Here is a 576,716-nt window from a genome sequence, read left to right on the forward strand (position 1 = left end):
GAAAAAGGTGGCCTACAGGACTTAATAGATTCTAACACTCCAGGAACAGGGAGACAACTCCCTGGCACCTGATCTAAAAATACAGTAAATGTGTGTGAAATTATAGGACATACTACGTCACTAGTTATTACAAATAGAAGTGGACTTTACAGTATATATGTAGTATCTGTTGACGTTCAATCCAATTAGCCACTTATCCACAGACTCCAGCTTAAATACAGTACAAGCAAATTAGCATTTCTTTATAATAAAACAACACCATCACTGGTCAGTGAAGGCAAAGCAAAGTCTCTTGGCTTCTTTCATTTTCTGTGAAAAATCTGGTGATTGAGAAATAAATATAAATAAGTTTAAAAAGACAGATATGTACAGTATGCACATGGACTGATATTTACAGTACAGACAATTATATACTGTACCATTGGAGAAACTTCCAAAGCCTATAATGTATATATAGTGCATATAAACATATTTGGCATATTCAATTTGATAAATGACAAAATCAGGAATTTATATTCAAATACAGGCATATAAAGAAAAATATTATCATGTCATTAAATACTTTGATATACTATAGCACTGCACAAAACCAAAGTATCAGCTTCAACGGCATGGCTGGGTAGCTTGTTTCATACACCCACAACCCTTTGTGGGTTTTAAACGCCCTTCCACATAGTGTCCACTTGTGTCCTCTTGTGTTTTTTTGGTTCGTGTATCACTGTTCACTTTGAAGAAATCTGCTGGGGTGATGTTGTCAATGCCTTTGAGGATTGTGAGTACTGATAGTTTTCGATGCACTTCCAGTCTGTTCAGGATTGGAAAAGTTCACTTCTTTCAGCCTGTCTTTGAAATTCCCTTAAGCCCCAGAATGTACAATGTCTGGTTGATCCTCCCTGGACAGATTCCATAGCATCAATATCTTTTACATAAAAGTTTTTTTTGTTGTCTTTACTGCATTGTCTGGCTGCAGTAGTAGGATTATACCTGTTATTGAATATTGGCTTGGTCTGAAATAACAGCCCTTCAAAAGTAAATACTCTAACTCGATTGCATACTTGTCTGTTTGGTTACACCACATTGAAACCTGAATACAGTTTGAGAAAAACAGGTTATAGTTTTAAATGTAGCATCAACTGTTTTGTGGTTAACGCCAAAGAGCACACACTGCATTTGTTTAGGAGATTTGGGAACAGAGTTAGGTAAGAAGGTACAGTATGTGAGATTGAGCATGCTGGGGAGAAATGACGATCTCGCTGCTTAGCAATGTGATAAAGCTCCAAAACTACCGTTTGATATTCATAAAAGGTAATTTTGCGCGTGGTTGACTGCAGTGCACTGTTTATGACCTGCAGGGGGGGGGGGCTGAGTGTAGTTTACTTTTTAACCAGGGGAACAAAGTGTATTTTGTAAAGTGCATTCATAACCTGTCCACAAAGGAGGTGATTATGATCACAGTGCATTGAAAAAAACATCCATTCACTCCACATGTAGTCCACCAAAAAGCAATGACCTCATGTTCAGGTCATCTGGAGAAAAAGCAGGGGTGAGTGTCATAATTACTCTGTGAAGTTACACCAGAGTACTGAAGTGGGTTTAAGAGGGAATCTGAAGATGGCGACTGACTTGTGAGATCATTACGCAGCCCTGGAGCAACAGCACAGGCACACGGTCTCCCGGTGGAGCCCGATCTTGTGAAATAAAAGAAACCCAGGAAGAACTCCAACAATGTGTACAGAATGCGTAAGGCTAGCCCTTCTCAGATTGCTGTTAATAGGCTGAATTAAAAAACCTGTAGGTGATGAAATCAAACTTTTTATGTTTTCCAGCCCTTACACATTTTGGCTAGGGGGCACCAAGGAGCCCCAGCAAGGAAATTAAAGAAGATTGTGGGTTCAGTCCCTTAAACAGATATTACTGCTCCAGTTCACCCAGCTGTAAAAATAGGTATCTGTATTTGCTGGGTGGTAACTTCCAATGGTCAAGTTTTTTGTACACATAGGGTCAGAATAATTTCTGGCACTATCAACGGAGTGGTGGTTCTGTGGCTAAGGATCTGCCCCTGTGGCTGGAAGGTTGCTGGTTCAAATCCTGCAGCTGGCAGAGGAATCCTACTCCATTGGGCCCCTGAGCAAAGCCCTTAACCCCAACTGCTCCAGGAGCACTGTACAATAGCTGACCCTGCGCTCTGACCCCAGGCTTCTCTCCCTGTCTGTGTCTCATGGAGAGCAAGCTGGGGTATGTGAAAAGACGAATTTCTAATGCAAGAAATTGTATAGGGCTAATAAAGTGATGTTATGTTATAACTACAGGCTCATGGAGAACATAACCAAATCACCCCTTTCCACCTTTTATCTGTTCACATTTCCTAGCTTTGCCACAGCTCCTGTCCTTTTTTAATGATTATTTATTATTAAATTTCACATTTTTCAGGTCTTGTGGTATACTAATATCTTCCCTTTATATTAGCCAATGCTTAACCTTTGTCGTAACCCCTTCTGTGGTGATTAAAAACCAACTTCACTTGAATCTGGGTTGTTTCCTCTACCGCTGTGGACAAATAAGACTTTGCGTAGCCTATCTGGCAATGAATGCTGCCAATACATTTTCGATAAGTACTGTTTTCAATTGATACTGCAGTGCATTTCTGTCATCTTAGACTTTGTATGACCCCAGAACAAATATACAAGAAAAATGTCCCTTGAAATGGAATACACGTTGTCTTCATGGGGGAGGCAATTAAAAATTAATCATTCACAGATTCAAAGAGCAAACTAAGCTACTGTAACATGTTGCTGGGAATTTCTGTTTTGTTAGCTTTTGCCAAGATACCTGACTTACACGATTTTATGTATGATATTCTGTATAATGAGAAATAGTTTGGAAATAAGAACTCCCTGCTTAAACACATAACATTTTTTATACATCTCCTGAAGGTCAGGGTTAATTACACATTTCGAAATCTCAGTATCAGAAGGGTTTTAGCGGTCTTTTTTGCTATCATTCCAAAATCAGAGTAATTATAGACGTAAACCGCCCGTCCTTAATCTTTTTCTGTTGCGTATCTTTGACAGTCTCTCAGTTTTGTACCGTGTTACGTCTGTTTCCGCTGAATCAGTTCTAAGTAAGACGCGACCATGAAACCACTGAGCTGAGCACGTATGATATAGTTTCATCTGGAGCAGTGACCGTGGCAAAAAAAAAACCCTTAAAGCTGAGTCATAAATTATATTAACTTCATTTTTTAGTTTTCCTGAGTAACACTGTGTTTTGTAGCCGAGATTAAGTGCACGTCTGTTCATACTGTATGATAGCAGCCACGCTCTTAACACTTGGCTGAAGCAGGGCTTTTGTGTTGGTCATTGGGTGTACTGTTATCGGGTGTGCATCGCTCTGAAACACCTTCGTAATCAGAAGGAAATTGCTGTGCGAAACGATAGTTTTCTTTCACTGCCTTCCTTGGTACTGTCGATCAGATTGAGAAAAAAAAACAGATCTATATCGGGAGCCCAGCTGTCAGTTAGGAAACAAAACAGGTGGCCACTGCAGACGCACACGCGTCAGGGCGAAAAGACCAACAGCTTGTTTCTTTTTTTCGCTAATCTTCTGCTGACGGTAGCCTGTTTAACCCGAAGTGCAGAACAGCAGTAAGCTCTCACTGGGACAGCCCGCACAGCATTTGTTTGTGAATAGTTTCTCGGTGCGCACTCTGCTGTCACCCTTCTGCTGTCTCCGGAGGAGTGGAAGTTCACATCTGCGGAGGTATGAGATGAGATGGTTTTACGCTGTGCGTCTGCTTGGATTTTGAAACACTGGGACCTCTGGAAACTGTCGCCAACGTTAATTGTTCCCGGGATGTTATAGATCTTTCCAGCGGGCATGTTACCTGAAATAAACAATAAGGTGAGCAATAACTGTCTTCACGTATCCTCGGTTGTCTGATCACTTCCCTAAAACTGATACTCATTGTGTTTTGGCCGCCGAGTAGTTTAGATGTACTGCAGTCTGGCGATTTATGAATGAAGCTTGGACTGTATAATTAACTTTTAGGTAAGATTTTTGAATACGGAAGGATTTTGTGTCAAAGAAACGAGAGATCTGAATATTTCCTAGTAGTATTCACAACGTTTTCGACGTTATTACAGTTGTAATAAAATTACTGTTATTATTGCAATAAAAATCATGTGGAATTCGCAGTAAAATTAAATATCATTTATTGTGATAAATTTACACATTTAAATATTTTAGCATGCTCATTTTATTAACTTGTTATACAGATTATCGAAAGTTGTTACTGTTAATGTAATTGTTATTCTTAAAAATATAAATACATTTTTTTACAAATGAACTGAAAGTTCAAAAACCGTCTTTAGTTTTTTGATGGCTTTTATCGATTATGATGATGACGATGATAACAATTAATTATTGTTTTTTTTATTTTTGCTTAAAACTCGTAATAGTTTTTAAGCAAAAATACATCTCAAGGAGAAACCTAATAAAGCTGTTTAGACCTCTTCTTACTGGACAACTAGGTAAACTTGTACAGTACGTGTCCCCTTTTGTTTGAAATATAAACGAAAGATCTAAAAAGCGCGCACATTATCCTGTTAATTATTTGTACATATAATTCCAAGAATTGGGAATTAAGGCTTTTGTCCAAAAGAGGAAGACCAATACATGCTAACAACTGTTGCCTAGAACTATCAAACTGCTGCTTCTACTAATAATAATTACAGTTATGATGGACTTTACAGGGACAAAGTGTTTTTTTCCGACACGAATCACATCTGACTGCAAAGTGTGGTTGCACAATAACGGTAGCCTACTGTACACAGCAGCAGTTAACTTGAACTCCAGGACACTTTGATTTCAGACCAGTAAACAACATGGGCTTCACTGCTATCGGTTACAGCATTTCATCGAAAGCTATGAGGGGTAAGCAGAAAAACGTTTAGCAGAGAGGGGCAGGGAATGAGATAGAGAGAGAACAATTCTTTTCCTGTTCTGGCATGTGCCATTCCTCTTCTTCTGGTACCATATACAAGAAGTCTGTGTATCCTCCTGTCATGTTCACATTTAAAAATACTTCTGAGAAAGTAACACAAGGGCTATTTTAATTGTAATAAGCATGCTTGCTTGTCGTCCAACTTTAATTTTAGCGACCATAAAATGTACATTTTCACCAACCCTTATATTTGTTTGTGAATCGCTTGTTGATAAGGTAATTGGTAGTACTTAAAGGAAAGAAAATCACATTGGTTAGAGACAGGAACATTTGTTTGGGTTGTTGTGGAAAATATACAGTGCCAAAAATTCTTAGGGAGAGCAGGAGAGTGTCCCTTATACAGTATATGCATCCTGAGAACCATCTTCTTTCTAAAAAATAAAAGAAAATAACAAAAACAAAGCCTCCACAAAAGTGAATTTGTTTAAATATCCATCCCTGCATGGGGTATCTGAGGTCATGTATACGGTAAGTAAGCATGTCTGTGCTTGACCGACCTGCAGACAGCCTGACCCACTTTATCCTCATTGATCTTCAAAGTTCATTGCTTTTCCACTCCCTGACAACTGCCACCCCCCCCCCTTCCCACCACAGTCCCCTGTTCAAGTGGGTTAAGATGATTGAAAGCAGTCATCCATGATAAAACAACAAGGAGGATTAAAGATCAGGTTCAAGATTAGGTTAAACCCCCTACTAACATTTTTCTGACTTATTCCGTGTCCTTACAGGTTCCAACACAAATGCAAAGTTTAGTGCATCATCTTTTAATGCATACTTAAGTTAATTTAAGTTAATTTTTTTTTTTCCTTAACAAGAGGTAGGAGCCATACCACAAAACGCTGATATTCAGGATTTTCTTCTTGGCGTTTAGTGTGTGCAAACCCAAATTCCTTTTTCGGAGCATAGCGCATATCGGTTAAAACTACCCAGAAATCACCTGGCTTTTAAATCAGCTTACCTGATTGATAAATTGATCCTTTTTTTTTCTCTTTTCGTAAACCTGAATGATGGAAACTGGTAAACCAGTCATTATATGGAGGTCTTTATTTCGAGTATATTATAATGGATAATTAAGAAGAATAGAAACCCTAAGATGATCCTGAGTCATGTTTATTTAAAAACATAAATTTGGTGGCTCTTCCATTGCCCAGTCTGGAAATGCTAACATGATTGGGAACTTCAATTTCTGTTTAATAATACAATTAACCCTAAGACGGATTTTCAGTTCCATGAAATCACATTCATGTTCACTCTTTGCCTTTGTGTTTGGTTGTGTCCCGGCCGTTGCGTTTATCCCCTGATAAATTCTGTCTTTGCTATCAACATGATCCTGTCACATGACCTACTTATTTTCCTGATCCAATGCCCTGTGGTCATGCAGGCTTATGTTACATAGAATCTTGCGTGTATAAATATTTTAATGAATAACTGGCTGGGCTCTGATCTTGTGCGTGTTGGGAGCCCGTGAAATCTACCTTCATAAACGCTTCTGCCCCGTGAGCAGATTCAGAGCCTGTCACTGAGTTCTCACTCAGCAAGTTCAGGATCCTGTGCTGTTTCTTAAGCCTCAGGCAAACACAGGCTGGGCAGTGCACAGGTCTCCTTGTCAGATTGGCCTGTAGAATGCCTTACTTTGCACTCTCCCACAGGGGAATCCATTTAACTGTTCAATCAAAGAACACGATTGTGTGTTTCCCTGTTTTCTGTGGACGTTCATGACTTAATCTAACTCACCAGTCAGGTCAAGCTCAGTGGCTTATCAACCCTGATAATTCACAGATTTCCTATGGCTGAGCCGATGCCCATCTGTGCCAGTAGGCACGTTTGGCAGCTTGCCCTCAATGCAGTGACTCACTTACAGTACTTCTTTTAACTTTAAGACCTACTGTATCGCTTCACCCCTCCAGACTGGCAGCTGTGGCCAATCAGACAGGTGGACCCTCACCTTTTGTTGTGGGTGGGTGATCCTTCTGAATTTTAACTTGGTTTGATTTCCTTCATACTGTATGTCAGACAATCAAAAAGTAATTTGACAAACAAGGCAGTGATGGGTGTTGTTGCAAAGTAAGGGCATCTTTTCTGTAGCTTCCTGACTCAGCAGAGTGAAATGGTCTAATACTGTACTGTAATTTTAAAATACAGATCAGAAAATGATGTGTTGCCTTTCTAATTTTTGTCTCATCCTGTGTCTTTAGCCATCTCGACCAGATGCCATTGCGCATAGGTTACAACAGGCTGACACCAACCGACTGGTTACCAACAAAGCCTACCAACAGGTATGTAGTAGTTCAGGTGGGTGGCTGTGTCAGCATGCGTAGGCTGCAAAGGAACAAGTAATAGGTTTATTCCATGCTGAAAAGAGAAGAAAGAAAACACAACGTTTTGGTCGTGGAGCCTTCTTCAGGTGTGTTCACTGAGAGAAACCTAAACTACTTATTTACCAATGAAGGAGAACTGTTTATCTAAAGGTATTCTAGGTCTCTGTAAACAGCAGCTCCTTAAGAGGTGCTGAAGTTGGGAAATGTTTCCAATTAAGTCACTAAAAAGCTGTTTTAGGTCACTAAGAGCAAGATTGGAATACAAACCTACAGATCTACCATCCCTCCAGAACCAGTCTTCTTCCAGCAACTCTAACTCATTTAAAGTAATCTTTGATGCTTAATTAATGTTTCAAGAATCACATCAGTTCATCAATGTAAACAAAGAAATGCAGATTGTTCATTACTGACTGAATTGAACAGAGCAAATGAAAAAAACAGAACAGAGGATATAGAAGGCTGATGGAGACCTGTTATTAACCAAATGAAAATCTGCTTTCGTTAAGTGTGTGCCGTTTTTTTTGTACTGTGTGTGATTTTGTTCTCATTTTGTTTCTTGTAGAAAGGACAAAAATGTGTGTCAGATTTAATTGGACTGTTATCTTTCCGTGGTACTGTAGAGGTTTACGAAAGCAACAGAATGTTTAAAAATGCATTGAACAAGCCTTCACTTGAAAAAAAACAAGTTAATTGTGATCTATTTTTTTTTACTATTTTAAATCAAGGGAGAATGGTGTACAGAATGAACAGTGCAATGTAATTTGTACCCTTAAGATATGATGAAGCAAAAATGATTCTTTCATATATTTTTTTAAGTAAAAAGACAAAAGACATCTTTTCTGGAACCTTTACTTTTTTCATTTGAGGTTTTTTAGTTACTTTTTTGATGAACTGCCTTCAGCTACAGCTCAGCTAGATACAGCAGAGGAGCAGTAGTCCAATGATGGATCACATACCTGTATTGCACTCTAGGCACAAGAGTCTGTTAAGCGGGTTGTTAAGCTCACAGGCCTGAAAGCATTGCTCAGGTTAAGCTCTCCCACGTCGTGCGGACTGACAGTCTGTCACAGACCAAGCTCTCCTCACATTGTTCCATTTTCAAGCGCGCTAATCCAGGTAATTCCATCCACCCCGGAGGGGTCTGGCTCTGGGCCTTTTATTGATAGCTGGTGCAAAGGATAAGTACGGTTTATCATATCTGTCCCTCTTTTGCTTCCCCCCCTCTAGAAGTTCAGTTCCAATGTGGGCACCCTGCCCCAGCTGGAGGTCCCCATCAAGCAAATGGTGGTGACAAACGCCAAGCCCCATCACCAGCACGAGAGCATTCTCCCACACATTGTCAACAAGGGCCTGCCGAATGGGTATCCAGCCCACCAGGTGAGGCCAAAAGGCCAAGTGCTGAGGATGTACAGCATGTGGAGTGCAACCTAATGAGTGTGTGAATGTGTGGACAGGTTTTATTTAGTATTTTCCACCTCTTGGGTTGGAGCCTCACTTAGGACCTGGGTGGTTTGCCAAACCACTGGTAAATTTCTATTAGAGACACTGCTCTTCTCCTTTGCTTTTAAAATGCTCTGATGTGCATTTGATTTGTGAAGCAATGCCTTTGGGTATTCATTGATGTATACAAAATAAAAACACCCAAATACATGACTCTAAACCAAAGACAAAATGTAAAAAAATTGGGGGCAGATTAATTTGTAACGAGAGCTCTGCACAAGTCCACAATCTGGTTCCTCCTAGATATACAGTATCTCTTCTCACAATGGAACGGGTAAAGGTTTATTCCGTACAGAAAAGAAAAGAGACACGATGTTTCGACTACGGAGCTTTCGTCAGGTGTGAATTGAATTTTTTTTTTGTCAGAACGAATAATCTGCTGTTTGAGGGAGAAAAAGCATCAGTTTCTTTGAAAATTGTTGAAGAAGTCTCTGAGCGTTACTCTGGGTGATGTCCGAGTCAAAGGAAAAGGTGTCAAATTGCAAACGAAAGCCTTTAGGAATGATATTATAACAACGACATCTGTAAAGGAGTAGGAGGTGGTTAGAAAGCCTGGTCTTGCAACAGATCTCTGTGAAGAGACAAAATGCCGGTTTAGTAAGAGAGGGGGGCAAGTAGCCCAGGGAGGAGGAGAAGGAATGACGAAGAGATCTAGAAAAAGATTTAGCGGAAGGCATAGTGGGTTGCAGCAGAAATAGGTGAAGAAGTTCAAGTAGGGAGCTGCGTCAGCATGCGTAGGCTGCAAAGGAACAGGTGAAGGCTTATTCCACGCTGAAAGGAAAAGAAAAGGGACACAATGTTCTGGTTTTTGGAGCCTTCTTCAGGTGTGGACATACAGTACTTGAACCTCTTCTCACAATATCTAGCATGACAGCCAAGAGCAATGAAGGGGAAATGTAACCCTTAGACTTTTCACTTTTTTTTGTCATTTTTACACTTTATGAGGTTCCTGCAATTTCCCTCACAGGATTAATAAAGTATCTATCTACAAAGCAGACAGGCCATCACACACGCTGCAAATTTAAGATTTTTTTCTTTTTTATTTTAAGAGCTTTTCTACAATGGCTTTCTACCATTTTTAGAAAAAGCTGGAACTTTTTCAAACCATTCTGAAAATGCACTGCATCAGCTGCCAGTGGTTTGTGTCGAACAATTTCCTGAAAGTGTAAACGTCAGAGGAGATTCAGAATGCTCCTGATATTTCAATTATTCTACTGTAACTGTTTCTTACACTCTGTTTGGAGGTCACTTGAAATTTAAGGTAATCGGGTATTGATTTATTGTATTGAAATCTATTATTTTCAGTATTATAAACCATTTTAAACTTTCAACAACAGTTTTACAAATTCATTTCTTAATTCAACAAGCATGTCATATGCACTCTCCTAATGTTCCATTGTAAGAAAATAAAAATGAAGGGATTTTAGCAATTTTGGCCCATTCTTCCTAACAGAACTGCTCCAGATTGATGTCATCTTAGGGTTTCCTTGCTTGACAGGTCACATCTGCTCCTGCCATAACATTTCCGTGGAGCTTAGATCCACAATTTGACTTTGCCTATTCAAAATGCAAATGTTTTGAGATCTGCTTGATGTTTAGGATTATTGTCTTGCTTCATATCCCACTTTTGGCTCAGATTGAGCTGATGAATGGAGGTCCTGACCTTTTCTAGAATTTTCTAGTACATGGTTCAATGATGGTAAACCATCCGGCTCCTGAGGCAGTCAAGAAGTCCCAGATCATGCTACTCCCACTACCGTGCTTGACAATCAGGAAAAAGTTCTCCTGTTCTTCAGCTGGAAGGCAGTGTTTGGTATTCGCCGCACAAAATGTTTGTCATTGTGGCTGAAAAGTCCAGCTTTTGAATCATCTCTCCAGAGAATGTCCAGGAGCTCTTTGTCAAACTTGAGAGGGGCAACAGTTTTTTTTCTTTTTAGAGAGCAATGGTTTCTTCCTGGCTATCCTCCCAGGAAAGATGTTCCCACTCAGTCTTTTCCTGATGGTTGAGGCACTAAAACGGACATTAAAAAAGCCACAGCAAGAGAGGGCTGCAGATCCTTAAGCAAAAACTGTTCTTTTTTTTCTGCTTCATACACTATTTCAGCTAAAAAAGACAATGAATAGTTAAATACAAATCTTTTTGGTTATTTAAAAAAAATACAATTTTCAATGAAACAGATATCAAGAAAACAGATCTCTTTCTGTTGTTGCGAGAGGCCAAGATTCAAGTTACCTTTTAGCAAAGTTACTCCATCACAGCAATACTTATTTGTCTTTAGAGTAGTGGACCGAAAGGAAGACACATCTGTACCACCAATTTCTTTTTTTTTTTCTCAGTGTTTTGTAAGAGACATTCATCTAAAGCTCATAGAATGTTTAGCGTACTTGGACTTGAATATGGCCTCTTTTGCTTGGGGAATGTTTCCATGGAGACTGTCAGTCCAGGGTTGAAAATAGTGTAATGACTGTCCTGTTGATTGGCAGGAGGAGAGACACAAGGGCTTGCAGTACCCGACAAGATTTAGCTCCGTGGAGAGTCTCTCAGACTCCACGAGCAAGAGCCATTCTAACAAGCAGGAGAAGGAGAGGACACTGGAAGGACAAAAGCTACCTCTTACACCAGCAGGTGAGGAGGGGGTATCTATTATAGTTCTGGTTAATGATTGATTATTAACAACCTTCAGAGTATGGAGTTAGCAGAACAGATTAATCATCTTCGAGAGCACTCCTGTTTAACTTCCATTTATGTTGTCTGGAAATCCAGACTGACAGGAGAGGGAGAAAGAAAAAGAAAAATTGCTAGGTAATATTTTTTGCTTTGCTTGAGAGTTTGAGTGTGCTCACAGAAGGGAAAGAAGCACTTGAGCAGAGAGAATTGTTGTTCTCAGATCCATGCAGTGTCCCCCAAATGAATTTTGTCCTGAAGAAAAGGCCTTTCGGTTCCTACTACCCTTTTGTGAGTGGTTCTGTGAAAATGGTCTGCAAAGAATTTTTAATTCACTGTGAGGCAAGTGAATTTTCAGCGAGAGCTTGGCTGACACAGACCAAACACGTGTCTTTCTGTGGATCAGGCCAGACACACCTACAGGCAATGGCCTACAGTACAATTTTGCTTGTGGCTTTTTTCACCATTATTTTGTTGAAAGGGGAAACAGGAAAATTTAAAAGCAAAATTGAAGCCAGTAAGGGCCCTGTAAAATAACCTTTTGATTTTTTTGTTCCTAAAAGAAAAAAAAGATGGTACCTGACAATGTTAATATATATATATTTATATTTAAAAGTCACAACATTATTATGTAGTATAGGAACTTTTAAAAATCACAACACAGTTTAACATTTGGAGAGAATAAACCTGAAGAATTGGAAAGACTGCAAACCAAAATAAGAAAGACAACATGGTGTTTTTGTTTTCTCTTTTCATATTGAGATATACAGTGACTCAGAAATCATAAAACTAATCTGTAGGCCCGATGTCTTGTTGAGTTACAAGGCTGTAGCCAGCTGGGAGACTTGAGGGCACCCTGTTCTTGTTTTAGAGGCGCTGAAGCACTTCCAGGACCGCCTGACAGAGTATGAACAGGAGGAGATAATGGACTATTCGGAGCTGTGGTACCTGGGACTGGACTCCAAAAAGATTGAAGGGAGCCATGGAACGCAGCAGAACTGTGGCTATGACGACGAGCACGGCAGCTACATCAAGGTAGGCCGGATGTCACACTGCGTTCTTTCAGGACCCTATGCAGACAACACAATCCGGGGAGGAGTGAGGAAAACACGGGGAAAAGGGCATGCTAGGGGCTGGAAGGAAAACAGGAGGCGTGTCCACGGTATGCTGGTGTTCGGGGGAGGTGTGGCCGAGGCAAACAGTCCAAGGGAGTCCGAGGCAAATCCATGAATGTAGCATTAGTCCAAGACCGGGTGATCCTTCCTGACGAAGACGAACAAAGTTAAAATCCGGAGTGGGATCCGGCGAAAGGTCGGGGGAATAAAAGGGGGGCAACAGGACCAGACGCTCCAGTCCCGGACCCAGATGGTCAGGACGCCGTTGTGAAGCCTGTGCCGTCGAGTCGCTCCTAGACTCGCAGGTAGGCGGGCTTCCGGGCGTCCATCTTCCAAAGCTGAGCCCCGATAGGCAGGAACGCCTGGCTTATATAGCACGGGGGGCTGGAACCGGAGGCAGGTGCGGGAGATGAGTATAAAACAAGGAAGGGCTGGAGCGTCCTTAAGAGGAGGGGTTTACGATCGTGACACCGAAGGCTGCATCCCTAAGAGGGAGATGGATGGGAAAAGGTTGCTTCAGGATGGAGGAAAGCTCTTGCTTTATTGTTACATAACCGTAAGTAACTCAGACCACTGTCTTGTACCGTTTGAGTGTCCTCACATCTGGTTTTGCAGTCTCACGTTTGAGTCTGTCACACCAAAGTTATTTTTTTCTGTTTTTGAGATTTTGAAATTGTTGAACCCTGGAATAAGGTTCCCTCACTTGTCAAGCCCAGTTCCCAGAGGAACAGGTTTGTTTTTCATTCCTTCTTAAGCTCTTTATTAACATAATTGGTCCTACTGGCTCACCTGGGCAAATTTTGTATTATTTCAGACTGTTGAAATGGATTATTTAAACATACAGGGACTATAAGAAAGATTAGTAGCATTATATTACTATCCACAATTATCACTAGCTGCTCATTAATTTGAGGATTTCATCCAGCTATTTCTTGAATCAGCTTTGACAACCATATGAGTAGCTTGTCCCAGACTACCTTTGTGAGGAACTGCCTGCTGTTCTCCAGAATTCACAAATCTTTGCAACTGTAGTATTGTTTGAGTTCTCAGTTCGCTCAACAATATATCTGCCACATGTGAAGTAGATTTTATTTTTTAAAAATCTGGATCTTGACTCTTCTGGTTTCAGGTTCTCCGTGACCACATTGCTTATCGCTTTGAGGTGCTTGAGGTCATCGGAAAAGGCTCGTTTGGGCAGGTCCTAAAGTGCCTGGATCACAAAACAAAGGAGCTGGTGGCTGTTAAAATAATTCGCAACAAAAAGAGGTAACACAACTTGTTAATAGTAATAACACTTTGCTGCAGTTATCTACGGTATAGGATTCAGGTTTTGCCCAGTAGCTTTCTGGGTATTGTAAATGTAAATTGTAAACATGAATACCATTTAGAGGATTCTTAAGCATCTCTCCTAATAAAAGCCTCTGTTGTTAATAGGGGCTGTATTTGTTTTCCAGCCAACACAAACATTTGTTTGCAGTGGAGGATCACAGACTGAGAACAAGCAGATTGACTTTTTGTTTGCCTTGTCTTTGAGGATGAATGTGCACTTCAGAGTGATACAGTGAATGCAATGATGAGTTGTGTAACATGGCACTATTTCAAACGGAGGGTATGCAAGAAAAACAAAGGAATTGGCTATTTCAATATTCTGACGTAAGAAGCATAAGGACTTAGTCAAAATGGGCGTACTTCTGAATCATACTTAAACTAAAGACTCAGTTAAATCGAGTTATTTATATGTTCCCTGACATCAGTTATATCATATCAACCACTTTTCCAAGATAAAAGCATGCATAAGTCTTCGCTTTTCTCACGGCTAAGAATACAGCCATTGTGATCATGCAAGATTCATCTGTATCAGGTTGCCTAATTCTTGCAGCTGATAAGGTTCTCTCTGTCATTTTCTCATCCTCTAACAGTGATGCTCTCCAGCTTTATGCCAATCAATAATGCAGAACACAAAACAAGTAGTTTCATCGACGTCAGAGTTACATCAGACAGGGAAGCTGTGTGTGGGTTTTTGTCATTCTGTTAATGATTCTGCTGGAGGCTTGAAAGCATATTTTCAATTGGATGAGTCTCATTGTTTTTTTTTTGCCAGTATTACATTGCTGTCTGGAACATGAGTGAAGTGTCATTGTGTTGTAGAAGAACAAAAATAGTACTTGCAAAAACATAGACTTGATATTAATTGTGTTCCCTCTTCCAGTTGATTCATATTCACAAACAACACTCCCACTATTTCACTGTTCAGAGAGCTCTCTCTAGTCAAGTGTGTTGTTGTTCAGAGGTGTGAAATGAATGTGTCATTTGTGCTTTTGTTCACATTATTGTCACGGAACCTATACGTGGAATAGGAGGATCCTTATGCGTGACCGGAATCCCACGGGGCACAGAGTAGCAAAGGGACAATCCAAAAGACAAAATCCAAAGGCTGGGTCGATAAGGGAGGCAGAGAGTTCGGTAACGAGAGATATTCAAAACAATACAAAGGCAAAATCCAGAAGGCGAGGTCAAGAGGCAGAAGCAGAAGATTCGTAACGGGAGATCAGTCAAAAGGTTTGGAAACGCGCACTGGAGAATACTAAGAAAGGCTTCTCAATAGTGAGCGTGGGAAGGTGTGCGAAGGGGGTTTAAATACTGAAGGAAAGGGGTGTGATTGGATGATTGGTTAGGGAGTGAGAATTTGAGGAATCTGATGCATGTGAGAATGTGCTGGGTTCAATCAGGGATGAGATTGGGAAGCAGAGGTTCCGGGAATGTAACGTCGTTTGCGAGGGAGAGTGTGGGGCGTGACAGTACCCCCCCCTCTAGGGTTGGCTCCTGACGACCCCAGAGAGCGAGTACGAACGAAGTCATCAATGAGGCTGTGATCCAAAATATCTTTCTCGCAGACCCAGGAACGTTCCTCAGGACCATAGCCCTCCCAGTCGACTAGAAATTGTCGGCGACCTCGGAGCCAGCGGGCATCCAAGATCTTATTGACCGTGTAGGAAGGTAGACCGTCAATGAGTCGTGGTGGGGGTGGAGGTGGCCGAGGCCGGGAGAGGGGGGATCTGTGGTAGGGTTTCAGGAGAGAGACATGGAAGGAGGGGTGCACCCTGAGAGTTGGAGGAAGAGCAAGACGAAAGGTTACAGGGGTGAGCTGGGAGAGGATGCGAAAAGGTCCAATAAAACGGGGCCCCAACTTATGTGAAGGCTGTCTAAGGGGTAAGTTTCTAGTAGACAGCCAGACAAACTGTCCTCGTCGTAGTCTGGGCACAGGTCGTCGATGACGGTCAGCGTTGGTCTTCTGCCGCAAGGAGGTCTTTAGGAGGGCGGATCTGGCTTGTCTCCAAATCCTCTTGAGGAAAGTGAGGCGCGTCTGGAGGCAGGGAATATCCGAATCAGGGATAGAGTCCGGGAGAAGAGAGGGTTGGTATCCTAGAGAGCAATAGAAGGGAGACATCCCAGTGGTGGCGGAAGAGAGAGAGTTATGGGCATACTCAGCCCAGGGGAGGAGAGAGACCCAGTCATCTTGAGAAGCAGAGACGTAAGATCGAAGGTAAGTAAGAAGGTCCTGGTTGGTTCTTTCCGTCAGTCCATTGGATTCAGGATGATAGCCAGACGTGAGAGATGTGGAAGTCCCAAGAGATTTGCAAAAAGTTCTCCAGAATCTTGAAATGAACTGAGGTCCTCGATCTGATACGATATCCTCCGGAATGCCGTGAAGTCTGAAGACATGAAGAATGAAGAGGTCAGCCATGTCTTGAGCAGATGGAAGGGCAGGAAGAGGAATGAAATGAGCCGACTTCGAGAACCTATCTACCACGACCATAATGGTAGTTTTGCCTTGACTCTCAGGAAGATCCGTAAGAAAGTCCACTGAGATGTGGGACCAAGGTCTTCTAGGGGTTGGGAGTGGTTGGAGTAAACCGGGCTTCTTAAGACGGGAGGATTTGGACATGGCACAGATGGGACAGGCCTGCACATACCCAGTAACATCAGTCCTCATAGAAGGCCACCAGAAATGTCTAGAGATGAATTCCAAGGTACGTTTGACAGCGGGGTGACCTGCAAATAGTGAGTCATGACCCCAGCGAAGAACAGTGGAGCGTATGGTATCAGGAACAAAGAGTCTGTCTGGAGGACATTGGGAGGGGACGGTTTGGTTGTGAAGTGCACGTTTGATTTGGTTCTCCAGGTCCCATCTAATAGCAGCCACAATTCTCTCAGGGGGTATAATAGGTTCAGGAGGGTCCAAAAAGCCAGGAGGATCATGGAAGCGAGATAGGGCGTCAGCCTTTATGTTCTTGGATCCCGGTGTATAAGTAATGAAAAAATGGAACCTAGAAAAGAAAAGTGACCAGCGGGCCTGGCGTGGATTCAAACGTTTGGCAGTTTGTAGGTAAGAGAGATTTTTATGATCCGTAAGAATAGTAAAAGGGTGTAGGGCCCCCTCCAACCAGTGTCTCCACTCCTCCAGGGCGAGCTTGATAGCCAGTAGTTCTCGGTCTCCAACATCATAATTAGTCTCGGCCCGGGACAACTTTTTGGAGAAAAAGGCGCAGGGGTGGAGGATACCCTTCTCTCCATGACGTTGAGATAATATGGCACCGACTCCGTTGGCTGAGGCATCCACCTCGAGAATGAATGGAAGGTTGGGGTCTGGGTGACGGAGGAGGGGTGCTGTGGTGAACAGTCTCTTGAGATGAAGGAAAGCTTGGTCTGCCTCAGGAGTCCATTTCCCTTGATCAGGACCTTTTCGGGTCAGGGCTGTAATGGGGGAGACGACAGAGCTGAAATTCCTAATAAAACGGCGGTAAAAATTGGAAAAACCCAGGAAGCGTTGAATTTGTTTTAAATTCTGGGGAGTTGGCCAGTTCTGTATGGATTCAGTCTTGGCAGGGTCAATTTCAATGCCCAGGGGTGAGAGGATGTAACCAAGGAAGTGGATTCTGGTAACATGGAAAGTACACTTTTCCAATTTGGCGTAGAGTTTGTTCTGAATCAAACGATGAAGGACCTCGCGCACATGAGAGACATGCTCCTGGGGACTTCGGGAAAAGATTAGAATATCATCCAGGTATACCAGGGCATATTTGTGCAAGATATCCCTAAAGATGTCATTCATGAACCCCTGAAAGACAGCAGGAGCATTAACCAGTCCAAACGGCATTACTTGGTATTCATAATGACCGTGGGTAGTAATGAATGCCGTCTTCCATTCGTCACCCTCCCGAATGCGGATCAAATTATAAGCACCGCGGAGATCCAGTTTAGAAAAAATAGTGGCGCCCCGGAGTGATTCCAAAGCCGATGAAATCAGAGGAAGGGGATAACTGTTCTTGATAGTTATGTTATTCAGACCGCGATAATCAATGCAGGGTCTGAGAGAGCCGTCTTTCTTTTTAACAAAGAAGAAACCGGCGCAGGCAGGTGAGGAAGAGGGGCGGATGAAACCAGATTCCAAGGACTCCTGGATATAATCTTCCATAGCCTGAGTCTCCTCGTTGGAGAGTGAATAGACATGGCCCTTAGGGGGTAGAACCCCTGGAATTAGGTCTATAGGACAGTCAGATGGGCGATGAGGAGGGAGGGATAGGGCCTTCTGTTTACTGAAGGCTAGGTGTAGATCCGAGTACTGGGAAGGGATATTGGGGAGGTTATCTTGAGATATGCAGGAGACGGAAACTTTCTGAGGAAGCTGACAACAATGCGAAAGGCAATGGGAACCCCAGGCTGTGAGTTCCCTTTGTGACCAGGAGATGTGTGGGTTGTGAATCTGTAACCAAGGGAAACCAAGAACCAATGGGTGAGAAGGGGATTGAATGAGAAAGAATCGAATGACTTCCTGGTGGGTGGCACCGATGCGAAGAGTGAGGGGAGGGGTCTGCCACTTCACCAGACCAGGGGAGAGGGGGGAGCCATCAAGAGTGAGGAGCCGAATGGGTTGGGTGACTGGCAACCGGGGAATATTCCAGGACGAAGCGAGTCCAGAGTCTAGGAAGTTCTCTTCGGAGCCCGAATCAACAAAAGCAGAGAGAGAGGTCCGTCCAGTAGTCCATGACAGGGTGGCTGGGAGAAAGAGTCCAGATCTGGGAGAGGAAGAAGTGACACTGGCCATAACAGCGGGTGGATAGGAGCGAGGATGGCGACCGGGGCAGGCGGCTCGGAGGTGATCAGGGGAGCCGCAGTAAAGGCATCGCCCCTCACGAAGTCGGCAATCTCTCTCCTCAGAGGTCAGTCTATGGAAGGAAGGCAGTTGGGAGGGTGTGGGAGGGGTTCGATTGTCCGACCTTCGCTGTTGAAGCCTGAGCTCTAGTTCAAAGACTCGAGAAATGAAGGAGTCCAGTGATGGGAAGTCCAGGGGCAGGTGCACAATGTGATCCTTGAGTTCATCAGATAATCCGAGGCGGAAGTAGTGAATCAGGGCATTGTGATCCCAAGCGAGTTGAGCAGCCAGAAAACGGAATTCGGAAGAGTAGTCCTGAAAAGAGCGAGATCCTTGAGTAAGGGAAGTGAGGCGTGCAACAATGAGGTGGTGAGAGTGCAACTGCCCAAAGGTAGACTGTAGAGCTGTCTGAAAAAGGTGGAAGTTGGCAGTCTCAGGAGCGTTTCGAGAGAGGAGATGTCCAGCCCATTCCAGAGCTCGTCCAGAGAGGCAAGATAACATAAAAGCAATTCTTTCTCCATCGGTGGGGAAGCAGTCTGGGCGGATGTGGAAAGCCATCTGACATTGAGTCAGAAAGCCCTGACAACTGGAGGAGTCGCCATCAAATTTTTCCGGGAGGGGAGGGGGTAGAAGATTAGTTCGTGTTTGAAGCGGGGGTGCGGGAGCAGGAGCTGCAGGTGGGGGAGACGGTGGAAGTGCAAAGTGGTCAGCTAGTTGCTGGACTGCCGTAGTTAGCAGGTCCAGGTTCCGGGAGTGTTCAAGGAGAATAGAAAGTTGACTCTGGTCCGCTGGATCCATTTTAATATGGCTCACTATTCTGTCAAGGAACCTATACGTGGAATAGGAGGATCCTTATGCGTGACCGGAATCCCACGGGGCACAGAGTAGCAAAGGGACAATCCAAAAGACAAAATCCAAAGGCTGGGTCGATAAGGGAGGCAGAGAGTTTGGTAACGAGAGATATTCAAAACAATACAAAGGCAAAATCCAGAAGGCGAGGTCAAGAGGCAGAAGCAGAAGCAGAAGCAGAAGCAGAAGCAGAAGCAGAAGCAGAAGATTCGTAACGGGAGATCAGTCAAAAGGTTTGGAAACGCACACTGGAGAATACTAAGAAAGGCTTCTCAATAGTGAGCGTGGGAAGGTGTGCGAAGGGGGTTTAAATACTGAAGGAAAGGGGTGTGATTGGATGATTGGTTAGGGAGTGAGAATTTGAGGAATCTGATGCATGTGAGAATGTGCTGGGTTCAATCAGGGATGAGATTGGGAAGCAGAGGTTCCGGGAATGTAACGTCGTTTGCGAGGGAGAGTGTGGGGCGTGACAATTATCACAATTCCTACCTCACACTTGCTCCCTGACCACGCAGTTAAGAGCTGAAGTGATTGTACTGACATGCCTTGAAGAGATACCCTTGACTGTGGTTCTCAAAAGCCAGTTGCATATGCACATAGCCTTCAACATTGTGGACTAGCACACAGTGTTTGTCAAAGGTGATACAGAGTACAGAGAAACTGTGTTGCTGGTGGTCTGCTCATAGTGAATGCGCATTTAGAGTCACATTGTTGTTTTTCCAACACAGATTTCATCATCAAGCCTTGGTGGAGTTGAAAATCCTAGATGCTCTGAGAAGGAAAGACAAAGAGAACAGCCACAATGTCATCCACATGAAGGAATACTTCTACTTCCGCAATCACCTCTGCATCTCCTTTGAGCTTTTAGGGTAAGCACTGTTCAAATTAAGGGGCCCACTGCACAGTGTTTCTATCCCTTGGAATGTGCATGTGTTTGCTGCATATGTATTGATGGATAAAAACAATAAGAGATGATCACGAAAAGCGTGTAGCATTTAATCTCTTCATTAATTAGTTGCTATAAGATTACAGCACTCCAGTTTTAAATACAAGGTTTCTATATATCACATTCATGCATGTTGATTTTTCTTCCTGCAACACGTAGGCAGTGCAGCAGTAGGTGCTGGTATCTAAGAGTGCATCATACTTTATGCAATTTAAATTTATTAACGTCAAGGCTTTTGTTATTTTATTTTTGCAAAGAAGACGCACTGGTCTTATCATGCTCTTTAAAGGTTGCTTTTTTTATTTATCATGCTAAATCAAGGATAAGACGTAGAGCTATACGTAATACATGCAGATTCTCACCTATGAATGTTTGATATCTGAAGTCACACAGGAATCAGTCCATTAGTCATCCTGGTTTTGCTGTGATGTTGACAGGGACAGTGTGAAAAGGCAGTAGTGGGTGACAGCAGGCAGTGTATGACTGACATAAAGAACTGATGTCAGTGAGAGTGTTTTTACTTGGGCCTGAAGGTTCAGGTTTTCCTTATCCTGAGATCTCATCAGCTTTAAAAACAAAGTAAACAGGCAACATCTAGCAGCAGGACCAACCTTTATGAGACGGCTAATATTGTGATGATGTATTGTGTTACAGAAACTGAATACTTTAGTTAATGCCTTAATTAGGTCCCTGTCTCTACCTGTTGCTACCATGAAGGTTCCAGTTACAGCACAGAAAGAAGTAAAGGATATGAATTCAACTTGTCTGTTGCTAATGCTGAACAAATGTGTGGGATGATTACGTTGTGGTGGTGGTGTAGAGGTCGTGTGTCTTTCTTGGCATCTGATCCAGGGGTGTAGCCCTGTCTTGTGCACTAACCCTTACCAGAAATATGTGGCTTTCTGAACTGATGTTAATGCATTTCTTGGATGTAATTATGTAAACTAATTGATTATATCAAAAGATATAATATTTTGGTTATAAGCCTTGGAATATTCTTTCATTTGAGAATTAAAAGCCCAGTGTGCATGTTTATAGTGCTGTAATAATGTACACATTTCTATATTTACTAAGATTATATCATCTATAACTTGCTGCTGTTTTCACGTAGGAGTGCTTGGTAAAAATAAAACTAATGAGATGTTAGAAAGTAGAATTTTTGTCCCTCTTTAAAAAGACATATTCCAAGCATGCACTGTTTGGGCTATGAACAATCAGACTCTAAGAAAAAATATCCTAGAGCATTTCTATTTTTAGTTTTCTAATTGTTCTTTAAAATAAAGTTATAACAGCACATGATCCGTGTGATCAAAAACAGATGTATAGACCTAATCTGTAGTGCCATAGAGAACATTATAATTAGAATAATTACAATTTGAATTCTAATTGAAATTCTCATGTGGGCTGAATTGAATGCAGTATGGTATGCATGGTAAGAAAAAGCCAAATTTGAATTATTACCATCTTAATACGTGACACCATTTTTTTTACAACGCACAGCTTAAGCAAATTCACCAAGCCAGCAGCCATGTCACCCTGCAACTTACAATTGGTAACCCACTGAAGCTCAACAGGTGTGAGCCTGGTCAGGACCTGGATGGGAGACCTCCTGGGAAAAACTAAGGTTGCTGCTGGAAGAGGTGTTAGTGAGGCCAGCAGGGGGCGCTCACCCTGTGGTCCATGTGGGTCCTAATGCCCCAGTATAGTGACGGGGACACTATACTGTAAACAAGTGCCGTCTCTCGGATGAGATGTAAAACTGAGGTCCTGACTCTCTGTGGTCTTTAAAAATCCCAGGGTGTTTCTCAAAAAGAGTAGGGGTGTCCTGGTCAAATTTCCCATGCCTCCTAATAATCCCCCTCTATGAATTGGCTACATTACTTTGTTCTCCTCCCCCCCGACGGCAGGTGGAGCGACGTGCTGGTTGGAGTATTCTTGGTCGCATTTAATGGCAACGTCAGCTCAAAGATTTGGTTCAAACCACCAAATGGAGACAGGCGTGCCGACAAGCGGACCACACTGATGCGGGATTAACGCTAGGATGAGAGAGAGCTTAAGCAAATTCACCAACCCTGTCAGCAAAAGTGGACAGTGATAGAATGGACTTTCAGAAGCGAGATGATTTAACAGTGGAACAGCTGGGATGCAGCCATCGAGAGTTTTAAAATTAATTCCAGTAACATCTAGGTGTGGATGGAACGAGAGGTTGAAAATATCCATCCTTTACTGAGCTGACATTTAGCCGTTATAAACGCTGTCAGATACAGTATGTGTATGAGACAGGCATTGGTTACATTCAAGTTCACAGCTTTAAATGAGAGCAAGCTTGGCTCTGAATGGTATTGAATTTTTGTTGCCCTCTGGTGGCTTGGTTCTGTGTTGCATTATGAGGCAAATATTGTAAATACAGTTGTTTCATGTCAAGTTATATATTTTATGATATTTCACAATATACATGCTTTAATTCATTAAGCAAAACTTACAAAATACTACATGTTTATGTTTGACGGGAATCAGCACCACATGTAACATTCATGTAACGCTTTTATAATTGGTTTTGAACTTCACCCTGAAACTCTTATGTCTCCACAGGTTGAATTTGTATGAGCTGATTAAGAAAAACAGCTTTCAAGGATTCAGCTTGGCTCTGATTCGACGCTTTGCCTATGCATTACTGAAATGCTTGCAAATGCTCCATCGAGAGAAGATCATCCACTGTGATCTGAAACCCGTAAGCAATACTTGACTGCTGTGCTCGTGTTGGTCCTGTGTACCTGTGTACAGTAATATTAATCTATTTGACAAATCTTGGTTTTCAGTATGTTAACAAACAGAAGCATGTTCTCAAACAAAAAATGCAATTGTTTGTTATGCTTTTATGCCACAGTTTCTTAAATTGTGATGTCATATAATAATAATAATAATAATTAATAATAATTGCTTATACTTACATGGCACTTTTCTGGACACTCCACTCAAAGCGCTTTACAGGTAATGGGGATCCCCTCCACCACCACCAATGTGCAGCATCCACCTGGATGATGCGACGGCAGCCATAGTGCGCCAAAATGCTCACCACACATCAGCTATCAGTGGGGAGGAGAGCAGAGTAATGAAGCCAATTCATAGAGGGGGATTATTAGGAGGCCATAATTGGTCAGGGCCAATAGGAAATCTTTATTAAAATTTAAATTTAAAATTTACCTATATATCTTTATAAATAAATGGGCAGCACAGCAGCGCAGAGGTTAGAATTGCCAGCTCACAGTTTTGGGGTCCTGAGTTCAGTTCCGGACCTGTGGAGGTTGTACGTTCTCCTTATGTTTCTGTGGGTTTCCTCTATGTTCTCTGGATTCCTCCCTTCAGTCCATACTGGCAGGTTAATTGGCTTCAGGGAAAACTGGCCCTGGTGTGAGTGTGTGTGTCTGTCCTCTGACAGACTGGCGTCCTGTCCAGGGTGTACCCTGCCTTGCACCCACTGCTTGCCTAATGAGCTTCAGCTCCCCTGAATTGGATGAAACTCAGGGTTGTGAAGAAGATGGCTTAGTACAGTATGTTTAGAAAATGGACGCAAGATGTATGGTGGATGAATACAAGTAAAGAATAAATTCTTCTCTTCCCTACTCCTCTTGCCAGGCAAAAAGTCATACTGTGTTGTCCTGCCCATACTTCTTTCAATGGTTATGAATGAAGTATGAATGGTTATGAATGATCTCTAACATGAATGGACATGGCAGTACCAGCATGGTCACAATCTCCGCAGGGAACAGTGCTGTCATGTTCAGTTTGGTCCTGCCGGCCTCCAGAGTTCTGCATGGCGAACTGTATGAGCCACCTTTGCACTGAATCCCAGGCCCTACAAGGTTGCCCAGCTGTTATAACTATAGTTATAGATTCAACTTTCTGTAATTCTGACTAGAAGATGAGACACTACTGTGCTTGTGTATGTATTGTGTATGTATGTACAAGACTGCATTGATCTTATCTAGTGGAGCAGTGCCAGATTTCCTATTAGGCACTGTAGGCACAGTGCGTAGGGCCTACAAAGTTTTCTAGGGCCTATGAAGGAGGGAAACACTACGAAACGAAAAAGGAGCTGAAACAACCTACTTGCGATCAACTCTAGGTGCTCCAAAACCATAATTATATGCCATCTAGCGGCTGTTCTAGACACTAGAAGTATCGAACTGATGGTCGCTTGACTCGCTCCATCAATCACGTGGTTTAGCGTTAGAAAAGTTTAAAGTGCCTCATGTCAATCAGCGTAATTCAGTTGGCGTTTATCCCTCTTTTTGCACATTTTGGAGTGAAAGTGCCTAGGGCCTACGAACACCAACATCCGTCCCTGTAGGGAAGACCTATCAAGACTCAAAGGCGTGCAGGAGAAAAAAGACACAGTAGTGCTGGTTATAAAATCTATGTGTTTTTTTTTCTTTTTAAAAGGAAAATATTCTGTTGTCCCAGAAAGGACAAGGGAATATAAAAGTGGTTGACTTTGGATCAAGCTGCTATGAACAGCAAAGAGGTGAGCAGTTGTTTGTTTTTACCTTTGTCAGCACAGCAGACAATAACTGCTTTTCATTCAATGGGATTAGAAAACACCTTACTCCCAGGGGTGCAACCATATCATCCCCCAAGGAAGCACAGCACCCAGCAGAGTGACGCACAGCAGACATTATGCCTTAGTAGCCCCACAGCACAATATCTACTGGTCCACCAACATCTCAGCAGCAACATGGGTGTCCTTAGAGGTTTCTCATCCCAATACTGACCAGGCCCAGTCTTGCTCAGCTAGTTCCGACGTTTTCAATCGGAATTCCAATGCGAAGAAGCTTGTATTTGCATTCAGAAAAATCACCAAAGGGTCAGGGTTGCGACCTTAACAATACGTCTAGGGTTTGACCAAAAGCCGCAATGTAAAAAGAACACCCGAGAGATCGGATTCCCCTGGGAAGACAAATTCATTTTATTGTCATCGCAATATGACAGGGAACCAAAAGTCACAATTCGGGAGGGATAAAAAAAACCAAGCAAAATTAACTTATAAAAGAAACAAACTAGATAGACTAGAACCGTGGTGGGGGGGGGGTGGGGGGGTAAGGTGGTCGCACCTAAACAATAAGGCCGTACCAAAAAAACGTCTTCCACATTCTACACTAACTAACCAAACCCAAACGAAAACAAAACACGTCTTTCCCCATCCCAAAAACCACACACCGCTCAACTCTCTCCGTTCCCCATACCCAATCTCTCATCCCCCTCCCCCCTCGTTTCCAGTCTCGTCTTCCCCTTTTAAATGCTCCCACCTCGTCTGCTTACTTACTTAATTATTGGCAACACCTGGGAAAAGAGGAGAACGCAATGAGAAAAAACACCAGTCCAACCAAGGACCGGAACAGTCAGGTCTCGCACTCCAGGAGGACCGAGGCATGCCTGTTGCTCTGACGCTCTTCTTCTCACTCTTTGTGGTGTTGCAGTGTACACGTACATACAGAGTAGGTTCTACCGGTCTCCAGAGGTAATCCTGGGACACCCCTACAGCATGGCCATTGACATGTGGAGTCTGGGCTGCATCCTCGCAGAGCTGTACACAGGGTACCCCCTGTTCCCTGGGGAGAATGAGGTGGAGCAGATTGCCTGCATCATGGAGGTATGATCTGTTACTTCGGGGACATCTGATCCAGCAGCGGTGCCTTGCCAGTGGGCCCCTGCGGTATAGTGTGGCACCTTCAGGAACGAACCCTGGAGCCGTATGTGAGCGAAAGGAAATATTCCATTCAGTTCAGCTTAGTTTTTTTTGTATAGGGCTTTTTACAATGGAGGTTGTCACAAAGCAGCTTAGAGATATCTGGGCCCGAACCCCCAGTCAGCAAGCCTAAGGCGACAGTGGCAAGAAACAACTCCCTCAGATTAAAGTAGGAAGAAACCTTGAGAGGAACCAAGGCTCGAAGGGGGGAGCCCGTCCTCCTCTGGCCGGCACCGGGTTCATTAAAACGTACAGCTATGAAAGGCGTTTATTTTGTATGACATGGTGGGGAAGGCAGACTAGTGTTTTTGGCTCAGTCAATGTCCGACAGTGTCCAGAATGTTCAGTTAGATTCCTTCGGTGGTGATTTTCACTGGGAAGTTGAGTTCGGGGCTGGGGGGCAGGGGAGAGTATGCCAGGGTCGGCCAGTTCTTGTAGAGTCCAGTCTGGCAGGTCCTCACGTGAGCAGGACTGCAATATCGGCTTTAGAGGTAGGCGAGGATGGGCTTTGTAGAGGATCGGCTGTTGATTTTACGACCGGTAGATGGAGCTGGATTCTGGACCTGGGCCTCCAGACAGTCCACCTCAGAAGGGATGGATAGAAAAGAGATCACAAAATAGAAAGTTAGATGCTGTTTCAATCAGAGCTTGAGCTTTTCTCAACATCATACTTGCATGAGTCCATGCCAGACGATCGGAGCAGAAAGAGCGATGGGGCATGAGCTCAGAGAGACACACTGTCAGCAGCTCCAGCCTGACTCAAACCCTCCTTCAATACAATTTCCCGTTTGTCTTTAAAAATAAATGTTCTAATCTGTATTGCATTGATTAACAAGGCAACCTTAATCTTCTATACTAACGTATTTTTTAACCCTTTTTGTAACAGACTTACCTGCTAAATGTGCTAAATACAAAAGGCTAAAATAACGGGCTAAAATTTTAAAAATTGTTCCCTGCCTACTTATCCTGGGGTATTTATATTTATGGTAGAAACACACGTTTCAACTGAAGATGAAATTTTGATACAATAGTTAGAAACACATAAAGCTGAAATGTTTTAACTGATGTATAGCTGTGCTGTACCTGTGCCTCGGTCCTTCCACTTAAATGTTATAACTTTCCCAGAATCAAATATGTGGTTCTCTTGGCACGAGTTTTTACTGATATCATACAGTTAATAACATTCTTAGTAATGGAAGTCATGGTATGTTTTCAGTAACCTTTGCCAAAAAGTTCCTTGTTTCCAACCTTTTTCATTTGAAAAGCCAGAGATTCTTAAAGCTCTTAAGAAATGTTGTTTTCAAGCTATATGTTAGGAGGACAAGCTGTCTTTCGGGCTGGCATATTTTAAATGAGAATATGTGATGTTTTTTAGGTACTTGGACTGCCTCCTAATGAGTTTCTTCAAACAGCATCAAGACGCCGATTATTTTTTGGTAAGACGTTGTGAAAAGAGATAAAAACTTGCTGAATGTTTTCTCTGATCTTAATTTTCTTCTGTTATATAATAAAGACAGGAGCATCATAATTTGACTTTTTGTTAACATTTTGTTAACTATGTTTAAATGACTACTGAAAGCACATTTTAAATCTCTTTTTATTAGTCAAAAGCAAACATTTCTTAATTGAATTGATGTGCAGATCCTTGGGATATTCCTCCTTACTTGGGAATTCTTGGGATATCCTTGGGAACATGCTTTTGAAACCTTTTAATTTTTTAATTAGCATGTTGTGTGCTCATGCTGTACACGTGGGTGCCACAGTACGCCTCTGTATTCAGAACAACTTTCAGTACACAACAAATCAACATTGTGTGAATAAAATGAAAACCAATCCAATAGATGATGTTGGGTTTTTTTTCCTCCGGCAGACTCAAAGGGGAACCCCAGAAACATTACAAATAGCAAAGGGCGAAAAAGACGACCTAACTCCAAAGATCTTGCCAGTGTGTTGAAAACCAACGACCCCCTTTTCCTGGACTTCTTGAGAGGATGCCTCATGTACGTAAAGCCATGTCAACTCAAGACTGGGCTGATTTGTTTTAGAAATTGCTTGCTACTGTAGCAATCAGATATTCAAGACTGACTTGAACAAAAAAATAGCATTGCAGAACACTGGAGTCCTCAGTCATATTTTGATTTGCATAATTGCCACATCTGCATCTTAACCAATTAATCAATAATGAATTATCCTCACAGTTTTCTGGACACTGCACTCAAAGCACTTTACAGGTAATGGGGACTTGACTCCACCACCACCAGTGTGCAGCCCCACCTGGATGATGCGACGGCAGCCATAGTGTGCCAGAACGCTCACCACACATCAGTTAACAGTGTGGAGGAGAACATTATTAATTAGGAGTTATTATTAGGAGGCCATGATTGGTAAAGGCAAAGGGGGGAATCTGTCCAGGACACTGGGTTAACACCCCTACTCTTTTCAAGAAATGCTCTGGGACTTTTAATGACCACAGAGAGTCAGGACCTTGGTTTTACATCTCATCTGAAAGACAGTACCTTTTTTAACATAGTATATATAAAAGTCCTCATCACTATACTGGGCCATTAGGATCCACACAGACCGCAGGATAAGCGCCCCCTACTGGTCTCACCAACATCTCTTCCACCAGCAACCTTCCAGCAGGAGGTCTCCCATCCAGGTACTGGCCAGGCTCACACCTGCTTGGCTGGTGCCTTCACACACAGAGAAAAATGGGACAGCTTCATTCCAGCTCTTTTTTCACTCAGCAGCTTGGTAAAGGGATTCAAAATAATTAGGGTTTTCTTCCAGCTCCTTTAATACCTGCAGGTACACTCAAGTGAAAAGCAGTGGATTTACATTCCAGGAGGCTTCCAGATAATGTTAAGCATTCTCAGAATGAATATTAAATTAGTAGCATCAGTTAGTTAAGAATTGCCAAAATAGATTCTAAGTAAATGCAATTCTCCTCCTAATTTAAGTAATTTATTCAATCAAAAAAGTCATTATTTATGACGCTAGCTTTCTAACTTACTTGCCAGCAGCCATATCACCCTGTTACTCACAACTGGCAGACCACTGAAGCTCAGCAGGTGTGAGCCTGGTCAGTACCTGGTCAGTACCTGGATGGGAGACCTCCTGGGAAAAACTAAGGTTGCTGCTGGAAGAGGTGTTAGTGAGGCCAGCAGAAGGTGCTCACCCTGTGGTCCATATGGGTCCTGATGCTCCAGTATAGTGACAGGGACACTATACTGTAAAAACAGGCGCCGTCCTTCGGATGAGACGTAAAACTGAGGTCCTGACTCTCTGTGGTCATTAAAAATCCCAGGGCATTTCTTGAAAAGAGTAGGGGTGTAACCCCGGTGTCCTGGCCAAATTTCCCATTGGCCCTTACCAATTATGGCCTCCTAATCATCCCCCTCTATCAATGTAGCCACATTACTTTGTTCTTCTCCCCCCTAACTCTGACGGCAGGTGGAGCTACGCGCCGGTTGGAGTATTCTCGGTCGCGGTTAATGGCAAAGTCAGCTCAAAGATTTGGTTCAAATAACCAAATGGAGACTGGTGTGCCGACAAGCAGACCCTGCTGATGCGGGATTAACGCTAGGAAAGAGAGAGCTTTCTAACTTGCTTGTGTAAGGATGAGGGGTGGAACAGAGTTGATTGAAATACGTGTCGACAGCCTCTCTAGGTGGGCTGGCCCTTGCCGTAAGACAGTAGCAGCTGGAATGGAGTGGGATGGAGTTCCCGTTCCAACGGACCTCTTGCCCTGTGTCACGCAGGTGGGACCCTCAAAAGCGCATGACGCCAGACGAGGCCATGCAGCACGACTGGATCCAGGAAGGGCGTTCACACAAGGGGCGCCCCAAAACGCGTCCAGTGAGAAGGGCCGCTGAGACCGCCCCCATCACGGACAACAATAAGGAGCACAGCTACCGCAAGATGTCAAGCAACAGGACAGGTACAGGCCCGTTCTCCCACATTTCCACGACACCTCCTGCTTCCCCTCACTGTGCATTAAACAGATGTCTTACTACTTTTGTCTTCTATTATAATGACATTTATTTAAGTGATTTTTAACACTGATCCTGTGTCGTAGATGAACATGTGTAAGAAAATGCCATCATGGGGTTTTGTGTTTGTGATCTTAATATCAAAACGTCACTAGAAAATTTTTAAATCTGATCGTATTCATCAGGGTGCTATATCACCCTGCAGCTCTCAACTGGCTACCCACTGAAGCTCAGCAGGGTGGAGCCTGGTCAGAACCTGGTTGGGAGACCTCCTGGGAAGCTATGGTTGCTGCTGGAAGTGGTGTTAGTGGAACCAGTGGTACACTATAATAATAAAAATAACATCACTTTATTAACCCTTTACAATTTCTTGCATTAGGAATTATCTTTTCACATACCCCAGCTTGTTCTCCATGAGACACACAAGATAGGGAGAGAGCCTGGGGTCAGCCATTGTACGGCACCCCTGGAGCAGTTGGGGTTAAGGGCCTTGCTCAGGAGCCCAACAGGGTAGGATTCCTCTGCCAGCTGCGGGATTTGAACCAGTAACCTTCTAGCCACAGGCACAGATCCTTAGCCACAGAGCCACCTCGCCGCCGTACTGTAGGGGGTGCTGTCTTTCTGATGAGACGTTAAACCGAGGTCCTGACTCTCAGTGGTCATTGAAGATCCCCAGGCATTTCTTGATAAGAGTAGGGAGTTATCCAGGTGTCCGGGCCAAATTTCCCCCCCTCGGCCTTTACCGTGGCCTAAAAATTGTCCCCATGTATGATTGGCTTGCACTTGCCCTGTGATGGACTGGCACCCCATCCAGGGTGTACCCTGCCTTGCGCTCGATGCTTACCGGTTAGGCTCCGGCTTCCCACGACACTGTATGGTATAAAGCGGTTCGGCAAATGACGTGACATATTCATCAGGTTTATCTAGATGCTTGCAACGCTCATCTTGAGTTTTTTCGGAGAGTACCATAGAAGGGATATTGTAATCTAAGCCGGTTTTACATTGGCCACGACCGTTGTGAGACGTGCAGCTTTCTGAGAAGAGGGAGAAGGTTGAGATGGCGAAACCACACTCCTTTTTTTTTTTGCTCCACATTTTAATATAGTATGACTACTGTACCTAAAACCAGCTCCGAGCAAGTAATTGACTTGCGTTACAGTTCCCTCCGCCTCAATGATGAGCGAACGTTGACATGCAACTTGTGCAAAAAGTACTAGTGGTGCTAGCAGTCTTAGCTAAGATTAGCCGTGTCTATAGTGGTCTGGAATGTAAAAAGTAGAAACAGAGCTCGGTTTCTACTTTTTCAGCAATAAAAAAAGTAATAAAGCCATAAAAGCAATAAAAAAAGCAATAATATTTTTCAGCAATATTAGTCTGCTGATCTGAAACATACACATATCTCCTGGCCAAATTTCCCATTGGCCCTTACCAATCATGGCCTCCTTATAATCCCTATCTATGAATTGGCTTCATCACTCTGCTCTCCTCCCCACTGATAGCTAATGTGGGGTGAGCGTTCTGGCGCACTATGGCTGCCGTCGCATCATCCAGGTGGGGGTACACATTGGTGGTGGTGGAGGGGAGTCCCCATTACCTGTAAAGCGCTTTGAGTGGAGTGTCCAGAAAAGCGCTCTATAAGTGTAAGCAATTATTATTATTATCTCATACACAGAGAATAGTGTCTGCTGTGGAGGGTCGGTGTTAAAATACCCACGACTACAGCGGGATAATCTGGATCTTTGTAGCTTCCCTTTCACCGCTCTCTTGCGTACTGCCTCGAGTGCAACACTTCTTGTTGTCTTGTGCTGTCGTTGCAGCCGAAAAAGGGGTTCCCGATGACGCCGACAAAGCCAGGAGGCAGAACTCCGGAAAAGCGGAAAAGGTGCCCGCGGCGGAGCGCCTCAGGCCCCTAGGGGCCTCCGCGGAGGAGGAGGTCACCGAGAGTGCGCCCCGAGACGCTGGGAGGATGAAGTCCGCGGCGGAGCGCCCCGTCCAGCTCATTATGAAACCCCAGCCTGCAGGCCAGAGCGGAGAGGAAGAGCCACAAGGGCCAGCACAGACTCTGCCCCCTACTGCATAACAGCCAGTACGAGGGCACCAAGAGCTCTTGGTTCTCTGGTCCTTACGCATCCGTTTGGCTCAGGGATGTGCAGTAGTTGGCAAACTGGTTCATTTTATTAGTTTTAGGATCGGAAATGTTCTGCCTGAAGAGACCAGGATTTGGTCTGGATTTTAGCCTGGATGCCAAAGCATCCCCAATGTGCAATACCTATTGTGTTTGTTTGACTTCAAGGGTGTTTTTCATTGCAAAATCACCCAAGAACTTCAAAGACAGTGGGGTTTTTCATGTTTAAGAGATTGCGAAATAGGACTCCTGAAGACTGAGCCAAACAAAATGTTCGATTTTAAGCCTTAGTTATCATCACTTGTATTTTAATGACCGCGCCATTGGATGAATTTGTTTCTTTTGTGACATCAGTCAGGAGTGTTTTTTTTTTTCTCAAAACAGTGATATTTTCCTGGTTAAGAATATTAAGTAGGGATTTCAGTGACAGTTTTCTTAAACAGGTCTTAACAAATTGTGTGTGACACAGTGTAGGTTATTTCTTTAATAAAGACTTTATTTTATAGCCTTTATATTTTAGCGTACAGCAGGGGCTCAGTTTTTTTACAACACAACACGCGTTCACACACAAATACAGAATGAAACAGCTACAGTGGTTATTATTACTTGGTATCCAAAAACTGGAGTGTGGTCAACCTCTTCATTCGAATGTTGTTTCTCTTTGTTTAAAAAAAGAAACACCAGAGTGAAAGTAAAAGAAAAGTCTCATCTTTTTCATCTTGATTTGGACGATTTTGAGCACAATCTCTGATTTATGGCTTTTCATTATGCTGTTAAAAGTAGTAAAATCATTTGGGTACATAGTTTCTCTTCACCAGAATAATTTGTTAACACTTACAAATGATTTGGTATGGACAAGTCTTCATCCTGATTCATCCTGTATCCTGTGCATTTTTGTTATTTATTACACAAGCATGGTATATGTGCTACTGTATTCTTGTGCATTGTTTATCTTTTGTTGATTATATTGTAATGTGAATGTGTTATTGTTTAATGCTTGGCATACAGCATAGTTTGTTAAAAAAAAATTGTAAACAGTTAATGATATAAATGTAATGATAATGATATAAATGTTTTTTGTACATACAACACCTGTGTTTTGTACACCATGCTTGACATCACGGTGTCATTTATGTATATGATGTTAATGAAAAATGTAGACAGCCGTGTTTGACTTTTAAAGGTGTGATATCAAAGATAAAAATGCTGTTTTTTATGCCAGTGACTTCTAGAGAAAAACAACATATTTTGTCATTTATGGTTGGTCTTAAAGATGAATGTTTTAATGAATAGATTGTGCCTTGCAGTATTAGAAACCATGCACTTTAATATGTAAAATGTCATGAACTTTAATATGTACTGTAGGACCACGCCTAGTGAGCACTCACACACAGCTCTCCAACTCAACTACTTTCAAATACCATACAGTACATATATCAGTGGAAGCTATCAAATATTGCACCACTTCAGGTTTACGTTAATTTAATCAGAAAAACACTGAAAAGCACTTTAATAGTTTGAAATTATTCATAAAAGTTGCCCTTACCTGGTGAAATCCAGACATTTATTTGCAGTGCACTGATCACAAGAACAAGAATTACTGTACATTATTAACAGAGAGAAGTACTGTAGGAAATCCACTGGCTGCAGAAAGAATGAAACAATAATGTTTTTTAAATGATTTCAAACCAGAAAATTATGAATTTGTTTTAAAAGATTAATTTTTCCTTAAATTTTGTCACTAATTGTTTCATAGGAATGTGGACATAGGAAGGTGAATAGTGTGGATCTCTAGTGATAGAAAGGGTCATAAGAAGGCAGGTTAAGGGAGAAAGCAGCATAGCAACATCAAATGACTAATGAGTGGAAGCTCTTAAGCTCTCAAGCTAAGCTAAATTTTAAATGGTAATATTTATCGCTGCCACTGGTTATGTATTCATACAACCTTTACTATGATGAGCAATGTATTACATTGTTTTCTGTAAATTTGAAAAATAATTCCTAAAATAATCAGAGGGGATGTATTATTGTTTAATGAGTTGAAACCTGAATCCTTATGAAGGAACAAAAACATGTTTTGCACAAACATATTAGATAAAATGTATACATTGAAAACTAAAAATCTTTTTTATATATAATAAAATAACTGTTCAACTGACAGCTTGGGTGTATTTTTTTCCCTAAATATGCCATGTCTACTCAATATGTTGTATTTATTAATAATGAAATATAAAAACAGTATTTAACAAATGTAATATTCCATTTGTGGCACACAGTAGCAATGCAATCAGCAGTAATACAAAGATCACTAAATGTATACAGTACTTACATAAAGGACCATATTATTATTAAGCAATTCCATCTGGTAAAATATTTTCCTGACATGATATACAGTACATGCATTTTCATCAGTACATTCTGTATTTATGTACAGCAAATAGTATACTGTATATACTATATCAGAGAAACAAGTAAAGGTTTATCCCATGCTGAAAAGAGAAGATAAAAAATACAACGTTTCAGCTGTGGAGTCTTCCTCAGGTGTCAACTACAGCATATCAGTACGTTTTCCAAGATTGCACGCAGCAAATCTTTGAAATAAGAGTAGCCGAAATATGTATCCGCCTGAATATTAACTATGTTGTGATAATATCTCTCTTATCAGGAATATAAAGATTATGTTTATAATGCACGAGGATAACAATATAGATATGAAAGAATATGACAATGAATTATGGCACCAGGTTTGGGAGGTTGATCTCTGCTTCGGTCGAATGATTGCAAATACTGTAGGAAGTTATTGGTATTGTTGTTCATTGTTGATGTCAAAATTGGGACTACATTAAAATAACGTAACTTAGCAATCATGAAGTTGCAGAATTGTCAAGCATCATCTCAATAAGATATTCGTATTGTAAGAGGGCTTTTTTATCGTTGGCAAAGTTTCAAGCGTAGCCTAATTTCTTCTGAAAATGGAAACTAAAAAGTGATGAAGCTATTTGTTGCCGGTTTCCAACGCTAGGCTCCGCAGCTGGTCCATAGTAAAAGGGCACATTCTTGCGGCTGGACTGGTTTGTCTCTCCGCGGCTGCCGTACTTGGCGAAGGTCTGTGGCTGAGACGGAGAAGAACTATGGCGGCCGTGGCCCTCCGCTGCCGTCCTGCAGGTGTCCTTTCCAGGTTTTCATGTAAGTCTTCTTCTATTCCCACCTCTGGAACGGTAATGGCCACAGATACCCAGAATAAGAGAAACAGATTTTGAAGGAACATCCTAATAATCCGGTAAAAATGCTTCGAAAACTGATGCACAGGCCGGTAGCTTAGCCTGCCAAATGACCCTCTTGTTTTCTGTGTGACCTACACAACTACCAAACAAATAGCACGCAGCGATCGCATTTAAAACTTCTAGAAACGATATTATTTGGACAGTATTTATTTGTATGCATTTATACACTGACATTTTGTCAGCTTTATTGCATTGAACGAAAGGTGACATGACTCGCAGTGCAGTACTGTACAAAAGGACATGCGAACGTCTGCAGTGGCTGATGCAGTCTATCCGTGGTCGAATATAAAGATGCAGTGTGTTTTATTTCTTCTTATACCGAGCCCGTTTTTCTCCAGGCGCTGGATGTCCAGCTGTGATATCAGCTGTCTCTATTGTGGTGCAGCAACGGAAAATCCACCATGCAGTCATCCCCCGTGGCAAAGGGGGGCGCTCTTCCTTCAGTGGAATAGCCGCAACAGTGTTTGGAGCCACGGGCTTTCTCGGCAGATATGTGGTCAATCGGCTCGGTAAGTTAATGTAGCAAATGTTTCTCCTGTGAGGAAGTTCCTCCGTTAGCCAGTTCTGGCGTTCAATAATTCAAGTGTCTCAGCACCTCAGAGCATTGCATCACATTAGACGATGCTCTGAGGTGCTGTTCTGTGAGATGTATCTGTGAGAGGCTATAGGTCCACCAAGCTGGCTTCTGTTTTGACACAGACAAACATGAACATTATTGTGCTAACATCTTAAACAATCGTACCTTGGTTCATGCAAATATTTTGAAATATAGACTGCTGCTAATGCTGTCAGGCCAGCTCCTTTATTTCAGGTCAGTTATTGTGAAATGAATTATGCTGTTTTCACTGCTAAGTTAGAGATGTCTCTCTCCTCCAGAGTGCCATGACTTCTTAGTGAGCACACCTGAGCTTTCTGTCTGTTTTTTTTTTCTCTAAAATGAATGCCATCTGTGACTCCTCCATGTTTGTGGGGTCTTAAAGTGAAAGGAACTTTTGGGAAGAGTTTTACATAAGAATGTACGGCTGTAAAAGAGAGTGGCCATTTTTCTTTGTCCTTAGTTTTGTATTTATGTGAATCTAAAACTGTCCATCCACTCCCTAAAAAAACCCACAATTTGGGCCTCACCCACCAAGCTGAAAAACCTGTTCCAGACACCCACAACTCTTTGCGTAAAAACGCGTTTGCCTTTCTCAATTTTAAATAAACGTTCCAATTGTGATCATCTAGCCTTGCTTCTGACCATGTGGCTGTGGCTGGAAGGTTGCCAGTTCAAATCCCGTGGCTGGCAGAGGAATCCTACTCCATTGGGCCCCTGAACAAGGCCCTTAACCCCAGCGGCTCCATGGGCGCCATATAAATGGCTGACCCTGCGCTCTGACTCCAAGCTTCTCTCTCCCCGTCTGTATTCCTGTGCGAAAAGATAAATTCCTAATGCAAGAAATTGTATATAGCTTATTATTATTGGTAATCTTCAGTATTCTTGGTGGGTGAGAGTCAGGCTTGTTTGTTTACTTGCACGAAGTGAGTATTTTTTGTGACGTTACCGAATTACCCATTTGTGATTGTATTGTGTGATTTGTATTATAAATCCCATTTGTGATTTTATCACTTATTAGTCGTATTATGAGGTGGGGTTTCGAGGAAAAAAACTACCTTGAAAAGTTGTGCTCGTCTCTTGATCTTGGAAAAAATGCATGTACTGTATGCAAACATACATGTTAAATAACATGTATAAAATAGCAAATATGAAGTAAAATGTTAAAATACTTACTCAGAAACTGAGAAGCACTGACATGATTGCTAAAATGGGGGGGGGGGGGAATAGAGGTAAATGTTTAAAGCCAGAAATAAAAAAGAAAGAATGAAATATCATTAATTCCCTTATCGTTATTGCTATCGTTAATGCACTATTAAGTGCAGTACTTCCTTTCCCAGAAAGTAGTTCGGTTTTTCCTGGTGCTTGATGTCCTGTGCTGTGATTTTCAGGGCGTGTCGGATCCCAGATTGTCATTCCTCATCGCTGTGACCAGTATGACATCATGTACCTGAGACCCATGGGAGATCTTGGACAAATCATTTTCCTGGTATTCTCTTCTAGACCAGTCATATTACTGTTCACAGTAATTGTTTGGAGAGATATGACTAATTTTTGGCATGTCAACATCTAGTCGTATTTGCACTTTTGGTGCAAAGGGGGGTTGTAGAAGACACAGTACAGGCTTGTGTAAAATATTCATTTTATGTTTATTATAAAATTATCCATAATTATTGTATTGTTCTTGGTGAATTCATATATTGGCCAAGTTCTCAAAAAAAGAATGGATGAATGAAAGTAAATTGCCAGCACATCTAAAGATGCATCTGGTCATAAATCATTTAAACATCAAAGACTCGCACTTTCCAACTGAAAAAGGCTGATTTCACAAGGCGGGGTAAAGATTTTATGTGCCGGCACAGCATCTTTTAAACATTTGCCTTTTAGTTTTTGTTTGATGTCTGCGATGAGTACAAGTTATCTGTTGCAATTGCAAAGCATCAAACAATTCAAAATAGTGGGATTAGTAAAGCAAATATTTGTGTTTTATATCATTAGTGTTCCTTTTGAAACTTGTTGGACTGTACTACCTACAGCCTTATTAGATAGTGTTAGTCATATCAAATCCTGGTTATAGACAGATTGTTGACCTGTCGTTTATCAAGGTATTGATTCATGTTTAAAGTAGCCTAATACTGGTCATTTTCATCTAGGCTTTGTAAGTACATTTGTAGTCATGGTTGCTATTTAATATTTTGAAGTAGATTGTCCTCAGTTGCTTTTGTTCCCTCTGCAATAGCTAGAAACCTAGATAATGAGGTCAGTATTATGGCTAAAGATGCATTAGTATGTGTGCTTAGTATGCTAGCCCAGAAATTGTGAAGAGTGCCATTTGTTAATAGACTACTTTTATAAGTGATCAAGGCAGGTTTCTTTATACGGACTGCATGCATTGATGCTGCAAAATTCCTCCACAGGAGTGGGACGCCAGAGACAAGGAGTCCATCAGACGTGCTCTAGCGCACTCCAATGTGGTCATCAATCTCGTTGGAAGGGAATGGGAGACGAGGTAATTCAGTTTTTTCCTCACAAAAAGACAGGTTAACCTCATCTCTCGCTCATTTTCCTAAGGACAGTGATGGGCTTTTCTCCTTGAAGTTGAGCAAAATTTCCTTAAAAAAAACATACATTTAAGATTGGTCAGTAGCAGTTTTTTTTACCATATAAGGCAGGAGGCGCTCACCCTGCGGTCCATGTGGGTCCTAATGCCCCAGTATAGTGACGGGGACACTATACTGTAAACAGGTGCCGTCCTTCAGATGAGACGTAAAACCGAGGTCCTGACTCTCTGTGGTCATAAAAAATCCCAGGGCGTTTCTCGAAAAGAGTAGGGGTGTAACCCCGGCGTCCTGGCCAAATTTCCCATTGGCCCTTACCAATCATGGCCTCCTAATAATCCCCCTCTATGAATTGGCTTCATTACTCTGCTCTCCTCCCCACTGATAGCTGATGTGTGGTGAGCGTTCTGGCGCACTATGGCTGCCGTCACATCATCCAGGTGGGGCTGCACATTGGTGGTGGTGGAGGGGAGTCCTCATTACCTGTAAAGCGCTTTGAGTGGAGTGTCCAGAAAAGGACAAAATCAGGACACAAAACCTTCTTTAGAAGGGCTTTTATTGAACTGACTCTTGTGTCCCTTTGATTTCCTGCACCATTCCAAAAGTTAATTGTAATTGTGTAATTCTCCTGTCTCCTCTCATTGTGTTTTTTTTTTCCAGTAATGAGCTTTTTGAAGCCACTTTTAAAGGCACTATATAAGATAGTATTATAAAATGTCAGTATTTTTTTAATACATTATTATATTTTTATTGCGTTATAAGGATATAATGTTCAATATTGTTCACGGAACAAAGCATAGCACACAGTCTTCCATAGAATGTGGATTGGGAAATACTTCCCTGGTTCTTGCCTGTCTGTTTAAGATTCTGCCCTCCCGGTTTTGAAAATTCATAATGGGCTTTGACGGCATGATTGTTTTCTTGTCTTGAAAAATATACCTTGTGCCTAGTCCTTGATTTATCTTAAATCTTCCTAATTCTCTCCCTTTATTTAATTCTCCATAAAGGCATTTTAGCTTTGAGGACGTCTACGTGAACATCCCGAAACAGATCGCCAAGGCTGCCCGAGAAGCTGGTATCGAAAAGTTTATCCACATGTCTCACCTCAACGCTGACATCCGCAGCCCCTCCAGATATCTGAGGACAAAGGTGTGTGATGTGTCTGAATGCTTCCGTTCACAGTGTGTACCCAAACGTTACAAAATCTGATAACTTACTCCTACTGGAAGATTGGTGGAGGACGGTGGAGCATGGTTATGTGACAAAATACTGTGATACTGTGAAATACCTTGAGATGCATCTGCGGTATACTATATGTTGTTTTATATATTGGTTAATACTGAAAAGCTCTCTTTTTTGTTTTTAATTTTGTTTTTGTTTTAAGGTTTGCAAAAGCAGTATGTTTCCCCTAGACAGACTGATCTTTGCTTACTCCTGTGTTGTCAAAATCTTTTAATGTCAAAAACCATCAGGGCACATCAAGGTGATGTGCTCTTTAGTGTTCAGTTAACTATATTTTATAATATTGGCTCAATAGGCTGTTGGAGAAGCAGTTGTGAGAGAAGAGTTCCCTGATGCAATAATTATGAAGCCATCTGAACTGTTTGGGAGAGAGGACCGATTTTTCAACCATTTTGCAAGTAAGTATTTTGTTTCTGCCAATAATTTTTGTTTCTGCCAAGTTTTTAATTGTTGTATCTTGTGAGTTAAAAAATGTAGCTTTTATCACCTGTTGTTCCTGTGATTTTACATGTTCTTGCATTAAATCATTTGGTTTGTATTGTGGGGTTGTCATTTAGAGCAATCAAATTAGATAAAACTGAAGTTCTTGGTATTTAGATAGCATAACAATAACTTAAGTATGTAATAAGTGTAGAAATAAAAATGAACTTTGTACACCCAATTGGAAAAAAATGTATTTGTTTTATACTTCTATCAATTATTTGTATGCCTTGAAACTTGAGATTTACTTCATTTTACGAAACTGATGGCAAACCCGGACAAGCCGACATTAGACAAGGTGGCAGATCTTTTATTACTTGTGAATCAAAGGATTTGGGTAAAAAATAAGACAATCTCTGATGACATTTCTTAAAACATAATGGAAGTGTACACCTGCTCTCCCAATTTCTTTTCTTTGGAAATATTTAGGACTAATTTTATGGCAGGGATTGACCAGGGGAAGGAGCTGTGTGTTAACCGTACGATCCCGTGAACCAAAATGCTCTTTCTGATCATGGAGATATCTCGACGTCATATCACCTGCGTGTGTAAATGGCGAATATTGAAAACCCTTATTGAACATGTTTCTTACACCTTCTGTATGATTTCTCTTAACAGACATGCGCTGGTTTGGCAAGGCAATACCACTCATTGCTAGGGGGAAGAAGACCGTGAAGCAGCCCGTTTACGTAGGTCTTTTTATCCAGTTGGTCTTTTTTGGTACCTGCCTATAAAATGGGAGGTTTTACAGCCATTGAAATGTTTCTCCTGTTCAGGTTGCGGATGTAGCCAAGGCCATTGTCAGTGCGATTAAGGACCCCGACTCCAATGGAAAAACCTACGCTCTTGTTGGGTAGGATCCAGCTCTAGTGTGCATCTTATACACTTGATTTAAAAAGAAAAACCTTTGAAAGAAAACAGGAGAAAAAGAAAGCTGTGTGGAAATGCAGATTTGTACAGATATCCAGCCTACAGGTTGGAAAGCTCGTCTGAAACCCAGCTCTTTTCCTTATTTTAAATTTCTGAAAGCTCCTGAAAAGAAGTCGTAATCTGCAAGTTATTAATATGCAACAAAAACGAATAAAAACTGATCTTTTTACCAGTTTGAAACAAATTTTCGGTTACGTTTTTTAATATGGAGTGGCAACTTTTTTGTAACTTCACAGGGACCCGTGGGAAGTGAAGCAACTTTCCTTTTGCTGGGAAGTTCATTTTTCCGGCTAGACCCTTGTATGCAAGATTGTAAATATTGATAGTTCAAAATGGCTTGCGATAGCGGCCAAATATTACTTTGACCCTGTCAAATTTCTTGAAAATTAGTAATACCGTGTTTATACAGAATGTTTATTCTTGATAATGCTGTAGGAAGCAAAGTATTGCGAAAGTCATACTGTAACAATATTAGTTTTCCAGCATGTGGCCTTGTTCGGGATATAAGAGTTAACACCTATTATTTTACAGCCCCAACAGATACCTTCTTCATGACCTGGTGGAATACGTGTATGCTGTGGCCCACAGGCCTTTTGTATGCTACCCAATGCCACGTCCTTTATATCAGTAAGTAAAACCCTTTTAACTTACTTATCACGAAATTCCCTTTCTTCACACTTTAGACCGGCCACTAGGGTGTGCACGTGACCTGCTTTCTCAAATTCCCCGGCAGTTCCAGTTGGAGGAATACGGTTTTAATTTTTTTTTCATTGAGCTTAAAATACCTCCTCAACTGAGTCGTAACCAACATTTTTAGTTTTGTTTTCACAGGATGACCTAAGAGTGAGAATAGCTCGAATAAGAAATTTGTCAGAAAGAGCGAATTAACAAATTGTCCTGCTTTGGCAGGGACAGTTGTGTGTACAGTAAGAGATAAGATAAGATCACTTTATTGGCCCTATAAAAATTTTTTTTGCGTTAGGAATTTGTCTTTGTCGCATACCCCAGCTTGCTCTCCATGAGACCCACAGGCACACAGGGGGGGAGAGAGAAGCTTGGGGGTCTGAGCGCAGGGTCAGCCATTTATACGGCACCACTGGAGCAGTTGGGGTTAAGGGCCTTGCTCAGGGGTCCAACGCAGTAGGATTCCTCTGCCGGCTGCAGGATTTGAACCGGCAACCTTCCAGCCACAAGCACAGATCCTTAGCCACAGAGCCACCGCTGACAGTTTGAGCAGAAATTTAGACGTTTGCAAGTTTAGCTGTAAACAGTTTATAAGACCAGGAAGTTTTAGTGATGAAGTGGGAATCTTGCATTTTCTAAAAAAAACACTGTGTTCATCTAGGACTCGTAAGAATCCTATTCTTATGCCTTTTTAACTCCGGTCTTGATTATTGTTATTATTAAATGTAGTACATAATCAGAATGAACTGGAGCATTTATATGGTGTCTGGCTTAATCTAAATTTTGAACCACAGGTTGAAATTATGCTGCCTACAATTTAACCAGATGTTTATTTAATATGTTTGTGTTCCGGAAAAAAAGTCATATTTCGCTGCATTGTGTAAGTTCTAATTTATGACAAAAGCAACAGTGTACAATAATGTGTTGTGCAGTATATGATGTAAGCCAGAATGCCATTTATACACATAACTTCAAGTTCCCCATATATTGGTTTGTCTTTTTATATGAGTTTATTTACATCTTGTCATTCCTTCTTGAGTAACAGCACTGTGTGCTAGTACACTCAAGCAATGTTTTTGGTCTGAAAAATATATTTTTTCCTCGCCACCAAGTCAGGTGAACTACAATCTTTGTTAATAGAATTGAGTAATATAGTCATATGTAATAAAGACTAAAGAGTATTTATAAGAACTGCACAATAGGCTGTATAATTCATATGAGACACTCCAAACAAACTGGCATCTCTTTAGAGATGAGAAAAGGCCAAAATAAAAAAAAGAGTGGCACCCTTGTTAATTTATTGATGGCGCTTAAAAAGAGCTAAAGTTTAACTGGCCGAAAAAACTGCTACCGAGCAAGTTGTGAAATGCATTGAGAAAAACCACCAGCATTCATTTGAAAGAGCTATGAGGAAATTTTACAAACAGGGGTGTTTGTTTTGCGGGAGCTGTTACAGACATGGTTTTTCTACTTTCTGTTATCAGCTGGAGAAGGTGTGGAAGCTTGCAATAATAAAACACTAAAAGTACTGTATAGGTTTCTTACCATTTTCATTTTTGTCATCGTTTCATCTTAAGGAAGAATGTGTATGGTTGAACAAGATCCTGATGACATTTAGTACCCTGTATTTTATTCTTATTTTCCCAAGTGAAGCTGAGAGTAAGATCTGGTTGCAGGGAGTGCTGTGTTTTTTTTAATTTACATTTAGAATGGCCAGTTTTTTCTTTTGTTATACCTACCCAATTTGGAATGGCCAATGGTGTTTTTTCATGTCTCGGCCACACATAGCAGCACAGCAGGAAGTAAATACTCTAACCGTACTCCAATTAAGGGTAAACACAATTTTGACTCTTACAACCCACTTGAGTGCAATATGCTTTGTGATGTGTTATACTGTACATGTGCAATAGAGGGATGTGCAATGTTTTTCTTATTTTTTGTAATAGAATCATGTGCGATGTTTTTCTTTTCTTTTTTTTTTGTTTGCATTCTATTTAAATGTACAGGAGTGCTTCGTGTCCATAAATTTCCCTCAGAGGACAATAAAATCTTATCTTCTAAATTACGCCCCATCACGGTCCTGGTCACAGTTGTCTAGTGACATGACCAGTCACTAGTCACTAGCACAGTGTACACTCAGGCAAAGGACTTTACCAGCTGCAGAGGACATTGATTGACATTGACCTTATAAGTCTGCAGCAGATCACAGTTCCTTTTTTATTTTTTTTTCCATTAGTCACTCTGTTTTGCCTGTTATGCTGACTACCACCATAACCTTTTCCAGCAATGCAGGCTACGCTTCACAGCCTAGGTGTGTCAGTGTCAAACATGGGTCATATTTCTAGCCAGTGGGGAATCACACAGTTGGTAGAGCACCATGCACTAACCTGGGATAGGACTGTGATGTGATTAGTAGGCCCCCGCACCTGTAGGATTTTCATTTAATTTCAAATACTACTAAATACATCTATCTTCTGTTGTTTCTGCGATTTCTTATTTGATAAGTTTGTTCTTTGTAATATTGGTTAATTTGACCTTAAAAATGTGATATATAGCTTGGTGTCTCATATTTCATACCTGTTCTGCGTTTTCAGTAAAAAAAAATAATTACCAGAAAAGCACATGTACTGAAATAATACTGATTTTGGTATGTGACGTTTTCTCTTTATTGTCAATTTAAATTTAATAAACAGGCAATGTTTTAAGGGGAAAAAGGAAGAGTAGTTACTAGTTACACACTCCATTTTTATTTCAAATGTTTTAGTTTTCTAAAATCGGGCCTAGTGTCAGTATGTGTGTGTGCCCTGCATTGGACTGGCGTCCCGTCCAGGGTGTACCCTGCCTTGCTCCTGTTGCTTGCTGGGATAGACTCCAGGTTCCCCCAAGACACTGTACTGGGATAAAGCTTCGAAGATGGGTGGATGATTGGGTTTTAGAGTAGATATATGGATTAAATTACAATTCTGTCCTGCATAGACATAGGGTTATTTTTAGAAGTTGGATTTCAGGCACACATACAAATAAGAGTGCTCGCAAATATGCCGGTGAATTTGTAATAAAAGTTCTTAATCGATCCAGCAAACCAGTATGTTTTTTTGAAAAAAATGTTTTTATTTCCCCTCAACACCATTTCACATGTAGACCTTTTTTTTCTTTTCAAGTTTGGTTGCAGGATTTTTTGAGCTCAGTCCCTTTGAGCCATGGACGACTCGGGACAAAGCAGACAGGGTACGTATCGCACAGTTTTGGTTGCATTCTTCAGTAATGGACACGGCACAACGGAAAGGCAATTTTTCACTCTAAAAAATATATACGGTATTCTCCTACCGTAAACCAAGCACACAAATATTGAAATAAAAGCTAAAATCTAAAGCCTGGATTTGCTTTGGGTCCATCATGGTGCACAAGGTCAGATCACAAACGCAAACGTGTTTGATAGTTATCATCATGTCTCAGTATCCAGATTTATTAGACAGTGTCCCGATGTGCACACTTGTGGTCTTGCACCCTTCGAATGTGCAAGTCTGCGAGGACTTGGGGTGTCGCATTTCTAAAATTGTGTTTCACAAGGGTGCTCACGAGCAACCCCAACGCGCCCTTCTCTGAAGTCCGCATCGGAGCAGACTTCGCTGAACAGGATCGCCCCCACTATCTTGCAGAATGGTGGATGTTTCATTTTCATTTTTCATTGTTATCAAAGCAAAGAGATTGCTGTGGAGAATAAAATATTCATGTGTTAGTGAGATTGTACTTTTTTACAGTTTTAAAACTCACAATATTATGATGTAAAAACAAAATTTCATTAGGCTCCTTTAGACTCATAATGCGGCCATGTCCCAGTAAGTCCCTACCCCTTCCTCCAAGTCTGCGCTTCTGTGAATGTAGCGCAAGTATGGACTTCAAGTATTCAAAGAGCCATTGTTATAAAAAGGGTAATGGGACACCCTCCATTAGTTAAATCAGTGTTGTGCATTTACCATGCTAACATAATAGCAGGCTTGTGGTTCTAAGGCAAGTCACAACAAATTTTCAACATTTTTTTTTCCAAATTTACTGTTTCTGTTTGCCCTGATTATAATTGATTTGAATAGTCATAGTTTCTGATTTTTAGACCTACTTTTATTTTCAGTGTGAATGTGTCATTCCAGCACACACTCCTTCTGAGAAAGCTCCGCTGAGGATAAATGTGAGCTCCAGAATGTTTGGCTTACTTAGCTAGGAATTGGGATGGTTTAATTGAAAGGTACCCCTAATGTCAACCTTTATTTCCTCTTAATGAGCTCCAAGATTAACAACACACTATAGAAACAGGGCTCACCAGTTTTGACCTCTGAGAGACGTTCTGTATGACCAGCTTTTGATTTTTGCCCCATCTGTGCCATTTTAACTGAAGTCCTCTGGTCCGTCTTGCAGTTTCACACGACGGACATGAAGTTCCCCGCCTTGCCAGGCTTAGAGGACCTGGGCATCGTGCCAACGCCCGTGGAACAGAAGGCTATAGAAGTCCTGCGCCGTCACCGTAGGTACCGCTGGCTGGAGGCGGAACTGGGAGAGACCAAACCAGCCAAGACTGTCAACTTCTGAAGTCGCACTGAAGCCATTGTCGTGGTTTGATATCCATTTTACCGCAGAGAATCAAAGTGTCCGTGTTGCATTTTCTGTATATAAAAATCTAAAATAATGAATAAAAGCTCTTTAAAACCTATACAAAACAGTAGCGATTTATTTGTCATTTACAATGTAGTTTTTAGATGGTTTATTGTTAGACAAGCAATTAAACCGATGCAGACCTGACTTCGGCTCCTGTGATAAGTTATAAGATGAGCTCAAGGGTCTCTATGAGTCGTGGGTTTTATGACAAATGGGGACGGAAATAATCTGTCCAATATATTGCTAAAGTTGTCTGGCCAAATTGCCAGAGAGCGTGTATCTGTGGTTACTAACTGGGTAAGTCTTGATATGAAAGTACTTGGATTATGCATTTCTCCCGAAGCTGATTGATTTATCGTTGGCTGGCTTGAGGATTTGTGAGTCTGTACAAGCTACTTTCCACTTTTGCTTTACAAATTCATATGTCTAAGAAGACATTAATGAAGATTTAATGTAAGAGAAGGAATAAGCACTGCTAATGCTGGTGATGAAGATGGGAAATATTAACAGCTTTGGGGGAGGGGGGTAGCATTTGTGTTCAGTTTAAAATCTCATTTCTAGCAACAGCAATTGAACTTTAAACGATGCATGCTACAGACCGTATTGCATATTATTAGAAGAAACTTACTGTATTGAGTTTCTATCAGTAGTAATGCTGTACAAAATCTTTAAATTCAGTTTTTACCTTATTTTTAATATACTGTACTAATTTCCAATGTCTCTATTGGGCTCCCGATATAAATGATGGGAAAATATTAAAATGCTGCTTGATTTTCTGCATCAAAACCAAGGCAGCAAAGCTTCCACACATTGGTCTGTTTAATTTATTACTTTGAATTGTTTCACATATATATCTACAGACACTAAAGCCCCTTCTTTCAATTTAGGATGGTGATGTGTGATTCACTGCTGGTTATTTCTAATAACAGTGATCTGATATCTAAATCGATTACCCTTGTGATCAGACACACACAGTGGCTTAGAAAGTATTCACCCCCTGGGATTTTTCATGTATTATTCTCTTAATATGGAATCACAATGTGTTTAATTTGTTTTTTTTTACAATTGATCAAAACAAAACACTGCATCATATCAAAGTGAAAACTAAATTCTCCCTCCTAAATTAATTAGAAATGCAATACAGAAAATAACTAATTGCATGCGTAGGTATTCACCCACCTCAAGTCAGTATTGGTCAGAAATTACCCCCATGAGTCTTTTGATAAGTCTTATGTGGACATTCTTTTCATTCTTCTTTGCAAAAATTGCTGAAGCTCCCTCAAGTTGGACTGGGACCATTGGTAAGCAGCAGTTTTCAACTCCTACATCAGATTCTTGTCTGGGCCACTCCAAGACATTGACCTTTTTGTTTTTAAGCTACTCCAGCCTGGCTTTGGCTGTATGTTTTGGGTCAAGATCTCCTTGGAATCTCCTCACAAGTCTCAGATCTCGGTACTTTACTGCATCTATTTTCCCTTCTGACTTCACAAGCCGTCCTGCCCCTGATGCTGCAAATCATCCTCAAAGCATGATGCTGCCCCCCCACCATGCTCCACGGTAGGGATGGCGATCTCAAATGATGTGCAGTGATACACTTGCTCCGATCGTAGCGCTTAGTGTTGAGGCAGAAAAGGTCCATTTTGATCTGTCAGACCATAAAATTGTCTTCCACTTGGTCTTGGAGTTTCCTACATGACTTCTGGCAAAAAGTATTTGATGTTTTTTTCAACCAATGCCTTTGTTTTGCCACTCTCCCGTGCAGCACTCCAGCAATCGTTGTTGTACAAACAGGCTAAGGATCTGCGCCTGTGGCTGGAAGGTTGCCGGTTCGTATCCCGTGGCCGGGAGAGGAATCCTACTCCGTTGGGCCCCTGAGCAAGGCCCTTAACCCCAACTGCTCCAGGGGCGCTGTATAAATGGCTGACCCTGCGCTCTTACCCCAAACTTCTCTCCTTGTCTGTGTGTCTCATGGAGAGCAAGTTGGGGTATGTGAAAAGACATACCTAATACAAGAAATTGTATATGGCCAATAAAGTGATCTTATCTCAAGCGAGGAAGACTGTAATTCCTTTAGGTCTCTCACTGGCCTTTCTGACTAGTGCTCTTCTCGCCCAGACACTAGGGTTTTGCAAATGCCCTTGTTTGTACACATTCACAGTTGTTCCATATTTTGTCCAGGCGTTTATGGTGGACTTTACTGTGCTTTTCAATGCCTTGGAAATTTTCTTATACCCTTTGCCCAGCTGATGATTTTCAAAAACCCTATGAACCATCTTAATATCTTAATTGCACACAGGTCGACTCCATTCAACTAATTACTTGTTTTCTCAAGTTAATTGGTTACTGAGGCGTGTCATGACAAAGGGGGCAATAGCATGTGCAATCGGTTATTTCCTGTTTTATATTTATAGGTAATTTAGGAGGATCGATAGAATTTTATTTTCACTTAAATACATTATGATTCCATATTGTAAGAAAGAAAATGTGAAAAAGTCCGAGGCTGAATACTTTTGATGGGCTCTGTAAATCTTTGAAGACTTTCCTGGAAGACACTATGAATGGCGTACTGTACGGTTTAGCATTGGACATTGTTATAAGTGTTGCTGACGTTATTCGCAGGTCTGCCCAGACCTGAGGGCATGCGGAAATGTTCCTCTAGTACTGTAGGTGTGAGAGTTGCCAGACACTTAAAAGACACACCTTTACAGCACTAAATGGGGACTGACCTTCTGAAACGGTTCTTGTAAATACCTACCAGGATGTTAGGCAATTGGTCATATACTGCATTGTTTATGCAAATATTCCTTTGCAGGATGTACTGTGGATATTTGACTTAGATTACAGAGATTACTGGGTTTCCACTGTGCAGTGTTCAGTTCATTTAAAAGCCTTGTTCCATTTCAATTTTCTCATTTTGTACTGGCTCTCTGCTGCATTCATTTTGTTGGCCCCCCTTTTGTGTGTATTGTTGGTTATATTCTTATGAATGGTCCTTGCCGAAGATCTTACTTACTGAGATCTCCACATTGCCGATATATTTTTTGAATAATGCTATTCCACAGAGGGTTTAGGGTTGCCATACAGCTCTGGGGTCAATGGCTTTATTCCAAATTGGGTTGTCTTTTGTGTGGAGATCACACGTGCTGTCCAGGTTATAGTCCCATTCCAATCTCTCAGCACAAGACGGGTGAACATGCTGCACAAGTGACGTTCAGGCACATCTTCTGTAGCTGTGGCTACTGACTGCTGTACTGTGTGCTGGCTTTTTGTACTCTTGACACACTCGGCGTGTCTTCTGACTTTCACCAGTGATGTTATAACCCATAGGACTTCAGAAAACAGGTTATTTGATGTGAGCAAAAAAGTACAAACCACTATGTACTTCAGTTAGAGCACAATGTAGTGTGTTTCCTGTAATTTCTTTCTTTCACATCTTTAGATGTGGATTAAGAATGAGATAACAGAAAACGAATGGATCTCACTTTACTAATACTATCTAAAAAACATCAAAAACTACAATGGAGCACCAGACTGAGCATTCAATTCAATTCAATTTATTTTTATATAGTGCTTTTCACAACAAGGTTGCCCGATACTGTATGACCAATCACTTGGAACCTTCTGGAGGAATTCCTACCAGTTACCTACCTAGTTACCTACAGCAAACAGCACTAGTAAACTATTGACCTACAGCAAACAACACTAGTAAACTCTTGGCAGGTTCACAATTCTGGTTTTGTGATCTTTCTGTCACTTCTGAGCTTTGGGGAAGTCCCCCTTGAACATATGTACTGTATTTACAATTCATTCAGAAAGAAGTCAACAGTTCCATGTGGGAAATAAAGTCCCAATTTCATAGAACAAAAGCTTTTTAAAGAAACACTTCATTTATATCGTGCTAACCTTAACTTCCATTACAAAACCATCTTGCATAACACGTTCTATTATTTAATCGATGACTGGATTAATTTAGCTTCTGCTGATGTTTTGTTTGTATGTACTATTAAAAAATAATTTTAAAAATTATTCTATCAGCTTCAGGGTGAGTGTGAGATCCTAACATACTGCGCAAAAGATCCTAAAGTACTACAATCCATACGCGCAATTTCAGTTTGATGTTCTTTATTAAAAAAAGTAAAATGCTGACTGTGTTAGATCTAACTCAAGAATACTTTGCAACAACGGGAGACTCAAATGTGAGATCTACCTGTGGATCTGAATATTGCTCTGTAGCAGGAATATTTTGGTGACCTTCGGATTGTGTGCTCAGGCACTGTATATCCTGTGTACTCTCACAAAACTATTGGCCATGTCTCTCTACATCAGAGAAAGCAATGCTGTGCCATCACCAGTACTTCACTTACGCTGTAAGCAGTACATCTGCTGTAGCTAAGGCTGCCAATGACACTGGTGCAATCCCACATTAATATTCAATTCAATTCAATTTATTTTTAGATAGCGCCTTTCACAACACGGTTGCCCCAAGGCAAGTGACCATACATGTTGTGAATACAGAGCACAAAAACCAGAAAACAGCGGAGGAGAGGAACCAAAAACTCCTTAGTAAGGAGAAAAAAAACCTCTAGGGGTCCAAAGTCAACTGGCTACCCAACCCCTTTGGGCATGCTAACATTATACAATTTTTAAAAAAAGGAAAAAATGAATAAAGGTATTAATCCATCCGTCATGTCTTCTGTATGTCAGTACTCCATGCAGATCTCTGTAGACCAGCAAAATCCTACTAATCAAGTGAGATGGGCCTACTGTACTGTGTAGTCAGATTTCACCGATGTGTTCTGCTCTGTCTGCTTCTATTCTTTCTGTTGATATGTAATGAGATCAATGAGAGAAGACAATCATGCTTGTTTTGCAAAATTATTCATGATCGTGGAGTTGCTGAACTATGGAGTGAGCAATTCTAAAAGATCTAGCGAGTGTAGTTGTTTTTCATTTTCAAATGATTTTCACTGCAAAATCTGGACAATGTGACCCTCTTTTTTGGGGGAATTTAGGATACCCAATTCTTTCCAGTTTCTCATGTAGCAAGGGTGAATAAATAAAGTGTGGGAAGATACCACAGACCCAACCACCTTTGAGCCACTCAACTTTTTAACACATCACAGGCAACACAGCTCTGTACTTGATCCACCAATGACTGGGGACATATCCCTTACTGACCACACTGAGCCTACAAGCAATTTTGTGCAGGCCATCCTGACAGACTAAGTAAGAAGAGCAGAGCTGTACCTTGTACTACAGATCAATCAAAGGGGAGGTCCAAATGTGATGGCTTGGGCAAGATCTTCCAGTCACAACAGGAGTCCACTTTTAGTGATTGATAGTAATCTCCCTGCAAATCTACATTAATCAAGTCCTGGGACCTCATTTGCTGCCCTTCCTGTGAGCGCAACAGTTTTCTTGGAAGAGGAGAATGTGACAGTTACATTATGGATGCCTTAACTGCCAAATTTGAGCCCTGTTCAACCTTTGTGGGACAAACCAAAGCCAGCAGCTATATCATCCTGCAGCTCGCAGCTGACACCCCAATGAAGCTCAGCAGGTGTGAGCCTAGCCAGTATCTGGGTGGGAGACCTCTTGGGAAAGACAAAGGAAACTGCTGGAAGAGGTGTTAGTTGGGTCAGTAGGGGGTGCTCACCCTGCAGTCTGTGTGGATCCTAATGCCCCAGTATAGTGACGGGGACACTATACTGTAAAAAGGCGCTGTCCTTTGGATTAGATATAAAACTGAGGTCCTGACTCACTGTTATCATTAAAAACCCCAGGGCGTTTCTCGGAAAGAGTAGGGGTGTTACCCTGGTGTACTGGCGAAATTTCCCTTTACCAATCATGGCCTCCTAATAATCCCCAACTATGAACTGGCTTCATTACTCTGTTCTCCTCCCCTCTGATAGCTGGTGTGTGGTGAGCGCACTGGTGTAGTATCCAGGTGGATGCTGCACATTGGTGGTGGTGGAGGGGAGTCTCCATTACCTGTAAAGCGCTTTGAGTGGAGTGTCCAGAAAAGCCCTATATAAGTGTAAGCAATTAAACTTGGAAGGATGTGTGTCATCTAGGGGTCAGAAACCGAGGCTTTATGAGAAGACATGGACATGAGACCACAAGGGTGTCTGTTGAAGACACTGAGTGTTCAGTTTTATGGTGACTAAATAGAATGGGACTCTGGTGGACTAATTATTTGTTAATTGCATGGAGTTAACAATAAAAATATGGTAGGGGTGACAGCAGCCAAGTTCACTTTCACCTCAGCTCCAATAATGTTTAATCATTCCTGACATACTGTAATTTCCGAAAGAAGTAAATAAATATAAGTACTATATCTAGCTTTTTAATCTTCAGCTGAAACCAAATTCAGCCGTTTTTTTTAATCCCACTTTTGTAGCCACCCTTTAGATCACCCCTCACTCTTCTTCAGACAAGCAGGTTAAGCCAAACCCTACAACGAATAAACATTTTGATACATTTAATTCTTGAGTTGTTGATATTCCTCGTGAAATGCCAAGTTGGTGTATTTCAAGTCTTTACAACACAGTAAAGGGCTGAACTGGCACTTGGGTTATGGTTAAGTGCTTGTCCAAGCAGCATTATTATGAAAGAGAGCAAATTTCCTGTGTTGTGTGAATACTGCACTATTGACTTTTTGTACATCTTGCTGGCCACCTGCACTTGTAAAGGAAATACAGCTTCGACTGTTTGCTCTTTAATCCTGGGTTTGACTTGGTCATGAACTTTTAGAGAGTGGGATACGCCTAGGCCTGCCTAAAACAAAGAAGGAGTGTTATTTAAGACGGAGGAGAGGTGGCACATTTTACACCAAGGATTTACACAATTAACACAGACAAACTGTGGGAGAAAACCCAAATACTTGGAAAAAACCCAACACGGAAACAGGGAGAGCCCACAAACACCGCAGCGCAGACACACCAGTCTGGAATTGTACTCAGGCTTTAAGACCTGTAAGGTAGTAGCACTAACTAATATAACATCCAGATTTGAGTTCAGATATTCTTGGTAATTTCATAAACCGGTGATTAAAGAAACTCAGCATGTTGAGCATCAAACAATTTTGGGAGTTTGCAACAACAATGTTATTCATGCCAATATATTTGTGACGAAGCGTCTTTCAGGACCCTATGCAGACGGACGAATCCGGAGGGGAGTGAAACAAACATGGGGAAAGACGACTGGGATCGGGGCTGGAAGAAGAACAGGGGGGCGTGTCCACAGTACGCTGGTGCTCTAGGGCGCGTGATCCAAGGCAAACAAGTCCAAAGGGAGTCTGTAGGGAAATCCAGTGTAGGCAAAAGTCCAGAGCCGGGTAATCCAATCCAAGACAGACATGATAGAAGTTAAAAGCCGGAGCGGGATCCGGCAAAGGGTTGGGGGAATAAAAAAGGGGGGTAACAGAGCCAGGCGCTCCCAGCCCCGGACCCAGATGGTCAGGACGCCGTTGCGAAGCCTATGCCACTGGGCCACTCCTGGACGTGCTGGTAGGCGGGCTTCTGGGCGTCCATCTTCCAAAGCTGAGCCTGGAATGGTGGGAGCGTCTGGCTTTTGTAGGGAAGGGCAGGAACAGGAGGCAGGTGCAAAAAATCAAGAGAAACAAGAAAGAGCCGGAGCGTTCTTAAGAGGAGGGGCTTACGATTGTGGCAATATTGGTTTCCTTCACAAAATACCTAGAGAATGACTTGGATTTACCAGTACCTAAACACTGTATAGGAAGAAGGGCATTGCCTTGTTTTTAACTTCTCGTATGTTGCTATATGTTATGATATGTTATGTTGATATGGCCACCAGCCATATCACTCTGCAACTTACAACTGGCAACCCACTCAGCTCAGCAGGTGTGAGCCTGGTCAGTACCTGGATGGGAGACCTCCTGGGAAAAACTAAGGTTGCTGCTGGAAGAGGTGTTAGTGGGGCCAGCAGGGGGCGCTCACCCTCCAGTCCGTGTGGGTCCTAATGCCCCAGTATAGTGAGGGCGACACTATACTGTAAACAGGCGCCATCCTTCGGATGAGACATAAAACCAGGGTCCTGACTCTCTGTGGTCATGAAAAATCCCAGGGCATTTCTTGAAAAGAGTAGGGGTGTAACCCCAGTGTCCTGGCCAAATTTCCCATTGGCCCTTATCAATCATGGCCTCCTAATAATCCCTATCCATGAATTGGCTTCATTACTCTGCTCTCCTCCCCGCTGATGTGGGGTGAGCATTCTGGCGCACTATGGCTGCTGTCGCATCATGCAGGTGGATGCTGCACATTGGTGGTGGTGGAGGGGAGTCCCCATTACCTGTAAAGCGCTTTGAGTGGAGTGTCCAGAAAAGCGCTATATAAGTGTAAGCAATTATTATTATTATTGTTATGTGTAAGGTAATTAAGAATTATTAGAAATAAGAATCAGGGGACAGGGATCTCAATTTGAAAGGCTTAATTAGAACTAGCAAACAGAGAAAAGAACATTAGTAGATCAGGTACTGAAGAAATGAGTTTCTCAGATGTCTTTAGTAATTGAGCAGCTCTATAGAGACAAATTACAATTTGTTCTCAATGAACCTATTAGTTAAATTTAGTGAAAACAATAATATTATTGTTGCATGTATCTAGCAGGTAAACTTAGTGTAATTGGCCTCATAAGAAATATTTAGTATTTTTCAGGTTTGTTCATTTAGGCGCAGAAGTATGAAAATATTTGATCAAATCCTCTAATGGGAGGAAACAGATTGAGGCAGTTTGACAAAATAAGCATCTACTGATTAAGAGGAATATGAAAACTTCCAAGTCCTGCATGACAATTACTGTTGGACACTGTATGATCCAAACACAGGGCATATGTGAGCTGACAAATTTGACTTAACATGTACCACCGTTAACTTCATCCTAGCTGTGCCATTCTGTCCTCAAACACAAACACTCCAATGTCAGATATGTTTTAAAAATAATTTAATGGCAATATGCGACATTTGAGACCTATTGGAAATAGTCATTAAAAATTACTTAAAACACAAGGTGATTAACACTAGCCCTTTATAATATCCATAGTGCTGAATATAATTCAATGAACAATGACAATGTTACTCTTGCTTAATGGACTGCAGCTGAGAAGCACAGGGATCCAAGAGGTGGTATCTTTTTGCTGAGTGGTTCTTCTGCTCTCCTGTAGATATAAATCTTGAACCCGGGACTTACCATAGTGCATCTCTCTGTTTCCCACCACCTCATCTACACTCCTGCAGCGACTTCCTGGCTCAGTCCTCACAATATTGAGAGAGAGGGTGTGGTTCAAATTACGCCAAATATACACTGCATGTCTCATCTCTTGTATTTATTAAGATCTCCTGTAATTGGGTTAAGCCTGTTGTTGATGTTAGAGATTATCTCGAGCCCACTTACTACTCTGCAAAATGCCCCTTGTATAATGTACTATACATTTGTTTTCATATACAGTATGAGCCGTTTGATTTAGTTTTGATTGTGTGTGTTAGCTTGCCATTCTGCGCTCATATTGTAATTCCTCTAAATTATGAGCCATCTCAGTGAGATACACCTCCTATTATTAGATGAGAGATGCTAGCCTGACTGTAGAAAATAAGCCCTGTGGGTTTGCGTGCTGTACTCTTTGTGTCATTTAATACCACAGGAGGACAAATCTACCTGTACATACAGTATATTGAAAAGTTTCATATTGAGAAAATTGGAGAAAAAGCCAGTTGTGAAGTTCCAAATATATTTATCTAAAAGGTGGAAGTCTGAGAAAACAAGAACACCGAGAAATAATCATAGAAAACTGAGCAGAATTAGCATTGAGGTGTGTAGAAAAAAACATTGGAAAATCTTACGCTGTCCTGTACTTCAGTCCAGAGTTATAATAATAATAATAATAATTGCTTACACTTATATAGCACAACCACCTGGATGATGCGACAGCAGCCATAGTGCGCCAGAACGCTCACCACACATCAGCTATCAGTGGGGAGGAGAGCAGAGTGATGTAGCCAATTCATAGATGGGGATTATTAGGAGGCCATGATTGGAAAGGGCCAATGGGAAATTTGGCCAAGACGCCAGGGTTACACCCCTACTCTTTACAAGAAACACCCTGGCATTTTGAATGACCAGAGAGAGTCAGGACCTCAGTTTTACGTCTCATTCAAAGGACGGCGCCCGTTTTTACAGTTTAGTGTCCCCATCACTATACTGGGGCATTAGGACCCACATGGACCACAGGGTGAGCGCCCCCTGCTGGCCTCACTAACACCTCTTCCAGCAGCAACCTTAGTTTTTCCCAGGAGGTCTCCCATCCAGGTACTGACCAGGCTCACACCTGCTGAGCTTCAGTGGGTTACCAGTTGTGAGTTGCAGAGTGATATGGCTGCTGGAGTTGATACAGAGGCCAGGATGAATTGAGCTTGTGCACTGAAACACAAAAAAACATGTAGACATTACACTCAAATACTGCAATGAACAAAAGATGCCCACAGCCAGCTACAGTGTACAAGCAAATGGACTGTACTTCACAAGTCCTCAAAACAACACACTGTAGCCCAACAGCAAAGAGTGAATGTTAATTGTTGGGGGAAAAAAAACAGAGCCTTAAAAATTTGATTTCTCTTCATATTCTCTACATCCCATTCCCTCCCATTAATGTATTTCATTGTACCGTACTGAAAATATACATTCTCCATATCCTTTTTTATTCAGAATGACTGATGATGGTGGGTTCCCTTTAGGATGCTGAAGTCTTGATCACTCCATCTTGCATCATGTCCTGCATATATTCCTGTTTCACCACAATGTAATTATTTTAGAAGTATCTTAATCTTATGTATTTTAGAGTCAACAATAGGTAAACGAACCATGTGACAAATTTGATGTTTTTCGGCATTATATTCAGATTTTACATCCTGGAAAGACAATATAAGAATCTAGAGCAGGTGTCACAAATTCCTTGAGCATCTAATATTTTTGTTTCATTAGAATATACTTTGTATCGCAAATTACTTATGTAATCACCTGCTGAATTAGGGGGCTTGAAACCTTAATATTTTTTTCTATATTAAAAAGATCCAAGGCTAGAAAGAATTTAAAAAAAATGTACAAGAATCTGAAATCTCCTTCTATAGATAAGTATCATGGTATTTCAAGTTTTTTTTTTCCTGTTAACTTGGTGCAAGCCTATACTATATGTGAAAAAAAAATGTAACTAAAAGAAAGAAAATGAACTGTAACATGATGTTGAAATACAGGTTAGAAACTCTACGAGAGAGATAAAAGCAATATATTGCAATAGGAGCTCAAACCAATATTAAGAGGTTCTTCAAATCCTGTACTACAGCAGACAATTAAAAGAAATGGAAGATGTGTCTAAGTTACAATGGATTCACGGTGTGTCAGCCTTAGATCAGAGCCCTTATCATTTCCAAGCTAGACTCAAGGACAGTTTGCTGAGAGTCACTACCCAAGCATGAGAGCAATTCAGAGACCTGCATAGCCAACATTAAAACTGTCTGCAACAGCTTCAAGAAACACTCTGTTAAACTTTCTACATCTGCCCTTAGGGGCACTCAATTTGCCCTTGACAAGAACTACCAGGAAAGAAAGACCATGGGCTTCGGCCCTGAACCTTATCCCTCACAGCTTCAGGAAGACTGATGGCAAAATTAAATTTCCCTGCTTCCTGACAGCAGCAATTTTGTTTCCCTGGACTCCAGCTACAGGCTGTGTATTCCACAAGGCTGAGATTGGGGGAATGATTCGGCTCACATGGGTGTCCCTCTGGGTAACCCTGTATTTCTAGGGAAGACATGTATGTATTATATGATTCAGAGTTTATTTAATAATAATAATAAAAAACTTTATTTTATATAGCGCCTTTAAAGGTGGCTTCTCAAAGCGCTTTACAGGATGACAATAACAATAAATAAGAAGACTACAACAATAAATAAGAAGATTTCACAAGATAGGACACAATTATAATTACAACAATACAACAATAACAATAGAGGAGACCGTGGAAGGTGGTATTAAGAAGAGCAGAGGGGTGAAGAATGGAACCAGTTAAGTAAAGGCTTTTCTGAAGAAGAAGGTTTTGAGTCTGGATTTGAAGGAGTTTAGAGAAGGTGACTCTCTAATATCCTTGGGCAAAGAGTTCCAGAGCTTGGGGGCATAGCAGGAGAAGGCCCTGTCGCCCATACAATGTAGACGGGCTTGGGGGACAGTAAGGAGGGCAGAATTTGAAGAGCGGAGGTTGCGAGGTGGGGAGTAGGGCGATAAAAGTTCAGACAGGTATTGAGGTGCCAAGCCATGTAAAGCCTTATAGGTGAGCATGAGGATTTTAAAGTCTACGCGAAATTTGACCTGAAGCCAGTGCAAGGACTCCAGGATAGGAGTAATGTGAACACTTGCACTAGACCTGGTCAGGATTCTGGCTGCTGAATTTTGGACATACTGCAGCTTGTTCAGAGTAGATTTAGATACCCCAGGGAGTAGAGCATTGCAGTAGTCAATTCGAGAGAATACAAATATGTTGATCAGCTTCTCAGCCACAGTTAATGATAGCAGAGGACGTAGTCTTGCGATATTTCTAAGGTGAAAAAAAGATGTTTTGACAGTATGCTGTACATGTGGGTCGAATGTTAAGCCAGAATCGAATATAACCCCAAGGTTTTTCAATTTTGATTGAAGCTCAAGTACAGACAGGGTTACAGGACTGGCTTTACGAAGTTGATGGGGGGTACCAATAAGCATGACTTCAGTCTTGTCACAGTTAAGATGAAGGAAGTTTTGAGTCATCCAAATTTTTATGTCAGAGATGCAATTAGATAGAATAGAGACAGCCACATCAGTGTCGGGTTTGGTATGGATGTATATTTGAGTATCGTCAGCGTAAAAATGAAAGCTGAGGCCATGTGATCTTAAAAGCTGACCAAGTGGGAACATGTAAATGCTGAAGAGCAAGGGGCCCAGTATTGAGCCCTGGGGGACACCAGACTTGACAAGACCAATTTCAGACCTGTACCCATTGAGAGAGACAAAGTGACAGCGATCAGTGAGGTAAGACTTAAACCATTTGAGGGCAGTGTCAAAGACTCCAAACACAGTCTCGAGACGAGAAAGTAAGATGTTATGGTCAACAGTGTCAAAGGCAGCACTGAGATCAAGAAGGATGAGTATGGAAAGAGAACCAGAATCAGAAGCTATTAGGAGATCGTTGGTGACTTTGACTAGGACGGTTTCTGTGCTGTGAAGTTGACGGAAGCCAGATTGGAGGGGTTCGAAAAGGTTGTTTGTTATGAGGTGGTTATGTAACTGAAGTGTGACAGCACGTTCTAGAGTTTTAGAGAGAAAGGGTAGGTTGGAGATGGGGCGAAAGTTGTTAAGATTGTCGAGAGCCATGTTAGGCTTCTTTGGCATGGGGGTAATAGCAGCAGTTTTGAGGACCGTTGGTACAATGCCGGTGCTCAAGGATTCATGTATTATATTGAGGACAATGGGACAGAGAGAAGAGAAACAGGACTGGAATAAAGTGGTGGGAATGGGATCTAAAATAGATGTGGTGGGTTTCATGCGCGTAACTAGTTTGTTTAGGGATGCTGAGTCAAGAAGAGAGAAGCTGGAGAGACGGGAACCAGAGAAGTTGGATGAGGAGGGAGGAGGTATGGAAATGATATGCGTAGTGGAGAGAATGTGATGTCGGATGTTGTCAATCTTAGAACTAAAGAAATCTAAGAATGTGTTGCAAAGTTGCGATGAGGCAGGTAATGTGGTGGGGCAGTTTGGCTTGAGCAGTCTGTTGATGGTGGAGAAAAGATGTCTGGGATTGTTTTGGTGATTTTCAATGATGTGAGAGAAGTAGGAGGATCTAGCAGACTCTATAGTAACCTTATAATCAGATAAGTAATCTCTCCAGGCCTGATAATGTACATTTAGGCCGGAAAGACGCCACCTACTGTACGCTCAAGTTTGCGAGAGGCTGCCTTCATGAAACGCAGATGGTCATTGTACCAGGGGGCAGGGCGAGAGAAGGAGATGGTTCGAGTTTTTAAAGGAGCAAAGGTGTCAAGAGTAGATAAAAGAGCATTGTCAAGTAACTGTATTTTGTCCTCTAGAGGGTCAGAGGAAGAGAAACAGGATAAGGAGGACAGAACAGAATTTGCAAACCTTGGGTGATCAATTGATCGCCAGTTGCAGAAATTTACAGAGCGTGAGGGGGAAGTGTTAGAAACAGGTAATTCCAGATTGAAGAGAATGGCTAAGTGGTCAGAGAGGCCTAGATCAAGGGGAGAGCAGTGGGAGACAAAGGAGTCATTTGCAATAATTAGATCTAAGGTGTGTCCTTTGTTATGTGTAGGGGTACAAACAAACTGAGTAAGGTCAAAGCATCCCAAAAGAGAAAGGAAGTCTTTAGCCAGACTGGAAGAGGTTGAATCAATGTGTATATTAAAGTCCCCTAGAATAAGGATCCTTTTAAATTTAAGGGATAAGAATGAGAGAAAATCACCAAACTCACCTAAGAAGACTCCACTGGGTTTGGGTGGTCTGTAAACTGTGGCAATAATAGTAGATTGGGGGATAGAAACATTTAAAACAAGACGCTCAAAAGAAGAGGGAGGAGGTATAGCTATAGGACTTAGACTGTAAAAAAGGTTGTAAATAACAATGATGCCCCCGCCTCTGCCTGAAAGACGTGGAAGGTCAAACAAACCATATCCAGGAGGAACTAGTTGGTTGAACAGGAGTCCATCGTTTTGTTTTTCTTGCTGTTGTTTGCTTTCACTTTTAACACTTAGTTCAGTTTTGAATAGTTTATTTTACAGCATGTTTATTTATTTTACAGGGACATTGGTAAAAATAAATAAGGATGTTTGCAATATAATCAAAAAAAATTGGATTTTAAGCATGTGAAAACAGTGGGTGAGTTCTGCAGAACAGCAGAATTTGCCTTGCTATCAAATCTTTGTTGAAACAACACAGACGTTGACATTTAACGTTTTGTGATCACTGGGAAAACTGAACGTACAACACATTCTATTGACAATAACTTGAATACTCTATTTTGCTTGTCAAGTTAAATGTCTTTGTTATTGTAAGCATTTATGTAACTGAAAAACATTTATATTTCTGGGTGTATTATCATCAGGCTGTATTCTACGCTGTCCGTATCAGTTATGGAAAAACAGGTTTACGTATTTGTTTTTTGCATAGACTGATGGTGGTAATTTGACCCTAGTGTAGTAAAAACAGAACAAAAGATAAAAATTCAAATGCATTACTGAAATAAATATTCACGGCGCACCTATAATTTCATATAAAACATTTCTTACACCGCTACTCATTTTGATCGTAATCTTTACACCGGTTTCTGAGTGTTCAGAATGTGACATATTCTTCCTTGTGGGCTCGGTTTCCTTGTTTTCTGGTATTCGACACAATTTCAAGCTTCCTTACAGGAATAGCTATCGTCAGTAGCTTATACTAAAAGAGATTTGATGTGATCTCAAGAACAATTAATGGGAAAACAAAACATGTACAGTAGCAGTGCACGTTTTTAAAATAAAGGTTGTACTAGGAGAATGTTTTTGCCTCTAGCAAAATTCATTTTGGTTCCTTCTAACGACGTTTTTTTCTGTTGGGACTGGACCTTTGCACACTCTTTCTGTCTTGTTAGACGATAATATTCCACAGTACTTGTGTCCTGTTCCACAGTCTATCGATCGCTCTCTTCCGTCAGTTTTTATTCTTAAATGCACTAGGGTTGAGCCAGATGCATAACACACTAATTAGGGCAAGAATGAAGCTCTCATGCAATCTTGTACCGATAGCAGATCAATTAATTGAATGTACTGTAATGCGATACATACCATTATCTCCCTGGTTTCTGACCTTCGACTGCATGTTCCAGATGAGAAGCATGTAGATTTATGCTTTTTCTGGTCCGAACATATAGAAAGTCTATCAGCGCTGGAGGCTGCAGTCGTGTATTCCGCAGACGATTTGGAAAAAATAAAATCGCTTACGGAAATGCAGACTAAAATTTTCAAGTCGGAAAACGTTTACCAAAAACCGCTACCAAAAGAACCCAACACAGAATTTAACGAAGATCTGCGAAAATCAAAGTATTTTAATAAAATGTAACTTTGTTGCCTGTTGATTTTTTAAACCAATAAAACTGCATATGAAACACTGATCTCCATTCGCTTTTGAAGTGCCTTTGCGAGTTCATCGACTACTTTGACATCCTCTGTGAATCCCTCACCCCATATTTGCAGAATAAACTCACAAGAGAAGCACATAACAACATCTGGGACATCGATCCAATTTAGGGCTACTACTATACCTACAGTACTGTAGCGTACAGTTGTGCTACGGGTAAGTCTGCGGATTTATACTGGTGGGTTGAAGTCCCCACCGTATGTGGGGGGAGTGCAGACTACCCATTGGTACAGTAGACTCCAGTCCCTGTATGCTGCAAATGGGGACCAACATTACTGGGACGTGATCCCCACTATGGACTGGCAGTTGCCTGCTCCAGGGATGAGTCCCTCTCTCTTCGTCATAACGCCTCAGAAACCACTGTAAAATCTGAGCCGGTATGACTCAAATACATATATACTGTACAAATCACCTGTTACTGCTTAATTACTGCATGAGGTTTGAAAGTATAAAGACCTACAGTATATGGATGTGAAAAACTAAAAAGTATCCGAGGTGATTCTTATTTTCTTTTTTTGCCTGATCATTTGCACTTAGCGATTTAGAGAAAAACAGCCACGTCCCTTGATTAAAAGTACAGTCCTAATTTGCACGGACTACAATTTGTGAAACGATTAATTGCCCGTTTATTATCTCTTTAAATATGGATGGTTGTAAACGAAGAGGAAGACTGAAATGAGATTGAAAAAAATCCGGGATGCTTTTTATTGGAAAAAAGGATGACTATTATACTGTACAATAATTAATAAGCAAGATTATTTTTTGTAGGTCTAACTCTCGATTAACACGATCGAGCTGTTGATTTCAGATTCAGAGCAACATTGAAATCACGATCTGCCTCAAAATGCTCGTAATTCACAATTTGTAAGACCCACTGAAAGTATCGACTACAATACCAGTTAGCTAACAGAGAAAGCGTTAGCATTTAGGTTACAATTTGAGTTATCCTCCTGATGCATTTGTAATATAATATTATAAACTTCGCTGCTTTAGCCGATTTTCCTATGATAAAACGTGTAGTGAAAAATATCAATGACATTGCTTGTGCTACGTCGTCTAAAAGTCTACAAACTAAACTCATTTTCATAAGGAAAAAGTTAAACACGTAATATGATATTACTAACACGTGTCCCTAAAAGCAATATAACAAAATATACAGTTAAAAAGTCACAGTCTGTTCAGTTTATTTTGCAGAAGTCGGGTATGATTACATTGTTCATTAATTTCACTGGCTAAGGTCAACGTTTATAATTTGGGGTAGAAAAAAATATTCCTGGTGTGGGGTTTTCTCTTCGGGGGTATATTTTGCAAGCAATTTGAAATTATCCCAAAACCAAGCAACGACCGATAATCGACCTTGACTCCACGTGAAAGTACAGTATGTAGATTTTGAAGTTTAAATTCATATGTGGTACAGAGAGCGTACGTGTACTGTATGTAGACCCGTTTAAATTATCCCCAGTCAGTGGGAGGGTGATGTGAAATGCCAAGTACAGAGGCGCAATGACTTTCAAACTTTCAGACACGTTTTCTTACCTGTAAGAAAGCACAATAATTGACACAAGGGGCGGGATTAGAAATACCTGTCCAACAACCCTCACTGACGGCGCTGTCTGTAGTCCAATAAAACCGACTTTAGTCCAAGAACGATCACATCAAACCACAAATAGTGGAGAAATATTGAAGAGCCATTTGCGTCGCAAAAATATAAAAGACATGAGGGCGTTGTGGCCGAAGAGGCTGTTTATTGTCATAACTAGTGTAGGAGCAGTGCTTTTTGTAATAAATACAAGAGAACGTGGAAACACTGCAGTGACAGAAGTGCAGCGAAATAACGGAGACTTTGACTCGGAGATCTTGAAAAAACTTCATGAATTGGACGCCAGCATCAAGGAGCTCAGTAAGTTTTCGCACAGACCTCTCCAAAAATAATTTCGCTTTTATGGACACTACAACTATACTGATAATACGTTTTCTTATTCAAATATGTTGAATACTTCAACATTTCAATCACAATTTGAAAACGACAATTTCTTGAAATAGGGGGTTCAAAGCCATTTCAAGCATGCTATATACTGCATTTGCGGTTCTATACTGTATGTGTGTATATTGTGTACTAACGTTCATGTACAACCACTTACATTATAAATTGAGGTTTAGATCTTCCTACCCCGTATGCGCTCATAAAATGCCTTCACCCGACATCAAAGAAATCTTAAATGTCTCTATTACTATCTCTCAGGAAAGTCTGTTCACATTGAATTGTTGGAGATGGTGTTCTGAGTGCTTCTACAGTATAAGCAAAAAACGCGATGGCTAGCGCTAAATTTTCAGTTATGGTGTCAAGGTCAAAATGGGTACCAATACTGTGTACCTTGGCAGATTTAATTAAAATTCATTTTTTAATCGATTTATTAGAAAAAAGGACATAGAATAATAATAATAATAATAATAATAATAATAATAATAATAATAATATGTGTAATAATGTGTTCTCACTAACACAGGGTGAAAGTAAGGACAACTCTCATCCAAATAAAAGGGAGGCACCTCTCAGAAAGCTATGAATGGTTCCAGAGTAGGGTTGTTTATTCTTAATACAAATCCAGGTTTCTGTTTGATTTTGCTCATTCTATTGTGTTTATGAATGCTCAGAATTCCAGTATGAAATAAATGAATGGCAATGCATTGATGATGAATATGAAAAAAAATGCATTGTAACAAAAGTTTACTGTATTTCATGTTGACATGTCTAGGTGTCCATTATTTCAAGCTAATAACCTTTAGAATTTGGTGTGAAATGTATGGATAATTTAGTTAATATTTACACTTGGCATTTTGGCATTAATCAAAGTGTGTCTTCCTCGCCAGTTCATAAAGGATTCATACTATAAAAATCATGGTGTATAACACTTCACTTGTTCTTGGAGAGCACATGTCCTTTGTCCCCAATACAAAATAACATTAAAAATGTTCACAACAGTACCTGATGTGAACTTCACCTACAGTAGGTTGCTTTTGGCATAGAATAAAGAGCTAATATGTTTTTGCGCAACAGCCTGTCTCCATTTTATGAATTCACAACAAAAAAAAACTGTTAAAATAATCATTGGTCATGGTAATACAATGTCAGCTATGCAGTGTCAAAGATGTCAAATGAAATAACTTAACATCTGAAATTAGGTCTGAAATTATTTATAAAGACAGATAACCCAATAAAGAGAAATGTTACGGTGTAACCCAAACCTATTTTTTGGTGGTGTTGTAAATCACTGGTACAGAGAGACAGGAAAGATAGGTAGACGTAAGACTATGTTTTCAGAACGGGTACTTTCTAGAGAAATATATTATTACCTATATGTTGTAATATAAAGATCTGTATTCATCAAAATGCAGGTGTTAATTGAATTTCACAACTGTAAAAAAGGAAGTAAGAATTTATGCAAAAAGGTGTAAAGTTTATGGGAGATTGTTAAGGATCAATAGGAATAACAGCGGAAATCAAAATTGTAGACATGGTTAAACACTGCCTTCTTACCCAATTTAATAATAATAATAACAACAACAATATCACTTTACTAACCCTTTACAATTTATTGCATTAGGAATTATCTTTTCACATACCCCAGCTTGCTTTCTATGAGACACAGACAGGGAGAGAGCCTGGGGTCAGAGCACAGGGTCTGTCATTGTACGGCATCCCTGGAGCAGTTGGGATTAAGGGCCTTGCTCAGGAGCCCCAGAGTAGGGTTCTTCTGCCAGCTGCAGGATTTGAACTGGTAACCTTCCAGCCATAGGTGCAGATCCTTAGCCGCAGAGCCACCACTCCGCCCCAATTTGTCAGAGCACCTGCAAGAGAAAATACTTGTATTGATCTAACCTTTTCAAACAACGAAAGCGCAGTGAGGGAAGTTGAGATGAGAGTGCCATTAGAGAACTAAGATCAAAATGGTGTCCTCTGAATGGCAGTCCACTTTAAAACTCTACAGGTTGCGTGCAAATCAAAATCCTACAATTCCAGGAAAGCTGGCTTTGAAGAAATGAGCCAGAGAAGCAAGATGTGTTAGTATAGTAATAAAGTCAGCCGTAATTGGATGCCAAGTGTATAGAAGCAGAGAAGACATTTGTTTGTAGCGTGATTAAATCAAAAGTAAATATTTAAATAATATTAAAATCAGTTAAGCAGTAAAAGGGAAGGTGCAGAGTCCAGAGTGAGGCCTCGTTTGCTGAATGATCTCTCAGCTGTCTTCTTCAACAGGCACAACCGCTATGAACACAAACAGAGAGCTCTCATTCAAGAGACCTTTGCCAGGTGCGTTCGGCAATACACAGCACCTGGAGATGGTGGGGATTGAACCCAGGACCTCATACATAAGGAGCATGCACTCTACTCCTGAGTTACATCCCCATCACATACTTTTAGGTTAATTGTCTTCTGGGAAAATTGATCCTGGTGTGAGTGTGCATGGGTCTGTGTTTGTGTCTGTCTGCCCTGCGATGGACTGGCGTTCTGTCCAGGGTGTACCCTGCCTTGCACCCGTTGCTTGCTGGGATAGGCTCTGGCTCCCCCGAGTCCCTCAATTACAAGAAGCAGTTACAAAAAATGGATGGATGGGTTAGTAAAACCATATAAAAACATTGTGTACAGTTTTGATCAATATTTTACAAAAAAACAGATTGTTGCTCTGCAATCAGCCCAATGAATAGCAACCAGATACAATTTAATTCAAGCTTTATCGTCAGCTAGGGGAAATGTGTTTTACGGCACAGTCAAACACAACACAATGACAAATAAACATCATCAAAAGGGAAGAGAGTACAGTAGTGTTACAGGAGAAAAGAATCAAGAGACAAGGTGGTTAATTTAAGAGTGTAATTGCAGTGGGAATGAAAGATTTCCTGAGTCTGTTGGTATTACTCCCAGATGGGAGAAGCGTCAATTCGCAATGGAGGGGTTGAGTTGAAACATTCTGGGGTTTAAATGAATGTTCAGTATGGACAAGCTCCAGGAACCCTTTTTTTGAAGAGAGAAGATGATAATGATACCTGGTACCAGATACTATCTCCGGATAGCCCTGTGCTTGAATTTCAATCAAAATTGAACAAATTGGGGGTGGTATTAGATCCAGGCCTGACATTAGTCTCTCATGTGCAGAATATTGTAAAAACATCATTCTTCCATCTTGGAAACATCGCCAGACTGCACTCTATGTTGTCTTTGACTGTCGCTGAAAAGCTGGTCAGCACTTTTGTTTTTTTTTCTAGTCAGGCTTGTCTCCATTCTGTGGGTGACAGGACAAAGGATGTAACACCGGCTTTCATGCAAGAGGAGAATAAGACAGCAATGCCACAGATGTTCAGCAGCCATATCGCCCATATTGCAACTCAAAACAGATAACCCACTGAAGGTCAGCAGGTGTGAGCCTGGTCAGTACCAGCATGGGAGACCTCCTGGGAAAAACTAAAGTTGCTGCTAGAAAAGGTGTTAGTGGGGTCAGCAGGGGGTGCTCACCCTGCAGCTTGTGTGGGTCCTAATGCCCCAGTATAGTGACGGGGACACTATACTGTAAAAAGATGCCGTCCTTCAGATGAGATGTAAAACCGAGGTCCTGACTCTCTGTGATCATTAAAAATCCTGGGGTGTTTCTCGAAAAGAGTAGGGGTGTTACCCTGGCCCCCTGGTCAAATTTCCCATTGGCCTTTACCAATCTTGGCCTCCTAATAATCCCCATCTATGAACTGGCTTCATTACTCTGCTCTCCTTCCCGCTGATAGCTGATGTGTGGTGAGCATTCTGGCGCAGTATGGCTGCCGTCGCATCATCCAGGTGGGGCTGCACATTGGTGTTGGAGTTGAGTCCCCATTACCTGTAAAGCGCTTTGAGTGAAGTGTTCAGAGTTATATTTAAGGAATTATATAAGTGTAAGGAATTATTATTAATTATTCTCTTGCTACATGCCGCAGCTCTGAGATTCTGCCCCCAAGGATCTCAGAGAGTCACCTTTCCTGAGTGCATTTAAATCTAGACTCCAAATCTTTGTGTTCATTAAGGCTTTTACTTAATTTGTTTCTGTGACTACTCCATTTTCTAACTTCTGCTGTACTTCTAACTAGTTGTATTTCTTATACAGTATGTTTTGCCATCTTTACTATTGTTTTTTTAAACTCACTGTAATGCGCTTTTAGTTGCTACTTTTAAAGCTGCTAAATAAAATAAAGTTTATTGTTATACAAGTATTAAAACAATGGACAAATTTACAATGAGTGATGAAAAATGATCCAGTGGACACAAGAGCTGGTGGTATACTTCGAAGAGGAGGAGGTGATCTGCCACCATGTGTCATTAAAGTTTTCTTGGCTCGACCATCTGCCACTCACTGAAGTGGGAAGTTAACAGCAGCCTCAGCATGAAGAAAGCCCAGAGGCTGAACTCCCTAGGTCAGCTGAGAAAGTTTGGTGTTAAAGGGGAACTGCATTCCCAATTTCTCAACTGGTTATTAGATGTCGGTAACAAAATAAATGAATTGACCTTATAGAAACATTTTACAAAGTTCGAATTAAGCACACAATTGTTAACTTTGTAAAAATATTGTTAAGTCACGAGCAAATAAGTACAGGTTGTGCAGCAGATGTTTCACCGCAGAAATGTTCCAATGTGATCTGCCTGCAGAGTTAACAAGTAAGTAGTATTTGTTGGCAAAACCATGTTGAAATCAAACAATATTTCTATTGGATTAAAGAGATGTACTCACAAGGCTGCCTTTTTACAATGTATGGTAATCACGTCCCCAGAAGTTTTGTTGTCTCATTCTGAACTGCAGAATATAGCGCATAAAGTACCTGGAAATTTTGTCTAGCTTGTGATGTAAATTTGAGGTTTTACAAGTTACGGCGTACATTTTACCTTTATTGTGGTTTGAAATGCAGATTCTTTCTAATCTCGAAATATAAAAATACCATTGCCATTCCCCTTTCACCAGAAAGGAATGACACTTCTGTAGAACTGTGATTGAGAAAGTGGTCACCTTCTCGATATCAATGTGGTACAGCAATACAACTGCTTAGGAGAGGAAACAGCTGGAAAGAGTCGTACAGTACGCACAACATCCCAGATCAACAGACGCGATCTTCCCTCTGTTGCTTCTATTTATAACAGCAGCATCAAACAGAGCTGAGATGGGGTCCACAGACCCCTTCCCTCCTGCCAGCTCCTTTTTTAAACTTCTCTCTTCGGGGAGAAGGTTTCAAAGCATCAAATGTAGCCCTGCTAGGTTCTGAAATAGCACGAATCCAGAGGCCGTTGGGCACCTCAATGCATAGATCTTGGATGCAGCAAGTATTGGATGGGAGAGATTCTAAATATACTTAAGTGGAATGACCTTTGATTGATTGAGTAAAATGTACTGTGGATGTGTAAGTGTAATGTGTGTTTTTTATCTAGGTTGCACTGGAACAAATTCCAATGAACTTTGTTGACATGGCAATAAAATATTAAATTAATAATAAATGTTAATTGATCATTAACAAGTGGAAACTTTGTTAAAGCATTTTTAAAAGTGAGAAAAGAGACACTTCTTTATCCTAAGGGAGCATGGAACAGGCTACCTAGTCATGCTGTTGAACTTGATACTGTCACGGACGTCCAAAGGGACTAACCGTGGGGAGCAGGAGAGCGGAAAAAGACCCATATGCGTAGCGGCGAGACGGGAAAAAGGCCCGGGCTCATAGTGCAAAGAGTTCAGGAATGCCGTATAGAAACCAATGCCCTCAGGGAGCGGACGTGGGGCGCCCTGGTGCTAGGCGGGTCTCAGGACATCCGAACGTCAATGCTGAGCGAGGACAGAGTGCAAGACCCGGAAATATATAGCCCAAGGGAAAGAGAGGGACAGGAAGGACAGCAGACCGGAAACTAGGGACAGGACAGAGAAGGAGCGCCCTCTGGCTGCAGAGGGCGTGACAGTACCCCCCCCTTCATGGGCGGCTCCCGACGCCCATACAAATAAATGAGCTGCCCAGCACTGGGGGGAGGAAAAACCTCATTTAACTGAAAGGAAACCTCCGGGAATCCACGGCTGAGAGCTACCCCTTCCTCCGGGGTATAAACCTTTATTGGGTGGAGGAAGGGGGGGTAGAGAAGAGCTCCGGAGACTAAAAACAAAGTACACAAGCACAAACACAACAGACAAAAACCTGGGAAAGACCAGGGAGACAAACCACACAAAACAGATAGGAACCAAAAAACAGGTAGGAACCAAAGTTCCGAGACACAGGGAGCAGGGGGGAACAAAAAGGAGGGGAAACCAGGAAGAAAAAAAATCAAAACAAAAGGCAAAAAACAAGAAAAAAACAGCAAAAAACCCCGGGGAAAAATACCGCAGACTGGGCAATGGGCACGTTCACATTCTAACGCTGATATCGAAGTGGACAACCTGAGGAAAGCCAGACCGAATTTATTTACCAGAGCATTATTTTATATGCCTAGCCCAAATCTGCCATTGGATATCAGATTTAGAATCTGCAATTGCTGGGCAGGTTGACATTTGTAGTAAATATGATCCCAAATGTCAGTAATAAAAAGGAGTTAATAATTAACCAGTGAAGACTATGTGGAAGCATAGCACAACATCATCCTACAAGTATGAAATTCAGTGTTTGTTCTCAGCAGTGTTTGTTCTACTTCAGGGCTGTTATACTGTAATATTTATTTACTTTAAGTGACATCTAACTGTTGAATGAATTATTTTCTTTGGTTTTGGCATCTACTGTGTAAGACATCTCTCCTTCCCCCTGGGGTATAATAACATAAAGCAAATCTCTTCTCTATACTCATTCCATGTTGTTTTTAAAAATCATGTCAACTCTGTCTAGCTCATTGACTTCACAACTTACCATCGGGACAATATGATTTGCTTTTGCTTAAATTGTTGTGTAGATCTAGGCTTACAGTGCTTAGAAGATCAACACGGTTTATAATCATAGTGAAGAAAGCAATCCAAGGGAATTAAATGGTGATATGCAGGAAAACAGGGAAGGCCAGAGATTAAACTTTACTACCGATGAATCCTCATATCAATTACTTACTTTTCAATGTCAGCACACATACTGTAACTCCCACAGATTACAATTAAAGTGACACACAGAGGGCTCTGCAACAAATAAGTGTCATCAGCCAGCAGCCATATCACCCTCCAGCTTACAACTGGCAACCCACTGAAGCTCAGGAGGTGTGAGCCTGGTCAGTACCTGGATAGGAGACCTCCTGGGAAAAACTAAGGTTGCTGCTGGAAGAGGTGTTAGTGGGGCCAGCAGGTGGGAGCTTACCCTGCGGTCTGTGTAAGTCCTAATGCCCCAGTATAGTGACGGGGACACTATACTGTAAACAGGCGCTGTCCTTCGGATGAGACATAAAACTGAGGTCCTGACTCTCTGTGGTCATTCAAAATCCCAGGGCATTTCTCGAAAAGACTAGGGGTGTAACCCTGGCGTCCTGGCCAAATTTCCCATTGGCCCTTACCAATCTTGGCCTCCTAATAATCCCCATCTATGAACTGGCTTTATTACTCTCTGCTCTCCTCCTCACTGATAGCTGATGTGTGGTGAGTGTTCTGGCACACTATGGCTGCCGTCGCATCATCCAGGTGGATGCTGCACATTGGTGGTGGTGGAGGGGAGTCCCCATTACCTGTTAAGCGCTTTGAGTGGAGTGTCCAGAAAAGCGCTACATAAGTGTAAGCAATTATTATTATTATCTCTGTCAGACGTCATAGTGCTGTGACCATAAAATGCCGTGTCTCTCTGTGCCTTTCCTCTCGGTAGACAAACGATTGCATGAAAAGGAAGAAAAGGTGGAGGAGAAGGCTGAGGAGAAAAAGGCAGAAGGAAAACAGGAGCAGAAGGGGTTAAAAAAACTGTTCCCTAAGTCGTACCTCTTTCAGAAGTGGGGCAATCATTTGTCAGAAGAGGAGCAAAAGGAAGCTCAGTCCTTGTACGAAAAATATGGATACAATGTGTTTCTGAGCGACAGGCTTCCACTGGACAGGAATCTCTCTGACACAAGGAACCCCAGGTACAGTATGCTGAGCTTTCATGCCTAATGGCTTGCTCTGCTGTTGACGAAGGTCAGTGACAGTTGTGATTGTTAGTAGGATTTTCACTGTTTTCTTCATTCATTACCAGTTTGTAATTTAATCCTGAAGTGAGGACACTGAGGTAGCAGGAACAATGAAAGATGAAAAGCAAAACTTGCTTGTAATATGATCATTTTTTGCATTGATAAATAGAGTCCACATGTGCTCTTATAACTTTTTATTATAACAAAAGATGCCTTTTAACTTCATACTTTCCATTGGTACAGTGTAGTTTACTGCAGGAATCAGACAAAAGTTTAGAATTTTAGGAACTCTAATCTTCAACATATATTCCCTGCAACATATACCCCCTCAAGATGTCAAGTGTAGCACAGACTTCACATGAAAACTCCCACTATGTGATAAGGTAGTGATTTCTCTGAATTTAACATTTTGTACGATTAGATCATTAACCATTTTTTTGCATTATTGTGTTGTTTGTGTTTTATGCTTTTGTGGAAAGTGTCTTACAGTGCTCACAATTCCCTGTTTTTTACAAACAGATGGGATTGTATGTTATGTTACTATTTGGTATTACATGTTTCTCCACAAAAAAAAATGGTTGATCAACAAAATAGTGAATAGTCTCCCTGCTTGCTAATTCTTCAGCCTTATGAATCAAAGAATAAATGTTTTAACCTGGGGGTATAAAATGAAAATGCCACCAAAGAGCCATTTTCAAAGCACTATGTGTTGAAATTGTCTGATTTCTTCTATGCAGGATGATTCCCGAAACATTCACATCATAAGTGTTTTGTGTTTTCTTGTTAGACGTGGGTTAGTATGAAAATGCTTTTAAGTTTCAAGTGGTTTTTTTAAAGTTTTAAAGTTTTTGAATGGAATTGTCCTTTCTCATCTCTCTGGATGTTCTTTTTTTAATTCTCTGAAGGGATTCTGCCATACTGTATGTGCCGACGTGTAGACATAGTTTGTGCTGTATCAAGTAAAACATGTTCATTGAGGCCTGACTAGAAAAAAAAACATACTGTAGGGCAGGGAACTTGTGTAATGGAAGCAGATGGCAAGTCTAGTAAACCTGGGAAGATCACACGTGCAGTCTGAACTCCAAGCAAACGTTCACAAGGAATAACGCCACCCAAGAATCAGATGTTTTAAAGCACACTAAGTTTTGGCTTAACATGATTGGTCAAGAGGAGACGGGAGTTAACCAAGGGGTAGCTGCAAAGGTGGAGATGGGGTGGAGGAGGGATAAATGTGAAAAAGTGCAAGAGGAGGTGTGTGCAAGAAATATATACATAGCGAACGTCAGTAATGATTGCAATATGCTGTACAACAGCTGGATGTGATTGGCTTGTCTGTCGTCATCCCTCGCAGTCTTCAGTTAAGAAATTCCATTTAGGGACAGTGCAGGCCAGATATCGGAGGGTATAACTCCACTTTCGGTGGTTACAGTAAGTGCGGAGAACCTATGGGCTTTGGAAGATTCCAGAAGATCTCGATTGAAAGCTTCTTCCAGTAGTGTCACGATTGTAGTCCTTCCCCCTTAAGGGCGCTCCGGCTCGTTCACTTTTTGGTTGATTTGGTTGATTTTGTATACCTGCTCCCCGTTCCTGCCTCCCTACAAAAGCCAGATGCTCACTCTGTTCCAGGCTCTGCGTTGGTTTCCGAGCCCTGGTTCCGGTCCCCCTTTTTCTTCCCCGACCCCTAGCCGGATTCCGCTCCGGCTTTTAACTTTGTTTTGTTCGTCTTTGCCTGCACTGGTCTTCCCTTTGGACTCCCTTTTGGACTGTTCGCCTGGACCACGTCCCCCGGAGCACTTTTTTCACGCCACCTACGGTTCCTCGTCTCCTCCCTGTGTGTGTTCACTCCCTTCCGGATTGTATCCTCTGCATAGGGTCCTGAAAGAATGCTTCGTAACAAGTAGGGGAAGAGCAGAAGGAGGTGGAAGGGGTGTATATGGCAGTGATGAAAGGTTGTGAATATGAAGTGACTCTTCAACAAACATGCCATTATTTCCATTATACTACTGCAAATACTCCTGCTTAGGACTACACACCTGTCACAACCCCAGAGAACAAACACATTCTTAGTAGACATGACGCAACTATCCAGTGACTTCAGCTGTTCTGCTAATTTTTAATATTGAATCATGTGAATGGTTCAACTGTATTATAATGGTATTATAAATCAGCAATAAAATGATATAATTAGGACTTTCTTTTAAAGCAAAATTTCTAGACTATTTTGATCACAAGATGATTTCTCATAGGATCTTGCTTCATTCCCTTGACACTTTTATTTAAATATTGCTTTTGAGTACATAAAAAATGACATTAAAAGTTTAAAGAAATGGTTGATTGAGATCCTCACATCAATTAACTGCTGGAAACCTAATGAGCTAAAAAGTTTGATCTATTTTGTAAACTGTTAAAAAAAAGATTAGAACTATAAGCACTATTCAATGTGTCAACGAAAGAGATGCCCTTGAATTTAATTTTGTGGATATGGTTTTAAGAAATAAAGCAATTGATGCCGTTAAGGAACCAACTTTGTGAATCATGTTTCTTTCAACAAAGATGTCAAAAGAAGAAATATCCCAAAGACCTTCCTTCACTCAGTGTGGTGCTGATTTACCTGGATGAAGCTCTGTCAGTGATAAAGAGAGCAATTCGCAGCATCATAGACAGAACACCTGCTCACCTCCTGAAGGAGATCGTGCTTGTGGACGACAACAGCTCAAATGGTTTGTCTCGGGTGTGGACGTGGGAGTGGTCTTTGATTTTGTGCTAAAACATTTGCTGATCGTGTCTTCTAATCACAAGGCCATTTTGTATTGTATAGTCTTACTGCCTGCCTGTATCTGATCAACAGAGGACCTGAAAGGGAAGCTTGATGATTACATCCACCTGATCCATGAGAAGCACCCAGGGTTGGTGAAGACAGTGAGACACAGTGAACAGATGGGCCTGACACAGTCACGGATTTCTGGGTGGAAAGCCTCTACAGCTGACGTTGTAGCCATTTTGGATGCCCACATAGAAGTTACTGTGGAATGGTGAGATGCAAATATTACATGGATTACTAGGTTAATTTTTTTAATCCATAATGGTACTGTAAAGACCAGTTTGTTGAAATGATCTTTGATTGGGTCTCGTAAGTTTGTCTTGAGATTTTGGACAATGTTTTGAATTTGCAGATTAGGTTTTACTTTCTCTTTATACCGTTACCACTGGCTTTTATCACTGTACCTTTACAATGTTCAAGTCAACAATGGAGAAGTGAACACAACATTGCCATGTTACTGAACAATTAAACCAAGAAATTATGTGGAAACTGAGCATGACTGTGGAACAGTTCAATAGGGAGCTTGGCATCTTGAACTGAAATGGTTAAGAATGGTCTAAGAAGGATTTCTGATCCAATTTAACAATACACTTACAAGAGGATATTAATCTAGTTGTTTTGTTTTTTTAAAACAGCGGGACAGACTTAGAGAAACAAGGAGATTAACAGTTGGAGACTCATAGCTACAGTGAAGTGTGGGACCGTTCAAAATACAGTTCCTTGCAAAAGTATCCAGACCCTTTAAACATTTTCAAATGTTGCTCGGTTACAGATGATACTTACACATCTTTTTCCAGTCAGTATTGTTATTGCAAACTCACATGCTCAAACAGAAAATGTGCAAAGGCCAAATTAGTTATTTGGCAGCAGATATCTTAAAGAAAGTCAAAAACTGAAATATGCTGCTTGTATAGGTATTCACACCCCTGTGCTCTGATCACTCGAGAGTTTACACAGGTGAAAGAAATTGCCTTAACAAGGATACAATTGCCTTACTATTGGCCTCAGCCTATGTACCATTTAAGTGAGAGTTACATTCACTGAATAAAAACCCCAGTCTGTTAAGGGATTATTGGTTATACAGTAAATCAAAAGTAAAGGTATAAAAATGTGAGTTTGCAATAAAAATACTGATTGGAAAAAGATGTGTAAGTAATGTATCATTTGAAAACCTTTAAATGGTCTGAATACTTTTGCAAGGCACTGGACATCTTCACATCCTACAGTGCACCATATCCAGTAAGTTAGCATCTTTAGGTACTAAGACTAGTACAAATCAGATGTTTGATGGGTGTAAGTCATACTTGTTATGAAAACTATAGCTGGACCTACAGTGCTGGAGAATTTTCTCTGTGTAACCATATTGTAGGAGATGATCAGCAGATATGGTTTATTTGAAAAATTACCCGTGTCAGAGGATAATGGGCAGTAGAGCACAGGATGTATTTAGGTTTTGAGCAGGCTTTTCATAAAGTTCTATATACTGTAGGGTGCATCTCATACTGAATGCTGTAGACATGTTAATGTAAAAATAATCAGGGAAGAAAAATCATCATCAAAGCATTATTAGCATGTGTTACAGGTGTTTGTTAAGATCTCACCTGTTAAGCTTTTCAGATAAGATAAGTAAGGGGAGTGGCGAACACTACGGCAGTAAAGGAAATACAAAAGGGTATTGTTCAGCGTAAGAGGAATGTAGGTTCAGATAAGACAGATCTATTTCAGAACAGTTGAGCTACTGCTATCAGGATCAGGTGATTATTTAAAAACCCGGAAGGATAAGGTAACATTCTTTCTACCTGTTTTCTCAATTCCCATACATCTTTGTACTCTATACTAAAGCTCAATGAAAACGCAACACAGAATTTAACCACTTTATGGACAACTGCGATAAATTTGGGATAGGGCCAGTAATCCTATGCGAACAGTAGTGATCCAAGCCCAGCTGCAGACATATTTGGGGCCTTGGTCAGTGTTAGGGCTCCATTTCTTTTCAATTTGTCAGTCAGCGTAATCACATTGGAATACCATAATGCTACACCACTTACACCAAAGCTGCTAAAGTTGCTTATGTATGTTCAATTTAAGGTCTGGAACGGTGGAATGGTGGCTAATACTAGTGCCTGCAATGGATCTGTGAATGCTGGTTCAGAGCCAAGCTTGGGCATTTGTGTGGAGTTCACAGGTTCTCCCCATTTTTTGCATACAGTAGTTTTTTTTACGCAGAGATCTGGTTTTCCTTTTAGCTCCTAAAGGCATGCTGGCTAGATTCGATCAGCTGTCCAACATTTACCTTTACTTTGTGGACCTGCAAAGGCCTGGCTTTCTTTCCAGGACAACATCTGTGAGCTCTTAGCCCCATCTTGCACCCTAGGCTTCTGGGATAGGCTGCCTTGTCTTTACCCTCAGCAGTATAAGTGGCTTTTTGAAGACAAATGCAAGGTTCAATATAATGTTTAGCAGGACTGGGAGCAAAATGTGGCTAAGATCAAGTGCGCAATTGGGATTGATTACATGTAAATACATTCCAGGCAATTATTAAATGGATTAAGAGAGGTCTCGTGATTTATATGACAAACCAAGACCTACTGCCAGTACATCCACAATCTTCACGCAGAGCTGTCATCGATGATTGTGTGGACTACTGGATACGTGAAAGACTGTGGGATGCTTTACCATTCCTCTTGTGCAGCACCTGCTCCTGAAGGTTCACTGGTCAAGGCTGAGTTCAGGTCTTGACATCTGTGATTTTAATGTTCACACATGGTATCGAATGTGGTAGGGGGGCCTTGCTCGTGTAGTATTTGGATGAGGTTACTGGAATGAAAGGAATCCTGGCTGTAGGGATTTCTCAATGGATCGCTGACCTACCTTAATGACTTGGAGAGGTGTTATTAAATGTAAACGTTTGATGGACTGTGTGTTTTATAACCCCAGTCCCCTTACTGGATGTGATCTGTCTTGTAGAGAGTTTATTTTTTTCTTTCTTCAATAAGTCCAATGTTGTTGAATGGGAGTGGCTCATTCTATGAGGAATGGCTCTCACAGACAAGTCACTTTTAAGCATGGTGACGAGCTGGAATAACCAAAGAATATGGCACTGCTCATACCTGGAAATTTAGTCTATTTTGTGATGTGACCTGGAGGCTTTGCATGTTACTGTGTACTTTCATTGAGGTTTGAAATGCACTCATCGATGTCAATTCTTTCTAACTCTGAAATATAAAAATAGCTTTGCAGTTCCCCTTTAAGGCTGTAACACAAGTTAAGAAGGGGAAAACAAAACAAGATTATTGCACATGAAGAAGTCTAGAAAAATTATACACAGTTAAGGAAGGGTAAAATATTACTCTCCACCTTAATGGATTTAACTGGAACAAATGTATTTAATGTAATACTTTGTATATTATCATGTAAATATCCTCTAAATAATCTGCAAGTCACAGATTATCCTTGGTGAATGGGTCAGTCAGAAGTGTGTCTCATTAGTGACAGCAGGCTTAAAGTGGTGAAAAATGTGGTGTGTTCATGTTTAAATGTTGTTACAGTATTATTGTTACTACTGGGCAAGATAGTTTCGAAAGCCCTCAATGTTCTTTACTTGTTTTGCATACTTATTTGTGTTGCTTTGGGCTATACTTCATTCTAATATTGTACATGTTTTTACATATTTCTTTGGCTGGACGTGAAATAATTTTAAGAGGGACAAAAGCTCACCTTAACATTCTCAGATAACCACCACTAAGGAGAGCTGACTTGGACTCCAATTACATGTAGTATTGCAAAATAGGTCAGGATTTCTTAGTGCTCTTTTCACAAGCGTGCATATAGTGACTGTGTAAATGTTTGTTTGTTTTTTTTGTAGGGCTGAGCCACTACTTGCAAGAATAAAAGAAGATCGCACTGTGATCGTGTCCCCTGTGTTTGACAGAGTGAATTTCGACAATTTGGAAGTCACTCCTTATATTCCTGCTGCTCATGCCTTTGACTGGGCTCTGTGGTGCATGTATGAGTCCTTCCAGCCTGACTGGTACAAACTAAAGGACGAATCCCTTCCAGGAAAGTAAGTCACTCGCCACCGGCCGCTTCAAGGACAAAACCAGGTTCTGTAGGTTACAGAGAACATGATCTGATGGCAGCAAGGTGACATAGTCCTTAGTGCTCCTGTCTTACATAGTGTTTGCACACTGGGTGTGATTTTGGTATGAGGTGGCTTCTGTGTGCAGCTTGCAGTTCACCCTGTTATCTGGATGGGTTTTCTCTGGAAGTTCTCCCAGAGACTGATTTCTGGGCTCTGCATTGTCTATGTGTGCTTCTGTGCATTCGCCCCGTGATAGGCTGGCATCCTATTCTGGGTGTATCATCTCACACCCAGTGGTTTCAAGACAGGCTCTGATTAGCTGTGATCCTTACCAAGAAGATCTTCTGAATTTCACATTTAGATATACTTCAGGATTGCACATCTCCAGCTCTGAAGCAGTGTGGTGTCTTTTGGTTATACATTCAACCTCTGCTCACGGCTTTGTTCCCTGAAGTCTTAAAATCATAAATTGATTTTTGCTCTATAAAACCTCTTGGACAGCATCCATAAAGAGCTAGGACTGTAAACCACTCCTATCTGTCTTTCAACTGTGAGACGCACTCACATCAGTCAATTCTCACATCTAAATCAACAACCCGATTATCACCGAACACTTGTTTTGTGTTTTTGGCAGAAGCCCCTCTATTATGGGAATTCTTGTTGTAGACAGAATATTCTTCGGAGAAATTGGCACTTTAGATGCTGGAATGAAAATCTACGGTGGAGAAAATGTGGAGCTGGGAGTCCGTGTAAGTCACCACAAGATCACAATAATGCCAACATCTTTACATATTACAATATGCTCTGTGCATAATGTGCTTTAAACATATTACTAAGCCTATGAATGTACTGTATGTATTCAATAATTTATGGCTTAAAATAATAAGCCATATAATAATATGAAAAATATTATTATTAAGACAAATAATATGAAAATACACAAAAATGACTAAATATTTAAAATGTATTTTAAACTTGACTGCTTTTGCATGAAGCATCTCATGCTACACAGACCCAGTTTACCGACATTTGTATCTTCCACAATCCTTCCTGATGTTCCAGCTCTTTTTAAGAAATATCAGGGCTGTGTTTCACAAAGAAAGAATGCTGAGGTCTGTAAGGTTCAATGAGTCAGCTACAGAATGTAGCAAATCCTTATGGTATTGAAGTGACAAATGTTTTTTAGCATTTGGCCCAGTTTGTTGTTCAGGTGTGAAAGCATGCTTCCCTGTAATCTTTTTGGGTTCTCCAACTGTTGGAAATCAAGTTTTGTCATAAAGAAGTAGTACTTCACATGGTGTAAAATAGGAAAATAGGACACTTCCAATAATTCTTTCCTGCTAACATTTAAAAATGTTGCAGTTGCCTTTGGAAATGGTTTCAACTGGAAGAACCCAATTAAGGGAACTATTTGCCTTGAGTTTCTTTTAAGGTTGGGTGACAGAATACTCTTCTACACAGTCAGAAGAGTAGGGCTTCAAACTAATGGATTTTATCCCTACGTGGGGAATGAATGTATCCTCTTTCAGTGTATAATGGTGCATTGACACATTGCCAATTTCAAATCTCACATCTATTGTGATGACTTAGTGTTTCTTGAATCTCCTTTCAGGGCAAGTGTACAATTGCAAAGTGTACAAAATACAGTGAATATTTACTGATCTCTTTATCGGCACACACACTAATCTCTAGGCTTCCTGCAATGTTTCTAATATGAGATCTTACGTCTGCATGTCTCAAAACTGATAACTGTAGATTTCACTGTTAATTGCCTCATAGATTGGAACATCATAAAGGCTGGCTCGTCATTTTATTTCTCTTCACCCACTCATACAAAGTGGCCTGGAGTCCACATTGTTCAATCATCCACATAAATATTTTCTCCCTTCATGTGAAATGTATTGACCGCCCTCAGCTGTCAGATGCACTGTGGTTTCTGACGAGATAGGCGGTATTCGTAAACTGATGATTTTGACATTTGGAAAGTGACATACGTAAAACAGTCTTCTTCAAATTGTGAATAAAACTCGAATACCAGAAAAGCTACGCAGTTAGTCCTTCTCCAGCAATGCTGCTATAAAAATTGAAAAGTTATCAAATCTGACATCTTTGTAGTCACTAACACGTGCCTGAAACTGGCTGTCTGACAAGACATTTTAGACAGCTCTGCATTGCAAGTCACTGAACTAAAACTTTCAATTTTATGGGAGCCAGGACTGAGTTCCCGCAGGTTGTCCTAATTCATTCTCAGTAGTGTCCAGGTGAGAAATGAAGTCTGGGTGCACTGCACTAGCATCTGGTCTTAATATTGAGTGGTGATCTCAGCTTGGTATAGCAGTAAGTGCCGATTCCTGACCACGACGGGTCTGTGTACCAGGTGCGTTTTCTGGTCACATTTCTGTAAAGATCAAAAATTAAAAAAAACTCATTGCCAGAGTAGGTGTGCCTGAAACACTGGACTGTGCTTTACATGACCTAGGTGTGGCTGTGTGGGGGCAGTATTGAGATTGTGCCGTGTTCCAAGATAGCTCACATTGAGAGAGCACACAAACCCTATCTGCCTGACCTCAGCGTCACCATGAAGAGGAATGCACTGCGAGTGGCCGAAGTGTGGATGGATGAGTACAAGACCAACATTAATGTTGCTTGGAATCTTCCAATTAAGGTAATAACAAAAGCTGACAAGCTTGTTTTCATTGAGTACATCTATCCATAAATTCATTTTCTAACCGCTTTAGCCAATACAGGGTTACAAGGAAGCCAGAGAGCAACAGGTGCAAGTTGGGATTCACCCTCAATGAGATATCAGTCTATTGCAGGGCAAACATAGACACAGACAAGCACACACTCACACCAGGGCCAATTTTCCTAGAAGCCAGTTAACGTGTTAGTATGTCTTTGAACAGTAGGAGGAAACCAGAGCACCTGGAGGAAATCCATATGAAGACAGGGAGAACATACAAACTCCACACAGATAGCACTTCAGGAATTGAACCCAGGGCCCCAGCACTGCGAGGCAGCAAAGCTAACCACTGCTCCACAGGCTGCCCAAGTAAAGTAAAAGCTTAAACAAAATGGTATCCCAAATCGTTCAAGAACTCAGGAACAGCGTATAAGGGAAAAGAAAAGGGAACGTTTTTTAAAAAACAACTGGATTCAGTTATAGAACAGGAGCACAACAAACTGGCAAGCAGAGATTCAAATGGAAAACAGAAAATCTAAGAGAGAGATGAAAAAGAACTTTGAAAAGGAGGACAAAAAAGTCGTTTTAGTTCTACTCAAAGGACAGTGAGGTGAAATACTGTATATCCAGAACGAAAATGGAAAACATCTAGACAATGAAAGGGAAAAGGCTGATGTACAGTAGTAAACAAGTATTTCACTCCAGTTTTCACTAAGGAAGAAGTCAACAGAATGTCTCAGGCAGCAAAAGGGCAAAGTTCTGTACTCGGTAGCATAGGAGAAGCAGAAGTGTAGGCTCTTAGTAAAAGCAATTAATAGAGATGCTGAAGAGGCTGCTTATGCAAAATACTTAGAACAATTATGTGGACATATAATTTATTGTACATCTTTTAGACAATATGGCGACTCAATAATAAAGATACAGTAATCTAAATGTTAGGATATATAATCAGATCTGTGAAATGTAAATTCAAGTGTAAAGATAAATCAGTTATCTAAAAAAATACATTAGGCCTCATTTGGAATACTGTTTACGATCATGTTCACCTAGAAAGTTCTAGAAAACATAACGCTGCTCTGTAATCCATCCAGAAAAGATCAACCAGCTGCATTCTGTGGCTTAAAGGAATGTTGTAGGCTGACAGGCTGAAGAAACAGAAACTTTATTGTCTCGAACAGAGAAAATTATGAAGGGACCTGATACAGGTTTTCAAAGTGTTCAGTATAAATAATAGAAGAGGAGCCAGAGGACACAACTAGAAATTATGTAGAAGTATGTTAAAAACAGAGAACAGGAGGCAGTTCTTTACCCAAAGGGTTGTAGGAGTATGAAACAAGCTACCCAGCCATGTTGTTGAAGGCAAAACCTTAAAATACTGTATAGACCTAATGGCCTGCTTTCATTTGCATGCATTGTTATGTTCCTATGAACTCTTATAGTGGAGTATACATTACCTTCTCAGATATAATTTAGAAGCTAATTATAACTGATATAAAAATAAAAATCTGGAATTTTTATTTTGTATGTAACAATAACTGGAGTAAAACATCGAATGCGATAATTGGACATACTGTAAGTAATTATCATTTGTCTGAAAAGTTGACATGGGAAAGCAAAACAAGACAAATGCTTTGACTGAAGTTCAGAGCACCATCAACCATAAATACAATAGATGATCTGTGCACAGAAATGTCCTCAATTGAAAACCTAAGAGAATACTAAATCAGAGAATCGTGGCTTATTTAGACCAGGAAATCACAGACAAGGCCTTAACCTGTTTAGTTAAGCGAGAAGATGAATAGTGGAGAAATGTTTTGATAGAAAGAGCAGTGAATAAGCTTTTTGGAATACGGTTATTCAGTTAAAAATTACATGTACTGCCTATAAAAACATGTGGATCAAAACTGTTTTGCTTCAAGAGGGTGAGTTTTGGTGAAGAACTCGTTTTTCAACACGATCACAATCTCAAACACACTCAGCTTGAATCTGCTACATCAGGAAGAAGAGCAACAGGTTTTAAAACTGATGGGCGAATCATTCACCCATGACTAACCTCATGTTTAATGAGATTAATGAGATGACAGATGATACATATTGAATGGACAAATACAGATGTAGACACACTGCTGGCACTGTAGAAAAATGCAGCTTACGTGCGGGAGGGGATATTTTCGTTAAAAAAAGATTACAGTAAAAGTAAACATAAAAGAGGACTGAATTAAAATACAAAGTAATTAAATAAATGATGATGCACCTGGAACTCACAGGTATGGGATCTCCCTGTCTCTGGTTCCCTCCAGTGGAGGCAGCATGCAGTTTTCCATTTTTAAATACACTTTGAGCACTGTGAAAAGAAAATCTGATCTGTTATACTGTGGCCATTAATACCGATGTCTCATAGCTTTCAGATCCTGGGTTGAGTGTATTCTGTGTAGAGTTTGCATGTTCTCTCTAGTTCTACAGGAGTTCTCTCCAGGTATTCTTGTGTCCAGCCTCTTAAGAAGGTGCTGGACAGATTAAATGGTGTGTCTAAACTGACACTGTGTGCTTGTTTCTGTGAGCTCATCCATGACACAGCCCTGCCCTGAACCCCTTGGCTTCTGGGATAGGCTGCTGAATACCATGGCATGTACCATAAGTTCATGGCTTTCCCACGACCGATGGTGGGTAGATGGATGAATGAAGTATGCGGTGTGTTAGCAAATTGCAGAGCATTATCTGTCACATCTCAGATGTGAGATTTTGAAATGGGCTAGCTTCTAAGCGTATACTAAACTAAACTAATATACTAAACTACGTACATAGTTTAGTATATACTAATATATAGTATATACGTAATATACTAAACTAAATTGAACCGTATTACATTGTCATTCAGTAACTGACAGGATTCATTCTTTCTTCCAGAACCATGGAATTGACATTGGGGATGTCTCTGAAAGAAAGAAACTCAGGGAAAAGCTGAACTGTAAGCCCTTCCAGTGGTATATAGACAACGTCTACCCTAAGCTGGACCCTTGGAAAGACATTGTTGCTTATGGGGCTGTAAGTAGTCCTCGTCTTTGCTTAGAAATCTTCTGAACCTAAAAAAAAACTATATTTTTCTAATATACTGTAAATATATAGCCCAAAAGGTAGCATCATTGTTAGCACTGCTGCCTCACAGTGCTGGGGCCCTGGGATCAGTTCATTGGGTGATATGTGTGTGGAGTTTGTATGTTCTCCCAACATTAGTATGGGTTTTCTCCAGGTGCTCCGTTTTCCTCCCACACTCCAAAGACATGTCAGTAGGTTAGTTAGCTTCTAGGAAAATTGGCCCTGGTGTGATTGTGTCTCTGTATGTGCCCTCCTATGGACTGGCGTCCCATCCAGGGCGTATCCTGCCTTGTCCCCAGTGTTTCCTGGGATAGACTCCAAACCATCAGTCTGAATTGGATAAACAGTTTTTAAAAGTGATGAGACGTGAAATTATTGTATTGATACATAAGGTATGTGTGATATGACACATACTCTACTATAGTTTTCAAGCTTGGTGACTTCAAATCATTAGATGAAGAGTTTGACCCTGCTTATATTTTAGGACATTTTTTTTTTTGCTTTGTAAATTTACAGATGAAGAACACTGTGAAAGAGAATGTTTGTATCGATCAGGGGCCTGTTCCTGGACATGTACCTATTGCATATGGATGTCACTACTATGGTCCACAGGTAACTATTTACAATGTGCACTCCCAGTATACTTGACTGTATTTCTCACTGAAAATGTGTTTAAGTGTTCGGGCTCGAGTGCTCTATTGTCCCAGTGGGAATCATTCTGGTGTTCAGATGTGAAGGAATAAGATATATTGTGTTTCTTTTGTCACCTTCCAGCGAGTATACATCCGTAAACATGGTGAAGTTTACATTGGAGGTATTAAGTCTCACAAATACAACAACAACAGATGTCTGGTTGACCCACGTACAGGCAGTACCCCAGGCCTGTATGACTGCAATGTGGCAAGACAAAAAGGCTATAGCATCTACTGGGACTTTAAGCAGGTAAGGTCTTCAGCTTTAAAGTATGCGGTGGTTTCGCGTTTTTTTTCTTTCAATGGCACCATAAGTGTACTGAGAGACCTTAAAAAAGCAACAAATTTTATTGATTCCTTAGGACTGGCCAATACTATCTGACCCCTGTGTGTTTTGCTTGATTTATGGATATGAAAACAGTTCTCTGAGGGAGCTGCTGAAAATGAGCTAGATTGCATTAATGACTTCAGGCCTTAAACCCATCTGCTTTTGAATCAGAAATGCCCTTCTTGAGCCTACGCACACTGATAATCTGACCCTTGTTACAAGCTCATTCAGACTGAAAGTCTCAGAGTCATAGATACTCATCATCTGAAAGCAAGCATCACAAGCAAAGAAATTGTCTTTTTTTTTGTAAGTATACCTCTGAGTGCCTGATCTGTATGGCTCTGGTAATGTTAGCAATTATGAATGCTGAAAATAAAGACCCTGTGCAGGACTCAGGTAGGCTTGCTTATTTCCCCGAGTAGTAATAGGAAATCCAAATAGAAAAGACTACCAAAAAAGAAACACAAGTCCTAATATCCGAAATCTAAAGGGTAGGCGATAGTCAAAACCGGGAGGAGACAATACAGCGACCAATCCGACACAAAAGCAGAAACGTGGTCAGAACCTAGCGAAAGTCAGGAATAGACCAAGCTATAGAAGGAGGGTACGCAACTAGGAAGCTCCAGGGAGAATCTGAAATAGTGAGTGATGGTATGGGGAAAAGAGGAGGGTTAAAGTAATGACAGGAGTGAAAGACAGGAGGAAGATTAGTCGCGGCGTGAGCGTCTGTTTAAGTGGGTGCGCGTGGGAATGTGACGGCGTTTGCGAGAGCGTATGGAATACGTGACAGGTAAGGGCGCAACCAGATCAAAAGATAACTGGATTGTCCTAGAAGGTTTTGACATGACCGAGAAACACTGGCAGTAGGGCCAGCAGCCATGTCACCCTGCAACTTACAACTGGCAACCCACTGAAGCTCAGCAGGTGTGAGCCTGGTCAGGACCTGGAGGGGAGACCTCCTGGGAAAAACTAAGGTTGCTGCTGGAAGAGGTGTTAGTGAGGCCAGCAGGGGGCGCTCACCCTGCGGTCCATGTGGGTCCTTATGCCCCAGTATAGTGATGGGGACACTATACTGTAAACAAGCGCTGTCTTTCGGATGAGATGTAAAACCGAGGTCCTGATTCTCTGTGGTCATTAAAAATCCCAGGGTGTTTCTCCAAAAGAGTAGGGGTGTAACCCCGGTGTCCTGGCCAAATTACCCATGCCTCCTAATAATCCCCCTCTATAAATTGGCTACATTACTTTGTTCTCCTCCCCCACTCCGATGGCAGGCGGTTGGAGTATTCTTGGTCGCTTTTAATGGCAACGTCAGCTCAAAGATTTGGTTCAAACCACCAAATGGAGACAGGCGTGCCGACAAGCGGACCACGCTGATGCGGGATTAACGCTAGGATGAAGAAGAAGAAACACTGGCAGTGATAAAGCCATTGTAATTTTAAGTTAAACAGTGGAATTACATTACATTAGTAATGCTGTTCAATGTTTCTTTAAACTATGCAAGCAATTTCTTAAAAATATAATATCCTACACCCTCCATAGCATGGACGTTTCCAGGAATATGCACGATTTGACTGAAGATTTCAGAAAGAAAATTTATAAAGAGTTTTGCTGAATTATTTTTCCCTTGTATATATTTTTCTGTACTTTTATTTTGCAGGGGAAGGCCTTGGCCAACAAAGAAACGCATAGATGTCTTGAAGTTGAAAAGGGAACACTTGTGATTCAGAACTGCACAGGTCAAGGCTGGAAAATTCAGCACATTATTACAGACCTCTAATGGACACACAGCAGCTGTTGATGGCTATCGATATTGGATGAACTGTGCACCACATGTCTAAAAGAGCGGTATCTAAGAATATTACTTCATGGAAATTTTGGGATAAAATGTTTTGTGTTATAAGAAAAAAAAGAAAAAAGCGATTTTTATCGATGGTGTTTGTCCATTCATTTGGCCACAAAATGGTTTTCATGTACTGTTTTATTTTCTAGTCAACTTTTAGCATCTCCTGTATATTGTGGGTTTCAGGTACATGATGTCCCACAATCTCCTTATTAAGTCTATTTACTGTATATACTGTATATCACGAAAAGATCACAGAGGTTACCTACCAGTGTGGCTGAGGAAAGGGAAAAACACAATTAGTGGCCACACAGTACACTACCACGATACAAGGTGTGACCCAAAAAGAAAAAAATTAGAGAGAAAAGAGAAAATGAGAAGATTGGGAAAGATAGATGAAGGGAGCAGAAAAAAAAGTGATTTCAATACAAAAGAATCTCTTTGTGAAGGAAAACTTTGGTCAGGGTTTTAAGTGGATTCATTGGTGCTAAAACCAAGAGCTTTAAACAATGATGACTCTTATGGCAAAGTTTAGGAATTGCTTCCAATTAGACAAAACCAGGTGTCTGGCCAGTAAAGGGAAACGCGTAAGTATTGAGACAGGTGATATTTTTGCTGTGCATTACTGAAATTTGTATATCAGATCAAAAGATAAATATGAGACAAAAGAATAGAATATCAGCTTTTATTTATGGATTATTTTGTAAAAACATGTTAAGCCATGTTAGAATGACAGTGTTTGTTTTGTTCGGAATTTCAGGTCAGCATAAGAATTGAGAAAAATCAATTTAAAGTACTGTACTGTTCATATTTGGTTGCATCCCCCTTACATAATAATTAATAATTAACTCATTACACTTTTATAGCGCTTTTCTGAACACTCCACCACTACCAATGTGCAGAACCCACCTGGATGATGTGATGGCAGCCATAGTGCGCCAGTTTGCTCACCACACACCAGCTATCAGAGGGGAGGAGAACAGAGTGATGAAGCCAATTAATAGATGGGGATTATTAGGAGGCCATGATTTCTAAAGGCCAATGGGAAATTTGACCAGGACACAAAGGTAACACCCCCACTCTTCTCAAGAAATGCCCTGGGATTTTTAATGACCACAGAGAGTTAGGACCTCGGTTTTACGTCTCATCCAAAAGGTGGTGTCTTTTTACAACATAGTGTCCCCATCACTATACTGGGGCATTAGGACCCCCAGAGACCGTAAGGTGAGTGCACCCTACTGGCTCCACTAAAACCTCTTCCAGCAGCAAAAACCTTAGTTTTTACCGGGAGGTCTCCAATCCAGACACTAACCAGGCTCACACCTTCTGAGCTTCAGTGGTAGTCAGTTGTGAGTTGCAGGGTGATATGGCTGCTGGCAACATGCAATAACTGCTTCACATCTGTCATCCATCAAACACCAGAGTCTTGACAATTGTCTTGCTGCAGTTTGAAGACATTTTTTGCACACAGGCAGATCTTTCTGATGTTTCTGTACACTTCTGAATGTATTCTGCTACTGCTGTCATCAGTTACAGTGCCTTGCAAAAGTATTCAGACCCTTTAAAAGTTTTCAAATATTGCTGGAATACAGATGATACTTAAGATCTCTGTCCAATCAGTACATTTGTTGCAAACTCACATGCTCAAACAGTTTTACAGATAAAATTAGACATTTGTCATCAGATATCGTAGTCAAATTGTATATTGATATTTGCTGACTTAATGTTTTTAGTGCCGATGGGAGGTTCGCCTCTTGCAGTGTAGCCCCTATAATTCTCCTGTCAAAGTCTTCTGCACACAGTGAATTGAAAGACGTTCATTCCTGGACTCTGGAGGGTGTCTGTAATCTCTCTGATTGTTATTTTAGGGTTTTTCTTCACAGCTCTAGCGAGTTTTCTGTCACCATCTGCTGTTAACGTCCTTGGATGACCTGCTCTTAGCTGAATACTCATCCCTTTTTGTCTTTTGCTTTTTCAAGACATTCCATATTGTGTTAATGGAACACCTGAACAATTATTAAATGCCTGTCAGTATTTGTCCCCATACTTATGCTCACCTAAAATGTGGGGTTTGAACACAACAAATTGCATTGTTCTAATTGAGCTAAAAATATATGCAAATAATACCCAGAAACAAAAGCTGAAATCTATACTTCCATTAGTACATAACACAAATTTCACTCTATTGTCCCAATCCTTAGACAGAGATTTGTCATTACAACTGAAATATCAGGAAATTATTAGTCAATATCAGATTCTCAAGCCCTACATCAAATAGGACTACATGTCATCTATGTAATTTCAGGAAAGGCTTAAAATATAAATATCTAGAAAGGATATATCCTGGGGCACTACCAGAAAAAAATGTACAAGTGAATATTTCACATCTGCCGCATTTTAGCCAAATTACTCTCCGATAAATTAAACGGATGTAAAATTTAAAATGATCAATTCATGCTGAGAGCAGATTGAAAAAGAAAATTTCAGGTTTAATCAATCAATTTTACATTTACATTTGCACAGAAATGTAATCATAGAGATGCGAGAATAATGTCATGCTCTGGCTGGGACAGCTCAAAGCCTGCAGTTGCCACGGACGACCGCAACATTCGCCCGAGTGTTCGTCCTCCAGCTGAGACTGTGAGACCGAGATCGGGACACTTGTCTATTCATCCTTTTTCTTTTCAATCAGACAGCTAAACTACTAATAAAACCTCTGCTTAACACCCACTTAAAGGCTCGATTCATGGCTTATTCAGGGCTCTCACATTGAGCTACTGACTGAAAGGTGATCAGCTCTGTGTCCATCCAAACAAAGAAGGGACCTCTGTCAGGCACCTCTAAAACCATCAGTCTTCTCTGCTTGGAACCCAGGCTAAATTCCATGAGGCACATGTAACCACCAAATTGATTGACGTAAGTGTATTGTGGTAAACACACAGTCCATCTTAAAAAATGATATTAATTTTGTAACATTATGCCTACTAAAATTACTTGAAATATTAAAGAACTGGGAGTCATGCATATATCCAAGAGTTTCAAAAGAAATGACAATTCACATATCAGAAACATTACATTTCACAAAGTCTATATTGAACCTTAACCACATATAATTATATGAAATATTTGTATCACCCAAAAGGAGAGTTAAAATATCTTTAAATTAGTAAATAAACCACTTTTTTGCCTTTGAGTGTTTTTGTCTTTAAACCTGTCGGCTTTTCTGTATGGGCTCTATTAGGCTGACCATAGAGTGCAATGTTTAACATCTGACTCTCTTCTTCTTCCACAATCTCCCTGCCCCACAGAGAATGCCACATTCTCAAGAGTTTCTTGGACAAAAAGGACACTACTTCTGCCTCTTCCGAAGGATCTTCATAGACAGGATTCCTCATTTCCTTAAAGGCCAAAATTATAACAGCCTGGAAAAGGTTGATTAAAATGCAAATCATGACTACCATAAAAGATGTCAGATAAAGGCCCCCAAGAAAAATTTGATTGGCAAACTCAGTGTTTTGGAAAGAGAGAACACAGTAGGACATAACTGTTTGTGCTGCGTTATTGAAGCTGCAGAAATTCCAGTCATACTGGCCAAACACTAAGTATCCAAAGGCCATATAAATGAGGAAGAACAGCATTGCTACAAGGGCCATAGAACAGACTCCAGACAGGGCTATCTGGATGGATCTCTGGGCAAGTCGAACACTATACAAACATGTAGCATAGCGGAGAGTTTTTAAGATGCTGAAAAATGCTAAAAGTCCTAAAGTGGTTTTTAGTGCCTTATCAAGAGAAGCCAGGACATGAAATGGTATAAATGACTGCTTATTGACTGTGTAAAAATGGAGCATGTCCGAAGATAGCCGTATCTTATACATGTAGAAGCTCACAGCTGTCAAGAGAACACAGTTCAAAATTAAGTTAATGTGATTTGTAAATTTTTTTATATATCTTCTCTTCTCCCATATAATTGTTAGGCATTCGTCAACTGTGTACACAATTAGAAAAACTGTTAACGTGGCAATTGAGACAGTCCTAGCACCAGTAAGATGTTCAAGAGACAACATTTCAAAGGAGGTGACTCTTACTGTCCCAGTGATGCCACCTGCTGGATTCCATTCAAATATAATTGAATTGGGGCAGAATAATCCAGCATCAGGGTTGAATATTGTAAGTTCCAAAATGACAGCCCAGGTCCAGTAATCAAACCAATTATTGGTCTTCAGATGCAGAAGCTTTTCCAGGGAATTATTAAGGCTTAAAGAAGGGAAGAAGTATACTGTGTAGCCTCCTTTTGCATAAACCTGCTGCTCTCCATGACTATAATAATTCCATGGGAAAGAGTCCTTTTCATAGACCCATCCAGAATGCCTGCTAATATTTTCAACTGCAGTCTCATTGTCCAGAATTTCCCATGAATGGCTGTAATTCTTTTTATCTTCCTGGTCCTTTCCATATTTAGGATGGTGACTGACTTTTGTGACTACTGCTTCATAGAGAAACGTGTAATTATTTGCACTAGAGAACTCTGTCTGATTTGCTCTAATTTGCCTCATTCTTGGCAGACCAACAATAAAGGAATTAATTTCTGCCCGGAACAGAGATTGGTGTGGACTGTGCAGCAATGGTAAATAAATGTTGTTCACCCATTTGTAGAATGAATGAATATTATCAACTTGGCTTATACCCTCTGAAAATGTCTTTTTAATTAAGGTGTTGTAAAAGAATGCTGCTGTGTTTTTGTTTGTGTATGTTACTTGAAAAACCAAAAAGAGAAATATGAAATGGCTACATATTCCTCTGCAAAAAGTGAATGCTTTAATTTTAACAACATCTCTTCTCCGCATGACTCGGATTTCCTCTTCTTTCAAGGGTTGATACTTTCTGCTGTTGCGAACTGTCGTCAGTTCATAGTGTATGTCTCTCATGTCCTCAGCTGTCTCTGGAACCTGGTCAATGTCAATTTCTCGTACTGTGCATGAACTGGGCCAAGGCAGGTCTTTACAACATCTTGGCCAAAAGGAAAACAAAGCAGATAATAAGGCTACCTTTAGAGGCTGCAAAATCAGTGTGCTCTGAGCCATTGAAACTACTGAGGCAACAAACCATTTCAGTGACATGTCTGGACCATATGATAGACCATAGACAACTATAAAGAAGCCTGATACACCTGTACAGATGATGGTGAGGCACCATGCAGCACATGAACACCAGAAGGACAGAGATCTATCTGAATTTTTAGCTACGGTTTTGAAACGTCTCTGTAGCTTCCTTACTTTTGAGTCCTTCTCCACAGCTTCTTTATTTGGAGGCCTGTTTATTTTTCTGTGAACTGTCTGCTCGCTTCTTTTTTCAGGGTGGAAGGAACGGTCATCCTCATCTTCTTCAAAAATGGAGTCTGTAATGTGTGATGGCAACACACAGTTTGAAGCTGTGGTCAGCTCAGTAGGAAAGAGTGATGTCTTAGTGTTCATGGAGGAAGAGTTTACACTCCTGGAGTCAGAGCTCTGCACAGTCTTGTCTAAATCAGCAATACCTTCTGATGTGTGCCATCTCTGAAGGCGCTGTCTCCAATTTCTTGGTTGAGAAACAGTATTGCTCACTATCCACTTATTGATTGACCGTGCTTCCCCACTCATCTCTGCTAGGTATTCTGCCACACAATGGAATGGAGAGTATATGGGAGCACTTTCATCTTTTTCTGCATACTTAAATAAACTGCTTAAAAGAAGATGTACTGGTACTGTCACTAAAGAGCTCTCAATACCAACCATGATAGACTGCAAGAGCTGTAATTCACTGTACTCTGTATATCTCTCTTTCTTGAACAGTACAATACTGGTAACCAGACTGCTCATCAACATTGCCAAGCAACATGAGAGTCGCTGAAGCCGGGTGAATTTGCTCCTAATGACTTGTGCAAAAATGGAAAACCACAGGCTATTGTCCTTCAAGTAGATCGAAAGCAGTATTTCAAAAACATCATGCCTTCGTACTGCAGCCTCCCGATCTGAGACTGTAAAGGTGTGGTCTAGGTTCCCATCTCTTTTGTTGATGGCAAACCATCTCCGACACAAGAAGTACCATGTCTGCTTATTGTAAAGGTTCTCAACTTGGACCCGACTGAGATACCATTCAGGGGAAAGCCCAGCATTATTGTGCCAAAACCTGACAGACTCTATGTCTCCTAAGTCAGTCTCTGTTGAAAGTAAGAAGGTGTCTACATTATCTCGTTGGAGAGCTGCAAAAAGTGAGCACTTTAGAAGGTGAGTACTGCTTTTACCACAGCTTCCTGTAAGTTCACAGAAAACATCAGCACTAGTTCCTGCTCCAAACCTACTTCCAGTGTAAACAGTTAATAGATAGCCATATTTATCAAAAGGGTCATTGTCTGGTAATACCATGACTTGATCTTTGTTACTTTCATCACTTTTAGCCTTTTTGGAAGCCCATACAGCTAAGCACCCATATGCAGCATATATAATACAGACTGTAATCAGCGTGATCCAATTTCTATGAATGGTTCCAAAGAGGCTTCCAATTTTTCTGAGATCCACAACATTGGGAATCACAATAATCTTCCCAAATACGGACCTTAGAAAGGTAATTTGCTCTGATTTGGATTTTGTGGTGGCTACAGTACTGCAAATGCAGTGAACTCTATCTTTGTTAGTAAGAGCTCCTACCTTGCAAGTTTGTTTTTTCCAACTGTTAGACCAGCCATCAAAGTCTAGACAAGATGCAGAAAAAACTGAAACATTTAACATCTCTGTCATCATTGATTGTTCAGCTGTTTTAATGAAAATGCTGACTTTGCACATAGTGTTCTCCAGGTTTGGAAGAGCTTGAGGTATCTGAACCACATACGGTTCTTGATGTTCAACAAAATGGATGCTGGTGTTGCTTCTCTGATCATGTTGCACTAGAGTTCTGGTATTGTTGTGCGGTAGTAAGTAGGTTGCAAAAGGTTTTGTTTGTAAATCATCACAGAGATGAATGTTAACTGAGAAAGAAACATTGAATTCTGGAAATAACTGTATAATTAAAACTGCATCAGGATCTGGCATTATATCAAAACTGATGGCCCCACTTAAACCTCTTGACTTGTCCTTTTCAAGAACAATTGGTAGCAATTGAGGGGAATATTTGTTTTGCATCACCATTTCAAAATTCTCTATAACTAGATCAGTTGTATTTCCATCTCCTCTTAAAACATGAACTTGAAAGGCTGAAACCACAGTGGAGACATTGTCTCCACTCAAAAGCCAGGGGTAAGGATCCTCTACAAAGGTATAAATGGAAACTGAGAGGGTAGCATCAGGTGAAAAGGCAGAATTTGCTGGCAGTCTGGGTTTGAAACAGCTTGAGCAGTGACTGTCACCTATAAAGGAATTCACTATGTTTGATTGCTCAGCTTTCGTATTACTGATGTTCAACATCTTGGACTGCAAAACAGTCACATTCTCTCCAGGAACTTTTCCTTCCAAAATCCCGTCACTCAGAGACTGCAGGACAGTGAAAATGTTTTTCGTAGAACTGATTTTATATGTAACATCTGCTGTACGTAATGCATTAGAGACTGTAAATCCATCAACTACATTACTCACAGCAGACAAGATGGCTCCTCCTACATTTTCCGTTATTTCTGTGCCAATATCTTGCGTTGCATACTTCGAAAGAGCAAAAGTGATTTCCAGAAGTTTTCCCACAGCTAGTTCTCCAATGTCTTTGTTTATGTCACTGCTTACTTCTGTTATTTTAACTATACTTGATGCCACCTGACTAACGTCCACAAAGGAATGGACAGGAATGCTGGAAGCCGTTTTCAGAAGAGATTCTCGCAGTTCTGTTTTCTTGGCCAAACCTATGGCATAATCAGGGGCATTTAAAATTGATGCAATGGAAAAGATCAATTGATTTGTTTTCATGTAGTCTTCTCCTGCAATAGAGGCAGCCAGGGGACCTTTTTCAATTTCACCAAGTTTTGCAGCCATAGAGAACCCCAAGCTATATTTAACTTTAACCTGTAGCACCTTCAGTGTGTACGCCCCAAGCTGATCAGACACATGGACATATAAGGTCACCATGTTGTCTTCTGAAGCAATCCCAGGAGGAAGTAGGAAAGGCTGTGATGTGGAGCTGTAACCAAGGTACACAATTGTACCACATGAATTATCTTGTAATGAGTTTACAATTACCCTTTTGGAGTCATCTACACAGGCTTTAACTTTATACATAAGAGGATGATTATCATCCACAAACCCTGAACACTGTACAACAAATTCTGTTAGTAATGCGATACCATTGCTGGGGTTCACTCGGCAGTTTCCCATCTTAGGAGGTTCATTAACACTGAAGAAATACCTCTGCATGCTTGAGAGTCCACTCCTTGTGCTTACTTTGACCTGCAACTCAAATGTGCTGCCTATGCTCTTCTGAAACACAAAAGCATTTATTGAAAGGTGTTTGTTAAATCTTCCTGTTGTAGTGTTGGCTGCCCAATCAATCGCAATTTCAGTTGCATTTTTACCAGCCAATAAAAACCATTCAATGTTGGGCTGGCTGTCGGCGCTACAGGAAATGCAAGCACAGGAAAGCACAAATCTATTAGACGGGTTCAGCAATTGATCACAGTTCTCGATGCAGTAGAGTTGAGTTTCAGGCTGTGGTCCAGGTAAAACATGTATTGCTTGGTTAAAATGGCTCTCCCTGCCATCTTTGTGAACTGATAAACGAAAATGATATACAGCACCTCCTTTCAACAATTCAGGCATGATTTCAACTGTAGCTTCTGATGATGGTGGCCATCTGATTTCAAACTGGTCTGGGTGACATGCGTTATTCTGAGAGAGGGTCATAGCTTCAAGATCCATGGGTTTCCTTGAACAGTACCATGAGAAATGGAGACCGTCAAATGGGTTCATTACATCAGGGTCGGCAGACAATGAACCATTCAATACCAAAGTTTTATTAAAACCCACAGTTCTGTATGAGCCTCCTTTAATGACAGCTTTCAGAGGGCTTTTCATTACATCCACAAAAAGTGAATCAGTATTGGTTACATTTCGATTTGAATTTTGTATAAAGACGCTGACCGTAAGATTTATCATGTACATGCCATACTCTAGAGAGCGTTTTGGGATGTACAAGAAGGATTTGCTAGCTGAGGAAATGAATGGTGCTGCCAGAGGATTTTCCCATTTTGTAACTGAACTGACACCAGCGACACTGTATATTTTCCAGGTGAATGTAGTCTGCAATACACAAGAACAGTATACTGCCACTGAAGAGTAAACAGTAAATTGGAGAGATTTTTTTACAGGTATAACAGGAGGGTCTGGTTTCCTCAAAAGTACCTTCAAGCACCCACTGATCTTCCTACTGAAGCACGCCAGGGACCTTGCAATTTTCACAGGACGGTTTCCAAATGTCACCGTTAAAATTAGGGACTTTTCTCCACTGTCAAAACAAGTCACATTGGCAACAAATCCCACGTAATTTACAGCCGCCCATGATGGCTCGGCACCTGAAAGAAAGGTGAGGGCATTTGGATGTTTGTCAGAGTAAGAATACGTGGAAGTGAGTGACGTTCTTGAGGCACAGAGCACCTGCAGCTTGAATGTCCATTCACACTGCAGAAGGGGATGCTGGTTGGGCACAAACCAAACTGCATGCTGGGTAAAGTCTAGATGTGGCGCAGGACTGTTATACAGGTACAGGTCAAGGCCACTCCCAAATTCACCCACAGATTTGTACAGGCTGTCCCGTTTGTTCACATACGTTTGCACACTGACAGTATAACGCTGGTCCCAGGAGAAGCGGAATTTGATCAAGTGCAGGAAGATTTGCTGTTGGATGAAGATGATGTGCAGTACATTATTAACCCTGCTATCCTGTTTGTAGTAGGAAAGGTCATCAGAATTGCTGAAATAATACAGGACGGTCCGGTTAGTTTGAAGATTAAAGGTCAGTTTGGTGTAGGTCGTGTTCAGAGTGAGTTCGGCAGTGCCACTTGAAAATCTGATGGCGCCACTGAAATTGCCGAAGAAAGCGGTCTTCTGCAGCACAATGTCGGTGAGCAGGAGGCTGTTTGATCTCCTACTATTAAAACAAGAGGTTTTTCTCAAAACATAGCTGCTATAGTCTACAAGCCAGGTTCTGTTGGTTTCACTGGCTTCCAATTGGTAACTGACAATGTTCTGAATGTCTGACGCTTTCCAGAAAACATGAAATCTGTCATTTAGACTTAACACTTCACTCTTTGCATTATAAATTGGGATTAGCCCTGATTTTACCTGAATGTCAAGGACAAAGATATTTCCTTCACTGATTAATTTAGCCCTATACGTGCCCGGCTTGGGGTAAGTCACTTCTACTATGTAGTTATAGTTATTGGAGCATCTGCCTTTCAAGTGAACAGGGACACTAGTGGTGTCAATTATAACATACCAGTCACTCTGTATCATTTTCTGTGAGGGAGTCCCTCCTGGGGCTTGAAACATGTAGGTCCATAATGAGCTTTTCATCTCAGCACACCAACCAATCTGCACTTTGTCAAAATCGTACAGTGGAGCTGGAGACAGTAGGAAAAAATCAACCTGTTGATCTATCACCCTTATGGTCAGATTTTGAAATCGGCAGTCTGCCGGAGGGCAGGAAGACACGGTGCAGGACGTCACGGTGATTACCTGGATGTCTGAAGCCAACGTGAGAGTCCCGGACCAGCGGTCAGTGCGATGAATTAATCCTGCAGTGTGGTCCCTCCAGTCACAGGTGGGCGGCTGCAGTGCGTCGGCTTTTATGTTCTTGCATGGGTTGAAGCGGATTTGCGTGCTCTGTCGGCGTCGGCAGGTGACGAAAACGTCCGTGTCGGCTCTGCTGTGCACCTCCCCGTCCTCGTCCGCACACCTAATCTCAAAGGGGGGCGAACTGAAGCCAGGCTGTGAGAGGACACGGGCGTAAAACAGCAACAGCATACAGCCCCGCGTCAAGGTAGAGGTCATTGTATGTCTGCCTTCATCACCGTTCGGTTTTGAAAGAGATTTGCTTAAAGGTAGGGGATGCGAGAAAGTCTTAGAGGCACCGTTAATTTTGAATTTGGGAAAAGGTGGCCACGAGCTCGTAGAGTAGGTCACACCTGAGCAGACAAGAGCGCAGCGCGACCTCTTGAGTCTGATGACGCACGTTAGGATGCTCCTTCAGTTCGCCGAGTGAGGGAAAGACCGCACAACACACGCAGTAAGTAACAACGTGTTAACATTTAATTAAATTAAATTCGGTCTAAAGTTCCCATTTTTGGGGTACATCTCCTCGTTTTTAGTTTCGTTGGTAAGCGCAAAGTTGGAAAGGGAAAAGTACAGTGGGTAAAATATATTAGGCTTGCGAAAGAGGGAGAGAATACATTTAATTCAGCTCAGTTTTTACCCGGTCTTCATTTATAATTGCATATGAAAAAAAAAAAGAGAAAAGCTTTGCAAGTGTATTCCTGTTTTAGTCCATTCGTCAATCACTTCTTCAGCTTTTGCTGGCCAGTCCTCAGGTTGGGGTTTCATGCTCGGTGTTTTTCAAAAACTGCAGAACCTCGCTTTCCCCCCCCCCACCCTTATAACATAAAAAAACAAGAAACTTCCATGTGAACCTTTACTTTTCTGAATACCGTCCACCAGGCCCTTCAAAAAAGGTTTGTACAATTTAATCTTATTTTTTTTCCTGTTTCACTTGTATTTTACTAATATACCCCCACCATTATTTAAATCCTACATAGCTCAATTCAAAACTGTATAGTGCTATTTATTCTTATTGCCGTTATTAACCTTATTAATTCACCCAGCTTAAATGACCAGTGGACTTGGATCAACAGAAGACAAAAGAAACGCGTAGCTTACTGACCATCATTATAAAATAAGCTCCAGAAAACCAAAAAAGAAAATACAGTAATTGAAAGAACGTACAAACCACAGCAATTCTTCCCTCAAAAAAATAAGTTTTTTTTATTAAAATCCAATACTCCACATAATTTTGGCTTCTTCAGCTGCAGTCTGCCACGAGTCATGTCAGGTTATGTACATGTTTATTTTCTTTAGAAAGAAAAGCCCACTTATTTGCATTCGTTTTCGGTTTGGACCATAAGACAGATTCTTTTCTTTTTCTATTAATCAGCTTAGCCTAATACATAGTATAAATGCACATATTCATATTTAATTCAATATTCATATAGTGGCATCACATTTTCAGATTCCATGTTCAGAGGAACATTAGGGATTTTCCAGAGACAAGCACATCGTAACCATCCATACCCAATGCATACTTGTTTCACATTATGTATTAAGGGAAATATAAACAGTAGAGAACACGACCGCTTCTCTGCACAGGTGTACATTGGGTTTAAACAAATGTGGAAGTCTATAAACTGTCAGTTCCCTTCATTTCCCTTCCAGTCCAGTTTTTTTGCCAGTGGCGTTCACTGGGTGACTGGAGTCTTCTGTGCCTGTTTCTTCTTTTTAAGCTCCGCCTGGATTTGCTGGGGAAACTCTTCCAAGTGTTCCCTGACACAGGACAAGCAAAAGCGCTTTGTGTAGAACAGGCTGCACTCCTGGGAAAGAAGCACCAGAGGTCAGCTCCATGGGTGGTTTTTGAGAGTGGCTTTTTTTGTCCTGTATTTTCTATAAGAATTAGATTCTTGATGAGTATAAAATCAACACTGCAAAAGAGAATAACCTGCCAATCACTACGATGTGGTCTGTAACCTCAGAAATGTGTCCCCGGGAGCATTCCCCTCTAATGCCAAAAACGGATATACACAAAAAGTTTAAAAGTACTGAAACTCTTCAGTGCTGAAAATAGAAGAATAGAGGTGCAGATACACCACATCCTGAAGGTACTGACAAAGTCAACCTAATACATTACTTCATGCTCAAAAATGAAAGTGGGACACAATCAACAGAGAAAAACACAGAGACACGTTTTTACACCAAAAGTGGTTGGTGTCTTGAATAAGGTGCCTTGTCATGTTGGTAAAATTGGGGTCTTTCAAGAAAGTGGAGGATGAAATCCTATGATCCATAAGCTACTAGCACCCTAACACATTGGGCTGAATAGCAACTTTTAGGCAGCAACATTTTGTAAGTTATAGGATAAATGAGTAAATGGATGAAGACATATGGCTACATATTGAACATAACAGCTACATAATTAAAACAAATCTTTAGTTTTTGTGTGTCCAGTATTTTTTAAAAAGATAGAACTACCAATTATTTTTGGTGTACCGTCCCAGTTTGGAATAATCAATTGTGTGATTTCCATTACCCAGCTCTGAGTTACAATCCCAGTAATTGCACACATTCTTCTCCTAACATATCACAAGCAAAAACTCTGTGTTGAGCCTAAAGAAAGATCTGGGTTCAGCCCCTCTCAGAAATCTGAAATAAAGCACTCAATTAGATCTCCCCTAAAACGTCTTTGTTAAAAACAAGTTAGACTTCCAATTATTCATTCATTTCAATTATTCATTCAATTATGACATTCATTTTTCAATGTGGTGGCCAGATATGAACACTGTTCAGAAAGTGAAGTCATCCAAATGCTCAAGACAGTCTGAGCATGACTTTCAGTCCTGCACGGTGATTTCAGCAGTTTCTACTACATAGCCAAGCATAGTCCACCTGTATCTAGCTACTCTGTATACAGTAGCCAGTTCATCTTTTCCCATTAGATATTAGATTTAATTGAACAGTTAACCTACAAAGCTGCAGTCAAAATCAGAATGGTAACCATATTCAGGAATAATTCAGGAAAAATTTTCTGTGATTTGATTGTTCACTCATAAGGCTCAATTCAAAGACAAAATATTTAGTTTCCTCTCACACGCTGTTCCTCTCAGAGCAATTAGAGAAAAATCAGTAAAAGAAAATCCTGTTTAAAGTCTGGTGAAAAGGATTTAACGAAAGGTCATTCTCATAATACATAAAACAAGAAGCAGTGGCTGAAAATATCCCAACGGCACCTCTTCAAAATACAGCAGAGGAAGTGAATATTAGCTTCCCTCAGTATTATTTACACGTAAAAGGCTATTGAAACGTACCGTCCCAACACAAACCGTTTTGCCGCACAGACTGCAATGTGATCCTAAAACCAAGAATTTCTCCTTGTTGGGACTAAAGGGATCCTTCATTACAAAGCACTCCTCTAGAAGACTGTGGAAACAAAGACACAAAGTGCCATTGGCAAAGCAAAAAACCCCCACAACAAACCAAGTTCATAGCTAAACTGTGTAGCTAAAAAACCTGCGCTTACTGGAAGGAGCTACAATTACTCTGCACTTTTGATATGTAGCACACTAAAACTGTCCTTATATGTTCAAATCCATTGTACCCACATTTTGTTACAATTTTATTGTCACAGGAAAAAAAGCATTGTAAGAATATTCCAATATACAGCACTTTACAATCAATGAAATGCATGCTGGTTTTTTGAGTGAAGTCTGTCGTATCCAGTACATTTGTTTACCATTTGATTCTCAGTTTGACAGAACGTGTGACAAAATTGATGCAGAAAACTAGCCACCAGCATTATCTCTACAAAACATTTGTTTTAGTCAAGTTTCTTGAGAGCTGAATTCTAGCTCACTAGAACTTGGGGAAAGTCTTTAATCACCGCTCCTTGAAAGGTGAAAGAAGCACTTCAAGTAGGGGAGAAACAACTGCATATCTCATACAGATAGAGTAATGAACCCCCTGAAGGAAGATAGGTAATACTGTACTAGTTTGTAAGGAGACTGTGGAAAATACCAAAGCATTTAATTCAAAGTACATGTACCTTACAACTATGCTGTACTGTATGTCAACAGGCCCTTCAGGTTACCTACTGTTTCTCATACTTACACAATGGCCCTGGTGTTGGGTGGCTTCTGCCCGTAATATGTATAAGGAGCTGAGAAGTCACAGAATTTACAGGTAAACTGTCCCTGTGACTCTCCAACTTTGTCCTCTTCCATCTGGAAGGAGATACAAAAAAAAATACTCCTTACCACAGTCTCCCAAAAAGAAATTGCATAGCACTTAAGTACACATTTGCCTTTCTTATCTGATGTTAGATCTTAAATTTATCTTTAACATTTGTGAATAATAATGTTAATTTTCACACAGTGCATAGTCTGCATGAAAGGAATCTAGGTGTTCTTGCAGATTCTTATATGTCCTCATCACATCAAAGTGGGGAATCAAAATCAAACCGCATGTACAGGTATATAGCAAAAGTGTGACATTTAAATCCAGGGACGTTATGCCCAAATTTAGAATGCACTAATAAATCCTCATTTAGGATATTGTGTTCCGATTTGGTCATCATAAGACAAAAGGCTACTGTATTTATAGGTTTGAAAACAGTTCACAGGCAAGAAACAAGAAAGATTCTGATCTCTGGGTCTGTCACATAAAACAGGCTAAAGTACACAAAAGACACACTGATAAAACAAGTGATAAACGTATATATTCTGTAACCAATCTCTGTGCTCTCCACAACAGATGGCACCCGAGTACACCAGAAGTGCATCAGGCTGAGACGTACATATTCTTTGTCAAAACTTCCTCTCTAATATTACCGCACGTCTTTGATTCCTATCATCTCCAGCACACGATTAACACAGCCCGACGTGTACCTGATTATACAGATTAGCAGAAACCCTTATCCAGGACAATTTACAACATCTACATGAAATTTACTTCTACTGCCTTTTGGTAGCTTAAGTGGTGAAAATGTGCTCTGTAGCAAATGGTTTGTACAGAAGCCTTACTATAAATCCATATGCTTCATTTTATTACTCTGTGCGTATCTATTAAAGTACTACAAGACGCCTTCAAATCGAATCGATAAAAAAATAATTGTACAGATACATGAAATGGGTTCCACGTTTAATTTCAATTGAAACATTTCCATTTTTACATATTTACATTCTAAAACTGCAGACCGAAATGCCTCTACCGCGAAGCTTTAAGAAGTCGTATCGTTGTATTTGCATAACTCTCTACGGAAGGTCTAAAGGGACAAAACGCGCATCTGAGCTCAGTAATGTTGTCAAACGCCTTGCTGAAATGCATTACGTAATGTTTTATAATTTGGAGTAAACACGATGAAAAGGGGACAACTTGGTTTAGTATAACCAATTTTTGGGTGAGTTTCTAGACAAATTTCGTTGCTGTGATGACTCTTTCCAGCGAATCACTTTCAATTTCAATTTCAGTTTAAAATTAAAGCAATCGCATATTTATAATATTGTTATTAATAATTAAAACACCCTAGCTGTAATTAAGTATCGATACTCGCCCACAAGTAGATTGCTCTTTGGCTGAGGGAGAGTCCTTTTGAAATGCAACTCCCTGTCTCGATTGTCACGAAAATGTACATAGAAATGTATTGAGAGTGGCACAGTGGCTAGCATTGCTGCTTTACAGCTCTGGGTCCCTGGGTTCAATTCCAGACCTGTATAGCTATCTGTGTAGAGTTTGTACGTCTACTGGTGTTCATCTGGGTTTCCTCTGGGTCCTCTGGTTTCCTTCCACAGTACAGAAACATACTGGTTTGTCCCTTCTGGGAATATTGACATTGTCTGTGCCTCTCTGCCTTGAGATGGAAAGGTGCCCACTGCTTGCCACAGCTCTGCTGTGACCCTGAATTGGAAAGAGTGATTCGAAAATGGATGGATTGATGTTATGTTAAAGTAATATAATGCATAATTAGATCTCATCTAGAATTCAGTTTACATTTCTGGTTCCCATGTTATAGAAAAAAACAACCTATAACACACTGACAGGCTACAGAAACTGAAACTTTTCAGTCTTGAACAGAGAAGAGCACGAAGGGACCTGATACAAGTATTCAAAATCCTCAAAAGCTCTAAAGATGTCAACCCAGTGGATTTCTTCAGAATGAACAGTGAAACACAAACCAGAGGGCACAAGTAGAAAGTGCATTTCAAACGGGAGGCGCTTTTTTAATTGAGTGTGGAACAAGCTCAGAAGCAGTCTAAGGAGCTGGATTTAGGTTCCAGTTTCTTCGGAGGTGTGGGTTCGAATCCCACCACTGCTAATGCAGTCCTTTGGGACAGAGTGTTGGCACTGTGGCTAAGCATCTGTGCCTGTTCCCTGGTTGAAGGTTGCCAGTTCAAATCCTGTGGGCCCCTGAGCAAGGCCCTTAACCCCAACTGCTCTAGGGGTGCTGTACAATGGCTGACCTGCTCTCTGATCCCAAGCTTCTCTCCCTGTCTCCATGAGTCTGTGTCTCATGGAGAGCAAGGTGGGGTATGCGAAAAGATGAATTCCTAATGCCAGAAATTGTATATGGCTAATAAAGTGATCTTATCTTAGCGGTGTTGTTGAAGACGATACCCTGGTTTCTTTTAAGATAGATTAACTACTGTACTAACTATCAAATGAGCTTAGATGCTCATTTGCATTAATTGCAGTTTCCTATTCTGCTAAAGAGTACTTTTGGTATTTTCTTTTCCTCCTCTGCTCACACTGCTTTGTGATGATCTACAGTATGCAGTGATTCCAGTCAGGTCTTCTCATGCACTGAATCAAAGCTGAAATCTCCCTGAGACAACTTCAATGGCTGAAGTGAGCCTGTGGGAGACAGAACTCCTCTCTCTATATTGGGACGCTCTAGTAGAAAATCTGAAGTAATGATATACTACCGGTGTAGTGACTTAGTGTCAGGGTCACGACTGAAGTGGAAGTTTTCATTTTTTTTTAAATGAAAGCAACAAAAGTAAAAAAAAAATAATTATATTAGATACTTGCAGAATTAAATTGTGATTAGATTTAACTATGTATTACTAACTATGGTTATACCCACAGGTAAACAAAAAAGGTGACACTGCAAAAAGAGAAAGAGGTATATACTGTATGATGCACACATACTGTAAGGTTGAAATTATTTATTTTTAGTTTAAAGGAGGATGTGTTGAATGAATTATGTGGGATATGTGAAACACGTGATTAAACTGGATTCCTGTTAGGTTTCCTTTTCTTGCTCTTTTGTGATTCCCAGTTTTTTTAAAAGGAAGGTTGGGGAAAAAAAGACCTTCCCACTATGGCGTCGGGATCGTATGGAATAGATCCTGCGTGGCGGCGGCGGAGGCCAGTCTGTGGCGTGAACGCGCATCATGGCCCTTACGTCACTGAAGCGCCCTGGCTGGGGGAGCTGCTGCTACTGCTGGCAGGAGAGGGTGGAAAAATCAGAAATAAGTGTTAAAATACGGCGCATCCTTTAATCCAGCGTTATTATATTTCAGAGCGGTTGGTTCGCAAAGCTGGGTGCATAGCAGCGCTCTGACAGGAGCTGGACAAGTAGGAAAGGTGAGAAGATCATCTTTTGTGGTCCTTTTTTTTATCAGTGTGTTCTTGTTGTAAAGCAATCTGACTGCTGTTGGGCAAAGGGGAGACGTCTTGTGTTTTCTGTTCTGCTGTCTAGTTACTCAGATGCATTGAAACCAGTGGACTTGTAGTGGGGAATACATCTTTTTAATGTTAAATACAGTTCGTTTTCCTAGAAGTGTGTTTTCCAGTACGAAAACAAGTTAAGGAGTTGAATAACGAGCGAAACAGCGATGAGAAAACGGAGATACTAAGGAAAGCGCTGGATGAGGGTGTCTCCTTGCAGCGCCGTTGTCTGCCAGGTATTTGACTATGTAAAGGGTTTAGCAACAGTTCTCTTCGGGATAATAATGACAATAATGATGCAGGTCTAACCATCCAGAAGTTGATGTCACTTTGTTTATATTTTTGTTTCTACAGGGTACTATATAAACCATTTATTGTTTTTTTTTGCACAGCTGACCAAATTTGTTGGTTACAAAATTACCCCAGCTAGTTTCCCATTGTGAATAGCGGGTCACTCGATAATGAGATAAATCATTTGGTATACGGGCGAATTTTAATTCGTGATGTTGTCACGAATAGGTTTTCTATAGAGCGTTTTCAGCTTTCTGCATGTTATATATATTATATATAGTGGAATGTGATTCATCTGCCGTAAGGGGTAGCGCTAACCGTGTGCTTGAGGGACTAATGTATGCTGTATATGGCTCATTCTTAATAGAAGATGCATATTTAAAACCCTTCGAGAGATTTAGTGCGGTTTAGCGTATAGCATACAAAATGTATAAGTCGTTGTCTGTAAGGCTATCAGGCGTTTCCATTTTCCCTTTCCTACAGTTTTTGAGATGTGTCGTCTTGAAGTACAATGGGAGTAGGGGGTAATCCACTGCGCCTACAGGTTGTCTCTTTTTTTAACGGGCTTTTGTTGCAAGGACGTGTTGCCTCCGTGTGAAATACCTGCAGCGGAAGGGTGACAAACCCCGTGTATTCCCAGACGACTAAATAATCGCCGAAAAAAAAACATGAAAGAGAAACAAAGCGGGATTGCCTCGGGTTAATTGTATTTAAAAGCCGTGTACACACCGCTAAACACAGATGTGACTTCATCGTTCGATTAGCACCTTTTGATCACCCTAATACATTTCATCTAATTAAATTAAGTTCTGAAAAGCACAAATTCATGGTCACTCTTTCAATATTAACAACCAGGTAAAGATTTACTGCCATTGTAGATCTTAAAAGGATGTGCTAGTTACATTCTACTGATATTTAAATTCAATGTAATGTTTTGCTGGGTGTGACTGGGTAGTTCTGATTTTAACCCACTGTTAAGTTTCTTCTGCCAAGTGGTTATGTGGGTATGAGCCTCTTCCCTTCAGGTGTAATTATTTGTAAATGGGAAGTTACATCACTTTTGCCCTGTGAAGTGTGACACAGCTGCTTTAGGTCTGTAACAACATCAGAACCACAGCAACTAGCACATCAAAGATGTTTTTGATTTATCTTTGCTAGTTTTTAGAACTCTGAAAGCCTTTTTTCTGGCACCAAAGTTGGATTTAAGATTGTTCGGCTTTATGGAAGCTGAGCGGGAAGCAGCTGGGAAGGTAATCTGCACCTCTAACTCTGAGGTCATGAGGCCGTTTCTCCTGGGGAAAAAAGTAGGACTGGTCCCTCCAGGGACAGGGGTGGCATCTGTCCGTAGTGCATGAGTTCAGGTTCCTCCAGTTTGTGGTCCAGAGTAATGGGTAGTGGGAGTATGAGGCTAGCCGATTGGTGTTGCTGGTAGTGGTGCGGTGGGATGTGAATGACCTGTAAACACGGTTTTATCTGGATAGTCTATGTCCACATGCTCACCTTGCTGTCTGAAACTTTGGCTTAAGGAGTGAAAGGACAAGCCCATGGACATAAGTTTTTTTTTTCCTGCCACAACACTGCTGCGCTTAGTGCCCATCACAGGATGAGGAGCTAGATCCTGAGAGTACAGGCACTGCTCCAGCAGATTGCAGGGAGCCAGCCAAGGTGATCCCGGCACCTGGTAGCGATTCTGCCCTGGGAGACATCTGCTGGAGCTCCTACAGGCGTGTCCGTGTGCCAGCCCACCTCCCTTCAAGTGCTTAACTCTGGAGCTGCGGTTGCCATAGCACACAATGAGCCTGGTATTCTGTGATTCATGTGTGATTCAGAGATGTGTGTAAAATGTTGAGGTGGCAAAGAAAGATATATTGTAGTGAGAATCTTCCCCTGCTTGAATTGTTTGGAGTATTGGCAATTACACGCACAGCTGTATCCAGCTGACTCTCCCAACTACATTCCAGGTGGGAGATTAATTTTCAAAATCCATTCTTTGTTACTGCAGCAGTTTAGTCACTGTCCCTGTCTGATGTCTCTTAAGTTCTGCACCATACTGAAGGGGCAGAGAGACGCCATGAACGGCACTGAACGGCTTAAGGGGTAACGTGAGGCCTGGCAGCCTCCAAGCAAGGGCCATTCACGGAGCGTGGCCGAGAACGGTCAAGGTCGTACCCAGAGAGACATATTTCCAGCCTCTCTCGAGCTGATTTTTTTCTGCATTGTGTTCTTACTGCGCTTCATCTTACTTTTTTTAAACAGCAAGAAAAATCTTTTTCATCATTGAAGATTTTAGTCCTTCTGTACCAAGCGCACTAGTCTTGCCCTAAACTGAAGTGTGTGGTGGATACTGGACCAGTTAGGTTTCCTTTTTACCCTGTTCAATAGGTGTGTTTGAAAGGATTATATCTGTACTACATGCACAGCTGGTTAGAGGTCTAAATCAATGTGGTCTTTCAGTGGCTGACAAAAAGCATAATTTTGACATGGACAGTCAACAGGTTGATTTTTGTTTGTCATTGACTTTCACTTGTCCATCTTTTTCTCACTCACAGGTGTTTTTTGCCTCCTTACCTGTTTCTTTAGGGCAAATAATTCTGGGGCGTTCTGAAATGCAGCTTAAAGTATTGCAACAACAGTGGAATCTGAACTGAAGCAGTGGGAGTGAAATTGAGATATTTTTATAACGGAGAAAGGGACATTTTCCAGGTTTTTGCAATTTATACTAGCTATGCTTTAGAAGGAATAGAACATTGTAAAAAGCTTTAATTTTACAAGACATGGAACAGCAGAAATTGTTAGCTTAAGGTATGGACTGATTTCTGAGGTACGATTCATAATACCAAATAAATTATTTCTGTGCACATTTTGAAGATCTTGGAACATCCTCATTTGTGATGATCAGTAGCTGATGTCAAGGAAGTTCTTTGCAGTCGACGTGGGGTCTTGCAGAGCTGTGAGCAATTCTCAGTAAGAAGGGAGAAATCATTGTCAGTGATCAGCCTGTCATTAACAAAGCAGGGCTTTCCACTGACCTTGAGTTATCCCAGAGATTGGTATTTCAAGATCAGCTGTGAGTCTGTATCCCCTTGTTTCTGGACAGTTCCTCTGCATCCTGACACTTAATGGTCTGAATTGACATACATTACAAATAAAAACTGCAGTGTTCTCCTTCTGGTTACACTGTGTACCGTGTTCTAATGGAGAGGTGTTTTGAGTCCTTTAGATTTCCCAGTCAGCTAGTCATTTCATGTTATTTTTTTATTGTTCTTTTTGTATGACTAGCATCAGTGGTTGCTAAGATGTTTAAGGAGCTGAATGGTTTCGGGTACAAACAAGATTGAGGAGAATGTCTTGCATCATGGAGATGTCAAAAAAGCAAGTGTTTGCATTCTTTAATGGCATTCGTGCCTGTGTGTAGGAGTCTGTTTTCATGCCTCAAGGTACTGTAGAGTATAGAAGCTTGAAGCAGATCACGTTGAGTGCCAGTGCTGTGTGAACGTGTACCAGCATGTCATTGGCATTCTAATAAAGGAACACTAGCATTAATATTGCAAATCATATTTGTGGATAAGACTGTTTTTGTGTGTGACCAGACCTACACTTCAGCATAAGATAAAAATGCCTGTTATTATGCCTTTGATATATTAATACATAGCTTCGGTTTAAGAAAATGATCAATCCTTTTGCCTCAACTGATTTCTATAAATTGCTTCAATAGCAAAGGCAAGGTGTAGTGCAAAAGAAATGGACTTGTTAATTTTTTTATTTTGGGAAGCCATTGGTTTGTACTTCTTTTGGCACTTGTATTAATTGGGTTTCTCGCCTGCTGTAATTTTGTACTGTAACAAGAAAGTGTTCCCATCTGTAATCCTTGAGGCAGCCAGGGCCTTTGGGACTTTTGATTTCCTAAATTATTTGCTGGACTGGTTAAATTTAGCAACCTGCCAAGGTCTTAATATTTTTAAAAATAATTTAAAAAATGCCTCTAAAGCCTGTGGAAAAAATTGCCCAGAAGAACTCTTGTGTGGTGACACTACAGTATACATTCATCTTATAATGTTTGCTACTTTTCAAAGGTTGTACAGATCCAGATATTATCAGGCATAGTTGATAACAGCTTTTGTTTATTCTTAAGTGTATTTCATATTTCATTAGGCATAACTAAGTCACGTAAATAGCGAGAGGAATGTTAAAAAAAGTAGTGTGAGTCAGTTTTGCATTGAAGTGCCTTTTTATCCATTCTCTCCCAAACTTCCTGAATCCTCCCTTTTACTGTTATTGGGGGTGGGGCTTGAGAAATCCTTCCTGAAAACTAAAAAGGAAAGCTAAGCTCTGATTTCAAATAGTCTGAGTATTTCCCATTTCTCCTGCATGCATTGCTACTGTATAAAGTCATAAATGATAAGCAGGCATCAGCAAGCCACTTACAGTGGCTTCTGATTGTTACTCATGTACTGTAACTGCAGTGCTTGCAGCATCTTCTGGATTCCTCCTTAGCCATCGTACTGTAGTTTTCTCTACCTGCTCTCAAAGCCCTCATGGGTCCTTGCAGATTTTGTCAGTCAGAGGAATGAGTTGCGCAGCTGTATGGCAGTTGAAGACAACGGGCTGAGATGATCATGTGATGTCGCACCTCCAGAACATTTCTGATTAACACTGGCGTTCTCTTAATATCTTCTCTCTGCCAGGGTGGAAATTGCTTTCACAACTCCTTGGAGAGGAGACTTGCTCTCCGGTTTTTCCCAGATTGTCACTTGACTTTGACGGCTCAATTATAAAGTCGTATGAACTGATAAGCAATCTGATTTAGGTAAACTGCTTTTCTCCTGTGACTAACTGGATCAATTAAGTCGAGCAGCTTTTCATTTATTTTAAGACCTGCAGTGCCAGGTAGACTGAAGGAGGTTGAAGTGCAACTGTACACTCACAGTTGACTGGAGTTCAGATTATTTAGACAAACGGACCCCTCCCCCAATATGGCATATGGACTAGTATAGAAGCATCACAGAGTCCATATGGTTAAAGTTTTTGCATGGAGTGATTCCTAACCATTGGATATTATGCAGGCAATGAACGGATTACAAATTAAAGTGATGGTTAAATTTAAAATAAACTGATTTGCACTTTTTAATAGATTAAAGTATGCTCCCAAATAAATCATATGTAGCATAAAATATAATTTATTTCATGTATTTCTCCTAAATTTCTTTATGAAGAATTTACTCTTAGGAGAGAACTTAATATTTATGCTGGAAAAACTGAACAGCAAAGCACAAAAACTCTTATTTGTATGAGAAATTGAATGGCTTGATGTCATAGATCTTGCCGCAACTTTTTAAATGTACCCTGGTGACTTTTATATTGGTAGAAAGTGGCCTTTCCTAGTTATTATGAGTCACCTATTTTTCCAAGAGTTTTTATTCTGTGCTGTTCTCTTAGCTATTGTTGTTTAGCTTGTGCTGTTTGCATGCTACAGAGAGTGGTGAAATAAAAAAGAGCAGTAAGATAGTTTGTGTTCTTATTCTTGTATTGTGTTTAAATGCCCAAGAAGATACTTAAAACATTAAGAAATGTGGCAAAATTAAGTATTGTATTCTTTTCATACTTTCCTTGTGCTTAGAGAGTCTGTTTTCACAGTTTGTAGTAAAGGTACCAACAAGCACATGTACAGTAGCTGAAGGGTAATGTAGTGTAATTCTGTCAAAGGCTGTATCTTGAATTAAATAATTTCTTGACCTCTTATCTGATGGGATTGATTGTTTTGTACAGTACCTCCTTAACAGTGTATTTGAACAAAGAGCACCTCAGTTCCTTAAGAACATTCCCTGTGATGAATCTGTGTTTCACTACAACTTATTTTCCAACTTGGTGGTCTCTGGAAGTGTGCCTAATTAACTCAAGTTCAGATTCTGCCCAAACAGCATATACATTATTCTCAGGCTTTGATGTGGCTGAGTCCTTGTGATTTAAGTGTAGCTCCATCAAAAATGTGGTCTGCTTTGTATGACAAAAAATTAAATGAGATGTGACTGCTGCTCAGTATCAGACATAATACCATGCCAGACTCTTTTAGAGATGTATCCAATTTATGTAGTTACAAGTTCAGTGACAAACTCTTTTTTTGTAATTGTATTTCCAGTTCCAAAAGGTTGACATCTATATTTCAAGATGTCCACATCTAAGAGATGTGCATCTCTGTGACCTCCACAGTACCTGACAGGACAGTTAGTTCCAATGGAAGAAGCAGCATATCTCTCACTGATATTGCTGCCACCCTGCAGAAAAGTTAGAGGAGTTGCCAGTTTTCCAAAAGCTGAACCCTGATTCATAACTAACACTCGTTGTGCCCTGATAGTAATCTGCCATTTCTCGGTTGCCTTTTGGGGAATCCTAGTCACAGTCAGCCAGTGAGATCATCAGCCTGTGCTGTGTTCAAGGGCCTACACTGGTGAAAAAATCATTTATGCTCTTTTCTTCATATTTTGTGTTTGGAAGAATAAAGGGTCTACAATAGTGTTAATGAACATCATTAAATATAGACTAATGTTCAAGCAACAGAAATACCTGTCTGAAGTGGTGTTGTGAAATTTGCAGTGCTTTCCTACTAGCTTCTCGCATCTGAGAAGCTGGAGCAGCTTGAGGGTGGCATGGTGGCTCAGTGGTTAGCTTTACTGACTCACAGAGCTGGGGCCCTGTGTTCAGTTCCGGATCTGCAGTGCTGTCTTTCAGGAATTTGTAGGTTCTACCCATGTTTGCGTGGGTTTCCTTCAGCTGCTCTGGTTTCCTTCCGTAGTCCAAAAACGTATTGGTAGGCTAATTGACTTCTAGGAAAATTGACCCTGGTGTGAGTGCATGTGTGTCTTTCTTTCTGTGTGTCTGCCCTGCAGTGGGCTGGTGTACCCTGTCTGGGAATGCTGGGATAGGCTCTGTCTTACCCACAAACCTGATTTGGAAGAAGTAGTTAGAAAATGAATGAATGGATGGATGTTCTAACTGACACAGTACATAAAACCCTCATTTTGTCAGTTCAGGTTGTGTGTTAGAGATAGCTATACTAGCTCTGTTGTGTACCATATAAGTTATGTTCACCAAAATTGATATGATCCTTTTCAAGAAGAACACCAGGCATCCCATCATAAGAAAAACAAATTATAACATGAGCTTTGAGGATCTGAACTTATCCCTTCTGAGAGTCTTTTGATGGCAAGTGACTGCAGTTAGACGAATTTGAACTTTGATGGAAAATGTACTCCTTGTGTGGGCACTGTGACTACACTCTTAAACTTCCCTTTTGTGCCTTTGATTTTTGTGGGACATAATCTGGATGCTTCCCTACAGAAATTTTTTATATTAGAATTAGTAGGTGCTGTGTGGATTAGGTGACCAAAAGCTGGCTTCACTCTTCAGTGTCCTTTGTCTTCCAAGTTCAGGTCTCCTCAACACTACTGTTACAACTGCTTTTAATTCCATGGTAAACTTAGGCCTTGTTGATAGGGATCAGAATGTTGGATATGTGTTTGATTGTTACAGGATGTGTTTCTTAGGTAGTTATGCAACATAAACAAGTTTTAGTGATTCCTTAGAAATAGACGATGTTAAAGAAAGCCAGGATTGGAAGTGTTTATGTAGTAGTATATGAGAAATGATTAAAAGTCTGCTTATTTGACTATTTTGAGGATTTTATTAATTGCGAGAAGTGAAGTTTCTACCTTATGCTTGTATGCTGTCGGAGGTCTCCAATTTTGAGAATTCAGGAGTTGAAGTCATGATTATGTTAGAATGATGGGGCTTCTTATGCTTTAAAAAGTTAATTCCATGCTGTAAAGTGTTGGTCCTTTGCTGCCAACACATTAACACAGCTTCCTACTCAAAAATCTCAAACTTTTCTCTAGTATTAATGTTTTTTTTAAATTTAATGTTGAACATTTGACATTAAAGTAACATCCTGAGCTTCTTACAGTTGCATTGACTTTGGTCAATGGATATGGATCTATTTTGAGAAACAGGATGGCCATAGCAATGAAGTGATCTGCCCATGGCAATGTTGTCTGGTGATGTACAGTATAGTGTAGTCAAGCCTGCTATCAAGCAAGGTATCAAATAACAGCAATCAATGCATGATAAAACATTCCATTTCTTTAAAAGGGTGTTATTTATGGTTGTGGCATCTCTGGTTGGAACTATCTGTAAGTGATGCTATCAGTGATGAATCAGACTATATCTTGTGATTCCAGTTCTGAGAATAATTTCCTTACTTAGTGCATCTCTCCTTCCGTCAGTAGCTATCTGAAATGAAACCCACCCCTTGTTCCTTGTGCCCTGTTCTCATGCCCTGCTGTTCATTGTCATGAGTGGTATCAATGAATCATTAAGCTCTGGAATTGTTCCTTCAACCCCCGGGCTTGTAGTCATTTCCCCCTAAGGTAACCTAGGTATTAGGTAAGTAGTATTTTTTTTACAAATATTCTTAGAATGTGGTTACAAGCTTACCTTCAAATCAGATGTGTGAGCCTTTTCAGTCTGGGTTCAGATCTCTGCATAGTACAGAACCATTTCTTTGGGGTTAAGCATTACCTATAAGTAACTGATTACTGATCTTTTTTTGTTTGCTCTAGTCCTACTGATAGAATATTTTAAATCAGTTGTCCCTCTTCAACAATGTGGTCATATCAGGTGTTCCGCAATGGTCCATTCTTGATCTGATTATGTTTAGTATCTGTATGTTACCATTGGGTCATATTCTTCTGTGGTATGGCATTGCTTTTTATTCCTGTGTTAATGACACTCAAAATTTGTTTTGAGATGTGAATTCTGACAAGCCCATCTATATTTATCTTCTCTCTTTATGAACTCTTTTTTTGCTGTTTATGGTCCTGGAATCAGTCCAGGTCCCAAGATGAGGAACTTTTTACCCAAACCTTAGATTTAAATCTCATGTTTGTATTTTTTCTAGCTTTGTTATATTGAGTTTAAATGTATTCAATTCTCCCGTTCTGATACAGAAAAGCTAATCCATACTTTTTTCTTTTCCAGGCTATATTTATGTGTATCTGAACCTGCTCTTAAGATGTAGTGGATCCAGAGCTCCCTTGCTTGAATTGTAACTTGCTAAAATGCATGAACATATATTACCTGTTTTGTTTCCTTGCATTGGCTCCTTGTGGATTGCAGAATAAGGTTCTGATATAGAATAGTGCTGCTCACCTTTAAGGGCTTGAACAGTTTAGCTCCTGACTAAAACAGTGCACTGTTAACACCCTTTACACCTGTTTATTTGGACTCTGGCCTTCTTTAGGTTCCCAATAAGAGTATTTAACAGTGGGTGTCCATGTTTTCTATTCTGTTGCTAAAAGGCTGTGACATGTTCTCCCACCCCTTTTCAGGTCTTGTAAGTCAGTCAGTACAACTTCTTACGCTCTACATTATTTTTAATATACAGTTTTAATGTGTGTATACCTGTTTTTTATTTTGATTTATTCTACAGTGCCTCATGGTAATGTGCAATGAATGGCGCTATAGAGAATAAAGGTTATTATTCTTAAGAAACATGCCAACATTAACATGCATGTTTCATTTTAGCATCTTAATTTTCCATTATAGTGTTAGGGGTTCAACAGTTATTTACTTTGTATATTTCTCAATGTTCTCACACTGATATATATTACAAAAATGCAAAAGTAAAAATTAAATTCCCTCAAAAATTGTCTGAAATTGATGATCCTTTGTTTTTTCTCCCTTGTGACTATGCTCTACTTTTTACTTTGTCTAAAAGCAGTACATTGAGTGGAAAGCAAGTCATGCTGTGCTGCTGTTTGAAAGAGGGGATGAGCCAAGAATAATAGGGTGCAGCTTTTTTATTTTATTTTTCTTTTATGAAAATCACCATCAAGACCTTTAATTTCTGGAAGAAGAACATTGTTCATCACAGCAGTGTTTCGACCTACTAGCCTGATTACAAAGTGATCTACCTGAGATCCTGGTACATGGCTTCGGAGATCTAATGAGATCAGGCTACTAGGTCCCTGCTTCTGATGTCACTCCTTAGCCTGGTCAGTACTGGGATGGGAGTTTGCTTCTGTAAGTGGTATTGGTGGACCGTTAAGTGTCTTCTCTCTGAGTTTTTGAGCCAGTGACCTGGTATCGTGAGAGCTGCCCTCCTTCACATGAAGCAGTTATGGTATCTTAATCCTTTATTTAACCAGATAAGTCAATTTTAAACATTTTATCATTTGTACAGCTGGGCGACCTACATTTGTATAGCAGGGCATTTGCCTGTACAATCAGAGTGAAGAGTCTGCTTCACCTTGCTCAAGGGTACAACAGCGGTGTCCCATCTGGAATCTGAGCACACTGCCCTCCAGGTGGACCACTACTCCACTCTGCTGCATAAAACCAAGGTTCTGCCTACTTAAACCAAGGTTCTTACTTCAGTACTTGGTCACTGAAGATCATATGGCACTGTTGGAATGACACTGATATCTTGGATAAATTGCAGTCTGGAATTGAACATCTGATCGACCTAAATTTCACTTTTTTCAGTTGGTGAAGCAGTTTCTTACTTCCTCACCTGACGTGCTGTATTACATGGCCCAGGGAATGCTGGGCCCTGATAGCTGCCATGCGTCCCTCAGTGGGTGCTGTATTTCAGAGGTGGCTGAAAGGCGTCTTCTCCTGTGTGTGACTTTAGGATCCTTTGGGATGAAAAGTGCTATAGTATATAAGTGCAATACATTATAATTCTCTAATTCTCACTTACGGCAGGGGGCTTGCCAGCCCTGTCTTTGTGTTAAAGCAGTATGTTCATATTCAGAAAACTAGGTTATTTTTATTGCATTACATTTCAAAATAGCTGTACAGTGACTATTAGGGGAATCCTTGCCTGATTATGTTAACTGTTACCCTGTGCTTGTACAGTTCTTGATTGTATTGTACAGTATCAATTGTTTTCTGAAGAAAATAGAGACAGTGGAACCTAATGGTATAAATATGTTGGTGGTATAGTTGCTTTAAGTAATGGTGGTGTAGTTGCTGATTTACCCCTGAATCATTCTCTTAATGTTACCTACACGTTTTTCCTTTATAATGTTTGAGGATGCCAAATTCATAGTAAATTTGATCATAAATATGTATGCAAGTAATTTATACTGGCGCAGCTGAGAAATACAGTACATATTCCTTCTAATGCCAGTTTATATGCTTTTTGTTAGACCATATAATAATGTAAGCATGTTGACCTTTAGTCTGCTATTATACTGTATGACCTTCACAGCGAAAATGTGTAAAACCGGTGGAAACATGATTTAATTTGGATTGTCAAAACATAGTGTATTGTTCTTATTGATCCTGAAACTTGAATTGGAAAAAACAGCCATAACGAAAAGGATTTAATTTCATAAGTATGTCTGTTTTATGCAACTCCTGTTGGCATAAAAAAGTTTAAGGAGGACTTTGAAAATGTTTTAAGGGGAAAGCGGTCACTAAATCATTGTGGGTTGCCCTGGTTCCATTGGAGAGACTTTCATTTATAAGCCAGCAGCCATATCACTCTGCAACTCACAACTGGCAACCCACTGAAGCTCAGCAGGTGTGAGCCTGGTCAGTACCTGGATGGGAGACCTCCTGGGAAAAACTAAGGTTGCTGCTGGAAGAGGTGTTAGTGGGGCCAGCAGTGGGCGCTCACCCTGAGGTCCATGTGGGTCCTAATGCCCCAGTATAGTGACCAGGACAGTATACCATAAACAGGCGCCGTCTTTCGGATGAGACATAAAGCCGAGGTCCTGACTCTCCGTGGTCATTAAAAATCCCAGGGCGTTTCTCGAAAAGAGTAGGGGTGTAACCCTGGCGTCCTGGCCAAATTTCCCATTGACCCTTACCAATCATGGCCTCCTAATAATCCCCATCTCTAAACTGGCTTCATTGCTCTCCTCCCCACTGATAGCTGATGTGTGGTGAGCGTTCTGGCGCACTATGGCTGCCGTCGGATCATCCAGGTGGATGCTGCACATTGGTGGTGGTGGAGGGGAGCCACTGTAAAGCGCTTTGAGTGGAGTGTCCAGAAAAGCGCTATATAAGTGTAAGCAATTATTATTATAATTAATTATTATTATAAGTTGAAGAGACAAAAAATCCTCTTGCCATTGATAAACTGTATGTTTACTGTCATTGCCAATTAAAGATTCAAAGTCTTGTTACTATACTTTTATTGTCACTCTTGACAATAGCAGACCATCGCTGGTCTAATACTGTACATAGCAACAAAAGTCGTGCTTTATTTGACAACACCATGATCAATAGCTGGCACAGTTGCTCAAAGATTTATGTTCCAGTTTTCACATATTGGTATTTTTGATTTATGCTGTCTTCTGGGACCACTTCTGTCCAATGAACAGTTTTTCATGTGCAGACTTCTCAGCGTTTAGAAACCCCAACAGAGTTTATTAGCTTTGTAACATTCAGAAATAGATATTTCTGCATCCCAGAGGAAATGGCGTCAGTCATTGTCCTTATAGATTCTGTAGTCTTGCAGGTCAGCTTTGCTATTCTGAATTTTATTTCCTGACTTGTAGGCACCAATCCTGCTGTTTAATGAAATTTGTAATGTTTGTTTAATTACCTACAGCTTGACCTTAAGCATTCAGCTTTAATCACTGTTTAATACTGTGAGTGGTAGAGTTTGTCAGCAACTAGTTTGCCAGGTAAGTAAGACTAGGCTGTATGTGTTTCAGGAATTAGTGTGTGGCTAGGAAAGCAACGTATCAGGTCATTTAGAATAATGTACATCTGTGTCTTCTAGGCAGAGGTGAACATTGCCCAAACCTACAGGAATCCTTAATCCTTAAGTCACACTTTTGGGTAAACATCCAAGGACATTATTTTTTTTCTTTAATCCACAGGTTCTACCTTTTGAAACAGTGCTTTGTCCACACCGAATTTGCACAGGCTACGTTTCAGCATGTCTCTACCCTGGAATTTAACTGTATCCCATCTTACTCTGCACAGCCTGGGAAGCGTACTTCACACAGCCTCTGATTTAGTATGGAGAAATACAGTTTGACCTGTTTGGGTTATTAAGGAACCAGTTCCTCTTCAGGCTTTAAAGCAAAACCTTATCAGACCCCTGTCCAACAACCTATCACACCTGAAATAATTTAAAGTACTTCATTAATTATAATTTTCTACCTAAACCTTCACAGGCTGAAAGGGTGAACTGTAGTTGAGTCAGTCTGAGTGAAATTCCCTTAGGAGATCTTTCTGGCTGTAGTTAAGAGACTATAAATATGCTTTATATGAAAGAATTTATTTCAATGCCAGATTATTGTTTAAGAAAGAAATGTTAAATATTCAGTAACACATGACTTGTGACTTAAATAGGGCCTATTATCTTAAAGTATACAGTATACCAAATTACCTCAATCCTCAATCTAGAGAGAAAAATGTTTTCTGTTTGCTTTGATTTATTTGGATTCTGACAAATCATGGACATTTAATCACATATTTAAAAAAATAGACTTTTAAAAGGATAATGTCTCTATTATAACCAACAGAGAACCTGCAGGATAGGTTAAAGGTTTAGGTTTATTCTTAACAACACCAATGCCACATGATTGTGTGAAATCCATCACACTGATGTAAAATGGGAATTTTTCTTTCTCTGTAACAAAATGCTTTCTTAAGTAAAATACAGAAATATAAGTAAAAATGCAAGACAGATGTGCTGATGTACTGAAAAAAAAGTTCTGAAAAATAGTAGGGTGATTTCTTGAAGTATGGGTCATGACGGCTGAAGAATGGCCCAACAGAGAAGGAATATTCTCCTTACCACCTGGTTTACAGCTGTTCTTTACAACTGAGTTGGATGAAAAAATACCCTTTAAAATTCCAGTTGGTAGCATGGTATTCCTACATTATTAAAAAAATAAATGACAATTTATGTGAAAACACTGACATTTTCGCAGCCCCTTAAAATGTAGTGGTCAGAAGTTCAGCCAGTGTGGGTTACAACAATTTGTAAACGTAACTCAACCTCTCCATGTTAATAGTCATACTTGCGTGACCATGACATACTTAATATGCAGTGCTGAGAGTGCCAGCTGGTAGGTAGCTCTGCTAGTCCTTTGTAAAAGAACTTTTACTTTTCACATTGCAGGCAACATTATCCAGGTACCTCCTATGTACTTTGATAATTCCAATCCCAGGAAGTGGATTAATACAGATAAGTGTCATGCATAACATCTGGCTTTAATGCATCTCTCCTGTATTTTACCTCCAAGCTAAAAATGGTCAAGTGTTCTATAGCTGTGAAGGACTGAAGCCCAGATGCCTTCACGTATTAAATGAAAAGAGTAAACCTATGCTACTAGTTCACATAAAAAACAAATTAATAATCTAAAAAAGCAATATGCATGCCTTGATCTTTTTAATTTCTATCCTAGCATCTTCAATTTGCTGTAGGCAATTCAGTAAGCAATCTCAGAACATGAATAATCAAACCTTAGGCAGGGTGCTTTTATTTCAGTGAGCAGATGTTGGTCATTGTGCAACAGCGTTGGTAAAACTGACAAATAACACTTGCACATAGTATGCTCTACTATCTTAAGTCAGTGGATGCATCTCGTTTAGTACTTCAGACATTGGACTCAACATTCAACCCTGTGCAATACAAATATGGTAATGAATTTTTCATGACCATGTGAAATGTCTGTCAATAATAAATCAGAAGCTCACTAACGTAGTCTTGGGTCTCGTGAAGATGACAGGTCTTTTTCTTTTATTGTCTGTAACACATGCCAAATATTTTTATTAACCGTTCTACATTTTTTTACTATTCATTCCTCTCTAAATCTGCTGAAGTGTGGTGATAATGTCTGTGCCAGTGTTCCATGTCTGGTCTATCCCACTTTAATGAAAGTAAAGTTCTTTGTTCTGGAGAGCTAAAGGAATTAAAACCTCATAAATTTTATTCAGCAGCACAAGAAGACTCCATATAATAATATAAAGGTATCTTAATTCTCTGTAAAACTTTCTGTATATAGTATGTGCAATTATAGACAAACTCTGAAACACATTTTGCTCTCTTGCAAACATAATGATGCTGCTGCTTTGTCAGTGGTGATTAGCAATCAGTACAGCAACTCTTAGTCAAGGATTAGCAGGTAGCAATTAACAGTTTTCCGAGTAGCTGGTAGCATAATAAGAAGGTGTAATTGGCTTTCTGTTGTGCATTGAAATGGCGGAAAGGTGCAAGTAGTTTTTTATAGCTTCAAGACAGATTTGTGTGCTTTGGAGGAGCTGTACTCTTCGTTTTATACAAACTCATTCCTTACAAAAGAAACAGTCATTAAATAGCAGCAGAGATATGTTCTCTTTATCAAAGAGTGATTGTTGAACTTCTGTCTTTTCCAAAGAGTGCCTGCTATGTAAGACATTTCTTAATTTTGAGATTAGAATGTTCTGACCTGCAGCCATGAGTATTAAGAATTTCAATAAGATTTTATTTTCTTTGATAAGAAAACCATTTGTCCTTCTGTTATGCATTTTTTTTTCAGTCAATCGTATAGCTATGCCTTATAGTCTAGAAGCAGAACAGGCAATTCAGCCATGCAGAGCTGGTTTTTAATAACATTACTATGGTAGGAGATAATCAGACATTTATTGGTCTCTCTAAGCTTTCATTTCATTTTGACCACTTGAGTAGGTAATATGTTTATGTATATTTTAGACATTATTCATTATTTAGACATTTTATTTAAAGGAAACTGAGCCTTGTAACCATCTGAGTGGAATAGCAGTTAGAACACTGGACTTGTAGCTGGAAAGTAGCAAATTCATATCATAGGTAGAATACTGTTTTTGAACTTGAACAAGGTCCTTCATTCATTGGTAAATTGTCCAACTATATAAATGGATTAAAATGTAAAATAATTTGACAAAAATGTCAGCCTAATAATAGTAATGATAATTTGATGTCTTCTGGAACAAGAAATAAACACTCATCATTATTTACTTGGTAAATTAATAAACACATTTTTGCATTTGTTTAATTTCTGTTTAACCTTTAGACTGACTTTAGAAACACAATGACTTATAAAACCTAATGGTATGAGTCTGGTTGGGATCAGGGTTAGCCATATTTGCAGCAATAGAAAAACAGGATACCACTAGCCTTGATACATACCTTAGTTGAGTGTTCATGGAATCAAACACTTTATGAAAGTCTTCATCAGTTGTTGGAACACCTATAAAAATATCTAAAGCACTATATCCAATACCTAATTAGAACACCTATAAAATATCTAAAGCTTTATATTATTAATTCCCTCTGGAGAGTCTGTTTTGGGGGGAAAAAAGCTGTTGGAACCCACCTTGTTTGTTTCCAGGTTTTAAAAGTCTCTATTAAATTATGCCTCAACAGTTAGTGAAGCTGAAAAGATTGAATTCATTCCATATCTGCTTGTGTTTCTTCCATTTTCAAGTTATCTCTGCTTTTCCTTGCCCAGAATTGAGAACAGTGTTCTAGCTGTGGTCTGCCCCTAGCAGGGTACACCTTCACTGCAATCTGTCAGTTGACTGTCATCCTTCTGCCATTCTCAACTGCTGCTCTGCCTTCTCTTGATGAATCCACTGCAGCTAAATGTGTTGCTTTTAAGCTTCCATGTGGTGGTGTCCCATATACTTTATAATCTTAAACATTCTAATGTTATGTTAATGTTATGTTTTTTTTTGTGATTTTACATTACTAAATACCCTACTAATTTTACATTTATTTTGCAGCACTACATAGAATCCATATGACTGTATCTATATTATAGATATGAAATATCTCCTGACATAGTTATCTACATTCATATTATTTACTAATTAAACAAGTATACCAATACCATTTACAGACAGCCTGATTAAGGTTGTTTGTTCAGTCTTGAATTGCTGAATCAAAGATACATAACCACTATCTACAAATGGTGGACGTGGTCTTTCATTATCCTTGGAAATGACTTGCCAGTGATTGTGTGAGGTGACCAGGAAAGAAAAGCTTGTGAACTTTGAATTATGTGTCTGTTTAGAGATAGGAGATGTTTACAGGACGTATTGCTGGAACCAGCAGGAGCTGTGAGGCAAAGGAAACCAAACTGTTAATCCCCCGACTTACAGCACTCGGTGATGATAGCTGAGCTACGCTCTCGTTAGAGTTAGGATGGAACTAAAATCTCTGATTTCTACTGGTCTGTGGGAAAATGATAAGAGACTTGTAAGGATGTTATATAGTACAGTGTGTAATACAAGGGTTTTCCTAACAATTTTGTTAACAAGGTTCGCACTGCTAGCAGTAAAGCCATATACTGTAACTGTACTGTAACACAAGTCCCATGATGCCTAAAAATGCAGGTTACTGTTAGTTACACAGAAACTCAGGTAAGATTTATATTAGTGTTGCTGCTTTAGTAAACTTAACCTGAGACCATAACAGTTTTCTAGGCTTTTGATTTGAACTCTTCTAGAATTTAGTTTCAGTTTGAGTTATGGACTTCTTTTGATAGATACCTTTTACTTTCTCTAATTAAAGTGTATTTGCATTTGTTAGCTTTGAATGCGCAGGTGCACAAACACCAAACAACAAAATGTGTGAAACGAAGACATCTATACTTGAAGTATAGCCTCCTACACAATTTCTGTAGTATTGCCTTCTATGTGTAGTATTCACAACCTGTGGATTAGACAAAGAACATAAAAACCTACCGTATGAGATGGCAATGAAAGAAGGTAATTCATCCAGGGGGTTTGAACAGGCATTTAAAGCAAGAACAGCCCCCTCTCTGAATCATCTTACCTCCTTCTATTGTAATACACATTGCAATGATGTGTATAGCAGAGCACCTCCTATAGTGGTCCTTCACATTTTATTATAAAAAATGAAGGAAAGTTGAAAAATGATGTCATGGCCTGTTTTATGGAACAGTAAGTAAAAGAAAATTGAAAATGAGTGAGGAAAAATAGTATTCAAAGACCCAACATGTAAGCTTGGGGTGGGTATTGTTTCACATCTGCATTAGGAGTAAGGTCTGTGTGCAAGGTTGCTTGAAGGCAGTTTCATGGTTGATGCTACTGTCCTCTGCTTTGAAACTCCAGGTTGAGCCTTTCTCTGCAGAGTTGAGTAAGTGCATATTAACATTTACATTCCCTGTAGCTGTTGACTGTGAAGTGTGACAGTGAATAAAATTTGCCCAAAGGCAGGGAATCTCTGGAGGGCAATTTGTGTTTAACCCCCAGCCAATGCTGATTTTTCTTACTGTTTAATTTCGAGCTCTCAGTTAAAAGAGCTGTATGCCTGTATAGGATTGTGCTGTTTGAAAATGAATATGTGGCAAAGTTGAGACTATTTTAACTTTTTTTTCCATTTTTTTCCTCATTTGTAGGTTCATGAAAGCCATGGAATACTTTTGACTACATCTTAAACCTTAAATCAACCCATTCTATTTCATTCTGAAGTGAAGAGAAAAAGGAACATTTTTTTTCAGCTAAGGCATCCTGCCTGTCCAAGACATTTCAACTTGTAAAATTATTTGAAAACAGTCCTGAAACTTTTTTTAAATCAAAAAGCGCCTTTTCCAACTTTTGTGCATCTCAATGTGGTTGTACAAATCAGAAACCTTAATAGTAATTGTTTATCAAATATGAACACCTGGGACCTGTCAGCCACACTGTCAAAATAAACTAGAAGTGACTCTCAAAAACAAATCCTCCTTTTTTAAACGTTGTCAGGCCCTTTTCAGACGTTATTGGTCCCAGCCCTTAGTTGGCCGCCATGTATGGCAGTGCCCGCTCAGTTGGCAAAATGGACGCCAGCAGCAGTGGTAGCAGCCAGAGCCCTGGGCGCTCGCCCCGACTGCCTCGCTCCCCGAGACTGGGTCACCGGCGGACGAACAGCACGGGAGGGAGCTCGGGCAGCAGCGTGGGCGGGGGCAGTGGGAAGACCCTCTCCATGGAGAATATCCAGTCGCTCAACGCTGCCTACGCCACCTCGGGGCCGATGTACCTGAGCGACCACGAGAACGTGGGGGCCGACGTGCCCAAGAGCACCATGACGCTGGGCCGCTCGGGGGGGCGCCTGCCCTACGGGGTGCGAATGACGGCCATGGGCAGCAGCCCCAACATCGCCACCAGCAGCGGCGTGGCCAGCGACGCCATCGCCTTCGGGGACCACCACCTGCCGGCGGTCAGCATGGCCTCCACCGTGCCGCACTCGCTGCGCCAGGCCCGGGACAACACCATCATGGACCTGCAGGCCCAGCTGAAGGAGGTGCTGCGGGAGAACGAGCTGCTGCGCAAGGAGGTGGAGGTGAAGGAGAGCAAGCTGAGCTCCTCCATGAACAGCATCAAGACCTTCTGGAGCCCCGAGCTGAAGAAGGAGCGGGCCCTGCGCAAGGACGAGGTCTCCAAGATCACCGTGTGGAAGGAGCAGTACCGGGTTGTCCAGGAAGAGAGTCAGGTAGGGCTCAAGGGTGTTTTCCTTCCTATCCATGGATTTCCTTATTTTTCCAGAGATGTATAGGTTCACACACAGTGTTCTTCAAACCAGGACTGTAGAGGAAATGAGAGATTTGAAAACCATACAATGGCTTAGTTCAGTGGTTCTCAGTCCTTGTCCCAGAGTTCACCTGTCTGCTGGATTTTATTCCAACTGAGCCCTTAATCACTATTGCTAATTGGTGCCCGTAAACTGATCTGCTTGCTGGTTTAGACTTTTTTTCTACACCCTGTCCTTGGCTTCAGAAATACCCAAGTTAAAGTGCATTATTTCCAGCAGAGTCAGCACACAGTACTTTCTGCTACTTCCTTTCAACTCACTCTTAACAGGTTATAATTGGCGATTGTCACGGGTGGGAGTGACACTGTGTGAGACGTGCTCGGTTTGCACACCTGAATGAAGGCTTGAAACTCGCTTATCAGCACAGGGTTCTTGCCAATTCCTAATCTCATTTAGCTTTTTCAGAGCCGAGATCAGATTTTAAAAACGGCGCCAAAAGACTGAAAAGACAAGGGATCCAGTACCTAGCACCAGGACTGAGTGACAGTGTACAAGAGTATATCTTTAAACCCAGGATTGAGTACAATAAAAAAAGACTAAACAGGCAAGCACATCAGTTTGGGGCGGTAATTATCAGTGGTGATTAAAGGTTCAGTGGGAACAGGAAAACAACAGAGGCAAAGACGTTTCAGAACCAAGACTGAGAACTACTGGTCTGTTTCGACTCCATCTGGAGTACAGCATGCAGTTCTGGTCTGTACATTAAAAAAGGACAAAGAAGCATTAGAGAAAATCTTAAGAAGAGCAACAGGACTGATTCCTAGACTGAAGGGGATGTGGTATAAGAAAAGTCTGAAGAAACTGAGATCTTTTCAATCTCAAGTCAAAACATTTCTGAAGGGGAGACTTGATTGAGGTCTTCAGTTTTTAAAGGAAATTGGTAACGTTGTTCCAATTATATATTGCAAGTTGAGTTTGGTGAGCAAAATGCAGGGACATTTATATTACAAACTAATTTGTATCAGTCCCAGAGAATGTGTAAAGTTTTATCAACGCTTTGATAACATTTTTGGAATACCTTGTGGCAGCGAAGATGATCAAATCAAGGCTTGATGTAGCGCAAACAAAAAAAGACTTATGGATGGATTGAATAGCCTGTTATAGAAAATCCTAAGATTTAATGCTTTACACTACCAAGTGTTGCAAACATGAGAAGAGCCTTTGATATTATTGCCGACTATAGCTGCTACAAGATAATTGGTCACTGAAGACAAAGGTTTCTTTTCTCTCTGTATTGTTAGGAAAAACACTGAGGTCACCTGTTTGGATCCTTCCAATGTTAGAAAATATATTGTAATGTAGTACAATACTGTTTTTTTTAAATAAATCTTATAAAAATGTTTATTAGATAAAACATTCCTAAAATTTTAGTGACTTAATTTAACCTGATTTAGTTTTAATTGCAAAATGGACCTTTTTGTTTTGAAAAACTGTATCTAAATATCAATACGTGCCTGTTTTTTTAACAGTTTAAAATTGATTTACATTGATTTTAATTGATTTAAAATTGGGAATCTTTATTTCTACTAATTAGAAATGGAAATTAGTTCCTAATTGAAATAATTCTCTCATCAAAAGTTTTTGTCAGCCACATATCCTGTTTAGTTTTCTGGTGAAAGTAGTCAGTGGCATGCTTTGGAATAAAAGAAATCCCACATAGAAATTCTAATCTTAACTCTAATGATAGTAACACCTGCATATTGGGTATATTCCTTGGTAACTTATTAGGTGAAGCTTTATTGACATTTTGACTGAATGTTTGTTTCACAACTTTATACCGAACAATCCAGAGCTTCTAGTGTCTCCCCCCCATGGTTTTTCTGAAATTGTGTTTGTTTCTGATTGTACTATAAACCATGGGAATATGATCTTCTTCTGAAAAGCTGCAATGGAAAAGCAGGCCTTTTCAGAAACCCTGCTGAGGTCTGGGTTTCTGCCTATACTGTTCAGCATTGTTAAATGGTAAATGGTACTGCATTCACAGATTTGAAGAGAAATGGTTTGATTGCATGTCGTGTTGTCACAGCTTTAATGTTGCATTTTACTTCACACAATTTTTACATTTAGGTGGTTATCTTTCCACTGTCAAATATCCATTTCCTTCTGATTTTGTTAGCACATGTGCAGTGTTTTAATTAAAGTTACTGTGGGTATGTGCAGCTGATGGCCTACCACAGGCCTAGTCTTGCAATATCTGAATGGTGTCTAAAGGAGCCCCTGGAGAACTTACAGTTCCTCTAAAATAGGCAGGCTGTTCTCTGAACTCCCTCACTGGAGGGGAGATCCTTCATTTCATTTTCACTAAAACGATAGCTGATGCCTTTGTTTTATCACAAGCTTTGTGGGAAATGGAGGAACACCTAGTTGTAGTTTTGTCATTTCAAAGATGCAGGAAAAAATCAATATTGAAAAAGGCAAATCTTTTCAAAGTGTACAGGTTTTCAAAACTACAGTATCAGGCTTAAGCATCCCTGGTCTGTAATTGACATGGTTTTCTACGTATGGTATAGAAATATTGTGAATACAAAGTAATATTACTGATACTTTATTAATATGAGTAAAGATCAAGAAAAATTAACATAAGAAAATATATTAGATGTCACTGCAAACACTAAATGCCTAATGCATGTTTCTTCTTGTAATGTGTCAATGCCTTGGAATTAAAAAGCCTTCAAATATCCCACATACCCAGAGAAACGTTTATTGAAATGCACACCATCAGACATAGATTTACTTGTCTTAACCACTGGTACTTTGTTGGAGAGTCATAGAAAACAAGCCTTACCTGAAAGACACACTGGACCGTTGACGTATTTGTACAAGAAATGCTAATACAGACCGAAAAACATCACATTTAGAATGCAAATTGATGTCATTTGTAGTTATGATTTCCTTCCCTAAAGCCACTATGATTAAAATGGATTATATGAATGTTAGGTATTCAGGTCTGAGTTTCATCCAAATGAATCGGGCCTGTTGAAATTTGCTTCATCTTGAATTTTGTGGCAGATGAAGAAAAAGGAATGAAATGCAGCCCACTACAAGCCAAGTCTGAAACAGTGTTTGTTCTTAAATTAGAAGAGGTGTCCCTCATAGTTCCTTTCACCAGCTCTGCTTTATTGCTACCTCTGTTAGTAACTGTCTTGTCCAATCGTGGGAATTTAAGCAACCCTGACAATGCAGAAGGATATGAAGTGAGAGAGGAAGAAACAGAAAAGGAAAACAATCCCTTGGGGGCCCAGAATGAAATGGATTCAATTGATGAAACAGACTATAAATCAAACATTTATAAGGCTTCCTGCTGAAGGTTTCTGCTCCCCTGGAAAGGACGACTAAGGTAGTGGCTTGTTCGGAGCTCCATGTAGCCTGTGGATTTATAAAGTGCTGTAAAAGCTGACTGACAAGGTAGGTGGCTGTCATGGCTTTTGAGTTTTGTCCAACCCTGGCCTCAGTGGCTCTTGGAGTGACGGTGCATGGAGTTGTGTGCTCATTCTGAGAGAAACCAGGCATTCTTTTCCGAGGATTTTGTGATTAAGCAGTCTCCTTCCTTACCTGTTCATTTAATATTTTTGGAGAGCACATACCTGAGTGTTGAAGCTGGCTGATTGAGAGAGGAGTGAAAACGGAGCTTGATGGAGGAATAGTTGTTGTTGCTGAGGATGTGTTCCTTCTGTATGCGTAGGAAGTACTGGCCTTTTCCTGTTTTTTCTGGGGCAGTACGTTACCATGTGCACCGAAGCCAAATATTTTTCCCTTCTAAATGGATTTGATTTTTGTGTCCAATATTTTATACTCTAGTTTCTTTCTTCACTGGGTATTACCCGCCCCAGTAGACTCGCCTTCACCAGACGGTGAAGATTACCCTTGTGCTAAAAAAACTGGAATTATGACATTTTAAAACCTATTGTGAAAATATGAAACTGTAAATGTTTTCCCCTTTGAAAACTGAAATATATGAAGATAAAGGCTAAATGTTTAAACACTGTGTATGTAAGTAAAAAGACTGATGTAATACATCAAAGTGGACACACTGGAACAGGATCTAAGTGAAAGAAGCCCTCAATATCAACAGGCGATAGACCCACTCCTCATTTCTAGAAAATGCCTACTGTACAGCTTTGTATTTCTACAATACTGTTGGCTGTTGTATGAGTTCTATGCTATACGGAAAGAGTTTATTCTTGAATAAACTTACAGCTCTTGAGTCTCGTTGTGGAAGTAGCATTTATACAGACCTCTCATACTTACTGTGTGCCATTGTTTTATAGCATTGAGAGAATCATACAGTACTTCACAAATATTGGCAAAACCCAGTGAGCACAGTTCAGAGTTTGTCACCCCAGGATCTCCTTTCATTGGTAGATTTCACCATATCGGGTCCATTCATTCTTTTTGACAACCCTTTTATTCATGCTGCATTCAAATACATCATACAGTTTGCATAGAACCTAGAAATCAAAGCATGTACAATGATAAAAAGATATACTGTACTGCAGCAAAGCATAGTACACATAGCAGTGCACATACAGTAGCAGCAGAGTACTGATTGGCCACCTATCATTTTGACTTAAGATCTGGGGGAGGACTAGCCAGATCTGTTCTGAATTATATTCGCTGATCCATCCATCTTCTAACTGCTTAATGTGATACAGGGTCACAGGGGAGCTGGAGCCTATTCCAGCTGGCAATGGGAGCAATCAGGATACACCCTGGACAGAATGCCAGTCTGTCGCAGGGCAAAAGGACACAAACCTGCACACACTCACACCAGGGCCAATTTTCCCAGAAGCCAGGTAACCTACCAGTATTTTGCTGGGCTGTGGGAGGAAACCAGAGCACCCAGAGGAAACACACAAACGCACACAAATACAGACTCCACTTAGATCGCACCTTGGGTGTCTAGGACCCCAATACTCCCAAGTCAGCTGTGCTGACCACCGTGCCATCATGAGTGATTTCCAGTCCTTGGTTATTTTATCCAGTGTTGTGAAAATGTTTAGATCTTGGAATTAAATCTTTTATACTGTATAAAGGCAGCAGCTAATAACGCAAATATGAATTGAGATTTCCTGTTGGCAAATCTTTCGCACATGACTAAGGACTGAAGAACTCTTTCTTCACTTTCCCCACAGTCACTGATGATTCAGCTCCATCATACAGTTTATTACTACATATGTAACTGTTCCTTTGACAGCTCTCTGAGAGCTCCTCAACTACAGATTACAACCCATACATTTTTCTCTAGTGACTACCTCAAGCAGTTAATCCTCTCCACTCCCACCACAAGAGAAAAAAATCATTTACTGCAGTTATTTAGACTAAAATGCTCCACACCTCTGACTTGTGGTACTTGGGACTTGAACTATTTGAATTGGACATTGCAAATAAATATCTTCATCTCTCTTAAACTGCCAGTGCTGAGTGGGTTCTGAACTGCTGTTTATATGCACTGTCTGAATGACCAGGTGTTAAAGTCAAAGGTCAGCCCTGAAACATTTCATCATTTGGGCGCAGATGTGAGTTCTGTAACCTGTACTTGTGGATGCTTTCTGCTGGTTAGGTGCAAGATGCTTGTGGTAAACGGGAAACTGTAAAAAAAGTTTAGAATTTTTGAGTAAATTTAAGGGTTCGGTAAGTAATAAGTAGTGGGTGTGTTGGAACACAAACCAGAAGATGCAGGAGTTAGGAATTTTTGGAGTACTAATCTGCATTAAATGCCATAGGCAGGGGCAAAGTAGAAAAACAGGAAGTGTCTTGTTTCTATGTAAGAATATATGTCCATAATCTCTACCTACTGATCAGGTGCAGTAAGTCAGGATTGTCCAGTCCTGACCTTGGGGTTTCATTTCTTTTCAGCTCTTAGTGATCCTTATCACTGACTGAAGATGTCCTGATGTAATGGTCTTTCACTACTGCAGTACACTTCATGCTCAGCACAAATTTATCTTGCAAGGCTTCTGGACTCCTTCACACATGTAGGGGTTTAATGGAGAATGCTTCTGTACTGCTCTTAAAGGTTTTTGATCCTTAGTGTGTGTGACAGGTTACAAATGAAAGGAGACCAGTCATCCCATCTTGCCTGTTTGGCAGTGAGTTCTGTTTGGTCCAAGGATGTCAAGCCATTACTTGAGAGGAGCCAGTTTATCAGATTAGACAGCACAGTTAGTGGTAAACGCATGATAACATGGTCAACAAATTATCTAGCAGTGGGTTTACATTTCCAACCATTAAAATCTAATTAACCATTCTAATTTAAGAATTATTTCTCTGTTGATCGTGGCTGTAATCCTCTTACTGATATGTGAATAATGAGATCTTCAAAGGTGGGTGATTTTGGAGGAGTTTGAGCCCCATGGAACAGTGAAAACTGTCATTTCATTTTTTTGTTGTGTGCCCACATGCTATTGATTGTTCAAGTGAGCAGTGATGGTGGGTGCTGGTCTTTGACTAAAAAAAACCCAAACGTTTACTTCATTTCACAGAAATCTGGAATAATAGGAACACTTAAGTAGGGCCTGCATCCTTTCAACTTTCCTGCACAAGCATGGCAGTGTGATGTAATTCTATTTTATATCCAATTGTATGAAGAAATAATCAGGACAGACTTGGACTTTAGATCTCTGGAGGCTGCTTTATTGCAAGAATGACAGAAACCTTTGTGTTTCCAATGGGGCATAAGAAACCTGAACTGAATTTCTTTGTGTGCATGCTCAGTGTGTGCTTGTGTTCTTACACTGAATAACTACACACAGTCTGCTGCTGGCAGTTTGGTGAAAAATTCATAAATAATATAAAGATTTTGCTGCATATGAGAATATATTAAACAGATTGTGGAAAAGGAAATACACTTTTTACGGTCAGAACACTTTGATGCAAGGGGTGGTTTTTGAAATACTATTTCTCACCCAGGAATCTTTCAACATATACATTCCAGATCTAATGGGAGCATATTAGGAGAACTCTCCCATCAATCAATAGTTTTATATGCTTTCTAAAATCAGTCCATGTTGTTGTAGTGCAAAAGCTTGCAATATTTTATGTGTATTTCACTGAGTTATTAGATCTCTCTCCTTGGAGTTCAGGATTAAAAGAAACGAAGAACAATAAAACAAAGAATTACAAAGGCAGTTTTGCCTCTGTAAATTCGGATATTTCACACGAGTGGCTTAAAAATGCATAGAGTATTACAGTACACCTTTAGAGAATAGCTGACAATTAAAGCGTGTTCTCTCTCGCAAGAGAAGTAGTGGCTTTCAGTATTTATGGGATTAATGCACAACAATTGCACTTTATACGGTTTTTGTGCAGAATCTTTTTGGTTTATCTTGTTTACAGGAAAAAGGTGACTGATTTGAAGAAGTTAATTAGGTCTGGGAGGTCAGGCTTCAGGGAGTTTGACTCAACCTTGTGATTTGACATCAAGTGAAGTACAGTATACAGTTGATTCTTTGGGAGGAGGATGAATTAGGCTTTAGTTTGCTTTCACCTGGGAAGAGATTCTGGTGAACGGAACTGTCCGTCGGGAAGTTGTTGCTTGTTAAGGGCTAGAGCCATGAGTTAAAGGTTGTGGAATTTGTGACAAGCCCAAAAGTCAGAAGGTGAGGCAGAGAAAGTACTGACCTCTAGCCGGCGACAGACAGAGTTTGCTTGAAAATGTCTTTCGTGTTCTAGGAAATTTATTCAAATTTGCTGTCAACCTGGAAAAGAGAGATTGAAGCAATGGAATGAGAAAGGAATGCTTATTACACCTATTCAATCATGAAGCAGGGCATAGCAACTCAAGGCTTGCAGAAATGAATGTATCAGCACAACCCCGCTGTTTTTAGCAGACATTTCAATCGTATAAAACCTGATGACTTGAAGGTTTTTGAAAGTGTTATAATTAGAATTTTGATATAAGTCCTTCAAGTTTTAATTGACTTTGATATGACTGAATTATAATACAGGCCACATTCATACAACAGTACAGTGGTACCTGATTACATTGCTAATTTGTTTTAGTAAATTCTGGGTTTCTGTTCAATTTCTGTTTTAGATTGGAATTTCATTTTAGTTTTTGAAGGATGTTAGAATCTTTTATTGATCATTGATATCTTTTTTTTAACAGTAGCTGCTTTATCTAAATGTTAGAAACTGAATATATTTGGGACACTTACTGTATGGTTTAACGTTTTTAAACAGAACATCATTTTATGTTGATCACTACACAATATTTCACTGTTGGTCCGTACAGTGTTTTGTTTCTGTTGTTCTTTCATTTGGCCCTGGTCTGTTGTGACACTGCTAGCACACTTTAACAATAAAAAACCTTGATGAATTGTATTTCTTATCCGGGAGAGAGCAGGCTGTATCTAATTCTCCAGATACATTTTTCAGTTTTTTAGTGTTATTGTGGGCTTCATAAATATAAAAAATGCAGTAGTGGTTTCTGGGAATTCGAGTGAAGTCACAAAGTAGTTGTGCTCTTATGCATCATTGTGCATGTTATCTCGAAGTAAAGCATCTAAATACATTTATTCATGTTTAAGACCTTTTATATAACTGTTAGGCTCATGATGTAAAAAATGTGGTCTCAGTTCATTACAGTATTCACTTATCTTGTGAAGATATGTATTATTGAAATATATATTTTGCGAAAGTAAATGAACCATTTTAAATTTAGATTCCATTCATGAGTTCGTCATTACAGATAAAGAGTTCCTGTAATAAATGTGAAGGATGTTCCACAAAGCCAAAAATGAACAAAATAGGGCCTTGTCTGTCCTTTTGTTGTCTTAGGCTTTAAAATTTCCTCCTGATTCATCTTTGCCCATGGAAGCATTTTTCGTTCAATGTTATCAGCCTTGCATGTTCTCCTCGGTATGGTACATTGTTTTTAAGAGATATTAAAGTGCCTGGGTTAGGTTAATACGGCTTCAAAGAGGAGCATTTGTTCCTTTTTCCCTTCAGTATATTTGAGCTCTGTGAAGATATTCTTCTACACAATTGATTTTGTGTAGTGCATTCTGTTCTTTCTTGACTTAAGGCTTAATATTTTTTTTCAAGTGTCAAAGTGATTGTTGCGTTCGAATATATAAATTCTAGACAAATCAAACATTTTGCTTATACATATAAATACAATTTTTTTTATTTCTTAAGTACAGTGAGATTTTATGTTTCTTGTATAGCTGGTTTACCACAGTAAAAGGTGATTTGTTAAACTGGCAGAAACCATTTTCTGTTATGCAGAACTTTACAGTATTAGCCACTGAGCTCTTGACTCAGAAATGATCTATTTAATGCAGGACGCTCCCTTGATTGAGATGAAGTGATTTTAATGAGAAAAGTTTTTTTGAAGTCTATTCTCATGTTATAGACATAATAATATTTAAAGATTCAATAATGTGGAGCATGTGAGATTTTGTGTACATATTTTTTGTGTACAAAATACATTCATTCAGTTTCTTATGAAAGTATTTGTAATAAAGAAATGCTGGTTTGGAAGGCCTGTGCTAATCAAGCCAGCAGTGATGTTATTTTAAAGTAATTTTGCCCTGGCCTTTGGTGAGGGGGGGGATGATTGAACTCTGGCATTCTTGAAAAGGCCTGTTTAAACACATTGGAATGTGAGCCTTCGGTTTTTGGTTTTTTTCTCTGAAGCCACAAAGAGCTGGTGAGCTCTACTGGGAGATAACTGCAGGAGCAGCTGAAGGGAAAATGATGGTGTTTGAAAGGGGGTGAGCACTGTACACAGCTTTAACCAACACCACTGTCATCTGCTGCAGTGTTTACCTAGGGCTGCTCAAACACAGGCCTGTTTGCAGAATTGTGGGGGAGCCTGGCATTAGGCTCTCAGCTGCGAATTTGAGCTGCTCTGTTTTCAAGCTCCTTTAGAGCAGCCGACTTCCTGTGGCAGCCGGGGGCAGAGGGAAGAGTAAACATATCCAGAGCCCTGCTTACAGAGGCCTGTTGGCAGGCAGCAGTATTGAATGAACTGACTGAGCACTCTTGTCGTAGGTGGTGAGGTGAAGATCTATTGGATTACACAGGTTTGTGTATGCGAGTATATATAGGTGACAACTCACCTCCTAAGTCCTATAATGTCGCACAAAGCCATCTTTATTACTTTATCATATTTTTGTACATCATTTTTACGGTATACATTTTAAGAATACACAAATACAAATATGTCGCTATAGTAAAGCCCAAGTTATGATTGTTTTTATGAGATGCTTATTGAGCCGAATACAAATCAGTTTTTTTTCCACAGGAAATTTTCATGTTTGTGGTGTCTTCTGAGTAAAACGAAACAAATTTGGAATCTGCCAATTTATTGACTAGTGAACCTTAGTGTTTTTGCAGTGTTAAAGTAAATGCAGTAATAAAACATATAACATGTTTATTTCCAGTGTTTTGGACCATTCAGACAGGTTAATGAATATAAGCATTTAAAAATCTGCTAAAAATGTCACATTTATGTGGAATTTAATTTTTTAGCATTGGGGGAAACGTGTTTAGATAAGTTCTCTTCCATAAGCTGTACAGTTTTTATTCCATCCATCCATTTTCTAACCACTTACTCCTGTTGAAGGTGGTGGTAACAGGCTGAGCAGGATAGACCTGACTTCTTTTTCCCTAGCAACCCTCTCTAGCTCTTCCTGGGGAATCAGGCCAGTCCAGTGATGGGGATGAGCAGAACACAGTGTTATCATCCATGCATTTGAAAGATTTTTAAATAGAACGCTATGGACTGTGCGTAATTACATGACCTCAATTCTTCATGACTTCATAGAGACAGTTTTCTTCCGTCACCACCTGAGCTTGTTTTGAAGACTTAAGTCTTCATTGTTGCAGAGTCTGTTAGCTGTTAGTCTATCAGATTTGAGTCTGTTAATGGTCAATAGGAGTTCCATGTTGAAATAGTAGATAGGGGATTGCTTTATCTATGTTGTGAAAAGTTAGAAGATCAGATTAAAACAGTTTACTATTGCTGTTGAAGATGGCTTTCCATTAATTTAGTTGTAGGTTACTTAACTGTAAGTCTGATTTTTCTAAGCAATTTTTTTCTGTGCTACCTTCACCCAAAGTATTTGCTGACTTGGATTTTCTTTTGGCTCTGTTCTTTAGTTTATGTAAGATACTTAATAACATCATAAAGTTTGCAAATGAGACAAGGCCGTTCGGTCCATCTGGCTTATTTTGTTTTTAGGAGCTATAGTAATTGAACCAAAGATCTCATCCAGCTGTTTCTCAATGGAAACCTGACAGTCCGCTTCTATAGCATGGCTGGGCAGTTTGGCTCAGACTCCTATAACCTTTGTTGTGAAAAAGTGACTCCTTTTCTGCATATCCTTGAAGAGGTCGTACTAGTGTCCTGTACAATTTTAACTTGATTTGAATTCTACTCTTTCAGCTAATCTGACACCTTGTTTGCTTTTTATTGCTTCCCCACATTATATAAACGACGGAAATAAAAATAAATCTTTCTACAGTCTGCCAGGTGTTTGAGTATTGAATTTTATCTAAATCCTTTTGAGTGTCCTTTGCGTCTCATATATTTACTTTGGTAGAAACTGTGCACATAACTAGTTTACTAACCATCCCTGAATCTAGATCATTGATATAAATTTGAAAGAGCTAATTGTGGGACTTTGACATGTCATTGCTCTTTAACAGATCAAGACTCACTGTTCCCTAATGTGTTATGAAATGCATTCAAACACCTGAAGGCCTCCCAGCTGCTTCTGTGAACCTGGAGCCATATGGCCATAAAACCCACTGTCTTGTCTCCCAGGAAGGTGAATCCTCATTTACGCCCTACTTAGCATTTAATATGTTCAGTCAGCTGTTCCCTGAGAGGATATGGAAAGACTGTTGTGAAAGGAAAGATGCAACACTGCATTGCTCTGTTGCAGAGGAGATGTCAACAGGAGGGCTGAGCTAACACATGCCTGCAGCATTTCAAGCACAGTGGCATCAGAAACAGGAGCACAAGACTTCTGCTGCACATGTGAATGCTGATTGTTTGGAATCTTATGCTGCAAGTTTCTCCATGTTGCTCCCCAAAAGCTTAAGGACAACTATAAAAAAACAAGGGATAAGCCAAAAATGTTTTATTTCAACAAATCCCGAGGCACATGATGACCAGTTTATCTGATCTGATTTCTCTGGACAGCTATTCAACTGTTAGAAAGAGCTGGTTAGAGACTCTAGCGCAGTAAAGGCTACATTCCCCACACTGCAAAAATTAAAACAAATTTTCAAAGGATTTTTGTGAGACAAGCTAGGAAAAGAATGGAAATAATCATAAATAACTCAACATTCATGTTTTGCATGAAGAGTATCAACTCGTGCATTCAAACACGTTTCGTTTTAGAATTCCTTAATGTAGGCTTAACAGGACAAGGAATTATTTTATCCCATGCTCAATCCATCAATTAGTTCACAATAAATGGAGCAATAGTTTGTGTGTGTGCTTTCTGTAGATTTTTGTGAAAAAGTGAAGGGCTGATGAGTTATACAGTATCTGCACAGTTTTATTGTGAAGGGAATGAATTACAGGGTTCTGGTGTAGTTGTGTGAGTTCTTGTAGGAGTGGTGTGAAATGAATATGGATGGGTATATGTGTGTTATATACTGTAATGTTTGTGTACTAGTTGTATGATTTGTTTCAGACTATAAAGTATTATCATATTGTATAGTAGCAGCTCATCAGCAAATAAAAAACGGCAAATGGAATTAAAAGGATTCTGCAAATGGCATGGAAAAAAGCAATCTTTTCCTAAATTTACTTTTAATAAGAAATTTAGAGCAAATTTTCTAATTTGCTCTACACTCTTACACAGCTGAATGGCTGTCTTTTAAAAGGGGGAAAAACCTTTCCAAACTAAGCACAAAACAAAAGACCTCATTCATTAAATGAAAACATAGAACAAGCAGAGGAGCAATATTTACCAGACGTTTAAGAGAAATTTAAGAGAAACAATTCCCCAGCTCCTGATTTAGCGACAAAACCGAACTAAATAATCATACACCAATTAGTCCCACTGTACATGGACATTACTGTACATGCATGTTATGAAAACAATTAGAATTAAGGAAACGATAATTGGATTTGGAGTCGAGAATCATCTGTATAGCAGTAGAAGCCTAGGGATTAGTCAACTTGGGTTTAATTGTAGATCTTTCTTAATATAACCTTTAGACTTTTTTGAACTTGCGACAACATTAGCGAAAACTGAGCATATTATTTACATTTTCACAAGCCTTTTGAAAGGTTAATTGTTAAAATGTAAGTGGTAGGCATTCACTGCGTGTATTGAGAATTGTTTGAGAAATAGTTAATAGTAGTTGAGCTAGATATAGTAGCAGCAAACAAAATTTAAGCAAGGTTAAGATACAATTCAACACTGGGTAAACACCTGGCAGATGGCTTTTAATGTAGTTGTAGACAACTGCAGGTAGTAAATATTTAAACTATATAAATACCAAATTGGTAACACTGAGGGGAAAGAGACTACTTATGAAAAAGAGGTTTTTACTTATAACACGTACTTCTATACAGTGAGTGGAAGCAGTTAAAAAGGCAAACAAAATGCCTACATATATAGTTAAAAAAGTAGAATTTCAGTTCTGGGATGTTATAGTATGTTAAACTGTATTACACAATAATAAAGTTTTTTGTGTACCATTTTGTTCACCACATTTAAATGGGTATTGTTGCTCTGGAAACAGTCCACAACCATATACTTTCAGTGGAATGTCATACACTGGCAGGATGAAGGAACTGAACTTGAACAGAGAAGATAATGAGGAGACCTGATACAAGTATTCAAAATGGCCAAAAACATGGACAACCCAGCAGATTTCTTCAGAATGAGCAATAAATGCTAAACCAGAGGACACAAGTGGACCTACATGGAATTGCATTGAAAACTAAGAACAGGAGGCACTTCTTTACTCAAGGGGTTGTGGGAGTATGGAACAAGCTAACTGGCAATGTTGTTGAAGCTGACACCCTGGCTTCTTTCAAGAAACACCTAGATGAGATCATTGCATCAGTTAATCTACTAATTACCTAATTGGCTGGACAAACTGAATGGCCCCCTCCAGTTTGTAATCTTTCTAATTGGGGTGCTAGATCCCTTTCTTTTGTCCTGTTTCTTTTCCATGGCACATCATGACAGTATCATTTCAAGACTATAGTCATAACTCTCATGAGCATCAGGTATTTAAAACATGTCTGTAGGTACTGCTGTTCTCACTGAGAGCTAGAGCAAAGTTCAGGACGGTAAGAATATATGTTTAAATATAACTCTGTGACGTGGTCTGTCTTTGCTATTAGGAGAAGGGAATATTTACCAGCTTTCATCTGAAGCTGACTCAATCTCGCCAGATCTGGAAGGGCAAGGGGTTTTGCTGCCAGGCCTTGATATAACTTGCCAGCTCCTTGCAGTAAGCACTGGGGAGTCCGATTGTATCCAGCTTAAGGGGACTGATGTGCCAGTTTGATACACCCTGACATGTTCCTATTGCCAGAGATCATTTGTTAGGAAACAAGGCAGGAACATACAGTACATCTTTTCCCGTTTTTCTCCATACTTTGCACTCTTCAGCATCTCTGCTTTATGTATTACCATCTTTAGTGCTGGTGTTGACTTCGTGCTTTCTGTTATCCTGAAATAGCAACATAGCCCTCTGTCCCCCCCTGCCCTGCATGCATGTCTTGTCTGTTTGGCAGGAGCATGGTCTGTTGCTCCCTATGGGTGGCCCAGGAAGCTGGCATCTGCCAGCTACTCACGCCTGTGTGATGACATCAGAGCTTTTGGCTGGACTCAGTATCTCCGGAGTCCAGGCAGGGAAAAGCAGTGTGTTCTGCATGGCCAGGCATTGAAGGAGATTGGGCAACTTGTTCTGTGGACGGGGCTAAAGGAATCTGCCAGTCTACGCTTAAGTCAATTAGAGCAGTAGTCCAAGACATTATGGATTGCAGTGATTTTCAGACTTATTGTAAATCTGAGGCATCTACAGTACTTTGTTGATTTTACGGATTTAGGATCAGGCTTGAATGTAACAAAACATAGGGAGTGCAGACAAACAATAGCCCGAATGCAGAATTTCCATGATAGAACATGGCAAAGTCACAGTGGGCCTGTTTTAGCATAAGGTTTGTCTTGAATTTGCAAGCCTGAGAAAAAGACTAAGCATGCCGTAGGATGTGAAAGGAAAATGAGGGTGTAAAATAACAAATATGCTTCTGGCGCTCTGTGCCAGAGGAAAGCATGCTGTATATTTGTTTTTTTTTTTGTCTTGTAAGCATAACAGTATCAGAGTTTTTATTTTTTTTTTCCTTTTCAAGCCAGGAGGTTTGGCATTTGAGTCTGAGATTGGAATGAGTTGCTTTCCTTATAAGGAGTGGAGTATAGGTGTGGTATGAAGCTTTACTTATCACTCGGAGCCCTCCACACTGCCTTGAACCAGTTAGCTTCCCATCCAGCTTTTTTCCCAGCGAACTCTCTTGAAGAGGGGTGGCCTGTTCAGTCGGGGCATGCCGAGCCGTAGCCTGCTGCCCTCCAGTTGTGTAAATTTGGTGTGGACTATGCCAGAATACCACTATCTAATTCTGGGAGGTAACGCTGAAAGAACAGCCACAGTGTATGAGAGTTGTGATTCTTGGCTGTTATCAGCTCATGCTCTGAGCTTTAAATGTGAAATATAATATAAATGGAAATATGAAAAGAAAGTTGTCATCTTGAAGCCTGGACAGATTTTTTTTATATTTATTTCCATATATTAATAATGAAAACTCTTCAGCTGAATGTAGTGTAATTCAGTGCAGTTTTTATGTCTGTTTTTATAATTGCTTTTTTAACAGTTATGAAACCATGTCTCAGATGGATTGTGACTTTTTACACACATTACACTTTTGTCAGTGTGCTGTAATTTTTCCATATTTCCTTCTTTGTTTATTGTACTTTATTGGTTTTGCCTTCAAAGCTTCAAAAATATCATCTGAAGCTTTCTGATATGAAAAGTGTAAACACAAGAGATTTGTTTTTCAATAAAAAGAAGACTAGTGAAAGATGTACTGCAGAAGGTGATGCTTAGTGATGATGATGATAAATCCCAGGAATGCACACTGTTCATTTTCTTTAATACATACTTTTTAGCCCATTTTGAATCTAAAACATTTATGTTGATGGAAATACTTGACCTTTACTATTGAATATATATGGTTATAATATTTTAATGTAACCAGAACAGTTAAGAAAGGTTTCCAATAAGGAGTGCAAAATCTTTTTTCTCCAAGAGCTTTTCTCTCTAAACATCTTGGACTTCAAGCATCGTCAGGTGCAGCAGAGGTGCTCTTGTATTTTCAGAATAGCTTAACTGAAGTCATTAAAATAACCAGGCTTTTGTTTCTCTTAATTTTGTTTTTGCCCAAAGCTCCCCTGTCTTGTTTTTACTCCTATTCTGGCTCATGTCCTCTGTGATTTTGCAGTTTAACGTAATGGAAATACAAGCTTTCTAATATGAATTGCAATGGAAAACAAAATTCTGAGTTAATCTCAATCTTACCTAATTCATTAATCATAAGAGCCCTGCTGATGGCTGTATTAGTGTTACCTCCCTAGTGCATGTCTGGCTGCTCAAGCACCATTTTGAAACGGTTAAGATCTTCATGAGTTCCATTGATGTTTGTGTCTGACTGTGGATCTAATGCAGTTGCTGGAAGGCATTTAGAGAAGGCCTATATTTTGCAGCATGTATGTGGAGAGAGTAGAGGGGCAAGTGATGTATGCAAAATCAATGAAAAGATTATTTAGCAGAGAACAGGGGTCAAAATGCCTCAAAGCAGATCAATAGGAGGCATGCAAAAAAACAAGAATAGAGAGCAGTATACCTAAAGGACAAGCAAAGATTACCAGTCTTGACTGGTGCACAGGCTCATAGACAGTCTTATTAGATGGGTTGGCTTGGAGTAAGGGGAACTCTGCTTTGATTCACAGTCCATAGAGCACATGCTGATGGAAAGGGACTGGATTGAATATAACCATTTTAGCCTGTTACCAGCTCTTTCAATACCTTTTGAAAACCCAAGCACTTTTCAATCATATTTGGAAACTGTGACCCAATATTTAGTCATGTAATACATATAAAGAAAAGGTTTCTCTGATAAAAACCTCAGTTTGTAAAACCAGCTTCAGTGGCTGATCCTTGTTTGGGCAAATCCTTTAGATTAGGGCTTTCCCTTTTTCCTGGTCCTGGGGGGGACAGTGTGTCTGATGGGTTTTCTAGATCATTTTGAAGCACCATGATATAAAAAACTGGTAGATGCTGATAATGTCATCTAATTATCCCTATATTGAGCAAATCTGTGTCATTAAAGCTGGGTTTAATTGAAAACCTGTAGAGACACCAGCTCTCAAGAAGCAGAGAAAACTGAGTTTTTGCCTTCTGCTGATTAAGACCAGATTCCTTGTGTTTTCTCTGCCTTGCTGATTCTTGCCAATCCTTGGGTTTGATGCTCACTTACTGTAAATAAAAGCTTTTCTCACCTCTCTGCAGTCCAGAGCAATCAGTTCAGCAAACGAAAAAGGCTGTTTGTTTTATCTGGATTGTAAATGAATAATTAAGACTTTCGCATTCACTTTTAAATTGGTACATGCTCAGACAAACATACACATCTCTAATTGACTTCAGTGTTTAAGTAACACTTGTCAAATCACAATTTCCTCTCATTAAGGATCATTATTTTAGGATCCTGAGTGTTTTCACACATCTGGCTAATTATACGATCCGTCCGGTAAATGGGACAACAGGACTTGGCCCCTGTTGAGCTGCTGATTGCTGTAGCATTATAAACAAACAGGGTGCCTGTTTGTCATTGAGTTCCTCCCACCAATTATCTTCTGGCATTAAAGAAGGCCATGTGGAATACTCTACAAGCCAGTTAATAGTCCTTTTATGTCAGCCAAAGAAGATCTTTGAGCTCGGCATTTCGTTTAGTGTTTAGAAAAAAGCAGGAACAGAACCTCTTCAAAGTGTTGATAACTGTACGTTGGTGTGCTGTAGCACTTCAGAGAACTTAGTTTGACACAGTAATCTTTTTAAGTCGAAGCAGCAAAATTGTACATGAGATTCAAGTGCTTATCACTGAGAAGAAAGAACAAGAAGAAGAAATGTCATTTTGGATGAGATACTGTAGGGTCGAACTTTTTTCGCACGTTTGTTATTTTGTAAATATCTGCTTTTCAAATTTTAGAACTGTCTCCAGCTTGGGCTCGCCGGTTGTCGATTGTTTTTCTTACTACTGCTGTCCTGGTACCATCAAAGCATTGCTGAGATTCTTCTTTTCTCGCATCTTCTCGGATGAGGAATTTCCTTTTTTATAATAAAGGCTGATGTGTGTTAAGTGCATATGATACAGGAATAATACATTTGGTTTATGCATGGACTAATGATTTTTTTATTAAGGTGAAAATAGGTGTTTGAGGGAATATTTTTGAGTTCTGTAACCAACTGGAGATTATAAAATCGGAAGTAATGGGAATTTAATTTCTGTTATATGAGTTTTCCCCTTGTGAGCAATTTTTGAGGAACAAATTAAGCTTCTAGAGCGAGGGATTACTGTAATCTATAGGAACTGAATCCACTACTTTCCTAATATGTTCCCTTTGGGTATCTCTTACTTATTTACTTGATGTACACTTCTCACACTTCACTGCTCAGTTCTAACATGTTATTGGCTAAGCAAGAAAAGGGAGCAGAAAATGTTGTACAGCAGATATGGAAAGAAATAATATTTGTTTTTTTCTTATACCCAATAGTTCTATCAGATTTTTCAATAATTGACACATCTCTTTTAAAATTGCAGTCTGTGACCTCCTTGCCAAAATTGGAGTGCAAACTGTACGAAATCCCTTAAATTTAGTTTGCCTAGATCTTTTCAGTTTCCATTGTAACGCAATTATTTGAAATGTGTTCTTATGATAAAAAAACATTTTTTGAGCAGTAATGTGATGTCAGGTTGATGGTTAATATCTTTGACAGGACTTATTACTGTCACAGCAATATTATTTTCCTCAAATCGCAGAAATAACGTTTCTGTCCTTTAACAAAGTTTTCATTGAGTCTTCAATGTCCCTGTCCGTCATAATGTCTGATCTGGTATTAAATGTGCCCTCGTAAGCCTTTTTTTGATCTGTTAAAGGTTAGAGACTGGGGGTCGATATAGCTTTACAGAGCTTGACATTTGTAATATTCACTACCTCATTCTCTTAGACCAGTGCTCTCATTTTAAAGCCTGTTTAAACACCTGTTTTCTCTGGCTTTGTGTTTGAGTTTAAAATCCACAGCTTCTTTCTGCAAAAACAAAATTGTGTAGAAAGCGCACACTGTAATTGTATTGTGTTTTGTTGGTATTGAAACATGGTATTCCTGTTTTCTTATTTTGCTAGAAAAAGGCAGGCCAGTGCAGAACAAGTTTTAAAATCCAGGGAATAACCCGAAGTGCCGTTGTGGATAGGCAGCTTTTCGAAGGAATTGCGAAGCTGGGGGAAGGTTGCTGACGAAGGTTGGGGGAAGAGATTGAGATGGAGGTTATACCTTTCAGTTTTGATCAGGGCCATTTGTGCTGCCAGGCTTTACAAGGCCTGTCAAAGCATTACTGCCAGCAGCCATATCACTCTGCAACTCACAACTGGCAACCCACTGAAGCTCAGCGGGTATGAGCCTGGTCAGTACCTGGATGGGAGACCTCCTGGGAAAAACTAAGGTTGCTGCTGGAAGAGGTGTTAGTGGGGCCAGCAGGGGGTGCTCACCCTGCAGTCTGTGTGAGTCCTAATGCCCCAGTATAGTGACAGGGACACTATACTGTAAACAGGCGCCGTCCTTCGGATGAGACGTAAAACCGAGGTCCTGACTCTCTGTGGTCATTAAAAATCCCAGGGTGTTTCTCGTAAAGAGTAGGGGTGTTACCCCGGCTTCCTGGCCAAATTTCCCATTGGCCCTTACCAATCATGGCCTCCTAATAATCCCCATCTATTAATTGGCTTCATCACTCTGCTCTCCTCCCCACTGATAGCTGATGTGTGGTGAGCGTTCTGGCGCACTATGGCTGCCGTCGCATCATCCAGGTGGATGCTGCACATTGGTGGTGATGGAGGGGAGTCCCCATTACCTGTAAAGCACTTTGAGTGGAGTGTCTATAAAAGCGCTATATAAGTATAAGCAATTATTATAATAATAATTTATTATTATTATTACATTTGTCTCCCTTACATGTTTGTCCCAAAATACCATCTTACCACATAAAGTAGGGCTTGTATATGACAATAGGATTGTGCTTTACAGGGAAAGCTGAGGCCAGGAATGTAACCCTCAAGAATGAAGCCCGGGATGTTTACTGGCTTTGCTTGGCGAGATGTGGTATTATAGGTGGACACCTGCCCAATTGTTTTGTTGTCCCTTATGCAGAGAAAGGGATGTTGAGTTACGCTTTAGCAGGCAATAAAATTAAACTGGAAGGTGAAAACTAACTCATTTAAGTATGCAGATGCCAACATTTTGAGTAGTTACGGCTTTAACTTGTATATGCATCTTTTCCTTAACTGGCGTTTTTGTCTGCCCGTGTCTCTTTTTTCAGTGCAAGTGGTGATTAGTGTTAGGAGGGCTGTTACAAATGATTCTTAAGTCAGAACAGTACATAAAGATTAATGACTTTACCCCATACATAGACATATATGGCCTTTTCCCAATACTTAACAATTCTGCTGTCAAAGTGCTTGCTGCTGATGTCATCTTATTTTCCTGTCAATCTGCTTGAAATATGTTAGTTTTGATATTTGGTCTGAAAAAGGTGTAGATAAAGAATCAGAATTATCACTGAGATGAGTTAGTTACTAACCTAATGAATACTGATTTGATCTGGTATTCTGTAACCGATTACAGAAGGGCTTACAGATACCGTACAGTGCCATGTGCTCTGTTTTTCAGGGGGTGTGTATATGTGGGGAGTCAAGTCTCCAAGGATGTTATTTTCTGTTAATGCTGGTTATAGGCTACAAGCAGCTTTCCCAGTCACGGTAGCATATTGCTCATTACGCTCCCAGCTTACGCTTACTTAACACTTTTGCAGGCATTATGGGTCTGTGGTGCTGCCTGAGGTACTAACTTTTCCACTAGATTCTGTCAACTGATGATGACCTTTTAGCCCCAATTGCTCTCATAGGTAGCTCTCAGGATTATTATTTAGGAAGTAATACTGCACAATTGAAAGCTGTTTTTTTTTCCCAATGCACAATTAGACGTGACCAAAATAGGACAACTCTTTATAGAGAGTTTCATGAATAGAAAACACAAAACAGGTTTCTGTGCTTGAGGCCCACAAAATGCTTTTTGTTACAGACTTGTGATGGTGCTGTCAACATAAAGGTCCTTCCCCGACTCCTGCTGCTCTGCTTAAATTGCTCTGTTTCTGTACTGAGATTGCAACATCCAGCTCCTCCCCAGTACTGATCATGAAATGGCTTCTTTTTGCCGTCAGCTGATTCTCAATGCATCCAAAGCTGAACATGCACCCTAACCTCACTCTGCATGAGCATACTCCTTACACAGCATCAGCAGGAGCTGCCAGTAATGTTTAAGCAACTCTGGCACATTCCTGCATCTTCTACACAATATTACTACACAAACACAATTAAGACAAGAAAGTCATTTTGCAACAAAGTACAATATGTAAGGCTAGAAGGAGTATTTAAATCCATTCAGAATACCTACAGTGTATCACAGCAATACCTTAAGAAAATCTATGCACTTTTGCCAGATGTGTCATCATTGCAGCTGCTGTAACTAAAATGTTTAATTACGCTTTCATGTTTAAGTGCCAGTGTAATTATTTCATGGTTTTCAGAGCACTAGATTAGCATGAAATGTATGCATAGGTAATAACTTCCTGGGATGTTCCAGGTCCTAACTGTCGAGAAGAGGTCCCTAAATTACTAGGACCCCTATCAGAATTTTTATTTTTCGCCTTGACATTTCTTGATATTTAGAATATGTATTTTGTTTCCATGCACTCTATGAACAGTCATTCTCCGGTACAGGGACAAGTGTTCTCTTACAAATTTGGAAAATGCAATCTTGCACATACTCTAATTTCCCCAGAGAATGGTATTTTGATAAAAAAAAGTTTTTGGCTACCTATTAGTATTGACTATTATTCCAACCCTTATCATCAGTCCAGCAGTGTAAAATATATGTTGCTGTAGTTCCATAGTGTTATGTAACATTCTAAACACTTCATGATAATGCCTTTACATCTGTAAATAATAAATTAATTTATCCTTGTTTAATGCATTTAAAAAAATATCATGGTCTAAAGATACAGGCCATTTAGTTCTCTGGAGATGTATTGCTCCATTTACTTTTTCACACAGCATTCAGATGTTGGTATTGCAGGTCAAACTATTTTGATGTTGCATGAAAGGCCTTTATCTTTATTAAGGTTTAAGATCTATTTCTAGACTCAGTATGCACTGGGCAAGGCTTGACCCCTGATCACTCAGTTAACCATTTCAGTGTATCTGAAACTGTCGCAGTTCATTCTGGGAGTCTATTTTCTTTCTTTCCCCTACATGTTCTATAAACTTCTACCCCACTTTCTCCTTTTTGATGTGTTGTCAGAGAATATGTCTTATTTCTGTCTGTTCTGTCACCTCCTGTATCAAAAGTACTTCAGAAAACTAACAATTCCAAATAATTACAAAAGCAATCATGTGTTAATGACGTTAAAACACCATTTCTGCAAGAGACAAGCACATCAAAATCCACAAACATGCTAGCTATCTTTAGGAAAAATGGACCCCACCTGTACTAAGTGTACTGAAGAAGAATAACAAGTAATGGTTACTTTGGCAGAATTAAATTCCTGCCTCTTAGTTTCTTATGTTTTTTGCTGTACCTGAATTGGATGAATATGCTGTTGAGTTAAGATTTTACAATTCCAAAAGAAGTTATATAACCCATATTATTCCCACATATACAGTACATGGGACTGAAATTACTCTTCTGCATGCCACCAAGCATTCATCACGAAGTTCTGTATGGTGCTGCAGGTAAGATTAAAACTTTGAACTGGCTGTCACATTTAATACAACTTGGTACAGCTCTGTAGCTTTTTGACTTTTCCATCTCCAAAACACTTGTGATCCCTTTATACAAGTTTTGCTCCCCCCTGTTACCATAACAAACCTTGTGCAAAGCTCCTTTGAGCCATTGCAGGATTTCGGTAATGTGTCCTTTGCCCTGTTTATTTAGATAAGATTGCTAAATGCAGAGGACCAAAACGGCAAACAGCCAAAGTCTTTGTAATCTGTAAGAGGAGTTTTAAGTTTAATAGTTACTCTCATGAAGTCAGGTGGGGGTGGAATGGTGGCACGGTGGTTAGCATTGCTGCCTTGCAACGCTGGGGTCCTGGGTTCAATCCCAGACCTGGGGTGTTACCTGCGTGGAGTTTGTATATTCTCCCTTTATTTGGGTGGCTCCAAAGACTGTGGTAGGTTAATTGGCTTCTGGAAAGATTGGCCCTGGCGTGAGTGTGTGCATATCCATGTTTGTGTCTTTGTGTTGTGTCCCATCCAACGTGTACCCTCCCTTACAGTTGTTGCTTGGTGGGATAGACTCTGACTCCCCCGTGACCCTGAATTGGAAGAAGCGTTTAGAAAATGGATGGATGGACAAACTCCATGGAAGAATGGGTGGGATCACATCGGAATAGCTTTGGTCCATCCTGTTCAAGTTTTCTTGCTGCTTAAGGAGATGAAAAAGATTATTTTGACTGTCAGTATGTATGATACAGAATTGCCTCTCAGCCCTGACTACTTATGTTACCGTCCAACATAGGGAGCAGTAGTCCTACCAAGAAAAAACAATCTTTGCAGCTTGACATAAATGCTCTGTGATGGCTGTAATGTAAGGCATTTAAGTGAAAATAATAAGCCTTCCAGAACTAGGAATAGGAAAAAATAAATAAAAAATGAAACCACAGCAAAAAAGTGGAATTTTCAAATGTGACAGATATTAAGATGATAAATCACATTCTTTTTTGTTTGTTAGGATTCAGCAAAGTTGTTTTTTGTAATGTAAGAGGAAAGAAAAAAAGGCATAGAAAACATCATTTTAATCTTGGTTATCATTATTGGAATTGAAAACACAGGACATCAGTTTAATACCAGGGTGTATGGCATGAGAAAGTTATTATAAAAGTAACTGGGCTGTTAAAACATTTCTGTTAGTATTTTTATAACTAATTATTAAGTTAACTGTACTTATCCCCTGAATTGCAAAATTAACCTTTCCCTACCAACAGGCTTCTTAACTGCAGTATAGCAGAATTAATTAATTACTAATTCATGAATGTTGTACGCAGTCAAGAGTAATGTCATTATGCAGTCGAACCGCGTTTTGTGTCCAAAACATGTGACAGATCTGTAAGTAAACCGTTTTAAAAGAAAACAAAACAGACGTTTTCTGTTCCTCCCTGAGGGAGGAATCTGCTGAGTACAACAAACAGCTTTGTATCTTTTCAGTGCTCAGTACGTAAGTTAATTATTTATATTGTGTAATAGTCTTCCATGTTTGAGAAATGCATTCTTTAAAAACTGGGAATTTGCTACTCATGACTGCTGTGGCAAAATCTTAGTTTCTCTACTCACACATGGTTCCAGGTCTCATCTCCTTAATTATTTTGATAATAAAACAACCTTAATTATTTTTAATAGAAATTGTAGTTATAAGGAGATGGTTTATTATAACATCCACTTCCTTGGAGAAAATGTTTTTACTTTTTGCAGGGTCAGAATCATCTTGTAGGAGTGATCTAGTGTTTGTTCTGTGGTCAATAAGTTTGATTTCTGAGAACAGCTGAGTTACAGAATTAAAATGCCAGCAAAGACATGAGATGGGATAGCTGGAAATACCCATATCCCCAAAGAACACTGAGTTTACAAATACTATTACAAAACTTGAACCTGGAATTAGAATGGTATTGAATGGCAAAATATTTACATTATGTGAGTAATAATAATAATAATAATAATAATAATTTCTGGACACTCCACTCAAAGCGCTTTACAGGTAATGGGGACTCCCCTCCACCACCACCAATGTGCAGCCCCCACCTGGATGATGAGACGGCAGCCATAGTGTGCCAGAACGCTCACCACACACCAGCTATCAGTAGGGTGGAGAGCAGAGTAATGAAACCAATTCATAGATGGGGATTATTAGGAGGCCATGATTGGTAAGGGCCAATGGGAAATTTGGCCAGGACGCCGGGGTTACACCCCTTCTCTTTACGAGAAACGCCCTGGGATTTTTAATGACCTGTTTACAGTATAGTGTCCCCGTCACTATACTGAGGCATAAGGACCCACATGGACCACAGGGTGAGCACCCACTGCTGGCCCCACTAACACCTCTTCCAGCAGCAACCTTAGTTTTTCCCAGGAGGTCATCCAGGTACTGACCAGGCTCACACCTGCTGAGCTTTAGTGGGTTGCCAGTTGTGAGTTGCAGGGTGATATGGCTGCTGGCTGAGTAATGAGTATTGGTAATGAATCCGGTTTCCTCCAACAGTGCAAAAACATACAGCAGGTTGATTGGCTTCTGGGAAAACTGGCCCTAGGTGTGAGTGTGTCTGTGTGCTAATCTTTTAATGGACTAGCGTCCCGTCCAGGATCTATCCTGCCTTGGGCCTGTTGCTTGCTGGGATAGGATCTGACTCCCCTGTGTCCCTGAATTGGTAGAAGCAGCTAGAAAAATAAATGGTTGGATCAAAATTGCTTTCAGTCTTGTAGTCCAATTTCTTTTGCGATGAGTGAGGTAAATGTTGTAGCACTTTGAAGAGCAATTGTAGTCCTGAAGCAACATCCACTTCAAGGGCTGGTAAAACTCACATTGTATCATAATGCTAGAAAACCAAGAAATTGGTGCTGCGTCTTAGTTTTAGTTGAAACCATTATTTGGGAATCTTCCATTTTCATTCAAATGTGGGGTTACAAATTTTGAAGACTAGCCCCCATGTTCTCAGATTATTTTAGTAATGTGGATGATCTAATAAATATTATTAAGTAGTCAAAACTATTTTATTCTTTGGACTGGATAGATCTACTTCTATTTTAACAGGGTCTACATTAATGTAGAAAATTCACTCAGCTATGTGTTGTCTGAAGAGTACAAGTACCTCTGTGTTCATCACCCCCAACCTCATTGGAAAACTAAATCAGAAATCTTTTTGGGAGCAGTTGTGAATCAAATTAAATTGTCTTCAATTCAAGTGGCCATGCTAAGACAGACCACACTGCAAGCACTCTTACCACATGTTAATCTTTTGTCTTCACTTCCCTGAAATAGGGCAGGACATTTCTGTTTCAGTAAGCTGCTATTCTTTTGTAAAAAGAAAATAAGACAGTTCCATAGAATTACTTATTTAAAGCCTTATTTATGTTCTTAAAAACAGTGCAAGTATCAGCCATAACTCTCTTGTTTTTAAAAGACATTTGGCTGTTTTTCTTAGTAGAAAGTATTCATAATTAATCATGGTTTCCATAATGCATATTTAGTACTATTATCTTACTATTGGTAGAAACATTATTACCTTCTAGACTGTTATCAGTACTGATCATAAGAGTAGAGGATATTCCTAGTGTCCTGGCTAAATTCCACTGTACAGTAGTGCAATCTGGCCACCTTAAGTTTCCCTCTTAACAGATAAAGCAATTTCTTGCTTCTCTACCTGGTCTGCTGTGCATTGAGGCTGCTGGCACATAATGGCTGCCATGAGTAACACCCAAGTGAGCCCTGTACTTCAGTGGATGATGAAAAGTGCAATATAAATGCAAGCAATTATTATTAATCAAAATAAGGTAACAAGCATTTGAAAATGCACAGCAAGAGCCTACAGCTTGTAAATCCTAAAATGCCTAAAAACCACTGTGTGGTGGGAGGCTTGTTTCCAATCCCACTGTTAGTTTAAAATTGGTCTCCCAGACAACAGCATGCCAGCCTGCTTTTTCTGTCATCCCCTAAAAAGCAAATGGAGCCATTTGTATCACAGAGATGCTACTGCACATATTGTTTAAGGTCATTCAGCTTTTGTGTATGAACCTTGTCTGCACTTTGCTCCAGCATTTCTGTTTGAAAAATGTTACTGGTGACACATCTGGTTTTGATTATTGCCGGCAGTGTTGAAGTTGAAGTATGAAACTACCAGTGCCAAGCACTGTTTAGTATTAAGAGGGACAGTTTAACCAACCCCTTTAACCTACCATTTGGTAGGTTGCTGCTGGAACAGGTGTTAGTGGGGCCAGCAGGGGGCGCTCACCCTGCAGTCCGTGTGGGTCCTAATGCCCCAGTATAGTGATGGGGACACTATACTGTAAACAGGCCCCGTCCTTCGGATGAGACGTAAAACCGAGGTCCTGACTCTCTGTGGTCATTAAAAATCCCAGGGCGTTTCTCGAAGAATAGGGGTGTAACCCTGGGGTCCTGGCCAAATTTCCCATTGGCCCTTACCAATCATGGCCTCCAAATAATTCCCATCTATGAATTGGCTTCATTACTCTCTGCTCTCGTCCCCACTGATAGCTGATGTGTGGTGAGCGTATAGCTGCAACCTGGATGATTCAATGGCAGCCATAGTGCTCCAGAGTGCTCACCACACACCAGCTATCAGTGGGGAGGAGAACAGGTTGATGAAGCCAATTCATAGATGGGGATTATTAGGAGACCATGATAGGTAAAAGGCCAAGGGGGTAAATTTGGCTAGGACACTGGTATCAACACCCCTACTCTTTTCAAAGAGTGCCCGGTCTACAGAATGTCTCTCAATTTGCATGAAAGCCGTATGCTTATAGCTCACATTATTAAATTCAGCAAATCCAGTGATTTACATTTTGAATCTGACATTAAATTTCCTGAAGTGCCAGAACAGAAATCTTCCACTCTGGTGAAAATTCTGTATCGGATCATTCCAGTAGACCACAGGTGTTGGTGTTGTGTGTGGTTGGGGCTCATTTTAAAAAAATCTATATTTCTGTTGCATTAAACAACATTGGTCAAATTGCTATTTCTGTGATTAAAGAAACGTGTTTCGTGGAGTCTCCCTCTTTTGGTAAAAGAAACAATATTTGGCAAAGTCTGGACAGCTGGAACTCTTCATCTTTGTTTCACAGTCTAACTCAAGCTGGGCACAGTGACAGAGCTTTTTCTGTACCAGACAATGGGAGCTGTTGCAATATGCTCTGCATAGAGGACCTATTTTACATTGTTTTCTTTATCAGCTCCCTGGAATCTGCTTTTTTTTTCCGTCTTCTGCGTATGTTGATTGAGCACATTCCTCAAAAAATTCTTTCCAAAGCATTCATGATTTTTCTCATTACCACCGTGAGTTTTTCTGTGTTTGAAAAGAACACCGTTTGCCACTCCTGTGTCTCTTCAGAATTGCTTCACACCCTGACTGCAGTTGTCTGCATGGATATTCTGCTGATTTAGGGATATATTATCCAGAATAATTGTAGTTTCCAGTGCTTGTATTCTGATTCTGCCACATTTTAACTTACTTCTAATTTTTAGAGCTTTAAACAGTTGAATCTAAACCTTTGCAGGGTTTTATTGACTTCAGTAGTTTTTTAGGTTATGCTGAATTCTTCCTTCTGAAAATTAGCTTTGAAGAATACAGTCAGGTCCCATAGGATGCTTGGATTCTTTATTCTGGTTCTTGTTTGGGTTATTATTGTTTGGCCTACACTTTTATCTAAAGTGCCATACATTTGTACCCGTTTATGCATCTGGGTAATTTATTGAAGCAATCTGAGTGAAGTCTAGGGATTTAACCTCTTACTCTATACAGCTGAAGGAACATGAATGAGAAAGAAACCTAGCTGGTGAGATGTGATTAAGCAACAAGTCAAGCTATTCATTGTACCTAACTGTCCTGTGCCTCCCTTGATATGGGTCTCTGCTTTATGCTTTTCTGCACCAGAAGCAATTCCTGAAGCAGGTTCCCTCCAGGAACGAGCTTCTGACGCCCATCATGTTCCCTGGCAATGTTAAATCACAGCCTTTTTCTCCAGCGAAGCCATTTGTGCTGCAGGTCTGGAAGAATTTTTGTTTCTGAGTTTTCAGCTATTTGAAATGCTCTTATACAGTACAGTGTTTGTGGAGGCAACAGCAGCACAGCCTCTAATGAGGGGGCTTCCTCCAGATTTACAGTGTTTGTCATCTTAATACATTAGACTGATATGAACAAGAATGCCTTTAATATACAGTGGAAAATGTAAGTATGAGGACAGTGAAGTGACACTTATCATGTTTGTTGTGTACTAATGACATTTGTATTCCAAAGCAAAAGGAAAATGTCAGGCAAAAGTATCGAATGTCACCTTTTGTTTCTGGGTATTATTTTACACACGTTCAGCCATGTTAGAGCAATGTCGTTTTCAATCCCTTATCTGTCAGTTCAATCCCTCCATTTGTTGTGTTTCAACTCCCTCTTATTTATCTCCACAATAACACCCAGGAGCAAAAGCTGAAACTTCATACTTTTGCCACATATTAATCTTTTAATTTGAAATACAAACTTCATTATAAGTTAGTCAAAAATCAAATTTCACTTTAATGTTCCATTGTTAATGCTTTTAATTGTTGAAACTACACAATAGCCAGTATTGTTGAGTACATACATAATGAGCACAACACCTGAGGTGTGTACTGTATTTTTGGTAAATAGGAAAGATTACCTACATTTAAATGGCATCATAGTTGGGATTAGGGATATGTGCGATAAATCTGAAGTAAACCAACATTTTTCTTTTAATTTTTGTCTGCATTTGTATAAATTGACAAATTTTAGGGAATATACAGTAAAATAGATTTGACCATGTTCATAAAACTGTACAATGAAGTAAATGCCAAATACCTGCTGTCACTTGTGATACAGACTGTAACTCATCATGTGTTTTTGGTATTTAGATTCTTGAATGTTACTCTAATACAGTTATCTGTTAAAATGTGATGTTTTTGTTAACAAAATGCATTCATTTCAGAGGAGGAATTTACTTTTATTTTAATTACATGATTCAGGATGTGTTTGCATATGACTGGTATTTTTTGTTCAGTTTTGCTGCTGTTAGTTGTAGACTCCCAAAACTACAGATCATAGCCTTCCTTTCCTTTTTAAAAAGGATACAGTAATAAAGATGAATGGGATGATGAGCTAAGTAACCTCCAGCTTAGAGGGGATTGAGCAAGATAGACTGTTAGCCATCCGGAAGGTTGTCCACATGAGGGTGTTGACAACCACAGCAATTCATCTTTTTGAAAATGGTCAGCTGTTAGAGCTGGGATCATAAAGCCATTAAAATTAAACCACAGCACTTATGCACACACAGCAATGAATGCCTTAGCACAGTTCTTACGGCTTCCATTGCTTTTGAAAACAAAACTAAATTGCTACCTTTGATTCACAGTGCTGGCTGGTGACCCAGTGCATTGTTATGGTGCTCACGAGTTTTGGCTTCTGGACGCTTCCTGAAAACAGTCCCTGTCCTTGTTTTACCCCTGCGCTGTGAATGTTAAAGGATTTTATAGAGGCATTTTGTTCTGGTGAAACCCACTGACCATTGCTCTGCCTCCTTTTCTGTCCCATTATTTTACAGTGGTGAGTCATAGGTGCATTGAAGCACCATTGTGAACAGTACTCAACTTTCTGGAATCTGGAAAATATAGATACGCCTGCATTTCAGTTTTTTTGGCATGCATGATTTATGATTAGATTCCAAATCTAATCTGTTTTTGTGCATTTTTTCAGTTCAGTGCAGTGATCCAATAATAATAATAATAATAATAATAATAATAATAATAAACTTTATTTTATATAGCACCTTTAAAGGTGGCTTCTCAAAGCGCTTAATAGAATGACAACAACAATAAATAAGAAGAATATAGAAGATAAAACACAATTACAATACACAGAGGAGACAGTGGATGGTGATAATAAGTATAGTAGGAGCAGAGGGGTAAAGAATGGAACCAGTTAAGAAAAGGCTCTTCTAAAGAAGGTTTTGAGTCTGGATTTGAAGTTTAGAGAAAGTGACTCTCTGATATCCTTGGGGAGGGATTTCAAGAGCTTGGGGGCATAACAGGAGAAGGCCCAGACACCAATAGAATGAACTGTAGACGGGCTTAGGGGACAGTTAGGGGACCAGAATTACAAGAGCGAAGGTTGCGAGGTGGGGAGTAGGGCGATAATAGTTCAGACAGGTACTGAGGTGCCAAGCCATGCAGAGGCTTATAGGTGAGCATGAGGATTTTAAAGTACACACGGAATTTGATAGGAAGCCAGTGCAAGGACTCCAGGATAGGAGTAATGTGAACACTTGCACTAGACCTGGTCAGGGTTCTGGGTGCCAAATTTTGGACATACTGCAGTTTGGTCAATGTAGATTTGGATACCCCAGTAGTCAATTTGGGAAAACACAAATGTGTTGATCATCTTTTCAGCCACAGTTAGTGATAACATAGGGCATAGTCTAGCGATATTTCTGAGATGAAAAAAGATGTTTTCCAATATGCTGCAGATGTGGGTTGAATGTTAAGCCAGAATCTAATATCACCCCAAGGTTTTTTTATTTAGACTGAAGCTCAAGTACAGAACCATCTACAGATAGGGTTACAGGATTGTAACCTGTTTGAAAGTTACATTTTCTTTAAACAGCTAATTTATTACATGAATACATTTGCCTCTTCAATTTTTTGTTTTTTTGATTGTCCTATTTTAAAAGAAGTAATACCGTCTTTAATGAGAATTGATGACGTGCAAGTGTAGTTCACATGGGATGTTAATTGTATACTTTGAAGTGATTGGAAACCAGCATCAGTTTTCAGGTTGTGTTACAAGATGTCTTTTTCGGCTCTGACTGTCTTTGTAGCTCACCTAAATCACTTTGATTTTGGGGTCACGTGTTGAGCCTTTAGAAAAATAGTTTGAGTTCACAGTGGTGTGACACTGCTCTGTAAGCACCACTGTAGATGTTCTAAGGAGGCTCTTGCAGACTGACAAGGCCAGGCAAAGCAGTGTGAAGTAGTGGCAGGCTCCATTCAAGACCCTGAGACAGATGCATCTGAATTTTTATAAATCCTTCCAAATGACATCTCACAATATTTCACAAATGCGACACAGGTTTTAATAGCAGGCATAGAAGCTGACATGGTAAGTAGAATTATTTAAAAATTTTCCCAAGGGTATCTCTTTGATCTTTAAGGGGATTCCAATTGACTATAGAGAAGTAGTATGGAAAGTAATCTTTACAGTTACTCTGAAACAAAATGATTTGACAGCTCCCACCTTTGGAAACCCCATTGGCTCCCATTGTCCATCAATACATTATAAGATGCCTTAGGCAACGCATGCTGTATTTCATTCTGGTACAAGACTCCCAACTTCTTTCCCTAGTAATATCATTCTACAGCCTACCAGGAAAATAATTTCATTAGTTTAATTCAAACATTTGCCTAGAAACTGACAGAAGACACTCCACACAAATGATACCGCACCACGGGTTGGGTAGTCCCTGAAATTAGAACACATTCCCGGTATTGGTGTTATTTTTCACACTTAAGTGCAATTTTATGACAGTGCTGTTCTTTCTTTTTAATTTTCTGAATTAAATCTTCCCTCTTTTTCTGTGTTAGCAGCATGTGGTGTTAGCTTGGCATTTCAAACATTCTATTTGTTTTGAAGAACTCCAGAAAAATGTTTCCCCCTGCCAAAAAAATGCAAGGAAAAAGCAAGAAAGGCATACAGTACATAAGTGGGCCGTTGCCTTTCTGTTACATTTTTAGGTTTTCACAGGTCACTTAGGCAGATGGCTTTTTATTTTGTCTAATCCTTAGGCGGTTGTTTCACTCATTTCTTCAATAAAACCTGAAAATGATTGGCTGCTTGAAGTACATCTCTTCCAACCTCCAGGCATCTCTGTGCGGTTTTCTAAAAAAGTATACACACGCTGTGGCTTTGTCTCTCAGTCGTACAAGACGTCGCCACTGTGTGCCGGAGGACAGGTCTTTTCTCTTCCGTTTCGTGACGGAATGAGGAGAGCTGTTCCTTTGATACCTGCACTTCGGCCAGGAGGCTAGATTTTAGGCTGTGACTAGCTCTAAAAATGTGAAGAAAACCATTCTTTCCCTTAAAGCCATGTCTATTTAATCCAATACATATCAGCCTGCTGGTCCACCAGTCCTCTCTGTTGTCTCTCCAACCGCCCTACTTAATTATGTAATTTTGTTACGGTAGGAGGATCAATCTCCCAGTTAAGATGCCCTTTTTTCTTCTAAGCTCCATTTGTTTTGGTTTTGTATTAGTTCAGTTGCACTGCAGTGAGCAGTTTTGTTTTTGGAAAGTCCCAAACTCCTTAGCCTGTTGGTTACCTGCGTACTTGGCAGGAGTGTTACCTCCTTGCAGCTTGATCTTCTCAGGTCTCAGAAGCTAAGCAAGGCTGGCACTGAATAGTCCTGGAATAAGACCTTCAGGCAGCACCAGTGGTGTTGGTAGACCAGTAGGTGGCGATCTTCTCCCGGGGCTAGAATTGCCACCAGTGCTCTAGCACGGGAACACTATGCTGTAACAGGTGAAGTCTTTCAAATGAGACATCCTGACTTCCTGATTATTAAAAATGTCATAGCAAATTACAAAAGACAAGGGTGTCCTGGATAAAGATACAGTAGATACGAAATAATGTATACAGTGAGTAGAATGTACTTTAGATAGATTAAATGTATTGCTGTAACTGCATGATTGTATAATGATTGTACAGTTTTTTCAGTTGTTCAGAATTTATGAAAGAATATGTGATAGAATTGCATTTGAAATGACTGCAATAAAAGATTTACTTTGTTACTAAGGGCCTTAAAGTAGTTTTTGACCCTGTGCCAAAGAAAATACAATTTTCTATATGTTAGGCTAGTTCGAAGTGTTTAGATTGATGAGCGATTTTCCCACTTAACTCTAGTATGTTCTATGAGCTGGTTATTTTTGGATTAATTAGCCTTGGTGTTTCTATTGATGATTACTGTGTGATTATGATCTGAACAGTTCAACAATATGAAATCGTGTGACTGGCTCATGCTGCTCTATAACAGGCATCGTCTAATAACTTGTGCCTGCTCTGAGAGAAAATTATTAGCTTAATATGCTGTAGCAGCTTCCTTTTAATGTCTCATTGTGAGCCTCTATACTGTATGTGAAGGCTGGAACTGAGCTTTTACAATGAGACATATAGCCACAAGCAATGCAAAAGAACAAAAAAATCACGATCTTCCTATATTTTTACCTTTTCTGTTTTAATTACATGACTTTAACATCTGATGCAGAGGCCTTGCCAAAACAGCGTGTTCATCATCGTCTCCTGTTGTTTTGTAATTTTGTGCGTTGCCCCTGTGCTCAGTGATGTGTGCTACAGTCACACAGTGCACTGTCCTAACTCATTGACTTGACAGAGAGACAGTGTACAGTTTCTTCAGTGAAAATGGAAGAAATATACTTCATTTTTGTCCTTTTATTCATTTGTTTTCTGGTTATATTATCTTCAGCATCAAGAGAATACATAATTTCCAAATAGGTCATGTCATGAACAATGGGCTGTTAGATAACTGTCTTCAGAGACTTTTAGAGTCTTCACAGACTTTTTAGAATTTTTTATCTCTCTTCCAATTTGCACTGAACATTCTGCCCAGTGATGTGTTGCCTGTGATGGATGTGTTGAAAGTGTTTTTTTTTTCATATGTTTTAAAACTTGCAGTATTACCAATCATTTGCAAAAATAGAAAAAAAAATCCAGCTACATTCTTGCAGAGTGTGTAGTCCAATTTTTCACCGTTCAAATGTCATATCCTCTCCGATATACCTTTCAGAGAAATTCCTCTGATTGTTTTAGTCTTTTAAAACTTAACACAGAATTTTTCTTGAATTTAGAAAGAAGGACGGGAAATGTTGTCTTCAAAAGTGGGGAACCTAGAACTGAATGCTAAAGCTGCTCTTCAAGATGGTGTTACTCTGCATGAATAAAAAAGTGTTTATTGTGAAAAATGATCAAAGTGACTGTCATGCATAACAGCATTTTAAAGATACAGTGCATTTCTGATTCCGAAGTGTTTTAAAAATTATGCCTGTCCACCCATATCACCTGATTTGTAACCATGTGTTTTTTACGGGTCCTGAAGGACCGAGTCTTCAGAATCTAAAGGCATTGGGACACATCAAGGTGAACTTTATCTCCCACACTTCACAGTGTATTTTGGAATTTGCCTATTGCAGGGCACACACACTTAGAAGAGTGGCAATTTTCAGCTGCCAGTTAATAATAATAATAATAAAAATAATAAGAATAATAATTATATTATTTATATAATTATATTATATTATGTATATTGCTTTACACTTATATAGCGCTTTTCTGGACACTCCACTCAAAGCGCTTTACAGGGGACTCCCCTCCACCACCACCAATGTGCAGCCCCATCTGGTTGATGCAATGGCAGCCATAGTGCGCCAGAATGCTCACCACACATCAGCTATCAGTGGGGAGGAGAAAAGGGTAATGAAGCCAATTCATAGATGGGGATTATTAGGAGGCCATGATTGGTAAAGGCCAATGGGAAATTTGACCAGGATGCCGGGGTTACACCCCTACTCTTTTCAAGAAACACCCTGGGATTTTACTTGACCACAGAGAGTCCGGACCTTGGTTTTATGACTCATCCGAAGGACTGCGGGTTTTTACAGTATAGTGTCCCAGTCACTATACTGGGGCATTAGGATCCACTCAGACAGCAGGGTGAGCGCCCCCTGCTGGCCCCACTAACACGTCTTCCAGCAGCAACCTTAGTGTCCCAGGAGGTCTCCCATCCAGGTACTGACCAGGCTCATATCTGCTGAGCTTCAGTGGGTTGCCAGTTGTGAGTTGCAGGGTGATATGGCAAGTTAACCTGAACAACATGTCTTTGGACTTTTGTAGGAAACCAAAGTCCATGAAGAAAACCCACATGAATCCAGGGAAAAACATGTAAACTCCACATAGAAGTGCTCTCAAGGCCTGAAGTGAACCCAGCACAGAAGAGCTGCTAGAGCTGCCGTTAAACAGGATGACACGCTAGCTGTGAAGGATAGACTGCTGTGTGTTTATTGTAGATGCTTCAGGAGGTGCAGGTTCAAGTGCCCCACCTAGCCTTCTAACAGCTCAGTATCTCTCTCTTCTGTATTTGTTAAACATAAACAAATATACAGAGGATACAAATATAAACTATGTTGATGTATATTTAAAACTAAGTACAGGATGCTTTTCTTTTCTCAAAGCATGATGGGAGTATGTAACAAGCTACGTGGCTATGTTGTTGAGGCTGATACACTGACTTCTTAAAAAAATAGTTGAATTAGATCCTTATAATCAATTTGCTATTGTGAACCCAATGGACTAGATGGACAGAATGGTCTCCATTTGAAACTGTTCTTAGTGATTGAAAGTACGAGAAAACGTTTAACATTTGTGAGTAAAGCAAATGACTTCTAGTGTTTAAGGAGTATCAGACTACTGATTTGATGTGTTAAACTATTACAGTGTTACAATCCAATGTAGTGGCCAGATAATTAAAAATCATCCAGTATAATGAATGTAATCCTAAATCCACACATAGAAATAATCTTGTGCTAAACAGGTCATTAGAATCAATCTTAGGTATAATAAATTTGCCTAGACTTACCTAGTTTCCAGCAAGTATGCAATAGATATGTTGTCAGTTGGCCTCATTAAGTCAAAGACCTAAAGTTTACAGGAGCTACAGGATAAAAAAAATCACTGATTCTGTCATTGACTGGGAAATACTGTAGTTCCTTAAATGCTCACAGAATGAATAATATCTTGCTCACTTCTGAAGAAGATGGGGCTAGAGAAAAATCACAGCAACATCATTTTTATGGGCAATGTGAAATAGCCCACATGCATAACTGAATACTTAGTGAATTTGTATTATAGGGATAGCAGTTAAATCTTTTATAATTTTATTATGGTATGAAACTTTAGATTTTGCACAATCTAATTACATTATTGAAATAGGCCTCGCAGGAAATGTTTGCACATTGATTGAATTATCAGAGGTCAGATTAAATCATTATTTTATTGACACCTGATGGAATATCTCACAATTTAATGATCTATACATTCTTTTCAGTCTGTTCTTTTGCGATGTATTTCCTTGGCAGTTGAGAAGGAATTCATGCAATTATTATATTGCATGTGCAGGTCTGTTTTTTGTTCTATGTGATACACTATAGGCTTTGCTTTATTTTCATTTCTAGTTTTGGAGCTAAACCTGCTAGAATTAAGTCTTGAAATGATCTCAGTTGAGTGGCAGTCTGAAGTGTGGTGAGGGTAACAAGGATGATAGCTACACTCTTTCTCAATGGGAACTCCGTTAACATTAACATGCAAGCAGCATATACAACAGTACTTTCCCTTGAAGGAAAAAAAATGGAAATGGAAGAGGAGTAATTTCCCATGGAGAAGCTAGAAGCCTTTGTTAAAAGTCAAACTGCAGGACTTGGGAAAAGGTCAGCCTCTGAAAAAGACAAGTTAATAGCTGTCTGTTTAGGAACAGGACAGAGGATGAGAATATAGGTTGATTGTAATGTTTCTGACAGGATGAATAGGCTTTAGAGAGAAGGAATGAGAAAGAAGGTAGCACAGCAGTTTTACTGGGGCTCAGTTGGGCTCTATGGCAGCCTGGTGCATGAGACAGGAGATGTGTTTTAGTCCTAGAATAGTAGTCTAATTTAACACTTGACAAATAGCCAAAAGGGAAAAAAATGTACAAAATGGTTTTTCCCTTTTTTTTTAGTAGGCGGCAACCTACGCCATTGCTTTTTTTGTCTCTCAGATCCAGAATTAACACAGCTTAGAGTTTAGTTAAAATTGGTGAAAAGTACTTTCACTTGCAGCTCATGAATAACCCAAAATCATAGGGACTAGAATGATGATATATGCTCTTGAACAATAAAAACACTGAAATATCTGCTGTTCTCAGAGAAAGCCGTGAAATGTTGTGTTCCAGGCATTTTTATTGAAATTGCAGAAACAAAACTGTGCATGCAAAAGACACTTACTGAACAGTATAAATGGCCTTGAAGTTATAATCCTGAGTTTTTCCCATGTAATGAACAAATGCATTTAATGAGGAAGTCAAAGCTCAGTGCGGTACACTTTACCCTCTAGCCTATGGAGATTAGGGAATTAGTCAAGAAACACCAGGGGTATCCATAGAGACAATCTCATATTTCTGATGCGAGCTAGGAAATTAAAAAGACAGATTGTTTCTGGCATTTAGACTGCATGCTAAATTACTACAGGCTGAATAGGGACCTCCACATAACTTTATTCAAGAAACACAGTCTAGATTGCAGGTTCTGCCTGTATTTTTCAGATCCATTGCTGTGTTCTCTGGAGGTTGAGATCTGTTGCCGTGTGTTTCCATGTTAATGTAAGTGAAGTGGGTAGGCCTGAGGGGGTGATGGAGTTGGATGTTTGATTCTGATATTTATATATTTAGAGAAGCAAACCCATTTCAAGCATTAGGATTTGGTTTGAAAAAAATGGCAAAATCCTTCATTGGATTTCTTTTGCAGCAGATGGATTTTCAGTTAATGCTGGTTACAAAGTTTAAGCTGTACAGTCAGGTATTGAGCCTGGCACACCTGAGTGAGTAGCAACAGGGCACTTCACTCGGCTTCCTGTTTTTGTGGATGATAGACAGCCACACTAATAAATCCCAGCCCAAGTGTCAGCTCCCTTTCCTATGGAAAAAAGGCCACCTGTACCTGCTCTGTAATAAGAAAAAAAGTCTGCCTCTTAAGAATAGGAAACTGACATCAGCAGAAGATGAGGAACATATTGTATTATTAGATAGCTTTGTAATGAAAGAGAAGATAGCTGGTAAATGTGAAAGTTTAAGGAAAGAAGGGGGGGGGGGGGATTGCCTGGAATTAGGAGTTTCCAAGTCATGATTTAAAGGGTTTTTCAGGATGTCCAAAAATAACTTAGGGGTACAGTATGATTTGAATATGCTTCAAGAAAACCTGAGAGTGAATGTCATAGCGAGGTTTACTACTATTGATCAAGAGATCAGGCATCTGCCAAGTGGGTGTTCAAAAATGTATGTGGGAGAAATGCTCCTCTCTGGAACTTTAGGGTGAGGTGACACTCTTGCATGTTGGTGTTCATGAAAGATGCTGCAAGGTAAAGTGATATCACACAGTGTGTGTTAAATTGTGTTTTCGGGGCCTTATACAGTATGCTAAATGTGAAAAATGCACAGAGCTGCCAGTGAATGAGATTGAAACATTTTACACAATTTATCTGAGTTTGTATACACTGTTCTACATCTTTTAAAGACAGTAAAGGAGAGTACTGGTCATTCTACGCTTAGCTCAGCACCCTCAGATGGAGGATATTTGGAATAATCAAATCTGAGCCATTGACTGGGTCAAAAGGAAACATCAGAAAATTACTGAAGAACTGGAGACATAACAGTCATGTGTAACTGCTACTGTATGGACACTTTTGAAAGAGAGGTCTGATCGTTCACATTAAAAAGAGCTTTTACAGTCGGAGCAGAGGAAGCCGGAGAGGACAAATCAATATGAGGGTAATGTGATCCGGTGCTCTGAGTTCCGGCCTCCAGACTGAAGTGCTATTTGCAGACTACAGTGGAGGAAGGAGAAAGGAGAGAGGAGCCCTGGTAATGATAAGTCTGTGCCCTTTTATTTCATGACCTATTGGAAAACAGACATTCATTTAAATGTTTTTATGGCCTAATATATTTAAGTCATTGCTCAAGGATTGCCCGATTGGGCAATTGAATTAGTGGACATCTGTTGTGTACATATACAGTACTATACAGTATATTTAAGGGGTGGACAAGTGTGCATAGTTCTCTATGATTGTAAAATCAAAAGGATACCATTTAAAAGAGAAGTAAAATTAACCTTGCCTTTTGGACTTAATTTGGTCAGAATTGATTGTCACTAGATTAATGGCCTGTTGAATCACGTTTTGAACACTAAGGAGAGGAGAGTGTATGGTAGTTAGTATCAAATTGAAGAACAAGCGTATCTTTCAATGATGTCACTTCAAACATCTTGGTGCACCGCTGTGTAGGCAAGCCATGGAGGTCACTGTTATACCGAAAGTGAAAGAACACACGCTGTCTGGACCTGTGCTCTGAGAGAACTCAGGAGTTTAGTGTTGATGTTTAATGTTGATTTTCTCACAGTTCATCTTTCTCTGCACTCTTGTGTGTTCTGCACAGTGCTGTAAAACAGGGAGCTGTAAGAGGCATTTTAATTGAAATTTTGATGATCCAGTGCTGAGACTTGCCTGAAGCTGGATTAATCAGAGGGCCCTTCAATTTTTTACAATACCGTAATAAAGTGCACATAAGTAGTAAATCCATGGTGAAAAAACATTGTGTTTATTATGTTTTTGCAATCTCCAAGACCTCTTTAAGTTGCTTTAAGCATGAGACTTAATTTTTGGAAGATTCTGAACAAAAGAGCAATATAACATAGAAAACAATCCCATATTATTCCATCCTTTCTGCTGCTCTCCATCCTTGGACAGTCCCTTCCATGTCCCTGTCGTCGGATAGCTCCTGCTGACTCCACAGGAAGGGAATGTGGAGACCTCCAGAGCTGAGCGACCTTCCTCTTAGCGGCAGTGATGACAGCCAGTCAGCCAAATTCTGCTTACAGGCAAAACAAGCGATGAGTCATCTTTCAACAAAAGAAACACTGGAGAACAAGGGCAGTTTTTCCCGAGAATTGTACATAAAATTGAGGAGACCTGCCCCCCAAAACATGGGCACATCCAGACACCTTGTGACAACTAGGTGACTGTTGCTCCCTGAGAGTAAGGAGCACACTTAGAGCTGTCAGCTGTCATTAGGAAACATCTCAGAGTAGTGAAGTATGTTCTGTGATGGCAAAGATAAAAACAGTCATCTGCTGATCAGGAATTTTACCAACAACTGTTTCCAATAGTCTCCCTAGAAATCTTACCCTGGGGAGATACAGAGGTACTGTACTGTATGTCCCTGTTCCATTGGCTTATATGAGAATCTCAATAGGTGAATTTAGAGCAAAGAAATGTGTCTTGTTTTCTGACCAGTTTTGTTTCTTGCCCTAAGAAACATGTCTGTTATATATATTTTAAATATAAAACACAGATGGTCTAGTTCTTAATGGCCCATTGTGCTACAGTAGTGGCATGAAATACTGTAATTGGAAAGTTACCTGATTTTTCATTTTCTAGCTGAAAAGACATTTATCTCCAGGGTCTATGCTATAGAGTATATTCCTTGAGCAGGGGTATTCTTTTTCTCCTACAGCAAGTACACCAATATTTTTCTTACCCAGGGTATTCAATCATTTCTTTACAGGAGTCTTCTGCATGTTGCTCTCCCTGGTTTTTGTGAAGCTATTAAATGCTTGAATTAAATCTCGCTCTGTTGTGTGTTTTCAGACTTCACCCACTGACAAAACAGGTGTGTTTTCCTGTAGCTGCTCTTGATTGTGAAGATCAGCAACACTTGAATCCATCAAGGGAAAACCATGACTATAAAAATATTTGCTTTGGTCAGACAGGTAAATGTAGATAAAATAATGGCAGCTTTTTTTCTAAGTCGTGATAAGAGAGAGTAATGTCCACAGAATATACACTAGCAGTCCATGACAACAACCAACTTGTTTACCAGAATCAAGCAGTGACAGCTGTTCAGGTTAACTGTCTTCAAATTAGTCAGCACTGAGCTGCATATGTATTTCTGCATGCATGGATATATTAATCAGAGCGCTTAACAGTTGCGGAATAAATCAAAGGGAAATAATATGCACAGCTGATAAGAGCAAACGTTGGCAGCAGCAATTGATTTTAGAAGTGTAAATACTGTATTCCCAGTGGGGGTTTTCTAATCTCAGACATGAAAAAGAGACAGCTCTAGATTCTAGAAGTGTCAGTACTGAGTTCTTACTGCTTTCTTAAATGTTTGTCAAGGTGTTAATTCAATTGGTTTGTGGAAAAAAAATAGGATCATGAGGTTCTTATAAAACTGCAGTGTGACCTGCAAAAAGAGGGGGATTTTTTATTGTTTGGAAGGTTTTATCAACATCAATAGTGTTGCAGCTCTTATGTGCTCAGTATAATGAATCAAGTTGCTCATTGACATATATACAGCCTAAATTTCATAATACCACATACAATAGCTACACAGTTTGCTTAATAATTACAAAGATCATAAAAGCTTACAGTGGAATAACCTGAGTGTGGTATATGCTGTATGCAGCTGGATACTATACTTGAACCACTGTCTAAGACACACGTCTGACTGCCAAAATGAGCCTAATAACCCAACATACCACAAAACCTGCCCTTTGATGTGTCAGATCTTTTACACTGTTCAGATCCTGGGAGAGTAACATTACCATCAGATTTGGCTGTGCAACATACAGTATAACCTCCTCGACCTCATTTTGAAGATCCTTCCATTTAAGGAATTTCTCTTTCTCCACGAAACATTGGAACAGCACACGTATGTTTTGTGAGCAAACGGCCAGCGCTTTTCATTCTTTAAAAGCGGAGCCCCTCGTGACACAGCCCCTGTGGAGTCCTCTCGGCTTTTCCATGACCAGCAGGACCCTGCTTCCCTTCTTCTGTGAGGGAGCTGTGCGAGGATGCAGTCATGTAGCTGTGAGGGCATGCCAATCCCTCATGGCCGTGAGATTGCTAGCTGTGCTCTGATGCGTGCCCTCAGAGTTTAGAATAGTGCGCAGGAGCTAAGAAGATGTGACTATGAATAGGACAGCCTCCTTAACCATCAGTAATGGTGCTGATCCAAAGGGCACTGTTGATGTTTTATTTTCCTATGAAAGTATAAGCTGCATTTTTCTAGTACTTTACCTGTTTTCCAGAGAGTAAGAAAGGGAGTAGTGTAATGTCAGTACTGATTAATCATGAAGGGCAGCACAGAGAATTTGTCAAGGACAAGTGTTGGTCTTTGGATTCATTTTTAATGGTGCTGGTGTGACGAGAGCAGCTCTGCCCCCCCTCCAGGATTTGATCATTGCTTACTTGGCACTTGAGAGCTGCACAGCGCCTCTTGCCAGACTGCTGTGAATTCTGCCACGCTACAAGATGGGATCTTACTCACTGACAGTAGAAAAGTCAGTGCTTTTCTGGGTTCCACGTGGGTGGTGGAATCTTCTGTAGCAGGCTCAGAACTGGTGAGCCAAAAATGTTATCATACTGTACCTTTGTCTCAATAATGGGCAAAAGGATATCCTAATTTAAACTAATAATTTAGACTGGGGGTATTCTGGGGAAGTTATAGTACTCGAGTAGGGTTTTCACTCCCTTGTAAGTGTTGGTGGCTATTAACAGTTTTTACAACGGCAGATGATTAAATGGCTGAAATCTTGTAGGCTTGAAAAATTTGGAGTACAAAGGAAGCAGCTTTTTAAACGTTAAGCATCTTACACAGGTTTGGTGTAAAGTAACAGTGCAGGAAGAAAAAGGGTCAACATACTTAAGAACCTGCTGAAGTGGCAATAGACCTACTTTTTTTGTAATGTCAAGATTGAAGCTATTAAGGACATAATGTTGAGTTGCTTCTTAAGCCAGGTAACAGTAAACATCCTGTGGATTGCAAATCCATGTTGAAGGTGACCTCAGGCTGAATGTCTGCGAATTAACACTGCAAATAAATGAAAGGAAGAATGACACAAGCAGCTGAATGTATTTCACACAAAGAAGATACCAGTGACGTCTAAATGTTCCTTTTAATGGCTCTTCTGATGCACAGCAGTGTTGTATGAATAGTACAGTAGGCCTGTCAAACTTTGAAAGCCCTCAAACCATTGCCTTGTATTAATCATCAGTATTATGCTGCGTGATGGAGAGTGTGTTGTATTTCAGTGGTGTTTGAGTAGCCATTCATTTTCAGCCCTAGCTGTGTTTGTGACGGTGACAGTCATACAAGATGAAGTGGTCTGTATTTAAATATGGGTTATTAAGAGAGAAACACCATTATGTAAAGCCACTCAGTTTTTTCTTTCTTACCTTGTTCTGCATAGCATTTGGTTAGGTACATTGAAGGAGCTTTTAAACTGCTGTTCCAGTAGTCTATTAAGTCAGAACACGTGCAGTTCTCTATTATCTATACATTTTCCTCTGACACTGTCCTTCCTTTCAGCAAGCAGTGCCTGTTCTAGTAGAATGAGCATTGTCTCCTTAGCAATTGATTATTCTTTAATTAGTATCTGTGAATTACTAATGTTCTTCTCTGCACTCCATTTTCTCTCCTCCTTCGGTTTGAAAACAGCATCAGAAGCCTCATCTTTCTGGGACAAATTGGAAACATTTAGGGGAAACAAACCTCTTGAGGTAAACATTGGTGAGAAAAACTAAAAATCCATTCTTTTCACCTTTGTCTCTTCACTGAGTTGGTTGAGTTTCTATAACTATATACAAGTCTATAACTTCCAAGTCAGGTTTCATTTAACCTGTGCAAACCAGCTACACTGAGGATGTGTTAAGATTTCTGGTATTGGACGATATGGTCTTGTGTTATCACATTACGACCACATTATGGCAGTGTCCTGTGGGGCACATGGAGATGAATCCTACCTAAACATTCTACAGCAATACCCCCTCTTTACTCTAAGACTAAATCTTGTGCTTTGAAGTCTTCACTCATTATTGTTACAGGGATCTCGGATAGACATCAGTGACCTCTAGATCTCACGTTATATGCATTGACTTTATAAAAATAAATCTTGGTATACCTTGCGTTCACCTGTCATTGCTAGGTTGAAGTTGAGTGATTGGATTAGTCTCCTTTGATCCATATTTACTGAAAACACTTTAGAAATGCAAGAATGCTTTCTGTTGACTACTCATTAACCAATAAATAAGGGTTTGAGCATCACTATAATGAAATGTTGTATGGAAAATGATAGAGCTCTTCCATCTACCCTTAGTCAACTCGATAAGCATTGATTTCTGATATAGTGTGACCTTGAGTGATTCAGACTTGTTCTGCTGTTTCTGTAAGGGCCCATAAAGATCACCAGATTTGTGCTGACCAATTGCGAGATTTATTTTTCATAACGCAGGTACACAAACAATGATTCAGTCATTAGATGGCACAAAGCTGCCAGGATTAGATACAGGCACCCTCCCTCTGGTCCCATCTATGTTTCAACATCATTGCAGGCTGCACATCTACACTTTGCGCAGCCCTTTGGTGATGTTTTCTGTTGTATGTCTGGTCCTGTGTTGCATTTGGTAATGGTATAGTATGCATTGAGGGACAAAACCGCAAAATGTTTACTGTGGCCCCTGTAAGAGGAGGACTTATTTGCACACAGCATCCGTTTATGGCAGAAACCACAGAATGTTAGCTAGCTCTGCTGTCTGTAAGAGAAAGACTGTTTTGTGGTCAATGCACGCAAAGTATGCGTTCAGGGGAGAAACCACAAAATGTTCGCTGTGGTCTTTGTAAGTGAAAGATATTGTTTTATGGTTATTGCATGCAGAGCATGCGTTTAGAGCAGAAACTACAGATTGTTCGATGTAGTCTCTGTATAAGAAATGCATTTATTGGGGGGTCTATGTGCAACATTCACACAACTTGCATTCTTGTTTTTAAGCTAACATTCCCCAGTGGGTGCTCAGAATTCATTGTGACCGATAACATGTGACTTTCTTGTTATAAGTCTGTTCTCAGAAATCTGGTGTATTGTGTCTTAGTGTTCAATTTTTAATTCAGTGTATAGTTTCGTTAAGAAGTCTGATGTGTACGATCTCATAACCTGAATAAGTGTTTCAATTTTTTCCTCAGCTGTTAGTCATACATTTTAGCATTTTAGGCCTGGGATGTTTTGCCATTTCTGTGAAACATTTCTGAAGCTTCGCTTTTACTGAAGAAACTCAACTGAGTGTGGGCTCAAATAACATCACAGAACAAATTTCAGAGCCTACCTTTGTAGTCTTTTTTTTTCTTTTCTTCCTTTGTGAGTTTTCAGTAGATTGTTTTTCAGAACTTGGCCAGGTCTTTGTGCAACAGCTGGCACAAAAGTTCAATTTCCAGTTTGCCCTGTTTTAGAATTCAGTGTGAATTTTAATTTGCACAGTTATTCTAACACTTCAAAACGAGTTTGGCAGGATTTTATTTTTAGCAGGACCTTTGCGATATATTAACATATTTTTGTAAGTCTGTCATTGAGCTTAAAAATAAAACTGAAAAGATAAATATCAGCCATCTTTAGTGGTCATCTGGTGTCACCCCACCGTCTCAGCTGCACCTCGGAGAACCCTTTCGTTCCATCTCTGAGGCGGCAGCTGCACGTATTGACTGTTAAATAATTCAGTGTCTGTACATAGGCACGAAACAGGACGAGTCGCAAACGGCTGCGGGATAAAGTAGTCCTCACTTAGCAAGTATTGTGCTGGGCCTTCAGGTCTCTGTGCTTGTGCTGACTGAGCCCCTGGCTGCAGCTTGAGCAGGATTCCCCCCTGCTGCTGGTCTAGAGGAGAGGATACAGATACAGCGGCGCGAGTGACTGAAAGTCTCTTCCACAGCATGCTGACTCATTGCCTCCCGGGGTAGGGGGGGTTAGGCGGGACCCTGGGGGACCTTGACCCAGTTCATGTCCCAAGGCCTGGACTGCAGCTTTATCTAACGTGCAGAGAAAGTCAAAGGCTAATGGGGGATATACAGGGTTTTACTGCAATGTCTTTGTATTTACAGTACAGTAACTTGCGTAACAGAGCCATCTGAGCAATTCAAATCCCAAAAAAGTGAAAAGGGAGGTCCTGTACATATTTGTTTCTTAATGTAGGGAGATGAAAACACAGTTTCTCTCGTATTTCGTTTTTTATTTTTAAGCATTGACCTTTAAGTGACCATGTTTTGAGAGCAATGCTACTCTGTTTTTAAAGCAGTGTTAACTTGCAGTCCTAAATGCTTCAAATGAGGAATGCTGATCTATACAAGGCACAAGACAAGGTCTTTACTTGTAAGCGTTATGATTTAGCCTGCAATATAAGATGGTCAAGCACTGGAAAGGAGAGTTCGGTAAATATCAGCCAAATAACATTCATCTTAAACTTTTTCTAGGTGGGCTTGAAAATTTCCCCATGGGCTGCCTACAGCATTTCTGTCAAGTCTGTCATTATTATATTCAGACTCATGATTCTAGAAGGAATTTTGGAACATTCTCGCTAGAAACATGTTCATAAATACGGAAATGAAGCCCCAGCCAGAATGTGAAGAGTGCGCTGTTTTGTTTTGATTTAGGAGATGCGTTTTGAAATTGTACAAAGTTGGCCTTAAAGGTGCGTTTGACACCATGGAAACCATGCGAATGGTGCAGGAGAAACAAAAATGGCTTTGTTTCAGAAGCAGAAAATGTCTTTTAGAAACCCGCTGGATCACCCAAAAATAAATCTTTCTTTTAGTGCATAAGGAGGTTTTCTTCTTAGTTCAGTTTAGCACCCAACAAAAGTCCTTTTTATACTGTCTTCACATGGAAAATGTTAAGAAAGGTTCACCCAGGGAAAAACATGAAAGAGATAAAGGAAAACAGCACAGGTACGTACTGACTGACTTTGATATTTGATTTTAAAAACAATATTTATTGTTACGAGTTGCCAACAAAATGGTGTAATACAGTACTTTTCAGATGGTGAGGTTTCGCTTTTAGGGATGCATATTGAAAATCTTATCGACTCTTGAGTTGTATGGCGGTTGCAAAGGTGAGACGAGGGGATGAGGGGTGGGTGATTTACATGCCGTGCACTGAAATTTGAGTTAATGTTAAAATGTAGTAACAATGCTTAACACGCTTTGGATCACCAGTCTCGGAAAAACAAACATGCTGACAAATGCTTAGTTTTAGAAGCGTTACTGGTATTCGGCTTTGGTTTCTGAAGTGTGGATGCAGTTCGGCTTCAGGGCGTTTTTGGATATGATTTGGTGGCGATAATTAAGCTGTTCGTTCAGTGGCAGTCAGGGTGTGTTTCCGGTCACTCAAGACCCCAGGATGCTGGCTTTTTCTCCTGTTTCTTTCTCTGCCTGAGTGGGAACCCTAGTTTCTGCACACATCATCCATCATTCCAGCACTGTCCTGCGCAGTCTGGAGAAGTGAAAGCTCTATGGATGCAGGATAGGCTAGCTTTTTTTTTTTTGCTGTTCTCTATTTCTGTGCCGCTGGGCATGAAAGCCAATTCAGGGTGAAAAATGATTGCTTAGCAGCCGAAGGAAGGCAGGTATGAGTGTTTTAAAAAAATCTAGTCCTATCCGGATAAATGCACCTGTCGCCACACAAGATAAAGTGGTTCAAAGCGCAGAAGGCTCTGCAGATGGAATTATGATGCCAGCTGGCAAATTACTTTTTCAGCTCAGTGTGCCCCTGTCCATGCGTAAAGAACTACAAATTGGTCAGCAGTCATGACGTTTGAGTCAGTCAACAGGATTTGAGTGCATTTTTTAAAATAACAAATTTCAATTAAAATACAGACAGACAGTTCATTTTTCTTATGCTAAGCTTTTCTCATGCTACTGCCATTTTATTTCCATTTTCCTCTTCTTTCAACCTTGTGAACCAGTTGTATTTGAAGAAAGGAGGGAATGAAATGTTGGATACTTGTGGTTCAGTCTTCTTGGATCTTTTTTTGCAAAAGGTCATTAAAATGCCGGGTACCTCAATTGGTGTGTCTAGCACATTTTTTATATCGTTGTAATGCATCCTCAGCTTCAAACCTGAGAAGGTGGTTTTAATTGACAAAATGAAGCCATAATTGAGATGTTTTCACCCTCTCTCTAAGGTCTCAAGCTGTTTGATGAAATCCTACAAAACTCATTAGACTATAGCCCTTTTAAAGACCATCCTTAGTTGTCAGAAAAATTCTGCAATCTGCCTCATATTTTTATGTTCTGAGCTGCAAACGATATTTCTGTTTACATAGGTTAGTACCATGGCACTGTAAATTGACATTTTTTACGTTACAGCAAGTCAAATGCTCCCTTTCTTTGGATGGATGGCCTTCTCTCTCCACTTACATTCTCTGTTCCAGGCCAGTATCCTAAAATTTGGATATTAGCTTGCTCATGCAGAACTCATTTCTATGTTTGATATAAAAAAGACTCTATCGAAAGCCCATTGTGTGCTGAGATAATGAAAAGGGAAGAAATTGTATTATTTGGAAGCAGGTGTTACCCAGAGTTTTCAGGTCATTGTTGTCCAAATGTAGGCAATAGTTACATGGTCTAGTCTTGGAATTGCCTGCTGTTTTGTTGTCTTAACTGTAATTGTCAGCAATAAAAGGAGGCTATTTGGTCTATATGGGAGTAAACAAAGAATATTGATTACAATTAAGGATTGTCCTCAAAAGGGCAACAGTGAAACCTGAATCAGAACACACAACGAAAACTGTGGAAGTGCATCTAGAAGCAGCACTTCTTCAGCCAAGAGGTTGTGGGAGAATAGAGAAGCTACCAACCATGTTGTTGAGGTGAATATGCTGGCTTTTTCAGGAAATGGTCGGTTGAGATCCTTCGATTAATTAACGAATAACTACCAAATGTGATAGATGGGCCAAGCAGCTTCATCCTGTTTGTAACCTATCTGTTCTTATAGTCTAAAGGAAAATGAAAAATGTCTTATAATGAGTCATTAGGAGTTTAACAGGTCTCATTATAAAGCCTTGTGCACCTGAAATGAAGGAAAATAGGGAAATAGAAATACATACAGTAAAAAACTAATTTGAACTGAAATCTATTCATATATGTGTTAAATTGTGATATTGTTTATTGCACTAAAGCTGCAGAACAGTGAGACAGATTAGTAAGAAATACATTAAAAAGCATTAAAACTAACTGTCAAAGGACTGTCAGGAGAAATACCATGGGGTTTCTAATCAGTCGGTCCACTTGAGATCTGTCATTACCGTGTTCTACAGAGTGACTGATGTGGGAGTGAAATTGCCTTGCATGCTACAAAAATGCAAATCAGTGAAGACTATAATTTCGTTCTTGCTTGCTGTTGGGGTGTATTTTATATGCTTTTAAATATTTAACCCTGTTTAGATCTTTCTTCAGTGTGAACATAGGAACAGTTACAAACAAGAGGAGGTCATTTTAACTGGTCTGGGGATCTTATCCCATTTCCTGAAAGAAGCTTCAGGAACATAGCTAGGATTTGATTCTTCACACTTGGTGGAAAATTAGTACAAAACAAGGCTAATTGTTGCCGTGCATAGTCTACTTCCAGCCTCAGTAGACAATTCAGTATGAAACAGCATGTTGTTGACCTGTCGCTTGCTATTTGAAAACACCCGAGCATCAGCTCTGGTACAAACTTTACATAAGCTTTTGTAATCTACATCTTGTACAACTTAGATGAAACATAACTTAAAATAAACGTCTGAATAAAATTACAATTTTTCATGATTGCCTTCTTGGAGGTAGTCCAGTCCTAAATTATACTGTGGTCTGACATCTGCAGGCATTTTTCTTTCTCCCTCCTGTGTCCTTCATGTGTCTCCCCCATGCGTTAAAAAGCCATTGTGAAGCAGTCAGCTGTGCTCAGGAGAGATCATGGAAGGGTGACATCCCATTTCAGTACATACTGTAGGTTTCTTCAGTTCCCTAGCAACCCATGCCAAATGTGGCGCTGTCAAAAACAGTGTCCCTCAGTCCAGTGCTTGAATTAATATAGTACTTCCTGATAAGCAGTACTTGCACATCCATTTTTATATTTTTACATACCGTAACATTTTAGAGGTTTACTTTTTCCACAGGCTGTCAGGCTCCTCAACACCCTGGTACCTGCTGCACCTACTCCAAATCTGGAAACTTAGTTCTTTTATGCCTAATGTCAGCATTACTGTCTGATGTATTCTTTGCACAATCCTGTAAAGTAAATTGCACTATGCACATTACACTTTATGTACCCTGTACCCTGTCAGAAATGTCTACATTGTCTATGGTATTGTCTTGTCAGTGTCTTGTCTGTATTCGCACCGTAGACCTGGAGAATGATATCTCGCTCCTCTGTATACTTGTATATGGCTGGAATGACAAATAAACTTGAACTTAAATTACATCCCTAACAACCCTTTACAAATTTAATCAAGTTAGATTCAAAATGCATCTAATTATAACCCATAATACTGGACACTTTAACATAAGTGCACCTTTTAATCCTGTACGGTTTATACTCTGAGTTGAGATTATAATAAAAACTTAACATTTCTCAATATTGTTTCCCATTTATTTACACATTCCCTAGACAAATTTTGAGCATTCCCTGACAAAGTAAGGGATTGTTTATATTTTTTATTGCAGTGACCACCATTACAGAGTACTTTCATAGGAGCATCATAAAAATGTGACAAATGAATAAGTGAATAAAAGCCAATAGAGTGCAAATGTGTCCTCAGTTCTGATTTGATAAAGGATAGAGTGTAGCAGCCTGTCTCACAGCTAATGACAAAGTCTTTGAATGGGGTGTAGTAAATCTGAGGCAGAATGCAATTCATTTTTTCCCTGCTCGTCATAGGAGTGACAGATTAGAGATCTATGAGATAAGAATGAAGGACTTGGAAGCATCAGTAGTGGTCATGAACAGTGTTTTAGGTGTTATTTTAAGTTTTGAAGTCCCAAATGTGACTGAAGTCAGTGAATGTGAATGAGTCAGAAGATGAAGATCACCATGAGAAGATCATAAGAACAAATGAGAGGGAGCCTTTTGGTTCTAAAGTAACCAATTGATCAAAGGATATCATCCAGCCATTTCTCGAAAGATGCCTAGATATCTGCTTCAACAAAATGGCTGAGCAGCTTGTTCCATGTGCCTGTGACCTATCGTGCAAAGCAGTGCCTACTTTTCAAAGTTTTAAATCCTTGTCTTCGATGTTTTCAGAAGAATTATAGACAGGAAAGAAGAAAATACATGTTTTCCTTTGGAGGTAGTAAAATTCTCATTGAACTGGTTTCCTGCCAGTAGTATAGTTGGTTTTGAACCTTGAAAAAGAAGGAGGCATTTCCTGAATCTGAAGTTGGCACATACAGTACAGTACTGGCATTCAGCTGAGTGGAGTTCCTGGTCAGGCATTCTGCACTTATCCACGTTAATTTCCCTGTGCCTGTGTTAATGGAATATGAATAATACATCCACTGCTTAGCAGTTTCATCCATTTGAGGTTTCGATCTAATATGAGATGTTGCTGTGCTGGGTGCTGCTAAGTGTGCAATCTTGTTTTGAGTACATTAGAAGTGTAAAGTTAATATGTCCACATCAGCACAATGTGCAAAAGAAGATTGCACATTGGATCAAACTGCAATGCAATGGGAATGGATTCTCCACAGTTGGTGTCTTTGCCTTACGTTTCTCCCTAGACTGAAATCCCTGGACACTTGTCAACGATGCTTCATTCTTCGGTTGAGTTTAGCGGCCTCATTTTACTGTCGCTCCTGGTTTGCATGCATTTTATTTGAGAAAAACTGGAGCAACGTCGCAAGATTGTCTAGCACTCAAATTTGGAAGAGAGAGAATAGAATGGTTTCTTTAGCATGGCAGAGGTGGCTGCAAATAAGCTGAAAACACACAAAACCCGTATAAATGCAGTAGCTTAAAATCTTGTGCCTCAGGCTTATCCAATTTGTTTCACTTGTGCTGTTCTACTATGCTATTTTGTACGTATTTGTGTTTTTAGGCTGTTGTGTTTAAAGATTATGATGCAGTATTCACTTTTTCTACATGGTATACTTCAGAGGTACAGCCCTCCTTCTATTGGAAACTAGTACTTGACTGTCCAGCAGTGGAGATGCTCTGTTGTTCCCTCTCTGGTTGTCTCATAGTTTCAAGCTCATACTGTATAAGAATGCCTCTTGAATCTTGGGTTTTGTATGTTATTCATGTTTTTTGAGGTTCCATAGACTACAAGGAATCAAAATAGGCAGGGAGAAAGCTTTCCTGCTTTTGAATTTCTCTTTCACTTTCAGGAGGTTGTTCAGAATCCTGTGGAAGAAAAAAGTCCACACGCTTTGTATAAGTATCCCCTCGGTTACTTGCATAACTCATGTGGTTTGTCAAGTTGTACAAACTTGGTTACTTGATTCTGGTTTGCTGTCGCTTGCCGTTTGGCGCTGACTCTGTCCGTCTCTCTGCCCCTTCAGCACCTTCAGATGACCATCCAGGCGCTGCAGGACGAGCTGAGGATCCAGCGCGACCTGAACCAGCTCTTCCAGCAGGACAGCAGCAGCCGCCCCAGCGAGCCCCTGGCCTCCGAGCTGACCGAGGAGAACTTCCAGCGGCTGCACGGTGAGCACGAGCGGCAGGCCAAGGAGCTCTTCCTGCTGCGCAAGACCCTGGAGGAGATGGAGCTGCGCATCGACACGCAGAAGCAGACGCTCGGCGCCCGCGACGAGTCCATCAAGAAGCTGCTGGAGATGCTGCAGAGCAAAGGGCTGTCGGCCAAGGCCAGCGAAGAGGATCACGAGCGCACTCGCCGCCTGGCAGAGGCCGAGATGCATGTCCACCACCTGGAGAGCCTGCTGGAGCAGAAGGAGAAGGAGACCGCTGCCCTGCGCGAGGTGAGCCCCCTCCTTGTGGTGCTTGAGAGCTACAACCATGTGCCTCTGAGCAGTGTATCCCAAAACAAAATTACCTTCCCTGTTTTGTAAACTTTAAACTTAGGAGCTTCAAAGTACCTTAAGATTTCCATAATACATAGACATGATGTATCAGTACATCATAGACATTATAATAAAACATAAAGCATACAGTGGAGGAATCCCTAATATAACAGATGGTGTTGCATAGATAATGGTACCGCATAATGCTGAAGTCATTAACATTTTGGATGCTAGCTAGTGTATAATTATTTTTGAAGTTGTTGGTTTTGTCCTTTTATCAATATGAGGTTCACCTGTGAACTTCATTTTATGTTGATTGAAGTGTAGCCAACACCTGAACTCTTCTGGAGAGAATGTGCCAAAGCTATGAGCAAAAGAAATATCATTTCTATATGCTAAGGAGGAAAATATATTTTGAAGTGTAATGTTTTATACCGTTCATAAATTTAAAATTGGGACCAAAATTGGTTTTTAGATTTTATTTTCTTGATGTAAAACATTTTTTATGTTTGCACTGTTAGCTTTAAGAGCTTTTGCTGATTCTTGTGATTAGGTGTGATTTTTGCCATTATGCCCACTGTGATTGTGGGTTTCAGTTTTCAGATCTTTGGTTGTCTCTTGGTTATTCCTGTATACATTGTCTTTAAAGCACGTCTTCAATCTAAAGAAAGTTACAAGGAATAGCTAGTAGTGTGGAGTTGTGGTTAAAGCTATAACCTGGTTCATAACCAGAAGATCGTTAGTTCAAATTCCAGGTGAGGCACTGAATCTTGAGCAAGGTGCTATAGGAAAATGCTCAGTTGTATTTATAAAATGAGCCAGGTGGGTTGAATGGGCTCATCTCAGTAATAACCTTTCTTATATCGGAACACTGTAGTGGCCAAGACCTATTGTCACCATGTGTCCAGTTTAGCAGTCTGAATTCAGTCATCCCCAAACAGTGAATTCACAAAGTCATGTACAGTACACTGGCAAACTACTGTTCCTGTAGTTCCAATTGTTAAAGAAGAGGGGAGTGATGTGTGATGATAAAACTCTGTCCTGCCTTGAAGGCATTGTACTGTATTTTAAGAAGGTCAATGTTTTCACGCCAAGTTGTATTTGTTCTATTTTATCACTCCAAATCGGTATCCCCGAGTTCATACACTGATTGGCACTCGCATCTCTGCAGAGATTTAGCAGCAGCACCACACAAAAGACATTTCACACTCACTTTTCTCGGAAAAGAACTTTAGTTCAGTGCTGCCTCAGAGATTTTCTGTCTTGTTTCTCTGTTGCATTTGCTTGCTGCTTTTTCCTTTTACAAATTTTAACACCATTCGGCTCCATGGCATCACTACATAAAACCTGATTCAGCAGTAAGTTGTTCTTATTATAGTTATTCTTTATAGTTTGAAATGGCACATTTTGTGTTATATTTATGCAATATGTCCTGAAATACATATACTGTAGCAATACATGAAATTGTACAGGGTGCATCACGGTGAGCATCGTTTATAGCATCTGATCATTTTTATTTTGTAAAAGGTGGTTTCATTAGTTTCTGTCCTAATCAACCAGTTATTTATACAGTACAAGACACTAGATTCAGATTGCTGTCTTGGGTACAACATTGAGTGCCCCACTCACACAGCCCAGTTCAGCATCAAGCCTGCTTAACCAAAAGACCCAGTAGAAGGTGAGGGTGACAAGCTTATTTCACTCTGAGCCCTGTGGCAAAATGACCGATATTGTGCAACACTAAAGTCAAAACTTTAGCATTTACAAAAAGCTTGAACCATTTCACAATAGGACGCTGAAAATGTTCTTGTCAAAGAAGGGTTACAGTATATCATAAAGTAACCATCAGAAAAGGTTATACTTTAATTTTTTAAATTATTAATTAATATATGTTCTCTGCAGTACACACAGATATAAGGCCTGAGCAGGCAGTTCTATAAGAGACCTTCCTGTCAGAAATGTTTGTCAGACATGCTGCATTCGCGGCCTTGCTGAAGGTATCATTGAATGGAGGAGTGGTGTGTTTCTCACTCATGTTACCTCTAGCTGGCACGTGCTGGGTGGTACACAGGAAGTGATGTCGTGCATCTTGAAGAAAGCCCATCTGGTTATAGCCCATCCTACCCAAGCAGCACCAGGCCAATCATAGGCTACAGGTGATTAATGACTTATGTGAGGCTTTAACACATGTTGTCTGCATGTGCACGCCCCTCTCTTTTGGCAGAGGGTTCCTGAAAAGAACTATATTATTACCAAAATTGTAATAGTAACAGCATGTTAAAGGGATAGCGTGATTGGTGAAAATGGTATGCAATAATGCTTGTATCATTGAATTATATACTATTTATATGACAGTGCTCAACTACAATAATAATACCAATGAGAAAAATATCTCAATATATAATATTGTCAGACCACTCAATTTCATGCACTGCGTACTGCATGTTTGGCCCTGTTTTTATCAGTCACACACCAGGCTCTTATAATAAAAACCTGCACTGTGCTAGTTTAAATCCCTAACTGAGTACAAGCATACTGTATACACACATGCACCTTCCTGCTATACTCTGAAAATAAACTTCGTAAGTGTCAAAGGAAGCCAAGATTACCCTTCATGAAGGATTTACAATTAGTAAATAAGCAGACAACACAAAAGTGAACAGGTAACATTATTGTGAGCAGCACAGTGATTTCTCAGGCAGTAATGGATTGTGTGTGGTTGCTATAGAAACAGCCCAGACAGCAGAGAGGCTTTTGATAAACTGCGCCTCAGCTCCTACAGAAGCACCAGATGTAAGATTATTTGAACAGCTTCGATTAATATAGTGCTGCTGAAAAGTTTTAAGTCCTGTGGCTTTACAGGGAAAAAGGGCTGTGCTGGTGACCTGGTAATGCTTAGAAAAATCTGTAAGATCATCAACATAGCGCCATTTCAAAATCCTGTGGACATTTGACTGAATACTATTAGAGTTGGGATGCTTAAAACGTATTTTGATACAGTTCAAGACATTTCAACCGTGGTACTGTTTTTACAATTCCTTTAAGATTTAGAAAACTGTCACCTAAAAGACTATGCTGGTTTATGCAAAATTTGGGTTAATGTAATGTATTACACAGCTGCTTGTCTGTAGAAGTTATAGTTTTTGTTGAATTGTTTTTCATTCGGAATCTCTTGCAAAGCTCAGTCTAGCTTAGCCATTTACATTAATGGTTGTGACCAATGTGGCACATCACATCATATAAACTTTAGCCTGGCAGGATTGAGTCTGAAATCCTCTAGGGAATATAATGAGAAGTGGGGCAAAGTAAAAAGGGTTTGGTATTCTGCATTGAGACCTGTTGTAGAAAAGGTGATTGTTATTTTTTCTGTCCGTGGTGCAGCGGTTCTGAAGGCGGTGAGAGTACATATCAGTTAACGGCTTTGCTCTGTATTCCTCTCAGGTGCCAGACAGCCGTTAACTGTTATTAGCTGGGTTGAGTGCCACCTAGTGATGTAACTCAAACATGCTAAATCAGAGATGGTTTTAATCTTCACATCGTTGTTATGTAATATAAGCATCACAATCAAATAAAAATATCACTGTATTTATGTAGGGGTGTTTTGGGGAAAAAATAACTTTTTAGATCCTGGGTATTATTTTTTTTTGGCATCATTTTGATTCATTGATCATTTGTGACTCACCATAACACGGTGACTTTAACCGTTGTATAAGCTCCAAATCAGTAATGGGAGAATTGATTAGGCACAAGTGAAGCCTGGTGAAAATCAAGAAGGAAAATAAAAAAAACTATATGCCCCACTTCTTAAGAGGACAAAGGCTTCGTGCTGTTAATATTTTGGAGCAATACTTCTGGTGGATTCACTTGCAGTGGAGCCAAGTCCTTTTCAACAATTAATCAAGGTTTGGTGATGTCGTTATGGATGTCGGTGAATGTGATACAGACATGCTTCAGTGCTTCAGACCGATTGATAGGGGGGCTACCAGTGTGATGATCTGGGCAGGAGTATCTAGTTTCTACAGACCTTCACTTGTGTATCACTCCACTTGTATCAACAAAAACTAAAGAAAAAAACCTTAAATATTTAGACACATGAACACAGTATTTGGTGGAAACAAATATTGGTGGCAGCAATTACCACCACCAATAAGTCTTCTTGGGTAAGAGTCTACTAACTTTGCATATTGGCTTAATGCAATTGTTTCCCATACTTCTTGGCAGATTTGCTCAAGCTCTCCTGTTTTGGGGATTGTTGATACAACTACAGTCGTTTTCAGACCTTTCAAAGATTGAGGAGCTACACTGATCAAATTCTGGCACCTCACCTGCTGCCCTTCCTGGGGGATCATCCCAACTCGACGAGATTCCAGCAGGAAACGGCACACATTTTCACGCTGCCCATACAAAATAACAATGGCTTTCTTGTGAGATGAGGGCATAACAGTAATGATGTTACTATATGGCGATACAAATTTGTGGAATGACCTGGGGTCGACTTAGCAAGAAGGGCTCAAGACCAGTAAACAGATACATACTTGACAAAGCTCTATGGGAGACGTGGGACAAAACCTCACAAGAGAGCATCTGCAACCTGGAGCAGGGCGTGCGTCACAGATGTACAGCTCGTATGGCTTCCAGTGGTGGCCACACACTGCTAGCCTGTGACTTCCACAGTAGACAGCCTGCTGATCAGCCCTGTTTATGACAAATGTTTGTCAATATAATGAATTTATCTAGGTCATGTCGGGTCAAGAAAATGTCAGTGTACCTGCTACAAAAAAGATAGTTTTCCTGGTAACGTTGGGAACATGTTACCGTTTTAATTTATTTTAATGCTCAGTATGTCTATTTTGATACTGAAATAATACTGTAATTAATATTTAGATGGGTGCATCGTTTAAAACTCACTTTAGGGTACCACCAAGATGGTTTTACTGCCATACAGTTCAGTGGAAGTGTCTTAAAATAGAAAAGAGAAGTTTTGCTATTTTTTTGCTCTAAATTTGTTCCTATGCGTTAGTTGATACACCTGCTTATGTGCTCTTAATTATCACTCAAGAAGTGACAAGTAGGGTCACAGTACACTGCTTTCACACATGCTTTAACAAATCACACAAGTTTGCAGAGAAGCTACTGTATTTTGACAGAGGGAGGTAATGCGGAAAAAAGAGCGTATGAGCTGTCACTCAGTGAATTGTTAAAGTATTCTGGACCTTCCTCTGCTGTTCTATTTTATCAAATTACAAAATGATGCATGCATACACATTTTTTTAATTATTATTCAAAACCACAGAGCTCAAACTGATGGCTTCTAAAGGTAATGATAAATTACAATATATATATTAGCAAAACCTAGAGAAAAACTTTAAAATGTTGATTGCATTAGTATTCAGACACCTGAACTCAATATTTGGTGGAAACAAGCCACAAATCTTCTTGGATAAGTAAGAGTACTATCTTTGCACATTAGCTTAGTGCAATTTTTGCCCATTCTCTTGAACTGATTTGCTCAAACTCTTCAGGCTTAGGGATTGGTGATGGAATAGTAGTTCTTGGAAAGCTTTCAAAGCTTTGAGATGTTTTATTTTTTCAGTTTCAGATATGCCTCCTTTATGAAGTGTCTGTGATAATGTTGACCCATGGACGTTTTCTCCTGTCCAAACTCTGTAACTTTCAAAGACCCTATTGGCTTTACAAAGGCATCCTTCACTAGTTTTCTCCTTGCCCGACTACTCAGTTTGGAAGGATATCATCATTTAGGCAGTGTCTAGGTGCCTTCAGCTAGGGTTTTTGAAATGTTGTAGGGCCAGAATCAAACGTGTTTCTTTGTTAGATTTCATCCAAGGAAGAGATGTGTGATCCATAAATGTGGTAAACTCTGTTTTTCCACCATTTTAGAATTACGTTCTGACTGAGAATTGAACACATGGGTGATCAAAAACTCCCTTCACCTGGGAAAGAAACACTTCCAGTCCATTTTCATGAGTCATTGTAGAGGTACCTTTGACTGATGAAGCTGGGCACCACTCACACTGGGTCCTCATACAAGGGTTATTAAGGAGATATAATCCCTCCAGTGTGTCCTGGGTCTGCCATGGGGTCTCCGCCCAGTGGGACGTGCCCGGAACAGCTCAAGTGGAAGCCGACTGGGGGGCATCCTTATGAGATGGAACAAGTAATAGGTTTATTCCATGCTGAAAAAAGAAGAAAGAAAACACAATGTTTCGGCCGTGGAGCCTTCTTCAGGTGTGAGAAAGACAGGGCAGTAAGCAAAGGTAATGAGGCAGGAGAACAAAAGCTGGGAGAAAGGAGGAGCGAGAGGCGGGAGCAGGGGACAGAAAGAGAGGCCAATCAAGAGGTGTGAAGTCAGGATAGGTGTAGAGAGGTGTGAAATGAAACCAATGAATAGAGAGAATTTAGAAGAAGAGTAGTCTGTCGTTAAGAGAAAGGGGAAGATGTGATCCTAGCTGCAGGATAATTTTGGTTTCTGTAGTCTTTCTGATGTATGAGTTCGGAAAACCGTCTTTGAGAACACAGATGGAAAGATTAGAGTGGTCATGGTCGTCAGAGGTGAAATGAGAAACAATGGGCTTGGAGAGATCTTTAATCTCCACAGGCCTAACATGTTCTCTGAAGCGGTCTCCGAGTCTCCTTCCTGTTTCTCCAATGTAGATGGCTGGGCATTTACTGCACGAGATACAGTAAATAAGGTTGCTGGAGGTACAAGATGCCATCTGGGTGATCCGAAATTGTCCTGAGGGGCCTTGAATGAGTGTGGTGTTAGATGTGTACTTGCAGGTGATACAGCGAGCTCTGTTGCAAGGGAAAGTGCCTGGTGTGGATGGTTGCTGAGGGCGGTCAAGGGAGCTGTGAACAAGAAGGCTACACAGATTAGGTGGTTGGCGATATGAGATGATGGTGCAGTCAGAAAAGAGGGCCCCAGTGGAGGGATCATCCTGTAGGATGGAAATGTTGTCGTTAATAATCCTGGGGATAGGAAGTGTGTTGGGGTGGTAGGGAAGCACCAAAGGAATGCGGTTGTTAGGGCGGGAGTTCCTGATTGAGTTGATGGTCCAAGGGGTGGTTTTGGCTCAGACAAGGGCCCTGTCAATAACACTGCTGGGGTATCCTCTGTTGATGAAAAAGGAGTACATTTTGAGGGCTTGGTTCTGGAAGTCGATGTCGTCGCTGCATAATCGTCGTAGCCGAAGGAACTGTGAAAAAGGGAGAGAGTTTTTAGTGTGTTTGGGGTGAAATGAGATATACAGGAGATATCTGTGTGAATCTGTGGGTTTGTAATAGACTGAAGTAGAGAGTCAGGGGTAGTTGATGGAGAAGTTGATGTCTAGAAATGGAAGAGTAGTGGGAGATATGTTAACTGTATATTTGAGGGACAGGTGGAAGTTGGTGAAATGATGCAGAAAGCGCTCAAGCTGGTCGTTAGAGCATGTGGCGGCACCGACGCAGTCATCAATGTATCGCTTGTAGAGGTCAGGGACATAGCCAGTGTAGGAAGCGAAGAAGCGTTCTTCTACCCAGTTGACAAAAATATTGGCATAGCTGGGTCCCATTCTGGTGGTCAAGGCATCCTTATGAGATGACCACTCCACCTCTACAATCAGTCAGTCTTTCACTCAGTCACAGACAGAGGGAAGCACTCTCATCTGTGTTAATCTGTGTAATCTCTCATCTATGAATTGGCTTCATTACTCTGCTCTCCTCCCCACTAATAGCTGGTGTGTGGTGAGCGTTCTGGCGCACTATGGCTGCCGTCACATCATCCAGGTGGATGCTGCACATTGGTGGTGGGGGAGAGGAGTCCCCATTACCTGTAAAGCGCTTTGAGTGGAGTGTCCAGAAAAGCGCTATATAAGCAAAAAGCAATTATTATTATTATTATTAAATTGCCTTTCGTGGTCTCTCAGCTTTCAAAATTTAAAGAGAACAGTTTAATTTGTTTTTAGTATACATTCCATTATATAGGTATGTCTTCAAAAAATGAATACTGAATTTATTTGCTTTCAAGTCTTTGAAGATTTTTATAAATGGACTTTTATAACTTTTTTAATGGATTTTTATAAATTCAGAACTTTAATTACTAAAGTGTTCAGTCTACTCAGCAGACAAAAAAGTCTGCCATGCATGCATTCTTAATTTTGATTGCTGCTGGAGAATATATATTTTGTTCTTGGCTGCTACTTACATAAAAGAACCTTTCTTGTGAAGTGTCAGTGCTGTGAGACATCACCAGGGCGCACACGACCTGTACTGCTTTGTCAGCTACGAGGAGCCTGTGAGATGAGGCGGCAGTGAGCACCGTCACTCTGTATTCTTCTCTGCCGCCGGACAGCGAACCTCATCGGCCGCTTGGGAATATTGCCACCTAGTGGTGTGACTTGGTAAAACAAAATACATGATCACAGTAGTTCAGGTGGGAAGCTGCGTCAGCATGCGTAGGCTGCAAAGAAACAAGTAATAGGTTTATTCCATGCTAAAAAGAGAAGAAAGAAAAAACGTTTCGGCCGTGGATACTTCTTCAGGTGTAGAAGAGAACAAAAAAGCGGGAGAACAAAAGCAGGAGGAGGGAGCAGGGGACTGACAGAGTGGCCAATCAGGTAGTGTGAAGTCAGGATGGGTGAAGAGAGGTGTGAAGTGAAACCGACAATGAATAGAGAGAATTTAGAAGAAAAGTAGTCTGTCGTTGAGAGAAGGGGGAAGGTGTGATCCTAGCTGTAGGATAATTTTAGTTTCTGTAGTCTTTCTTTCATTATCGCAGGTCGCTTTGCTATGGTTTCACATTGAGAACTTGCCAGGAACACGTCAATTAATTATTAATTGGTGACATTGTTATGTACCATTCGAAATGTTTTGTAAAAAAATGTTGAAATGATGTACACACTTCTTTTCCTGTATATTTTAAATAAGATATTTAAAACACCTCACACCTGAAGAAGGCTCCACAGCCGAAACGTTGTGTTTTCTTTCGCCCTTTTTCCAGCATGGAATAAACCTATTACTTGTTCCTTTGCAGCCTACGCATGCTGACGCAGCTACCCACCTGAACTATTTTAAATAAGATACTTTAATGCTCAAACTCTACATATTCATGGGTGAAAGAAGTCATGGGAGGTTCACAAGAATCATTAACAAAACAATTCACAAGAGTTTTACAAGAATCGCTAACAGAATTATCTTAATACTGTAAATCATCCTGCATACTTTGCTATAATTGAACTGTTAAGATGGTTCACGCTATGTGTGGAATACAGGTTTAGGTTTATCCTTCCAGCTGGTGACCATTTTATTCAAAAAGTGTTTAAGTGAGTCCGAGTCAAACCCTACAGGCAGAGGGCACAAGGTAGAACTATACTCCAGATGGCACAGTAGTGCAGGGTATGTACACATAAACCAGGTGGCAATTTAGTGATGCCATTTAACCTGAACAGAATGCTTTTACACTGTGGGAAGAAAAGAGATTACATGTGGAGAAAAACCACATTGACGTACAGTAAGTGTACATGTAAACTCCACACAGAAGGGTTGTCAAGGCCTGAATTAAACCCAGAACACAAGAGCTGTGAGAGCTGCTATTATACAGTGTCACACTGTAGTTGTGAAGGATAAGTTACTTGTGTTGATCATACAGTAGATGCTTCAGAAGGCATAGGTTTGGGTCTCACAACCTTCTGACAGCTCAGTATCTCTTCATGTAGTAGTGGCCGTATGGAACAAACTACACTGCTTTTGAGGTTGATACCCAGGCTTCTTTCAAGAGCATTTCTGGATGAGATCCTGGGATCAGTTAACTATCCATCCATTCATCCATTTTGTGAAAGCTTTATCCACAGTACCACTGGAGAGGCTCTGGTGCTAAATAAATTGTGTTATGGCACATATTTCTGAATCAGTACTTCAATTTCAGGCAATTTTCAAAAAGAACTTTCCAGTAACTAGCAAAAAGTTACTGTGTGGTCAGAGTAAACAACATATCCATCCATCCATCTTCTAACCACTTTATCCAGTAAGGGGGTAGGAGAGCTGGAGCCTAACCCAGCAAGCAATGGGCGTAAGGTAGGTTACACCCTGGACAGGATGCCAATCAATTACAGGACACAGGCACAAACACACACACCAGGGCCATTTCTCCACCTGCTGGTAACCCACATGAAGATGGGGGAAAAGATACAAGCCTCTAAGCATTGCAACACTTGCTGTCTATCAATTAAGTACGAACTACCAAATAATAATTTATACCACTGAAGAATTTAATGTAGCAAGGTTTAGAAGCTCTGGGTAATTGTGGGGTCACTTGAACATATTAAGGAAGTACTGTGCAAAAGAGGTGCTTCCTGGCCAAGCATTACAAGAATACTGAATTCTGTTTTTATGGCTTTCTTGTGGTGATGATGCCAGATTCAATTTTTGTGCCCACAGCTTCTTGTGTTGTACTGTACATAATCATCATCATTGATGCCAAGCTTCTGATCACATTTTAATCAGAAGTAGGACTTTATATTACCTGTGGATTATTTTTTTGAACTTCTCCTGTATGCTTGACAAAATGAAGAACATGAAATTTCCTAGTTAGTACTGGCAGCAGTGAGACCACTTTGTAGTCTGATCTCATTAAGTCTCAGAATCTATGCAAGGCAGAACCTTGTTGATACTAGGATGGGAGATGCAATGGGATTTTCTAATGCAAACCAGATTGCTTCTTCAAGTGATGTTGGTGGACCAATAGCTCTCACTGGATTCTGGACCAGAATTTCCAAAATGAATGCCCCAGTTCAGTGACTGGGGATGCTCTGCTGTAGTACAGTATGTACTGTCATTCGAGTGAGACATTAAACTAAGGTCCAGGCTACTTGGTCATTAAAGATCCCATGGCACTGTTTGAGCACTGTTGGTGCTTGGTGTCCTGGCTAAAATCCACTCTGGGCTTGAACACCGTTTAAGTTCCCCCTTAATTAAACTGGAACCGATGAAGCCTTTTCTCATTTCTCTTTCTGCAATACTGTATAGTGGTTCTGCAGGCACAAAAATGTCTGCAGTATATCACTTAAAGTATGTGGTTAGCGAAGTATTTTCACCTCTTATATGTAAATCACTTTGGGATTCTTTGGGTTGAATGCTATATAAATGTAATTAAGTTGTACAACTAAAATGCAAATATTTCAGGTGGGTAGCTGCATCAACATACGTAGGCTGCAAAGGAACAAGTAATAGGTTTATTCCATGCTGAAAAAGAAAACGCAACATTTCGGCTGTGGAGCCTTCAAACTGGTTTAATGAACGAAAAGTGTTATTCCTTGAGGAGAGATATCCTATATCTTTAGCACCAGACTGACTAGTTTTGTTTTTAATTGTGCTCCAAGTTTGAAGATCTATACATAATTTTCATCAATAGGGTAACAGCAGAGAGATTAGTTGTTAAAACTTTAAAGCTTATCAAAAGTTACAAATGTTAATTTTCTCTACATTGTTTTCATACATTTCAATTTGTATTTAAGTTTTGTTGTGAATTCAATATACTGTATATACTAAGTAAAAAAAAATGTCTGCCATAGAGTTCTGAGTCTTAAAGTAGTGAGTTTAAGGGTAGTTTGTAAAGGCATTTTGACACATAGTATTTTCATAAGAAGTGGATATCCAAGTGACTACCCCACAATGTGTCTATCTTTCTGATGTTGCCACCTATGTAGGAAAAGACTAGGAATCAGAGGTTTTAACGTAGTCCTTCTTTTACATAAAAATCTACCCTTAGTGGCCTATACATCTCGAATCTACCAAGAGCACTGGAAATAGTTAAAGAAAACCCTTTACTTAAAGAACAGTTTTTTTCAGGTCTCCATTTTCTTTTCTCTGAACACATATACAGTACAGTACACAATTTCTACAATATATAGCGTCACAGTTGTGGTTGTAGGACAAAGCAGATAGCAATCAATATTCTTTTACTTTAACTATTAAACTTTGCTTTTAATTTGTATTTATATTGTATATATAATTTAGTGTGCATTTCAAATTGTCTTTTAGTCTGAGATTTATAGACAATATCCAAACTTTGATCTATTAAGCACCAAATAATTTCTACATATACTGGTGGCTCCACCTGAGGTGTGATGTTATCTTAAAATTTGTAATGTGATCAAAGACTCAGTGTACATTCAATAAATTAAAATTTGATGTTTAAGATAAAAAATATATTTTTTAAGTTTCAGTTTATAAGGCTCATATAATAATTTATAATGATTAATATATATATATATGATTGCTACTGAGTTTATATCCACAAAATTAATGTTTCATCAAATTTCTGCACTATGCAGTGCTGTTCCAAGAAGCTCTAAGTTTTGATCACAAGAAAGTAGTGTTTTTCAACATGAGTATATTGAGGTCAAGTGAAGGAATTTCTTTGATGAAATTGTGGCATCTGTGTTGCTTACATCAAATCAGCTGATGGTGGCCTGTGTTACAAGATCAGGCTGCTCTTCAAAAAACTCAGCCAGTTCTATAAGATAATGTTATTCATTGATTAAAATATGAGCCCATACTCTGAATGTAATGTTTTCGTACACTTTATTAGTGTTATGGGTTTAAGCTCAATAGGGTTGTCACCTGATCTCTCTTTCTATACCACAATGAACCATGTGTTGGAACCCAGATTCTGATACCAGAGACTGTCAGAGACCTAGTGTGGGTCTTGCAAAACCAGTTGTGGTGTCTCAGGGTGCAAATTCACACATCACAAGACCTTTTACTGGGGTTTCTGATTTAGAGGCATCCAGTCATAATTCCACAGATGGGATATTCACACCACTGACTCCTCGGCCAAGCACAGACATACTGAACATCTGAACTTGCTGTTCCTCAGGCATTGAGTGAGATTACTGCTGCAGTAACACATAATCAGCTGGGTAAAACTAACCAGTCTCATGATGGTCTTCTGTCCCATCCCTGGAAAAAATGACGAGGCATGAACATGTCAGCTGTGGGCATCTCATGTCCCTTTCGGATATTTGAAAAAAATTGAGAAAGGGATCTTCCGATTTTTTGATTCAAGAACTCATTTAAATGGAATAGCAACACATTTACCGTAGTGTCAACAAATATTAAGCAGGGTGTGAGGCAGGACAGCTGAAGAAATGGATGCAATTACACATGCCGTGCCACTAGATGCCACTATTCAACCTTTACATGACCTGTAAATATCCACAGTGCTGAATCATTTGGCATTTTTTAATGAATTTGTGAAGTGTGTAGAAATACATACTTTCACATGGGTGTGATTAAACATTGTTTTGGTAGAAAAAGGGTAAGCACGTTAATAATAAAGTGCTGAGTGCTGATTCTTTTTGTTGTTTTTAGACTGAAAAGGGAGAAAATCCAACAGCTGGGGCTTGATTTGTTTTTGTCACTGTTATCATTTGACACAGTAGTGGCACAGGAGTGGGAAGCAGCATCAATGAATATACTGGTAGTTAATTCCTAGCTATCCGCTGCAGAATTTGTTTTCTGTGCTATCCTGAGAAAACATCGGGAAACCCTCCCATTGTAATTTCTCATTGTTTTAGAAAATAAAGCTTTAAACAAGGGGTCCTGTGTTAGTGGATTCTCAGCGTGCGCCTGTCACAGCAGAGCATCACAGGTGAGTGTACCAGGCTGGAGCAAGACATCGTGACTGACACGGACATTAGTGACTCATGACAAAGACACACTTTGGAACAGGTGGTTTATGGGAAGTGTAGTTCTCATAGGCAGTGCAGCATCTCTGAGCTACATTAGCCAGTTTCCACAATTTGTTAATCTGTGAGTTTGGACAGACAGCATATACTGTATTAACAACTACGATAGCTGTCGGGATGCGTAAGGACAGGTATAGACCATTGTGAGATTTTGTGTGCAGACCTTGGGGCCACCTTTGTTGGATAAGGGTCTGTCATACAAATGCATGAACAAAGCAGGTGACAAAGTCAAGTGCTGCTGTATGATCATTGCATTGAAGAGAAGTGTTGGTGATATTCTTCATGTAAAGATAGTTACAGTACATAGTAATTTTGTTACTATCAGTTATGGGCGTTAGAATGGACCAGTACAGAGACAATGAATGTGTTGAATGCTGAGAATTGGGGAAAAGCAAACATTGCTTGTAAGTGGAGTGTCTGTGGCACATTACTCTCAGGGAAGAAAAATAGCGTTGCAGTGATTTATCATCTAGACATTCAGAAATAATTAGGAAACCAATTATTGTAATGCAGATGATTGTAGAAAAACATTCCAGGAAGATCCTGTTGAAGTTGCTCAATGTATTGGTCAGAACACATTGCGAATAATGCTGTTTGTAGTTTCTGGCTCAGTGCCATTGAAGTGACACAGAGCTCTTAAAGAATGTAAAGAGAATGGCATATTCCCATGCTATAAGAAATGAGTTATTATCCAAGCCCAAAACATTGATTTTAAAAGATGGAGGCCTGGTAGATCTTGAAAATAATTTGTAAGATTAATTCCAGCAGTTATGTCTAAATTAATTCTGATTACCTAATGTGGAAAATGTGCAGAATGAGGATAAATAACTCAGAAGTCAGCATAGCATAAGTATATGTTGATATTTGATATATGATGAAGAGGAAAGCTTTTACACAAAGTGGCTGATAGGTGAAAACTGTCAGCTAACACTCTGCTCCTGAATGTGTTTTCCTGTGTACGGTACTCATGGTTTGTATTGCGTGAACTGTAATCCACATCGTTATTTTTAAGGACATCCTTATGCTTGGTCTGTTTATTTTTGTTGCCAAAATTGCACAACAGGCTGCATGAGACAGAGTCAGATTGGAGGAGCGCTTGAAGGTTTTTCACAGGCTGAGGGACACATGACTGGGTTTCTGAGACAAAAACGTCTTCCTCGCAGGCAGGTGGCGAGGTCTCTTGAATGGCTTTTTAAATTATTATTCCTGTCTTGCTGGGATAGTAAGCTGGTGCTAAAAAGTAAGACTTTCAAGATACACTGGCAGTGAGGCATTACACTGTTGGTGTTTAATACCATAAGAAGCTGAATAAAGAAGCTCACACCTAAAGAAGGCTCCACGGCCGAAATGTTGTTTTCTTTCTTTTTTTCAGCATGGAATAAACCTATTACTTGTTCCTTTGCAGCCTACGCATGCTGACGCAGCTAGCCACCTGAGTTAAAAGAAGATGCAAATGGTTTAAAATGCAGGGATCTTGGCACAGAATACAGGCAAACTGTGCAGCTGTAGATGTTTATTTCTACAAGGTTAGACAAGGTCTCAGTTGCCTCCTATTCCTGCTGCTCGTGCTTGTCGGACTGCTGTGCCTCCCAGCTGGTGAAGGCCTTTGTGCCCCCTGTTGCTGCTCCTGGAGCTCTGGTCACTCTGCAGGAGGCACTTCTGCCCCTCCCTGCTGCAGCGTTGCCCATGGTGATGGGCACACAGGCAGAGGTGTCCCTCAGAACCTTCACTGTGGCGTGGTATATCTAAATCTCAGGAAGACACATCAGAAAAAAAAAACTGATTTTTTTATATATATATATGTTTTTATATCAAATTTATTGTTAAATTTATTATATGCAGGTGGGTAAAATGGTGACATCAGCTTCATTTTTATGTTGTAAATCAAGGCCAGTCGAAGCACCTCAAGAAGAGTCAGTTACAGGTGTTCTTGTCAGATCTTCCAGGACTTCTCTAATCCCTGAGAACACGTCAGATTACGACTGTAGAACAACTCTCAACAGAAACAACTCTCAATCAGCAAAGCACCTTGTCATTCTCTCAGGATAAACACATTTTATACCTACTATAGCCCCTTGGGCTGTGGCGGTAGGGTTGTCTTGAAGTTTTAATTTACTTTAGCTGATGTGTGCTGAACGTTTTGGCGCACTATGGCTGCCGTCGCATCATCCAGGTGGGGCTGTACATTGGTGGTGGTGGAGGGGAGTCCCCATTACCTTTAAAGCGCTTTGAGTGGGTTGTCCAGAAAAAACAATTATTATTAATTACTTGTCATCACTGTGAAGTGATCTTGGAGGGCCATCCTGAATGTGCTCTTGCACATATACAACACCCCTGACAATGGCTGACCCACTCCCGAGTTGCAGACAAGCAATATAAGAATGATGGGGATTTAGCTATAACGAGCAAATTAAACTTCTGTCATTTTTCGCACCACTGTGTACATTTGACGGTGTGTCTTAATATCAATTGTTTTACATTTATGCTGTTAAAGATCATACTCCATGTTTTGATTTGTTTGTACTCTTATGATAATAGATTAGTCTGTGCTCTTATGCATTTTTACTCTTTGATGTGATAAAATCCTAGTAGTAATTACAGCTTAATGCTTCTAAACATTAAGAGCAATTTTTTACCTCAGTAGAAGAGACAAATACTTGATAATAGATCGGAATAGATAGACAAGGAGCGTCTCCTTTTGAAAAGTGCCCAAAGGCAGTATTATTTTCTGTTACTTTAGTTGCTGTTTAGTTTATTTTCTCTCAGGAAAACCATAAAACCATAAACCAAAAAAAAAAAAAGAGAAAGTTACATGCAAGATAAAGATGGGATTTTTTCGAATGGACAGTTTTGGAGAAAGTTAAGTGTCGCCTCAAGGTGATAGTCAGAACTGCATACTGCTCTGTGATTCAAGTTACACGCTTAAGTGCAACATTGTAAGCAATGCTGTTAATTAATTAAATTTTAATGATAGTTCAGTTTTAATATCTTCTAGTCAAATGCCTTTTAATACCTTTTGAGCATTTTATTTTTATTGTAGAATGCTGGGTGAGGTATGGCCATAAAAGATCAGCCACTTTCAAAAGTGGCTTAAAGACACAATTGAAATGATTGTTTTCTAATGTGATATGTTTCTGAGCCACACTCTTTGCTGCTTCAGTTTGCAAGTGCTGCTTCTGTCCCGGTACTGATGGACTTCGCTGTTTTTCTCCACACAGGAGCTTCACCGACGGTTTGAAGGTGCCCCTGAATCCGCCAAGACAAAGGCTCTGCAGACCGTCATTGAGATGAAGGTGAGTCTGCATGCAAGTGGGCAGCCCAGCAGAAGGGTTTAACATGTTGCTGTACAGTACAGTATATCTCACACACACATTGATCACCAGGGGAAAAAAAGACTTCATTCACTCCAACTACTCACTTACGGGTCTTTATAAAATATAAATATACGGGTCTGTTTCAAATATAACATTTCCCTCAAAGTGTGAAATATCATCCAAAATATGTTTTTCCATTTACTTACTAAAAATACCAGGAGACCGGTGGGATCCTGGTAATCTGAGTTTTCTCCTTGCTTGTTTGCTTCCTAATTGGATTTTCAGTATAGGCTGTTCCTTAAATGAGAACAAACTGGCAAATATGCTGCTGGCTTTCATTGGTCTTTTGTTACACTATCTTCACAGTGTTAAGCCCTAAAATTTCTCACATGCAATCCAACAACCCATAGACAGATTTTATTGTCCTCACAGATTTTCAATTAGGCAGCTTCTGTAAGTTAGGACAGGTTGTACCACAGCTCTAATTAGAACCTCTCTGGGTTGGCACTGAACTATCGCCAAGTGTTGACAATTTTCTTTCTCCCTCTCCCATATGAAATCAGAGATATTCTTCTGATTCAGGCCGCTTAATAAGATGTTGGATTACACATTATGGTTTGTGTAGGTCCTTAATCATTTTAGTGGATTGCCTGACTGTGCTGAAGGTCTGCCTACTGAGGGAAAGAGGTAGTGACCTATATTTGAAGGTGTTTAATGTGTGGGGTACTAGGAATTGAGCTTTCAGCTAGAGTCTCGAAAGGAGTCCCGAGGTTTATCAGACTGGACCCATAGAGCGAGAGCAGTGTTGACATCTGAGTCCTCTCTCCGTGTATCTGTCCCAGGACTCTAAGATCAACTCCTTGGAACGTGGCCTGCGGGACCTGGAGGAGGAGGTTCAGATGCTGAAGTCAAATGGCGCCCTGAGCACTGAGGAGCGGGAGGAGGAGATGAAGCAGATGGAGGTGTACCGCAGCCATTCCAAGTTCATGAAGAATAAGGTAATGGCGCACTGAATGTGAATCATGGTTCTGGAACAACTGTGCAGAGTAGGCATTCAGTTCATCAATACTGCCATGTTAAGATACCTCTGAGTAATAAGTACTCTAATTCAAACCACTAAGTGAACTGAATGGCTTCCCTTTTCGTCTGTCACATTCTCCACTCTCACACTGTCAGAATCCAGTTCCTACTTTTTGTGTTTTTTAGGAATTCTGTTTCCTTCTAAACTAGCCTGCTCCTCTCACCCTGTTTCTTTCATGAGAAGCTCTTTTGATAAAGTTCATAAGGTGTCAGCACTGTGCTCTGAATTGTTTGTGCATGTGATGTTCAAGTTCCTGACTCCTGTTCCATTTTTATTTTCAAGTTTTTCTTTTTATCCTTGGGAAACAACTGCAGCATTGTTTGACGCCCGGTGGATGTTTGCTGGATTGGAAATTTCCACTCATATAGCCACCTACGTTGTTGCATTTTTTTTTCCTTTAAAATAATCTTCCTTGTTATTGTACAGTTTGGTTGTACACATTTTAAAAACTTGGGTTATATGTTGTTTCAGATTCTTATAGCTCTATCTTACCAGAACACATCATTTAATTAATCATTAAATGTTGTTAATGTAATGCAGAAATCAAACGTTTGTTTTGCTTGTTTGATGCCTGTAGAAGTGTGCCATGCCATCTGAAGAATTATTAATTCATTTTTAATTCTTATTTGGCTGATGTTTTTTAATCCAAAGCCACTTACTTCTTTGCCCGTTTTTACAGCCGAACGTTTTACTGGAGCAATCTAAGTGGCATTGTTCTCAAGTACAGCCAGTACTCCTGGGACTAGGAGCACCTGGATTCGAACCCACAGCCTTCCAGTTATGACTCCAGAGCCCTAACCGCTGCTCTGCACCTGACCTGAAGTCCCACGCCAATTAAAAAATGAAGTCACCTTTAGCTGTTTCTGGCAACTGAGTGCTAGAGCTGCTTGCTTGGGTGGCTCAGTGCCTGCTTGGTGGATAAGGGCTGGCTTGCCAGGGCCCTTGCTGCTGCCCTGGTTCTTGTTGCAGTAATAGTGACCCCTGTCCTGGCAGGTAGAGCAGCTGAAGGAGGAGCTAAATCAGAAAGAGGCCCTGGGGGAGGAACTGAGAAAGCGGGCGGCTGACCTGCAGCTCGAGCTCTCTGCAGTAAGACGTCCTGTGTATGCGGTGCATCATGGGAGAGAGAACAAGTGCCAGCTCTCTTGCTTTTTGTTAATGGAAAGAAAGAGCTCTGCCTTCTTACTGAGGAATGATGTACAACTCTGAGGTGCATTCCATTCCTTGCATCTATCGGTGTACAAAAAATACAATTCTCCTAATTACTCAGTGTACCACGGTGAAAAACGCAAACTCCTGGGAGTGCAGTTGCCAAATTTAAGCCTCGTCTGGGTCTCTTTCCAGGCCTGTGGGCTTGGCACGGAACAACACTGGGACCGGCAATGTTCCAGTTATTTAGGTCACTAGACACAGTGTACTTGTTCTCGTCTGGTTTAGCTTTTCATTATGAAACAAGAGAAATAGTTGCTTTCCTGAAACGAGGCTAAAAATATCTGTTTACTCAAGACCTTGCATGGTACATGGAAATAAGAGTCTGACCAAGCATCGTGATATTTAAAAATACAGCACTAGTCAAAAGAAATGAGCGAACAATAAAAAACAAAGACATTTTACGCCTGCTTATCTGTGTATGCTTATCAGTGCAGTTTGTGAATTTACATGCAGTCTAGTTTATTGCTTGATGAGGTTGCTCATCTGGGCAGATGCCTCCCAGGCTAGGAAAGCAGAGCTCTCCCTTGCATAAGTTAAGTGAAGCTGGCATTCTTCTCATGGTAGATTTCTTAGCACTTTCTCTGTTCCTTTATCTCTCCCTTTCTCTCACGCTGATAGAGCTGTACTGTAAATACTAATGATCACTTGGCTTTTTAGCTGCTTCTTGCTGTGGTATCACAGCTTTTCATCGGGTGAGACTGTAGATTCACAGTAGATGTCTCCTAATGTGTGTGTCCTGCATGTAATAAATTATTAATTTGGGGCTATATTTCTAGACATTTGCCTCAGCAGTGTCACTGTTTAATTGCTGTGTTTTAGCACAGTTTTAAAATATATTAGCAGAGATTTGGAAATCATATTCTTGATTTTTTTTTAAAAACCCCACTCAAACATGAATGAATATGGCCTAATCAAGTTTGTTTGGTTTTTGCGTCTCTGTATTTTTGTCTTTTATTTTCAGCTTTTTCTAGGTTTATTTACATTTTTCCAGAACTGGGAGGCCTGTACTAACAGACTTCACAGAACTGACTTTTTTGGGAGTGGGTCTTAAATCCAGTCCATTGTGCTGTACTGTTTTTAATGACAGTTGTATCATATGCTCAGCCATATTCATTTCAGTTCTGGGTCAGGTTAACTTTTAAAAATTGATGTGCATGAGGTTGAAGTTATTATATTTTAAATGTTTAGCAATATTTCTCTCATTGTAGACCAAGCTAAAGTCATATTCTTTATCATATACAATTCTGCTCATACTACATACTATAATCCTATTTAAAAGTATTTTCATATACAGTAAGGCATCCTGTTTACAGCAGAAGAGGTGGATACTACAGATGACATTTCATCAATACTGTGCATTTAGAATTGGATTATTTAATCAGTGGAATAGTATTTCATTCCATGCATCCGGACTGAACATGAAGATACAGATTTAAAAGAGTCCCCTATATGTCATAGGTTTCCATATCAGCATGAGGCACCTCCCATTTCTGATGAAGTTTTCTTTTAAATCCCTTCATGTTTTTGCTTGAGATGTACCAAATAGCCTCTTAATTTTACATTTAAGATCTAGATGATTCTCATTTCTTACCCAGAACCAATCTTCAAATTTTCAAAGTTTAGGTAATGAATAATGAGGCTTCCAGTAGTACAATAATGTTGTAATGGTGACAATTTCTTTGCCAGGTCACATACCAGGCACACTATCAATTTTAATTAATAGGGAAATAAGAAAAAAATCACATTTGTTTGTCCACATTTGAATGTCACCACAAATTTAGGAGTAAAATGATTTTGATCTTCTGATTCTCTTTTCAACACCAGTTACACCCCTGCTCCTTCACTATCTTAACTGTTTTGTTTATTGATCAGTATGTGCCCCTTCAAAGCCATGTCCCAGGTTTTGCTTCATGTGACAGTACCAAAAATCTCTGTAGCCTGGAGATATAAAAACAGTGGAGGAAGTCTGGAAGTAATATTGAATCACAACAGCCCCCTGTATTCCAAGTAATGTTTACCTGCGATTCAACTTGCAAGTCTTCCCAAAGAGACACACTCTAGCATCGTTACATTTCCCCGGGTGACTTTAAATCTTTGATCAATATTCATGTCACAGTTTAGCACAATATAACTGGAATTATGTCTGTATTTTTTTATTCCAAAATATCTGTATAAGAAACACATTGTTGAGGAACTGCTACTGTATGTATATCTAGAAAAACATTCTGTTTTCACGTCAAGCTATGTTTGCTGGTTCTTACGTGACTGCACCTCACAGATGAGTGAACCAAACCTTTGGAGTTTCCAAGAGACAATGGTTTTAAGAAGTCAAGAACTAAGTAATGTATATTTTTTTATTTTTGAAGTGTTTTAGATCTGTAACATGGTTAGAGATTTCTAAAGCCTCATGCCCACACTGGATAACTGTTTGAGAAGGGTTTCTGAAAAGTGGCTAGAAAGGTCAGGGATGCTCTCTTGAAAGTGAGTAAGACATCTGCAATTTTGGTAGGGAGTTCAAATAGAGAAACTAATACCAGGCCAGTATACTCTTGATCTTCTCTGGTGCCTCTGCCCTCTGGGACAGTTTTCGAAGATGTTACAAACTTTATCAGTACAGCTGTCAGTATAGCTCAGACTTTTCCTGGTACGATCTGGCCTTGGAGACACAAAGAGGGCCGGGTGAGGCAAAGGGATGAATCCTATCGGGGTGCTGGTGTGGGTAGCTGAGAAGTGAACGGGTGTTGATGGGGCTCCGTCTTCACCCACTGCAGATCGACCAGGTGAAGCAGGAGTTGTCGCGGAAGGACACGGAGCTGCTGGGTCTGCAGACAAAGTTGGAGACGCTGACCAACCAGTTCTCTGACAGCAAGCAGCACATTGAGGTGCTGAAGGAGTCTCTTACTGCCAAGGAGCAGAGGGCTGCCATCTTGCAAACTGAGGTACGTCCAGACTTCTTATTGGCACTGTGCTGCTTCTAACTTCTTGTTTATTAACGCACCCACTTTTCGAAAAGTGTGGGTGTTAGGCACAGTGTCCTGGCTAAAGTCAACTCTGGGCTTGTACAACCTGGCCTGCCAAAAGTCACCCCTTATTTCAATTGGTGCTCATTGTATAACCTGATCTGGGGTGTATAGGTGCTGCTGGTGTATAATACTTGTCTTATGTCACCAGGCTGTGATGATTGAAGTGGCTCCCTCCCTAGGGATAACGCACTTTGGTATTCTTTGGAAAGCTCTTTATCAAAGCAAGGATTTGCATTTTCCTTGCGCTGACTGTGCAACAGTGCACTTCTGACTGAGTGGTTTCTGTGTGAATGATTAGGTTTTGCAATTCATTTAAAAGGGCAGCACACACCAGATGTAGAAATTCTATTAAGGCCAAAGGTTCTGCTACTCTCATTTAGGTATGAAAGACACAAACAAGTATATATAGAAAAGAACAAGTTAAAGGTTGATTCCAGGCTGAAAAGAAGAAAGGAAACAAAACGTTTTCGCTGTGGAGCCCTCACACTCGAAGAAGGCTCCACAGCCGAAACGTTTTGTTTCCTTTCTTCTCTTTTCAGCCTGGAGTAAACCTTTAACTTGTTCCTTTGCAGCCTACTCGTGCTGACACAACTAGTACATTTGATTGTATGCTGCAATATTCTGCTATTTATATTGTCTTTCTTGTATCTGTAGTCCACCAGGTGGAGATGTTGTATTACCAAGTGTGTAATACGATTTTCTCATTTTCAGTATTTTTTTTGCGTTTTTATGTTCATTTTGGCTTCAAAATGCAGAATTGAGTAATTGAAATGAAATGTTTATAATAAAGCACTTTATGCTTTTTTTTTTACAAATTCAGCAGCTCCATACTGTCTTTTATTGTTTTAAATATAGCAAAGCTGTTGTTTTTTTTTTTCCCAGAAACCTGTACTCTAGGGTTCCTTCAGATTTTATGAAAGCAAATTAAACTGTCAGAACAGCGCTGACAGTTTAATTTGCTTCCTGCCCCTGGCTTGACTGGGTTCTTTTTTATCAGCAGAAGAAATGGAGCAAACGTTATGCTATGCATTTCCATGGAGCTAGCTTTGCTGTTCATTGCATTTGAGAAGGGTTCTGCATTAATGGGACCCATGAACTCAAAGAGCTACTACATGTTGAGCTGCGTGGAGCAAATGAGGGGGAATTGTACACTCCTTTTGATTCACTTAGAGGAGCGTTGAGGAAAGCCTGCCCTCACAGGGACTCTGAGCTGTGAAAAGCTGACTCCTGGCCATGCATGTTGAGGAGCAGAGAGTTTCCCGGTGGCGACTGATTGATGCGGCTCTCCACTGAAGCGCCCTTGTTCTCTCATTGAGCATGGCGCAAGAGTGCAGAGTGCCCTGCCACTCAACAGGCCTTTGTGAAGGACTGAGCTCATCCTGGCCTCTCTGCTGTGTAGAGGCTGACAGGAGACAAGCTGAGCCCAGTGATAGCAAAGCACTTTTAAAACAGCAGAACACAAGACAGCTCTGCAATAGAAATGGGATATTCAGCCCACCAGAGACTGCAATTCTTTTCCTACTGACCCAGGCATGTGTTTTTAAATATTTCATTGTATTAGCTGCCAGTTAGTTCCATGCATTAGTAATTTTTTCCATGCTTTTTCTCAATTGTCAGGTAAGAAATTACATTTATCTGTACAGAACTTTTAACTCAAGTTAACCTTTTAAAAATCTAAAATCTGATTTCTCTTAAAACCTGTCCATTCAGTAGATTCAATCCGAGCACTTTAATTTAATTTTGACCGCCTTTTGTGAAGATGATCTGGGATTAGATAAATAGGGGTAGTGAAGTCCTCATCTGAGTTTTGAACTGCAAACACAGGTCTGCCAGTGAACATTTAGAGGCTGACTTAAAGTTGAAATGACTGTTTTCCCTACAGAGTTACCCACCCAAAGTGTTGACATTATTGGAGCTGTCAAGAAACAGCTGTTTTTTTGGATTAAGTTGTAAGTCACCGAATTACTGTGTTCATATGTTCTTATAAGACTTTTGCTGCACCTTTACAGGGTGACATGAAGTCTTCACAAATTGTTTTTTTGAAAGTGTAATCCAGTGTATGTTTTACCCAGTGGTGCAGTATTTTGATATATACATTAAGACCAGGTATGAAACCTTTTGAAGCAAACATTAAATATTAGGAATAAGGAAAAGACTGTTGTTGCTAGTGCTATGCAGAACAAGGGGCTAACATAATAGTGTTAATTCCCCCTAATAAAAACCTTGAGGAAAATGTGAATCAGCTGCCTAGTTGAAAAGGAAAACAATGAGATAATATTATGTGTGCTTTTGCTTTATGTTCATTACTTTCAATAAATATAATGTTAAGCAGACCTGAACGACTCCCATACAATAAAGATGTAATCGAAACGGCCTTGTCCAGAACTATTTCTGTTCATTGCACAGTCCCGGATACAGGCAAGTGCAGTCCTTCCTGTGAAATGCATGTGGTTCCCTTCCTGTGCTTCTTTCTGACTCACAGATTTCATGGGAGTTGCATCATTTGGGCCCAAATAAGTGCATCTGGATATGAGGCAAAGATGATTAACCAAGCAGCTATGTGGGACCTATAATCTTTCATTCATATTGAATTCAATATATTATTCTGCAAGAGCATATTACTTTTTGGTCATGACACCTGTGTGAATAAAACAGTTCTATAACTCTGCTTTGAGAATGCCTATCCCCCATTCTCCCATTGTTCTCTGGAGAGGTTTTCATCTAATTTGTGGAAAGACAGGATTTTACAGTACACTCCTACTAACACAGTTTGAAAAGCTGGGATCCTTCAGTTTTTGAATCCTTTGGGAGCTGTTGTGATAGTGCAGGCAGACATACATGGTGAGCAACACAGAGTCTAAGATAAGTCTGAATGTTTCTTTGAAAAATTACTGATAATCAAGATAATCAATGATTATAGCACAGATACCCCAAGCGCAAAGAGCGGTTCTAGGAGTAAACTCAGACCGAGAGTACAAAACATGGCCATATTCCAGCTAGTTAGTGCAGAAAGTATAGACGATCGCAGTCCTCTGGTTGCGACTGGGGTGCTTGAGTAACAGTGCAGATACAGAAGTGTCATCTTTCAAAGCTAGATAGTGTAAAACGCGGCTGGGGTAGAGGTCCGATATTTTTAGTGTGGCGCAGTTACCTGCTGTCTAGGGAGTGGCGTTGTTTGTGCTCGGTGTCCGTGAGTGCCGTGAGTCAGATTTCTCATGTCAGTGAGGATGTTGAGCAGGATAGTAGGGGGAATTTAGAAGGAGGACTCGCGCACTGAGACAGAGAAGTGACACCACCTCCCTCTGAAATCTAGACTGTGTAGAACTCTTCCACTGCAGAAGACTTGTCATTAGGCATGGTGGAGTTATCTAGGGAGGGCTGTCTAGAGAGAGCCCCCGAGTGACCGGAGTCGAATCCCAGCAGAAGCATGTAGATCTGCATGCCTTAGCCTTGTCCCTGGCAGCGTCTGCAAGCGATGTTGAGCTGTGCTCTGCGCTGTTGGCAGGTGGATGCCTTGCGGCTGCGTCTGGAGGAGAAGGAGACCATGCTGAACAAAAAGACCAAGCAGATCCAGGAGATGGCGGAGGAGAAGGGGACGCTCAACGGGGAGATCCACGACCTCAAGGACATGCTGGATGTCAAGGAGCGCAAAGTGAACGTCCTGCAGAAAAAGGTGGGCTGTCAAACTTGTGACACAACTGTGTGCGTGAGACGGGAAGAGGGGCAATGTGTTCTCCAGTCTGTGGTGGAGTTTCTGATTTCTTAGTACAAAGTTCCTATCTGTTCACACCCTGTAACGGTTGTCACAAGTTCTGATTGTACCAGAGGCCCTTCTTTGAAAGATCTGTCAACATTAGTAATTTTATTTAAGAATATAATGCTCTTACCCAAAGTGTTGTGGGAGTATGGAACCAGCTGCCCAGCCATGTTGTTGGAGCAGGTTGATCATAAATGACCTGAGTAACTGAGTAACTGGTATGTTCTTCTTAAAAGGATATAGAGGTAACATACATGGTCAGGCATATTTCCCAGTGAGTTATTTCCTTTAGTAGTGTTTGCAATATACTGTAGGTAGTCTGTAGTTCAAAGTAGGTGGTCAGACAGTTTATTTATATTTTGTATTAGGTATGGTTTGTTGGTCTGTAGTAACCTGGTTATTAATCTGGCTACCCCTTCACATTGGTGGACCCATGACACTAGACTGAAACTGGAATTTTCCAAGCATTGACTGAGCACTCACCTTCTTGGCGCTGGCTGGCAGTGATGTCAGCAAGAGATAATATCTCGGCAATATAGAACTGTTGATCCCATTTTTTTTTAAAAAAAGGTTTGTACACTTTCTTGTCTATTTAATTATCAGGATTTTCAGTTTTTCACTAATAATAATAAACTTTATTTTATATAGCGCCTTTAAAGGTGGCTTCTCAAAGCGCTTTACAGGATGACAACAACAATAAATAAGAAGAATACACAAGATAAAACACAATTACAATATATAGAGGAGACCGTGGATGGTGGTACTAGGAAAAGCAGAGGGGTGAAGAGTGGAACCAGTTAAGTAAAGGCTTTTCTGAAGAAGAGGATTTTGAGTCTGGATTTGAAGGGGTTTAGAGAAGGTGACTCTCTGATATCCTTTGGCAGAGAGTTCCAGAGCTTGGGGGCATAACAGGAGAATGCCCTGTCACCCATACAATGTAGACGGGCTTGGGGGACAGTAAGGAGAGCAGAATTAGAAGAGCGAAGGTTGCGAGGTGGGGAGTAGGGCGATAATAGTTCAGACAGGTACTGAGGTGCCAAGCCATGCAGAGCCTTATAGGTGAGCATGAGGATTTTAAAGTCTACACGGAATTTGACCGGAAGCCAGTGCAAGGACTCCAGGATAGGAGTAATGTGAACACTTGCACTAGACCTGGTCAGGATTCTGGCTGCTGAATTTTGGACATACTGCAGTTTGTTCAGAGTAGATTTAGATACCCCAGCGAGTAGAGCATTACAGTAGTCAATTCAATACTATTTCATATTAATATTTCATACATATTTCAAATGATTTTTTGCAAAGATATGCTCATCCTTTATAGAATAAATTGTTCACTCATTTGGTCCAGATTATGTTGAGAGACCCTTTGTGCACTTAGGCAATAACTTCTGCAGTTAGTGTACATTTTACCTTTTCGATCCACCTTTCTCTTGATGGTTTGCGGTTTTCAAATTGGAAAAGCATTTCCATAACTTTGCAGGTTGTAAGAGAAATGACTATATATATACAGTATACAGTATATTACTTCAAAGGTTCAAGTAGGAAGCTGTAGACAAACAAGTAGATCAGGGGTCTCAATCTCAGGAGGCCCTGTTTCTTATATATTTTTACAACCACATTCTTAGTTACATAGTTGATCTAATGTTTTAACTATATGCCCAATTGGAGTATCATTTCCTGTCCAGAGTGTGAGATTTATAGCAAACCAAACCTTCGCTGAAGTAAATGTTGTGTTACCAACTGTTAAAAACCTTAAGTAAGATTCTTTAAGACTAATTTAAAAAGAATTACATTATTTGTTTAATAATCACATTTTTTAATTAACTACTCGGTTTAAAAAAACAAAAACTCCCTGTGTCTCCTGGAAGTTTGAGATTGAGACTCCCGAAGTAGAGGTTAAATACGCACCTCTACTTAAGAAAGAGTAGAAAGAGAGACAAAGTGTTTCAGCTTTTGAGCCTCTTCAGGCGTCAAAGTGTCATGCAATGATCTAAAACATGTTTTACACAATTTACAAAATTATTGTTTAACTGTATGTTATTTATCCTGTACAGGTTATCTCAGTAGTGTTTTCCTGAGCTTTGGTCCCATAAGTGTTGTGTTGAACCCCGTTGTCTACAAGTTCAAAGACATCTGGTCTTGTTTGTCTTGAGGTGTACCATTAGAAGGTGTCCTTAGTGACTCTCATTCTTTCACAGTAACTTTATATGTGAGTGAACTGGTTTTACAAAATCACCTTTCGGCTTTTATAGTAAACTTCAGAAGACATCGCTTGTCTTCCTGACCAGGGGTTTATATTTTTAAAGAAATACATGAAAACTAAAAGGCCTATTCGAAGATGGGTTTGAAAGCTTTTAAGACAAACAATAGCTTGTCATCTAATGTAGAACAGCTGCACTATAATAGCTCTGCGAGTTTCATTGGTTTTCTCAAAAACCGCTGGCTGACACTAGAGGGCACTGTGTTACTAGTTTTCATTTGCTCAGCTGCAACCTGCTGCTCTTCCGAAGCTGGTGTTCTGCCTAGCTCTCAATAACCATTTCAAAGAAATATGTGGCGATTTAATGACTAATGTGGGATATGGAAGGGATACTTTTGAAATCTACGGATATGGCCTCTTTATCCCTGTGAAACACCCAAAAGACAAAGCTAAAGTCTTTGTTAAATTCGGCACTATTTTAAACTCAGATATTTCTGGTTTTGCGTCACAGTGCTTCATGCAACTTTTTGCCTTAGTATTTTCTCCAGATATGAAATGACATGTTTGTAGTCAACCCAGCATTGAAGGCTCCTAAGAAGGGTTTGGGAACAGGAATCCGGCCTCCCCATTTAAAGGACCCTCCGCCAGGTGCGGCACCATTTTTTCCCGGCTTGTGCCCCACGCCTGTTTCCTAGCTGAGCGGAGAAAAGCAGCCCCATTGTACGGATCTGGAAAGCTCAATGAAGCGCTCAGCAATGGGTCATTTCAGACGGCTTGTTTCTGCCTGTTCCTCGTCGACCAGCCTCATTGATTTTTTTAATAAGATCAGAAGGGTGCGCTTAACAGTGCGTTTAATTTACAGATTCAGAACTCGTCCCCTTTGCAGGGCCGGGTGTCCCTTGGCGCCCGAGCGGAAACTTGCCCGTTGGCTACGGCCTTCTGTTGTCCGTAGGACACAAAATGAAAGTGTAAAGTCTGAATGGGTTTCGGCTTTGAATTATTTGCCACAGATGAAATGAAAAGAAATGAAGACTTGTAAGACCTCAGTAATGTTGTGTAAAAAAACAGTTTATGGCTGAGTGTTTGGGACCCTTTTCAAGAACAGCTTTCATTTCGCACTCTGAGGCCATTTTTGTGTTCATGCACCAGGGTAGGTTATATAAGCTCATAAATAACACGACTGAAAAATGAAGGAATTTGCCTCCAGAAAATAGAAGCAATATTTTCTTGTCTGTTTAAGTAATCTTTATGTTAACCTTGAAACACATGCTTTGTATATCCATTAGAGAAAGGTATTCAGTCCCAAAAATGAGCTGGCAGAGACCTTTGCATAACCTGGGTGATGTTCAAGAGAAAATTTCTCATTTCTTCTGGTGGGGTTCACTGTCCAGAGATCCTAAAATCCCAGTGCTCGTCATCTATTTACAGGTGATGCCACAAACCCTGATGAAAATGAATCTAGGATTGTCTGGTATTAATTTAATTCTACTAACCTAGGACTGGTGCTGATTGGGATCAGTAAGACTATGCAACAAAGTGCATGTCCAAATTGTTGTAGGTTAAAAATGCAGTGGATAATTAAATATTTATTAGTTTCTTCTTGGGTACAAGACACCCCTATTTCTTCATAAGGGTGTTATGCAACTACATACTGTGTTATCATATACCTTATACTGCTGTATCCTGCCTGCTTAGTTAGTCTTGATTCATGTAGCACATAAAGATGCTTCACAGGTACACTGTATTCTCAGGAACTTTTAAGTTGTCAAAGCCACCTGTGACATGTTCGGCATTTAAATAATACTTGTTTGAACATGCCTTTTAGTATATAAGACAAATCTCTTTCGGGAGTGTAACAATCATGTAGCCCTCTCTCAGGAATAGAGTATTTCTGGGAATATGGGAATCTTTAAAGAAGCAAGGTCAGCTGGTTATTTATTCCTGAGGCAGAAGTGAGCTGCTTCTGTAGGGTTCGTTGATGTATGGGGACCAAGGTCGTTGTTGGATGTAGGGAGAGATCTGATATTTGTAGCGATCCAGCTCTCCCAGCTGGGAAGGCTCTCTCCCTCTGCACAGTAACATCAGCCACCCCTGGATTTTCCCTTTCATCTCTATCTACAGAACAGGCTGCGACATGGTCCCTGGCAGAAAGTGGATTAGCGCTGATTATGTTATCCCGAATGAAATCCTCCTGTTATCCTGCCTCTGGACAATTCATATCTGAGAAGATGATAATTGGACTATGCAGGATGGTGCCTCCTCTGAGACAGCCTTCCATTTTGTTTCACTTGTATATTTTTTTCTGCTCCAACCTGACTTTGGCTTCACAGGACATACACAAAGTAATAAATGAATGCATCTATGAGTATAAACAAATAGAAAAGCAGGCTCTTCAGGTGTGAAGCTCCCTCTTCATGGAATTTTCTGCTTTCTGCTTTTCAGTATGGAATTAACCTCTACTTACTGCTTATTCATTTGCAGCTCCCTCACTGACACGGCTCCCAATTTGAATATTTATTTTGAAATCGCATCAGTACCAGTAAATCCACCTTTACTTAAGCCAGGGCTTGATTATGTCAGAACCGTAATTTACAAATTGTAAACTTGACGTGTTAAAGTTATGACATCTACCCAGAAGATACCTGCCTTCTAGTTTTGAGCTTATAATGTGCTTTTGACAATGTAGCCAAGACAATTTAGCAAAACCCTTAAAGCAATGATATGAGCTGTTAATAGGTCACTGTAGTGCTTGGCAAAATGTTTTGTGATTGCTGTTGCTATATGCTTGCTTTACTGTTTAAGCCTTGTAATGTTAGAGTACTTAGAAGTGCTGAACAAGACCATTCAGACAAGGAGGCAGGTTACATGAAGAGAGAGCAATGAATCTGATGCCACCAAAAATGAGTGTGCATTTCCTTCTGCTCTTTTCAGAGAGAGTTCTTTTGCAACCAACAATTCTGGTGTTCCTTCTTTCGTAGAATCTAAAAAACATATGGTAATGAGCTGCACTTTAAATCAATGATAACCCGAATATCAAAAAAGAAGAAAAAAAATCCTGTCCTTCAGCAGTCACGCAGTCGAAAGCAAAAAAAAATGAAAATGCTTTTGTCTGTGACTTGAGGAAGTTTACAGAACTTTTTTTAATTAATTAGAGATACCTCCTGCTCACAGCACAGACACAAAGAGATGCCTGCCTGGCGCCCTGCCAGTTACCTGTCAAGTCTTCTGGATTTGTAGTTTTACCATTGCAGCTCATTTGCATTACTGAGCAAGATAGAATCCAGAGTGCGCTTGGTGGCTGTTGGCACTTCTTAGAACTCAAAAATCCGAGATGTTTTTAGTTTTATCTTATTTATTTGAAGTTAATTTTGCTGAACTGACATTAAATGTAGCTTCAAGCCAAATACAAAACATGGATTTCTGCACCTATACGTTTCTCTTTGAAACATGTCTTATTGTGAAGGAACACGGCTTTACTCATTTGATCTGTTTCCAACAATGTCGCTCCTGTAATTTTGCTTTCTGTGAAAGTACATCCTAGTTTTTATGCATCTAGTTCAGTAAAACCATATCATTCAAGCTTTCTTTCTTAGGCGGTTATGAAACAGGAAACTTTTTTTTATATTTCATACTAAAGATCATCATAATGAGAAATTATTCTTTTATCCTTTTAGAAATTCCAAGCGCTTGTCATTGAAAATGGAAAATGTACTGTAGTATCTCTAGCAAAATAATGGAAAAGGGCGGTAATAATTAGAATGATCTAATTCAGCCACACCTTCTTTTACTCAGTCAAAATTGCCCATGACCTTATCAATATGTAAATTGTGTAGTGCACTTGGATGCATAATAAAAAAAAAACATGTTGAATTGCAAATCATTAATAATGCATTTTTTCAATTGTCAATGAAAGTACTGTATCAGTTTCCTTTCTCTGCAAGCCAAAGTGTATCTCAAATCTGCATTAAAACAACTGCAGCTTCTTTGTACAGTAGGTATCTATTAATTTTACATTAGTGCCTTGAAAAAATAAGCAGAAAGCTATCATTCTGTTCATACAGCTCTTTTAGAGAATGGGTTTTATCAACTTGTGTCTTGTTGAAAACTGGAAAAAGTTAGAAGAAATTAGAAAGAGGTTTACCGAATTAGTAGAGTTAAAACTGGGTATTAAAGCAGTGCTGTACCAACTAAACATTTCTGCCACCTTGAAAATTAGGAATACAAGGGGAGACTTATTGACTGTTAACCTCTCCGAGTCAAAAAATTAGCTGCACATGAAGGTCAACCTCCTCTCTTGTGATCTACATGTAAATGACAGTTTCAGTTGGTTACCTTCCAACAACAGAGTGAAGGAATTTTCAGTGTATCACAAGAATATTCTGTGCACACTATTCTAGTTTTGCTTAAAAAGAAAATTATGACAATGGCAGACAAAAACAGAACCCCCCCTCCTGCCTTTGATGATGGAATACCACAAGCAAGGAGGAGAGGAGCGAACAGAAGCACAGCTGTGATTTAGAAGTGTTAAGGTTTTTCCTGCAGCTGCCAGACGTGACAGGCTGATTCTCCTAGAGACTCTGAAACATCAAGGATGTAACGGTGATTAATGAGGGCTGCACATGAAGACTTATTTAACCGTTTTTGTGCTTTTTCGGTAGTAGTGTCCTGAAATATCGTTTTTGCAAAGACATTTTGCGAGGTCTTCACGGTGAAATAAGTGATGGCAGAGGCGATTTCTGTAGTTTCTGGTGGTCTTGGTGGTGGAATGGATGTGCTGTTTTTTTTTTCCTTCATTGTATTTGAAGGGCTGGTAGCTAGAGGATTTAGTTAACACTGTGAAAGTCCAATGTGTTGGAAAAGCTAAACACTTTCCATAACACGTACTGTACACGAATGAGACAAAAATTCATGCCTCCATCCGCTTTCTTTTGGCAAGAGTGTGCAGTAGGCCAGAGCCTGTCCAGGAAGCGTAGGGTGTAGGGAGGCCTGATAGAACTGATCTGTCAAATTTCAATTTTCCTCCTTGACCACTGCCTTTGGTAATGTTCCGCCAGACTATTTCTTTTACAGAGAATTAATTTTTGAGGTTTCTTTGTTTTTTTGTGCTCTTTTTCAGATGTTTTATTTTGCCGCAAGGGCAGTTTTTACAGAGGCTGTAGTCCTACACATGAACGCTGAAAAAGTATGTTTTTTTTGGTGAAAGTTCCTCAACTATTTATTGGTGGACAAATTCTTTTACATTTTTTTCCCCCAAACTAAAATACAGCACAAAAATAAACCTCACCCCACACAGCAACCCCGTCACCTGTCCCCCATCCGCCTCACTGGTAACTAACCCCTAAATTTCATCCTACGATCCCCCAAACTTGTCCACGTGTGATTCTTAGCTGAAAGATGAGCATCCTGAGGTGGAAAGGATCAGGGTAATGTGACAAACTAATACAGAGAACATAAATGAAGTTTGAGAAAGGTGAAGCTTTGGGATGCCTCCTGAGTTTGATGATGCTAGGAAAACAAACTTGCTTGTTGTTGTTCTCTTGCTTGTTTCTCCATTTTCAGATTTCTCCGGGCTGTACAGATTCTGGAGCTGGGTAACATAAACAGCGGTATATTTTCCCACAAGTCAAGGGTTTCCTGCTTGCAATCATTTTCAGGCACACGCCTCTTCCATTTTAAAGCAGGCCTTGTTGCTGAGACATTGATCCTTTGAGTACCAATGTGATGTATCTATTCACACACAGTTTTAGTTTTCTCTGGGCTGCATTTGAGTGTGTCCTGAAATTTGCAATTTAGGAACATAGGATCTATTAATGATGTCAAACAGTGAAGTTCTATCTGTATCCTCTGGGATATCAGGAATGAACAAACCATGCTTCTGTCAGTTAACCTGAATGCTTCTTTGGGGGAAACGAAAAGCCCTTTATAACCTCTAGAGTATGAGGGTATTTATTTAGATGCTACGTGATGTCCCGTATTGGTATTTACACTATAACTATTTGCTCTATCAATTCTTAGTGTTATTTTCCAAATTCCTTGGAAAAATAAGATCCTTTTCATCTGATCCCAGAGATTTCCCTGTCTTTTACAAATGTCTCTAATGGCTCTTGTGCAGTTATCAAAGGCAGAAATTAAATTTAGCACAGAAGCAAAAGACATTAGTCATTACAGGACTTTTTGAGAGAACAAATGTACACAGAACTTATGTGGCTTATGTAGTTTCCTCATGTATAGTTTAATCAAAGTCTCACTTGGTTTCTCCTCAGTTTAGATCCCCCATTTCAGCCAGCACTCACAAGCAAAACTGCTGAATACCTGTAACGTGAATATCATCTTACTTTGTTTTAATCTTTGTAAGGATTTTGTCTTCTATCTCATACCTGACGCTAAAGCTGGTGTTAAATATGCAAAGAGGTATGTATGGCTTGTACTGCATAGGAAGTGGTTGTAAAAAAAAATCTTCTTTTGCCAAGCTCATTAATTTAGGAGCCAAAACTTGGAAACATTGCTTATACCCCATTATTTCTTAATACATGGTGTCTAATGGAGTAGAAAGTGTATTATCGTTAATATCAAAAGCAAAACTTTTTTCAATATTTAACTTGAGTTTCCTTCAAAGTGCAAAGATATCCTGTCAGGAATCGATGACAGTGAAACACAGGGCTCTTGCTGAGGCTCTGAGTCCTTAACTTAAAAAAAATAAAAAAACAAACTATTGACAGTTCCCACGTGAACAGCCTTGGAGTATGGTTCTAATACTAAGGCTCTAAGATAAATGTTTCATGTGTACACATTGCATGTGAAACACAACACACTGATTACTCCACAGTATTAATATATGAACTGTACTTGCTGTTTATTAATAAAGTATATATAAACCTATTTTACTATTGATTTTTAGATTTGTCTCATACAGTATGGGACTTTTCCAAGTCTGAAGGCGCAGCACTGTGCCATGATTCACTGGTTGAGAATCATTAGACTACAAGACATTCTTTGCTGCCAAAATCCTTGTTTAGGTCCTAGCTTGATTAAAATCTGATTAAAATGTCTTCAAGTTATTCCAAAGAGAGCATATAATGGTAATATTGCCCTTGTTCAAAGTTTAAAATGAAAGAAAGAAAACCTACACACACTTAAGATTTCATGTTCCCCCTTGTTAAAAGTCTTATTAAACAGACTGATTATTGGAGTCATGTTTGTGGTTTTTTACGTCTTTCAGATTTCTGTTTTTTGGCGATTAAAAAACCAGAAGCTTGTATTAATACACGTTTATAAGTGGGGTTTGTATCCTTTAGAAAGTTCTTCATGCATCTTGGCTCATTCCTTGATAGGGCAATGTTGTTTGTTTTGTTGTTTTTTTAGAAACTGAGCTGTTGAGAGACTTAATGTTGTGGTACTGAATTCCATGTGTGAATAATGTGAGCTGACCGTGAACAAATTCGTTTTTAACAAGTATAAAGTTGTTTGCATTTCAATTGGACATACATTAACCGGCATCTTCTGTAGAGCTTAAGAGATTAAAATGAAAACAGCTTTCTTGTGTCTCTCCTCTCAGCGCCCCGAAAATTTCATTTTTTGCTTCTTTAATAGCACTGTACTCTATACAAAGATAGTATGCATAGGTCCCCAAACTCTGCTTAGTGGTAAGGTGGGAGCCAGCCAATGTGTGACCTACTTTTGAAAGCTCTTATCTTCTTATTATGTTCTCAGAAGGAGACGTATTCTCTGCCAGTGGTCCTCTTATCAAACAGGTCAGAATATGTCACCCAAAGAAAGCTCCACAGCGGAAACGTTGTGTCTTCTCATTTCAGCATGGAATAAACCAATTACTTGTTCCTTTGTATCCTACGCATGCTGACGCAGCTACCCACCACTAGGTCAGAATATGGATGCATTATTTTAGTCACCAGTTACAACACTCACTATCATAAAGATGCAATTATATCCAAAGGTAATGAGATTAAAATCAACAGTTTGACGGTCACAAATGTGACAAGTGACTAGCTGTTGCAATGGTAGCCCAGGCAGTTTTGACTCATTCTTGCAAACACAAGAATTTTATTCTAATTCTCATTTTGTTGCTTTATACTCACTAGAGACTGGCGTTTGTTGTATTATGGGAAATGCGATAGTGATTTTCTAAAAAAAGTGGTACATGAGTAATAATAACAGTAGTAGTGTATAACAACTTAAACTACAGTTCTGTGTATTAACTATCCATCCATCCGTTTTCTAACCTCTACTTCCAATTCAGGGTTGCGGGGAAGCCGGAGCCTATCCCTGCAAGCAATGGGATCAAGGCAGGATACACCCTGGGTGGGACTCCAGTCCATTGCAGGGCACACACAACTACAAAAACACAGAACTAGGAAGGCACAGGACAAGAATCACAGAAAAAACTGCCGTGAGGTCCGAGTGCTTCAGGCAGTCCTCACTTTATTTTCATGTACTTGACATGACATCACAGCAGCTCCTCTCCCAGCATTCTCTCCCACAATCCGCTGTGTAGTGTTTTCTCTTGACCCGCTTATCTTTTTAGTCCTGCGTAACGTAAATTGTACGTTTAGATATTTTGGCTGTTAGACAGGTCAAATGGTTCATGTACAGTCTGATGACAGCGTAAAACCTTACCCACCCTCATTCCGCTTTTGCCTACAGCATAAAAATTCCTGAAAGTCATGGCAAAAACAATTAAAAGAACTCCTTCAAATGTATCCCTTCTAATTGCATTAATTTGTATAGGACATAAATTCCTATTAAATTCATTATTTGGATGGACTTCCTATAATTGAAAATAATGATAAAATATATCATTTAAATTTTAATTTTGATTAGATTTCTGTATAATATAGGGTAGAAATAGATGTACTAAGAACAACAATGATTTGCTGTCAAGTATTTTTATAGTTTAATTTGGCCAGACCTGAGGAGTCAGTAGCAAGTTGTCAAAACTGACACTTTCAAGAATCAGCTAGTTTTCAGTTTACTTAGCTTTTAACAATGAACTATGTGGGTCAAATGGCTGCCTCCTGTTTGTAACCCTTGTAATGTTCTTAAATCAAAACTTGAACCACACTCTAAACAAAATGTGTAAACATAGTATTTGTTGGTTGCTTTTTGTTGCAAGTGGCCTCTTCCCTTATCAGAGGAGATTCATCATCAGAATCATATAAAGTCCATATCTTATCAATCACTTACATTTCCTCAATGCTCTTGAGGCTTGTTAAATAATCTATTTCTGATCTGACTGAGAGTGAGTTGTCTCTGTGTCGTTTGTTACTTATTCCTCCAACAAAAACAGTAACACAGTTTTGTTTTAAAATTAACATGGAATAGGAAGACTAGTTTGTCTAATAGCCCTTACTGTTGGTTCCTGTCAACTTGAAACATTTTCTAAATGCTTACGCTGAGATATACTGTAATTTTGAACATTAGATTCACCTTTAGCCTGCAACAATAATTAATAGTAAATTGATATTGAAATATTTTTGTGATTATCATATTTGGGTGGCATATTGGGACAGTGGTTAGCATTGCTGCTTCGCAGTCCTGGGGCTCTGGGTTCAATTCCAGACCTGGGGTGCTATCTATGTTTCTGTGTTTCTATGTTCCCCCTGTGTTTGTGAGGGTTTCTTCCAGGTGCACTTTTTTCCTTCTGGAAAAGTTGGCCCTGGTGTGTGTGTCTACTGTGCGATGGACTGGCATCCTGTCCAAGGTGTTCCCTGGCTTTCGCCCATTGCTTGCTGGGATAGACTCCGGCTCCCCCATGACCCTTAATTGGAAGAAGTGATTATAAAATGTATGGATGAATGATATTTGGGGAAAGGAAGGAGTCCTGTGCATTTTGTTTGCCCTTTAATGTACATGAGTTAACCTTTTTTAAATCATTTAAAATGCAGGATTATTTTCAGTCGCAAATGTTGAATTGTTGGACTATTTGGTAGCTCCCACCACTCATTTTTGCAATTTTCAAAGCTGTTAATTGGCTTTAGGCTTCTTGTCCTCTCATGAAGTTTACCACACATGGTTAAAATATTCTTCCTCCGTTGTTTAACAAGGGAAGTCTAAGAATAAACACCTCAACTTGTGAGGAATGTGGAAATGACTCTAGCCAGTTCTTAACCATAGACAAAGCAAGCAAACAAAGTGCAGTCTATTTTATTAAAAAAAAAACTTTTTTTAACTTTGCAGTTAAAATACCTCTTTTACCACAAAGAGAACAGATGGAACATCTGTCAAAACATGTCTGAAATTATCTAAAAACACAAACATTACCATATTTTTATTATATGGGATACAACTTGAGTTGTTTGAACCGGCACAAACTCATTATCACATTACTTCTCACTTTCCCACTGCATTTTTTATTATATGGAAACCTCTGCCAAACAGCCATCCTTTTAATTAAATTCAGAAGTTTACAATACGCTATCTTTTCTGCAATCTGTTCTGGAAACACAATTACTAATTTTTCTTTGAATTCATTAAAAACCAGAAACATTGGAAAGCAGTCTCTGGCAAGTGCTGAAAGAAATGCAGGATGACCTGCTGCTCTATGGTGGTACAGTATCTGTTTCACTGTGGAAAGATGTGTGCGAACCATCCATCCATTTCCTAAGCACATTATCCAATACAGAGGTGCCGGGTAGCCAGAGCCTATCACAGTCTATCCAATACAGAGGTGCCGGGTAGCCAGAGCCTATCACAGTCTATCCAATACAGAGGTGCCGGGTAGCCAGAGCCTATCACAGTCTATCCAATACAGAGTTGCTGGGTAGCCAGAGCCTATCCTGGCAAGCACCTGGTATAGATACATTCTGGATGGGATGCTAGTTCATTACAGGGTACACACTGACCCAAACACAGGGCCAATTCTCCCAGAGAGCCCAGAGTACCCAAAGGAAATCCATGCAAACATGGGAAGAACATAGAAACTCCACACCCCAGGTCTGGAATTTAACCCAGGGCCCTAGTGCTATGAGGCAGCAATGCTGGACATTGAACCATGACGCAGTCCATATATGTGAACCATTCTTAAAATGACCTGCCGATGCTATATAAAGACCGAGCTCTTTTTTTCATTAACTCACTAATTTATTCCTTTATTGATTTTGTACTGACGCCACATACTCCATAGTTGAAATATTGAGAACCTCCTCCTGTGTGGAATCGCATTAAATGTGCAATTGAATCCATTGCAGACTCATGTGAAAGAAGAGTTAGGCATCACACTTGGTAGAATATGTGACCACATCCTGTTTAAGCGGTTCTTATAGTTTATATTTTGGCTAGTAGTGACAGGCACAGTGCTAATTGGACAGAATCCTAAAGGTGGTAACTTTTATAGGTCACTCCTAAATCGGCAGTTATCTTAAAGGATTAGAACAAAGGTAACCTTGATCTTTGTTATGATTTGTTCAAATGAATTACCGCTAGCCAAATGTGCTCTGACAGGATCACTGGATGTTGCCATTTTTAATTCAGGAGATTCCTAAATTGCTTCACTGAACCAATGGCCTCCATAAAAGGTTATTAATTAAAAAACAAATTGTTTTTATATTCCTGAGTCTTTAGGAATTGATGCCCTATACAACCTGGATTGTGTCTTACTGAGACCACTTACTGACCAGTCTAGTTCAACACTTGAGGAACAGTGTTGTAAGAGAAGATTAATGGAAAAAGAGGAGAAATCCTCTGAACTCCTTTCATTCACCAGGAAAGAATGATTTATTAACACAAAGCTTTTTTAAGACTATAAATCATTTTAAAGCCATTTATCAAACCAGTCCCAGTTTAATTAAACGGGATGTGGGTAAATAGTCGATCTCTTCTCTGAACTGTCCGTCAATGATGAATGGATTAATTGTGCAAAATTCCTGTCTTTGTAATGGTGATTTATTGCTCATTATGAATGCTTTGTTTTCTGCACCATTAAGATAAAAAATGCTGTTACAACTTACTGTCAGAAGAGATGATCGCTGATTATTTTCGCTTCTTATGTAAACCGGTTATCTTAAATCCCAAGAGTGGTCATCTCACAAACCTAGATGTTTTTATTTCTTGCTGATAGGCCTGTGGTCATTTTGTTATGTAAGGTTTGGATTAATTAAGTAATATACAGTGCCTTGCATAAGTTTTCTCTCCCTTACAATGGTATTCCATTTTGTTAAATTGCAAATGATCTGTATACAGATTTTTAAAGAGATTATTTTAAAATAAAACTTGAAGTCTGAAACCAAACAAGTTTTTGGGTTAATAAAGATAAATGACAGCACAAACTGCTAAAACAAATCCAAAGCTAAAATGTTGTTTGCATACGTGTTCATCCCTTTTGATATAATAAAGCTGAATTAGTTCAGGTGTGTAGAGTAATTTAAACAAGGTTCAGAATTAGTTTAATGGACTCTGTGTGCAATAATAATGGTTCATGTGAAGTCATAATTAATGCACCTGTCTCTGTTAAGCAAAGATTCAACCATGAAGACCAAGGAGATATCAACACAACTACAGTTGTAGAAAGGCAAAGTGAGAAGGATATAAGAAAAAATCAAGAATATTGAATGTCCCTTTGATCACGGTGAAGTTGATCTTGAAGAACTGGAATGTGTGCTTACCACACAGGCATTGCCTAAATCAGGCTCTCCCCCCAAAATGAGCAGACAGACATGAAGGAAACAGGTTAGGAATGCATTATTCCTTTGACCATTGATGACTGAAAGAATTACAAAGCTCAGTGGCTCAGATGGGAGAAAATGTCCACGGGCCAATCATATCCTGACTAATCCACAAAGGGGGCTTTGAACTTTAGAAAGTTTACAAACTAGAGGAGACCATTTGGTCCATCTAACCCATTTGGTAGTTAGTAGTGAATTGATTCAAGGATCTCATACACCCATTTTGTTGAAAGAGATGTTCAACAACATCGCTGGGTAGCTTGTTCCATTCTCCCACAACCCTATGTGTGAAGAAGCGCCTCCTGTTCGGCCTTCTGGTTAATGTTTTACTTTTCGTTCTGAAGAAGTCTTCAGGGTTAACTTTGTTGGAGCCTTTGAGGATTCTGAATTTGTGTATCAGGTCCTCTTTTTTCTAATCTTAAAAAAAAAAGTGGGCGGTGCGGTGGCTCTGTGGCTAAGGATCTGTGCCTGTGGCTGAAAGGTTGCCGGATTGTATGCCGCAGCTGGCAGAGGAATCCTACTCCGTTGGGCCCCTGAGCAAGGCCCTTAACCCCAACTGCTCCAGGGGTGCCGTATAAATGGCTGACCCCAAGCTTCTCTCCCTGTCTGTGTGTCTGTGTCTCATGGAGAGCAAGCTGGGGTATGTGAAAAGACAAATTCCTAATACAAGGAATTGTATATGGCCAATAAAGTGATCTTATCTTATCTTTTGTAGTCTTCTCTGTTGAAAACTAAAAAGTTCAGTTCCCTCAGCCAGTTAATGTTAGACATTCCTATAAGATCCAGTTTATACAGTGTCTGGTTGCTGGATGGATGTCTGGATGGATTTAAGAACAGCAAAATCTTCTCAACAACACGGTGGAACTATTGTACACAGTATTCTACATGAGGCTTTAGTAGGACATTTTACAATTTCCAATATATGGATCTGTAAAAATGCATCTAAAATTAAAGGCAACAAAATACTGTAGTGAGGTTGCAAACGTGGCAAAAGGTTTTGTAGTCTGACAAGAGAACATCACTCTGTCAACACTCTACTTTCAAGCATGTGGATGGCACAGTTACCTTATAGGGCTGCAGCACATCACTGGAGAGCGTGATAAGAAGCGTGTGGGGAAAATGGATGGAGCAAAGTGCAAAACTGGAAAGAAAACTCACCTTTCAGCAGGACAGTCACCTAAAACACACGGCCAGTACAACCCTGAAGTGGCTCAAATGAATGTCTTTGAGTGACTCGGGGCCCAGTCCTGGTTTTAATCTCAGAAAAAATCTGGGGCAAGACATGAAAATAGCTATCCATGAACAATCCCCTACTGCCTTGACATCATTCCAGTGTGCAAATTTGCTAGAGAGACTCACAGCTGGAATTGCTGTCTAAGGTGTTTCCACCAAGTATTGCTGGTGGAATTTTTAATTAAAATATTAACTGAATAATCATGTTAAATTGTATATACATAATTTGTAATTCAAGAAGGGACATACTGTAATTTGAAGGAGTAAACACATTAATACTACAAAGGCTGGTTGGAAAGGATACAGATGTCAACACTGGCTCCTGTAGGACTGGGTTACTGATCCTGAGTTAAATTGGATATCAATTTCAAATTAAGAAAAGAATGTTGATGTTTACTTGAGTAGAGTTCATTGTTTATCAGCATGGGGTCCTGTGACATCATTTGTGAAGTTCCTAGCGAAATAGTCTCAGATCTAAACAACAGGGCAGCTACAGATTCGACCTGTCATCTTATTGGAACAGAACAGATACCAGGTCTTTCTAAGTTAGAGTTCCTGGGACTCTAGGTCAGATTAAACAGAAAACATTGTCATGAAGTCAATGGAATATTTTGTGAAGGGAGGTTTCATATGCAGCTGCCTGTGTTTGACTCCCTGGTAAGGATATTGTGATTAATGACTTGTTACTGAGAAGAGCAAATAACACAATGATATACATCACCACGTGCTCTTACAGCTGTTTAAGTAATGTGCCTGTCAATTTCTTTTCATCGTTCACATCCCAACAGGTCTTAAACTTACACAACAGTATTGCACTTCCCCATGTTTTACCATTTTGGATTGCATTTGTGCAGAAAGCATATGTCCTGAAGGCTGTTGTTTTTCTGAGATCACTCCATGTAGCTCAAGAAATGTTTTTCTTCTGTTCCCGATTTGATAGACATGTCTGTATTAGGCATAGCTGCAGCACCTGTGTGCGATGTCAGGCAGGTTTTAGAGTAAAGAGTGTGTCAAGGATACACTCTTTACTTGTGATTGCAAGCAGAAAGTTATTACTATAAACTGATAGGTATTAAAATCACAACCAATGGCATTTGTTGTATTTCATTTCCTCTAGAGTAGAGTAGTTTATTGGCATATGTTTATTGCCACATATTGCCAAAACTACAAGATGGCGCCGTTCCATGGCGATGTCCTGCGTGAAGCTCTCTCTTCATTTCCTCTCACTAGTCATCATGTTATGAAATGGTAGTTTGGATTGTTGTATTTGATGTGATCTCATCCATTAAATAAATGCTCCTGAGCAAATGGTACTTTTTTTTTACACCATATTATTTCTTGTTTAATCCCAAAACTATAATGGAGTAGAAAATTGCACCTTTGATTATAATTATCAAAACAATTAAAAGCTTAATACTTCTAAAAATAGCATTAAACAGTGTAATCGAGTCAAGGAGTAGTAGAAGAAACAAAACTTTTCACTTTTGAATTGGCAAAAGGCAGGTGGGAGAGAGATGCTATTTTGGTTGTTTGTCTTAGTAATAATTTCTTATACTTACATACAGTAGTACTTCAGTGGATAATCTATTCAAAGCACTTTACAGGTAATGGGGACTCCCCTTCACCACCACTAATGTTTAGCCCCTACATGGATGATGTGATGGTAGCCAAAGTACATCAGTACGCTCACCACACATCAGCTAATGTCTAATGTCTTGCTCTTACTGGGCCCTGTGTCGTCTTATGGCAGATTGAGAACCTTCAGGAGCAGCTGAGGGATAAGGAGAAGCAGATGAGCAGCCTGAAGGAGAGGGTGAAATCCCTGCAGGCCGACACCTCCAACACTGACACTGCCCTCACCACGCTGGAGGAGGCCCTGGCTGAAAAGGTTGGTCATATCCTGGATCCATCCCATTCAAAACAAACTGGTGGAGACTTGTTCAGAACCCAAGTATTCCATCACCCATCACCTATAGTAGGCATTTGCTGTATGAACACCCAGGAGTTCACCTTAACTCGGGCTAGCTCATATGCTAGCCTACAGTAGGCTGATATAGAGCAGCACGTTTGACTATGATAACTAAATTAAAAAACAAAAAAAAAACACTCCTGCACATTTTTTCCCAATAATATTTTTGTGAGTGTTACTGCTGTAAATGAGTTTTTTTTCTATGCTGTCACTTTAGACCGTGAGAACAGAGCAACAGCAGTACCAAATTGGAATTGGCTGGTCTCATACATTTCTCTGTAACAGGATAATAATGTAACATACGAAAGGCGGTAAGACAGCAGAGATTCCCATTCAACCCATTTCGCTTGTTTGATTGGATTGTAAGATTTCACCCAGGCACTTCTTAATGGAGCTCAGAATGTGGGTCCGACCACCCTTTAAATAGGACGCCTATTCTAGACATGTACAGTTCCTTGTGTAAAGACACATTTCCCTTTCTCTATCCGAAGTAAATTACCCTTTTTTAACAGGGAAAATTCAAATTCAAATGCTACAGATGTTTGTTTTATACCCAAACAATTTGGAATAGCTAATTGTGTTTCTTGGCTCGACTCTCGGCTGCGAACCGCACGTGGGAGAAAGAGGAAGTGTAGACAGACTTCTCTGACCCCTCCGCCTTCGAGCCGCTTGTCTTTCAACACATCACGGCTCAGTTCCGTACCGGAGATTCTGCGCCATGTGCAGGAGAGGCACATCTTTCTCTGACAGCACTGTGAGACTGCAGGGGTCACTGTGTAGCTGGCTAATCTCCCATGACCCCCAGCACAACCCGGCCACTTGTGTGACATAATCCAAGCACAAACTATGGTCATGGTGGCTTCTTGACTCTTAGAGACACTCAGGAGAGCCCATGAATTTCCTTCTTTTGTTCCAGCTGGGACCCCACTACTTGTCAAATTGTTCCTTTAGTTGTCCCTACAATATAGATAGGATTTGAATCAAATGTCCTGTCAATCTTCTTTTGCTCTGGACTGAAGTTATGAAAGTTAGTTTAACCCTTCTCTACATAACTGTCCACTGGAATCATTTTTGTTTCTTTTTTTTAACTCTTTCTAAAACTATAATATTCTTTTAATGGCACAATGAGCAGAACTTTGCTTAATCTAAATGAGGTCTTACTAATGCATTTTACGACTTGAGAATAACTTCACTTGCTTTTAATAACACACTTTTTGTACTAAAAATGTACAAATTCACAGCATGGGACTAGGACTGAGTTACTGCTTTCTTTGAAACCTACTTGACCAGTGACCATGTCATAGAAAGCTGCCATGAGGAATATCCCACGCCAACTTTAAAAAAAAATACGTTTTTGTGTTGAAGGTGTCTCTTTGGCTTCCATGTAGTTTATAGTTAAAAGTTACATGCTTCATAGATTTTGTATCATCCTTAGGCAGAAAGGAGATCAGGTTTGAAGAAATATAATAAATGTATCTATATGTGCTTACAGAGCCATTGAAAAGCTGTGTAAATTGTAAAGACTGTAAAGAGAGGCAGAGGATAGAATAATATAATTCATTCTTCTTTACCTAGAACCACTTGTATCATACAACAAATAACCTCTCTCTTTGTAATTAACTGTGGACATTAATGTTTAAAGTTGATTGTAGTCCATGATGTCCTGCTAATAAAGATGCACAACTGAGGTGTGTTGCCTAATACATTAGTAAAGGGTATCTGTATGTTATTTATGCTGGTTTTTCTGACCACACAATAGCTTTCCTCTAATTATTATAAAGGTTTTGAAGTGGAACATTCCCTGAAATTGAAGCAGTGGTTTAAAAATATGTGTCATAACATGATTTATTTGGTAACACTGCCTCTCCCGTTATACTGTGCTTCTAGGAGAATAGATTTGACTGCTATCTCACATATGGGACAGGTTCTGGTAGTGTCTATAATACAGTTTAAAAAAAAAAACCATCTGTTTTGACATTGTAACCACCACCAGTATTGTCCACAGTGTCTGTTTTAGTTACAGTGGTCGATGGTAGTTAGAAGACAAAATTTAACTGTGTTCAGAAAAACCAACTACCAATAACTTTACTATGAAAATATCCTCAACTGATTATCAGGCAACACTCTTCTCCCCAGCTACAGTATATAGCTTTCTTAGTTAGAGGAGGACACTGGGCTGCCAGCACATATTAGTGTCTGTGTTAATATTATAAAGGAGGAGAAAGTGATGTAAAGACCTAGTTAATCTATGGGTTTCAATAGTAAGCATTTGCTATTTTAATGTTTCTCTCCATGTTATAGTAAAAAAATCTAAATAGTTCCTATAGTGCCCTTCACGCCTTTAAACTTCATATTTTTGTTGTGTTAGTGTTTTAGAGTTTCATGCATTTAAATGGTTTTTGTCCCTCTTATCTGCACACCATATTCCATACTTTTAAGTAGGGCTGGGTGATATGGCCAAAAACATTATCACCATAAAAAATTTAATATCAGTCGATATTGATAATTATCACGATAAATGTCAAATCATTATTTCTTTCAAGTTTAAAGGCAGATTTTTTCTCCTGAGTGAAAGTTGAAGAAACCAGACAGTTAACTGGTAAATTAAACAACTTTTTATTTTAAGAACACAACAAACACTTGCCAAACAGAAGAAACATTAAACAAATCTGTTAGCTGCCCGGTCTGCAACATGCATGCTCACTCGCGCAGTATTTTGTGTGCATGCGCATATCATGTGCAAAGCATAAACATATATATCGAACATTTATCGCACTTTTGTTAAAATTATATAGAGGAAAATTATATCGCGATAATTATCGTTATCGAATTATCGCCCAGCTCTACTTTTAAGGGGAAAATATGTTATTGAGGAAAACATTATACATTACAAATACCAAATTGAAATATCATAATTTAATAAGTCTCCACCACCCTGCCCCTTTGGCAGCAGTTACTGCTGTGAGTTTTTGGGATAGATCTCTCTCAACTTTACACACCTAGATTTGGAAATATATGACCATTCTTCTTTATAAAACCATTCAAATTCTTTCAAGTTCATTGGGGAGCCTTAATGTACATCAGTCTGAGTCTGCCACAGTTTTGATTGCTTGATTAGGTCGGGGGCTTGGACAGGACATTTACCTTTTGGTTCCTTAGCCACTCTAGTGTATCTCTGGCTTTGTCCTTTGCTTCATTTTCATGCTGAAAGTTGAACTTCTGTCCCAGTTTCAGCTTTCTTGCAGGGTTCAGCAGGTTTTCCTCAAGGACTTCTCTGCACTTGTGGTCCATTTGTTTTCCCTTCTGTCCGCACAAGTGCCCCAGTCTCTGCCGATAATAAGTATCCTCATAAGCCGATGCTGCCACCCACTACCATTCTTCACAGTCGGGATGGTGTTCTTTGTGGTGGGTGCCAAATGTAATGTTGTCCATTTAGGCCAGAAAATTCCATTTTAGTTTTATCAGACCACAAAACTTTTCGCCTTGTGTTTGCATTGTCACCCTTAATGCTCTCTTGCTGTTTTAATGGATTCCTTCTTGCCATCCTTCCATACCAGCTAGGTTGCTGGAGTGCTTGTCTTGGCCTTTAGCTCTTTATCTTGCTAATTGCTCATGGTAGCCTCTCTGATCAGTCCCCTTCTTGCTTGTTTGGAGGAAAGGTCTGATCTAGATAAGATCTTGATGGCGTCACACACCTTCCACTTCTTATTTTTTGTCCTGAACACACTTTAAGGAAGATTCAAGGCCTTTGTTTTTTTGTACCCATTCCATGATCTTTGCATTTTCATAACTTTGACATTTTTAAATCTCCTTGGTGCTCATGGTCCTATCTTTCCTTTGGCAGACAGCACCTAAGGAACTGCTGATTTTTCTTGAGATCATGTGAATCACTAAAGTTTCCCACTGGTGGTGGCCAGTTAACTTGATATGTGATTTTGATGGCAATTAATTACACCTCATCTAATTTAGAAGGTGGACAGTTATCCAACCAAGCTAGGCAAGAATTTATTTTTAAGTCATTTTTAAAAACAAATTCTAGAATATTATTTATGTGGAAGTTATGGACTAGAATGTATAGATATGTAAATGAAAAATTTTAATTCTAGGCTATAAGGCAATAAAAGGTGAAAATTCTGATGGGGCTGTAAATATTCTATAGGTACTATATAAAGGCAGTGTTAAGGACTCCTGATATTTAAAAGAGAAACTGAGTTTTACTGTGGATTGTCAAACTTTGCAAACTTATCACACAGCTTTCACTTCCCACTTTCACAAGTCCGTGCCTTGCCGGTTGTCAGGTAGGGATTTTAAATATCTCCCCTGGCTGTCCCTGTGCTGAGTCATGCCCCCGGTGCCCACACTGCTTGGCACAACACACAGACTTAACCAATGTCTAGTAGCCTCAGCCACCCAGTGTCATTGTTGCTTTGTCAGCCATTGGAATTCACTGGCTCGAGCACAGAGAGCACCTGGCTGATTTCTCATTGTCTGATCCTCCTTCTCCACACGCAGCAGCCCTGGGCCTCGTGAGCACATTGGCCCGATATAAAAATCCTTTATTTCTAGAGCACAGCACATTTCAAGGCAAAAGTTGGAATTTTACAGAATGCTTTTTTTTTTTGCTTTTGAAATGATAGGGGCCTTCTTTACAAATATAAATACCCTTTTCTCAGTGCTAGAGATTGGTAATGTCTTTTCAAGCGCAGCGGCGTTAATAACCAATTGAAAGAAAAAGGTGCTCATAAAAAATAGCTAAATGCTTTGCTGATTTGCAATAGCTGAAGCGCAGCAGCAGACAGAGATATGATTTTGATTAATGAGCCACCACATAAAAAGCTGGGAGGAGTAGTAATACTTTTAAGTCAGATAAAACAAAGGAACATTTACTCAGTGTCAGTGTATACCAATATCCATCTAGTCTGCTTTGTTATTGTTTAGTTTTTCAAACTGTAGAAGAAAAAGAAAGGGGCTGTTGAAAATGGCGCGTGACCCATTTTGGTGCTGCAGAAAGCCCTCCCGGTTGGTAACAGAAGAATGCATTGTGTTGTCAGCCGGCTCGATGAGGAATTCCACAAACATTACCACGCGCTTGACCTCCTCTCAAATGGCAGTGGCAGGGGTCGCTCCCCTCTGTCGCTTTTAATAAATGCTGCGTTGCTGTATTAAGGCTCCGTGTGAAATGTGGGGAATGCCTCAGTTGCCGCCAGCACGGTTATTGTTCAGGGTCAAGCATGTGAAAGGGGTGTACCCTGTTCCCCAGGTTTTTGTTGTACATCATTTGGCTGGGGGTGTGCAGGGCATGTGGCGGTGAAGGGGGACGATAGCGTTGGCTAGAATCTCCCACCTCCGGCCTTCCCTGACACTAATACAAACCCAATCCTGGGACGCCGTCAGGTGCGTCGGCTGGGAGACCAACCCGACCTGTGGTGCCAGCGTCTTCTCGATCTTCAGATTGGCATGACGAAGTCATGGAAACAACGACACGAGTACACGCACTTTAAACCAGATCATAATAAGATCAGATTCAAAACCTCAATCTATGCAGTGCTTTGTTTAAAAAATGCAGCAGAATATTAAAAACTACACACAGTTTAGGCAGGTGTCATATTTGTCACCTGCAGTTATTTTTCTTTTAAAATCCTTTCACATCTCCATGGTCTTCTTCTACTTGTTGTTGTAGAACCTCTTCCAAAAGACACCACTTCCATTACGTATTTCCTTTTCATTGAACATGGTGCAAACAGCAGAGTACTATGTGAACGAATGACTGACATGAGAAGTCAGTGGCAAAGTGCAAATGGGACTGTTTGCATGCAAGCCTGTGAAAGTCTGGATGTTTTTCGAGCGCAGCCAATCCTGGTATTGCTTGGCCAATAGCACCTTGTCATCAGTTTACAGTTGAGCAGGTGTGAAATAATCCATAGTGTAGCTTCCAGTCGGCAAACCGGTGTACGATAGCACACCTCAAGAGTTCCTCAAGTCTCCCCTGTGGTAGTTTTTAAAGACTTTAGTGAAGAAACTCACACATGCTATATGACCTCATGTGTTACCGAGTTTCATCCAGATAGGATACAGCTTGGATTGTGTCACATCAAGACATCACCTGCAACTCTGTTAAAGTACCTGCATGGCATTGAAAGCATTAAATATACTTTCATCACTAACCATCTGCATTCCACTCCTAATACTCACATCTTATACTACTGTAGGGACTGTGTTTTTCCTTTTAACAGTTTTATTTGCCAGTGTAGGGGCATTTGATGCTCATGCTGCCAAAGACTCTTTTAAACTTTTAAACTGATACTACATTTTTAATATAGTGTGTGTAGTTTGTGCCAAGTTAAGATGCCCCCAGACAGGCTCATATCATAACTGTTTTAATTTAAATGTTTCAGTTGTACTCATAAAAATGGAGTTGAATTACTTTAGGCAGTGAGCATAAGTAACAAACTTTGGCTTTTCATATAACTTTTTGGATACTAATAAGTTCCAAAAGAGCCATATCAATTAGGTACTTTCAATTCCCAGACTATGTAAACCATAATAGAAATGTAAATAAAATCTTGAGATTAATTATGAACTCCAATATTGTGATCTTACATCATTGTAAAAGAGTTGTACTTTTGAAATTAGAAGATGACAAACAGCGAAATGGGCTATCTGCTTTCTTTCAAACTTTAATTTAATTTTATTGTAATCTATACCTTCACCTTGGGATTATGCGGTCATGAGTATGAGCCTTTTTCAATTAATTTAATTGACTTTCCTTAATGCAGCACCTATTGATGCAGTGTAAGTTCATTGCTGGCTGCAGTAAAAGTTACTGTACTTCACGCCAGGTTAGGCTTTCCACCTTTAGCAGCTAGAAGGAAATTGACTTTGTCAGCTCTCTGCTCAAAGTGTATAAAATGACCTCTACCATCTTACTTAATACAATTTTATACATAAGGCCGTCTCTGTCTGCTAGCTGAAGACACATTTTATGAAATTTAAAATACTAAAGTTCATATTAAAACTGGCAGGGAGACATATTCATGCATAATGCTGTCTGGAGAGAATCTGCAACCCAGTCTAGCTGACTAGTGCCAGCAGCCCTGCACTTCAAGGGAGCTGACCTTTTCTGTTGTTTCTCTGCTGATGCAGTGTCAGATTTTTGGAGTGTCTGTACGGTGTTTCTTCTGACTGCTCGTCGTTAACTCTTACATTTTAAAAGGCACTTAAAAATACACTGAATTGAGTATTTAAGGCCTGGTCATTTTTTTTTGTCAAATACGAAGACTTCAGGCATTGTATAAAGTCACTCATCATCATTTTCTTTTAGATGTTAGTAATGGCAATAAAGCTGTTTAAAGCTTTGCCTGCCTCTGCCCATTGTCCTTATTCACAAGGTTTTCTGAATTATTTGATTAAACTGATAGCATAATCAACCTTTAGGACAGGCTCTGGCTGCTAAGGAAGTCATTGATACCCATCTACCTATCCCTCTGTGTATTTTTAATTACTAGCCTGGCTGTGGCCTTGGAGTTTCTGTGCTGTGTACTGTAAAGTTAGGTGAAGGGGAGTCCAGGTGGCAGTGTTTGAAGTGTGTGAACTGCGGGGCCTGTTCAGATGAAGGCTGTGCTGACCGGCTGGGCCGTGTTTTCCTTTTTCAGGAGCGCATCATCGAGCGCCTGAAGGAGCAGCGAGACCGGGACGAGCGCGAGAGGACGGAGGAGCTGGAAAGCAACAGGAAGGAGCTGAAGGAGCTGAAGGAGAAGCTCAGCTTGCTGCAGGGAGACCTGTCGGACAGGGAGGTGGGTACTGACCATGCAGCGGTGCTGCCTCAAGCTGAAGGGATTCAGGGTATAACCTCTGTTTTCACACTAAAAGCAGCTTGTTTCTGTTTCTGCAGGTACAGTTACCTCTCTTCTAGTGAACTGTTTTAGGTTTTATGAAGGGTTACACCAGGAACAGATTTTGATAAACCAAAACTATTATACCAAAACTGCAAAAACTCTTGGTTGGAGTTTCACATTTCGGTGATGTTCAACGAGTAGTTTACCAACAGAGCTACTTTATATGCTTGTGCAGGGATGCTGAAGTCATTAAGTGTGCTACCCAGACAATGAGTTAAAAATGGAAGTGTTACAGTGTAGCTGATTAGTGGTCATAAATGTCTAGTTTAGTTCCCAAACATACATATTATTTGACTTGGAAATACTAGTTTCTCTCCTATCTTCATTCCTTTTCTCCCATTTTCTGGTATATAGTGCATAAGATATATTCTGCAGCAGTCTGACTGTTAAATGCTAAATAATATACCCTTCCTTAATATTAAAAAGGCCACAAATAATGTAAAAGTTTATTTTTCCCCTCTTGCTATGACATTAGGATTATTAATGCAGACTTTATTTTGTATTTATAATAAATAATTTAAATACATTTTAAACAGCTCTTTTCATATCTGAATGGTTCCTTTGCATACATGTTTCTAGATTTGTTATTAGTTTTATTATTTTAAGGCCTGCTGAGGCCTTAATAGTATCATCAAGTTTCTGTGGGAGACTCATATTTGAAAACTAGAATGTCAGGTAAATAAAAAACCTTAATCTGCACTAGAAGAAAAATAACCCTTCTCTTTTTTCATGTTGATATTTAAGACAACAATATTCATGTATATAGAAAATTTAAACTAGAATTGTTGCAATTTTAGAGGACTTGCTTCATTAACCTTATCACCAGAAGATTGTTTTTTTATGTAAGGAGGGTAAAGACTGTGTTCCCTGAGGAATTTAAAAGTGCAGTTTCCCTTACTGTAGCCAGATACACATGAAAAGGAATATTCTACCATGCTTCTCAGTGAAACTTGCAGAAGTCATCTGTCTATAAGTAGCAGACAGTGATGATGTATGCAGCTTCCATTAAAAAAATCAGTCACAGTCACTCTGTGCTGGAGCCCATGTCCTGACAGAAAGATTGATTCTCTGATCCCAGTATTGAGACAGCCCCTCTAATGAAGAATCTCTCCTTCTTCCTGCCCCTTGAACCTTGCTTCACTGCTGAGCCTTTGCCTTTGTATATTGTGCATTGCTACAGTAGCTGATTTCCTGCCAACATATTCTGCGGTTAGCCTCATTTATATTTTGATATCCCCACCACCTACCCATATGGTATGTTTTCACTACATACATTTAATATTGACAAGAAGTCTTGTTGTCATGTGAGAATTTAAACATAAAACCCATAGAGGAGTGGAACAGAAAATCTGGATATAAAGGTCTTGTATCTTGACTTCCTCAGACCTATGTGGTTTCACCCTCTCAAGATTTTTTGTCACATTTTGCAGATCCTGGATTAATCTGAGTAAGATCTGTGGGTCCTTAAATGCTTTTATAAAAAAGTTAAAAATAATTACATCAGCAAATATAGGTAGGTTGAATTAAAAAAAATCTTAAATTTTACTTTGGACAAAGTTACAAAGGCTTTTTTATATTCTGAGGTGGTCTAAATTGAGAGATTTTATTTGCTTCAGAAATATAATGGTAATATTTTGAGCCCATTCTCCAAGATCAGGTATTATTTTTTCATCCCTACCTCTGACATTGTGGTCAGTTTTTTTCTTATTATGCAATAATATCCAAAAATATACAGTATTTACAAATTCCTCATTATATTTGTTGCACTGAGTTGATGGCTTGAGAGTTACTTTAGTTTTTTCTTCATACTAAAAAGTCCAGTGCTCTTAACGTAAAGTAGGAGGCTGGGATATTATTTTTTGACTGCTTGGTAAAGCAGAGGACATTAACGATATTAAAAAAGACCCTTTTGTTGCCTAGAGTTGGGCCTATAATTGAAAAGGCTATGGTCATGTTTTCCTTAAAACACTGAAAAAAAAATGGACCCAGATTTGAAGTGCTTTCTCTTCAATGTGCTCGTGTGGTAACATACAGTACATGTAAACTTGAATACTAAAACTGTGTTATCCTTTTTACTGCTTTAGGAAATTTCCCCTCATCTGTTTAAAGTTAGCACAGTGCTTTCTGTTTCACACTGAATATATCCCAATCATTTTAATACCACTTTTACCATCTCTGCCTCTATAACCTGTTTTTTTACTTAAAACTAGCCATGTTAACAGCAAGAGCTAAGGCAACATTCTTATTGCTGCTTCTTATTCTTGTTAAGTAAGTTATTTTAAGAAATGTCTTCTTTACCAGTATTTGTCAGTTAAATCTTACCATCTTTGGATTTTTTGCCTAATTTAGAAGCATAAATAAAACAGAAGGATTCTGGAATTTGGGTAATGAGTTTTAATTCTTTTTTGCTCATACTGTTGGTTCCTTTAGTTTTATGTAAATTTTGTACCAGCAGATTGAATTGTCAAACATACTATGGGGTCTGTAGCATTTTTTAAATTCACATAATACTGTAGTTAAATATTTGCAGATTTGCACTATTTTGGTTGAGCTAGCAGTGCACTTTTATTTTTAATGTTACGTTTAGCAACTAAGCAGCTTCTGGTTGTGGTTAAACACTTTTTCTCGAAGAAATATCTTGCATTATCGGTCATCCGTGCTAAGAGCAGCTTTGCAGTCTGGCTAGTAAAGAAGCAAAAAAAGGGAGCAGTGTCTGCTTACGGTGTTTTAAGGAGGAAAAAAAAGCCTGTGCTTTTTTAGGTAGTGTTTTATTTTCTGTTTTTGTGGTTTTGCTGTCCGATGCTTGCATTCCTCTCTGCTGTCTGGTCTCCTGTGCGGACTGAAGAGAGCTCCCAGCCAGACCGCCTATGTGTGCCATGAAGCACCAGCCAATGGCAGCCAATAGGACGCCTAACTACACCACTTTCCAGTCAGGTTGAAAGCAAATTTAGATCCGTGAGAAAGTATCACAGTTTCCCTGAAATCCATGTTTAGGGACTTGACGTTTTCCAGAAATCATTCAAAAATGAGACTACAGGCTCTGTTTTGAGTTGAGGTTTTTGTGTACATTGTGTAGGTACCATTTATAGTGTTTTATTTTCAGCTCAGTATATTCTTTCAACTGTACTATAAAATTGTTAGACATCTACATTTATTCCGCCATTTTGGGAGACAAAGATTACACTCTTCCCTGTAATTTTTTATGAAGCTTGTTTTTATTTCATGTAGCATTTGCTTTGCTCTATTAAATAGGTCTGCAAAAAATTATAATTGATTATAAGGCGGCATAGTGATGTAGTGGTTAGCATTACTGTTTTTCAGTGCTGGGGCCCTGGGTTTACGTCCTGAGGTGCTATCTACAGTATGCGAAGTTTGTACCGTATGTACTCCTCGTATTCATGTGGGTTTCCTCTACGTGCTTCAGTTTCCTCCCACAATCCATAGACGTGCTGGTAGGTTAATTAGCTTCTTCAAAAATAAAACAAAAAACAAAGAAGAATTCTGCTCACATTCCCAGGCTATTGTATCATTCCAAGGCAGAACAGTCTGCTCATATTGCACATCTGACAGATTGTAGACTTTCAGTGTTTGGATGGATGCGTTTTGCTTTTCTCAGAGGCACCATTTGTAGACTGACATTGCTCTTAGGCCAAATGGTAGCATCAGCTATATTTTTATGCAAACACCAGTTGCAGTGCACAGAGATACACCATCTACTACTGACCAAACACTCTTTATCAGAAAAACTGCTGTGGGTGTCTTTATGCATTCTTGATTTATAAATGAGGGGTAAAAACACTGCTGAAATTCCTCAGTGAGTTAGTGTCAGCCTAAAGAACAGAACCAGTGCTTGCAAACTCGTAAGGACTGGTGCCCTGTGGGCAGGCATCACTGACGATTTTGAATATTCTCTCCATTAAGCATGTTCTAGAAAGGAAAGAAACTTTGCCTCACACGGGTGCTTTATGAATCATATTTCTATGCTTATTTCCAAATACTTTTCAAGATTATGATAATTGTTGTTTTTGTAGGACCTGTTAAGAGCCTCCTTCTACCTCATTTGGTTGCAGTTAACCTCCTGAGCCAAATACCTTAGTTATTTTCTTAGCATACTCAATGGTACCAATTTTATGGCAAACCAATTTTAAATGCTGTTACCATTTTGTTGGGTAGTCATTTTATACTTGGTGTTTCATACTCTCCTGCTCTTGGTGCAAGAAGCATTTACATATTCTTTCACTTCCTGTTGTTCTTTACATCATTTTAAGTTTTCCCATGAAAATTGTGCATACAAAACCACATCATGTCGTATGTATGTGGACATGAATATATAATACTATTGGGCAACACATCTGTTTGGTATGCATATCAGGAGTTGTTTAAGTGTATGATCCCAACCTAAAACTAACAGGAGGTTTAATGTGGTTTAGAAAAGTATAAATCAGATAAATAGATATGCAGGATATGTAAACATGTCAGTAAGTAGCAGCTCTGTACTTAATCCTTTGGACTTGGTGATGGGGCTTCTTGTCTCAGGGAACTAAGGGTGAAAGCTCTGTGTCACAGTCAGACCGCAGTCAGTTCTGTAACTACTTTGAAAACATTCTGAGATGGCGTTATACCCCCTGTGATTGTGGGGTCCATAGAAGTCAATCTATTTTATATTTGGGTCTCAACAGATGCAGGCACACAGCCATAAGGTAAAAACAGTGCCTTTATTTACATATTTTACACTGCATTAACCTCTAAAAATAGTTATTTTCTAATTCTTTCTATACCTATTCAGCAGTCACTCTGGCCTCTAGATAGATAACCTATCTATAGAACCTCCATCTTGTCTCCACCTGCCAACCTTTTACACCCTATAGCAAGGTGTTCTCATTAAGAATGTATTAGCTCTTGTTGTTCACACAGTCCATCTTATGTTTTAGCATTTCAAATTACTATATGAATAAAAGCAGAATATTCCATTTATGCCTGTTCTCATCTGTGTTAAGTGAAAATTCACAAAATGGGGTGGAAAATGGTTACAAATGTCTAAAGCTGCTAAGAAAAAGGTTCTGATATACAGTACGACTGTTCCATTTCAGCATCCTGCATATACATTTTTTGCAACTTGTAATGATATGTATTGTTTGTAGTTGTTCAGGATTTGCTCCAAATGTGTAAACAGTTTTTTATGATATTCACGTTACAGCCAGATAACATCTGTAGCTTCTCTTTCTGTAACAATTCCACATTTGTAACGAGTCCGGTCGTTTTATTTTTCTGTCTCTTCAACCCTCACAGACATCTCTGCTGGATCTGAAGGAGCATGCCTCCTCCCTGGCCTCCTCTGGCCTCAAGAAGGACTCCAAGCTGAAGAGCCTGGAGATCGCGCTGGAGCAGAAGAAGGAGGAGTGCCTCAAACTAGAAAACCAGCTCAAGAAGGTAACGGTGGCCTGTAAAACATATCTGTTGAAAAGCTCATGAGACAACTATTTTCCACCGCACAGGAGATTTCACAGCATGGAGGTGAAATCCATGTGAGGTCTCTTGTTGTGTTGTAAGACTAGGCATTTATGTTCCCTTTCCTGCTGCCCTGTTCGTATAAGGGTTTGCCACTGTAGAAAATCCAGTTGAGGGGAGGAGTGAGCTTGAGTGTGCTAACACCGTTGTGGACACAGCAGCCCCACACCTCACACCCTCGGGGACAGTGAGGGGAAGTTGTTTGAAACAACACGCAGTACTTTTCCTACTCACTGCTCACTTCTGACAGGATTAATTAGAGCCCGAGTTCAGAGTAGTAGAGGAGAACATGGTGTCAGTTGGTATTAGCACACCTTTCTACATTACTTTACACTGAGAGGGAACACTCTGAGTTAACAGGGTTCAGTTGCAGTTACACAAACCTAACAATTACAGTGTTTTATTGTACATCATGTTTTTTCTTACAGGAATGTGAGAAGACTTGAATGTTTTGCCATGCACAGGTGCTTAACTAGAATTAGCTGCTGTACTTTCATACCAGTCAGTTTCAGTGATGTATCTGGGGCAGAGTGCCTAGTGGATAATAGAGTTCGGTTTTGAGCTGCTTTGAATATACCTGCGCTTTTACAGCGCTAAGTACACAATTAATCAAATCAAATAGCACATCTTGCAGCTGCTATTTTCCACTGCTCTGAGCCCCTAGCTTTCTAACTTAGAAGGTTCAGAACAAAAGGTCAGATGTTAGTTCAGCTGAAATTTCATTTGAATCAGAGTTAGAGGAATAGGCAGGATGCACATGTATTCAAGTCATTTGGAAACAATTTTTAAATATAAGTTTTTGCGTAGCCATTTTAACTTTAACTTGAACAACAATAGTTAAAGTATTATTTATAGAAGTATTGTTTTACATTGCTGCAGTGAACAGTATTGAATATATGTTCTTTAAAAACAGTAGGACTCATGAGCTATATGAAACAGTCTTTTAAAGGGCGAGGACTGTTGTATTGGGGTTTGCATAACATTTGCCAACCTTTGTCCATTCTAATATATACAGCATAAAGAATTGCCTACTGTGAACGTTGTTTCTTTTTTTATGTAGTTTTGGACATACAAGTATATAAAACCTTTGAAACCCTTTTCTTCCTTTATTTTTTTTACTGGAAGGAGGAATATAAAGAATATCTCTTTCTATAGTATGGTGTGGATTTTTCCCAGGAATTGTTAATCTTAAGTAAAAATAATAAGTTAATATTTCAAAGCACTACTGATTTTCTAAAGTCACAGAAAATGCTAGCATACGATTCGAGGGGGATCTAAAACTCATGCCTGTTTTAAACCAATCAGTGTCCATTAATTGTTTGAATAACTAAATTTTATAACTTAGAATTAATAATTATACTGATAATATACTGATTATAAGTGCAAGCCTCAGTCATCTCATTGCAGTCTTCTGGAATGGATCCATGATTGTTGTGTCAATATACTGTATAGCATATGGTTGCTTTTTGTTGTATTTGACCATATCCAGTGTCATAATTACTGCTTGTCTTTATTTCCAGAGGATGACTTTATTGTAGTCATTGTTTCTCTCTGTTTACCTTCTCTCTTCTCTCCTCCTGCCTATCTCTTCCCCCTGTTTGTTCTCTCCTGAAGCACACTGAGCTCATCTCAGGCCATCCTCCTACACTTGTAAGTGCATCGTGTTCTGAATTGCCACTGCAAGCTCAGTCCGTCCCATGACTTGGGGTGTGTTTGTGCTTGCATGGGTTGGTCCTGCACCCCTCCCTCACTCCTCTGTGTCTGTCTTGGTGTGTGTGACTGTGCCCGTGCTGGACCTGTGCCATCAGATCTCACTCGCTATCTTAGTTAATAAGTATGGAAGCAATTTGTGTCCCAGTGAACTATCATGTAACCTGATATCAGAAGAGTTGGGAACAACTCTCCATTAGCCACTTCACAACATGCCATTCGTGTTCAAAGCAGTTGAAATACCCAGGTTAAAGCAAAGTTTATGCTGATCAGCCCAGTTTTTGAGTGACACAAGGTCTTCTCTGGATGGCAGCCTATTTAAATAAGCGAATATATTAGCTAGCAGGAAGGGACGAAAAAAACAGTTGTGTCCAATGAAGTTTTTTATGTCTACTCTGTTTTATCACTAGGGATTATCTTCAAAAGCTTTATTGAAATGGTAACATAAACTTGGCAAATTTAAGACCATTCTGGTTTTCTTCAGCATGGGCGAATCTGTAAAATCTATGCAAAGACCAAACGGAATGGTTTTGCTAAATGGCAGAAAAGGCTGTCATGATGTTTCACCATCTGGATTTTGATTCACGGGGAAAAAAAAGGAGGCATCATCCATTGGAGACCCAGATGAATGTGATTTGAAATAATCATTGCTGTATCATTTGAGTCCCCATGAGCTTTGGATAGAGCTTTCATCATACATGCTGACAGAACTTGAAAACACAGTATCCTGATCAAAATATGATGGAAACAATTCAGTATCCTTTTTTGGAAAGGAGAATTGGAGTTTGCAGCACATATTACTATCTGTAATGAGTAGGGTGATTTATAGTAGAAAAAACATTAGGAAAAAGGCCTGTATCAGTATTGATTTTTTTAGTTTTCTCCTTTAAATTAGAAATTGACGTGCTGCAATTGGACGCTTGCCATGCCTCCAACATAAACTTGTTTGCATACCTTTTTCAAACTCTGCATCCAGAAGAAGCACATTTTTGTAGACATCATTAGTAATCTTACGTTTGTGAGTTTCTGTGCATAAATCTGTCCAGTGTGTGTTCAAGTCAGAGTACAAGACGGTGATCTCTACAGTACTATGTAAGGTGTTGGCAAAGATGACCCCCCCCCCTCCCAGAAATTTGTCAAAGCTAATTGCAACAGAATTCCATTAAGAAGATGCTGCACAATCTTTGTAAATGTTTTGCTTATTAAATGTACCTCCGAATTGCTGTGTAGATGGAGATTCACTGCAAATAAAGGAAAAGTTCTTTTACCTCCAGTATTTATTTTCTGCTTGAGGTAGTGTTAAGTGTACGTATTGTTTAAAAAAAAACAATACTAGTAAAGAGAAAATATTTGCGTTGCTTCCCTAAAGTAAATGATACCATTTGCTTTGTGCTGCTAAGGAAGTCTCTAAGGGAATAGCTCTTAAGATTAAGAATTGTGCTTCCTGCCTTGCTGCTCTGCTTTCCTTCTAGCTTTCTGCAAAGGCACAACTATATTAAAATCTTTCTCTCTACAGCACCCAAAGACTTATTGTTTCAATAAAACAAATCAAGAAGTGTGTCTGCTTCATTTCAAATTTGAAAATCTTAAATACTTATTATGTTGCCAAAATAAATTTAAGGTCTTCCAAAATCCCCTATTTTTCTCTATTTTCTATTCTCTAAATCCCCTTGTCAGAATGAGTCTGTCCAGCAGCAAATACTTATATATATTACTAATGTGCAGTTTAGGTGATTTATTGCAGTTTGTGTGTTTCAGAGAGAAATAAATATTAAAAAAGTTATAACAGAAAGGAAAAAGACCCATTTTTGTGCCTTAAAATAATTAGGTAGGACACCTTACTGGGGGATTAGGAATTTTAAAGGTTGTCTAATAATTTCAAGATCTCAGACATTTAATAAAAACAACAAGTATGTGCTTGATTGGTATCTGCAGCTCATGTGACTTTAATAATGTTGTGTAAAAAATAATAAAACCCTCTGGTTTCCATTGATTATTAAAACACTTAATCATAAAAGCTCTTGAAATACTAAGCCCCACAGATGAAACCGCATTATTCAGGCTTTTATTATTCCACCTTGTTTTTAGAATGAAATTTAAGAAGCTAGTTTCCAGGCTGTTCCATGTTCCTAAGGTGTACAGTACTTTTAGATCGGGCTCAGGTTCCACACAATCTAGAATCACCTCGTACATCAAAAAAAGAAAGCACTTTATTCTTTTACCAGTGGCAAAAGTGGCAGAACAAAAAAGACACTTATAAAACTAAGATATATTTACCCTGCTACACTTTTTAGTAGCATGTGTGTAAGTTTTGATTGTTGCACTCACCATCACAATCAAAATTTGCACCAGGACTGGAAAAGAGGATATTCTATCAACTAGTGTTAGTTCATTGTGTATTACAACAGGCAGGTAGGAGACATATAGTGCAATATATATATAGTTCTTATATGTGAGAATATAAGAAAAGTATAAATGAGAGGAGGCTATTCTGCCCATCTAGCCTTTTTGGGTAGTTAAAAGCTACAGTGATTTATTTGAGGATCTCATATATTGTAGCCATTTTACCCAACCAGCACTATGACTTAATAACATAGCTTGTTCCATACTCCCAAAATCTGAAATAACTTTATTCACAGATTAAAATGTCTTTTCATGTAGTTTTAACTTGTGGCCCCAGGTTCATATTTCACTGTTGATACCGACGAAGCATCCTAGGTTGACCACATGGTTGAGCCTTTTCTCCAGTCAGGCCAAAGGCATTCCAGGCCACCTGTCGGAGATGCTTGAGATATCTGGAGAGCAAGCAGAAACTTATCTACACTCCTTTACGTCTGATTTATTATAGGCCAGCTTTCCGCAAGATGAAAAGGTGACCAAACACTGGCTGGCTACGTCACCATTACTTAATCAAGTTCTCACAGTTGTTGACCTAAAAGGTGCTGCATTTCGATGGGTTGGTGATGCCAGTCACCTCAAGCCTGTGAAGCACTTTGGGTGCTATAGGAAAGTGTGTTTTATATTTTTAGCTTTGACAGTAGTGGAAATATTATTAGCATCAAGAGCAATAGAAGCAGCCAAAATAGAAACTTTTCTTTAACAAGATATGAAGGCACAGGTGGATCTTTTTGGATAAGTTAGTTGAAAAAGCATGACCAGTCTTAGAAATTAAGGAATGCTTGTGTTGAATGCTTGTGTCAATTGAGTGACTGTTTTTATGCATCTGTTTTACTGAATCATTCATTATTCTTTTGTCTGTTCATGAATTTGAGACTTGACATCTTGATTACTGCTTTAGCATGTCGTGTATTCAAGGTGAAGTCAAAGACAGGTTTTTGTGAGTTTTAAGAAATATGCAAGCACTCAATGACATAATGTGATTTTTACTTTTTTTTAATTGGATGAGCTCATTTCTGTGTACACAGTTTGTAATGTACACAGTTTGTTTATCAGCTGCAGTAGTAAGCTCAGCCCACTCTTCCAGAGTGCTGGCTAAACGTTGTGAGCAGAAAACATGAATGCCCTGCAAATTTATCTTTCCATTCACCTTTCCATGTTTACCCAGTTGTTTGCCCCCAAAACTATTTTGTGTCTTTTATTACTGTGCCAAATCCAAATATGTTATAAACTTAATAGTACTACCCAAGAAGATCAAAACCAATAAATATTGCTTGCCTTCACAAGGTACACACCACAGGGGAATGAAAATAAGCTAATGAAAAGATTAATATATTTTCCATAGGTTTCTGCTGTTGTGTCTTTACTCCCAATTAGACTGTTACTGCGTAGTTGACACTTCAGATTTTCATGTACATGTTCTTCAAGAGGGCAGCATGATGGTGCAGAGGTAAGCATTGCTACCTTGCACTGCTGGTCTATCTGCATGGAGTTCACAGGTTCTACCCTTGTCCATGTGGGTTTCCTCTGGGTACTCTGGTTTCCTTCCACAGTCCAAAGACATACTAGAACAGTACAATATAGTACTTCAGAACAATTGGCCCTAGAGTGTGTGTCTGTCTGTCCTGTATAGCATATAACACTGTATAACACTGTCCTTGCACCCAGTGTTTGCCGGGATAGTCTTTGGCTTTCTCGCCACCCTAAATTGGAAGAAGCGGTTGGAAAATGGATAAATGGATGCTCTTCAAGAAAGGAAAAAAACCCCAAAACAATGTGTGGTTAAGGTGTATGAGGTGAAATGCTTATTTTATCATGTTCTCAGTAGTAACTATTTTTTTTATTCTTGTACTGCCTTTGACAAGTGTAAGTTAAGAAGTCAAGTGATTTCAAATGATTAAATAGTGTCAAAGAAAACTCTTCACTCAGGTTAGGTGTGGTCAAGCAGAGTCCTTTATTCCTGCGCATGGGGAGATATTATCATGCAGATCTGAGAGCAGCCCCTCATACAGATCTGTGAGTAACCTCTCCAACGAGATGAGTTTTATACAGCAAATTCACACAGGAAAGCTCATTCTAAATTTCCATATTAGGAGTTGTTTTTTTTTCTCTACAAGCATTTCTTTGTAATTGACCATTTTATTCTTAAGAAGCAATTTTGCCTTGTATATTAGACAAAAGGAAGTGTATAAATAAAAGGTGTGGAATTTAACTAGACATTCTGCAGTTTCTAGCATTAGCATCAAAACATCAAATAATATGCTTGCAATTGTTTTTTCATACTGTTGCTAGGTAAAAACACTTTAAAAAAGGTAAATGCTAAAAGTCTTCCTCGATGGGATGTTCACGGTTGATCATATTTGCCATTATTGCTATCTTAGTTTGTTTATAGGGATAAGCCATGGACAAATGAAGATCTGAAAAGTTAATTCCAAAGATCTTAAAAACAAGGACTGTGTTGTAGAGCTGCTGCTGTTATTCATTAGGACCCTAAACATTTTTCAGACAGGAGGGGACCCTACGATCTCAGATGGTTTGGCAATTGTGCTCACAAGCATTTTTTGTGTCAGCAGCTCCATAACACTCATATTGTGCATGGAAAATGGTGATAGTTATAAATTATTATGGACAGCATAATATGGTGGTGCCCAGTTTCATTTATAATAAATAGCTGACCCACAAAAGCTTTTTGAAACTTCACAGGGTTAGATGTTTTTTTAGATTAGTTTTCAGTAAACTCACATGACTTGTGATTAGGTATATCTTGGCATTTCGTAAAGGTATAATAAGGTAGTGTTGCTTTCAGTCAGCATTCTCTTTAAAATTGTTTATTGAGTTTAGCGTGTGTGGAAACCCATGGAAGAATATTAAAATATTACGAGAAAAGTTAGTGAGTTGTTTGAGGGGAAAAAATTCCAAGAACTACCACAATACCAGTACCTCTGACAGGAAGGTGACCTCAGAATGTCTATTTTTTCCCCCTGCAGACAGAATTTCTCCTTGGATATGCAGGACAACAAGCTGTAAAATAGTAAATGCAGTCATAACCTTCGCCCAGCTTCACAGACAGCATTATTTGGCACCTTCTATGGAAATCTCTGTGGCTCTTCACAGACTTGAAAGTGCAAATTAAAGCCCTTAAATGTTGACTTGAAAAATATCATTAATAAAAAAAAAAGACTTTCTGGTGTTTGGGAACAAATACATAAACTCTGGCTTATGTTAATGGTACCTGGCAAGAAAATGTGTACCTGGAACTCGAAAGGACTGAACAGTACCTGTCTGAAAAAAGCTGCACTCAACTAATTTTAAAGGTTTCTCGGTGCCTGCAAATTATGATCAGGTTGTAGGGAAAAAAGACATTTCAGTTATGTGAACATTTGCCATTTGACTCAAACACCGTAACCTCAAAAGATACAGGGGTGTGGATTTATTAAACTTTGAAGAAGGAGTAGAAGAGAAAAATAAATTTACAATAAGTTCACTTAGAAATTGATTATTGGTATATTTCATTTCTTAATAAACCATAAAACCACTAGGGTCCAGAACTCTTGGAGTGATTTATTAATTCACAGAATTAAGAAAAATATATATATATTTGCTGCACAATAAAAAAAAAATCTTATTAAAATGCTGTAATAGTTAGTTGAGTTGAGTGTTTTCTGTGTCTTTTGTACTAACCTTTAAACATTCTTGGAGTGAGTACTGTAAGACGTACATCTCATTGTCCTCTTTGAAATGTGTTAATGGCAATATGGGTTTGATTTGCAGGGTTTTGCTGTCTAGCGTCACTGTGATTTACTGTGAACTGGCAAAGCCCATTGTAAATTAGCTTAAGTGAAATGTTTTTTCACTTCAGTTTAAGAAACTGTATGGAAATTAGAAAACAACTAATAACTGAATAATTGGTTTGAAAAACCTTTCTCTGGCACACCTTATTGCTAAAGCTCCGCATAATTATAATCATATTTTCTTAAGGCCTTGAGACATAAAACACTGATCACTTATTCAGTGTCTTTCTTTTTCCTTGGACATATCACAGAGCCCTGGGTTTTATTGTTTATTTAATATCTTTACCCATGGCAACTCATTAAGAATCAATTTGTTTGTAAAACGAAGACTCACAGTTTCACATGTGACTTAACTGCCTGGTGCTGTAAGCAAAGTAAAATACTGCGATATGATTCTCAGATAATGTGAGCCATAACCTGTTGAAATCAGCAGGGTATAATACAACATAGTAAAGGGCAAGATGATATGTCAAAACAAAAAAGCAAAGCAAGTTTTAATCAGGCTTTTACTTGCTAGACTAGTAACAACCTGTAACAATAGGAGGACCTGTAGTAAATGTAGTGTAGTTGTTTTTGTTTTGCTACCATTGTTTTTACTGTGTCATTAAATGTACAGTAGTTAAGCCACAGACTATTGTTCACATTACTTTTTAAAAAGTTGGACTGTCTTCAGTATTCCCTTTCAGCTATATGTGGACTGTAACAGTGACATTCTCTCTAGAGGACCCTGAATTGGGGTTGGTCCAGCTTTGCACAGATCTGCTTTCATTAGTGAATTCTGTCATTTGTTTCATTCAGACACACCATGCAAAAGACCTTTTGTGTTTAATTTTGGATGCATTTTAGCTGGGTGCAAAGAATATAATATTGATAAAGTTCAGACTAGTTGCAAACCATGGGTCTTGGCAACGACTCTGGAAAATAACGTGAATGGAAAATAGAGAAAGATTAGAACTGAGAGCACACTAACAATATCTTGTGGACAAAGGAAAGATATTTTTCCATCTTTATTCCGACACACTGTTCAGTTTCAGACTGCTGGAGACTGGACTCCATGAGTGAAAGGCTTCTGTCATCCACCATGGGGGCTCCTTGACTGAACGTTTTCTCCCACCCTTCCCCGTAGGCCCAGGATGCTGCCATGGAGGCGCGGGCAAGCACAGAGCTGGCAGAGCGCATCCAGGCCCTGGAGAAGGAGGTGGCACGGCACCGCGAGGAAGCCAGCAAGGCCCAGGCCGAGGTGGACCGCCTGCTGGAGATCCTGCGTGAGATGGAGAATGAGAAGAATGACAAAGACAAGAAGATTGCCGAGCTGGAGAGGTAGGAAGATCTGACCCCTGTGTGTCTGAGTGTGTGGATGTGGGGGTCATGTGAGTGGTGTTTGAAGCACTTTGACACTGTTCCAGTAGTCTTTTCACCACGATAGAAGGGAATCTGTGCTTTTCATGTTTGGATTTGATCCCAACACCAACATTAGCATTCCAGTTCTTGTGAAAATCTTCAGCTTCTACATCACAGACTTCAAACACCTTTAGTTGTTGAGTTATTTCTGCTGTTTTAGTGCTTCACTTTAGAATCTCTTGTTGCAAACGCAAACTACAGCTTACTGCATATGTACCGCACGTCAAGCAATATCAGTTCACCCACCAAAGGTATTTTACTTGTTTTACTTCTGAGCAAAGAACAAGCAGATCAATAATTGCCTTACTTTTGAAGTGAATAAAAGATCTTTACAGAAGCTGCTTTTTACCTCTGTGATGTTGTCTAATGTGATGACGTACAACTGAGTTGTTTTTTATGACCTCTTTGGGCCTTTTTCTCTTAGGTTCAGAATTATGTATCTCTGCTCAGGGGCAACAATCAGGTGTGCTATATTCTGTCCATAATCAGTATAACTTAAGAAAGGTCACGAATGAGGTCATCTGGCCCCTTGCTAACAAAAATTGATTAGTTGCTAATAGTGAACAAAGGGCAATGCAGGTAATGGCTTTTTTTATCACTATATAATTGTTTTAGTTCGTGCCAGCCTTTGCTTGGAGGTGTTACTAGGCTGAAGGATTTATAATAAAATATGTATTTCGTTATGAGCTTTAGACAAGAAATGAGTGCCAAACCAAAGACAGAGGTCTTATACTGGCTTTTAAACACAGAAACAGTTTTTGATACAATAACAGAATTAATTGAATAGAAAGGAAGCTTGACTAAAAGAACTGCTCTCCGCAATTTGCAGTGTTCCCCTACCCCCCATCTCTGATCTAATTGAAAGTTTTAGTTCATCTTTTCAAGCGGAGACACTTATTAATCATTTCTTGCCTTTTCCCTTCTGTTTCCATGACAGCAGTACCTAGACTACGTGTATTGTTGTTTAGTACACATTTATATACAGGCAAACTCACTAAGAACAGGCCTTGTAGTGTAGGTTAAATGAAACAATTAAAACGCTAAGCGGCAAGTCAATTTCACTGTTATAATGCATCTTTTAAGAAATATTCACGTTACAGTGGTTTTTTTCAAAAGAGCCAGTACAGCTACTGTATGCTCATGCTTTTGTAAAAAAAACCAAAAACCTTTGCAGCAGAAAGAGCAAATCTTGTCATTATAATTTTATGCGCTTTTCCTGCTGAAAAAGTGACTAAACATTACAGACCTTACAGTTCCTTATTTACAGTTACAGTTACATTACAGTTACAATTACAGTTCCTTATTTACAGTACAATGAGGTTCTGTATTTTAGCATGTGCTCTATATTAACACTGACACATCACTGGACCATCAACAACACGGGAGCTGAAAGCAGCACTTGAGCAGAACAGGCAGGGCAGTAGCTCCTTGTTTGGCACAGTGCATTTGAAATGTTAAAATCTGGAGCAGAGCTGTCCAACCCTAGCCCTGGAAGACTGGTGCATCTGCAGGTTTTCTGTGTCTCACTAAGTCCCAAAGAGCAGGAGAAGCTGATAAATTGGTTCAGTTAAGCCAGTAACCATCTGATTTAGCTCATTAAGAGCTGAGTTGGAATGCAAACCTACAGACAACACAGACCCTCTAGGACCAAGATTGGACAGGCCTGATCTAGAGAATGCCAAGACTTAAAAAAACATTGTAGTGAGAGCTGAAAGTTAATATTAGGGTTCCTTTTGTTCTTTGTTTGTTCTTTCTAATGGATTTGAAATGATTGCATTCTAAATTAGTTTTGAGAGAATGCAATCAAAGGAGCTCATTCTGTCGATTTTAATGAGCCTTTCAGTGATGATGCAAAAAAAAAAACTGCCCACAATTTGCTTATCAACAAAGCAATTGCACCCGTGTTTTGTAAATTGCAAGTTCTGAGTTGCAAGGAACAGGTGTCAAGTTCACAGCATGGATCATGAATGACCGCATTCATTAGTCTCAGAGGTCTAAAGGTTTGTCAGCTCTAAATCTCAGAAACGGACTAAAATAAAGAAAGAAATGTTCCTTTAGTTGTATGTTTTTGAAATATGGATATGTGGGATGGAGGAAATAGAAACAGAAATCAAAAAAGCCCTTTTCAAAACTTCACCACTTTTTTCCATTTATATGTTTTATTCATTTCATTCCATTTTGGAATACCAGATAGTTTAGACAGAATTTTTACTTTTTATCATCCTTGTTTAAGCAAGAATATTTGAACACATTTCAGTATTAGTGAACATAGCTACAGTATGTGAAATAAAAAAGAGAGCTTAATGACTGTTCATTGCAGTTATTAAAGGTAGGCACACTGGAGAGAAGTAGAAACCAAAGACACTGCACACAGTTTTTTAATAAGCTAAACATATATGTACTGTATGTTTCTGAGTCATTTGCGTAAAGCCAAGGTTTGTATCCAAACGTGTTTGAAAAAGTAAACCTTGTGTGTAGAATAAAAGCACACATTAAGTTCTAAAGTATTATTCTTAGTCTGTAAAGTGTGATAAGTGCAATTGGCTTCATATTTGAAGTTGAAACCTTCAAAAGCTGAAGACACTAAGGGTTTTTTGTGGTTCAGCCAGTAAGCGTGCTTGCTCAGAGGACAGAACAAACTCAGTAAATCCAGATGTAACAGGTTTGAGCCTGGCTATTGTCAATGGATAACTGTAATTTGGATTTCCCAAGTAGCAGCACATTATACTGTAGGCTGAGCACCATCAGGGTTGGGTGGGGTTAAGGTAGCTACAGTGACTGCCGTGCCTGTGAGCTACTGATGCTGCCAAACGCCAGTAACGAGTATGTCATATGGCAAATTTACATTTTCAGAAGTCTTTTGAAAAGTTAGTATTTCTGAGGGATTCTAATATCACAAGTGGTAAGCATTCAAGGAAATGCATGTATTTGTATTCAGAACTGATTAATATATAAAACAACAGTATACATAGGGGATGAAAGTTCAGGTACATAGATCTGTCTTATGACTGCTGCTGTTTGGAATTTATATCATTGATCTAGATGCCGGCATAGTTAGTAAATTAATCAAATTTAGAGATCACACCAGTTCAGGAGGATCAGCAAACAGTCTAAAAGCAGCAAACGAAATTCAAAAAGATTTTGATAAAATCTGAAACTGGGAAAGTGCCTGGCAGATGATATATAATGTAGATAAATGTAGGGTTTTGCATGCAGACAGCAAATATAAACTATAAAAAAGTCTGCAGAACCAACTTATAAAAAAAACTTTTTATTTTGGCATTTTTACATCTTGTAGACACTGCGGGAAAGCAACAGAAAGAACAAACAGAATGTTAGGATTTACTGTATAGTTACGTATAGAAATTAAATAGTGATACTGTATGTTACAACTGTACACTATTAAGATCTCATTTATAATAAAGTGTTGAAATTTAGTCACCCTAATTGGTCCAAATAATATTACTTCTTTAGAATCAGTCCAGCAAAGAACAGCCAGAAACATTCCAAGGCTTGAAAGAAAGTCTTGCACTAACATGCTAAAAGAACCAAATATTTTTAGTCTCTAACAGAGAAGACTCCAAAGGAACCTGATTTCAGTATACAGAGTCCTTAGAGGCATTGACCGAGTCAGTTTAGTGAGCTTCTTCAGAATCAACACTCAAATGTGGACGAGAGGACACAAGTGGAAACTATAGGGATGTGCATTTAAAACTCGCAACAGGAGAAACTTTTTTTACACAATGGAATCTTGCCTGTGGGAAACCGGAACAAGCTACCCTGCTGCGTTGCAAAAGGTGATACTCTGGCAGCATTCCTGCTTGCTGCATGTCCGAATGATAAATGGGTCTAACAGGTGGGCTTGTCAGAGGACTGCCTCTCAGATCCTCATGCAATTCATATGGGCTGTAGAAATTAAGTCAAGCTGATTATTTAAAAACAGTCAAGTTGACTATTTCCAAAATGTACAAAATAATAAAATAGGTTAATGTCATTGTACTTTTGCATATACAGCCATCTTTACATCTTCCGTTTAGCTTGATTTTAACTGACATTTTGTAAAGCAGTGATTTAGTTCATTCATTCTCAAACATGGTTTAAAATGTTACAAAATCAAAAAAATAAAAGTAGAAGTCTTTACTATTGTTACAGCACTATTAATAGCATAGCTAACAATACTTGAAAGTGTAAATATAGCATAGTAGAAAGATTTCAAACTAGAGGTGGTCATTTGGCCCATCTTGCATGTTAGTTTAGTTTAGTTTCACCTTTTCCTGAAGGAGCCGGGGTCTCAACTGTTGGTTCCTGATACCCACGTCACTTTGTGTATAGAACTTTTTTTGTAATCTAATTGAAATGGAATTAGGGACATTTCTTTTCCACTTGTGACCCTCTGTCTGTTTCATTACTGAGTGTGGAATAGTGCCCTTGGCTGGCCCTGTCTGTAACCCACTAGGATTGTATCCACTTTATTCATCTCGCCTCTTAATTGCCTGTGTTTTAGGCTGAGGAGATTTAGCTCCTTTAATGTGTGTAGATGACAAGTCAAATTCAGAACATCGGAGAAGACAAGGCCTCACTCACATAAATTTGTCTTATGTTTGTCATCATAGTACGATCAGTTCTGAGTTGTGTTGGGTGAATGGGTTCTGTTCTTTCAGTGTTACATAATGCAAGATTATTTACAACAGCTTAACTTCTTGCCATGTGATGTAATTATTGATGATTCAAAAGAGGCTACTGTGAGTTGTTTGAGCTTTGCATGGTGACATACAGTATGCTTGCATGTGAGAGCTGTTGGTGTGTTGCATGTAGCATCGCAATGTCAGATGGCCTTGTGGGCTCCTTATGAGTTGCTTACAGCCTTGTTGTCTGAAGAAAGTGCCGGATTTTTACAAAGAAAATAAGTCAGTAAAATAAGGAATGATTCTGTTGTTTTTGGAAAACAAAACCATTCGTTTTTTTAAACAAGAGTCTTGCTCTGTGCAGAGCTGCCAGTGTGAGCTGTTTTGTCAATGTTTGCTTGCAACCCTGTTCAGATGGATTCACAAACAGAGGGCGCTCAGCAAGTGAAAGAAAAATTTCCTTAAAAAACTCATTTGTTTCCGTAATTGCTTGTGTCATTTTTGAAATATTCTGATATTGTAGGTGTTTCCGTTTTGTGTTTGCTTTATTTTAGTCTGTGATTTGTACTGTATATTGTTTACTAATTCTTGCGCCTTTTTATGTGTATGTGTGTATTTGTGTGTGCTGCCATCTTGGATCTCTTGTTTGTGTCAACATTTCCTGTCGTCATGCCCCTCACCCCTTTGTGTCCCCTCTCCTGTCCCCTCCCCGGATTTCTGTGTCCGTCTGTGTCTTCTCTCCCCCTGCGATGGGCCTTTCCTCCAGAAAGTCAACCCTTCCCTCTGCACGCCGGCAGCAGCAACAGCCACCCCAAGGGCAGCAGCAGGTGTCAGTCTCTGTGCCGCAGCACATGGGGGGGTTTGTGTGGGACTTCTTGGGAAAGTGAGTGATAGAGACTCCCAGAGCTTCTGCTGCACGCTGCCCTGCCACACTGCTTGCACTCAAATTTCTCTAATTTATTAATTTTGCAAAAGTAGCATGTCACACCACCGAGTATCTTACCACAATGAGATGCGTGTTGATGGCGAGGGTTTCCCTTCTGAGCCCTTCAGCATTCAGAGCACTTTCTTAACAGGGGGGGGAGGCGTCATGCTTATAAAGAATCTTTAGTTATAGTGACCTGTACTGTGATGCCATTTCCATATCCATAGTCAGTGAATCAGTCCATGTGTTAACATTTTCCCCAGATCTTTTTTTTTTAGATGTGCATAGTGCTGATGTGTTGCACATGGTTGTTGAACAGTCATTATATTTAAACTTAACTATACTAAAAAAGGAGAAAGAAATAATTATGAATGGTTAAAAGTCACATTTAGACTAATCTTCTACTTAAGTATCTCTAAAAAACAGTTTTAGTTCATGGCAGTCACAAAGATAGGACAAGCACAGCACAATGTCCACCTACTGTATATGGAGATTCTAATGTTTATTGTGTAGGATTAGTAGTATTGTATATAGTGTGCACTTAAACACTGACATCTCTTTGTGGAATACTTTTGCAAACATCACACAGTAAGAGATTTTTTTTTCGTCTAATAGCTTCTTCCTTGATCTGTGCTTTCTCTTTTGAATCAGCTTTTCTAAAAACCTTTTAACATTCTATTATCTAGTTGACATTTGATATTGGAAACACACATTTTACTTGTTTTCTGAAATCTCTATATAAGATAATAATGAGTGAGGATGTGGTTCCTGTTTTCCCTTTTAGCCCATATCTGGAACTTTTCATGAGCAATAATTGGTGTGACATTTGTCTTGTTTTTAATTAAAAAATGGATTTATTTGATTCAAGAAAAAATGCATTGCAAAATAAAGGGATGAGGCATAGTTTATAGTGTCATCTGAATGGCAGAAAAATAATTTGCTCATCGTTTTCATTTTAATTGATGGCAGGTGATATTTTCAAATGTAAAATATATATTTTTTCTATTTTTTTCTCTCAATAAAACCTTAAAATGCTGTTAAAAGTAGTAGGATATAAGCATAAATAAACAGACCGTTATTGTCCTAGCATTACTAAAAAAGGAAAGGTTGTAAAGAACAAGAAAACAGTTGTTCTAATAGGTGGCATAAGAACCATTATGCTCTTAGTTTTTTATTCTGAAGAATGTCGCTTTGATAACAATACTGTATATTATCAAATCACTGCAGATGCATTTTTTATGAAAATAAAAATAAAGATTTTTGTTTCTTGGTTGCAGTATCCAGCGATTTGATCCTATTAGGTACCTTAGCTTAATTTAGCCGTTTTCTGTGCATTTCTGCCTGGGAACATCAGTCACTCTGGGCACATTTTGAGGGTTTTGTCACAGTTGATCATCATATACTTAATTATCTGATTATTAAAAAATGCAAATTAGGGTTTTTTATGTGCCAGTATTTTGAAAGTTATTGGGTTTAATAGGTAACAATGAATTATTGGGACAATGTGACACATAATTACTGTAAATCCCTCAAATAAATAAAATAAAAGGAATAAATAATGACAAAATCACTGTGGTTTATACCATGGCACACAATCAGCTGAGATTTGGCATTAAAATGTATTTCTTGAAGCTAGTTAGCAGAAAGAATGGCACATTATCTAATTGAGTTCACTAGTCCAGTGCCTTCCTCATCAGGAGATGTGCTACTCTAATTCTAAGGTCGTCAGTTGCCGGGCTTGTTGAAGTACATTTAATGAAGTGATCTTATTTGTACTGTGCTCTTTTCTCCTCACTGCAAAGAATTGCTTGCAATGTATTTCATGTGTATCCATCCCTGAGTATATGAAGTGCTCTTGATTTTTAATTAAAAAATTTACCCACTTGTAAAGTTGTAATCAACAATAAATGAACCATTTGTGCTTCTAGTATATTAATGACAAAAGGAATTTAAGTATTTTCGTCTCCTGAGATCTGATTTGTTCTGTGTCTTACACCAAATTAATGAAACAGAAGTATTGTGCATTCAAAAATGTAATTTTTGCTAAACTGTTAAATCAATAGGACAAATTTAAAAAATAGAATGGCTGATGAGTGCTACATTGCTAATATCTCAAAAAGAATTTTCTTTGTCACTATAGCATCACATTCACTCCAAAACTCTTGAGCAGTGCATATTCTGTCTTGTTGCCAGGCCAATTTGAGGGAATTAAAAAAAACCCCATCAGCCTGAAATGCTCTGTAGATGCTGGCTGATACAAATCAGACCTTAAAAATGCAAAGAGCTAGTTTTGTATTTTATGATTGCAAGAACATTGCAAATTCAAGTGCACAGAAATAATGTGAATAGGAGGAGCGCATTAGCAAAAGAACAACAGAAAGAGTCATAGGCAAGTGCAGCATTGCATATTTTATTTTCAAAATAAGCAAGAGGCAACTTCCTTTCATCACCGCTGAAACCTGAATATAACCAAACAGAATAATTCTACATCAACTCATCTTTGACTGCACATACATTCTTATTTTATAATTCCACTTCCCTTCTGAACGACATGTTAGATGTATCTTGGTTAAGAGGACTACAGAACGAATATTTGGAGCTGATCCTTTGCTGTGCAGTATTTTATTGTGTACTTTGTGTTCTAGATCTGCTTTGTGGTTTTGAAGTTGATAAAATAAATTGCACCTCTACGTAGTAGTTTATTTGTTCAATCCCTCAAATGGGCCTGACAACCACAAGCTGTTTTTGTCTAATACAGTACATGTTGAAAAGGATAATTATAAGACCCATTATAATGTAATGGATGCCTCCCCTGTTGATACTCTATCCTATTTATAAATATCCTTTCTCTGTTTTTGAAATATCGCAATGCACCATTTTTCTTTTGTATTTTTTAAAGCTTTGAAGTTGGCAACAATGTTGATGACATATATCATGTTTCTTTGCAGTAGTAGTCCATTCTAGTACATCAGAAGCTAAGGTATCCAAAACTTTTTTTAAGCTCTCAGTAAAGTGCAAATTAACAACAGAAAGAACGGCTTTGTCAGATTTAGTAAGGCTGGATGTCAATGAGTCAAAACAGAGATATTGCAAAAACTGTTCATTCTAAACTGATATTAGTTAAATATTACAGCTCTTTTGTGAGAACATGAAAAAAGATGTAAGAAGGAAGGTGATTATTGTTAATTTACTGTTTCACTTTTATCCTTTTTGGTAGTACACTGCAATCATTCTCCTTTGCTTTTCTTTGTGTGATCTCTTCCATAGTCATAGTGAAGCCTTGCTTTCTTGATCTGTATCAACCACACTGTTGAAACATTAGTGAGAGGAAGATCTTTCCACACAACTGGAGGTTCTTTCTTTTATCCCTTACATTGCTTAAATGGAAACTGAACTAATTTGATTACATTTTGTGCCAGTTGCTTGGCTTGGAGCTGAATGATGCCTAGTACTCCTGTTTTAGGCTGTCTATTGGGTTACTGTCTATTGGGGTATCTGCTACTCACTCAACTACTGTAGAAAGAAGTGATTAAGTGTTTCTGGTAGCTTCATTGGTGTGGCTGTATTCACACTGCGGATCCAGTGGTAATAATGTTTTTTTACATGGACACTTCTTAGATCAGTTAAGACAAATGTATAATGCATTGAGCATGGTCATGCCATGTCATTTACCCCTTTGAAACAGTGTGGAATTCATCAATGGCAGATGACCAGGTGTTTTGGGAGTTATCGGTTGTCTAGGGAGGGGTGCCATGTACTTTGTGAGCCTAAGGGCTACTGTGATCGGATCTTGGCACAGCAGAGGTCCACATGTTACTAGTCCCTAAGGTTGCTGTGGTGCTATGTGAGGGGTAACAGGGCTCTGTGCAGTGAGCCTGTTACAGCGGTGATGTCACTGGCTTGAAACCTAGGCAGTGGAGATTTCCCCTGGGCAAGGACCCGGTCTTTTAGCACAGGACACTTCATCACTGTCTCGGGAGTGGCGTTGTGTCTGCTCTGAGCCTGCGAGCGACTGATTCCCAGCAGGAACAGAACTTTGCAAGAGCTCCACCCCTGGCACATACTGTAGCTGGTCAAGGTTAAGGCTAAGGATAAACTGTATAGTTAGATTTGTGGGATGTGTGTAGATTGTGTGAACACCCCAAAAGCCATACAAAACTCCCAGAGTGTTTGAACATAGCCAGACCATGGGATTGTACACAGTATCTTTAATCCAGACAAAAACCTCTTAGTTTTAGGTCTTAGCATAAAGAATGTCATACTTTACTGTTCACTTTAACAGATTAATTTAAATGTAATTAAAATGGAGTGAGATGTTGAATATATACTGTATAAATAGCAGATACAGTATGTAGTGTAATATGCTGTACATTACTCTACATCCATCCATTTTCTAACCACTTCCTCCAATTCAATGTTGCAGGAGAGCTGGAGCCTATGCTAAAGGCAGGGTATACCCTGGATGGGATGCTATTCCACTGCAGGGCACACACAGACACACACATTCTCACAGCAGACACACACACTCTCAATTGTCCCAGAAGCCAGTTAACCTACAGTACCAGCAAGACTTTGGACTGTGGGAGGAAACAAGAGCACCTGGAGGAAACCCATGTGAACGCTTTGTGAGAATACAAACAGCACCCCTGGTCTGTGGAAATTGAACCCAGGATTCCAGCGCTGTGAGGCAGCAATGCTAATGACTGCCAACAAGTTTACATCTGTCTAAAATTTTCAAGTGAAATGGAATGGTGGGGAAGAGTCAGAAACTCTGACCAAACAGTAGTTTAGTTCCTTCATTGTCTGTGATGTGAACTATAGAAAGAGTGGCTTCTAGCTACACTTTAAATATTTTTTCGGTTTCAATTCAGTGGTCGGGCACAACTCTTCAGTCTGGCTCATGAAAGGGATCAGGTCATAAACAGGTACATTGAAGGGAAAACAGCTCTCTCATGGGTACTGCTGTTGCTGTCCATGGCTTTCAGAAACTTACGAACAAATTGTTTTAGGAAAGCATGTATTCTACAGGCAAGGTAGCACTCGAACACTGCTGTTTCCCCTCACCTACTGTATGTGTAGAAGATAACACTGAATTAATAACCTACTGTCAAACACTACAGCAGCCCTTGCATGTGTAGGTCTGTGGTCTGTTCACTAGTATGGTCTGATAGAAGAACTGCTCCAGACTCTCACTGCCTGTCTTTGTCTCTCTGTGAATCTTGCTGACTGTGCTTAGCCCCGTGCTGAGTCTCTGTGTAATACCCCTCTCTCTCTCAGCCTGCTTACTAACCTTACCTAATTTTTTTCCCCAATCTTTTCACTGGATGCTGTCTTCTCTTCAGCTTGGCTTCAAGGTCAGTAGAGGTCTTTTCACTAACTCCTTCCTTTCCAATGTGCTTTGTACTTTGAAGTTGCACATTTCAATGCAGTTTGGTATATTGTTTGTCAACAAATGCAAGTGCCAACATCCCAGGGGGGTGTAGAACACAGTTGTGGCTCATAACCATTACCTTAACTACAGTATTACCTTATGCATTACCCTTAAGAGTGAATCAAATCTGAGAACTGAGTTAGAAAATTGATTATAGTTTTGCATTAAGCCAGTGTGTGTTAACCAGAGCAGTTCTATTTAGTAATTTTTTAAAGTAGTGGGGTAGGGGAGTGGCGGTAAACACTGAAATTAATTTCTCTTCAGCATAATTATTTTGACTGAAACTCAAGCTAGTACTATTTGTGGTCTTGTTTTTGTTTTGTGGGAAGCTTTTTGTGGAACCTTGTGTTTGTGACCTAAATAATAGCAAAGCCAACTTAATTACTTAAATGATTTTGTATGCTTTGCAGAGTTTGGAAGGGAATTCCTATCTTGCACTGAATCAGGGATAAGAAATAACATTTCACAACTTTGGATTTGCAAGATGTGCTTATTATGTTCTTTCGGTTGGATAATACAAATTAAATGCTGGTGGCTTTTTTGATTGTACAGGATATACAGTGACTACAGTTTCTTTACAAAAAAGTGGTGTAGATGTGAATATACATATTATTATAATAAAACCAAATTAAGAAAAAATACTTATTTTGAAAGACTTGTTGGAAATTAGGTTTTTCATTCTTCTTTAGTTCATTAGCTATTTGATTGTTTCTTATAATGGACTATATAATGTATATATTGTGGACTATATAAAGTAAAAATCTGTTTGCCATACACAAATGTGCTGAACATGCAGATATCTTGAGTTTTCCTTTGCAGTTGCATTGGAAAAAATTGTCCAGTGCTGCTAACTTTGATATATTGCTGTCTAACACCATAACTTGGAAAATAGATGCTGACAACTAAATGGTCTCCAATGAAGGTTGTTGGTATGCTTTTTTTCCCTAGAAACTTTGCATACTTCACAGTTCTTGAATAAATCCGAGTTGTATTTGTAATTGGGAAACCAAAGACAACTTTTCACTTTTAGTGAACCGTAAAATTTATCTAATCTAATAGCAATAGGTGCGCAGCATATAATGGGTAACTACTGGTTTAGCAAGATGCTCTTAACTAATATTATACTATGAACATTAGAGAGACCCTTGTCTGTTCCTCTTGATGGGGAACAGTTGCATTGTTTCTGCTGTGTTTGATCAGGTTGGTCTGATGGGTAATTTTAGTAAGCTAAAGTAGCCCTTGTTAACTGCAGAGGTAGTGAAACTCATCAGCTTGGTTAAGTACAACCTTACCATATCTCAGTTGCTTCAGTGTTTTGACAAACTTTCACTTACTAATTTTGGTAGTAGCAGATTAGGATTAGGCCCAGATTTAACACAACACAATGGACTGTTTCCATTTTAGAACATTGTGGGAATATTACACCAAAAAGTAAAGTTTAAATCATATTTTGTAGCGGAAGTCCCTTGCAGACCAGCTTTGAGGCCAGTGTTTTTTTTAAAGAGGGTTTCTGCAGCTGGCTTGCTAAGGCAAAGATGAGAAAATGAAAAAAGAAATAATTTTTAGTTGATTATGTGCCCGTTTGTTTTACTTTTGTATGTTTTTTATGTGGCGTTTTCATGAGCTAATAAATGTTTTGATACTCCCGATAATGACATAAGGGAAAAGGCCTCTGTTTCCTGAAATTAATTTACTGTTTATCATAGTTCAGAAGGAAAATGTAGACATAGCAAACCACAGCAGTGATAAAAACAATGAGTTACATTAGAAGATAATGTAATGTTACACTGAACTAGGCAAGCAGTAATTAAGCCACCATGGCCAGGTACTCTTAGACCTCTTTTTCTCTCATAAGCTTTGAAGTAAATATATACAGTTTTTTCTAAACCACTTTCAAGCACAAAACAGAGCTTTATTTGAGAAATGTAACCCTGTAATTATACTCAGAATGTAACAGTAGCATTTTTGACAATGGGGCCTTTGATAGGATTGAGTTTTAACAAGTAAACAAAGAATATTAACAGCATGTAGGTATGGTTTAAGTGTATGGCTGTTGGCATCTCATGTAGTGGAAACTCGAGCTGGCACAACTTGTGTATTCTTGCTTGCTCTATGTGTGGAAGTGCTGGGTGGTAACAGGATTTTGGCGCTTTGCCTGTGTGTTTCGGCAAGGGCGTCGCATTTCAAAATGGGTTGATTGCAACAAGAAGCTGTTTGTTTTGGCATGTTTTCCCAGGGATTAATTCTGGCTTTTTGGGGGTCGATTTAATGGCTCTAAAGAGCGGCTTTATTCAATAGCTGTTCATCAATGCTGAAAATTTAGTTTCTTTTAATAGGTGAAGCCAGTACATTTTAAAAAGAAAGGGACCTTAAGCTGCACTTCAGAGCAAATTAAAGAAAAGCCTTACATATTCTGACAAGAGTTTATGGTAGCCTGGTTATAAAAGTTTATATTAATTTACTGTACTGTCTTGTAGATATTTTCATGCTTTTCTTCATTGCAAAAGGAGCTAGTTTTTCTGAGAAAATTTTTAATTAAAAAAGGAAAATGCTGTTCCTGAACATTTTCTGTCCTTGCCCTGATAATAATTAATTCTCTGCCCGCAAATGTGTAAAGAAGAAAGGGGAAAAAGGTAACAGTTTACTGTTCCTAAGTAAAAACTAAGTATAGCAGTACATGAATTTAATGAATTGCAGGCTAAAATAATAGGGTCCCAGCTGGAGTAGTGCATAAAGAGGTGAAAAGATAACACGGATGGTTGCTTTTTGGTTTGGTACGGGTTAATGGAGCGATTATTAATTTCCATTTTCACTCACAGAAGCAGATGTCTTCAATTCTGGAACAATATGTTATTATCATTCCAGTGTGTGTCTTAACTTGTTCCTTCATGTCAGCATGGTGTCTTCAAGGCCTGTGACGCTCTGTGGATGTCAGTGGCGCATCGGCTATGATGAATGGCCACCTTCTGCCACCCTAGGGTTGGCTACCCCTGAGTGTATTGATGGGCTTGGTGTTGAGCTGTTATGTCCCGATCTGCCGGCTGAGCTGTTCTGCACAGTGGCCTCACAACCCGCTGTCACCAGAAGAGGGACCTGTGGCCTCCTCCTCTCCGCCGAGGCAGGAAGGCTTTACATCTGCAGCCCACAGGACCGAGAAGCATGAAGCGAATGTTTCGGTCATGCAAGGCCACTTCAGCAACTCTGTCTGTCATTCCTGGTTTGTGACTATACAAGTCACAAGCAGGGTCCCTGTAGTCTTAAAAAGGCTACTATGGTACAGTAATTAGCTTCTTCACTCTTTATATTCCGGAACATTCCCCATTTTAATTGTCAAAACAGAAACAAAAGTTAACTTTTAAAATGTGAATAGTTCATCTGCTGCTAGATAAAATGTATTTCCCCCATTTGTGTTTTTTTGGGGGGGAGATGTATAAATAGAAACCTTGGGTAAAGAAAGCCTGACTGTCTCTTTCGCTCCAGCTGTTGCCAGCAGGATGTGTTTCTAGTTGTCGTGTGGCTTTTGAATACCACTGTGTGCACACCATCCCGGGCCCAGTAGGGAGCAGTGGCAGCAGGCCAAGGCCACGGACTCCTGAAGGGGATCCAGTACCTCACATTAGGGGTTATTTCAGAGAGCCTTGAACGTGACCCGAATGCAGGTTTTGTTAGAGTGGATTTTGGGTGCACAGTTGTGGATAACAGCTTTAAACGAGCACAGAATCTCTAGTGACTACAAGATACAGAATCTTCTTTCTATTTGACATAATTCGTGTTTTTTTTTATTTATTCAGTGGTATACGTAAGCTGTCATATTAAACTGTTATTCCTTAAGAATTGAAGCTGTAACCAAGTGGATTTCCTATCCTGAGTGCAGATTTTTGGAGCAAAATTCCCCTCTAGGATGATAAGTGGTTGCTGTGCAGAATTCAGTTCTGCTTCTACGGTGTTTTATCTTTCGTCCATCTTCCAACGTTTTTAAAAAGATCAAGCAATTCGGATTCTCCTTTGGTTGGCTGATATACAGTATGTTGGTGAATAGCAAGGATTGCTCTTTTTTTCCTTAGATTTAGTGACAGATAAAAACAATATTGGCATTACTCCCATGTGATCCTGGAGGCCCTCATCGTCTATAGGGTTTTATTCCATTTGAGCTCTTCTAATTGGACCAAATTGATCCAATTACTAGCTTAATTGGGCCAATTTTACCACCATTCCAAAGTTTGTTAGGTTATGGTAATATCAAGAGTCATGTAAGATGTGCTATACTGCATCCTTCCAGGACTGGAGTTTGGCATCCCTGATACAGGTTTGATCTGTCAAAAAAGGTAGTCTCCAGCTTGTCCTTCTTAACAAATATTTAACTTTTCAAAGAGTGTACTCATTCTGCTTGTTGAGTCTAATCATGTACTATGCCACTGCTAAAAACTAAAATAGAGAGAAAGGAAGTACATGGTTCTTTGGGGTCATTTTAAGCGTCTAGCTCTGCTTCCCCCTTTGCGGTTGCTACAGGGAGGATAATGGCCTGGCTTTAAAGTATTTATGAGTTTGCTGAATTTGGTACAAGAAAAATAAGACTGTCCCACCTCCCCCCCCCCAGCTAATAAAGAAATGTTGTAAGACCTTAAATGAGACGTCAACTACAATAACATGCAGCATCGAGGAAGACAAGCAATAAATTCTTGGGGAGCAGCGAGGCCTCTGAGTGCGAAGGCCAAGAACTGTGTTTGTGGGAGTATAGGGCTGGGCCTGTGTGGATCTCTGCACTAGCACCACAGTGGGCTGGTTGTGTTTGGCCTTGAAGGTGCTGAAACAACTCCCCAGTGTGTCGTTCGCCTCGGGAAGGGGGACCAATGGACAGGAAAATTAGGCCGCAAAATTTTTAGAAAAAGGTCATCCAACCTCCATCGTTTACAAGTACCGTTTTCTTCTCTATCTTCTGATTTTTTAAGTTCTTCTTGGCTTTCATAGGCATTAAACAAACAGTTAAATGTGCAAAGAGGTCCGCCAGAGAACTACAGTAAACTCAACTCCAGACTTTACCAAGTGTGCTTGGCTTAGGGTCATTTAAACGAGCGTATGCCTCAGGGAAGCATTGTGTTGTGTTTTTTTTTCTTTCAGAAAAGGTAAATGTTACTGTGGAGGCTGGAAAAATCTGAAATAAGAGTCACTTTGTTTAGACAAAAGCACACATCTTGCTTATTAAAATGAAAAGGAAAAAGAAAACTGTAAATCACATTTGGAAACTTGCTAACGTTTTAAAGATATGGCTCACTTGTGCTTCTGATCCACCATGTCCACCAGGGTTTTTCAGCACCTGTGACCTCCTAAACTAAAATACAGAATCAGCTTAGTATTTTCAATATGAAGTACCAAGCCAAGTATTCCAAACTTGGATACAACTTCTAGCAACTCTCTTAGCTTTCACATATCTCATATCTTTTTCAAAATTGTCAGTCATGTTTACAAATCATATTTTTGTCTTGGGTTTTATTTATTTTCCTTTTCACTGTTCATTTTGGCTCAGATGATCATGATTATGACTTTAAATGTGTTATTTTGAGAACTGAAAAACTTGCATGCACAAGTGATTAGCTCTTAAAAGATAGTGGTTTACAGCATTCACTGGAAGATGCAAGCTGGTACTGAACTGAGACTACTTTTCTGCTTGAAAAGCAACATAATCCATAATGCTGAGGTCTGAAGAGTAAACTATAGTTTGTAGGTTAAGTGTAGGAGTTTGACTGTTGAGAGTGCTCCAGATTAATACACATACATTTTGTTATTGGCTTTTGTTTTGTTTTTGTTTGTTTATGGGAAAATATTTACTTGTCCATGACATGGCTTCATTCATAAATCGCAATTAATAAATATTCCCGTTGTTGCAAAACCCCACTTCTGCTATGTTGTAGATTAAGTGATATCCACTTCCTTATAAAATGAGAAGCAATTTTTCACAGTATCTCTGGTCATCCGACATTTTTCTGATGCTAAATTCCCCCACATTCTTGTCGTCATTGGAAAATGGATTGCTGTGCACAACATTAGAGCTAAATGGATGTGGTGAATGTGCCCCTTCTCACCTGTGCTGCATATCCTTACTATCTTCCTCTCTCTTCTTTGTGCATCAACATGGAATTAATATCTACATGTCCCTTTGCATGTAACACACACTGACACTGCTCTTCACTCTTAACTGGTTGTGACTCTCAATGGCAAAGTTATGATGCAGAAAAGCCCTGTATTCTGGTTTTTCATTTCAGAGCCTCACCTCTTGCATACCATATACAGTAAGTCTTAGTTGCCTTGATACATAACTCCACAAAAGGTCCACAAATCTTGGTTTGGTACCACCACTTGTGCATCTTGTGTACACAGAAAAATAACTTCAAGTTATTCATTGGTTATGACCAAATTTGATTAGAATAATAAGAAAGGTTACACAAAAATACATTTGCGCCCATGTATATGGTGCAGTGTTTTAATGGAGAAGGTCAGGTGAAAGTGATTAAGGGTACAAGGTGTCACACTTGGAATGTAAACCCACAACCTTCCACTTACAAGTCCAGAACTCTTAACTGCTGCTCCTCACTGATTCCTGTTGGCCTGGAATCAAACCCAGGTCAAATGCTTGGAAGGCTGCTATACTAACTACCGTACCACCAAAGTGCATGCTAAATACTATCAACTTACACTTCTATAAAGTGTTCTTTAAATTTAGTTATTTCACTTTTAAAGAAACATAGAATCTAGATTTTTATTTATGAGTACATTAGCTACTGTAAATGACTAAAATTTCCGCTCAAAAGGATAGTTGAGTGTTTAAGAAACATAGATGTGGCATCACTGACATAAGTATGACTGAGGAAATCATTATTACATTTAATAAAATAATCACTACTGATATTTGCTGTGTAAATGTCTTCATATTCAGCACATAGAGTTTTTGACCAGATCTTTTGCACTTAAAACAATGTAGTTAGAATTCTACTCATAATTATTATAGCATTTATGTAGATAACCTTTGAAATACATGAAAATAAAAACTATCCATACAGTACATTTCAACAGCATATTGTGTACTGCCATTACGACACAATTATGTATTTCTTACTTAAACTGACATCTCTCAAGTTTCAGATTTTATTGATCTCTTCATTTACTCTACGACCGCATGTGCTTCAAACACGAAAATGCCTTTTACTTTCAATTCCATTTGCTGCATGATACCTTTTTAGGCCTGTTATGTGTTGCTTGGCTTAAATAAGAAAGCCAAAGTGAGTCAGTTGTAGCTAGTGTGGGCATCTAGACTGAGACACCCTCACAGTATCTGAAAACCAGTAATACAATGGTATTTACTATACAGAAATGTATTCTGTGCCACCAAGGTTATTTTCTCACATACCAAGAACTTTGCCCTCATCTGTACCTTTCTTTGTTGTTCCAGTACAAAGCAGTTTGCAATACGCTCATGCGTGTTGGCAGAAGAGATTAATTTTGCAATGGTTAAAGTTGTAGGTAAATAAGTTTAGTGTGACACTTACTAATGACAGCATAGGTGTGAGTTCCATCAAGAATAAAGAGCAGAGTTCCAAAAATTGTGTTATACTTCACCCTTTGCTGCTATAAATAGCATAGCATAGCTGCTATTTCTCATATATCAGATTGTTACATTTTTAAACCATTTGATAAGTCTGTATGACTAACCAAATGACAGCATCCATTTTTTGCAGTGGGGGTGTGTCTTTGAAGCCATGTCTTAGGTCACTCCTAGCTGCAGGTGAAATGGCAACTGCTAGCACTTCCATGTCATTGAGGTTTGGAAAAGATGTTTAGCAGCAGTGAGTGGGAGTTTGGAACAAGCTGCCCAGCCATGTTGTGGAAGAACATTCCATGGGATCTTTCAAGAAACATCTGGATGAGATCTTCAGTTCAATAGGCAAACAGAGCTTGATGGGCCAAATGGCTTCATATTGTTCAGCCTTGCCTGTGTTTTTATGTTTGAGACTGAGAGCTCTTTTCCCATTGAGGTCATTTGTAGGCAGCTGTAGACAGGAGGTGGCACAGTGAAGTAAAAAGCTATAACAGTCCTTTGATGATTTCAGTTCCAAAGTGTCTCTGGGTCCCTGGATTTTACATTTATATATCTGGCTTATTTACGCTGGCATCCATTTACAGCTGGGTATTTTACTGGCTTAATTTGTATGAAGTACCTTTCTCAGGAGTACAACAAAAGCATCTAATCCGGGACTGGAACCCACAGGCTTCCATTTATTCCAAGATCCTAACCACCGGCCCACACTGCTGTTGGCTTTGTATTCTGAATCACAGAGATGCAATCAGTTGAAGTCTTCGTGAGCTGCGCGTGTCAGGCATGTGCCTAGGTTACATGAGTCGGCACAGTACTTATTTCCTAACATAACAATAAATGGGGCCACTGTTGTCTTCTTTACAGTAAGATATTTTTGTCCTCTTTCCTAGGATCTCACTCTAAGGTAAAGTCCTTTTACGATATCAAAAGTAATCTTGTGTTTTCATACCTAGTAATTTGCTAATTTTTGGATAATACAGACGGGTCACTTACAGTGGTAAAAAGAAAATTATTTTAGGGAGTGTAAAAAGAAAATAATGCCAATATCCATTTTTATTTCACTTGTGGTTAACTACAAGGGTATTTGCTGCCTGCCATGTGACTGAGAGATGATGAATGATGATCCTAATAATTGTAAAACAATAAGGTCTAACCTAAAAAGCCTTTGAATGTTAAAATGGCCAGTGAATATTAAAACCACCTTTAAATGTCTCACCGATTAAACTACCCATTACATGGTTCTGCAGTTACTAAACACATCTGCCCGCTGCTTTCTCAGTTTTTATTTTTGTCTGGTCATAGCTGTGTTAGAAATTTTACTTTACATGATACTCTCATCATGCTTTTTCAACAGTCAAATCAAACGTCTTTGTCATTTGCAGTCAGAATGAAATACAAAAAGTACAAGCAACCCTCTCATGACAAAAACTGTTAAACATGCATCTTCAGGAAGTGAAAGACAAGTTATGGATTCTGTAGTAAATGCACTGAATAATGGAACAAGTAATAGGTTTATTCCATGCTGAAAAGAGAAGAAAGAAAACACAACGTTTCGGCCGTGGAGCCTTCTTCAGGCGTGAGAAAGACAGGGCAGTAAGCAAGGGTAATGTAGCGGGAGAACAAAAGCTGAATAATGCACTGTATCTAAATGTCAGTGGTGTAAAATAAGGCCATTATTATCATCAATTCAGTCTATTAGCCTGTACAGTACTACATTACTAAAATGCAAAGAGTACAGATGCAGCCATTCAAAATGCGTGCGTTATTTTGCGGCATACCCCGGTGGGCGTGGCGCGGCATCTCGCAGTGTCACGCAGTGTGACGTGTTAATCGCGCGTCATTTGACGCTCTGCCGGAAACTATCCGGCGTCACCTTGTAAAACCGCCAGGGGGAGCTTAACCTCTCATGTACAGCATTTGAGCCTTTAATTTTGAACAGTGTATTACAGCATGTTAATCTTCAGTCATTAAAATGTTGGTATATTTTATGAAAGCAAGATTGCTCAGTTGGACAAAAGTACACAACCTACCTTTATCAGAAATATTTATGCATCAAAGCCTTTACCGGAGATATTACTAATAGTATTAATAATGGATGACTTTGGACAAGCTGTATACTCAAAGTATAATTTCTTTAGCACATTTGTACAAGCACTTGGAATCTGTCCAAGCCATACTTTGTCAGGCATTTTGTTTTACTTCAACGGGCATAAAAACTTCCTTGCTTTTAACAGGGCGTTTCATAATTTCTAACTACGAAAATGATTTAAAATGCGACACCTATCATTCAACTAGAGCTTAAAATATCACAAGGAAAAATACACACCGGTATTCCATTTCTCCCTAAACATTGTAAGCTTCGAAGTCTTTAACTAACGTGATACCGGAGTCAACAAGCATACTTTTAGAATTTGATTAAAAGGGAATATAATATGGAATCGCGTATCTCAAGAATTTAATAACGGTATGATTATATCCATGTACTGCGGCAGGGCTGTGTAGGGCTGTTTCGCCTGCCTGCTCATGCGAGCTGACTGTAGCCGACTGGTCTAGGTGCGTGCCTGCCAACGGGCAGGGTGTGTGCTCGAATCCAGCTGGTGCTGAACCTTCCAGTTTTATTTATTTATTTTTTAATCGCGTAACATATTACCGTATGCAAACTGTACTGTATACAGTATGTATATGTATATTTAATGTCTTAATTGTGCCCGTTTAATTGAATTTTAAAAAATTATTTAACACGAACATTAAGCTGTTTACATCTTCCGCCTGAGAACAGTCACCCGTTGCTACCCAACGCAGAATGGTGATTGGCTGACACCATCTGACACCCCTCTGATTGGAGAAAAAAGACGTGCTAGTTTGCTATACATACTGTAACAGGAAGAGGATTTCTTTCTATTCAAAACGTGTACTTTAAAAGTTTAAGAAGTAAAAACCTTACAGCGTACACAGATTTCTAAACTGATCAGGATCGTTATCTTTGTCTTATGCATAACAATATTCACCGCTCTGTGCAGCAAATTAATAATAAACTTTATTTTATATAGCGTTTTAAACGAATAAGTAATTAGATTGCTCATAAACCTAATCACTTGCTTTTTCTTTTTATTTAGGCTCAGATTTCAACTATAGATCGTATTATTAATACCCTTGGTGATACCCCTTGGTGTTTCTCTCGCTCTCTCTCGGGTCACCTGATCATTAGCTCGAAAGATTTGAGTGCTTTGTGTATATTCTAATGGTAGTGGGGGCAGGGTGTGTGGGAACAGGTTTGGTTGAAATTGCATTGGAGATCTATGTTCTTCACACCTGAAACATTTTCTCTGAAAGCATTTTCTTCGCTGTTTAACCGATCTTGTTACAGCATGTTACAGTTTACTATTATTAACCATATTAATTTTAAGTGCTTAATGTAAAATCTTGTAAAAATATATTTTCATTGTTCAAATATACATTAAGTCTGACTATCATATAATAAGTTAAATACAAAACTAAAGAAAAAATAGGGTTAAATATAATTCAAAATATTTTGCTAACAATGTTAACTGTTTATGAATAATAAAATGTATTAGCTAAGGCGTAGGATGGCACAGTTGTTAGTATGTTTTTTGTTTTGTTTCTTTTTCATAAATACAACAGTAGTACCTGATGTCTCAGTGGCTTTCAAAATTAAATTATGCATGCAAACCTGTGAACTAGAAAGATAACTAAGATATCCATCCATTTATAATGGTGGCAAAGTGGTTAGCATTGCTATCTTGCAGCACTGGGGTCCTAGGTTCAATTCCTGCCATCCTGTGTGTGTGGGGTTTACATGTTCTCTCTGGGTTACATGGTTTTTCTCCATATGTGTGATATGACTCCCTCTCGCACTCCAAAACATACTGGTAAGTTAATTAGTTTATGGGAAACCTGGCCCTGGTCTGTGTGTGTTTGTGTCTGTCTGTCCTGTGATGGACTGGCGCTATGTCCAGGGTGTATTCTGCCTTGTGTCCGTTGCTTACTGGGATAGGCTCCAAATCCTCTGTACTGGATAAAGAGATTAGAAATGGAAGTAAAGGCACTGTGTGGATGGAACTATACACAGTGTTAGAAACCCACTATGAAATGGCAGCATCTCACTGAGAATAAAATATTTTTTACTGCTGGCTTAAGGAAACAGCCTTTCCACCTCTCTTGCACATCAGTATCCATACCTAGTTATTTAAACAAATTGCCTCTAATTATAAACATCTTAATATGCTGGCTCTGTGGATCCGCATCAGCTATGTTTGCCCATTCCTTCAATTCATGTGCATCCAACACACAGTTCAATGCCAGCAACTACACATAATCTAAAATACAATCCTTATTTCAGTATCTATGTAAACATATAGTCTGTTAACTTCATCATCTTCATCAAAAGTATGCCTAACCCCATTAGGAAGTGTTCTTGTTATAAGTGTATTCCTCAGCTTTCCCCAAACTATCTTCTTCTTGCCAACATCTCTAGTCTTTTATCCTGCAATAACTCAGCCAACACTTAAATCTCCAAAAGCTGCTTGTGTTAATTTCTTTAAATCACAAATATCATGTGTAAATACTGGCCATGTAATACTCTGCATTGTGGAATAATAGTTTATTTTAAAGGGAACTAGAGAAACTAAGAACTAGAGAAATCAAGAAAGGCTTTTTTTCTAGAATTAATAAATGCACATCCTGTTCACTGGGGAAATTAAATCCACACTGAGCAATCTTCAATATGTTCAGAATATGACAGCAAGAATCCTATCAGGGATGCATTACACCTGTTTTCAAGTCCTTGCACTGGTTACCTATCAGATTTCGAGTCAACTTCAAAATCCTTATCCTCCTTATATACTGTCCTACAACTGGTATTATTGTTCTCCGAATTATTGTACTTGACATGACTTCATTCAGCCTTTCCTGAACGTCTATGACAGGCAGAGTGAGTGCTGTTTCTGGTGCGATCTTTTACAGCTGACATTTCACTGTTTTAAACGAACAAGAAATTAGATTGCTCATAAATCACTTATTCTATATAAACACAGCGTAATTGCCCTCCGAAAATCTTCTTTTTCTTGTTCGTTTTAGAGACCTTGATCGAAACTGATTTTAGATGTCAGAAAGAATTTATTTTCTCTGTATTTCCTACATTGCTTTGTCAAGATTTTAACTTTATATCTAACTTTATATCTAGGCTCAGATTTCAACTATAAATCGTACAGTAATTAATAGCAGTAAATACTGATGTTTATACATAAAAAAGTCATGCCTTGGAGTCATGCAAAAAGTCATGCCTCAAGAGCACAGCAAAGAGTGTATTAAAAGACACTTGTATTTATCAACGCTTTCTTTTCCGTATACCAGATTTTATGGAACCACTTCAGAGGGGTGTCAGCCAGTCAGATTCCAGGATTCGGCACTTTAAAGGAAAAATACACACCGGTATTCCATTTCTCCCTAACGATTTTAAGCATCGAAGTATTTAACTAGCATGTGAAATAGCGTGTGAAAAAGTGGTAGTTTTAAGCTTTTCTGCTAATATAATATGGAATCGATATTGATTTAAATCGTGTTCTGATTTAAATCGCAAACGCGTGTTTAATTATATGTGTTTTTTAATCATAATCAGGCTAATGCAACATAAATTGATACAGTATCTTTGTCTTCTAAGCATCTTAATAAACTTTCAGCATAGCTTTCTACCCGTCAAGATTTATATTTCTTGGGATTTTGGGATCAAACGTGGAAGGATTAGATTATAATCGTTTTTATTTGTCAAATACGTGATTGTATTTCTGAATGTTATGTGACACCTACAGTAGTTCACTGCTTTAAATACATCGAATTAAGAAAGTTATGTGTAGCACTTTAGATCTTTTTTCTGAACCAGGGAAAATCTGATCATGTTTCTCTATAACAATAATAAAAAAAACTTTATTTTACATATCGCCTTTAAAAGTGGCATCTCAAAGCAATACAGTAGATCGAAAAACAGTTAAAAGGGACCAGATTAAATACCAGACAATCGCAAACGCATTTTCAATAAAATTATTTTATTCATTCAGCAGTTTGTGAGAGGAACATCCAGCAGGGAGAGACACACACACCGGTTTTCATTGACAAAATTGGTTTTTTTCAATTCCTTTTGTCTAACAGGAATGTTTTGTTTGTGGACAAACTGTTAGACAAGAGGAAAAGACCGCCTCCTCCTACGAAGCATTAATCGCGTATCTAAGGAAAATTGCAGTATACCTTTGTTCATGCACATCATTATACAGTACAGTATCTCAATTTGTATTTCGATAAAAAAAATCGTTTGCCCAGCCACTACTGTTGTTATTGTTTTTATCCTGTAAAGCGTTTTCTTTTTCTGCGTTTTCCATTTCCTTTTTCTGATCACTCGCTTTCTGGATACACATCTCACCTGTCCTGTTCTTTGTTTTCCTGGTTTGCTGATTATGCCTGCTGCGGTCCACTCCTACCCTCACACCTAAAGAATACTATTTTAAATTTCTTGGCGCAGTTCATTAACCCTTGTATGTGCTGTCCGCGCCCAAAATGCAATTAAAAAAAAGTAAAAAACCGCGCTCAAAATGCAATTTAGAGCTTAATAAGATACACTCCACAGGCAAAATTAAAGACAAAATTAAAGACGATTAAAATCTGTAATCTTTCCACTTGTACTGTGAGTCATCGGACAGTTTCTGCTTTGTGTAAGGATGGTGAGAAAGCTGTGTTCAATGTATTTAAGGGACTCAGAAGTAAAAGAAGATGCTTCATATTGCGTGACTAATTTTAAAAACCAAGTTATAAATGCAGACGCTCCCTCGGTGCCGCGCCGGGTGTAAATATCAAAGTATACATTCCCAACAAGAATTGTACCCATCTGTCATGCAAATAAAACACCTTGAATTGAATTGAGGGAGAGATGGGGGTAGTGGGACAGAGATACTGTAGACAGACTCAAGGCAAATAAGATACTTATGGGTACGCAGACATTCACGACAGCAACATACGAAACGTTTGCACGTACTGTATAGTTAAGTTATTACTTGGTTTTCAAAGTGCAACGAAATACAATATTGTTGTTGCTGCTGTTCTGGTTGTTTTTATCCCGTAAAGCGTTTTGAGAAGCCACCTTTAAAGGCGATATATACTGTAAAACCACTGATTCTTATGGAATGTGTTCCGCGGGAGATTCAAATTTTTATTTATTTATTTTTTAATCGCGTATCTTAGGAAATCTCAGTATAACTTTGTTCATGAACAGTGGCATGTTACATTATCATTCGTTTTTTTAACAAGGCTCGCCAGCTAATGTGAATCGAAACCTGTCTTGCTAGCTTTTAAAGTCGTGCATGTGTAAACTGTACTAGAGGGCATGCAAGTTACTCTGCCCCTTTCAGCGGCAGGGAGTCCCTCTGCTGCAACACACAGCAGACAGAACGGGAGACTATTGCCTTTCATATCTGACACCAGTGAAGTAAAAGGGGTGTCTAAAGGGGTGATTTTAGACCACATTTTAGTTACTTTATTTTGTTTACTTTTAACATTTCTGTAATTTACAGTAGATGTCACAATAGAAGCCCGAAGCCTATTATACTCAGTCTAGCCTTGGATCCTCTGAGTCCCTTGACTCAGTTATTGCATATTAATTTCTTGAGATACGCGATTCCATATTATATTCCCTTTTAATCAAATTCTAAAAGTATGCTTGTTGACTCCGGTATCGCGTTACTTAAAGACTTCGATGCTTAAAATGTTTAGGGAGAAATGGAATACTGGTGTGTATGTTTTCTTTAAAGTACCGAGACCAGCCATATACTGAACGTTTAAGTTCCAAAATTAATATCGTTTATGGACTTCACACGCGTTGCAGTATGCTCCTATTCTTTTTATGCTCAGGCACTAAAATCTCCCTTCTGCTTTGTGTAAGGATGGTATCAAGAGCAATCTTAAGTGGTGAGAAAGCTGTGTTCAATGTATTTAAGGGACTCAAAAGTAAAAGAAGATGCTTCATATTGCTTGACTAATTTTAAAAACCAAGTTATAAATGCAGACGCTCCCTCGGTGCGCTGCTCTGGTGCGCCGGCTGTTACACAGTGCCTGTCTGCCGTAAGCGTTACAATATACATACCCAACACTGCTTGTACCCATCTGTCATGCAAATAAAACACCTTGAATTGAATTGAATTGAGGGGAGAGGGGGGGAATACTAAAGCCAATACTGGCTCAATACCCTCAATGGGCTTTGACGTGCTAATGCGTTGGTTTAACAGTCCGGGTGTGGCAGGCTTCCAATGTCAACTCGACTCGATTGGAAGACAATGAACGTATTTTAGCCCTAAATGAATTAATAGCAAACATGGTTTACATAAAATACATTTTTCCAAGAAAGTTTATAATAATACGATCTATAGTTGAAATCTGAGCCTACTTTAAAAATAAAGGAAAAGCATTTTCAGAGAGTAATCATGCTGTGTTTATGTAGAAAAAGCGATTAGGTTTACGAGCAATCTAATTACCTATTCGCTTAAAACGCTATTAAAAATTTACTCTGTTGCACACACACACACAATAGAAGCAGGCACCGCTGTCAGAAGGGAAGATATGTTCAAAATATCGCAAATATCGATCATGTTGCGATATTTTGAAATATAAAAGTCAATTGATTGTCCATAATATCGCTATTCTATTTTTTCGAAGAAATGTTTCTTAAAAGAAAAGACCAGCACCAGCTGGATTCGAAAACACAACCTGTCAGCTGGTAGTCACGTCTACAAGACAGCTCACATGAACAGGCAGGCGAAACAGCCCTACACAGCCCTGTCGCAGCACACGAATACCATTATTAAATTCTTTAGATACGCGATTCCATATTATATTCCCTTTTAATCAAATTCTAAAAGTATGCTTGTTGACTCCGGTATCGCGTTAGTTAAAGACTTCGAAGCTTAAAATGTTTAGGGAGAAATGGAATACTGGTGTGTATTTTTTTCTTTAAAGTACCAAGACCAGCTATACACTGTATGTTTATGTTCCAAAATTAATATCGTTTATGACCTTCACACGCGTTACAGTATGCTCCTATTCTTTTTATGCTCAGCTACTAAGATTTCCCTTCAGTGGTAAAATTCAATACCTACAACGGGCACAGCAAAGACGTTTACTGTCTTTCTACGACAGACCAACGGACCACGAGTGCCCCTGTCGGTCAACCAATCACGTACTGCGGTGCCCCGCGTCATCTTGCGTCATACTGAGCGACGTCACCTGCGGTACGTGTCTGTAACGCGCACTTTGAATGGCTGCATCTGTACATTTATCCTGCTGAGATTAGTGATAGTACAGAAGTTGTAATTCATGTGCTGTCTGTGCTTTTTTTTTTACTGTTCACATGCTTCAAAATCTTTAATGCATGATTTCACTTAACTGATAGCACGTCTTTGGCAACTCTTCTTTTCGTTGTTTTTGCTGAACCTGAAAGGAATTTGTGCCAAAGGAATTTTACAAATACCATGTTCTCCGAAGTTAAAAATTCAATAACAGCACAGTGCTTGACGGATCTGTAATTTTCTTAGCATCCATGATGGACATCCTACAATAGACATAAATAAGGAGTGACATTTTTCGTAATATTCCAACTTAACTCAAGCTACAAGTTGCTCCAAAAGAAGCATTCTCTGGTGCTTCCTTTTTTGTATTAAGCTAAGAATGTTTCAGACCTCTCTCATACATATTCACACAAGGCTTACTGTCTGAATTCTAGGCATTTTAATTCTGAAAATCCTCTTCTGTAAAAAGCTTCAGCCTGATCTGATTATACACCTCTGGCTGTATTTTCAGTGGCGGTTTGAAACCCAGGCAAAAGAATGACAAAGAGCTAAATGCACTGCTTGAACATTCTGGGCTCTGCCCAGTAAATAACCGCATGTAAAAGCAATCTGGCTTCATAAAAAAAATCTAGATTTGGTTATAAAATAACATGAATATAAGTTTCTTCTAAACTAGATGAACCCTATAATGGTAGATCTGAACCTGTAATTCTGTTTTTTAAAAAACCAAATCAGCTTGTTGTGAAAATGCTGGAGCCATACAGATGTGTGAACATTTCAAAAGCCAAAGGAGACAAACATTTCTGCATATATACAACTTGTCACCACAAAGGGGACAAAAAATAAATCTTCTAAGTAACAGAAGTTAGAGAAGGTAGTGAATAAAACACTAATATTGAAAGATGGCAAAACGTACAGCCCTTAAAATATATCGGCTATATGTACCTAGTTGTATTGATTCATTCTGTGACAAATAACAAATAAGTTCCTAACACTTCATCTGCATGATTCATGGAGAACCTTAGTTATTATTGATGCATTTCAGACCTGGGAGATTAGCCATTCATTCAAATAGCCATATTATAAGTATATTTGCCAAAATAATACCCGTCTTTAGTAATACCCAGTGCTGGAGAAGGGAATGAAATAAAATACTTTTTATGTGTCTGCGCACTCATTGGTATAGGAATGAAGGTTATTGCAGCTCAAGACAGTGTTAGACAGAGAAAGGGCTGAGGAGGCATTGTGAGGGGCCTCAACGTTCATTTGGGCCTAAACTCGAAGCCTTTAATTTCAGTTTCCTGACCACAAAACACTCCCCTCTTCTTTAATTGCCCTCCCCACAGTTCTGGCTGCCTGGCCCACACTGCCACCCTCTTTTGCTCCTTCCTATGATTCACACACCCCAGCGGTTTGGTTCTGTGGGGCTGTAACCTGAAATAGACTCTCTGTTTTTTCTCTCTCGCTCACAAAACGCCCCCACTTAAACCCCAAAACCCACTGTGTGGCTGGTAAACAAGTTTCACAACCATCTCATCCTTAGATAGAGTCCTCGCCTTCTTCAGAGGGAATGGTTCTCTGAGGTGGAAGCAGAGTTTTTTTTTTTCACACCTTCCATGGGAGGTGGGTACAGTCCATCGCAGAAAGTCCACAACTGTGGTGTGTTGTGTAATGTGTGTAGAAATCGGGTCACTATTCCCTTCTGCCGCAAACCATATACAGTATGTGTACATAGAGTCTGTAGGGAGTGTATAACTGTGGGTGTGTGTGAATGTGAGTACTGGGCACTGGCAGCAAAATCATGGTTTGAATATACAAGGAGATGAAATGCAGGTTTTTGTTTATCTATGTGATTGAAAAAGTATAGGAATATCTTACTGTATCATCATCTTTCAGCTGCCATCAGCTCATGGCAGAATTAAAGAAGAGTGTTGTCTCCTAGCCATCAGCAGAAAAATAAACTTTCTCCGGATGCTCATACTCAAGTATAACCATAAAACCCATAGCATCGTTATTTATAATTATACATTGATGTTTAAATCAAGGAGGATCCTTTTTAGAGCAGTTTCTTGAAGGGGGGGGGGCTTCCCAAGCCAAAAAGAGGTGAGAACCCCTTGTGAAGCAAATCGTTTTCTTGGTTGAATGTCTCCACAATCTTCCTGATCAGGAAAAAAAAACTGTGGCAAGCACATTAGGCGGTGTTTATGGTAAATTGCTTACAGTATAATTTCACTAAAGGATTTTCTGTCTCGCTAGGATTTAGTTCAAATATGATTTTTTTCTGTCAAAGACTGAGAAATGGGGTGTTTGAATTTTTAGGGTATAGCCTCGCACTTTTCATGGCCCACAGGAATGCAGCCTCTGTGGCCTGTTTCTCCCTCACACTCCTCGATGCTGTGGTTCAGATTCTCTCTCTCTTTCTCTCTCTTCATTTGGAGGGGTGAGGGAGAGCCTTGCGAACGGGAGGTTAAATGAGTTTTCCCCTAGAAGTGTCCTATAGTACAACCGCAAGCCCCTGGAGGAAACCTCTTGGACGGCCGGGCTGCCAACTTCATCAATTCTGTGCTCTGATGAGGGGTGAGGCGCGCTGAACAAGCCTTGTTGCGTGTCTGCTTTGTCCATCAATTTCATCATTTCTGTTACAAGATAATTATCATATTGAATTTATGGAACTTTAGGGCCGGTTATTGGAAAAGGACAGCATTGTTTTGAGAGAGGAATGGAGGTCTTGTTCCAGAGGTGGATGTCATCACTCAACCTCTCGGTGACTGATAAGGTGCAAAAATGTATTGGCTTAGCACATTTGAAACTGGCTCATTCAGAACTGTTCTTTGCATGAGCTGACTAATAAAACCCCAGCTGACTCTTAGATGTTCTGAGTCTGGGGCTGTATACCACCAAGACACTTTGGAAATGGAAGAATGCTGTTCAGCTGTTCTAGGCATTCCCCATTTTGCAGTGTGCTTCACACAGTCCATCCCAGTCCTGCTCTCTTGGGTTGTTTCTTAATCTTACCTTTTGGAATTTGTGAAATTTGTTTTTGAACATAACCTGACATTCTTAGATTGTATTGTTAAGAGTGACCAGGGTTTTGTACGCCTTGTCAGCAAAATAACTCAGGGTGGGAAGCCGACCTTAATGAGCCTGGTTTTGGAAGAACAAGTCCCATTTGTTTAAAACAGTTATGACAGAAATAATTTTATGTATAATCTGTCCGTCAATAATTAAAGTGTCCTCAAACCGTCTCTCTTCTCTATTCAGAAATATACAGAACATGAGAACATGCAGTATACAGTATATTGGCTGCAGCATGAAGCAATGGTTAAGAACACTAGGCCAAGTCCCCGGTGGAGATAGTGCTGCAGTATCCTTGGGTGTACTGCTTTACCCTGATGTCTTCAGCAGACATAGCTGTGTAAACGGATACAAAAATTTGACAGTTAAAACAAATTGGCAGTTGTAATCTCTGTAAGTCACTTTCTATAGCAGCATTATCCCGATAAATTGATAACTTTGTTGTTGTCATTTCAATTATTTGGTCATTTACGGTTGACCATGAAACACTCAAAGCATCTAATTTGTGAGTGAGCTGATAGGGCATAGCTGATGAACCTGTTTTCTTGCCTGTTGAAAATCAAGTAAGAAAAACAATGAAAGGAACCTACATGCCCGGCTTATCAAGCAAGCACTAACTTTGGGCTTTTCAATATGTTTGTTGGCTGGACAGCGTAGTCTTGATTCTTAAACTATTTGAGTGCAACCCTTTTTTGGGGTTAAAAATATTTCGCGCCACACCCCCCCCCCCCCCCCCCCCCCAACCCCCCTTCACACAAATGCAGACAGATTTTAAAATAATCACATTGTAGAAATTGTAAGCCTAAACACTTAATAATAATTTTATGTATATAGCACCTTTCATACAATTTTTTGCAACTCAAAGTGCTTGTTACAATAAAAAAGTAAAAAAAAAGCTTCATCCATTACTTGTTTTAGTTCAGGGGGCATTTTCTTAGCCGGGAAGGCTTGTCTACGGATCATACAATGTGTCCACAAAGTGAACGTAGTAACGCCCTGTACTTTTGTGACTAGCCCACTGTGTTTGCCAGTCATACAGTAGCTAGTGCACCGTCTGAGCAGATTCCCACACCAACTGTTTTAGTCAGTTCCATGCTCACATTCATACTGTATGTGTCCTGCAAAATGAAAAGTCGATCGCCAGTGGCACGCTGGAGAAGAAAACAACAGAACACAAAATCCTCATAAATTTCTCCCTCTTCAACAAATCTGGCGTAAACAAGCATTTGTGCATCTCCGGAGACATCAGTGGTCTCGTAAAGTTGTAAAGAAAAATACACACTAGTTTTTATCTTAGCGATCGCCTGCTTTTCCACGTCTCTTGCCATACACTCATATGCGGTTAGCCGCGGTATCATTTGACATTGGTATCAATGCTAGCTGCTCTGCAGCGCTTTTCCCACACATGATTGAAACCATTTTCTTAGCGCATGGTAAGAAAAAAGTCTCACCTAACGTGTGGGGCTTTCCAGTTTTGGCAATCTAATTAGCTATGACGGATGACGCCTGAAGTGCCTTCTGGTTCACAGTGGTGGCTTTGTTGACCTTAGTCTACTTCTGTAGCTTTAGTTAAAAAAACTCATCGTATTTTCTCATTTTTCTTGTTTTTTTTTCTGTTCTGAGTTTTCTGCTTTGCGTTTCTCCACATTTTCTTTAGCTCTCACTCTTCCAGTGCCACCTTTTAAAAAACGCTCCATTGCTAGGCTAATCATGACAACCTTGTGCAAAAGAAAAAAGTGCTACAAATATAAATGCAATGGTGGCCCACCCAATAGAAATTAATGTAGCGCCCTTGCCAGGCGCACTGCAGAGCAGGCTGGAATTTGTAGCCAGGGGATGGTCTGTGGGATTGCAGAGTGATCACTAAGTCACCCTGCTAATGTAAATAGTCTTAACTGTGCAGGTGTATATAATAGTTAATTGTTTACCTCTGTTATTGTCCTTTGATGTGTAACCACCCGATTACCGCCCTATAGTATGTGTTAATCTTTGGTTGATTCTGTCTCTGATGCCTATTGCCCGACCCCCCTGGGTTAAGAACCCCAGGTTTAGGGTGTTCACAGCCAGCAATTCCTAACGGTCTGCCAAATGGCTGAAAGGCAGATGAGCAAATCTGTGTGAAACAGTATGTAATCATTTCTTAAATTCAGAAAACAAATGTCCTTATTTGTATGAATGTAACCCCAAGAGATGCTGTTTTAGCTTTAAAAAGGGGACATTGGGAATCAATTGTATTTTCTTTAAAAAATGAACTAGCTGTATCAATATTTTTTAGAACTGAAGAAGTAATAGTAATAAATAATTACATATAGCACCTTTATATGTAGCTTCTCAAAGTGGTTTACAGGAGGCGTAAAAAAGCCAAAGAAATTGGAGCATCTTTAGCCATTCAGAATGTCTGAACCACAGCTAGATAGAGATGGACAGACTGCAATGAAAAAAATAATCTATGTGACAAAACGTCTGTGTGGCGTAGTGGTAAGGGAAAGCAAAGAAGGAAAATGTTTTGCGTAAAAAGGGAAGTATTGCAGTCCCAAAAATATTTTATCCATTTCTGCTCTATAGTTTTTAAGACCATACTTCATATTTTAAAGATTTTAACTGTTTCCTGGATTATATTAAAAGGATTTTTCTCAGTGCATTCAACAAGAAAACATTAGCATGGTTTTCCGAAATGGCTTTAACTTCTTATCCAGTCTTATCCAGTCTCTTTGGTCTGCACTTGTTATCTCTCTGCTGTAACCCATTTCTTTTTGTTTCCCACATTTCAGACAGATGAAAGACCAGAGCAAGAAGGTGGCCAACCTGAAGCACAAGGAGCAGGTAGAAAAGAAGAAGAATGCCCAGCTGCTGGAAGAGGCTCGGAAGAGAGAGGATAACATCAGTGAGAGCTCCCAGCAACTTCAGGTAAATGGCTACATCTGGTTAAGTATTCATGGGTAATTAGCAGGATCCGTATAACAATCTTGCTAAATGTTTTATGATTTCAGTCTTTTTCGCTAATCTACTGTGAGTCTGCTGGTGCAGAATGGCTGTCACAAATCACTCAGGTGCCCCTTAAGTGGTGAATCATGTAAGTCTCCTCCACTATGTCAAGCACGTTGGGATCCATTGAATAAAAAATGTCATATGAATGCAATCAATTAATTAAGAATCAGAATGTATATAAAAGAACTGCAGGTAGGAAGTGTTGCAGATAAGTAGATGAAAGTGCAAAGCAAAACAACAGTACCTGGGCTCTTCAACAATTATTGTGCGCCTGTAACTGCAGAGAGACTTTTGGCTGGGATTGATACAGAGTGGCCGTGAAGGTACAGTATAATGCAGGTGAGACATTCACAAAGCTACCTCATGTGACAGTGCTGTTCTTTTATTTTTAGGTTTGTCCAGCAGCATGTGCCTTATTCTTTTTGTGTCCTAGGTCACTTGCTTTTCTCCACAGGTACTTGGATGATTGTGGTAGATCAAAGCATTTTGTCGAGCTTCAGCTGAAGTAACAGTATTGTTCTGGGCAACATTTCTTTTTATTGTACCAATACACAACATTGCAGCTGGACCATAGAAAAAAATCCACAGGGGAAGGGTGGAAAAGGAAAAAGGCTTTAACCCAGACTAAGTTAGGGAAGAATTCAGGCAGGCATGATTTTTATAACCTTTGTTGGATTTGGCCACAAAGTCAGGTTTAGCACCAGCTGCTCTTGCGAAAAAGTGCAATTTAATGTCCAGAAGAAGGCAAAATAGAAGAGTTTATAAATGTGTTTTTGGAGAGATCTGTGAAAGCAAAGCAGTGTGCCTTTATATGAAAGCTGCTGTTGAGTTCTAGAATTACTCTGGTGGTGTTCTCTGGACCCATTCTCACTTGTCGTTCTCATTGTTTGTGTTTGGTTTTATGAGCTTTTTTCATCAGCCAAGTGCTCGATTTATGTGCGATCTAATATGCAGATGTTGCAGTTCTAATGAACCCGGCTGGACATCTGCTCCATTTGAGCTGCTGCGGTTTTGTGAGAGAAGACCCTTCTCCAGCCATTTGCATTCCGGTTGCTCAAGGGAACCCCAACCCTAATGTGTCTCTCTTTAGCCAAGATCAGCAACTGCACTGGAACACAAACATCACTGAGATAAACAACGCCCCCATACTGGAATAAAAGTGTCTTCTGCATCCTGCTTCAGGATGGAATGATTGTGTTTTGGCTCTTGGATGCCCAGTAATTATTAGACTTCTCTGGTACAGAAAAATGGAACATTGTTAGGGTAATGACAAATACAAATTTGCCTGTTGGTTTGGGGTCAGAGTATAAGGTTAATTTAGGACAAGTTTGGTGGCCATAATATAGGTATAATGTTCCTTCTCTGAACTAGTGAATCACTGAACATGTAGTCATATATTCTCATGTTTCAGCTCATTTTGGATGTTTCTAAAAGAGTTTAGAAAGGCCCTCATGAGTCGGGCGATCGTTTCCATCACAGCTGATGTTGACTTTGGAGGTTGAGTACGGAGACGAGGAAAGACTTGTTTCCCAATAGGCAAAGCTGTATGCTTGCAGTCTGACTCCAAAGGCAGCAGAGGTGCTAAACTGCTCATTGATATTCCAGATGGTGGGTTGTGAAAGAGTCCTTCATGAGCATGAGGGGGGTAGTCGTTTCAGAGATTGTGTGTTGGTTGGCAGTTGATGTTAGAACATTTGATTCCTGAGTATCAATTCAAATGTGGCACAGAAAACGTGATATTACTAATAATATTCCACACATACAGTATGTCCCCATGTATCTGTTATTGGTTTTTAAATGATCCTGTTAACATCAAAACATTTTAAAACAGTGTGTCACCAGTGTGTGGTGGCCATAAACAGTCCAAGTTTATGGTAAACCAGGAAGCCTTAAACATTTGTAGAAAATAAATAATAACGTCCACATTACTCTGACTGAGAATAATTCAAAGCAAGAAGCTGAGCTGCACTGAACAATTTATGAGGTGCATGAAACCAAAAAAACATGCCTGATATATTAATAAGAGTTCACACATTCATGCTTCAAATCATTTACTTAATGTGTTTTTTATCAAAACAATATTTTTTTGATATCCCTAAGAAGTACATTTTTGTTCCAGAATGTTGATGTATAATAATTCTGAGTCAGAGTAACCAATACAGACAGGTCTGAAACGAGAAGTAATATATTTTATAGCCTTTGATGGAAACCAATCCAGATTTAAAATAGAAAAATTAAAGTTAAAACAAAGACCTGGACCTGTTTGTAACTGCAGGTTAAGACATTAAAAATCTCTCTTTTTTGACCGGCACCAACCACAATGCATTCTGTAAACTATCTCGGCTCTTCATCTCATAAAATCCCTCCAACCACATGTGTAAAATTAAGAGTGCATTTTAGTGCTTGGTTTCTTTTTTTTTTTCGTTTTAATACCTTTTCTATTAACAGATACCATGCTTGCACCTTAACAATGGGATGTAAGCAGTGAGTCATGTTTTGTAAGTAGATTAAAATGCCTGTTGGTTGAAGACCTCAGCCACTCCGCGGCAGTTAAGTGGTCTTTGGGAAAGAGGTGCAGTTAATACCTGTTTTATTGTATGGTTGTAACTCCTGTTGCTTTGTGGTTCGTTGCACTTGATGTATAGACAGCGCGTTGGTGAAGGCGGGCTTTTTGTTTCACACCAGCACTAGTCCTGTTGCGGCCCGGGGAGCCTGACCACAGCCCCAGTCAGCTCTCATCGGCCTGGCTGTTTCATCCACGGGCTCTGTCCAAGAGCGACAGTGGAAAGTGCGCATTGGAAACCTAATGAAAGATGGATCTTAGCAGCTTTATTTTTTTTCCTTTTTCCGTAAAAACAGCGTACGCATTTTTTCTTGATTATTTTTTGGACATTTCAGCACTCTAGGGGTTGTAAAAATACTGTAGTGTATCATTCCACGGAAACCTTTAAACGTTTCTTTTAGCAACTAGTGGAGTGCTTCTCAGTGAGTGACTTGACATCTTGACAACACCTCTGGACATCACTGTTCTTGATCCCCTAATGTAGTTCAGGCTTCTTTGTGCTATTCTGAACTTTTAAAGGCCATGAAGAGAGCTTTTGTTTCTGAAATACTGCAGCAGGAATCAAAATTCATATAGGAGATGACAGGAGGAAGGTTCATGAACCTTGTGTGAAGTTATTCCTTGTCTGGTACTTGTGGTCTTATAATGCTCTCCTGCGATAACAGTAATAAATGTGAAAAGCAGAAAATTTGAGCAGTGGCAGAAGAAAAGGCCCTGAGCTCGTAGGGCTTGACGACTGTTGCATTGCAGGAGTAGTGAATTTTTGTTATCCTGTTTAAACAGTCAATCTGACTGTTAGGGGATTATTTCTGGAACTTAAAAATATTATTGAAACTGTTATAAGATTTTTTGGCATGTTGCTCACCCGCCTGGATTTTTAGGATGTGAATTGATCTCATGAGTAATGGGATACTAATGATTCTTTTTAGCTTTAGTCTATGCAAGCATCAAAATGTGCCTGCTATTGTTTATATCTGTATTTAACACTTCACACTTAATATCAAGATCTCTAAAGCGATGGTAACATTTATAGTATAAGTTAGTTACAGTTGATAAACTCTGTGATGTAGCTTGGTGTCATTAAATAACTAAATAAAATTAAGATGGAAACCAAGCAAATATTAATTGTGCTTCAAATTATTGGTATAGTTTTTGGACCTGTATGTTTTTAAAGGCCTCACATCCTGCTTTTTTCTTTATGCTTTTGCAAAATACTCTTCGAACTTGGATGTTTCCAAACACACACATCTCAGGACGTTAATTTGTGTCTTTCTGTTATTTGTATGCAATTTATTTGGCAGTGTGTAGTGATTAGTAGAAATAAAAATTCATTAAAATTATTAATTTCAGTCCTCCTTAGCACAATTTAAATGTAGTTTAATTGTTTCTCAACAGCGGTAATCCTAACTAGAACAAAACAAATCCAGCCCTCACGTAGTGATTTTTTTCAGAATTGTTCTGTTCTTATTCTATGCAGTTCCTTAAGAATAAGTATTTCTTTTCAGTTTTTATTATCCGCTTCATGATCCCATAATGGATCCCAATTTCATTTTATTCGCTTTTATTTAATGAGGGATTTGGCCTGGATTGGTAAACTGAACAGCTGCCATTTATTCTTTGTTCACAGGGAAGAACTAGAGACTTCATAGGGAATCCAACTAATTAGGTCTCCCCATCTCATGTTACATCTGTATTTTGGCATTATTCCTAGCAGGATATTGTGCAAGGCTGTGGAAGTCAGAAAATATTATATGGGATTGCTAATGACATCTTCATTGTTTTGGAAGGTGTTTCTTTCATAATTACAATACAGTCAGCAATGTCAAAGAGGTTGTTTATTAAACAGAACCAGCTGTTGAACATAAATTCAGTATTTTATGAAAATATATACACAACAGTGCCTGATGTCATTAATAGACATGTCAATAATATGTTTTTTTCCAGGTGAAATACAGTATATACAGTGGGAGGCTCTGATGATCTGACTGTCAAAAAAAATCCAAACAAGTAGTAGTATGGCTTCTGCTTTAAGGACACTGATTTAGACTTTTGTATGTCATTATTAATTATAGTTCACAGTGACCAATTAATGATATTTTATCTTCCTCTTTAACCTAAACAGCTATATTTGATTAATTATTGTACTAATTATTGAAATTATTGAAAATATTGTTATTTTAAAGGACTGGGGGTCACCAGTACTTTTATTGTTTTACAAAATTTGTTCTCTTTAATTGTTTTTACAATGTTGTAAGGTACATATCTTTCAGAATATTTTAGTTGATGTGCAGCATAGTCATGTTTTGACAAAGGATGTGATATTAGCAGTGATTGTAAAGTTCTTTAATTTATGGGAACTTGAGTTGTCAGGCTTGCATTAATTTGGCTTTTTCAGTAACAGGTTTGAAGTGAATTTGATGTTGAAACATTTTTAGATGGGTCATTAATGAATCATTGCTTCAGTGTATTAACTCATGACATCCTTGCAGTCTACATTAATTTAGAATCATGACTTTTAATGCTTGATAATGTGTGGCTTTTCAAATACTTGTTAAGATTTTGTGGTATCAGCAAAGGTCAGTTATTAGATTTCAGTTCTGTTATTACATTGAGTTCAACACAAATGTCAGGACGTCAGTCCAGTCCAAAGGATGACTGGCTTCTGCAGAGTTTTGCTTGCCACCATATTGCAACATTGGTTTGGAATTTGTTGAATAAAGCAAAGGGTGTCTACTAGGCCACCAACACCACTTACAGCAGCAACCTGGTTTTCCTTAGACGTCTTCCTTTGCAAAAATCATTATCTTGTTTAGCTTCTGAAAGCAAGATCAGTTAGGTGGTAATACTTCTGTGATTATACCTATTGTATGTGTGTAGGACTGCAATTATATTGATGTGATCTTTAGATTATACTGCTAAACATCTTGGGGGCAATATCATAATTGTTTGTGAAGGTGTCAGTTTCAGTGAAGACATACAGGTTTTCATCCCCATCTTAGGAACCTGTAAGAGATGACTGCTCAAATTTGAGATTTTTCCCTAAAATTACCTTTTGACTAGTATTGCCCCAGATTTAAGCCAAATCTGAAACAAGCCAGCTTTGGCTTTTTGAAATGAGTTATGATACTGTTGTCCCTCTCTACCTAACGTAGGGACAACTAAAGCTACGGTGCACTGCTTAGTTTCAGGAGTTTGGAATATGTGGTGAGTGCTAGTTTAGGACCAACCAATCATGTGATATTTGTGCCAGTATTATAGCTTTTGGAGGTGGCTTTTAGGGTTTGTAGGCATGAATGTGTGATTTGCCATGAGCTTGATGTGGTGACATCACCCCCAACACTAAAAGGCATTGCAAACCTGCTGGTCACAAGATCGGTCTTTTGCCTTTGCTCTGGATTTTGGTTTCTTGCCTGTACGCTCTGTGTTTCTTCTGGGGCTGGGTGCAAGAGACGGTGGCGATGTCCCAGATGGAGACAAGCTGCACATTTGACACATATTTCTGCAGTCCTATGTGATGTTGCCCTGTCATCACATCGTGCAACAGTCCTAGCAGTTCTTTAGCTGCGCAGCTGAGTTCACATGTTAATTGAGCGGCAATACTGAAAGACTGGATATTGTCCAGTTATCCTTCTTGGCGCGCCACATATTGTTTCATTGTCTACATTAAAAAAAATGTTCCACCTGTTGTTACCAAGTGTAATGGGATAAATTTAGTAGATTTCACAATGATGGTGAAGCACAATTTTTGATTTCAGATTTTTTGTTTTCATATACTGGGCTGTTACATCCCCTGGTATAGATGCCATTCATGTTTTGAAATGTGAGTTAATTTGCGTTCCTTGTATTGTGTATCTTGCGATTCTGCTATTATGTTATTATTCATCTACCTTTGGGGGTAAGAATTTAATTTGAAATTCCTACCAAGTTACTTATGTTATACCAAGGCCAGAGGTCTACAGTTGAGCTTATTGTAACCCCTAGAAGGTGTGAGCTTAAATACTTTAAAATAGAGTAGCTGTACCTGCTTTTCTTAGTGGACAAGAAAGAGGGGATTGAATGCAAATGTAAACTAATCCCTCTTTCTTTCAGTAAACAAATATAATAGAAGTTCAAGCAGGTAGTTGAGTCAGCATGCGCAGGCTGCAAAGGAACAAGTAAAGGTTTATTCAATGCTGAAAAGAGAAGAAAAGAAATGCAACTTTTCAGCTGTGGAGCCTTCTTTACACCTGTAGTGTTTTTTGACAACAGAAAGGTCATCTCTCTGTAAGCCACTATTCAGGCAGAAATGACAAGGCAGACTCTTGAGGATGTATTTTCTTGCTCTTTCCCCAAAAGAGGGGAGCAGAAAAAAATATAGCCTCCAAAATGCACTTTTGCCTCAATTCCAGCACTTCATATCATTAAGCTAGGAGCTTCGAGACATCGATATCTTGGTCTTGTTGGTATTAGCTTACAGTTGAAGAATGTGTTAGGGATTGAAGATCCTTGTGTGTGACAACTTTTATTATGGAGATATAGTTGTACACCAGCTTCCACAAGTCTGTTGACAGAGCACAACCGTGATCCAATGGCATGAGACAAAGAACAGTTGAAGGCCTCATTCTGCTGCAGATTTCACCCAGCAGAACAGCTGATGAGATTTCCTAGACACTTCATCTTCTTCTGTCTGTTCTGGCATTGAGGAACTGTTTACTAGAACCCTGTTTTCTGTGTGTGACTCCTGTCAAGTTTTTGTGGTAACCGAAAGGCTCCAGGACTAAAGTTACCGTAATTCGTAATTCAACTTGTCGTTGTTGACCTTTTCTCATCCTGTCAAATCTGACTAATTGTCCAGATTCAACAATAAGGATGTGGGCTTGAACTTTGATTTCTTAATCCTTGTAGGCCTTCTTGAGAATGTACTGTAAATGTTCATTGCTTTAAAACAATAATGTCACCTACAGTACCAATGCTTCGTATAGCTGGTTTGATGTCGTATCATTCAAAGCCATTTTCCCCTAAAAAGCCATCTGTAGACAATATGTATATTCATGGCACAAGGTTCAGAGCTAAATACTGTTTATACCATTCAGCCCCAGAGAAGCTGATTTTTTTTCTTTTTTTGATATCTTTATACCATTTTTTCTTGAAACGTAACCTCTTTCAACAGCCCACTTACATTTTCTGCTGTTATGCTTTTCTGTTATTGATAACAGAAATACATTCTTCAGCTCTTTCATGTGGCTTTAGTGTCTTTTAAACCTACTCCTAATTGTAAGTTGAGACGATTGATGTTTCCTTCAGTCTGCCCACAGATATCCCAGATTTAGGGATTTGGATGTTTTGTGAACACAAACACTTTGGTTTTGTTTGTAGTCTGGTATAAGTTCTTATTATTCACTTTGATGTCAATTAGAGAATGTTTTATTTTTTAGACGTTTTATTGTTTCAGTCCCCAATACCAGTAAAGATTATAAAATAATATTGTGTACTCATATGAAACGCTGCATTTAAGTCCATTGTTAGAAAGTGACCGTTTTAGAAAGTTTCCTCAGCTTGGGTAAAACAGTATTTTAAAGGTATTTTGGCCTCTGTGGCCTCAGAGTTTCTAAGAACACTCCTAAGCAGAATCCCAGATTACAGCAGGAAAACACTTAGAGGTCTTCCCTTTATAAAGACATGATCAAGGGAGGCCTGCAGATGATCAGGTGGGTGCTTTCTGGATAGAGAAAGAGACAGTGTCTTTATTTCCATGAAGCAGAACTGCTTCTGCCTCCTTAAACACATCACACCCATAGAGTCTACTAAAACCCAGAACCTCAGTGTCACACAGGTCGGGCCTGGACCATGTACAGTAACTGCTACGGTAGCATTACAACGCAGTAGACCTTCTACAGTCTGCTTTGACTTCAGGAAGTGGCTCAGAGGCTCTTCTATTTTGGCATGTACAACAATGGTTGTTTATGGCACATTGATCAAACGGAAAATGATTACTGTCAGTTTCAATTAAGCAGATATAGTTGTGATTTTATAATTTGTCGTAATTTTGAACTAGAAAACTTCAGCATTTTCCCTGCAGCCCTCCATCAGCCCTCACCTACTCCCTTCCTACTTGCTCAGCAGTTGCTCACTTCAGCGGCTTAAATTTTCTTTTTGATTTAGGACAGATGCTATTCATTTCCTCAGGGCAGCATACACTTCTCTTGAATAACATTAAAAATTTGAATTTGGGGGTATTATTGGAGAAGACAAGATGAAGGAGTACATTGTGTCATCAACATTTAAAGTTATTTCCTTTTTTTACTTGGTATCGTGTTTGGCAAGATTCTCTGGAGATGTTTGTGTTCTGACTGTACCTTACTTTGGTAGCAGACTCTCAGGAATGGCTGCTTGAAACCGCTTGCCTATGAGAAAAGTGTCTTCTGTGTTAAATTAAAATGCCGTTATTTGAAGTATTGTGTATTTAATCCTGTGAAACATATTTGACTTTTGAATCTTTGAAATAAATGAGCAAGTATTCTTGTCAAGTATCTCATGTAAGGCTGATATTTTGTATTAAATGATAAAATGCAGAATAAGTGTTCACTTTGTTGTAATCCCATGAGGCAACTTCAGCAACAGCAGTTATCTGCCTCTTTCCCATCAGCACTCCCAGCATGCATTTCATTACATCTGATCTATTTTAGTACAGTTGCTTCCCCCTTCTTTGGAAATGAAATAATAGCAGATCATCTTAACAACTCAAAACATGTCATTTATCTGCTGATATGATCTGAGGGAGAAGGGAATGCAGTGTACAAACCAAAATGGATAAATTGCATATTACAGGGTCAACACTGCATTTAGAAGAAAAAAGATAATCTCTTACGCACAATTCTCTTCTATTTTTAACATCGATTTGTATTGTATTTAAAATTATGCTTTGCTATTTAAATAAACCACTGTCTGTTACTGCTCTTTTTCTCTCACCTTAAAAGAAAGATAAAGTACGCATTCTCACTTCCATCTTCAGTCTCATCCTCAGCACATCATTTTCTTGTTGCTTTTTGCAGTGGTTTTGAACGTGTTTCTGTAGCAGCTGAGGAGCCTTTCAGCCATAATGGAAGATTAGTTTAATCTCCTCCTTCACTTTGGTTTAAGAGCCACATGGTTTTATTTGAGTGACTGGCTGTTGTCGGTCAGCCTGCAAAGGCAGAAAGAGTAAAATAAATGCAGCTGAAAGGGTGGTTTTTGGTTTCCAAAGCAGCCCTGGAATGTGGGTCTCTAATGTCCCATTTTACCAATTTGTGGTTCCCCTCTAACTGGTCTCGGCTACGGACATGGCGGGTGCGGGGGCCTATATTTTGTGACTCAGAACACTTCTTGAAACGGTTGGCTGAGGCTGCAGTCGTAAATAAAAGATGAAAAGGACTGCAAGTTCCAAGTTCCAGGAAAAGACGGAAGATTGTGTTGTTGTTTTTTTCCATTCAAAATACTGAGAAATTCAAATTTCAGAAAACAATCAGATGACTTGCCTTTGCTGGTACAAAAAGAATTAGCGTCTCAGGTGATAGGTCCACCCACAGCCCTAGAGAAAAAATGGAGAGTCCGAACACTTTAAGAGGAGTTCATGTGGATTTTGCAAGTTCATGGAACTATGGTTCTATTTCCATCAATCTCAATCACACAAAATGTAGAACATCTATTTTTTCTGCCTTTTTAAGTTTACTCACAAATATAAGCCTTTCTTTTTAATTAAGTAACTGGACAAATGGTGGTGAAGACAGGATGTTATTTAAAGACTTTGATTAACATCTTGAGATTTGATTTTGAACCTATGCAGTTAATAAAAAAGCATCAGCCATTCAATCTATCCAGACTCTGGTCTTCCTATCTTTTCTTTTTTATCCCACGTAGTTGCTGTATACTGTAAGTGATGTAGATCATTCTATTAACGTTAACCAGCAGGATCTGTTCCTGTGATCATAATGATCAGACTTTGAGTGGCATGGTGGCGCACTGATTTGTTTCTAACAAAGGTTTTGACAGAAATGGTAAATTCACAATAAAAACTGAACTTATAGTAAAACGTATTGCACATGTTTACATTAAGCACAGTAACACATTGGCCTCACCTTTTGGTCAGGTTTAAATACAGAATAGATTGCTTATTTATGCTCTTACAGTTTTTACAGTTTTACAGTTTTTAGTCTAGTGGTAGCAGGAATAGGAGATAGTAATTATCACTCTGCTCAGTTAATTTTCAAGTCTGGAGTATTTCTGGCAAACTGATCCATCAAATAGAAGAAATTTCAAGGAATCATCCAAAAGAAAACCTTGACATCTAATTTGTAATGCTCTGTGTCACAAACAAAAATAAATAAATGAAAAAACAAGTTTTTCATGATCAATTCTTATACTTGATGTCAAGAATTTGAAGACAAAACTTTTAAAATGCTGCCAATGTAGATTAAAGTTGAATACTTTACCATACTTTTTTTAGAGCCCTGTTGAACAAAAGACAAACCCCTTTGTACTGTAGCTGCTTGTCCATCAGGGGAGCTAATTAGGCAACAACACATCTGAGACAACTTGAGCTTATAGAGAAAAAGAACATTGAACACCTGGCCAGACTAACAACTGACCCCTCTAGTAGTACTCATTGTGAAACTCTTGTTACAGAACTGTAGCATTTCTACATTAATGAGTGTTTGGTGCAGAGATCCAAATCCACCCCTAATAATGAACTACAGTATATAATATGTAGGGTTAAAAAACACAAGTAACCGTCTTTTATATGACAAAAGTACTAATCTATTGCTTTTAGTTAATTTAAATAACATTAACCTAGTAAATGAAATCACAGTAATCACAAACTTAGAGTAATCAGTTTAAATAAACAACACAAATCCCTTCTCTGTGTCCAGCCTGCACTGTCTCTGCCTCCGTGATTAACACGCCGCACTGTAATGAAAAGGGCAATAAAACTGTCAGTGAGCCTGTAAAGTCGTCTCCAGCCTGTCATTCCACATGCTGCTGACACAGAACCTGGAGCGTTCTGTACAATATAAAAACAAGACCACACTGAGATGTGTGTGCTAGGTAGTGGGTACTTGGGCAGGGGTCGGGAAGAGGCTCACTCACAGGCTACATTTGTCTCATGATTCTAGTCTGTTGTGGTGCTGATTTGAAAGTTGCGGTTACAAGCCTTTGACCCCGTTTCATCCCACTATGCTCTTCTTTCATGTAAAACCAGACTGAATAACATTTGTGAATAAGTGAATTTATTAATGTTAGATTCACAGATTTGTACACCCTACTGTATTAGATGAGTTTTTGTATTGTTTTCTTTATACTCTTTGTTGTATTATTTATGGCCTTGTAATGTTGTATTACTTACTGGCTGGTGAAGACTAAAATTCTGGGGCTCTGTTGCTATGCAGTGTATAACCGCTGCCCTGTCAAACCTGAGAGAATTGAAGCAGCAGTTTGGATTATTGAAGGCAATGATTGAGCCTGTCAGGACATTCATTTGTTTCTGATAAATGGTAGGACTGGCAAAATATCACCAGTCCACATGACCATGCAAAAGTCTTTTTCATTTTTAGTGGGGTAATTATAGAAAATGACTGTCATAATGTAACCTTACTGAAGGATAGCAGCTTTTTTCTTGCCAGTAATAATATACTGTTATATTTTTTCTTTGGAGTTTACTGTATAGATTCATAGAAATAGAATGTATAGTGACCAGAATGTCTTAGAAAGTCTATTACCATTGTCCAGCTGAAAGATGAGTTGTTTATTTTTATTTTTACGTAGCATAGGTCTCTGTCTTAATGGGCATCTATCAAGAGAAAGTTGTTGATCCTTGTGTTATACTTGTCTATACTGTACTTGTGTTATGAGCATGGCCCGTAGGTACTATTGTGTCAGCAGGCTTAGCACCTGTGTTCAAGCAGTGTAAACTGGACAGAGTCTTTAAAGAGAATTGTCCAGTCTATTGTGATGAGGAGAGGTATAGCCAGAAATATTATTAGATCCTTTTTTAATATATGGAGAACTGTTTCAACCTCCCAACTATCAATTGCAAAGACATCACGACTGATCTATCCAGTAACACAGCCCGGTTCATAAGATATATTATGAATCATTAACTTAGGTTTTTTTTTATTAGGTACTAATAAGACATTGTTTGTCTTATTTGCTTTTGGTTGAATCAGAAACGGGACTAATGGTCTGAAAAATATATTTTGGTTTTGACACATTTTCCATTCTAATCTACGATGATCAATAAGGCAGAACATTTCTCAGCTTTGCATCTGAAGAGTTTGAATTTGCTTCCTTTATCTTGGTGTGTAAGTGTGTAAGTATTTTCACCAATATCACTTACCTCCAAGAAAAAAAAACTTTCTTTCTGGCCCAGTAGGTAGCTGTGCGTCATCCAAGGGTGCCTAGTACCAAACAGCGCTCTCTGTTTCAGCATGCATCTACATTTCTTTAAGGAAAGCTAAGTTGGACAAAGATGCCAGAAGCCTGGCTTATTTAAAGGACACTCGAGTGTGAGTATCAGTAGGAAATGTGTGATAGAATGCTTTAATTTAGGTGAGGCTCTCATGGGACTGTTTTCATGAGGGGGAGTTTTAAAGCCATAACGCCTGCCTGACAGTCTCTCTCTGCATCTGTTGGCTCTCAGGACACCCTGCGGCAGAAGGATAACCGCATCGAGGAGCTGGAAGAGGCCCTAAGGGAGAGTGTGCAGATCACAGCTGAGCGTGAGATGGTGTTGGCGCAGGAAGAGGCCGCCCGCTCACACGCCGAGAAGCAGGTGGGTACCTCATCTCTCAGTTGCCCCTGTCTGGAAAGCTGCCTGTCTGCGTACTCTTTGAAAAAGGTTAGTCCACAGTGAGAGTGAAGTACGCTATGTGACCTAGGAGGAGGCTTTCTGCTGTGTGTGCAGCTTACTTAAGCTGTGGAATTCCAACATTACGTTGGGATATTATTCCATCTCACTTCTGTGACATATCATTCCATATATTCCATACTATGGGATATCATTCTGTATCATTTCTGTGGGGTTGCTGTATATTGAGTTTCATCCAGAAAAAAATCAAAGTGTTAATATGTTTGGAAATGATCTTGCACAATGGGTTTAATAGTCCTCTTTGAGTTTGACATTCTGTGGAATGAGCTTCTTCCCCAATGGAATGTCGTGAAAGACAGATATGTCCAAAGTTCTAGATGCTGACCCATGACCGTACCTTTGTCTCTGACTGTTTAAGATTAAATATAATAACATTAGTATGAGCATACATTTATTTTGCCTTTTTTCAGTGATTTGCTGAGGTTCAAAACTGTGGTTTTTCTAATCAAGGGTATTTTAAAGATGGCCACTGAAGAGATGGCCCACCCAATCCACCCACTGGGGATGTCTTTCACTGTGTTTTAAAAATTCAGTCATAGCTGCTAAAGAAGTGGGACAGGGCCTCAAAAACATGTGGCTGTATTTATCTGTGATCAATATGCCAGCATGTCATTTTCCCTGTTTTCACTGAGGCCTGACTTGGCAAACTGTAGTCAGAATGGGAGAAAACCAGCCCATTGCTCTTTACTTGTTCCACTCTGTCAATCCATTTATTCATACCCCAATTTCACAATATCTAGTGACCTTTAAAAATGTAGAAATACTGTATATAACCATGCATAAAGTACACTGTTGATCTAGTTAATCATAATCCTTCATACTGCTTCTTTTTAATGGAGAATTAACTGGAAGCACTGTCAGGTAGTTGATTACATTCTTATCTCTAAGCTGACAGTTAGCCTCATTAAGATTTACAGTACATATAGTGGTTCCAGTCCTTGTGTGTGACACAAGGTCCAAAATGTTTATATACTGTACTGTATGAGGTAGTGATAAGGATCATCAAGGTACATGATATTTGGCAAACTGGACACATTCATACATTTAGTTTAATATAAAATATACACTTGATCACATGTATGTGTAATAAGAATAAATATATGCATGCTTCTGTGTGTTCTGTTTTCATTAAACCTGATAGAATACAACTGCAACTGAATGGAATCCACACATTAATCTGTATCTAAATTTAGGATTTACAAAATTCATGACATGGCTGGATTTTGTCACCCTGTTTTCAACATTTGTCTACTGAGAGATCACCTTGTGTACACTATCATGATCTGGACCTGACAGGCTGCCTGGATGCCCTCCCATTTTTGACAAGGTTAAAGTATTTTAAGTTTCCTCTTGAGGTTAATTATTGAGACCAATTTACTTTTACTTTATGTATTGAAGCCAATAGCAGTGTAAAGATCTTAAGTTTACAATAGACTCAAAGGAGAGACATGAATGCTTCAGTCTGCTTTAGAACTAGGTCACATTCCTGCTACCTCTGTGTTCTGTTTAACTTCAAAAACAGCAGGCTTAAGTGAATTCTTTTACCATTCACTTAGAATTAGTAACACCAGTTAAAGGAAGGTAGGCCAGAACTACTGTTAAATAAGGACCTAAGAAACATATGTAAAGGTAATTTAGAATAGCTTAGGGATTTCATAAGAAAGTTTAAGAGCACAGGTGAAGACAGAAGTGCTTGTTTGCCTTTCAGTTACTTCTAGTATACTATGGCTCCTCTGTTCTGTTTGAGTCTGTTCTGTTTCTCACATTTTTTAAAACAACACACTAAGCACTGCCAACGCTAAAATGTTTGTGTACAGTATATGATTATTTTGTTAGATAATGATGTTACCTATGAAGAAGTGCCATTGTCAAGTTCCAACTGAAAGTGGGAAAAGTTTCCTTTATCAATGGAAACTTCAAGCCATGACGTATTGTGAGAAAATGCCAAAGATTGCAAAGAACCTATGACATGTGTACAGCACACCTCTCAGAAATGAACTACATTTTTCCACTGCCTGCCACAATGAGTATTAATCTGCTCTTTCTTTCTAAAGAGCTGTCTCAGCCTTAAAGTACTGCTTCTGTTTTATTTAATACATTAAGTCTTATATATGTTCTGCACATTGTGGCTCCCCCTTTTTCTTTCAACTGCTGCCTCAAAGAGTTGTGGGATCTTACAAAATGCCAGTGACAAAATAATGGATGCAATCTTTTGCTGGACAGGGTTTGTTCTTTCTGTAAACAGGTACTGCAATTGGCTCACCTGCTTGTCCCTGATTCGGCAACTGTAAACTGGAATAGTAATGACTTTTCCTCCATTTACAGGAACCAAAGTTGCAACATCAACCTTTGTTTGTGATCTGGCAAATCTCTGTTAAGCCTTACTGGAAGGAGCTAAAAATTTAGACATATCAGAGTTCATTTCCAACAATATGTAGTGTTTGTTGTTTAGATCCATTATTAGTGCATACAGTGTTGTGAAAAAGTAAGTAAGCCCCATGAAAAGGTTTGTCTTTTTTTAAATGTTTTGGACAAAAGTATATTTGATTGTCATTTCAACAATACTGATAGATAAAGGTGATCTAATTTTAAAGCATAACATTGAAAAATTACATTTCGCACTCACTTGTACTATTTAAATCAACAGAAATCCAATTTCCTTGTGCAGAAAAAGTTAGTGCACCCCTACCTTTATCATTGCACCTAAAATTAGAATCAGGTGCACCAAAACAGGTGCAAATGATTAGAACATCATTAGAGTGGAGGACACTGCCTTCTATAAATATCAGAAACCTGTGGTCTTAGTGTGACTACATCATGCCAAGATCAAAAGAGGTCTCTGAGGCCCTCAGAAGAAAGATTGTTGATGCCTATGAGTCTGGGAAGGGTTTTAAAGCCATTTCCAAGCAATTTGTAGTCTACCACTCCACTGTCCGAAAGATCATCTACAAATGGAGAAAATTTCAAGCCACCGGCAATCAATCCAGACCAGGTCGTCCCACCAAATTCAGCCCCAGAGCTGACCAAAAGATGCTGCAGGAAGTCTCCAAGAACCCCAGGATAACATCAAGGGATTTACAGGCAAGTCTTGCCTCAGTCAATGTCAAGGTACATGAGTCAACCATCCGAAAGAGACTGCACAACTTTGCCCTACATGCGAGGTCAGGAAGGATGAAGCCTCTGCTCTCAAAAAAGAATATACAATAGATGCACGACTGAAGTTTGCCAGACAACACCTACTGTAGGTGAAGATCAGGACTATTGGAATAATGTGCTCTGGACGGATGAGACAAAGGGAGAGCTGTTTGGCCACAATGCCAGACGTCATGTTTGGCGAAAACCAAAAACTGCCTTTGACCAAAAGAACCTCAACTATAAAGCATGGTGGTGGAAGCATTATGGTTTGGGGCTGCTTTTCTGCCTCAGGGCCTGGCCAGTGTGCCATCATAGAGTCAACCATGAATTCCACATTGTACCAGAGAGTACTTGAGGAGAATGTGAGGCCATCTGTCAAAAAGCTGAAGCTGAACCGTAAGTGGACCTTGCAAGAAGACAATGACCCAAAACACTCAAGCAAATCCACAAAAGAATGGCTCAAAAAGAAGAAATGGAGGGTTATGGAATGGCCAAGTCAAATCCCAGATCTTAACCCCATTGAAATGCTGTGGGGGGACTTGAAGCTGGCAGTAAATGCAAGAATGCCCTCAAACATCACACAGTTGAAGGGGTTCTGTAAGGAGGAGTGAGCAGAAATTTCTCCAAGTCGATGCAAGTGACTGATAGACAATTACAAGAAACGCCTACAAGAAGTGATTTCTGCCAAAGGGGGCAACACCAGCTATTGAAGCTAGGGGGTGTGTATTTTTTTTTCCACATTGAATAAATGATTGCAAAGAATAATTTTCATTGTTGTTTGTTAAATTAGATCACCTTTATCTATCAGTATTGTTGAAATGAAGATCAAATATCCATGCATGCAAATATGTTGAAAAACACACCTTTTCATGGGTTGTACTTACTTTTGCACTGCACTGTATATGTTTCTGCTTTTATTTTAAAGTTGACCACTTTTTGTTGTGATTACATATGACACAATCAGTACTAATTTTAATCTTTACGTGGATTGTTGCCATTATGTAATTGCTGTATATCAAGCTACAAAAAATGCCCAGCAATTTCAAATCAAATTAAATGAATTATAAACATGCACATTTGTTTAATATGAATATTTTAATCAAAACTAGAATGCTCAAAATGAGCTCTTTCATGGGTGAAAGAAGTTAAATGTCAGCAAAAAATGAAAAGATAAACCAAAAACTAAAATATGGTGATTGCATAAGTATTCAACGTCTTTGAGTCAATACTTGGGTGGAAGCACCTTTGGCAGCAGTTACAGATTCAAGTCTTTTGGATAGTCCCTGCCAACTTGGGATGGTGCAATTTTCTGTCATTCTTTTTTCCAGACTTGCTCAAGGTCTGTCAGGGTGGTTGGGCATCATTCACATTCATGATCATTCACAGGTGCTAGTCTTGCTGCATTTTTTGTCAGATTCAGGTCAGAATTTTAACTGGGTTACTCAAGGAAAAATAATTCCTTGTTAAGTCACTTTAGTGTATCTTTGGCCTTGTGCTTGTGGTCATTGTCCTGCTGAAAGGTGACTTTCTGTCCCAGTTTTAAGCATTTAGTAGACTGCAGTAGCTTTTCCACTAGAATTTTCCTGTACTTTGCTCGATCCATTTTTCCTTCAAACTTGACAAGCTTCCCAGTCCTGGCTGATGAGACACAGCCCCGTAGCATAATGTTTCTAACACCGTGCTTTACGGTAGAGATGGTTTTGACTGGGTAGTGCACTGTTTTGAGTTTGCACCAGACATAACGCTTTGCATTTAGACTTAAAGTTTCCAATTTTGTCTTGTTTGACCACATGTTTGCAGCAATCACTGAAATGTTTTGCTGCAAACTCTATGCATGATTCAAGATAGATTTTTTTCAGTAATTGCTTCCTTCTTGCCACTCTGTAATAGAGGCCAGCATTATGGAATGACCAGTGTATTGGTAATCCCTTACCATTTGTCTGCTTGTCTGGCTGCTCAGTTTGAAAGGACAGTCTGGTGTAGAGAGTGTCTGATTGGTGTGATATACTTTCCACTTCTTAATGTGTGACTTCATAATGTTTAAAGTGATATTCAGTGTCTGAAAAGTGTTATACCCTTATCCAGATTTTATAAAACACGGTTACTGTACCTCACACAGACACAGACATTCTACTAATTGTGGGACATGTCAGAAAAATATTCTGCACCTAATTTAGGTTTCACATAACAAAGGGAGTTAATATTTATGCAGTCATCATATTTCAGTTTTGATTTTTACTGACTTTTACAGGTACCTATAAATGTGTTCCGTTTGAACATTCAAGCTTCCATTAAAAATATTTGCACAAAAATGTGTGGATTGTATTTCATTTGTAATTCAACAACATAGGGGAAGGAATGAATACTCTTGCAAGGCAATTCATGTATTCCTAAAGGGTTTTTTAGAACAAGTATTTAAAAACAATTATTTATATTTATATTCTGTGAAATTTGTAATTGAACATGTGTCATTCTACTTTGTATACTAGTTGCATGAGATTATATCAGTGCAAAGACTCAAAATATGTCTTTGAATGTCAGCATAATGATTGAAGTTTAGGTTATCTTGTATGTTTTGTTGTACCCCTAATAGTTTGCCCCAGGTTAAAAAAAACAATCACATTTTTTGGGAAAAGTGATTCAGCAAATATAAACCCTTTTAATGAGAATGTCTAGAAATGAGGTGAGCAATTCCAGTTTTCTTTCTTTTTTTTTTTAGAAGCAATGCGTTATAATGCATTTTGAAAATATTACTATACAAGAACTCTGCCGTCACCTGTTGGGCTACGCAGCTCTTTTCCACACACTTACATTAGTGATGAAGCAACATATCTGAAAATAAGGATTTAGTCTGGCTGACAGTTTAACTGAAACCCTGTCAGAATTGTTTGTCGCAAGCATGTCTTTATCTTGTGCATCTGCAACGAAAGAGCCATTTCCTATAAGATTTATTGTATGTGAACTGACCACTATGGCCAGGGGGGAGAGATACATTTCTGGAAAGGGGCATTTGTAAATCATGAGAAAATGGAAAACCTCTGGCAGGTCATAATTCAGAATTATGCAAGCATCAGTTACAAGACTGGAATGAGCATAAAACCAAGAAGAAAAATCTTAAGTTAAAATACTATTTTTTTAAAGTAACAAAATCTGTTCCTGCTTAAGATGATAAGACATGATACTAAACCTATTTGAAAGTGACATTTCTCCATGTAAAACAAATAACCATAAATTGGGTTAGGACTAACAACGTTTTGACATTGTTTAAACTAAATACTAAGTACACAAAATAATTAATCTTTTAATGTGCAGTGACCTATCAATTTGATGTTGGTTTGTGCCATATAAAATATTACATAACCCACTTTTTGCAAGTCTTACACTACTTTTTTTTGTAAAAGAGATGCTGCAAATGCTGTTCTTTGACACAGTGACTTCCGTGGAGTTGCAGACATCAATATCAGCACCCTGAATCTTAAATGAGGTACTCCACTACAATGTCTTGTTTACCATTTGTTTGAATGGAAATAATTCAGAGTAAACTTTGGAAAACTAGCATTGACAGACAACTGTAGTTCATAATATTTAATACACTTAAGTTAGATTGTCAAGAAGAGTTGCCTGATGGCTCGGGGGTCCAAAGGCACCTGTCTTTAGTGTGGATTGCATGTTCTTTCCATGTTTTCCGACCTCCATAAACATGTGGATTGCCCTTTCCTCCATATCCCTATCCTATCTGGGGCACAGAAATCACATGCTTTGACTCCAATCTTGTGCCCTGTGTTCTCAGGATAACCTCCAGTTTACCATAATCCTCACCAGGATCAACAGCATGAGTGGATGGTTAATTTAGTCATTATTCTTATTTTGGAGACAGGGTGCCAATACTTGTTTCATAACTCACTGAACCAAGGAACCTTTTCAAGTCTCACAGAAAAACAGAAAAAAACAGAAGCCATGAGAATATCTGCTATCTCCTCTCCTCTCCCCATACACTCTCTGCTTGAAACGTCTCATCTTGATGATAAACCTGAATGTTGCAATTTGCATTACTGGTAACCTGTTTAATCCTAGTCTCTGCTTCTAATTTTCTTTTGCAGTTGTGTTTTTTCCAGTTTCTATTTTGTTTCTTTCACATTAGTTTTTATATAATTTTCTTCTCTATTTCTTGTCTGTCACCTTTCTGCTACTCACTGCCTGTCTGAAGCAATTATATGAGCCAATGCATGACTCCAACCACGCTGGCTTTAAGTGGTTCAAGGTATGATATGAATAATCCTTGTAGTTCTTCTGTTCATTTATGATTTTTGGTGACTTGCTCTCATTTCAATCTTGTGTTTATCTGTGGTTTTGTCTTTTGTTTTGTAACACTTTTATCAGAGTTTATTTTTGTGGTGTGGAATCCATTGTGTCATTTGTTTTTTAACAATTAAAATTTTTGTGAATGGAAGGCTGACAAAGCTGGTGGAATGATAAGCCAAAAGTAATATACTCAAATATTATCTCTGAGAGTAATCAGTTTTTTTTCTGACCCAATAGGTCACCTGTTCAGTCATTTCCTAGGGAAACTTCAGTATTATGTAAACAAAATAGCCCTGATGAGGTCACTCCAGTGACAAGATACACTGGATGTCCTCAGACTTTTGTCATCTAGATACAAAATGAAGTTTTTTCTGGTGTGTATAGTCAACACTTATTAAACTGTAATATCAAACCTGACCCTCAGTTTTGTTTTTAATATGTTGGAATTATTTGAATTGATGACTTGGCCAGTAATTGTGGTCATACAAACTAAATTATTGTTTTACTAACTGCATCTGAATGAACAAACCAGCCTACAATTTAAAATGAGCATGTAATTGAAAACGACTCATCTCTGCTCGTAAGTATCTGCAGCAGTTTACATTTGGAAAGCGTGAGTGAAGCTACAGTATGCTTGTATCACAAGTTATTTAGGGTTATACAGCAATCTGGTGGAAAGGGGGTACAAACAGCTACAGTATTTCAAAATTTTAATCTTATTAACAGTCATTATTTAATTCCACAAGTCATCCTCAATTCAATCATTCTGTATTTCTCAAGGTCATGCTGCAGGCATGTTAAGCACATAAAAATGTGGTAGAGGGGAACCCCAGATTTGTCCGTTTTTCATTACCACGGCTGTCATGTGGTCATGACTGATGAAATCAATTAATTGGTGATCACTTCAGTTAAAAATATAGAATTGAAATTGCACAAATGATGCCTGTTTGATCTATTCCTTTAGCCTCCACAGTTTGCTATTTAAATCCCGCTTATTGAAATATTAGCATGTTAATTGATCTCATTTATGCCTCGCCAGCAGACATTGGTTGTTATAACAATGTATTCACTTCCACATTAATTGCACTAACTGGAAATTCATATGGGAAAACTTTCACAGCAGTGAGAATAGGTCCTCCTAGACTATGCCCAGAATGTTTTTCACCATACCTGGCTTCATGCAGAGTGGAAAAGTTTGTAAGATCTTAATTAATAAAGAACCACAGAAGTAAATTTGGTTAACATAGACATGCATTTTCACTGTTGAAAGTTCAAGATGTTATATAGGGAAAGCAATTGTATTTTCTCTTTATAGTTTTTCCAAATGCTTCACATTTTGAAATTCATTTTTGATAAGTGCAGGTTTAAAAATAGCACCCCTTACCTGCAAAAAGGGTAAAGCTGCATTTAGATGGCAAAGGATAATTGCAAGAAATGTTTTATTAAAACTAAAGCAAAATGCACAGTAAACCTGAATTACAGCAGAATAAACAAATTAGCCTACTGTACAATGTAACAAATATATATGTATATATATTTTTTAATATGTGAACTTTTATACCTTTTTTAAAAGACATCAGAAAGACACAGGTATGGGGACATTGCGAAATTGTGCATTGTCCTGTGGGGCCGTGAACCTTTCACCATGACCTGTGATGAATGAAGCTGAAATGACCTTATAGGTCAGATAAAGAATCTGTTAGAAAATAATCTTGCTTCTGGGAGAGCATATCATAACTGCTTCATATCTCAACACTCTTTAGTAAGGACCATACACTGGAGACTTCAACAATCACTGCCTGCCTTTTATAAAAGGAAGGTGTTAATGTACTTCGAAATAAATTCTATAGCTTAAGGCTTCTACACCCAATAGCCTTGTCAGAGCCGGCTTTAAAATTTGCCTTCAGAAAGGGTCTGTTTTTTGGCAGTTAATTTTTAACCAAAAACCAAAAAAAAAGGAGAAAACAATCTGCTGTTTCATAAAATATATTTATTGGACTTCTGTTTTGACCACAAAAGCTTTCGATAATCCTAGCTTTTCTGAAAGAGTAGAATAAGACACGTTTATGAGACTAGTGAAGTGAAACCTGTGGGAAGAAAAGGGCAAGATCTGGCAAAATGTGCCTTGAAAGCGGCCTGACGTGTAGGGTTCTTACACCAATGGCTGGAGCTTCCTGGTTGAATAATAAAATTCTCAGATTTCTAGGAGAATCCATCTCAGACTTCACCACCATCGCTTTTGGAAAAATATGGCTTGCTGTGTACTGTTGCTTGCATTTTTGTGTGCTTACCGTCTTCTCTTCTTTTTCTCTTTCCGTTTCTGCGTTCGTAGCGTAAGGAGGCAAGTATCTGTAGACCAAAAGACAACTCTGCTTTACACTTTTTTTTGTCAAAATCAACTTTTCAGGTTGATTTTGTATCTTCTTTTCCTACTTAGTTGCTTCCAGTTTTTTTTCCCTCCAGTTCTCCAGAGGAGAATCTGGTATGTCGCCTGGGAAAACACTGAAGGCATCTTTGCACCATGCGCATTGAGTTTGCTGCAGTATGAACATACTGTAAGAACACATTACAAACAAGAGGAGGTCTCTCAACCCATCTAGTTTGAGAGTAGCTATTTTTTTTGTAAAGTTTGTATTTATTCTTTTCTTTGGGAAAGAGAAGCCAGAATATCAGCTTTGACAGCATGGCTTGGTGTCTTGTTCCATATCTCCACAACCCTTAGATTAAAAAAGTACTCCCTGTTCTCAGTCATTCCTCATAATTTCCTTTGTGTCATGTGGTCCCTGATTTACTGTTGTTTCTGGAGTCCATAGGTTTAATTTTATCAATCTCTTTGAGGATGTTTTATACTTGGATCATAGTCTGCTTTGTTTCAGACTAAAAATATTGCTGTTTTGGAAACAGTGAAAAAATCATACGACAAATCCATTCCCTAAACATGTTAAATGCAATCATCTTTTTGTTTGAATGAGAGTAGGCTTTGAGAATATTTGACTGTAACAAGCCAAATTCTTTAAGCTGGTGAAGTCATCCCCAAAAGCATTAATTGAACTGAACACAGGATCAGCAAATGGAAATTGTTGTTCAAAAAGGTTTTAGGGTTGAGGAACAAGTTACTGAGTTCCATTTGATTCTCAACTCTTGAATAAAAACTAAGTTTAAACAGACAGAATGACAGGAATTTTTAAAATGGAACAACCACTGAATTCTTAGTTCCTATAACATTTGTCTTACCTGATGACCACCCAAAGGTCAAAGCAAAAGCTACAAGACAGATGTAAGTACAGCACAAATAATTCTTTATAGCATTAGTATTTATAGCATTGGGAATCCCAGATGGGGAGTAACTGTAAAAATCTGATTACTCAGCTTAATTGCCCATCTTTTTCTGCTCCCTCCCCTCTTCCTCTCAGACCCCCTGCGCACTTCCAGGTAGCCGGCTTGCGATCAGAGTCTTTTAAAGGAAGAACAGCCTTTTCTTCCCAGCCTGACACAGTCCCCCACCGGGCCCAAATAAGTTCCGTACATGTGGTGTTAGTCATGGTGATAAGCACCATAGAAGAAGCTGAACTCCAAGCTGAGACAGAGAAACCAACTTTCCACAACATACTGGATGTATTAGTAACCCACTGAGTACAGCTTGAGGCTAAACTGTTCATTACATTTCAAAGCTCTGCTTTATCCTCCTGAACATCTGTGCATGCGTAGCACAGATAGAGATCTAGGTAGACTTTTAAGTAGGTGTTACCAATTGTGTTTGTGTGAGGCCTTTGGAGAGAATCCAGGAGGTAAAAAAATAACCTCCTGCACACTTTTTTTTTATAGAGAATGTTTTAACACATTTGTTTGTCCCCATTCAATGTTATAATGGCAGTTGTTTGTAGGAATCAACATACAGAACATAACAGATAAAATGCACCTCTTTGTCCTTTTGCTTTCGATACAAAGATCCAAAGCTTCAATCACAACAGTACAGACAGCCATTTAGTGTTCTTCTAGTTCAGTACCAAAGCACTTTTAGATCTTGGTAACTGACTGCATAGAATGGAAAAAATGGAAGAGCTGGGAAAAATACAATGGTAATTTAAGTTGTTTTTTTTTAACGGATTCTTACTGTCAGGTGGTATTGGGAATCCATCAAAGCCAGAAGGAAAGTAAGAGGAAATGACGTCCTAGACATGTTCTTGCAGAAAGGCTGTATGAAATGTCGCCAAAGCTGACTGCTGTAGAAATCTAATCCTTCATCGAAATGCAGGGGTGAAGGAGGTGACCAGGAGTACATGCAGTTAGACCAGGATGGAGGATGTTGCCCACGAGAGAGAATGAGAAAGACATGTGCCAGGACCACTGAATCGTTATTTTTCCAGTATAAAACAGAAGACAATTCACTGGCATCCATCTATCCGTATTGTAACTGCGGGGGGGAGGGCAGAGTCTAACCAGGCTAGCTATGGGCATATGGCAGGATACACCGTCGACAGCACCCACAGACACAAACACATGCACTCACACCAGGGCCAAATTTCCCAGAATCCAACCGGATCCAATCCAGAATCCAACGTGCCAGTATGTCTTTTTACTCTGGGAGGAACCTGATGCCCCTGGCGAAAACCCACGCAAACAGAGGGAGACTATACAAACTGCACGTAGATAGAAGCCAGGGAATTGAAGCTCCAGACAGAGCCCCAGCCCTACAAGGCAGCACTGCTAACCACTGTGCCACTGTGCTGACCTCACTGGCTTCCATGTGTGCAATTATTAGAAGTAGAGACAGATGATGAATTGCCAGTTTGTTACTGGTATAAAAAATTGAAATCTAATAGATCAAAATATAGATGTTTGGATTATGCTGGCTTATGACATTTCTTATAGGTTAGGTGTAGTGCCTGTACCTGGAGCCCTTGTCTCATTCAGATTCAGTGCACTGTCACAGATGTTCAGGACGGAGCACAATTTGAGGTGTTTTATGTGAGAACAGTACTTCCCAAACTGTGTCTCTGCACAATGAAGTGAATGGATTGTTTTTAGGTGTGTCAAAGAATCAGAAGGATGTATGTGTGTGTTTTATGGACTGTAGGTTCATTAAAACAAGTCACATTTATCAAAATTCTAGTACAAAAAGTCAAATTTGTTGCATTTAAATTATGGTTTGTTTCTATTGGAAGCAAATACATGTTATTTCTTGCAATATTAGTGCTGATTATTATAAAGTCATTTGGTGTGTTGTGAAATATTTGGCATGTTAAAAGTATGCCACGAACTGAAATACAGGAAGCACTGGTCAAGAACTCATGACTGTACAGTAAATGACTCAGTTAAGACCCGAAGTGCTAATGAGAGAACATCAGAGGTCAACTACACCTCTTTCAAGCCCTTCCAGCATGTGACAGACAAGCACAATGGCAGCTAGATTGTAGAAATGAAAGTGCATGTTATAATTTTGACAATTGGGAAATTCTCCAAATCAATCTGAGATGTTTTGTCTTCATTATATATTTTTAATATAGTATATGTCAGCTTGTTTGTACATTCTGAAAATGGAAAAGTTGGTTAGAAAATGATGTTACATAATTCTGTTGAACTGCACAGAAGTGGAGGTTCTGTACTACTGAGTGGCTTTAGTCTGCATTTGCTGCTGGGCAAATCAATTTAATGATGAGAATTGGTCAAAATGTCTGGACAAGGGTTGGTCTAAATTGCCTGAGAAGTCCAATTGCAATACGATAAAAAATACAAATATATAGTTTTGCAAAGAGGAGCACAATCTAAATTTGAAGGGCACTCCGATATCTTCAAGGAGATTTTGAACTGTGACTTTTTCAAACCTCTGCCTGAGAGTTTATCGTCTGTATTTGTATTCTTCCTGAAGACAACAGAATCTAATAATAGGGAACAGACCTATTTAATAGCTGACAACTTGGCACACTGTGATTCTACAGGGGAGATAGCTGAGACTCCCTTTGTGCAGAAAGATTTGTCCTCGAGGCATGCAGTGGTGAGTCTTCTTACTGTACTGTATGTAACATTCCATTTTCTTAATGATTGGAATTCATAGATCTAGGCAGAAGGGACGAGAATAAGTGATGTCTTACTATTTTCTTGCAGTGTGTGCTGTAGAGCACTTATGCGGAAGAGTGTGTGACGGATAAGAGTAAATACTACAGTATATGTCTGGCTCTCTTGTAACACATCAAGGGTAGGCAATAAACACGAATGAGGATGACAAAAACAGAGGTGAAATTGCATTAAAAGAACCTACAGTATATCGCCTTCCTCTGTTTTTACATTGCTTTCCGTGCTCAGTCCTGTCATATACACTGTTAGCTCTTAGTTTAGATTAAACTGGCTGTTTATAGTTGTAAGTGAAAAGAGCATTGGAGATAAAGATTGACATGAACTGTGTGGATACTGTTGTCTACAAGTCCTATATGATGCCACAGCACAGGGTTGCAGGGCGAATGATGGCTGTATCCCAGCAAGGTTATCTCACGTTCTTTGCTGAATAAAAACCTGAGAAAGGGCATGTCGGTTTCTGCTTGCCACGTCAGTGTCTAGTGTAATTTTAGAACTTCCCTTGAGCTTTCTGATCAGTTTTGTGCTCCTGCTTTAGGATGCTTTCTACTTCTCTCATTGCAACCATTTGAGCGCAATGTGAGCTTCAGGCCTTTTTAAATTGCCTGCATTCAGAAGAGGAGTCTGTTTACCTGCTAGGATGCCTAGTTGTTTTTGAAACTTCAATCTACCCAATTTTACCAGTGGTGGGCTGGCAATGATGAAATTGTAAAGTGATAGCTGTGACTTTGTTTTGTGTCTGCTTTCAGAAGAGACCCTGGTAGTTTTGATATTCTCCTGTTTCAATTAACAAAATGGGGACCTACTGTACTGTCAACCTTATGACCATGTGGATTTGATTCCACTAAAATGTATTTATTTAATTAGTTACTACGCATAGTTTTGGGAGTAAAAACCAATGGGATGCAATAAAATAGATAATTACCCTTACTCTCTTTCTCCCTCAACTATTTATAGTTAAAAAGTTATTTTTGCTTCATTCAAGCAATTTGTGGTCATAAGATTAATAGGAATAAGTATGATAGACATTTGATCATATTTGAGCAGAAGCATACTGTAACTTGTGTTCAACCAGGGATTTCAAGTGACCATAAGTATTGAAGAATTTTGACATAAGAAGACAGAATGTTTCTGTAAACTTCAGAATTTATTCTGATGCTGCCATCAGTTTTTGTATCATCAATAGAGATGACTGTTACAATTCTGGAGGTGGCCTTTCTATGCGCAAGCCAGGCAGTGCTTCACAGATGAAGTAATGCTCTTGAGAGCATCTGTAGTTCATTCATTTTGTCACTTTAGGTTTATCTTGGTCCCATCTATCCATAGAACTTTGTTCCAAAACCTTCCTGGCTCATCTTTGTATTTCAAGCAAATTCTGAATCATGGTGGAGGTAATGTCATGACCTGGGCATTAATGTTCTCCCCTGGAACTGGCTCATTTGTCTATGTTGATGACTTAACTAATGTTGGCAGCAGCACAATGAATTTTACTGAATGGGTGTGCAGAAAAAAATGCCAGCTTATGTAAAAGAAAATGCCTTCATACTTATTGGATGGCACTTCACCATGTAGCATGACAGTGAATCAAAACACATGACCTATGCACTCAAATTTTTCAGGAGAAACAAGTGGAAACCGTAGACTGCAGAATTCTCCAGATTTAAATCTAGTTGAGTATGCAGTTTGCATGCTGCAGAACAAATTAACCGAAAAAAGTATCTGAAAAAATAAGAACACCCTATGCATAAGCAAGAACTCAAAGTGGCTACAGCAAAGCTTTTTAAATACTTTTACATAGAGCATAAGCTCAGTGGGTGGCAGACCTCATGCAGTTATTACCTCTAAGGGATATGCAACTAAATACTGACTTCTGTTCTTTGAAAAGTACTTAAAGTAAATGTGTCCCAATACTTATGGTCACTTAAAATCACGGGTTTGAACACAGAGTACGTTTTTGTTCTAATATGATTAAATGAGTGCATGGAACATCTTAAAAGCTAAATGTATACTGCATTGTATCATATATATTAATCTCATGATCACAAATACAATGTTCTTGACTTTACAACAAAGATAACAAATTTGTCCCGATGCATTTGGAAGGCACGTGCAGTATGTGTACTTTATTTGGAACCTGGTCCAACCTCCAATGAGCATGGAGATGTCTGGAACTCGGCTTTTTTCATTAAATTCAGGTTGTTTCGGGATTGAAAACCGCTCCGAGTCCCAGTTTTATGAGACGGGGTTATAGGCCTCGAGAGAACTGCTCGTGCATGTTTCAGCCGCGAGCCATTCCTTTTCTGCAATGTGAGAGTTTCCACAGAGCACTTGGCAAACCACAACACTTGCAGCATATCCAGGTCCCCCTTCCCCCCCCCCCCATTCCCATTAAAATTTATTTTTGTTTAATTTGTATTTTCCTGTGCAGATAAAATATGTTAATACTGGATGATGGATAAAAATGTGAAGCACGCACAATGGGGTCACGATAAAAAAACAGCCCGATGGATTTTGTGTTGTGATTTCGCCTGGACATTCACTTTCTGCACCGTCCAGTTTACTTCAATGTCATAATGTGTCCTTGCCGTGCCCCTCCGAAAGGCTTAACGAACGGCCAATGCTTCCTGTAGCTCTGCTCACCAGAGGCCTTTCCCTGCCGCTCTCTGCTCCAGACCTAATCCCCGTGTGCGCGTCTGTGTGTGTTGCCTCTGCGCAGATGGAAGAGCTGTTGGCGGCCATGGAGAAGGTGAAGCAGGAGCTGGAGTCCATGAAGGCCAAGCTGTCGTCCACGCAGCAGTCCCTGGCAGAGAAGGAGGCCCACCTCACCACGCTGCGAGCCGAACGCAGGAAGCACCTGGAGGAGGTGCTGGAGATGAAGTAAGAAGGGGCCGAACTCGCTTGCTTTATGTGCTGGAATACTTTTTTTTTTTAGTATAGCTCAGTGTAGGAAGATGGAAAAAGCAGCATTTTTTTCTTTCTAGGCATCGCTGCTGAGAGTGAACATTAAAAGTAAATCTCTGGTTGTGCTTTATAATGAGGGTGAAATGGTCTCAACTGGAATGAAAAGGAAAGAATAAGTGAAACAAGAATTTGGTAACAAGTTGTTGTGTTTTTCCATTCTTTGAAAGTTTGTTCTTACAGTATAGAGGATTATTTTTGAAGCACAAGTGAGTGTTAAATGTGTATGATAGTGTCCTCTCGGTATTGTAATGCAAAATTAATTCTGCTGTATTGGGATCTGCAGTTTAATGATACATATAGTGATGCACATCAGATGTGTTGATATTGTGAAGAATACAGTTTAAAAGTTAACCAGTTGAGCAAATACAGTACATCACTATGTACTTTTACAATAAAAACATCAGAGCAGCGATACAGCGAACAGGTGTTAAGCAGAGGAGAGTCGATTGCAGAACCTACAGGACAGGCACAGATGTGCTGCAGTCAGGATGTTTTTGGGTAGTGGGTATGACCGCATAAGGACAAGTGATGAGAACCAGAGCCAGATTAAGACATTCCAGTCAGCTTGCGGAGGAAAAGCTGAGAGGATGTTACCAAGAGATTAGAGGACGGAGGTCCAGAGCAAAGCACTGCAGTGTATCCTAGAAGGGTATGGAAGTGACAGCACAAGAGGAGCACAAGAGAAGTTAGGTGGAGAAAGTATTAAGGAGGTCATGTCACAAGAATGTTGGAGGAATACTTGCTGATCAGTTCTAGCTTTTTCAGTGTCAGCTTGGCCACAGAGAGTACCGAGGAGGGTGATAGCTGCATTCACCTAATTGGGCAATAAATCATTGACTTAGTGTCTACCATGTTTCCTTCATCACATTCCAGCCCTGTTTAACAGTAAAGCCACTCGGCTGAAGAGCAATTACTTTTTGCACTTAAAGTGATATTTAATGTGTCTAATGGACTCTTTAACCGCATTGTAGACTGGTAAGAAGTGCCAGGTTTTTCTAAGAACTGTCATATTGCTATCGGGGCCTTAACTTTGAAGACTAATGCCATCTGAGGAAACACAGTCTGCCAGTAGGGTGGAGACACTTTGACATGCATGGCCATTTAGGGCTGGGAGTTGGACAGCCTACAGTACTTGTGCATTCACATATCCAGTGAAGTGGCATGTGCTGTTTAGACAGTACAGCTCTCTAAAGCTGTACTCCTGAACTTTGAATATTCTAGGAAGTGTATCATCACCTTCAAAGAGTGGTGTCATTCATCAACCTTACACGCTGTGCTTGGTAGAAATTCAGTTCTTATGAAAGGATCTGTGGCTTATCTGTTCTGACCTTTTTACACAGTTTCCATTCAGTGTTTCTGCGAAGTTCACCGGCTCAGCTGCCATCTCTGTATTCTGAAAAGATTATTTGCTCATTCAGATGTGAATTGTAACTCTGTCTTTAAATTTGAGCCAGTTTAAGATGTGTGTGTGTGTGTTTGTGGAATGGTAGAAGGAAATGTTGACATGATCCTGACTTGGATGGATAATATCTTCACAGTAATCTCCCTGCACTCTTAGATTTGCTCTTTAGAATGTTTTAGGTGAAACTGTTTCTAGACAGTGCCAGCCTAGGTGAAGCCAGGGATAAATCCACATCTTCAGGACACAACTGACTCGCATTTTATGCAGCATTTCCCCCATTTCTCTCTCCTCTTGCTTTTAATAGATTTAATCACAATTTGCCCTCCTAAAGTTATCATTTTTTTTCTCCATAAAATCTCAGATTTGATTATGTTGTGATTGTTTGTTCAGGGAACTCTTTAAATGATTTTTATTCTATTTCTTTATAAATAATACAGTAAATGTACTAAAAACATTTTGTTGAACTACAAAACTACATGATGGGTGTAAGGGAATTTACATTAAGTCTAGACTTTCTTTTCTTGATTTCCTGGTAATCATACTATCTACATTTTATTCCCTGTACACACTAGCGCTATAATATCTGCACAGGATTCCAAAATGCTATTAAATGTGTTTTCGCTACAGACACTGTCAAAGTTTGGTGTCCTGCACCACACCCCCATGTCATTTAGGCCTGAGATGTTGATTCTGCTAGTGTTCCTTTTGATTAGTGGTTTCTGTATTTTGAGATTAATAATTTTTAAATGGTTATTGTTAAAACAACCATGGTCCTCCATTTTTTTTTTGATCCTGTGTTTTGTGAATGCTTAAGATGTTTGTTCAATTTAGCCAATTGTATATCCTGCCAATGTCAAAATTCTCAGGACCCATAATACTTGCTAACCATCTCTTTCTTTTGAGGACTTTTTGGTAGTGTGGTGACCAAAGTTGAACACAGTATTCTAAAAGATGTCTTACTTTACACGTAAGATGTCTTACTTTACACTTCTATGTTTTTTAAGTGTATATCTTGGCATTCTGTTTTAACATAACAATACTTGCCCCCTCGTACTTCCAGGGTTCTACAGTGTGTTCATAGTGTTCCAGTGCTTTGGGGTGTTATTGGTCACTGCTGTACTCTACCCGGTTAATTCTAGAATGCCTTACCAGCTTTTTTAAACAAGTTGTGAGTGCATTTGATTTGAAAACGATTTGGTGTTGGTGATGCATTTCAGTCACCTCGGACTATCTCCTCTAATCATGAGTCTCTGGACTCACTCTTCTGCTCATGCCCCTGACCTGCCTGGGAGTGGGTTGGCAAGGCACTTACCTAGGAACTTTCAAACTCCTGCAAAGTATTTACTCTGTCTGCTTTCTATGTCCCATCCTTTCATGAAAGTGTGCATAGAGACAAGGTCATATACTAAGGCATGGCATGGTAGACTACTTAACTATATACAGTACAGCCTTGCATAAGTATTTGTCCTGTTTCTACATTTTGTTGAGTTTTATCAGTTTTATCATTTCAAATGGGCCTTCATGTTTAGAATCTACATTGTGTACTTCAAAGTGGTACAGCTAAAAAACCATGTAAATAAATTTTAATGTTTAAAAGCAGATGAGAAGATCCTAGTCAGCTCCTAGTCCGCACCAACAGTAAATCAGTTCAGGTGCAAATGAATAGTTTGAAAGTCACAGAATTAGTGCAATCTCTGTGTAATTTCCCACAAATATTCAATATCAATCAAACTATTAGAATGAGACAACAAATCATTAATGAAGACCATGAAGCTTTCAAATCAAGAATAAAGTGGTAGCAAGGCACAGATCAGGAGACTGTTACTTAATCATTTGAGTACAGCCAATATTAAGTCCAATCTTAAGAATTAGACCCAGACACCGACTAGATCGGGCCACCCTGAAGTTCCTGCCAGGCAAACAGGAACTGGTAAGGGAAGCCTCTGTGAAGCCAGCAGTGACTTTTGAAAGATTGCCAAAGTTCTTAGTAGAAGTCACTATAGCAGCAGCAACTGTATCATGATATCTAAACATCTGGCCTCTAAAGATGAGTAGGAAAAAGAAGATTTTATTGAAAAAGACACCTCTTCGATCTTGTATGCCGTAAAAGGGTTTAAGAATAAACAACACAAAATTTAATTTTTTGCCATAAATGCTAAGTGTCTTTGCCCAAAACACACTTGGCACCATCCCACCTGTCAAGCATGGCAGTGGCAGCAAGATATGAGGATGCTTCTCAGGTTGTCAGGATTGAGGGGAACATTGATGGCAAAGAGAACAGGTGAATCCTAGAGAACCTTCTGAGGTCGTGCAGTAATCTCAAACTGGGTAGACGATTCACATTTCAGCACAGCAGTCTGAAAAGAAGAGAATAAATGCCCAATCAAACTCCTGATGTGAGTCCAATAGAAAATTTATGGCGAGACATGATGATTGCAGTCCATTAATTATCCCCAACAAACCTGTCAAGACTGAGTGATTTTGCCAGGAAGAATGGACAAAATTACACCTTCCTACTGTGCAAAACTGGCCATCGAACTGTAATATTATTGGCAGAGAGTGAATACTTTGGCGAGGCACTGCATGATCATCATAATGTGTTCTGAGTCATAAATTGTAGTTGGAACCTTACAAAATTTACAAAAATGCATGCTGAGCATTTCATAACATATTTCAGGTGACAGAGGCAAATCATTCTACAGTACCTTTAACAGTCATGTGTTTTTTTACTCTCAGAATATTCATCACTGTGGTATATTTGTAATATTGTTTTTGATACATGTGATTTATGATGAAAGGTGAGGTACTGTAAGGATCTCCCAGGACAATGAAATGTGCATTTAGCCCATTTGTGGAATCTTCGGTACAGTTTAGGGAAAGCTCAACACAAATCAGGATCCCTGATTTCAGAATAGGATTTTTCTTGAAATGGCTCCAGTTTACCAGCAGCGTCTATCATTTCAATGCAGTCTTCTCCTGGATCTGATTTTTTTGCAGGTTTTTTTAATGTTATGCTTTAAGGAAGAGATTAAACAGATAGTGCCTGCCGTGCAGAAGTAAGATAGCAGTCTTATCTTGGATGAATGTTCTTGAATTAATGAAGCATGGGAGCTGGCATAAAAGTCGCTCAGTCCCTTAATACGAAGGAAGCAAAATCCTGCTTAGCACAGAACCTCCTGCAAGAGCTCTAATAAAACCTTGAGGTCTGAAACCCTAAACAGGCAGCCTGTGTATCTGTACAAGTTCAGAAAACCACAAATGTTAAAAATAAAAACTTTTGAAACCAGCTATAAATTTCAAATTGGCCTCGGGGGCTGGGATCAGATTGCTCCTCGGTTGGTCATGATGAGCGTAATGAGGCCTAAGTAAAATAAATAACCTTAGTTTCGTCTGCTAGGGCATTTGGCATAGGAAGGTTTATCAGAATGCTCAAAAAATATCCCATAAAGACGAATATGTTTTGGATCTGAAAGCTGAGTGCTTTGACAAAAGGTGTGGCAATCCGGAGGGTTCTTCCAGTGTGAATGCTAGTTCTGCATTTTCTGGTTTAGGTTTTACTTAGTCGTATGTACCATTAAATGCAGGGGGGGAATGGAAAATCACCCACCATATTTTACTAGTTTTCCATGATGTATTGCACAGTAAGAAAGATGTTTGTGACACCATACATGGTACCATGTTGTTCAAGTGATATTTGTAATATGTTACTGAATAGCTGCTTTGTGAGCCAACAAAAACGTTGTGCTTTCAGCACTGCAATCTCTGATGATTATTTTATCAGTTCATAATGTATATTCATTTTCAGTGTTTATTTGGTTCCAGTTTATCTATATTTAAAATCCCTTATGAAGCAGTTTACAGTGCTGTTATTGTAGTGATACGCTTAAGTAGCAAAAGGAGTCGAAGTTCTTTTTGTCCAATTTCACATAAAAGGTTGATACTTGTAACCTATAAGTAAAAGCCTATATACTTATGTGGGAAAGCAATAAACAAAAATGAACAAATTCAGCACTCACTTTTCCCTTAAGACGTGAAGCACCAGAGCAAATGTTAGTTCCTTTCTTCTTATGATCTGTACCTCTTGATCAGCCTAAACTTTGGATACTTACTGTATCATTTTGTTGAATAATTCGTTCCATTTCCTCTGTCATGTGTGGGTACACAAGCTCAGAAAAAAATATAGTAATTGTTTCTTTGAAGTGTATATTCACAGAACAAATTGTGCTTCTATCTAATAATTCACAATATTGCATAATTGCATTATGGCTTAAATAACTTATGTAAAAAAGTGTTGTTGTCACTATTGCTGTATTTCAGTGATAGATTTCACGGCCAGATGAGCATCGATCAAACATGCCCATAACATGGTCATATCTTCTGTTATAATCTGACGCTGATAGGACTGCTTAAACTGTAGATATTTGGCTTCTCTTTAAAAAAAAAATTAGCTGCAAGACATCCCAGTTGGAGTTAGAGATGATGCAGTTTTTCTATATTTAATGCTTATTGAGAAGGAAAATGTTTGAAAAAAGAGTATGACCACACACTCGGGTCGTCCCCATTTGACTCCATTGCATTTTAGGAAACTAGTTGTGTTTTAACCACAAGCTCTGCATCTGCTCTAATAGTGGTTCTGTGGCTCAAATATCATTGTTTTCCTGAAATGTGATAAATAAAATAACGTTGGGGTAATTTGAGTGTGCACCCCTTCTCTCTATTTGTTTTGGTTATTTTTCTTGGGATTGGTATCTCCTTGCTATGGTTTAGATGAGCACAGCAACTTTTTTGAAGGAGAAAATTGATTAATGTCAGTCTGAAATACAAATGTAGTAGTTGTTGAGGTGTATGCTTCCTTCTTGCAGAAAATCTTCTTTGTTGACTGACGTTTTTAAAGAGTTTAAGAAAATACTTTTTGTAAAGTAGCAATCATCTCCTAATTCAAATCTTTTCTCCTATTTGGAACAGATTTGTCAATGTTATTTTGTGTGGGCTACCACTGTTCAGATCTCCAGCAATTTCAGAATGCTGGTTATAATAACTGAGTGAAGACAACTTTTCCAGAAAGAAAAATGTCTACTGGAATCACGTGAAAAACTTCCAAAAGATACAAAGTCTCAGGTCAATGTTAAAATCATCAATTTAAAAGCCATTTCTCTCCTGAAAAGACATATATGATCAATGTAAATGCAAAAATTAATGTGGAATTTCTTGAAGCAAACATGGTAAGAGCAGACTACAGGGTTCAGCCAAAGGAGAATGGGTTTCATCAGACATTCGGGGCCAATTCTGTGTGTGTCAACTCAGGCTGGATTGGAGTTAATTTATTTATGTTCAACAAAATTGCTTACAATTCCAGAAATCTGAATCAGACGTTGGCTGGTACTGTGGCACAGTTTGCTCTTCAAGTTGTAAACGTCCGCCTCCAGATCCCAAGAACTTCTTTCATTGGCTGGCTACTTGCTCTGTGACCTGCTTTGACTGTTCATTCAGCCCCTGCCCACAATGTGCCCATGAACTAATCTCATGGCAGGTGACTCCACCTGTTCCCATTTAATTCTTCATCTGAGTGGTAGTTTCAGAGCTATTCATGCCCCTTCAGTTCAAACTGAAGACAAGAAAAATAGATTGAGTTCTCTAACTGGTTCAATTAATGGAAGGAAACATTGAAAAAAACAAAAAAACAAATTAGTAATTCAATTCAGCACTGGGGAAGAAGATGAGCAAATTTAAATGTGATTCTTAGAAAGCAGGAGAGAGTACAGTAACCCCAGGAATGGTGATGAAAAAAAACAGAGAAAAAAGAAGACTTGAGATACAAGAAAGTTCAGTAAAGTTCATGCTCTGTCCTGCTTTTCTTATTGGTAACTGTCCATGTTACGTGAAATCATGTTATGTTAGGTTCTTAATAATGCTTAGTACATTTTTACACTGTATAGCCCACCAGCTTTGTAGAGGTGTTTACAGTATATAAAGTCTCTCATCTCAAACAACCACATTTTGCCGTTTTATGATTGTTTTTTCTCTTGTTTTCAGTGCTAACTTTTAAAAAAATAACCATTTTTTGTTCTCTGCAGCATTAAGTTGTGTTATCTTTCTGTCAAAGTCGTAAAAGACTTGCTTTTTTAGTAAAGCCTTTGCACATAATTAGAAGGAAAGGTCAGTGCATGAAAACCAAAAGTTCTTTGGATGATTAATCTAATAACTAGATCCCTCCTTATGGATTTGTATATTATGTGTCAGAGAAAAGTCTAGATCAAAAGTTTCTCTCGAAATAAAATGCAGTAACCCATTTCATTCCTCAGTAAATGTTTATGATAGTAAATTAATATGGTTGAGTAACAGTGTAATGTAGCACATTTTCCTAATTAAGGGAAGGCATGGTGGTGTGTTAGTTAGACCTGCTGGTTTACCACATCAGGGCCTTGGGCTTGATTCTGGCCTCAGGTTTCTTTGTGGAGTTTTTCATGTGGTTCCATAATTTTTCTTCCCTTTATCCCAAGACATGCAGGCTAGGTTGGATTGGCTGTTCTAGATTTTTCTTTTCTGTGACCCTGCAGTGGACTGGCACCATATCCAGGGGAAGAACACTCATGTTGTCTCATCTTGTGCTCTTGTGCTTCTTGGACAGGCCTATCTCCCAACATCACCACTATAGTTCTGATAATGGATAAGTGGTCCAAATGAATCTGGCTCAAAGGAAGTCTGGCTTTTATGCCCATACTTGTATTATTATTCCATCTATCCATCTATGTTTCAACCGATCCATTGAGTACAGGGTCATAGGGACCATCTAAGAGTCATCTTGTCTGATAAGCAACAATATCAGTATCAATATGTAAGCTTCTAAGGGACAACTAAATGTTAATTCCATGCCGAAAAGAAAAATCACACACCTAACAAAGAGAATTCTATGTATTTCCCTCTTTAATTTTTCAAAGTGGATTTTAATCTTCATGGGATAATTACATCAAACTGAAAGCAGTATACTTACTAGGGAATATCCCATAGTTAGTACACTGCTCTGTACTAAAAATGTATTCCACGTAAATAGCAATTACAACAAGCATGGCTGTTGAATTTAGTCTACAGCTCTGAACTAAAAATATTCTCATTTGCAACAACCCCAAAGTAACATCTACTCCACTCTATAGGATACTAAAGTCAGGACTAAGTACATCTCTATAGAGAATGCAAATTGGGATTGAAATACTTTACTTTGTCATGTCTTTAAGCATCTGCTGCTGGGAAATGTATTGTGATATTCAGCTAAAATTGCTTTCCAACCACAATACAATAATAATAATAATAATAATAATAATAATAATTGCTTACACTTATGTAGCACTTTTCTGGACACTCCACTCAAAGCGCTTTACAGGTAATGGGGTCTCCCTTCCACCACCACCAATGTGCAGCATCCACCTGGATGATGCGACGGCAGCCATAGTGCGCCAGAACGCTCACCACACATCAGCTATTAGTGGGGAGGAGAGCAGAGAGTAATGAAGCCAATTCATAGATGGGGATTATTAGGAGGCCATGATTGGTAAGGGCCAATGGGAAATTTGGCCAGGACACCGGGGTTACACCCCTACTCTTTTCGAGAAACGCCCTGGGATTTTTAATGACCACAGAGAGTCAGGACCTCGGTTTTACGTCTCATCCGAAGGACGGCACCTGTTTACAGTAAAGTGTCCCCATCACTATACTGGGGCATTAGGACCCACGTGGACCACAGGATAAATAAATAAATCTCATGTTCTAATCATGAAGGAAGGCATCATTAGTTTTATACCCACTTATGTATGTTTAAGCCTTTTATATGTGATAGTGAGTTTTGATATATATATAATGGAAAAAAAGAAATGCAACACCTCCTCCTTCACACTCTGGCCCTCCCGTCTGCGTGGAACAGGCTGAAGACAGACCCATAGAGTCTATTACGGCCTCTGTCTGGCCTGACCCAGTTGAGTGTGACATCTAGGAGGTGTGAGCAGAGGGCCTCTGACAGGTCGCCTTGCTGCCAGCAGCATGGAGCCTCAATGCCCTGTCACTGATGCGGGCATTGTGTCTGCTGGCAGTTTCAGCAGCAGTACCGGTTGCAGATCTGAAACGATCTCTCAAATGGACCAGTCTGATGTGTCGGTCCAGCTCTGGTGTGATCACTCGAGGGAGACTGAATCTTGGACAGTCATCTGTCCTGCCGGTCTGCTGAAACCTTCTCTGCAGTCAGGACACAGTTGAGCAGCTTACTCCATAGTGTCTGGCAACGCTGGCACATGACATGCCTGCCTGCAGCATGCCAATGGCCCTCTCCCTTGCTTCTGGTGACATTCAAGGCATTATGGAATGCACAGAGAACTGACTTAGTGCGACCTTTTTCTTGCAGTGACCTAAGCTTTGAATTAACGAGCTTTCGTGTGATTGGCAAGTTGCAAGGCCTCACTCCAGAAGCAGTATTGCTGGTCAGAGGCCTTAAAACAAATTGACAACTTTTTGTGAAAATACATAAGCTATAACTATAGTATTCTCATTCTATAAATGTTGAGTTTCTTTTTTCCATCAGTATATATACATTGAAATAAATACTCTGGAGGCAAGCAAACTTAAATTCATGGACATGGTTTAAGTGGGTTCATTCACACCTGGGTGTCACTTCAGTAAATCTGTTCTGTCATTTATTGTGATGGGACTCCAACTGGTAATTCTTAGAATGTAGCAGGGATATTGAGGAATAAGGGTGCAGTGGGTAAAATGTGTTATTTTATGTACCTGTAGTTAAACATAAGGGTACATTAATACTAAAACATTAACACTGTTATCGAGGCCTTCCCAGGAGTGAATATTTACTGTTATAGCACTTCTTCGGAAACACTACCTCTTCTCTTTCCTGTGGTGTGGTCCAATAATATTGTTGTGGAAACACCACATGTGTTGAATGTGTTGGAGTTTAAATAGGTGGTTAATTCCTGTCCATTGCAAACTTGTGGAGGACTACACGTGACATACACAGTGCTGCTGGCCTTTACAGGACTTGTACTCAGAACAAATAAGTCACAAGCAATGTGCTTTTTTAATTTCAATGGTGTTCTTAATATGACTTCTTGCTTTCTATTGAATATACTATTTCAACATTGTGAACAAGTACAGTAAATGATGCTCTTGTGTATGTTCGTGATAATGCCACCACAATGAAAAAAGAAAAAGTGGCAACAAACACAGGGTTAACAAAACCTGGAGTGTGATGTGATTATTCAACAAAACTGTAGGCGTAACTGAATGTTAAAAATCCACAGACATAAACAACACTCTTGGGAAAAAATGCAATAAACGTAGCACATAAAAGGACATAAGACATACCTATATTGTATTGCATACACAAAAAAATGATAATCAATGTGTCTAAAGTGTCTTGGTTCAGTATGTCTCTGTATCATTTATCCTTTATCATTTATGAAAAGCAAAGCCACTGTGATCCGCCACAAGATCAAATTCAAACCAACAGCAGCTGTACTCATTTTGTGGCTCATTGAAATTGATAAGAGTATCAAATAAGTAGTTGCATTCCCTCATCTGGACTATTTTTGAATGCTTAAATGTTTTAACAACATAAAAGTATCACAAGAATTCAGCTATATGACAGAAAGACGAATTATATATTAATGTCCGCCTACGTATTAGTGAATAATTCAAATGTTCTGATTCAGAGCACTCTTGAGTTCCTGCCTAGTAGAACAACAATGCTTAATCCTTAGTACTGTACTAAATACAAGATCAGCTATACTGCAGCTTTGTTCTGTGTTTTTTTTTGTTGCAGTAGAGCATGCATCTGGGGATGATCCCAAGATTACATGTCTATTGTAGTTATTTTTTCTTATTGTGTATAGTTATATTTTCTCATGTGTGTTTTAAAAGGGCTTCTGTGAACAGTTTATCATATTTGATACTGGGATGTTGCAAGAGCTCCTCTTCCGTATTAGATTACGGCCAGATATTCATGGCAAAAGGCATTTCAGAGCCACTTTTTCTGAGTCTCTGTATAGGTGCTTATGCGAAAGTCTTAAGGATCTAGTTTGTAAAACTCTGGGAGTATGGGCAAGAATGCAGTACAAACCTGCTGCAGATAAATCACTCTCCAAAGTATTGAACACCACACAAAGGCTGTGTGTGGACTGAAGGCTTCTAGAATGAAGCTTGAAATAAAAACGTTATTGTGGCTGATTGCTCTATATAGGAAGTTTAATGCAGTGTATTGAACAGCACAGTAAATCCATTCCAAACCCCTGACAGCATAGTGTAATGAGGTAGACAGAGATCCCAAGTGTCATATAATATAATGTTCATAGGCACTCAGGTTTGCCTTCATAAGTGTTTTCCAGTGTGTTGTCACAGAAGAAACCTGTCCTAAAATGGAGCAGACCACAAGATTTCATTTTTCATGTTTGGACTCACAGAGAGCTAACTTATTTGATATATGCTTATTTAAATATCAGATATTGTATCACTGTGTTCTCTGTATAGTAGGTGTGAAATTTCTGTGTAGTTGGAAATTTAGGATGTTCTAGACCGAACTGAATTGCTGTTTTGGATATTAAAAAATCTCTTGGGTAGAAAACATGCATTTGGAATTGCACACAATTAGAATTAATTGCCCCAGTCTGAATGGTCTTTTGGTCATCCACATGGGTTTTGTTGAAATAGAGAAAAATTGTATAGTTTCTGATACAGTTGCATGCAGATGAACAGGGAATTGTGGGACACTTTGAAACTAAAATCTAATAAATTAAAATAAATGTACATTTCAGAAAGCTTTTCAATAAGTAGCTCAACACATAATTATTACCTTATATGATTTATATAGTATTGTTTCTAGCAATACTCTTTTGTTTGTTGTTTTTTTTGCATTTTGTCATATTAATAAACATTTTTTCAAATGGATTTTTTCAGTTATTTAAAGATATGCATAGAAGCTTAAATGACATGTTTAATCTTAAATGTCCTTAATGTTAAGTCTTCATCTTAAGTGTTTTCCTTTGTTCCAGTATTTTTAGGTCTACCTGCAGAAAGCATGAGTAACAAAGCTATATAGAATATCACGGCTTGGCTGTTTAAATATACTTACCATGGGGTATAATTAGTTGCAACATCAATAGTTTCTGTTGGTGTTTTCTTCTGTGCTTCAAAGCTTTCAAATCATGCTCATGTGATTTATTTGGGTGCATCTCAAAATGTCATCACAATAACTTTAAAGGCCGAACCCATATTCTTAAATGTTCTTAAATAAGATACAGGATCTTTGTGGGATCTCCAACCTAACCAAGATCTCCAATTAATTGTCACGCAGTTCTCTTTTCTTCTGCATCCAGTTGTATCAGAAACAAGTCTTTAACTCTTAGCTGTGACAATTGTAAAATGGCAGCTCTAGTAATCGTCTGCTGGAAGAGAGATCACAGCGGTTGATGTTGCTCTTCTTGCCAGTTTCTCTCCACTGCTGCTTGGAGAGTCCCAGCTGACTTACAGTATATTATAGCCCAGATTTGACAAAGGCAGGACTGTTCACACTGTGCTTGAACTGGCTGAGCTACGTAGGGATCACTACCATTCGCTGGAATATTAACATTGGGAATGCACGTTGGTTAAGTCCAGTTTGGGTAACTTTCATCCTGTCATCTTATTAATTCTTTTGAAAATATGGAATACCTTTATGTAGACGGTAAAGGTTGAAGGTTCAGGGAGATGCTTGAAATCAATATTGTAATCTTGTTCATAAAGACACCATATGCACTGGACCTGAACTGAGTGAACATTTTGGGACATTTTGGAATTCTCTCATTTCCATATTGAAATATTGATATTTTGATATTGATCGCCAGTGAGCTACAGTATGGTGAGCAGTCATGTATGTTTTGAGTGTGTTGGTGTGTGTGTGGGTCACAAGAATGTTCCAAGATCAAGATGAAAATAGATTGAGAATCTATGATGAGTTTTATATAGGAGAAGTCTCAGCCATAACACAAGGGAGTTCCCTGTGGGGTGTTAATATCTTTTTTTATTTTTATACTAAAGATAAAGATGAGATGATCTTTTATTACAAAGTTGAGATTTTAAGTTGATGAATTAATTCCAAAACTAATCTTGAAATTAAAAAGAATGTGTTATCCTCTAAGGATCACACAGTGGCTTACAAATGGGAGTGGTCTCATTCAACTTCATAAACATAGGGGGACATAGTGCATCTTTCATTTGATTTCTTTACAGGATTTTGGTGTAGCTATTGTGTGTGTAGTTCTGGTGCACAATTGTCTTGTTAACCATTTGTCTACTTGGTAGTCATTTAAGTTATATGAACACGTTGTATCACATTAAGATCTGTATTGAAATAGACTAGAAGGTCCATTATACGAGTACCTTTGTTTTCAAAATGTTGGCACTAAGGCAGATGGATGAGGTGGGGCTGAAGTGAGATTGAGGGGTCTGGAAAATCCATTGAGGGGAGGGGTCACGAGCAGGAGAGGTCAGAGCCAGTGTCTGCTGCTAAATGGAAACTCCAACTGTGGCATCATTGTTTCCCATGGACTCCTGGGATTGAGGGTCAGACAGAATGGCCGTATTTCTTGACAATGGTGGACTGGCCGCTGCTGAGTGGAATTTCTTTCACCAGCAGAACGCCTTCGCACACAATAGCTGTTCCCTGCACAAGATTGCAGAGCATCTGCGCCTCACTTCAGGCTCGTGCACATCTGCCTCAAAGGCACAGGAGACCACCGGCCTCTGTCCCACCTGTTCCATTTTGTTCCATGGTGTGGAGTCTATTACTTGCTTCATCATTTCAAACATTTAGGAATGTAAAAATATTATTTTATTTCAGGTCTCAACTCTCAACCTTGTGCAAAAAATGATTCCTTTGTTTTCAAATCTCCCACTGTCCTGGGAATTGCAAATTAGCTCTGATAATTTGGGGGTATATTTTTCCAAACCATCCTGTAGCTTTAGGTTTCACTAAAAATGCGACTTTAAAGATCTGAAACAGTCCACATGTACTTATTAATATTGTAATTATAGTTCTCGATTAATAGAATTGAGTAGTGGTTATTTGATATTTGGAAAAAATTATACCCCTGGTGTTCCACTTGATTGTGTGTTGTTTTTGGAAGGTTTGTATAACTTCAAATAAATCTGGTTTTGAACATGAAAGTGCTTTGCAGAAGTGGTGTACAGTGGCTATCAAAAGTATTCACCCCACGTTTTCACATTACACATAACTGTTAGAATATAGAATCAGTTTATTTATATGGGATGTTTTGCCATTGACCGATACAAAACACTCTATAATGTCAAAGTGAGAACTAAATTTTACAGATCCTCCTAAATTAATTATAAATATAAAACAACAAAAAATAAGTGATTGTGTAAGTATTCACCCCCTTTACTATGATAAACTACTGTAAATAGTTTCTGGTGCAATCAAATATCTTAAGAAGTCACATAATTTGTTGAAAAAAGTCCACCTGTGTGCAATTAGGGTGTTTCACATGAGATCAGTATACCTACCTCTGGAAGTTAACACAGTTGATTAATACAGCTCCCAGTACAAACTAAATCATGAAGACAAAAACTTTCAAAAGTAAATTTGGAATAGGGTTATTGAAAAGCACCAGTCAGGGGAAGAGTACAAGTACATTTCCAGGGCATTAGAGATATATATAGATAAATTAGATATACATAATAACGTCTATTATAAAAAAATAAAGAAAATAGGATACATCTGTGAATCTTTAAAGAACAGGGCATCCTCAAAAACTTAAGATTCCGGGCAAGAGCACTAGTCAGGATGGCCACCAAGAGGTCTTCTATAACCTCTGTGGAATTATAATCTTCCATGGCTGAGATGGGAGAAACAGTACAAATGACAATTGCCGGGATGTCTCACAAATTTGGGCTTAATGGGAGATTGACAAAAAAGATGCATCAAATCTTGCCTGCACTTTTCCATAATGCATGTGCAAGACTTTGAGACCAAGTGGAAGAAGACTCTATGGTCGGATGTGACCACAATTTATCTGTGTTTAGCACAAGCGTAACAGTTATAATCATCCTGAGAACACCATCCCATCCCTACTGTGTAGCATGGTGGTTGCAGTATCATGCTATGAGGAAGTTTTGCTGTATTAGGGCCCAGAAGATTTGTGAAGATAAAAGGAAAAATGGATGCAGCAACATACAGAGAAATCCTGGAGGTAGACATGTTTCTGACTGCAAGAGACATGGGACTTGGGAGAAGATTCATCTTCCAGCAGCACAATGACCCAAAACATACAGCTGGAGTGGCCCAGTCAAAGCCCAGACCTCACTCCAAACAAGAATCTATGGCAGGAGTTGAAAATTCCTGTTGACCAACAGTTCCCATCTAACCTGAGAGCTTGTGCAATTTTGCAAACAAGAATTGGCAAAAATTGCAGTGTCCAAATATACAATGCTGGTAGAAACGTATTCAAGAAGACTTATTTCTGCCAAACATGCCTCAACCAAATATTGTCTTAAAGGGGCTGAATAAATATGCAATCAATTATTTTCCATTTTATAATTAATTTCGGAGTTTTGACATTAAAAGAGGTTTTCTGTCAACCAATAGCAACAACTCACAGTTAAATACATTATGATTCCATATTGTAATACAATAAAATGTAAAAAGTCTAAGGGTAGTAAATAATTTTGATAGCCATTGTATGTTTTTTTCATGTTTACATCTTTTTTTACCAAGAAGTTTAAACTTTTCATGGTTCATAATATACAATTACTTGTATTTGAAATCTGTTCTGTGTGGTTTCAGCAGCTTTCTGTTTTTTAATTTATATAATTTACCATTAAATTTGCCATGCGAAGAAAAATGAATCCTGGAGATTCACCCAGGTTAAATGTGAATAAATGGGCTTAGGGAATTAGCTGTGTGTCATATCAGGCTTCAGTGTACAGAGCTTCAAACAGACCATCTAATTGTAGCTCAATAAAATTGCCTTCCCTGCTAAACCCCCATATTGCCAATTCTGGGAAGTGTTTTGTGAAGCTGTTTTAAATTATATCGTAGTTCTGTTAAATGATGATCCAATGTTTTAAATCAGGTACCATATAATACTCAATGGGGGCATGCTCATGCAGCATTTTCTGTGGTATTAAGTGTCCCATCCTTTTTTTGGAAAAAAGATCAACTTCTCCTATGAATAAATAAAATAGAAATATTTAAAATGAACATTTAAACATTTAAATGTCATTTAAATAGACACTTTACTGTTTTGCGTCACTAAAATAGTGATTTTTTTAAACCAGATGTTAAAACTGGTGAATGTGGCTCATAAGATGCATTATGGATAAGGAATAATGACCATTCTAACCTTGTACATAATTGATTTCCCACTCTCTCATTCACATCCAAAAGGGTGGCTTGGGCACGGCTTCACAGCAGTTTTTACTGTTATTGTCTCTTTTGGAATGCAGTGTTGTTTTATCTCTATACTGTAGATAGCTGAACCTGGTATTATATGATATTTAGTTTAGATGGTATTGTCGCCAACTCAGACTTTCAGCTCATTTGCTGAGCACTGTTTATCTGGCATGTTTTTCCATTGTCCCTGTTCTGAGACGTTTTCCTTGGTAAGGGCAGAAATGTCATGGTCACTAACGGCTTAAATAAAGACCTAATTAGACAATAATATAAAGAATAATGACATGCTTCAAGCAGGTGGGTGATAGGATGGAATATGAGAATGCCAAGAGGAATTGACCCCTGTTGTCCCAGCCAAGGGGAATATGAGTTACAGACCATCCAAATCCTCAGGTTTCGCCATTCAGATTTATTAAATGGATCTTTTTTGGTTTCAGTCTGGATTCTATGAATGCATTATGTGTTGAGGCAAAAGCTTTATTTTATTCCAAGAGGTGACAACATAAGTCATTTCATAGAACATGCAGTACATCATAGCCATCTCTGTGTAGAAGGCCTCTTGTCGGATGGTTCCAAACCAGAAACACCTGGGGCTTTAGTCAAAGGAGAAGGAATTTCTGAAAGGATAAATACAAGGTGGCAGGTGAAAAGCATTGAGTATTTTAAATTAAACTAAAGCACATTGAAAAAAGACTTCACTGACTTTCTGTAATAATGCCTACTCTTAAAAAGTAAAAGCTTTAATACATTATACCGTTTTCTCATTCTGAAGGATCCCAGAGTGCTTTGCAGGCAGTAGGCAATTCAGATAATCTCCTGCTGAAGTGTAGAATATTAGTTACTAGTGTTACTAGATTAGTTACTAACAGCATGCAAGGTACAAAAAGGGAGGAATTTCTTTAATTTGTCATATTTTTTTTTTATTTTGAACTTTTAAAAAAGCAGATCAAAACTATACTACATTTCCCACCTCCACTCCTGTTATAAATGGAATCCCCCTCAGTTACCAAGTTCCCCCAGGGACCACTAAAATGAAGTCAGACAGCTATGATTGAAGAACTGTGCCATAAGGATTTGAGCACAGCAGCAGCACTCCTAGTCTGTAGGTGAACTTCTGGAATGTGACAGGATCACTTCATTAGCTGAAATAATCTCAAACATTGTAATTCAAGTATGCTATGTGAGTTCTGATTGTTATATATTGAGAGACACGAAGAAAGGGAGACTTGGTTGAGATATAAGTCAATATTCAATGACAGCCTGCAACCTCCTCCAGCATCTGAAGCATGCTTTGCAGTGTAACTATTCACAGTTGCTGATCTATATGAAACTGGTATGATATACTAGCTGTGGTCTATAAGCACATTGAAACTCAGCCAGCTGTCATCGTGAACTCTTATTATGCAGCAAGAATCGAAACAGACATTCTGAGCAGCTTTTTTATTAAATGGCTATGTAAACAACAATGCTAAAAATATTTTGAAATGTTTGCCCTTCTTGAGAAGAATAACTAATTCACGCTTGCATCAAGCCGTCTGCTATGATTTTATATATATATATCTTATTTGCTTTGCACTTACACTGAAAGTTTACGTTACAGATATTGGGTGTTCCATAATCATAACAGGATTCTCAGAGAATCCTATTACTGTTCATCGGACGTGAAAAGGTGGCTTTGTGAACTTTGAAGCTTACATCTTGCATTGCAAAAAGATTGATTTTTAAAATAGATTTTAAAAAATCTGTTTAAGGCCTCCTATGTTCTAAAAACATTTAGAAATACAGACTTTGGCCTTGTGCTTGGAAAATGTTACGCATGCAAACATTTTTTTCAACCATGAAGGTCTATTAATATTCATGGAACTTTAACCACCATGCTAAGATTACACCTGCCTTTTGCTTCCGAGAAAACCACGTAATCTGTTTGTCACAGACCTCTTTTAGGAAGCTGTTTTATTAGTTCAAGCAGAGTTTAGGGAAAAAAAAGTTTTATTTGGGTTTGTAAAACTGCAGAAGTAACATTCATTATGCCATGGTAGAGAGTCCCAGGCACATGATAATGAATCCACTTCCACTGCCCACGTGTGGCTGGGCGGGACAGTTGCATTGTGCAGACTCGGGTGAAGAGCACCACCACAGGAGATAAACTCTTTTCTTGTTGGGTTGTCCTATACCCCGGAGCATGGGACCACCCAAATCAGTCTGTTCCACACTGCGTGGAGTGCATGTGCATTTCGTTCCTGGTCTCTCCAGTGAGTAAAGGCTGATTTGTCAGGCTGCTGAATTCCTTTTTTGGAGGCAGGAGTCTGGGGAGGGAAAAGGAAGCTCTCTTCTGAGTGGGGAGAAACCTGGGCTCCACATGTAGAACCCAACACTAGATGTGGGACTGCCCGCAGGCTCGTACTGTATTGGAAAAAGGGGGCATAATGAGATGCAGAATTTGCTCTGCTGTCCTTCCACTATTTATGAGGTTTAACCTTTGCACTTAATTGTGTACAAGAGCAGCGGTGTATTTATTTATGGAGAGCAAAAAAACAAGGCATGGAATTGATCAGGGAGAATTTATATGGTGCATTCCTCTAAAGGACAAGAGGCTTAGCTTGGCGACCTGAGGCAGCCATATTTCATCGCCTTTATTTTTTTGCTTCCTAAAGGAAACCCTGAACACAGTGTACCTTTAAATATTATTCCACACTCTCAAGGAGAAGCTTGTAAATTCAGTTTCTGCCACCCCCAGGGACTACTATTCCTGAACTTTTTTTTTCTCAGTGTTTGACGGAGAGAAAGAAGAGGAAAAGACTTATGTAGCAGCGCTAATATGTATGATGTAACCTCATCAATCTGCCTGAGGCATTTGTTAGACATTGTATATTGATAAAGCTTTATTTTCTTTTTTCTTTTTGGTTGCTGGAGAAAAGGGAACTTCCCTTGAGCTAGGCTTTTGGGTTTTAGAAGGAAAGAAAAATAAAACATTGTCCCCTTTGAACAGAAATGCTGTGATGTTGGCATTTTATGTGAGATGACACTTTAGCGAGTATAGAGATGTGAAGCATGCAGGAATAGTTGTATTGATATGAGTAGGTTCCCATTGAATTGTGTGTGGGTGTGATTTCTGCTTTCTTTTCTTTCATTTTTTTCTGAGGGAGACTGTACCCTATAGGCATTGTTAGGCTTCTAAACAAAGTGCTGTTGTCTACCAAATCGAATAATCATAGCAGGTGCTACAGTACATGTTGATGTAAATGATGTGCTTGTCATTTTTACTGATAAAATCCAATTTCCAGGATGGCAACACAGTCAAAATGTTGCCATCTGTGCTTAACATACCTATTCTAGTACTTGTATGCCTGTGTAAATTGGGACGAAAAACAATCACTTTGCTTCAGAGATGAGCAGTGTGGGTTGGAAAAAGCTGTTTCTTCTTTTTGTGAGAGAAACAGAAACAAAATGTTTCTTCTGGATTTTGTGAGAGTAATTTCTAGAGTGGTCTGCCCATATACCATATACTGAATGAATAAATAAACTGTTGTGTTTTTAAAAGGCAAAATATGGTGTTTTTTATATTTCTTCTGTCTTCAAAAACATGTAGGAGTTACATGGAGTCCTCCTGGGGGAGGAGAGGTTGCTTGTACTGTAGGTAGTGCAAAATGTGTCCCCTCTTAGTTTTTAGGAACTAAATTTCAGATTTCTGCAATAAATGTCCATAGTGAATATTTATTTTGTTTCACTTTAATGACTTTAGGAGATAGCACAGAATAGTGGTTGCTTAGAATTGTTGTGTTTCCTCATAAACAAATCAGAGGTGTTGTACTGCAGATAGTATCTGTTTTTAAAAGCAACATTTTAGAATAGTTGGCTGTGTTTAGGGCTTACTTTAGAGATGAAGGCTCTCCTGGCAGTTTTGAAAACCTCCTCAAGTGTTGCGTGAAGAGACCTTGAATAAAATAGTGTTCTTTGCAACCTGGTGGAAAAATGCTCCCGAGTCCTGCTAGAACCTTAGTGCCTGTAGACCAAAATGAAATGCACTGTGGCTCTGACCAAACCCTGTTGTCATAGCACCAGTCCATAAAGGGGGACAGCAGATGTTGTGGTCAGCTGTGGTACATGGCCTGCGTTGCTGTGGGAATGATACTCTGTGGAAATGCAGTGAGATCATAGCCTTCTTTTTTCTCATTTGGAAATATAACACAAACAGACTTCTGATTTTTGGTCCATTTGAACAAAATAAATATTAATAAAGGGGAAATTGAGGAAGCTTAGGACAGACCTGCCAAGACAAACAAAGAGGGATGAATTTTCAAGTAAATCTGGTAACCCATAAACACAGGACGAGATTAATATGGATAAAAATAATGGGTACCCAGACAGCAGCCTTTGACGGAGCAAGGAGACCACAGTCTGCTCATTAAAGCAACGTTTCTGAGCCTTCCCTTGAAAAAAAACGCCCATTTGGTTGCTGCCTGGGAAGTCTTATTTTGCTTTTAGTTTATTATGAGTAATTTGCAGTTTGCTTTAATGTGCTTCCTTAACTGTCTGAAGAGCCAGTGTGGTTTTGCAGTTCACTCCGTTCTGTTCCCACCCACTCGTGAATGTGTTTTCTGTCAGTGGTTTCTCTCTGATGGTCTTGTTTCACCAAGAAGGTGTTTTTAGATACAGTCAATGAAAGAATAGGGAAAAGGCATGTTTTAATGCCTTCCTCTAGCTACAGATAATATACATAAAAGAAATAACACTGTTTTCCAGATTGGCAGGTACTCAAAAGTCGCCCAACACAAGGGCACACGCTGCTTTTAAAGACAGATTGAAACTCTGTCGTTCTCTGCCCTCTGGGGATGTTTTCTCATTACTTGTACTCCAGATCTTTACAAAAACATTTTCAGCAAGTTGCCAAAAGATGTGGTTAGAGGCTGAGATCAGAGCACTTCCATTGGCCTTAAGACCCTCTTAACATTCCGGAGGGTACGAAGGTCAGGTGACAGAATGAGTGAGGCCTTTTCCGTTTTCAGTATTGCTTGGTAGATGTGAGATGAGTTGGAAATGCGCAGAAAATGCCAAATTTTAATGTTTGCAAGTGTGCAATTGTACTTGCAAGGAGAATGACTATTAAGCTATGAACTAGTTTATCTGCAAAATGTGTTGTCTCCACTGTAGTCTGATCATGGTTGTAAATTCATAAACAGTATCTGTGATTGTAGAGACTTAGTACTGTAATCTTCTTTAAAGGAAAAAGAAATACATTTGTTTTTTTGAATATATCCCAATTTCTGCCAAGAGGCCTCCTACTCCTAATACTGGTCAAAAAGCAGGTGGTTGGAAATACACTGCAATTGGTGGATTACATCCTTTGGATGAAGCATCAGTCCAAAGTCTAACTACTTAGTCTTAAACGATCCCATGACACCGCTCTTAAGGCATTGGCTTAATTCAATTTGTAGTAATGTCTTACTCCTTTACCTGATGTGCTGTGCAGTGGGGTTACCGTTGTGTAATTCCTGCTACTGTATATGTCAACCAGGGCGGTACTGTATTTCAATCATGAATGAAGTGGATCCCTTTTTGTACCTAAAAGTGCTTTGGTATTCTTTTGGAACAAAAGTGCTGTATAAATGGAGGGATTTTTGCTTTTTGAAATCAATGCTATTACTGCTGCTACTACTGCCACTGCTCTCTGCTTTGAATTTGAGTGTTGTATTCTATGTGCAAATGAACTGTTTGCAATACACGGATGTCTGTGTTCTGTCATATAACAAAATTTACCTGCTGCTCAGATATAATTGTAAACTTTCCTTAAAAATGAAAAACAAATGTGGTCACAGATGGGATTAGTTACAGATTAATAAAATAAATCGTTTGAGATGGATTAAAGAATTAGTTTGTTAAGCTTTTATCTCTTGTGCATCAGCACTATCACAAAGTATTTTATAAAGGTTTCAGCTTCCTGCTTTAATAATTACCTTGGTCATTCAGTGTTTCCCTTTCCTACCGTAGCAAATCAGATTTTCAAGCAGTAGCTTCTGGAGACATTTCCAGAAATATTTCTGTTTGACTTGACCAGTAATGTGATTGAAAATCCAGTGTCCTTTCTTGGCATAAGACTATTCATTCATTGTCCTCCCGGTGAAACTAAGTTTAAAAAGGGAAAGAGAAGAAACGACTTCAGTTGCATGATTTCCTACTGGTACAAGTGAGTCACAAAGCCTTTGTATTTGAGTTTGGTCTCGTGTCTGCTCATCTCTCACATGACAGTGACCGGAGTTGTCGTATCTGAAAGGGAAGCCGGTAACAAAGCAGGGTCACCGTAAATCAGGAAAATGGTGCAAAGAGTAGGATAGGACCTGCCTGAGGCTGGTCGCTGTGTCCGCCACCACAGTTGGGTCGTGACAGAGAGCTCTTCTGCACTTGCAGACAAATCTTTTCTTTGCTCAAGGTGCAGTGCGCTAACTCCACTTCTGAATGTTTTTATGTTTGCTGTTCATGAGAACACTTTCATTGCACCTTTTCCCCATAGCTTTCTGTTTTTTATGCATTTCGGTGTGTGCTTTACAACACTTGACCTTTTTGTGCACCATGGTGTACTATAATAAGCATTCCTTAGCACCACCATTTCTCATGTTTCTGTCCTGAAATGTGGTTTATGTAAAAATAGCAGAAAGCCTTTAAAAAGGAAATACGTGAACATACATCATGAGGAAACTTTCAAGTGCTCCATCTTTTCAATACATTTATTTTCATACTCATTTGTACAAATCATGTTTGTGGACACCAATTGTCCTTTTCACTTCAAAGACTAACAGACAGCTTCTACACAACTTACAGTGACAAACATGAACACTTGGGCCACAGTGGTCTAATCCTCACAAATACTTTCTGCTGCTTTTTTTTGTTACCCTGTTTATGACAGCAAGAACCAGAAAATGCGCTGAAAAAAAATCCAGTTGGGATCATTACTGCTATACAGGATAAGCATGCTTAATTAGGAAACTGGGATTAAATTAGTCCCCCCTTTGCCTTAATCACATAAAGCGTGAAAACATGTCTAACTTCAAGTGATGGAAGAAATTAAATGATTTGGGATTGTGGGAGTTTTTTATTGAATAAATCATAAAATATTTCTGTTATGAATTTACTTAAGTGGATATTTTTCTTTTTTGTTTGAAGTTCTAACATTAATGTTCAGAATTTATAAAGCTGTCATGATTAAAGCAGCCGTAACTATCATCGTAAAGCGGAGCTTTTTTTGCATGTTTTAAATCAAAATGTTGGAAGCTGTAGTTGCCTTGGTTCTTTTCTCTTATGTTTTTATATTGAACTTTGAAGTAAAATATTTATTCACATGAATAATGCTGTCTGGAAAAGAACATTAATCCATTGGAAAAAACAGACTTTGGCTTGAATTGGGACTCTAGAGCATCCTTGTACAGGGATCCGAGGCAGCAAATGCAGGGAAAAACAAAGGGACATTTTGAGCTGTTATATACAGTATTATGAGTCATGGTACCTCATATGATAAATAGTTGAAACAGCTCTGTAGCGACTTACTGTGAAAAGGTGCTGAGTGCATAAAAAGGATTCCAAAACACTTTATATTGAAGAGAGGACCCACTTTATCCACCAATAAAATGCAACTCCCACCTTCAGCAGACATTATGCACCAGCAGAACAGTTACTCAACAGTTCAGAAATAGATGCTAGAAATTGCTTCAGCTGAATTACAGTAAATACAATTACTCTGGCAAATAGTTTGAACCCAGAGTGGTATTTATGTAGGATTCCACGGCAGTATTGTTATTCTCAAACTGAAAATAATGTGAAATATTCCAGTCAAATCAGTGTGTTTTGCTTTGTTATTAGTGTTTTACTTTGTTTGAATGGTTTAGTTGAGTTCAGTTCAATCTAAGCACTGCTGTCCATGTTATATATACCAAAAGCTGTGTAGAAATAGGCCTTCAGAATTGTATGTTAGATGCTTCCCTTTCCCTATTTTCTTAAGATCAAAAATGTGTTTCAAATAGTTGCACAAAACACGGAGGTTTTAGTCCCATTACTTTCACATTCCATGCCCCATTAGAATGTTATACCCTGAGCACGTATGCATTTTTACTGTCACTTGCATATTTTTCAAAGTCATTTTCCCTGTGTACTGTAATTTATCCCCCATATGACAGCAACTGGAGGTGATGCATATGAGGAGGAAGTCACAGAGCAAGGTCACCATAAATCCAGGAAAAGTGGACCCTTGATGTTCTCTTCTAAGGCAAAGCTCCCACAGTATGCTCGAACCCATGCCAAGGCTGGGATAAGATCTGGCTGAAGCTGGACACCAGGGCATTCATCACAGCAGTGCTAGGTCTTGACAGGGAGTTCTTCTTCACTTTCAGATGACACTTATGAACGTTTACTATGTTTACTGTTCATATCGGTTTCGGTGTTTTTCTCTTAGCTTGTTTCTTATACGTTGCATTCAAATGTAATTTTGACCGAAGCCTGAATGTGAAAATGCATTCAGAATTTTTGGCACTGTTTTGATTAACTTATTATTAATTACCTACAATATCGTTCAATAAGATTAATGTTCACAGTACGGTTGTGATACAGTTGAGAGGCTTGTTCAGTTGCATAAGAAGGCTGATTGCACAGAGGTGATGAGGTGAGTCATCCAGTTGATTTTAAATAATGAATATAATTTCATGCTATCCTTATTTTGAAGGCTGGACTAGGTCATCTCAGGTGGACTTGCCATGATTGGAGCCAAGTTCTCTTTAGTTATGAATCCAGGTTTTATGTTGATTGCTCTGATGGACTTCAGCAACTGTGGGGTTCACATGCAGACTGATATGCTAAGTGCTGTGTACAAACAAACCTATCAGTGGGGAGGTAGAAGTGTGATAGTCAGGTCACAAGAGAACTTCACTTGTCGTGACTGATGGCTACGTACAAGAAGCTACGTTGATTGAGTTCTGGAACGTCACCTACTGCCTTTCCTGCAGGCTCATCCTGGTGTGACAACATTCCAGCATCAGCTTGACAATACACATTGTCGTGCTGCTTCTTGTCAAACTTGAGCCTTTGACTTGGGCATTTGGGTGATAAGCTGGGATGATGTGGCATCTAGGACTAAGAGACCTGTAAAAAGCCTGTATGAGCGGAATGGGAAAAAACTCCAAAAGACAATTTCTGCAACCTGATGGAAAGCATATGCCAATTAGCCTAATTTACCCATGTCGTGTCTGATCAATAAAACGTCAGTGCACTTTCCTGATAGTTTGTGAATTTGTTGTTGTCGGCAATAAGTATCAAGTTGCCTTTGATGATCAGTATATAATACATGTAAATGTAAAATGATACATGAGAGGGGGACTTTTCCTTTCCTTAAGAAGTAAAACCCTCATTGTTTTTTTTTAATCTACTTCTTCCCAAAGGTGTGCTGTCGCTCAGTGTTACCATTCCGATCTGTGTTATGGAAAAGTAATTCCAAAACCCAGTCTCCTGGGGCAGTTCTCAGGCACGCAGAGTTGGGGAGGCTTCACTGCAGAGAGCTGGTTATAGATCTCCTGATCCTTAGAGGGCCCATCAGCCCGGAAACAACAGTACATCTCAAAGGGTTTTAGCTTGTAGTCAAGGCCATTGCAGCCACCTTGCACCAACAGGATGGAGTGAAAACATTGACTACTGCACTACTTTATTAAAGCTCAAGGAACTGTAAAGACAACTCTTCCAATTACTTTTCCCCACAAAGTCCCCCTCACCCCGTTTTGAGAATTGTAAGAGTTATTTTCCCATAGGTGGCACAAATCAGATGGGTTATGACCTCCTATGTTCAAGGGATTACAGTTGCATGGACTGACTTCCAGATAATGAACGTAATTTTATTTGACCAGGAACTCAGCCTGGGCCACAGTGGTAAGAGCACCAAACCTTAACCATGATTTACCAGGCACACTGCAGAGAACCTGTTCTCTTTCATCAGTGCATCAACTTATACTGATGACAGAGCGCAGTTGGTATGTGCCAACCGTGAAGTTTTTGCAGAGCACGGGCACATTTTGAAAAGCACAATAGATGTTGTTTTTCATTTTGACAAAGCAGATGTAATGGGTCTGTAGTTTTCTTGTGAATTCCCTTAAACCTCACTGTGTTCTTTAATTGTCATTCATTGCAGCCTTTGATGCAAATATGGTACCTTTTTTTAAAAGCAAATTGTCATTGCACATGGAGGCTTAAACAAAGTTATCAATTAAATGTCTTCAGGAATTGTTTTAGATGCGTAAGGCAAAGGCTTATGTGGGAATAGCACTTATATTTTAAAGATGTCAAAAGCGGAGTTAAGCTGTTTTCTTTGTCATTTCAATAGGGCAGCTGTTGTGAGGGGAGTTTGGTTGGTTGAGACATCTGTAAGAACACACATTGGTTCATGAGAGCAGTGGAACACAGTTGACATGTATGCAGCATAGCTTCTTGCTGCAGAAGAAGCTTGTTACAGTATATGATTTCTTTAAATATTGTTTAAATATAAGGAAGAGAACAGTAAAGATCACACCATGTCATCCGTCATGAGAGATGCCAGTTACATTGATTTCTGGTCAAGTCTTGCAGATTAACATCCATCTATTGGTTCAGGAAGGTTACATGTGTTCAGGTTTATACTGTACACTACCTCGGCTGGCTTCAGTATGGTAAGAGATGATCAGGAACGGAAGAGCCATGGTTAGCTCTACCCATTAATTTAGCTGTGAAGGTACAGTAAGTGGCTCTGGTCTTACTAAGAATTAGTAGCTCGCAGGTAGAAGCTGTATCAGGTGCCACTAGGTTGGACAGCAGGTTTTCTGTCAGCAACTGACTCAGGTAAAGTAGTAGCAGAGTTGGCTGCTGCAGTGTTATGGACTTAGGCAAAGTTTATGGTTAGCTAGTGGCTAACCATAAACCAGATATGCTAATAAAATAGTGTGGTTATGATGTGGTTAGCATCCCCGATATGGTAAAGAAAAATCATTACATTAAGACACAGTATCTAATCGTAAACCATTGTTTTATCTTTTTGTCCTGTCCTCCTTTCAGGTGTTAGAATCATTCTCAATATTTATCAAGCAATTTAACCACTTTTAGATCAGCTTGACAGTCCTCAGTATAAGAACCAGATGTTGGGGTTATTGACTTTGCCTGGCCATCTCTCCAAAACTCTGCCTGTGATGGTTCATATGGCTTCCCCTCCCCTCTATGGGCTGCCTCCAGTATGGCTCCACAAGGCAGCAGACCTTTGGGAATTCCTGCACAGATTAGCAGTCATGTCTCTTAACATCTTTTCTGAGGCAGAGTCATTGGATCTGTATGGAGACCACTGACACTCACTCTGTGTCACTCTCAATGCTGGCATTCAGCCAGTGCTTTCTACACCACCTCTTTCATTCTCTCACCTTTTTTGTCTACATGGCTTGGCACCTCAGTACCTGTCTGAGTTACTATGGTCCTACTCCCTACCAACCACTGTGCCACCGTGCTACTCCACTAGTGCAAGCATTGCTTGTCCAAACCCTCGTCACAGCCAGACTTGCAGGAATTGCACATAACCCGAAGCACTTTTGTTAGGATTATCTACTGTAGCAAATTTTAAGTAGGTTTCGCTTGTCTTTTTCCCCGAGCCAGACATTTTTTTTGTCAATTAAGTTGAGGTCAGATGACGATAAAGACATCCATCTCAAAGTCTTTTTTGAATGTAAATATATGTTTTCTTACTTATTACGGGTCATCATGTTGCAAACCATTAGTGCAGTACTCCTTTGATCACAAAATTGTGATTAGAGAAAACACCTAGAAAAGAAGTTTGTGAACATCTTTAGCTCAGTCAGCATCTTTAATTTTGTTAAAGAAAATGATGAGAATTGTGTTCTCTGTGTTATTAACGTTGTTTGTTGTTTGTAATTAACTGCATCCGCTAAATGACATTCTGACAGATTCCCCAAGACAATGAGTGTCTTTAAAAAAAGCGTTTTTTCCACCACTTTCATGTTGAAGTCAGGTGAGTTCTGCATGAGGCTCCATTTAGGTGGCGTAGCTAGTGGTTTAGCGTATTAGCCATGCTGCCACTATTCAATATGCTGTGATTAGTTCCAGCCTATAGAGTCAGACTCTGTGCGCATTTGTCCTTACCTGACACTAAGATGAACCAGGAAGCAAAATGTTCTCACCATAAACTCCAGGCACATGTGACAATGAGGTGATAAAGAACTGAAAAGAATCTGTCATGTGCTGTTCAGGATTCATGGTGCAGATCATGGTGAATTTAAGAAACCCAGCTCACATGCATTTCAAAGTGTTCCCTCAATGCAAATCTCTAATGTAAATTTCCTTTCTGGTCTTTATTTTTTTTTTGCTGTGAATAATACAGGTTGACTACGTTACAACGATGCAGATGATGTTTTTATGAAAATCTGTAACTTTGGAATGGAAAGCATTTTACAAATGTACACATTTTTTTGTATTTAGAGTTTTTATCTAAACAGTTACCATGGTCAATGCTGTACCTGTGGGTCTAGGAAAATTATTTAATGTTTAGTTTATCTGGTTGGTGATCATAGGTTCAAAATATCAGTATGAGTCGCCTGTATACTGTGTGTATAATGAACTGCTCCATAAAAGCAAGTGTTTTTTGTCAGTTTGCTTGATTTACACAGAAAAATGGGTAACTAGCAGGAACAAACAGGCAGCTTTTCTTGCTTTAATGCTGGTTAATAAATCCATACTTGGATGTCAATTTTTCTTTGTCAATTTTGTTGCTGTTGGGCACTCTGCTTGTTGTTGGTGGTGCTTCAGGCTATAGATGGACACAAGGAGCTTGCAGATGAAAGGCAGAAATTTTAACGCATCAACATTCAGGCTTTTCCCTAGCCAAGTCAGTTGAGGCCATATTGCAGAACTAAAACTGTTTAATTGTCCGAATGTAAATCAGAAAATAGCCTGTTTATAGCTTTTCTCTTTTACCCTTCTCAGTTTCAGCTCCAAAACATTGTTTGATAGTTTTTGTTTATAACATTCTCACATAGTTCATCAGGCCAAAGACTTTACCATTTTTATTTTCTAAATGTTCTCACAAATACTGTTAATGTGTGAATTTTCCCAGGGAGTGCAGATGAACTGTATAGATTTTGAGTGTTCTATGTTTATACTGCAAAATACTGTAGTCAGCATTGTTTTTAAGAATTTTTTTACACTGAAGAGAAGCTGAAAATGTGTTAGCTTTTATATTTCCTTTCCTTTCTGTTTTTAATCCAAAGTAAAGCATAGCAGTCAGACATAAAAGAGCAGAAAAATGACGGATCCCTTGTGGTTCATCAACCTCACATTTAAATATTTTTTTAATTGCCTACCTATTGCCAGTTTTTTTTAAAAAATAACAAAACATATTTCACTAAATACAAACAAAAAAACCAAGGCATTTAACTTGATTATACGTTGCGAATGCCAAACGATTATCGTCCTTAAATATCTATTCTAGAAAAAAAAATGTTTACATGAAGAAGGGGAAAAATTGAGTAAAGCCTATTCTGACAGGCGATCACTTCACAAAAATTATGAGAAAAAGTGTTTGCTGCCTATTTTAGCTTAATTATCACCACTTTGCAGAAATAGTACTGGGGCGAATGTACACTGGCTTTCAATCACTCCATTTTAGTTTGTATCTTCATGCTGTTTGTAATTCCACCGCACTCTCGAAGTCAGAGTTAGGGCAATATACAGTAAGTTTCAGTACCAGAGTTATATAGATCATAGAATCAAGAAGGCTTCTACAAGCAGGTTCTGTGCAGGTATACTGTAAGTTCTGTAAAAGAATATTCATTTTTTTAAAGACGGTTAAGCTCAAATCAACAGATATTTGTAAAGCACTTTAGAACATAATTACACTTTCCAGCTCTGATGTGGCACTTTAATGTGAACCACATTGTTCTTTGGGATTCTGTACTATATTTCCAGATAAATAGCAGTACTCTTTGCACTGGTATTTTGACATTGTTGAGAAATGTCACATTTAAAAGAGAGAACCACACAGATAAGTTAATGACAAACTTAACTTCATATATACGCATATATCTCATTATAACTAAAATCCGTAGTCAGCTAACCAACCTTTAAATAAGAATGCAGCAGTGAAGTAATTGTATCTCACTATCCCTGGTTAAATGTGGGGAATGCTTAAGTAATTCTCAAGGTGCCCAAGTTTGATTTACGTCTAGCTGATGCTTTATCCTTAGCAGAGGAGCGGAGAATACACAATTTCAGCAGCTGCTGCTTCAGAGTCACTGACTATGAGATGACTTTCATTTGACATCCCATCCAAAAAAAAGGAGCACATGGTAGTTCAGTAACTTGCTCTGGGAATAACCACTGGTGGAGCATGGGCTAGAACCATTAAATCCTTTACCTTATCTGCTTGAAAGCTTTGCCTGTGTAGTCATCTCTCCATCTGTTACAACAGTATGGAACGGTAGGACCTACTGTATGGTCTAACAGGTTCTCTGTTTAAAGGCTTGAGAAGAAAAACATCAGTTGACTAAATAAATCTTTAGGTGTGGCTCTGACCTGCCTAAGTGATCAGCGTAAGAGAGCTCTGAATGGTTCCTGACTGACCACAGCCTGCCCACAGTGGCTCAGATGCTTCAGGGATTTCTTTTCATCTGTGCCCTCAGTTACTTTATCAAATTAATGACTTGATCGGTTTACCATGTTATTCTTGGTTTATTTTCAGTTATTAACCAACTGAGCGGTTAAAGCATGTCTGTGTCTACAGCAGAGCACCATCTACAGAGCAGTTAAATAATCCATAGCTGAAATGCTGCAATCTTATTAATCACAAGCGATCTAAAAGGATGCCAGAAATGACCTGTCTCTGGGCCATTTCTTGCTTTTTGTTTTTTCTTAGGGGAAAACATACCTTATATCACACTGCTCCCTGATTTTGTTGTTTGAGAGGAAGAGATGTATTTTTCTTGTTGTCCATTGGTATCATGGACTACACAGGCCCCTTTTGTAATTTTGGGATTCATAAAGCACATCCAGCATCTCCAGTATTATGAATTAATTAATTACAGGTCATGAATAATATGCAATTGTGGCAGCAAATAAGTAGAGCATTGTGGATATTATGCCATATGTTTGTTTGTTTTTAAAGTTGCTCCACTTTGTTCTTTGGATGTGTTTTTCCACTGTAACCCTCTGGCTCTGTCCATAAAGACTTTAGTCTTGGATGCAGTTTGTTCATTATTTGATTGTAAAAATGTCCAAAGTATATATATATATTTTTTAAAAGAGTTGTTTTATAAAAAACGTTTAAAATTAGTATTAACCGTATGGTTATTTTTAGGAACAAGTGTTGCTATTATATTAATCAGGCATTGTCCAAAACCATTTCTTTCCCCAGAAACAACTTTTGTAGTTTGCTTTTCTTTTTCTAGCACACAGCAATCTTTGTTTTATTGTTTTGATTACTTTAGCAATCTTTATTTGATAAAACAGTGTCTATGATACATTCTGTCTGTATTAGAGCCAACACATTTCAGCCACGAGTCTTTTTTTGAGAAGTTAAAATGTTGAAATCTCTTATTCATCATGTTATGGTTTCATGTATTGGTTCCAATTCAGCATGACTGGGATAGGTCCAATGAAAGAAATATATTAATAACTCAAGTTATCAAAACATCTGTTCAGTTATCTTTGTAGCTAAAGTGTTTTTAACAGTCTGCTTTCTGAATTGTCATGAATTCCAAGTTTACAATTACAGTTGAACTAAAACTTCTTAGAAGAACACTCATATTTTCTTCCACTTTTCTTCTATTTCTTTACTTCAAATTCAGTCTTGTTCATGTCCAGACTTCTGGTTCACCATATTGTACCATAAACTTACCATTTGGTATAGCAGTAAAAAAAGTGTTCTTATAAAGCACTTTAATTCTCTATATTTAAGAAAACATTCCTGCTTTTTTGTTTTCCCAAGAGGGAAAGGATTAAATAAAATGTCTGAATCTTTGAAATGCTCTAAGTCCTTCATCATTTTGTCATTAACAGGCTTTTGTTGTGGTGTTGTTTGAAGCCATCGTACTAAGGAACGCTGTTCCTATAAAGAAGCTCAGAAATGAAATAAAACAGAAAATTGCAAGAGACTTATAAGATTTATAAATCTCTGTTCCTTTAGTTATGCTGGAATCGAATGCAGGGCCCCAGCACTGCGAGGCAGCAATGCTAACCACTGTGCCACCATGCTGCCTAGGCTTCATTTAATTGTTTCTCAAATGTCTGCTTTGATGAGTTACATGGAAAGTTCTAGGGCCCAATTATTGACCTGCATGGTGGGTTAAAGCCACACATAGAACGTTATCAGATGTGTCTGCTGGAAATGGCACAGAGCACCTTTCCACAGAGATAGGCATCATTTCTGGCATGTGCATTGGAAGTGGAAAACATTACAGAGGAATGAAAAGGAAAATTTCCTTCAACAAGTAAATCGCCCTGGTTTGTACAGCTTTCCCAGTAAACTGGCAATTAACAGCAGGCTTGTGTGGCCTGTGGCACAGTAACATGTAGGAGTTGAGCAGCAGGTTACAAAGAGTGACAAGGTTCCCCCCCCTCCCTCTCCTGCTGAGCACGACAAGCTGAGCAAATATTATCTTTGGAATATCTTCACTCAAGTGGAACTGGATTAGACTGTTAGTCTGCTCAGGATCTGCCAGTTTATGCCCACTAACAAAACCAGAAATGGATTATATCAGTTGTGTATCGGTCGTATAATGACACCACTTTAATTTAATTTAGTTGTAGTGCGTACTGATGCCTGGTTGCCGATTAAAACTCCTTTAAACAGCTGCAATTGAAATATATAACTTAGTCATTAAGTCATTGTTTATGCACTACTGTAATGTAACATTTTCTAAGTGTTTCAGGTGGGAAGCTGCGTCAGGATGCGTAGGCTGCAAAGGAACAAGTAATAGGTTTATTCCATGCTGAAAAAAAGAAGAAAGAAAACACAACGTTTAGGCCGAGGAGCCTTCTTCAGGTGTAACACCTGAAGAAGACTCCACGGCCGAAACGCTGTGTTTTTTCTTCTTTTTTTTAAGGATTTTCAAATGTCATTGTTCTGTGTATTAAATAATGTGTATGGCAAATTCAGTCTAAGCTTTATATGTACTGTAGTGTTAAGAATTTAGACATTTGTGCAAGGAATAACTGGAAAGTATAGAAATGGTATCCATGTCTTTTTAATCTGGTATCACAATGCTTAATGTTGCCAAACAAATGTCCATTGTGCCAAATTTACAAAATTCTTATTAAGGATATTCCCAAGACATGATAACATTTCTGGACAGTTGTTTTTCAAATTAATTTTCTGGAACCATTAGGTGTTGTTTTCGCATGTTTATCTGCACAGTTTAAGCTTTTGTGAAATCAGTGTTTTCTGGTGATCAGTTATGTAGGCATAAAATGGATGGATTGTGACTGGGAGGGGTATTTGGGATAGCTACCCTGCATGATAATGATGGTGTGTTTCCTTCATTGTTGTTTTAAGTCCACCATTATGGGGTTAATGGGCATTATTTTATGAATGTAGGTATGTACAAATGTAATCACCTTTATCTTTAGTTAACTAATGCTCTTTCTCATACTGAATAACAGAGAAACAGTTCTATTTGTAACAAATCCGTTTCTACTAACAAATGGCAAGAACCTTTTTGGGACATCACAGAGTATTTTTGTTTTGCCATAGAGAGGGAATTAAAACTGCATTATCATTGTCCCTGTTTTTCTTTTTTTCTTTTTTGTTTCCTTTTCATGCTATTTTTTTATTTTTGCCTTTTTAACTAAGGGAGTTTCTCTTATCATTGCTTTAGATCAGACACTGCATTTAAACATTTTGCTGATTCTAGTAGGAATTTGGATTTTCTTTGCTTAGTCTAAAAGTAGTTTTCAACACTACTTGTAACTTAGCTGATCACAGATGTCATATTTTCAGGCCATCATAGTTCAATTGTTTTTCCAGGCTGTGGAAGTTCATACACTGAAACTGTAAAGGATTTATCTTCCTTTTGAGGACATTTTTCAATATTTTCCAAAGGCATGTAAGATTTTGTTCACACAATCATATACAGTACTCCTTACATTTGAATTCTTATACCAAGCCCTGCAATGATCAGTCTTGGACTAAAGACTTGAAATCAAGGTCTTGATGTCTGAGAAGGGAGCAGGTGATATAAATCGAACGACAGAGGCGTAATGTGAAGAGGCAATAGATCAGCTTGTCTCCCACGTTGTTGTTGCCCTCAGCAAAGAGAAAAAAACGCGTCAGCCGCGAAAAGCAAAGCTCGAAATCCCAGTCTCTCTCAAGTCTGTTTCCTGCGGGTTGGGCAAAAAAAGATCCACACATGTATTTAATGCATTACCCTGAGATACTGGGCCCAAAGATGAGAAACAGGCCTTGGAATTGGCTATAAATTGCCTGGGTTGGTTCCTGCTGGGGAGAGAAATATTACAGTTTGGGGGATTGGACTCTCGAGTCGGTAACCCTCTGTAGGATTTTCCATTATTCAGAGGAGTTAAAAAGTGTGAGAATTAACCAGATATCAAATGTCACACTTGATTTTACTTAGGGATTTGTCTTCTGAGCTCTTGTGCAGATAGTCTTGGATATGTGTACTGTAAAAACATAATGTTTTTGGTAGGGATGAGTCCATGCTGCAATGAAAATTCATTTCTGTCACCCAGAACCTCATTGAATTGCAGCACACTCCTGGGAAAACAGTGGAATTGCCCTATAATACTTCTGCACCCATGTTAGAAATGTCTTGCAAAGGGGCCCTGCTGTGTTTCTGTTTGCTCAAAGTTATGTTTGGGTTTTTGTTGCCTGTTATTTGTTTCACAGTGTCTAATATCATATTGTGCCATTTACAACAGTTCTGTCGTGCCATCCTGAAAATGTCGACCTCTCTGTCTTTTTGTCTATTTTCTTTTGTTACAGTATGATAACTGCGGTGTGCTGTTTTGTGACTGAGAAGCTGAAATGCTGGCAGTGCCTCATTCCTTTCTGTCCCTCATCTGTATGATGTGAGCGTCTAACAATGCACCCCATTGCTTGGGATTTTTTTTTAAATAGGAACCATTAGCCTAAACCGAAAACAGGTGTTTTGTGGGCCAAAGACATTAGCCTGAGCCGGAGGGGTGTTGGCGCAGGGGGGGCTTGGACAGAGGGAGAAAAAAGGATTAAATTCAGACTAAGAGACAGATTACACAACAACATGTACATCAAGACCAATCTGCGTGGGAACAGCTGATGCGCATTTTTGAAATGCAGAGGTTGTCTTGACAATAAGACCTGACACAGGTGATTACCAATCCTTAAGGGCTGTTTCGAGTGAGTAATGGAGCTCATTAATCATCGCTGTATACAGATCCTCCCATTGCACCTTGTACTGCTCTCTGTGCATTTCACAGCCTCTTGTTTCTTGATTCTGTCATCTGTGTCAAGACATTTTCTTTATTGTGTGGTATACTCTCACTTTCCACACACAGCGCAAGGCTTCTTTGCAGTTTTTTTTTTTAAAGGAGAGACTTCACATTTTTTGATTGATATATTCAATTCCTCTATAGATTGCATCTAACAGAGACTCTTTTAAATCTTTAACATTTGTAATTGTGCATTTTGTTATGAGCATCTTATGGTGGTGGTTAGGGTAGAGTATGCATTTTAGATGCCCTTTTCAGGAGTTAACTGTGCATTGTAACTGTGCATACCTGGAGACACTTGTGAATTACATGGGCATTTTAATTTGAGCATTTACCAGAGATTTAAATCTCCCTGTGATTGATATAAATTCTTGTTTGTCTGCTGTACACTTAAAGAAGAGCCATGCCACAGGGATTTTTTTTTCTATATGGTTTCACACTTGTAGTTGAAGATGCTTGAGCAGCCAGCGGATAAGATGACTTAGGTCAGTTTTTTAAGATCCCACTGCATTCAAATCCATGGTGAAAAAGCCCTTGTACCATGAAAGGAAGGCCTTTGTGGCAGTGCAGAATTTGACAGTGCTTAGTAAAGAATAAGACCCTCTTACTTCCCATTTCTACTCCCCAGCTACCCGCTCCCTGTACCAAGAAGTACTGATCTATTGAGAATGTCTGAGATCACTTTTTCCCCACTAAAAAAACACAAAATTAATAGAAATAGGAAATATTTTTTCTTCCTTTTTTTGGTAGCACATAAGACAGGTTAGAAACAAGAAGAGGCATTAAGCTAGTCTTTCTCACATGTTTGATGATCTACCCTAGTATCTCATCCAGCTATTTCTAGAAAACTCCCATGAGTCTGCTTGAGAAGCATGTAAGCAAATTAAACTTTCAGATTTTGAAGCTCCCATTTGTGGCTTGGCATTTAGAAGGATAACAGAAGGAGTACCTTGGTAATTAGCTAGAACTTTGTACTCTTGTGACCAGCAGAAGGAAGAATGCCAAAAATATCCAAAAAGGAGCTTATTGTGAATTGTACTTGAGGAAAGGCAAGCAAAAGAAATGTCACTGTCATTCTGTGACTATTATTTCTGTATTCATATTTTAGAATAAAATAGAATGGCAATGGGCTGGTTTTGCCATAGAAGTACAGTACATGCAAAGAGTGAACCTAAGGGTGAAACCACTTGGGACTTTCACAGGAGCACCGCCCTGTCCTGTGAAGAGGATGGCAGAAATATACAGTGCTGAGACCTAGCTCCTAGCAGTAGAGCTTACAGCTCTCTCAAGGGGAACTACAGAGGAAATAGTGGAAAACAAAAAGTTACATTTTGCATCCCAAGGATTGGGATGGGTTTGGATAAGTATTTTTTCCTGATAGTTCCAGACAGGGGCCTGGACTGTGTAGGTCTCTCGGTGATGATGCATTCATTTTTCAGCCTTGCCTTCACCAGTAGGACAGCTGGGACAGATTAGGGTCAGGAAGCTGAGGTCTGGGTGAAATTGCGGGGTTAAAAAACTGAATGCCAAGTTCTGCTTCTCGTTTGCTGCTCGTTTGGTGCCTTGTGTACCGCCATTTTAGCTGGCAGGAGAGGGGCAGCTGACCAGCGGGTCTGGGCAGTGTGCCTCGGGATTCCCGTGGTGAACAGGACTGTGTTTTCTGTCCGTCTGGGCGTGAGCAGACAGCCACTGCCATGCTGCATTTCAGGAGCTGACGTCTATCCTTGTGTACACCATGTTTAAAAGCTCTCCATATTGAAGAAACAGACTATGCAACCTCTACATGGGCAATCCAGACTCAGAAACCTGTAATTTTCTCTTTTTGTTTATAATATTTATCTTCCATCCGTTATAGGTCATTCATTACTTAGAAATATACTACATAAGCATCTGTAAAAATGAGCAAAGTTATTTTAACAGCAACCTTCTAAGTATTCTTATTTAAGCTTCTTAGTGACGTTTCACAAATTTGTATGTCAGGATTTTATAACTGTAGCACAATAGCTGTCATGCAGACTGAAGGCTCTTCTTCCGTGACAGGTCTGGAGCTCGTTTGTGGTTTGTGAGGCCTGCTTCACAACTTTCGAGTTGGCATTTGAAATGTCTTGTTGGCTACAAATGGGTACAGAAAGAATATGTCTAAAAATGCCTAGCCTAACCATTGGTATCCATCCCACTGCATACTTGTATATTCCTCTGAGGCACTGAATAACCCAGGCACTTAAAACTGAGGAATGAAAGAGAACACTTTGCCGCAATTCTGTTTGTACAAAATTACTAAAGTATTTTTAAAATCTCATGTATGATTATCTTTTTATTTTTTATTTTGATTTAAAACAAGGCTGATCTGTTTATTGACACTGTTGACTAATCCTGCTCATCCATCGATTATCAGAAAACCACTTATTCTAGTGAGGTTTGTGACACCCTGGAGCCTGTCCCTAGACTCAGAGCTCATGACAGCTTTTCCTTTAGATGGGATACCAGCCCACAAGAGAAAGGAAGCAGAAGGAAATATAAATACCAACAAAAAGCCCCCAAGAACACTGAGAACATGCAGACTCAACACAGACGTCCAAAGTATGAATTGAGATGTGGCACAGCTGCTATTACTACTAAGCATAACATAAAAAACTATCAGGCATATTGAAACTGTCAATATACTATGCTCATATCATTTTCCTTCATTTCGAAACTTTGATCGTTTGCATTTTTGCCACGTTTTAAAATCTATTCATTTATAGAACAGCATTTATAGAATTAATTAAATAAGAACAACAGTTTCTGCTGTCAAAATGTTCTAATAAATGTGTTGCATATTTTTTAACCACAGATTCAGACTGAAGTGGTCTCAAAAGCCTGTCACGGGATTGACAGGACCTCAGAAATTTTAAAAATGTGCAATTTCTTGTACAAAGTTACAGTATGCGAAATTGTTTCAACGCCATAATTTGTAAGACCAGTTAAATGAGTGAGAAAAGAACAGTATGCAGCTTCTAAAATCTGTTTGTAGTAGGACCCAGTAAAAGAGCAAATAGTATAATGAAGCATATAATAAGCTGGAAAAGCTGAAATATAAAATGAGGTTCAGCTTGCTAAGAATTACCGCTTTCCATTGTGCTTGGTTATTAGTGCTTTAATCCAGCTTTAGTAATACCGCCAGCCCTGTCTCCAACCCAGTGCTCTAGCCACAGAGAGGCAGTTTAGGGATTAGGGGAAATGGAGAAAGTTTGATCTGGACTTTGGATGGCTGAATGTGTCTGCTAAAATTGGACTGAATACCTGATTGTGAAAATAAAAACACAGAGTCAAGAAATTAGGTATTTTTGTTGCTAAATGTGGGCTGCACTGCTGGTTCTTAAGTAACGTTTTTAGACTGCAAAGACAAAGTCAATAGTGTTATTTAAAAGCAGCATGAAATAGGTGTATCCCTTTTGAGGGCAATGAAGTTTTTTGTTAGTATTCCTTCTTTTACTTGGTTGGACTATATTTAAGAGTGATTACAAATGGGAAAAGGGCCATGCTGCTCATCTAGCTCATTTAGTTTTTACCAGTGAATTGACGAAAGGATCTCATCCAGCGATTTCCTCAAAGAAACCATGGTTTCAGGTTCAGTAATATGGCTGAGTAGCTTGTTAAGTACTGTGTAGTGTCACATGTGCCAGTTTTAAATGCAGTTTTTTTCCCTTAGTTTCCAGTTGTGTAGTCTGTGTTGTTTCCTTGCTGAATACCTATAGGTCTACTGGGTTCACGTTGGTCTGTGCCTTTGAGGTTATTTATGGTTATTATGGTTATTTAGAATCTGATGTCATTGTAGTCTTCTCTGGTCTAAAAGGGTTGAAGTAAAGTATATTGTAAGGTAATGTACCTGTTGAGAGTGTCCATAGTCACTCTTCTCTTCACTGATTTCAGAGCAGCAATGTCATTTTTTGTATTGTGGTGACCACAAGTGTACAAAATATAAGAAATGCAGTTCAAAGTTTGAAAAATGATAATGTAAAATTAAGTTATCATAACCTTTGCTTTAAAATTTTTAAATATATATTTCAACAGTGATTAGAAGGTTGTATACATAAACTCCTAAGTATTTCTCCCCAGTAGCCTCTTCAAGGTTTGTTTCCCATTTTATTTTTATACTTTGTATATTTGTTATCTTTATGCAATAGCCTATACTGGTCTACATTAAACACCATCTGCCATGTGTTTGGCCAGTGAATTGGGTCTAAATATTTTGTAATTTCTTTTGTAGTTTCTTCAGTGTTTGCTAATTCTCTTGGTCTGTCATCATCTGCGAACTTGGCCATCTTAACTTTACCAGAACTATATCATTGATGCAATTAAGTGCTGCACTAATTACATAACTACTACATTACAATATGTAGAGGTAATTGTAGTAATACTGTAGTAAAAGTGTAAAAATCGCAGTACTATACTAATTTCAGGATTCACTCATTCTCTTCACTCTCTGTTTCCCATCCTTTAACACATTCTTAAATATGGGGCATTATGTTCAGTATCTTCAGTACCAACCACCTGTAATTTGAAAATGAATCTTTGTTGAGGATCTTTATTAAAAAGATTTTTTTCTGTATTTGTATCCATTAATGCTCAAAGAACTCTAACATGTTAAGTAAGTAGTAAGTTGACTTTCCATTAGATTTCAATTCGATTCTATTGCCTTGCATATGATCCCTTCATCTAGTTCGATTTGTAGAAATATAGAATTATAGAACTAAGACTTTTTGGTCGATTACATGATTTGGCTTTGTAATCTTTTTAATGGATGGGTGCTACATTAGCAGTTTCCTTGTCAGTGCATATTAGTATGTCTTGAGAAAGTGCAGGAAAAGTTTTGTTAATGGCCTGTGAATAACATCTCTTGTTTTCATAAGTACAGTTGGTGGAATGCTATCAGGCCCTGAAGATTTATCTTAAGAACGTCTAGTATCTGTAACACTTCTGCCTCTTCTATTCTAACATTATTTAACAGAGTATTCTGTGCTTGCTCAGCCCGAGGCAAGTTGTCTGTCCCCTCTTCAGTAAACGCCTGAATGAAATATTAATTTAATACATCAGCCACTTCCCTTTCATCATCTAAAAGCTTTCCATTTTTTATCTCTGACACACTTCATCCTTTACTGCTCTTTTGCTATTGCTACTGATAAAACCTTTTATTATTTATTTTAGCCTCCATGGCATTATCCTTTTCCGTCTCTCTCTTGGTCTTATAATATCCTTTTTAACCTGTGCTTGCAGTTCATTATGATCCTTTTTGGACACAAAAGTGCTTTCTTTTTATATCCCTCTCAATTGATTTATTAAACTTTTTGGGTCACTGCTTTTATGCCTTTAATTTGCGTACTCTTGAGACGATTCTCTTCTGTGCTTCAAAATGAACATCGTTAATCTGATGCCATCCATTTTCTACTGATTCTTTATCAATCCTATTCCATTCTACTTCTCTTAAATTATTTTATTCCTTCATGGTATTTCTCTTTCCTTCCTGAAATTTTAAAACTTTGTTTTGTTTTCTGTCTGTACTGTACCAAAATATGCTTGATAATCATACCCATTTACCCATATACTATATAGTATACCCATATACTATATACCCATGTAGTATTTCTCCCAGCTGTTTTTCTCAGTCATTCTTGATTATTTGAAAAGACCAGATCAATGTGGGGATATAACCAGTTCCTGTAGTAGATGTTGGGACAAACTTAACCTTGTTTTCCCTTTTAATTCCAGCTTCTGACCTTCCTACTGGTTTTACGATGAAGTCATAAAAACAATCCTTGATTTCACTATGTAAAACTTCAACTGATATATTAAATTGGTCCGTAGCAAGGGAAACATTTAAATATCACATACTTAAAGCAGTCTGGTAAGGAAGAATGAGCTGAAATACATAAAAGTTGATGCAAAAGACTGCTGAATAGTTACAGGAAATATCTAGTTGAAGACATTGCTGCTCAAGACAGTACTTCAGTTACTGAAGCTGTAGATTCACATGCGGATACTTATTGTTGGATAATTTTGTTAATTAAATAATCCAAGTATGTTTTAATATCTTTGTGCTACACAATTTATCTATTTATTTCTGAAGTCTAAATGAAGGTATGAAGGTATAAGAATACAGACCAACCTAGGGTGTTCACAAACCTTGGACCCACTTACATTCTGAGACCTTTGATTCATCCAGGTTAAATTCTTCCATATTTTACAACCCTTCTGAGTGCTGTGTATCTGCTTAAGTTGTAATATTGTATTCCTCATCACAGTTATCTGTTGTTAAGTGATTCCAATTGATTTATCAGCCATTTTTGCAGTTTTTTGGCCTGTGAATATTGAAGTATTATTTTCATACTAGTTTAATCACCACCAGGCTAGCAGATTAATTCATTTTTCGTCTTCAAGATTGAAATATTTTTTTCTGAATATTTTTCATTCTAAACAACTAAACCCTGGTATTGTTCAGCTCTGTGATATCTAGTATCCCATTTCTTATTCTCTATCAGTAACAGAACTTTAATCTGTAAAATCAATTCAAAGTAGTGCAAGATTTTCACTTCAGGTCTCCTACTAAAATATATAGCGATACTTCAATTGCAACATCTTTTTAGAAATTTGATTTTGAACCTCCTTTGGCAGCGGTGCTCAACTCCTGTCCTAAAGGACCTATGTCCAGCAGGTTTTATCGGTCCCTTTAAATCTCCGGCTTCCTAAGAACACGGGAAGACTGCAAATTATCCAAACAATAAATTAGATTAGAAATCAATTCAATTAGATAATTATGGGCTCAGGTGGAAAGAAAACCAGAAGCTGTCTGGCCCTGGAGCACTTGAGTTCTGCACCTCTGTTCTACAGGCTGCAGTGATGATTCTTATACCCAGTGTTGACAGGTGTGGAATATTAGGGCAGACAGAGAGGTGGGAGGAAAATAACAGTCATATTTCTTTGAGCTATGGAACAGTGGCGGCAGTGTATTTCTGCATCTGTACAAAATGACACATTGAAATCAGGTTTTACTTACCCACATCAGAGCAACTCCAAAGGACTTAAGTCTGTTTCTGCACTACCAAGGACGTGCCAGCATTTTAAACCCACCATCTTGTCATTAGGCAGCTGTCATTAGGCCAGGCATTCATTTTAGAATCCATGCATCTTTCATTAACACACAAGAGGCACGTGTTTTCATTTACTGTGAATTTGAAATTCATTTATATTCATGTATTTATTTTATTATATCTAAAACCTATAAATGAAAATTTTAACAGTTATTCTGCATGTAACTTTCATGATTTCTGAAAAACTATATTTTTGAGCAAAGTTTTTGAATGGGGCCAGTGGCATTAGTGGCACAAGCACAGCACATGGATTCTTGCCTGCTGAGGTAAGCTCTTATAGCTTAAGCAGACTGATAGATTTTTTTTTTAAAAGAAATAAACCTTCAATTGTTTTAGCCCCCATATCACCAATAACGACCAGTGATCCCGGGCTTCTATTTCTCTGCTCTTGGCCGTTTTGTTTCAGATGATTACGGCTGGAGATTCTTTTTCGAGCAACAAGGGAGGACAGCAAACAGAGAAACGGCACCACTTTTCCTAATAGGAACATGATTTTCTTTCATCAGAGCTTTAGCTCGTTCGGCCTGCTGTTTGTAATTGGCAGGGATTAGAGTTGTCAGTCTCTGGCTAATTGCTCTCAGCTTGCCGGGAAGTTGGCTGCGATTTTGTCAGGTTTTGACAAGCACACAGACTCTCTCGCAATCCCCGTGTGCTCCCTGCCCTGCAGCTGCTGCTCAGCTCAGCTCCTCGGAGATGCTGTGCCACGGGGCTGCCTGCCCAGTGTTCACTGCCTCCGTCCCAGAAGACCTGCCTCAGATCTAGATGCTACTTGACCCCCAGCTTGTTAAATGACCTTATGTTCCAAGCTTGGATTTTAGCCGATAAGATATAATCATTAAGCATATTACTAACAGGAATATTTGAATTGATTTTTTTTAAAACTTGTTTTGCTACATTTGACACACTCGCTCTTCTTGTAAGCCATTGAGTGCAACATACATGCCATGGACATTTTTCTGTTTTTTTTTTCTGTTTGTTTTGCTTCAGGTTTTTTTTAATTATATCAGAAAAGATAAAAAATAAACACATTGTAGAAACCTACATTTCTTTGAAATGAAAGCCCAGCCAACAATTTTATATCTCAAAGCAGTTGCAATGTTTCTACCAAATGTTTAATTAAAACATAATTATTAGAACAAAATTAAACATTTACACCATTTTTGATGTTTTCATACATTTTGATTTGTTCTGGGGAACATTGGGCATGTAGAAAGGTATATCATTATCCCAAGAAGCAATACAAATGTTTTCTTATTTTTTTTTAAACATTTGTCAAAATATAAAATGCATATACTGTACATAGTGTTTTCTCCATTTTAAATAAGCAGAAGTTGGATTCTTCAAGTAGTATTGCTCCTTGAGATAAAAATGACTGAAGTTATCTGAATTCATAAAAACACCTGGAACTGAGATTTGAGTTGAGTTAGAATTGCCAAAATGAGTTAACATTTATAAAAAGTCAAATAATCAAAATTACATGATTTTCAGTCATTGCCAAAACAGCAAAGATACTCCCTGCTTAAGTCATGCAGCTTTCCATGTTCCTGATGACATGGTGGCAGCTGCATTAACATCTGTGGCAAGAATGATACCACCTCGTAGCCTGACCTCTGAGGTAGCCCGGTTGCTGCTGCAAATAGTGTTGGGGGACCTGTAGGTGGCTCTCTTCCCTCTGGAGCACATTTTACAAACCTATATCTGAGTTTGGTAACCACGGACAGTCCTCTGTAGGAGGTGCTGACCTTAAGCTGAAACCCTGACTTCTGTACATGGTCAGAACATTAGATTGGCTTCATCACTCTGTTCTCCTCCCCACTTATAGCTGATGTGTGGTGAGAGAACTGATGCACTTTGACTGCCTTCACATCATCCAGCTGGGGGCTACACATTGGTGGTGATGGAGGGGAGTCTCCATTAACCATAAAAGGCTTTGGGTGGAGTGTAAAAGCACTATGTAAGTGTAAAGATATTATAAGTAGTAATAGTGGTGGTAGTATTACAGAAGATACCATGGCACGGTTCAGAAAAGAAGGGTATTATCCCTGTTGTCCTGGCTCAGACCTCTTCTGGGTTTGCACAATCTGTCCTACCATAAGTTCCTGCTTCATTCAGTTAGTGAGTCAGTTTCTCCATTCTCCAACTGATCCTCTGTGAAGTGGCACTGTTGGAAGGCAATACAGTACGTGTCACAAGAAGCCACTTATGGGTCCACACCAAATTTCTTTGTGATCCTGTGGCTTGAAAAGTGCTACAGTATATTAACATAAGGAATTGTAATAAATTGTAATAAATAAGGCACCATGTAGAATAAAGATGCCATTCATAGTGTGAGATTTTACATTTTAACGATTGGCAGAGTCCAGATAAACCAGCAAACTAGGTTTATCATCCATTTGTGCACTGAATTTTGGTGGTTCATTTTGAGTCTCTGTATAGCTTTGTCATTGTCATTATAAAGTCATTTAAACAGTAAATCATTTAAACACAATCACATTGCTCTTTATGAGAGTTAAAACTCTTAGTAGAGAAAGTCTGATGTTCTACTCCTGTTTTTTTTTACCTTTTTTCTTTCTCTTTTGTGAAAAGATGATGCTTCTACTGAGTTGTATGTGGTATCTGTTATTTGTTAATACTGAATACAAATCTAATTTAATTCATAAAGCCTTAGAGAGGAGAGTATATTGAAAGACATTAAAGTCCAACATATGAGTTATTGTTGTGTTTTTATGTAGGCTAGTACTGTATGTTAACGTAAATTTCACAAAACATCACTAACGTTTTCCATTACTCACTATGGTACAGTACAGTGGAGTCAGAATTCACAGCTGTGTTGCCAATATCTGTCTCAGCCACAGGAAACAAAATCTATAAAATATTTCTATCTGTGAGAAAGAAAGGTAGCTGTAAAACAGGCCCGTAAAAGGATGACACAATTACAGCCTGTCTATTGGAAGTCAGTAGGAGGAGAGGGTCTGACGGTGATGTAAATAACTCTGCTGGACGTTTCCAGATGGAGAATTGAGTAGAATATATCTGTCCCTCCCAAAACGGCCATAAACCACCTTAGGTTAGGGGAACTGGGCCAGGTATTCAAATGCAGAGGTGTCTCCATTTGATTTGTTTTTGCATGTCTACCATCTTTCAGTAAGGAGTCAGAAACAGGTTTCTTAGGCCCATTAAAACTTCAATATGACGGACATCCTATACTGCAGGTTTAGGGATCGAAGAGTTGATTGCAGGAGCAGTTAACTAACAGCATACCAAATGTTAGCACCTGTGTGTGATTCTGCATAAACCAAAAAAACCACCATGCCTTTGTTTTGTATATATTTTATTTATTTATGTAATGGGTATTAATTGGACAAGTTTTCCATTAATAATGTAACTTTAGAAGTTCAATTTTAAGGTTTAACAATTTTTTATTTTAACAAAAAATGTTTTTTGTTTCCATAGGAAACAAATTAAACAATTAATTTATGATTTGTGGAGATCCATTGTACCCTAGACAATGTGGAGGTCTTTGCTCCGAGGGCGATATTTAGTAATAAAAGATTTTTTTTGTTTGAAAAGAGCTGTCAGGCATTCCTTCTCAGTGGTGTGGTTTATGAGTACACACAACAGTGCACAATGAGAGTAACATTTGGCAAGATGGCTTGTGGTCAGTGAGAACACAGAGGCGTTGATCCCATGGAGGGAACTCGGGTTTGCTGTCAACCGCAGTGCATCAGAGGCACATTGATCCCTCAGCTCCTGGCTTCTGTGGTGTGGCTCATTGTTGTCTTTGCACACAAAAGACATGCTTTCCTCAGCTAAGGAACAGGAACTTCGATTAATATTTTTTTGGAATACCTTGTTGTTGTTGTTGTTGTTGTTTTTATTATGCCACAAAAAAACTGTATAGATGTCTCAAATATTTGTCACGATATTTATAGTACGAATACATCCAAAAAATAGATTCTCCATTGCAGTATTGTGTGTGTGCGCTGATGTTCATCGATCTCTGTAATGGACTTCATCGGACCTCTGCAGTGGTTCTCATCCTTGTGTAGTATTTTAATTAGCAGCATGTGTCGATCAGCTGGAATGTGGGGTGAGGTGAATAATGAGGATGAGCAGTAATTGTCTGTCAGCATTTTTAAGGGAGCGCATGTGCCAGTCAGTGAGAAATCATTAAATCCCTGTAGAAACACTCATAACATCACCTACTGGACAAAAAAAATGATTGTTAAACATCATCCAGCAAATAAATCATGCAGAAAAAAATGCAGAACGGCTTTCTGTACCAAACTTTGCATCCCCCAGCAGCAGGGCCGAAACAGACCTCTTGTTGCCATGGGCAGCGCCAGAGATCTGTTTTCCAGAAGGAGATGATGGACGGTAGACTTACAGGGAAGCTCCAAAAAGAAACACGGTTTTGCTCTGCTCCTCAGAGAATGAAATGAAGGTTCCGTGGCTGTAGGGGTCAGAAGGGACATTCTGGAAAAAGATGAACCAGAAGAACAAGGCTGAGTCTTCCAAGCTAGCTTGACTCCCCCAAAAAAAAAAACAATACTTTTTTTGGGGGGTTTTCAAAGCCCTCCTCCCCCCATTTTTTGTTTCCTCCTCTTTTCCTATTAAAATCGAAATGTCAGAGAATTTTTTTATTACCTTGAGAAAGTGACGTGTTGAACAGATTCTTCAATTCAAAAGGTTTTTGTGTAGCAGCTGAAGGAAGATCCAGACATAGTGATAAATAGCCGCCTAATGTTATGCTGGTGTATTTACTGTAATAGTGAAAAGAATAATGGTTGCATTCAGTACTGCATGTTCATAAGTATTTACGGACACTTGGAGAATCTGGTTAAAAGTCTACAGTAACTCCACTAGTAGTTTATTCCTATGATAGTACATTACTTTTTGTAACCCAATACTAAGGAAAGACCTGGGAGAGTTTGAGCACAATAGTACAAATCATTTTTGCCAACAGAATCCTGCTTTTGGGTATGCAGAAAACTACTGCAGTGTGTATATGTTTTCCTTTTGGGCTTTTTTCAGCAGTATGGTGTAGTTTATACAAAAATATAGGTGCAAGACACGTATAAAAATATGGTGGCAAGAGTTAGCATACCCTGACACAGGCAAGTACAGAAGTAAGCTCTTTTCACCTTTTCTTAGTTGTGACTTCTAAAAATGGCTACTTGATAATTATCCTTTCTGTAAGACAATAATGGCAATCTCACATCACTGTTAAACCTCCCTTTAATAAACTATGCACAGGGAATTTATGGATACATCTGTATCCATAAAAAAAAAATTGTATTTACTTTTTGACCTTCTACTTGATCTAATGAACTCAGCTTGGTTAATTTTAGACTTCACAAGACTTAGCATTACTGAGGGAGTACATCCAAGAACATAAAAAATCATATGTTCACATTTGTTTTCTTGTGTGTTTGCAGAAAATAAAAAAAAAATCCACAACAGCTAGCCTAAAACGGACTAATATTGGTGGCAAATGTTTCAGTTTTTTTTCCCCTGGTCGCTGAAATCGCATAATAAAAAGCTTTGCTCTTTTGATGTTCCAGTTTATAACAATGATCACATGCGAATTTTGAGCTCATGTGGTCTTAAAGCCATGAGGAATTCATTTCCCGCCTTAGCGCCACAGAAATCCGGCATTTTCCGGAATGAATGGCAGACACTCGGTGTTCTCTGAAGGCACTGGCGCTGGGGAATGCACAGCAGCACTACATTGTGTCCTCTGCCGTCTCCGTTCTGTGTCCTTTTCTTCGGCAAGCCACAGAACTGTGGGTGGGCAATGACTGGTTGCTGTGCCGAACCCAGCTGCCCATATGTTCAAAACCACTCTCTCTCCGCGACACACAGAGATACCCCTCTTCCTCTGGCAAAAAGTAGGGGATGTTCAGCTGTGGTGAGAGGGATGCTACAGGTATCCTTTTGAAACATTGAAACATCTGGTAGCAATGTCATGTTCAAAGTTTTCGTGTGGGTTAAAAGAAGTCTTTTTGAACATGACATCAGTAACAGGATGTTGATCATTAACAAAGACAAAAGACAAAGGCAAGACAAGCTGGACTACAGTGTTTAATGCCTCTAATGGATTAATCCCGCTCCACCTAAGAGACGTGAGTGTTCACCCTCTTGAAAAGCCGCACCTAACTCATGCAGGATCTTTACAGGGGGGTGGACAGTGTTAGAGCTGTCTATCAGGGACTGTGGATAGTAGGCAGATACTACAGGGATGTTGCTCGCTGTAAAGTATGACTTTTTCTCCACTAGAGCCCGTACTGTAGATTAGGACTTTCATGATAGACACTGGCTCTGGAGTGATACATTTGACATACCCTGCAGTTATTGATAGAGCAGCAAACAGAGAGTTTTTGAGTGCCTCAACCATTAGTAACATTCGCTGAGAAAGCAGGTTAAGTCTTGCACTCCTGCAGCCTGATGCTTAGCCTGTGGGAGGTACTGTGGGGATTCATGATGTGAAGAGAGGCAAATAGGTCTGAGACATTCACAGCTCTCAAAGCACGCAGAGTTCTCAACCCTTCTGTACTGCTACAGGGACCAATGGGGTAGGCCTCGGTTAATGACATTAACTGGGCTGGGGACACCAATTCCAAATCAAAATAATGCAGACGCACAATGTAAAAGGATGGTGATTAATTGAACCTTTGGAAGCCAGATGTTTATTCACTTAACACATGAAGCAAACACTAACACATGTACAGCCCTGAGTGCATGTTTTTATCCCACAGTTGCAGCCCAAATCTTGTTTGTTTCATTTTAAAATGCTGTTTCTGAAATCAGATATCCTCCTCCTCTTGTGAGAAGTAGGTAAGCTGTCCTCCCCATAGCATGGCTCCATTCCTTCCCTCTCCTGGTCTCAATTGGTTTAAATGTCAGTGTTCTTTAGCTTGGTGCATAATTTCATTGAGCAGTATGACATCAAATCCCAGTGGCCAAACAAAAATTGCAGCACAAACCTAGCAACCAGGGGTGTTGCTTGCCCCCGTAATGGAATGTTTCATTTCATGCAGAAAAAGTTTTGAAAGTAATGACTGAGAAGGCTGATGTATTGCAATAGACAATGCCTTTGCTACAGTTTGCCTGATGAGATGGACTTGAAGCATATTTTTAAGAGACAGGGGTTATCTTCTGTACTATCCAAGGATTTCCAGATGTGTGGATCTTTCCATGTAGTCAATGCATCAGCGACTGCAGTGGGCTGTGATATCTCTTATAAATTGCTGTTTGAAAGGTTTTAGTAACGTGAATGGAGGATTTATGGAGGTTAACCTCTGTAGAGAAGTCCTGGACTGTGGACAGAAGACCGGATCGTCCTGGGCTGCCCACTGATTGCCAGGATCCTGGTGTATCCCACCTGCTTCCCCTAACAGTCTGAAAGGGTCCTTTTTATAGCAGGAAATAAAAGACAACCATCAAGGAAAACGGATGAAATCTTTTTAAGGTCCAAGGGCGGGGTGGGAGGATAAGAAATGCTTTTTTTTTCTTTTCCGTGGGGGTGTGGAAGCCAAGGGGGAAATGGTCTCATTTCAGAAGTTACCCCCTAATAAACAGGGCTGTCTCAGGGGAGGGGAGTATTGAAAACCATGAATCAGTTTACAGCAGCTTGTCCTTAGCCTTCAGCCCTGATTTATATCTCCATTCCCAGGAAGGAATGGGAAAAATGTAGCAGGGCGTCCCAACTCCTGGGGTTTCCTTTTAACACTTTCCAAGCTGTGTGACTTCTCCGGGCAGCTGGAGGCTTGAGCCCCAAGTTTTCTATGATATCCTCATGAGCCAGATTCATCAAGAGGCTTGACAAGGTTGGGCACTGTGAAATGTCCTTTCTATGGATTTTTGTTCTACATTCTTGCAGTTGGCTTAGGTTTAAAATTTAACACCTACCTCTCTGTAAATCCCATACACAATGAGGGGGCTTTTTTTTTTAATAAGGAGTAGGAAAATGCACTTAGTCGATGTTACAAATCAGAAACTGCTTCTATACGAATGGCTTTTAGTCCACATGTACAGTGAAATTTATTGATTGGATTGAATGTTCTAATTTTCTTTTTTCAGAAATATGCTGCAAAATTTATTTCAAGATGTATGACATTAAATACTTTTTTTCTTCCATTCTGTATAATTCTCTTTAAAGAAACGCAAATACTATCAGAATGAGCAGTAACCACATTTTGCATTACAAAAGCCTGCACTGGAGTAGGTTTTAATAAATTGAATACTATTTTTTCAATTTGCAGTCCCCTTGAACCATTTTTTCTTCCCTTGAATCATTTCAGTTAGACTTTCCTGGAATAATAAAATAAACTTTATTATAGGGCTGTGAAATTTCATTGTTGTAAACCAAAGAAAGCTCTAGTTACTTAAGGCTTTTTGTGTGTGTGAGAATGTTTCTGTGTGATTGCTGTTCTTGGTATGGGCTTGCAGATGCAGGGCACATTGAATGACAACTGGCAGTTCCGAACGGGGATGTAAGATGCTGGGAAACAAGTGCTGATTTCTACATTTAATTAAAATGAAGTAAAAAAAACTGATTTCTGAACTGGTTTGGAATGGAAGGTGTATTGTTGGAAGTGGCTGGACGCCATGCTCCAGACTAATAAGCTGAGTGACTGGTGCCACCTGCTGTGGCTGCCCTCAGGGCCCAGCCTGCCAATCCAAATACCCCTGCCTGCCCAGCTCTCTTGACACTCCCAGGAACCAGGTGTAGGGCCTAGTTTTACAGCAGGTCTAAGAATAAGCCAGTAATTGCAGTAAGAGGTAGAGGGGTGCGTGTGTGGGGGTGGGGGTGCTTTAAGTTGAAAATAAAAGGCTAAGGTTTAGGAAAGTGGGAGGCGTTTGGAGGGGTTTATAAAGCACTCATGTTTAAATGTCTACATTTTTTAACATGTAGCAGCTTAACATGTTTAACCATGGTACATAAAACTCACTGCTCTTCCTCTAACTGAGCAAACATTTAGGAGCACAGTGGACAGATGCTCTGCAAAATCTGGGACTAAATTTGAGTTCCTTTCAAATGCTAGAAGAAAAAGGGATCCATTCAGTTTTAAATTTTAAAGTTATTCCAGGAGAGAAGCTGTTAGGATCTATTTCTCAATAGATAACCAACTCTGGGGATCCCCACACTGCCTACCTGTCTGTTCATCGGTGTTTCTGTTCAGGTTATTTCCTTCAGGAAGTTACAGACAACACAACTGTGAATTTTGGCATTGGCTCTGTGAGACCATGATGAACTTTGACATTAGAGCTACTGTCCAAATATAAAGTTCCCTGATATGTTTTGTGTGGATTATATCATAGTTTTCACAGGCTTACCTTTTTCCTCTGACCTTTTGGTTTTTTTTTCCTCCCAAAAAAGGTCATTTCTCCATGTCTACAGATGTGTTACTCACTGCTAATTTAGACAGTATCCAGGCAACAGGGAGGGATGGCAGTGCTCTACAGCTCACATCTACCTGGGATTCTGATGTGCTTCACTTAGCATATCTGGCAGGATGACAGCTTGCTGATAGTGCGTTATTGGAAGCTTTTGATGGGATTGAGCCTCCAGTCTTCATGCTGGGGTTTGATAACTTGGCAGGCGGATGAGGCCTGCATATAAACATTTGGATAGGTTTTTTTTGCCAGTTCATGAAATCCTCTGGGAGTGTATACACAGACTGAAAATAGAATAAGTACCAATTTTATTTCCTGTCTCATTTCTCTGTTTATTTTTTTTCTTTTCTTTTTACTTTTTTTGCTCTCCAAGATATAAAACCAGATTTTCAGTGCTGGTTAAGATTTTTTTAAGCTAAACTGCAGTGGCTTGTGTAGCTTCACCCCAGGTCAACAAAACAATAATTTAAAGGTTGTGTCCTTAAAATATGAAACTATAAGGTTTTCATAGTATTTTCTGCAGCTCAGTAGGTGTTTTTCACTGGTCTTACTGAGATAAAGTTGAATAAGGACATGTCGATGTAATTAAACTCATGTGCTGTGTCCTAGAATGTTTTTTGGCAATTTGAATCCGCATGAAAGTAAATGTTATTTTTAGAAAACCTGTTTTGTTTATACTGAATTCCAGCTCTGGTTTGCCAACAGTGGGGCAGTGTTTTCAATGAAATCGCGTTGTGTTTCAAGCAAAGCTACGCGAAGAAGGAACGCATTGCACAAGATTCCTGTTAAAGGCGCTTATCAGCACTGAAACGCAGATTGTGACAAAAATTCTGCCCTTGTCATCTTGAGCAAGAAGTGCCAGCGGACACGTTCTGCCTTCCTCCCGAGTGCTCTTGTCTAGCCTCTTCTCTGTCAGCTCTTGAATGTACACCAGAGGCCTTCTTTTATTCCACCTGATGCTGAGCAGGGCAGTCTGGATCCTGTCAGGACTGCTGCGGTCTTTCCCAGGGGACTGCGGGAGACAGGGGCAGTGGGAACTCGCTTTTGTCAGAGAGGCTTGAGGTGCATGGTTTTCGGCATTCATTATCACCGGCAATTAAATACAGGCTGCCAGGGGACAGGAAGAGCAGTGATAAGAGGAGCCCCTGAGGCGACTGCCTCCCTGTAGCTGGGTGGAGAGCACAGAGGTCAGTGTGTAAAGAGGCAAGGGAGCAATGAAGCATTTCCTCAGCTCAAAAGCAGGGGCATGATTAGGCTGGAAGAATGACAAGGTGGGGAATGGACAAAACTCTCCAAAAATCACTTTTCCACCAGCATTTAGGATGTGGGGAACATAAAGGATGAATACATTATCATTAATGTTCTAGTAACCATGGTAAGCAAAAGATACTATTTTTCTGTAAACCAACTTCCTTTTCTTTAGAGTACTGTATGTGGGTGTATTTTGGGGCAGAATTCCAGTATTCCAATGTGCTTACGTTTCTGCATCTTTTCAGTAGAGGACTAACTTGCTTTTAAGAAGACATTGTCCTGCTGACGGAATTTAATGTTCCTCTCAGATCACTGCAGTTATTCTGATCTCTACACAAGCCTGATCCCTCCTGTCTTATTCATTCAGATCCTCTTCCAGGACGATATTAACGTCAAGTACCTTGCTAAGGGATGACTTTTAAAGAGTTGCCTTTTAAGACCTCAGGGATTTGTGTCCATGTGATAATTTGGGAATTTATTTAACAATGTACAGAACCCCGACTAATGAAATAAACAGCCCAGACACAAACATAATGTAATTCTTACAAACAAAGAATATATCATTATCTGGCAATATGTGCTTTTATAATAGCATAAAAATGTAACCAACATAAGCACTCTGAATCCCTTCTTAATACCTGTAATATTACAGTATGTTGCATTGAGCTATAGAAGACAGCAGTTAAAAAACAGTATTTTGCGCACTTTCAGTATATTTCTGACACTTTAAATCCTCGAGTATGTGGAATAGAGAATTGCTCTGAGAATAAGTGGCAGTGTTCTGATTGTTATACTGTATATAAAATGATAGTCTTCATTGTAGGTAAACATATACAATGTACACATGCAGTTACTGTAACTAGTAAGCATTTACCCAGTTTTCCCATGCATGTGAGGACATCCAGTGAAGTTCTGGGGCAGTGATGCTGTTTTAACATTTCCATTTTGTCAGGTTGGAAGGCAGTGGAATGAGAAAGTGCTGCTTGAATTCTGAGCTGCTAGAATGCTGCTGGCACATGACAGTGGAAGACAATTGCACTTTAATCACTGCACTGCATGGTGTTACCCACAGACCAGCAGTACAAGGGACTCTGCTCATTAGCCTCACCTAGACAGATGGGGCGGCAAGGATAATGATTGTGTTTGACAGAATGTCCTACCATCATCAGTCACCCCTTCAGGTCTATGGTGGAAGTGCTAATGGGCTAAAATACCTCACCAAGTTTTTCACCAGGATTGTAGAGAGTTTTTTTTCCCTAAACAATGTCAAATTCTCCACGTCGTTCGTCACAAATTCTCCTTCTTGTGTGAGTGAAGTGTGGGAAAATTAACTTAACACATCATCATCAGAACATCCAAGTGCAAAGTGTTGTGCCAGTTTGGCATGTTCAACAGCTGGAGTCTCCTGTAGCATGGAATAAGGTTCGCCTGGCATTTATACAGGCATCCTCTGAGTCAGTGAAAAGGCATCACATTACCTGCACTTCATATCTCACTAATTGGTGTTGGACATTGTAACTATTCCCAAAAAGTACCCCCTGTGTCTTCTTGTAAAATACCCACTAAAGATGAGTCACTGTTTGCTGTACTTCATTTTCCAAATGAACTGCAATTAATGACAAGAAATTGTAGATTACCTTTGCAATATCAATGCAATGAGGTTAGTAAGCCAATGGAATTAAAGCAGCATTTAAAGCAAGAGATTTAAGGTTAAAATGATGTAATACATGGTTTAGGCCTCATTTGAAATATTGTGTAAAATTCTGGTGACTTTACAAAAAAGATACTGCTACTCTGAAATTGCAGTCTCAATAAATATCAGCTGTCATGGAGGGATATTTAGATGGTTGAGATGTCTGTAAAAGCATTGTGTCTATATAAAGATGAATTGGTTGTGTGAAAGGAATTAGAGAATTAGAAAGATTGGGGCAAATGTGTGCACATGGGATAAATACACACATTTCTACATGTGAGCAGTGCAGCCCCCTGCTCGTTATCGGTCTCTTTAAATATAGACAGAGACACAGGAGCAGGAGGAAAGGAAAGATCACACAAAGAGAGAACACCCTCAAATAACATGAGTCGTGAGAGAGCGCGTTATTCATCTCTGGTTCAGTCTCCCAGCTTGAAGGTTGACAGTAAATGAAGGTTAGGTGGTTAAAGGTGTATACACCAGTTGGAGAGCAGTCTCCAAGGAATGGGTTGGCTCCTGTATGTTAAGAAAAGATCAGGAGGGGAGGAGCAGTGGTTAGCTCTCCCCCTTAGGATAGCTCTGACGGTAAGGAGCTCCGGTCCTGTTCTCTGGTTAATAAGGGAGGCCACTGTATGAGTAGCTGCAAGGTTGGGTGGAACTGCTACTGTAGGATTTAGGGAAAGTAGCAGCAGACTCGACTCCTGCTGTGTCAGGGTGCATATAAAGGTTGTGGTTAATGTCTGTGGTCAAGAAGGATTGTCAAAGAGAAAAATGGTTTTCACTACTCCTGCTAGCAGTTATTAAGTGTATGTTAAATCAGTTATGATAACTAGTGGTACAAAATGAGGTGAGAACTGCTGATAGACATGATAGAGGAACAGAATCATTTGATCACAAAGTTTGCATAGCTTGTTATCTAAAAGTTGAGGTAGTACTGGTTATAGTTTGATTGAGGGAGAATGGATGAATTTTCTCTTTCCCCAGGGGGGGTGTAGTTAGAAGTTAACCCAGGTTACAAGTCCTGGAGGGACTTTGGTTTTCCCTGAGAGGGGCTGGTTGTAGTTGTGCTTACAAACCCCGTGGTTATTCAGAAAGGGACAGTACTCCTTTTACATTAAATTCCTCTACGTGTAGTGAGGTGGCTGTGAGGATTCCCATGAGCTTGAAGTCTGCAAGCAAAGATTTGAGAGATGTGGAGATGGAGGTATATAGATCTTGTTATACGTTTTTGTGATTATGGGTGATAGTAATAATTATAGCGAAGGGTGTGTTCTCAGATTGATTGTGGTCTGAGCACAGAAGAGGTTGTGGTTTACAAGTTTAAGTTATGGTCTCTGGTCTGTGGTTACATGGTGTATGGCTGTATGGTTTATTCATTAACACAACTCCCAGTAGGACACTATGAATTTCCATATGTCACTGAAAGATGGGTGTCTGGTCTGGGGTGTGGTCACAATCACACCAGAGAAGTGTAACAGTAGGACTGAAGAAGGAAATTCACCAGCAGGTCACCACAAATTAAATTTGTATACCTGGAAGGCTGAGTCACAGGCAGTGAGTAGCCGATGAAAGGGTTTCCATAGTGATCATGCCAAGGAGAAGCAGGGTGCAGCGGGCTACACTGACAGGCCAAAAGACGTGAATCTTTTCATTGTTCTAGATTAATATCATGATGTTGTCACCTCATTACGATTGCACCCTTTAGTCAAGATGTAACTAGATGGAGGTCACTGGAGTTGGACATTGTGGGAACACAAGGATGGACACCGTTTTTTTTAAAGATTTAATTTGTAATCTTTATTTTATATTTTCAGAATGCTGGGTTTTATGTATTCCTTTAAGATCATCATTTACTTTTGGGTATTAGCAAATAGATTTTGTTTGACTTCTTTCAAATAATATTTACTGTTGAAACTAGATTTTCATGCAATAATGGCCCCGCTGAACCATTAATCACTATCACGGCTTTATTGGTAGAAACATTTGAAATATTAACTTTTGTTAAGGTCTGGCATAGCTTCTTTGGCTGTTGTTAGGACTTCAACACTATACTTATTCAGTATGAGATGCCTGTGTTTTCCGAATGTTGCATGATAACCTTAGGAGGAATAAGCAGCATTTTGATGATAGGTGATAGTGTTTATGCTTTTAAATGTATATTGATTGATGGATACATTGCAAATCTTAGTGGTTGATAAACCAATGTCTTTACAATGGTCCAGACCCTTTATCTAAAATTTCCTATTTGGAAGAACCCCAAATAGTAAAATTATATACAAAAAAAGAACATTGAAATGTGCGGAGAATCCATTTCTTAACTGCAGATTTCAGATTATTTCAGCCTGGCCACTACAGTACGTGCACCTAACCTGTATAGCATACAAAGGTTATAGGGGGGAGGTATTCAATCCCTTTTTTGTTCTTTACTAGCTTGTAGTCCAAACAGTAAGCTTTGCTAGAATTAATTTAAACATTACTGGTAGCCCCAGGATGTTCTGAACATCAGCAGCACCAAAGAAGACAGTTTGTCAGACATTTGCTTGTTAGGTCATAGTGAAAGACCTAAATAATTAATTGTTTTGAACTGCTAAAAGAAATCTGCCGTTTCCCTCACAAACCTGGCTTGACATTATAAGGTATTCTGGTCATCAGTTATGGAATATCAGAATTACTCTTGACACTTTTTTTTTGTCCTGAGCGAGCAGATTGACGATGTGGAGGAGAAGAGTCCTAATATTCTGTGGTGTCATGAGTGCTCTTGGAAATCATTTGCTTTCAAATTTGTAGTGCAGAACACTCTGCTGTAAAACTGCCTCCGATCAGAGGTCACCAAGGATGTTTGTTTTATTAGGAAATGAGCTAAAAAGGAGCAGAGTGATTTACTCAGCTGTGCGCGTGTTGTTCAGGAAGGAACGGTTCATTCCCATTTAGCATGAAACTCTAACAGTCTGATTACTCTCTGCAATGAGAGTAGACCTTCGAGAATAGTCCTTTTCCCCAGAATAAAGAACAGCAGACAAGGTCACGTCAAGTGTGTGGTGAATAGCTGAGCTCCAAAGCTCTGCAGTCTTAAAGCTGAAGGTCCTCCTGCACTTGTTTACAGCAGTGGTTGTTGTGTTCATTTTTTCTCTCCGAGAATCTGATGGAAATAGACAGTTTTCTTTCCTTGACATGGCTGGGTTTTCAGTGTGGTGTTTAAAAAATCTAACTAGTAAGATGAGGCCATAAATATAGAAATCTTCCATTTGTGTGCCAACAGCCATGCATACTTATTAAGAAAGGAAGAAAAACCGATGCCAAGTGGCTATTGCAAGAATCAGTTTTCTTTGAACCAAATAAGGCGAAAGGAAATTTGGTAGATCAGTTACTGTAGAAAGAGGCAATAAGGGTGATCTATTTAGTCAAAAATTTTCCTATTAAGGTTGTCTCTGGTTGAGGTGGTTATTGAAATTTTAACCTTTCTTTACTGGGCTACTGAATTCCAGACTTTATGTACTGTACTGTATATATGGCCTTGAATGACCCTTTTGAGTTTATTCCAAATGTGTGTGTTGTGGTTAAATGCTGAGTCATTTTCCTTTTTAGTAAAACTCAGTAGACATGGAAGTGACCTCTAAATGCATAGACTCGCTGGAATAACTTGACATCTTTGATTCTGATAAAGAATCAAAATTAAAAGAAAGGTAATCCACAGTACAAAGACCTGCCAAACCCTTCACAAGACGTGTGACCTTTATGTAGGACTGGGCTTCACAATGAGGTACAGTATTTGTGATATACTGTCCCTTTGACAGGCCTCTGAGATAAACATCCTGGCTTTAGACCACAAAATCACAGTGCCATGAAAGTTACGGTAGTGTAGCACAAACAAAAGTCTTTTGTTCTTCCAGTCTTGTCCTTTTCTTCTGTATGGATTTGTGTCTTAAGCGAAGTCTGTGCTGTCGTCCATTCCTTTGCTTGTTTTTGTTTCTAGGAAAGAATTCCTAAGACAAGGCATTTCTGATGCAAACCAGACAGCCTCCCATAGTGTTGTATAAATCTGGATCCATTTAATTGAATATAGATCCCTGATCGGGGCCAATGAGGCTAAAAATGTATAATCCTGTGCCTTTGTTTTTATCATAAATATGTACAGTATATAGCATTGTTCTAGCACTCAGCTGACGTAAATCTCCTGTCGAACGTAGATGTGTTCACTGGACATGGGACAGAAAAATAGGGAGACCACTGTAATATCAAAATTCCCACACTGTCTTTTGCTTCACCTTCAGCTCTCTTGCCTCATTTCCTGCTTCTAGCAAATTCAGGCACTTTGGGTTATACATTTGTAATTTTAAAATTAATACTTTGATATTTCTCTTGACATTTGTACTAATGTGCTCCATTCTAGTACAGTTACCTCAGTGTTTGTCCCTGATGGATGAATTGGCTGAAGACAGCTTCACTAGACCCCATTATACAATACAACACGACACTGATGTTATTAGAAGCTGTAAAATATTTGTCATTTGCCAGTTTTGAGTCTTGAAATGTGGTAGGCTCATTTATGAAAAAGTGAGGCTTTGAAAAAATAATTTTCCTGAACAGTTTTAGCAGTTTGAACAATTTCAGAACAGCACTATTAAAAAATATATACTACTGTTATGAGTTATTGTTAACCCAAAGTTCACTACACAGAGATTAGATGAAAAACTGCAAATAGATAGGATGAAGTTGTCTCTTCTAGTTGGCTGTTTGAACAATAAGTATTATTGTCTGTCTGTTTAAAAGACTGATGTAAATTTGGCTTTCAGATGCGGCATATTCTTTTAAAATCTGGTTACAACACTACACATCCTTTAAGTACTGTACTGTATGTCAGGTTTCTAATCGTACCCTTGATGTGTGCCGTATGGGAAACAACAAGCAACGTCAGTTCTTACTGATTTAACAGAAAGAAGGAATGAGAAGTCTTGGGATTTTAACATGGAATTCTGTGGGATTTTTGGCTCCAATTAAAATAATGAAAAGTCAAAACAATCTTTTGTTTTACTTGTGGAATTGTAAGTGGTCCAAAAGTTTGTTCTTTTCTCACACAGTTATACAATCTGATTTTTTTACTGTACATTTTTTTAGCCTTCTGTTATTTTAAGTCTTTTTACGCAAATTAAATACAAAAAAATGCTCTTTAATTTTCACATTTGCATGACAGTTTTATATACAGGATCTGTTAAAAATGTGATACAAAGCATGTCTTATTGTGGTCTTACACATATGAACAACTGTGGTTGTCAGTTATACACAACTATTTGTAATTTTTGCATGACATTCAGATATACAGTATGAGATCTGCTTAAAATTTATTTCCAAATGTGTGAAGTAACTTCTGAATTAGCAACACTGAAATATTATATTTTAAATTATGAAGAATTTAAATAAGAATAAAATGAAGAATAAATGTACTTATGAAGTATTCTTATGAAAAATAAAAGTACTGTTACTATACTTATTGAGAAATACTGCACATCAGTGACTACTGCTCAGTCAGGACTGCTTGGATGTCTTATACAATTTAGTTGTATAAGACATGCATTTTCTATTAAAAAATCTAATAAGTTTTATCAAACATTATGCAGTGAGAATGATTCGTCATGCTCTCATTTTTGTGCTGTTTCAATTACACTCCATTCCAGTTTTGTTTCCCTTTTCTAAAGAAAAAGATAATATCACAGCTGATGGGATTGACTTGGCACAACATAACTTTTGAAAATGACATTGTTAGATGTTTGTCTTTCCTTCTTTCATCAGCATTGCAAGAAAGTCTGCGGAGCTTTTCCCTTAGCTGCATGAGCAATCCTGAAATGGCTAAACTAATTTCACAAATTCCATATGAAAATTGCAGTAAGGGATGGTGTGACTAAATGATGCAAGGCCATTTCTGTTCCAAATGAAATCCACCATATGTAAAGTGGAGGTTTTCCAGAAATAAAAGAAAACAATATGACAATAATTGATTCTTTTTGACAGTTTTGAAATGCGGGAGCATGTGTTTAAAATGTTGGGCTCCCTCTCCCCCTCCCTGCCTTTCAGTAATAAAGCCGACTTGGAGGGGAAGTGTGCATTCTAATGGTTTTACTTTCGGATCTTTGTGCCTGCAAATCTCTTCCCAAGCCCACTGAAACTCCACCTTTCAGAGCAAGTCCATTTTAACCACATTTGCATTCTGCAGAACTGCAGGCTGTGCTCGTGAGCAATGATTAAAATCTCCAGGCAGTACACTAGTGCAAGCAGTTTTAGTTGATGTTTTGTTTAAAAAATTGTAAAAGTGCATCACTAAATATTCAGGATTTTACAGGAGGGTGTATTTAACACTTACAGTAGCAGTGCCTGTTACATTGTTATACATTGCTGTGAATGGCTTCATACAAAGGGAGCCATTCATAAAGGCATGTTTTTTTGCATTTTAGGATTTTGAAATAGACTAAACCCTCCCATTTGAATAACTTAGATGCAGATATCCTCTATAAAGCTGTTATAATATTGAAAACTTTAACCCCCCTACTATATACTGTATGTGGCACAAACAAACATTCTGTAATAATTATGGGAAACTCTTCCATGATTTTGCACCTTGCATTTCTGAAAGCTTACTCTTGAATTCAGTGAATCACTTTTCTTTCTAAAGGATCTGGAAAGTCCTTGGTGCTTGATGCTTTTTTTTATTGTTTTGCTGTTTAGTACAGGAGGATTGTTGCCTCACAATTACTGCATGCCTTTTCGTCATTGTCAATGGGAGAGGTCTGTAGGTTCAGACAAGATTAAAACTCATGTCTGATCTACGTTCTCCAGAAAACTGTGGAGAATGACCTGCTGCCCTCAATCTCCTGATCAGTTGGTGTAAGTCAGTTGTGAGTATAGATGCCAGAGAGGGGTATAAAAGGACTGAGGCATTATTTCGCTTAGAATGTTAAGAATTTGCTTAAACTGTGAATAACTGAGATTGCAGATACTTTCTGAAGTACTGTGGATTATATTGTAAGGTGTTTTCCCTCAATCCTAGTGTTACTTTTTAAATGAAATATGGTTACCATCTGTAATTAAAGAAAAACCCATGTTCTTTTTTAATGGTAAATAAGAATGTGCTGAAAGTTCCATGGGTTTTAGCAAATCAGTTGCTGCAGTGATATGTACCCTATGCAATAGGCCCACAATGTGGGCTCAAATGTGATAAGTGATGACCTTATATTCCATGTTTGACCAAGGTACCCAACAGGGCTGTACGATATTACCCATGTTAATTCTTTCATTAAATCCACTAGGTCTGGCATTTGAGCAACTTGCCTTCATCAGTCCTTTTGATAAATCAGGGTCTGGGTATCTCATTTCACTCTATGCTAATGACATCTTTCAAATTCCCTTAGTTAATTCCCCCATGGCTTGAATGTATTTGACAACATTGGTTGGATTGCTATAAAATAAAGTGGCTGTACTTGGTCCTTATGCCTTTGATTTGAGGATGATTGCTCTTGTACTTCATATTCTTGTTCAGTGGTAGTACTCAGGTTTTACCTACTTTGTCTTTAAGGTCTCTCCTGATTTCTATTTCATAAGTAGAATATGCTAAAGTTACTGAATAAAATCTTTTGAGACAGACATTTTAGCTACTGTAGGTGGTCTTCTTTACAAGTTACTGTACATTACTTGGTAGTATTCCCCTTATATAAATCATTGTACCATCTCATATTTCTTATTTCCCTGTATACCTATTCCAATTCCTCCACAGTATTTACAACAAATTCTGTTGCAAGTGCTTTTATTTGGATAGGTAAGTGAGTTAGAATTTGTTGACAACCTTGGGCGATTCTAAACTGAAAGGTGGTTTGACTGTAATGAACTTTATGTTATCACATGTCCCGTTGAAGCTTTATTTAAGACAAATATAAGCTCAGGATCCTTTATTTTCTTCATCTAAGCTCAGGGACTGTCTCTACTTTACATAGGAGCTATCATTGTAAGATCACTGGACATTTGAATAAAAAGTTAACTGCTTTTCACAAGCCTTCACTTATTTGGAATAATCTCCTCAGACTGATGGATTATCAGTCTCTTATCTATCCTCCCTGGTCTACAAGAAATCATAATCTTGGCAGCATTTCTGAAGACAGTGATACGGTATGTAACATTCCAGGATCTAAGGGAAATATATTAGATCCCTGAATTGTTCCTACTATATGCATCTCAGACTCTCATGTATACAGTGTTTAATCCCGTCATTCATTAGCTGATCGAATTGACTTGATTGCCGTTGTAGGGGGTATATCTTATTCTTTATATATCTTCTTTATCATTTTAAAAATAAGCCTCATATCAGTCTCTTTTATATGGAATAGAGAAATAAGCAAGTTAGACAGCAGTCCTGACTGGAATGCAGTTTTTGACAATATTTTGTTGTCTTCCAAAACGCAGAGCATCAAATTCATCTTAAATTTGAACTTAGAATGTGTGCAGCCGCAGTACTGTACCGATACTTCCAGATGTCGATTGTTTTAGATGCACTTTTTGGGTGTGATTGGCACCTACTCACTGTATAGTACATATGTTTTGTGAATGTCTTGTGATTGAGTGTTGTTGGGTTTATCTAACTGGTGTGACTGTGCCAATGAGCCCTAGACTTCTCCCAGGCTAATGTCAATCTTCAAGCATGACGTCTTTTGTGGTCAGGTTTTACTGCAGCCAAGAAATCTGTTTTGTAAGGCTGTATAGAGACTGAGTTACCCTTGAAGCACACTTGGCTGCTTTGATTTATAGATACTCTTATGGAAAAACATACAGCTGAATTATATTATGTATTGCAAAAACTGTATTAAGCTTGGTCAGATGTATTTGGTTGGCTTACAAAATCTGATTGGTCAATTATATATACTGTTTTGATTTGTACTGTTAGTGTATTTGTTATGAGAGGTTTCGACTTGTTTTGAACGTTTAGTTTTAAAACAGAAACATAGGAAGCTCCAGGCGTTAATTAGTTTGTTCCTCTTGCTACCAGCCGCAGGTTTTGTAAGCTTCTCTGTGTTTGGTCATCAGATTGTACATGATGTAAAAGTGTTGCTGTTCTGCTGTGTGTTACAGGCAGGAGGCCCTGTTAGCAGCCATCAGTGAGAAAGACGCCAACATCGCCCTGCTGGAGCTTTCCTCCTCCAAGAAGAAGAAGACACAGGATGAAGTAGCTGCCCTCAAAAGGGAAAAGGATCGTCTGGTCCAGCAGCTTAAACAGCAGGTAGGCCGTCAGGGACTGGACTCTCAGCCAGTTACCCTTACCAACTCTGAAAACCACAGAGGCTCAGCTGCAGACACTGACCTTTAGTGCCTTGGTAAATATGGTTCAGTCTCAAAGAAATTGTTTCTGTGGTATTAGTCACCTCCACAGGGGTTTAAAAGCCTCGTAGCCTACTCCATCTTTCCCTTGATGTGGGGAAATAGCCAGGATCCGATTGTAACATTTAACCCACAAAGAAACCAGGATGAGCTCTGGCCCAGTGAGGCGCTGTGACTCTGATGTGGACTTTATCTTGACCTGATTCTGATGGAGATCGTGAGATAATACTAAAACATTAATCTGGCATTGTTTTTACTTGTACAAGACTTTGTGTATGTGACTTATTAGTATGGAACATTGTGACAACTGATTAACACAATGTGGACTTAACTGTTATCTGTATAATAAGTGGCCACTCTGCCTTTTTAATTGAATGCTGTGTCACTTTGATTCCAATGGGGATTTTTTTTTGGTGTGCAATTCTGCAATGTACTATTCTTATTTTCTACCAGATTTGAAGTTTTGGCATTGATATCTACTTAAACTTCAAACCAACCTGCAATTTTATAGTTTTATATTTTTTCAAAAGCAAACTGGCATCACTTGAAAGCTGAATGTTGAATTGAATCAAGGATGTGGTTCATTCAATATAATTTGTCAAGGCTGTCAATGAACACTTCACTGTGGTGGGTTTCTAGAAACACTGCATGTGGAACTCTCTTTCATACAGTGTCAGTTAGGTTGGTGGATTCCCTTTGTGATCGTGGTTAGCGTGGGGTACCGATCAATGTGGTACTAATTTACCTCCTGAGGCGTAGTTTGTCTGCTTGTCTGGCTTGTGGCAGGAACACAGGCCGTCTGTTTCTGAACAGATAGGCCGCTACTATCAGTAAAAGAAGGAGAATGGGAGGAGCAGGCTGACAGACCAAGAGCCGCCTAACAGAGAGCACATGTGAGCCATGGGCTGACAGTTAAAATCAAGAATGATTTTAGGATTGTTCTTCAAAAGCACAGTTAAATCACTCCTAAGTATTTCAGCCTTTGCCCTGTGCCCAGCCTTTGATGTAGTAAAATATGCATATGAGTTACAAACAAATAATCAGTACTCCCCTACAACTGGCTTAAACAATTGTCAGAATGTTGGTTTCAGTGATGAAGCAGGTTGATGTGTGAACAGTGCTAGTGCTTGTATGAGGGTATGAAGATAAATTAGAGAGAGTTTAAATAATGCCTGTGTTGTAGAAGACATTAGTAACTATCACTAATCCATCCATTTTCTAACAGCTTCTTCCAGTTGCAGGGGACCTGGAGCTTGTCATGGCAAGCATTAGGAATTAACTTGTTTTGAAAATATCAGGTACAGCCAGCTGTTTTCAGAATGATGGACATTAAGATGGTGGAGAACTGGTAGCTCACAGCTGTACAAATGAATCTCTGTGACCTGTAGTTCTTACATACTGGTCAGCTTTGCCTTGTTTTCCCAGTGTGGTGGTACCAGAGCACACAACACTGAATTTTCAAATAAGTAGCAAGTGTATACTTAGCCCAGAATTAAATCATAGATTTAAATCTGGGATGATAGAGGTCCAGTACCATTTCTTAAAGGTGTTGGGACAGCTTCAATATCACAAGAAATGGTGTTATTAAGAACATCTTTCTCTGCATTTCTGATAAACAAAAAAACACTGCTGTGAATTAAGCTCACTGCATATTGAATTAGCACTAATAAATGATTAGAATGAATTTCTGTCATCAGATTTGGCATCGATTTATAAATTGGAATTTAATATCCTCATCATGCACTGGATAATTACTTCTTAAACCCTAAACATAGTACAGGACAGAATCAAATCTTTTTTTTTCTTCATTATTGTTTGTCCAAGTGATCACCAGCTGATTCAGTGAATTTATTAAAGGGCTTGTATAAAAAAAAATCAGGAGATCATCCAGGGCCAGTTTTGGCCTCCACTCTCTTTCGATCTTTTTCTTAGGTCATTTAAGTACCGTTACAAACACGATAAGGCCATTCCACCGAGTTACTTGGCAGTCTGATCTGAGTCGCTAATTGATCTGTGGATCTCACCCAACCCTTTCTTGAAAGGAGCTAGGGTATCGCTTCAACAACAAGGCTGAGTAGAATGTTAGACACATCCATTTGTATAGCAGCATATCCTCTGTCCTCAGTTTTAAAAGCATTTCCATATAGTTTCCACTTTTGACCTCTGGTTCATGTTTTACAGTTGATTCATTAACAAATACGCCACCCTCTGATGACTCTTGCTTCGTAATTTTGTAGCATGTTTATACCACTTCCATGTGGCTTGAGCAATTATTGCCTGAGTGTTCCTGAGTCATTCATTCATATTCTGAAGACAGTCTGCACTGTTGCATCTCAGAGTGAAGTAGTTGCATCAGCAAGGAGCTAACATTAAATTAGCTTGAAGTCATTGGACATGATGGACAAAGACTTCCATATCCTGTTTTGGGACACAGATAATAAGCAGTTCAAATGAAAGTGCCACATGAAATATCTACGAGAGTAGTTGTGTACACCTCACAGGTCATGGTGAGATCTGATTTCAGCTCTGCACCGCTCATGCATCTCAAGCACAAAGGACAAAACCATACATATTGAATTTGTGATGGAGAATTGTTTTTTTTTGTAAAGGAGCAGAGATGTGGGAGAAAGCAGGTTCAACAGAATTTTGAGTAAAAAGAAGTCTATGCTTGGCTGTGCTTTAAGTATATGTGAAGTTCCATAGATGAAGAGTTCTTTGGAAGAGTTCTAATAAAGGGATGTGAGAAATCTGCATATTGTTTTGGCAGAAACTTTTTTTAAACTGCTGAATGTTTTCTTTTTAAATCTGAACTGATCAAATGAGCAATACTGGCCCGCCCTGTGTCCAGATATGTTTATTTTAATTTAAAAGAAGTTGCTTTTCATCTGTAATATGTTTCTGAACTTAAAGGGTACAGTTTTTTTTCTCATTTTGATGAGCACAATACAATCACAATTTACATCTCTTCACATGTAACTGCCCTTAGAAGACATTCATGCAGCAGTCACGTGTGTTATGGAGTGGAGACCTTAAGTTGATATCACTGTGATGACACTGTTTAACCTTCTTTGCACTCCACCTTTTGGATCCAACATGCAATCTATGTATTTTTGACTATGCAGCATAATTTATATTAGCATCCTTGGGTCTTTGCAACATAATGTGTGAAAACAACATCAACACTCCACATATTTTAGGGAAAGGAATATGTCCACAGAAACTACATCTGGATAGACGTACAAATGCATGCAGTATTAATATAACCACACACACACAGACACCTGCTCCCTATGCTGTACCTGTTGAAAAGAACGTAGTTTGAAATTCATGTCTACTTGTAGACTTCTCAGACAGCTTTCAGGACCAAAGCACTTTTAACAGCCTTTGTGCAGATTATAACTCATCAGTGAGAGCCCACTGTTCACCATGCACTGTGATCACGATTCGCACTACTGTAATAAGAAACACGTTGTCTTTTACTAACCCTTCCCCTGGAAACCAAGAAAACCACAACAAAATCTCCTCCCCGGAAAGCAAAAACCCAGGGAGGGATCCAACATGTCTTTCAAGCCCACCTACTGTAAGCCGACTACTAGGAAAGGGGTTTACTTAGAGTGCTTACCGCTACTGTCTTGTTCTGATGAAACTTAACTTCCACATTGCATCTTTGAACTGTTGTCTAAATTTAACAAATGGTACCAAGACCAATAAGGAGAGCACAGGGCCGTTAGGACCATGTTTATTTCTCACGCAGTGACGTAGTTTTTTGGATTAAACAAAAACTGAATTTTTGTGGAATAGTAACTGTATTGGTCAGCACTGTGTTTTTCATTGATGTGGTTACAGGCCTAGTGAGTGTAAACATCTTAGAAGATTTCGTACTCCTCCTCATCCCCTAGGTTATAGTATTAGTAAACAATTTATTCTCATTTTTTTCTGTTTCCTCCTCTGGCCATTTAAAAAAATTCCTTAGCGGGGGTATCGTCTCTGTCCCAAAAATTTAGGAATTGAAATCATTTTCTCAATGAAAGACAAAACACAGAAGGTTCTGTCTTTCAGGGTTCTTTTGTCATTTCCTGCTTCCTGTGCTTTATGGTTACTGTGTCCCACTTATAAATCACATGGGGGATTTCCTGACCTTCCACTGATTTGCTTGTGTTTCCAGCTCATTTCCCCAAGAGATGCGTTAAGAGACAATTGTGTGAAAGTGCACAGAACACGTTGGTTACAGGGGAAGCTCATTGGTCTTGTGATAAAGGACATAAAGAAAGAGCCTTCCTGATATGTGTATATTTCTAAATTTAAAAGAATATCATTAAGAACAATTCAAGCTGTAATGTTAATACATCATTAAGTAATTCAGTAGGTATCTTAGTAATCCAACATTAGTCTCTTTTAGATTTGAAATGTTTTAAATGAGTCCTGGCGTCCTGGCCATGGTGTGACCCACCTTGTGCCTGTAGCTTACTGTGTTGGGCACCAGCTCTCTCTTGACCATGAACTGAATGAACCATTTAAAAAATAAATGGATAGAGTCAAGCATGTTTTAAGCAAGGCTTTCTAATTCCTTAGGACAATTGCACCTGCTGGTTTTCATTCCATTCAATGTCTTGCTTACTTAATTAGTAGGTTATTTTAATGGAAGAGGTTTCTGTAACAGAGCACACTCTTACTGAAGGTGTTTTGAGGAATCTGAGCACATTAAAACCCAAATTGGAAAATATTGGTCAGTGCATCAGACTTTACTATAGAAATCTTACAAATTTTTCAGGAAACAGCACTCTTCAACAACCTCCCCAAACTACCAAGACCCAACCACCCACTAATATCATGAAGCCCAGTCATGTCACCCACGTGAGAATGTGCCCTCTATACCTATCAACAAGTATCTTATTAACTAATCAACACCCAGTGTGTCTATTTGCAATAATAGAGGCCGTTAACACCATCTAAGGGCAGGACAGTTAAACTGTTCCCTCAAAATCTGTCCAGCCACAGTTGCCTTTTCAGAACTTTTATCTGCTTGAAAATTGGAGACTGGGGAGATTGGAAGTTCCTTACAAAACATAATAGCTAAAAGGAAACCTGAAACATGAGAGCCAAAACCATTAAAAAAGAGGCTAGATTAATCATGTAATTAGTTCAATTGTAGGTTACCATGTTATTAGTTCAATTAAAGGTTAGTTAACTACTGTTACCCAATCCTTGGTTTAAAGTTTTTTTCAATGAATTTTGCACCCAATTTTGCAACCGGAACCACTGATAAGAAGCACAATTCTCTTATATGCATCATGTACAGTGCTCAGTTGTTTTTTATTTGTACGTTTAGTTTTGGGGTTTTATTTTGGATCACCATTTATTTTAGAGGCCTGGTGCTTTTCAGTGTTCGTTTTTCACTGATTTCCTTAAATTTCTCAGTGGATGAGTGCAGCAAAAGACAGACCCCTTGAGCAAGACAAACACAATGGAGATCTCCCCAAAATTCCCTCAGTAAATATACAGTAAATCTAGGGGATTTAAATCTCAGTGAATCAGATCACAGTAAATCTTAAGGCTGCCTGTTTTATAGGCTGTTTTATTCATTTTTATTCATATATGTTGCACTTCCAAAATGTGAAAAAAGATAAGAGGAAACCAGTCTTCACAAGAGTGGAGACTGAATGAATGAACAAAGTCTTGACTTTAGCTGGAGTTCGAAAATTGTTTAAAACGTTGTTTAAAGTACATTAAAGAAAGACACATTTAGAAAAAAAGGCATTTAGAGAGAAAGCATTGAGAATAACAGCTGTACAGCCATATCACTTCCTTAACGACAGTGTGTGGAATGCAGTTGCCCCACACATCTAAAATGTTCAAGGTTAAATTGTTTCTCAGTAAATGGGGTAGAGGAAGGATGTGATACACATCATCTTTATTTCTTTTTGTTTCCGTTGGAATTAAGAGAGTTTCTTAGTAAGATGGTATGGCAGTTCAAAGTGACACTTGTGGTTCATCTGCAAACAGAAGCTAGTGGACTAGCCAATTCAAGCTGTGTCTGCTTGCTCTCTTTGGCTGTAGTGTGATATCATGATGGCCTAAGAATTTGTGCTTCTGCTATTCGTAACACTTGAGAAAATAAAATGTATCCCTTTTGCATGTATACTGTATGATTCAGCTGCATAAACATGGCTCAGTTCACAGCTGTATTAGAACACTAGAAGCATCCACTGTCTTCCCCTCTTGTAAGGAAGAGTGAGTGCTTGGAGTAGTTCAAAGGCTATGGGTCCAATTAAATGTAAGGTTATAAGCTTTATGCATTCAAGAAAAAAGTGAATTTGAGAAGCCTAGGAAAGGATACTTTTTATGCTGTCTTCAGCAGAGAACAGCTTTAAAATCCACACTTAAGATGCTTTATCTTTGTTCCATTCTCTATTGTTAGCCTTGTTTTCTGTTTAGATGTCATCAAATACAAAACACCTAAAATTTAATACCTGTTTTGATGTGCACTTTAAGAGTACTTAGGTTGGTTTAAGCTAAATTAGCTCAGTTATCAATTTGAATCCTTGTGTTCAGAAATACAGCCAAAAGTTGAGAAAAGAAAATTATCCATTTGTATATATATTTTAAAATGCCATAATTTTTGGATTAGCAAATTTGTGGTATTATTGTTCAGACTTTCCTGTATTCTGGTACTTTATTTTAAATTTGATCTGAATGCTTTGTTCCCCCTGTCCAAGGAATGTCCAGTAAACCACTTAATAGAAAGGCAAACTGTCAATGCACATTGGGTTCCTGTCTTTTACTGATGACCAATTATGGTCCTTAAATTTTCCCAAATCCCCTCTCAGGCAAAATTCAGTATACTTGTCTGTTCAAACCATATAATTTCTACTTGAGGAGATGAGCCTGTGACCCTACAGTATACAGTACCTTTGGAGTCATGAACTCTGGTCTCCAGAAACAAAGGTTTCTCCATGCTTTCTCATTTATCTCACCGGAAAATTTACCTAAGAATAAAAAAATTGTTAATCTGTAATGAAAAAGCTCACTAGAATACATTTCTACAGATATTAACAAATGTGAATAGAATACACAGGAGAACATGTGGTCTGATTTGGAGAATCGTTTAGCTGGGTTTAATTTGTGCTACAAGTTCTGCAGCCCTGTGCCACCCCCGCAGATCCCATTCCTAAAGAGTAACACACCTGAACTCCACTCATTTAATAGCGATCTGGGAGAGGAAGGGCAGCTTGTGGTTTTCTCCTGTGGGTGGGAAGACAGTAGGATTTTATATAACACAGCTTTTCCAGACCTTCAGGACACAACAAACTCCCCCTCACCACCAACAGGATAATTAGAGATGTGCCTGTCATTCTCTTGGCAGTTTCTTGGGACTTTGCTGTTGGTAATTTGCAAATAAGGGAGTACTATTTCCCTGCCTTCCAGTGAAGTTGTAAAGGTGACCACAAGGTCTCAGGTTCTGCCTCACAAAGGACTAACTTTTGCCAGAAATGCCTCCAGGTCCTTTACCCCTTGGAATGCCAGACACAGAAAGGACACACAGGAGTTGATATTTTTTTCCAGCTGAAAGGCAGTGGAATAGCAATCAGACTGGAGAGAAGATGGAAAGAATGGGCTATATTAGGCTTCACGTAAAACTACAGCCAGTGTCCTGCTGTGTTCATGAACAACAGATATAAGTTCTCTCAAGCAGCAGGTCCCTTGAGAAGTTCACTGAAACCATGATGAGACTTTGTGACATGACTGTATTTTATGCAACATCTCAGCTGTGGTTTGAATTGTAATCTCATTTTACGAGTAGTTTGGTTAATTATATTTCTGTGCTTGAAAGTACAGTCTTTCTGTATATGAAGAAAGCCACCATAAGACTGAAAATCAGAAAACAATACCACACTGCCACTGCCACTTCAAGATGCAAGATTTTCCCTCTTGGTAACTACTGAAGGCTGTCTCACTGAGTTATATCCTGATGAAACATCCTCATAAATAATGTTGAAAAGTGTAAAATGTCTCCCTATAGAATGATATACAGTACAGTGCTATTCAAATGCATTGGGACAGCAAAGTCAAAACTCTTATTTTTACTTTACATTCACATTATTTCTGCTTGTGGTCATGAGTTTATGAATAATAAGTAAAGTATAATATCTGTTTTATTTTCAGGAAATTCTAACCATTGCAAGCATTTTTTTATATTATAATAAAATCATACTTCATATGTCAAAAACTTATATCTTGAACTCATGAAGTGATTTCAAGTGACCATACATATTTGGACACATTCACTTTAAGTAAATTTCATACTGTAAAAATCATTATTTGGTAGAACATCCTTTTCTGTGATCCATTGAGCTTACCAAACTCTTCATGTAATAATTTAAAATGCTTTCCTGTAGCCACTTTAAATTAATGACTATTCCTGGGGTGTTATGTCTTCAATTTTTCTTCATCATGTAAAATTCAAGCTCAGTTGTGTTTAAATCTGGAAATTGGCTTAGCCAGTCTAGGATTTTCCATCTGTTTTCTCCTTGGTTGCATTAAATGCTTGTATAGAAGCATTTTCTGCTATAAAAGCAGACAAAATCTTTTTGTAAAATTCAGAATCCATTCTGTTGCTGTAATCCTTTGTTATATCGACACTAGAGACAAGTGAGCTTGTTCCAGCGGAGACCATGCTTGGCCAGACCATGACATTAGGTCCATCATGCATCAGAATTTGCTCAGATCTCCAAAGATGAGCCAGGACTTTTGTAGCAAAGTTTTATAGATAGAAGAGACAGAGATAAACCTTTATGTACTGTATGTAAAGTTTGGAAAAGGCACTGCAGACACTCCATCTCATATGTAAAGCCTGGCCTGGGTATGCATGGCCACCTGTGTTGCAGATAAGTAACATTCTTCCCTCTGCACTGGAACTTCCAAACTGTTGCTCCAGGATCCTAACAAGGGTTTTTGTCTGGTGCTCCAGTTTCCTCCCACCTGAAAGATATGTTGGCTAGGTTAATAGGTTTCTCTAAATTGTCCTTGTGTGATTGTGCTCTATGATGGGCAAGTGTTCTCGTGCCCTAAGCTTCCTAGGAAGGCTCCTAGTTGCGACAACTCTTTCAAGGAATACATAGTCTTCTGGATCAATGTCCCAGAGTGTTGACAGAGGAAACAGTACCGTAAGAGGTACCTTCCCTCAGATGAGATGCTAAATCAGTTGATTGCCTGTGGTTATTAGCTCTTCTATCAGACTTGGGGTGCTTACTCCAGGGTCCTGGATGAATTCCAGTTTGGTTGTTCAATCTAGCCCATATGCGCACCTCTAAACCTATTTCCCCATCAGTTTAATTGAACCACTTCCTCTCCTGCATAGTGGCTTACTAACATGCAGTTTCAGGCACTCATTTCATAGCTGCACATTGGTGGTGGTGGAGGGGAGTCCCCATTACCTGTAAAGCGCTTTGAGTGGAGTGTCCAGAAAAGCGCTATATAAGTGTAAGCAATTATTATTATTATTATTATTATTATTATTAGACTTTTTAGGCAATGCTCCTCTTATTTGTAAGTGCTTTGGGATCCTTCTGGATGAAAATTCTGTGCATTTGCAGGAAACGCGAAAAGAAAAATGGTTCTGAATTTTGGGGGATTTCGAAAGCTCAATGAATCAAATACTGTACATGATAAGATTTAGTGAGGGCAGTAGAAACCAAAGAAAAAGAAACTTTGTTGTCTGAGTTGCGGTTTTAACTTGGTTGAGAGTTTGTTGTGTCGTGCCCTGTGATTTACTCTTTTGGTGTCAGCCACAAACTGTTTTTGGTGTTTGTCATCTCTCTCTGGGCCAAGACGTGCCAGCCAGACAGTGTGAGCTCATAACTGTCATTTGAGGAGACAGGGCTATCCATCGGCCCGTTGACACAAGGAAAACACCAGCAAAATATAAGCTGGGACAGTGACTGATTTCCATTGAGGCCCAGTGTCATATGTGTATGTTTTCATTTTTCTCTGTGTGAATCCACCATTTGGCATTGGGAACACCAAATAGCCCTTCTGTAAAAGTGCAGTGACGAATGTGGATAGGCTCAGCTCGACGCCTGTCTGAATTATCATCTTGGCACCCAGTGCTAGGGTGCACTTCTGACTAGGATGTGGTATGAAAATGGCATTAATTCCCACAGCTAGTGCTTTCTGTTTTTCCATTTCTCTCTATCCAGCATATATCTTTGAGAGTGCATTTTCCTGGCTAAGTTTCTGTGCATTCCTCATGTTCTCATGTAAGCGACTTTATATACTTTTCTGTAATCCTCTTTTGTGCTTTCAGGGTATGCCTTTGGTACTGCTCAGCATCTGTTGGTTCTTTGGTTCCTTATTTCAAATAATTGAGAATTATTATGATGATTTGGGAAAAGTGCGGCAGTTAGTGGATGAGTTTCCGATCAGTAGTAGGCACAGGGCCAGCTGGTCCTAAAAATGATTACAGTATAGTGGTAGTCTGACCAGTGGAAGCTGACTGCTGGGTGAAGGGTCCTGGCCGCCTCTTGTATTCTGTGATACGAACTGTAGAGCCACAGTAGCTGCTCAGTAACACAACCTAGATCACGACAATTGCATGTGACAGATTAATAAAGCATATGCTCCAAACTCCGAGAGCCTGTCTATAAGAGAAATGAATACTACCGTAGACATGTGTCATTTCTTGTTATATGAAACATTTATTCCATAACACTGCTGCATAGAGAAGAGCTAGAGAAACTTCCTGAAAATATGTGCATCAACTGGTCTGAAACAGAAATGCTGGTATTTGCATTCTAAAATTTCCACTTTTTATTGTGATTATAAATGTTCTGTGTACAGTAACATACTTTTTGATAGAAACATAGGTCATTGCATTGCATCAAATGCATAGTTTCTGAAAGCATGAATTGTGTATTTAAAATATATTTTGGCTGTTTGATGACAGGCAAGGTTCAGAAAATATTTTGAAATGATTCTTCATTCAATCAAAACATGAAAGCTCCAGAATGTCTCCACACAGTCTCAAAACTTAGTCTGCTCTTTGTAACTTCCTGAGCCAGAAAACGTATCTTCGGCTTGTACAAGAGGGTTCTGATGTAAACTAACACATCCCACCTATTGCAGAGCCCATGAACTCACTAAAATGTCAGTGGAGTTACAACCAGAGATTTGGGGCAAATATCGTCATAGTAGGCAACAGTATTCGTCATTGCTCAATTTAATCTCCAATCTCACACACCGAAATAAGTCCTTGTCACATGTCAGGGCACAGATATGCTATCTGAAGCATCACCTTATTCAGAGTGGTAGCCACAGGTAATACTGTATGTGTTTCCAAAAAGCGCTTGTGTTTTCCTGCAGGTATAGAATATGATGTGTGGCTACTGTAAGCATTATCAGGCCTGCCTTTGTTTTTCCCCAGTGTACTATTTAAATAGGTCTGTAGTCACTTAACAAGTAGATTTAAACATTTCAATCTTCAGAGGTTTCAATCAACAGGGAAAGAAACAACATGGATACGTTTTGAATTTGAAAGTTTAATCATTGTTGCCTTTAAATAATTCTAGTAATTGTCTAAAAATGTACAATATCCAACTTCTCTACTTACAGTTTGTGTATCTACTCTAAATAAACACTACTAAAGTGTTACTGAATGTACTGTTTTTACATGGTGTTATGCTCCAAAATAAAAAAAATCTTTCTGATGTGTTGCAATATCACTTCTGTGCCTCCAGTGACAACAGTATTGTTCAATACATTGTCTAAATTTGGTACTGATGTTTTATTCATCTAGCTTATTTTATCATTTATCATCCCATAGTCTACTCCTAGGTAAAGGTAGTTATACAGTATTTAGCAATCAAGGTTGGAGGACCCAGGATTAAATTTCTGAATGCAGAAAATTGCTGAACTAGAATGTTCTTGCATTTGTTTGCATTGTATATTATCTGCACCTGGAAGCATGGTGACGCAGTAGTTAGCATTGCTGTCTTGGGTGCAATTCTGGGTCTGATGTGCTATATTTATGGAGTTTCTATGTTCTGCGTGTGTTTGCTTGGCTTTCCCCTGGGTGCTTTGGTTTCTTCCCACAGTCCAAAGATATAATTAGGTTATAATAAAGGTTAATTGGCATCTGGGAAAGTTGGTCCTGGTGCGAGTGCATGCCTGTCTTTGCCCTGCTATGGACTGGCATTCCCATCCAGGGTGTATCCTGCCTTGTACCCATTGCTTGCTGGGATAGGCTTTGGCTTCCCCACAACCCTGAATTGGATGAAGTGGTTAAAAAAATGGATTCTCTCTGCCTCTCTGTGCACATATAAAGAGGAACTGCAATGCTATTTTCATATTTTGAGGTTAGAAAGAATCTGCATTTATGACTACACTTCAAGCCACAATTAAAGTAAAATTTAAACAGTAACTTGTAAAACCTCCAATTTTCATCACAAAATAGAAAGCATTTCCAGGTTTACCCAGCGCCATATTTGGCGATTCAGAATGTGTTGTGGCCCTATTACATTGTAAACCTAGACTTGTGAATACATATCTGTAAATCCAAGACAAATATTGTTTTCGATTTTGAGACGGCTGACCAATACAACTTTGTAACTCTGCATGCAGGTCATGTTGGAACATTCTGCGGTGAAATGTGTGCTGCACAGTCACTTGTACATCCCATTACATTAGTCATTACAGTAACTAGTGAGCAGGAAGGGCCGCTTCACTTTGCAATTTGTGGGAACTCCAATGCAAGTTTTGCGACAACATGGCAACTTACAGTACTGTCACAAAGTTCACAATGTTGTACTTAATTTGAAATTTGTATTTTTTTTCTATAACGACAATTTATTTATTGTTACTGACATTTAATAACAGGTCTGAGATATTGGGACTGCAGTTCCCTTCTAAATTAAAATAGTAGCTCACTCTTTATATTGTTTGCCATGTATATCTTAATTTTTTCTTTGAAGATGTACTTTGAAAATAATTGATATGGGCACACGTCTGATTAGAGCTAAGCAAACTGAATCATGCAAACCGCTACTTTTCAGTAACACAGTAGAACCAACAGGCTCTCATTTAACCAAATGCATCACTTACAAAACAAAATGAGCCATGAAAAAGCAATGGAAAGTAAGTATAATGTTGCCTGCTTGCTTGTCAGATGAACTGATTCTTTCCTCGGAACGTTTCAGCCCTTAAATGCTTTGAAATACAGCTCTAGAACGTGAGATATCAGAAGATTTACACTTTTATCTTTACATAAAGCTAAATTAAATTGCACTGAAAAGCATCTAATTGTTCCAGAAAGCAAGAAGGAGCATCCATCAATCCATTTTCTAATCGGCTTATCCAGGACAGGATCATAGGGAGAGCCACAGCCTAAGCTGACAAGCAACAGGCGCACTGCTTTTCAGACTGTTTGAGCGCTTGTTTTTCACTTGGAGATTGTGGGATGCAATGTGTAAAAAAGGTAAAATAAATTCTGATTTAATGTCTTGATCTCAGGCTGTTAGGCTGAAATGTTTTTTTAAAAAATGTTTTACTTTAGGAAGGGTGTGTGGACTTTCTATAGGCACTGTATTAAGAGTATATGCCTGTATGGAATTGTGCTAATATTGTAATGTAATTCCTGTCATCGGTTTACTATAGAAGGTATACTCTGACAGTTCAGGATGGTTCCAACTCTATGAGAAAGGTTGAAATCTCCTTTCCAGCTGTGTTGTTCATGGGTTCAAGCTGCAGTGGTTTCCTCACAGATGTATTAATGAGTCCGTAGAGTGTTTGAATACTTGTCCCTCTCTTTCCTGTACCATCAGAATCAATACTTTCTGGCTCGGGAGCCACTCCAAGGACTGCTTTTTGAGACTGGCGGTGAAGCCATTGTGGAGATGTTGTGCAGCATGTGCTTATTATACAATGACCTAATACATTTGGAACAGTTTACTGTGACTTATGTTTGTTTGTTTTTTGTTTAGAACTTCCATTCCGCCTTTAAAATGTTTTCTTTTGGATATATATTTTTTTTTCAAATTAGCTACTTAACAGCAGTTTCAAAGACAAACTTTTGATGTGATTGATGTATGTGTTTTGTTTACTCTAGATTGATGTGGGTTATTTAATTAGGTTTCATAAGATTTTTTTTTATGTAGTGCATTTATATAGTATGTGGCTTGACAGTCTTTCATGGATTATGAGCATGAGTTTAGTATTAGTTTATGTGGTTGCATTTTTCTTGTAAATGGCTTAAAAGAATTGCTGTCTGTGAAAATCCTCTGAGATCCTGCCTGTTTTAAAAGGAAATTCTGTTCAGGTTGGCGTCCCATCCTGGATGTATCCTGCCTTGCAGCTGTTCCTTGCCGGGATAGGCTCCGGCTCCCCCGTGATCCTGAATTTGATAAAGCGGTTAGAAAATGGACGGATGAAACATTGGAATGTTCTTATTGCAATGAAATGAAAAACTGAAGAAGAAATCTGAGATCATAAAACAGTTTGGGGTGTCAAAAAGTTAATGGGTGTGCATGAAGGGTGTAGCAAAATGTCAGGACAAATATGCCTTGCAAAGTGGTTTAGAAACTTCAAACGATGCCTGGATGAGCTCCTTAGATCAGGATGGATGGATGAGATCAGGAGATCAGAAGCCAAATGGGTGGATCATATGGACACATTTGTAATCTTTCATATGTTCTCATGTTCTTGAAATGTCTAGTGTTTAATTTTAATCTAGACACGGTTTATTTTGATGCAGACCTGAGGTGAATCTCCTCCCACAAAGTCTCAAACATTGCTCAACTTGGGTATCCAGAGGTAGATACTGTATATCCTTGTTTGCCATTTGTTCTATTGTTCTCTAGTTAATCATAAAACTAAAGAACTACACAGTTCTTCTGTAAAATCACAAGGATGAGGAGAATCCTGCTGGATAAATATCTGGGATAAAAGCCAAGAAAAAATAATGAAAGAGGAGGTTACGGGTTTGCTGAACGCAATATGTCAGAGATTTAAATAAATATTGCATTAACCTCTTATGTGCCCGACTTTAATAATGGTAAGTATAGCAAGGCCATCCATTCACCCATCCATTTCCTACCTGCTTCTTCCGATTTAGGATTGCAGGAGAGACTGAGCCTATGCTGGCAAGAAACAGGCTCAAGGAGAGAGACAGTCTGGATGGGACACCAATCTGTGATAGGGCACACACTGAAACAGACACACACTCACACCAAGGCCATTTTTCCCAGAAGCCACTTAACCTACCAGTATGTTAACTGGAGCACCCGGAGAAAACCCACGTGAACGTGGGGAGAACTACAGACCCCACGCAGAGAGCACTCGAGGTCTGGATTGGAACCGAGGGTCCCAGTGCTGTTAGGCAGCTAAGCTAACCCTTGCACCACCACGCCGTACTGCAAGAATGCATCATTAAAAAAAGTTACCTAGATAAGCTTTGCTTCCCTCAACCCCCGGCGTCCCTCTGTACGCCTGCAAAGATGGGATCATGTTTCTCGATAAATTGTATTATATACGAATGTGAGGGGCTCCCGCAATTAGGAGGGATCTTAACAGGCTGCTCAGCCCTCCCTGCCAGGGTCTGTTAGTTGTTTTCCATTATAGCTAACACATGTTCCCTGCATTCCTCATTACATTTCAAATGCCCCCTGCTGCTCTACCACCTTGGAGCTGTATTTCAGAAAGTGTGCAGAGTTCATAAATCTTGCCCTTGAGAGATCCTTACGATTCAATTAGTAGGATCCAGTTTCCTGAGCATTTTTGTTCAATCCTTACACCCCAATGCCACCTTTTTTGTCCATTTTTACTTTTTGGTCCTACTGATGATTACCGATTCGTGGCTGGAACATTTTCAGAACTGTAATTTAAGTGTGTCGATGGAGGTGAATTTCTGAAGGTCATGCCGTTTGCCTCTCACAAAAGAAACGTAATGTAAAAAAGGTGTGCATGAAGGGTGTAGCAAAATGTCCAGTACAATGCGACGGCAGAAGTTCAAGGTTCAGAGGGGACAGGCAGACATTTTGTACTGATTTGTACATCATGTTGGGTGATGTTGAGTGCTCAGTTCGGTTCATTCACTCACAAGAAGAACGTAAAATTCGTCTCTTGACACCCTGTATAGCACTGCAACTTGGGGTTATGTTTTCAATACTGTTTCATGAATTAAAGTTTATATTGGCAGATCTATAGGAGGTACAGCTGGTACAACCACACTGGGGCCTTACTATAGAGAGGACGCCCTTTGAGTGGGTCCCCCAATTTAAGTTTTGACCCACTTTTAACTCAATGTAAGAGTTATTTTTGTGGGTATCACTGCAGGAATGTTGCTGGTTACAAAGCAGAGCTTTCTTGCAGATCGTACCTTTTGCAGACTTAAACATTTTATTTTCTACATTTCCAACAGGATGTATTAAGCGCAGCGTAATTAAGCTGTATTTAGTTGACATCTGATTTAGTTCATATCTTTTCAAACTTTATTTTGTAACATTAATTCCTAAAAAGCATAGATTATGATATTATAGGTTTAGATAATTATGATTATATGCTAATAAATGTATTAATGGTTCAACAAGTAGAGTGACACATTCAATGAAACCCATCTGATCTGCAATTAGAGACTCAAAACAGTCTTAAAAACCTTTTTAAGGTGTTAACCTTGGTGTCCTGGCCAAATTTCCCCCAGGCCTTTACCATTCATCCCCATCTATGAACTGGCTTTATCACTCTGTTCTCCTCCCCACTGAGAGCTGGTGTGTGGCGAGCGTACTGTTGCACTTTGGCTGCCATCGCATCATCCAGGTGGGGGCTCCACAATGTTGTGGTGGAGGGGAGTCCCCATATAAGTGCTATACTATAAAAGTGTAAGGATTATTATTAAAAATATTACTGATAGTATGTCAGTGTTACCTTTGCACTTCTTAATAAGTGTGTAGATTGCTGAGTTAAATACTCTATGGCAGTTGTTGTACTTAAGGATTCATTCATGGGCTGTCGAGGATGTTTGCATATACAGTGCTCTTGAGTATTTGAGAAAATGATCTTGTATAAAGAGATATCTGGTTGTATACTGCGCAGATCTGGACATGGCCTGCTCCCTTTGACACTCCTGCTTTGCTTTCTTTCATATCAACTACCAAACGAGCTCGATGGGTCTAATGGCCTCCTCTCATTTCTAACTTTTCTTTTGTCTTTTTATGTTCTCATTCTAACATTCTGGGGCTCCTGGGCCCAGTGATTCCCTTGCAGTTCAGTCAAGGGGCTCCCAAGAGTTGATACTGATGTTGCATTGCTTCAAGGTTGCTGTTCTTGTTTGGCTTTGCAAACGTGTACATCAATTAGTCTAGACATAATCACATTTAAGACTGATGTTTGATTTGCTTTCTATTTTACAAGGTTTCCATATTAAAATGTGGGAGGACATAGAGTTTTGCTTCTCACAGCCTACTCTTCATAGACAAGAAGATGTTCACATTAGAGTTCTTATCAATGAAGTCTGATAGTTAGTACAGTCTACTGCTGTAAGTCTCTCTCTTAAAAAAATGCTGCTTGTTTTTCAAAAGTCAAATAAAATATTTTAAAAATATAATATTTTATCTGTTTTAAAAGTAACTTAGTCGAGGTATGAGTTTCTGTTACACCTGGTTTATAATTCGTAATGAAGCACTTATTTTCCAAAGAATTCAGTTCTGGAAAATAAGAAAGCCCTGCAAAAATGAATATCATTATATAAATAATAATGATTTATTTGATAATTCTCTATAATTTGGGCCTTAAGATTTGAAAGTACAATTTCCGTTTCACTGTGTATGATGAGGTGTAGTATTTTTGATCTCCTTAGCTGCAGTGTGTAATTAATAACTCCAAATATTAATTAAGTAGACACATTTATTAAAACTCACCCCTGCTTCCCTCTCAGTCCCACGTTTGAGCTGGGAAAGCAGGGAAAGATTTGATCTTTTAGCTGGCCCCTCACTTGACAACCTAAGAATGCAGAAAGAGTTGATCTTTCTGTACCCACACCTTCATGTATGGCTACAGTGATTCAGCTGCTTTAGCACTGAATCTAAGTCAGGTGATATCAAATCTTGAGTTTCATTCGTCACTCATCAGTCAAAGATTGGTTTTCTGAGAGAGAACCTATTCCTTTTTTTTAAGCAGATGCAGTGGCCCGCCTTCACATGTTGTGGCTAAAGAGAAAAACGTTTTTAATTTATTTTTAAAGGAAATGAAGACTGTGAGCTAGTTTTTGTACTTTGCAGTCCTTTTAAATTGTGAATTCTGAAATTCTAACAGTTCCCCTCGATGAGGAGTCTCATTCAAACCCAACTCATCAAATGATTTGGAACAGATTTTTGTCTTTCTTATTTGGGAGAGAGAAAGTACAGAAGTGTTTAGTTTAAGAATGAAGTGTAGTTTTTGTTACAAGAGGATTTATTAATGTTCTTCTAATTTCTGAAGTCATTCACTCCTTTGGAGGTCAGTCTAGCCCTGCATTAAAATTCTGCTGAATATGAAGATTCATCATGTTTCTGAGTGGTCTGGATTCAACAACAGGGCTGGGCAAACTGCTCTGAATATTAATTGCTTCATGTTTGTGTTTTACTTAAACGTTCCAACATGTTGACAGTGTTACAAATAGATTGGCGCTTTTTAAATACACCACTTCACAGTGTCTTTGCTGAGCTGTCTAATATAACAGTATGCTGAGGTGCACCTGAAAATGTTTGAAACAGTTAGAGGTGGTACAGCAGTTTCATAAGTTGTAACCAATGAGTTCCAGCCAAACCAGGCAGAAGTTTCATGTCTTTACATGTAGTTAAGTCTGTGGACTGTGACTAGAACATGTGAATTGAAAAAAGTGGAGAAAAAAAGAAAGTTGTTCTGGGTTTCATACTCCTACTAGGTTTCTGGTAAGACATACTGGTAGGTTAATTGGCTTCCTAGCAAATTGGCTCAGGTGAGAGAGTGTATGTGTTTGTGTCTGTGTAGGTCCTGTCTCCCCCATGGCACTGTATTGGAAAATAACAATTAGCTTATAATGAAAATTAAAGTACTACTCAATGTGCAGATCGAAAATGCAGTACCAAAGCATAAGCTGCTGTTCAGCATCTGCTTGTCTATTCATAAGAATAGTGTTGTCAAAATAGACAGAAGAAAGACGCTCTCTTCTGAAATGATTCTCTTCTCAAATACTGTATGAATGATTCAAGCAACAAACTTTTTCTTAAATTGTACCATTCCTGCCGTTATTAAATTGTAATAAGAGTGTATAGCAAGCAAAGTTTTATTGATTTTCCACAGAACTCTTTATCCTTATTCAACCACTTATAGCAATGCAGAATACTTTTTGACCTTGAACTTAAATTGCCTTTTCGTGCATTAGATTAAAGCTCCAGTACATCACTACACACAAACTGACACATGTTGCCTCGTTAGTTGCCATAAACAGAGTCTCTCTTTGAAGCCTCATATAGACTGGACTGGAGTGATTTAATGTGAAGGCCAGCCATGCCTCCAGAATGACACGCCTGTGATAAACTGCACCCAGCGCCTGTTTTTAAATGTCATGCGGTCTCCGGCCCTTGTGTGGTTTCAGCTTCAGCGGTCTACTGAGTAAACCCTAGTCGTAACAGAGCTGTAACTGGAACCTTGACTAAAAAGAGGGCGTAGTTGCTTATTTCACTCACCCCTAGTTTTTGACTGGCATCAGGGAGGGGGAGCTTGTGTGGGGGTAATACCCTCATCCCAAGTGTTCACAACACAGCAGCAGCTCTGACTTATTTTAAAGAAGGCAGTCTCGTGCAAATGCTTCAAAGAATTTCTGCCTGAGTTAGGATTATTGCCATGGACAGGATAAGCTGTGCCAGTAAGACCACCACTTAATTTAGCGGACAGATCTTTTTTTAAGAGTTTTGTTCATTAGGCTCTTTGCTCCCATTTTGACCTAATGTAGGGCTTTTTCAAACAAGCACACAGCATAGGCAAGCACAGGCAGCTTTGTGGAGGAGTGAATAGGGCTCCAGACCTGGCCCAGAGAGGGCTGTGGGTTCAGATCTCCAGTGGGAGGCTGTTGTACAGCTGAGCACGGTTCTTCACTTGGATTGTTCCAGTAAATGCCTTGCTGTGTAAAGGGGTCTTCAGCTCATCATTGTAAATGGGGTTTTGTTCTCTAATGACTAACCTGGTAAAATAAAGGAATGAAAAATTATGAGTTTTAATAGAGGGCAGTGTGGTGGCACAGTGATTAGCATTGCTATGAACCCAAGATTCAGTTCCTGGGGTGCTATCTGCATGGAGTTTACTTCGTTTACTTACATCGCCCCATGTTCACTGGTTCAGTGGGTTTCTGCTTGGTTCTCTGGTTCCCTCCCACAGTCCAAAGACAGACATACTGGTAGGTTAATTAGCTTCTGGGAAAATTGGCCCTGGTGTGTGTGCCCTGCAATGGCTGTATCCTACCTTGCAGCCATTGATTGCCGAGATAGGCTCCAGGTACCCCACAATCCTGTATTGGATAAAGCAGTTACAAAATGGATGGATAGCATATTAATAGATACAGTATGTTACTAATATAATGTTTTGTTCAGTTTTAAAGGCTGTTTGTAGGCCAAATAAGTGTATAAAAAATAATTTTTAACTTGAATTAACTTGAAACGTAACAGTAGTGAAGTACACCAGCTGAAGAAAATACTATAGTATGCATCCATGATGGATTTTAATCTTGGTGATGTTGGAGACCAGTTAGGGATCAGCTCCCTGGTCATAACTACTAGCCCAGGCCTCACTGATATGTCTTGCTGCAGGATTTTGGCTGCTGATTTGTTCCAAATTGTTTCTCTACAGGGACAAAAAGCTATATGGGCTGTCTGTCTCCACAGCTGTGCAATAATGAGCCCTGAAGTTGGCAGCCGGGGTCTGTTTCGAGCTCCTGTTGCCATATCAACCTTTCATTTCTCTTTAAAAGTCAAATTTCGGAGGTGCGAATTACATTGTGTAGGTAGAGTGTGAGGTATTATTAGGGTTCGGCAAACAAGCCATTTGGGACACCAGAGGAATGTTTTTTTAATATATTTGTTTCATTTTATTTGAACTGTGTCTAAGCAGGGATTGGGGATTTAACGAGATGAGGAACTCTTACTCTCCCATTAAAAGGTTGAACATTAACAGCATTTATTTCTCATTTGTTGTGGTAGAGACCCCCTCTTAGGAGAAAATATTAGGGAGGTTTGTTTGAATTGCCTGCACCCTTAGCCCTAAGGTGCCAGAACAGAGTGCATCACTGGCTGCCCTACTAAATAAACATCTGCTGTTTCTCTGCTATAAAACCCAAAGAGCTAATGCACATTTATATCAAGTATTTAATGTCCGGAGAATTAGGAAAATAAGCATTTGTACCAATTGCTTTTGTGTGCAGGTGGCATGATAATTCCTCTGAATTAACTTTGTGATATCTGACAATACAAAAGTGTTTCAGTTTGAAGCTGCTGTCTTTGTGTTCTCTATGAAAGAGCCTTGCACCTAACAACCTTATTATCAGACGACCTGAGCTGCAGTAAGTTTGTCATTTTCAATTCTAGTATTTAATAGTACTGTTCTAGTAACAGTAATACTATATGATGATTAAATCAAGGCTATACGTTGTTTTTTTTAACAAAGCACTCAGCACTGAGAATTGAGTCGTTTTGGATGAACACATGACATCTTATGAAATGATGTACTAGTTTGGGGTAGGACATGTTATACTGTAAAAGTATACATTAGTGATGGTTATACACCTATCCCACGATTTACAAACATCCTTTACTAAGAGAATTATGCATTTTCATAATTTGTTTTTTGCAGTTTTTAAATGTTTTGTGCTACAATGAAAGCACATGCTTTGTAGTCAAATGGAAAACATCATTCTCCAACTGCAGTCTCCCACAACAGTTCCTCAGTGTGTCTGCATTCTTAGAATCTTTACGCATTTTATTCATTTTGTTAACTATTATACTAAGGTAAAATAGGGGAGTCGGACACAAGCAATTTCTTTGACTATTCAGTACTTTGTTAAGGTAAAAATAATTAATATTGGGTAATAAAGTTTAGATTTCAGTAATTTTCACATTTTTAAGGAATGAATTACATTCATCAATCAAGGGACAAGTGTATTAACAACGTTTGTTTCTCCTTTGTGCAGTTAACTCTGGGTATACAATACACTGGATAAAAGTAATGTAGAATGTGGAATTCACTGGGACAGATTGCATTAGTACAGGTTTGTCAATTGCCTCACAAATTTTCTAAACATAATAAACAATATTGAAAATGTTTCCTAGAATCTATTGCTATTCCTTAAGACCTAGTAAAGTAAATGTTGAATCCAGCTAGCATGGAGATCTGTTCAGAATATTCAGTTTCTTTAAATTGGTATAGGAAGAGCTCCCCTTCAATGTCTACAATGAGATTGAAGGGTCATCAAACGTTTATAAGAGTTGCCTTAAGTCACCTTTACTTAACTGTACCCCCATCTCCTATCTGTATGTTCTCCCTAAAACCTTGGCAGGTTATTAGATGTGAGCTTCCAGAATCTGGATATTAAAATCATTATAAGATTAATTTTTATCCATCCTTGTTTTATCTCATAATTCCTATCTAGTGAAGCGTCCCGGTTGTGAACTGAACGTAAGTTAGCTGGGAGTAGCTATTTAGATCATTAGCTTTGGCATTTTGGTTTCAGTTCACAAAGGAGACCAACCACCACTTTCTTCACTTAGTTTAATTCAGAATGGGCCCTAAAAAAGAAAGAAATGGGTTCCATTTCTGTAGGAATGGGCATCAGTATGATTAGGTAAATCGTGTAGTTGCTAATAAAAATCATACATGTCTACCATCGCACTGGCATTTAATAGCATGCCCTGTATGCCTTTTATTGCCAAGCAGTACTTGAGGATGTGGAATGATTTAATACACTGTGATTCTTTTGCACATGACTGATTGTAAAAGTAGCAACTTAAAAGAAAAAATCTGAAAACAACCCTAATCACCAGATTTGTCTGCGCTTGCACTCCAGGCATCCAAAGTGGAGCTCAGAAACCTCAAAGGTTGTTTTGTTTGCTCCCACCCCAAAAAAAATACCCTTCCTTTGGCATCAGCTGACTACATGCATTTATTCCTTTGACGATGAAACAATCTTCCTGGGCTGGCATTTCTTTTTTTTTTCCACATATGCCGACATTGGTAATCGTTGAGAGAAGTTAATAAAACAGGTTGGAAATGAAGTGTTTGAGAACTGTAGTCATCACCACCATTATAAGGGAATAGGTTTCCTAAACGTTTCTTTGTGAATGTGAAAGAGGCTGTGTGCGCAAGGGCTTGCTGGTGCTGAATTCTTATGTTTTTGAGGACAGCTTATTGGAGAGCTCCACCACTGTGCAATCTCAGAAACGTCCTCCTCTAGGAGGCGCATTGCAGTGCGTTGTGAATAACTTTTCAACTCTCTGCACCTTCCTTTTTATGTTCATTTTTATAAAGACATTTAGGCAATATTTTCTGACATCTGTCTGCGTGCTGTATCTGCTTTTTTTTATTTTGCCTACCTAGGTGTTTTCAGGTCACAAGATCCCCTTTGAGCATATTTTTCAAATCTTTCTCGGATCATGCTTACATGATTGTTAAAACCTCCGCAGCATATTAAAACGCAGTCTCCTTTGCTGGAGGAGAAACAGGACATTGCTTATAGAAATGTGCTGGTGAGGACCAGTTGAACAGCCTTGTAAGCAGTGTCTTTGTGGTCACACTTGAGAATCCCTGCTGGCTTCTGAATCTTTCCGAAAGACTGTCATCGCGTCCTTAGTGTGATTAATGTTCAGAGGAAGTCAGTGGTCAGACGGCTCTTGTGGCTGCAGGTTTTATTGTGGGGATAACAGTGTTGTAAGAATGTAGGCCCAGTGACAAATCCCTTGAGCACACTCACAGTTCAGGTATGGGCCTGTGCCACAGAGCTCCATCACAGGTTCGCAAACAGCTCACTGTCTGAAAAACCTTGTTTGCATACATTTCCTGCTCTGTTGGTGTGAGAATCATTCCATCATTACCTTTGTACTCCAACAGGTTTCAGCCCTGGTCTAGTAGGAGCCCTGTGTATTCTGGTCTTTGTGTCTGCAGTCTCAATTATTAATTGGAGTTTCTTTATCAGACCAATTCATAATTACATTTTACTATTAATATTACTACTAGGGTTAAGGTGACAGCTAGAGTATTTTGGAGCAAACTTGAAATACAAACCCCAAGACACCAAGCTCCTCAAAAACCAGGGGTGAAAACTCCTTTGTTTCAAACTATGGAGTGTTGGAGTGTTATCAAAATGTGAGAAAAATAGAAATAATGCAACTGAGATTTATTACAAATTAATAAGGACATAAGCCTAAAATAAGTAAATGAAACAATGATAAACATTTTCTTTAAAGCACAGTGGAAAACTGTGCACAGTTTGGTTGAATTCTTCTGAAGCTCTGTTGGTCCATCGGTGCATAGTCTGGTTAAAAATGTAAAATGGACAAAACCGTAGTAGTATGATTTGAAAAGCTTTTTGCCCAGGGTAAAATTTTGCTCCTTTCTTTTCAACTTTCTTAAAAACCTTTCAAGAAAAAATTATATTTTTTTATGATGTCCCTTTCTGGACTTTACAAATTCAAATTAATTTTCTAAAAAACAGAAATACTTTGAAAGACATCCTTTTATGGAAAATATGCTTTTATTACACTGTGATATATTCCTGTTACAGCTCAAAGCCATTGATTCCGCTGTAACACTAATTCACCACAGAAGGACTCAGTGGAACTGACCTCTGTCTCATCTCCTTTTTTGTCTTTTAGACACAAAACCGGATGAAGCTGATGGCCGATAACTATGAGGACGACCACCTGAAGGCCTCTTCACATTCCGACCAGACTAATCACAAGCCCTCTCCAGATCAGGTACCGTAAGATAGTGTCAAGGTTCACTGCTTGAGCCAGCGAGAGACTGCCCATTGTGGTCTCACTGTAAGGCCCAACAGAAATACAGCAGTTTATTGTGTGCGATTATACTGTATGTCCTTTTTCCAGGTGTAAAAAAGCATTATTTCATGGTGGTTAGTCCTCCAGCATTCACTTATTTTCTTTTCGCTAAAGGCTTAATAATCTTTTACAACAGGACAGTAAAGTATGAATAATGGGCCATTGCATCTTTCACACCTAATAAAATAAAGTGCACACTGCTACATTTTTATTAGTTTTTAACAATAAGATGAAAAAAGGTTCTTAACTTGGGAGATATAGGAACATTTACATTATAACCACAGTGTCTTCCTCATTCATTTTTGGAATAATGGTGCATGTTTTTTGTTTACTTCCATCACTTACTGTATATTCGAAGGGCTATATTTATAAAGCTGTGCTGTTTATTTAAAATAGTGTTAGAACAACAATAGGAAATAATTTCCTATTGTTGCTAAATTAAAACAAAGTGTTGAACTTGCTATAATAACTCTTAAAATAACATCTAGAAAAATGTATATGACACATTTCCCCACTTTCATCTTATATTTAATGGGGCAAAAAGAAAGCAGCGCATGTAACAAAATTAAGGGCCCTAATTTTCACAGGTACACTAAAAGAAAAACTGAAGTCATATAGTGTAAGGTTAGAATCTAAAACTGAGTTACAGAAATGCCTTGCTTAGTGCTGAGGATGTATTCAAGAGGAAGCATTGTGGGAATCAGTGTTAACACAGGTAATTACCAAGGCTTCATTGGTGTATCAGTAATGGCATTGCTGATATTTATACCACAGAATGTAATTAAAAATCCATTATATAGGAGTTTGTTAAAATTATAGTTGCAGAAGAAAACAAATCCACTCAGAGCTTGTGTAGATTAACCACGATCTGCCTTCACTCCTGCTAATAGGAGGAGCTACTGTATATCTGCCAGGATGAGCTAGGCTTTGGCCATCCTGGAGAGAGACTTATTTTTGATAAGTCTAGTTTTGAGCATTCTTTTTAATGTGTGATTACAAATGGCACTGTCCATAAGTTAACATACATATCATGTCAGACTATCATTGGCTGAGAGCTTACGTGCTGTTTTTAGCACTTAGCTTTACATTTAGTCTTTCACACAAATAGTGACAGAAACTCAACTACAGCCTGCGCTGAGTGGGTGCTTCTATCTGCCCTGTGACATTCTGCAGGTGTATTTGGACTAATTTAACTAATTGCCAAGACAAAGACCACTATGACGAATAAGTTCTTAATAGAAACAGCACTAAGTGAGGCATTGCTGTATTTCTTTAAGACATCTGTATCAGAGACGTTTATTTATGAAGTGACATGATAAGCTAACATGAAATGCAGCTTACACTCTCTCTTTCAAGGTCATATAAAACAAAATACAGAAAACAGTGAAGCACACATAATATATTACTGTATATTGTAAAGTCATATACTATTTTAAATTCCGATTCGCATTTTTTGTCAGTCCATAATTTTATTTCCTCCAGCAGTGCGTTACATGGGTCACATTCTCTCTTCTGGCTTTTGTTCCAGCTGAACTCTTTCATTACAAAATTAAACCCTAAAACTAACATTGTCTTTAATTGAGCCTCTTCATTTCTTCTCAACTGTGAAAGGGAAAGAGATTTTAAGTTACCTATATAAAGTTCAGCAACTTTAAGTGTACCACTGCTTGCAAAGTAAAATTATTTAAAATGTAAGTAAAACAATGACCATGAGTTACCTGTTACCCAGATATCTTGGGTTTAACAAGCAGTGCCCAACACTCTGCTGTCTCAGCTTTTATAAAAGTTAGTTCTAACCACATTTTGTCCTCTATACCGTATATAGTTGATCTGATGCATACCTAAATTAACCATCTTAACCTTCTGGATGCTAACATTGTGAGGTGGAAGCATGATGTGCCAAGATCCGAAGGAGAACTGCGTCTGCATTCAGCAAAATGAGATTACAAGATTCCATCTGTATGTGACAGCATTTCCCACTATTTCCCTCACACACTAGGGGCATCAACCCATTACTTTTGAATTAGGTCCAGATCCCAACCTGTTATTCCATGATGCACTATAAACCATGAAACCGAGTTATGTTGGCAATGCTTTATTTTGGTTTTAAATAATTTCATATGCAGTTGCATATTTATTTTCACCTTTGGTGGTACAATATGATCAGTTAACATTGAAATAAGGAAAATTGAATAATGTGAAATGGCTGTACATTTACCATAACCGAGATTATTAACATTTGTATGGGGGCTGTATGATGGCATGGGCACTTAGTGCTGCTGCATTACAGCCGTACAGCAACACATTCTGGGTGGAGTTTGCACGTTCTCATATGTGTGCAGGCTTTCACCAGGTTTTCTTCCACCTTCTAAAGACGTGCATATCTAAATTATTCCTGCATGTATGCACTCCATCCTCTAGACTGGTGCCCCATGCGGGGTGTAGGGCTGCTTTATGCCCTCTGCTTCAGGAATAGGCTTCAGGTTACTTCAGCCCTTATCAAGGATGTCGTTGTCTGTTGATGAATGGCCGATGGGAACCTTCATGTGCTTAGAGATACGCCTCAGTACAACTCACTTCCTCTGACGCAAATATATGGGAATTCCCTTTTTACTTGGTAAGGTGCACTTCACAACAAATGGCACTTTCACAGATTATGGATGCGTTTATAGTACATCGAATTTGCCAGAGCAACCATTAGGCACAGAGGGCAGAAAAACAAAACTCACAAGCCTAATGGCTGACTTTCCCTCCAGTCATGAGAGACTGTGATGACCAGCTAGAAGTAAGATTCATTTAGTATAAGGTAATTGTTTTTTTAGTATTGCTTTTCCTGTTCCTATCCAACAAATCATTTGTTAAATATGAATTGAAATCAAAAAGGCATCATTTAACATTAATATGCAAATGCGTATCAAATTGCAATTAATGCCACACAAAATAAAGCATTACTGTTATTCAACATGGTAGGTACTTTATCTCAGTTTCCATGAAATATTATAAACTGTAGAATTTTCAGTGAAGAGCCCAGAAAACAAATGAGGCTGTATATCTAAGTTTGTTTTTTCAGTGCAGACATTTTAATTTCCTTAAAACAAAGGCCACAATGTGTGCATTAATTATGTGCAGTATTGAAGATTAGATTTCTACCTTTTTCCCAAGGAGTATATACAAAGTCAATGCCATCATTTGTAACTGTTTTTTTTTTAATTTTTTCATGATAAGTGAAGGCAGTAGAATGACAAACTAAGCATGATCTCACCCAGCTTGAGAATTCAAGGTTTTTACCTCCAGCCTTACATTCCTGATCAGTGAGTGATGTCATATTTTCCATGTTCCTGGAGGAATGGTTGCCTAGCTCCATTTTTCACCTTGTACTTGGGCAAGGTTTCCATGTCTATAGTTTGGGTGTCTATAGTTATCAATTACTGGTTATGGTTAAGGACATTATTCTTTAACGCGAACAAATCAGTGAGGTTGCTCTGTTTGGAAAGCTTTCTGCTGCCTTCAGTAGACGTCTACTTTGGAACACTTAATCTGCAAATATCTTAAGCTGCAGTTTCCTTTCTCTTTGACCCTACTCTGTTTGATGAAGTATTAAATGTGACACAGACTAAGTGCACATTATGCCCTGTGTACAGTGTTTCCGTCTAATCTAATTCCTTCTAACCAGACCACCACAAATTGCTTGTTTTTCACTCTCTACTGGTAAAGCCTTTCTGGGCTGTCTATTGAAAGGAAGACTGCAGCTTAACTGTCTTTTCTCTTTAATATTCCAATGTATTACTTGTCTTACTAACCAACTCTTCTTTCAATCCCATGCTGCACTGGGCAAACTCTTGTCATCTCTCAACCAATAGGATGATGAGGAGGGCATTTGGGCATAACCAATCAGGTGCCCTCAAACACAGCCACTTTGTTCAGAAGGGTGAGCACCATTTTCTAAAACAAAGCCAAAATCACTTATTTCATTTATCCTCACCTCAATCCCCACCCTCAGCTCCCTTCCCCTTCAAATCAGATTTGATTGCTTTGTTGGCCTTTTGATTTCTGGAATTGTCAGTAACAGCTTTGTGGTGTGTTTACCTTAATTCATTTAGAAATTAGTATTGTGTGATCAAGAGGTTGCTACCAACCACAGATTGGTTTTAATTGATTGTTTGTGCCTTTGTTCAATTTTCCAGTATTTGACTTTGGTAATGCAATTCAGACCCCTTTCTCAGATTTTGATTCTGGTCCTGAAGTATTATTAATTTACTGTCTGGCACGTCTACCCAAAAAACACTTACATTTGTAGCTAAATATACAGCAAGGCATTTACAGTACTAGAGCAATCTGAATGAAATCCCTTTTTCAAGTGTAGAACAGCAGAGGCACCACCTCGGATTTGACTTTACAACCTTACAGTTAACTAATTCAGTGCCCACACCACTACTTCACATTGCTGCCTAAATTCATTGTAGTTAGGTGTGCTTAAAATGAATGAGAAGGTCACATTCTGTACTTGGTTAACCAGCAGTTCTATTGTATACGTAACTTTCAAAGAAAAAACACAATATGTTTAACACCATACCCATACCCCTTCAAAATCGAACTTCAGGAAAATGTCAGATGTATTGATGAATGTATTTCTTAAAAATACATTTGTGTTTGGTTCTTTTTTACCAAGTTATTTAAGAAATTTTTATCAGCATTTTTAGTTATATGACAGGGTCATCTCAAAGTCTTATAATGAGGACAGTGTCATGTGATTGTGCACAAAACAGATTGAGGCCTGCAGATAGAGCTAAGGATCATTCTTACAGAAGACGCCACCAGTTCAAATAGGATTGTATATAACATAACCTACTGTATAAGTGTTTATTGTAATATATCGCTTACATAGCAAATACTGTACTGTACTGTAAAGTTATAAACTTTGTGCTTTGTAGTTGATATTTTATATGGGTATTTCCTATGACAGTTATGACACTTCTTATGATGTGATCACAAATGATATGATAATAATTCTTCAATGTGTTGACACTTAGTGAAACATGTGAAGACCATGAGATTTGTTTTATTTGATGCTAACATTGTTTCAAACCAAAGTTAAGTTTTTTGTATGCTGGCAGCACATTGTATGAATATCACTTTCTGGTTCATGACAGTGGCTTGATATCTGTATTTGAATGGCTCTGAAAACATTGCCCTTGGAACTGTGACTCAGTCACTATTCTGTGAAGGTGGAGTCATTTATGAGTGTTTAACTGTTCTCTGCATTAGGAAAGTTAAACAGCACCCCTAATTAATCATAATTATATTTCATTCATTTCTTATTTAAGGCAGTTTTGCTTTGCATCATGCCTGGAAATGGCCCATGGATTTTATCGGTATCTTTGATTGTACTTGTGTTGTTCTCATATCTATTGACTTATATGTATATAACTTATTATAACTTAATAATAATACTTGATAATTAATACATAATTAATTTATAAACGTTGAAGACTTGTGTCTGCTAAGGAAATAAGACTAGTAGTGGTAATTAATGGCTTCTGAAATAAAGTTTTGAGAGTGTCTCCATTTTGCCTTTGTTTTGTTTGAAGTGGGTTTTAGTTTCTTTGTCATTTTCCCTCAGTTGTGTCCTTAGTTTCCTGATTATGGTGCACCAAGTACAGCCACACTGGTTTCTGAAATGGTGGGCTGCTGTCACTCACATGGCTGCCCTTGATTTTCCAGTATTGTAGTGGGAGGATTAACCATTTCCAAAGTGGTCGAAAACCCTAGTCATGGAAGAATCCACAGTAGAAGGAATATGAGCTTCGTCGGGTGCCAGAGACATAATGATTTCTATTTTTGAAGTCGTTGAATCTTGGAACATTTGGTTGTATTTTATAGTCCACTTAATTTTTCTTCAATTAGATTTTAGATGCTTAATAGAGTTCTAGCATTGTAGCCACTGCAGTGAGGAATCAGAGGCTAGTGTTAGTGAGAATAATTTGTTTTAATTGTTAAATTTACGCGACTGTAAGCAATGTAATGTAAAACTTTGAAATTATTTTTTTTAATGGAAGAGGATTTTATTAAAAGTACAGTTCATCCTGTTGAAGGCCAGCAAGAAGGGCTAACAGGAAAAACATGAAAGCTGAAAGTAAAATCTTTGAGATTGTGTTCATGTACTAGGGGGTAGCAGAAATATATTTATAAATTCTAAATCTTTTTTTCTTGTTATTTTGAATTAGAAAGCTTATTTAATTTATTCAGGCCCTAGATTTTTCTTTTGAGGAGGTGGGTGGCAGGTTGTTGGTAGGAGTGACACTCGGTAAAGTGTATGAAAATAAAGCATTGTTTCATGAAGGATATATGCTTGTTTTACTTCATTGAAAAAGGTAAAAAAGAATTACACAATGGTAGTAGCTGAAGTGTCTGTATGCTACCCACCAGAAGTGAAGCACTGAGCCATTCTGCAGAATAAACTCAGCTCACTGCAAGAGCCAAAAGCCAGGGGAGCTTACTTAGGGAAAGCCAATCTGCTTGTATCTTGCTTCCTTTGTACATAAACCGGAGTTCCCTAAGGGGGAACATCGGACCCTGCATAGCAGGCTAGCTGGCAGGAATAAACAGTACTTAAATGTCATTATCTGGTAGAATTTAATAAACTGCGGTTATCCAAATAGCTCTGATACTTGAAGGCCCTGGGTTTGTAGCCAGTTTTGTCTTCTGTCGGCCTCTTCAAAGCTCTCTGCCCTGTGCTGGTAGAGGTGAGAATGAACAAGCTGTCAGTCAACTGTTATTACTGGTTTTTATCTCTACTGCTGGAAGAACACTCAGATGCACTTCATATAATCTACTCTTTTAGGCATTTCATCTAAATAGTAAAAACAGTAATGAAAAACTAATGACAGTATTATTTTTATAAGGCATACATAAGTCCTCAGAAGTCACAGAAAACAATTTAAGAATTCTAAACAAAATGTAAAAGATGTTTAGTTCATATACATGACAGTTAAAATTAAGGATAATTGGTTAATCTAACACCCTTTTTCTTTTTTCAGAAGTAGGTCATTAATATTTAGACCTCTGCAGTTATAGACATATATTTCTGCTCTTTATCTAAAATGGTTCTTTGCTCATTTATTATTTGTTAAACTCTACTCATCAATTATCCCTCTTATATTTATATCGAACTCATTTCATCCCAATGGGCAGAACTGAGTGTGTTGTATTTCATTAACTACAGTAAATCAATATACAGGTGCCAGTAATGAGGTCTTCAGCAGTCTAATGAAAGTTAAAAGTTTGAAAAACATGTTAAAGTTGTTAAAATATAATGGCATAGTTTCTCTTTCTGAAAATTTGCGGTGAGAGATACAATAGCGTGCAAAATCTTGACATTAGCAAGTCAGCCTGGAGTTTAAAATGGGTACTATACATGAACAGCACATCTGTTAAAGTCATCATTGCAAAAATTACTGTAAAAAATCATTTGGGATTTTGAAATGAAATTAATTTTTTTCTGTGACCATAATGCCCAGGACTGGGTTTCAGCAATATTTAAATATCTTTAATGCAGACCTGTTAAAAGACACAAACATGCTGTTCCAAAATACGGAGTGCCAGACAAGTAGAGGAAATAGGTCCGTGATTTTTGTTTGGTTTTCTGTTCTGTTTATTTTGTTGTATTTCACTGGGATTTCTTGGTTGTCAGGTAATGAGTGTGGGACTGAGACTAGATTCCAGCCCTGTGCTACAGAAAAACAAAGTTATTATCAGTGCTTTTAATTTTAACAAATCTGTGGCTGATATTAAAGGCCTTGGCCCACCTGCTTCTGTTCCTCTCTCTGGAGAACTATGGTTGGTTTGATTTGCTGTGCTGCAGTCACACACACATGGCTGGGTCACACCACATTTCTTCACATTTGGTGGATCTGGGATGAAACAGCAGAGGAGAGTTTAAATGTAGTTAGTGGCACTTCTCATCTGACTGTTAATCAATGGTTATGGTTGTTGTTCCCTTTCTTAAGCTCGTAGTTAAAGTTGCAAAAGGAAAGATTACTATGTATACATCTTTTGCTCTAGATTGTTTACATAAACACTTCTGTACACGTTCGTCATATGTAAAGCAGTTGTGACTAATAAAGCAAAATGTTTATAGCTTTGGAGCCATAATAATGACTCATAATCTTTCTAGAAGCCTCAAGGAAATATCGCTTCAGAAATAAGTACTGAAAGTCATTTTTAAACTGCCTAGAGCCAATACAGCTAAAACTAGTATTGTTTACTTGATTTTAATTACGTATATAGATGTAGTATATTATCTGATTCTGTGTTATTAAGAACATAAGAATGGTTACATACTTGGGTATCCCATCCTGTTCCTTTGGTTTCTGGTAACTTAATTGTCTTTCAGTTCCACCTGTCAGTTTCTTAAAGAGTCTCACAGAGTCAGATGCATCTGCAGGGCTAGTGAGTTCACTCCCAAAATCCTCTGTATAAAACAGTGTCTCCCATTTTGGTCTTGAATGGGCCTAAACTTAATTTTGTTCCTGAATCTATATTGGACTTGCAGTCCCCTGAGTTGACTTGGTCAACACCTTTCAGGATTTTGAATATCTGAACATTGCCCTTGTAATTAGCTACTGTATGTTCCAGACTAAAAGACTAGATGCTTCCTTATTCTGTCCAAGTAAAATATTCCCCTCAGGCCAGGAATTAGTCTAATTTCTGGCCTTTCTGTTGCCTGCAGACTAGCAATATCTATCCTTTAGTGCAGAGTACAATTGTACAAGTGAGATCTAACTAATGAATTGTGTAATTTTAAATTTTATCATTGTTTTTAATATTTAAGGTATGGGAGTCCATCAGAAGCTGTAAAGTTACAGTTCCTTGTTAAAGTATAATTGGCAAGCTTTTCGTAAGTTTTTATTTACCTTGATGGACCGAATTATCGTATCACTCATTTCTACAAATATGGTAGTGTGGAGATGCATCTCACACCAAAGAAGTGGGCTTTCTGTTCTCGTCTGAAGGTACACATGACTTCTTACTGTTAGAGATCATTTAAGGAGTATTTTGATATTATGCCGCAGGGATAGGAAAGGGGCCACAAATGTTCACTGTTTTTAATTTAGAAGAATTTAAGGTTTTCCATAGGTTTTAGGTGCGTTTCCCAAATTTCCATGTGCAATGGGTTTTCCAGCAGGAATTACAATCACATAAAACTGTAGGGTGATGCAATAGTTACGCATGTGCAGAAGCACACATACACATGTGGACTTCCATCAATGGACAAAAGTGAGTAGGTGTAAAAACATCCAAAAATAAATTTCCAGGATTCTGGAGTGAAGGCTGAGGTTTGGTTCATCTTTATGCTGACCTGCAATGTATTGGCCTTTGAAAAGGGAGCAGCTGTAATAGGAGTGCTTTAGGTCTCCATTATGTTGGGGTTAAGTAGGGTCATTGGTAAAGTATGGAGAAGCAGCACGTCTGTGGCACATCAAAAAATTCTGCCTCTTTTTTCACTCAATTACCTGGGTGTCGATATTACAGCTTCTGCAGAGCCCCGTGTCTATCCGCAGCCATGATCTATGCAGGGTGCGCTACTGAGGTGAGGTTATAAATAGTATTGGTCAGCGTTCAGATGTAGATCATGTGCTTCTGAATCAAGCTGGTTTTTCTCTCCCTTCCACTGCCCAAAATTAATTTCCTCTTCTATACCACAGAAGTGATCCATCACTCACAATCCTGGCCCTTCTTCTTCCAGGCTCTTAGAACAGATAGAGTGCAGCTTTGGCTGACCGCAGAGCACTTGTATGTAAGTACTTGAATGAAAGCTCCTAATATTGCTATAAAATCACAGATTTGATACTTTCCAGGGTTTTGGAATATCAATACAGCATTATTATTCAAATTAATGAAAAGTTTCAAATTGTCTAGTTTTAATGGACAGATTTTCCAAAATAGGTTTTAGTAATTAAATTTAATGTCTCTGGAAAATTTAAGAGCTGGCATCCTGTTTTTTAGTCTGTTTTGGGCACTGCAGAGTACATGCGCATGGTGTTCTACAGTGCATTTTCGATTGGGTCCTCTGGTTTGAGAGTAAAAATAGTTATACAGAACCACCATGCTACCTGAAACACTCCTTGATGTTGCCGAAAAGGTTTGACAGTGAGTTGTGTGGATCAGTAATGACACTTCAAGCTAAATCAATAGACCTCGTGAAGTGACAAGTGTTTCATACAGTGTGGTTTCAAGAGGTCATGTCACAGTGTTTACTATCTGTTGCCCATTCATGACATTCTCTAAGTCAGGGATGGGCAGTCCTGATCCTAGAGGGAGGTTGTCTTGGTCTGTTCAGCAGCACCCTAAGGGCAGCGAGCAGCTTTTAAACTTGTCTAGTTAAGCCAAAGTTGGTTTTTATATTTTAGGGTTAGAAAGAATCAGAATTGATGAGTGCATTTCAATCCACAATGAAAGTAAAAGGTACACAGTAACTTGTAAAACCTCCAATTTACATCACAAAATACACAAAATGTCCAGGTATACACAGCACCACATTCTGCAATTCAGAACAAGGCAACAAAACTTGTGGTGACTTGAGCTGCCTTATTACATTGTAAACAAGCAGCCTTCTGAATATATCTCTTTAATCCAATAGAAATATTTCTCTCGACTTTGAGACTGTTTTGCGGAAAAATATTACTTGTTAATGCTACATGCAGATCACATTGGAACACTTCCGAAGTGAAATGTCTGCCGCATAACCTGTACTTATTTGCTCGTACATCACATTACATTAGTCAGTGACAGTGACTACTGAGCTGTAAGGGCCACATCATGTCACAGTTCTTACAGACTCTCGCTCTTTAATATTTTTTAAGATTTAATAACCAGTCTGAGAAATTGGGACTGCAGTTCCCCTTTAAAAACTGAAATAAGTCAAGAGGATGGCAGCAGAGGTCTGGCGAAAGAAGGGTAAATGGCTTATGACAAGGGTTAATATTTTAGTTGTATCTGTTAGTTATATTTGTGTTAAATATGAGTGACACTTTATCTGGGAATTGAAAATTAAAATTAGATGGTGATTCTTTAGTTTGAGTGTAAAAGAAATCAACATATGCTGAAATTAGACCCTTTTTGTAATTTTCCATTGGCACAAATTTGGTCTTTGGTCTGAGAGTCGGTGGCAGACTGACAGGTAGCATGTGAGTCAGGCCCTCATTGCAAGAAGCAGAGCCTGGCCTCATAGAGGACTGGCACACACCAGCATTTCTGTAAGTTTCTGGGCTGGCAGCACTCAAATATTGAGGGCTTCCAGAGATACGGTCCTTCTGCCCACTCAAAGCGAAGTCTCAGAAACAAAAGAGAACACTCACCATTCAAAGCCAAAGTAAAGGCTCTTTTTATCTGTCTAATCAAAATGAAGAGGGGGAATGATTTATTTTGCTTTCTTGGAAAAGGCGTGGCTGTTCATTTACTATTGCAGTTTCAAACATTAAGGGATAATGTCTACACTTCAGCCTTTGATGCGGAAGTAACTATTCTTACCTCCATTTTTCCAAAACCACTTCTACTTAAAGCCAGACGCACTCCATGCTGGACGCTGTGTGGGTGCCAGGGGTCACAGATGCTTGGAATTTGGGATCAAGCTGGTTTGTAGGTTCATGAACATCCGGTTTCTCATTCTTCCTGAGCATGAGTGTGGTTTTGAGGTTTTGACGTTACTCTACTCAAGCTCAGTACAAATTTTTAGTACAAATTTAACAAGAACATCCTTTTTTAAAAACATGTACATAGCTTGGTTTTCTGGGATCTTAAAAAGTCTAAAATAGTCTCCAAATTAATTTTGTTTTCATGCTTCTTTACTCAGCGCTGGCAGCTGTCACCGTGTATGTCCATCATATATCTTGGTGTAACTTTTCCTTCACTGTGTAAATATATTGATTTTTCCAGCACTTTATTCATACTTTTTGCACTATGAAACTTGATAAAAAATGTTCAGTTTTTATCCATCCAGAGTCCCAACAAGCAAAGGGCACAAGACGGCATAATCTCTGGATGGGACGCTAGCCCATCACAGTGCAGGCATAGACATACACACAATCACCCCAGGGCAAATTTTTCCAGTAACCTACCAGTATGTGGTTGGAAACCAGAGCACCCAGAGGAAAGCCACGTGATCACATGGAAAACATACAATCTCCACACAGACAGCACCCCAGGTCTGGAATTAAACCCAGGGTCCCAGCGCTGCAAGGAAGCTAAAGTATACTAACCACTGAGCTTTTATGCCACCCTATTTGTCAATATATATAACTCTATTCAATTATTTACATTACCTTAAATAAAGGCATCACACACAGACGTGAACAACATATTTTAACTGAATTGTAATTCCTTTTACTGTAAGAAGGGCAAGGATGGCGTGCAATATTGTTTTCTTACCAATTGAATGGCAAAAATATCTGAAGTAATATAACATCATTTACTCACGCAAGTGAGGACAGACATTCAACAGCTGCAAGCACAGAATCCCTGCTGCACTGAATTGGAGATGACATTGACCTTAATGAACAGACTACAGGTTTAATAAGCTGGTCAGGGTGAGATCGATGAACCCAATACGAGAAAGTGACTTGCAACACGTGGCGGTGTGTTTTTCAGAACCAGGCTTTTTGTTTCGTCCTTTCCATTCTTGGTTCCGTCTCTCCTTTCTTCTGGCCAGGCTTCAGGAATCTGTGCAGTTAGCACGAGGACCCTATAGTTTCGTGTTTATCAATCTGCATTTTAATAGGTTCAGTCTGAATTTGAATGCATTCTGAGCTGATGTGGCTTCCTAATTCAGATGTTAGAGCGAGGCTTTCATCGTAGTCAAAGTTCAGCTGTTTTCACTTTGTCGCTTGAATGAGCCTTTTTAGTGATGATGGTGCACAGACAACCAAATCAGCTGTTAGCAATGTACTGTGGCTATAGCTGTTCCTGCTTTAAACGCAATTGAGCACAGAGATTGGCACTTAACGCGGTTTTCCCCCGACACTGCAATTTTTTTCTTTTTTGTGTTGATTTAGAGTTATCATTTGATCACATGGGGTGGGCGTGTGTGTATGTCTGTGTGTCTCCCCTACAATGGACCTGCCCAGGGTGTACCCTTCCTTGTGCCCCTTGCTTGCCAGGATGGGCTCTGGCTCCCCCATGACCCTGATTTGGAAGAAGCAGTTAGAAAACGGATGTATGGGTTTTATCTTACGGGAATCAGCTTATTTGTTTTACGCTTTGTCAACAGGGCATTACTCAAAGAACACAACAAAATTTTCTTTCTCTATTAAGAAGCCGTCACTGTCTTAGAAAAGCAATATGAATGAATGGGTGATTGCAGATTACATCTATAGGGCTGGAAGATGGGCAATTATATATATATAATACATCCAAAAGGAAAAACTTTGCTTTTAAAAACTTGGGAAACAATAAGGATTTTTGGGAGGCTTTTCCACAGGATATGTAAAATAAAGGCAATATTCAGGGGTGCCTGTTAAAAATCAGCGCATCTAGTCCATCTCAGTTAACTCATCTGGAAAACTACTACTGCCTGGACAGCAAAACCTCATAGGGTCCCCTTGAAATTTAATCACAGATCTGGTCTCTGTATAAGACCCGTAGGGATTGCTGCATAAACCTTTATACTCTTGCTGACAGACCAAGGAAAATGTTTCATCAGCCCATGCCTGTGTTCTGACAAGGTGTCTGATAAAGCCAGGTAGACACGAGGAAGACTTTCCTTGTCTTCCAGAACTCACTGGCTCAGCTGCATCAGATAATGAGGCTTTTCCAGCTACAATCAAAAAAGCTGGAAAGATTTAGGGATGCCTGCAAAATCTCTTACTGCGGTCTGTAGCCATGCAGTTGAGCTGTGCAGGTTTTGCGGTACAGATTGCAGAGTTGTAATTGAAGACATCCTCCAAAACAACCCAGAAGGATTTGCTGTTAGTTCTGTTGTCCCATGGTAAAAGATATTCTTGCTTTGAGTGAAGGGACCTGACTACAAAACCAGTCTCTTCCCACTGTATTTTTCTGTATAATGCTAATAAACTCCTTGCCCGAAGTCAATAGCTATAATAACTTCCATATTCAGACAAAAGCAAGTCTCTGACACTGCAAATAAGCATGAGGTCTTATGAGACCAGGTCAGACTGACAGGAAGTCAAGACCTCCAAAAGCATGCCTCCTGAGTCCAACTATGATCTTAAATCTCAGCCGTCATCTTATTCCCTTATTTTCCCTCAGTTGATTAAGCATGGATGCTGTAGGAGGCATTGGAGTGCATTTGGATTTCATTACTCATTCCATATTGGTGTCCTGACAATGTAGACTTCAATACCCTGAGCATTGTTACCACCATTCCTGTGCAATATTGCAGACTTAACCTTGTCTGCATAATATTCCACTCTCTAGTGTTCTGTCTCTGTTACATCACTTACTGTCTTTAATACAGGATTAAAGTGATGGGGACGTTTTGATGCAATGTCATGTAGAGCATGCCTGTAAATATTCTCCATGACAAATTTTGTTTTATTTTAAATAAAGGTTGTTGGGTTTTTTTTTTTTAATACAGGTCAAATGGACTACCTTTTCTGATTGTAAGATTTGTGTTTATGTAGCAGAGGTAGGTAGGGTGGGTGTTCTGTCAGTTGCTGCCTGTCTGATGTCAGTCACACCTGCTGGAGAAACACCCTCCTCTCGATCTCAAAACCACAGAAACACCTTTAGCTGCTGCCCCCTGGCCCCCCCTGGCCCTTAGAAGCTCCTAATCTCCAGTCAGGTGACAGGCCATGGTGCTGGAAGATAGTCTTGGTAAACTATAAAAAAATTGGCAGACTGTGAACAATAAAAGTTATCTAAACTGCTAGAGCAATGTATGGTATGTGTAACTGTTTTGTGGAACGCCAATGCATGCTCTTTGTGTGTTCTGTAGGTTTTTCCTCTGAAACTCTGTCCAGCAGTGGGTTGATTTTTGTCTTTCCTGCAGAAATCCTTCATAAATACAAAGCCTGCTACATTCCCAGATCAATACTGAGGTACCGACCCGCTGTTTTAGACTTGAATTCAACTGTGCTATTCTCAGGTTGCACACTGTGTACATTATGCTAGGGAGTTGTGATACATGGCCGAGGCACAATGAGCATGGAGACCATAATACAGTGAATAATTTAAGCAAAAAATAGTGAGGCAGGACAGACCTATGGAACTGCTGTTATAATGTGAATAACATTAGTACTAGTGTAGGCGGAATACACGTCTAAAGTCGATTTACACCTTTGAAGCAAACTTTCCATTTAATTTCCACCCCAGGGCTGTTTTCCAAAGTGTGCATTTTTTGTTGTTGAAGACTTTTACATGTATTTAACATGGCAAAGAAAAAATAAGTTTCTGTGTGTAATTATTGAGGACTATGTTCTTTTCACAGTCCTCAGTCATTATAGCTGAGGTCATTTAAATTGGTAAAAAGGATGGGTCATGAATTATCGTCAGTTTTGAAGAAGTAGACTGCCTAGAGGTCACTGCTGCTTTCATGACAGTTGAACACAGTGACCTTTAGCCTTTAGGCATGAATGCTTATAGCCTTACAAATAGGATAGCGCTTGCCAAAATAAGCCATTTTCCACATACACGCGATAAACTTATTTCAATTTGTTCACTTCACAGTGATAAAGAAATAGGAGTCTCATCCGGCTTAAGGCATGTACAGCAGATAAAAAAGGAAAACCTATTTCACTGATTTTTGTGATTCATACTGTGTAATGTAACATGAAAAATGCTCCTGTTTTTTTAAGCTGTGTAGGATCCTGTCATTTGGAGGCTTCCATTGTTTTGAGGTGTTTGCTCATGCTGTATTGAATCAGAAGATTGTTCTAACATTAAACTATAACCCATGATTTGTAACATACAACATTTTGTCATTTCAGGGTGAGAAAGCCCTTGAATCTGTGTGTAGTTGCATGATAGTCACTTACAACCTTTCCTGTCATTTATATTTGGATATTATCCAGATTTCTGTAATTTGTAGACTTTTTTGCTTTATGGAATGTAACAGTCAGCTTTATTAAAAATGATTACTGATGGAAAGGCAATTGGATGAGCCTGGAACATTTGAAAAGAGAATTCCTTAGCCTGGGAGGTTTGAAATGAAGGAATTTGTTTCCTACTTCATGAATCTTAATAAAATTGTACTGATTTTGTTTTCTTTAATATGTTTTTTAACCACCCTTGACATTTGTTTTACTTTTAAGTTCTCTGTCAGAGCTCTTTTTAAACCCATTTTGCTCTTAGGGTGCAGGCATTTAATTCAGCTACCTCTTTAGTGATTTAATTGTTTTATTGTAATTTAATGGTTGTAAAAATATTCCACATTGTAGTAAATTGTAAACCCTAATGCTTGACAACTTGATATTTACCAGCATAAAATGTTCTTTTTTCTTTTCAAGTCTTTTGAATCAAATATGTTCAGTGCATCTCATTCAGACTTCAGTACAAACCTATTAAATCTTTATCAGAGATTTCTAAATTTGGGGTATTCATATCCTGATTGCTCATCACTCTGATTAATAAAACTGCAATATTCCACACTGGGCATTTTAATTTCCTATTGATTTCTTTTTCTCTGTCACAGAGTATAGGTAAATATGGTTAGATTAGGAGTCATGTAAGGGTACAAGCTGCAAAGGAACACATTGATGTTGATTTTACACTGGAAAAAAACGCATTTCTGACGTAAATATATAGCTAAAACATTTTTCCGTCTTTCTTTTTGTTTATCAAGATGAAATTGACCTTTAGAATCGGTCCTACCCTGTCAGATCTTGCAGGTTCAGAACTACAAGCACTTGAATCATTGAGTGCATTCCCTCAAGTAGTTTGCTGTCCTTTTCTGGAAAATAAGTCTTATCAGATCAAGAGAGTTCCTTCACAAATTCATTTTCAGTGTTTTTTTTTTGCCTGTTTTTGTAATACGGACTTTAGTGGCTTGCATCATGATTTATAAAAGAAATTGGGCTGACATTTTTCATTATAATTCACAGAATTAAAGCTGTAGTTTCTTATTTCAATGTTAATTTTATTTTGTATTAGTATTTCACACACATCTTTTTTCTTATTTTGGTCTTGGTCACAGAACGGAAAATTGTTTATTCTGCTTCATCCTGGCATACAGAGAAATTTAAGCCACGAGATTTTGAAATGTAAATGAAAATATAGCAAAGTCATATGTAAGTTACATTTCTGCCTAACAACGTCTTGATATGCATATAATGAAAATTAGGAAAGAAAATACAGGTAGGTAATGATCATTAATCGTTTTTGCTGATTATAACATCAAATTGTATTAATTTTGTAATGTCTTGTTTGACCAAAGAAAGCAACAAAACCCCTTTGCAGAACTTAGAAAACTTTTTCCATAAATGTAACTTAAATAAATAACAAGGACTAATCTTTACGTAGATAATCAGTGGCTTGAAAGAGAAAGCTTCACATGTACTAACATTAAAACAGGAATGAGGATTTTAACATTGAATAAAATATCTTCTCCTCGAACAAAGGCATTAGAACGAACATCCTCTTTTTTTTCCTTTTTTAGATTTAAGTTACATGCACCAGGGAATCATTTTCCTAAATTGTACCTTTATTTTCAAAGATTTCAGCCTCCCATTCGGAGCTTAATGGTTGCGGTTCAGACTCCAGACTGCCTTGGCATCCATTTCATTGTCCTTTAGGATCTCTCGATTGAGAGTACAGTATATCAGTGAGGGTAAGAAAGCTGTGGCGAATATAGCAAAGGCATTCCAGTCTTGTTACTTAAAGAAGGGTATAAATTCACCTCACCTCTGTGTATTTTGCATAGTATTGCTATTCCATCACAGCGAAGGACTTTTATTTTTCATTTTTAGGCCCATCAGAAAACATATTTGAAAAGTGAAGAAGTATGTAGCACTTATGTTAACTAGCTTTTAAGATTGTTTTGGCATTTCACAGATTTTGCTCTGGGTGGCTTATTGTCACTTAGCAGTGTTGGCAAGCTGCTGAAAGAATTGGCCCCTGTAGGTCATCATTAGCATTTTTAAGCTTATGGCACAATTTATATAAGCATCTCTAAAAGTGCCTTTCAGAACTTAAAAACGGAAGCAAGAAATTAAAAGAATGCAAAGTAGAGGGTGTCAAAATACACATACATCATAATTAATTCTAATAATTCCTTGCATTTACAGTATATAGTGATTTTCATTGTGACAAATCTTAAAGCAGTTTAGATGTAGGAGAGGAACCACTTTGTTCACCACTGAAGTTCAGCACCTGCCTAGGTGGTGTACAGCAATTATTGTGCACCAGCAGACCCCAGCATAAGAGTTGAGGTAGAAAAGTGACAAATTACTTCACAAATTAAATTAAGAGGTAAGTTTGGGTAGGCTAGGTTATTAAGTACGAAGTGGATTTTTAACCGGTAAACCATGTTATCACCCCTACTCTTATGAACAGTACCATGATATACAGTATGTAGTGACTGTGTAGTCAGTACCTCAGTTTAACATCTCATCCAAAAGATGATGCCTCCTTCAGCACCTCCTTCTGCAATAGTTGGTGTGGAAATCCTCATTTAGAGGGAAGAGCGCCCTCTAACAGCACATTCAGCAGTGACCCGATTGTCCGTAAAAGTCTCCCATTCCTGTACTAACCAGGCTCAGATTTGCTGAACTTCTGAAACCTGACGACATCAGGTTACAAGGTGACAATACTGCTGTAATGACATGAATGATGAAATGCCATAAAGATATAGTGAAGATATAAGATTATATCCCTTATCTCTAAGGGAGTGAGGTCCATTGTAAAGGTGCATAATCACTGAATGGTTGGCATCCAAAGGACTTCTGAATGGAGATGCAATCTGGAGACTTAGTTTGATGATCTGAGGAATCAACAGAACGTGTGGGGAGGTGGCAGCCCAGAAGAATACCAAGGGTCAGAGTTAGAATACAATACATTCTTAAACCGGGAGTTAGAATTTTAACATCTGCCTAAGTGTCTCATGGGAAACTGATGCAAAGAAATCGAAACAGGAATAATATGTTTCTGAAGATTCATTAATTCAAAATAATGAACTTGTTAATTTACTGTATTTGGCATATCTATTTAAGACTCCACCAGCTGGGAGTCCAGAACCCTAACTATTCTTCCACTCCGTTACATGTATATTGCAAAATTTTCAATAGAATGAACAGCTTGTAATGAGATTAAATCACCACTCCACAGCTGAATGTAGTTAGTGAGTTGTGATAGATACACATATTTTGTTTTTTAGCAGTTATTATTTTTTTCTACCCTCCAAATTTGAACCCACAATTTTCTCTCAGCTGGCTAGCTAATACATGGCTTGCTCTGGTTGGCCACAAAACTCACTGTCACATTAAAATTAACCTCATAATAAAGATATTTGTTCCAATTCTCCTATTACAGTTGCTTTAATCCCATATCCAACATAAGTTGCAGAACCTAACCAGCAGTTTTACTGGAAATGTTTTCTAGTCTGAGACATTCAGAATTTACACACAATCTTCCTTAAGATCAAACATAGCAAATTTGATGCTGTGTTGACTCTGCAGTGCTTGTTTTGTGATCCTCTGGTCTGTTCTCTTTATTGCAATCTTACAGGACAGCAGTGGTAAAACAGAGTGATGTCCTGTAGGTGACTTTTCCCAGTCTTTTTTTGGAACACACTGAGGAAGTACCAATAATGTGAGAACTTTGAAAATATCTATCATTATAGCGCCTAACTCAAAATGAACAATTGAATTGGACTTTTTTCCACAACCGTTAAAGGTCAAACACTGCTTTCTTGAATGTGCAGCTTGAAAGTGGGAGTTGATCTTTGACAAAAACAATGTTCTACACTACACAACTTCAGAAAACTGTGACACAAGGAGCTCAGGCAGCAGAAGGTACCTAGCTAGTTGTGGGCATTTGGTCTCCACTGACAGAATGGGATCAAACAGTGGCTGCTTTCCTGAAGTCACTGCGCATTGGGAGGGGCTCTTGGAAGAATTATCATAGCCAATGAGAAACATGAATAGTGACCTTGGAAAGTAAGGTTATAGCCTAAGGTTATATCTGTGAATACCATTTTATCCACAATGTCAAATGGACTGTCTGCAAGTCTACCTCATGTGAAGAAAGCCAGGGAGATAAGGACAGTAAGATAAGTTGGCCGACACTGACAAGACGCATCTGGCTGAGGAGAATGGGCCTCCTCTTATCTCTTGAGTTGTTGGATGTTTGGGAAATAGGTTTCTTCTCTTTTTTTTAAGCATTGTGCAGATTTATGATGTGTCTACGCTGTAGACAAAATGCAGGTGATGCTGAGAAGTCTGGGAAGGGGAACATTTAACTACCAGAAATGTCTTTTTGTGGGGCTGTAGGATCCTGCTTTATCAGTCTGCGAATGAAAATTTGATACAGTCGCTTAACAGTCCAACAGGGAGGGGCAATCAGTAGTTAGAAATGGAAAGTTAACTCACCTCCCTGTATTGCAAAAAAACATCTGAATACACTGTACTCAATCGTGTTTGACACTTGGCCCTCGAAAACTTGCCCGATGCAGCAACATTGCATTTTGGGCATTTACAGTGCTACCCCAACCCCAGGAATCTCTGGTTGGAAAGATTTTCTCACTCAGGTTTTTGAGAGAACATCTTTGATTTCAGCCAAGAAATGTCTGATGAACTGTGGAACAGAAAATACTAGAACTGCTAATGAACTGAGCTCAATTTCGAGACCTAGTCTCTTCCTTGCAACCATTAGGTCTAATAGATAATACGCTTCTTTTAAAATAACGATCTGGGAGCTGGTCTCTCTGTTACAAACCCGGTGTTTGTTGGTGTGGTTACACTGGGTGGATATAAGAAACCTGTGGCTAACCAAAGAAGTGGCCACCTAGTACTGGATTGGGAGTTTGTGCCTGGCCAATAATGGCAGTAGTACACTTGACCTTTTGCCTCGACCTTCGCCAATATGCACCTACTGTACATATTTTACAATATAATCTATTTTTCTCCACTCACTTTGCAGAGCATTTTGATCCATTTCAGGTTTTGTAATGCTGTTCTTTTTTTAATCCCTTCTTCTAATAATTCTAAAAGAAAATATAGTTCTATGCCTCTGTAGGTATGCAGCATATCAACAAAATTAAATCCAGTATCTACTATATACAGTTTAAATATAAAGCTGACTTGTATCTTATGGTCTGACGCTCATAAAACCTGAAGTAGATCATGTTGCAAACTCATACTGTGTTTTTTTACAGTGTGATTAAAATATTGCCAAGTCAAGTTTCCCTGTAGATACTAGAAGTTACATTTTAAAAAGGCAATAGCTGGAGATTGTGTTGTTTATTTGTATTAATAATTACTCTTAGAACCCCTGCTATACTTAAATAGCTTTATGTTTGATATTTTTCTTCATAACCTTTCCAAATTGTTACTAAAAGGGACTTTTTTTTCTAATCACTTAACTGAATCTTGATTTTTTTCCCTGTCTGTCTCACCTTTTAGCACCTTTTAGTGCAGGTAAAGAGAAAGAGCAAGAAGTATACAAATAAAAAATCAAAATCATGCAGAGAATCAGCATTTCATTGCCATTATTCAGGAATTCTAATAGTATCTTTGCCAAGAGTGATTTGGGTTCTATTCTGCCACATAGAAAAGAGAAGTTCTCTCATTAATGCTATCCTGATCTACCAAACTGTCCAAGGTACTTAACTAAGCTATTTAAAGATTTTATGAGAGCAATTTACAAGTACTACTGTTTGTATGGATAATAAGGAGATAAATTCCAATATTATCTATGATAACCTGATTGAAGGTGCAGTTTCACAACTTTAAAGGCTAACAAGTTGTCATCATTTCCTTCTATTTTTTATGTATAGCCTTACCATGTACGATGGGATCATGTAAGGCTGATAGAAAAAATCCTGTAATTATATCTTATTCTTGTTAGTTGTGTTAAGGATGGTAATATGTAAAACTCCTGTAATTTTATCATATTCTTGTTAGTTGTGTTAAGGATGGTAATATGTACAATCTGCAGTATCATATTTCATATCCACCACTGCATGTTAGTCATCTACTGTTGTGTTTTCCCTATCCACTACTCATGTTTCACATCTACTTTTATGTCTTCCTTATCCACTGTTTTTACACTGTTACCATCCCATTGTTTCCCTCACAAAAATGGATACATTGAATTTTTTTAATGAAAAATACATTTGTCTCTCCAGAACTGCTTCAGTCCTTTGCTGTTCTCTGATTTCAATATTTTATACATAAAATGATGACTATTTTAGTGCTTTATATTTTCTTTCTTGCTCTTCATGTCCTGCTGTTCCAGTAGAGGCAACTTTTTTTCATTTGTCAGGTTCCTGTGAAAGTAAAAGAAACTCCTTTTATCCCCATGGAGTGAAATCTGTTTTTTTCATCACACGTTAACTAACCAAAGCCACCTTGCCTCACAGCGTTGTTGTTGTTGGTTGTTTTCTATCACTGTTCTTGCTAAATAAACACCATATTTAAGAAAATGTCACTACAGGGATTCATCTAACCCCAGGATGACCTCCACTTGGTCCTGTCTGTCCTGCTCCTTCAGAGGTATTAGCAGGCCTCAGCACTTGAGCACAAGTGAAGGGCAGACTAGGAGTAGAGTGTTCCGGAAACGCTCCTTAAGAACGATGGGTTTTTGTGGCGTTTCCCTGGGGCTGCAGAATAGTGAAATCTTCTCTGGGGACAGCTAGACGGAGAGCATCTGGTATAGCTGTGCAGTGAGGTTCCCAGGGGGGCCCTGTGCAATTTATTTTTCTGAAGTCACAGACAAGGCTGCCATTAGACATACTGACAGCACTTAACCTAGGAAGGGCACCTCTTCAGACCCGCAGAACAATCCCCCCTTCACGCTCACGGCTTCAGCTTGTCCGTCAAGACAGAGCATTCCCACACACAGCCCTGCACTCGTGAATTTGCCGTGGAACCGTAACAAATATTTAATCAGCAGATAAATTTAGATCACGTACTCCATCCTAGCAGCACTCTCTCACAGATATGAGAGGGAGTTTTACGTGCATCTTAACACCACAGTGTAAAATAAGCATGGAAGCTTCACAATCCTCAATATGCATAGAACATGTTTAGCCTGGAGTGGTCTAATGCCAGCTGCCTTTTCTGTGTTGATGTAATAGGTCACTTCTTTAACTATTTAAAGTAATTTTTCAGAACTCAGGCATTTCATGGGTTGCTTGCAAAGCAATAAAGAAATACTGATAGCTGAGTTTCTACTAAGCTGCGCATATTGAGCACCAGCATTCAAGAGCAGAACCTCTGAATGCGCTGGCCCAGGTGTAGAGTAGTTGTCAGAATTCTAGCTATACAGGACAGCACTATAGCTGCAGAACTGCTGGCTAACAAGAGGGCTTTCATCAGTGTTGTGTAATAGATGACAGCATTCATGTAGCACATTTCTTGTTGATGAGTTGATACTATATCCATCTCCTCAATAAAGCTTGAGATCCCAGTTCTTTTTAGTAAAAATGACTAATTTCTCTCAGTAGGTATAGAATAAAGTGATGTTGCTGTGTCCCGAAAAATCCACAAAACTATTGCAAGTACTTGCGTGCTTGCCTCAAAAGAATTGTTGAGAATATCTAAGTCATTAACCCCGAATGCATGTACTTGATATAACAGCCACTTTATTGCCCCTACAATAAAAAGAGTGATTCAGGCCCATTAGTATTGCTTAGAAATACAGAGATGCACTGAAGCTCTACAGTGCAACTGACACTGATTTCTGTAATATCTACTATAATGATATGAACATTTGTGAAGTGGCAAACTCAACGATAAAGGTATAGACTCAGAAAAAAATACTGTCAAGCCTGTATGCTTTTTTTCCTCACTGTAACGTGAGTCCTGTAAGACAGTTTGTTGGCCAGTAATAGATGTCCAGCTGACCCTCACACAACTACACTTCACTAGCTCCAGGGGGCTCTGCTCATGTTACAGGGAGTGACAGTGTAGTGACAGGACTGAAACATGACCCTTACTGCCACCTTCATTCCAGAAGGCACCAGAGCCCTCTGAATGTACCCCATTTCCCTTACTTATCGACACTTCGAGCACCTCTGCACCTGCTGGAATACAGCTGCTTTGCTGGAGTTCTATGTAAAAGATGCTAAGGAAGCCTTACATTTATAGGTTTATAGGTTATAGGTTTTCTAAATGACCTTTTTTTTCCTGATACCTCAGATAAACATAGGTGTAACTGGTAGTTGGTTATAACTACTAAAAAAAACATTGATTTGGAAATGACATTTTAAAGGGCTCAGCTCCTTTAACAAATATATGAATAAACAACAAAATGAAAAGTATAGTTTAGGACTGATTGTAAACTCAAAGCCCTTCACATTAAAAGTATACCAATTGCCTTTAACAGCTAAAGTGTCTGTATGATTAGGGTTTCAGAATTATTTGTGAAAATCAAAGTCAAGTGATGAGTGAAATAATAAAGGTAATGAATAGCCAACATGGTGCAACTGGGACACAAATTACCATATTGTTCTTACTGACTTACGTTTCACCAGAAGAAAAAAATCATATTTTAAAACGTATACAGTGGAACTGCTGTACAATTTAGCAAAAACAGGAATGAATTTCATTGTTCCTTAAAACAAGTACTGGGCTGTTCATCATAAGGATTTAGCAAAGACGACAAATTGTGCTTTTGGCCTATCTTATTCATTCTTTTTCTTACTTACTGATCCATTTCCACCACACTGTTTCTCAGGTGCAATGCAGAAAGTTGATCAAGATGGTTTTATACCGAGCTCTGCCATTCCTCTCGCGATCACGGAGAGCAGGAGAAATGTTCTGGATTTGGCAAGACCTTGTATTCCTGCTGAGTTTCACTCACTTGACATGTCTTTTTTTTAACACCCCCCCCCCCCACCACCACCCCTTTGAAACAAATATGACCCCAGATACGTCAACCAACTTGGAGTTTGGGTTTCCTCCCCTGCCTTTTTTATAGTTAAGCTGTAAGATGTGGTTGAAATGGGGCACTCCATAAAACTGCTACGATGAGAGTCAACTGCCACTACTGAAATATTCCGTAATGCTTTAACCACTTCAGAACACATTCCAAACTTTCAGCCTCGGCACCCCCTTTTTTTGACAGGGCAGAGAATTAAAGCTGCCTGCGCCGACACTAAAGGGGTCACTTAATACCAGGGTGTCCCAACAGGTACTGTATCATTGCCCCTTTCTTTAGCTGTGTGATTGACAGCACTGATAGACCATCTCCACTCGATCCCTCCTCCCCCCTCCAACTTCAGGGAATATCATATGGCTTCTGATTAACTGATCAAAACCTGTTGAGAGGAGAGCCTGCCCTGAACCATTAAGAAGCTAGCGGTATGAGGTCAGTATGTGGGGGCTCTTTATTTTAGGAGAGAGAGGCTGGTGCTCCAACAGTCACAAACTGTTAGTTGAGAGCGGACCTCATAAAAAAGCAGTGAAGACAGTTTCTTTTAAGAAGCCCGATAAGACAGGGTATATGCAGCTGGCAAGGGATTGGAGGTGGGTGTATGGTAGGTTGTTGAAGGCTTAGTGGGCAGAAGATCAGGGCTTGAGGCCTGCCTTATATGTGCAGCCCTGACGCGGTCTGTCTGCCAACACCTTGTTCAGACGTTTAGAGGGTCGCTACACTTTTTGTGAGGCATCTTCCTTCAGCCCGACCTCGAAACAGATATTGGCTTAGGTTGTTTGTAATCATTCATGCTAAGAAATGTTACAGCAGCGTGATTTATGAAGCAACCCTGTTTCCTCTGCAAATGAAATCAAAGCACTGTAGCTGAAGATGTGGAGAACTTTTCAATACTCAAACCAAAAAATGGTCAGATACTACTGATGACTTTAGGATCCTCTCCATGCAGTTGATTTTGAAGTTAATAGAATAGTTACAAGAAGGGAAACTGCCTTGGAAATTGTGGGGAGTTTTTTTTGTGTGCTGGTTATTTACACTTAAGAGATAAAGGATCAGCAGCAGTAGTGTGTGGTACAATTTCAGAATTCAAGAAGATATTGAAACCATACAGAGTTTTGAACACTACCTACAGGTGAGCAGTGACTAATATGTCACAAACCTTCAGGTGTCCAGATAAATCTGCACTCTTTTCTAAGTATCCCAGATGAAAAGAAACTTTGGAGAGCCATTGGTGGTAAATAAGATACTTTTTGTTTTGAAAGAATCTGTAAGGGATACATGTATAATGAAGATAAATGGTGAATATGGAATCAAAGCCTCTCACAAAACAAGCTATGCTTTATCTTCAGAACCCCCTAATTAAGCGTTAATCACATCCTCATGACAGTATAATCTGTGGCATCAGCTGAGTGAAGTCCAAACAATGAAAATACATAAAAGAAAAGAAATCAAAGAGTCACCCCATTGTAAGAAAACACAACTAAGGCATTAAGAATTTCAGGGTAAACCTACTTGAGCAGAGGTTCAATGATCAAGTAAGGTGTTTTTTGTTTCATTACATACACACGCAAAGATGACAAAAAAATGCTTCTGCAGAGAAGCTGGAAAAAATATGACACTCAGATTGTGAAAGAACAAATAGGAAACCAGTCAAAGTTAAGCAGAAGAGCATGTACTACAGTATATGCTAGTGTGTGTACTGGACCTGGCCCAGCTTTCTTACACCATAATCCTTTCTCACGGTTACCATGCCACGACTGAGAAGGCAGGGCCTGTGTGGCTGGTTGCATGATGGAAGACTGTTTATCAGTACATAAAGTAAAAGCCCTGCAGGATTCTGTTGACTTTGCAATTAGCAAGCTGAAGTGTCTGATGGGGGCAAGATGGATTACAGTACCAGCCTTCAGTCCCTAGGGGAGTGGGGACTGGAGCTCATTCATTTTCACTCTCTGTGCTTTATTGGGGCCAAATGTATGTTTTTCATGTTGAAAAACACATCCAGAATTGGCCGTTGACTTTGATTTTTTTACAACATCTGATAATTCTGAAGGTTTTGTAACAGAAAAAAGGCCCATCATGCGTTGCTCTATGCCATTTCTGTCCCCTTTCCTTTTTGTAAAAGCCAAAAGTCAGAGCCATTTAAGAATTTCTGCCAGTGTGTGGCTGTTAAGACATACTCTACGAGGATCTGTTCTGGCTGAACTAAGACCGTATTTAGTTTTTTTTACTTATACACCTAATTTAGATGGAATTTTATGTATGCCTCATTTTTCCTGCAGTGTGTTCATTCATCATCTTTACATAAAATTGCTCATTAGCTTTATTATGTACATGGATTCAGGTACACATTTATCTCACCTTTAAATACTTCAGTTTAACCTAAGATCTCATTGGCATTAGGTGTCGGTGAGAAACCTTGGTGACAAGAAAGAACAGAGTACCCTGAGGTGAAACAGGACATTCAGTAAACTGTTTGTGTGTTTTCTCTCACTCCACTTTGGAAGACAGAATGGAAAATGTAGTGAAAAGGACCGCAAGCAGTTCATTCACTCTGCTTCCTAGCTTGTGAGCTGGAGTGAGCTCCCTGTTGTGAGGCAAGGGATGAACTAAGATTGTTTTTTTTTTAAAAGCAGGCCTCTGTGAGCCTGTGGAAATCCACCACAGCGCTTATTAAACTGAGCATCCACCTCCACAGGAAAAGGTGAAAGAACTGAAGAAGCGATCTCTTGGCCCCTGAGGTACACATTTGTGAAAGGTTGACCAAGCATTCGACTTGAGTCTGCAATAGCAGTTTTCAGCTCTCCTTGTACAACCTGTTGAGGGGGAAGGGGAATGACTTGCTAGGTAGTTGAAGTGGCTTATCCTTCCAGTGCCTTTTCACGTGTACAACAAGACTTGTTGGGAAATTCTTGAGAACCAGTGAGCACTCCTTGAGCTGTGGTTCACAAGCAACCCGGGTCTCCCTGTTACCGATACCTCTGCACTGTCAGAGAGGCAACTGTGCCGGCTAATTGAATCCAGAGTACGGGTCTTGGCTGCTTGGAAGAGACATTCCTCTGCAGCCCACTTTGGAATTCTCCCTTTCCCGAGATACACCCAGAAGGCTTGCAAGCCCCGTATGCCAACAAAAACAGAATAACATTCTCCCCTGGAAAAGATACACGGAATAATAAGAATTAATAAAGTGTGCGGACACAAATGTTATGTTTGTGTCAGGAACTTCAGACCCCGCGTAACTAGACTCCCCTGTTTTTAATCATATACTTTAACTGGATGTTTGCTGTTTTAAAAGTTCTAAAAAAAATACAACCACTCTACCACCACCTCCCAACCACAAGGATAAAGTAAAACTTTCAAAGGGATCACTGTAGTTTTTCAAAGTTGTATTTGCTACATAGCAGGGGTTAGAGGTCAGGTGTGAGGTACTCCAACGTTTGACCCTGAAGGTCATCCTAAAAATGACGGTTTTTGTCTGGAGGTAACCTAAACGGCACCTCAAGAGCAGCTGTGCTTTAATCATTTAATTGCTAATTTCCTTTACTTTTGCCTCAGCTCTAAAGTCAAGCACCTTCATTCCTCAGTGGAAACTGTGGAGTTATTGAGGCTTGTGGTGTTGTTCCCTAGAGAAGGCTGATGCTCATATGTTAGCAGTGGAAACTGGCTCAGCAAATTATGAGACAAAGTGGTCATAAACAAGACGTGACAGCCTTGTGAACACTGGAAGCAACTGCAGGAACCAGTCACAACAAACATTTGAAATGACATAGCACACTCTGTCCAAGAGTACAGTAACTCAGTGGGAGTTTAACAGTCCAGAATCAGTGTCCACCTGAGCACTGAGTGGCTGACAAGCATGCATGTCCAGTGATATAATGCACAGGCAGAGTGATCACCCAAGCCTTTTCATTAAAGTATGTCTTTTGGGAACAGGGTTATTTGATCTTACATCGTTGTTAATTGAGGAGTTAGAAATATTGAATAAGTCTATTGAATATAGCTTGTTAAAGAAATATCTGGAGCTGTATGGAGTAAAAGAAAGTGTTTTCTCCTTGTTTCTTACATTAACTAGAAGGCTTCACTACCACTCACTAGGATGAATAAGTATTCAATAAAATTTGAATATACTGTATATAATTGTAACATGAATATAGATTACCCGCTGACATTTATTACACTTAAAGATTGTGAGTTACATGATAAAAGATAGAAAATGTCTCATCTTGCGACAGTAAATATGAGTACCACTGCAGTGTTTTTCTTTCAACTTGTAATGTAGGTTAAACATGGATGGCTGTGTATTCAGAATGACCACCCAGCGAAAGAACAGAACCACTAGATAAATCACTGGCAACATGACCACAGCAGGGAAAACTTCAGAGCTCTTGAAGATGACACTTTCTTTTCTGAAAGCCTCATATCTCCCATAACCTGATAATAGGTCACTTCAGAATCCATCTATATCTTTCTGGTTTCATACTTCTCCGATAAGAACCACAACAAAAGGCTTTTATCAGCTTTATTTCATCCCTGTCGTATCAGTAACGACATGCAGTGATGTGGAAGCACAGGGCTCTTTTCTTTTACATAAATGTTACTCATGTCAAAGGGGTTGTATGGGAGAGTCTGTTCATGTCGTTGCTCTGTTCTCTAAAGCACCGCTGCCTTACTGCAGGGATTCTCTCGTTAAAATAACAAATGGTCAGATTAACTCAAATTCCTCGGTCATGGGGAGAATTTTTTCCTGCTCGGCTCCTCTAGGTTTCTCGGGTGATAGTGTTTCAGAGCTGTCATTTTCGCTGAGCCTGTTTCATGTTTATATTCTCCGCAGCCCCGTTTCTCCAGCCCATCCCCTTCATTTAGTGGTCTTCGCCTTTAGTGGAAGTGTCATTTTGCAGTTGGAGTTTTTTTTTTCCTCCCCGTTTTGCCTTAAGGACCTTTGATACCCAACACTAAGCCTTCTCTGCCACTGTAGTTCTTCAGTTTGACTAAATTCCACGTCTCTTATCCTAAATTTGTAAATGTTTTTGGAGTGGAAGCTTAAACTGTTGTTTTACAAGTCAGTGAATTTGAAGCCCCACTGGTTGGGTTTAAGGTGCCACTGGGCCAACACTGTGAATGCTCAATGTGCTTTACAATTGCAGAGTATATTCCATTCGAAAGAGATCAGAACAGAACAGCCTCCATGAGAATCTTTCAAGTGGAAATCGAACTGGTGGTTATTACAAAAAAGACAGGCTTCTTTTTTGTAAATTCTTTTGTGAAATAGGGCTATCCTGCACTTCATTTAGCTGTCTATAGAGTTTAAATAAATCCTATAATGACTATATAGACTTTAGTAATAGTTTATTAATATGTTTGAAATCTAAAGAAACTGCAAATGTAGTATCGGAAAAGAGAACACCTTTAGCTCATTCCAGTGACTACATCAACTTAGATAACTCATGAGTTTTTCTTGTTTGATTTCTGAATCAGGGTAAAACAGTAATCTAATTCCAAGTTGCTCTTAAATCCATGCATTTTTGTTCCTTGGTTAAAGTCTATTGCCTCCAGTGCAAGTCGTAAGTAATAGTCTAATGGCGGAAAAGGGTATTTTATGAAACTGAGTTGAGTGGGGCACAGGCGCACACCATATTTGTTTTTGTAAAAGGCTCTAGAAATTAATCCATCACTGTTGAAAGACATTCTTTAAAGCAGATGAGAAGGAACTTTGAACATTCACATTTGAGGTCTCAGAGAGCTCCCTGTGGCTTTCAAGCTCTGAATACCTATCTTGTGGCCCACTGTAGCTTATGACAGTGTGGCACACTTCATGTGACTGCTGTGCCCTTTCCCTCTGAGCTTCTCTATGTGTAAGTACTGTGCCTTTCTCCACCAGCTGTCCTGTGAACCTTGTTGAATTATATCCTCCATGCATAGTTCCATTTTGTCTTTTCTCTGGATGCTGTCTGATGTTTATCTCAAGCAACTAGAAAGGTGTGTGGGACTTGTGTCTCATTACTTAAGGCTCCATGCCGTATAATTTCTCTAAGGTACTTTCTAACATGTCTCCTTCTCCTCCCTTGGTTTAGATCATCCCCCCTCTTTTAGACCTCAACCAGAACCGCAGTAAGCTGAAGCTGTATATTGGACACCTGACCGCACTCTGCCAAGAACGTGACCCCCAGATTCTTGAGGGCTTGGCCCCCCCCACCTCATATCTCCACGATGACCGAGCAGCTTGGGAGGACGAGCTGCAGAAGATGAGCCTGGAGCAGGTGAGGCTTCTGTTGCTCTCGTTGCCCCTGTGGATGTCTTTTAATCTGATCCACTCTTTGATACAGAGTGACTTTGACTTTGGTAAATTTGTAAGGAGATTTTATGTTTTTTTGCACATTTATGACTTTACTTTTTAAGGCCTGCTGAGCCTTTTTTATGGAATAGCTTCCTACAAACAATCAATATTCTCAATGTATGGCTTTATTTAGAGAAAAATGTTGTTAACATACCATGTCAATATGGAACTTAAAGGTAAGTTGAGCAAAAAGAACTCGCAATATAAATCAGTTTCCCATGTTTTGTGGTTATTTTAGATCCATTTTTAATGTTTTTGAAGACAGAAAAAAGTAATTTATAAGTCTGAATACGTTCTCTAAAAATGTTATTCCTCTTGAGAAAAAGTGATACAATGCTGCCAAGACCATTACAATGCTCATGTGTTTTGTAGTAAGTAGGACAATCAGACTGGCAGGTTTCTGGCATTCCTGTACAGTGCTGAATAGTATTTTTTATGTGGGGTACTTGATGAAAACTGGTTGGCCAGAGAACAAATATTTTCTTAAAATATTTTTTTCTGCAAGTAAATTCTGTCCATTATTTGACAGTGAATTATAAAACATGCATTTTTATCATTTATTTTTGTCTTCAAGTCAGCTTTAATGAGCAGCTGTGTGAAAAGATGAAAGCCTCTCATAATTTTTACCGCTCAGAAATGAACTACTGTAGAACTGATAGCATTTTCGCTTCCAGTTCTGAATCTGTTTTAGGTAAATTACTGCCCCAATTTTGCTTCATTGAAATACAGTTAAATTTGTCTTTTTAGATCAGTTAATGTTGCAGTAAGATTCTGAAGATGGGAAACAGACACGGGTCAATATTCTGTTTAAAAAGCGGTTTTATCTGAAGTCAGTGTTGAAATCTTGCAGTGAGAATTCTTAATCATGTCCTCAAAGGATTCTCTTGATTAAAGTACAGTAGAATGTTTGATATAATGTTAGTTAAATAAACAGTTTTATTTCCATTCTTTAGTGTAGATATGAAGTAAGAGGGAAACTACTTGACATTGAGGATGTTTTGATGTTAGCTTTCTATTCCGTTGGGATGGATTGGCTACACAGTAGTTGAGTGTTGTTCCCACCTGATACTCATCACATAGCTATTCTTACCCAGCTAATCAGCAACAAAGCAATTGAGATGTAAATGTTGTTTAATGTTGTTAATTAGACGTTTATTTGGCTCAATGATTGCAAAATTGTAATAGATTTTGTTCTTTTTATTTTTTCAAAGGAGTGGGAGTTTGATCAATAATTTAAAAAAAATAAACAGCTGCTTTGCAAATCAAGAGGCCTTACTACAGTATAAACTGCCAGAAGTGATGTTGTTTAAAGTATACAAATAAATATAACATTGTATCCAGGCAATTCCAAAAATGAGCTCAGAGTTTTACTTTTGCATCACAAAGGCAGTTTGGGAATAAAGAATGCCTCAAACTCACTAGCTATTTTCAGTCATTTTTACATATCCTGCCATTTTAACATCAGGCTAAGGGCCGTGCAGAAATGCCCTATTTTCATAAACTACAAATGATACATACATATATTTTAAAGTGCACAGTTTTAATCAGAACTTCAGTGCTCAAAATGAACACATTTACAGGTGAAAAAATATAAATGACTTACAAGTCACAGAATTAGTTGAAATGCCCTCTGTGTGCAATAACTGTGACTCACATGATTTTAAAATAAATATACAGTATCTGCCTCTGTAATGTCCCTCAATCAGGTAGTAACCTTCAAGCAAAGATTCAACCATGAAGACAAAAGAGCATCCAAAACAATTCAGGGATAAAAATGATAAAAACACAGACAAAAATTGATTAGACCAGACCAAAAATGATGAAAACACAGACAAACACAGACTAAAAAATCAAAGACTCTGAATATCCCTTTGTTAATGTGCATAGTCAATTAGATCATGAAGAAACAGAAGGTATATCATGTCACCCAGACACTTAGATTAGGCTGTCCCCCCCAAAGACTAAGCAGCCAGTCAAGAAGGAAGCTGGTTAGGAATGTCCTCAGGAGGCCAAATGTATCTTTAAAAGAGCAATAGAGTTCAATTACTGACGTCATGTCCATGAATATACAATATCCTAGTCACTCCACGGAGCTGGCCTGTATATAATGAACAAAAAATATCTCCAATTCCATATGGAGTTTGCAACAAATCATTTAAGTGATACTGCAAACATGTGGAAAAAGGTTTTGTGGTCAGATGAGACAAAATTGGGACTTTTTGGTTTAAGTGCAAGTGTTACGTCTGGAATAAACCCAGCACAGCACATCACCCAGTCAACACCATTCCTTCTGTCAAGCATGGTGGTAGCAACACTATGTTATAACATTATGGGGCTGCCTCACATCACCAGGGACTGTTAAGCTTGTACAGTCTAAGGGGAAATGAATGGAACAAAATATAGGCATTTCTTAGAACAGAAGCTCCTTCTGCAAAAGACTTAAAACTGGGAGGAAAATTCACTTTTATACAGGACAGTATCTTAAAGCACAAGACCAGATCTACAATGGTTTGCCTACCAAGAAGACTGTGGAGTTGCCTAGTCAAATTCTGACAGATATTTTGTGGCATGATTTGAACTTTTCTGTCAACAATGCCCATCTAACTTGACAGAGCTTGAGTATGTTTGCAAAGAACACTGGGCACAACATCTAACATTTAAGTTTGCAAAGGTGGAAGAGACTTATCTAAAAACACTTTCAGCTGTAATTGCTGTCGAAGGTGCTTCCACCAAGTCTTCACTCAGGAGGATGGACACTTACAGATACAGATACAGTCCACATCTTTTAGTTTGGGATTTTTCTTTACAGTTTTTTGCTGGCTTACCTATAAAAGTCTTCAGTTTGAGCATTCAAGTTTTGATTAATCAAAATGTATGTGCATATTTTGTAATTCAACATTGGAAATGGGTTGAATACTTTTAAAAGGCATTGTGATGGGAATGTGCTCATCTGATACATGTTTGGTTGTATTTTTGTTCATATTCATCTGTTGTAAGTTTAGCAGGCATAACAGTCATTGAACAGACTGTTTTCTTTTTGTAAGGAGCACAGAAAGTGACTTTAACAGCCAGGTGGATTATATGCATTTTGCTTCTACAGCCAGGTTAGGAAAATGTTTTTTCGATTTGGTTAGCGCCCATTTTTCCGAGTTTGATTGGTATCCCTTTCATTCAATTCCTTTAAACAGTAACTAGCATTAAGTGCTTTGATTACAACTGCAGTATGCACCATTCATCCTCTGCAAAGAGCTTAGACTTCTGGGGATTTCGTGTCAAAACTCAACAGGCAGCCACCCTGTTGCGTGTTTTGTCGACATTTTAGAGCAAAGATGGAAAATCAATTGGATTTTCGGGCACTGAAAAAAAAGGCATGCGCATAGTCCAACTGGCATACTGTAGCTGTAAATGGAAAAGTCACTGGGGTCTACATTATGATACTGATTTTTTACATTAACTCGTGTCCTGGAAAGAATTGAGTTGTTTGTAAGTAATTTAAGAGAAGAGCACGAAATCGGTAAACCCAATCCTTCACTCCTCTAGTATCTAGGGAAGGACATAGACCAAAAGCCGGTGATGAACACTAATCTTTTATTCTTCCTTAGAAGTAACATTGACTTGCATGTATTGCACTAAGTTTTTAATTTACTGCCTCCAGCTCTTTTAGTATGTAATTTTTTTAAGATATTGATATTATATTTACCACATTTTATAGAAAAATCCTAAATGCTTGTACTTATTAAATACACTGTAGCTTGGCATGGTTGAGCCATGTCTCTGCAGCGAGAGCTGTGTTTTCACTCATGCTACCACGATCTTAAGGCCAGTAGAAGCAGAGCAGCCACTAGGCGCCACATGTCTGTTCCAACACTTTCAGCTCTGGAACTCCACTCCTGGGCCTCATAGAAGGTCACTGATCTCCCAGGGTGACAAAACACAACACTGCATAAACACCAATCTCAGCCCCCGACTCCCCCTCACCCCCACAGTGCCCATCTCCATCCTGGCTCTTTCTTACACACGGAATGAGATTGAAAGTCAAGATTTTTGAAAGAAACATGACTTAACTGTTCTTTGCGCAAACGAGGCCTCATTACCAGCTAACTAAACCAATTTTCTGCTTATTATTTATTTCTGCCTCTGTTCTTTTTTTCCTTGCCATTATTTTAGTCTCTTTTCATCAGAACAATTTGCTTGGTCCCACCCCTTGGCTCCTGGTGGTTATGCCAGGATGTCAGGACTTTGCAACATTAATGTGTCTTTTTCAAGGTCAACTGAGACATTAATTGACTCCTCCCGTACCAGCTAATTTCATTTGGTTTTCTCCACATCTTGGTAGGGGTCAACTGCATCGACGTATTATTTTATTATTGCCTGCGCAAGCCTGGAAGCAAAGCTCACAGTGACAAGTCAGTAAATTCCAGAAAGCTGCATTCCTTATTGCATTGTCCTTAAAAATCCCCCCAAAAAGTAAATGTGTTAACGACATTGGAAGTGTCACTCTGAGATTGTACTGACAAGCCAGTGTTTTGATTGTTACATAAGGAATAATGACAAAGAGGCTGTGTCTTGTGAGACTGCTGTGTCTAGGACTTGTTTCTGCTTTGCTGCTGACTGAGGCTGCCTCCTGCCTTTCCCTCACTCTCACGTGCAGGGATTTCTGCAGAAGGGAGGGCTGGCTTGTCAGTACAATCTCAGAGTGACACTTCCAGCTGAGAGCTAGGCTAGCATGTAATTAGTGTTAAAAGGACTCTGGGGAGAGGGGCATACGAGACCATAGGTTCAGCGGCAGGGGGCTTTTAATTAAAGACTAAAAGTCCCATGAGCCCCTGATAGTAGAAGGCCTTCTCTAGTAATTGTCTAGTTTATTCACGTTTAACTTTGAATATATCGACATCTTCTATCAACAGAATTAATTAATAAAAAGTCTATCTACTAACATGTACTCCCCTCCCCGGCTTCCCCAACAATGCCGAAGCTGTTTTGAGACTGTGAACCAAAGCTTCTTGTTGATTCAACTCTGTTGGATTCTCCAAGTAAACACAGAAAATTAATATTTAATATTTTTGCTTTTTCAGATTTGTTCCTCAATGTTTTAACTGACCAAAAAAACAAAAATGAAGTCCATCCTTGAGCCCAGTGCCTCACCAGACCACAGCTTATCCTGGTTTTGAACAGAGAGTTAGAATACATGATTCCCTCCATGATCATTTGCTTAAGACATTGTCATTGCTTCAGACTGTCTCTGCAGGGAGGACACTATCCAATTAGCATTTTCAAGATCGATTTAAAAAAATGAAAAAAGAGGTGACCTTTCTGGGGGGGAGAAAGGCAGCCGTGCCTTTCCAATTCCAAATTTACTACAAGATTCGGTGTTGCCTCACTCGCTCTGTTGCAGATCACCACAATAAAACCAAATTGCTAAGGAATTAATACCGATGATGACACAGAAAGGCATGGCAGGTTTGCCTTCTCCTTATATAGAACTTCTCATCAGTCTTTAATTGCTTTGGCTTACTGAACCCATAAATAAATACTTTAAAGGGTTTTAACTCGGCTGTGTAAGCTCCATTCTTGGTTTTTGAAATAACACCAATCTTCAAGGTATTTAGCTTTGTATTCTGACTACCATTCTGTTGAGTAATTTTCTGATCACCTATAGCAGTCTAAATGACTCTTAATAGATTGGCAGTTAATGATTTGATGACACAGGTTAGAATGACACTATATGAAGGGCTCACAGAACTTTGGGCGCAGATCCTTAATCTCACCTTATGAGTGAAAAAATACAATGTTTAAACTAAATAGAGAACTCAACCGAACGTAGAACTAAATTGGAAATGTGAACACATTTTTTTTAATGATGAAAATGCCGGTGCAGGAAAAAAAACTAGTTCATTTACTGGAATCAGGTAGCCTAAGCAAGAAAGATCTCTGGTAGATCAAAAGCTCAAGTCACAGGGATCCTAAAAGAATTGAAAAGGACTGACTTTGAGTATGGGATCCTCTGCTTAAGCATATACATGCATATACATACATAAATAAAGAGAAGAGTTCTAAAATAACTCTAAAACTACCATTAGAATAGAGGTTATTAAATATTTTTTCAAATATTGTAATATACTGTACCTGATAACATACTGTATGCCAGATAGCATCCTATTGAAAGTACCAGTAATGCTAAAGTTTATAGGTTTTGAATTAAATAGCTTTTGATTCTGTATTAATCAAAAAGCACTTCCATAAGACTTTGACTAAACCCTTAAGGAATTAAGACCATTGTATCACACTTCGTATCAGTGTAGGAGCTCTTGGGATTTACAGAATGTTTAAGTATTGATTTATGTTGTATCTTCTGCATGGCTGCATTTATCAGCAAAATCATTTTCCTGTTGAAAAATGACAGTTCCCCATTACTGAGTCACACCAGCAGACAAAGAGAATGCAGCCCACATTTGCTTCATATAACAACTTCTAAGGGAAAAAAGGCTTTAGCCTAACACAGAAATAGATGTGTTGAGATTTGTCGCTGTAGAAGCCAACTGTAGAATCGTGTCTTGTTCTGCAGAAGCTCTTTTTTTAAAAGAGATTTTTTTTAAATCAAAGTGGTTAAGACATTTGGTGAGAAAAAAGGAGTTGTTTTTCGAAGCACTGACTGCCACTTAAGGGAGTATCAAATTAGTGCAGTTTTTAATTTATGTTATTTACCAATCATTGCGGTTGATTCTGGCTGCAGTTTACACAACTCAATTTGATGGTTGCATTGGAGAAATCTGTTTTTAAATGTGTGGCATCTATCTGAGAAGAAATTAAGGTCTACTAATTGGTAATAAGCATGTTGAATGCTTTAGTCTGAAAAAGAGATAGTGCTTTACAATAATCACAACAGAGGTTTTCGGTTCTGTTTCTAGACTTTTCCATTTTGTTTTAAACATTGAATTTGTTGCTCCTGTAGCAAGTCAAGTGGGGTTAAGGAGTCCATTTAGAGGTTTTTTAAGCCTTCCAGACCGTTAACCATTTTCCGATAAGCTTGTTAAAAATAAAGGGGCTCTTTGGAGGTAAATTGTAAAACCTTAATGTTTAAAAGTATGACATTTACAAATGTTAAGTGGGCTATTAACTTTTATTTAAAAGGCTGGCGTTTCCTGTTTAACTTAACTCTGTCAAAGACCCAGGGAGTGGTGGGACCTGCAGATAGATACCCTCCAGTGCATGTTGCTATAGTAATGGACTTTAATGGCCTTAATAATTCCTTTGAATTTTTGGCCCAGGTGGCATTATCCCTGACAATGGATGCAATCTACAAAGCATTGAAAGACTCCTCACAGCTAATGGTATAACAGGTTTTTTAAACACAAAAGAAAATTTTAACAGACTATTAATCAGTTGTGTAATTTACTACTTTTTTGTAAATTGACTAAAACTCCACAAAACATGGATGAAATGCTGGAGGCCCAGATTGGCAGGAGTAGCTGAAAAAAAACTAAACACATAGTTTTGGAGACATCATAAGCATAATTAAATTATGCATTTAAGTTAAGAGGACAAAAATGGCACTATAACTTAAAGTCATAGTGCAGCAAAGTAAAACTGTACAACACATTATTAACATTGAATATTGACAAAATAAGGTAATTATATCTTATTTCTGGGAGTGTGATGCTTCCATGCATTGTACATAAAGTGTAACTCTAGATTAGGTCATTATTAGCAAAGATGTCACATATATAAAAGACAATTTTAGTCGTTTTCATATTTTCCTTACCCATGGGAGTACTGGTACATGAAAGGGTTACAGTAAGGCCTTGTGTTGGCAGGTGATTTGGGCTTTATGCCCAAATCAGTGATTATTTAAATTGAAAAATTAGTTTTGGCTACTTTCTAAGGATTCTGACGAGCTTCTACTTGTCCATTGGCAGACATTAAAAAATATTTTTTTTTGCTTTAATCTTCTTGTGGTGGGTGTGTGCTGAAGTTAAATTGAAACGTCTTTTGATCTTGATTGTGACTTTCCCTGCCACACATTTATAGCACATGCTTCCTCGGTTTAAAGTGTTCCAAGTGGGTTTGAAAGTGTTTGAAAAAGAACGTGCATGTTTATTTCAGTGTTAGACTAGATATTGATTCTCTGGGTTTTGCCGGGAGTTGGGGGGGAGGTGTTAATTCAGTATAGCAGCATGAAACACTGTGACAAGTGGCAGTGCTGCAGTACAGATAGTCAGCATTCCTCCTAGAAGCAGGGACCTGTCAGAATGTCAAGTAGATATCCTGCAACCCAGGGATTTTCAGCTAGTGCCTAGGGACCTCGAAGTGATCCTTAGAAGTTAGCCCTCAGAAACACAGGGAAACGTTTCGCTTCAAGTCTAGCTTTAGAGACCTTTCAGCTGGGTGGTCTTGTGACAAATTTGTTGAGAAAGTGTCCCCACTCAACTCATAAATGACTGAAAACCTCTACTGAACCCAAGTCAACTGAAAACTGTAAAAACAACTATACCAGCGAGAGAGAACTTCAGAAAATACATGGTTGACTTTCTTTGCTACATGCAGTAATATCTTTAAAAGGCAACTTTTATACATTGTGTATTTGCAATTACAGTGAGAGAGACCTTCCACTAACTGTCTAACTTAAAAGCCACAATCATGGGTGGTTTGCCTACTTAGGAAGTACCAGGTCATTGTGGGTAGAAGATGTCATATCTTGGATGGAGTCCCAGAAGATGGAGCTCTGGCCTTAGGTTTCCTGTGAAGCTGAGGAAGGAGGGGGACCAAGTGGAATTTGTTTCTTTAAAACCATTACAACTACTGTAACTGATATCCACTGAGATAGAAGCACAGACCTGAAATTTGTCATCTTGACCTAATTGTGCTTATACCATTCAGCGGGTGACATCATTATGTGAGATACAATATCGGAATGCACAAATCCAAATGCAAGGATGAATGGGAACATTTCTAGGAAACTGAAGAAGGTTGGGAAATCTACTTTTCCAAGAATTCTCTGAGTGTAAGAAAATTTGCAAACTAAAGGAGGTCATCAGCCTATTTTGATTATTCAGTCACTAGTGTAACACTCGTTTATCTGAGGATGGGCTTCAATATTGTGATTGGGTAGTTTCAGCTTTCAGTGGGATAAATATTCATTTGTTGTTGGGTCCTTGATTTGCTATTGATCCTGAAATAATTTCCATTCAGTTCTGTGTTTGTAAGCACCAGGGGACAGTTAGGATACATGCATCACATTTACATTTTAAATGATTTTATAGGAAATTGAAATAAAAACCCTTTGTATGAGCTTGCTCCATTGATCTCTCATCTATCTATTGTACTTGTCTTTCATTTGTAAGTTTGAAATGCAAATCTCACTGACCTATTATGGAAACAGATCATTGGCATGGATTTTTTTATCCATTATGCTTACACCTTTTTTCTGTAAGATGTCAAGATCAGCAGCACGGGGAAAAGTCACAAACAGTTAGCAAAGTTTGCTGATGTATTGCTGATCAAACACAAGTTTGATCAGCAGTAGATCACGGCTGTGCTTATTTCGTATTAGAGCTCACCCTTCCCCTGCTCTCTTACTTTTCAATCTGAGACCATCCTCACTCCAGGATCTCTAAGAACAGCTCCAACACTTTCTAGTGACATGAAACATTTAAAATCTAATTGAATCCTCGATTATGTTTCCACAAAAAAACAGGATCCTCATTTGCTTGTTATCTGTGAATACCTTAAAAATAGACTTGATGCATAAAACGTTTTGTATTCCAGTTCAGCTAGAATGGGCTCCTAGTTTGAACAAAACATTCTCTTGATCGTGTTAAACTTCTGCTCTTTTTTAAAACACAAAATGTGTTTAAATTGTGGTTTTAGAAATATAATGATAAAGACAAAACTTATATCCTTAAAATAAAACTATATATATATATTTGTCAGTCTGTTTATGCATGGGTTCTATATGCAACAGGTGTAGCTCTTGCTCTGCCCCTGCCGTGATTCGATCATTGGTCGAGGGCTCGGAGCTGGCACAGTGCCATGCCCCAGACAGCAGCAAATCCCACTGTCCCAAAACACTGGGTCTGCTGCTGTGGCAGAATTCTACACTGTCTAGGTTTCAAGGGGGTGACATGACTTCAGTAACACTCACTGCACTAAGCCTTGTTAATTACACAGTATGTGAGGTTCTGTGTTCTGGACCTGTATTCGGTTTCTGAAAGCCTACAGGTCTGACACTAGAACCAGGTTCTGGTATTTAATTAAAAAAAGTTTCCTTGTCAGTGGTGGTGCCTTACAAATGAGAATAAGTGTTCTGTGTTGATGTTAAGCACTTCATATTTAAGAGCACTGACAGTGCCATTGGTCCTTAAGTATCCCCTCTCTCCTGTTCACGTTGAGCTCTGGTACCTCATGAGTTACTAATTAAGTGCTGGATTGGGACCACAGCATAATGTATTTTTAAGCAGGTTCAGTCACCCCTTTTTAAGAGCTGGCTTAAAGCTCTGTTATTTATTCTAGTCTACCATGCTAATTCAATCATTTATACAGTACACTGTCTGTTTGTCTGTGTTTGTTTGAATTTTGGGATGCATTTGAATATTTCACATTAGTCATGGCTATTGGAGTATAGCCCTATTGCATTCTCCATACAAGGAAAATGTCTGCTTCAAAGCAGCAATGCATGTGGTATTAACTATCACTCTGGGAGGCATTCCACCTACTGTGATGGGAGGGAATTCAATAAACCATGTTCCTGTGTTTGGATTATTCTTTTTTTTTTCCCAAAGATCTGCCCGAAAACCCATAAAAGAGAAACAAATTGCACAAGTTAACCCAAGAGATAATAAAGGTCTGGACTGGAATCTATTGTATATGGGTGAAGAGTGATCTCAGCCCATGTAACATTTCAAGGTCCAACACCAGTTAGGCTATTTAAGCTCTGGAACTTTCCAGCTAGCGCCAGCGAAGCCATAAAATCTCAAATCCTGTGCTGCCATTAGTGTGGTTAGGTCAACTTTTAGTAGAGCTGTTGGAATATTCTTGTTCTTCTGGTCAAGTTTATTAAGACATTAAGAATTATTAAGACATTATTGGAGAAGAAAAAACAGAAAGATGACAAAGTGGCCTGAATTCAAAATGTGAAGAACAAGAGGGAAATAAACCAGTCTGGCAGAGTCTGGGGGCATGCTGCGAGTGAGCTCAGCTCCTGCGAGGAATTGCAGAGAAAAGAGCGATTTTCTCCAATGGCTCCCAAAGAAGGCCTTTAATTTCTTCACTTGAAAAGAGGGCCATTTCCTGTTCAAAGAATCATTGTTTGCTCTCAAAATAAAATATAACATTAAAGATTTGGAAGGGGAGAGTTTTTTATGCAGATTTATTGAATTGGGCCTGATGGGTTTAGCAGGCGCTTGTGCAACAGTAATGTGAAGACAAGCTGGAGGAGGTGAAGGCCGAGGAGGGCAGCCATCATCTTCTCTCCCCGAACGAGGGGTCGAGGGAATAGTCAGCTTTTTTTCTTATTATTATTCATTTTTTCCCCTCCTAAATAAATTACAGAAATTCGGAAAGAAGCACGGCGAGGGGAAGGATAGTGTCTTGTGTGTGTCGGGTGATGAGTGATGAGGGTCTCTCTTGAAGTGCCAAGCATAAGCGGAAAGGGTTGCCTTGTTCAGGAAATGTAAGCTGTCTCCCGTGGAACACCCAGCCCCAAAAGCATTAGAAACAACCGAGGAGTCCCCTGAGGAAGAAGCTGACCAGCTGCTGATGTTGTAATTTATACCTATGTCCGAGAGAAGAGTCAATTTTTGAAGGCAGTTGTCTTAACTGTAGTCGTTTCTCTTTGGTTGTCTATCATTTAACTTCCCATTGTTGGCTGAGAGGGCATTGGGCTATAACACAACAAATTTGAAATTTGCTGCTCTTTGCAGGGAGACACATGTTTCAGAACCGTTTTATTAATTTCTAGTTTTGCAGATGGCAGGCTCTTGTATATGAACCACTTGTAAAAATTAACCTAATATACTTTTTTTTAGTCATAGGATCAGGTAACGGCTTATTCCATTCTGAAAGGAAAAGAAAAGAGACACAAAGTTTCGGCTGTGGAGCCTTTTTCAAGTGACAAAATCTGTTCCTTTGCAGCCTATGCTTGCTGATGCAGCTACCTATTTCAATTTATTTAATATTAGCTTTAATAACAGTTTGTTTCAGCTCAGTCAAGTAACATTTAAGCAAGGGCCGGTAACTCACAAAAGCAGAAGGAATCCATCATATGTACAATGTGGTTTTTTGTGCATCAGTTTCATCAGCACAATGCGCCTTTGCTCTTCAACTCCTCTTTAGAGATAGAGGTAGTGGTCTGGCTAATGTGAGGTGTTGCAGACATTAATGGCCACAGCTTTAACACCCCACCCAAATGGAACGAATGTCAGTGAGCGGTTGTTGGTTCAGCTTGAACATTATTGTTCTGCCCTTTGAGGAATTCATTTGTGATGTAAAAGTGCTATACAAACACAATAGTGACAACTGACTGTCCTGTCACGTCTGGTGGCCATTGACCCATGACCTTTGAAAGAAGGGAACTGGTCTGCTTTAAAGTTAATCCAGCATTGACATGATTAGAGACCAAGTTGCTTCTGCAACAAGTAATACAAGTCAGAGTTACATCTGTGTATCGTAAACATGACAATATCCAGGGCAGTTTATTACAAGCAAATTGTATTGAGGTAAAGTATTATTATTATTATTATTATTATTATTATTATTAAAAATTTTCACAAAAACTGAAATTCACTTAAAATAAAACAAGTACAAGTACATGAAGAGGGCTCCTCCTATCCAGTGTGGAATTAAATTTTACTTTTTTCAATTTAAAACCCAGGACTCTGTCTTTGGCACTTGGCATGTAAATATGTATTCAGTTTAGTGAAACTAGTGCTTTCTGCAATTCTAAAAACTGTTTAAAAGGCCACTTCTTCCAAGTTCAGGTGAAAATACCCATGTTTGTCATTAAGTCTCATTTACTGTAATTCATGTTGTTCAGAATCTTCAAAAACACCTCTTATCTATAATACTTATCAAATCTGCAGTATTTGACTCAGTTGTTCCAGATGTTCCAGACATCATATATTCCTCTCTACACATCCATAAATTTTAAAGGGTGCTTTTTTCCTGCAAAACCCGTTAGTAAGAAAGAAAATTACAGTAGATCACCATTAAATAGTTTCTGCACAATGGACATTCATAGTGAAAAGAACAAAACAATGAAAACCTCAAGATATTGGCAGAGCAATGTCTGTGTGCAATACACAGGATTTGTTTTAAATGAAGGACAAAAAGTTCAAAAAGGTTATTAAATCTTGCGTAACAGCCACTGATGGGCTGTAATATATTGGAATTGACTCTCTCCACTAAGAAAATATAAAAAGCTACTTGTATTGCACACTTATATGTTTCTTTTAGCCTTTTTTCCTTGCCTTCTATGATGTTAAAGGCTACGTTTAGTGTCTGGTTTTCATCAGATTAATGTACTGTAACAATCAGAGAAGGAAAACCTAATTTCTTCAAATAAGAATCTGATCTACTGTAAAGCTGAATTAGAAACAACATTTACTACTTCGGTAGAAGCTATGACATCAATTCAAATGGTCACTAATCTAAGAAGTACGAACATTGCTGTATTTTATTAGTGAGTGTGGAGAAATGCAGAGTCCTGCCTCATTGCCTCATTAAAAAATAGATTACCAAAGGAGGAACTGGTCAATTTAATTGTTTTACCAAATTTAGAATAGCAGGTTATCTTTGTCATTCCCATACAAATTGGAATATCCTGCTGTGTGTTCAGCTGTGAGCCACAGGGCAGAATGAGGAAGTGTATGCAAACTCCTCCAACCTTCTCACCTTCAAGCTGCTCGTCTTTTTACATGTCACAGGCATCACAGCCCCTTACTGCAGAAGAGGTGCCTCCCTCACCGACAGCACCACGTACTTGCAAGTGTCCAGGAGGCCGAAGCACTTTGTGTCTCTAAGAGGGCCCTGGACAACTAATTCCACCCTTCCCTGGGTAGTACTAGGCCAATCATGCACCATGACTGTGACTTTGGGAATCCCAGTCACAGTCGGCTAGTCACATGACCCAGTCTCGAATGCCTAGAACTCAACCTGTACTTGGATGATGACATTTACCATTTGAGGCAGTAAGGAAACCCTGGCTTGGCCTGTTTTTGTCCACAGCACTTGCGTACATGCGGTATATAGATATCAGCCTTTTATGAGGAGTCTCTGAATGATACGTAGGTCAAACTGTCAGATAATGATGTGTTTGTGATTGCTCTGTTTTGTGTTAAGTGTTGGGATTACAAGCAAGTTTTTATGTTCCCTGTGGGCAATACCATAGACAAATTAGATGGGGCACTGGCTCTGGTATGGGTTTGCATCAAGCCTGTGCTGAAACACAGTATTTGAATGTCGGATTTATTTATTTTTTTGCTGCTGCTACTTTTGACCAAGCTTTGAAAATAGAGCAGAGTCCTATGGCTAACCTCCACAGGGAGTCGTGAACTTTGAATTTCTTCGCTGCTGTAAAACACCAGTTAATTAATTATGTCTCCTCAATGGATCTGTCATTTCATCAGACCTCCCTGCTTCCCCCCCTCTTGTGAGGGGCAGCTTTTAAAGAGATTTTACGCCTGCTTAGCTCACAGCTTGAAGTGTCCTCCTCACAAGCTGGCCTGATTGTAAAGTGTCTTTCTGCACAAGACGTGAACAACAGCAGTCTTGAACAGAATCGGGAATGAGCTGAGATGCTTTTGCTTTTCTGTTGAAAATGAGTGGCTGTGATGTCCTCTTCAGGCTTCACCAGCTGCAGACGATTAAGAGCCATGAAAGAACGCAGGTATTTTGTGGTTACTGATGAGCACAATTTAAAGATTGACTTGTTTAGGTTGTAATCTGGTTAAAAACAAACGTAAAAACCTGTGAAATTCCCAAAAATGAGTCCAGTGTGATATAACCATCCCCCTCATCTGCGCACATGAAGTGAGCACACTGTGGCACTGAACCAATGAAAATGTCTCATTCTCAATCTATCGGGAAAAAATAAAAATATGTAGGACTTTTAAAACATGATCACTGTGTATATACTGTAGCTTATGGTACATAGTCGTGACAATTCACCTCCTTGAAACTTGGAGGAAAAAGGTCAACATCCAAAACTTCATTATCAAGTGTGAAACACGTCTTCGTATTGCAACCCAGAATGCAAACACTCAAAGATACCTGACCAGATGTAGCGTGTACCCATGTGTTGAGGCACACTCCATAGAGTTTTTTTATAGATTCAGTAGTGTACCCTGAACTCAAGGTTGTAATTTGCTCTTTAGAGTCATTAATGTCCCATTATGACAGCATCGTAGCATGTTACAGTATTTGTGTAAGTCCCAGGAGACAGTAAAATGTAAGGTATAGTGATAAGGAGTGTGAATGATTACACACACAGTTTCTTTTGCATTGAAGTTTCCGTACATTATGTACATAGTCGAGCTAATGTTGGAGTCTATGAAGAGGATTAGGCCTTGTAAAAACTAAACAACCATTAGTGTTGAATTGTGTTTTTCTTGTTAAACAGCAGAAATATAAGTTACTAAAACATAAGGTTGACTTATCAGAGCTTTATACTTCCGAGTGGGTTGCAGAACCTACGGTATGTTTAACTACAGTTTTTTTACTGCCAGGTTTAATAACTTGTAGATCTGTTTGTATATATTTCCCCTCCTGGACTGCTCTGTACCATGAAGTCCATTAGAGATTTGTCAAAACTCCAGTGCAGTAGCTGTCATCTTTGTGATCCACATATTTGGTGTGGAGTCACACTGTGATCTGTATGTACTCTTCTGCAAACTATCCTCTCTGTAATACTATTGGTGCTTGGACAGTCCTGCTGTTTGCCAGACTACACCTCCTAGTTGAAAAGTGGGTGTAATGTATCAGATGAGGTGCGTTAACTTCCAGAGATTTAATAGGATATTTTTAAAGCTATTACCCAATCGATCATCCGTAGATGCTTTCAAGAGAGTCCTAATTCTTTAGTGGAAGTGTGGGGTATGAAATTTTATTTAAATTGTTCCTCTGATCCAGAACTTGGGGACTGCTCCTTTGCCTTGGTCTATAGCAAACAAACATCCATGGCTGTATAGACCTGCAGTACTGAGCAGTGCAGGACTGTCCAGAGCAATCTTATTTTCTATGATTTAGGAATGTCAGTGGCAGCACAAAGGCCCATAACACGAGCATCAGCGCTGCACTCTGGGTGTTACTGCATGTCAGCTGTCTCACATGATTTTCTCTTCCTCGAACCAAACTTTGTCCACCAAGAAAATCTGTAAAATGTGTACAGTTTGGATTTTGTATCCAGTGTGTTTTTTGAAGCCATTGTTACTGATATGGGTGTTAGCTTTATGATCCAAGAATCCTACTGGAACACTTTTAACTACCTCTAGGGACATAATATGGGTCATAATATGACTCCACAGTCTGTCCTACTTAATGTACTGCCCTTTGTGTAATGAAGTGCTGTTCGTTCTCAGAAGTTAACTGATCACTTCATTTATGCTGAAGCCTTCTGGTTCTCTGTATTTAGTTTAAAGGCAAGGTTTGGATCAACTTTTTCAAGATAACATCTCCCTAAAATGTTTAGGAAATGTGTTGGAAATGTGTAGGAATGAAAGAAAAGTAACCTTGTATCAAGAATTTCTCTCTCTTCTAGTTAACATCGATCATTATTGTTTATTTTTCTGTCAATTTACATATCTCTACACCATTGATCTTTCAGCATGCATCACCCAACGTAGCTTGATCCCTTTATTAATCAGTATATTCTGCTGTAGGCATCAGTGAAAAGCAGTAACCCATCCAGTTTTAAGCTCTGGAAACTTGATGGAAAAGCTTTTTAAGCAGATTGTAAACTACACTTTTTATCAGTTAAAGATAATTGGAACTTAAAAGCTTTCATTACCTAGAATATCCCATTTTAAGACTGGCACTGTGCAGTAAAAGGATGATGACTCTGCAGATGGTTCCCAGGATCAGTCAGACCATCTGCAGAGTCACCATCCTTTTATGACTTATTTATTGATCATTAAAGCATTGCATTGATGTCATCATTTGCTCTCACAGTGGATTATTTCATTGAATCATACAGTACAAACATTTGAGCTGGACAATAACTGTGAGAGTAGCTTTTTCCTCAGAGGACACAGTCACTCATCACATATCATTTGGGGGGCAGCTGGCAGTCCAGAGATCATTCTGGGAGAGCCAGTAGGAATTTTCACCAAGATGACTCTGCCCGTGACAAAACCGCAGGTCAAAGGAGGGGGCTAATGTGTCAGTCGGGAGAGAATTCAAGTTCTTCCTTTTTAGAACACTGTTAGGCATAGCCATTAGTCCAAAAGGATCTCAGCTTGTCAGCTTTGAGATTGCCCTTATTTAGAAAGTACTGCACGTTTCCCTTGATATAGTAAAGGTGTATTACTGGATTATGTTGTACATATCTTGATATCTTCCGAGAATAAGACCTGTTGTTCTACCTGCCAGAGAGAATGCAGATAGCAGAAATTATTTTTTATATTATTTAATGAAGGGCCTTAAGTTGTTTTAGAATCTGAAAGTATAATTTTATAACGTGTTTTTAATGAAACAGTGTCTTGCTTTTTATGCAGTCTACGTGTTCCATGGTTGAAATGACATTCAGGCTTGCTGTCTTTTTTTGTGCAGTCCAAGCAAACTAATTTTTCAACAAAATGTGGGCTCTACGTATAGTTACTTGATGTCTTTTAACATTATCCTTGTTAAATTTTCCCTTTTTAAGCCAAAGAAAATTACTTTAATAACTTTACAGACCTGCCAAACATTCTCTTTTCTACGGTAAAAAAACTATGGGTTTTGGATCATCGCCGTTAAATAAAATTTTAAAGTAATTTCAAAGTTGTCTGACGCAGTGAAACCCCTTTCTATAAACAGGTCAGAAAAAGAAAAAATCGAAAAGGTTTTCAAAAATCACATGGAATTTGTGACTTTTGGATTTTCTTTCGCGTGTGTGTGCTGGTATGCATTGGTGTGTCAATTTCTTTAAGTGCTCATCAAGCTGATGAAGAACAGGGCCTTGGAAATGGCATGTTTTTCTTTCTTTTTTGTTTTTTTTTCTTGGACTTTTTTTTTGTCCATTTCAGAGTTCTGGTTGATAGTGTCTAGCTTCAGAGGAAACAATTTTAGGCTCCCTGAGCTCCATCAGTTGTGCTCTGGACACTTGGAAGTCAGCTGAATTAGGAGGACATCATAATTTTTTGACTTAATATAATATAATGCTTAAGGGTAGAGGGAATTCTTTGTCACAGTACCCTTGCCAGCCTCATGTGATACTGGAAAAAATGGATAATTGTGCCTTTTACTGGGTACCTTCCTGCAGAGCTGTGAGAAACACTAAAAAGTGTTAAAAAAAAAGAATAACTCAAGTAATCCTTCATCTATGTTTCTAAAAAGATGAGATCAGAGTCTTTAATACCCAAGCTTGCACAACAAAACGTCTGCATTCCTGTTTAAGTACCCCATACTTTCTTCTGAAAGAACAGGCATGGGTGTGTTGTCGTGAAGTACAGAAAAGCAGTGCCTGGGAGATGTTCAGCAGCAGTCAAGCCTTGGGTTGGAAGGCTGATCTGTTTAAGAGTGCGTTAATTCACTGCGCTAGCCAGTCGGCCAAGTGCTAAATCATTCCCAGACGGCTAGCTCTCACAGATCACTCCCTCCCTTAGACTCCTCCAGCTTCTTTATGCTGCACCTGTCAGGCGTTTCCTGCGACCTCTGACCCCAGCGGAACTTCAGCTGAGGGCTTGTGGAATGTCGAGCTGAAGCTTCAGGTCTGATCCCAGAGTGAAGCAGGAGCTGCCAGGGTCTTCTGCACTGCACTAATACTCCATGGAGACCTCTTACCTCTCCGTGCATCGGGAGCTCAGTGTTTCACATTATTCCCTTTTATTCATTTTGCTCCTTTTACTTATTTTGCGCTTCGTAAGCGCATTGCCCTTAAGGGGAGGGGGGAGGTTACTATTCTACAGAAAGAGCCGGCATCTTGTTCATCCTGAGTAATATCTTGCGTCGTGTGCTGTCATTTATAAAAAGGAGCACAGTGATCGTATGAGTAAATGGAAGAAAATACCAGAATGGTGGATAAGTGATAAATTCTGAGTACTGTGCTGTCTTTTTAAATTACCTACATGCTCAAGTCCCTTTTTTAATTCTGAGTGTGTATCAGGATTTCTCTTGAAAACATGTGTTTGGCATTTGTGAGTGTAGATAGTTGTAATGATGGGAGTAACAAAACTTTTATTTTTGTTGAATTTTTCCTTGTTTCGCCATGCAGTCAGCCCCCATGTCTGAACATCTGTGTGCTTCCAGAATTATCCGGCAGAGTTGCAGCTGTTCTTATCCATATGTTTTTGTCTGTCACAAGTGCTGCTGTGGACAGCCACATTGATTATCAGTCTCCCAATAATTGTTTTAAAAGAAAAAGAAGGCAGACATCAGAAAAAAAAATGCTGCTCTCCCTCTTCTCTCTCCCGTGATGCAGCTGGAGGCGGAACTTGAGAAGTGCGAGAAGGAGAGTGCCGAGCTGCAGGAATACGCCAACTCAGTGCTGCAGCAGATCGCCGACCACTGCCCCGACATCCTGGAGCAGGTCGTCAACGCCCTGGAGGAGTCGTCATGACAACCTGCCGGGCTGATGCCTGCCTCCCAGGCCCATCACTCTCTTGCCTGCTCCCATACTGCCACATTGCCCTCTGGGCCCTGCCAGGGAGCTCGTGAGTGTGCGTTCAAGTTTTACATCAGAAGAGGATCAGAGCAGAGCACAGCTGTCGAATCCCACTTGAATTCGGCTAAAGAAACGGCAAACCAAAATACCAACTTTAAAATTAAGATTTTAGTTTTGTCCACAGTTTAGTTTTGAGGCTCAGCTTGATTACTTTCAGAAATAAGTGCTCATGAGTGAAGACAAAGGTCAAATGACTGCCCAATAGAAAAAGTAGAAAAGTTTAATTGTCAGTTTCCGTGTATTCTTTGTATCCTGCATCACTTCTGAAAAAGAAGTGTTCTGCTTTACAATTTTACAGGAGATTACAATAAATAGTCTTTTTATACTGATTTTCTTTGACTTAGTGAGGGACTCACAACGGTGCCTGCTGGAGCAGAAGTTACACCTTCTAACTCTGCTGCCGTCTGTCAGTAGCAACACACCTGAGTGGAGCTCCTGAGACAGATCAGCTGCACAATTTCAATTTCTTCAGAACTGAACACTAGAATACAAAGCTTTGCCTGATCATCACAGGGTACAAATATACACTATATATACAAGCTGACATATAAATATCAAATTGTACACTTTTTCTATGGACTGTCATAAGAGTCAAATAATAACCACACGTCCTTACCTAGGCCAAATTTATTTAACAAATATGAGGATTGATTACAATTCTTTTACAGGGCTTCACTGCTGAAAGCTTAAAATATACCCGTATGCTATTCAGGAAAGCTCAGTTGAATGTCTAGCCATGTGGCATCCAGAAGAGATTTAACATTGACAGATTTTATAATCTCTAGGTGCAACAGCATTGTCAAGAAAACAAGGTGACAGTTTTAGTTTTGCGTGCATGCTGTTTTATTTTATTGGTTTTTTCCTCTTTGTTCACTTTTAAAATCTTTAAAACCAATATATTATTTAAAGCTGTTACAAACTGTTGTAAAAGACAAATTGAAAAGTTACTAACAGTCGTGACAGGTCACTTTTCCGTGGCTATTAAAATGTTACTTGACACAAGGCCTTTAAATTTCATTATGATATAGGAAAATTAAAAGCTCTGGGGTGAAAGTTTTAGCTTTGCAGATGTAGCTCTGAAAACACCAGAATAGATAATATCAGAATTTCACCTGGAGTTGTTACTACAAGTGTGCTGAATACAGATGATTCGGGCTCTGAAGTCTTTTGTTGACCAACATATTTCAATTTAAGAGAGGGCTGCACTTTTAAATGACCGTTTGGCACTAATGTGCTATTCATCCCACGTTTTTTAATTGTATGTACAGTCTTTTAAACTTGTTAACAAAAGCAAGGTATTGTTTCACCTTCATCCATTGACATAAGCTTTGCAAATAAATCAATCTTAATAGCCACTGTGGGAACTGGGGAGAGAACTTTGCTAATTATTTTCTTACTGACATATCAATGCAGCATTTAATTTTATCACATTTTCAAAATGAATGGGCAACCAATAACACAATGCAACTCTGCTCTGCTGCTGACATTACAGAAATCTATGATGTGTAAAAGTGTTCTCAACAGGTCTTGCTGATGGCAATTAAAAACTGTATTAGGATTCAAAGCTTAACTTGACTAGAAAGAATACCTTGAATTAAAAGAGAGCAGAAGATTATAGACACACATCTCTCTAAAAGTGTAACCCTCTTTGAATTAAATGCATCATTCACAAAAGGAGTGAAACTATTTGGTAACAGTCTGTATGCTGGCTATCCATTAAAACCATAATTTAAATGATACTACATTATTACTCATACTAATCATATAGATAAGGTAACATTCTCTTCATGGTGTTGAAAAACATATAAATGCCTTTTATTTGCAAATTTTTGCTGCTATTTTTTGTTTTGTTATTGTTTTCATGGTTTCATGAAACAAAGATCTACCAATTTCCTGGTTACCCTTAGTGATACCATATCGTCTTTGGATGAAAAGAACTGTTATCTCATTTTATGTTGTAATTGTTCATTTGTACATAGGACCTCAGTACTGTATCTTCATGGGAGTTTTCTTTTTGAACCATCCATTAAAAAAAGTTTAAAGTCGCACATAAAAACAATTGGGGTTTCATAGTTCTTGGCTGAAGAAATAGACACTTGACTGAATGTAGTTAAGCAGACTAACTCTGTGGAGATGTACTGGCTGTATTTTAATTGTAAAATGCTCTATAAACTGCTGACAAACAGGTGCAATGTGTCAAACAGCTTATTCCCGAAAGGTTCCTGTATTCCCTCGGCTTACAGCAAATCTACATCTGTTTCCTCCGATGTTTATGAGTGAAAAATAATCATAAAAAGCATTGAAATAAAGATAAATTAAACAAGAGCGCACCCCTGAAGGCAGCCAAGTGACATTATAAAATTATACCTCAACCAAGGCAGTTCATTGATCTTATTACATGTCCTATTTGTGTGAAGGAAGAAAAGATTGGGTTTTTTTTAAATATCAACTTAATTGGGAATTTTTTTAGAAGATGTATATTAAAAGTATTTGTTTACCAAATTTGTTTAGCTACATCTAATAAACATCAAATGAATCTGTGGCATTGTTCTGGCATAGAATATCTATTGACATCCACCAGATCCCAGTGCATTTAAACTGGTTATTTTGCAAGATATAGTATTTTTAAACTGCTAAGTAACAAACACTTATAGGTCTTCTGGCTACCTGTCTTCCAAACAGGTAGGAATTGATTCAGGCCACACTGTTCTGTTCAGTTAAAAATACTTAGAACTTTTTCCCCTACACTAGCACTGTATCACTTGCACATACTGTATATTTTCTGGTTTTGGGTGTTGGGTTTTCATCATCCTGATCTGGGTGTTTTAATTGTGGGTTTTTTAAAATAATTTGGATCAGTCTGACTCCCAGGAAATAGGCTTGTGTCTTACATACTATCAGTGGGCCTTGCAAGCAACACAGGATATACTACTAAAGTTTGCATCACACAATACTACTTGAATGGTAGTTAAGTGTATTCAGAGAAGTAACTTACAAGGCTTCATATAGAGTACAGATGTTTTCATGTATAGACATAAAGTAGATTGTTATGACTCTGCAGGCATTATTCTGGATCTACAAAATGTTATTCTAAAGGCGGTGTCCCAAAATAGCAATAATAAAGTTATCCAGAATTGATGATGAGTGCGCTTTGCAGGAAACCTTTGTAACTAAAGAATATAAAAATCATTCCAATGCAGTGATTTCACCTTCGGCAGGCGTGATCCAACTCTGTTAGAGAGCCGCCACTCTTTGCTCTCTCTTATCAAATTGACACACCATACTGTTTTTATCAGTTTTCCCAGCACACACAAACAGGAGCATTCACGGATTAGCTGGGCATTAGGAGATCAAATACTGAATTCAATGTTTAACGCACAAAAGCTAAACATTTTGCTTTCAAAAAGCTGGATAAAAAAGAAAACAAGAAACGTGAAACATAAAAAAGAAGAAAAGTCGAGAGGACATGCTATCTATCAGCCATCAGCCTTCTGTTTGCTGCTGTTTGGTACAATTTGATAACATGGGTAGACTCAGTGGAGTACAGTTCTTGAAAGCATTTTTTGTTCTGCAATTTTCACAGTTTCTGCTGGAAATATATTTGTGTCAGCGGCCGTGATTAGGAAAGGTTTCTTCTTTTCTCTTCCCCCACCATCACTCTCAGTATTGCTCTCATGTCATAGGCCCTGCAGCAAATTGGAGGATTTGCTTTTTATAGTGGAGGTATCTAAACTCTGAAAACTGTGCTGTCTCAGTAAAAAAAGACAAGGCCTTTAATCTACCATAGGCCATTTATACACTGTGATACAATAGATGCTTTCCAGGCAGGTCACCTGGTCTGATGTCTGACAGTTTCCCTTTCTTAGGAACCTTAGGATCTAGTGAATCAGAATGCTAAGGCTTCTCCAACCAAACACTACTCTCAACAGGGAGTCGAATTGAAATTTGTCATTTTTATACATAATTCCATTATAAGTTATACAATTCTCAAAACAGAATGCCTGGTAAATAGGGCTGCTGTTAAATGTTTGGAAAGCAGACCCATCGTGTGCAAGTCCTGAATTGTACTAGGCTTTTGAATTGAAGTCCTTTTTTCTTTCATTCCTTGGGAGCCTTTGGACTGTTTCTGAAGATCCCTAAGGATTACCAGACCCCTGGTTGATAACCATGGCCGTACTTAAAGTCAGGGCCTGTTATTTAAGTCACTGTTGAGTAGCCACAGATGTACCGTGGAGATCTCAGCTGTAGCTATTCAGAGGGGCGTGTTTTCTGGGGGCAAAGGTATCTGACACATATTCTGCGATTAGGCAGGGCCATGTGGTGCTGACTGCTGGTTTCAGTTGGCCTTGACAGGAGAGGGATTGAAATTTAGTCGCATACCAGAACTCGTGGCCTCTAGAATCAGGGGGATAAATGCACAACATAAAAATGGTATAATACCATCAGCTTAATGCCCACTATTCAGAATCATACTTCTATCATGTCATACAGAGAAGAATAATCTATGCAGCATAGGCAGTAGTTAATGAGACAAATGGACATAACTGTTTTGTTTCTACTGGCGGCAGTTGGGTTTTGTTTCTTTGACCTCATTGGTCCCAGTACTTTGCTTTCTTTTTCACACTTCATCATAAAACCCCAATGGATTTTGAGTTGGTTCTCCAAAGCTTTTTTGATCACATCATGAGAAATGGCCCTGACATCTGTGTCATTGACATCTCTATCCCATGAGCTGTACTGAACAGACCGGCAGATTGGGTGTATCAGCTTTATGAGTGCATGTTTACAGAAACACAGGGTGGCTATGGGGAAATAAACATCCTTTCTTGCTGACAGGAAAGAATGACGCGTTGCTCACACACCTTGAGCAACTGAGCTTCGTCAGTGACAGCAAAAGCACATTTTTCACAGATCACATCATCAGCTCACTGTAAACAGCCTCTTTAATCAGCAATTAAGATATATGGGCTCCAGAGTAACAGCGTTGTGGATAAAAGCCTTCATGTTATCCACCAGCTGTGGAAAGCAGGCAATCACTGTTGATTTTTCTGGGATATTTCGTTGTCCTCTGTGCAGTTCCTCTGTTGTCAAAGGCCGTGGGCTTGCTTCTGAGTCTCCAGATTAGGTCCTTTGGTGCATCTCCGTGAAACATTATTTTCTTTTGGGTTCAGTGAGAATGTGAGTGTGTTCCTTGCCTTTGTTTTTCTTTTTGTGCCCCTTAATAAGATATAGGAAATTATTATCCCTCTCAAAAGCCCTCACAGCTGCACACTGTGGAGCACAGTGGAGCACTGGATACCCCCATAACCTTTTTTCTGCTGTGAGCTTTGCTGCACTGAACTGCATGTTCATACTGTATGTTGCTCACTCATGCACTGCCAGTGTGCTGTGTCAGTGGCACAACTTAAGGAATCCCAGTCACAAAAGACTGTTCATGTAATGCTGTTGCCCAGAGTGGAATAAGCATTTCTTGACTAGAGGTGTCTTTTCTGAACAAGCTATTTGGGATCCCCTCCAAGATGGGGTTTCTTTCTTAAAAGACATAGGGGCAGAAGGGGAAACAAACAAGGAAAAGATCTAAAGGATTTAGGAATGTTGCTTTTTTGTGTTGCTTGAAAGTATTGGAGCTTACCTGTTTTGTTGGAGCTGACCTTCACAGCAATGCCAAAATGACCTTTGACCTGTCATCAAGTAGCTGGAGTTGCTGTGTCATCTTACTTACCTGTCCAATTTGACAAAGCAGTGAACTGGTTATTAACAGTTTTGCTGTTGTAATTCTTACTCTACACTGGGTAGAGTTAAAAGTTGAGGCCAGCCATTTGTGAACAAATCCAGCCTTTTTTTTTTCTTGACATTAACCTACTTTTACTACGTTTAACAGAACCACTGTGCGGTTAGAGGAGAAAAAATGCTGAGAATGTCAAAAAGTATTATAACATGAGGTTTCAAAAGAATCTGCTTAACACAAAGCCAGCTATTTATATACACATACACAGTAAATATGTAGTTTAACTTCATTGAAATTTTTAACAAAAAGACAACTTCAGAAACTAGTGATGTATAACATCTTGGACCTTAATGTCATTTGTCAGAAGGAAATATCTTCTCCTACATTTATGCCTTTCAGAAATTATTATAGCATGACCTTTCTAATGTCAATATCTTCATTCACAGTGCATGGAGACCTTCACTGTTATCAAAGCAAGCCTTTGACTGTTTCACACTTGGACTGCACAGAGCCCAAAGGCTTAGTATAGTCTCTCGTAATGAATCTCTGCCCTCAGTCTGGTTAAGGATAATCTCAGATGTTGCAAGAAAAAAAATTTATGGGGTATCTTTAGAACTCAATAGATAACTACACTATCACAATCGCACAGAAGAGTGTGTTTTATTTCTTAGTGTCAGAGAGAAGTTCTAAAAAAAAGACTCATTACATTTTTTCACCGGTGCAGACAGCTAAAAATTTCATTGTTGTTTTTTTGTTGTCTTTTTTTAGTTATTATGAGCTACATGTTAGAAATGACAAGATAAAGTCACCCGAACGAGCTCGTGAAAAGGGAACTGGAAATTCTTAAAAGTGACCGTGGTGCACTGTAAAACATATTTGAAGAGACAGAAGTTTTCCTTGTAGCACACAGCCCTTGATTGTTTCCAGGGAGCTAAAGCAGATCTCTCTTGCTGTCACGTTCGTGTCCATATAAAGTTGTGTTCTCTTGCCCCTGGAAAAGCTTTGCCAAGACTTTTCTCCAGTTCTCTTCTCACATCTGTAAACTGGATGTATAGACACATCTCATCAGGACAGCAACTGTTTCTCTTGCTTCTGTTAAATTATGAATGGAAGGTGTAAATGGTCAATATCTCACACTTTACTGCCCAAACAGCAGCTCCAGACTAAACAGATGCATACAGAGTGAATGAGATTTATAGCCTGTGATGTGGGAATAATTTTGAAGAATTTCTGCGGGCTCACACCAGGTACATTTCTTCAGAGGATCCTTTTTAAAAGCTTACTTTGTAAACAGATGAGCCACATCAGTTACCTTTTGAATTAAAGGTTGATTTTAAAGCATTTTTTGGATTACCAAACCGTTAACTCATTCCCTGCATGATAAAATATAAATAAATCCCAAAAGAAATTCAGCTCTTTCCCAGCATTCAGCAGTCCTTACAGTCAATTACAAATTGTTTTATTTTCCCTTGTCACACACTTCAAGACAAGAAGCTTTTTTATTTAAAAGATAAAATAATCTCAAACCATCTCAGATCCATTTCTCGTCTAAGTTGATTGGTTTACCATATGAAGTTTGCACTGGTGTTAAGACATCTAGTTTTCTTTCAATTTTGAGGACAAATCAAGGCATCTTCTTGCTGCAATTCACAGCACAAGAAAAATAGAAGACTAGTTGTTTGGGACCTTCTGAAGTTGATGACTGATGTGCATTTTTCGCTTTAAATAGAAAACCCGAAAGTAAAATGTCTTATTGACTTAAGCAGGTTAACTTGACTTAAGCATGTGAGTAGGTGTGAGCTTTTTATGTAATCCTTCAATATTTCCTTGTCTTAAAAAAAATTTAAATGGAAATTTCCATGCCTAGATCGAGTCTGTACTTTCAATTAAATACATTACATCATACCATGTAAGCACTCGGACCTGATGCAGCCCCTACTCTTATCTCATAAAGGCTAACTGACTGACTTCTGAAAGATAATTTACGGTGCAGCTAACAAATTGGTTCCCTTCTTTGTTATTGGAATAGTGGTGAAACATTTGTTCTGGCCACCAAAATTGACTAAATATAAAGACCTGAATGGGTTATACAGTTAAACATTAAACATACCACACACATTTGTCCCATAGGAAAATTAGCATGTTTTTTTTTATAATTGCATATTTTACTGAACAGAACTGCATTTTTAAAGCACTGGAAATAAAGTTGTATATTTGGGTATCATTAATAGATAATAGGCATATTCAGTGTTGCATTAGTATTTAACTTTAACACAGTGTTTTCTTCCCAATTAAATAAAAAAATGTCAGATAAGCAATACTCATTTTTGGTGCTGGAAAGCCCATCATAGCCTTTTGACTTAATTGAATCAGTTCTTGGCCTTGCTGTTACCTAGGTCTGTAGTCATTGGCATGTTTCAGTGACTTATTAAAATACTGCAGCGTTCTGGCTCTCATTGTCACTGGCGTCATAGATCTGGTAAGAGAGGTGTTTGTGTAGTGAGTTTTTTTTATATTTTAAAAAAGATAAAAACTTCTAACTGTTGAATATTAGTGAAACCCTAAAGGTATTGGAAGTGTGAGGTTTTAAGGGGGCTCAGCTGATCTCTGGTGCTAGAAGTCAAAATGCAACATTTAGAAACTTTGTACTGCTCAACCCTCTGCCCCCAACACCACAACAACCATCCTGAGAGCCTTCAGTTTTTTGACATAAAACCACATAAAACAGGCTTGATAGCCGTCCAGTACTCCTACAGCTTCAAGGTTATCTCTGAATTGCAAAACATTGTGAGGTCCCTTTAAAAAATGAACGAACCTGATAATGTTGTAAATGTGTATAACATGGAAAAACAAATTGAGTGCATTAGTCCTGTGTGTCAGTAGTTCATTTTGAAACTTCAAGTGTTCTGTCATGGCATTTTTTAAGAGATCTTCTGCACTGTCTGGTGGTGCCTGTGTTGCTCTCCCTGAATTTTTTTTTTGTTACAACAGTTAGAGGTGAATAAATAAGTAACGGTTCTGCAAGTATTTCCACACGGGCGTGTTTTTACATATATGTATATAAATACATGGATAGATCTAGTATGAAACTTTGCACAGTCTGAGGGGAAGGAAACAATCCTTCTGAACAAAATGGCTGCCCCCCTGCCCCTCCCTCCAAAATCTTTTTAAAACAATACACTTGTGGGAAACCTTTTTAGTGTCATAACAAGGTGTAAGCGCAACAATCTTGAAAAGTTTCTGTGTGTTTGAAAAGTACTGTACTTCTGTACTTGGTATCTCTATATTTTTCGTTTTTCTTTTTTGCAGCCTGTTGGTTATGTCCGTGTGATTCTGAGACTGCATTTTTGAACCTACAACGTGTTTTCCATCAGCCTATCTCAAAATAACATTTGTGTCTATCTGGGGAGAGCTCCAACCTAGACTTGCTTCTTTTAGGTTTACAATCCAAGACCTCTGTTTCTAGACTATGATACTATTCTATTGGGGCTGCTGGTAAAATATACATTTAGTTCTTGTTCATCTATGAAGTTCATTGTGCATCCCATGAAATAAAATGTTACTGAATACAGATCTGTTAAGTTTTTTTATGTTATAATGTAAAAAAAATATTGTAAATATAAGACTCAGCTTTTTGTTTTCTTTAATTTTGTACCTTCTTGTGCTGAATATAATCCAAGCAATGTCTACATCTATAAGTAGTGAAGTTGTTCTCACCACTGTAAAGACTGGGATTTTTTATCTTTGAAGTTAGAATAGTATCAGATGAACTGCAGAAAAAAATAGTCTATGGTATCGTTAGTTTTCAGATATTAAATTCATATATTATCTATTGCACAATATAAATCCATTGTAGGATTATTCTCCTTATGCAGTCCATAAATTTATTGTTAAAAAATCAGGAACATGGAATCAGCCATACAAAATATCATCACAAGAGCTGTATGGATGGTATTTTTAACTTTTTAAATTCTCCTTTGAAAAAGAACATAAAAAATCTACAACTTGCCCCTTATCTCTGATAGTGACATTTTTTAGATTGTAGCTTCAGATAGAAATTATGAGAAAAGTAGGTCATGCTCGTTTTGAATAGTATGTTTCAATACCAACAATAGGCAAAGCAACTCATGAACGCTTAGTGTTTCTCATGGTGAACTGAAAGCATGCTGCCCCAAACGTCTATATCTTCTTTAAAGATTGGTTTAATCCCAGCCACTGCAGTGCCAAAACTTTTTACAGTAAGAGATGTGCCACACCTAGAATTCTCATTTATTTTAATAGCCAATGATAAGACAATGACCTTACTGCCCTAAAACCAGGCAGTAAAGAAACATTTTTATGGCTCAGATCAGAGGGAGAGGAAAAAAAAAACACAGAGGAATGGCTTAACTGAGCTCCTTGCATTTTACTGCCATTTACATTTGAGGATTTTTAGTCTGATGTGGTAAAAGAATGTGGTGAGTGACATCTTTTGAAACACTCATTAAATATTTTGTGGGAACAAGGAGCAATAGTTTCAACGCATCATGCCGAACATCAATTAAGTGCTTCTTACTCACATCCCTTTAATTGTGCATCATCATTGTTCTTTAAGAAATTAACCTCTTAATAAAGATCTGCTTATCACTTCTAATGACCCACTAGTTAAGCCAAGGAGTTTAGATTGATGTTCCCTTAAAACACTGCCTTTTCAGTACCTTTCCTTGTCTTTGTGGTTGATGTTTTTTGCCATCAATCTGCCTTCTGAATTTTACGGGTCCATACTTTATAGGAATATACTTTTTTATATTGCGTTTTGGGAATGCAGTCCTGGTTTGGGTTCTCCCGTATTTAATAAAGAAGAAAAAAACTTTTTATTTCATTATTTACAGTTTCAAGAAATGTAACTGCCTTTTATCCGTCTGTGTGAAAAACGCTGGAGATTTCTGTAAAGAAAAAGAAAAAAGACGTTGTATTGTATTCATCTTGGCCTTTGTATATATATAAACACAACATTATCAGCCGTTTTGTTGTGTGGTTTGTTTTATTTCTCCTGCTGCACAGTGACTGATGTTTTTGGAGCTTTACACTAGGAGTGCAGATGACAGAATTTAACAGATTAAAGAAGTTTCTTAACGTCCGCAGAAGTGTATTCTCTGGATCTCTGTGCCTCTTAAAAATCATATTCATATTAAATCTTAAAATGGGCAACACTAGCCTGGAGGATAATAGAACCATAACACAACAGAGCAAAGAATATAGCAATCTAGACTGTGTTAGCTTCTTGTGCAAAATGTAGGACCTGATGCAGAAGGATGACATTTTATTATAGGCACAGAGACATATGGGAAAACTGCTCTGTTCAAAGGGTGGCATGGCGGCACAGTGGGCAGCATTGCTGTCTTGTAGCGCTGGGGCCCTGGTTCATGCTGGTAGGTTAATTGGCTACTGTAAATTGGTCCTATGGGAAATGTGCATGTTTGTATCTGTGTGTGCCCTAGAGTAGACTGTCGTCCTATCCAGGGTGTATCCCGCCTTGTGCCCAATACTTTCCAGAATGGGCTCCAGGCCACTGTGACCCTGAATTGGATAAACAGTTATTGAAAGTGATATGATGCTCTATTTAATTTTTTTTTCAGGGTGGTATTTGAGCTAATATGGCAAGACTCTGCAGGACTCTTGGGATTTTCTCCAAGGCATTACACCATATGAACCTATACAATTATTATGACAATTATTAACATATCCTTTTTTCTGTTATCTGAAATCTGTGTAGCCTGTTATCAAGCATCAGATAGGCTTTTTCCATAACGGATGCCAATAATCATGTACTTCAATTTCATAACCTTCATTTTGCATTACAAACAACTCTAACTGTGAGCACATGGAACAATAAGAAAAATTACTAAAGAAGTGCATCCCAAAACTAGATGTCATTATAACTTATTCTGTTTCTTTTCCAAGGCTACACTATGCTACCTTAGTGTCTACACTGCTTGAACATGAGGCCTTAACTTTGTACCATACAAGAATTTCAAAATGCAAGTCCATGAAACCCAAACCATATACAGTAATTTGGACACTGCTGTTTTATGTTCCTGCTTTGTGTTTTTAAACTATGTTTTTGTTGGATGTTTCCTGCGACCCTTCGGGTGTGATTTTCTGGTTATTGATTTTCTGGGATTAAGAGACCTCACATAGATGAGCCCCCACTTTTTGCTCTTCTGCATCTGAAAAGAAATGTACAATTTACATTTACTGTTGTAACAATCCCCAGTAATGCACGAGCCATGAAGGAGTGCTGACTGTGCTATACAGAAGCACACAAATACATTAGCACACTGTATTTTGAGTAATGAATGCTTTTTGTTTGTTGTTAAACTATTCATCCATCTATCCATTTTCTGACTACTTCATCTAATTCAGGGTCGCAGGGGCAAGGAATGTGCAAAGGGATGCCAGGGTGCAGCACACACACACACACACACACACACACACACACACACACACACACACACACACACACACAAGGCCAGTTTTCCCAGAAGCCAATTAATCTACCCATGTGTCTTTGGACTACATTACAGAGCACCTGGAAAAACCCACTCAAACACTCCAGGTGTGGAATTGAACCCAGGGCCCCAGTGCTGCAAGGCATCAATGCAAACCACTGTGCCACCCACTAAATTATTCTTATTAATAATATCTTTCATAGTTTATTGAACAATAATTCATAGCAAATCATCAATATACAGGTTCAGACAGGGGGTTAAATTTCCAAAAGTAGTGTGTGAAGTTGCAGCAGTAACTACTGGCTTGATCCAGGTGGAATCTGTTAGGATGAACAAGTGTTCAATAAACATACTGTATATATTCATACATGTACATAACTGATGGGATCCCCTTGGTAGCCAAACAGCAAGGGTGCTCTGAGTGCAAGTTTAGATTCATGATCCAGATGGTTGACCGTGACCCGGATTCTCCAAATGTGTGGCATAATTGGCAGTGCTCTGCTAGGAGTAGGGTTGGTATCTGGCAGGTCTTTCTCGGATTTCTGGCAAGCAGAAACCACTGTGACGTGCCGGATACATCGAAGGAAAGAAGAACAACAATCCATTGAGTGCTAACGTTCCTGTCAGGCACTGCTGCTCTCGTAACATATAAAATAATGATTGGCTCTCCACTGAGTGAGTTGGAGGAGCATGTGCTCACCTCTCACTCCTCCCAGACATGCCCTGGGCTTGTTGCCAGAGATCTTTTTAAAACGATTGCCGACAGGTAATTGGGTAGGTATATAGCAAAAAATTAAAATAATAATTGCTTACACTTATATAGCGCTTTTCTGGACACTCCACTCATAGTGCTTTACAGGTAATGGGGACTCCCCTCCACCACCACCAATGTGCAGCATCCACCTGGATGATAGTGCGCCAGAATGCTCACCACACATCAGCTATCAGTGGGGAGGAGAGCAGAGTAATGAAGCCAATTCATAGAGGGGGATTATTAGGAGGCCATGATTGATAAGGGCCAATGGGAAATTTGGCCAGGACGCCGGGGTTACACCCCTACTCTTTTCGAGAAACGCCCTGGGATTTTTAATGACCACAGAGAGTCAGGACCTCAGTTTTACGTCTCATCCGAAGGACGGTGCCTGTTTACAGTATAGTGTTCCCGTCACTATACTGGGGCATTAGGACCCACATAGACCGCAGGGTGAGTGCCCCCTGCTGGCCCCACTAACACCTCTTCCAGCAGCAACCTAAGTTTTTCCCAGGAGGTCTCAATCCAGGTACTGACCAGGCTCACGCCTGCTTAGCTTCAGTGGGTTGCCAGTTGTGAGTTGCAGGGCGATATGGCTGCTGGCTGGCTATAACTGGTGTTTCCAAGTTAAAAAGAAAGACAACATTTAAGTTTTCTTAACAACCTGGTGTCTATCCCTCAGAAGCAGAATCTACTGTAAAAAAGCAATATTAAAGTGAGAGAGTTCAGAGCTTTACAGAGGCTCAGTGCCCAGTGTACAACCAACCAAGTCTTCCTGAGCCGTTCTTGACACCTGGAATCATTTGTAAACTATGCATCCATTTTCTAAACACTTCATCCAATACAGGGTTGTGAGCAAGATTAGCCCCTGAGAGGGCAAAGAATAGAGCATTAAGAGACCACCCCAACCACATGGCATTTTGTCAAACCATGTGCTCTCTTTCTTTAATTTCTTTCAGAAAGTACATAGAAGACTACATAAATAGCACTTGCTTTTGTGTTATATATTTGATAACCTCACTGCAGAAATAGCCAATCAAAATAAAAAATACAATACTCTGTCTAGATAATGAAGTATGTGTTGGAGGCACTAATAAAAAGCACAAAACTCTGTTTACTGTAGATCATTAAATGCGTTTTGGAGGCATTAACATGAAAGGAGTTCCTGTAGCCAGTGTTTGTAACACACAGTCCTTTCTCAGGGTCCAAAGCCAAGTTCCTTTTGACAATTCATCTTTTATTTCTCATCATTTCTCAGCAGCAGGGTCACCAGTCCATTGCAGGGCACATACAGACACAAACATACACACACTCACACCAAGCCCTGTTTTCCCGCAAGCCAACTAACCCACCAGTATGTCTTTGGACCGAAGTCCCCAGAAGAAACCCACCTGAACACTAGGAGAACATACAAACTCCACACAGATAGCACCCTAGTAATTAAACCCAGGGCCCCAGTGCTCCCAGACAGCAATCCTAACCACTGTGTGACTGTGCCTTCTCCATTTATACTCACAAGCTAAAGGTAACATTGAATCCAAGCTCACTGCATCATAAAAAAATTGTACTCAGCTAATCTGATTTTTTTATGAGCAGCTTGAATGGTAACTAGGGAGATAAAGTATTAAAGGAAGAGGGCTATAGAAATGCAGTTTAGAGATTTGGAAGCTGGAAATACTAACCTGCCATTTACCTTAAATCATTTTCTGTGAAAGTAATTTCTTACACTGTAACATGCCCTGTTCAATGCACAAGTAGTTTTACTTATTACTACTCATATTAATATGAGTAATAATTGTATTACTGTTTATATAGAACAATAACAGAATGGCATTACAAATAACAAATTCCTATTTCTTGAAATGTTTTGATATGTTTAAAAGCTTCTATTAAGCTTTACAATTACAAATGACTATTTTGTAGTATCATTTCACTAGGGTAGATTGCAATAAATGTCATTTGCAGACGTTAAACATTTTCCAATTGCTAGATATTGAGTCTGAAAACTAAATGTTGTAAAAAGCAGGGAGGCATAAATGTGCTCATATTGCTAGCTCCACTATAATATTCAACTTATCTGTCATTTTTAATTTTGTATTTTGGAAGACCATGATAGTATAGCATCTGTACTTCTTTTCCAATTAAACTTAATTGTGACAGTTACATTTGCCTAAATTCACACAGTACTCATTTTGAGAAATGAAATTACATTAATAAGATGCAATTCTTTGGTTCTGAAAAAGTAGGATCAAGCTCTAATCCCTGTCTGAGAGTAGGATCAAAATCTGAGCTCAGAATGAATCCTGATCTGTTTATTATAACGTAACTGGGCTTAAGATCAAATCTGAGCCCCGATTTGTGATTGTAATATAGCCTGTTAACTGTTAATATAACCAGCCCCTTCTTGTTTTAACTTGTACTGTAGGCTGTGTATGTTCCTTAAAACTGTATTGTCTTGAATTCTTCTTATTAAATAATTACTCTTATTAGCTCACTCACAAATTATCTATGGAATTCAGTGATACCACATTAAAAATACTGAACTGAAAGTCAATAAAGTCAAAACTCCAATAAGGCTGAACTCTCCCTGAGCATACCCACTCAAACCTTACTATCTGTAGGTTCTAAGCAATTACAAAAACCTAGACCTAGGCCGTGGGCATACTACCCTGAGGTAGTCCATTTTATTAAGTTTTTGATAACTACTAACTAGTCAATAGTTAAATAGAATGTTTTAACCAAGTGCCCTTGTAATATCTGTATTGACAGCAAATGTTGCAATTTGAACATGTGTAGGGAAGTCCTGGATTCATATCCCTAGGTGAGCAGACCTCCAGATTGGGATCTAACCTTCCTCCCAGATGTCTGTAATAAACTCCATTTAGTGATCATTGTCAGTGGTGTTTGCTGAGGTGTAATTACTGCCATAGATGGAGCTACAGACTGTTAGATATTGGACCAGAACTGACCACAGGGTTACACAAGGGATGACATTTTGTAATTTGAACATGTGTATATGAAAGATGGACAAACATAAATCTTACATAAGATAATGAAGGTCCATTTGATTTTTTTTTTTAATGAGACCATGTTTCCTCAAAGCAAAATCCTCTTTTACCAAACACGTCACTGCCTAAGATATTAAGAATCACGATTACGCAAAGGTGAAATCACTGAACAGCTCTGACAGTGTACACTTACTAATCACATTGTATGCACAGATTCATCAAAGAGTTTTTAAACTACTCTAGAAACCACCAATCTAGCCATTTTCTGGGTTTGGGAATTAGGCTGCAGGCAGCCAAATGCAATTGGTGTATTTACAAAACAGCCTTAAAAATATTGTGTGTATAAATGTGAGCAGGACTTCGCTTTGCTAGGCTATATATACAAACTGATGAGGCAGAGGGTCACTGAAAATTATGAACATGCCCATTACTGATACAATCAGCATGCCTTGAGCATGAGACTTCATTATCTTTATTTGTACGGGGGGGGGGGGGGGGGGAGGACCACCCAGAGAAGCTGAAATAAAAGCTGCTGACTGAGATTTGGTAAGAGCAGTCAAGAATGCTATAGGGGGTGGATCATGACAACCTTTGGTAAATGCTAGTGTGGCCTTAGGGTTGGAAAACCATGAGGAAAGCCTCCTTGCAAATGCACAACCATTCTTGTCTTGGATGTCTCAGCCCTGCCTCAGACAAGAGCTCTCATCATCTCTTGGTACTGCCATGGCTGTTTAATCGCAGGGCAGCTGAGAAATGTTCTGCCGGGCAGCGAAGCTCCTCCTGTCCCTCACAGTTTCACAGTGTTTCCCCCTGTTTGCTTGTGCGGCTGACTCAGGGCCCGTTCCAAGCAGCTCTACTTACTCTGTAATGGCGGCTAAAAGCCAAACAGAGCCCGGGTCCAAGTTAAATGAGTAGCCTCCTCCTTTTTTCTTTTTTATACAAGCTCTGAAAAAGCATCCTTGGGGGGGGGGGGGGGGCGGAGGAGGGCAGGGTGTGGGACTCGAAATGATGTGGTCTGAGCCCTGGCCGCCAAAACAGCACTGATTGCAAGTGAGAGGAAAATGAGCAAAATCCTAAAATAACACCGTTTTCTCTGACAGGAAGGAAGAAAGTGAAAAAAAGGAGGGGTGGGGGGTGTCGACTGTTTCTTTTCTTTTTCTTTTCCATTTTTCAAATGTTGTTTTTGGTGGATCAAGGATTTCGTCGACATCGCCGCAACGGCCTTGAGTTTACAGGTTCTACATTACAGGCCCAATGAAATCACAGGGTATCGGGTTAGAACAAAGTGCTGGAACACAATGAGCTCGGAGAGTCCCTCGTGAGATACCATAGCTCCTGCATAGCTCCGCGGCCTGTGAAGTGACCACACTTTTTTGGCTCGCTAACAAACTCTTTACTTTAGCTTGAGGTTCTCAGGTCCAAGGGCCAGATTAAATTAGTTATCGCTCCACTATAGCTATTATAAAGTATTGCTTTCCCGGGACCCTAGCTCTCAGTTTAATGAAGGTCCCACTCCTGAAGCAGTCCTGACAGGAGGGAGTTGAGCTCTGTATTATAGATTAAACATCCACAGAAATTACCCACAGACTCGAGGGGTCTGCTTGAAAATTTTGCCCCTTTTATTTTCTTATTCTGGTTTGGTCAGGCTGCAGTTACCACAAGAGATTGTTTTTACGTGTAATAAAATAACATCTCAATCCATTCATTCACTGGTATTGGGTGCTAGCTTAATATGTTTCAACATGACCACCTACTACACTTTCAAATTGGTAAAATAAATTTTAATAGTTGAAATGAAAAGCACTGTCTCCCAGATATCTGATCTGTAGTTTGAGGTTCTTATACAGTATGTATAAAAAGTATTACAGCCACCAGGCTTCAAATGGTTTGAATGTTATTTCACTACAACAGATGTATTCTAAAGCTGAAATCTGTCACGGCTCTGAGTTCCTAAGATATTTGACAGCGTGTTATGTATATTAAACAGGACACAATTTGCTAAATGTAAGCAATTCTTTAAAACACTAGTGTAGATGAGAAGAAGAAAAAAATCAGGACACAAGCTGTGCCTGAGCTTTTGAAGGATGAACTTCATTAAGAAATTTCAAACAACACAGCACAAAAACAAAAATATATTTTAAGCGATAGGGGTCTTTCTTAATAAGATGAGAAACTCTCCAGACCCAGGTAAGTAGAAACAGATCATAGAACATGTGTAGCTAGGGGGAAATTTCAGAAGGAATTAATAATTTGAAAGAAAAAAGCAAAGAACCAAAGTAATCGTACAGCATAACCAAACTTTGGATGTTTTTTAACCTTCCCAGAGTGCATTGCAACTTCAGTATTTTAAAACTCAGCAGCAGGCACAGATAATCACAAAGTCTCAAAGGGGTAAAATATTCTACGTGGGTAATAGCAGTTTAGTACTATTAAGGAGCTATGCCTGTGCAATATTTCTTCTCCTTTGAAAATATGCTCCTATTTACTGCTAATACTGTCTTTTCACGAGGAATGACAGCAGCCAAAAGCTTGAGGAAATTAGAATCGTTTATTGTGATGTGGAGATTTGGCGTAACCCACTTGGCTGAGGGCCAACCTCCCGGCCGTTGGACGGGGAGGATAGGACCCCCATGCGACCAATTGGGTAGCTGCAAAGGTGGAGAGGGGGTGGAGGAGGGATGCAGAAAACGAACGAGGAAGAGGAGAGGGTGACGTTTGATATTTATGGAGACCGGTTGCTTACGTCAGGATTAGTGAGAATTGCAGCAGCTGTGTTGAATGAGCGCGGCTGCCTTCATTCCTCCCGAACTTTCATTAAAACTCCATTAAGTAACTGAAAACAAGAGTATTCAACATTACTAATATTTATTATTTAGAAATCGACCATTTATGATAAAACAAACTGCAAGCTTATGGATTTTTCTAAGAGCGATACCAAGCACCAGTCACTGTACGACCAGCAGAGTGCATTTTAAACTCAGACTAAGATGGGATGCTCACAACAATTAAGCTGTTGTGTATGATAGTGTGAAAGCAACATGCTACGTGCCCCACGTTCATATCCTTTCACATGGAAGAGAATGGGATGTGACAGCAACCAGGTAAGTGCTGTAGATACGACCATGGTATGCTTTTCAAAATCTGCTAGAGGAAGTGAAAAATGGAGACAGCAGTGATGTAGCCCTTAGTGCTGTCGGCTCACAGCTCTACAGCTTGAGTCCTAGGTTTGATTCTGGCCTAAGACATCTTCTAGGTTTTCTCCCCTTGCCAACATGGCTCTTCTCCACCTGCTACAACTTTCTCCCACAGTGAAATCACACACCATCTAAAATAATTGCCATTAATAAACTGTCTCCATGCGCTTCTGTGAGTGAATGACCTTCCAGGGTCTCACTCCACCTTGCTCTCTGTGCCTGAAGGGTCAGGCCCCAGCTGGCTGCAACCTTCTAGGCATGAAGTGCTTACTGAGAATGGTTGATTGAACGGGAACATAATGGTGGGGTTTTTTTTTCAGGAATGGGCTTGTTCCTTTGTCTGAAGACAAAGGGTTATTGAACACTTAAGACAATGTTACAGCCCCTGCTTTCATGCTATTTCATGAAAAAAAGCCCTAGAAAGGCTAGGGAGGAGCTACACGGCTGTAGAAGTGGAGATGGGGTGGTGAGAGAGTGATATCACAAGGGAAGTCCTGGGTGTGAGATTCATATCCATAGGTGAGCAGAACTCCAGATTGGGATCTAACCTTCCTCCCAGATGTCTGTAATAAACTCCATTTGGTGCTCATTGTCAGTGATGTTTGCTGAGGTGTAATTACTGCCAAAGATGGAGCTACTGGACCAGAACTGACCACAGGGCTTGTGTCAGGGGTTACACAAGGGATGAAACACTACTCAGTTGTAGCAACTGGGCCTCAACCCACCTGCACTGAAAAGCCAAAAATATGTGAGCCCCTTCTCCTTCCAGAAACAATAAAATGGGAGAGCCCCCTCCCCTTCCCAGACAAGCAAAGTGTACAAGAGGGGTTTCAGATTAATAGTTTGCCCATGTAAATGTAACACTGGGTCTGGTAGGACAGCCCTGATCTAACCCCAGTGTCTGCAGCCCTGGACCAAGAGAGCAACAGATTTCCAGGTTTTACAGGCAGACTAAATGTGAACTTGTTAACATGTTAACTTCTCCATATTAAACAACTGATTCATCCATTTAAGTATTTCAGAGGTCAGCTGAGATAAAAGACAAAATAATTTGTCAGATATCAATAATGAGAAAAATCAATTATTCAATGAAAATGCAACAATTTAAAAATATTCTTGACTGATTTCGATTTCAAAAGTACATTCTTAAATATTTTCCAGATATAAGTTAAAGTTTCTGTCTAGAAGGAGATGATTCTTTGTAAATAGTTCTCACATGAAAATGAGCTGTCAAAACATCCATCCTTTTTCAATAACTGTTTAGTCCAATACAGAGACATGTTGGGCTGGAGTCTAACATGGCAGACAATGGGTTAAAGAGTCAGGATAATCTCTGGCCGGCAAGCCAGTCCATCACAGGACACACACGATGGACAATTTGGAGACAGCGAAACTGCAGTAAGGAAACGGCAGCATGTAGCAAAAACTCATATGATCATAAGAAGAACATGCAAACTCCACACAGAAGTTACCTTTGCCCATAATGGAGTCCAGGACCTAAGACCTGTGATGCAGAGAAGCTTGCCATAGTCCTGCTGCCCATACTAAATTGAAAATGAAAATAAAAAAAAAAATCAGAAGCAATGTTTAAATACAGGGTGTTCCTTATTAAATTAGCAATACATAGACAAAAATCAATTGAAATGATGCACAAAGAAGTAAAGCTTTAATTCATGACAGTACTCATTAATTCATTAGTCGTAGTAAAAATTAAACATTAATGAGTTTAATGTTTAAACAATAAGAAATTGTTTTAGTTGCATTGTCATTAGTGACTGTGTCATTGGTACTGACTACTTGTAGCACATTGAAGCATACCTCTGGTCTTTCCTTAATTTCTTCTATCCATTTTCTTACTGCTTCATCCAGTTCAGGGTCATGGGGGAGCTGGAGTGTATCCTGGCAAGCAACGGGTGCAAGGCAGGGTACACTCTGAACGGGTCACCAGTCCATCACAGGGCAGATATACAGACACAAACACACACACCAGGGCCAATTTTTCCTAGAGGCAAATGCATTTACCTGTATGTCTTTGGACTGTGGAAGGAAACCCACCAAAACACAGGGAGAACATACAAACTCCACACAGACAGCACCCCAGAAATTGAACCCAGGGCCCCAGTGAAGTGAGGCAGCAATACTAACCACTGCTCCACTATGCCACCCTCCTTCCCTAAATTAATCACAAAGTTTTTTGATTAAGGGGAAAAACCTTTTCAGTCTAGATTAAGTGAGCTAATTCAGGATCTGCTCTGGATTCTTGATGATACCAGACTCTGCCTAACCACATATTTGCTTAAAACCAATATAATCAGCACAGAAAGAAGAAGTGACTTTATTACAGTTCAGGGTAACCAGGTGCCTTGTAAAAGTGTGTCCCAATTATCCAACTGGAAATGTATTAGCAGCCTTCCTTTAACCATAGAAGTGGACACAATTCTTCCATTTTTAAATCTAATTACTTAACCTTAACCTGACAACATTGTACCACCTTGTAGTTTTGTAGGTCACATCTCAGAAGCTAAGCACATCTGGGCCTGGTCAGGACTGGGATTAGAGACCTCTGAAGAAAATCAGGTTGGAACTGGAAGTGATGCTGGTTCAACAATAGGAGTCACTCTTTCCTTTGAAGCAGAATTTCCAAACCAGTGCTTCAGTAAAGGGACCAAGGACGATGTGCTTTTACGAGGTGCCGTCCTTCAGATGAGGAATTAAACCAATGACCACATGATCCACCCAGTGTTACCGCTTGGAATAGAAAGGGTGTTAACTCCGATGTGTCCAGGTTAAAATTCAGCATTATCTTGAACAACCTGCCCTTGCTAAAGGCTGCAGCGCTTCAAATCATTCTTGGATGAAATGGCTCTCCTCATATATATATAAAGCACTATGGGAACCTCAGGGGTGAAAGGTCCTATGTAACTTGTAAAAGGGATACGCATACAATCATTATTATTGTTACGAGTTAGGTTTCTTGTTCTATTAAAAAAGCATAAACAAATGGGTGTTGCATTGCATGTTTTACATTTTAAAAAGTTCCTGGAATTTTATTTTTTTCGTGCCAGTGTGAAAGGATATGTTTTACCTGCCATGTTCAGCGTCAAACGTCAGTACACGGAAAATGGCGCTTCGGATACACCGAACTTTAAGAATGACGAGAAAAAAAACTCATTCTCTCGACCGTTTCCCCTCTACTTTTCCTACTTCGAAGCGTCCCGCTGCAAAGCTGTGCTACAGAATCCCTTCCAACCCCTGCCGATAATTGTTCCTAAACCAGTTCACTGCTCGCTCGAAGTTCGGATGTTAATGTCAACCGGATTAAACGAGCCTTGCCTCGCTTTGAATAAACTGGTAAAGAAGAAACGTGCCGTTGCCTTTTTAAGGCTGCCCCCAAGTTGTCATTAGAGTACTTATGTGCGGTGAAAGTGCGCAGGCTCCCGAGGGCTGGCCCAGGTACTGGGAGTATCTCTGTCCCGTTCAACTCTTCTCGGAGAAGCAGGAGACAGATTTATCCCAACTCATTCAAACTAGAAGCCTGGCTGGCGATTCACCAGGATCCTCACCGTACAAGACATTTGACTGAATAGGGAGACCCGTTTGAGTGTTTTAAAAATCCGAGTTTTTGTTCGATGCCTGTTCTCTAGCTAAGGAGCAAAGGACACTTTGGCAAACATAATCTGAAAACTTGTTTCAAAACTTTCGCGGTACGGTGCTAGACACACACACACAAGCGCGCTGTGAATGAATTAAAGCTGAAGGCATCAATTCAGAAGTTCATTACAGCTACTCTCGGTATCTTTATTTTGTTTATCTTGGGGGCGTTTGGCTATTCGCTTAATGCCTGTTTTATTGACATTTGCTCTTGGTTATCTCCCGCAAGATTTCTGAATATACTGTAGAATCATTTCAACACCTTGGTCGATTCTCAAACACTGGAGGTTTTCAGCGCTTGGAGAAAGTGCGGTTTGACACCTGTTGCGTTATGAATTGTGATTGCAGAGTGTCCTGGAAGTACAATTAAAGGGAACCAAACGAGTTGAATGCATTGGAACCTCGGGATGGACAGTAAAAACTTTTTAAAGAGCTTATTCCACAATTAGTACCTAAATGAAAAACACGCTGACGCGCGAAACGGCGTGCAAAAGCAAAAGTGATTAAGAGTGGAATTATTGTGCTCAAGAAGAGACTCCTTACTTGTTTAAAGGACTATTCTTTTGCAGGAAACTTTAAACAGGTTCAACTTGTGTACTTAGCTCCGGATTACAAACCATTATTTTTGGTCAGTCCATCGTGATTATATACCATTTAACTTTTCTTACCAAAATAAGGCTTCTTTGAGAACAGATTTCATAACTGAACTTCGTCTCTGGACCAGAAAACGGAATTGACAATTCTGCTGACAATTCTGCTGTCTGTACATCAGCGCTTAACATGCAGGTACGTTTTGTTAACTTTCGTTAATACCTTAGTTATTCTGTTACTTAGTTATTCGTTAATGCAACAGTGTATGTAAGATATTGTAACTGTGTCTAAGTGCAATTACACAGTACCCGTGCTGCACAAACTAGAGAGTTTCCATCTATTTAATTGAAAATCTTTGACTACGGTTAAGAAATGACAGGCATGCTAGCTTCATAATCGTGGAATCTATATAATTTCAAAATCATGCGTATTTTAAATGTATACATTTAACGTCTTAACAGATTTGAAAGATCCCTGTCTCATTCTGATGGGACGAAATGAGTTTGAATTTTATTCGGTACCTCCACCATCCGTGCACTTAACTTGTATCGACACCGGTACATTTTTCACTGCAATTCAATTCTTCGCCAAGTTGTTTCAGATATACTTTAGTAGGTACCAGGCTACGTTTACCTATGAATGCCTAAAACCCATATGATGTCTGAGCTGTTCCCTTGAACAAAAAGAAAACGATACAGCTAAAAAGGACAAAATACTACTACTACAACCACAGGACGTTAAAGTCTTAACAGCAAAAGTCCGTCTGTGGCCGAAGTAAATTTAGCTTTTTTTAAAATGATCATTGTCTTTCTTGCCTACTTCTAAAATCTTCCGCAGAAGTGTTTTTCTTTTCTCGGTCGTCGCTTAAGCATATGTCCAACATTCTTAACCCCGTCAATGGGGTATAACTTCAAGGGTTGACAGAGGCCATACAGGTATTGGCTGATTTTGTTCGGAGGATAGATGTAGCTAAGGAAAACCCTCATTTTATGCTTGCGTACTTTACAAAAAAATCAAGTTTCAATTTTTCAATCTTTGATTCCCATTTATGTTGTATAGAGTTAAATAAATGTAAGCAATTTAACAAAAATCCGTTTGCACCTTACGAAAAGTACTGTACAACAACAGCAAATCCTGTTGTATACTAGGTTAAGACACCTTGTGTTGTTCTTGACGAATACCCTGGATTTTCCCTTAAAAACTTGAGTCACACGTGACTCTGTAATAGCTAGCTTAACAAACTCACTTAAAATGCTTCAGTATTTTGGGTTGCAGGAGGTTTTTATTAACGTCCTGTTGTTGTTGTTTTTTTTTGGGGGGGGGGGTAATTTTTATCACCAGAAATTCACTAAAGATTTACTAAAAGTAGATGATACGAAAGCAAGTGGTTAATTTGGAAGACAATACTTGTATCACCAATTGCCTTGTACTTTGTAAGGAAATTGATTATTAATATCACTGGCTGTCGAGCGTTAGCAGAACATTTTGGATGTCAGATTCCTAACTGCAGCTACTACATACTGCTGCTAATGATGATAACAATTAAGATATAATTCTTTCCTTTGTCCTTAGTGGTGTATTTTAAGATTTCCACATACAGGTCTTAACTGGAGCCATTTGGCGACATATGACATGAAGGTAGAAATATGCAACGTATTAACCAACCAATTAATTAGTTGCAGATACAATTTGTATAGCTAGACAGTATAAACTATGAATAAAACCTCTAGACAAATTCTAGACATACATACAGTATGTCTTGCGTTTCAAGTTTTAATTGAAATGTCTCTTCCAAAAACGATGCTTAGTCAGTCATTCCAGGAAGGAATTTCTCCAGTTCTCCATTGAAAGGGCTCTGAATTTAACTGGAGAGGAAAGGAAAGAGAATTTTGTGTGTAATCCGAGTTCAGATGCAGCCGGGGCCCGTTTCGACACTGCGTTTGCAATTTACTGTTACGGGGTAGGAGAACGCGGATTAAAGTTGGCATTTTTTGTTTAACTGAACCAGTTTCTTTCCCCTTCCTTCTGTTTCACCAAATTCCGCGAATATTTAATCCGGTTTGGTCAGCAGTTTTCGACTTTAGTTCTTAGCTATTAAGACTTGTTAGTAGATCTCCGCGTACGTATTCTTCGTTTTTTTAATTAGATAATCGATATTAGATTATAGTTCTCGTTAAACTATTGTTTTGTTAAAAGGTCTTTCAGGAACTGATGACAAAATCCAACAGCTCACCCAGCAGGCTGTTTAACCTGTTAATTATATAATCGTCGTCATTGCCATCACAATTATTTTAAGTACAGACTTGAATCGCGAAAGAATACAGAAATACTTGAGTGAATAATTATTGCAAAAGTAGGCGAAGTTTATTTTGATGACTGTGTATAAATACACGTTTAAAGTAATGAAAGCCATCACTTATTAACTTTCAGTGCAGTGCACTCTCTAAAACAAGGTCTTTTCAGCATCTCAACTGTCACCAACTAAACGCCAAACTGTACTGTGCAGATTTAACTAAATTTCACAAGGACATGGTTTTCTGAATGCGACTTTTTTTAGACTGCAGTCTTTTTCAGGGTTGTTTGATTTGCCAATACATGTGCGTCAGGATGACCATAATTCCCGTAGCGCATAGATTTTCACTTAGCAAATGTATCATTTAGATGAACATGTTAACATTGTGTATTTAGTGTGGTGGAATAGTGCTGCAGTTTTCCCCCCCCCCCGAGTCTGATATATTCGGACTAACACTTACAAATACCAAGGCAACCGATGGGTTATTTTAAAATAAAATGACCGAAATCTTAAAGTAGCCGACTGTATGCGTTGAAATGAATTACGCTACATTGTAATAAATAAAAATCCTTTTTAGTTAATTTGACGCAATGGTAACTAAAATGTTTATCATATTCATTTTGTCTTATTACAGGCCTGGTTTTCCAAGTTAGTGAAGAGTTTACCCATGACCACTAAGGCAGTTGGGTCCAATCACTAAAATTAGAAGAAACTGATTCTTGCAAACACGTCGAAATTCAAACTAGAAACATACAGTAGTTATCACGCCTGCGCCTCAGTTTAACTGTACAACTTAAAAGCTTTCAAAGAGCATCAATGAAATGGTAATGTACCTCAACAGCTTTATACTTTCTGTTCAGTAGCATGGCTTGGTAAACTGCTCTGCGCATTAAAGTCAATTTCCCTTGAATTGTTTTCTTCACTACCTGACATTCTGCAAAATGAAATGTGTTTCAATTTACTATACTTTTATGATTTTGAAGACCTTAATTAAGTCACTATACGTTTATGATTTTGAAGGCCTTAATTAAGTCACCCGTGACTAGAATGGCCTACGCTGAAATACATTTTTCAACATTTCCTTATGACTCTAGCCTTCCAACCAGGAATAAGTCCAGGTGCAAGTCATTTTTTCCATTGTTTTTATGTTGTGATGCCTAGAATTGAAACATGTATTACAAATGAGTTCTGATAGGGGCAGGCATTATGCACTCTTAGATACATTCTTGAGCTATTTGTGTGGTTTAGTAATTGCTTCAACAAAATTGCCTTGAAGATAACCATGATGAATCCGCTACACCGTTCAAATTTATTCCCTGCTAAGGCAACGGTAAGGATTCAGAGCGAACAGTTGTTGTGGTCAGGTTATTAATTTTAGAACTTACAATTTCTGATGTTTGGCTTTGTTATACTCTTGGTGCCTGTTTGAACTAAGACAGTAAGACAGTTATGCATATTCTAAAAATAGTATCATTACAAGTACAAGAAAATATTTCCTCAAAATACAAAAAAGCCTCCTCCATTTAAAGATGGTGTGATATTACTGTAGGTGGGCCGAACTACCAATGTTTGATGTTCTTTATTGAAGTTTAGTAACAGGTTAGTAAATTTTCCCAGTTAACTCGTGCACTTTGGTATCAGTTTTGTTCTGGCTTAGTTTTACTTCCAAGCAGTCACACTCTACACCGTCATATATGCTAACATAACACAGATAAAAGACCGGTTTGGCCTCTTTAAAACTCTTTCAGGACTTGTCTGTAAGGTTGCATATGCAGACTTAACTTTGAAGAGCCTGGATGTGTTTGTCCATGTCACATATAGTTGATCAGTATGTAAGTGCTATTCTAACTGGTTTGACGCAGTGTGTAAGAGTGCTTTCAAGAGTTGTTATCCCAATACATAAGGACATACCAGACACCATTGCTAGGCAGTTACAGCACTTATAGTCCATGTTCAGTATAATCCAATAACCAGGCTTCCATTTTCTAAATCGCCATCCCCTACATTAATGCTCTCTGTTTTTCAGGCAAAGTGTAATGAGTGCCAAAGATAAAAATCAATTATCATGATTACATCACATTGTCAAAAAAGCAATTTTTTTTCAAATTCTCCTGGATTCTGTGTTTTGGGGTCCACTGAATAATTGACGTAATGGGTTAAAGGGAAATTGCCCCCAGCTGTTTACTTTTCATATTGGCAACACCAGTCTGCAAACCAGACTCCTTTTTTTAATTTAACATCAAAAGCCATTCGCTGTCAAGCGTCATGCTTTCTGGAATATAAATCTTAAATAAATGACCATTGGATTTGATTGTATCACTTGCCCTTGTTGATGAAGCCCATCTTCGTAGTACGAAGTTTGAAATTAAATAGTTCTATACAGAGGCAAGAGCCATGGTAATGTTAGGGATACATTGTTGGTGTATCTTTATTTATTAGTACGTAATACACATTTAATTGGTTGGGAAGGGGGGTACTTGAATATTTCTTCAGCTTGGGTATCATGTGCATTGTTTACCTCTGCTTCTAAAGAGAATAAGGAGACTGAATGGGCTCCACTATTGTCATGCACGCTTTCCAACTGGGAGTAATGGAAATAATTTATGGTGCTTTTTATTAACGCTATTGAAACATTACTGCATTGTTTTCAGGTGTTAAACTGCAAGATATTTCAAAGTATAACAGTTTTATAAGGAACTATAAAACTTTGATGTCTAGCAACAGGACATTATGACAAATGTTACTTAAAAAGTGTCAGTTTTTCACTCTCCAACAATCAAGGGTTTAGGTAATGCTTGAGACTTCACCCAGAATGAAAATCTGTGAAAACTAGTCTCACTAGTACCAGGACAGGAAAGCCTTGATTTAGAATTAAGGGTCATCAAGTGCAAGTGGTTTCTTTCAGGAACATGAGATGCTAAAAAGTAATTGAACTGATTGGCTGAGATGTCATTTTGTCTCTCACTGTACATTTACCATGAATTGGTACATGAATTACCATGGTGTTTAGTACATATAGACACATCTTATGCTATGGACAAGGAGTTCCACACCCACAGAGCTGCAACTCTATAGGTTTTGTAGGAAGTTTTTTTTCAAATTGTGTGCATGTGTAGTTTTGCTTTGGATAAAAAAAGTGTCCAAAAATTTCACGAGCACAGGCATTGTCCATTCTTGACCTGTACAAAATGAAGCCTTGTAGATCAATTAGTAAAAGTCAATTTACATATTGAAAATGATTAGTCATTCATGAGGTATTGAGAAAATGCATGTTACATTTTACTGGGCATTGCACTTATATCATGGTATAGACTAGAGCTTTCTTAACACATTCATGTAGGAATTGTTAGAGAGCTTACCAAATGTATGTATTAACATGCTACGTATAGTTTATTGTGGTTTTGTTTTGTTCTTATGGTCTCAATGTTTATAAAACATCAGTAAATGACACTATTATAAAGTAGCTGTTGGAAATTCCTCACTCCTCTAAGATGTTTTTTTTAAGGGTTTTGCCAATTTCCCAGTCTCACTGTACCAATGAAAGGCAGAGAAAAAGAAGCCTGAAAGTAGACTAATGTTCTTGGATCAAGCCTCCCTTAACAGAGTCTACAGTATATATTTAGACATGTTTTGGTAAGTAAGACCATACAAAGTAAATTACCTCACTGTGCAAGTGTTTGTACTGTGACCCTGGCATCCACACAATTAGGTGATAAGCTACAAATATAATACACAAGCTTGTGATGATAAAAGATCATTCTGATATTTTTTTATCTTGGTCTGTGAATTCCAGATTATATTATATATTATCCAATTTCCTAAAAAGTCTCTTCTTAGCTGTGCATCCTGTTGTAATATGTGTAGTTGTGCAATGCCCTGCAGCTCAACAGTTCTTACAGTAGCATTCAATGTTAATGGTGATGTTTTATCCCTTATAACTGCATATGTACACTTATTGTTTTGTAGTTATATTCTTTTTTTTGGCTAGGTCTCACTTTGATTTCTTAGTAAAACAATATTTGTTAAGGTCAGGCTACAGCTGGTGAGCAGCACTACTAGAAGTTTCCAGTGTTTGAAACTCTGAAGATCTCGGCTTTAGCTGAACAGTCTCCATCAGAGCTTGAAAGTCCCGTCGAGGGTTGTGGTGTCTGTTGTATGAATGAGGCTCAGGAAACTACAGAAGGTTTCCCTGTGAAGGATTGTTTATATATCCTTTATATAATGGCATGATAATCTTAAAATTACTGCAATTATAACACTTGTAACCTTATGACTGTACTCAAAAGCACTGATGACCTCGCATCTGTGAAAAGTTGTTTAAATTTAACAATTTGAGATTCTGACATAATGCGTAGACTGCAGGTAACTAAAAGTTATGTTTTTGATTACCGAAAGGAAAGAAAGTAAAGTCTTCCGGTTGCTGGAAGAGAGAGCTTGTTGGGAATGAGAATTTTAACTTCTGTTATCTGGCTATAAAGAGAGAGCTGTGTCAGGAAAATGGGCAGAGAAAGAAAATAACTCTTCCTTTCATGCTGAAATAAAGGCCTGATGATTGCTTCTCCTCTGTAGCCTGGACTCTGATTCTTTCTCTGGTCTCCTGAAGATGGGTTACCCTCACCCATCTACCTTCACCTGGATAAGCTTTAATGGACAGGTCCAAACTGTGGAGCGGAGCGGTGGCTCTGTGGCTAAGGATCTGCACCTGTGGCTGGAAGGTTGCCGGTTCAACTCCCACGGCCGGCAGAGGAATCCTACTCCGTTGGGCCCCTGAGCAAGGCCCTTAACCCCAGCTGCTCCAGGGGCGCTGTACAATGGCTGACCCTGCGCTCTGACCCCAGGCTCTCTCCCTGTCTGTGTGTCTCATGGAGAGCAAGCTGGGGTATGCGAAAAGATTAATTCCTAATGCAAGAAATGTATAGGGCTCATAAAGTGATGTTATGTTAAACTTACACTGTCTGACTGTCTGAGAGTTCCAACCATCAGTGTAAGTCAGACCTTCATGTACTGTATTTAAAAAGACCAAATAACCTGATATTGTAGTTCATGTAAGTTTAGAACGAGAGCGAAATCTGTGACAAAATAAATCTGTATCCTTGTACGTTTATGTCCAGCATGACTGATCTTCCCCTCCCCTGTGAAAAATCCCGATGTATTATTTTTGTGACCTTCTGCAATTTGGAAAAACTCCAGTGTGGCCCAATTTGGAAGTAAAAGAAAACCCTTTTCAAGTGCGGGGAGTTTGTTTTTTGGCCCCAAAGCAAACTTTTAAAAGTTTTACAATTCCTTTCAGAAAGCAGGTGATAATTTGTGCCAAGGAGCAAAGGGCTTTGAAATTGCCTCTTCGTGTCTTGTGAGGAGAAGCTGGCCAAGCAGAAACCCCAAAGAAGACAACTGTTGTTACTCTTAAAAACATTACTTTATACACATCCAGAAATAGCCCCACATAAAACCTGTCTCCCCACCGGAGTCTTAGGGGGCAAGCATAAGAGCATACTGAGGAGAGAGGGCCATATTCATAAAATACTAAGATTACACCTGTTTTTCCTAATAAGAATACAACACAATTAAGTTGTAAAGGGTCGCATAAATCTTTCAGAATGCAAGTTTAAAGTTCCCAAAGGGGAGCATAAATGTCTGTTTTGTAATTTTTTAACATGAGGAATTTGCTTTTCTCCCTCCCCAAGAAAAAGAGCAATAAACTTCACGTAGCGGAAAGTGCTTTTAGGATTATGGCCCAGAGCATCCCCAGCCAAATTGTCTAGCGCAAGTTCCGGGTTTCGCTGTGTAAATTATGACAACATGCATCGAAATGTCATGTGCAAGTCATATGTTAAAACCCAAATTAGGACTTTTGCCCAAGCCCCAGCTGGTTTGGCTGTATCGCACTTGTTATTAGAAATTCTCACCCTAGGTTGCCTCTCTGAAAGACTACAGCAGACACAGGTTTCCTGCTAGAGAACAGATATAACTGAGCCCCTTTTTAAACAGGGCCAAGGTTAAAAAGTTCTACAGCTAAGGTTTAGGTTAGGCTTCACATGGTTATATCTTATTGGCTTCTCCTAAAATCAGGGAAGCAATTGATTCCACTGCATCAACTGATTCCATTTACAACAGTGTCTTAACCTCTTCTTTTTAACAATGGGAGGAGTCTGGAACAGGAACGTTATCTGGTTTGGTTCTCTGGGCCAGTCATGTTTCTCTTTTTGTACAAAGATGAAAGACGGAAGTTGCTTCTGTAACGTGCTGTAATGATATATGCCATGAAAATTCTCTGTGGTCCTCTCTTGTGCTGGCAAGGTTGAAGTCTGGCCTTCAAAAAGTAGCACTTCAGCACTTGCAGTAGGTTAGAAATCAAAGCTGTTTGACGTTAACTTAGGCGGGTATGAGTGTGCAGCAGTGTTTGGCATCAATAGGCTTTTTCGAGCTTTTTGAGGTCACTGGGTTTTGCATCCTTGTACTGTCCTCCACTGTGCAGTAATGGCGATGGTAATGATGTCATGACTCTTATCCATATGACACAAACTAAATAAAAAAAAAACACTGAGTGTGATGTCATACTGCTAGCTTAAGGCAGCATTCTGAGTTCTGTCTATTTTTGGTGTTTCATAAGCCTGTAATTAATTACTTCATCTGCAGATGTTCAGTCGAAGCTGTTTAAATCTGAATTCCCTTCTTCACACTACAAAGAAAATCTGCTTGCATGTAATGTCGGTGCAGAGCTGAAAACGAGCATAGTCTGCTGGAATAACAGTGGTGATTGTGAATTGGGGTATAAAAGAGTAGTAATTACTGGTTATAATGTGCTTTTAAAACTGTCAAATTAAAAGTGATATTTTTGTATATTAGCATTTTGCTGAAAAACGTCCCCATTATGCTTCCATGAAGATATTGGGATGTAAGACATGAGACTGTTCTTAACAAACTCGGTTCGCCGATACCTCTCCTTTACGACCCCTTTACGAGAATTCCTTTACCGGAGAGGAAGTGTTGCTCTTTAGCAGATGGCTGGACGAGGAATACTCCGGCTCGGGGTTTAAAGGGGATTTTCAAACACTGATCCTTTTGTGTTTTTAATGCTGCCCTTTCCATCTCCATTCTATAGTGTGAGGCTGTTAAAAGTGTCCCATAGTACTTTCTCCATCCCCAGACGCCTCCCTGAGCAGTGCCTGAATATCATTATTAAACTGGGGGTGAACACAGAAGAACAGCACTCACAAAAGGCAGACAATGGGCTTTACAGCCAAAGCAGTCCATTGACCGGCTGAGCTATTCATTTAAGTGGTTGTCGTGTTCCTTTACTTTAACGCCAAGGCTGAGGACCACACATTCTCTGACAGTTTTCTAAACACAAGTAGTCCTCATTGCCTGCTCTAACCCATTCTTCCCTGATGACTTTAGAGGACACTGCTTTGGTTCTATGCGGTTGCTTACATCTAATTATGTCACACAGTTCTTTTTCTAGGACTGGCAGTTTAAAAGCAGTACAAATTCTCCCACACAAATACCCCTGGTTCACTGTTTCTTGGGAAGGTTGCTCTTTGACCGATAAAAAGGGTAACACATTTCACTTTGAAACGTCCACCTACACCTATAGTTGTGGTCTGGCCTTTAACAACATTCAAACCGTGTTCTATCGATTTTAGCTTCCTCAAGGCCCTTAATACCTTTGAGAACACAGTATGACTAAAAACGTGTATCGAGGCAGCGCCAGAGTGTGAATTTTGTATCTTTGCATATTCTGGGCAACTTGTCTTTATTGCAGATGCAAAATATCAAGCTTTTATGTTTATACATCCTGAAAGGTCCACTTGCCACTCCACTTTTACAACAATACCCTGCTTGTGTTGTGTACTGTGCTAGAGTAAACACAGCTGTAAACCATAGATCCCGAAATGTGTTAATGAGTCAGATTATGTGAAAGGCAGTTTGTGAAGTCACTGAGGAGTGTGAATTGCCCAGTCGTTGATTGCAATCTGTTAAACGGGGCTGAGTTTCAAAGTGCTGTTTTGAGCCACATTGGCACAGGCCTGCTTTGGTTTATTTCTGGACATTGGTGGATGCTGACGGAAATGACCTAGATTTTGTTATACCAGACCGCATTCTTAGGCATTTTAATTTTTGTACTTGTTGCTATACAGTACATAGGTAGTGCGACACACAGTATAGTTACAATATTCACTTCATAATACCATCTCTGCCCTCTATGTTACACGTAGAACTTACAGAACATTCATCCTTATCTAGCAATGTACACAACATACTCTGGCTACGATCTGTTCAGTGTACTTTTAGTCTGGTGTGAGCTATACTTTAGCTGTTATTTCAGAGAGGCAGATTGTGTAGTAATCGTTTGATTTTAGAAAAATTCCTAGACACAAAGCCAGCGGTGTATTTTTTTAAGATGATGACCACAGTATCTGTATGCAGCAGTACTCAGCACAAAATACTGCCTTTGGTCCAGTACTGTTATACTTTTTTTGGTTGTGCACCGGCTGTGTGATTTCTGTTGGTTGCGTTTGTTGCGGCATACCAAGCTTGTTCCTTTAGGCATTGGAATATAGAGTATGTTAAAATTCTCTTGAGGTTGCCCTTCAAGTGGTTATTGTAGAAAAAAATGTTTACTCATGATTTCCTTTCTATTGTATTTTTTGTCTATTTTTCTCTTCTTTCCTGATCCTGTTTTTGGACAGTCTGTGTATGGATTGTATACTTTTCGTTAAGAATTTCTAAAGCATTTATAAACACGATTTCTGCACTGACCAAAACCGTCTGACATTTTGTATAGAAACTCAAAAGTTTCCAAATGAGCAGTTCTTACTGCTCGTTATTCACCGAACATTTTGTCTCTGGGTGTGCTGAAATGATGACTGAGAATGCTGTGCAGTTCAAATGTCAAGATAAAACCGTTTGTTGAGCCCTTCAAGCAAAACACCTGCTTTGTAGATTGATGCAGGTTCAAGGGGGCAAATCCATTTTCGTTTAGAAATTAATCCTGGTTTTGGATTTTATTTAAATATTTTTAGTAAGATTTCTGTCAACGTTTCTCTCTGGGGATCATCTGTGGTTCTTTAAAGCTGTGCTCTAAATGGGCTTAGCTGGTATCCTGACCTGCTTAAATCGAGGGGAAAAAAAAGTTCTTTGGCCCACTTTACAAGCCAAAAGATCACTTTACAAGGATCTGAGTCACTCAGCTAGGTATGCTTGTTCTTATTACTTGTGATCCTGTAGTCCTGTTTAAGACTTAAATGGCAAATAGCTTTATCATTCACTAGAGTCTCACCATGCCTCAATAATATGGAATAAAGAAGTTGGGGTGAGATGCCCGTGTTGAGAAGCTTATGGTAAGTGTGGTGCCCGCCCTCTCTGCCTGTCCCTCCACTGGCTGGCTGGACCTAATCCCTTGGTAATGAAGCCAAAGCCTAAAGCCCTCACCCAGAGCACATTTTCCGGCTGATTAGCTCCCTTTTGTCTGGTCATTTAAAGAAACATGCCGACTCCGACACAACCGAAGCGCGGAGTCACAGTGCTACAAATTTTCGAGCCTGAGGTATTTTTTTTTTTCCTTCCGTCCTCTCTCTTCTGCCCTGATCAGACGATGGATTTTAAACAGCGACTATTACAGGGGATTAGAGGCATAAAACTACGCTGAGTGTTTGTTAAGAGACTGGCGATCGGGAAAAAAAAAAAAGTGCCCTTTATCACTCAATGGAGTGTAGGCCGTCAAGAGGTTGCCTGGCCCTAGATAACCTAACCACGCTGGGCCCACGTGTCTCCATATCACAGATGATACTTGGACTAATCATAGACATATTGACGCCTGGGTCTGGAAATAATGCCTGTTTATTCCGGGTCCTCACACAGAAGTGGTGGAATATAAGTGCGTTATTGCTTTGTGGTGTTACTCTTTGCCTTGTATGAGTTTTCACAGAGGGGGAACAATATCAGGACTTGTAGCTTAACTCGATTGCAGCCACTTCCTGGCACAGAATCCACAAGAAATGAGTTGACTGGGACCGTACTATAGGAGTAGGTCAGTGAAAGCTCCTTCATGCTCTTTGGTGTTGACTCCCTCTGACTGGCATATTTTCAGCCCAGTGCTGCTGTCAAAACATTGTCTGAGCTAAACACGCTAAGCTTGCTGCAGCGCTGACAACCTGTTGTCACCAAATACTTGCTCAGTAGTGATGCTGGACCCATACGTGCTGCCTATGCCAGGTTGAAATGAAAAGGAAACAAAGAGGCCATCTATAGAAATGCTCTGGGTTTCGATGATGGGGATGAGAATGCTCAGTATTGTTCGGTTCCTCGGCCACCATTTAGGATGCCACCTGGCTACAGCAATGCTACAGCAATCAGAAGGTTCTGACTACATGTTCTACTGGTTGTTTACGAATTGTAAATCATAATTTCTCTTTTGGCCAAGCCAAACATCTGCAGAATGGTTCTTTTAGCCTTATTAGTGTTGTCTCAAGGGCTCATGCTTATTTAAATGTACACTGAGTTATTATTCAGGGCTGCGAAGGTGGGTTATGTTCCTAAAGCTGAAATGCAGGCTGTCTTTGAAGCAATCCCAGCACGTTAATACCATGCGTCAAATAAGCATCTCTCTTTGAGCTGAACCCATGCTTTAATGAAACGGCTTGACACAATTTCAGAGAGGTTAAGAAAGGTTTCAAAATCTCTGTTTGAGACATCCCGAAAAAATAGCTGCAGAAAAGGAGACTTGGGCCCAGATTATATTACAGTTTAATCCGCATGCCAATCACAAATTGTAAACCCAGTTCTTAATAATGAGTTGCCATGGGCTAGAGGCAAGAGGCCCCTGTTTTCTCTCCAGAACAGGGTTTATAATTTACATTTGACAGGTGAGTTGACATTTTGATGTAATCCAGGTCTAAGTCACGTTTTGGCGAGTCCTTATTTGTAGATAAGAAGTGAGGAAAAAAAAAAAGAAGAGTGTAGCACAGCTGAGTCATTCAGCGTCACAGGAAACGGGTAATCGTAAGCAGATTCATTTAAAAAAACACTTGCACAGCTCAAACTGCATCCTCCTTTGCCTCAAGGTTATTGGCAGTCGGACCCTTGGGAAGAGGCCTGAATGGCGAAGGAGGACTTTGGGAAGGGCGAGAGAGGGGGGGGGGTTGTGTGTGGTAAAAGGTTTAAATCGCATTGCAAACTCTCAAGGTTTTGTACACGATTCAGCCCAAAAGGTCTTCAGCCCGTATGAATTCTGCTTTGTTTTGCCTGAAATCATTTGTGCAATCGCAGGATTGCTGCTCTGTGTGTGTTATGCATCTCTCTGGGGTTATCTGTGACTACAGCGTGATTTCCAACCTCACAGTCTCCTCCTTATGGATGCTATTGAGAGTGTCACCTACAGCGAAGCACAGGCAGGCACAGGGGCTGACAGCAGTGTGCAAATCCATTTCACTAGCGCCGGGGGGATCCCCTGCTGTAGGTTACATGCAGATTTGCCACGGTGAACGTTTGTAATATCAGTTGTGCTCCCACGGTTTGTTTTTATGCCGTGCTATTCGCTGAAGACATTAATACAGGGGCTTGGGGAGGGAAAAGAATCAGGATCTGTTTATGGCACCGGCACTGCTGCACTGCAAAGGTTGTCTGTGTGAAAAACATTTGTGAAATTGAATTTGTCACGTGTCTTTGTGACGGATTGCTGAACAGGCCCCAGTCCCTGTTGTGCACTTCTGCCAGTGGGGAGATGTGAGAGAGGCACAGACAGCCTTTGAGAGCAGGCAGATGGACATGACGAGCACTATCTGGTAGGAAATGTTGCCCCTTACTGGTCAATGTGTAATATTGCAGCTTGTTTGCAGAGAAAGGAGGATTTAGGTCAAGCTCATGGTGATAGATTGAGAAAAACAGCACATTCGAGTGCTGATGTGTAATTAGCGGTGCCAAGTCAAGTTGTTCACTTAATTGGGTCTTTCAGTACTTAATGTGTGGTGTTGATCTCCCTGGAACAAGCTGGACTATACACAAAACTCATAGGCTTTTACCAGGTATAAACATTTCTTTTCACACACAGCTGAGATTAAAAACAAAAATGAGTTGGAAATGTTCATCATAACCCCCCAGCTCCCTCCCTCATCCTCATTCCTTTTTTTTTTGGTGACTATACAATATGACCACCATTAATGTCAGTAAACCCCAGCCCGGGGAAGTGTGATTATATAGAATCTTTACATGTCTCTGAAAGCATCCTTCCCTTCAAATACTCCACCTGTCTGAGCTCCAATTCGAATATGTACCGCTGGTGTTGTCTGATTTCACAGCATGTTTGAAAAAGTGGTTGTTTTTCAATGTCAGCGTTTAAAAATCATTTAGATTGGATTCTCTGTACGTTTTTCTGTAATAAGAATAATGTACAGCCATGACAAATAATAGCCATGATAATGGTTATTGTTAACTATCTTAATTATATTTATATAATTATAGTTATTTAAGACTTGTGACATCCATGTATATGGACATGACAACAGACAGGTAACGGTCATCAGCTCTTGTGCAGCGCTGAGATCATCATCATCAGATTAAAGCACGTAAACTAATGTATAGACGATCACCTCTTTCAGTTTCTTTCTTTTTTTGAAATGTGAACGAACACAACCACAACCAGTCCCGAGGATACAGTCCCACAGCGTTCTCCCTGTCCTGAGTGGATCGCGCCCCAGTCCGTAGCTGGTTTGCTGTGCTGGTGTCATTGCTGCCTGCCCAATACAAATATGAGGGGTTATGAGGGGCTGCGGCCCATTTTTCAAACAGCACAAGCGAGTTCAGGTAACGTCAGAATTAGCATTCTGTGCTCATACCTGAGCCTCACACCTTTTCCAAAAACAGTAGTACTTAATAATTAATGATATGTTTCGTTATGCAAGGATTTAAGGTCAGGTCTTTCACCATTGCCACGACAAACTGCGTCAGCCTCACAGTAATCAATGTTCACTTTCTTCTCACTAACTCAGACCTCCACACTTACTGGCCAGATTTGTCTTTCCTTTTCTTTCTTTCTGCAACTCACAACTGGCAGCCCACTGAAGCTCAGCAGGTGTGAGCCTGGTCAGTACCTGGATGGGAGACCTCCTGGGAAAAACTAAGGTTGCTGCTGGAAGAGGTGTTAGTGGGGTCAGCAGGAGGCACTCACCCTTTGGTCCATGTGGGTTTAATACCCCAGTATAGTGACTATACTGTAAACAGGCGCCGTCCTTCGGATGAGATGTAAAACCGAGGTCCTGACTCTCTGTGGTCATTAAAAATCCCAGGGCGTTTCTCGAAAAGAGTAGTGGTGTAACCCCGGCGTCCTGGCCAAATTTCCCATTGGCCCTTACCAATCGTGGCCTCCTAATAATCCCCATCTATGAATTGGCTTCATTACTCTGCTCTCCTCCCCACTGATAGCTGGTGTGTGGTGAGCGTTCTGGCGCACTATGGCAGCCGTCGCATCATCCAGGTGGATGCTGCACATTGGTGGTGGTGGAGGGGAGTCCCCATTACCTGTGGAGTGGAGTGTCCAGAAAAAGCGCTATATAAGTGTAAGCAATGATTAATTATTATTATTTAAGGATATAGCAGCATGCAGAGGCTCAAATGTGTTTTTTGTTGCTGTTGGTGATGTTTTGTTTTTCTGGCAAACTAAATGAATTTAAAAAAGTCAAGTAAAACAGAGGGGTTTAAAAGGATTATGTCATTATGTAAAAAAAGTTAAACCCACCCCCTAGCTGCAAGTTCACTGCTTGAAGGTGGTTTTCCAACAATGTTACAAGGAAGCTTCTGACAAGCCAGCAGTCATGACACAGTGTTGGGTTTATAACTTGCATCTGGTAGGTAGGTAGGTTAGTTCCTCTGGGCCTAATCTCCACATTTTCACTGATGAGCATCAATATCTGAGAGGATGAGGCCCTCTTTCAAAAAGAAATCCTTTTCATTTCAAGTAGTTTTTTGCCAGGAGCACTTTTACAGATTTTCTCTTTCGAGTTCTTAACTTTTAACATGTCTCTTTTGGCTAATAGTTTAAGATGCGTGTAATCCTTATGTTTGTGGGAGACCTTGATTCTGGTGACACCCCTGAGTGTATTTTATGGAGTTCAATTCTAAGGATATTATGTGCGATTTAATGTACTTTCTGACTAAACCTGTGACAAATATCTAAGCTTTCAGTTGTTGCAGAGTTAAATACAGCTTGATTTTTCATCACTCTATTTACTGACATAATTTTTATTGGGAGGTGGGGGTATTTGTTTTTTGTAGGTACTGCAAAAATATATAAAGGTTTAGTGTTTTATAAAGTTTTAGTGTAAAAAACCTGAGGCTGATGTGTAAATAATTCACTTTGGAGTCAGTGAAAGTATAAATATTAAAGCTGTGCTCATTTGCAACACAATAAGACTGTTTTTTTTTAAATAAATCTCACACTTTCCATTTCTTTCTTAGACTTTTAGATTTATAAGCTGCATTTTTAGTTTAGATACCTCTACATCTCCAGGACCTGCATTTGTGTTTATCTCAAGTTTATGACTGTATTTTCCAAAACTGAACTCAAGGAAAATACTTGAAGAAGAGACAGTTAACAAACTGTAATGCCTAAACGTCTTCACATGTTTTAGATATTTTAACCAGGTAGGATATGGACTGCTCTCAGGATAATGTGGACTCTTGTACAGCTACAGACAGAGGGCGCCCTTTGACTGAGTTTGACCCTGTTTAAACTGAAAGGTTCAGGCAAATCTTTCAGCCCAGATGGAGGGCAGACAGGAGCCCACCAGGGGTCTTGCTACAGGGCTATTGAACTCTCATGGGCTGAATTCTTCCCACCCCCACACACCTTCAAACGTCAGTATACTTTATGATGTAACGCTGATACTGTAAATTGGCTGCTGTCAGGAAGCCCTGCCTTGTGTGGAATAGGATTTACAGTTTTGTTAACAGTACATATCATATCAGGATTTCACACTCAGTTCCCTGGGTCCCAGAGTGCTCAAATCAATTACAGTGACAGGGGGCTTGTAGCTGCAGTTTAACATCAGAAAAGAGCTGCCAGTGGAGTTGTGGAGAACAAAGGCCATGTGATGGTGCAGACACCTCTTTTGTTTTTAATCTCTTATTTATGTTGGTATTTAAAAACAAAATGTACCACACTAAAAAAAAAACGGACTGTGTCTTTAAAAAAGGTTCTCTTTTGCACGCTCTTGGCCCTGTAGCTGTGCTGAATCGCAGGGTCTTCTCTCTCCCAGTTTGCTGTAAAAATTGCTGGATAGTATAGATGGATTCTTGGTAGCTAAACCAAACTGAGCTTTAACAATACCTGCAGCCTGAGCTTGCTGCACAGCTCCCTACAACACCTCAGCAATAGCTGCAATCAGATCTCTCACAATTAGGTCATGTACACAGCTATGAGCCGGGCCTGAGATATAATTCTCAGAGACTGTTATCAATTACTGCTATAAAAAGCCATTAGAAAGATTTTCGATCACAAGAGAGATACATAAGAGGCATCACCAAACCGTGCAAGAAAATGCACAATTGTTGTTCTGAATATTTTAAGGCCAACACCTTTAAAAATCAAACACAATTATCCTTATCCTCGTTAGCTGCTATCAACAGTATTATACAAAAAAATGGCATTTTAAAAATGGTATATTATATTGTCCAATACACCTTTTTGTGTACTGTTCTGGTTTGTTCTTTGTATGTTCTGGACTGTGAGTAACTCTTCTTAGTGCACCTCTCACTGTACTGATTGTATTGTATGTATTGTATTATTATTATTGTATCATTTGTTACACTGTGCTGTGTTGTCTGTGTTAAGCTGCTGTTGCACGCAATTTCCTTCACAGGATCAACAAAGTATCTATCTATTTTGCATTACTCTGTCTGTTGCATTCACAGATGAAGCTGTAAGACCATTAAGACAAGACCAAGTGTTCTCTGAGTCAGTGCCACTCATATCCTCTTGCCCTCTAAGATGGAGATCAACAACACGGCTGTGTACACAGCCTGCCGCGGGAAGTGATGGGGATCACCCCTCTCCTGGAATTTGCCTGCACCTTTCCTGCTGTTGCTGAGACCAGTTCAGCAGGGTAATAGGCCTCAAAAGTCAGCGTGCAGCACAGCCTGAAGGCAGAGCAGAAGCCTCCGGCATTCAGGGCTGATTTTGGTGTAGAGTACCTTCACCACACAGGCTACTCAAGAGTCAGGCAGTCCCGTTTGGTTTGCAGTTTTCGTGTTCGGTTTCTCGGTGAAAAGAGCAGTGCGATGCTGCATTGCAATAGTCAATTTTAAAAACTGAACTTTCGAAATCGAACTTCCTTCGTCTGTGTTGAAGTCAGGTTCGGTGAAAACGCAGCGATGCCTTTCATCCTTGATTGAATAAAGCGGGGTTTTTTTTTTCTAAAAAAAATGTCATTTTAAGCAGTCTTCAGTATAGGCACTTACAAACAGCTTGTTTAGTAAGGGATAATCCAAAGACCCTGAATAGTCTTATGTGTAAATGCCAAATGATGATTTAGTTTCATCATACATTTACTGAACAGAATGAGTCTCAACATTCCTGTATAAATAGTGCCTGTTCTGACCAGTTAAGACTCACTGAATTTCTGTTCCTTGCTACATAATTTCACTCATTTAACAGCCTTTTCTGCCTGGTTGAAAACATTGTGCTAATATTTATGTGCTGTGTGCTGTGCTATTTAAATGATGTCTTGCAACCAAAAAGACTAATGAGTATTGCAATTAGCAAAAATGAAATGAATTATTGCCGTCAGGAGAACATTATTAAATGTAATAAAAATTGCAGCTGAGTATATTGGAGCTTTTGGACAATGCAGTAGTCCTGTGAGCAGAGTGTATCATTGATGTATTATTTTAGAATGATGTCACAACGTAGAATAAAGGCTTTTGGAGAAATAATCATAATCTTAATCATTTTTGAAGGTTAGTAGAAAACCTGGAGAGACTTGCTTTGGCTCCTTGTGTTTGTACAGGTGCTAAGAGTTTGAAGGGAAATTAGTGCCGGTAGTGAAGATCTGTGTTTCAGTAGAGACATTAAACAAGGTCCTGACTACTTGGTCAGTAAAAATACTTTGGTTTTGTTCAAAAGAGAAGGCTGGTGTCCTAGCTTAAACTAAGTTATGAGTTTGTAGAACTTAGATTAAATGGGTCACCTACTGTAAGTAAAGTGCTTTGGGATGAACAGTACCGTATGAATGTAAGGAAATGTGGATATTATTTAGGGTTCTTGTTGAGTGATAACAAATTGGACTCCTCTCTCTGTTTTATTTAGGTTTTGTTTACAGCAACCAGGGTTTGAGGGCTGTCTAGGGGGTCCCAAGAACAAAAGGACCCAAGTCCAGGGGTGTGTAAAATTAACACAATAGATTTACTCTGATGGCATATAGAGTGGGTGTCTTAACTTTTTATATTTTATAGGTTTATTGATTATATGTTCTGTTTAAACATGACGTGCAGGGGGGGGATTAATAAAGGCAAAGGTCTGCAGCCAGTGTTAAGAAGGCTGCACCTCACTTCATTTCTGCGTGAGTCATAAAGGGCATGTCGTGAATTTGCCTCACAGATTTAAACCGCTGCTGTAACACTGTTTTTTGTATTTTGTTCAAATGTGTTGCTTTTGCCGGTGGCCTGCTGTGAAGCCGTGGCCTAGTTTCTGTCTGTGAAGAACTGGTGAAGAGCTCAGAACCGGTGCCTGTTCTTTTTAACCTGTGGATGCCAGGGAAAGTCAGCTATGTGGAAGCCCAGGAGAGAGAAACAGCTGGTGGTGCCACTGAGATCGCTTGCTTCTGTCGTACACAGGACCCCACTCTCACCTGCCAGTCATTGTTAGGAGCCTTCATAGTCACTGTCCAACGTTTTATTATTTCCTCACTCCTTGCCTTTGGAAAGTTATCGGCTTGTGCTACACCTTTAATGAACTATTTCAGCTGCTTTATGGCGTGTGCGTTTCCATTTCGAGCCTCCCTATGCAAGGGAACTCCCTCCCTGAGCTGACGGGGTGAGGGAAAGGCACAGATCTCATGGCAGGGGCCAAGGGCCCAGCAAAGACAGGGCCGCTCTGAAGTTCCTTGCGTGGAACACAGACCAGGAAACCCGAGTATGAAAAAACGCGCCAGGGGAGGGAGACAAAAAGTCAAGAGAGTTTTTGTTGTTTGGCTCTGTCAGACTCGGCTTTTTCTACCGTGAGAGGGATATATGCGCGAAACCCCCCCCAGAGGAGTTGGAGAGAGAGAGCTCCTCTGTGTCTGCGTGCCGTGGTACAGCGTGTGCTACAGGCTTGGGGATGAGGAATGTGTGGAGGATGAATAGCTGTCATTTTAAAAGCTCCCATCCCACTGCTTGCTCCCTGGGGGGCCCTCAGCCTGCTTTTAAAGAGATAGTCCCCTCCCCACCACCACTATCGTAACATGAGACCTAAGGAAGAGGCGTGTATAATTACACACATATGAAAGATGCGTTGAATTAGTCACTCCATACCCACTGCGTTGACATTAATATATACAACCCAATTTAATTTCATATGTTGTGCTAGTCTTATGTGATAATCCATTGAGTTGGAATTACATTTGAATGCTGTCATAAGGGGGGCAGGGGAGTGCTTCAATTACTTCACAAGCTCCCGCAGGATTTCTCCGAAGGTATTTAATGCCAACATCCAGAGGGTAACTGGCATCTGCTGGCTTGTTCCGGTGGATGGGTTTCGAAACAGGCAGGTGTTTGTATTTGTTGTAAAAGTGCTGGTAGCTAAAAGCCTGTGCTTCGAGATCTTCCGAGCCGAATGTATTTAAAAGTCCCATTTGCCTTGTCTTCCGCTCCGGCGTTTGTGGGCTTCGCGCCGACGAAACGCGTCACGTCTGCTCGTCGTCATATGCGCTCATTTGTCCATTTTGCAGGGCTGTTTTTTTTAAGCCTGGGGGCAGCACCGGTCAGGTGGCGCAGAAACTAGGGGGGCAACAACCGTTCCAGGCGAACAGCCTCCCCGCTTCATGTCGTGAAAGAGCAGGAGCTGTTCTTCAGCTCTGGACCAGCAGGAGGAACACAAGCCTCGGCCGTAGTGACGAGTTAGACGCAAACAGCACATGTCAGCGAGGAGCTAGAAAGCGCCCTCTGGCAGGAGGGCTTGGGGCCACGTCTGGCGCGATAGGAGAAAAATAGAAGCCTTTTGACGCTGGCTGCCAGAGCTGCTTGCCTTTGGCTGGGCTTGTGGTCTCTTCAGGGTTGCAGCCGAGTGACAGCCCGGTTTGCCTGCATTAAGCTACTGTAGCTGTACACTCAGCAGATGAAGTTTTGGTGATGTCGTGTATAGGAGAGATATACAGGCATGCAGGGTCATCTGTAGAAATGTCAAGGCTCTTGAAATTTGGGATGGAGGATGGGGGTTTTCATGGCAATGCAAGTGATCTCCACGTCCTGTTTTATATATATTATGTATACAATTGTTATATACCTGAATGTACATAACATAGGATTGAATGCAAGCTGCGGGCTATGCATTTATAATTTGAAGAACTTGCACAATGTCAGTTCATCAAATTGAAATGTCATTTTAATGCTGCTCAGATGCACCTGCTTCGGTAGTGGTCCCATTGTTCAGAATTCTTTTCAGAAACGTTTGAACCTAAATGGACTTTTCGGTGCCGTTTCTTTACAATTTCTAAAAATTTGACCCCGCGTCTCCCGATCTGTAAATAATTCGCCAAGAGTCCAGGTTTGAAGAGAATGACTAATTGTACGTTGTGGAGTTCAAGGAGCCCAGAAATCTCATCGCTACTTTAAATGAGCTTCACTGATTAAATGTCTCTGAGCTTGACAAATGCTCAGTGGAATTAAGCCTACAGTCTGCGCCAAACTGCTAAAGTCAGTGGGGGTGGGGCTACCTGTTAGTGAAATCCAGCTTGGAATATGGTTACTGCAGACTTGTCCAATAAAGCCTTTTTTAATTGCCTCTACCTCCACCTTTGTTAAGCACAACAAAGCCTAATACCCAGTGAATTTTGTTTAAAGAATTGCATCAGATACCGCTCAGATTATGGGCTTTTGTGGGTGTTTATTACTAAGTTGTACCGACAGATAGGAACTTGCAGACGTGGACTGCAGAAAAAGAAGACAGGTGCGAGGCGTCAGCTCTTTACAATCTGTGGATGACCCGAGTTGGGGGGGGGGGAGGAGAAATTGAGGTCTATGGTGGTAAATGGTGTAGTGGCCTTGGAGTTGCAACACGAGTCACCTTGACAGCGGAATCGTGCAATCAGCCTTCAGCTTCAGATACCAGATCAGACACGCTGCTTCTTTTTTTTTTTCTTGCCTCCCTCGGGGAACGGCTCCCAGTTCCATCTCGGAGCAGGCGAGGTGATTTGTAGCTGTTGTTTTAGAAATTCACGTGTCTCTGTATCCTTGGCACGCAGTCTCCTCTGGGCAGGGCGCTGAATGATCAGCTGCAGGGGACAGATGTCTGCCTGTCTTTACGTCTCTGATTACGGGTTGCCTAAAGGAGCTGTTCTATCCCACCTCCTCTGTCCGGTGTGTAATATGGAATGCGGTCGTGTTAAACCCCAAAAATTGCGCCATACAATCTAATATCCATGTCGAAAGCAAGGGGGGCACTAGCCCAAATCTCCCTCAGTGAAAAAGACATCTTTAAAAAACAGGTTACTGCTAATGTCCACTATATTTATCATACAGTTAAACTACAACACCATGTCGTGAGAACGTTTTCTTGAGCACGTTAAAATAATTCCACTCTTTTGTGTTCGTTCGGGCACATAGTGTATCTTTACGTATCGGGCACGACGAATCTGATGATATCTTGCAAATTGAGTTTGTCGGGGGCATTGTAGATTGAGCAACGAGTGAAACCTGTCTTTTATGTTTTGCAGAAGACGAATCACTGGCTTCATAAGAATGCACGACACAGACTGTGGCGGGCATAGCTGGAAGCAGTGGTAGACAGTGCCTCCTATGTCCTTTGACTTTTCTGCTAATTTTCATGAGCGTGACATTTGATGATGTGCATTTGAAGTCTTCATTCTATGTGGCACCTCGGTTAAAACTAACATTCTCAACCCAGGCTGTTTCTGTGCCCTTTAAACCTCACAGTATTAGACTTTGGATCAGAACGTGACAAATGGCCCTGTAACAAAATAACATAAGCACTCAATCTTTTTCTAAAACGTAGAGGGATTTGACCAGTTTGGTAATTTTCTTTAAGTCAGTTCTATGTCTGGTGCTTAATTAGAAGTGAGAAGGTTTGTAGTGGGGCAGTAAAAGCTGGTCATTGAGTATATACTTAGTTTTACTGCAGGCTGGGGGGAATAAAATGGAATTGTGTTCTGGTCAGGGCATGGGTTTATTTCACAGTGCGCAGAAGAGGGATGACAGAATGAGAATTTGTGCCTCGCAGTGGTTGACTACCGTGAAATCTTCAGACTCCGCTGTGCCTGTCCTCTTACATTGTGTGATGCATAAACACTCCATGGGCTTTTGTGACATTATTTCAGCTGCTCCGAGGTTGTCATGCCCCTGTACGGGAGCCAGAGGCTCCAGATGGTGTAGTGTGAGAGGGGTGTCTCCAGGAGTCTGAGACCCCGGACGTGTGATTCTGGGCTCAGACCCATACCACTGCCATTCTGGATTCTGACTCACACCCCCTCACCCCAGGCATGTTTTTATCATTCATTTTTCAAAGGGAGATGCTTAAATTAAACATGCATTCACTGCGAAATAAATACGAGATTGAAATAGATTTTCAGCTTCTTTCAGTTTACAACACTTTTTTAAAGTCCTGTTTGGGATACAGAGACAGATTAGGTGCTTAGAAATATTTGTTCCAGCTTTAAATCTGGGTTGCGGAAGCATGGAAGAAGCTGTCCAGCTGTGTTGTTGAAGGCGCTGATGTTTGTTTGAAGAAACTGTGGGATAAGATCCTTTGATCAATTAGCTAACTATTAAACGGTTATTGGACTGGATCGGCTGAATGGCCTCCTCTTGTTTGGAACATTTCTTATATTCTTGTCTTCCAGTCTTGTTCTTAGTGGTGAAGTGATGCTGGAAACCGTGCACAACACAAGAAAGCATCCTCACACAAGGATCCTGGTTTGGCATGCTAGTGGAGCTTTATTCAATCTGACAGTATTCTAAATATCGAAAAATACAGGCATTAAATGTGGCCAAAATCCATTAGGGGGGAGCACAATTATTGATCTTTTGCGATCATTTCTAAAACAATATTAAACTCCCACTACCAAAACTTTCTTCTCTAACTATTTAGATTACATTTAGACGGTAAGCTTCTCCTTAAAGAAAAGTGTCCTTTTCACATTTTACAACCAACTTATTTTTTTCACTCACACCAATATGTTGGTTTTCTTTGCAGAGCTGGAACTCGCTTAGATTTTAGTCAGCCTTTCCCTTCTCAAACAGCCAACTGTAATGGGACTTTTTCTTATTACGCTTATAACCAACGGTGGCTTTTCTCCAGCAACCACCATCACTGATCTGCCCAGTGTCTAAAAGTATTTCACTTGACTTAAATCACTTGTTATTGCTTTCTTCCAGTCCATTAGGGTCTTACCCATGGAACCTAATACAGTTAAAGGTGGTCAAACCAGTTATTGAATCTAAGGGGCTAATAACTGCTTTTTCACACAGGGACATTGGATGTTGGATGAGTTTATTTCTGAAGGAAATGAACAAAGCACCACACTTTTGTGTTATGTGTTCGGTTAAGCTCCCTTTGTGGCTCATGAAGACCCACATGAAGCTCTGATAAGTTTTAGTGCTGAAAACAGGCAAATATTCCAAAAATTTAAAAAGGGGGAGAATACTTTTTCACAGAACGTACTTTAGTGCTTGCTTGTCCTTTCTGATCCTGGAGTAAATCTACCGTTTTCCACTGTTGTTCCCCTTTTCTAGACATTACTTTTCATGCAGGTTTTCATGAAGGCTTTAGAGGTTAGCTAGCCTAACTTAAGGAGACAGAACAGAAGCTTTATCTTTTCATGGGTTCAGAGTGAAAATCTTGCTGCCAGTAGGATACTTAAACTCGTGCTCTAGACAAGAACTGACGTTATGCTGTAAGGGACACCACAGCTGTACTGTAGTGGCTGGTTTGCAGCTCATCCCTCAGTCTCTCAAAAGATATTTTGGACAAAAAGCATCTGAAAAAATAGCTTACTAGTTTATGTAATATGCTTTGTGCTCTGATTGTTATCTAGGGGCTTTACTGCTTGCCAAGATTTCTCCCAAGATTGTTCTTGTTTCTGTTTTTTTTGTTTGCTGTCAGGGGTGGCCACTGGCTCCTACATTTATCTTTCAAGAAGTGTGCATCATGTTGGGGGGAAATTCAGCTGGGAGAATCATTCGTGCCCCTGTGTCTGGTGAAGTTGGCTGGGATGAAGTCCAGCCTCTGAGAACTTGACTGTGTTCTTCAGGTGACTGACTTGGCCACGCTTTCAAAGGAGAACCACTCTTGACATCCAGTGGAAATTGCTCTTAACATCTCATAAAAAATCCTCTTGAGTTTTTGTACACACAATGGACCTTCCAAAAACCGCAGACCTATAAACACCACTGACAGTGAGTATAAAAGTGCTAAGTTCAGCCAAGAACATACCAATGACAGGGAGGCACTGTTGATAAGTGGAGCATATTGGGATTTCCTTACTTGGAATATTACCAGGCGTGAGGCTCAATAGGTTAAATCACTTTATTACCTGTCCCCAAACACCCCTCTCTAACTAAGGAGGTGATTCAGTGTTTATGCAACAGTCAAAGTCACTGTATCTCAGTGAATTATCAGTTAATCAAAACGATGCCAAAATAAGTCAAGCAATATCCAAAATCCATTTGTATATGTTCCATAAAACATCCTTGCAGAGATAGGTTTAAAAGTTTGTTTTGATATAATTTGTTTGCTCCTTTATTCATTTTTGTAAAATAATCTTTGACAAGCTCATTCTTAGGCAGGGTGTGTTTAGCAGGTTAGTAAAACGGGGTCAGTAAAAGTACTAGAAATAGAATATGCAGGACCACAAAATGACAGATTGATTTCATGAATTCTAAAAGTAGCTTTCCTGCAGCCAATTCTTTCTGAGTACAATCCTCATCCTTCTGACCCGGCCCTGGTTTATATAACCACTCCTATGAAAAGGTCACTGAAATTACAGTGCGCCAGCAATCAGTCCCAAGCGAAATCTGCATGCTTGCTTGGATCAGTTCCAGCAGGTAATCAATTAGAGCCCAACAGGCCCTGGTTAGACGTGACTGGTTAGATGTCTCCTGGAGTAAGTCTGTGAAGAATGAAGAGCACACTTATCCAGAGCATAATCACATAAATTCTAAAAGAAAAGGGAGATATGTTTTTTTTTCTGTGGGCTGCAGAAGAATCACTTTGCCTCCTCGTGTATTCTGTGCTTTATGCTCAAACCCCTTCACCTGTTGGCAAAAGTCAAATGATTAAGGGTTTCTTGATGGGTAGGGAGATCATGCATGCATATTTATTCTCATGGTTAACTATAGCCAGCAGAGTAGAGTAATGACCCTGGTTTATTCTCATCATAGAGAGAGCGAAGCACTGTGAGAGGCCAGAATGCAAAGCTCTTATCCTGTCCCTATGTGTGCTGTAAGTGCTGATGACTATTTCAGGCCAGGACTGTTTCTCCAGCATTTCAACAGCTCTTCTGTTTTTTTTTTTGTCTTTCTGATTGCATGATGGCCTCTTTTCCAACAGGGTTAGAAATTTTCGGATGTGTGCTTCATGCTATCAGCAGTTCTGGAGCAGGCAGTAAATAATTAAATTCAGAAAAGCCCCAGAGGCTGTTCTGAGCTGTCCGACGCTGGAGACAGGGCATGGAATGGTGTGCAAAAACCCTCTTGTTTGTGACATCTTTTTTTCCCCCAATGAGAAGCAAACCTCAGCTTTCTCTCAGGAGTGAGTGACAGAAACTTCATTGCCTTTGGTTGTCATGGGGACAGTTTTGAAAAAGGTAGAGCAGAGGCCATACAGGTGGTTTTATGAGCGCCCAATAAACCGAGTGACATAATTCATCTGATTATAGTTTGGAATTATGAAGGGCTTTTTTTTTCCCTTTCAAATTTTCTGTAATCAGTTTCCTTCCTCACAAAAAAAAAGGCCTGACTTTGATCTACTGTAGCTCCTGCAGGGAGAGGTCTGGGCAGTCGCCAGAATATCTTTTGGCTGACAGTTTTCGACTCCTGGTTGGCAGCTTGAAGGACTGGTGATTAATTCTGTGGGGAAGATGAAAGGCCCTTCTTCCCAATTCCACATTGGCCAGCTGGGAAAACCAGAGCTGTGCGCCAAATCCTCCTATTGGCTAAACAATTGGCAGAAGGGTGGACTTGGGCGGAAAAATTAAGAGCTGTGCATTTAGGGTTTAGAATTTGTGCTTGACATTAATCCCAGGAGATGCAGCACCTTGTTCTGACTGTGATCCTAGCAGTCTCTAGCAGCTCCCTTTAAACGGAGTCTACCCCAGCGTGCCTGGTCATGCTGGGAAAGCACATGCTCTGCTTGGGTAGTTGCCATCAGCTTTTCTCTTGCATCTCACTATAGACATTACTTGGGTTCAGGTCTGCCTCAAGTCTTCCATTAAAAACAATGCCAGTTACCTCAGCCTAACCCTAAATGGGCATCCATTTCGGCCTCGATGCTGGACCTCTGTCTGAGAGGGAGACAACAGCTGAGAGCAGTGAGGTCAATACTAAACCACACGGCGTCTCAGCATTGTCTCTGTCTCCTCTTAATGGGGACAATAGTGCACACAGGATATGACCACTGCAGCTGTTCCCCCTGTAGCCTTTCTGGAATGTTATTACAGCCTCATCTTGTCTCTTACTGAAGATGGCACAGCGGGATTTTAAATACTGTCTCTAAATTACAGAACACAGACTTTAGTTTGATTTTTAAAATGCAGATAATGGAGCGGCTCTTGATGTCAGCATCGTGGTTTCATCACCATCTCATCAGCTCCTAAAATGACAAAAGCACACCAGCAAAGAAATCAGTCACCATGCTCCTCAACAAGTGGTTAAGAAATGTAGCTGTTGCTGGGCATTATATTTTACCCTCATTTGTATTTTTAACACCTCTTCGTCAAACATACAGGTATCTTATTGAGGACCCCACAGGAGTCAGCAAATAGCATGGCAGGCCAAAAAGGGAAAGAAAGGATAGTGGTATAGCTTGGAGAATTAAAGTATACAGCATAAACTAAGGTTAACAAATTTGAAACTGCAAGGTGTAGGTATTTTGTGATGTGAAGTATTTCATGATTCCGTGGATTTCATGTTTTATGTTACAAGTTTCATGTTGTTTGTTGTCTGGCCCTGTGTTTGTCGTCGCTTTGTGTTAAAGGGCTTTGTGTTGAATAAGTAAATACTGTTGCCTGGGTTTTGGGTGGGGGACAGGGGTTAAATTACTTACTGTACCTTCTTGAACTCCTGCATCAGTACTTTTCTGGTGCTCAGAAAGACTGTGGCCTGTTTCAAGGGTAGTTTATTTTAATGCATATTTCCCCTGTGATTGATGTGCCTTGCATTTTGTGAGTTATGTTTTCTTTTTTTTCCCCACAATAAATCTTGCTACCTTTTCGTGGGGGTTTGGTTTCTGGTGGCAGATTATTATTAAGACTTTTCTCTGTGGAAACAACATCACACACCTGCTAAAAGGGGGATTTTGGATCAATGTTTGAACAGGTTTGTCTTAATCAGATATCCTATACATATTTCATTTCTAAAGTAGAGAAGGATGGCAAACAATTTTCATGTAAACAGCTTTTGATCATGAAAGTTTGTCTTAAATTGAGACATCTCCTTCCTTTTAAAGTTTTATCTCAAAAGCAGAATTCCTCATTCGAAAATTACCACACTGATATCTTAGGTACCGCAGACAATAGGCCATCACTCAGTCTAGTTACTATGCAGCTGTTCCCTGGAATATCTCCATAAATGCTGCTGTGATCTCACACTAAGCAGGACTGGATCCAGGTAGACAGTTATCCATGCAGGCTCTCAACACCCCTGTTGTTTCGAGATGATAAAACAACTAGAAAGATAGTGCCTCCCAGCTGTTTGTTGTCTTTAATACCTTGTATGTCAATTTAGGTGTCCTGTAAGTGCCAGAATTTGCTCCTTGCTGTAAAAATGGGTAGACCACAATGACAAATGTATTCCATGTAAAAAACTACCAGTTTCTCATAGACAATTATATGAATATTGTGCTTTATTTTTTATATGTCCACCATCCACTTTGGAAACGTATGATGGTTTTGTTATACAGTCCTGCGCTGTTGCAATCAACCGTTCTAACAATAATGTCTCCCTGTGGCCCCCACACTGTGGTCTTTTAGGCACCAAAAAGATGTCATAACATTTGAATCTGGAGAATACGGCAGACTGTGAGCAAAGAATCCTATATAATATAAGAATTAATACTCAATCTAACGTGTTGCCATCTGGAAAGTTCTCAGTTGAATATTGGCATGGGTGGTACTAATAAAACTTTAACATTTAATGCCCCAGCGAGACCAAGCTGAACAGTGGAGAAGTAGTTAGGGTTTAGCGTCTCTGAACAGCAGGGTTGTAGGTTTAATTCCTACAGTAGGTGGAATTGTTGTCATAGGCTTGAGCAAGCTACTTCTTTTATATTTTGCCATTAAATACCTTACTGTATATATGGGGTCTCTCCAGGTGGTCACTGGAAATGAGAGTCTGTTTAATGAAGGATTAAAGACATACCCTCCCATTCCTACAGAAGGCACCGTGAATGAAATGGTCGATCTTTTCTCAATAAACGTCAACCATCTTGGTTGCTGAGGTAAAAGAAGCTGTGGTTCACTTAAGAGTGTTAATCTAACTCCCCCATATAGCAGCTCTTTAAATACTCAGAGAGTCTTAGCCACCACTCTCCCATGATAACTTAATAGTGAGCAAAACCCTTTGTTTTAGCAATTAGGAGCAGATAATCCATTATCAAGCAGCAATGTTTATAATTCTATACCAGGAACTATAAACAGATTTTAAAATCTTTTTATTATAAATGAATTACCTTGTGCATCATTGATTGTACCGATACTAAGGCCTTTTTTTCACAGTGAGCCCTGATGGAACAATTTCTTTTCTGCTGGACACGTATTCTGCTATGGAAATTGCCAACGGGTATCGGGAAGGTGATGCCAAAAAAGTCTGTATATTTCCAGAAAAAAAATTTTTAGGGGCTAAATCTTGAGAGAGTTGAGCTGGATAGGCAGTTAAATGCGAAAGTCAGTCCTGCGCTTGGAAACCACTGATGGCAGAAAATGGAAGTGGCTGGGGGAAATGTTTTCACCCAGGAAAGAAATGTGCTTTACTGTGGAAAACGAAGCACTAGGTTACAGTGACATCAGGCTGGGTCCTTTCATAACTATCCTTTTTCTTTGTACGGCCATTGCTGCCAGCCCCTCAGGATCTGAGTGGGAGCTGAAAGGCGACACTCGACTAATGTAGGCTCCCAGGATCAGCTTTCAGGGAAGCTGTACCAGTATTGAGGCAAAGCTGCTATAGCCTCATTTTGAGAGCATTTTTCCTCCAATACTCTTGTGTAGCGTTCCAAATGTAGCAACTAATTGACAGGAGAGAGACCTGAGCAGGACTCGGCGCAGTGGGGGGAAAAAGTGCTATGTTTGGCATCAGAATTACTCTTTTCACATGCATTCATGTTAACGTGTGGCGGTTGTAAAAAAAAAGAAAGAAAGAGGACTCTGTCCCGAGCCAAAAATCCCCCGCCATTCAGTGCTATAGTTCCACTTTGGTCAGGACTCTGATCAAAGCTGCTGGAGATGAATAGATGTCTTTAAGTGTAACATGGGGCCCAGTGTACCAAACATTCCCCTACTGCAGAAGATAACACCAGCTAAGCAGCAAAAAATGTAATTACAGCTAATGAAAATATGTAATATATGTTAACTGGCTTGTGGGAAAATTGGCCCTGGTGTACGTGTGTGCGTGTCTGTGTCTTTGTTCGCCATGTGATGGATTGGCATCCCATCCAGGGCATACCGTGCCTTGTGCCTGTTGCTTGCCGAGACAGACTCCGGCTCCCCTGTGACCCTAAGTTGGATGAAATGGTTGGAAGATGTGTGGATATAAAGTAATAGGTTTATTCCATGCTGAAAAAAGAAGAAAGAAAACACATCGTTTCGGCCGTGGAGCCTTCTTCAGGTGTGAGAAAGACAGGGCAGTTAGCAAAGGTAATGTAGCAGGAGAACAGAAGCTGGGAGAGAGGAGGAGCGAGAGGCGGGAGCAGGGGACAGAAAGAGAGGCCAATCAAGAGGTGTGAAGTCAGGATAGGTGTAGAGAGGTGTGAAATGAAATCTACAATGCAGTATGTAGCGGAAGGATTTTGACTGAATCATAATCATTCCTGACATCATGTGTCGAAAGCTACATATAAATAAACATGCCCTTAACATAGATCATAAACAAACCTGTATTTTCGTATTTTGTCTCATGTATTCCTACTCTGCCCTGTCTTCACCTTTGCAGCTATCTGCAAAGGTGGGATTAGCTCCTGCATCAATCTCTAACCTCCATAGTGTCCCAGGTTACCATACTTGGTCATTTGTTTTGCAAATTCCAGTCCAGAACAACTATCAATACCATTTTGAAATAGCGACCTGGTTTTCCTTGGTGGTCTGTCATCCTAGTACAGCCCAAGCCCAGACTTGCATAGTGTCTGACATCTGGCGAGATTAGGCGAGTAGTTGGTATGGGTGTTATATAACTCAGAAATTTCTCTCCACGGAATGTTTTTGCCATCACATCTCTTTTTCTAGGATCACTAAATGAGATTTTCCAGCTGAAATTTTGCATGGACTTAATTTTAGCTTTGCTTGCTGATTCATGAAATGGTTTTTCCGAGTAAGGAAAAAATGATCAAACGTTTCATGTCTCCCCTGTGGCTCAAACTTCAGTCGGTGTACCTTCATCTCTAAATGATATAGCTCCATCATGTACAAGATTCCTAGGGAGAATCCTTAAAGTGTTATTGCACAGCATAATTCGTAATAATACAATTACAATCTTTTAACATTGTAATGTTCAACCCTAAGCTCATATATATTTCCGGAAGATCTAAAGAATTTTTAAAGAGTCACAAACAGAGTTTACCAAACAATCAATATCTGAAATTTTTAAAAGAAAAAAAAAAGAATTAAATCTTTGCTGTTTCTGTCACCTGTGGATTATGAACCTGCATTTGATAGATATGCTTCTTCTATGAATTTAAGCACTAACTACAGTATGTACAATGTTGAGACAATCTTCATTATGAGCCTGTTGAAAAATTGAGAACATGTTCACAAAAAAATACAGATAAGAGCAATTGGAATAATATTGGAATATCAACCCAATTCACAACATATTGAAATTGATGCTTAGATTCATTCAATTAAATTACATTAATAATTTCGGTTACAATGGATTTTTGGGGGGGAGGCTAACTGCCATGTCATTATATGTAGTGGCCTGCTGGCTTTCTAGAATGTTCTCTCAGTGTTGACAGACTATATGCCAAACAAACAAAATAACTTCAAATTTAACCATCACTGTAAACACCAGCAAACACAAATCTTTTACCTACAAATGCTGTTCTCGTTTTTTTAAATGTAATGAGGGGAGTAAGCTAAAAATGCAGTCCTGTCAGGAAGAAAGGGGTCTTTTTAAACCCTCTGTTCCTCCTGCTTTCTTGCTTGTGATTTCTGTTGAAATGAAGTGCAGGCTGCAGAGGTGAAATCTGAGCTGGAATGTGTTAAGAATGCAGAGAATGATGGGATTTTCCTGCTGGGAGCCAGGGAGCTGCTGAAGTTGGCCTCCCATTTTAAGGAGCTGCTTACACAACAGTTCATTATAATTTATTTTAAAAAGTACTTCTTGTACTGGCTAACACGTAAACAACAGAAAATGTGTTGTTGGGTTTTTTTTTTGTTTTGGGCCATTGATCCAATATCTGAATGTCTCACATTCCTTTATGGTCTGCAAATCAATATTCAGGTAGCTGTGCCTTTTTAATTTTTTTGTAATATTACACCTAGAATACCAAGAAAAGAAGGTGATCAACTGTGTTAATTTAAACACGTTTTGTTATACAATCTAGACTTTTAAACAATTTATTGCAGAAGTGTGCAAAATATTCCAAGAAGTTTCGAGATTTTATCAGACAACTGAACTATTAACAAAAATTATTTGATTACGTTTCCTTTTGCAGACTCATCCTTAGAATGACACTGCTCTATGTATCTACTTTCAAGAACGACGTATTTAGAGACATTCTATGTCTTTTGTAATTCATGCTTATAGTTAAGAGGACTAATAGATGATTAAATTATTCACCTCCTTAAATCTAAATTCTTAGATGGCATCTTCACATTATTCAAGGTCATATCCCTGTACAGTTTCCACCCATTTCTGCTTTTTATTGTAGCACAGTGTCTAGCATTGCTGCCTCACAGCAATGGTTCAATTCCAGACATGGGGTGCTGTCTGTGTGGAGTTTGTATGTTCTCCTCATGTTCACATGGATTTCCTGGGTGCCCTGGTTTCCTCCCACAGTCCAAAAACATACTGGTAGGTTAATTGGCTTGAAGGAAAACTGGCCCTGGTGTGAGTGTGAGTGCTTGTGTCTGTGTGTGCCCTGTGATAGATTAGTGTCAAGTCCTGCCTTGTGCTCGTTGCCTGCTGGGATAGGCTCCGGCTTCCTGAATTGGACAAAGCCGTTAGAAATTGGATGGACATAAAAGCAAATGGCATGGCTGGTTCCACCATATTCCAGAAATTCCTCTTTTTATACTTTGCCTTTATCCATCAGAAAGGAAAGCTTCTTTCTTCTGGTGGTATTCTTTTGGCAGAAGATCTTTGCATGTTGATAAAAGGTTACTTTGTATCTAATTTAATCACTGAATCCCTTCTTTTTTACTGTTTCTTACTGTTTGTGCTGATACACGTTACTTGAATTATTGTAAAAAATTCACAGTAATATGATCCTGAATTTTATTGTTCCTTTTCTGCATTTGAGATTTGTGCTACGTTTTATCTTTTTTCTGCATTTCTGTGTTTTTACCATTGGGGGGGTGAATTTATACATTGAATCTGTTACACTGAAGTCATATCTGTTTATTTAGAATCTTGACTATCTTTTGAATGCTCGTGAAGCCAAAATGCAAATACTATTTAAATAAATTAGAGATTGAATGAAAACTACATTCTCAGTATTCAGCTCCTTTGCTTTGGCAACTCTCAATACATTCAGGTAAAAAAATGAATAGTTTGAAAAATCAGAGTATGAATGTAATGGTCCCTGCGTGTAATCAAAAAGTGGTTTAACTTGACTAGAATAAATGCATCTGTCTCTGTAAGTACCCTCAGACAGAGATTGAATTTCAACCCACAACTCACATAGTGATACAACACATCAACCGTGAAGACCAAGGAGCTTTTAAAACAAGTCAAGGATAAAGTGGTGGAGAGGCACAGATCAAGAGTAGGTTACTAATAAATTTGAGTACTGTGAAGCCCATCATTCAGAAGCAGAATATGCGTCAGACCACCCAGACACTATTGAGATCAGACTGCCCTTGCAAACGTAGCAGCCAGGCTGCAGGAAACTACTGTAGGTAGCACTGCCACTGTGAAGCCAACGGTGACTTTGAAAGATTTGCACAGTTCTGCGTCTTTCAATGGGAGTCACTGCTCATATAACAGCAATATCCTTTCTACACAAAGCAGGCCTGTATGGGTGAGGTGAAAGAAAGGAAAAGGCTCTTTCCTTCAATTTCACACCAGATACTGCTGGTATGTGGCAGAAGCTTTTTATGGTCAGACAAGACACCGATTCCACTTTTTGGCCTAATGTAAAGTGTTATGTCTGGAGTAGTCCTGTTTCAGGCCCAGGTAGCGCCATCCCAGCTCTCGAGCAAGGTGCTGGCAACATCATCAATTTCCCTACGGTATTAATAAAGTATTATCTATCTATCATGTGATGGCGGAAGCTTCTCATCAGCAGGCACTTGTGCAAGCGTGTCAGGATTGAGGGAAAAAGAGCAGGAGAATGCTAGGGAAAATGTGCTTTAGTCACCCAGAAATCTAAAACTGGGAAGAAAATGAAAACTTTTCAGCAGGAGAAAGCTCTGAAACACAAGACCTCACTGAAGAGGTCTGACTTTAGGAGAGTACAGAACTTAAATGGCTCAAAGACCTGACTTGAGTCCAGGAGAGAATGTCAAGCCTGACAGTTGTAGTCGCCAGTGAACTTGTCAGAACTGGATCCATTTTGCCAGTTTTTCCCAGATGGCAGGGAAATTTTTCACCCTCCCTCTGTCCAAATCAGGTAAAGACCTATCAGCAAAACTGACATAAATCTGATATTGCATGAAAATGTGATACGATTGGCAGGGGGTGAATATTTTCGCAAGGCGTGGTATGTATCGGGACTTGAAACATATCCATGCAAGTTTATTTTGCTTTTTAGAAAAAAAAAATCCCTTACTCCTAAGCGGGGTATGCAATGCAGAGAGATCTAGAACATTCGAACTCTTTTGAATTCTGTGGGAAAAGCAAGTTGAGGAATTTTGGCCCGCCGTCTCTTAAAATGAAAAACTGTAAATTTAATTGGCTGTGATCTCATATGCAAAGCTGCTTTCACTTACTGCTGTGAAGCCTGATCCTTTAAAAATGAATAAGATGGTCTGAGAGCACTGAGAAGGTCTGTTGCTGTCTATATATGTTTTGAATTAAAGCCAGGCAGATTGGGTTCGGCTCTGTATTATTTATGGTATTAGGGCTTCTCTGTACTAACGGTTTCCACACATTAAAAATTATATTCTGAATTCAAACTCCCTAGTCTCCAAGGCCTTGTTTGCCTTCTAAGAGCTGATCCATAATTGGACATGCCCAGTTCTAAAGTCTATGGTCTAAGTACATTTCGTGCCATTTACTTAGCACAACTAAACAACAAATACACAAGCTTTAGTTTATTTTAATACAGTGAAGATGACTTTTCTTGGGGGGGGGGGGGGGGTGGATTGATAATGTCATTTCGCACCTCATAACAGTATTATATATCTCATGCTACTGCCAAAAACAAAATCAATATTTTTTCCCTGGTAAAAAGTTGTAAATTGCCCATTTGCTGAGGTTTTACTTGAAATCCTGCTGCGTGCTGACATAAAAGGTGATCATACACTTGGAAAGTCTTATCTAATTCCATGGTATGAGTTGAGGCCGCTGGGACAGATGTAGTCAATTATGGAATGTGATAACACAGGCACAGTTATCTTGTACTGTAGGTACCTTTTCAATATCTGCCTGACGCATGACTAGTAAATCAATCACAATTCAAGAGTAAACAGCCGGATTTGCCGAAGAATATACTTTTATAGTCTCTGCTTGAGACTTGATTTTCAATAGTAAAGGCAAGACTGCTAGAAAAGAAAGGAAACTGAGGTGATAAGTGTGTGCGGATGAAGTGTCACTTTGTGTAAATAAAACAGCATTTTTGGCAAATGATAGAAAACTTAACTTTGGGTGAGATCATTAGCGGAATACCTCAGGGATCATAGTCGGAACCTTTCAACTTTATATCTGTGGCCGAACCGTTGGGGCAATTTACGAACGTTTTTTTTGTGTAATCCAAATTTATTTTTGTAGCAGATGGCGGCTTACTCTGATAAGGGAACATCCAGGAGGGGTAGATGAAGTAATCGTCGTTCACATATGGGCAGATACATGGCTACTGAAGAGCATGTGACTATATGCATCTATGTATAACTTTGAAACAGGTGGCACCAAACTATGAGGAGGGCCCTAGGTATATGCACTTGATAATGCTGTGTTCAAGATAACACAGCAAAACAATCAAAACAAGGCTATTACTACATGTGGAGGTACAAAATATGGAATTCAATTAAAGGAAGGCTATACTAAAACTGAGTAAAATTCATTTAGACCATCATGGTCCAGGCCTGCTCACTACATTGCGAAAAGAATACAGCAGCAAGGGAAAGAATCTCTGATTAGGATCAATGGCGTTTTTCCAGGATTGTAGGGTTTGTCCTGCACAGACAGGGTAAAAGTGGTGAAAATACAATTGACGTGTAGCAATACCCCCGAAAGGATTTGAACAAGGTCATGTTTAACTGTGACTTTCCACTCTTTCCCAAACCTTAAAAAGAAAGGCACTGGAAATCAGAGTGTAAATGGATGTGAAGAGCAAAAGGCATTCTGGATTGAGGATGGATCGTGCTTCGTTATCTGCCAAAGGAGGCAGCATTAATCTCTGCAATGTTTTTTGGATGCATCGCCTTCATAAAATAGAGCTTTGAGTTTCCACAGGTTTTTCTCAAACACAGCTTAATTTTAAGAACAATTCATTTTTTTCCTAATCTTACATAAACATGTGAATACATACAATTAGCACCCAAACCATGTTATGGAAGCCATTTCAGCTGAACCCTTCAGCACTTCACAGGTAATATAATATGGACAGCAAGATGGCTTAATAACATTGCTGTCTTGCAGCGCTGGAGTCCTGGGTTCAAGGGTTTGGAGTTTGTATGTTCTCCCCATGTTCACGAGGGTATCCTCCCACTGTCCAAAGACTGGCTGGTTAGGTTAATTGGTTTCTGGGAAAACTGGCCCTGGTGTGAGTGTGTGTGTGTCTGTGTCCGTGTGTGTCCAGGGTGTATCCTGCCTTGCACCCACTGCTTGCCAGAACAAGCTCCAGCTCCCGTGTGACCCTGTATTGGCTAAAGAGGTTAGAAGATGGATGGATAATAAACTGTAATATTGTACGAGCCTGTATACCAGATCTTTCGATTAGTTTTACCTTCAATTTTGCGTGGTAGAAATGTCTTGTCTGCAGTACTGAGGAAGAATCTCTGAAGACTTAAAAAACAGACTCCTTTTAAAATGGGCTTGAAGCTATGTAGCAGTTTAAAACAAGAAAATAATGTACATAAAATCTAAGCTTAAAACCAAATATACACTGCATACTCATACAACGAGCCTCATACGATACAGTGCATGTGCTGTATTCATTGCTGTGCTTTTTGTCAGCTGTGTTTTACTTGACAAGCAAATAGCATCGGTCTGTTCATAGGATTCCTGAGGTCTGTCTTGCAGAAGCCTTGAGAGTTTCTGATGGCAGAGCGGTTTTGGGGATCGGAACAAGTTTTATTATAAAGCAGAGTGACTGGTTTTCTGTGAAGTAGAAGTGGAAACTTTTCTTGCCTGATTGAGGTTTTCTAATGGGCGCTGATGAAAAATGGGCTCAGTTGAGAATATGCTGCGATCTGGCGTTTTGGGGCCATGGTCGAGACTGATATAAGGGGGACTTGGTGGGAATTAAGCTGCTCGTAATGAAGAATACTTCATGAGGATTACTGGCTAGTATTGGTCAGTTTCTTTTTTTAGCTGTTGGACTGTCTTGGGCTCACAGCCTCCTGTTTCCAGAAGCTCAGATGCAGAACACCCTCTCCTGTTGTGCTTGTGATCTGGAGGCTTCATTGTTGCTAATTGGGTTACCATCGACCTTGGACTTGTGCCTCTGTCAGGGTGATTGGTAGTAAAAGTAGGAGCTGATGCAGTCCTCTTCCGCCTATCGTGTTGCTGTAGAGTACATTTATCATAATGCACTTTGCCAGTTCCCGTACATTCTTGTACTGAGAACATTAAGGAACTGCAGGCATCTAAACACTTCACACCTGAACAGCGCCATCTGTGGCCAAACGGTGCATCACAGAATATTGCTTTTATAGTGCATATACATCGTGCTTTCCTCACACAATGGAAAATCTGTGCCATTGTATATGCAGTGAAACGATGATCTTTGCTGAGTGACCATCCGAAAAAGCTTTCTAAAAACGTGAGGATTTATTTTTTTACTGACCCGATTAAATAATTACGTCTGCTTGCTTTACTCTTTACAGTTCCATTGGCCAAGTTGATCAGAAAGTTTTTGAAAAAAAATTAAAAAGTGAACTTTGGGGGGGAAAAAAAGCTTTTTTTTTTTTTACAATGACTATTTTATGCACATTTGTTGTGCCTGCTGGTAATTCATAAATAATATCAAGTAAAGCTCTTGCACATGAAGTAGCTGTTAATTCCTCTTATTTCACTGGATGGTTTGAAACCTGTCAAGGTTTAATGTATATGGGATTGTTGAGCAGGTGGCAACCTTCTGGCTAGTGCAATCATATTTAATTTCAAAGGTTTGATTTCATATGCACTGAGTGCAGCAGAAATTAAATGAACACCTCACGGAGTGCATCCTGTGAGGTGGACTTTATAAATAGAAATTTGCAGAAAGCATCCTGCTTTTTGTATACAGGATATGCACACCACAGTGCAAAGATCTTTGACATTTTGCATCATTCCACTCTTTTCGTTCAGTTTTTTCCTTCCTTATGCACAAACATTTCTATTGCATTCTTCTGCCTCGAAATTTGATTTTTTTTATCAGCTACCAGTTAGTACTGACAGATCTCCGATTTCTAGTACAAAAGTCATATTTGGGCTTCCTGAATGCATAACGGAAATCAATGTTAATAATGAAAAACACCTCACACTGAGTCATTTGAGTGGCACACGTGACAGATTGTCTACAACAGCCTTTCATATTGGCTCCTCATGTAGCTCGCCTTGTGTTGTTACTGGGGTTGTGAAGATCTTGATCAATGTGAATCAAAAAAGTGCTAAATGATCAGCTTGGACTCTTCTCATCCAAACTAAGCTTTATTAGTAATAATAATAGCCAACTTTATTTTATATAGCGCCTTTAAAGGTGGCTTCTCAAAGCGCTAACAATAATAAATAAGAAGAATACACAAGATAAAACACAATTACAATATATAGAGGAGACTGTGGATGGCGGTACTAGGAAAAGCAGAGGGGTGAAGAGTGGAACCAGTTAAGTAAAGGCTTTTCTGAAGAAGAGGGTTTTGAGTCCGGATTTGAAAGAGTTTAGAGAAGGTTACTCTCTGATATCCTTGGGGAGAGAGTTCCAGAGCTTGGGGGCATAACAGGAGAAGGCCCTGTCACCCATACAATGTAGACGGGCTTAGGGGACAGTAAGGAAAGCAGAATTAGAAGAGCGAAGGTTGCGAGGTGGGGAGTAGGGCGATAATAGTTCAGACAGGTACTGAGGTGTTTTAACAGTATGAAACACTAAAGGAGGCTTTCAGTAAACTTGATACACATACTGTTATGTACAGTATATTGTAGCCTAATTCCTGATCGTGTCTTAGATGTGCAAGACTTTTACACAGCATTCTGCACCCTCGTTCTGTCTTTCTCCTCTGAATGTGACAGGTGTGAGTGGCAGCCCGCAGTCCCTCCATCCTCAGCTTGGACACCTTCCCCACAAAATCTGAATCCAAGTATCGTGGGAGGTCTGTTGATATAATAAGATCTGTTCTCCTGCAGTAAAGGCAGCTGACCTGCTTCTGCGTGCTTTCAGAAGACCTGTCCTTCTAATTCACACACCCCTTACCTTCGTCTAAAATGGGCTTTCTTGTTACCTCTGGCAAACCTTCAGGTCATTTCTAGGAAGACAGTATTCTAATGATGTCACGATTTCTTTGCCTTGCTCAATGATGGGGTGGACATTTATCAAGAAAAGCTAACCCACCACCCGGCATTTGATAGTTTGTAGCAAATAAGCAAAACATTGTGAAATCGGGGCAAACTTCTGCTACTGCCATCTAAACAGCAGCTAGAGATAAAGCTTCCAGTGGAATGGTTTCCATTTCAGCCAGCAGCCATTTCACCCTGCAACTCCCAACTGGCTACCCACTGAAGCTAAGCAGGGTAGAGCCTGGTCAGTACCTGGATGGGAGACCTCCTGGGAAGCTATGGTTGCTGCTGGAAGTGGTGTTAGTGGAACCAGTGGGGGGGGGGGCCCACCCTGCGGTCTGTGTGGGTCCTAATGTCCCCGTATAGTGGCGGGGATGCTATACTGTAGTGGGCACATCTTTCGGATGAGAAGTTAAACCGAGGTCCTGACTCTCAGTGGTCATTAACGATCCCCGGGCATTTCTCAATAACAGTAGGGAGTTATCCCGGTGTCCGGGCTAAATTTCCCCCCTCGGCCTCCAAATTGTCCCCATGTATGATTGGCTTGCACTTGCCCTGCGATGGACTGGCTCCCTGTCCAGGGTGTACCCTGCCTTGCGCTCGTTGCTTGCTGGGTAGGCTCCGGCTCCCCACGACACTGTATGGTATGAAGGGGTTTGGTAACTGACGTGACATGACGGCTTCCCCTTCATTCTGGGATTTCTGCTGAAACGTAGGAAATCCCTGGACCAATTAGCTGCTTGGAAAAGTAGGAAGTTACTGTCACGACAGTGAATCGGTCACTTTGGTAGCCCTGCTTCATTTCTAAAAAAGGGAATCTTATAAAGCACAGCACGTGCCAATATAATGCAAGTTTTTTTGAATGTTCATATTTTGCTAAGACAAATTGCTAAAGTCTTCTCAATTACCATAGAATAGACGATAGGGGGGAAAAAAATGCAAGAACTCCATACCGTGTCTTTCTTAAAACTCATTAGCACTCGCAAAAAGGAGCTAGGTGTCTGTCCCTGCTCTCAATGCCTTCTTGCGACTTTCTTAATTTAATCTAACCCAGGCCTTGACACCTCTGCCGTGACTAATGCTGCAGCCTTGAATTTTGTTAATGCGATCCTCAGAAAAACAAACTATACTGATGACAGATGAATGTCGCTTCTCCTGTGCCACTGTAAAACCGAAGAATTAAATCTTAATTCTCTTTTCTTCCTTTTCATGCGCCAGTGATTTTTAAATAGAACCTTTGCATTCAGTCGACACGGTCTTAAGTGACCTGAAAGCTCAGAAAGCCTTAAGATCCCAAGGCTTTCACGAGCACAGAGCTGCACAACATTGCAGTGGTTTAGAATAGCAAAAATGGAATCTACCTTCCATTATCTGGCTGCTTATATTGGATTTACTTTAAATAAAATGAAAGGTTAACAAGTTAGAGCCATTTTCCTTAAATGAGGAGGGGGAAAAGAAATCTTAACCGGCCTCAATCGAGACACATCTTGACTGTAGGGGCACCACCAGGGCGTTAAACACTAAAACTCAATCCAACCGGTCTGTTTTTCTGCAGGCAGAGGGGACCTGCCCACTTCCTCTTCTATAGCATTGCCTGACAGCGCCGTTATGTAATGCAGGCCTATATACGCACACCAAACGAGGAAAACACAGGGAGTCGACAGGATTCAATGAAGCAAAGTGCAGAATCAATAAAATTTGAGGGTTAGCAGGGTCACACGTTAAAAGGACTAATAACTCTGTAAAGCAGAAATAAGTTGAGGGTACTGAGCTAGGAACATGGAGAGAATACCCGCTTCTGTTCCAGACTGCTTTATCTATGAGAAAGAGGTGTTGTGTAACTTTTGGAATGGCTCTCGCACTCTGTATAACAGAGATGAGGTGCCCTGCTAATATCTACAGTTAAGAATTATTGCCATGCATCTCTTAAGACAAATGGATTTTTGGATTTGTCACTCCTACTATATGGCAACCTTATAGTGTGTTTCTATTTTGACTTATAAGACAAGATCACTTTATTAGCCCTATACAATTTCTTGCATTAGAAATTTGTCTTTTCGCATACCCCAGCTTGCTCTCCATGAGACACACAGACGGGGAGAGAGAAGCCTGGGGTCAGAGTGCAGGGTCAGCCATTTATATTGTGCCCCTGGAGCAGTTGGGGTTAAGGGCCTTGCTCAGGGGCCCAACGGAGTAGGATTCCTCTGCCGGCCGCGGGATACAAACCGGCAATTTTTCAGCCACAGGTGCAGATCCTGAGGCACAGTGCCCCCACTCGGCCCTTATTTACTTATTTACTGTGTGCACTAATCATTTGACTTTTCTATAACATAACATGCTTGTGTAGTCCTCTCTTTTGGGCTCTAGCTATTTTTTTTTCGGTTTAGTCTGTCCTGGGAGCACAGACACTAATCCCTGTCATGTCACTGCCCATGCATTTAACGTGCAATGTCACAAGATCACTGGCCACCTTCTTTCACCCTTGCAGTGGTAAAAATCCTTAAAAACCTGAAATAAGACAAATTTCCATTTCCCTGGAGTTCTTCATAAAATCCACGCACTGTACAGCACAGCTTAAACAAGAACCTTCCTCACACATACAGTCATTTAAGAACATCTCTGTATACACAGACACAAACACGCACACACTAATTTTCCCAGAAACCGATCAACCTACCGGTATGTTTTTGGACTGTGGGAGGAAACTCTGGAGCAAAACATACATGTGTGAACATTCAAACATGCAGATACCACCCCAGGTTCAGAATTAAACCCAGGGCCCCAGCACTGCAGGGCAACAACGCCAACCACAGTGCCACCATACCGTTCTCATTTCAGAATATAAGAACAAACGAGAAGAGGCCATTTGGCCCATCTAGCCTGAAGCAGTAAATTGATTCAAGGCCCTCGTCCAGCCAGGGTATCAGCTTCAATCACATGACTGGGTAGCTTGTTCCACACTCCAACAACTCTTTGGGTACAGACGTGCCTCTCTTGTTCTTGGCTTTAAATGCACTTCCTTGTAGCCTCCATGTGTGTCCTCTGGTGCATGATCAATAATATAAACTTCAGATCACATGGACGGTTACAAAAGAGATGAAGCCACCCCATCTAGCTCAGATTAGTTACTAGATGATGAATCCAAGGATGTTATCCAGCCAATTCCTGAAAGAATCCAGGGTATCGGCTTCAACAACTTGGCCGGTTATGTTGTTCCATGCTCCCACAGCCCCAATCTAGTGTTAGTCATAATAATTTCCAAACAAGTTAACGAGAGAAATCTTGCCTCTGTATCCTGTATTAATATGCTGTTCTCATTCGTCTGCTTAAAAACTCTTGAGTCTGTGATTCTTCAATTCCCTTTTTCCCAAGAAAGAACTGCAAAAACATTTTCTGCAAGAACTGAACTGAGGGACACTCTGCGTTCGAGCACCAACATGGAAACACGTAACTCCGAAAAAGACAGTTTTAAAGCTTCAAACTCAAATGAACCTTAAATCCTAAGGTCTCCTCGCATACTGCCGCATAGTGTTAATAAGAAAAAGATCTCCTTCCCCACCACTTATCAATGGCATTTCCACTCATTTAAAAAATCCTGCTTAGTATTCTGTTGGTAAGCCAACAAGAATGCTCGTGAGGATGGGGTTAAATCTAAATGACTTAAAATCCTGCTTTTTCAATACACTGCATAGACAACAAATTAAAGTCACATAATATGAAATACCCCTGTGGTTTTAATAAATGCATACCAAAATAAAAGGCAATACAGTATGTATCCAACTACTTAAAAGCCTGAGTACTGTGGCGTACAATCTTTAAAATCCTGAGTGCTGGGGAGCTGCCTATTTGCTGCACATGCACTGTACTGTACTGCAGATGTTAATCAGATCCTATCCAGGGTATAGTCCCACCTGGATCCCTGTCTCTGCTGGTTTAGTTAGCTGCTCCTCGTGAGCTCCCCCATAGGATGGAGGAGCTGTACAGTAGATAATGGATGGATGTCAATTAGGAGCTGCAGAATAACTTCCCCTTATCTGTAGAGCCTTTCTCAGTAGCAAACAGGAAAGACAGACTGAATGTATATTATCTTTTCTATCTTCTTAGGCAAGAGTGCATGATGGATACACCTAATTTGGAAAGTGCACAGCAATTTCCATTTGCACCTTTGTTTTTCTTGGATATAAACTTGGACATTTGGGTTTTCCCTTCGTTTCATACTGGCCTTTTGGCCCAAGTGAGCATATGTATCCCAGATGTCCTATCAACATTCGGGGCCCACTGCATTAAAGCGCAGGAACCGCAGTCTTATAATGTTACAATAAAAACAGGCTGGAGACCTCTCACCATTAAATGGTAGCGACTGGTGGAAGCAGTGAACACGGAGCCCGCCTCCTAACGAGGAACAAAGAAAGAGCAGCACTGCCCTGATCGCCTCACCATAGACATGCCCAGAAAAGCAGTCTAGCTGCAATGGCATAGTTAAACCTACAGTAAGTCCAGACACACTGCGAAGAACTGGCCTGCACTTATACAATACAGTGTGTGCGACAGCTTGGTGGAGCAGCGCTGAGAGAGCAGCAGAAGGCTCTCTCTCTGCATATGGAGACAAAGGAGGCCCAGTCAGAGGGGATTCTCGCAACAGAGCTAACAGCCAAAATGGTTCAGTCCTTCGATTCCACATAGTACATAATACCGAGCAAGTGCAGTAATAATAAGTCATAATACCATGCAATTATACAGTGCTTTGCCTCTCGTATAGAAAGGGACTTAGTGAAGCACAGCAACAGCCTAGGTGGTGTAGAGAAGAGAGAAACTGCTTCACAAATTGAATTGAGGTTGAAACTTTATGAAGTGCTGACTGTACAAGAAGAATTTCGCCAGCAAACAGAAGTTAACAATCTGTACACAAAAAGTGCCGTGGGACTTTGCACTGATCAAGCTGCCAGGATATCAGTTCAGTGTTTCATCTAAAGCACAGCACCTCCTACAGCACAGTCTCCCCCAAGTCCTTGGTATTTGTTTGGTGAATTCTGATACGGAGGGAGAAATACCACCTACAGGTCCACCAACACTAGCTTACCTTGGAGGTCTCCCATCCCACTAGTCTGTAGGTTCAGCCTAACTTCTCAAATCTGACAAGATCTAGATACACAGTGATGGAACTAGGAGTAGCTACAGTATACTTATCCACTGTTTTTTTTCTTACCACCTATTTTCTATTATCTTACTACTTTGTATTAAGTCCGATGACAGTGTTTGTAGGAGTAGAAGTGTCAACTTAAAGAAGAAATCTCTTACTTCCCTGCCCATGTCTAAGCGTCAACCAGGTAGGTACTGCACTTCAGTGGTGGACAAAACAGGACAAAATATCCTTTGGCATCCTACTGGATGAAAAGTGCTATATAAACCCAAGGAATTATTGTTAAATGTTACAAAACAGAACGCCACAGACTCCAAGAGTAAAAAAGCATACCACAATCTGCACAGGTCTGTCGATTAGATTTCTCCTCACCTCTGGGAAAGCAAACTGTTATAAAACATTTCCTCGCACACGAGAGGCCTTTTAAAAATAAACAATAGGATGTACAATTTTTTTCTTCGTATTTTGAAAACCAAAATGCCCCTCTGTCCATGTTAGTGAAAGCTGTATTTTCTGTCAAAAGCAAAGATGAAGAAGGCCCCCCTTATCCTCAATAGTCATTTTGAAATGTGCACCGCACACAGTAAAAATGGAAAAATCGAAAAGCGGGCAGATTGCAGGTGCAGTGAAAACAATCATGCCAAGTTTTGTGGAAACTGCAAAAGAAATCTCAAACCTTAAAATAATCTACAGCAGAAGGTTGATGTTTAAAAGTCTAAAATGAAAGCTTATCAGGCTGTCAGTTATTAATACCGCAGTAGGTACACACAGCATCAAATGTTCCGCCTTAAAATGAGCATTTTAATAATATGATTTCTGCACTCTTAGATACGGCTCTTTCCCATTTAAGATACAAGAGCCTTATGCCATTGTGGTAGTACCTTTGGGCAATACTCACTCATAACATATAGTACAATACTCTTCTTGCTATAATGGGACACATGTAGAGGAAGAATTGTCAGTTATAGCTGTACCAATGAGTTTTTTTCAAGTCCCAAAACACTTGTATATGAGAAAAAAAGGATATATGTGTACTGTATATGCTGCTCTATAATTGATCCAATAAGACTAGTAAACTGGTAACATGTCATGCACACAAAGGTCATAAAGACAACTTGATACCTGCTACCAACCTCAGATGCCCCTTTCATACATGTGTGAAAGCACACATTGAGGTGCATGTTTTCAAGAGTTTTTCCATTTCATTTGTAACCTAACCCTGCGGTCAATGAAAATTGGTACAATCCACTGGACCATAGTAGGTTTATAATCTACTGTATTATTGCGCTCATCAATATGCAAAGATCAATAAAATGTCTACAGAAGTTTAAAAAGAAGGTTGTAAGCAACAGACACACCCCTCTAGTGCACCAATCCTATTCTTTCCTCTTTAATCTAATCCTTTAACATATTTCTAACAAACCTATGTACTGTACACTACTTTCTACCTCTTAAATGTATATGAATGGATCATTTCACATATCAGTTTTCTTATCTGTTTAACAAGACCTAAATATTAATCACTGTTCACCTGTGACGCCCACTCACCTGTGTTTTTATTACATATTCAATGTATTTTACAACTGTTTTTCAGCATTTACATTTTCCAAATTTGTTCTTATTTAAAGAGAAACCATGTTTAGCCTTAGACATACCCAATAGCGGCAATGCTGTATTGTAAATTATACTTATGATTGTATTTATTTGGAATAACTGGCTATTTACTGATAGTCGGACACTGGCTGACATTTTGAGGGTAGTCTGTTGTCATGTTGTCAAGAGCCACCGCACTTTGTCTCTCCTCTTTTGGGGAGACCGTTGTAGTCACAACTCATCAATTTTCCTTCACCAAATTTTGACTGTTGCATCCTAGATGCGTTAAGGAAAGAAAATACTGTAATGAAGTTGTTGATTTCACCTAACAGCACTACATAGGTAATAAACTGATTTAACACAACTACTATCATCTTCCTCTTTAATCTTTACTGCCATGAAAACTAGCTGTCACTCTGTGCCTATCCCATCGCAACAGTTCTGAGTGGTTTTTCAATGCTGTTAATGGTTAATTTAATTTTGTGTCTCAGTTTTTCTAAGAAAGTTTTTTCTGAAGTTCTAAAAAATGTCAATGACAGGATAATTAATATAAAAGTAGGCTCATATCCTGTTGTCCAATAAAAAAATTCACAGTATAGCCCCCTTTGACACTTTGAGCTTGTCCATTTGGCTACGCACTAATCTAACACCCCTGTACTTGAATAAGTCGCTCAATGGACAGGATTTCAGGTATTTTATAAATTCCCAATCCACAAATCCATTCTAAATTCTGGTCCCTATTCAGAAAACAGTTAACCACCACCTTACGTTTTGATGCAGTTTATATTTCCCTCAGAAGTGATCAACACATTGCAGAATTCACACATCTTTCAAGATATATATTTACAAGTCTCCACAACCAAACCAAATATTTAGGATTTTTGTCTACAAAAGGAGTTGACTTTGTGCCTAAAAAGTTGTCAATCTAGGTTCACTTCACCTACCCTGAATATGACTCTCTGACCAATTATTGCAGTAAATTATTAACAGTGTTTATTACTGTAGACCCTTGGTTTAATGGACCTCAGATTTAACGGACAGACTATTAAAATGTTACAATAACAGGGAAATTTACAAATAACAAAACAACGTAAAAAATAAATACTACATAGGCTTAAATTCAGGAATGTCAATGGTGCCCTGTAGAATTAGGCCAATAGCTTACTATGAATGTATTTCATATGCTTTAGCAAATTGTATACAACAAATTTTCCGACACATGAAATAAAAAGCTTATTTTTGTAGTTATTACACAAAAGGCACAGGGGCGGTTTTAACTGTGTTGTTTGCAATTGTTAAAATAGGTTAAAAGACCCAGAAAGCATATACTGTATAAAGAATTCATATTTTCTCATATAACAGTGATTTGGGGGCTAAAAAGGGTCATTAGTGATTTAAAACAAATTTTGGCAATAACAAACTCCCTATCTCCATATAGTCCATTAAGATAGTTTACTGTAAAAATAGATTTGGAAAAAAAATCTATTTGATTTAAGTCTCCATAAACAGGCCAAACATCTCTTTTAGTGTTTTTTTTTACAGAAGGCCTGTTTTTTTCCATACCCAAAAAGGTTCGCCGAGCTGAGAGTGAAAGAAAATACTCAGAAATTATGACTGCTGTGGTACTGATTTTAAAAATAGATGTGAAATTGCTTACCTTTTCTGTTGGTACATTTTACCCTAACTTTATTACTACAATGCTTCAGTTGAACATTTCTGTAGCTGCATTTGGTTTTTTAGTTATGTGCAATTCTAAGGGACGCTTTTAAAAATCCATATTGTGGGCCTGTCTCTGCATTACACAGGCTTTTAAGCATAACACTCTCCAATGGGCTTTGGAGAATTATGAAACACTAATTTGCTCTTCCTGTGCACTTCCTAGCAAAAGACCTTGTAACAGTTTTTCCAGAAGCTACTTTTTCTAGACCATCATCGCTGCACTGAACAACTAAAATACTCAATACAATACATATAACAAAACACAAGGCAGTAACAGATTAATTTGTCTCTGACCAAATCCACAAAGCATTCCCAATGTAATGATGGCAGAGTCCAAATTAACAGCAACCTTGAGTTTGCAAGGACCATGCCTTATCTGAAGTACAAAAATATGCGAATATCAGATTCGCAATTTGGGATTGAAACAGGGTTTATATTCTTGTATCTTTACAGCAACTTAATGACTGCTGCCTTTCTTGTTTAACATTGGTAGGGTTAGACTGACTGGCTGTAATAAACTCACTCAACTACATTAAACTACTTTATACAGGAGAAACGTGAAGAAGAAAATGAAACACCAAAAGATGGGACAGGGCCTGTATTCACTCGTCTTTTGTTGTCAAAATGCCATTTTAACACAACTGACTCAGTTCTTACAGTTGTGAGTCAAACAGTGACTCACAAATTCCTTGACTTTCTCCAGGAGTCTTGGTGGCAGACTAAAATCCCTCTCTTCCAACTCTTTGCTGGAAATAACACTTCAATGGACAGCCATTTGAACAATTCAAGGTTTCACTAAAAAGCTTTATGAGGCTCTTTGTAGACTAACTGCAGAAGTCACACTCTGTGCAATTGAGATGCCTCACAGCAAAGCATCGATTACTTCCAGTGCTGTGAAAGATGTGACTTTCTTTTTTTTCCATTCCCTTTAAAGTTCAAAGCCTTTTACTGTACCTCTGTGTCACCTTGCAGATTCGGCACCCATAAAATACATGATCCGTGGCTTGGCATAATGCTGCTAATTTTCCAGATGTTTAGATGCATGCCAACCCACTCCCACACCTCCCTCTAATGTAACCAGTCAGAAAACAATTTTAGAAGAGAAAACTGTAATTATTCATGTCCAAATAGTACCAAAATGTTACAATTTCTTACGCAAGAAAAACATACTAGCTATTTATCATTAAGTTTTGATTCCACTCTCAAATAAAACCTTATTAAAGACTGGCTCTAGTAAGGCAGTACCTTATGAAAGTACTAAATTCTAGATCTTCTGTTGTAAACTGAATTTCTCCCTGTTCAGAACAAAAACACACACAAACTTGTACTGGTCAAATACTTTCATCCTATACACTTATAAATGAAGTCAACGGCTATCAAAAAGATAATTATCCCCCGAACACGGGGGATTTGCCAACTTTCGTTGAGTCACAAAAGGCGTTGGGCCAGTTTGTGAAGCCGCGAATTCCTCCGTCCACTCCTTCAGCAAAGAAGGAAACTGTCACCTCCTTCCCACTTCACTGGGAAGAAAAAAAAAAGAGGTGGGGGATCTTAAATGCCGAGAATGATGGTGAGGAATGCTAAAAAGTGTGTGTGTGTGTGAGAGAGAAGAGGGGGTGGGCTGTGCGGGAGAGTGCGAGTAAGAAAACCTAAGGGACCCACCGTCTGACAGATTTGGTATGCATGACTGAGCAGGGAGAGGAAAAATGTAGCCCTGGCTTCTTAACTTTAAGGAAACAATGGCAACTACGCCGACTTTCCTTTTCAAGGCTTATTCCAGCACTTCTCGTAGAAAGAAAATGCGTTGTAACCGTGGACCAACCTCCAGGACGCGCGTACAGCAACATAATTTCGCCTCAGCAGCCGGTTTAAATGAAAACGGTCCCTGACGCTTTGCTTGTTTTTAGATGAAAAAGCTCACAAATCCAAACGGGCTGTGTCGTGTTGCGTTATCATGGAGCTGTAAGGGTTAACTTACTTTCCTCTATACATAACAGGAGCAACAATGTTCTGCTAACTTGAAAAGAATTTAGGCTGACGACACAAAACTTTAAAATGGTCAAAACAAAGAATGCCACAAAATCATCCCTGTATTTTCAACAAAAAACATACTATCCATATATGTAGTCCCGCGCAATGATGATGGAAATGTTGCAAGGTTCTTAAAAATATTGAACATACGAATCAGTATCAATAATACAAATAAAGTGTTTTCAAAGCTAATCTCTTTTACTCGACTTAAATCGCTTACGATGCTAGAAAGTGAAAAACAAAACATTTTTCAAAAAGATACTTCATATTTCCCGTCTTTATTATATAAATATCAGCTTTAATGTTTACTGTAAGAATATAAACAATTTAAATTTTGTGATTTTTTTCTCTTTGCTTTTTTGATTTTTTTTTACAAATTCACATACAGTACATTTCAATACAGTAGCTTCTCAGCAGGACTCAAAAAGATGTTGCAGGTCAAAACATCAAGTTACATAGGCCTGACACGCATTCGCTTGTTACCCTAAAAAAATATCAATTATTTCGTATTTTGTTATCTCACCCTCCAATCTCCCCATTTTGCTTTAAACAAAACACAACTGGATGTATTCACAATAATGAAGCCGGCTTTTTTGTAGTAAGGGGGAGTTAAACCAGCCCGTTTTTCTTATTCAAGTGCAAGCACTCAGTGAACAAGAAACAATTGATTTAAAAAGGGTATTTTAAAGAAATCACTTCAATTTGAAGTATGATGCTCTGAATTACAGCTTTAAATTTAAAAACCTGCTTATACAAGCATAACAAATAAGATAAAGAGACCCTTATCATTCAAAGCATGAATTAAAGGCTTCGAGGCCTGTTGTGCTAAAACAAAAAAAACGGAGGCTTTCGTATCCAAAATCATTTTTTACGTCTTTGCATAAATTGTTTTAATCTGAATAAAGCAGGCTGTGCTTCGAAACATAATTTTTGCTTCTGCTAACCATCCGAATGAAACTAACAAAAGTAGGTAGCTAAATAAAACCCATTCTTTTTGCGTTTCTGTGGAAAAAGACGATGTGGGGGAGGGGTTTTTCTCTTCTAGGCACAATTTGTCAGTCTCCGTTTCTATTTAAAAAGAAATCCCAGGCTTATAAAAAATAAACGAGGTAGCCAAAATGTTTTCAGACTTGATACATTTGGAGAAAAAAAATGAAGTAAACAAAACGTCGTGACTTGCTTTAAATATTCGAAATGTTTTTAAAAGTTTTTTTTCTTTAAAAAAACAATGAGTTACCGTGATTTAAAAAGAAATGGCATTTAGGTGATACATTACAGGCATAGGGAAATGAAATCACATTTAGGTTGTTTTTTTTTTCGGAATTAAAATGTCACAGTTTTGTCGTTTTAATATGTAGTTAAAATGTTTAACGCTTCCCACGAAGTCCAGCAAACATGATAATTATATTTTAATGCTGAAAAAAATCCCCCCCGCCTACACCCCCTCCTCCCCCTTCCCCATTCCCACTAAAATCTCCCAAGTTTCACCTCACTTTCTCACTTTCGGTCATCTGCCAAAGCCCCAGGTTTAAAACTTTAAGGCAAGGGAGCTGCGTGATCCTTTCCAGTCCCCTTTTAGTAATTTTTGTACATCCATAGAGATCTATTCCAGTCAGCTGGGTTAAATGATCGGCAATGAGCTCCAGTCCTTTGTCTGTAATCCGCACGCACTGGCCGATGTTTAGGGTCCTCAGTTCGTGCATCTGCCTCACCATCCTGTTGATACCATCGTCACTGATGTGACAGGAGCACAGAGACAGAGATTTGAGCTGGTACAGACCCTGGGCGATATACGCCAGGCTCTGGTCGCCGATCTTGTCGCAGAAGGACACGTCCAGTCCTGACAGCCTCAGAGTGCCCATCGCCAGATGCATGATGCCAGTGTCACTGATGTTATCGCAGGACCTCAGGTTAAGGCTCCAAAGGCTGGTCATGTGGGACAGATGGATCATGCCGGCGTCCGAAATCCCCCCGCAGAAGCTCAGGTTGAGCACCTTGAGCTTGGCCAGGCCCTTCGAGATGTGCTTGAGCGACAGGTCCGTCAACTTCTGGCAGTCCTGTAAGGTCAGGTACTCCAGGTTGAGGCAGCCCTCCGCCGCGCTCCGCGTCATGCCGGCCAGGTGGCCGATGCCCACGTCCGAGACATGCCTGCAGCTGCGCAGGTTGAGGCTCTTGAGCCGGTGCAAGCCCCAGGCGATGAGCAACAAGCCCGTGTTGGTGATGTTGCTGCAGCCGCCAAGTTCCAAGACCTCGAGGTTTTTGAGATACTGGGCGATCCTGCCCAGGCTGGAGTCCGTGATCTGCTTGCAGAGGCTCAGGTTGAGGACCCTCAGCGACGGTATTTCCTGCACGAAAGCGTGGCCCAGGCCGTTATCGGTTAAGTTGTAGCAGCCGCTGAGGTTCAAGCTCTCGATATTTGGCATCCCCTGGATCACGTAGCTCAGGCTGCGCCTCAGGCTGAGGATCTGCACTCTCCTGATCCCCCTGGCCTGCAGACTGGGGAAGAGAGACGGGTTGGCCCTCCTTAAATGCAACTTAGCTTCAACTCCCCTCCAGACCGACTTGTGGTATGAAGCGTCTCTCCAAGCCGTGCAGACTTGGGCTACCCTACCTTTGTCCCTAACATCCAAGTAGCTGAAAATCATGGCTAAAATTTCCGGGAAGAGGCACGAAATGTGCGTCTCCATTTTAGACCTGCATAAAAAAAAAGAGAGAGAGATCTGTATTTCGGTTAATCCAGCCCTCTTGTGTTTTCTTCCGAGTTGCGATCTTTTGTAATCCGATCAAACGTCTCTCCCTTTTTTTTTCCTCTTTAGTCACCTTTCTTTTTTCCCCCCCCCGTACATATATTTGTGCAAATCGATCAACTCCACGTCCCACGTGATCCGTCTGGGTTGCGCAGTAGGATTCAAAACGGGAGGAAAAAAAAAAGCCCCCCAAAAAAAGCTAGTTCCAATACAATCCTCAACCAAAGGGGGAGAAATAGCGAGCGATCAGACAGCGCTACCCACTTTGTCTTGTGATAGCCTTTCGCGTTCTCCCCGGGGATCCAAACGGTCGTACATTTTCAAAAAGAAAAAAAAAAAGAAAGGAGAAGAAGACCTTGTACAATCACATTAATACAGAAAATAATTCCGCGCCGGTTCCAGCGTCTCTTCCTATCGCAATCGTAGAAAAACGAGAGGTTTCAGTTTGCTTTTGCGCTCCGCTCGCACGCATTGCCAAGCCAAGGGGCTTCCTGCTGCCTTTGTCTGATCTTTTCAAACTGACTTGGCAGGGCCGCTAGCACCGCGTCGCCGCGGGGGGCGGCGTCTCTGGTAAGCGCACAGAAACCTTGCGTTTTTAAAAAAACAAAGTTCAACTCTTAAAACGTATTCGGAAAGAAGTGTTTTAAAACGAACTCAAACACACTTTCGCTCCGACAAAACTATTTTAACTACAACACACTTTCCGGCGTGCTCCTGCTCTCCCCCTTTCTGTCAAAGGCTGTTGGTTTTTCCCAGCTCAGCTGGAACAGTAAGAATAGTTCCCCTGGAAACCAACTTCTTACAATTCAGTTCACTTTACTCTTAACCCTTAACGGAAGGGGGAAAATTTTATTGCCTGTGTTGTTAAGCTTTTTATTTAATATAATATCTTACAGCGAAATGCTAACTGTCTCGATCTAACCCTCCCTCTAAACAGCATCCTATTTTCCATTGTCATTTCTGTTGTTCAGTGGTAGATTTCCGTTCATAGTGACACTTTTTAAAATGCAAAGTTAAACCGTGACTGCAAAATAAGAAAACAAAGTATACTAGATAATGTATAATAACATCTAAAAGCTCCGTAATGTCAATGACAAGAGTGTTGTCATCTACATTACAGAGCTTTTAGATGTTAGTAAGACGAAAGAGTAATATACAAAGGTAATTATTTCGAGGTTGTCTTTATCTAAGTATTCATTGACATTATTTAAAAAAATATTTAAATTCATTTGATTTGGAAGTAAAAAAAATACGTTCTAAATGAGTCAATAATGCTAAGGTGCTTTAACTTAAAATTAAAAATTAGACCTTTTCTCCTAAATCATTTATGAAAAATAATTTTGTGTTTAATATGAAGGGACTCAACTCAAGGGAAGTTGAGAAGCACACCAAATTTTATGATTTGTTCAGCAGTGAACACATTTTCACTGTTTTGATCTTAGACGTTGTGTGTTATTCTGTTTGGTATGCATAAGAAAAATGAAAAAAAATGAACTTTGTAAAGTGCAGAATTACATTTAACATTTTTAATAACATTGAATAACCTAGCCATTGTTATAGATCAACACTATTCAGACATTTCTATTTGTCCTCACAAAAACACTAAACTTGTGCGCTTTCCAGTCATACTAGCCCAAGGCCCATTTCCTATTCCATTAACAACGTTTTAAAAAATACAACAAAACTGTATTCTTTAAAAATGCAAATGCTTATATATCATATTGTATGCTTTGTTGGCCTCATAAACATCGATGTTACTAATTTCCAGTCTTGATGTTTGCTTTGAGCTTGAGAGAAGACTGAATCGAACTTCAGTCATTCCTTCCACTACTTGGCATCTGGAACCATGTTTTGCAAATGAAAAATAAAATGCTTAAAGCAATCAAGGAAGACATGGGAAAGAAATGGGGAAGTCTAAGTCTCAAGACCAAATAAATGAAAAGCAGTATGTGTATCTCACAGATCTCTACACTATATTACCCTCCTCCAAAGCCGTGTCTACCTTCCTTATTAATTTTATCATTTGTTTTGTGTTGTTAGTGGCTTGAACGTTTTCATGTCCGTATTTGATTTTAAAAAAAACTTCCAATGTACAAAATGATTAAACCGATCTACATAATGTTTATGTTAGACATGTTTTGCTTCTCCCCAAAACTTTGTGTGCTCTTGGTCAAAGACCTTGTTGCATCTTCCCTGTTGTTTGGAACAATTTTCCAGCTATTTTAAGAACTGCAGTTATATTATTAAGACTTGGGCAGTGTTGAAGCCCTCCTTTGTTTTTGTTGGCCAGTACATCTGTTTGGCTGTTATGATAATATTCCGCTTGCTGGACCTGAACTATTGTGGTTTTTTTATTGAAAAAAGCTCATGATTTTGAAATGTACTGCCTTATTTTGTATCATGTTCAGGGATGTCTGAACCATTTCAATAAATATTGTCTATGACATATGGAACACTTAGGTATTGCATTCACTGTCATAAAACTGCGAGCCTTTTAATTCATATTAATTAAATGTAATTAACTCTTTTAATTAATACTCCACCCCAAAAAATCAAACATTAAATAGAATTTTATTGTTCAGTTTTACCTGTCAGATAAGCCCCTGATACAGCCATTACTGCTGTTTCAAGGCCTTTTTGTCTGCAAATTCCGTGTATTGACATTTGTAAGTTAGGACGATGGGAAACTGTTCGCAGAAACAGCTCAAGTGTAGCAAAACAGAAGAAGAAGAGAGAAGGGAAGCTATACAAACACATTCACGTTTGCAGAGGAATAAGCAATGCAGCAGAACTGACAGCAGGAATCTCTTTTTTTTTTCCTTTTGAATATTAACATGCGGGTCTTTTGGAAGCCAATTCTTAATTGTCTTTTCTTTAATGTTCAGGGCCCTTGCAAAGACTTTGATTGAAGAAAGCAGAGGAATGTCAGTACCTTCAACACCTTTGCACACAACACTTGCAGAAATTCAAGGCTGTCTGTCATATGCGAGAGAGCCCAGCTCTCTGACATTCAGCTCTGACAGTGTGCGGAAGACTGTGTGTTTCTTGACAGCTCCGCATGTTAAAAGTGTTCTTCTCTCTGACCTGGCAAAGGCAAATCCGTGGTAACGCTCTGGAGTTGGGTGTCTGTGGTTTTTTCCACCTGAGGCGGTTTTAGATTTTTGTCTTCTGCTCAGATGTATCAGGCTGTAAAAAAATAAATCCCAGGTAGACAAGTGCTACATGCAAATTGGAGGTGTATCAAACAAACTCCAGCTTGTTTCCAATGCAAGGGAGGAAGATGACTGATTGTCTGCCATGTTGAAAGGATTGTTGTGTTTCCTTGCAGATGTTTGCTGGGGTTCTTGTCAGTTTAAAGTAGACCCACTGTTGAAACATTGCTAGTTTTTATGTCATGTCTATATTTTAAGTCTTCAATGCATAACTAAGGTTCCTAAGTCTTCTTATCTTCCTATTTACAGACAAGGGCATGAATATGGATTGAGCAATGAACAGACAAAAGTTGAAAATGTGAAGCTACCAACAGTAATGTGAAATGACAAACTTCTGAGTAGTTTGCGCTACGTGTGACGTGTAATATTCCCCACTCAAAAAAGTCAGATGTATTTTATGATGCTTAATCTTTTGCCCCTACTACTTGAAGAGAAGTATTGACAATGCATCTTACACCCACCATTTATGACTTTCAACTTTTGATTATATAGTATTCAACACTGGTCACCATGGGAGTACACTTCTTTCTGACATAACAGCAAAGATTGTTTGCAGTGTGCACTCTTTAACTGTTTACACTCTTCTGGATTCCTACTGTTCTAAGTCTCTTGCACTGTTGCCTCTGTATTTACATCCGTCTGTAATGTCTGATCCTCAGTATTTAACCTGCAGAGTGTGTCTTTTTCCATTAGATAGCTCACCCACAACTGAGCTACAGAATTTTAAAACTCAAGTAAACATATGTATTTAGCCCTCAAATTTTAACGACTCCAGAAGTGAACTGTCTTAGTCCAAAGAAAATAACCTCAATATGTAACCTCAGCAGGGTCTTCAAAGGAATTTCTTGGAATTAGGTCACACATTGTGAGATGAGACTGCTTTACTTAGTAAAGGAGATAAGATATCCATTCTGTATGTATACCTCCTGACTTCAGTTTCAGTTAACACTTGATTTTTGTTCTTTTCAACAAAATAGATCAGAGCCTCCTAATTGATTGTGCACAATGAACAAAAGAGTTTTGCTGTGCATAGCTTCATGGGGCTGATGTCTATTAAGAACACCTTGGATGCTGTCATGCATCTGAGTTGAATGTGCCCTCAACAGGCTCTGGTGGCTACTTTAAAATTTCCCATTCATTAAAAATCGCCCTTCAGACCTCCAAAGTGTGTAGTCATGATAAGGACATGGAGAATGTTGGCGATAATGATTTCAGGCTGAATGATGAAAGCAGCACTGTGCTTAGAATCTTGCGGTTCTTATCAAGTATTTAACAATTGAGACTTAATTTTTTGGTGTGCGCTTATAAATAAAAGAAATGTCATCATCAATCATTTACTGATTCTGTAGTCTCAAATAAAAAAAGTTTTTGTGTGCAAGAGTACTTAAAGCACTGTAATTTCCTCAGACCTGTAGGCATTTTTGCCTCTTGCTTTGTTGTTGGTGGCATTGTCAAGCCACTACATTCGTGAAATGAGAAAACAAATCAGTTACTATGAGATGAACTTATGCACGGAACAGACCCCCGTGCCATCCAATCACTTCTGGGATACAAACAAAGGGGATAACAGGACTAACTGTGTTCATTTCCTAAGCAACGATGGGCAGAAGACCTTGTTAATGTATCCAACAGAAGGCCATAATTATGCCGATCACCTTCAGAAATGCAGTCAAAGATTCACTGAGGACTCATAGGAGCAGAAAAAGAAGAGCTGACCACCAAGCCTGTCTTGCTTGTTTGGTCACTAGTATTTCAATGATCCAAGGAATATCATGTAGCTCCTTAAAGGATTTCACAGAGTGAGCTTTAACAGTCGGGTTGAGAGAAGTGGAGTGCCGGCTATAAACGTACTCTGTGGAAAACTGTTTCCTGGGTTCCTAAGTTTAGATTTTCTTTCCACTTGTGTCCCTGGGTCCTTGACTTTTTGCTGATCTTGGGGGGGGGGGGGGGGACACTTCCTGACTGGACTTTGTCAATGCCCTGCAGGATTTTGAAATATCTGTATCATGTCCCTGTGTAATTTCTAGGCTAAAACGTGTTACATTCCTCTCCCACCAGGGTTTTTTTTTTTTCTGGCTGCTACCCTTTGTTACTGCCTCCGGAGCAGCTTACAGGGGAATTAAGAAAAAAAAATGGAGGCAATGTTTCGACTGAGGTCTAGCCAATGTCTTTTATCATTTTAACACGGCTTCCCTTAATTTGGGTTTTACACTTTCAGTTAACCCAGCATTTTGTTAGCCTCTTTTTTTTTTAACTTCATCGCCGCCACACCTTTTAGACCAAGAACGTGATGAGTCAGTATGATGGGTTTAGCCCCACCTCCTTCAGGATGTGATTTCAGCCACTCAGTGGGCAACTCTGGCTGTCGAGCCACACAGTAGCACTCTCACTATGCCAAAAGACCAGGCCTCCTGCAACAGGAGAGCTCCTTGCTGTCCAGGTGCCAAGTGAGTGATGTCACCTTTTCTTACAGCCCTGCTACAGCTATGTCTATGCATAGATCTCCCTATCTAAAAATCCCTTCTTTACAAAGAAAGTCTAACTTGTCGGAGGGTTCTAGAAACTTCCTTCTGTTCTAGTTTTTCCTTCTTTCTGCTCTCCTTCTTGGGTAGTTTGGATTAACATTACTTGCTGGGCTCCTTTGGAACAGTGGCACCGGGGGTCATGAGAGGCACCCTGAAACACCTTTGACCCCCTGTTTAGGTCCAATCAACACTCTTATTCGGTCTTACTCAGTGGACCTGCTCTGACAAGACTTCATTAGTGTGGGTCTGTTGTCCTGCGGTTATGTATTTAATTCTGTTTGTGATTAGACGTAGCCTTGTTTATCGTAAATTCCAGTTCTGTTTTGTGTCCAAATCATAAGAATGGAAACAAACATCAAGCATTTACTGAGGAGGTCATTCAGTCCATCTGGCTTGTTTGGTGTTACGTAGCAGCTAATTGACACAAGGATCTCATCCAGCCGTTTCTTGAGATAAACCAGGGTGCCGGCTTCCCCAGGGAGGCTTTTTAGCTTGTGCCCTACTCCCGCAATGTTGTGGGAAAAGAAGTGCCTGCTGCTCTCATTTTCAAATGCACGTCCGTGTAATTGTGTCCTCTGGTTTGGATTTCACTGTTTATTCTGAAGAAGCCCACTGGAGTGACTTTGTCAGTGCCCTTGAGGTCAGTTAAAGGATTTCCCAGACTTATTTAGACTTAGTAAGCCTAGTAAACAACTTGGCGCATTTTTGTCACACTTCTTACAGATGGCCCCTGCATCATATGTTCTCCAGCCCATGAGTACTGCCACTGTCTTGAGCGAACGTTGGTAGTCGCTTGGCTTCTGACTATCATTTCTGATTTTTAGCTTAGAAATGCAACTTTTTATTTTAGTCTTGCCAAACGTGAATTCATTTTGAGGTCTTAATCAGCTCAGCTCGCTGGAGCAAACCTCATACTGTCAAAGCACAGATGAAGATTATCCAGTACAGGCAAGTTTCAGGACACCTGCCTCACATCCGCAGGGCCAAGGAGAGAGCTAGAGAATCAGCAGGAGGACAGCTCCTGCTCTCACCCTTTACACTTAAAGCCCGTAGATGTCTGGGAATCCAGAGGGGCTGACGTTGAGGGCCTGTGCATTAGGGTGATACACAGTAGCCACTGTGTGTCAGAAGCCCCGCCACTTAGCAGATCAGAGAGAGGAGTGAGAAATCGTCTCACCGGGGACGGGGGGGGGCTTCAGGATGGCCAGATTGCGCAATCCCAGAGCGCAATTTAGTCAGGACACCAGCCTTAATACCTCTACTCTTAGAAACAGTGCCGTGAGAAAAACAAATGGATAAATAACATTTAATCAGGGTACCCTTGAGATGCTTAGCCAGAAAAGGGGCTTGCTGGGAGCACAGATATAGTGCTCGATACTGCTAGTTTGAACCTGGGCTGTGCCATTTTGTCCTCAAGTAGTTGCACACAATTGGTCATGCTTCCTTGGAATTGATGTACCTGTAGTTTTGCCTTTAAACTTGCAGTGCTGTCAGTGAGACTCTCTCCCAGCTGAAGGTAACTTTCCTACAGGCTCTGTAGAAGTCACAGTTTGTTGAGTGTTGAGCAGTTTGACAGTAGAGGAACAGAACTTTCATAATCTTCACTCCTCTCTTGCTAGCACTGGGTACACAGAGGTAAGCTGGGTTGATCAACAATTCAGCGTTTCTGAGAGGTTATAAAAAGATTTTTTTTTTAAAAATCAAAACCCTGAATTGGTTTCAGCTCCCTTGCAAACGACCGATTCAACATTTCCTCCATTCTAAAGAAGAGAAAAGCCTGGAACGTACACACTAGAGCTCTGACAAAAAGCAGACTTATAACCAAAAAACAAGCTGGCAATAAGCTAAAAGTGCCGAGTGCTAGACGAGACCCCACCCAGTGCAAATAAAGCATAAAACTGGCTGGATTGTTTAGTCACCAAAATGGAGGAGAAAATGTCCTGAGCATGGAAATCAAAAAATGATTTTGTTCAAAGCGATAGCTGGTGGTTTTTCAATAGCTTTTTTTTTGTTTTTGTTTTTCATTGCTTATTGTTTCTGCCATTTGCTCCTTAAAAAGAAATGGAAATAAACATGCACAGTGGTCAACTGTTGTACAGCAGGAAAGCATTTTGGAACCACTTTTTTTTTTCCCCGCATGCAGGCATAAAGATATTGAAACAGCATGCCTGAACCAGAGGAGACAAGTACGAAAAAAAATTACTTGGCAAATCTATAAGAGAGTCAAGGTAAAGTCAGCTGTAAAATCAACACCACACCCTACTCTTGCTCAGTGTCAGTTACACCCTAGACGAGATCAAGACAGAAACACAGAACCCCAGGGCATTCAGTACCTCAGCTTGTTTCACGGATATTCCATAATTGTTATTTCGTACTTTGCAAAGTCACTGTGTTTTTTGCACCTCTGCAAAGCATGTCCTGCTACTCCTGAGTGAAGGCCAGGCTAAATAGGCCTTTGTCCCAGTGTGTGGACCTTTGTACTGTTGCTTTTTGATTATGAGAAAATGTCTGTCGGTGTTTTGTTTTCTAAGAAGCTATAAAATACGTTCAGGTTTAGTAAGATATGCTAACATAAAGCTTTTGCATGGTAGTCCCAGAATGTATAAGGGCTTTTTCTTCTTTATTTCAACTACAAAGTAGCAGTTAGTATGATTTTTTTTCACATTCCTTCAACAGGTCCAAACGAGGAATCGATGAGGGATCTTAAAATCAAAAGCAAGGCCCAATATTTCTCACTTCCTGTCATCTTGAATGATTGCTGAACGCGTATTCTCTGGTACTTAGGCCTCCATGATGGGTTCTTGTACCTTTCTCAACATTTTTTCTTGATTCCGAAACAGAATACTCTAGAGGGTGGAAGCTGTATGTACTTTCCAGTTTGAGCTGTCTCTCTCAGCTCTTTTCCTGGCAACATTGTATCCATTTGTGAAGAGTTAACAGTCAGGGTGTGTTACAGGTTGCTAAAAATTAACTGTCACCACTGTGTCTGTGTGTGTGCCAGTTTATTTTTGGGAGACTGTAGCTCTGTAGCTGTCAAGAAACATCTTCTTTAAAATGTCTTCAGAAGGAAAGAACCAAGAAGAAGCACATCACGCTGTTTGTGAGAGTCGTTCTTGCTGGTGGAGTGAGAATCAGTATAATAGTGCTAATTAAGAGAAGAATGGCAAGAATAATCTTTTTTTTTCTGGAAAACACTGCATGGAAATTGATCGTTTGGAAAAGAGACAATTACAGCAACATACAAGTAAAACTAGATACAAAGCAGTAAAAGAATGAAACAGAAGGACTATCCGTGATCGTATAGTTTCGTTTTTTGGCATTCACATGTCTGCTGTATCCATTTTCTTTTGTTCTTCCAGGCTGCTCAACAGGAATCTTTCCGAAAGTTTGATGTATATTCTGCCCCTACAGGATTCGATGAGCAGGTCAAGCTAATCAATCGAAACGGAAGTGTGAGATATCTGTGCGAATTTTAATCAGGGTGCATCCGTAGAGATGCAGCGCTACATTTCCAGGATCACCCTAATCCCCGAGCTCCACCCACCCCCTCCCGGGGAGCACAAGTGACAGTACTGACGTGATGTTTGCCTGGGGATTCAGCAGGTTGAGTCAGAGCTCAGTTTAGCGCGAGGCTGGAACTTGGCCAGTTTGTCAAAGCTGCATCTGCTGCTATTCACAGAAATTTCTGGAATGGGGTTATTTGCCCTAGATGGTTAAATCCTGGCCTTTTATATTTCTGTACTTCTGGGAGGTCATGGATTCCTTTTGAAGTTTTCCCTGTGGGCAGACGTCCCACTCTTCCGCAAATGAATGAGATGAGCTGTTTGCCCACAGGGAAGAAAAGTGGTCCGGTGGTCTGTTGTGAACCGAGCATAGCTGGCCTGTTTAAATCCTCAGAGGAGAGGAAACAGATCTGTGGCCAAAGCTGGCATGTCCCAGGCAAAGCGAGCGTCCAATGACAGGTAAATATGCAGGTCAGAATTGAGGTTTCTGGACAACAGAAGTGCTGCCCCTTACCTTGTCCAATTGCAGGCAGCCTGTCCCTCACTGCCTGTGTCCCCTCATGGTAGCTGCTAGCAGAAATGCTGCCAATGAAAGACAGCTGGAGACCAAGAGAGGCCATTCAGCTCCACTCACACACCTTGGCTGCATGTAATGCAGACAATATCAGCATATTTGAAGCTCTCAGGGTTGGCTTCAGTGGCTACCCAGTAATTACCAGAAGAAATGTAATATGAGTAAATGAAACATGTTGCAGTTTTGGAATAAATATGCAAGTTGTAAGCATGAAGGGTGGCAAGGGGGCACACATTGCTGCCTCATAGCACTGAGGCCCTGGGTTCGATTCCTATCTGTGTGGAGCTTGCATGTTCTCCCTGTCTTTGCATAGATTTTCCTCCCACACTCCAAAGACACGTTGTTAGGTTAATCGGTATCTGGGAACATTTGCCTTGTGTGAGTGTGTGCATTTGTGTCTGTGTGATTGCCCTGCGCCGGACTGCTGTCCAGGCCAGGGTGTTATTTGCCTTGCGTCTGTTGCTTGCTTGGATAGGCCCCAGCTCTACCATGACCCTGAACTGGATAAAGTGGTAAAAAATGGATGCATGAGCTATATGGGATGCGATGGGGTCTTCCTTGTAGGAAGACAATTGAAATGTTGGCTGTCATTATCCGGACATGTTAGAGAAACAGTAAACAAAACAAGGGGAATGTATGTGTTTCTGTTGTGCGAAAAATACTGTGAAACAGTACAACATACAGAGTATCAACAATTCTAGGCTTCTCAGTATCAAAATGGTCGCTGGTGTCTTGGCAAAGTCTGAAGGAAGTCTATGATTGTTCTTTGATTGAAGGGAGTGGTTATAAAGAGAGCAAAAAAGCTTTATCCTTAAAAAGTAACAGCAAAAGAGTGGTGCAAGGGATGTTTTGAAATGTACACAAGTCCAAAATCTTTCTTACTAAAATGAAAATACTGGATTTTTCAAGAACCAGTTAGACCAGGGGGTCTCACACCCAGTCCCGGAGGGCTGTAGTTCTACAGGTTTTCAGGCCAGCACAATTCTTAACGATCTAACTGAAGTAATTATTGGCTTAATTGGAACAGCTTAACAAATTTTTCCAGCTCTCCAGGTGCCACTGCTTTGAAAAGACCTGTAAAGCCTCTAGGAAGGCATCTCTCCAGTACAAAATGATTACGTGCAGAAGCTTTTACTCTTAAATTGTAAAGCTGACTGAATAGTCTCACTTGTTAACAAATATGTGTCTACCCTCTTGTTACGGCTCTTTCATGGAAATTGGAAGTTAGCTTTCAGGCAACTTTGCAGCTGAACGGTTATTTGTGCACATACCATGCAACAGCCCCCTTCCCCCATTAATTATTGACGGAAAAAAATAAATATCAAAGAGACTCCAGCTGCTGGAGGAAAGTAGGCAGCTCAGTTTAATGCAACATAAAAAAGTTTTAACCTCCACAGGAATGAGAGAGACAGGGGATCCCACAGTAACTATGGAAGTATGTCATGCTCAGAACTGCCAATTTGTAGGTCCTACTTACATTTCAGTACAATCAGACAGGTTTTGTGGAATGTAAGCTTGCAGTTTGTTTTTATCTCCTGATATGAACTCATGAAAAGCACAGCACTGTTAATGTCCTCACTGTCTGCGTGTACGCCCACAATCTTTGACATTGGTAGTCCAAATACCACATCGTTCAATCCATTCCAGTTCAAGTCTTTAATACAACTGGTTAGGAAATACAAGTGGTTAGAAAATGGATGACTCTAAATTTGTATAAATTAGATACTTAGTCCATCCCAAATCCAATATTAGAAAGTCATTTCTTCCCACTAAAAGTTGCAGTAATCCACAGAACTTGGCGGGCCTGCGCTCTGGATGGGACACCTGAATTATTTAATATATTCCACAAACAATATTAGAATAGGATATATACAAAGCCAGTACTGGAATGGATTTGAAGATCTATAGTAAAGAATGTGCTGTGCTTATATAGTTGCTCTTGTGATTGATTATTGTGCTTAAGTCTTCAATATTACTGACAAGTTAGTAATTTGTGGGAATCAGTTTAATTCTTTTGGATGAAGACACTTTTCACAGCCAAGAACTGTGTTTCTGGTAGGTCATGAGCTGAATTTGTTTTTACATTGTCATGCCACATAAACATTACATAAGCACCAAAAATGTGATTGTATTTTTGTAAATATTTTTATAGATGTATTTTTTTGTACTACTATTGAATGTTTGCTTTAAATTCCAGTGTTCAATGTTTGCTTTACTTGTTGGACACTATTTTCGCCTTATTCTGCTTCTACCTTTTAGTTGTGGATTTTAACATAGAAATAGGCCACAGATTTTGAAAGAATATGTTATACTTTATAGGTTATTAGAAAAAAAACACATTACATATAAAATGTGGGTTTGGTGACAGGCATGTTATTGCCTTTTGATGTTCTGGATTCTGAATTTTTATTAGTTGTTTTTTTTTTAACAAGCCCTGCAATTGTCATCTTTGTCGAAGTAGCTCAGAAGTACTCATTCACTCCAAAATGATTGAAGAAGAAATTAGAATGGAAAAGCAGAAGGGGAGTTTGGGAAGAAAGCAGGAAGAGAAGAAGGAAAGAAAAAAAGATATACTGTACAATCCAGTTGTGGGGGTTTTTCCTTTTGGCAGTTTCCTCCTCGGTCTCTGAAAAGCACATGAGGCTCTGCACTGTGAAAGAACTAGTGAGGATGTCTGCTACTAGTTCGCTACTTCACAGCTAGTTTTTGCAGATCTGTGTGCTGCAGCCCACATGGGTCTGATTGAGAGGCTGGCTGCTATTTAGGTTAGTCACAGGCAGCAGCCGGCTCAGACATAAGACTAATGATATACAGCAGGCAGCTCCCTCAGACATCATACCACAGAGATCTGTCAGAGCTTGATTCCCATTGATCTCGGGGTGCTGGCGCACGGAACCCTGGGATACAGCTGGACCTTTTCTCTTAACTGCTTGTGTGGGGAGAGCGTTCTCTGACTACTGTGCATGTGAAGGCACTTTGGCCCGACCGTCAGACAAGGAGAATACTAATTTTAAAGCAACTGGAGACGCGCGCCGTCTGTTACATTTGTCTGAACTGTAAGGCTTTTTTTTTTTCGCCCGTGGTGTTTGTAGAACTCTTTTTTTTCTGGGCCTCAGCGAACTCTGCGCTGTCGGAAGAAAGCTGAGAACGATGCGGGTATCCAGCAATCTGTACCGGCACACCTCCTCATCTCAACTAAAACCCCATCCCCCATCCTCCTCACTCCCTGCATTTGGCTGTGTCAGTCTTTTTGGGTGACAAAGCTGAGACTGTCAGCGAGCCAGCCATGCCACTAAAGATATTAAAGAGAAGGGGAATATATATATACAGTACAGGTAGATGGGGCCTCAGTTCTTATTGGACCCATTCCTTACAAAGCATGAAATACTCTGGCGTATCCTTTTGACATATATCAGCTCATCCTAAAGGGCAGCATTGATCTCAGCAGCTAGTTAAACAATTTCTGGCTGAAACAACACATCCCATGTTTTGTTTTTTTTAATGCCAAAATTGATTTAATCTATCTATATCAGATAGATGGAAGGATTTGTCATTATGGAACATCCCAGATAAATTTCAGCAATTAGGACAAAGGGAATCAGGGATTGAGCTCTTCAGAGCAGTGCAGGGAACTGGAGTGAAGCAGAGGGTATTGAGTAGAGAACTGGGGACACAATTACAATAGCCGATCCTCATCCAGAATAGTACAGCGCCCTCCCACGGTTTCAGTTAAGCATAAGTGTTGGGACACATTTTTGTTTTAAGTACATTTCAGTGGGGAGTGTAGAAGTCAGTTTTTGGTTGCATATTCCCTTTGAATTAATCGGACTGAAAGCAGATCAGGTTTTGTTCTAGTTTGTTCAAATGTATGTGTGAAATTACCCAAAAGTACAACACGGATCTTATTGTAATTGTCATTCATAGTACTCTCATTACCACCAGCACATATTGCTTGATTGTGACGGAGAAATAACAGTTTTAAGTCTGCCCTCCAAGGAACTTTTGGAGGATGTGCGTATTTCTCTTTCTCACTGTGCGGGATTTCATCCTGTGTATCATCTACAGAATTATCATACATGTCATCTTTCTCTTATAATTGAGAGCCTCTGCATGCACACTTCTGAGACACAGGTCTCCTAAAATGAGATTTTGGCAAAAGCAACTCCATAAGGTCGATGTTGACAGGTGAGATTCTAGCATGTGAGAACCAAATGAATTTTTGAGCAAATGAGTAATCAACATTTGTATGAAAAAAAATTAAGATTAATTTAATTTCTCATCTAATGAATTTCCCAAGAGGTACAGCATAAGAACCCCCAGGCATTCACCCTATATTCCCCTGAATTTAAAAGCTTATTGAGCCAGGTACAACATTTGACATCTGCGAAAGAAGTATGTTTTTCGTCTTGATGACTAAGTCCTGTGCAAAACTGCTTGCTGTGTATGCCAATCAGCTTCCTGTGGTACCCACTGTAGGTGTGAAACTAGCTGCTTGCTCCTTCAGAGGGTTATTACACAAGAATACATCTACCTCTTTGTTATTCATGCATTTAACTAGAGCCAACAGCTACACAATAAAAGCAAAGCTGATTCCCGACAGAATTCGGACAGGAGGCATCTAACTAGAAGATTCTGCCGGACGTTATGTGAGTGAACCAGTAGGTGGTGCTCTTGCCTCTAGGTCAAACGATGCAAACGAGACCCTGTGCTGTGAAATGTTAATTATTTTTCACCCCATTCTTTTTATTCATTAAAAATCAAACAGTATAGCTTGAAACTGGGGTTCTAACTCAAGTTAGGCATTTTCTGTGCCCAAATTCCAATATAGATTTTCTCTAAATTCCCTTTATTTTCGGATACTTGAAAAAGAAAATCACTATAGAAATGTAATGCTCATGATGATGATCATTGCTATTAAAAGAAATGTAGGGAAGGTAAGTATTAATAAAGAAATAAATTGTGCTGCATCACTTAAGCAATACTTTAGGAGAACATTCAGCTTCCTCTATATTCTAAGGGTGCCGAGCCTACCCCTGCCAAGGTTTCGGCGGGAAGAAGCTTTTCAGTATTTCCCCAACAAGCCGACGCCTGTGAAGGTATTACCGAAAGATGCTAACCGTCTTAGTTAGATCCTAGCAGTCTGCAACGTAATAAGGAGTTCAAGTGAGCCCCCTTGTGGGAAGCATGAGAAATGCGTGTGTTCCTAGGAAGTTCATTTTAATGCAGGGACTGGAATGCGGGACATTTTTACCTATCGTTCCGGGTTCGGAATCACTGACGAGAAAGTCTGGATGGGCATTTCTGTATCAAAAACATGTTTTTTTTAGGTTTAGGAATGTCTATGATCCCCAATTGACGTGAATGTAGGAGTTCTGTATTGTCTAAGTAAGGGCAATATATGTACACTATTTGTGGGACTTCCACGAACGTAATGTTGTTGTTTTTTTCTTGTAAATACTTACAAGTACTTTATTTCAAGAGTATAATAAGGTAGTCATGCAACCACTTTACAAAAAGGCATGCGTATACATAACATTTTAAAAAATCACATTATTAATAATAATTCCTTACAGTTACTCGTGAATGATCAGCATGACGCCTAGTGTGAACGTATCCGCTAAGAGCAAGTGAGGTTACTGCTAAAAGTGATACAAGCTGCACATGTGTGACTCACGCTTTCCACTAGGTTGCAGATGCGGTCCTTTGACATTCTGGCCTTTTCCTCTCAGAGCCTGAGCAGGCAGGAGTCTGGTCACTGGTCTCTGAGCCCAGGATGCCACGCATCACCCCAGCTCATCCCACAAAGTTTTCCTGGGGTTCATGTTTGGGCAGTAGGTAATCCTAGGCATGAGCCCAGTTCAGTACTTTATTGCCATAACAACTAGCTGGATGGAATTTGGATTGGGGAGCTCATACAATTCAAAGACATACAATACAAATAAGCAACATAAAGCCAATAAGAAACAGCACCCACCCAACACATCTTCACATACCATTCTAAACACTAGAATGTAGGGGTGTAACCCCGGCGTCCTGGCCAAATTTCCCATTGGCCCTTATCAATCATGGCCTCCTAATAATCCCCCTCTATGAATTGGCTTCATTACTCTGCTCTCATCCCCACTGATAGCTGATGTGTGGTGAGCGTTCTGGCGCACTATGGCTGCCGTCGCATCATCCAGGTGGGGCTGCACATTGGTGGTGGTGGAGGGGAGTCCCCATTACCTGTAAAGCGCCTTGAGTGGAGTGTCCAGAAAAGCGCTATATAAGTGTAAGCAATTATTATTATAAATTATTAATTATCACTAGCAATAAAATAAATAACAGTGACACATGATAGAATAACAGTGAGCCGTGCACATATTCCAATATTAAAGTGCTGGGTAGGTGCTGTTACAGAACCCAGTAGTCCTTATCCTGATGTAAACTGCTTACCAAAGGGGAGGAAAGTAAATAGAGGTTGGGCAGAGTGGGCAGGGACAGTGAGGATCTGTAGCACCCCATTGTCATCTTGCGTGAAAGCTGGTATTATACGGCACAGCATGAGAACGTGTGTTGTCCTGCTAGAATGTTGTTACGTTTTGGATACACCTGCTGAAAGAGCCGCAGGTGAGGTGTCAGGACTTGACCAAGGCAGAACCACGCGGTCAGGTTCCCATCAGTTACTCAAAGACGAGTTCTGTAGTGATCAGACGCTTCTGCCCGGACCATCACACTTGGACCTCCCCATTGAAAGGTCTGTGGCACACGACAACAGGCATGATGCTCTGATCCATGAGGAGGGCCTACACAGTGCCTTGACTCAGAGGACTGATAGTCCACTTGAGGAGACTTAATCCAGCCCCAGATATACAGTACTAAAGACGTGAGGGCATTGCTCTTTTTATTAATGGGGTATGTTTTTTTCTTTGTTGATTTTCACCAGGCTAGACATTCAACAGGTGCAGTAACCTCATCACTTGTGCTCAATCGACTCCGATGACTACTGAAGTGATTTGGTGCTTACGTAACTCAACGACCACGAATAAATAAGACGTTATCAATAAAGGACTAGTACAACACTGAAATTGATCATTAAAATGAAACATGTTGAATTGGTCTTTATATTATTAAACACACCCGTCAAAAAAAACGGATTAATTATTCTCACGTAAAGCTTTAATATTATTAGTATTCAGGGGAGTAGCTGTACTAATTTATGAGCGTGTTCTTTTAACTTCTCGTCTATGTCACTACGTGCAGGCGCTGTTCAATGCTGAAACAGAGCAGCTGCAATTCTTGATCAGAACAGAGAGCTGCAGTACCTTGCGATGACGAACATTTCTGTAAACTACGCACCACGTCGCACCGAAGGGAACGTTACTTTTTAAAGTTTTTCTCTCACTTTTCCCCAGGTGAAAAAAAGCACTGACGTAATCCTCGTATTAAACTAAAAATATAATTGACAACGGTAAACTAATTTGGATGAGTAAACACAAACCGAACTACTTTTCTATTAGAATATTAATATTCTCTTCAGTACGAAACCTGCAACAGGACTGTATCCTGAATCGTGGCATTTTATGAACTGTAATAATTAGCCCTATCGTTGTAATTACTATGGTGTGCCATGATTCATCCGCAAAGGGTTATTTATATATTTTCCCAAATTGTTCTCTCGTATTTTTTACTTGCAAAAATATTTTTGGGCATGTGTCGTATTTCTTTGTACGTGTGCAGTATGCAGTTCTAAGTATTACATTCAGCTAGGGCAAAACGTCTCAGTAAAAGAAACTCGCACTTGTAGTCGGCTTCTCTCATACAGAAAAGAGTAGAAAGGAATTAACGTTTCGACTGTGGAGCCTTCTTCGGGTGTTTTGTCGAAACGCTGTGTTTCCTTCCTTCTCTTTTCAGCATGGAATAAACTTGTATTTGTTCCTATGCTGCCTACGCACCCTGACGGAGCTACCTACTTGAACTACTACGCTCATACTGAGTTGTATTGGACGGGACTGCAAGAGGAGTGTCTCAGATACACCGCGTTCATTGTTCCTAGCTAATCCAAAGAAAGGCAACTTGTCACCGTGACTACCGTCGTCATTTATTCGAAAATACTCAAATACTACAGCAAGTTACATGTATTGGTAACTTCTATCGCAAACGGCCATATATATTGCATGCATTAATTTCCTTAAATAACCTCTTTATCCGTACAGGCTCGCGAGGGAAGCTGGCGCCTAACCTGGCATGACAGAATGGGACGGGCACAAAGAAAGACAATCACGCACACACACCAGAGTCAACTTCACAGAAGCCAATTAACCGACCTAGTCGTTGGACTGTTGAATGAAACTGGAGCACCCGGAGGAAACCCACAAGAACCGGGGGAGAACATATAAACTCCATGCAGACAGCACTCCAAGAATTGAACACTGGGCCCCGGGGCTGATGTTGACGTACACTAAATCTAAAGTCCTACTCCTTTTTTTCATTTGGCTTTTGAGTTAAATTGTCAAATTAACCCCCACACTTCCGTCAAAAAGATCTTGGAAGGTTTCCGTTTTGTAAAGCAACCGCACGGGAGACCGGGAATTTACGTGGGCTGCGGGGAAAATACTCTTAATCAGGAATCTGGGCACGGATTGGAGACAGTGGTACACAGATCGATGCAGACCTAAACCGCGATTAAGTGATAACAACTCTAAAATAGTCCTCATGCGTGCATGCGTGTCTGTGAAGTTTATATCGGCCAGATATCAGCAAACATCTGGTTACATGCACACAGCTGGAAACAGAACAGCGTCAACTACTATAGCCTATCCATGGCTCTTACTTTATCTCGGGATTTAAATGACAAACTGCGGAAATATATACAGTATATAACAATCGTGTGATGATACTCACTACTTATTTAATTTCCTCTGCATTTATGAACTCAAGGGCTTTGAGAACATTTGAATTAGAGACAATGCAAAAGGGACAGACTGATGTCAACGGTTGTTGTATCTATAATGGAAGACAGCAGCAGCAACACCAATATTGAGTTATGTGGTCTTCTGTGATTTAAGATGGTTTATTGTAACGTCTCCACGCTGTTCCCTGGTTGTCATCAACACGCACTATGTCTGTCGCAGATAATGAAATCATGAATACGATGGCACCCCCTTGGTCGTGGATGTTTTCCTCAAACACAGCCTGCTTAACAAACAAAAAAACAGACTGGCACCGTGATTATTAAAATAAAGCTCAGCTATTTCAGGTGAAAACTTTCTTTCTTAAGTTTATCCTCTCGGAATTCCGCAGCAAAGTAAATTACATTGACACTAACCGATGTATCAATGTACGTGATAATATACATTTCAGGAACATCCGCTGATAACATAAAACAATAGTTTTAAAAGTAGCCTATAGTAATGAGAACGTTTTTTTTTCATTTACAGAAACGAATTGCGACAGCTCAATTGAACCATTGTGGTGCAATATTACGTGGTGAATTATAGCCCTTTCAGCACCAGGTACAATATAGTATTACACCGCAAGAGGGCAGAGTTCGTCTTCTCAAACGTATGTAGAGTAAAACATTATTTTGTGAACTAAATGCTTTCCTTTTTTTCCGGAACAAATAAACCAGGGTAAGAAAACCTTCTTTCATCACGTAGATTTTGAGACACAGTTAAATAAAAAAACGTTGATTTGTAGATGTTTTACGCCAAAGGTAATCATTTTAACAATGAAGTACAAGCGTTCGTGCAGTCTTTGTTTTTGGCCCATTTTAAGTGGGTCGTTTTCAGTTACACTGGAGCATGGTCATCTTCCTTCACTTCGTTTTATAGAGTTATTTACCCGGCTTCATCTGTTTTATCCTATACACCCTAAAAACAGCTTTTCCCCCCTAGTAATGTGTTTTAAACCGAAACATCTGCTGCAGGAAACTGAGAACACAACTGTGTTGCCCCCTAATTGAATACCGGAACATGTTGGTTTTCTAACAGCTGTTTCAGAGTGCAACAAAGAAAAAAGAGCTGCTAAGAGAAAAAAACCCGCCGCAGGCACCTTTTCCTACACATTGCAGCGCTCTGTTGTGTTCCAGGTTTGCTTTCAAGAGTATTGGCTCCCTTGCGCTCGACACACGACAATTCGGTGCTTACATTAAATGCAATGAATATTCTTTTTGAAATGTCTTGTTGGTCAGTGACACCTCTTCTCAAGATGCTAAACAACCTGCCCCCCTCTCAGCAAGAGGTGGTCGTTCAGGCAGAGTGCAGTAGTAGAAAGATGCCTAGTTTTAAATTTGGGAATTCACATGAGCATCTCGCTGCATAGCAGTTCGGATCCTTAACAGCTAATGGTGCGGTGCCTCAGAACTCAATGCACCTGTGCACGTTCGACTTGGACTACCGTGTTTTGTTTTTCACAACCACACATTTATTGTTCTTACAACGAATTTATTGTTCTGGCTGTTACAATGTATTATGTATCGTTTTGTAATGTACTGTCTACACGGTGTGGTGTTGTCTGTCGTACTGTGCCGTCTCCCGTACAGTCCGTGTCCTGAGAGATCTGAGGGAATGAGAGTTCCAATGTACAGATGCCAATAAATTCCTCTACTATTCTCCGTGCCGGTCAGGTCGCTTTCCCTGTATCGACGTGTATTTTATCCCGATGCGGCGGCCTCCCCCTGTCTCACGAAGAAATGCTGGCCGGCTTTTCTGGTCTGTGTCACCCCGGTGTGCCCGTGTGTATGTCCGCCGCGGTGTGGTTCCGCTTCGCGCCCTGTGCATCAGCGGCTTCCTGCTAATGCGTATTTTTTTAAATGTGAAGGAACAAGGTAAAAGTTTAGTCCATGCTGAAAGGAGAAGAAAGGAAACGCAACGTTGCGTTTCCTTTCTTCTGTTTTCAGCATGGAATAAACCTTTTAACTTGTTCCTGTGCGGCCTACGCATGCTGACACAACCCCCTGCTTGAACTTTTTTTTTTAAATGCGTACAATGCAGGGGAAAGGATTGTGTGGGAAACGATGGCCATTCCATTGCAGGGCACACACAGACATTTTAGAGACGCCAGTTTAAGCCGGGCCGCGTGTATTGAGAAAGGTTGCAGCAAAACCGACGCACCGGGAGAAACCCGAGTGGACATCAGTAGAACACAGTGCCTCACGTGGTGTCCCAGGCCGGAATCGATACCAGCAGTTTAGCTCTAAACATCTCACCACCTTGTGGCCCCAAATGTACGTGCATGTTTTGCAAAATGTAGGTTGTACACTGCATGCGGGGGGGGAGAAAATGGCATAATTCATAATAGCGGTAGAGTTTAATCCCCAACCTTTAACGTATCCCACCTCCAACGTAATCCAGATATTTTCATAAGTATGCCAACTGCGGCATCCAGTGCGGTTAGGCACTGTTGTTTTTAAAGTACGCTACCATAGAGAACAGTTTAGTTATATGATACCCAAGGGGCATAAGCGTGCGCATTTCGTGAATCCTGGAGCAAAACTGATTCGGTCGAATTTTAAAATGATCATCATCAGCGGTACAATTGGACTTGTTTTCATTGTTTCGAGTCCGACTGGCATTGTATCTTATATTGGATGATATTAACCGCGCAGTCTTGTTTTGCTTTGCTTGCTCATAAAGGCTTCCTTCCAGTGTAGGTTATCGGTTGTGGCCGAGAGGTTTAATATCAAATAAACACTTGATTCATGTTTCTGTTTACGTTCGGAGCAGGAGCTGGAACAGGGATAGGAACTGGGGATGCTATTTATAACAGTGCGTTCCAACATCTGGTAAGCAGATGAGTTATTTAATGGCAAACCGAAGAGTTACAGGGTGTCGCAATGTAAAGGACTTTTCCAGATTGCCTGTGGCAAATCTAATATTGTACTGATTTTATTGTCTACGCCATCCAGATAGGAAACGTTCGTTAAATCAAATGTGATTATTCAAGGATAAAACCAAAAAAAAAACAAGCAAGACAACAACACAGCGTTTTATTTGTTTTGTAAACGCACCCTTGTTAACAAAACTCCAACATATACTTATTGTTATTTATCTCATTTTTAATTCAACTAGTTTTAGATTTTAACTCCCCTAGTTTGTATCTGTTCACGCTGTGTTAATAGTCACCGCATGTATCTATGGCGGGGCAGATGAACTGCACAGTGCGTGCAACATCGCGTGGTCTTAATATAAAATATTTATCACAAGTGAATGTTAAATTTAAGTGTATTTCCGACACAAATGGGACAAACAAACAGGATAAACACCAACCCTTGAACATCAGATTGGTCAATAGAACAGGTTGATATTTTTTTCAAACAACGCCTGTTTAAACTGGGATACATCTCTGAAAATAACATATAGCAGTATGTTTAATATATACGGCGCTTTTGATTTTTGTGGATGCAGCTGTGGAATCCCTCAACTCGTATATCTGAGAAGTTTTTGAATAGAAACAGACTGCAGCTCTGTTTCAGTGTCGGTTTGTGGGCAGCATATTACCTGCCAGCGTTTTAAACTGTCCAATGTAAAAGTGCTTTACACATGTAATTAGGTGAGAACTGCGTCGAAACGTCGGTGATCGTGTGAAGGTGATCGGTGCTCCTTTTTTTTTTTGTTTTCTGGGGTGTGGATTAGGGAGATCAAAGACCTGGCCCAGGCTGGTACTTTATCATGCAGAGACGTTTCGGAAATCGAATGGCGTCTTTTCCACTCCTCAGTGACTGCCGCGGCCTCTCCGTGGAGCAGTATGAAAAGAATTTTAAAGACGGGAAATAGCTGCCCTACCTGTATGCCTTACGGTGATTGAAGCAATAAAACCAAAGTTTGGCCACGATGGTAAATTTGCCATGGTCCCAACAAAAGCAAATAAAAACGGCACTGTTTTTTAAATCATCGCAGCATATCACGGCGAATTATTTTTTACAGGGTAAAAACAGTTGAAAAAATCCGGAAGACTAACACGAATAATGTTGATTTTATATGACAGCAAGATGGCTAGTCAAAAGCTGACGCTTAAGGTAAGATAATGAACTTCCAGACATAGACTACTTAAAATGTTAGTATTTTCACTTAATTTGTGAGTATTTCTAAGCTATTTCCGAACTATGGGTTCGCTAGTTTTAAATGTATACATTATAGCGCTTGTAATGTTCATGTAGCTGAGATTTTCCCTGGTTTCCTTTTTATCATTTGTACCTTGTGCACTTTTAACGTTCCTCTATTGGATACAGAGGTCCTACTGCGCCCAATTTCAGAGAGGGTGTGTGGGTTAATCTCTTTTATTAATTATACAGGTATGCTACATCTGTATTTATTCGAATACATACACCAAAATCCTGTCCAATTTTCAGATGACTCTAGACATATTATGATTTTCCTCAACACTACCCTCTTCCCTAGGCGATATTGCTCATCGGCGTGGCGTATTGTGGTTTTAAATTTAACTACGATTAAATCTGATTTAGACCATTTTAAAACTAAATTGGATTTACATTTGATCCATGATGTACAGCAGTACAATACGCAGAATAATCATTGGCCAGGGCAAAGCTGTGTAATATTAACGGTTTTCTTCAACCGCTAAAAGAGGTGGGCTTAGTTTTCAGTTTTGGAGGTTAATGGATTAATTATCTTTGCATAAACGTGAAGCACTGAATGTACCATCCCTTTAGCCTTACACTTACGAAATCAGGAGGACTGCTTTGGTAACTCAAGCGATTCAGGACATCCTGGGTAATTCGAGCAGTTCATAAACCCAAAGAACTTTTACTTCAATCTTCACAAAAAGTACCGAGGAGAAAGACAATCTTACGAGGCGAACTCAGCAGCGTGTTTCTGGGGCCGGTGAACTCACGGCCTCTATTTTTTTCACTCATTTGGTGTGTCATTATTTCTCCTAAATTTACACACGTCTGCTTAGTAGCAAAATGAATGAAAACAAGATAAACTGCACCGTGTTTTGAGGTTTAACTTCTTATGTACTTTAAATATAGGTCTGTTACGTGGAGCATGGGAGACCTAATTGTCTATTCCATCTTGGAAGTACTGTCTTTGTGACCTCAGTTATACATACATAAACCATCCTATTAATTACACTGTAATGCTTTTTATGTTGTTGAGTCAGCCATAGTGGGCCGACTAGATTCCAAGACAAGTTGTAGTAAAATTCACCATAATCAGGAGTGTCCGTTACTGTCAATGAATCTAAGAAACAGGAAAACCTAGCTCACACTAAGACATCTGCGTAAAACGAAAATGCTTTTGCTCGCAGCTCAGACGGCGTTGTAGAACACAATGCTGGAGTTTGAAATGATCTAGACTGGAAATGTCAAGTATTCGTCGAGCAGCGCAAGCGCTTGACAAGGGCTTTGCAGAATTTGTGCGACGACTTCAATTTCAGCCCAGCATCTTACTGTCAGTAGTGCATTGTACAGAATACACGTTTTGAAATATAATATTCATAAAAGAAAAAAAAAACAATTCACTGTGCTGTATGATGACTTCTCCGTTCCCACCCTTCTTAGACCACGGGAAATAATGTTTGAGGAGCGCACAGTTCTTATCCATTTGGTGTTTTCCTAACGCTCTGGTGGTCCCACAAATAGGGCAGGGAGATGGGACTGGGGTTTTAGCCTCCTTTTCTCATGGCTCATTGTGTCTGCAGGAAAGAGAGAGAGAGAGAGAGAGACAAGGGCGGGGTGGGTGGGGGGTGAAGTGGAGGGAGGGAGGAGGACAGAGTAGAGTAAGTGGCGAAGTGATCAGATTCACAGATAGGAAGGGCGCCGGCATAGATGGTCGGGAAGCTTGTCCTAATCTTACCCATTCTGTCACGCTCCTCTCATCATTCCGCTCCCGTCCCATTTCTCCCAATTCTACGGGTTCAGGAATTTTTTCTCTCCCCTCCCCGCAGAACCTTGATGTATTTTCTGGTTGACTTGTGCGTGTGAGGGGGTTGCGGTTCTGACCAATCAAGGCGAGGTGATGGATTCTCATAAAGGCTCCTGTTGAAAGTCGGGTTCTCCGCGACAATCTCGGGTTCCGTCCTGAGAGACGGGTGCAGGACTTGCACTCACTGGGAAGAAAGCCGGGAAACTTTTTTTTGACACTTCTCAGGGATATCGAGTCTTTGCTGTTTCTACTGGATGTGTACATGTTGGATATCAGCAAAGGATAAATTGCTCCACTCTTTATTGTGCTTCATCTTTTTTTTGCCCCTTTCTCTTTTTTTACCGGATTATTTTCAGAAGAGCACGTTGAAATTACGATCGTTGGTCCACGGAGACTTGAAAATCAGGATGATCCAGGGACAGGTCACCCGGGCTGGAATACATTTACTGTTGGCAGTCGCCCTGATGACCTGCAGCTCGCAGTTCTTAGTTGATGCGAACTCTTGGTGGTAAGTTTATCTGCCCGCAACAGGCAGTGATTATTCACGGTGTGGAGCGTGCAGTGTGATATTGACAGAAGCGGTCTAACATGACATACAAATGGTTAGCGAATCAACGCTTAAACAGTACTCTTGTGGTTAAAAAAATCCTCTTGATCTGCGTTGTAATAGCTATAGGGGTCAGCTTACAAAGCGATAAACCTGCAACTAAATGTTTTCATACTTAAACCAAATTACTTATTTGAAGATGTTGCCACCTGATATAAATATTAATTTGGTAGGACTATGGCTATGTATAGCCAGCGTCTGTGGATGAATATTGCTTAGTTTTCTTGAGAGCATCTGAACAATTTCTTGTTGAAGCCTTTGTTTGCTAAACGATGCGCGTAAAGGGAGTTCGTTCAGAGTGGTGTTCAATGGTTTTTTAAATACGCCAGTGAGTTGACGACGTTTACTTTATTTGGTCAATATATAACCAAATGCAATAGATTTTTTTAAAAGACGCTTCACAGCGCAATGCAAATTATATAACTGTGCCTTTTATTTAATGAGGTGCAGCAACAATGGTTTCTAGATACTCCGTTTTCTACGGATTAGTTGCTGGAATTCAGACATCGAAGGTGGGTTTTGTATGTAACCCCGGTTTTTCTTATTTCAGGTCTTTAGCGATGAACCCTATTCAGAGGCCAGAGATGTACATTATAGGTGCTCAACCTCTGTGCAGTCAGTTGACTGGACTGTCCCAAGGCCAGAGGAAGCTGTGTCAACTGTATCAGGACCATATGGTTTATATAGGTGAAGGAGCAAAGACAGGTATCAAGGAATGCCAATACCAGTTTCGACAACGGAGGTGGAACTGCAGCACAGTGGACAACACGTCAGTCTTCGGCCGGGTAATGCAAATAGGTAGGACACCTGTTTATTTGCTTTTACGTTTTTGGTGATCCTAATTGGTTGGTCCTGTTGACTCTCCACATGGAGCAATATTTGTCGCATGCCAAATGAATCTTGAGGTTCTCTCTAAAACAGACTGCATTATAAACTGTAAATCATTTTGAAATGTTGTTTAAATGAAATTACTTATAAATATTAGAATGCTTTGAAGAACACTGAGGCGTTCCCGCGTTTAGCTTTAAAATGCACCTAGATATTAAACAGAATTTGGAAAAGGTTCTGCTTGGAACATTAGACTATTAAGTCAACTATTTAGGTTCCCTGTTCTTGGAAAGCGGGCTTACATAGTTAAGCAAATGACATCCGTTTTTGTTTCTGATTATATCAACACAGTGTATTTAAATATAAAAAGAGAATAGTCGAAGAGAAAGTTTTTGCACGCTTTTCAGACCACGGAAATCCAAAATGAGCTTTTTTGGAAGTGAATCTGTGTAAAGGTAATTATCCTGAACTCTTATGTATACATCGCTAAATCCTCTTACAGGCTACTATGGTGATCGTGCTTGGAAACAAGAACTGCATTTCATATACATTATCACCTCGACAGCATATAAATAACTAAACAGTAAGATTTACTGTATCAGTCTACAGCATAATAACATAATAAATAAAGTTACCAAACTGCAAGGCAGACAGACGGAGCGTATTATTCGTCTGGTTTATAGTGATTTACTGATCCCGATGTAGAGCAAATATTTTTACTGCAGTCGTTCCCTTGTTTTTATCTCTTGCTCGTGAAGCCGCATTTTGACGGGTCAGTGTCCCCATTTCTTTGTCGAAGGCGTGTTTACTGGAGTGCGATTCGTATTGTTTGAAAATTCAGCCGAGATAAGCCATTGACAAAACGTGAGTCCTACAACAACTGGGTGTGAGATCCGTTTAGCAGAACAAGGTGTAAGGTCTCTCCACCGTGGAGGGAAAAGGAGTTCGCACAACCCACCTCCTTCTTTTTTTCCCCCCCACAAACAGCAAAGGAGTTATTTGCAGTCAATCGCGAGGTTTATATTGAGGTGTGATCTTGGCTATTGTCCACGGCCTCTTTTGAAATGCAATTATACGATGTCAGGAGGTCGGGAAATCCGGGGCGCTATTTGATGTCTCCGACCAAAGGACAATGTAATTTGATTCTTTTATAGGACGCTTCTCTTACGACCACGACCGGACGCATAGACTGAATTCCTAAGCGTTCGCCATCAATAACACAACCCAGAAATACCCAATGCGAAAGTCAATGTTGGGAAGCGTTGTTCCAGGGAATGCTGTGCATCCTGTAGTACTAACAGACAGAGTACAATTATTTCATAAGCAGTACGTCAACATTCGTATAATTGTATAGTGTAAGTGTAGTGTCTTTCGTATTTTGGGGTTAATAGCTTTGAGGCATACTTTAAGGTCATAAGACATTCCCTAGTTCATTTTTTAATTGTTGTCTCAGCTTTCACCCTTTTCAAAAGGGCTATACGTTTTTCTCCGTCTCCATATCTTAAAAGAATAGATGCTACAAAACAATAAACGACAACTAGCGGAGCATCGCAATGTGCTGTGAAATAGTCCCAAGCTGGATGCACAAAGCGGCAACATTATATATACATATCTTCTCTATGTGAAAAATTGATAGTGTGTAAATCTTTGGGAAAAAAAACACTTGTAGAGTGGGTTCTAACGGTGGGAAAGGCGCTCATTAATAAACTGCGCTATACATTCCTGGTTTCGCTTCACTTAGTGTCAGCCACAGGTGAGAATATTCCTCCCCCCTCAGCCGTCCCCTTATTCATGAAAAAAAATGAAACGAAAGAAGCAGGAATATCAGGTGAAATCTCGCATTACCTTTCCCTGTCACGCTTTCACACCTCTCGTAGTCTTTCAAATTGGCGGGGGTTGTGGGGTCACTGAAAGTTCTGTGTAGGAATGTTGTCTTGACTCTTGACGGACGGATGATATACTTGCAATGGCTATACGCCACGAAATGGATTGCAAAAGCCGTTGCGTTTATCTCGCCTATTTCTAATTTATTTATCAAACTATTGTAAGGGATCCTAAGGGATCCAGCTAATAATGTTTTCTTAAAGAATTGCATTATTTTAAAAAATAACTCGCCAGAATAAGGTATTTCAAAGCGCTTAAAGGAAAGTTTTAAGGAACTTTTTTCAGAAAGGCTTGGAAAAAGCACTGGATTTTTTATTTTGGGTTGCTAGAGAAAAAAGACTTTAACACCAGATGGCATCACTGCACGAGAGTTCTCTCAGGCATTTCAGCTCAATCACTGAGACTCCTAAAACCAACACTACTACTACCTGAATTAACTTGGAAATGGAAAACACATTTTAGAAAATAAATTCTGTTAAAAATATTTTAAAATATATAGCTGTTCTTTGAGTATTGGGTTTTTAGTAGTGGTAGGCAGAGTTCCTGAAACAGAAACAGACCCATTTGTTTGACATTATGTTTCTGTTATTGGAACATGAAGTATTTTTTACTTTGGTTGTTGTGAACTGGGTTCAGGTCCTGGAATGCTGTCTGCGTGGAGTTTGTATGTTCTGGCCATGTTCATCTGGGTTTCCTCTGGGTGTTCTGGTTTCTTCCCACAATCCAAAGACACGCTGGTAGGTTAATGGACTTCTGTAAAATTGACCCTGGTGTGAGTTTGTATGTGTCTGTGTTTGGTTCTGTGTGTTTGCCCTGTGATGGACTGACATCCTGTCCAGGGTGTTTCCTGCCTTGTACCCATTGCTTGCCAGGATAAGTGGTATTGGATAAAGTGGTTAGAGAATGGCTGAATGGGTGGTTGTCGTGAAAGAAATGCGATAGGAATCCGAGCAGAAGTTGTAAAAGGAAAACCCCTTGCACCACATGCTTTGATAAAACAAAAACAAAAAAGCTGTATTTCCAAACGCAGGGCCTCTCAAACTTAAGGTCCCAGTTACATAACTGATACAGATCCATGCCATTTCATTTGGGACAGAGGAGGACGGCCCTTCGGAAAGTTTATATTCCCATTTCCTCTTTATTCTCGCTCCCCACGGCGACTAAAAAAGAAAATTCCTAGCGGTGTAAACAAGGAGATTTAATTTAGAGCTTGCATGGCGCATTGAAGTTACCCAGTGTACAAAATCAAATATTTCTTTACAGAATCTTTGTTTTTTTTTTGTTGTTGTTGTTTTATTTACAATAATAAGAACATAAAAAATGTTCAGATAAAAGGAGCCCATTCTGCCCATGTAGCCCATTTGGTAGGTTTTAGTTAAGGGACCCGAGGATCTTATCCAGCCCTTTCTTTATGAAGAAAAGCTTGGTTACCTGTTTCATACACCCACAACCCTTTACGACAGGGAGCATGGGATAAAACCAAACAGATTGTGTTCTCATCAAACGCCCAAAGCGCCATTCAAGCCATTTGCGGGTATTTTTACAAAAAGGGCCATTTGCTGGGAGATGCGAATACAGTGAGCACCCCTGTAGGAACTCCTGCGGGGGGCGCTCTGTCTCGGGGAGGGGACTCGTGGGAAGGGACAGGCTGTGGGGCTCTGGACGGGAGGGCTGGGCCGTCCGCACGCGGGAGTGCCCGTAGCCACCCCTGGTGCTCAAGTGTCGCTCTTTTCTCGGCGCAGGCAGCAGAGAGACGGCTTTCGCGTACGCCATCAGCGCCTCGGGGGTGGTGAACGCCATCAGCCGGGCCTGCCGCGAGGGGGAGCTGTCGACCTGCGGCTGCAGCCGGGCCGCGCGGCCCAAGGACCTGCCCCGCGACTGGCTGTGGGGGGGCTGCGGGGACAACGTCAACTACGGCTACCGCTTCGCCAAGGAGTTTGTGGACGCGCGGGAGCGGGAGAAAAACTACCCCAAGGGCTCCGAGGAGCACGCCCGCACCCTCATGAACCTTCAGAACAACGAGGCCGGGAGGCAGGTGAGCACTCCAACCCTTCTCCTTGTCCCGATACGGCCGCATCGCCGTTTCAGCTGTGGGTCCCGCGTGAAGGTTGTAATCTTTCGCGTTTTTTTTAAGCTCGAATTGTGCATTTTGGTTTCACAAAAGAGCCGGCGGGGTGACGCAGGGGTTGTCCTGAATTTGATTCTGGACCCCGGGGGGTGCTGTCTGTGTGGAGTTTGCGTGTTCTCCCCGAGTTCGCGTGAGCCTCCTCGTGGTGCTCTGGTTTCCAGTCCAAAGACACACTGGTAGGTTAATTGGCTTCTGGGAAAAATTGGCCCTGGTTGTGAGTGTGCGCATGTCTGTGTTTGCTTCTGTGATGGTCTGGTGTCCCATTCCATGATATAACCATTGCTAGCTAGGATGGGCCCCAGCTGCCTGTATTGCATAAAATGGTTAGAAAATGCATTGTTGGATGGTTTCAGTAAAATCAGGACACCAATAAGAAAATAAGACATTTGTATACATTAACACAGCAGGAACGTCTGTGGCTGGCATCATTGTAGCTGCCTTCAGTAAGGGCATAGGTGGATGAACCTTCAGTGAAAATTCACCTTCCATTTAAAAAGTTAATACTACATAAAATAATTTTTCAGCTCTTTTGTTGTGACAAGGACAAAAAATGTCTTACCTTATTTTAGCTGAACATGTACACTGATTACTATGGTTTTCACTGCCCCTCGGCAATGTTAAGAGACAGTTTAATGAGTCATTTGTTTTTTGTTTTGTTGGACCCACAGGGGGTCCATGCTAATTAAAATGGTAGTACAGTCACATATATGCGCCATAGCCCCTGATTTTGCCACGTCTTTACCCCAGCCAGGAGTGGAATGAAGCATTCCTTCCTGGTTCCATGTCTTGAAATTGTTCCACATTTTCCACATGTCCCCCAGATTTTGAATACTTTTTCAAAAAACATTGTCTTCCAAAACAGTCAGAGGCCTCTGCACTTCCTGGAAGTTGGAGCCGGGGTTCTCGGTAGTGAGCAGCTATCCAATTAGTCTTTCTGAAACAGGCCTCATTTTTTTTTGGTTATTTAAAGGCCATATACCTAACACAACCCTTTCAGCCTCTAAATGCATTCCTTTCTTCCCTAGCCTTCTCACCTCCTCCTCTCCCTTATCTCTACACCTCAGTCCTGTGCAGTTTGTGGCTTGTTTACCTAGCCTGTGCCGGGCCTGGGCCTGGTCTCTGCCTGTCAGAGGCGCCCCATTGTCCGCTGGGAGTATGTCATCAACCAGGAAGGGTGGGCCTCTCTCTCCTTGTGTGTCTATCTGTCATCTTCATAGCCGTTGGCTCAGCAGGTAGACTAAACAGCTGCGCCCTAAAGTCTTTCCCAAACTCCTCGACCCCACAAATGAAATTACCAGTCCTCTGACTTGTTGTGCATCTAAAATATACCTAGGAAGCCTTTGGTTTTATCTGGACGTTGTTTATATGCATCAGAGAGGTTGCAAAGTGATTTGATGAACTTTGTTTTTCGTAAAGGCAAGCTTGCGCCACTATGTCACAATGCCTGTGAGAGAATTTTGCCTTGCAGTTCTGTTAAATAGGTTAATAATATTAATTATTAGGTTAATGATAGGTTAATAACTATCTTGTCATCCCAAAATGTGAAGTAATTCCTAGGTGAAATGGTGAAAAACACTTGAATCTCTAATGCAAATATGCACCCATGGTTTTGTTCTTAAAATGTACGGGGTATGTATAAGCCATGGACTTTTAAACATGAAGCTTGGGATTTCATAGCTTTTAAAATTATTTGCATCACAAAAAGAGCATGGTCAGTGGTATGAAAGACTATAGTTCATGTTTTACTGGAACAATAGTGAAACTCAAAAGTCCTGCATGTTGTCACTTCTCATCCCGAACAACACTCTTTAGTTGAATCTTTTTTGTTATTAAGAGGAAGAACATACCCACTTACATGCTTAATAAAATACTATGTGATACTAATACTAGAACATATTTGATAAAAGAAAATGGTAAATCTGCTGTTCATTAATATTCATAAATACTACAGAAATGTTTGTGATGGTCTGCAGTCCTGTTCAGGTCATTGCTGTAGCTGTTGCTAGTGTAGGTTCTACGCCTTTGCACATTGTGCTCTCCAGATGCCTAACAAGTCAGACCTCTTTGCTCCTGTGTTTAACTGGTTCAAGTTTCAGAACATCTGCGGGTATGTGAAATGAAAGAACACTGGCAGTACCATTCTGTTCCTGCATAAATCACATTTTCTTATCTGTTCGCTGTGGATTATGGGAAGCAGCTCTCACTACACGATACAGTAAAGCTATAGGGGAGCTGTGTAATGCTCAGTGACACCAGAAGAAATCTAGGGATTATCCAGTCATGTTTCATGCAAAGCTCCCATTGATCTGTGAGCACAGAATGAGATAGATCACATGCTCCGTTGGAGTCTCTTTATAGTTGCAACTAATGTAAAGAGGAGTCTAAAACTAGAATTGATTTTGGATCTTTTCTGTGGATTCTTTTTTTGTAGCAACTGTGGTGGCCAGGTTACTGATTGCGATGTTTTCCAAATGCGGTACCTGGAAGGCGTAAGTAGAGTAGAAGCAGTTAAGCTCAAGGAAACAGTGCTCCAGCTGGAGTTCCTGGGGTCATGAGGTCAAGGCCCAGTGCTGGTGCTGTGTTGATTCTCTCAGTGGAGTCCTGCTGGGATCTGGGAAAGGATTAATGCTGAGCATCAGGGTTACAACCCAAGAGCAGTGAATGAAACCCACAGGCAAATATAGGTGGGATAGCGTGAGGCATTGTTGTCTGTTGGTTAGAGATCAGTGAGAGGGAGGCCGTGTACCTCAGAGGTGAGGGCGAGAGGTTGTAGCTGAGAGGCTGCAAAGCCTATTGACCAGTTTAAGAGCTGACAGACTACAATAAAGTGGACTCTTTGCTATTAAATAATGCAAAGCTGTGGAATCTAGTTCTTAAACCTGAGCGAGTATGTCCTGGTGCTGTTCTGTTAAATGGTGCTTAAATTCCTGAACTGCTATGAGATATTAGAGCAAACCTTACAAAGATACTGTGCAAAAAAATACACCCATCCCTTTGCTGGGCTCATTGCAAAGCTGTAGAGGGGCAGTAGGTTGTTTTGCTGTCATATGAAATTACACAGTGTCTGGGAGGATAGTGTTCTCAGCTTGAATTCCAGCATACCTTGAGACAGAATCATTTTCTCAAGCTAATAACCCATATGCACAGAAAGTCCAAATAAGTAACACTGTCGCCAAGATGACAGCGAACAGGAGAGGATCAGTGTCATTAAAGGCTTAATGCGCGGTTCATGCTTTCACAGGGGGGATTTTCAAAACATTTTACTCCAGAGCTGAGCGTGCTCCTAATTTGTTGAAAACAATTCTAAACATCTGAGGATGCCAATCAAGCAAGCAGAGACAAGATAGTTGGGGAGAAACTCAATAAATTGAGCAACCCAGGGACAGATTTGAAATGGCCTTTATTCACAAAGAGATAAAAATCACTGAAGCATAACAGATAGGTAGATACTTTATTGATCCCGTGAGGGAAATTGCAGAATTTCCCTGCTAATGCTTTGAAATAATGCTTTGAAAGTTGTCCTGTCAATGCTTTAAGATTAGCTGCTACTTTAAAAAGTCTGAAAGTCTTTCAAAGGCCTGAAATGAATTAAGGACAGTACAATGAGAGTAGAGAGCACTCGGTTATATATAATGTTATATATAACATATATCTAATGTCAGTAATGTTAAGGAACAAGTAATAGGTTTATTCCAGGCTGAAAAGAGAAGAAAGAAAACACAACGTTTCAGCCGTGGAGCCTTCTTCAGGTGTCTAGTAATGTTATACATCTTTCTGTAATTGCGATATTGATATCTGCTGGTGAATGCTGAGTCATGCCCTAACAGCTCCTGATGACCTCCTGAACTAAACATTTTATGAACTCCGTTGCAATCCAAGCCCCCTTTCTGTCCTCCAAATTGGCACCAGTGATCTTCCTTTAATCCCAAAGGATTCTCATTCTGTCATGCGTCGCTTGGCACTGTTTAAAATCGCATAAAACTCCCAGCGAAAATCTTTTGATTTGTAATGTTGGATGATGAGACTACAAAGGCATCGTAAAAACACGTGGAGTGGACAGAAATCCAAAATGTAGGAAAAAGCTTTGCGCTTTGTGGGTCAAGGTCTGGTCCTCAATGGTCACAGACCAGCAGGTTTGATTGGTCTCTATAAACCATCTACGCCCTTTGACCCCGTGACCTTGGAAATAGGGCTCATGTGTCTAGTTAAGCAAATAATTACTTAACTTTGGTCATTAAGGTTCTAGAAAAAACATAAAAACTGAAGACTTTTTAGCCTTCTATTAGCTCTGTGTTAACATAAGAACAATGACCCCTTGTTTCTTATCTGTAGTTGAGACTACTGAAACTGCTTATACCTGCAGGCACTGTATAATTCTTTTAATCGGTAAGATATACTGTATCTGTCCGACTTACTCGTAGGGTAAACAGATATTTTGTGTATGTAATTGGCAGACCAGGTGAAGCCTTGTTTAACCCGAGGTTCCCCCTATCATTTGCAAACTTCCTGATATTCCTCTGTTATTAATTTCTGTAGCAGGCACACTTAATGGGTTGGAAAATAAAAACAAACCTTAATAAAAATTAAAGTATCGCACGGAGTACATAACTCATCGGGTGCCTTTTACTCTGCGAGTAGAACGAAATGTAACTCTGTATAAAGAAATATAACTATATTATCAGTGATGGACTGGCGTCCCATCCAACACGTATGCTGACTTGTGCCTATTGCTTGCCAGAATAGGCTCCGGCTCCCCTGTGACCCTGTATTGGATAATGCCGTTTTAATGGATGGATATATATATATACAGAAGTTCAAGCAGGGAGCTGCATCATCATGCATAGCCTGCTAAAGAACAGGTAAACGTTTATTCCATGCTGAAATTCATGCTGGGAGGTCTTCAGGTACGAATAAGGCTCTACAGCTGAAATGTTGGATCTCTTTTCTTTTCAGCATGGAATAAACCTTTACCTGTTCCTTTGCAGAGGTATCCATATTATTGACCGATGAAACAAAATAAAGATTTTTATCAAACTTGTCCGGCACAATACAATCAGAAATGCACTCAAGAGAAACAAAGCCACTGCTCTGTGGCTCTGTGAGGTGATGTGTTGACACTACACAATGAATTAGTGGCCCAGATCATTGTAGGTGTCGATGACACTCTGTAGTACTGGAGCACAGCACGGTGGAATGTGTTGTTTCAAGTTGCCAAGAGCCCTGCGGCAATGCGCTCGCCCAGAGGACTCGTCTGCTCTGAGGTGCGACCTGGAGAAGAGGCCTCAGTTGGCTCCCCTTTTTTTAAAGAGAGAGCTTTGATGTGCTTTGGCCATGTGTGTGGACCACCGATGCCCTCAGGAAGGCTCACTTCGGCTCCTCTGAGAAACAAAGGCTTCTCCGCAGCTGCGAGGGGAGTGTGGGGTTGTGTGGGGCACAGAGTGAGATAACGTCTGTCTGTCTTCAGCACGGCAACTGTCAACAAAACCAGTCATTGTCTGCAAAAGTACAGGGAAGCGAGTCCAATCTACTGCTTTAACACGACATGTTACCATCTGTTCAGCTATGAAGAAATGGTAGGAAGCTTGAAGAAATTCACTTAATCAATTTGTGTGCATTTCTCTGATATATAAACAATGCCATGGTGTAGCAGACTGAGATGACATTTAGTCTACCGGTCGCAAGTCATTTTCAGCCTCACACAGCTAGAGTATGCTTCCTCCCGTTGTTACTGTTTGTAGGCTTCTGTTGAATCCATTTAATTTTACACGTGGGCAGCGATACAAAATGCAGCTCACTTTCATTGTTAGTAGATGTGCGGTACTGACAGCTGGATTTTAAGTGCTTGTTCTGGATTACTTGGAACAATAGAAAATGATGCTCTGTTAACATAATGACATTAGAGGTGTCAGTGCAAAAAAAAAAGATCTAAGCACTTCTGGATCTGCTCTGCAATTTCTGAGGGGAGTGCTTTGTGGACAGTTGGTCTTGGCAATCATTCAAGCAATGTGGTGACGCTAAGTATTTAGATTCAGAGACAAGAACCATTTGCCTATTTGTAAATGACCCAAAAGCTATCATGGTATAAGGGACATGGGATAATTATAATTATGTATGCAAAGGGCAAGCAAGTAATATTTATTAACATACTCACCACTTCATCCAATCAATCATGTCTTGAGCATGCAACTGTAACTCCACTAATTGACCAGACTGAAACATTTATACCTTATGCCAGAGCTAATAAGAATATACAGGATTAAGAATTGTAGCAATAGAATTTTTAGGAGGGTCAGCCTGTACACAGCAGGAAAAAAAATTGTTCACAACGCTGGTATTAACATCCCCACTCTGCCATGGTGGTGGGAACCAAGTCAATAGCACCTTGTTTTGGGGTCGTATCCAAAGAGCATCACATCCTCCAGTACAGTCTGGCCACCATACTGGAGCATTGGTTTGGAAAAGAGAAGATGGAAGAGTGCCAGATGGTTCATCAATACCACCATATCAATGATCTTTTTTCCTAGTAGGTCACCTTACTGACCAGCCTGACTTTGCTTCTGAGATCCGCTGTGATCAGACTACAAGGTGGAAAAGTTGCATCCTCTAATTAGTTTTAAAGGTTAAACGACCACTCAATGGAAAAAAATAAAAAATAAAAATTAGACATGGCAGTTTCAATAGATGCTATCACAGTCCATGTCCCTTGTGCGAACTACAGTGATCTCCTCTGTGAAGGGTTTATAGTTATGCGGGTGTGATCGAGAAACAACAGTAGAGGGTCTAGTGTGACTCCCACTCGCATTTCCTCACAGAAACTACTCTCATTTACTTCCTAACTGTGCAAAGCAGAGCACAAGAAATACTGCACATTAGTTTTGAAAAGATGGATACATTCTGGCTCAAGCACAATAGATTGTGGGCTCTTGGGACGCTTAAGAAGTTCTATTTAAAAAGTGCTTTAATATTCTGATCTCTAACGTAATTCCTATTGGTATGTTAATATGAGAGAGTATTACCATGTGGCCCATCCCTCTACTGTGCAGGGCATGTGGGTCAGACTCATATTTGTTGTTTTACTCTGTGATGGATTTCTTCCTGTCTTTGGCAGTGAAAAGCCGACATGCAGAGGCTATAGCTGTTTGTTTTACTAATAGCCTGGCTGGTGGCATCATTCCATACAGATATCAGATCCTGTTTGCTTTAGGGTTTGAAAAATCATTGGGTCATTTAAATTCACTGATCTGAACGGAAGAAACAAAATAATCCTGTAGAATTGTAGAAGCAAGTCGCTGTGTATGCAGTAAGAAAAAAACAAGAGGAGTGAAATCATTTGGAGAAAGGTGACCAAATGTTTGTTTGCCGTTTAAAATCTCAATTTAGCTGCACTGTAAATGTGCAGATGTCATGTAGCCGAGAAACTCCACTTTTTACAAAATGAATGTAGCTTAAATGCAGATGGATTGAGTGAAATTTTGTTTTAAACCCAACAAAGACTTGTCTTATTATTTGCAAGTTCAATTCTCAGCTGATAAATAAAGGTCCTTGAGCATTATCTGTGTTATGACTTAATAAGGACACTGATTGAGTCTTCCTAATAAAAATTAAATCCCAAAATGAATAAAGAACTGGATCAGAGCCCTTTATAGTAGCTATGTTTGGTTAAGACAAGGGCAGTAAAGCACATCTGAACCACAGTAAAGCACAAAGATGTAAGGTAAAAACTTGTGCCGTGGCAAGGCAATTGGTAAACACATTAATTTTTTAAACCTCTTGAAATATGATTTTGCTGGGGGAACTTAATCTCTTCTAGTGATTCCCCTCATCTTCCTTACCTAAGTCTGGTTTTTCCTTGTTACATGAACTCAAGGTGTTCTTCCTCTGGGATGCATATTAACCACTCTGGCTAAAGGAGAAGTCTGTTACGGTCTAGGGTATTGTGATGCAAATATTTATACCCCTGGTTTTATGTATGATTTTGTAAAAGGTCAAACATGCTCTATATGACCCCCCTGCTGAAAATCTTCTTCCCCCAGGACAGAGGAGAAACAGGCAAGTTGCCCAAAGTCAAGGGTGCTCTTTGTGTTTCACCATTTCAGCCAGAAGGTGTCAGCTTTGCATCACTCTCTAGTCAAGAAACTGCTCTTCAGACATTTACAGGAAGTTTAAATAGATCTGCTACCATTCTTTCCACCACATTTGTTTCTCTGTTTTTCTCTGCAAATCCAGGTGAAACACTAAAACTATGTTTAAGTGTAATTTGTTTATCTGAAAAAAATCCTTCAATTTCACATTTTTGTGATCCTGATTGTGATTGGTTCAGATAGTAAAATGTAGAATTTTCCATTTATTTTCAGAAACCAAAGAGCAGGTAATACTGTTTTAAAAGAACCTCTTACCAATTACTGTTGCTGTGTTATTTTTGAAAATAATTCTAATCAACTAGCAGATGGAACAAAAGGAATAGGCTTAAGAAAGAGGAGTATGAATATGAAAAATGAGTTGTTTGGAAGAGGAGGAGGAAAAAGGAGATTACAACTGTCTGGTATCAATTACTATCACAAGCCAGCCCCATGAGCCTCAAGCCCCAAGAAATGCATTTGCTTTTTTTACCTAGTACTCTTATTGACTAAGGGACTTACTGAAGCAGTGCTTCAGTCCTCCCAATGAAGTCCTAAAATGGATAAATCAAGTCCATCCAGAATACAACTTGAAAGAAGAAACTGGAAAGGAACTAGACTTTTCATTAAAGGGTCTCTGCATTGTGCTGAAAATCTTCTGATTCATATCTTCTTCAGATTTTTCCGAAACAATTTAGCTGCTCGTTTGTTAGGTTTTGTTTAATAGAGAAGGGACAAACCATGAGGAGGCGAGTTAGTAACACTTCCAAGGTGACGAATGCACTTTAAAACTTTCTTCGTCGTGTAGACAACAAAAATGAAAATACTAGCTGTCTTGTAATTAAGCACTTTGTGCAATAAGTGGAAGAAGTGTTCGTCTGTGAAACAAAGTGTGGTGCATTTAATATGACTGCGGCTGGCAACTTTAAATACAAGTAATAGGTTTATTCCATGCTGAAATAAAGAGGAAAGAAAACACAACGTTTCGGCCGTGGAGCCTTCTTCAGGTGTGAGCTCACACCTGCTCACACCTGAAGAAGGCTCCACGGCCTAAACGTTGTGTTTTAATAAACCTATTACTTGTTCCTTTGCAGCCTATGCATGCTGACGCAGCTACCCACCTGAATTTTAAATACATATTCTTTTAACAGGTAAAGGTAAGGTTTGGATCTAAGAGAGATATAAAAATGTACAGAATGTTCAACTCATCATGACAGAAAAACAGCAAACATTTTTAAACATTGAAATATGTCATTATTTTAATTAATTTATATTGCACCAATTAATAATGAGCAAAAAGGCTTTTTGTTCTTGAAATGTTTTACTATAGTTACACTGTAGAAAAGAAAAATGTTATTTTCAAACAACGAACAACAAGGAAGGTAAAGAATTGTTTCAGCTGTGGAAACTTCGGCATGGAATGAACTTTCCCCCGTTCCTTTGCAGAATAAGATGACACTGCTCTCTACTCAAGCTTCTTTGAAGAATGAGGAAGTCTAGTTTGTTAACAAATCCACACATTTAGTATTGAGTTGAAATTCTGGACTGGCAATATATACTGTGGATTGAGAAATCCTAGCCACCGAAAGGACAAAGGAAAACATAAAAGTTTTGTTAGAAAGAAAAAATAGATAAAAACATGTTTCATTTGCAGACCATTTGAATAATTGGGCTGAGATCTGTGAAAATGTGCCACCTGGTCTTGAAATTGTGTCATCTGAAAAGAGTGAAAGAAGCCAGCTGATATGTGTTTGCGATCTGGCCTCCTGCTGCTAAGTTCCAGAAAGAGTTTTTGAACCTTTTGAACCTTGGTTTATATCCAGTTTGTGTCTTTGATTAATATAGTTAGAAGGTATAGTGTACTCCCATTTGACTGTGTGTAAACTTTGTCATTTCACCTTCTGTCCAGCCCAGAGGCCAAAAATTACAGAACAGAAGGACAGAACTATTGTAACATCTCACCCAAAAGTACAGCCAAGAGCACAAGATTAGAAGGAACAGCAACATTATTTGTATGTTTCTGCTTCAGAAAGAATTGGCATTGATGAATGCAATTCAAACCACATTGAAAGCAAAATGTATATGTATAAAAATGTGTAAAACCTCCAATTTACATCACAAAATAGACAAAATTTCCAGGTGTGCACAGCGCCATGTTGCCCTCATTGTCTGTGATTCAGAACAAGGCAACAAAACATTCGGTGAGGTGAAGCGGCCCTATTATATTGTCAACAAGGAGGCCTGTGAATACATTACATCTCTTTTAATCCATAAAATATTGCTCTCCGCTTCAAGATGGGTTTGCCACTTCTCAACTCTGCATGCAGATCCCTTTGGAATATTTCTGCGGTGAAATGTCTGCTGCACAGCCTGTACTTATTCGCTTGTACATCACAGTACATTAGTCATTACTGTGACTAGTGAGCAGGAAGGGCCGCCTCACAATGCAATTCGCGCAAAAAATCTCTCGCTCTCGCCCGCGGTGAGACCTGCAGTTTGCACCAACATGGCAACTACACAGTACTTTCACGAAGTTCACAGTTTTGTGCTTAATCCAGAATTCGGAAAATTTGCAATACCGTCAATTACTTAATTTTGTTACTGAGATTTAATAACAGAAACTGAGACTTTAAAGCTTGGACACTGTGGGAAAGTTCGGGTTCACAGCTGAGTGAAAGCTGGTGGTTTCAGTACTGCTCTGTGCTTCCACCTGGCCTGGTGTTATGTATTTGGCTAGCACCAAAATATCGGGCTTTTTCTGCTTCTCAGGGATCCCCTTCCTGTGTTGATATTAATGCCTCATAGAATCAACCATATCAGTAAACGAAAAAGGTAAAGCTATGTGATTAGTATTTCTTGTTATTAGTCAGGGTTGGGGCAAGTTATTTTTCAAAAGTAATCCATTACAGTTACAAATTACTTGTGTTAGAGATGACTTTTTTCAATTTAGAAGAATTTGTGAGGTAATGCACATATGCACGCACTCAGTGTAGATCACTGTAATGAGTGACTTTTTCAAAGTATTTTCTCCCCCAACATATTGTCATTTTTAAAAAGTAACCTCTTACACAAGTAGCTTGTAACTGTAACGGATTACTTTTTAAAAGTATTATTCCCCAGCGCTGTAATGAGTGCAGTGTAAGTGCATGAGAGTAAGTGGGAGAAAGAAAAGGAGGGGAAAGCCATACTGTAACTCTCCCTCTATATATCTTTTTCAGGCAGTCTATAACCTGGCGAATGTTGCCTGCAAGTGTCATGGCGTATCGGGGTCCTGCAGTCTGAAGACCTGCTGGCTCCAGCTGGCCGACTTTCGGCGGGTGGGGGAGTTCCTGAAGGAGAAGTACGACAGCGCTGCCGCGATGAAGATCAACCGCAAGGGCAAGCTGGAGCTGGTCAACCACCGCTTCAACCCGCCCACGCCCGAAGACCTGGTGTACATCGACCAGAGCCCCGACTACTGCCTGCGCAACGAGACCACCGGCTCCCTGGGCACCCAGGGCCGCCTGTGCAACAAGACCTCCGAGGGGATGGACGGGTGCGAGCTGATGTGCTGCGGCCGGGGCTACGACCAGTTCAAGACCTACCAGTACCAGCGCTGCCACTGCAAGTTCCACTGGTGCTGCTACGTCAAGTGCAAGAAGTGCACGGAAATCGTGGACCAGTTCGTCTGCAAGTAGAACCGGCTGGCAGCCAGGGCACCAGTAACTACAGCCAAAAAAGGAAAAAAATAAAAATAAAAAAAAACAAGATATGATTTAAGTAAATAAAGAGAAGATAATTTAATAAGACTTTTTTAAGAAAAAATAGAGGAAATTATCATGAAGAGGCACGAGGAACCCTTCCTTTTATGTGTGTGTGTGTGTTTTTGGTTCGCAACACACCTGCAGCAGCCTAAGCTGTGCTAAGTGGAGGTGCCGTTCGGGAAAACTGGGATGCGCACCCTGAACCTGCTTTTACACGCACACGCAGACATGGACCCTGCTCTGCCGAAATCCCGAGTCTTCAAGGGCTTAAAATCGAGTGGGGAACCTTTCTTTGTGGACTTGTGGAGGCCTTTTACGGAACTCCTTCTGAAGAAAAAGAAAAGAAAGACACCCATTCTGCCACACCCCAGATAATCGTTTTTTAGGCAACAGCCAAACCTTGCTGCATTGCCTATTGCCAGCGGAATAGAAGCATGGTAAGAGGGACTGACAAGGGCGAGGCTTTTCACCTGTTGTGTTAGCTGTTTCCATCTGCTACATTCGATTCATCCCAACTGCCTGTCTCTTTGCTTATGTTTAAGTCTAAACTGGGAATACTTAAAGTTGCATAAGCAGAATGTATCTCTCTAGCACTCCACTTTCATTTACCCCCCCTCTCCCCACGCTAATCTCATCCAACGAGCTGTCGATGCCAGGGCCCCTAGCCAGGTGGGCCCAGTTTACTCTCTCCTCTTCGATAACAGAGGGGAAACCAGGTCTGCTGATGTTGCTCAAAAGTCTCTGCCCAGCCAAGAGGATGACTGACACACCACAGACCAGGAGAGGAATCATTCACTAAACAAAACATGCATTTCTCTGGATGTCTGAGGACTAGAAACATTGGAGAAGAAAAGAACACAACTCTGTCAAATAAGAGTATAAGCATGTTTGTTGCTTGGCTGAAGCTCGTGTTTTGTCTGAAGCTTTTCAATTGGAAAGTTAACTTTGGGCCTGTTGTATACTTCACTGTGTTCAGGTGAATGATACGTTGGCGGGGGATGTCAATTTGACTTTTTTTACACTCACTAAAATTATTTTATTAACAGCTTCTTGTCTTTGTCTTCCTCCACAATTCGTCAGATACAGTCATTTCTAAACTGCACTCTAGAGTGATGGATTTAACAACATTTAATTCCAATGCAGGCATCATCTATAGACTAGCCCATTACATTTATTCGCTCATTTTGTAGAAACTGGGTGTAATGCATTGTGCGTAAAAGTTCTAGACTGACAGTGTTTTAAAGACCTAGACACATTGTCATTGGTAAATTTATTTTGGGAAAAACTAAAATTGCGAATGTTAAAATGCACCTAAAAGAAAAAGGCCCAACTTTAAGCATTTAATGAAGAATGGCAATCATTGCAATGTTAATGATTATAGCTTACTGAGAAAGAACGAAACTGTGCCATTAATGGATTTTGTAATTACACACGTTAAGTGTATTTCTATATATTGTTTTCTGTTAGTTTGAAAACCGGTGTTTCTCTGACTCTAGCCTGCCCTTGTTATGCTCTTTGTAATACCACAGTTTCATTTTGTGGTGTTTTTCTCTTGGGATGAATGAACTGCATTTTTAATGCTCTAGCCTGAGTCTTTTCAGGGTGACTATTTATTTAAAGAAGATGCCTTAGTGACCCTGTGTTTGGGAATCCTATTCCCAGCATCGCCTCAGCTCCTGAGACCAAAGTGGAAACAGTCTTTTGTACCTCTTCACTGTTGCTGGAAATATGTAAATAATTTCCCTTATAACCAAATGCATTAATGACAGAGTATAGGCTATGACATCTTTTTGTATATCTCAGAGAACTACTGTCTCACAATTATACACTTACCATGTACTTTTTTTCTCCAACCCCCTCAACCTTGAAAAAAAGATAATTATTAAAGTAATATCCTTGTTTTGATTTTTTAAGTTGAGTTGTTTTTCTTAATATGCAGTGGCACTTTTTTGGGTCCAGAGTAATTTGGCAATTAGAGCCAAATTAAAATACAGAGATAAATACAGAACTTTATTGTGGCTTAGAATAAATTAATTTGAACTATACCAGCTTCCATACAAACAAATGAGAATTGAAAGATCAGGTATTTACATAATAACACACATAAATGTGCCAATTTGTTTGGCCACACTGTTTTCTAGCATTAAAATATAAGAAGAAGAATACGGTTATGAAAAGTATGATTATCTCCCTCCTACAATGTGATTTTATGCCAGGTTTTGTCACACGGTGTAACAGCTATAGTAAATATAAAGTAAATAGAACCTTTTCAAGGAACTCTTTATTAAACTGCTTTAATAGATTGTTTTTAATGTATTCAATCACAGCAATTTCTTGATTGTGTTTCGTACGCCCATCAGTTTTCATTTCCATTGATCTTTTTGATTTCCCCAGTACCTCCAACTTTCCAACAGGAGTTTCAACCTGTAGTGTAGAAGCCAGGGTAGGTCTGAGAGTCGGCCTTTAATGTTCCCAAGTGAACTGAACTCACTATTATAGATATGAATGAGGGGATCCTTGAGCCTTTACTTACTGTATATGCTGCCAGTTGTTTTTCATTATTGTGTAGAAATCAAATTCAAGTAATCTAAAATGGAGTTCATTTTTCTTCATGCTTGCTCAAGACCAGTGAAACAAAAGATTAAATCAACACAATTTCCAAAATTCTCTGTTTAAAATGAATTGTAAGGTAATTGTAATTGTGAAAATATATCCAGTTGGAGATTTGAATATCATGGTGTGTTCCCTGGCCTTTTCCTTACATCAAATCGAAATGAAATTCCCATATTACTAAGCATCTGATTTAAGAGTAATAGAAAAAAGATTTAACGCTTGAATGTTTATGCAATCTCGTTGTGCAAATGTTAATGATTTTACTGTTGAAATGGAGATATATCTGAATCTTAAAAAGGCATCAAATCCTTTGGTGAAGAATAGTAGAAAAGTTTGGGGGAAAAAATGTAAATTTACTGTAGAGCACTTTTGATTTGTGAAAGGGATAAATTATTTTGAAGACCAGTTTTCCCATAAAGGATGCAACATGGGTGATTAGAACCCCAAACCAAACTGACACAAAGAAAATACTGTCTGGAACAGAAACTACACCTTTCTAAGATGAACAAAACAATTTGTAATTACTGGCCTTTAAAATATTTTAGAAGGCAGTTATAAAAGATGCAACAATAAAATATAACTATGTGAACTATAAAGATACAGTTTATCTATAGTGTCTTTTATTGGCAAGTACCACCTTAAAGCAAAGTTTTTGAAATAAAGTATATCACATTGGCTTATCAAAAGTACAATAAATAAGGTACCACTCCCTTTAGAACATGCAACAATCTACAAGATTCAGAAATCATTTTCTTGTTAGCTAACCACCATGGCCATATTGTACTGTACATAAAATTATCAGTAAACGTATCTACAAGATACCGTTCTACAAAGGATAATGTTACAAAAAAGGCTATTCAGAAGAATCAACACTTGAGTAAGTGGACGAACTGTGAGCCTGTCAGTGCAGGATATTCCCTTAAGCCCAGATGTCATGTCATTGTGTCATCTGATGTAAGAGCAAAGGCTTGACAGAATCGTGACATCATCTGAGGAAGTGTAATACAGAGGTCTAGTTTTGCAATGTTTTTTTGAGATAAAAGAAGGAAGACACACTTCGTATTGCACTCTTTACATTCAATATGATTTGTTATGGTAGACAGTTGGTTCAATTATTACTGATACTAATTGCATTTAGTTAGAGCTTTCCATCCACAAGGTTTCTAACCTTTAGAAGGACCCCACTTTGTCTATCACTAAACTGCAGCATCATCAGCAGTCCCTTGGGAAGAGAGAAATTAACTCACCAATTGAATTAAGGGGAGAATTCAATTAGGGCAGATTGTTGAAACCCAGGGTAGAATTTAGATAGGACAGTGGGGTTAATACACCTACTCTTTTAATCTGTGTCATGAGAAGCAATTCAGTGACTTTTTCCAGTCATGAGTAACAAAGCCAATAAATATAAAAAGTGCCATCTACATGAATAACCAATATCGAAAGGAAAAATAAGGTCCCATTACAGGGTTTATTCTGAGAATTGGAAACGAATGCAATGATAAATATAATAAGCTCATGT

The 576,716-nt window shown here is 39.5% G+C and overlaps 8 protein-coding genes across 14 annotated transcripts; 5 read left to right on the forward strand and 3 right to left on the reverse strand.

Annotated features, from left to right (window-relative positions):
• The first annotated feature begins 3,620 nt into the window (after positions 1-3,620).
• On the forward strand, positions 3,621-34,507 carry dyrk4 (dual specificity tyrosine phosphorylation regulated kinase 4). Its single transcript, XM_088924371.1, has 14 exons — positions 3,621-3,900; positions 7,198-7,278; positions 8,548-8,697; positions 11,305-11,446; positions 12,357-12,520; positions 13,730-13,866; positions 20,332-20,472; positions 23,142-23,280; positions 24,993-25,074; positions 26,027-26,199; positions 27,671-27,731; positions 28,166-28,295; positions 30,057-30,235; positions 32,105-34,507. The coding sequence occupies exons 1-14, from the start codon at positions 3,877-3,879 to the stop codon at positions 32,365-32,367; spliced, it is 1,866 nt and encodes a 621-aa protein (XP_088780497.1). The 5' UTR covers positions 3,621-3,876; the 3' UTR covers positions 32,368-34,507.
• Positions 34,508-35,483: 976 nt separating this feature from the next.
• ndufa9a (NADH:ubiquinone oxidoreductase subunit A9a) lies at positions 35,484-46,897 on the forward strand. The gene is made up of 11 exons (XM_088923148.1): positions 35,484-35,598; positions 36,035-36,205; positions 37,683-37,780; positions 38,709-38,800; positions 39,857-39,998; positions 40,387-40,489; positions 41,190-41,260; positions 41,348-41,424; positions 42,033-42,128; positions 45,347-45,413; positions 46,599-46,897. Exons 1-11 carry the CDS (start codon positions 35,544-35,546, stop codon positions 46,767-46,769), a joined length of 1,143 nt encoding a protein of 380 aa, XP_088779274.1. The 5' UTR covers positions 35,484-35,543; the 3' UTR covers positions 46,770-46,897.
• Positions 46,898-64,684: 17,787 nt separating this feature from the next.
• LOC148829161 (putative polypeptide N-acetylgalactosaminyltransferase 8) lies at positions 64,685-88,802 on the forward strand. 2 transcript variants are annotated; one of them, XM_088923150.1, is made up of 11 exons: positions 64,685-64,964; positions 72,881-73,130; positions 75,729-75,895; positions 76,024-76,207; positions 79,862-80,059; positions 80,712-80,826; positions 82,557-82,742; positions 85,668-85,805; positions 86,373-86,468; positions 86,631-86,798; positions 88,534-88,802. In XM_088923150.1, exons 1-11 carry the CDS (start codon positions 64,781-64,783, stop codon positions 88,651-88,653), a joined length of 1,806 nt encoding a protein of 601 aa, XP_088779276.1. In that variant the 5' UTR covers positions 64,685-64,780; the 3' UTR covers positions 88,654-88,802. The 2 variants fall into 2 exon arrangements, with proteins under 2 accessions (XP_088779276.1, XP_088779277.1); XM_088923151.1 differs by lacking the exon at positions 82,557-82,742.
• Positions 88,803-91,063: 2,261 nt separating this feature from the next.
• Positions 91,064-97,589, reverse strand: LOC148829162 (polycystin family receptor for egg jelly-like). The gene has a single exon (XM_088923149.1). It carries the CDS (start codon positions 97,587-97,589, stop codon positions 91,875-91,877), a length of 5,715 nt encoding a protein of 1,904 aa, XP_088779275.1. The 3' UTR covers positions 91,064-91,874.
• A 3,237-nt stretch (positions 97,590-100,826) lies between these two features.
• On the reverse strand, positions 100,827-104,736 carry cdpf1 (cysteine rich DPF motif domain containing 1). Of its 5 annotated transcripts, none has more exons than XM_088923665.1 (4): positions 104,664-104,736; positions 103,596-103,708; positions 102,812-102,908; positions 100,827-101,308 (listed from the first exon to the last, which is right to left on the reverse strand). In XM_088923665.1, the coding sequence occupies exons 2-4, from the start codon at positions 103,706-103,708 to the stop codon at positions 101,177-101,179; spliced, it is 342 nt and encodes a 113-aa protein (XP_088779791.1). In that variant the 5' UTR covers positions 104,664-104,736; the 3' UTR covers positions 100,827-101,176. The 5 variants fall into 5 exon arrangements, with proteins under 5 accessions (XP_088779791.1, XP_088779786.1, XP_088779790.1 ...); XM_088923660.1 differs by having other exon boundaries at positions 102,797-102,908; XM_088923664.1 differs by having other exon boundaries at positions 102,797-102,908; positions 104,681-104,723.
• A 2,192-nt stretch (positions 104,737-106,928) lies between these two features.
• LOC148829164 (ELKS/Rab6-interacting/CAST family member 1-like) lies at positions 106,929-455,195 on the forward strand. 2 transcript variants are annotated; one of them, XM_088923624.1, is made up of 19 exons: positions 106,929-107,069; positions 125,852-126,924; positions 180,346-180,762; positions 197,768-197,842; positions 198,706-198,861; positions 199,938-200,030; positions 202,925-203,092; positions 206,682-206,849; positions 224,791-224,928; positions 232,662-232,802; positions 238,194-238,334; positions 247,437-247,630; positions 281,471-281,606; positions 294,902-295,033; positions 311,355-311,515; positions 376,498-376,645; positions 401,604-401,705; positions 432,899-433,084; positions 452,771-455,195. In XM_088923624.1, exons 2-19 carry the CDS (start codon positions 126,241-126,243, stop codon positions 452,906-452,908), a joined length of 3,378 nt encoding a protein of 1,125 aa, XP_088779750.1. In that variant the 5' UTR covers positions 106,929-107,069; positions 125,852-126,240; the 3' UTR covers positions 452,909-455,195. The 2 variants fall into 2 exon arrangements, with proteins under 2 accessions (XP_088779750.1, XP_088779751.1); XM_088923625.1 differs by lacking the exons at positions 106,929-107,069; positions 199,938-200,030 and having other exon boundaries at positions 126,122-126,924.
• A 20,486-nt stretch (positions 455,196-475,681) lies between these two features.
• On the forward strand, positions 475,682-572,599 carry wnt5b (wingless-type MMTV integration site family, member 5b). Its single transcript, XM_088923322.1, has 5 exons — positions 475,682-476,622; positions 555,634-555,785; positions 556,435-556,682; positions 560,339-560,631; positions 572,060-572,599. The coding sequence occupies exons 1-5, from the start codon at positions 476,617-476,619 to the stop codon at positions 572,516-572,518; spliced, it is 1,158 nt and encodes a 385-aa protein (XP_088779448.1). The 5' UTR covers positions 475,682-476,616; the 3' UTR covers positions 572,519-572,599.
• On the reverse strand, positions 528,109-531,082 carry fbxl14b (F-box and leucine-rich repeat protein 14b). Its single transcript, XM_088924087.1, has one exon. It carries the CDS (start codon positions 530,534-530,536, stop codon positions 529,334-529,336), a length of 1,203 nt encoding a protein of 400 aa, XP_088780213.1. The 5' UTR covers positions 530,537-531,082; the 3' UTR covers positions 528,109-529,333.
• Positions 572,600-576,716: the final 4,117 nt, after the last annotated feature.

This window comes from Atractosteus spatula, chromosome 8 (genome assembly GCF_055471065.1).
Source record: "Atractosteus spatula isolate fAtrSpa1 chromosome 8, fAtrSpa1.hap1, whole genome shotgun sequence".
NCBI classification, from domain to species: Eukaryota; Metazoa; Chordata; class Actinopteri; order Semionotiformes; family Lepisosteidae; genus Atractosteus; species Atractosteus spatula.

Excerpts from the sequence above, each read along its gene's own strand:
- dyrk4 (XM_088924371.1), top strand. The coding sequence starts at position 3,877 with ATGTTACCTGAAATAAACAATAAG. Across the intron at positions 7,279-8,547 it reads CCAACAAAGCCTACCAACAG|AAGTTCAGTTCCAATGTGGG; the intron begins GTATGTAGTAGT and ends CCCCCCCTCTAG. Across the intron at positions 25,075-26,026 it reads CTGCTATGAACAGCAAAGAG|TGTACACGTACATACAGAGT; the intron begins GTGAGCAGTTGT and ends GTGGTGTTGCAG.
- ndufa9a (XM_088923148.1), top strand. The coding sequence starts at position 35,544 with ATGGCGGCCGTGGCCCTCCGCTGCCGTCCTGCAGGTGTCCTTTCCAGG. Across the intron at positions 35,599-36,034 it reads TGTCCTTTCCAGGTTTTCAT|GCGCTGGATGTCCAGCTGTG; the intron begins GTAAGTCTTCTT and ends GTTTTTCTCCAG. Across the intron at positions 41,425-42,032 it reads AAAACCTACGCTCTTGTTGG|CCCCAACAGATACCTTCTTC; the intron begins GTAGGATCCAGC and ends ATTATTTTACAG.
- LOC148829161 (XM_088923150.1), top strand. The coding sequence starts at position 64,781 with ATGAGGGCGTTGTGGCCGAAGAGGCTGTTTATTGTCATAACTAGTGTA. Across the intron at positions 64,965-72,880 it reads CGCCAGCATCAAGGAGCTCA|ACAAACGATTGCATGAAAAG; the intron begins GTAAGTTTTCGC and ends TCCTCTCGGTAG. Across the intron at positions 86,799-88,533 it reads TCTACTGGGACTTTAAGCAG|GGGAAGGCCTTGGCCAACAA; the intron begins GTAAGGTCTTCA and ends TTTATTTTGCAG.
- LOC148829162 (XM_088923149.1), bottom strand. The coding sequence starts at position 97,589 with ATGGATCTTGAAGCTATGACCCTCTCTCAGAATAACGCATGTCACCCA.
- cdpf1 (XM_088923660.1), bottom strand. The coding sequence starts at position 103,708 with ATGGAAGAGGACAAAGTTGGAGAGTCACAGGGACAGTTTACCTGTAAA. Across the intron at positions 102,909-103,595 it reads CCCAACACCAGGGCCATTGT|TCTTCTAGAGGAGTGCTTTG; the intron begins GTAAGTATGAGA and ends TTGTTTCCACAG. Across the intron at positions 101,309-102,796 it reads AAACGGTTTGTGTTGGGACG|GAGTGCAGCCTGTTCTACAC; the intron begins GTACGTTTCAAT and ends CTTCTTTCCCAG.
- LOC148829164 (XM_088923624.1), top strand. The coding sequence starts at position 126,241 with ATGTATGGCAGTGCCCGCTCAGTTGGCAAAATGGACGCCAGCAGCAGT. Across the intron at positions 238,335-247,436 it reads TAGAAAACCAGCTCAAGAAG|GCCCAGGATGCTGCCATGGA; the intron begins GTAACGGTGGCC and ends CCTTCCCCGTAG. Across the intron at positions 401,706-432,898 it reads ACAAGCCCTCTCCAGATCAG|ATCATCCCCCCTCTTTTAGA; the intron begins GTACCGTAAGAT and ends CCCTTGGTTTAG.
- wnt5b (XM_088923322.1), top strand. Across the intron at positions 556,683-560,338 it reads CGGCCGGGTAATGCAAATAG|GCAGCAGAGAGACGGCTTTC; the intron begins GTAGGACACCTG and ends TTCTCGGCGCAG. Across the intron at positions 560,632-572,059 it reads ACAACGAGGCCGGGAGGCAG|GCAGTCTATAACCTGGCGAA; the intron begins GTGAGCACTCCA and ends TATCTTTTTCAG.
- fbxl14b (XM_088924087.1), bottom strand. The coding sequence starts at position 530,536 with ATGGAGACGCACATTTCGTGCCTCTTCCCGGAAATTTTAGCCATGATT.